This window comes from Heterodontus francisci, chromosome 2 (assembly GCF_036365525.1).
Source record: "Heterodontus francisci isolate sHetFra1 chromosome 2, sHetFra1.hap1, whole genome shotgun sequence".
Lineage (NCBI taxonomy): Eukaryota > Metazoa > Chordata > Chondrichthyes > Heterodontiformes > Heterodontidae > Heterodontus > Heterodontus francisci.
The window spans coordinates 175296735-175855394 of NC_090372.1; the positions used below are offsets into that span (position 1 = coordinate 175296735).

Consider the following 558660-nt stretch of genomic DNA (forward strand, 5'->3'; position numbering starts at 1 on the left):
TGATTTCCCACTTCCAATTTCTTGTTTGTCTTTGGGTTTGACCGCAGATGTACAGCCCCCAGGTTTCTGTTACAATCAGGTGAGGAGAGGTCGAAGGGCTCTTTTCCCTCTCCTTGTTTGATAACAACAGATCTATTTCTTTTCTAAGTGGATATACTTGCCAATTCAGTGAGTGTTTAACTGTTTATGTGCCGTGATCATAAAAAGAGCCAATTAGACAGGTTTTCTCGAGTTTAACAAAGGAAGAGGTTAACTTTACTGTACATACACCGATCTAATTTAAATAATAAAATATGCTCCAACTTTCACACACACACAAAAATAGGTTACAGAGTGGGGAAGGATTGATTGGTTGAATTAGAGTCCAGGGAAATAAAAGGGATATAGACCGTGGAGGTTGGCTTCAGGCTAAATTCAGTGGTCCTGAGGCTTCAGGTTTGAAGATGTTTCAGGATACTGCAATTGACTGAATTCCTTCGAGAGAGATCTCTGTCTATTCTTTCTGGAAGGTTCTCTACTGTGTAGCTGAATGAGGTTTCTGTCTGTTCTTTCCGGAAAGTTCTTTCCGGAAAGTTCTCTCCTCACAAGAGCTCCCCCATCAGGCTTAAGTCATTAAGCACACTGAGCATCAATCAGTGAACAGACTAATACGATCAAACACGGAACAATTAAATGACTAATCACTACAGTCTGCTCACATTCAGCAGACAGAGTTCGAAGCTTGGGAGGTTTGAGTGGTTTGTCTCCACCAGTTTAATATTCAGGTTTCCAGCTGGTGGATGAAAAAATCATCATTCGACCTAGCACATTTTTGTGACACAGTGATTACCCCATGTGTCGTACATCTCAGACAGGATTCAGAATTTTCTTCTCCTCTAATTTTTAAGAATGATTTCCCAAATTTTAATGTTAGGTTTCTTGGCATACAACCTGGCAGGGAGCAACCAACTGACACTGAAGGGAGGGGTATGTCTGAGTATGGGTAATCTTCATGACATTACAGTATGTACATGAACAGTTTCTAAGTAATCAACCTTACACTTTTTCCTGACAAGTTGAGGCTGCAATATCCCGTCCTCTCCCTTCATTCCAAGGATCTGCTTGTCAGTTTGAACTCAATATGCATGTCCTCAGGATCTGTGTATTTTATAAACAGGAATATTATTACATTCTAATGGGATTTTGCAACACCCTTTCAAACTTAACATCTCAATGTGATCAGGGACTTTGCATGACAATTTTACCAATTCACAGGCCCCAAAGAGTTTGTGGGATTAGGGGTCGACACATTTACATGAGACTGATGAGCAACTATGGGAGCATCTCCCATGCCTATCACTGGAGGAGGCCCCATGGTGCTCCCCTCCCCCACCTCCCACGAGGTCCCCTGTGCAATGTCACAGATCCAAGCATTTTTAAAAAGTTACTTTCTCTGGGAGTCCTCATCTGGGGCCTTTCTGCCATCCCCATGGTGAGGCTAACTTGCAACTATCTGGAGGCCATCATGTTTCATATCAGTCAACTTGCGTGTCCATCTAGTGGTGTCAGGGTCTTGTTTTTGTTTTGTTTTTAGAGATACAGCACTGAAACAGGCCCTTCGGCCCACCGAGTCTGTGCCGACCATCAACCACCCATTTATACTAATCCTACACTAATCCCATATTCCTACCACATCCTCACCTGTCCCTATATTTCCCTACCACCTACCTATACTAGGGGCAATTTATAATGGCCAATTTACCTACCAACCTGCAAGTCTTTTGGCTTGTGGGAGGAAACCGGAGCACCCGGAGGAAACCCACACAGACACAGGGAGAACTTGCAAACTCCACACAGGCAGTACCCAGAATTGAACCCGGGTCGCTGGAGCTGTGAGGCTGCAGTGCTAACCACTGCGCCACTTTGTGGGGGCAGGATCAGGCTGGGTTCAGTCCCCACGAATCAAGAACCCTGCCAACACTCACAGTCTAGCCTCAGCCATCAAGAACGATCTTTTAATCAAGGGACAAGTTACCAAGACCCTTAGAACTTTATCTCGACATCTCCATGTATTGAGAAGACAAGGGGGAAAGTTGGTATCTTCTGTTTTTAGACAAAAAAAATCACCATACTATCTATCCTTATGGAAAAATCATTTTTTTTCAGGCAATTTTTATTATCAAGAGACTGGGCATTTCTGGTCTTTGCTCCCCTCCTGACCCACCTCAGCAACAAGGTACAAGTGCAATCTGCATAGGCGGCCATAGAATCATAGAGCTGGATTTTGTAGTCCTGGCTCCAGGAGCGGCAGCGAGTGTAAAAAATGGCGGCTGGCACGCACGGGCTGCGGGCCGGGCGCTAGGAGCCACCACGCTGCTGCAATATTGAGCCTGACAGCTCATTACCATACATAGGGCAGCCGCACTCCCCCCCCCCCACCCCACCCCCCGCTGCCCCCCAATCATGTGGTGGGGGTCGCCTTGACGACAACATGAATGGTGTCAACTGTATCTGCACAGGCGCTGCTGCCATTTTTACAGGGCTGCCAGCCCTGCATAGAAACTGCAGAGTTGCCCCCATCTGCCCCAACTGCACGAAGAATACATATTTGCCCCATTCCCCTATAACTACACTACCAATACAGAGTTGACCCCTTCTTCTGTCAACTGTACAAAGTGCAAAGTTCACCCCTTCCCACCTCAACACTACACTAAAAATGCAGAGTTCACCTCGATCTGCCGGCATCCCCCACCCCGCTGCCCCCCAACTCCCACCACCAACCCCCCCCCCCCCCCACCCCCGGCCATGGAGCCTGAAGTTGGGAGGGGAACAAAATCCAGCACATAGAATAAAAAAAACTTCTTTTAAAACCCTAGAATGCAGGCTGTCTGGCCCTGGGGGCTTGTCAGCCTTTAGGTCGAATAGTTTTCCTAGCACCTTTTTCCTGGGGATGGTGATTGTTTTAATTTCCTCCCTCCCTTTCACCTCTTGACTTTCAAATATCTTTGGCAGGTTTTCTAAGTCTTCTACAGTGAAAACAGACACAAAATACCTGTTCAACGCCTCTGCCATTTCCTTGTTTTCCATTATCAATTCCCAGTCTCACTTTCTAGAAGACCAACACCAGCTTCAGTTACCCCTTTCCTATTTAAATACTTGTAGAAACTCTTACTATCTGTTTTTATATTACGAGCTAGTTTTCTCCCCAAAGACTGCAGAGGTTCAAGAAGGCAACTCACCACCACCTTCTCAAGGCAATTAGGGATGGATAATAAATGCTGGCCTAACCAGCGGCACCCATATCCCATGAACGAATAATAAAAGAAAATCATGAGGGAACATCCCTTGTCACCAGCTATACAGTGAACAGGCTGTGGAGCAATAGCACGAGAAGGAAGAGGAAGAGCAGGCAGATGAGGAGGAAGGGAGGAGGCTATTTAGACATAATAAAAGCAAAATACTGCAGATGCTGGAACTCTGAAATAAAAACATGAAATGCTGGAAATACTCAGCAGGTCTGGCTGCATCTGTGGAGAGAAGCAGAGGTAATGTTTCAGGTCAGTGACCTTTCATCAGAACTGTTCTTGCGGCCACCCAGTCCCCCTCTACCTGTGCTCTCTTAAGCTGCGGGGTGAACATCTCCTGAAACGTGCTATCCACATATCTCTCATCCTCGCGACTGCAACTCGGTGACACCAGCTGCTTCTCAAGTTCCAAGATTAAGCACTCAAGTTTTTGCATTTGGTGGCACTTTCTGCACATGTAGTTGTCCAGGATATGGGTAGGGACCAGGAATCTTCGCATGGCATAGGCTGTGCATTGGACAAGTGTGAGCAGCCCTGCCATGCCTCGAATTATTTATTTACTGCACTAAAATTGCAAGTTAAGTAAACACAACAAAATGGTTATAAATAGAATGAACAAACGAGTAACCACCTGCCGATTACTGATATTTTAGCTTCTACTTAGTAGATAGAATTAAATGTTAGAGCAAAAATAAAAATCAGCAGAAAAATGAAAATAAGAAAGTAAGAAAATACCCACCAGATACTCACCGACTAGCTCCCTATGCCTCACCGCTGTCTGTACCCTCTCACACTGTTTGTAGCTCCGAAGTCTCACCCAGCCAATCACCTACCTGTGATGTCACACCTCGATTTTTCTTTCTGATCATATGCTGTGCTGTTGGAGATGTGGAGTTGTGCTCTGCTGCTGCATCTCTGACTGATTACTGTGAATTTTTCTAAGTGCTGCTATAACGTCTTTAATAAAAGTTTCTAACATTTTCCCTAAAAGAGATGTTAATCTAACTGGCCTGTAGTTTCCTGCTTTCTGTCTCCCTCCCTTTTTGAATAAAGGAGTTACATTGGCTGTTTTCCAATCTAATGGAACCTTCCCCGAATCTAGGGAATTTTGGAAAATTAAAACCAACGCATCAACTATCTCACTAGCCACTTCTTTTAAGACCCTAGGATGAAGTCCATCAGGACCCAGGGACTTGCACAGCATTTGAAACTGGAAGAAGGAAAAGGCAATCCAGATGGTAGTTCAGATGAATTAGGTAAAATTCAGTTGCAGATTAAGCAGCTTGAAATAGAAAGGGAAAAGGAAGAGAGAGCATTTCAAAACGAAAGAGAATTAGAAATGAAAAAACTTGACCTACAGTTTCAAAGGGAGCAAACAGGAAAGGGAAAGAGAAAAAAAAACAGAAAGAGAAGGAAGGGAATTTGAACTTAAAAAGCTGGAACTAAGACAAAAGAGTGGCCTTGACTCCAGGTAAATTTCTGGTAAGGAAAGATCTGACTCCAACCCAGGATACAGTGGAGAATTGTTTAAATTTGTGCAAGCCCTCTCGAAGTTTGAGGAAAGGGACGTAGAGACATTTTTCATTTCTTTTGAAAAGATAGCCAGACAGATGAAGTGGCTAAAGGAAAGTTGAACACTGCTTAGGCAAAGAAGGTTGATGGACAAAGCTCATGAAGTTTATGCCATGCTTTCTGAGGAGGCTTCTGCAGATTATGAGATGGCAAAAAAGGTTTTTCTCGCTGCTTATGAAGCTTACTGGCAGAAATTTCAGAACCTCTGGAGACAGCTTGGGCAGACTTATATAGAATTTGAAAGGGTAAAGCAAATTAATGAAATAAATATCAGCCTTTGTCACAACAGACAGTCTTTTCCAATGCCGAGTGATGCCATTTGGGCTCAAAATGCCCCAGCCACTTTTCAGAGATGAATGAACCATGTGGTAGCCAGTGTTCCTAACTGTGTGGTTTACCTTGACGATGTCCTGGTATACACTAAAACTTGGAAGGACCACTTGGAACAACTAGAAGCTCTGTTTAGAAAATTACAATTGGCTGATTTAGTGATAAACCTTGCCAAAAGTTATTTGGCAAAAGCCAGAATAACCTACCTCGGGTATATAGTAGGTCAAGGCCAAGTGTTGCCAAGAAAAGTGAAAGTACAAACATTGGTGGAGTTCCCCACCCCTAGGACTAAGTGAGAAATCATGAGATTCTTGGTGATGTGTGGTTTCTACCAAGTTTGTACCAAATTTTAGCACTATAGCTGCTCCACTGACAGATTTGCTACAAAAAACAGAAAACCAAGAGAGTGTAGTCAGGGGAGTGCCAAGCATCTTTTGAGAGGCTGAAAGCCATTTTGATTATTGAACCAGTGTTGGCTGCTCCAGATTTCACTAGGCCCTTCAAGGTAGCAATTGATGCTAGAGACCTGGAGGGTTGGTGCAGTCCTGTTACAAGACGAGGAATCAGACACAGAAAGGCCAGTGGGATACTTCTCCAAAAAGCTAAATTGACACCAAACAAGATGTTCAAAAGTGGACTAAGAAACCCTCGGCTTATTACGAGCTCTTAAGCATTTTGAGGTCTATGTCTGCCACGACTACAGAGAGACACTGGTATATATTGATTATAACCCCCTAGCCTTTGTGGAAAAATTCAAAAACCGAGAATGCTAAATTATTACAATGGAGTTTACTGTTGCAACCTTATCACTTAAAGAGTATCCACATTGCAGGAAAAAATAACGTAATTGCTGATGCATTGTCTAGGATTTAACTTTGCTTTGAGTTATCTGAGTGCAAAGATGGTAAAAAGCAGAACTGTATTAGCTACAGGTACAGAGTGAATGAGTATGAGTGTGAAAATTTGTTTTTAAATATTTTTCATCTTCTGGTTTTTTTCCCACTCTTTGTAATGAAACACATTTGAAAATGGCCTTTCATTCCTCCAAGGATGGAGGTGTTATGATGGTGCTTCTATATTTTTAAAGTTTTTTTTGAGGACTCATGTATTTTAGAATTATGGATATTGTTTTCACAGGGGTCATTGAAAGGACACTGAGGGGACTTGGTTTGTAAACAACCCTTACTGGAAGTCACATGTCTTCAAATAAATACCCAGCAGGGGCTTTTTGACTTGGGGAAGATGCTTACAGAGAAGTGACAGGTCAAGATTTATAGGGGTCAGGAGGCTTGACTCTTGAGATATTCTTTTTAGTTTTGTTTTTGACAGTGTGTTGGAGTGTGAACTGTTTTGATGGCTACATTGGAGAAAACCAGCCAAGGGAGCAGTCACCATCAACACCCTCTTCCATCTCTTTGAGAAGCTCTTTGAAGCAAGTGTAAGAAATAGAGAAATTGATGCTGCATTCCTCCTGAAAGGCCTGCCAGAAACCCTTGGTGCTGCACTTCACCTGGAAAACCTGCCAAACTGATCTTCAACGTTGTCTGAAAGAACTGTTCTAGAAAGATCCCAGTGACAGCCTGCTATGCTTATTTGGGATGCTAAACCAAAAACGGACAGCTGACATCTTTCCATAATCTTCTCTTTTTTCTTCAAGAATTAGCAAGTATTGAGCCAAAGTATTCTTTTTTGTCTGTTTTTGTAACAGAGCTCTAAAAAGAAAATCTCTATTTTTTATGGTTAACTGATGTGTGTGTGTGTTTGCGTGTGAGCGTTAATGCTTTGCTTTGTTTCTGGTTATGTCTTGTTTTATAAGAAACTGATAATTTTGTTACTTATTAAAGAAACCTGGTTGGTGGATTTTAGTCTGGGATAAAATAAAGTCTGTGATTGGCCAATAATTCCACTCCCTTTTCTGGCCACTCACTCAGGGTGAACCAGACCATACAAAACCTTAGCATCCCATTTAACCCAGATCTGAATATTGAAGTCCACATTCCATCCATCACCAACACCACTTATTTTAATCTCTGAACCTATCTCATCCCTCTGCCACTGAAACTATCCACATTTTAGCAACTGTTAGACTTGATCACTCTAATGCCCTCCTGGCCAGCCTCTCATCCTCCAACCACTTTAAACTCCAATTTCTCCAAGATTCAACCATTGATCCTCTCCCATATTACATCCTGCTTGCCTATCCATGCTCAGCTTCACTGAACTGCACTAGATCCTTTTCCACTACTGCAGTGAACTTAAAATCTTGATCCTCTTCTTTAATTTCCTCCCTGGTCTTGCTATCTCTGCAAACATCTCTAGTTTTGCACTTGCCCTCTTCCTTCATTCCAACATTGGTGACAAAGCCTATAACTGCTTCAACTCTACTCTGCAATGCCTTCGCGAAATCCTTGATTCTCTCCACCTCCTTCTCCTTTAAAACTTCTCAAAATTCTAAGGTCCCTTTTAATGTCTCCCTTTATGCTGCAGTTCTCCATGTTTCCATTTGTGAAGTGCAGAGTGCATTTATAAAAGGTCAATCCAGCGGAGGCGTTTCCCCTCCAATGCACTTGACTTACCGGTCTAGATTCTAGTTTTTTTTAATTCCCTGATGTGCATCCCAGCAAAGGCACTTCCATGTTGAGGCACCCTTGCAGTCTCCAACCTGCCTTAGAAGCACCAGGTGGGCTGCCAAGGCTCCAGAGCTCAGGAATCCCATTTAGTCCCAAAGCCTGTGGCAAAATTCAGCCGTTAGCCACTCTTGAGTCAACTTTACAATTAACGTTTGGCATTATATCATTTACATAGGTCATTGAATTTGCTTGCAAAATCTGAAAATGGCATAATGGCAACTGGAGCGAGAGACTTAAGTATCTACCTGAGGCATGACAAAAGCGAGAGTCACTGATATTGGGTTGTATAAGTTTCACATAAGCTGGATAGTGGTTGAGACCTCAAAACTGTCAATAGCATGTTAACACTCAATAGTTCCAAAATAAGATTCTTATGGCCATATATTTTGTGCTAGGAATGGAGGGCAGATCCTGGAGGGCAGAAGGAAACGGTTGCATTCGCATAAGCAGATTGTTATTAATGGTAATGGTTTTGCATGGAGTGGAGTCTGCAGGGATTGGTGTTAGGACTGTTGCTCTTCACAATTTTTATTAATAATCTAGATGAAGCTTCTGAGAGAACTGTCTGCAAGTTTGCAGATGGCAAAAAGCTTTTTAGAAGTGGTAGAATCTTGGATGAGAAAAAAAACAATTAAAATTAGATCTCGGTGTGATGGGAGAACGGGCCCACATCTGCCAGATGATAGTGAGGACCTTTAAGTCAATGTGCTGGGGTATAGGTAGCCAGTGGAAATGGGCAAGGATAGGGGTGATGGGAGTGTGGGAATTTATACAATTGAGAACTTGGGCAATAACATTCTGGATTAAAAACAAGAAATGCTGGAACTACTCAGCAGGTCTGGCAGCATCTGTGGAGAGAGAAGCAGAGTTAATGTTTCAGGTTAGTGACTCTTCATCAGAACATTCTGGATTGGCTGGAGTTGGTGAAAATTGAAAAAGGGAAAGGATGTGCTGAGAAGATTAAGAAATTAATTCTCAAGGTGATTAGGTATGGATTTTGGCAGGGGAAGGAAAGAGGTTAGGATGTAATTCCTGAAGTGAAAATAATGCAATTTTGGTGAACTGAACCAAATCCTGTCATATTCATATACATGCACTTTCCAGGAAAATCACTGGAAAACCATCAGACATAGCAAAGCCAACTGATCCCAATCAAAGGCTCTGAGGTAAATTGTAGTATCCTACCTGCTGCCCAAAAAAAGATCAGCTACTTTAACAGACCAGAACCATACAATGCTAAAGTACAGCAACAGACCTTCTGCCTGACAATTCTATACTGGTATTTTTCACCACATCAGTCTAATCTCTCACTCTTACTCGCTCTCCATATTCCTCTTTAACAAGCACCTGCCAGATTCCCTTTTAAATTTATGAGCTCTGCTTCAACAACAGTTGATTGTGGAGAATTCCACATTCTAACCATCCTCTGCATAAATAATATTTTCTAATCTTCCCTTTATATATTTTTTTCTGGATAACCTGCTCAAAATTGCTTGGAATTTTCTTTGTGGTCAGTGTGTTTTTTTTTGACAATGCCTGGGGCAGTGAGGCCAACTGTAATCCTTCAGTGATGTCCAACCCTGATTAGTTAATTTAGTACAGACCGGGGATGAAACTTTGAACCCTCCTGATCCCTATCACTTCGCACCCACACCACATGGTTCATTTACGCACTGAACTATAAATACAGAACCTGTAACTGATACAGAATGCTGGTGCCCAAAAGCTAACTTTGTAGGTGCTTGTATAGAATGGACTGAATGTAATATTTAAAGTAGAAAAAAAGATCCTCCCATTAAATCACACTTCTTTCTGTCGTGGAAATGTTATTTTTGCTAACTTTTTCTTTGTTAATTTTGATAGCCTAAATCTTTGTTGGTTTGCAGAAAAAGATGTTTTTTTAAACCATTTCAGAAAACCCTTAATCTTCATAGGTTATTACAAAATAATAGAAAACCATAGGGGAGGTGTGTCTTTCCTGTTTCTCAAAGTCTAACAGCACGCCTATACTTCCTGCTTGTCATTTATCTTGATAATACAGGCCCCAGTTATACATGTTCATATGCCTGACTTTCCTCACACAGCGGTTCAGTTCCTGTTTTTAATAGTAACTGATAAACAGTTAACTGGTTTGTACAGTCTTTGTAATAAGATTCAAGTATAAATGAAATGAATGGCCATTTTAAAAAAAAACAGCTTTGTCTCCTCTATCCACCTTAAGGAGCAATTGTCGAATCTTCATCTGAAAATTGGTAGGCTATTCAGCTGAAGGAGAACATCAATGAGGAGCCTGAATTGGCCCTTTCTCAATATCCAGATGTAGACACTTTCTAGCAAGGAATCATGGGGTAGCAATCAGAATTAGGAATCTGATTACTGATTACACCCTCCCTTACTTAGAGACACTAAGGCCAAATGTACTGCTCTCACCACCCCACGTGGAAAGGAAGATGTTCAATAAATCTGGTTCCTGCAATTCTACAGAAGTTCTCCTGATCTCCTACTATAACTCTGGTGGAAGACTGGTGTAACCTTAGAGACAGCCAAAACCTGCTCTCTGCCATTTCTCTGGGGCTCCACACAAAATGGTACAAAAACAGAAAAAAACTTCCCACAATTTCAGGGCCCTAGCACCAGAAAAATTGACCATGAAAGCTAGGTAAATACTCATATGGTTCACTAATGAACCTGCTACCCCTACCTGGTCTAGCCTACACAGTGGCGGCACAATGGCGCAGTGGTTAGCACCACAGCCTCACAGCTCCAGCGACCCGGGTTCAATTCCGGGTACTGCCTGTGTGGAGTTTGCAAGTTCTCCTTGTGTCTGCGTGGGTTTCCTCTGGGTGCTCCGGTTTCCTCCCACATGCCAAAGACTTGCAGGTTGATAGGTAAATTGGCCATTAGCAATTGCCTCTAGTATAGGTAGGTGGTAGGGAAATGTAGGGACAGGCGGGGATGTGGTAAGAATATGGAATTAGTGTAAGAATAGTATAAATGGGTGGTTGATGGTCAGCACAGACTCGGTGGGCCGAAGGGCCTGTTTCAGTGCTGTATCTCTAAACTAAACTAAACAGGACTCAAGTGCCATGCTAATGCCCTCTGAAATGATCTATCAAGCAACATATTGTAAAAATAAAAGATCACCATGATCTTCTCAGGGCAACCAGGAATGAGCAACTGATATGCTCTTGCCAGTGTTGCCCGCATCCTGAGAATTTTTTTTTTTTAACTCCACTCCTGAAGTCTTTGCTGTTTTAGCAGGATACTGGATAAACCACAAGATAGTGAAGTTATATCCCTCTCAATAACATTCACAAATACTTACTGCAAATTCTGAAAATCTGAAATAAACTGAGAAAAGTCCAAAAAATACTTAGCAGGTCAGGCAACAGCTATGGAGAGAGAGGGAGAGAGAGAGAGTGTGTGAGTTACTGTTTTCCCATGATGACCTTTTGTCAGAACTGGAAAAATTAGAGATGTAACAGTTTTTAAGCAAGTACAGTGGCAAGGAGCGGCAGGGAAAGGAGACAGTGGGGGGGAAAGAACAAAAGGGAAGGTCAGTGATGGGGTGGAAGGCAGAGGTGATTAAATGACAAAAGGGATGATGTTGCAAGGCAAAAGGGGTGATAATAGGACAAGTAAAGAAACAAAAAAGATGAGAGACCCTCTTTAACTCTCAAACAACATCTCTAACTATTTCAAGTTCTGATGAAAGGTTATTGACCTGAAACATCAACTTTGTTTCTCTCTTCAGATGCTGCCTGACCAGCTATTTCCAGCACTTTCTGCTTTTATTCCCCTTTAACTTTGCTTTGTTCAGTTCTCTTCCAGTTTCCCTATCTGACAAAAGAATACCTGAAACATCAACCTGTCTTCTCTTTGCAGATGCAGACAATTCTGTATTTTTCCAACATTTTCTGTTTTATTTTCCAGTAAATCTTGTCTATCATACTATAACCAAATGGTATCTATTTTACAGTGGTTTACCTATTTCATGTTGGCTAGGCTAGCAGAAGGTATTGCCTACATCAATATTTGCGTCACATTGTCTTGGGTAACTGCTGCTGTTATCTAGAGATAAGTTAATTGCATCTGTTTCCTGTTTACAAAGGTCATGATTGTCTATGTGCTCACATAAATTTGTAATTTGGAAAACCATACCATTCAATTAATATAAAAGCAAAATACTGCGGATGCTGGAAATCTGAAATAAAAACAAGAAATGCTGGAATCACTCAGCAGGTCTGGCAGCATATGTAGAAAGAGAAGCAGAGTTAACGTTTCGGGTCAGTGACCCTTCTTCGGAACTGACAAATATAAAAAAAGTCACAGATTATAAGCAAGTGAGGTGGGGGTGGGGCAAGAGATAACAAAGGAGAAGGTGTAGATTGGACCAGGCCACATAGCTGACCAAAAGGTCACGGAGCAAAGGCAAACAATATGTTAATGGTGTGTGGGGATCCTGCCATCTTCCATGCGGCTCACATGGCCAAGCCATCTCAAGCGCCGCTGACTCAGTAGTGTGTACAAGTTGGGGATGTTGGCCGCTTCGAGGACTTCTGTGTTGGAGATACGGTCCTGCCACCTGATGCCAAGTATTCTCCGGAGGCAGCGAAGATGGAATGAATTGAGACGTCGCTCTTGGCTGGCATACGTTGTTCAGGCCTCGCTGAGGACACAGGCCTGATACACTCGGACTTTTGTGTTCCATGTCAGTGCGCCATTTTCCCACACTCTCTTGGCCAGTCTGGACATAGCAGTGGAAGCCTTACCCATGCGCTTGTTGATTTCTGCATCTAGAGACAGGTTACTGGTGATAGTTGAGCCTAGGTAGGTGAACTCTTGAACCACTTCCAGAGCGTGGTCGCCAATATTGATGGATGGAGCATTTCTGACGTCCTGCCCCATGATGTTCGTTTTCTTGAGGCTGATGGTTAGGCCAAATTCATTGCAGGCAGCCGCAAACCTGTCGATGAGACTCTGCAGGCACTCTTCAGTGTGAGATGTTAAAGCAGCATCGTCAGCAAAGAGGAGTTCCCTGATGAGGACTTTCCGTACTTTGGACTTCGCTCTTAGACGAGCAAGGTTGAACAACCTGCCCCCTGATCTTGTGTGGACGAAAATTCCTTCTTCAGAGGACTTGAACGCATGTGAAAGCAGCAGGGAGAAGAAAATCCCAAAAAGTGTGGGTGCGAGAACACAGCCCTGTTTCACACCACTCAGGATAGGAAAGGGCTCTGATGAGGAGCCATCATGTTGAATTGTGCCTTTCATATTGTCATGGAATGAGGTGATGATACTTAGTAGCTTTGGTGGGCATCCAATCTTTTCTAGTAGTCTGAAAAGACCACGTCTACTGACGAGGTCAAAGGCTTTGGTGAGATCAATGAAAGCAATGTAGAGGGGCATCTGTTGTTCACGGCATTTCTCCTGTATCTGACGAAGGGAGAACAGCATGTCAATGGTCGATCTCTCTGCACGAAAGCCACACTGTGCCTCAGGGTAGACGCACTCGGCCAGCTTCTGGAGCCTGTTCAGAGCGACTCGAGCAAAGACTTTCCCCACTATGCTGAGCAGGGAGATTCCACGGTAGTTGTTGCATTCACCGCGGTCACCTTTGTTTTTATAGAGGGTGATGATATTGGCATCGCGCATGTCCTGGGGTACTGCTCCCTCGTCCCAGCACAGGCATAGCAGTTCATGTAGTGCTGAGAGTATAGCAGGCTTGGCGCTCATGATTATTTCAGGGGTAATGCTGTCCTTCCCAGGGGCTTTTCTGCTGGCTAGAGAATCAATGGCATCACTGAGTTCCGATTTGGTTGGCTGTATGTCCAGCTCAACCATGACCGGTAGAGGCTGGGCTGCATTGAGGGCAGTCTCAGTGACAGCATTTTCCCTGGAGTACAGTTCTAGGTAGTGCTCAACCCAGCGGTCCATTTGTTTGTGTTGGTCAGTGATTATGTCACCTGATTTAGATTTGAGGGGGGCGATCTTCTTGATGGTTGGCCCAAGAGTTCTCTTCATGCCATCATCCATTCCTCTGATGTTTCCGGTGTCTGAGGCCAGCTGAATATGACTGCATAGGTGTTGCCAGTAGTCGTTTGCGCAGCGCCTGGCTGTTCTTTGTGCAGTGCTTCTGGCTGCTTTAAGTGCTGCGGATGTTAAATCGCTGGGGGCTTTCTTGTAGTTCAACAGTGCAATGCGCTTAGCGGCTATGACAGGTTCCAGCTCTTCATTATGAGATTGAAACCAGTCTGCATTTCTCTTCGCACTTTTGCCGTAGGTGGTCAAAGCTGACTCATAGATGGCGTCTCTGATGTGGGCCCACTTGGTCTCAGCATCCCCTGTGGGAGTGTTTTGAAGGGCTGTTACAAGTGAATTTAGAAATTTTTGTAACAGCTGTGGGTGAGAAATTCTGCTCGTGTTGATGCGCGGGTGGCCCTTCTGCTTGGAATGATGCAACATCTTTGGTCTGAGTCTAACCTTGCTGCACACCAGGGAGTGGTCGGTGTCGCAGTCCGCACTGTGGAAGCTGCGTGTGATTTGAACACTGTTTAAGGCGGCTCGCCTTGTGACAATGAGGTCTAGCTGGTGCCAACGACGCGATCTTGGGTGCCTCCATGAAACCTGGTGACAGGGTTTAGTGTGAAAGAACGAGTTGGTGATGCAGAGGTTATGATAGGTACACAACTCAAGCAGTCTCTGCCCGTTCTCATTCATCCTTCCAAAGCCATAGCGCCCAAGGCAGGAGGGCCATGAGTCATGGTCGGCCCCAACCCTGGCATTAAAGTCCCCCAGCAGGAATAGGTGTTCGGTGTTGGGGATGCTGCGAATGATGTTATGGAGTTGCTCGTAGAACTGGTCTTTAGCTTCAGGTGGGGAGCAGAGCGTTGGAGCATAGATGCTGAGTAGGTGTACTGGACCAGAGGTGCTGAGCAGTCGGATGGACAGTATGCATTCTGAGCCATTTGAGGGAGGCTCTATCATGCTGAGCAAGGAGTTTCTGATGGCGATGCCCACTCCATGCTGTCTTGGTTCTTCAGGATCCCTGCCCTGCCAGAAGAAGGTGTCGTCTTGCTCTGCTAGAGAGCCACTCACGGGGAGGGGAGTCTCCTGAAGTGCTGCAATGTTTACATTGAGTCTACTGAGCTCGTTGTTAATGATGGCGGTCTTCCGAGAATCGTTGATTTGTGTAAGGTCTTCCGACAGGCCAGGACACACAGTTCTGACGTTCCAGCTTGCAAAGCGAAGGGCTGGTACCTTCTTTCCTTTTTTCGTGTTGTTTGGTGTGGTGTATCAGTCCACCTTTCGGGCAATGACCCTGAGCTCCAAGCACCCATTGAAGCAGGTAGACTGTGGCGGGACAGAACCTCATTGACCGGGGGCTGCCCGGTTTCAGGCGGGCGGGAGCTGTCCAGTGAGGTGCAATGACCTCTCCCTCCGACAAAGGCAACCCGTGGCGCCCAGTTTCTACGCCAATTTATCTGGACTTATAACCCGTAACTGCTGCCTTCCATGTTGTGTCAGTCGCTGTGAGGCAACTATGGAGTGACCTCTCCATGGCGCATGCCTGGGCAAATTTATGGAGGTTGAGAGTTGCCCAGTCGTCAAAACCCCCCTCTCGGCCTTTCTGGTGGGGTCCAAAGGAGGGCAGGGCATGACGTTTGGCACCAGTATGGCTGCAGGAACTGCCGGAAACATGCCAAAGGTGACACATGACCGCCTACGGGGTTCCGCTCCGGATTATCTGTTAGGGTTTACTCCCTTAGCCTTGGTCTCTCCTGAGACGCCCACAAGGCAGTGGGGTTGTTGGGTCCCCTACACAGGTGTAGGATGGTGCCGGTGGGAGGAGGGGATGCGAGGAGGAGGGGTAGAGGGAGGGGGGTGCGAGGGGGAGCTGGGAAGGGGGCTGTAAGGGGGTGCGGGGGGAAGATGGTGCGAGGGGGGGCAGGCTGGGACGGGGTTGTGAGGGGGTGAGCTGAGAGGGTGGAGCAGGGAAGGGGACGGGGGGTGGAAGGGGGGGTAAAGGGGGGGAGTGGGGGGGGAAAGCTGGTGCAGGTAATAAGCCATTTCCTCAGTGCCCACCATCGACGTCCGGAAAGCTCATCCACGTCCTTCGGGAGGTGAAGCATCTTTTGGCAGACTTACAGAGGTGATTACATTTGCTAAGGGTTTTTTTTTGCAGTGGTTTAAATAAAGGCATGCAGCATTGCCGACAGTGCGCTGCAGATGCTCTCCGAGCCATCTCCCGCGGGCTTCACTGCCCAGAGTGTCTGCAGCCACGGCGTGCGGTAAGTCCATTGAACACTTAACAGTGGAAAAAACAATGAACTCTCAATGTCTAAGATTTTCAATTACATTAACTACTAAGGGAAAGAAATGTGTAACACCACAGCATAGCAACAGCAGCACATGTAATATCATTGCATTATTGACATGTTGCAGTGACCAGCAAATGTGTAGGATACCATTTCTGCACATCTGTACATTTCACATCTTCTAATTTGGAGTTGATTGGCAACTCACAGGCAGTCCTAAACTCTAATATAATCATGGTATTTATATCTGTATGGTGATTTAAAGGATATATTACCCTTCAATTAAAGTACAGACCTCTTTATTTTCCTCCCCTGACTGGCTCCTGTATGTATTCCCCTGCATCCAAGGGAACAGGATAATGTCATGCTCGGGGAATCATGCAACAGCAGCCTAGTAGACATAACTTTAAAAAAGGATTTAGATAAACAAGGACAGAAATAATAGAACTTGGCTTGCCCATTACTTTATCTCCCTACAACCCTGGAAGGTACTGTAAGTTCTCAGACTGTCCTGTAGGTGGAGTGTCTCACTGTGGCCACATTTTTCATATGGTGAATGAAAAATAATTACTGTACATCAATGCTATTAAGTTCAACTTCATCGCAAATGTAGCAAAAAGTTGGGTTTCGCTTATTCTGCTTTGAGAACCACAGAATTTAGCTGCACAGGAAATCCATTGTGCCTATGCTAGCTCTTTTTGCTACTTAATTTTACTGAGTAAACAATTATCATAGGCACAGTTTAACTGTTCATTATTTTTGACAGATTGTCTTTTTTTCAAATTCAAATAAGTTTTTAATCAAGTCCTCAGATGACAGGATGACTACACAGCTTATAACTATCAACATCAACTATCACCAATTCTGAAATGAACCAAATAATTCTTGCCATTATTAAGTTTGTAGTTATAGTTTGCATGATGGTGCACATGAAAATAAGTTCATAAAATGAATTGCTCATCAGATCTTTAAAAAACCTGATGAAATGTTTCAGCTAGTAACAAGTTGGTTGTTGATTTTATTTCGCATCATCAATATGATAAATATAAAATATTTCATCAGACATGCTGAAGTCAATGTTTAAATCCAGATTCTCTTTCAGCACAATTCCTTCCAGAAGCAGGGTAGTACTGGATTTCCATCGAGCTTCCAAGGTCAGCTTCAGCAGAATATCCAGTGCAAGCCCCCAGGATGGTTAACAGCTCTGATTGGGAACATGCCTATTTAGGAGCAGCAAATGGCATGCTGTGGCAGGATTTAAATGCCTGCAGCATCTTAAAGGGTCAGGCATCGAGATTTTTTTTGAAAAGCAGGATTACAAACTGGTAGAAAGCAAAAGTAACATTTGTTGGAATCTGTCACACAGGTTCTCTAAGGCAGTAGTGTAAATGCCACTGTCCTAAGTATTGCAGAAAATGGATGGCCTGCTTTAAGTCTCTAAAGGAATTGCACAGGTCCAGTGGAAAGAAGTAGCTAAGACAGTCAGTACTGTCTCAATGATCTCATGCAAAGCAACTCAGCACTTATGATGAAAACGATGATTGAGACAGATTTTAGAACTTAGTCTGGGTGAGCAGTAATAACTAGACACCAACTATACTTTATTCCTGATGATGCAGCTATGAGTAGGATTTTAAAATTAATCAACTTTATTGACAGCATACATAACAAAAACAGCCAGTTTTATTTAATAACCCTTAACCCTTGCAAAATCTGCTTACAAGAGGAATATGGAATTACTTGGCCAAACTTTTAAAATCCAGAGGCTGGGCTGTTAGCAATTTCTGGTCTTGCTACAATTTACTTTCAACATCAAGAAGAACAGCTGACACGAAGCTCTCTAGCCCATGGAGGAGGACGGGAAGAATATCCTGCTTCCTCTGCATCTGTTTGCTTGTTAAAAGGATGCTGTAAAATTTTCTGCAGAAGGTGAACCTGTTATGAAGGTAAAGGAAAGAAATAATTTCCTTATCTGTGGCAAGGGTATTTCAACATGCACAGTTAACTCCTCTGTGGACATTAACATAGAATTGTGTCCTGTTATTCCTTGAACTAATTATGCTTCACTATGTTAACTTGACATGAGTTTTCAATTCCCAACTTTTCATTAAAATAGGAATGTAAAAATAGGAATTTGGTTTTCTCACTTAATATTCAGATTTACCTTGTCAGCAGAGATAAATATACCTAGGGACAGGACTTACACCCACCCTATGGGCTGAATTTTATATTCCCACCGCCGGGAGCAATGGCGGGCGCAGAACATGGCAGCTATTTGCCCCCCCCCCCCCCCCCCCCCACAGGACCCATGCCATCGCGATTACATGGTGGGCAGTCACACCCCCCCCCCACTGCCCCAATCATGTGGCAGGGGCAGCCTTGGCGATGCTGTGAACAGCAGGTTTAAAAGGCTGCCAGCCCTGCATTCAACCTCTCCCTGCATTGCAGTGAGAATCACTGCAGCAGCATTGTAGGAGTGTTGAAGAAATCTCAAACTCAGCAAGCAGCCCTACTGAGCAACCTTCGTGTGATGGCTGAGGCCCGAGCCTGGGTGGCCCCGCGGCTCGATGATGCCTCCCTGCTTATTCTCCTCCAAGCTTCAAGGAAATGGTGGGAAGTTTTTTTCCCCCATGGTGGCAAGAAGAGGTCCTCTCGCCTGACCAAGCAAGCCTGGTCAGAGATAGCAGAGGAGGTGAACAGCCGCGGGTCAGCCGCTGAGACTGAGTGCAGTGTTGTAAGAGGGTGACTTCCTTCAGTTTAGTTTAGTTTAGATACAGCACTGAAACAGGCCACCGAGTCTGTGCCGACCATCAACCACTCATTTATACTAATCCTACACTAATTCCATATTCCTACCACATCCCCACCTGTCCCTATATTTCCCTACCACCTACCTATACTAGGGGCAATTTATAATGGCCAATTAACCTATCAACCTGCAAGTCTTTGGCATGTGGGAGGAAACCGGAGCATCCGGAGGAAACCCACGCAGACACAGGGAGAACTTGCAAACTCCACACAGGCAGTACCCAGAATTGAACCCGGGTCGCTGGAGCTGTGAGGCTGCGGTGCTAACCACTGCGCCACTGTGCCGCCCCTTTGTTCAGCCTAAGTGGCCATTTCCAAATTGCTCGGTGTGATCTGCCTGTCCCCACATGGTATGCCACATGGGTGCCACAGCCATTTCAGAGACAGGCAGGTCAAGGAGAGTTGATGGCACATGACTGGCTGCATATGTGAATCAAGTCTCCCTCGTTAGTACCTGAGAGCACGTCAGACCCATGACAGGGTGAGTCCTTATCAAGCATCCCCCAGGTGTTGCTAAAGCACCTATGTTGATATAACCGTGATGGTGATGTTTGCCAATGTTCAATATCTGCATCCTTATTCTTTCAGAAGAGGGCCCACAACAGTAGGAAGTCAGCCAGGACCTGAGGCGGGGTGCCTGACCTGAGGCCGCTGGAGCTAGCCAGGAGAAAAGGAGCATGTGCCATTTTGGACGTGGAGCTCGAGGTCCTGGTTGACAAGAGTGATTATTTCCAAACACAGAATGATTCGAAATTACATCTCCTATGATGACATCATTGCGACATATGTACCATAACACCAAAATGTTTTTCTCATTGAATTTTTCAGGGCGACGCTCGCCAATGCCCCCAGGAAACAACAGAATGACGACCACCTCTGAGGACGAGCAACACTTAGAGGATGCACCGTCCCATGACTCTCCTGCAACTTCCACCAGTGTAGATACTCTTACCTCGGTGGGAATCCACTCGGCTGTAGAATCTGGGTCACAAGCTGGTGACAGCACCACACAAGCACCCCAGCAACTGTCTGAGGCTGAGATAGCCCAGGCCTCTGACAGTCGCAGGATTGTCTGTGTCCAGGCCTATGCTGAGCCCCAGGCTGATGATGAGCCTCAGGTGTCAACAGCACAGGGTTTGCTGGAGTTGCAGAGAGAGGTAAGGCAACATTTGGCAGAGATGTCAGAGGCCATGCGAAGCCGTGAGCGGACGGTGGGGGAGTCCATCCATGAATGCTGTCACGTCCCAGGCATATGAGCGCATGGCTTTCTCCAAGAAGAGGATGGCGACTCTCATGGAGAGCCACATTCCACAGATGCTCAATCCCCTGCAAACCACCGCCTCGGGCATGACTGCAATGCAGCAGTGACTGGGCGAGAGAAAGACTAGGAGCATGAAGATTGTTCTCGCTCCTGGTCCTCTTTGGAGAGCAGGGAGGTTCCAACAAGCCTTGAGAGGGAGGAGACACTGCGCTCCACATCTGGGGTCTCCCCTCAGGGCGATCGATCAGAGTGGGTATACTAGCTCCTCAGCTCTTCCACCAGCGAATCCAGCTCCAGCAGCTGCGACACCTGAGGACAGCCCTGCACTGGTGCAGGAGGCCGTTAGGCAGCCAGGGCACTCCAGGCTTCAGGTGCGCAGAGAACAACCGCTGATGTCATCCCAGGCCAAGGGGCAGCCTGATCAGCAGCCTGCTTCCAGTCCAGCTGCTAGTGCAGGGGTTACACCACAAAAGAGCACCTGCAAGCGTTTTAAAAAGACACTTCGACACATATGGGTATTCACGGGTCAGACGAATATGTCATGTTCAGTTTAATTAAATGTGTTGTCTGACAATCATCAGCCTTTATTGTCTGAATGATGTATGCCACCATGGATTGATTATGTGTCTTTCCATTACATTATAAGCCTGACAGTACTGTCAGTATAAGCAATAACATCATTATCATGCCAATATGCACAATGTGACACTGCATGGATTAATTCACATGGACATTGACTCAGTTAGCTGCTGCCTGTCATGGTGGAGAGGTGGACTTTACAGAAGCAGAAGACTTCAGACGAGATGCACAATGGTGCTTTGTGCTCTGAGGAACATGAGTTGAACTTCAGAGTTCGTGGAAGCACTCAGTTATCACAATGATGTGCCCAACCCTGTCTGGTGCATACTGTAGGGCTCCACCAGATCTATCGAGGCGGCGGAAGCGCATTGTCAGCACACTGATGACCTGCTTGATGGTAGCTCAGTTGGAGCTGTGGTAGGCATTGTAGCACCCTTCAGCATCGTTGCTGAGGTTCCTCACCGGCATCAGAAGCCATGTCATTAAGAAGCCACCCCTGAAGTTGAGCAGGGGGAGTGAACAGCAGCGGCACCTGGGACTGGCACAGTATGATTGTGTCATGGCAGCTGCCTTGGAAGCGGGCACACACTTGCAGGAAGCGCTTCCTTTGGTCGCACACGGGTTGGACACTGATGGAGTGAAACTCCTTTCTGTTTTTGTAGGCGGCTGCTTGTTCCAAAGGGTGTCTTGATGGCCACATGCGTGCAGTCGATGCCACCCTCCCCCCCGCAGGAATCCCGCAATGGCCCCAAATCCAACAGCTATCTTGGCCTGACTCTCAGGGTCTGTCGTGAAGCGGACATAGTCGTCAGCCCTCCTGTACAAAGCATCAGTAACCTCCTTTATGCAGCCGTGCACTGCGGATTAAGAGATCAGACACATGTCGCTGGTTGATCCCTGGAATGATCCACGGGCATAAAAGTTTAGGGCCAGAGTCACATTGAGGGCCACAGACATAGGATGACCACCAAAGCCCATTGGTTGCAGGTCATTATTCAGCAGTGTGCACAGCTGTGTGATGGCCTCTCTGGTCATCCACAGTCATCTCTGACACTGGCGCTCAGACATCTGGAGGCATGTCATGCGAGTCCTATAGACTCGATGGTGTGTGTGGGCTACTCTGCACCTCGATGGCTACTGCTGCTTGCAACTGGGAGATTCCTTGTGGGCCACACCTGCCTCTTGGATCTGCCTCTGGTGGAGATGTCTCATCACAGCAAGTGAATCCAGGAAAACAGGTTGGATCGTACCCATTCTGTGGCAGCCGCCGCCATTCCAATTCTCCGGGCCCCTCTCGCCATGGAACCCGAAGTCAGGCTGGGAACAAAATCTAGCCCTATGTGTGCACCCATGTTCCCAGCCCGCTGTGTACTGATCCCAGCCCATTTTCCAGGAGTAGCCAATTTACTAATGGCAAGCAGGCCCCAGCCAAAGTTCCACCAGAAAATACTCAGTTGGGGAAGGACAGCCTTGGTGGAGGGGAAGAGGAGAAAACCTTATGGGAAGGGATGGGAATGAGGATGGGAAGTTCTGCAGCAGCTTAAAGGGTTGACAATGCAAGTCAGGAAGAGGAAGGACACTATGGCAAGTCTCTTCATTAGTTGGCAAAAGAACCAGATGGGAGAAGAATTTGTTCTGTGCAGCGGATCATGATCTAGAATCCAGTGCTTGAAAGGGTGGTGGAAATAGATTCAGTAGTAATTCGTCAAAAGAGAATTGGACACATATATGAAAAAGAAAAAAAAGCTGCAAGGCTACAGGGAAAGAGCAGAGATGTGAGACTAATTGGATAGGTCTGTTAAAGAGTTGGCACAGGCATGTTGGGTTTTTCTTCAGGATTTGTGCAACTGGAGGGAAAAATCATGAGAGTCCCAAGAGGCTCATCCCAAATACACTGTCAGCCATCTCACAGTCCAGCCACTCAGGTAGGACTTAGAAGGACTAGAATAGTTAGAAGAGTACAAATTGGCACCAAAGAGAAGCAACTGTGTAGATAAAATAAAGTTTATGCAGTGTTTGTAAAACCACCGAATAAAATCTCGCTTTTGTACAACTTTTTTGAATTTATTCTTGGGATATGCGACAGTTGTTTGAAAGTGGATGTTTGAAGACTTGTTGCATATATAGCTATAACTTTTAGAATCTGTGTCATGTGGTTAACAGTTCCTACATTGCAACAGTACATGTTTTTAGCGGAGCTCTGAGGGATCTTTGTGCTTGTGTCCACTTGGAGCCGGTTACATTTTTAGTTTTATGGTTCTCACAGTAAACTGCCCTGGAAGCCACCTACAACTGGTGTCCTCTGTCATTCTTGGTAAGATACGGACCCAACAAATTGGCAACGAATCAAGATTCAAACCAGACATATAACAAATTGGACAAAATGCAGGGCACAATAGGTTCAAATCTAATGAAAGTCCGTCAATTTTTGCCACCATTTTCGGTAAATTATGATGATAGTGAAGACTGGGGTCTCGAGTTGTATCTCATCGCAAACAGCTCGATGGGGTCTTGTGCAGATGATAAAGCAAGCAAGGCATAGGTAGTGACTATTCTGTTGAATTTGATAGGAGCACACTACTATGGAGTAGTGCGAGACTTGATTTCACCAGACAAACCCAGCAGCAGATCATATGACGATTTGAAGATGGTGGAACATAGGAGCAGGAGTAGGCCATTCAATAAGATCATGGCTATCATCCACTTCAATGCCTTTTTCCCACACTATCCTCATATCCCTTTATGTCATTGGTATTTAGAAATCTGTCAATTTCTGCTTTAAACAAACTCAATGACTGAGGTTCCACAGCCCTCTGGGGTAGAGAAGGTGTTACGGAACCACCTGAAAAATAAACGCCAGCGAGTGGCAAAGACATGAAAATTGATTCATCAAGATCAAGGGCAGGTAGAGTCTCCCAGCAATTATGTTGTGCAGTTAAAATACTTTTTGCTAAATTGCAACCACAGGGACAAATTGGATGAAAATTTGCAGGATAGTTTCATTAGCGGTCTACTTGGTGAATCCACGTCACTTAAGCTTATGGAAAAAGTGAGTGAGGACCCGAGGCTAATGTTTTCAGCAGCAGTGGGCCTCACACTTGCACAAGAAGTAACAGCAGGGGAGACATGGGCGATGAGAACTGAACTATTGTGGATAGGAGTTGTGCTCACACAGGGAAGATCAGACGCCACAGAATCATAGAAAGTTTAAGACACAGAAAGAGGCCACTTGGCTCATCGTGTCTGTGTTGGCCGAAAACGATCCACCTATTCTAATTCCACCTTCCAGCATTTGGTCCATAGCCCTGCAGATTATGGCACTTGAGGTGCATATCCAGACTCCTTTTGAATGAGTTGAGGGTTTCTACCTCAACCAACCTTTCAGGCAGTGAGTTCCAGACCCCCACCGCCCACAGGGTGAAAAAGTTTTTCCTCATCTCCCCTCTAATTTTTCTACCAATCACTGAGGTTAGACTGACTGGCCTGTAATTATTTGGTCTATCACCCGATCCCTTTTTAAACAGAGGCACAACATTAGCAGTTCGCCAATCCTCCAGCACCACACCTGTATCCAATGAGGACTGGAAAATGCCGTGTATGAAAAGCCACAAAGGAATTCGCAGAACAAGGCAAAGAGCAGTGACCAGCAAAAAATCAAGCTTCCGATGTGGAAAGAATCACCACCCTGACGCGTGTTGGTTTAAATCAGCTACTTGCAGACGTACTCAAAAACATTGCGAGGAAATGTCAAAGCCCAAAATGCACAGATACAACAGAACCACATAGTTATTCAGAGACAAAGACAGAGTAAACAAAGACACAGCACAGATAAAGACATTCACAAATTGGATGAAGGTACATGTGGTAATGACAGTGAGAACGATACAATGTTGAAGTTGTATGATAATGCAAATTTTAACAAAGGGGCATTTGTAGCTTCAAAAGAGATAAAGGGCAAGGTTGTTACCGTGGAAGTTGATACAGGGTCCAGTGTAACAATAGTACCTTTGGCCTTCTATGAGGCCAACGTAGCTCATTTACCTACGTTGGAGTCAGGTAAGTCATTTGTCAGCTTTGCAGGGAAAAGTACCAAGATGAGGCTGAGATGAGATCAGCCATGATCGTATTGAATGGTGGAGCAGGCTCAAGGGGCTGAATTGCCTACTCCTGCTCCTAGTTCTTATGTTCTTTTTCTTATGTTCTTAAGCCCACTGAAAAGGTGAAGGTTAGATATGCTAACTTCAAAGGTGAGCTGAGTTTATATGTTGTAGAGTGTACAAAGTGCATATGACTGGGTAAAAACTGGTTGGAGGTAATTCCTTTAAAGTGGCAGTCCCAGTCAAGTCAGTAGATGAGAAGTCTACGACAAAGGGAGAAGTATGTAGGCTTAGTGAGAATGTGTTGGAGAAACACTCAAAGTTGTTCAATGGGAAATTAGATAAGCTCAAGGCAAAGGCGACTGTGAGAGAGAATGCCCCTCCAGTCAGAACTAAGCCAGTGGAACAGAAGTTGGATCGTCTCCGAAAATGAGGTGGCTTGACACCAGTCCAGCACAGTGGGCTGAATTTAGTGCGGCCTTTTGGAGTGGAAGTGGTGGTGTTGGAAGCGTCAGCCCGGAACTCTGACGTTGTGACGTCGGTTCCAGATATAGGCAGCGCCGGGAAAGCAGTGCTGCCCCAATGAGACGATAATGCAATTTAAGTTGCTGAGCACTTAATTTTAATGCATTAACATCTAAATTCATCGTGATTCAATGGGGGGGGGGCTTGGAATTAAGTAGATGACGGGCAGCCTTCACATGCCTTCGGATTCCCGGCCATTGAAAGCTGGCAGCATCGAGGCGAGGCCTTACTGCCATGATGGGTAGGCAGCCAAAACCAGTACTGCATAGGGGAAGAGGGGAGAGCAGAGGCCATTATCAGCCTACAGTGCTGAGCACTCTGCATCGGGGAAGGGGAGGGTTGTGGTCTTGGGTGTTGGGTGCTCTGCAAGGGGGCGGGGGTTTCATGGTCTCGAATGCTCTGCAAGGGGAAGTTGTGATCTCGGATGCTTTGCAAGTGGGAGGGGGTGAGGTTCTTGGTCTCGGGTGGGAGTGCTGGCTGAGCAGGGTCTTGGGTGATCTGGAAGGGTGGGGGGGGGGGGGGGACTTTGGTTTTGGGTGGCTGTATCAGGTGTCCAAAATATTGGGTGAGAGGGTTGGGTGTCCATACTGCTGGATGAGAGGGTAGGCTATCAGCAAGGGTGAGCACTGAGGGCCATCAGGGAGTCTGCTGGAGAAGTAGCAAAGGCACAGCTGCCAAGGCAGGGTTGTCTCAGCATCGACAGCTTTCTGGAGGCCCACTGATCTCCAGGCATAGGTCTCATACACCCTGTTTTTTTGGACCCCCATGGTGTGATGCGGCGCCTCCGACAGAGGGAAGGTCAGGAGGCAGCCCATGCCTGGCCATGAAGCTCCAAGACGAGAGCAGCAGCAGCTAGCCATGCCAAGGGCCCACCTGCGCCAGTGGGTGTACTGGATTTGAATCAGCTATCTCCAAATGTCCGAATGGCATTGTCAGCGAAAGCAAAGACTATGGCTCTCCAGGGGGCCATTACTGATTTATATGCCCTGCTGCAGGACAAGATGCGACCTATGGGAATTAGGGATCAACCTATGCCAGTGGCCCTGAAGATCACAGTGGCACTAAACCTTTACACCTCTGGATCATTCCAAGGATCTACTGGGGTCACAGGCAGCAGCCCATTGCTACATCAAGGAGATGACCAATACCCTGTTCAAGAACGCTGGCAACTATGTGCATTACTGGACTGACCATGACAGCCAGGCCAAGAGTGCCATCAGTTTCGGGGCCATCACTGGACTCTCCCGGGTGCAAGGCATGATGGATTGCACGCATGTGGCCATCAAGACTCCAACGGACCAGTTAACTCTTCATCAACAGGAAGGGCTTCCATTCCATCATCAAGCAACTGGTCTGTGATCACGGAAAATGTTTCCTGCAGGTCGTGGCCACTTCCAGTTTCCTGGGAAGCGGCCATGACACCTACAAACATCGACAGTCTCAGGTGCCACAGATTTTCTGGCCACCCCCACTCATCTTAGGAATGGATTCTCGGGGACAAAGACTACGCATTAAAGACTTAGCTAGTCATGCCTATGAGGAACCCTCACAATGCAGCGGCGGAAAGGTACAACACTTGCCATGGCTCCACCCAAGTGACTATTAAGCAACCACTGGGTGGCTGAAGATGAGATTCTGTTGCCTAGATCGATCCCTGCAGTTATGCCCCAACAAGGCTTTTGCGTATCGTTGCAGTCTGCTGTGCTCTGCACAATCTAGCACTGCAGAGGCGGATGCCTTGCATGACAAGGTCATGATTGAATGACACTCTTCCACCGAAAAGGATGACGTGGAAGGAGGGAGATGATCAAGCAGCACTGGATGTTGAAGCCCTTGCTCTGGAGGCCAGACAGACTGAGCAACGGGCCAAGCAAGCAAGAGGCAATCTCATACTTACCTGCTTCTAGCCACCATGATGGCCACTCAGAGTAAAAACAATAAAGACTTACCTCAATGCATGCAGTTTGTCAACTCTTTTCTATTTGTGTTCCATGCCTAGCAACCAGCTGAACCATGCGCTATGGCCCACGGGAAAGCCTGTTCAAATGAGGGCTGTGGCTACATTGGCATCCACAAAGGCAGAACGATGAAGTTGGCAGCTCACAATTAAAGCAATTGCACAATGAACGTTAATTGCAAGAACAAAAGAACCTTATATGATGCAGCAGATGTCAAATTTCAAACACCCGTGAATCCCCGAGTGTCTCTAGGTGGTTTTCTTTATATACTTACAAGTGCTCCTACAAGGTGCTAGCAGCTGGGCTGGAGGCAGGCTGCAGATCAGGCTACCCCTTGGTCTGTGATGACTTCAGAGGTAAACCTCTGACTGCCTGAAGCTTGGACAGCCCCAGCTACTTGAGGATTTTCCTGCACTCTCCTTAAGCGTCACAGCTATGGGAACAGGGCTTACTAGTGGAGGGGCTGATGAGCTGCTGTCCACACTCAGAGTGCCCTGAAGGGAGCTGACAGCTGTGAAAGTCAGCCTCTCCTCCTCCCTTTCGAGGCTCACTTGAACCTCCTTGCTCTCCAGAGAAGGATGAGATGCTGGAGAAGACTCTAGGTGCCTTAACCTTCTCTTACCTTGCCACTGCTGCATTGAGCTCTTCGCCAAGGTGATGGTGTGCAGGCCTGCACGGATTTGTAGGATCTGGCTCTCCATGAGGGTTGCCAACCTCTTGATGGAAGAAGTCATGCGCTCACATGTCTAAGACATGGCAGCACTCATGGCATGGATGAACGTTTCCATCATTCATTCATGGCTGTGCACTGCATCTCCGCCTGATGTTGCCTTACCTCTCTGCAACTCCAGCATGCCTGGTGCTGTTGACACCAGAGGTTCGTCATCAGCCTGGGGTTCAGAATGGGTCTAGCCACCCACAGCCCTCTGACTGTCAGAGGCCTCGGCTGTCTCAGCTTCAGCCAGCTGCTCGGGCTCACGTGTAAGGCTCTCACCAGCTTGAGGCCCTTATTCTACAGCTGAGTGGAAACCTATCGAAGTGAAAGTGAAAACTGGTGGAGGGTGTATAAGAGTTATGGTACGGTGATTCCTTCGACTGCAGTTCCTCCTCAGAGGTTGACGACTGTCCCCCTTCTGCTTGAGTCTCCTGTGGCTGCCGATCTGCATGACAGAACACAAACGTGTGTGTTAGGCTGTGCAGATCTCATCATGCCAACCATACGTGATGTGGGTCTTCAGAAGTGAACTGCATGTTGATAGAAGACAATCCTCACTCTCTTGCGTGGAGACTCCAGTCTCTCCATCAGATATGGAGTGGCCGCCCTGGGCCCCTGCTAAGTTCCGTGACTTCTCCTCAGCTGTGGTGAGGTGTCAAAGGTCTGTGATGCCTCTGCCAGTCCGGATGTCTCCTTCCTGTTATGGGCCCTCTTGTCCTCAAATGCAAAGAGGGAGATAGTCATACTTTCCAGAGAGAGCAACATGACAGGTCTGCTACTGACAGCCCCTCGTCCCCTACCGGGATAACACATGTAGCTCACGCTCCCGACTGCTCTCAGGGGAGTTAATGAGGATGAGCTGTGAAAGAAGATGGCCTGCAGCCAAGATGCAGCCATGCAGCTGTCAGGATGAGGTGAATGAGGTGATGCCTAACCCACTCTGCCAGCTCAGTTGTAATGTCTCACTCCGCATGTCCTGCTTTCTCCTGCGTAGCCACTTGCAGGTATGGTTGCTATATTTGCTGATGACACAAAGAAAGGTAGGAAAGTAACGTGTGAAGAGGACATAAGGAGGCTAAGAGCATAAGAAATAGGAGCAGGAGTAGGCCATTCAGCCCCTCAAGCCTGCCCCGCCATTCAATAAGATCATGGCTGATCTGTCCCAGGCCTCAATTCCTCTTTTGGGCTGGTTCCGCCTAACCCTCGACTCCCCGAGATTTCAAAAATCTATCTACCTACTCCTTAAATACCTTTAGTGACCTAGCCTCCACAACTCTCTGAGGCAGAGAATTCCAGAGATTCACCACCCTCTGAGAGAAGAAATTCCTTCGCATCTCAGTTTTAAATGTGTGCCTCCTTATTCTGTAACTATGTCCCCTAGTTCGAGATTCCCCCACTAGTGGAAACATCTTCTCAACATCTACCCTGTCAAGCCCCCTTAAAATCTTATATGTTTCTATAAGATCACCTCTCATTTTTCTAAACACCAATGAATAAAGGCCTAACTTGTTTAGCCGTTCTGGATAAGACAAACCCTTCATCCCAGGAATCAGCCTAGTGAACCTTTTCTGAACTGCCTCCAATGCTAGTATATCCTTCTTTAAATACGGGGACCAAAACTGTACACAGTACTCTAAAAGTGGCCTCACCAACACCCTGTACAGTTGTAACAAGACTTCCCTATTTTTAAACTCTAACCCCCAGCAATAAAGCCAAAATTCAATTTGTCTTCCTAATTACTTGCTGCACCTGCATGCTAACCTTTTGTGTTTCATGCACAAGAACACCCAGATCCCTCTGTACTGCAGTATTTTGTAGTCTTTCTCCATCTAAATAATAATCTGCCTTTTTATTCTTCCTACCAAAGTGGATTACCTCACACTTTCCCACATTGAACACCATCTGCCAGATTTTTTCCCACTCACTTAACCTATCTATATCCCTTTGCAGATTCTTTGTGTCCTCAACACAACATGCCTTCCCACCTATTTCTGTATCGTCATCAAATTTGGATACACTACACTCTGTCTCTTCCTCTAAGTCATTAATATAGACAGTAAATAGTTGAGGCCCTAAGACTGATCCTTGTGGCACCTGACTAGCTACGGCTTTCCAACCTGAAAAAGACCCATTTATCCTGACTCTCTGCCTTCTGTGTGTTAGCCAGTCCTCAATCCATGCCCATTACCCATTGTACATTACCCCCAATACCCCGAGTTCTTACTTTGTGCAATAACCTTTTATGTGGCACTTTATCAAATGCCTTCTGAAAATCCAAATACACTACACCTACTGGTTCCCCTTTATCCACTCTGCTTGTTACATCCTCAAAGAACTCTGACAAATTTGTCAAACATGATTTCCCTTTCATAAAACCATGTTGACTCTGTTAGATTGCATTATGTTTTTCTAAATGTCCTGCTATTTCTTCCTTAATAATCGACTCAACCATTTTCCCAATGACTGATGTTAAGCTAACTGGTCTATAGTTTCCTGCTTTCTGTCTCTCTCCTTTCTTGAGTAGGGGTGTCACATTAGCGGCTTTCCAATCCTTTGGTACCCTACCGGAATCCAGTGAGTTTTGGTATATTACAACCAATGCCTCCACTATCTCTGCAGCCACTTCTTTGAAAACCCTTGGATTCGGCCATCAGGTCTGCTTTTAGTCCCGTCAGTTTGTCCAGCACCTTTTCCCTCGTGATAGAGATTGTTACACGTTCCTCCCTCCCATTTACACCTTACTCATCTATTGGGATGTTTATAGTGTCCTCCACAGTGAAGACCGATGCAAAATATTGGTTTAAATTGTCAGCCATTTCCCTGTTCCCTGCTATTAATTCCCCAGTCTCATCCTCTAAGGCTTCCACACTTACTTTTGCTACTCTCTTCCTTTTAATATACCCGTAGAAGCTCTTACTGTTTGTTTTTATATTTCTTGCCAATTTACTTTCATAATCAATTTTCACCCCCTTTATTAGTTTTTTAGTCATCCGCTGCTGGTTTCTGAAAAATTCCCAATCCTCTGTCCTACCACTCGTTTTCGCCACTTTGTACACCTTTGCTTTTGATTTGATACTCTCCTTAACTTCCTTTGTTATCCACAGGTGGTTCATCATTCTCTTTGAGTCCTTTCTTCTGACTGGAATAAATGTTTGCTGAGTGTTATGAAATATCTGCTTAAAAGTCTGCCACTGCTCATCTACTGACTTCCCCTGTAGTCTATCTTCCCAGCCCGCTTTAGACAACTCTTTCTTCATACCTCTGTAATTGCCCTTGTTTAAGTTGAAGACACTGGTTTGAGACCCGAGTTGCTCACTCTCAAACTGAATTTGAAATTCTACCATGTTATGATTGCTTCCCCCTAAAGGATCCTTAACTATGAGATCTCTTATTAATCCTACCTCATCTATACCAAATCTAAAATAGCCTGTTCCCTGGTAGGTTCTGCAACTTATTGCTCTAAGTAACAATCCCTGAGGCACTCTACAAATTTGTCTTCCATGCTTCCCTTGCCAATTTGATTTGTCCAGTCTATATGCAGATTAAAATCACCCATTATAATTGCAGCTCCCCTCTTACACACCTCCATCATTTCCTGATTAATATCTTGTCCCACAGAGAGGCTACTCTTCGGGGGCCTATAGACCACTCCCAACCTGTGATTTCATTCTTTTGCTATTCCTTATTTCCACCCAAACTGATTCTACATCACATTCTATTACAATATCATTACTCACAACTGCACTGATCCCTTCCTTTAATAACAAAGCTACCCCACCTCCTTTTCCTTTCTGCCTATTCTTTCGGAACGTCGAATATCCTTGAACATTACAAAGGGATATAGATAGGTTAGGTGAGTGGGCAAAGACCCGGCAAATGGAGTATAATGTGGGAAAGTGGGAAATTGTCCACTTTGGCAGGAAGAATAAAAAAGAAGCATATTATCTAAACAGTGAGAGATGGCAGAGCTCTGAGATGCAGAGGGATCTGGGTGTCCTAGTGCATAAATCGCAAAAGGTTAGTATGCAGGTACAGCAAGTAATTAGGAAAGCTAATAGAATGTTATCGTTTGTCGCAAGGGGAATTGAATACACAAGTAGAGAGGTTATGCTTCAGCTATACAAGGCATTGGTGAGATCACTATTATTTACTCGAATAATATCTGGAATGGGTGGGCTGTCTTATGAGCAAAGATTGGACAGGCTAGGCTTGTATCTGCTGGAATTTGGAAGAGTAAGAGGCAACTTGATTGAAACATATAAGATCCTGAGGGGTCTTGACAGGGTGGATGTGGAAAGGATGTTTCCCCTTGTGGGAGAATCTCGAACTAGGGGTCACTGTTTAAAAAAAGAGGTCGCCCATTTAAGACAGAGATGAGGAGAAATTTTTTCTCAGAGAGAGAGAAGGAGGAGAAGAGGTGACTTAATAGAGACATACAAGATAATCAGAGGGTTGGACAGGGTGGATAGTGAGAGTCTTTTTCCTCGGATGGTGATGGCAAACACGAGGGGACATAGCTTTAAGTTGAGGGGTGATAGATATAGGACAGATGTCAGAGGTAGTTTCTTTACACAGAGAGTAGTAGGGGCGTGGAACGCCCTGCCTGCAACAGTAGTAGACTCGCCAACTTTAAGGGCATTTAAGTGGTCAATGGATAGACATATGGATGAAAATGGAATAGTGTAGGTCAGATGGTTTCACAGGTCGGCGCAACATCGAGGGCTGAAGGGCCTGTACTGCGCTGTAATGTTCTATGTTCTAGGGTCGTGAGTTTTTGGAATTCTCTTCCTCAAAAGGCAGTGGAAGCAGAGTCTTTGAATAATTTTAAGGCAGAGGTAGATAGATTCTTGATAAGCAAAGGGGTGGAAGGTTATCGGGGATAGGTGGAAACATGGAGTAATCAGGTCAGCCATAAACTTAATGAATGGCGGAGCAGGCTCGAGGAGTCGAGTGGCCTACTCCTGCTCCTAATTCGTATGTTCGTATGTTGCAATCCCTAAAAAGGAGTGTTATGGAGCAGTCACCTTGGCAAAACAAAGAAGGTCACTGACCCTCTTGCAGCACTGTACCCAGTGGGTGACCCCACAGCTGCTAACCTCCTCAGCAATCTCCAACCAGGCTTGCTTAGTCAGGTGGGAGAACCTTTACTTGCCATCGCTGGGGAAGAGGACCTCCTGCCTTTCCCTTGCAGCCCAGAGGAGAATCTCCAGGGAGGCATCGTTAAACCGTGAGGCCACCCTGCGTCTTTCCTCTGCCATCCTGCAGGGTCCATCTCTCGAGGGGCGGCGTCCAAGACTCATTCCAACACTGGTTTCAGTAGTGAACAGCAATCAGCAAATCAGTCCAAGGCAGCAATGCAAGCAGTGTTGGCAGGGCTTTAACTATGGCACCAGCATCTGCTCCAGAGTAAACCAATGCCATATTCAGTAGCTTGCATCCCGCCCCCAACATGTGATTGACCAGGCCCCATGCCTCCATTATATAAATTGACCAGCCACTGCATGATCGTGGTGGGCCATGTGACTAGCAGGAATGGCATTTATTTCCGGGTCCGCCGCTGGGAACCGCGATGGGCTCACTAAATGCCACTGGGACCCTAAATTCAGCCCAGTGAGTGATGTTCAGGCATTAATGCGTTCCCAGAAAAGGATGGCACGGTTTGACTGTGCAGCAATTGGTTAACCCAATATTGAGCCCAGTGGCAGCCCCGAACATAAATGCTGAAGACATATTGTTAAGTTTGAGTGAAGGATTAGCATTTTCCAAGTTAGACCTATCGCATGCTTACTATCGGTTAGAGGTGGATGAAGAGTCATAGAAGTACTTGGCCCTTTCCAACCATAAAGGTCTGTTCCAATGGATTGATTAGTATTTGGCATCACTACTGCACCAGCTATTTGGCTGTTTGCAATAGAACAGGCTCTTCAAGGACTACCTAGATGATATTTTGGTCACAGGTTGGACGTAAGAGTAGCATGACAAGCCTAGATGGAGTGCTAATACGCTTAGTGGATGCTTTTTTGAAGCGGCCAGAAGTGTTTATCAAGCAGAGCTTGACATCAGAACATACTATGCTATGTTGAGTAGTCTGCTAAGCAGATATGGATGACCTCAGATTTTAGTGTCTGACAATGGTAGTCAATTCATGCTGGAAGAATTTCAATAGTTAATATACATGAATAGTATAAAGCACAAGTTCAGCATGCCATACAATGCAAGCACAAATGGACATGCAGAGCATTTTGTTCAAATATTGAAGCAGGTGATGTGAGCAGCTAGTCAGGACGGAGGTACAATCCAGAGAAGGCTAGACAAGTTCTTGTTAGCGTACAGAAATACTACTCGTCATGTCACAGGGGAATTGCCATCCACCTTGTTCATGAGCAGATCCCTACACGTACACCTAGACAACATCCACCCAAACAGCGTACATTTGTTCTTTATATCAAATATCAAACAGACATGCAACTGAGATAAGCATAGCAGGGTTGGCAAACAGAGACTTCTCAGAAGGAGAGTTGGTTCTTGTTAGAAATTATATAGGCAAGCAGAAGTGGATCCCAGGAATCATAGTGGGCAGGGGAGGTTCAGTCAATTATAAGGTTCAAATGCAAACAGAAATATGGAAACAGAAATATGGAAATGCCACGTATAGTGACTCTTACCTAGGATATCTGAAATGTTAGAAAAGTCAGAAATGTCAGAAAAGTCAGAGCTCATGCCAACAAGTGAACCTGAAGTTTCACTTTCCCACACTAATGATACACTCACCAATAGTGAGAGGTTTGATAGGCTAAGAGATACCTGATTATTCCCATACACACTTCCATTCCTCATAAGAGTCTAAATGCTGATACTAGTGATTCAACTCAAGAGTCAGTAGAGGTAGAGTTGCTAGGAAATCCAGAGGGAGAGAATAGGTCCGAGATGAGACAGGGTTCACCCATCAATGAGATTCCTAGGAGGGTGAGAAGATCGAACAGGAAAAGAAAACCTCCTGAGAGACTTTCTTTGTAAACTAGGTGTGAGATGCATAAACAGTTTTGTTATATAATTGCGTGTACCACTTCAACTCCATTGATGGAAATTGATAAAATTATTTCTATCCTTTTTTAAAGTTTTGGGTATTATTGATTTTAAGGCAGCCTATGTAATAAAGCAGAACGATATTCTAGTTAACTATAGTGGTATACAAAACATCATACAGTGTTATTTGAAAACTATACATCCTGTACTTTAAACCTATAAAAAGTTAAAAGTTTTTAAAGTAAACATGCATTAAACAGCCAGATTTGTTGGGAAGTTAACTTTAGATTTGGCAGAGGAAAATTGTGTGTGTAAAGATCACTAAGAGTATGTCATGTGATTAACAGTTCCCTGCATTGCATAGTGGTAATGTCACTGGACTAGTAATCCAGAGGCTCAGGCTAATGCTCTGCATACATGGGTTCGAATCCCACCACCCAGATGGTGAAATTTGAATTCAAATAAGAAATCTGGAATTTTAAAAAATGCTAGTCCAATGGTGACCATGAAACCATTGTTGATTGTTGTTAAAAACACATCTGGTTCACTAATGTATTTTAGGGAAGGAAATCTGCCGTCCTTACCTGGTCTGGCCTACATGTGAATCCAGCCCCAAAGCAATGTGGTTAACTCTTAAATGCCCTCTGAAATGGCCCAGCAAGCCACTCAGTTCAAAGGTAATTAGGGATGGGCAATAAATGCTGGCCTAGCCAGCGACGCCCACATCCCACGAACAAATGAAAAAAAAGCAGTGTATGTTTTTAGTGGAGTTCTGGAGGATCTTTGTGTTTGTGCCTGGTTGGAGCTGGTTATGTTTTTAGTTTTATGGTTCTCACAATAAACTGTCCTGGAAGCCACCTACAACCAGTGCCTTGTGTCATTCTTGATAAGAGTACCCAAGAGTACTGCTTTTTGTAATATAAACGAAAAAGATAATGGTATTAGGCTGCAGGGAAAGCCAGGGGCTATGTTCAGTGAAGTAGCTGTGCAGTATTTTGCAAAAAAGTTCAAGTAAAGGTGTCCATATGGCTGCTGGCAGAAGATCCCTTCAGCTGCCTCTTCTGACCAGCACTTGACAATCATTTCCTTCACCTGTTGTCTTCTATTTCCTTCCTCTTCCGGGTCCTGCATGAGGATACCTCAGTTCACAGCAAAATTATGGAGCATGCATAACAATCACAATTCTGGACTTCATATTAGAGTAGTTCTAGATAAAAATACATTCTTATGTACACCTCCTTGCAGTTGAGTATGGAAGCAACAGAGGAGGTGATAACACCAAACTTGTAGCCCATAACATCTACTCTCCTGGCTGAAATATTGAAGTTTACATTGTATCATGTCAATGCTGCCTTGTAAACAACTGGAGAGCAGAGCTCGAAGGCCAAGGAAATCTGAATAAGAGGGGGAAAACGAATCTTTTGTTATATTGACTTATTAGATCACAAGTGTAATAAGGTTACCTCAGAGAAGTCATTTCTCTCAGTCTTTCTGATTGCTGACTCTGCCATCCAGTTGCGAAGGATGTACCTTGGGTTGGCACCTTTAAAAGAAATAATAAGTACAGTCAAGTATATTTTTAAATTATCCTTATTATGTAATGCATGAAAAATATAGGCTATATTAAGAAAACGATATTAAAAAGGCATACTTTTCATTCTGGTTCTGCGTGCTTCATCTGAATCCACTGTGTTCCTGAAAGAAACAATATTTGTAAACACCTTTCTTTTCAGGAACATCATGTGCTTCTCATTGTTACAAATAGAGATTGACAGCATCAAGGGAGGTGATTCGGCATATCGGACTGGATTTTCCCAGCCTCATGGAGATGGAGTTGGAGTTTGGTTGGGGATGGCCAGGAAAATAGGGGGAAGCCATGTCAAGACAGCACCCTGCTGCATTCCTGCCACTAGGGAAGTTTCCAAGGAGTGGGTTGAGAAGAGCGTCATGGAGGCAGGCAACCAATTCAGGCATTTGAGACCCCAACTAGTGGCAATTCTGTGGCCTCCCCGGCTTTTTACTGGCAGTGGGGTGGCTCCGCACCGTGTGCAGAGGCCGCCAGCTCAATGGTGAAGCCTCATGCATGAAAGGCCACAATCACGGCTGATCCCGATGAAGTGGTCCCTGATCTGCCTCAGCGCCACCCACCTCTCTCGGTGGGACTGCCAAGGCTCCAGAGTTGCCAGCCCTCTGATTGGGCCTGCAGCATTGGGAGCCCGCCCGCCATCCTTAATAGGATAGCAAGCTTGGAGGTGGTCAATTAGGAGGCCATTAGATTTAAGATTACTGATCCAATCTCACTGCCGGCAAGTGTGGGCTTGGGACCTCCATTTGATCCCTACACCGGGGTCCTGAAGCCTGCAGGAAAAACCATCCCAGCGTGTCTGTGCTGGATCAATGCTAGAGTGATCCAACACTAATGCCATTGCCCCATACTCTCCCCACAGCTTTGTAGCTTCCTCTATTTCAAATATTTATCAAATTTTCCCATTCAGTGTGCAATGGTCTCTGTCTCAAATTCTCCCTTTGGTAAAGCATTCCATGATCCAACAATTATCTGTTCTGGGTACAGTGGCATATTGATTACATTATTGGACTAGTAATCCAGAAACTTGGACTATTAATGACAACAACTTGTATTTATATAGCACTTTTAATGTAGCAAAAAGTTCCAAGGCACTTCACAGGAGCATTATCAAATAAAATTTGACTCAAAGCCAGATAAGGAGATAATAGGACAGATGACAAAAAGCTTGGTCAGAGAGATAGGTTTTAAAAAGCATCTTAAAAGGAGGAGAGGTAGAAAGGTTTAGGCAGAGAATTCCGGAGCTTAGGGCCTAGGCAATGGAAGGAACAGCCTCCACTCGTGGATCAATTACATTGGGAATTTGAAAGAGGCCAGAATTGAAAGTGCAGAGATCTGGGAGGTTGTAGGGCTGGAGGAGGTTAGAGAGATAGGTCAGGGGTGAGGCCATGCAAGGATTTGAAAAGAAAGAAGAGAATTTTAAAATCATAATGTAGCCCTGCTGGGAGTCAATATAAGTCCATGAGTAGAGGTGAATGTGAATTGGTGTGAGTCCCAAAGCTGAACAACAGCGTTTTGAATGAGCTCACATTTATGGAGGCTGGAAGATGGGCGGTTCGCCCAGAAAGCACTGGAACTGTCAAGTCTGGAGGTAGCATAAGGCATGAAGGAGAGCTTCAATAGCAGATAAGCCAAGGTAAGGGTGGAAATGGGCGAGGTTATGGAGGTGGAAGTATGGGGTCTTGGTGATGGACTAGATCATAAAGTATTACAAAGTATTTATAGCAGAGAAACAGGCAATTCAGTAAAACAGGTCCATGCCAGTGCTTATGCTCCAAAACAAGCCTGCTTCCAACCCTCTTGGGTCAGAAGCTCATCTCAGGGTCAAATGCCAAGGTTGAGAATGGTCTGTTTCAGCCTCAGACAGTAGCCATGGAGAGGGATCGAGTTGGTGATTAGGGAACAGAGTTTATGACAGGGCCGAAGATACTGGCTTCAGTCTTATGATATTTAGTTGTAAGAAATTGTGTAGCAACCAGGTGACAAATGAGAGGCAGTGGAGGGGTTGAGGGAGGTAGTGGTGAGGAAGAGCTGATTGTCATCAGCATACCTTTAGAACTTGATGTGTTTTCAGATGATGTCGCTGAGCGGCAGCATGTAGATAAGAAATACGAGGTGACCACAGATAGATCCTTGGAGACAGAGGTAACGGTGTGGGAGCAGGAAGAGAAGCCATTACAAGAAATTCTCTGGCTACAAATGGATATAAATGAATGGAACCAGATGAGGGCAATACCACCCCTGGACGACAGAGTAGCCGTTGGAGGAGGATGGTGTGGTCAACCATTTCAAAGGCTGCGGATGAGGAGGGATAGATTACCATGGTCACATGTGACATAATAAGGGTTGGCCGAGCGCATCTACCCTGAGGCACAGTGTGGCTTTCGTGCAGAGAAATCAACCATTGACATGCTACTCTCCCTTCGTCAGATACAGGAGAAATGCCGCGAACAACAGATGCCCCTCTACATTACTCTCCTTGATCTCACCAAATCCTTTGACCTCGTCAGCAGACGTGGTCTCTTCAGACTACTAGAAAAGATCGGATGTCCACCAAAGCTACTAAGTATCATCACCTCATTCCATAACAATATGAAAGGCACAATTCAGCAAAGCGGCACCTCATCAGACCCCTTTCCTATCCTGAGTGGCGTGAAACAGGGCTGTGTTCTCGCACCCACACTATTTGGGATTTTCTTCTCCCTGCTGCTCTCACATGCGTTTAAGTCTTCAGAAGAAGGAATTTTCCTCCACACAAGATCAGGTGGCAGGTTGTTCAACCTTGCCCGTCTAAGAGCGAAGACCAAAGTACGGAAAATCCTCATCAGGGAACTCCTCTTTGCTGACGATGCTGCTTTAACATCTCACACTGAAGAGTGTCTGCAGAGTCTCATCGACAGGTTTGCGGCTGCCTGCAACAAATTTGGCCTAACCATCAGCCTCAAGAAAACGAACATCATGGGGCAGGACGTCAGAAATGCTCCATCCATCAATATCGGCGACCGCGCTCTGGAAGTGGTTCAAGAGTTCACCTACCTAGGCTCAACTATCACTAGTAACCTGTCTCTAGATGCAGAAATCAACAAGCACATGGGAAAGGCTTCCACTGCTATGTCCAGACTGGCCAAGAGAGTGTGGGAAAATGGCGCACTGACACTGAACACAAAAGTCCGAATGTATCAAGCCTGTGTTCTCAGTACCTTGCTCTATGGCAGCGAGGCCTGGACAACGTACGTCAGCCAAGAGCGACGTCTCAATTCATTCCATCTTCGCTGCCTCCGGAGAATACTTGGCATCAAGTGGCAGGACTGTATCTCCAACACAGAAGTCCTCGAGGCGGCCAACATCCCCAGCTTATACACACTACTGAGTCAGCGGCGCTTGAGATGGCTTGGCCATGTGAGCCGCAAGATCCCCAAAGACACATTGTACAGCGAGCTCGTCACTGGTATCAGACCCACCGGCCGTCCATGTCTCCGCTTTAAAGATGTCTGCAAACGCGACATGAAGTCCTGTGACATTGATCACAAGTCGTGGGAGTCAGATGCCAGCGATCGTCAGAGCTGGCGGGCAGCCATAAAGGTGGGGCTAAAGTGTGGCGAGTCGAAGAGACTTAGCAGTTGGCAGGAAAAAAGACAGAAGCGCAAGGGGAGAGCCAACTGTGTAACAGCCCCGACAAACAAGTTTTTCTGCAGCACCTGTGGAACAGTCTGTCACTCTAGAATTGGCCTTTATAGCTACTCCAGGCGCTGCTTCACAAACCACTGACCACCTCCAGGCGCTTACCCATTGTCTCTCGAGACAAGGAGGCCAAAGAAGAAACTGTGGCAGCAGCAGAAATCTGATAGGAGGGGTTCAAACATGGAATTGCAGGACAGATGGGCATAGATTTGGGAATCACTTTGCGTGATTCAGCTAATATTTGAAATACCTTCCCATTATATCTATGCTATTGGTTCTAACATGGGTGGGCCACCCCCTTGGCTGCCCTCCTTCTCTATTTCATCAGTTTTTTCCACCCGTTCTATGATATCCTTCAGCCTGACACCAGGGAGACAACATAAGATTTGGGACTCTGGCCTCAGCTGCAAAAAAGGCTATTTATTCCCCTGACTAGAGAATCATCCACTACGACCACTCTCATATTCTTCTAATGTACCTGTCTCTCACCCACTTGCTCCACAGTACTGTAAAGTTGCTTAGGACTATCCTCCTCTGAGTTACTGTCACTGTCCATCTCATACTTGTCCAACACTGTCTGCTCGGAGTGTGAAGAAGGGAGTTTGGTAAGTGAGTGAATTTTAAGGGTTAATCTCTAAAGACTAGTTTTTGATTTGTTTACATCTAGCAAATAATTGAAATTCCTGTTTCAGTTAAGAGGTAAGTTAGGTTTTTTGCAGTTTTAAACATGGGCATACTAACACTCAGAGTATCTGTAGCTAGTTAATTAGGTAGCTAGCTTAAACGGGTTTCTGAGCTGTAGCACAGCTCTAGCAGAGCTGACACAGCATTGTTTTCAGAGTATAAATTCAGGGGACTCTCAGTGCTGCTTGTCTGCATTGAGTGCTGCTGGAGAGCACAGAGTGTTAAGAAGGGAGCTTGGTAATTGATAGAGTTCGAGAAGGAGGGGAACATAAATTAAGAAGAAAATAAATTTAAATGCAGACAGTGTAAAGTGGGAGTTTGGTGCGTGAGGGAGGGGCTCCTTTCTTTCTTCTACCTTTTTTCAGCCTCCAGTAGCTGCCTCTCTCTTTGGTACAGGAGAAGAAGTTGATTGGTGAGTAACTGGTAAGTTATTTTACTTCTCATTGTAATAAAAAGTTTTTAAAGTTACATTATGGCAGGTCTGCTTGGCCAAGTGGAATGTACATCCTGCGGTATGTGGGAAGTCATGGACACACCACGTATCCTAGACGAACACATCTGCAGGAAGTGTCACTGGCTACAGAAGCTTGAGCTCCGGGTTTCGGAACTTGAGCGGCAGATGGAGTCACTGTTGTGCATCCGCAAGGCAGAGGATTATGTGGACAACACGTTGCGGGAGGTTGTCACACCTCAAGTTAGGAGAATGCAGGTAGAGAGGTAATGGGTGACCGCCAGGCAGTCTAAGAGAACTAGGCAAGCAGTGCAGGAGTCCCGAGTCTATCTTGCTTGCTAATCGGTTTTCCATTTTGGATACGGGTGAGAGCAATGCTTCCTCGGGGGAGTGCAGCCAGAGCAAAGTCTGGTGAACCAGGGTACTCAGCTGCACAGGAAAGGAGGAAGAAGAGTGGAAGAGCAATAGCGTTTGGGGATTCAATAGTCGGGGATCAGACAGGCGTTTCTGCGACAGTAAATGTGACTCCAGGATGGTGTGTTGCCTCCCTGGTGCCAGGGTCAAGGATGTCAAGGAGCAGCTGCAGGACATCCTTCTGGGGTAGGGTGAACAGCCAGAGTTCGTGGTCCACATTGGTACCAATGACCTAGGTAGGAAGGGGGATGAGGTCCTGAAAGCAGATTTTAGGGAGTTAGGAAGGAAATTAAAAAGCAGGACCTCAAGGGTCAAATGACTCAAAATGACTCCCAGTGCCATGTGCTAGTGAGCATAGGAATAGGAGGATTGACCGATTGAACATGTAGCTGGAGAATTGGTGTAGGAGGGAGGGCATCAGATTACTGAGGCATTGAGCCCGGTTCTGGGTCAAGTGGGACCTGTACAAGATGGATGAGCTACACCTTAACAGGACTGGAACTAATATCCTCACAGGGAGATTTGCTAGTGCTGCTGGGGATGGTAGAAAGTAGCTTGTCAGGGGGATGGGAACCTGAGGGGCAGCTCAAATTGAAAAGAAGTAAAGCTGGTAACAGAAGGTAGAGAAGTAGCAAGTAACTTTAGAAGACAGGCGAAACAAATGTGAGCATTAACTAGGCTTAGAATGCAGAATAATGTCAAGAAGACAAGGTGAAGGGCACTCTAACTGAATGCACACAGCATTCACAACAAGATAGATGATTTAAAGGCCCAAACAGAGGTAAATGGATATGATCTAATTGCCATAACGGAAACGTGGCTACAGGGTGACCAAGATTGGGAACTGAATATTAAAGGATATTCAACATTTAGGAAGGGCAGGCAAAAAAGAAAAGGAGGTGGTGTTGTGCAGATAATAAGGGATGGGTCAGTATATTAGTAAAGGAGGATCTCAGATCAGAAGAACGAAATGTGGAATCTGTTTGGGTGGAGCTAGGAAACAGCAAGGGGCAGTGAACATTAGTAGGAGCTGTTCATAGGCCAAACAGTAGTGGTAGTGTGGGGCATGGTATTAATCAGGAGATTAGAGAAGCATGTGGCATGGGTAATACAGTAATTATGGGTGTGCTCAATCGGCATATAGACTGGGTAAACCGAATGAGCACTAATGCTGTGGAGGACGAGTTTCTGGAGTGTGTTAGGGATTGTTTTCTAGAGCAGTATGTTGAGGAACTGACTAGAAAACACCTTATTTTAGATCTAGTATTATGTAATGAGAAAGGGCTAATTAATTATCTTGTTGTAAAAGAATCTTTAGGGATGAGTGACCATAATATGATAGAATTTTACATTATGTTTGAAAGTGAGGTAGTTCAATCTGAAGCCAGGGTGTTAAATTTGAACAAAGGAAATTATGAAGGTATGAGGGGAAAATTGACTGAGGTGGATTGGGAAAATACATTAAAAGGTATGTAGCACATAGGCAATGGGTAGTCTTTAAAGAAATATTACATGGTTTACAGCAACTATACATTCCTTCAAGGCACAAAAACCCCAAAAGTAAAGGCAGTCAACCGTGGATAACAAAGGAAGTCAAGGATTGCATAGGATTAAAAAAGGCTTATAAAGTTGCCAGAAATAGTAGTAAACCTGAGGATTGGGAGGATTTTAGAATACAGCAAAGGAGGACGAAGAAACTGATAAAGTAAGGGAGAACAGAATATGAATGTAAGCTAACAAAAAATATAAAAATGGACTGTAAAAGCTTCTACAGGTACGTAAAAAGGAAACGTTTGGCTGAGACAAATGTGGGTCCTTTATAGGCAGAGTCAGGAAAATTTATAATGCAGAATAGAGAAATGGCAGAGAAGCTAAATGATTACTTTGTGTCTGTCTTCACTGAGGAAGATACAAGAAATCTCCCAGAATTAGCGATCCAAGGGATTAGGGGGAATAAGGAATTGAAGGAAATTAGTATTAGTAAGAAGGTTGTATTGGAGAAATTAATGGAACTGAAAGTTGATAAGTCCCCAGGACCTGATATTCTAAATCCCAGAGTATTGAAAGAGTTGGCTATGGAGATAGTGGATGCATTGATGATCATCTTCCAAAATTCTATAGATTCTGGTGCAGTTCCCACAGATTGGAAGGTTACAAATGTCACCCCACTATTTAAGAAGGGAGGGAGAGAGAAAACAGTGAGTTACAGACCTTACATCAGTCGTTGGGAAAATGCTAGAATCTATTCTAAAGGATGTGATAAATGGATACTTTGGATAATAATGATCTGATTGGGCAGAGTCAACATGGATTTATGAATGGGAAATCATGTTTGATGAACCTGTTGGAGTTTTTGAGGATGTTACTAACAGAATTAATAAAGAAGAGTCAGTGGACGTAGTATACTTGGATTTTCAGAAGGTTTTTGATAAAGTCCCCCATAAGAGGTTGGTTAGCAAAATTAAAGCACATGGGATAGGAGGTAATATACTGGCAGGGATTAAGGATTGGTTAACAGGCAGAAAGCAGAAAGTAGGAATAAATGGGTCAGTCTCACGTTGGCAAGCTGTGACCAGTGGGGTACCACAGGGATCAGTGCTTGGGCCCCAGCTGTTCACAATATATATCAATGATTTGGATGTGGAAATCAAATGTAATATTTCCAAGTTCACGGATGACACAAAACTAGGTGGGAATGTGTGTTGTGAGGAAGATGCAAAGTGGCTTCAAGGGGATTTGGACAGACTTAGTGAGTGGGCAAGAACGTGGCAGATGGAATATAATGTGGAAAAATGTGAGTTCATTCACTTTGGTAGGGGGAACAGATGTGCAAAATATTTTTTAAATGGTAAGAGATTAGTAAGTGTAGATTAGGGAGCTGGGTGTCCTTGTCAATAAGTCACTGAAAGCTAACATGCAGATGCAGCAAGCAATTAAGAAGGCTAATGGTATGTTAGCCTTTATCACAAGAGGATTTGAGTACAGGAGTAGTGAAATTTTGCTTCAATTGTATAGAATCTTGGTTAGACCGCACTTGGAGTACTATGTGCAGTTTTGGTCCCCTTACCTTAGGAAGGAAATTATTGCCATAGAGGGAGTGCAACGAAGGTTCACCAGACTCGTTCCCAGGATGGCGGGACTGTCCTATGAAGAAAGATTGGGAAAACTGGGCCTGTATTCTTTAGAGTTTCGAAGAATGAGAGGTGATCTCATTGAAACCTACAAAATACTTAAAGGGATAGACAGAGTAGATGCAGCTAAGATGTTTCCCCTGGTTAAGGAGTCTAGAACCAGGGGATACAATTTCAGAATAAGGGGGAAGCCACTTAGGACAGAGATGAGGAGAAATTTCTTTACTCAGAGTGTTGTGAATCTTTGGAACTCTCTACCCCAGAGGGCTATGGAAGCTCAGTCATTGAGTATGTTTAAAGCAGAGATTGACAGATTTCTAAATACAAATGACAAGGAGATATGAGGATAGTGTGGGAAAAAGGCATTGAAGTGATTCTATTGAACGGTGGGGCAGGCTCGATGGGCTGAATAGCCTACTCCTGCACCTATATTCTTATGTTCCTAACACAAAGTATCTATTGGGAAATTCCAGTCACTCAGGGGTTCCCTGCATTTGAGAGTTTGTCTCCTTCTACTTTCCCTGTGGATGGTCACTTATTTCTCTGTCTGCATTCTCCTTGTGACCCAAACTATCTAGCACTGCCTCTTTGGTGACCACATTCTGGAGAGTATGATCCAAAAACCTTTCATCCTCTTGGCTTCAGTGCAGAAAATTGTTCCCTGAGCACAAAGATCCCATGCTCCAGAGATTCAATTTTATGATAGTTTATGAAACATGTTGCCCTGGATACAATAAGGATCCACGATGGCCCACATATCACATTCTGCTCATGTCAAGAGTTCCCTGCACTTGCTCGGTGACTAACTGGATAAAAAAATTGAGATATTGCTAGCCTGAACACCAAACTCTCTCACGAATCAAACTCTTTTACTTCACGCAAGTACTAATTATAGGAAAAACACCTTTTTGCCACAGCACCTCCACATCCATTGAGACTAAACTCCATAAAATTCTGGCCTCTCACAATCTCCACTGTTTTTCTTAGTATTCATTTTCTTCATGCCCATGAAACTTTCCAAGCACTTGAAATGGCAGGCTTTATATGGCCATGAATATCATTGTTTGTAAGAATTTACATCTTTTGATAGAAATTCCTGATGTGTAATACCATTTAAAAAGGAAGTAAACAAGCATTAAAACATACCACCTGAAACTCTACAGTGATAGTATTGGGCAAACGTGATATAAAATGACTGGCAGCACACAGTAATGTTGGATTTTCTTAACCAAAGAGCTAAAAGCATTAATATGTAAAGCAAAGAGATTATAAACAGCCCAGGATTTTTATAATGACATCCACACTTGAGATACACAATAATTGATAAAGTAGACTAATAGATGCAATTATCGATACAGAAACTGAATTTGTTATAGTTTCAAAAATGGCTCTGCATAAAGGATTTTGAGAGTGTGGAAAGCAAATGAATTCTCACCTATTCAACCTGGACAGATACAGGTTAACCCAGTGTGAGAACTTCTTATGTCTTGCAAGGTCTTGAAGGGCCCAATATTCCTACAACAAAAAATTGCTGATTTTGTCACATTAGTAATATACTACTGTAAGTATCTGCAATAATGGAACTTCAATGTTCTTCAAGCTCTATATAAAACATAAGAAATAAGAACTGGAGTAGGCCATTTGAGACTGCTCCATCATTCGACAAGATTGTGGCTGATCAATTTCATCTTTCCGCACTACTCCACCGCTCTCTGGTGTACAGGATTCCAAAGATTCACAACCCTCCAAGTGAAGAAATTTCTCCTCACCTCAGTCCCAAATGGCCGATTCTGAAACTGCGACCCTGTGTTCTAGATTCTCCAACCAGGGGAAACAAATTCTCAGCATCTATCCTAACAAGCTGCTTAATAATTTAATATGTTCAACTGGATCACCTCTTAATCTTCTAAAATCCAGGGAATATAGGCCTAGCCGGGCGTCACAGTGGCGGAGTGGTTAGCAAGCACCACAGCCTCACAGCTCCAGCGACCCGGTTCAGTTCTGGGTACTGCCTGTTCGGAGTTTGCAAGTTCTCCCTGTGACCACGTGGGTTTCCGCCGGGTGCTCCGGTTTCCTCCCACAGCCAAAGACTTGCAGGTTGATAGGTAAATTGGCCATTGTAAATTGCCCCTGGTATAGGTAGGTGGTAGGAGAATGGTGGGGATGTGGTAGGGAATATGGGATTAATGTAGGATTAGTATAAATGGGTGGTTGTTGGTCAGCACAGACTCGGTGGGCCGAAGGGCCTGTTTCAGTGCTGTATCTCTCTATGACTCTATTATAGTCTACTCAGTCTCTTCTCGCAGGTCAATCCCCTCATTCCAGGAACCAGTCTAGTGAATCTTTGTTGTACTCTCTCTAGGGAAAGTATGTTCTTTGTTAGGTAAGGAGATCAAAACTGCACACAGCACTCAAGTATGACCTCACCAATGCCCTGTATAATTGTAGTACGACTTCTTTACTCTTATACTCCAGTCCTTTTATAACAAAAGCTAATATACCGTTTGTCTTCCTAATTGCTTGCTGTACCTGCATGTTAACTCTTTGTGATTCATGTATCAGGATACCAAGGTTGCACTGAATGCAAACATTCCCCAGTCTCTCACCACCAAAAAATATCCTGCTTTTTTATTTTTCCTACCAAAATGGATAACTTCACACTTCGCCACATTGTATTCCATCTGCCTTGATGTTACCCACTCACCCAACCTGAATATATCCCTCTGCAGCTTCTTTGGTGCTCTTCGCTACTTACTTACCCACCTAACTTTGTATCATCAGCAAACTTGGATACATTATACTCAGCCCCCTCATCCAAGTCATTAATATAGATTGCAAACAGCTGAGGCCCAAGTACTGATCCTTGCAGCAACCTGTTAGTTACAGCTTGCCAACCCGAAATGCCCTGTTTATTCCTAATCTCTATTTTCTGTCCATTAACCAATCCTCAATCCATGTTAATATATTACCTCAATCCCATGAGTCCTTCTTTAATAATAACTTCGCATGTGGTATCTTCACAAATGTTTTTTGAAAATCCACATACACTACATCCACTGGGTCCCCCTTCATAAATCCATGTTGACTCTGTTTAATCATATTATGATTTTCTAAGTGCCCTGTTATCACATCCCTAATAATAGATTCTAGCATTTTGACTGCTACTGACATTAGGCTAACTAGCCTAAAGTTCTGTTTTCTCTCTTCTTCCTTTCTTAAATAGTGAAATTACAGTTGCTACCTTCCAATCCTTGGGAACCATTCTAGAATATAAAGAATACTGAAGATCATAACCAATGTATCCACTACCTCTGCAGCTACCTTATTTAAGACCCTAGGATGCAGGTCATCAAGGCCAAGGATTTGTCGCCACTTAGGCCCATTAATTTCTCTAGTACTATTTCTTTACTTATACTAATTTCTTTAAATTCCTCATTCTCGCTAGACCCTTGGTTCCCCATCATTTCCTGAATTTTTTTTGTGTTTTCTACCATAAAGATAGATATAATAAATTTTTCAGCAATATTTCAGAATTAAACCTCTGTCAAATTATTGAATTCTGGCATTGGCACTGAAAGCTTAGAACTTGTTCAACAATACTGATTAGTTGAAAATATAAATGGGTTTGATGGTCAGTTGACCAGATTTTCAGCTGAGAGATTGAGAACAGCCCAAATTTGAAAAAGTCACCAATCTCTAGCAAGGACTCATGGCTTTCAGAAGAGGAAAGGTGGGTGTTTTTTTTTTTAAAGCACTTTTAAATACCTTAAATATCTAATCAATTTTCTATTAAGAATATTAACAGGTTTCAACTGTGGAGAATGAATCAATATAATTGTTATTTTCACAATTACTGCAGAGAACACCTTAAGCCCTAATTTTAATGTCCAATTTAATCATGCATGTTGGGGCTGAGACAGAGGGGAAGCCATCTAGCACTCCATAGCATGACACCTGTGAGACTGTAACTCTGGGCCTCATCTGCCTGGCCCACATCAACCTCCTGCCCAAATCCACCTGAAGCGGTAGCTGGCTGGTAGCTGGGGGGTTGATTTTAGGTGGCAGGAGACTACCCTTAGAGAATGGGAAGGGTAACCCAGTGCAGGGAGATCCAAAGTTTCCTTGTGAAATAAATGACTTTGCATGGCTTAGCTTTTAGCATACTCTAGCCAAGACTTTTCTCTCTGGCCCTAGTGGGTTGATGGTGGGTTTTTGAGAACAGGAGTGATGATAGTGGCAACCCAAGGCAGGGGAGGCCCACGGTTTCCTTGTGGGGTTTGGAGGAGCACACCTGTTACTCAATGCCCCCCCAAGCAAAAAGTCTACATTTTTCTAGGCCTCTTCTGGTTGCCACCAGGTTGGCCTGGTGAGGAAGCCACAACTTCTCCGCATAGACTTTGGGTTAAAATTGCAGTCGGGCCCCAATGACATTGTCGGGGCCCAATCTATAGCATTAAAGCAAGACCCTCCTGTTTTCCGGGGGGGTGAACCAGTTGCCTATTCAAAAGAGCAGTTCAAAATTCCAACCTGTAGGAAAACAGTGGGAAAGTCATTCTGACCATTTTAACTGTCTGAGGGTTTCCACTGAGTGGGCACAGTTAAAATCAGTCCTTGTGTGTGGAATCTTGACATGACCATGCCATTTACCTCAGAAATGCTGTTAGCTTCAAGCTGTTGCTGGGTAATCTCACTAAGCTGGCGAAATGTCATCGTGAAATCTGCTCTTGTATACTCCATTAGCTGCAAAAACGAAGGAGTTTATTCGGGTGTCCCCATTACATTTCTGAAACAGTTTTAAAAAGTATAGACTTCCGGTATTTTAGAGTTTACTAAAGGAACTAGAAATAATGCTAAAAGACTGCATGTTTTTATATTTTAAGATAAATGAAACACATAGCCATTACAAATCAACAATAAAGGAAAATGCAGAAAATACAGGGCAACTGCAAAGAGAAAATGTTTCCGGTGTATATCCTTCATAAACAACTTTAGAATGGCTTAGCTTTCAGCAGTCTCATTTCTAATTTAGCATCCAAGAATTTTCTCCCCAGCCCAACTGCTGTCAAAGATGTGGTCTGAGGTTAAGTTTTTGAGAATAAGGGTGGCGACAGTGGTTTCAAAAAGGAGGGGGAGGGAAACATTTACAGTAACAGCTAGCATGGAAGTCAAGCAGGGAAGTTGGTGACAGCAGTTTAGTGGGAATGGGGTCAAGGGGTTAGGACAAGAATCTCATGGATAAGATGAGCTCAGAGAGGACCTAAGGGGAGATAGGAGAGAAACTAGAGAAAGATGTGGGTTCAGAGCTTGGGCAAGGAATGCATGGGGGAGGTTTGGCTTAGTGGGCAAGGAGAGAGGAAAAACAGCAGAGGTAGCTAAACAGATGGTCTTAATCTTAGTGACATAATATGCTTACCTTCAATAAGTATGCAATCAAATAGTCATCATCATTATCATGTCCAAACAAGCCCAACTTAGCTTTAAACAATTCCATGAGTCTAAAAATGGATTAGAAGGTAAATGGGTAGCATGTCATTGGTAACTACATCCATGTGACAATCAGAATTTTCCAACAAATTTTCAAAAGCTGTTTTGTTATCAGTCTGGATTCAACAAAAAAATTGTGCTGTAAAATGGTCTAGAAAAAAAAAATACGAGTGCACCTTATATTCAACCCAAGTTCTGGCAAAGTCACAAGCACTTTCAATTTAGGAACTGAAAATGCAACATAGTTTGAGAGGGTTTGTGTCTTTACAAATCCACTTATTTCCAGCTTTTATAAACCTTAGAACCTGTAGGACTGTAGAAAAAACCCTTGTAACATAAAAATGTTTTCTAAGGCTGTTGTAGGGGATGTTGTTTGTTGCTGACATTGTTTAAAGGAAGGAACAATCTAACTGTCATCGTCTTCCAGATCTCCTACTGCAAGACTGAGTGCAAAAACAAATCTATGACATTATTTTTTTCCCCAGGGTCTGCAAGATGTTCTGCAAAACCACTCTATCTGCCCAATAGTTTGTTGAAGCAAGGGATTTGATTTCATAGTCAATGTACGCCTGTGCTGCATATACACTAAATAATACTTTTATGTTCCTTACAGTGGATCAGTACTCCCAATGTGATTCACTGCTTTCAGGCAAAGTGAGGTAAACGATCAGTGGGAAAACTGGAGAAAAGGGGTAAAAACTGCATCCGACTTTTCATTACAAAACCCAATTTTTAGACTCTCTAAAGCTGCATGTGAAGACCAAATAAACTTAGTAATCTTTAACAGTATTTCAAACTGTGAAAAGGATGTGTGCTAAAAGCTGTCTGGTAAGGTAGAAATAAGAACAATGAGCTTTCATTTTGTTTTTGTAAAAACAGAAGTTGCTTTTCTCAGCTTTCTCCCATGCTCTCCTGAAGGTTCATGCTGGAGTACAGGTGCTGATTGCTCTTGATTACATCACTCAAACAGCCTTCTTCATCTGTGAGCCAATATCAGTGACTCATAACGCAGTCTACAACCATCTGTGGTCCAATCCCCTTTGTACCTGTACCCATCAGCATCTTGCTGCTCAATGTGCATTGAGCTACCATTCATGACATCCAAACTGTAGGAGATCAACTGAGCTGGGCATCAATGCTCTTCAAAATAAAAAGGCAATGAAATTAGGAAGCAGGGCTGCCTGACCTTTTACCCATAGTGTGGAAGGACTCTACTAAAATAGAATTCTTTAGTCAAAATATTGTATCTGTGGTTCATTTTTAACCTCCTTCTTGTTATGAAGTATTTGGCCATCACTTTACATAATGCACAGTTGAAAGTGAGATCTGATGCTACTATGGAGATTCATAGTACCACACCCACAAAATATCACTTTGTAGTGCAGGGTGTCATTCCTTAGAATGCCCCTTGAGCAAGACATTGGCATCATGTTTCTCAACAAAAAGTTTTTTTTTTAAAATCATGACTCACCACAGCCCAAGCTTTGATCTTTGGGTTTTCTTGCTCTGTATGGCTTAGCAATGCCCCAAACAAGGCATTTAACCATTGTCAGTGCATCAGCCAAAATTGGATTTTGAGATCAAAGAACATGCTGTGATACATCCATTCTTGTTGGAATTGATTTAATTGTTTTTCTTTTCCTCTCCTTAAGTGTCTCCATGTTATGCCAGTTTGGCTCATTTGCAACAGCTTTGCCTCAGAATCAGAAAGTTATGGGTTGAAGCCCTACTGAAAGACTTGAGCACATAATCGTGAAAAACATTTCAGTGCAGCACTGAGAGAGGGCTTCCTTTTAGAAGAGACATTAAACTAGGGCCCATATTCCTGTTTACTGGACATAAAAGGCAAAGAAGTTCAGGGACTTCTACTGATATCCTGGCCAACATTATTCCTCAATTAAAATAGATTAACTGGTTAATACTCTCCTTTATGGCTTGGGGAACTTGCTGATGACAGATTAGCCGCCACAATACCATAATAACCACAGTGACTACCCTTGAAAAATAATTCCGAAAAACAGTTCCAAAGAAGGGTCACTGACCCGAAACGTTAACTCTGCTTCTCTCTCCACAGATGCTGCCAGACCTGCTGAGTATTTCCAGCATTTCTTGTTTTTATTTCAGATTTCCAGCATCCGCAGTATTTTGCTTTTATTATACTTGAAAAATAATTCTTTGGCTGTGGAGTACTTTAGGGCCTTGAGAACATGAATGGTACCATATAAATGCAAGTTCTCTGTCTGTGCTTTCGCCAGCTGACAGAATTGCTCAATGCACAATAGTACACAAACCCCTCCAGCATACCTCCTCTGATAAATTAAATGAAAATACTTACTTTGTCTGATAAAGATCAGGATATCCTTTTAATATTTCTTCAGCCCTAGAAATTCAGTAGAAAGGAAGTAAACTTATGTCAAAAATGTTGAAAGCAGAGAATTGTGCATCTTATTTTATATTTTAGCTTGTGGCAGGACAGTTCTGGTATTGCTTGCACCAAATCACTGTGTCCTGTCTTTCTATATAATGGTAAAAGTCTTGTTTCTATGTATACTTCCTGTGCCATGTTTTTGTCACATGTGTAGTTTAGCACTTCCACATGGTGGGAATAAAGGAAAATAAAAATCTTAACAGTGCTATTTCCATGCCTTCTGGCAGACTGGTGAACAGCAGTATTGGCTAAAGCCTGAGAACAAGTCACCGAGCCATGCTCTCTGCTAAAGGAGTTATAGATCATGACAATACGTATCTTTACTGAGAGGAAAAGGGTTTTGTTTTTAATGTTCTGTATAAAAGGCCAACATAAATGTTGCTTTGGACTGATTTGCACAATTGAGGGGTATGTGGCTGTTGAACAGATCAAAATGTTATGGTCATAACCAAAATCTATTGAATAACAAAAATCTTGTTTGCCTCAATTCCAGCTTGATACATTTTATAAAAGCAAAATACTGCGGATGCTGGAAATCTGAAACAAAAACAAGAAATGCTGGATTCACTCAGCAGGTCTGGCAGCATCTGTGGAAAGAGAAGCAGAGTTAACGTTTCGGGTCAGTGACCCGAAACGTTAACTCTGCTTCTCTTTCCACAGATGCTGCCAGACCTGCTGAGTGAATCCAGCATTTCTTGTTGATACATTTTATGATGCCTTAAAATATTTTTTAATTCATTCGTGGGATGTGTTGTTAGCAAGACCAGCATTTTTGCCCATCCCTAAGTGCCCTTGAGAAGGTGTTTGGCCCTCTCGTTCACATTTTCTGAGTCCTTAGATGACACAAGTATACTTCAGAAAAATTGTTCACCAACTGCCCACCATCGTCCAATGTAAAAATCTAATAGATGACCTGGAAAATCAACTCTTATTAGGTGAAAAAGCCAAACATCCACAGGTACTAGAATTATATTACTCAAAATATTTATGAATTGCATATACATGTTGGGGAGGAATGCAGTCCCAGTTTTGCCTTTCCATTTGCTTTTTTGTTTACTGTCCATCCAAACAGTCAGTTTAAGAGCCAACAACCAGAACCTAATCGGGAGTGGAACTGTCCTACATAATTACTTAACCACCCCTTCAGCACTGCACACTTGATTAAAAAGGAGTTATTTTGCTCTATAAACTACTCTGAAACACACCAAGTGCTTACTTTTCCATCCGTAGGTACTATTTACGCCTACTTACCCTAGGTATAAGTTTATAAATACAGACACATCACTCAAGATCATAAGATAGGTTTGCATCTGTTGAAAGAACGTTTGCCCTCATGGGAAAGTTTAAAAATAAGGGGTCTTTCATTTAAAACAGAGATGAGGAGAAATTTTTTTCTCTCAGAGGGTCGTGAGTCTATGGAACTCTCTTCCCTGGACAGCAATGGAGGCAGGGTCATTGAATGTTTTTAAGACAGAGATAGACAGATTCTTGACAAACAAGGGAGTCAAAGGGTATCAGGGATAGGCAGGAAAGTGGAGTGGAGTCCACAAACAGAACAGCCATGATCTTATAGAATGGCGGATCAGGCTCGAGGGGCCGAATAGCCTACTCCTGCTCCTAGTTCATACGTTCGTATGTATATTCATCTTGATGAGTGCACTTCAAGACGCTTCTTCCTGAATACTATCCCCTTTGCTGCAACATAGGCCCTGATAATTACAGGGAGGGAGGAGTTCTGGACAGGAAACCAAGAAGTACAGGTCTCCCTTACATCCTGCTGAAATTAACACCACAAACTATTTTCACCAGTTTTCCCAGTCAATAGACAGCATAATTGACAGGCTGCCCGCCTGTCAGGCTGGAAAGCCTGTGACACAAGGCTGCAGCCAAGAGGAGGGCGAGATCGTCATTGAGGGTGGGGGGCACGGGTGGGGAAAGAAATCTGGTTGGCTGAGTATAGAGAGAGATCATGGATGAAGGGGGCGGGGGGAGAAATCGCAGTGGAGGGGGGAAAGAGATTACAGTCGGGGAAGTGACTGCAGTAGAGGGAAGAGATCGCGGTCAGTGAAATGATCATGATTGGGGGCGATAGATTATGGAGGTGGAGGGAAGATTGGGGGACAGTTGGAGACCGGGGGTGTGGGAGTTGGCCCACTGTGGGAAGGGATGCAGATAAGCTTGTTGAGCCTGGAGGAAACATTTTCAGTAGTGCTGTAAATGGACTTGCTTTATGGATCCAGAGCTTCTCACCTCCTTTCACCTGCCAGGTTTCCCAAGCCTCTGGATACCCGGCCAAAATGGGTAAAAAAATAATGCTGTAAAAATGGAGGCATGCAGCCTCCTGAAAAGATTTATCGGCTGACCCAACTCCTGAAAGCAAATTGGTCACCCGCGCCTGAGATCCGCCTCTGTTAAAACTGTAAGTGGTGAGGTCAGTTTTGAGATTCTAAAACTTTTTTACTTCTCACCCACATCCAACGCACCTGCAGTTAAGAGTTAAAATTACCCACGCATAATAATGGGGCTTCTTCCTTCCTAATTTGGCCATTTCCAGACTACAATTGACTACTTGAAGCACAAAGGGACTCAACCTAGAACAAGCTTAGTGATATGAAAGTGACAGGAAAAAAGACAGTTTACTAAGATGGTACAAATTTAAGAATGAGGTGATGTTGCAGGATGAGAGGACTTAGCTGCAAATTAGTAGTGGACGTAAACCAAACCTCTGGATGAACCCTTAGAAGCCGGTGAACCCTGAATAGGAAATGAAACCTTAGCAGGAGAAAATTCAGACAATATGGTCTGAATTTTACCGGCTCCTTGATGCCGTGGGTCGCAGTGTGGGGCTGGTAAAATTTTGTGGAGAGAGGCCCGCCTCAACCCACGATGTTGAGAAGGGCCCGTCGCATATTACCGGCAGCAGGGGAACCTCGGTGCGGCCCCCCTGACGCCAAGTGGCGGGCCCTTCATCTGCATATTCAAATTAACATAAATGAGATGCTAATAAACTTACCTGCAGGTGGCGGACGTCTCACGCCGATTTTACGACCTCCCTTCGGCCTTCGCGCGCCTTTGGAACTACGCACAGAGTTCCAAGGCGAGAACCTGGCACGGCGAGGGGGTGTGGGAGGAATAAAATTTTCAGGGCGGGAGAGGTGGGGGAGCGGGGAAAACATTTATTATTGGCTGTGGGAATGGTGAGAAGGGGTTGAGGTTCAAAGGGAACAAAAGTCAGGGGAGGGAAGTTTGTGATACTAATATTGTTTTATCATGGCGGTAGAGGGCAACTAATGTATGATTTATCCATTGGGGGGGGGGGGTGGGACACCTGATTGATGCCTGACATAACATTTTATTTTTAATTCCTGGAGATCGAGACCGTTAAATTTTCCAATGTAACTGAAGGGCTTGAAGCCCTTTAAAAATGGCGCCTGCTCCTACTTGGTGGCAGCGGATGCCGTTGCCGGCCGCCCCTACACCTCATCGGGGGCTGCTACACCGCCCCCACTATTTAAATGAGCCCCCACACGAAATATCACGGGGGCTCTTCGGCAGCCCTTCCGTGTCGGAAGGCTACTGAGTTGAAAGTGCATCGCCGAGGAACGCATGGCATGATTAAAATTTAGCCCTTTTTTTGGCGATACTGCTGTTGTGTATGTAAACTGCTCTTTTATATGCGGGCCTTTTGCTGAACTAAGCCACCAGAAGTGAGATTTATGTACATGGAGAAATCTGATGCTAAATAAAAAAATGAATTATTTAAATTTATTTATTTATTGGTGTGATTAACCGTACTTGAACATAAGGGACTCTCTGGCCAGTGAACTGGAGTCGGGTTCGCAGGACATAGGTCAGTAGGAAGGTACTTAAGATAGAAGTTCTCAGATCTGGACCCTATCCTTCAAGTCATATGTGAATGATTTGGCATTATTAGCAAAAGTTACTTTCCCATCTTGATGAGCGCAAAAGACAGTCCAAAATTATTTTAAAATAAAAACTGAAACCATCCACAATAACAGGAAGAACATAAATACAGAAGTAACTGTTAACAAGCATACTGGGAAACTTGCACAAAATCTACTAAGTTAAAAATGTATAACTTGTGGAATAAAGACCATTATTCTAGTACTGTAAACATCCATCTGTTTATCAGAACATTTATGAGTTATAAGATGGTTCTGAAAAATGTACACAGTCAGACCAAGAACATTTACAATTCTTCATCAAAAACAAACAGAAGACTGGAGCTATTAACGGAGTAAGTGAGCTTGTGATGGCTCACTTGGTAAAAAAAGCATGTGGTTGAGCCATGCTACTCTTTAAAGTTTAAACCATAATAGGCAGTATATTTCACTCATTTAAAACATTGCAGGAAAGAGGAACTGTAAGTTTAATAACACAGTACTTAGTAGATCATCATTACAGATTTGGGTACTCAAGTAGAAAAGTATTTCAAAACATGTGTTTTATAAACATCTGCATTTGGTTACTTGGGATAAAGAACACGATCATGGAGCATATAGTTTAATGAGAGTTCAGTTAAGAAATCAGTTCACTCAAAATTATCGGCACAGTGGCGCAGTGGATAGCACCGCAGCCTCACAGCTCCAGGGACCCGGGTTCGATTCTGGGTACTGCCTGTGCGGAGTTTGCAAGTTCTCCCTGTGTCTGCGTGGGTTTCCTCCGGGTGCTCCGGTTTCCTCCCACATGCCAAAGACTTGCAGGTTGATAGGTTAATTGGCTATTATAAATTGCCCCGAGTATAGGTAGGTGGTAGGGAAATATATAGGGACAGGTGGGGATGTAGTAGGAATATGGGATTAGTGTAGGATTAGTATAAATGGGTGGTTGATGGTCGGCACAGACTCGGTGGGCCGAAGGGCCTGTTTCAGTGCTGTATCTCTAAACTAAAATTATACTTAAGTATGCTAACTTCTCAAACAATCATGGCGTGGAGGACAAATGGTCTCCAAAAGATTCTGGGAGATGTGTCCCAGGTGTGTGCAGAGAGTTAAACTGAAAGAAATTCAAATTCGATCTGATGTCAAAGTCCAGACTAAACATGATAAGAAAAAGAGCTACAAATAATCTTAGTAATTCTTTTGAGTAAAATAATCTAATTTAAATTTTTGAGAAAGCTAGAGCTACATTATCATTAAAAGAATGTTTTTCACTGATCTTTGCACTGAATTCTGGCCTCTTGCACATCCTCAATTTCATTTGGTCCACCAATGACAGCCATGCCATCTGCTGCCTGGGCCTCAAACTCTGGAATTCCTTCCCTAAACTTCACCTCTCTCTCCTCTTTAAAAACTACCTATTTGGCCAAGCTTTTGGTCACCTAGCCTCATATTTCTTTCTATGTCTCACTGTCCTGTGAAGCAACTTGGAATATTTACTACAATAAATGCAAGTTGTTGTTGATATTGAATATAAGATATAAACCCAAATGGTATGGTTTTATTCCAGGGCAACAATCCATTAATTCGCAATTACCCTTTCATTACATGTTTCAGAATAAACAGGACTAAGATTGCTCCTAATTATAATTCCCAGTTCACAGTAGAGGAAATACTTTGTGTAAACACTTCTTGGCGCTTAATTTTCAAACTAGAAAATACTGGTTAATTCCAGTTCATTTTATTATGGCTAGGAAAACAAACTAGACCCTGTGCTGGATACATTAGGAAGTCAGCTGGCACAGAATAATGATGACTGTAAGTTCTACTCACAACAGCTGTTGCTTAGGGTCCAATAAAGGATTCAGAGCATTCCGCAGTTTGTCGAGATTATATCTCCCAACATTGGCTTGGTTCCCTATCTTGTACCGACCTTCATCGTCAGATGTATTTGGCACAAAATCTAGTTCAGGAAACATTGGAATTTGTTTACATGGCTATTAATAGGAACAGAATTAAATAGTAAAAGAACACTTTTTCCCCCTTTTTCTAAAAACACATTAAGATGAAAAAAAACAAATGCTCCCTTGGCCTTATAGCACAGCACGTGGTGAGTTCATTCAATGTATAATTCCCACCCCCACCCCCAACTATAATTTGCAGCATTCACTCTTCAAATAAATTTGTTGAACTCATCATTCTTATTTCCTTTCCTGAAGGCAATGCTTCATACTGGACAACAATTCTGCATAGGCAATGACTCACTGGAGAACAATTTTGCATTCAGTGACAGCCCTCTGGTATATACCTAAGTGACCATTCCACATGCTTGACTAAGACAGTGAGTTGCACTCATAAAGTGAGGTGGGGGTGGGGCAGGGAGGGGGAAGAACAACACAGCTTAGGCCAGTTCTATCCACAACCAATATGCTAACATACATGATATTGCGCACTTGTGATCATTGGATAGCAATCAGGAATGAGAGTCCTAACTAATTTTTCCCTACCTAGTCGAGGACAGCAAGACCAATTGTAGTACCCTTACTGCTGTCCCAGCCTAGATGTATATCATTTTTAAATAATGTGAAATATGCAACAATATGTTTTGCAAGACAGCTCAGCTGCAATTTCTTTTTATATGAGCCAGCTGTGTGTGAGGCCCTGCTGATGGCATGCAGCCTCACAAAAGTTGCACTATGCTATTCAAAGTGCAGTTTTAATAGATGTTTTCCAGAGGAAAAAAAAAACTTACTAGGATCATAGAAATCCATAAAGCCAAATGGACCATAATCTATTGTAACAGAGAGTATACTGAAGTTGTCTGTGTTACACACACCTGAAATACAGAAAAAACAGAAAAATATTGATCAATGGAAATAAAGGAAAGGAACAGATTCTCACACACATACTAGAGTCGTCGTTTTAAAATCATCACACAGATTCATGCTTATACAACATGCCATCAGAAGAAGCTGCAAACAGTTCTACCCTACAGGAGGAGGAAATCAGAGGGTGAGTCACATCAGGCAGTTTTTATGTGGCCCTGATTAAGAACAGCATTGGAAAATAAAACTATGGTGGAAGTAACTGCCAGCTCACTAAACCCACAATGATAGAAATAAAATACTTTGGCCCAGTGTGATATATCCAGTTATAGTGAACAGTTTAAAAATTGACTGCAGTTGAGGGGCTGAATTTAGTGCGGGTGTTTGGAGCAGGAATGGTGGCGTGGGAGGTCAGAGAATTGCATTGGAAGCTCCGGCCTGGAAATCCAATGTTGTGATGTCGATTCCGGATTTAAACAGCGGCAGGAAAGCACCAAGGTGGCAACACCACCACGACACGACGGGAATGCAATTTAAATAGCTGAATACTTAGTTTTAATACATTAGCATCTAATTCATCGTGATTCAATGGGGGGCTTGGAATTAAGTGGACAGTGGGCAGCCCTTACATGCCTTCGGATTTCCAGCCATTGAAAGTTGGCAGCACTGAGGCAAGCTGTCAGTGCTGCAATGGATAGCAGCCATGACCAAAAGCGAACAGGGGAAGGGGGGGGGGGGGGGTGTGGAGGCCACTGTCGGTGTACAGTGCTGCGCACTCTGCAGGCGGGGGGGGGGGGGGGGGGGGGGGGGGGGAAGGGGAATCGTGGTCTCAGCTGGCCTGCAAGGGGCGTAGTGGTCTTGGGAATGCCGGCTGAGCAGGGTCTCGGGCTGGAGTGCCGGCTGAGCAGGGTCTCAGATTGTCTGCAAGGCGGTGGGGGGGATGGGGGGGAAATTGGTTTTGGGTGGCTGTATTGCATATCCAAACTGCTGGGTGAGAGGGTTGGGAGCCCATACTGCTGAATGGGAAAGTCGACTATCAGCAAGGGTGGGCACTGAGGGCCATCAGAGAACCTGCCAGGAGAAGTAGGAAAGGCACAGTTGCCAAGCCAGGGTCGTCTCTGCATCGACAGTGCTCTCGAGGTCCACTGATCACCTGGCATAGGTCTCATACACCCTATGGTGTGATGCAGCGTCTCCGACGGAGGGAGGGACAGGAAGTACCTGTACCTGCCTGTGAAGCTCCAAGACAACAGCAGCAGCAGCTAGCCATGCCAAGAAGGGCCCACCTACACTAGAGAGTGTGCTGGACTCGAATCAGCTACCTCCAAATGTCCGAGTGGCATTGTCAGCGATGACTATGGCTCTCCAGGGAGGCTGTCATGGACATATGTGCCCTGCTGCAGGACAAGTAGCCACCTATGGGATGTGGGGGGTCACACTATGCCAGTGGCCCTGAAGATCACTAAACTTTTACATGTCTAGATCATTCCAAGGATTCACCGGGAACGTATGTTGGGGTCTCCCAGGCAGCAGCCCACTGCTGCATCAAGGAGGTGACCAATGCCCTGTTCAAGAGGGCTGGCGACTATGTGCGCTACCGGACTGATCCTGACAGTCAGGCCGAGAGGGCCATTGGATTCGGGGCCATCACTGGATTCCCCAGGTGCAAGGCATGATAGATTGCACGCATGTGCCCATCAAGGCTCCTATGGACTAGCCAGCCATCTTAATCAACAGGAAGGCTTCCATTCCATCAACGTGCAACTGGTCTGACCACCAAAAGCGTTTCCTGCAGATGTGTGCCCACTTCCCAGGAAGCAGCCATGATGCCTACGTACTTCAACAGTCCCAGGTTCCACAGCCTTTCAGGCACACCCCCTCCACCCCCACCCCCGATTGTCTTCAGGGATGGATTCACAGGGACAAGGGATAGCCACTGAAAACATGGCTACTCACATCTGTGAGGAACCCTCACAATGCAGCAGAGGAACAGTACACAGATAGGGAGAGGAATAAGAAAAAGGGGAGTGGCGATTTTGGCCAAAGGAACAATTAGAGCTGTGAGGGGGGATGATATGTAGGAAGGTTCATCAAATGAGGCCATATGGAACAAGCTAAGGAACAAAAATGGGGCAATCACACTACTGGGTGTTTACTATAAACCCCCAAACAGTCAGAGGGAGATAGAGGAGCAGATACGGAGGCAAATCTCTGAGAAGTGCAACAACAATAGGGCAGTAATTGTAGGGGATTTTAACTACCCCAATATTAAGTGGGATAGTTTGAGTGTGAAAGAAATTAAGGCAGCAGAATTCTTGAGGTGCATTCAGGAGAACCTTTTTGCCCTGTATTTAGGAAGTCCAACAAGAGAGAGCACTGTTTTAGACTTAATGTTAGGAAATGAAGATGGGCAGGTGGAAGAAGTGGCAGTGAGAGAGCAATTTGGTGGTAGTGATCATAATTCAGTCAGTTTTAACATAATTATGAAAAAAGACAAGGATAGAATAGGAATTAAGAGTTCTCAAATGGGGATAGGGCAATCTTACTAAACTGAGGCGTGATTTAGCGAAAGTGGGCTGGAAACAGCTACTTGAAGGTAAATCAGTGTCAGAGCAGTGGGAGGCATTCAAAGCGGAGATTCAAGGGGTGCAGAGTAACCATGTTCCCACAAAGAAAAAGGGTGGGACAGCCAAATCTAGAGCCCCATGGATGTCAAGGAGCGTACAGGGTAAGATAAGGCAGAAAAGGAAAGCTTATGTCCGACACTGAGAACTCAACAGAAAGCCGAGAGGAGTATAGAAAGTGGAGGAGTGAAATCAAAAAGGAAATTAGGAAAGCAAAGACAGAGCATGGAAGAATATTAGCAAGCAAAATCAAGGTGAACCCAAAGATACTTTATCAATACATTAAGAGCAAGAGGATAACTACAGAAAGAGTAGGGCCGTTAAATGACCTAAAAGGTAACCTATGTGTAGGGGCAGAAGATGTTGGTATTGTTCTTATGAATACTTTGTGTCTGTCTTCACAAAAGAGCGGGATGATGCAGATATTGTAGTTAAGGATGTGATAAACATAGGGAGAGAGGAAGTATTAATGGGATTAGCATCCTTGAAAGTTGATAAATCACCAGGGCCGGATGAAATGTACCCCAGGCTATTAAAAGAAGCAAGAAAGGAAATAGTGGAAGGTCTGACCATAATTTTCCATCACCCAAAGGGTGGTTGAGGCCTGGAACTCACTGCCTGAAAGAGGAGTTGAGGCAGAAATCCTCAACTCATTCAAAAGATGTCTGGATATGCACCTCAAGTGCCGTAATCTGCAGGGCTACGGACCAAATCTGAAAGGTGTGATTAGACTGGGTGGATTGTTTTTTGGCCGGCACAGACATGATAGGCCAAGTGGCCTCTTTCTGTGCCATAAACGTTCTAAGATTCTAACATTCTATGATCTGCTGTGGCTCCACCCAAGCGTTCATCGAGCAGGTACTGGGCTGTTGAAGATGAGATGAGATTCGGTTGCCTAGATCAATCCGGAGGGGCCCTATAGTATGCCCCAGCGAGGGTCTCGTGTATCGTTGTGGTCTGCTGTGCTCTGCACAATATAACACTGCAGAGACACGAGGCCTTGCATGACAAGGACATGACTGAATGACAATTCTCCACCTACAAGGAAGACCCAGAGAGGGAAATGAGCAGGCAGCACTGGATGTTGAAGCCGTTGCACCGGAGGCCAGGCAGATTGAGCGACAGGCCAAGGAGGCAAGAGATAATCTCATACTTACCCGCTTCCAGCCACCGTGATGGCGACTCAGAGTAAAAACAATAAAGACTCATCTCAATGCATACAGTCTGTCGTCTCATTTCTACTGTGTTCCGTGCCTAGCGCCCAGCTGAACCATGCGCTATAACCATGGGAGAGTCAAGTCAAATGAGGGCTGTGCTTACATTGCCATCCACTCAGGGGGAAGGATTAAGTCAGCAGCTCACAATTAATGCACAATAGAATAACCACATTTACATAACGAAGGTTAATTGCAAGAACAAATGAATTTCATATGATGAAGCAGATATCAAATTTCAAATACCTGTGAAACCCCAAGTGTCTCGAGGTTCTTTTCTTTATACACTAATGAGTGCTTCTACAAGGTGTGACCCCAGCACTACCAGCAGTGCTGGAGGCAGGCTGCCCCTTGGTCTGTGATGACTTCAGCGGACACTCTCTGGCTACCTGAGACCTGGAGGGCCCCAGCTGCCTGAAGGTTTCCTGTATAGGACTCTCCTCGGGCGTTGCGACTACTGGAGCTGGGCTCACTGGTGGAGGGGCTGAGGAGCCGCTGTCCACACTCAGAGCGCCCTGAAGGGAGCCCCCAGATGTGGAGGTTAGCCTCTCCTCCTCTCTTTCAAGGTTCACTTAAACCTCCCTGCTCACCAGAGAAGGATAAGGAGCTGGAGAAGACTCCAGGAGCCTGGTCCTTCTCTCGCCTTGCCACTGCTGCGTGAGCTCATGGCCAAGGCGATGGTGTGTAGGCCTTCATGCATTTGTGGGATCTGGCTCTCCATGAGGGTTGCCGATATCTCAATAGAAGAAGCCATGCGCTCACATGCCTGAGCCATAGCAGTACTCATGGCATGGATAGATGCTTCCATCATCCGCTCATGACTGCACATTGCCTCTGGCATCTCTGCCAGACGTTGCCTTGCCTCTCTCCTGAAACTCCAGAATGCTCTGTGCTGTTGACACCAGAGGCTCATCATCATCCTGGGGCTCAACATGGATCTGGCCACCTACCGTCCTCTGACTGTCAGAGACCTTAGCTGTCTCAGCCTCAGCCAGATGCTCGAGCATCAGCTTGTGATCCTGATTCTACAGTGTAACGGAAGTGTTTATTTTTTGTTGTTTAAAAACTCAGGGGGGCCTGTGTGCCTTTGTGACTGAGAGTTGTTTGTCCCTCTGGGAACAGTGTGTGCAAGCTGCAAGCCTGTTTCCTAGGCAGCAGTGAGAGAGAGTGATCACATGCCGTACTGTATCAGTTTGACAGAGTGTAAAGACTGGCTAGAACTGGTTTGATCTGGCAGACCAGCGAATCGTGCTCTCCTTGAAGGAAGGATTTGTCTCTCTCTCTCAGCAGAAAATCTACATTGGCCTACAGGCTGCGTGTCGCCTAAAGAGGAAAAGAACACTGGAAAGGAATCTTTGCATTGCTGGAGGTAACAAATTCCTTTTTTATTTCCAGTCTCTAAGAAGTCTCTGCCTCAGGAGTGACTTTCTGTTGCCTTTCGTGTTTCTGGAATTCTCAGTAAAGTTTCCACTGATAGACTGCTAATTCAAAATTTAAATAGACCTGTTGTTATACTCCTTGTTGAAAGATCGGTGTGATGCCTACTGCAGCTGAAGTGCCTTGAACGCCTATCCATTACAGACTGTTCATCAAACTCGCCTGGAGACTTCGAGTGGCATCTGATGATTCAACGCTGGGACCCCTCACTGAGCCGGGAACATAACCCACCAGGACTTACAACCCAGCTAATTATTTATTCCTAAAAAACAGCTCTAATTTAAAACATCATTTTTAAAACTGGTTAGCCACTGGTTTTTGAATGTATGTGTGTGTGCATGAGGGTCAGTAGGAATACAAAGTTATAAAGTCTTTTCAGACATAGATTTATTTCAATATTGTTTAAGATTTAGTTTATTAATAAATAGTTAATTTGTTGCTGTTTAAAGATTTGTTTTGGTGCATTTTATTCTGGGGGGTGTAAAAAATGATTAATTTGGCTAATCTTCCAGTAGGTGGGAAACTTTAATAATATGCTGTGACCGGTGGAGTAATGGGACTGAACTGGCCTCAGTGGTAACAACAGCCAAAGGAAACCCGTCGAGGTGAAAGTATCTGCCCTGGTGGAGGGTGCAGCAGAGTCATGGGACAGTGCTTCCTCTGACTGCGGTTCCTTCTCAGAGGTTGACGGCTGTCCCCCTTCTGCTCAAGTGTCCTGCGGACGCCAACCTGCATGATAGAACACAAATACGTGTGGACTAGGCTGTGCAGATCTGGTCATGCCAGCCACGCATGATGTGTGTCTCCAAAAGTGAACTGTATGTCAATGAAAGACAATCCTCACTCTCTTGCGCAGATACTCCAGTTTCTCCATCAGATATGGAGCGGCCGCCCTGGGTCCCCACTAATTCTATTGCCTCCTCCTCGCTGTGGAGAAAGGCCAAGATCTGGGATGCCTCTGCCAGTCCGGAATGTCTCCCTCTTGTTATGATCCCTCTTGTCCTGCAAGTGGAAAGTGGGAGATAGTTGCAGAGAGGCCAACATGACAGTTTGCTAGTGGCAGCCCCTCATCCCCTACTGGGATATCACATATAGCTCATGCTCCCCATATGCTCTCATGGAGGTTTATGGGGGTGATCTGTGAAAGGTGGCCTGTAGCTGAATGCAGCCATGCATCTGTCAGGATGAGGTGATGCCTAAACACCTCTGCCATCTCAGTTGTAGTGCCTCTATCCCCATGTCCCGCTTCCTCTTGCGTAGCTACTTGCAATCCTGAAAAATAGAGTGCGTTATGAAGCAGTCACCTTGGCAGAACGAAGGAAGTCGTTGACCCTCTTGCGGCACTGTATCCATGTCGAGGGGTGCTCACCTCCTCAGCTATCTCCATCCAGGCTTGCTTGGTCAGGCGGGAAGACCTCTTCCTGCCATTGCTGGGGAACAGGACCTCCCAACTTTCCCTTGCATCCTGGAGGAGAATCTCGAGGAAGTCATCGCTGAACCGTGGGGCCAGCCTGTGTCTTGCCTCTGCCATCGTGCATGGCCGTCTCTTTGGAGGGGGGTGGTGGCGCAGGCGGAATCCAGGGAGTCACTCCAACACCAGTCTCCATAGTGAACAGCAAGTTGCAAATCAGTCTAAGGCAGCAAGGCAAGCAGAGCTTTAAGTATGGTACAACACCTGCTCCGGAGTCATCTGATGCTGTATTTGGCATCTCGCATCCCGCCCTTGCCACATGATTGGCCAGGCCACGCAGCTCCATTATGTAAAGTGGCTGCCCACCCTACGATCATGGTGAGCCATCAGCCCACGCGACTAGTGGGAATGGTGTACATTTCCGGGTCCGCCGTCGGGATCCACAAGGGGTTCACTAAATTCAGCCCGAGGTTTCTGCATCAAGCTTATTCCAGGTAACAGAGGGGAATAATTCAAACCTACACAATTATGTGCATTTCGTTCACTTTGTATATTGACACTTTCTTTTAAAATTTAAGTTGTGGGATATTCAAAATCCATTTATTCCCAGTAACTCTTTTCTGCAATATAAAACACTGATTCTATCTGAATTTTTTGGTGGGAGGTGGTGGTTGAGGTGGTGGGGGGGAGGTCAGTTTAAAAATCACAGAAAATAAACCAATTAGTGTGAAACTCATGAATGAACAAAGATAATAAGATTAATCTCTATTTCCAAGGAACTGGCAGCCAGTTTGTTCACAGATGAGCCTAGCGTTTTGCCTTCAAATAAGAAGTGATGTGGGAGTGCAGAATTTGTCAATAAATACATGGAACAGCTCTGAAGGATGAAGAAAGCTATTCTTGGTAAAATCAAAGATCAAAATCAAAAACCAAAATCATCTTGAGAAGATCTGAGGTCTACAGGGAGGTCACAAAAGATCCAAGGTTTGTAAGGAAGTCTATGAGAAGATCTGCAGTTTGTGAAGAGGTCAGGGGGAATCGGAGGTCTATGAGCTGGTCAGAAAGTTCTTTGAGAAGTTAGAGGAGATCCAAGGTCTGTAAGGAAGTCTAGAAGCTAGTAACTGTCACCACCACCTGCTTCATAGTCTGCAAAAGACAGAGAAGTTACATGCAGTAGACTGGGCCAGGACAAAAGGATGAACCTGAAATTGTAGGTGCCTCATGGGAAGATCTGAGTACAGAATCAGCAGAGAAATATTGGCTGGAGAAGTAGAGAGAGTTTGGGAATCGAGAGACAAGGACTGCAACATCAAGTCAATGGCATGAAGAGCTTTGCTGCAGATATCAAGAAATGTTGAAAGGCAAGAAATACAGAGGAGGTTTGGCACTGGAGCTCAGCAGATTTTTGGGAGCTGTGAAATAGGAACATTTTGTTCCTTTTTTGTTTTAAATACTTTTGGGTGGTCCAGCAGAGGCAGTTTCTTGCAGCAAAGGAGTCAAGAGATCAAGTGGGAATAGAGTCCCAATGGTCAAAGCAGGACCCTGGTGAAGGTCAGAGCAGACGAAAGGTTGTGGCATGTGGCCTGGAGGAGGTGGTTCTAAATTTCAGATTAAGTTAATATACACCCATGTTTAGGAGGGAGGGGTGTCTCAAGCAGCAGGAAAGAGTAGCCTAAGGATGGCTGTGAATGCTCACAGATGGAGCTGCAAAGAAAAGGAGCTCAGCAGGGAGCTGCTAACTCAGGTACCACCGTGAAAAATAAATTGAATATCTTGCCTTCTTAATGGTGCTGGCACTGAGAGTGAAAATAAATAGCAGCGCAAATGGCAAGTCCAATTTTCAGGAATTTAATAATGTACTTAAGGAGTCAGAAGAGGAGAAAATGTTCGTACAACCATGTTCTGCTACATGAAACCTTTAGCATTTCTCACAGCAGAACATCAGTAATCCCAATAGTATTTTATTTACACCTAAAGCTATACAACTTGGACATCTTGGATCTTTCGAGTGTCAAATTAGTGCTTCCTTATTAAATTGCCTTGAGCACTGTTTCTAAGTCATACCATGTGCAAATCCGACTGACATCCAATGTGCGATGAGGTATGAAGTATCAGTCACAACTTGAGAGAAAAAATCCTGTAATATTAAAATGCCAACTCAGTAAAATTTGTAACTAATTTCTGACAAGAAAGCAGGAAAATATAACATTTTGGTTAAATGGTACATAAATTGTACAAATTCTAAAAATATATCGTGAAAATATTAATCTTGAAACATACCAGAAATCTGTTTGAACTGGTTGTATTTATCAAAGGAAAATGTTGTTTTATAATAAAATCCACCAGTTTCCTAAGGGAAAAGGAAAAATGTAAATGAATGCCACAAGAGTGAAACTGATTGTGATAAAGCACATGAATTCAGCAATAAATAAGTGTTTGTACACAGGCAAATGAGTGGTTAGAATATGGACCGTGCTGACTGACAGAGTGGTGCAAACAGATTCACTAGTAGCCTTCAAAAGGAAATTGGATAACTACTTGAAGGACAAAAAAGTTGCAGGGATATAGGGAAATAGCTAGGAAGTGAAACTAACTTAAAAAAAAATGCCAGCACAGTTCAATGGGACGAATGGCCTCCTTCTGTGCTGTACTATTCCATGATTCAATGAAATAACTCAGTGCAATTATAAGAACATAAGGAAAGCCAGGGATGAGAAAAGTCCATCCCTTTAATACATTAATGAGTACATTGGAAAATCTCTTCAGTTGATGGCAAAATAATGATGGCACAGTGGCGCACTGGGCAGCACAGTGGCGCAGTGGTTAGCACCACAGCCTCATAGCTCCAGCGACCCAGGTTCAATTCTGGGTACTGCCTGTGCGGAGTTTGCAAGTTCTCCCTGTGTCTGCGTGGGTTTCCTCCGGGTGCTCCGGTTTCCTCCCACAGCCAAAAGACTTGCAGGTTGATAGGTAAATTGGCCATTATAAATTGCCCCCAGTATAGGTAGGTGGTAGGGGAATATAGGGACAGGTGAGGATGTGGTAGGAATATGGGATTAGTGCAGGATTAGTATAAATGGGTGGTTAATGGTCGGCACAGACTCGGTGGGCCGAAGGGCCTGTTTCAGTGCTGTATCTCTAAATCTAAATCTAAAAATCTAAAACACTTTGACAGACCATTTAAGCCAGGCTTAAATGACTAAGGTGTATTTAAAAAGTAAAATTAGCAGAAGTAAAAGTAAAAACTACAACAGTTAGGAAAATTATTGTGTTCTTCACTTAGCTTATAAAATCTGTTGTAAAATAGTAAAATGTTTTACCAGTGTCTGTAATATTAAGACTTTTATACTTCGAATCATTGTATATAATGCAATGTTGACATGTGAAATTCAGTGGCTGCAAAATTTGGCTACATAGCGCCTGTAGTTTCAGTGCTACAGGTGCAGATTTGGTTCCAAAATAGCATCCGTACACACTTACAAATGGCCTGCGTCAGATGCCATTTGGGAAGGTCAGTAGCACAGGCATTAGGAGTGCGTGCCAGGAGTAGTAAAATTGTGACATTAGTCAGCAAGTAATGCTGATTTGATGCCAGCGCTGCCATTTTTGACCTCACTGCTCCAGCTAATGCCTTCACATAAACAGCTGAACATGTATTCAGCAACAGTAAGGGCCCCCACCAGTGTTATTTAAAGGGATCATCAAATACTCTTAGGTTACTTGCTGATTAATTTCTACTGGCTGTGCCTGGGTTTGATAAATGCTTGGTGGGTTGCAGAGTTATTTAAAGTTGGTGATGTCAACAGGGAGTGGTACTGCACGTGGAGAAGGCCTTGGTTCCGACTTCAAGAGTTCTGGTCAGACCACTTGCTCGCAGTCACAGGTGCTGTAGTTACCGATCGACTTGGCCTGCATCATGAGAGGGAGATTGAGCAGCGGCAGCACAGAAGAGGGGAAGCTGCTCTCAGGAGGAGGAGGGGGTGAAAGGGTCTCAGCAGGAGGCCCTATTCACTCGGGGTCTTTTGAGAGCATTTCTCTTAATCTCAACCAAAGCTAGGAACAGCGTGTACGTCGTCTTCGTTTTACAAATGAGGTGCTCATGAAAATCATCCACCTCCAACAGATGGACCTGCAGTCTCGGAGTAGGGCAAAGATAGTACTGCCAATGGCTGTGAAAGTGACAGTGGCCATGAATTTCTTTGCATCAGATTCTTCCAGGCTAGAGCAGGCAATATCTGTAACATTGCCCGGTTGTCCACTGCTGCTTAAGGAAGGTTATGGAGAGGGAAGTACATTGTGACTAGAGAGAAACAGGTAAAACGTGCATGTGACTTTGCCAGGATAGTGGCTTCCCCATGGTACAAGGTTTCATCAATAGCACACACTTAATTTTGCATGCATCACATGCTGAGATGTACTGCAACTGCAATGTGTTCCACACTCCCAATGTGCAGTGGGTGTGTGATCATGCTCAGCACAACATGCACGTGAATGCCCATTATCCTAGAACAGTCACAATGCCTTCAATTCTGCACCAATCCAATGTTCCTTCAGTGTTTGAGCCACCACATCAAACCAGAGGGTGGCCACTGTGTGACAAGGGCAATCTGCTTAAAAACTGGCCTATGACTCCAGTATGCAAACCAACCTCATGTTGCTGGCATATGTATAATGATAGCAATGCTGCCTCAGGAAATATCATAGAGAAGAGTACTGGGGTGCTCAACAAATGGTTCCACTACCCGGACCTCTCCGGAGGACCCCTGCAGTACTTGCTGGAGCGTGTGTCCCAATTTCTCATGGTCTGTGTCCTGCACAACCTTGCCATTGTGAGGGCACAGCCCTTGCCACCAGAGATATGGAGAGCAGCTGAGCAGCAGTAGCAAGAGGAGAAGTAGGAGAAAGGGAGGAGGCAACCAACATATTCCCTTTCCGGACAGGCTGTCCGCAATCACCTCATCTGTCTTCGGTTCCACCAAACACAACCCCAAATTGCCATTCGACAACAGGGGCACACTTTACCTTCTCTCTGAAAGGTTAGTAGGTGAGTGAAGGGGGTGGTGAATGGAGTAGTGTGTGAGGCTAGTGGTTCACTGCCTTCTCAGTGTCTGCCTAGAGGGTCCTCTGTGGGTAGAGGACCTCTCTCATGTCTACCTCCTGCACTAAGGGCTCCATTATTGCATCAGAGAACTTTGGAGCACACTCCCTGCACAGATGTGCCATTTGCACTGTTCCTCCTGCTCTTCTCCATCCATTTCCAGCACCTACTGCATCCAGAATGCACCTCCCTTTAAGAGGTGCAAGCTGGCCATCAATAGTACAAGATAGCTTTAAGTGGTGCTAGCGTCGCACAAACTTGAGGCCCCTGCTGAGGTGTGCAGTCACACAGCAGCGTGTTTGATGTTGGGCTGCAAACTGCTATCATGTGCTCCCTGCATCTCAATTAACGGATGCGGGTTAATGCGCATTGTGATCCCATGCCTGTTTTTGCGCCTTATTCAATTTTTCCCCCAGTGTATTCCACTATCCCAGTGTTATCCAAGATATTAGCCACACAGGTGGCTAACTGGGAATCCATATTTAACTAACTGCATTTCTAAGTAAATAAAAGATGAGTACGAGACACATCATTGGGCATGTGCTCTCAATATTCATATTCAGTGCACAAAAGCAACACACTGCAAATGCTGGAAATCTGAAATAAAAACAAAAAATGCTGGAAATACTCCACAGGTCAGGTAACATTTGTGGAAAGAGAAACAAAGTTAATGTTTCAGGCCTTTGATCAGAACAGGTTTTAAACAAGTAGAGGCAGGGAAAAGAGGAAAGGACAAAGGGAAGATCTGTGATAGGATGGAAAGCAGGAGATAGAATGACAAAAGGGAATAGTATTGGAACAAGAAACAAAAGATGGGTCAAAGGGACGTGTAAACGGTAATAGCAGAATCACTACCAACACCTGTGGTCCGAAAACATGGGGACAGTGGTTATGAGCTGACATTGCTGGATTCAATGTTGAGTCTGGAAGATGTGAAGTGCCTAATAAAAGGATGAGGTGTTGGTCCTTAAGCTTCATTGGAACAATGTAGGAGGCTGAGGACAGAGAGGTCAGAGTGGGCTGCAGAATTAAAATGACAGGTGACCAGAAGTGCAGGGTCACATTTTCGGACTGAACAGAGGTGTTCCGCAAAGTGATCACCCTGTCTTAGTTTGGTCTCCCTAATGTAGAGGCATTATGAGCAGCGAATGCAGTGTAATAAATTGAAAGACGTTCAAGTAAATCTTTTAGTAGCACAGAACTTGAGTATTGCTGAAAAGAGAGACATGTTGTCGAAGCTTTTTGTCTTGTACTCATCAGGACAATCGCAAGAATGACCTATGTAAGGGAAAACAAAAACTTGTACTGCATGAGAAGAGAGTGCTGATTCGTTGGCAAGTGAACTCTGATTGGACGCCCACATCCCATGAATTAATTTAAAAAAAAACTTACTTTGCATCACTTCCTACATCAGGACTTGGAAGGCATTGAAAGTGATTGGGGCAATTTTGCCCACAGTCCTCATTGTTGCCATTTGTTTCTGCACCAAAAGGCTTCTTTTCACCCAAAATACTGCTGTCTTCTTTAAGGGCTAACAGCTGTCAATGAAGAGCTACTGCCTGGAATGGGCAGGTCGTCTTATGAAGAAAGATTGGACAGGCTAGACTTGCATCTGCTGGAGTTTAGAAGCGTAAGAGGCGACTTGATTGAAACATACAAGATTCTGAGGGGTCTTGACAGGGTGGATGCGGAAAGGATGTGGGAGAATCTAGAACTCGGTCACTGTTTAAAAAATAAGGGGTCGCCCATTTAAGACAGCGATGAGGAGAAATATTTTCTCTCAGAGGGTCGTGAGTGTTTGGAATTCTCTTCGTGAAAAGGCACTGGAAGCAGATCTTTGAATATTTTTAAGGCAGAGATAGATAGATTCTTGATAAGCAAGGGGGTAGAAGGTTATAGGGGGTAGGTGGAAATGTGGAGTAATCAGTTCAGCCATGAACTTATTGAATGGTGGAGCAGGCTCGAGGGGTCGAATGGCCTACTCCTGCTCCTAATTCGTATGTTCGTATGTTGCAATCCCTAAAAAGGAGAGTATTATCGAGCAGTCACCTCAGCAGAACGAAGAAGGCCATTGACCCACTTGCAGCACTGTACCCAGGGGTTGACCCAACGGTTGCTAACCTCGTCAGCCATCTCCAACCAGGCTTGCTTGGTCAGGTGGGAGAACCTCTACTTGCCATCGCTGGGGATAGATTCTTGATAAGTAAGGGGGTGAAAGGTTATCGGGGATAGGCGGGAATGTGGAGTTGAGGTTACAATCAGATCAGCCATGATCTTATTGAATGGCACAGCAGGCTCGAGGGGCCAAGTGGTCTACTCCTGCTCCTAATTTGTATGTTTGTACGACCAGTGTTTTGAGACTCCTGGCCGATACATTCCTTGCCAATCTCTCGACATTTGTTTGCACAGTCAGCCAATACAAATGGATGAAAAGAGTTTGCCTCACAATATTTGTGTACACATGCCTCTGTGCTACAGGTGAACATATTCTCAAGTTTGTTCGTCACACAAAATCTTGGGCTGATGACATGAAAGACTTCACTTAACATAAAGTCCAAAGAGAATTACTCATCTTCAGTTCACTTATTTTACCAGCTTATTTCCACAAGTATAATAAAACTCCTTGCAGCAAGAAGCTGGACTAAATGATTCAATCAGAGGTAGATACACAGCTGAGAGGCAATGATACATTCAAGAAACAAGAAGGGGAAAGGATGTTAGAGATCAGTTGGGAGTTGGAGAGTACAGATGAGTTTTTTGAGGAGGAAGTGATGGTAGTTTTTAAATACACATTCCTGTTTCCTGTTCCTAACACCTTATGTGTGCCTGTTCACCATGCAAAAGGAGTAGGAAATAGGAACAGATGGGGAGACAGTAATGTCACTGAACTAGTAATCCAGAGGACCAGGCTAATGCCCTGGGGACACGGGTTCAAATCCCACCATGGCATCTGGTGGAATTGAAATTCAATTTATTACGAAGTTCAATTAATTGCTTTAAAAAAATCTGGAATTGAAAGCTAGTCTCAGTAATAGTGCCATGAAACTATTGATTGTCGTAAAAACCCATCTGGTTCATCACCTTCCTTTCGGAAAAGAAATCTGTCGTCCTTACCTGGTCTAGCCTACATGTGACTCCAGACCCACAGCAATGTGGTTAACTCTTAACTACCCTCGGAAATGGCCTAGCAAGCCACTCAGTTGTCAAGGGCAATTAGGGATAGGCAACAAAATGCTGGCCTTGCCAACAACACCCATATCCTATGAAAGAATAATAAGAAAAATACAAGTTTCACTGGGTCTCTGCCCTTTTCCCACATGATGCACATTTCTTGTGTCCAAATCAGACAGGGATGGGAAGCTCCCATCAGAAACAGGCAGACACATTAAGATCCCATACAAATAACACACATTGTGACTTGTCGCTAAATTGACAGCCAGCTCCTTGCAGGGAGGTCAATTTAACCATTTTGTCAATACAGCTGAGCTATACTAGATGGCAGGTGGCAATGTGGCTGCTGTTTCGAACACAGGGACAACATTTCCCTTCTCCGCACAACTATTTTGAGTCAGTGTTGGTATGATGCGCACCCAAGCTATTTAGATCAGCTGAATCCAGAGAAATTGCCAGATTCAGCAGAGGTCAAGACTGTGATAAGTGCACAGACACAGGCAGGGCGAAGAAAAACATGTATCAATGGGAACCAGGTATGCAAATTGCTTGCATACATACTCTGCAGAAATTAGTGTAGTTCTAGCTTAAACAATCTAATCTGGCTTTATTTGACATGAATTTAGCAATGGCTATTTAATACTGTAAATATATCACAGTTCATTCACATGTGTAATTTAATGTTATCTCTGTTAAATCCAGAGACTTCAAAAAACTAGTAAGATTACCTTAACAATTCAGTCTCTCCAGAATGTGCCAAAATTTCCAGTGACCCAAAACGAAACCATGATTTAGCTACACGAAGAACTATTGCACCTTGAGGAACACAATAAAGATAAGCAATATCACACAGAGTAACACATTTTGATGTTATGAAAACTTCTTTCAATTTTCTCTAAATAGGGGTTACTGTTATCGGTTTAGCATGCATACCTTTTTCATTCTTCACGTCTCCGTTATAGAACTGATCCCTCTTCACATCATCATTGCTTACAATCAGACTGTAGAAAAGTGTTATCATAAATACAATATTATAACCAGGCTGGAAGAGAAAAGAATCACCAAAAAAAAACAAATTAACTGAACAATGTTACTGACAATTTTTAAAAAGGTAACCAGGATAAAAAAAAAACATAAACAGATAACATATCTTACATCATATCAACATCCTGTGGGTTACCATTGACTAGAAACTGAACTGGACCAGCCACATAAATGCTGCAGTTACAAGAGCAGGTCAGAGGCTGGGAATTCTGCGGCAAAAAACTCACCTCCTGTCTCCCCGATGCCTGTCCGCCATCTACAAGACACAAGTTAGGAGTGTGATGGAACACTCTCCACTTGCCTGGATCGGTACAGCTCCAACGACACTCAAGAAGCTTGACACCATCCAGGACAAAGCAGCCCGTTTGACTGGCACCGCGTCCACCATCTTCGACATTCACGCCCTGTACCACCGACGCACAGTGGCAGCAGTGTGTACCACCTACAAGATGCACTGCAGCAACTCAACAAGGCTCCTTCCACAGCACCTTCCAAACCCACGACCTCTACCACCTAGAAGGACAAGAGCAGTAGATGCATGGGAACACCACCACCGGCAAGTTCCTCTGCAAGCCACATAACATCCTGACTTAGAACTATATCGCTGTTCCTTCACTGTCGCTGGGTCAAAATCCTGGAACTCCCTTCCTAACAGCACTATTGGTGTACCCAAACCAGATGGACTGTAGCGGTTCAAGAAGGCAGCTCACCACCACCTTCTCAAAGGCAATTAGGGATGGGCAATAAATGCTGGCCTAGTCAGCAACACCCACATCCTACAAACAAATTTTTAAAAAGTAAAAATATATTTCACATTTCAATCTTCAAATATTGTAACAATTATTCAAGCTGCTGATCTCTAACAGTTCTGATAAAGCTCAGAGTCACGCTTGTGGACTGAACAAGTGTCTAGCAAAACAAATCACCCAAACTGCATTTGACATGGCTGACCGTACCATTCAACACAACGACTTATATTTATATAGCGCCATTAACATGATACAATGTCCCGAGGACCTTCATAGGAGCATTACAAAACAATGTATAAAACTCAGTTACAAAAGGAGATATTAGGTCAGATGACCAAAAGCTTGGTCAAAGAGGTAGGTTTTAAGGAGTGTCTTAAAGGAGGAAAGCAAGGTGAGAGGCAGAGAGGTGTAGGGAGGGTATTCCAGAGCTTAGGGCTTAGGCAGCTGAAGGCTCGGCCACCAATGGTGGAGAGATTAAAATCAGGGATGCACAAGAGACCAGAATTAAAGAAGCACAGATATCTTGGTGGGTATGGGACTGGAGAAGATTACAGGGATAGGGAGGGGCGAGGCCACGGAGGGATTTGAAAACAAGGATAAGAGTTTTTAAATCAAGACATTGCTTGACCAGGAGGCAATGTAGGCCAGCAAGCACAGGGAGATAAGGGAACTGGACCTGGTTTTGGATAACCTCAAGTTTACAGAGAGTAGAATGTGGGAGACCAGTCAAGTCTCGAGGTAACAAAGGCATGAATGAGGGTTGCAGCAGTAGATGAGCTGAGACAGCAGCAGTCAGGCAATGTTATGGAGGTGGAAATAGACGGTCTTAGTGATGGCATGAATATGAGGTGAAAGCTCTTCACAGGGTCAAATCTGCCATCAAGGTTGAGAACAGACTGGCTTAATCTCAGATTGTAGCCAGGGAGAGGGATGGAGTTGGTAGCATGGAGACAGAGTTTGGAGTGTGGACTGAAAACAATGGCTTCAGTCTTCCCAATATTTAATTGGAGGAAGTATCTGCTCATCCAGTACTGGATGTCAGATAGGCAGTCTAATAGTTTAGCAACACTGGAGGAGTTGAGAGAACTGAGTGTCATCAGCATACATGCAAAAACTAATACTGAGGAGCAGCATGTAGGTGAGAAATAGGAGGGGTGGGATAGATAAGATAAAAACAGAAAGTGCTGGAAATACTCGGCAGGTGAGGCAGCGTCTGTGGAGAGAGAAGCAGAGTTAACGTTTCAGGTCTGTGACCTTTCATCAGATGGGGTGGGATAGATCCCTGGGGCCACCAGAGATAACGTTGCGGTGCAGAAAGAGAAGTCATTGCAAATGATTCTCCATGACTACGATTAGAAGATAAGAACGGAACCCCCAGGTGTGAGCAGTCCCACCCAGCTGGGCGACAGTGGCGAGGCATTGGAGGAGGATGGTATGGTCAACCATGTCAAAAGCTGCAGACAGGCCGAGAAGGAAAAGTTTACCTTTGTTACAGTCATGTATGATGTAATTTGTGTCTTTGACAACAGCTGTTTCGTTACTGTGGCAGGTGCGGAAACCTGATTGGAGGGATTCAAAAATGGAGCTCCGGGAAAGATGGGAACACATTTGGAAGGCGACAACACATTCAAGGACTTTGGAGAGGAAAGAGAGGTTAGAGATGGGACAGCAGTTTGCAAGGGTGGTGGGATCAAAGGTTTTTTTTGAGGAGAGTGGTGATAACAGCAGATTTAAAAGGTGAGAGGGACAACACCTGAAGACAGAGAACCGTTTACAATATTGGCTAACATGGGGACCAGGAGGGAAAGTTGGGTGATCAGCAGTTTAGTGGGAATAGGATTGAGGGAACAGGAGGTGGGTCTCAAGGACAAGATGAGCTCAGAAAGGGCATGAGGGGAGATAGGAGAGAAACATCCTCCTTCAACACCTCGCCACTGTCATTCAGCTGGGTGGGACTGCACTCGCTTGGTTCCAATCTTATCTATCTAACCGCGGTCAGAATAAGACCTCCAATGGCTTCTCTTCTCGCATCCGTTACCTTTAGTATCTCCCAAGGATCTATCCTTGGCCCCCTTCCTATTTCTCATCTGCTGACGACACCCAGCTTTACCTCACCACTACCTCTCTTGACTCTATGGCTGCTGCTAAATTATCGGACTCTTGGTCTGACAACCAGTACTGGGAGAGAGAAATTCCTCCAATTAAATATTGGGAACCTGAAGCCATTGTCTTCCATCCCCACTACAAAATCTATTCCCTAGCTACCAGCCCCATCTTTCTCCCTGGCAACCGTCTGAGGCTCAACCAGGCATTCCGCAACCTTGGTGTCTTATTTGATCCCGAGATGGGCTGCCCACCACACATCCATGGCATCACTAATAGCGCCTATTTCCACCTTTGTAACATTGCCCAATCTCGCCTCTGCCTCAGCTCATCTGCTGCTGAAACCCTCATTCATGCCGTTGTTACCTCTAAACCTGACTATTCCAATGCACTCTAGGCTCGCCCTCCATACACTTGGGGTCAGCCAAAATTCTGCTACCCGTGTCCTTACTCACATCAGATCCTATTCACCCATCACCCCTATGCTCACTGATCTACACTGGTTCCTGGTCAAGCAATGCCTCAATTTTAAAAAGTTCATTCTCTTTTTCAATCCCCTCCATGGTCTCACCCCTCCCTATCTCTGTAATCTTCTCCAGCCCCACAACCATCTGAGATATCAGTGCTCATCTAACTCTGGCTTCTTGATCATCCCCAATTTTAATTGCTCCTCCATTGGTGGCCATTCCTTCATTTGCCTAGGCCTTAAACCTCTGGAATTCCTTCCCTAAACCTCTCCACATCACTACTTCTCTTTTCTCATTCAAGACGCTCTTCAACACCTGCCTCTGACCAGGTTTTTGGCCAACTCCCCTAATATTGCCTAATGAGGCTTGGTGTCAAATTTTGCTTTATAACGCTCATGTGAAGTTCCTTCGGACATTAAAGGAGCTATATAGATAAAAGCTGTTGATGAACAGAGGTGTTCAGCAAAATAATCACCCAATCTGCATTTGACCTCCCCAATGTACAGGAGACCACATCATGAGCAAGGAATACACTATATCAAGTTGGAAAAAGTACAGGTAAAAGTAAGTACAAGATTTACTGGAAGGGGTATTCAGGGCCTTGGAGATTGGGAAAGGAAGAGATGAAAGAGCAGGTGTTACATCTCCTGCAATGGCCTGCAAAGGTGCTGGAAGAAGGGGAGTGGATGTTGCGGTGATGGAAAAGTGGACCAGGGTGCCACGGAGGTAATGCTCACTTTGCAATGCTGAAAGGGAAAGAGAGGGGAACATGTGTTTAGTAGTGGCATCACACTGGAGGTGGCAGAAATGGTGGGGAATGATCTCTTGAATGTAGAGGTTGGTGGGGTGGAAGGTGAGGAAAAGGGGGACCCTATGATGGTTCCAGGAGGGAGCAACATTTTTATTTAAAAGGAAGTGAGTAGAGTTAAAGGAAAAGTTATTCAATGCAAGAACAAGCTCAGCCAAGCAGAGGAGGGTGAGGGTTGATGGGGACTGGTTGGACTGATTTTCAAGGAAAAAGCAAAGAGCCCATTGACCACCCTAGTAGAGGAAGGAGGCATAGAGATGTAAGATGGACATCCATGGTGAAAGGAGATGGTTAGGGTCAGGAAACCAGAAATGGTTAAACTGGCAGAGGGCATCAGACAAGTTGTGTATGTGTGTCGAAGAGACTGGACAAGGGGAGAAAAAAATGGTTGAGATAGGATTAAATAAGTTCTGTGGGGTAGGAACTGACTGAAACGATGTGTGTACCAGGGCAGTCCTGTTGTGGCTCTTCAGAAGAAAGCAGAAGTGTGCTGTGTGGAATTGAGGACTATCAGGTTGAAGGCTATGGGCAGAAAGATCTCCAGAGATGATGAGGTCGGTGACAGTCTAGTCTGGGAAACAATGGCTTGAGGTTCAGTGTTGGGGTCATGGCCCAGGAAGAGGTAGAAAGAAAATGTCATAGAATTGCTGTTCAGCATTTGCAAGAGAGAGGACTGTTTGCCAAAGAACAGCAGCACCTCCCTTATCAGCAGGTTTAACGATAATGTCAGGCTGGACCTAAGAGAACGGAGTGCTGCAAGTTCAGAGAGAAAGAGATTAGAGTGAGTGAGGGGAGTACAGAAATTGAGACAGTCGATCTCACACTGGCAGTCCCCAGTGAAAAGATCAAGAGAGGGGTCTAGGTCGATTGAGAATTTTGAAAGGAAGAAAAAGTCTGCTGTGCCGGGTTTTGTTAGTGGGTTGAGGTGGGGTGGGAGGGGGGGGGTGGAAGAAAGAACTCTAGAAAAGATGTGGTCGTGAAGGCCAGGGTTGCTGGAGAGAAAGGTCATGAGCATGCACGTGGTGGCGCATGGCAATAAGTGCGGATCTCAGGAAGTGGTTAGAGCAGTGCTTCAAGGAACGCTGAACAACACAGATATCTGTGATCAAGGGTGGATTTGAAAGATGAAAGTTGGAATTTAAGTTGGAATCCCTGAGGCTGTGAAAGCAATTTTTAGCAGACAGTTGATCAAACATAAGAAGGGAAAGTAATGAAGGTGAACAAGGTAAAAGAGACAAATGCCAATCACGTACGATAGAAGTGCAGAACTTTGTCAAGGTGAACATTCCTGGAAGAGAGGTGATGGTGAAACAAACACAAACAAAACCAAAATATTGCAGATGCAGGAAATTTAAATAAAAACAAAAAATGCAGAAAAACACTCAGCAGGTCAGGCAGCATGTGTGGAGAAAGTAACAGATAACATTTGAAGTTGCTGACTTTTCATCAGAACTGCACAACGTTAAAGACTACAACAGTTATCAAGCAAATATTAGAATATCTACCTGGCTGCTCTGCTGGTAGGGATTCCAAGATAATTCAGGGCCTCACTACAAAGAAACTCTCTTACTGATGAGCGGACAACAGCACGGCCATCACCATCTCTGGGAAACAGAAATCCAATCAAGGAGCAGTACTAATGCAAAATCACTTTTGATGAATGACAATGCATTAAAGTTACCGAGAATAGGGAGTCTTCCCAGAGCCTTTCAGTTGAAGCTCCCATCTTGTACCTTGCCTGCAGAAAAATGAGCAAGCTCAGTTACAGGAATTCATCAGACTTCAAATTATTCCATCACCATCCACTTTTAAAAGCTGCTACTGATTTCTTTAATTGAAGTGATATTACTTGTTTTACTAAAGATCGCTAAGGATTAAAACTTAATTGTTACACGTCCTCTTTACAGATATTAAATATTTTCTGTATACTTACAGGGCAGGATTTTCCCTGCAGGTTTCTGTCGGGTTCAAATGGGGGTGAGAAGCCTGCACTGGGCGGTATTTTATGCATATCGTGGCATTTCTGACAGTGGAAATGGGAGTTGAGCCACTTCTGCTTCTGCCCTTCACGCCAGCTCCCACACGATTACAATTTAAAATTTAAGTTCTGGCAGCGGGCACGGGAGACACGTGCGATCATGCAGCAGGGACAGCTTTCCATAAATCATTCTGCATTACAATCATGGAAGATCACCAGCCTGGCTGCTCTTTAATCGTATGCAGACATTTATTGTAATATTGCTTTATTCATTATTACTTTTGATCGTCCCTCATCCGTTAGTCATTCTCTCCCACCCCAGCACCACTTTAATCATAACTCCATCACCACCCCCCCCCCACCCCAACCACCATTATGGCAGCCAATAGGCAGCATCCTGCCGCACGATACAGTGATGCCTCGCTGCAGGTTCTCCTCCAGACTGTCAGGCAAAGGCAGGAGATCCTCTTCCCTGCAGATGGACTCAGAGGACCCTCCTGCCTGACTAAGGTGGCCTGGACAGAGGTAGTGGAGGAGGAGGTGTCGAGGCGTGGGATCAGTCATAGAAACTGGGTTCAGTGTCAGAAAAAGTTCAATGACTTGCTCAGATCGGTGAGGGTAAGTGATGTGTCCGAAGCTGTACAAATGTTTATCTCATGGGCTCTGTAAAACTTTATGTCTGTCAGTGGGCAGCTATTCCATGCATTCAAATGAATGTCTAGCCTTGGTGCCACATAGCAATTAATTCTGGGGAGAACATGTAAGTCCGTCGTCTGATTGCACTTGGCTGCATTGTGTGACTGACAGGCCAGAATGCGTGATGTCGATGCATGTAGACAATGGATGTTAGGCATTATAATGACATGTCGTTAAATTTTCTTGCGCAGGACAAGAACACCCACAACCAAAGGGAGCAGAACGCAACAGGGGGTGGTGCCCTAGATATCTGAATCCTGACCCCAGCAGAGGAGGAGGCTGTACTGACAGTTGAAGAGAGGGAAAAAAAAAGAGTCATAGCAGATAGCCAGGCAGATCGTCAAGGCGTAGGATGAACTGTCAACCTTACTGATGCAGCCATATGTGCACACAGGAGGATCGTATGAAAATTTGATGTCCTCATGCTGTGATGATGCTTAATGTGCTTCTGGTTGCTTTCCACTGCAGCTGCCTGCACTCGCATGATGGGATGCCATGAAACCGATAACATCACCGCTGGGGAAGGTGACGCTAATGCCCCAGAGGGGGCACCATTACCGGCCTTTTCTGCCATCTCCGCCAGTGCAGGTATATCCACACAGTCTGCCGGGGACAGGGGTGTGTGGGGGGTTGAGATCAGAAGTAAGGTCACAATCTGGTGGCAACGACACAGAAACATCCCAGCAGCTGAGGAAGCATGTTACAGCCACACCCCCTGACAATCAGAGGGGGGACCAGGCCCCTGCTCAGTCCCACACTGATGATGATCTCCTGTTTGAGGCTACAATAAATGTGCTTTAAGTGCAGCGATCTCATGGCAAAAATATGTCAGAGAAGCTGGATGTCACGCGTGGCTTTGCACGTGCCGTGGAGGAGTCCATGCAAGCCATGGGGCAGCTCGATGAGCAAATTCTCTTCATCAGTTGCTAATGACAGGGTAGCACAAAGACGTAGTGGGAGAAAACGTAAACACAAGGAACTAAGAGCACAAAGGTGGCATGGATGTTTGTTAATTTTTTTGCAATTGCTAATAGTTATCACTACATTTATTTGCTTGATGCTTTGATATTCTCATTTATCATTTAAACTTGCCAGGGTGAAAAGGATAAATGGTGATGGGTGCTTTATTGCTGGCACACTTTGACGCTTATAAAGAATTGGTGGTCATGGCCATTGTGGTCTTAATGTTGACGTTTGAGCCTTTAGTCTTCACTGACAGCTAGTTGGAGTTTGAAGTATTGTAACAGTTTTCCATAGTGACACGCCTTCATATGTAGGTTCAGTAGGCCTTCCCTTCTATGCCTTGCATAGAAGCTGTTTTGGCTCCCTCACAACCTGGATCCATTAGTAGATGCGGGTCTATTCAAAGTGATGTTATGGCGTAGCTGCTTCTGACCTAGGGGTTATGCCTGGATGCAAGACACTTGCTCCAGTGAGCCACAGGTTATTTCAAATGCAGTTTCCAACAATGTGTTCAGCACAGCTCCACTGCAGCTGCAATTGTTGATGGTACGGCATGCCTGCTTTTAGATCGCAGCAATATTTAAGCTTACAGTGGTATGTGAACATACCAGGAAGGTAAAATAGTTTTTGCATTGGAGTAATAAACATTTACGTGCCTCACTCTTGGCTATAATATCCAAAGGTCGTCTCTGCTGCCCCGTGCATGCCTCTCCACTGCCCGAGCATTCATTAGATGCTCATTCACATTAATGGCCTCCTCCTCAGGCTCTTCAAATTGTTCCTCATCCGAACAGGAGTGGTGCATTGAATTGCATTGCCAGGTTGTGTAGTGCACAGCAGACTATGGCTATTCACGACACCCTCTGTGGTGCGTAATGCAGAGCCCCTCCAGACCGGTCAAGGCAGTGGAAGCGCATTTTCAGCAAGCCAACTGTATGTTCGATGATGGCTCTGCTGGAGGCATGAGGTGCACTGTGTCGCTTTTCAGCTGCACTTTGGGGACGCCTCACTGGTGTCATTAACATGTTCAAAGTGGGTAACCCTCGTCACCCAGGATCCCGCTGTCAACTTGGGCTGGTGGTTCAAAAATTCCTGGTAGTTGTGAGTTTCGCAAAACGTACGAGTTATGACAGCAATCTGGGAAACAAGCACAGACCTGTGTGGCGACTGTGGTCGCAAACCAGTTGAACGTTCAAAGAGTGAAATCCTTTGCAATTAACAAATGCTGCAGGCTGGACCCTGGGAGCTCTTATGGTCACGAAAAGCACGATCACCCCTTGTTCAATAGGGGAACGAGCAATGGCGCCAAAGGCCGCTGACCTTGCTGCCTGGCTGTCCTCGTCTACTGGGAAATAGATGAAAATCATCGGCATAGCGGAATAGGGCACTGGTCACCTCTTTTATGCACCTGCGAGTCATAGCCTATAAAATGCCACATATGTTGCTCATTGAGCCCTGGAAAGCCCTAGGGAAACAATTTAATCAGCTGTCACCTTGAGGGCAACTGGTATGGGGTTCCCACCAAAACCATGTGGTTGCAGGTCCTGCTGAATGGTCCCACAAATTTTAGTTACCATCTCACGTGACATACTCAAATGTCTCTTGCATTGCCTCTCTGTCATCTGAAGATAGTTTGTCCTTGTCCTGAGGATGCACTGGCGCCCCAGCACACATCATCTATTATACTTTCCCTGGATGGCATCAGTCTGAGCAGCCTCCCCCTCTTGTACTGCCTGCTGCTGGCATTGTGGCATTAGCCGCTGAGTGGCAAAAGCCCTCCTCAGCCACATCCTCTGCTCTTGTTCCTGAGGTAGCTGAAATATTGGATGTATGAGCCGCATGTCTTTGCAGCTTTGCAACTATTTGAAATGAGACCAGCATTAAACTTAAACCTTGTTTTCCCACGAAGCTCAACCATTGAAGTCATGAGCTGATAGCTAACATTGCACATAGATAAATACCACCCACCAACACTGGTCTCCTACCACTTCGATTTACATTCCTACAATGACCATGTGGTTTATACTATGATTTGTAAACATGGTGCAGATAACATTCGAGGCAAGCTTCCCCATCTTCCACCCTCCACCTGCTAGCTTCCAGCCTGCACCCATCAACCTTGGCTCACTCAACTTGAACATTCCCTCTGTGATCCTTGAACCTCCCCCCATTACTGTGGACCGGATCATTATTGACTTATACATGCCATCTCTCCCCGCTGTGCCTACATCCATTACCATCAATATGCCCACTCTAACCATAGATCCTCCAGTTCTCCACCTCAATGTCATTGCCAAGTCCCGTTCCCCTTCCTATGATTCCATCAAATACCCAACCCAAAGGCTAAACCTGTCCCCCTACTGAATCTAACTGTCCGCTGTGGCTGTGATCATTCCCTCCACCACCCAGTACCCTGAGTTCACCCAACAGGACCCCAACGTTGATAGTACTCACCCCTCCCTTTAGGCTCATCATAACAATCACATGCAATATCTGCTCCAAACATCCCCACCCACCGCCCAACAGCAGCAATAGCACCACCTAGTTCACACCCTGAACGCCACACCATTCCCACCCCGCAACTCCCGGCACCTGCGACACCACCCTCCGTCCTCCCCAACTTTCCTCCCTTGCACTTCCCAGCACCCGAGACGCCACGCTATGACCTCCCTGACATCCCTCCCCTGCACCCCCACCCCCCATGCCTTCACCGCCATCACCGCAAAAGAATCACCCTTGCTGGTCCCGAGCCTGCAGCCAAACATCCATTCCAATATTGGCTTTTCTTGTGCAGAGGAGTTCAAGAAAGGTAACCACTAACCTCAGAGACAACTGCACACAGCCGAGTGGCGCACACCACCTTTAAAGGAACGTGAACCGGGTGCCACTAGATCCTGTGCGCCACTGACATAATCTGGCATTAAACAGACTTATTTTGAAATAATTATAAGGCAATGAATATTCATGCTATGCAAATGTATGGAAAGCTGGAACCCAACACAGGATGGAGTGAACCCCGACCCACCACAAACATGCCGCTTGCTTAATCTTTAAAATAAAACACATCGTTGGGAATGCGAACTATCACCTCGCACCTAATTAAGTCACCCGCCCGCCACAAAAGCCACTCTTGCACGCCCCACAAAACCCCCACCGTGTGCAAAACAGTCACTCAATGCGATTTTCCCCCGAGTGGCCAATTAATGGCCAGAGGGTGGGCTCATTGTCCAATTAAGGATAGAGGGGTGGGGTAGGCAACTCCCAAAGCTGGAGGGAAAATAGGAGGTTTTCCAGCTTAAAACAGCAGAAGAACACCATGACAGGTAAGTGAAGGGCAGTGCGTTTCGAAATGGAGGCATCCTCTCTCCAATTTTAAATTAAAAATGGCCTTTGCAGCAGGGCCACCACTGTTGGGGGAAGCCCCTCTGCAGGAAGGCCTGCAACTGCTGCTGAACCCAGGCGGGCATGGAGGGGTCTCTAAGCCTGCCTGACGCACTGACCACCTGTCTGCCGCTGGGAGGCCTCCACTAGGCAACTAAACTGGCCCCTGCCACCTGCCGGAACCTGGAGGCCAACTGGAAAATCCAGATGGCCTCTGTTAACAGGCCTTATAGGTTTAATTGGCTACCCGCCGTGTGTGGGCGGGTAGCTCTGCCGACCCCCATCCTGCCTCCAGGAAAATGGACTGGGGGCGCGATGGAGCTGGGGAACCTACATGTAGGCTGGCGGTGCTATTTTTAGCGCCTGCCCACCTCCATTCCTTGACCCGGTGGGAGTTGAAAATCAAGACCACTGTCAAGGTCCATGTCCTTTTGCAACTTCCTGCTCCCATCTATACAACTTACTGTCCCTCCTAACTTAATGTCACCTGCAAACTTGAATATACAGCTTTTATTTCTTCATCATAGCCAGTATATATATATATACATACATAGAGGGAAACTGAGGCCCCAGTACAGATCCCTGGGGAACACCATTTGTCACATCCCATCAATCAGATGGGATGAATCAGAGGCGATGGTGGCGTGTGGTAATGTTACTAAACTAGTAATCCAGAGGCCCCAACTAATATTATGGGGAACGAGTTCAAATTCCACCATGGTAACTGGAGGAATTTAAATTTGATTAATTAATAAAAATCTGGAATTAAAAGCTAGCCTCAGTAATTGTGGCCACGAAACTACTGGATTATCGTAAAAATCCATCTGGTTCACTAATGCCCTTTAGGGAAGGAAATCTGCTGTATTTACCCAGTCTGGCCTACATGTGACTCCAGATCCATAGCAATGTGGTTGACTCTGAACTGCCCTCTGAAATGTCTTAGCAAATCATTCAGTTGTTTCAAACCACTACAGAAAAGTCAAAGAAGAATGAAACTGAACAGATGACCAGGCAGCGTCCCAAGTACCGGAAACGACAACAGCACAAGCTGCCCAGTTGACCCTGCGAAGTCCTCCTTACGAACATCTGGGGACTTGTGCCAAAATTGGGAGAGCTGCCCCACAGACTAGTCAACCAACAGCCTAACATAGTCACACTCACTGAATCAAAGCTCACAGCCAATGTCCCAGCGTTCTCCATCACCATCCCTGTGTATAGAATCGAATCGTAGAATGGTTACAGCACAGGAGGCCATTCGGCCAGTCCTGTCCCAGAGGCAGGACAGAACAACCAGATACGGTAGCACAGTGGTATACAGTCAGGAGGGAATTACCCTGGGAGCCCTCAACATTGACTCCAGACCCATGAAGGCCCATGGCTTCAGGACAAACATGGGCAAGGAAACCTCCTGCTAATTACCATCCACCATGCTCCCTCAGCTGATAAATCAGCACTCTTCCATGTTGAACACCACTCAGAAGAAACACTGAGGGTAGCAAGGGCACAGAATGTACTTTGGGTGGGGGACTTCAATGTCCATCGCCAAAAGCGGTTCAGTAGCACCACTATTGACCGAGCTGGCGGAGTCCTGACGGACATATCTGACAGACTGAGCCTGCAGCAAGTGGTGAGGGAACCAAGAGGGAAAAAAAACTGCTTGGCCTTGTCATCACCAATCTATCTGTCACAGATGACCTGCCATGACCGTATTGCTAGGAGTGACCATTACACAGTCCTTGTGGAGACAAAGTCCCATCTTCACACTGAGGATACGGTTCATCATGTTGTGTGGGACTATCACTGTGCTAAATGGGATAGATTCAAAACAGATCTAGCAGCTTAAAGCTTTGCATCCATGAGGCGCTGTTGGCCATTAGCAGCAGTAGAACTGTATTCGATCACAATCTGTAACCTCACGGTAATGGTACAGTGAAGGATAGGCCTCGCCATCAAGCCAGGGGATCAACCATTGTTCAATGAGGAGCCCAGGAGAGTATGCCAGGCGCAGCACCAGGCCTGCCTAAAAATGAGGTGCCAACCTAGTGAAGCTACAGCACAGGACTACATGAATGCTAAACAGCAATAGCAGCATGCGATAGAGCAAAGCGATCCCAAAACCAACGGATCAGATCAAAGTTCTGCAATCCTGCCACATCCATTCATGAATGGTGGTGGACAATTAAACAACTAACCAGAGGACCAGGCTCCACAAACATCCCCATCCCCATCCTCAGTGCAATAGACAAGGTTGAAGCATTTGCAACAACCTTCAGCCACAAGTGCCAAACAGATGATCCATCTTGGCCTCTTCCTGAGGTCCCCAGCATCACAGATGCCAATCTTCAGCCAATTTGAGTCACTTCACGTGATATCAAGGAACAACTAAAGGCAAAGACCTGACAACATCCTGACAGTGGTACCGAAGACTTGTGCTCCAGAACTAGCCATACCCCTAGCCAAACTGTTCCAGTGCAGCTACACCACTGATATCTATGTGGAACATTGTGGTCCTGTCCACAAAAAGCAGGACAAATCCAAGCCGGCCAATTACCACCCAGCAGCCTACTCTCGATCATCAGCAAAGTGATGGAAGGTGTGTCGACAGTGCTATCCTGCAGCACTTACAGAGCAATCACCTGCTCACCAGTTTGGGTTTTGCCAGCTCCGCTGGGCTCCAAACTTCATTACAGCTTTGGTCCTAACTTGGACAAAAGAGCTAAATTCAAGAGGTGAGGTGAGAGTTGGCAGCTCACCTTGACACCAAGGCAGAATTTGACCAAGTGCGGCATCAAGGAGACCTAGAAAAATTGAAGCCAAATGGGAATCAGGGGAAAAGTCTACATTGATTGGAGTCATACCTAGCACAAAAGAGGATGGTTGTGGCTGTTGGAGGCCAAACATCTAAGCCCCAGGACAAAGCTGCAGGAGTTCCTCAGGATAGTGTCCTAGGCCCAACAATCTTCAGCTGCTTCATCAATGACCTTTGTTCCACCATTAGGACAAAAGTGGAGATGTTCGCTGATAATTGCAGTGTCTGTAGCATTCCTGACTCCTCAGATTATGAAGCAGTGCCTGTCCACATGCAGCAAGACCTGGACAACATTCAGGCTTGAGCTGATAAGTGGCAATAACATTCACGCCAAAGAAGTGACAGATAATGACAATCTCCCCCTGATATTCAATAGTATTACTATCACTGAATCCTCTACCATCAACATCCTGGGGGATGCCATTGACCAGAAACTGAACTGGAGCAGCCACATAAATACTGTGGCTACAAGAGCAGGTCAGAGGCTGGGACTTCTCCGGTGAGTAACTCACCTCCTGACTCCCCAAAGCCTGCCAACTATCTACAAGGCACAAGTCAGGAGTGTGATGGAATACTTTCCACTTGCTTGGATGAGTGCAGCTCGAACAACACAAGAAGTTCGACTCCATCCACAACAAAGCAGCCCACTTGATCAGCACCTCATCCACCACCTTAAACATTCACTCCCACCACCACTGGCACACAGTGGCAGCAGTGTGTACCATCTACAAGATGCCCTGCAGCAACTCGTCAAGGTTGCTTCAACAACAATTTCCAAACCCATGACCTCTACCAGAAGAAGAGCAGCAGACGCATTGGAGCACCACACCTGCAAGTTCCCCTCCAAGCCACACACCATCCTGTCCTAGAACTATATTGCAGTTTCTTCACTGTCGCTGGGTCAAAATCCTGGAACTCCCTAACAGCACTGTGGGTGTACCTACACTATATGGACAGCAGCAGTTCAAGAAGGTAGCTCACCACCACCTCCTCAAGGGCAATGAGGGATGGGCAACAAATGCTGGTCTTGCCAGTAACGCACACATCCCATGAAAGAATGAAAAACTGTCTCCCTCCCTCCCATACAATTCCTGACCCATGCCAGGGGCAACTGTGCTACCAGCTGAGCCAAGGTGAATATGTAACGAAACCAACTAGACACGATTCACTCTGTGAACTTACAACTATTATTGCAGCTTTGTAACACACCAACATTCATCTTTTAATTCCTTATACAACACATCATGTTTTTACAATTGTTCAAGTTTCCCTCTTACTCAAGGCACTGGTTCTTGCTGGTTTGCAATTTCATAGGTAACCTTCTTGTCTGAACCTAAATGAATGATTGAACATTCTTGTACCATGGTGCGGGGTGGGGGGCAACACAGCCACACCCACTGCTGAGCTCACTTAATGACATATACTGTTCCAACAGAAACCGTTTGTTAGCTATTAGAAGTGGATGTCTTTACTGATTTTTCCCACTCCTAAAACTAGGGCTGTTAAAGCTTTACTGCTGTTCAGCTGAGATCAGCTAACTAAGCAAAAGCCAGGGATCTAACCTAGAATCTTCTGGTTCAGGAGCTTAAATGCTATATTTGTGCATTCAGCCATCAGAAATGTCTGTTTTGCTGATTTCCTAACTTCCTCTACCACTTTTATTCTATACAAGTTACATTCAAACCTCTTAGTCCAAACTTCCTTTAAAATGTCTTTGTTTACCTGTTAACATACACTCCAAGTAAATGGGCTCTTCCATCACCCAGCTGGCCAACCCAGACTCCGAACTGTGTAAAAGATACAGAAGAAAACGGAATTAACCATTTTTCACATTTTGTAAACTCATCAATCCATAAATTCAGAAAGCATTTTCTTTTCAGTTAATTTTAAAAATTTACAATTGTTAACTTTTTTTTTACACACTTTGGATCAGTCATTTTCCACTTTTAGCCACTTGCCTCTTGAAGGCAATCAGATCTGGGAGTCATGATCAACTGTTACCTTTACTGAGATCAACAATTGCGGCACAGTGGCGCAGTGGTTAGCACCGCAGCCTCACATCTCCAGTGACCCGAGTTCAATTCTGGGTACTGCCTGTGTGGAGTTTGCAAGTTCTCCCTGTGTCTGCGTGGGTTTTCGCCAGGTACTCCAGTTTCCTCCCACCACCAAAGACTTGCAGGTTGATCGGTAAATTGGCCATTATAAATTGCCCCTAGTATAGGTAGGTGGTAGGGGAATATAGGGACAGGTGGGGATGTGGTAGCAATATGGGATTAGTGTAGGATTAGTATAAATGGGTGGTTGATGGTCCGCACAGACTCGATGGGCCGAAGGGCCTGTTTCAGTGCTGTATCTCTAAATAAAAAAAATAAAATAAAATTGAACCAGAGACCTTCTGATCTATATGGCCTAACACTACAGGCAATGCCTTCACTGAATAGGGTTAATTTTGAGTCTGCATGGATATGAGTTGGCCAATGGAGACTACGATGTTATAATCCTATCTCCAAAACGCACAAACTTATGCACAGCTTCCTTTTGGGATCACAGAATTAACTTTAATATCCATTAAAACAACCATGAGCTTCATCAATTATGAATACATTTATTGAATAAAATAACTGGGCCAATGATATAGAAATTTTCAGTTTATTCTCTGCCTAGTTTTCTAATAGGCTTTCACATATCTCCATATAGTTTTAACTCTACAGTGTACTGAAATTAGAACATAATTTAGTGTACACTATTGACTAGTTTGCTGCCCCTCTCTTCAGAGAGCATATAGTTTGTTAAAAAGAATACTACATAGTCACATGATGGGCCGATTGGCCTCCTTCTGCACTATAACAATTCTGTGATCCTATATTAACTCCTGGCTTAGGCAATTCCAGAGAGACATTTAACCCAGGTAAAAGTGGTGATTTTCATTTGACAGTCCTGATTCAGGATTTCCACTGGATACCATGTAATATATAGTCACTGCTGATATGCAATCACAGATCTCTATTGGAATGGTTGAAAAAGATGCATTCGCTAAATTGAAGAATATTTCCGATAGGAATTGGACTTTTTAATGTCAACAAGAAATTTACCTGGACTGTATCTTCCTGTAAATGCATTAGGAAAATGGATAACTGTGTCAATTATACTTTTTAGTAAAAAGGCATATTTTAGAGAATAATCTGGTATTTTCTCCTGCAATTTCCTTTTTCTTTCATTGCATTACAACAGTGACTACACTTTTTAAAAAAATTAATTGGCTGTAAAGCGCTTTGAGATGTCCCGTGGCTGTGAAAGGCACAATATAAATGCAAGTCTTTCTTTCTTTCTTTAAAGCTGTGACATCTAAACTCTCTTTCTCATTTCCCTATTTTCAGCCTCTTGTCTTCTGTAAATGGAAGTTTACTAGAGCAGATTGAACAGCCTTTCAATAGTCAGGAAGTAATTTTGTACATCAATCTGCCACAAGAAGAGGCACGAGCTCAATAATCACCACAAATTACCCCAACTGCTGAAACTTATTTCAGGTCAGCATCTGTTTATTCTACATTTTGCAAACCCTCAAGAGTGCTGAATGTCTTCGCAAATTATCACCATGCAAACAGAATGTGTCACAGATCACAATCTGGAATGTTTTACTGAAGTAAGGTCTAACTACCATTCTGTTACCAAACCGATGAATGTTTTACATTACAATCTATACAAAAGTACATCCCTCCAACCCCGACTTAACTTTTATTTTAACTTTTATTTCATCTTCTCTACAGGCTTACCCAGATATGTACAATTTCTTGACCAAGGACAATTTCTTGACCTGGTCCATGATTTCTACCAATACTGCTCAAGTCAGCCACTGCACAGAAGTGAAACTGACATAATTGTAGCTAGAGGGTCACCAAAATTTCAATACTTAAAACATTAGGACAACTGAACTCTTCTTCTTTGGCCTCTTTGTCTCGAGAGACAATGGGTAAGCACCTAGAGGTGGTCAGTGGTTTGTGAAGCAGCGCCTCGAGTGGCTATAAAGGCCAATTCTAGAATGACAGACTCTTCCACAGGTGCTGCAGATAAAATTAGTTGTCGGGGATGTTACACAGTTGGCTTTCCCCTTGCGCTTCTGTCTTTTTTCCTGCCAACAGCTAAGTCTCTTCGACTCGCCACTCTTTAGCCCCACCTTTATGGCTGTCCGCCAGCTCTGGCGATCACTAGCAGCTGACTCCCACGACTTGTGATCAATGTCACAGGACTTCATGTTGCGTTTGCAGACGTCTTTAAAGCAGAGACATGGACAGCCGCTGGATCTGATACCAGTGACGAGCTCGCTGTACAATGTGTCCTTGGGGATCCTGCCATCTTCCATTCGGCTCACATGGCCAAGCCATCTCAAGCGCCTCTGGCTCAGTGGGGTGTAATATGCTGGGGATGTTGGCCGCCTCGAGGACTTCTGCGTTGGAGATACGGTCCTGCCACCTGATGCCAAGGATTTTCTGGAGAGAGCAAAGATGGAATGAATTGAGATGTCGCTCTTGGCTGACATATGTTGTCCAGGCCTCGCTGCCGTAGAGCAAGGTACTGAGGACACAGGCTTGATACACTCGGACTTTTGTGTTCCGTGTCAGTGCGCCATTTTCCCACACTCTCTTGGCCAGTCTGGACATAGCAGCGGACGCCTTTCCCATGCGCTTGTTGATTTCTGCATCGAGAGACAGGTTACTGGTAATAGTTGAGCCTAGGTAGGTGAACTCTTGAACCACTTCCAGAGCGTGGTCGCCGATATTGATGGATGGAGCATTTCTGACGTCCTGCCCCATGATGTTCGTTTTCTTGAGGCTGATGGTTAGGCCAAATTCATTGCAGGCAGCCGCAATCCTGTCGATGAGTCTCTGCAGACACTCTTCTGTGTGGGATATTACTGCAGCATCGTCAGCAAAGAGGAGTTCCCTGATGAGGACCTTCCATACTTTGGTCTTCGCTCTTAGACGGGCAAGGTTGAACAACCTGCCATCTGATCTTGTGTGGAGGAAAATTCCTTCTTCTGAAGACTTGAACGCATGTGAGAGCAGCAGGGAGAAGAAGATCCCAAACAGTGTAGGTGCAAGAACACAGCCCTGTTTCACGCCACTCAGGATAGGAAAAGTGTCTGATGAGGCACCGCTATGCTGAATTGTACCTTTCATATTGTCATGGAATGAGGTGATGATACTTAGTAGCTTTGGTGGACATCCGATCTTTGCTAATAGTTTGAAGAGACCACGTCTGCTGACGAGGTCAAAGGCTTTGGTGAGATCTATGAAAGCAAAGCAGAGGGGCATCTGTTGTTCGCGGCATTTCTCCTGTAGCTGGTGAAAGGAGAACAGCATGTCAATGCTGGATCTCTCTGCTCGAAAGGCGCACTGTGCCTCAGGGTAGACACGCTCAGCCAGCTTCTGGAGCCAGGACAACTGAACTAGAGATGACTAAATAGGTAAAAATATTAAACAAACCTCCAAAATCATATTTTGAATTTAGCTCAGATAGATCTCTCACTGATGACTCTTATTTTGGGACTACAGCACATTATTGGCGAGATCTACAAAGTTCTCACAACTTTCAAGGCTTTCAGACCTTGAAACATTAACTTTGTTTCTCTTTTCACAGATGCTGCCAGACCTGCTGTGTATTTCCAGCACTTTGATTTTATTTCAGATTTCAGCATCCGCAGTATTTTGCTTTTATTCTTTTCAACCTATCTGCTCTCGACTGCTTCACAAGAATACCAGATATACTGATGAAAAATAGTTCACTTCTAAGCACCATCACTGCTCACCTTGTTAGACATCTAATCACTTCTCCTCTCTCAAAACAAATGTAGATACAATAACAAAGCAAGCCTTAAATTCTTTGTAATGGACTTCATAATACAATCCCACTTTACCTGATGACCACCATATCTATGAGTTAGAGGGACAGATCCATGCAGAACTCGTGCACCACTAACAAATTGAATAAACTCCTTGGTCTTTGTTATGGACACATCTAAGTCCAATAGGTCTTCCACAACTTCCTGATATAAAATAATTACAAATTAAAGAACAGTTACTATATTTTACATAATCATGCCAGTAGTTCAGACCAATGACTATGAATCTAGTTATAGCAAAAGATTAATTTAATAAGCCACTTTAATCAATGAAACTGAAATTTTGAATATGTAGTAGTCTCAATTAATTGAGAAATTAAATATTCCTAACAGTAGTAAATAAAATGTATTCATAACAGAGTTTACAACAATTTGTAGTCAGTCACATTTGTGGTGTATAAAATGGAGGAAGTCGTTGTACTGGCACCGTGCACACAATCTTCAGAAGCTGCTTTTACAAAGGGCATGAACAGAACTGAAAGAATTGGTTTTGTAGTACAATTTATTGCATCTGGGTCCAAGGTATGTGTGACCAGAATCAATTGTTCTTCCTTTTAGTCAGCAGTTGTTAATCAACCCCAAATTTTTGTATTCAGTAACAATACAGCTCAGTTCATTTGTTATCATATCCCCTATGTGACAAAAAAGTTCACAGCTAAAAAATTAAAAATAATTTCCTATTCCCAACCCCGCATAATTTAGTGATTACAAACAACCTGCATTATACAGCAAGCATTCATTATTCTGTTCATTGTACTTCAATGTATTTTAATGACCTGAATAATTATTTCAGAGACCTATTTGTTTGTTAAAGACAGAAGAAAACAGAACATTACATTTTTCACAAATAACAAATTTTGACAGAGACATCCTGAACCAAGGTAACGCAACCATTGAGAACAGATGATTTTTTTTCCTATTTAAGGGTCTCATTAAATGTCCAATGCCATAATAAAATGTCATACAATCTTCTAGGTTAGAGATTAGCAAACGTGAAATTTTATAAATTACTTCTTTAGCATTCCCACAACAGCAAAGTGAGTTTGTTTTACTTAGCCACACAGAACAGGAACATCCCAGTGTGCAGTTAGCTGATCCCAGACTGGATCACTATAGGGCTCCTACAATTGGCCCTCAGCAAGCCTGGGTTAGGAAGAGGTGAACTGCCCGGGTTCCCATTCCTGATTGCTATCTAACAACTCATGCTGGAAGTGCACATATGTGGATATTAAATAAGGCAAGATTGAGCTCAGCTGTGATAACCCCCCCAACAGTCAAATTGATTGCTGACAATCATGGTCAAGGTTCATACAGGTTAAGGCACAAAAGACTGCTTTATTCCTATGGAACAGCTTATGCAGAGAAAATGAAGAACATTGGCAAAATGATTTTTGAGAACTATAATTTCTATATGCTTAAGTTTTGTTATACTTAATAATATTCTCACAAGTCTTTGAAACTGCTTCCTCTACTTATTAATCTCTTTTAGTTTAGTTTAGAGATACAGCACTGAAACAGGCCCTTCGGCCCACCGAGTCTGTGCCGACCATCAACCACCCATTTGTACTAATCCTACACTAATTCCATATTCCTACCACATCCCCACCTGTCCCTATATTTCCCTACCACCGACCTATACTAGTGACAATTTATAATGGCCAATTCACCTATCAACCTGCAAGTCTTTGGCATGTGGGAGGAAACCGGAGCACCCAGAGGAAACCCACGCAGACACAGGGAGAACTTGCAAACTCCGCACAGGCAGTACCCGGATTTGAACCCAGGTCACTGGAGCTGTGAGGCTGCAGTGCTAACCACTGCGCTTTTCTCCTGAAGTTTCTGTTTTTTTACTACCTTTTATTTTTACAAACAGCTCTCAGTCAGCATAAGGATCACACAATGCAGTATTGTGGGCCCCAGTTACATTGCCCTATTGAAATGGTTCTACAATTGGAAAAGGACATAAACCATACAAATCAAGAGATTTCAAGTTTCATCCATGGTTTGTGCTCAGTTATCTAGTCTCAGCTGAGAAAAAATGGGGTCACTAAAACTGTCCAAACATTCTCATGACAGGAAAACTAGAGTTGGTCAAACTTTTCATCCCCTATTGCTATTCACTGGCCTGTGCTGGAAAATGCTAATCCACTCACTACCTTACACATGAAGAAGGATAACTTGAGCAAGGAAACGGAAGACTGCCAGGGCCCATGGAATCTAGCACTGATTAATGCCTTCACTAGAAAGGAGAGATTTAGGGGTCCAAGTACAGAAGTCACTAAAAGCGAGTGGACAAGTACAAAAAGTAATTAAAAAGACTAATGCAATGTTAGTCTTTATCTCAAGGGGGCTGGAATATAAAGGGGTGGAAGTCATGCTACTGTTGTATAAAGCTCTGGTTACACCACACCTGGAGTATCGCATTCAGTACTGGGCACCACACCTCCGGAAGGATATAATGGCCCAAGAGTGGGTGCAGTGCAGATTGACCAGAATGATACAGGGATTAAAAGGGTTAAATTATGAGGACAGGTTAGACAGACCAGTCTTATATTCTCTTGAGTATATAAGATTAAGAGGGTGACTTAATTTTAAGTGTTTAAGATGATTAAAGGTTGTCATAGGATAGTTAGAGAGAAACTATTGCCTCTGGTGGAGTGTCCAGAAAAAAACAGCGTAACGAAATTACAGCTAGGCCTATCAGGGGTGATGTCAGGAAGCAGTTCACTACACAAAGCTATTGAGGCCAAGTCAACTGAAAATTTCTAAACTGAGACTGATAGACTTTAGATAGGTAAAGATATTAAGGGATATGAAACCAAGTTGGGTAAATGGAGTTAAGATACAGATCATCCATGATCGAAATTGAATGGCGGAACAGGCTCAAGGGACTGAATGGCTGACACAAAGACTTTTTACAATTTCTTTAGGAGAAAGGTCAGAAACAATGCAGGCCCCTTGCAAACTGATGATGGTGATGCTGTTAATGAAAATAATGAAATGGCACACATGTTGAATAATTACTTTGCATCAACATTTAGGGTAGAGGAAGAGGATAGCATGCCAGACATCAAGAAAACTATTAGTGAATCAAGGACAGGGACTCAACAAAATTAACGTAAGCAAGATAAAAGTAATGGAGATGTTAATGGTGCTAAAGAGTGACAAATTCCCACGGTAAGATGGTTTCCATTCAAGGGTTTTAAAGGAAATAGGTAATAATGTTGTGGATGCCCCAGCTATAAACTTCCATGAGTTCTGTTGAAAGGTAACAGACCTAAAATGTTAACTCTGGTTCTCTCTCCACAGTTGCTGCCAGACGTGCTGAGTATTTTCAGCTCTTTCTGTTTTCATTTATAATCTTTCAAAGTTCTCTTGATTCAGGAACTGTTCCTTTAGATTGGGAAATTGTGTAGGTCACTCTGCTATTTAAGAAGGGTGAGAGAGGGAAACCAGGGAATTATAGACCAGTTATGCTGGTCCATGGTCCATTAGCCTTTTTGATTACTTTCTGTATCTGTTCATGCCATTTTAATAATCTATATAGCTGGACCCCCAAATCTCTTGGGTCCATGGTTATGCTGTTGTTGGAAAATTGCTAAAGTCTGTAATTAAGGATAGGGTGACTGAACATTTTGAAAATTTTCAGCTAAACAGAGAGAACCAGCTAGATTTGTAAAAGGTAATACATGAGTAAACATTTTTTTTCAAAGAGGTGACTAAAGTAGTGGGCAGAGGAATGTCTATGGATGTTATTTATATGGATTTCCAGAAGGCATTTGATAAAGTCCATCTTAAGAAACTATTAGATAAAGCTGAAACTTATAAAATTGAAGATAAAATATTGACCTGATTAGGAAACTGGCTGACTGGACATAGAATCGGGATAATGGGCAGGTACTCTAATTGGCAGGATATGGCTAATGGTGTCCTGCAAAGTTTTGTGTTGATCTGTATTCATTAACAACTTAGATGACAGGATAGAAAGCCACATATCCAAATTTGCTGATGACACAGTGTTAGGCAGTATTGTAAACAGTGTAGACGGAAACGTGAAATTACAAAGAGATATTAATAGAATAAATGAATGGGCAAAACTGTGGTAAATGGATTTCAATGTAGGCAAATGGGAGGTCATCCACTTTGGACCTAAAAAGGACAGAACAGGGTACTTTCTAAATGTTGAAAAGTTAGAAACAGTGGAGATCCCAAGAGATTTGGGGGTCCAGGTACATAGATTATTAAAATGGCATGAACAGATACAGAAAGTAATCAAAAAGGCTAATGGAATGCTGGCCTTTATATCTCGAGTAGAATAGAAGGAGGTAAAAGTCATACTTCAGCTATACAAAGTCTTGGTTAGACCACACCTGGAGTACCGTGAGCAGTTCTGGGCATCGCACCTTAGGAAGGATATATTGGCTTTAGAAGGAGCGTAGCATAGATTTACGAGAATGATACCAAGACTCCAAGAGTTAAGCTATGACGAGAAGTGAAACAAACTGGGGTTGTATTCCCTGAAATTGAGAAACTTAAGGGGTGATTTGATGAAGTTTTCAAGATATTAAGGGGAATGGATAGGGTAGGATTGGGAGAAACTATTTCCACTAGGTCGGAGTCTAGGACTAGGGGGCATAGTCTAAGAATTAGAAAAACATTTCTTCATGCAAAGGGTGGGAGGAATTTAGAACTCTCCTCCATAAATGGCAATTGATGCTAGATCATTGTTAATTTTAAACCTGAGACGGATAAATTTTTGCTAGCCAAAGGTATTAAGGGTTAAGGGGCAGAGACGGGTATATGGAGTCTGGGGACAGATCAGCCATGATCTCATTGGACAGCGGAACAAGCTGGAGGGACTTAAATGGCCTACTCCTTTTCCTATGTTCCTCTGTCCGATGATCCCATGTCCTCACTGTCAAATCAGTAAATATGAAGTTGACAAGAGCAGCTTGGAAACTAGAAAATTAAAATCATACCATAAATAAGTTTAAAAATGAAATTCAAGTGTAATTTCATTCTGTATCAGCTCAAACATAAAAATGGGAATTAAAATAAAGAGTGAACAATAAATTGTCACTTTTATGTCTTTTAATGTTCAGTTAAAAAACAATACAAATTTAGCACATCAGTTTCATTTGGCATGCAAACACCACCAATATAATTAACTATTTAATTATCTATTTAATCTAGTTATACTGTATTAACAGAGAGACTATGGTGATTGCAAAATATATACTAACCTTCGATACTGCTACCAGCTTGACTGCAGATTTGAAAGGTGCTGGTTGAACAGCTGAAAAAACAGAATCCCTCACTTGACGCACATAATTTTCTTTGATAGGATCAAGTGGAAAAGATTCTGTAATAAACACAAAGATATACGTTTCAGTATACCTCACCTGAAGACAAATTTGTTTTTGGCCAACAACCCCGTTGCCCTCACCAGAGCAAGTTTTTCTCCTCTTGTCCCCCACCACCTCCTCCATCCACACCTCAACTAAGCAGCTTCTAAACCCTCAACTGTCCTCCAAATAACTGAATTTTGTACACCCACTTTCCTCCTCCCCTCTCCCTCCCCCTTCTCTCTCTTTCTCTTCTTTTTCTCATTTTCCCCTTGCCCTCCCAGTCAGCGGGTGGGTTAGGTGTAGAGACGGTGAGAAAGGAAGGAGATAAAAGAGAACATGAAGAGAAGGGAGAGGGGTGGGGGGAGGAGAAGGGTGGGTGGGGGGTTGGGGGGGGGAGGGAAGGGAGAGGGGTTGGGGAGGGAAGGGAGAAGGGTTGGGGGGTAGGGGGGGAGAGGGAAGGGAGAAGGGTTGGGGGGGGGGGGAGAGGGATGGGAGAAGGGTTGGGGGGGGGGGAGGGATGGGAGAAGGGTTGGGGGGGGGAGAGGGAAGGGAGAAGGGTTGGGGGGGAAAGGGAAGGGAGAAGGGTTGGGGGGGAGAGGGAAGGGAGAAGGGTTGGGGGGGGAGAGGGAAGGGTTGGGGGGGGGAGAGGGAAGGGAGAAGGGTTGGGGGGGGGGGAGAGGGAAGGGAGAAGGGTTGGGGGGGGAGGGAAGGGAGAAGGGTTGGGGGGGGGAGGGAAGGGAGAAGGGTTGTGGGGGGGGGGGGAGAGGGAATGGAGAAGGGTTGGGGGGGGTGGGAAGGGAGAAGGGTTGGGGGGGGAGAGGGAAGGGAGAGGGGTTGGGGGGGAGAGGGAAGGGAGAGGGGTTGGGGGGGAGAGGGAAGGGAGAGGGGTTGGGGGGGAGAGGGAAGGGAGAGGGGTTGGGGGGGAGAGGGAAGGGAGAGGGGTTGGGGGGGAGAGGGAAGGGAGAGGGGTTGGGGGGGAGAGGGAAGGGAGAGGGGTTGGGGGGGAGAGAGGGAAGGGAGAGGGGTTGCGGGGGAGAGGGAAGGGAGAGGGGTTGGGGGGGAGGGAAGGGAGGGGTTGGGGGGGTAGAGGGAAGGGAGAGGGGTTGGGGGGGGAGAGGGAAGGGAGAGGGGTTGGGGGGGAGAGGGAAGGGAGAGGGGTTGGGGGGGGGAGAGGGAAGGGAGAGGGGTTGGGGGGGGAGAGGGAAGGGAGAGGGGTTGGGGGGGAGAGGGAAGGGAGAGGGGTTGGGGGGGGAGAGGGAAGGGAGAGGGGTTGGGGGGGGAGAGGGAAGGGAGAGGGGTTGGGGGGGGAGAGGGAAGGGAGAGGGGTTGGGGGGGGAGAGGGAAGGGAGAGGGGTTCAAAGGAGGGGGAAGGGAGAGCGGTGGGGGGGAGGGAAGGAAGAAAGATGGGGTGAGGGAAGGATGAGGGGTGGGGAGAGGGAAGGAAGAGGGGTGGGGAGAGGGAAGGAAGAGGGGTGGGGAGGGGGAAGGAAGAGGGGTGGGGAGAGGGAAGGAAGAGGGGTGGGGAGAGGGAAGGAAGAGGGGTGGGGAGAGGGAAGGAAGAGGGGTGGGGAGAGGGAAGGAAGAGGGGTGGGGAGAGGGAAGGAAGAGGGATGGGGAGAGGGAAGGAAGAGGGATGGGGAGAGGGAAGGAAGAGGGATGGGGAGAGGGAAGGAAGAGGGATGGGGAGAGGGAAGGAAGAGGGATGGGGAGAGGGAAGGAAGAGGGATGGGGAGAGGGAAGGAAGAGGGATGGGGAGAGGGAAGGAAGAGGGATGGGGAGAGGGAAGGAAGAGGGATGGGGAGAGGGAAGGAAGAGGGATGGGGAGAGGGAAGGAAGAGGGATGGGGAGAGGGAAGGAAGAGGGATGGGGGAGGGGTGGGGGGGGAGAAGGAAGAGGAATGCGGGGGGAGGAAGAGGGGTGGGGGGTTGGTGGGGGAAGGAAGAGGGAGGGGTTTTGACCCAGCAATAGTGAAGCAACAGCGAGATAGTTCCAAGTCAAGATGGTATGTGGCTTGGAGGGGAACTTGCAGATGGTGGTGTTCTCATGCATCTGCTGCCCTTATCCTTCTAGGTGGTTCTAGACCACCCCTCCGCCACCTCCCCCCCCCCCCCCCCCCCCCCACCACCCCACCCCTCCCTCCAGCCAGGGGAAACATCCTCCTTGAATCTACCCTGTCAAGCCCTGTAAGAATTTTGTATGCTTCAATGAGATCACCTCTCATTCTTCTAAAAACAGTCTACTCAATCTCGCCTCATAGGACAACCCTGCCATCCCAGGAATCAGTCTGGTGAAACTTCATTGCACTCCCTCTATGGCAAGTATATCTTTCCTTAGGTAAGGAGACCAAAATCGTACACAATCCTCCAGGTGCGGTCTTACCAAGGCTCTATATAATTGCAGGAAAGCTTTTTTACTCCTAGATTCAAATCCTTTTGCAATAAAGTCAAACATACCATTTGCCTTCCCAATTGTTTGCTGCACCTGCATGTTAGGTTTCAGTGACATATGTACAAGGACACTCAGGTCCCTTTGGACATCAACACTTCCCAACCTCTCACCATTTAAGAAATACTCTGCATTTCTGTTTTTCCTACCAAAGTGGATAACTTCACATTTTCCACATTATATTCCATCTGCCATGTTCTTGTCCACTCACTTAGCCTGTATAAATCGCCTTGAAGTCTCTATGCATCCTCCTCACAACTCACATTTCCTCCTAGTTTTGCGTATTCAGCAAACTTGGAAATATTACATTTGGTCCCCACATCCAAATCATTGATATAGATTGTGAATAGCTGCGTCCCAAGCATTACCCAACTAGTTATAGTACCCAACTAGTTATAGCCTGCCAAACTGAGAATGAGCTATTTATTTCTACTCTCTATTTTCTCTCCATTAACCAATTCTCAATCTCTGCCAGTGTATTACCCCAATACATTGTACTCTAATTTTGCTTACTAACCTCTTGTGTGGAACCTTATCAAAAGTCTTCTGAAAATCCAAATACACCATATCCACTAGTTCCCCCTTAATCTGCTAGTTGCATCCTCAAAAAACTCCAACAGGTTTGTCAAGCATGATTTCCCTTTCATAAATCCATTTGACTCTGCCCAATCCTACCATTATTTTCTAAGTGCCCAATTATCACATCCTTTATAATAGATTCTAGCATTTTCCCTACTACTGATGTCAGGCTAACAGGTCTGTAGTTCCCTGTTTTCTCTCTCCCTCCTTTCTTAAATAGTGGGGTTACATCTGCTACCTTCTAATCTTCAGGAATCTCTCCAGAATCTATAGAATTTTGTAAGATGATCACCAATGCATCCACTATCACTATAGCCACCTCTTTCAACACTCTGGGATGTAGATCGTCAGGTTCAGGGGATTTATCAACTTTTAGTCCTATTAATTTCTCCAGTACTACATGTTTACTAATACTAATTTCTTTCAGTTCCTCATTCTCGCTAGCCCCTTGGTTCCTTAGTATTTCTGGGAGGTTATTTCCTATCTTCCTCCTTGAAGACAGACACAACATATTTGTTTAGGTTCTCTGCCATTTCCTTTTTCCCCATTATAAATTTCCCTGTCTCTGCCTGTAATGGCACACGTGTCTTTGCGAATCTTTTTCTTTTTAACATAGCTATAGAAGCCTTTACAGTCCATTGTTATGTTTCTCGCTAGTTTACTTTCATATTCTATTTTGTCTTTATCAGTTTCTTGGTCCTCCTTTGCCGAATTCTAAAATACTCTGTTGTGCAGGCCCCCACCTGCCAAGAATGAGGCACATTAATTTTGCCACATGGACACTAAATTTCAAATTGTTGCTAGGAAGAGAAGGCCTGTTACAAGGAATTGACAGGCCCCTGGCCAGAAAGACATTTTTGCATATAAGAAGACAGTGTTGGAACAAAGGAGCTATCCCCTGCTCCCAATACACTACAGACCTGGTCAAACCAGTCAGTCACGTGACCACCCAGCTGGCCAACTTGGGGAGTTTTAAATTGTAGAGACAGTGTTTGAACTGGTAGACAGCTCTGTGCTTCTAGATTGAAAAGACCTCCTCCCCTCCTGTCTGCTCCCGTCTCTTTTTCATATAACTGAAACCAACTGAAGACACATGAACCCAAGAGAGAGAAGTCCCCTACAGTGAACAAGGTTTAAGAGGAATACTGGGCCCCAATGAAAATCAAGATCAATCTACAAAAGGACTCAACAGTGAGCCTGAAGAACCGTAACAAACTCTTCAGATATTGCCTCAAACATTTCCACTTTATTTTTCTTCTGCTCTTTTCTGTCCCTATCTGCATGTGTGTATCGCGTATGTATGCTAGCGTGGGTGTGTCGTGTATCCTTAGGCATTAACCGAGTTAGAGTTTAAGTTCAAGTTTAATAAATGTCACTTTTCTTCTTTAAACCTAAGAAAGCCTGTTTGTGCTCATTTCTTTGCCTTATAATTGGAAAACGGTGAACAAGGATTCACCAAAGGGTGTGTTTAAAATTAAAGCCTGTTACAGTGAGATCAGGTGAAGGCTGAGAGGGACCCCTAGACGGTTTTCTCACCTCGTCGTAACAGCTCCCAATCCTCAGGCTTACTATTTTTTTGGCAACTTTGTAAGCCTCTTCCTTTGATCTAATACAATCTTTAACTTCTCTTGTAAGCCATGACTGGATCACTTTTCCTGCTGGATTTTTGTGCTTCAAAGGAATATAAATTTGTGGGAAACCATGTATTAATTCTTTAAATGGTAGCCATTGCCTGTCTACCGTCATACCTTTTAATGCAGTTTCCCAATCTACCACAGCAAACTTGCCCCTCATACCTTCGTAGTTTCCTTTGTTTAGATTTAAGACCCCAGTTTCAGATTGAACTGTATCACTTTCAAACTTAAAATAAAATTCTATCATTAATGGTCACTCTTCCCTAAAGGCTTCTTTAGAATGAGATTAATTAGCCCTTTCTCATTGCACAATACCAGATCTAAAATAGCCCATTCTCTGGTAGGTTCCTCACCATAGTGTTCTAGAAAACGATCTCGTATACATTTCAGGAATTGGTCCTCCACGGCATTAGTGCTAATTAGGTTTACCCAGTCTATATGTAGACTGAAGTTCCCCATGATTGCTGTATTACCCTTGTTACATGCACCTCTAACGTCCTGATTTATATCATGCCCTACATTACCGCTACTGTTTGGTGGCCTATAATCAATGCCTATCAATGTTTTCTGCCTCTTGCTGTTTCTTAGCTCCAGCCAAACTGATTCTACATCTTGATCCTTCAACCCTATAAGATCTAAGACCCTCTCTCACTAATGTACTGATCTCATCCTTTATTAACAGCACTACCCCACCTCCTTTTTGCCTATAATTCCTAAATGTCTAATACCCTTGAACATTCAGTTCCCAGCCTTGGCCACCCTGCAGCCATGTTTCCATAATGGCAATTAGATCATACCTGTTTACTTCTATTTGTGCTGTCAATTCATCTACCTTGTTGCAAATGCTGCGTGCATTCAGATAGAATGCCTTTAATTCTGTCTTTTTATTATTTTCCCAACCTCTAGCCTTATCTGCTGGCACACTCTAACTTTTGTACACTCTGTCCCTTCCTGCCACACTCTGATTATTACCTTTATTGCTACCTGGCTCTCTTGCCTTCTCCTCTCTCTTTAAATTATCACATAGAACCATAGAAAAATTACAGCACAGAAGGAGGCCATTCAGCCCATTGTGTCCGTGCTAACCGAAAAACTAGCCGCCCAATCTAATCCCATCTTCCAGCACCTGCTCAATAGTCTTGCAGGTTACAGCACTTCAGGTGCATGTGCAGGTACCTTTTAAAAGAATTGACGGTTTCTGCCTCCACCACCATTCCTGGCAGTGAATTCCAGACACCCATCACCCTGTGGGTGAAAAGCTTTTTCCTCATGTCCCCTCTAATCCTTATACCAATCACCTTAAATCTGTGCCCCCTGGCAATTGACCTCTCCACTAGGGGAAACAGGTCCTTCCTGTCTACTCTACCTAGGCCCCTCATAATTTTGTACACCTCTATTAAGTCACCCCTCAGCCTCTCCTGTTCTAAGGAAAACAACCCTAGCCTATCCAATCTTTCCTCAAAGCTGCAACTTTCGAGCCCTGGCAACATTCTTGTAAATCTCCTCTGTACTCTCTCCAGAGCAATTAGGTCCTTTCTGAAATGTGGTGACCAGAACTGTATGCAATATTCCAACTGTGGCCTAACCAGAATTGTATACAGTTCCAGCATTACATCCCTGCTTTTGAATTTTATACCTCGGCCAATAAAGGAAAGCATTCCATATGCCTTCTTCACCACTCTATCTACCTGACCTGTGGACATGCACTCCAAGGTCTCTCACAGGTCTTTCTGGCACAGACACGATGGGCCTGTTTCTGTGCTGTATAACTCTATGACTCACTTCTTCTACCCCTCTCAATATCCTCCCGTTTATTGTGTATTCCTTCGCTTTATTTGCCCTCCCCAAATGCATTACCTCGCATTTATCTGGATTGAGTTCCATTTGCCACTTTTCCGCCCACTCAACCAAACTATTGATATCTTTCTGGAGTCCACAGCTATCCTCTTCACTATCAACTACATGGCCACTTTTTATGTCATCAGCAAATTTCCCGATCATGCCTCTCACATTTAACTCCAAATCATTTATACCACAAACAGCAAGAGACCCAACACTGAGCCCTGTGGAACGCCACTGGAAACAGCTTTCCATTCACAAAAACATCTGTCAACTACTACCCTTTGTTTCCTGTCCCTGAGCCAATTCTGGATCCAACCTGCCACATTGCTCTGTATCCCATGGGCTTTCATTTTACTGACCAGTCTGCCTTGTGGGACCTTGTCAAATGCCTTACTAAAATCCATGTAGACCACATCCATTGCACTACCCTCATCAATCCTTCTTCCTCAAATACTTCCTCAAAAAACTCAATTAAGTTAGTAAGACATGACCTTCCCAGAACAAATCCATGCTGACTATCCCTAATTAATCCGTGCCTTTCTAAGTGGCAGTTTATCCTGTCCCTCAGAATAGATTTTAACAATTTGCCCACCACCAAGGTCAGACTGACCGGCCTATAATTATATGGCCTACCCTCGCACCCTTTTTAAACAGTGGTACAATGTTCACAGACCTCCAATCATCTGGTACCTCTCTTGTATCTAGTGAGGATTTGAAGATGAGCCTCAGCGCATCCGCTATTTCCTCCCTGGCTTCCTTTAATAACCTGGGATGCAATCCATCCGACCCTGGTGATTTATCCACATTCAAGGATGTCAGACCCTCTAGTACTTCCTCTCTCATTATGCTATTGTATCTAATATTTCACACTCCTCCTCTTTAACTACAATGTCTACATCAACCCTCTCCTTTGTGAAGACAGAGACAAAAAAACTCATTAAGAACCCTGCCCACATCTTCTGCATCCACGCATAAGTTCCCTTGTACATCTCCGATAGGCCCTATCCTTTCCTTAGTTATCCTCTTGCTCTTAGTGTACTGATAAAGCATCTTCGGGTTTTCCTTGATTTTACCTGCCAATAATTTTTCATGTCCTCTCTTTGCTTTTCTACTTTCCTTTTTTACTTCACCTCTGCACTTTCTATACTCCTCTCATCTTTCTAAAGTATTAAGATTTTTGTGATCGTCATAAACTTTCTTTTTCTGCTTTAACTTACCCTGTAAGCTTCTAGATAACCAGGAGGTTCTAGATTTGGCAGTACCACCCTTTATCGTTGTGGGGACATGCCTACACTGTACCTGTAGCATCTTGCTTTTGAATGCCTCCCACTAGTTTGCCATTGATTTTCTTTCAAGTAGCTGTATCCAGTCCACTTTCACCAGGTCACCTCTCAGTTTCTTAAAATTTGCCTTCCCCCAATTTAGAATTTTTACTCCTGTTCTATCTTTGTCCTTTTCCATGATTATGCTAAAACTTACTGTACTATGGTCACTATCTCCTAAATGGTCACCACCCACTTTTACTTCCTCCACTTTCCCAGCTTCATTACTGAAGACTAAATCTAGAATTGCATCCCCTCTCATTGGGTTTGTTACGTGCTGGCTAAGAAAGTTCTCTTGAATGCAGTTCAAGAATTTTGTCCCCTCTGCGCCCTTCCCAGTTGATATTGGGGTAGTTGAAATCCCCAACTATTGTTGCCCTACAGTTTTTGCACTCAGAAATCTGCCCACATATTTGTTCTTCTACCTCCCTCTCACTATTTGGGGGTCGATAGTACACTCCTAGTAGTGTGGCTGCCCCTTTTTTATTTCTGAGCTCCACCCACATGGCCTCATTTGATGATTCATTTAGCATATCATCCCTCCTCAAAGCTGTTATTAATTTCTTAACTAATAATGCTGTACCCCCTCCTTTTTTATCTCCCTCTCTATCCCACCTGAAAACTCTATATCCAGGGTTGTTGAGTTGCCATTCTTGCCCCTCTTTAAGCAAAGTTTCCATTATAGCAACGATAATGTGTTGCCATGTGTCTAAGTGTGCCCTCAGCTCATCGGCTTTATTTACTATACTCCTTGCATTTAAATAAATACCCTTTAACACTGCCAAATTCACATGCTGCACACTTTTTAACCTTTGCTTCTTCTGTCTTTCAGAGTCACTCACTAATTTTCTGCCTCCTGTTCCCTGCCCTGAAATTGTCCTATCTAAGACTGCAGTCAGGTTCCTATCCCCCTGCCAAGCTAGTTTAAACCATCCCCAACAGCACTAGCAAACCTTCCTGCAAGGATATTTGTCCCAGTCCTGGTCAGGTGCAGACCGTCCCGCTTGTACAGGTCCCACCTTCCCCAGAACCAGTCCCAATGCCTCAGAAATCTGAAGCACTCCCTCCTGCACCATCTCTCCAGCCACCATCTGGTGTATGTTCCTATTTCTATACTCACTAGCAGGTGGTCTTGGCAGTAATCCAGAGATTACTATCTTTGAGGTCCTGCTTGCTAATATCGTTCCTAACTCCCTAAACTCAGCCTGCAAGACCTCAACCCTCTTTCTTCCTATATTGTTGGTGCCAATGTGGACTATGACCTCTGGCTGTGCACCCTCACCCTCCAGAATGCCCTGTAGTTGCCAGGTGAGATCCGTGACCCTTGCACCAGGGAGGCAACATACCATCCTGGAATCATGTCTGCGACCACAGAAATGCCTATCTGTTCCCCTAACTATCAAATCCCCTATCACTATTGCTCTCTTGTCCTTTCTCCTCCCTCCCTCCCTGCACAGCTGAGCCACCCATGGTGCTCTGGTCATGACTCTCAGTGCACTCTCCAGAGGAACCCTCTCTCCCATCGGTACACAGAACCGAATACAGGTTAGAAAGTGGGATGTCCTCTGGAGACTCCTGCACTAACTGCCTTGACCTTCCTGTCTGTCTGGCAACCACCCAGTCCCTCTCTGCCCGTCTCTCTTAAGCTCTGGGGTGACTACCTCCTGAAACGTGCAATTCATGTAGTTCTCTGCCTCGCAGATATGCCACAGTGATTCCAGCCACCGCTCGAGTTCCGAAACCCAGAGCTCAAGCTTCTGCAGCCGGTGGCTTGCTGCAGATGTGTTCATCAAGGATACATGGTGCGTCCACGACTTCTCACATACCACAGGAGGCACATTCCACTTGGCTGAGCTGCTTTAGCTTTACAAACTAATTATTGCTAATGTAATAAGTGGAATAACTTACCAGTTACTTGCCAATCAGCTTCTTCCCCTGTACCGTGGAGGCTGTCTCTCACTTGATTCCTCGCAGCCACTATTTAGTTTAAAGCACTCTCTACTGCCCTAGTTATACAACCAGCCAGAACACTGGTCCCAGTACAGTTCAGGTGAAGACCGTCCCAATGGTACAGCTCCCACTTTCCCCAGTACTGGTGCCAGTGCCCCATGAATCGAAACCCTTTTCTCCCACACCAATCTTTCAGCCACACATTTAACCCTCTAGTCTTATTCACCCTACACCATTTTGCTCGTGGCTCAGGTAATAATCCAGAGATAAAAGCAACCTACTGCGGATGCTGGAAATCTAAAATAAAAACAAGAAATGCTGGAAATACTCAGCAGGTCTGGCAGCATCTGTGCAGAGAGAAGCAGAGTTAATGTTTCAGGTCAGTGACCTTTCTTCAGAACTAGCAGATATTAGAAATGTGAAAGGTTTTAAGCAAGTAAAGCGGGGGTGGGGCAAGAGATAACAAAGGAGAAGGTGTAGATAGGACAAGAGAACTACATGAATTGCACGTTTCAGGAGGTAGTCACCCCAGAGCTTAAGAGAGACGGGCAGAGAGGGACTGGGTGGTTGCCAGACAGACAGGAATAACCGATCAGAAGGTCATGCAGCAAAGGCAAACAATACGTTAATGGTGTGTTGAAAGACAAAACATTAGTACAGATAGGGTGTTAACAGACTGAAAACTGAACAGCCACAAATACAAACATGAAAAAAAATAAGTGGGTAGGCAAACTGAAGATGAAATTAAATAAATACAAAAAATATATATATATTAAAAGAAAAAATAACTAAAAATAAATGTTAAATGGGGGGCCCATCATGTTCTGAAATTATTGAACTCAATGTTCAGTACAGCAGGCTGTAGTGTGCCTAATCGGTAAATGAGATGCTGTTCCTCGAGCCTGCATTGATGTTCACTGGAACACTGCAGCAATCCCAGGACAGAGGCGTGAGCATGAGAGCAGGGGTGTGTGTTGAAATGGCCAGCAACCGCAAGCTCGGCATCATGCTTTCAGACAGAGCGGAGGTGTTCCGCAAAGCAGTTACCCAGTCTGCGTTTGGTCTCCCCATTGCAGAGAAGACCTCCAGAAATCCAGAGGTTGTTGTCTTTGATGTTCTGCTTTTTAAATTTAGTCCCTAGCTGCTCATACTCCCTATGCTGAACCTCTTTCCTAGTCCTCTCTATGGCGTTGGTACCCAAATGGACCACGACAACTGGATCCTCCCCCCACCCCAACCCCCGCAAGTTCCTCTCCAGCCGTGAGCAGATGCTGCGAACCTTAGCAGGCAACACAGCCTTCTGGACTCCCACGCTTGGCTACAGAGAACTGTGGCCATCCCCTAACTATACTATCTCTTACTACCACTACATTCCTATTTACTCCCCTTGCTTGAATGGCTTCCTGTACCACGGAGCCATGGTCAGTTTGCTCAACCAAATTGCAGTCCTCGCCCTCATCCATACAAGCTGAAAGAATCTCAAACCTGTTGCAAGGGCTGAGGCTCCCCCACTTCTGCCTTTTTGATCCCTTTACCTGCCTCACTCGCAGTTACATCCTCTGTCCCTGACCACTGACCAAATCAGAAGCGGTGTGACTGCTTTCTGGAACAAAGTCCACCATAAGAAATAGGAGTAGAAGTAGGACATTTGGCCCCTTGGGCCTGCTTTGCCATTTAATAAGATCATGGTTGCTTCTAATTGTGGCCTTAACTGCACTTTCCTTCCTGGCCCCCATAACCCTCAACTCCCTTGTAGATCAAAAATCTGTCAAACTCAGCCTTGAATATATTCAATGACCCAGCCTCCACTGCTCTCTGGGGAAGAGAATTCCAAAGATTAACAACCCCATAAAAGAAGAAATTTCTCATCTCCATCTAAAAGGGAGATCCCTTATTTTGAAACTGTGCCCCCTAATTCCAGATTCCTCTATGAGAGGAAATTTCCTTTCAGCGTCTGCCGTCAAGCCCCCGCAGAATCTTACATGTTTCAATAAGATCACCTCTCATTCTTGTAAACTCCAATGGGTATAGGCCCAACCTTTCCTCATAAATCAGCCCCATCATCCCAGGAATCAACCGAGAGAACCTTCCCTGAACTGCTTCCAATACAAGTATATCCCTCCTTTAGTAAGGAGACAAAACTGTATGCAATACTCTAGGTGCGATCTCACCAATGCCCTGTCTGGCTGTAGCAATGACTTCCCTACTTGTATACTCCACCCTATGCAATAAAGGCCAACATTCCATTTGCCTTCCTAATTACTTGCTGTACCTGCATACTAATATTTTGTGTTTCATGTACAAGGACACCCAGATCCCTCTGTATCACAGCATTCTGCAGTCTCTATTTAAATATTTTGATTTTCTATTCTTCCTACCAAAGTGGATAATCTCACATTTCCCACATGCTTCTCCATCTGCCAAACTGTAAGAAAAATAGGCTAAAAATAGCTCTGATAACAGCTTTCATAATTTCAGAAATCAAATCCATGCTACTTTATGCATTTCATCTTAGCTTGTAATCTAAAGTTCACGGTACTGCAATAGGATCAGAAAGGAAGGTGCAGCTGTCGGCTTCTGTGCACGAGCCTGAGAAATGAATCATCAGTGACAGTAGCCTATCAGAACCGCAAAATCTTACAAAAACTATGAACACACCATCCATCTTCGTGGTATTCTCAGCTACTGGGCCCTTCAGTACTTGTATTATGTAGAAAATGACTTTACCTATTAACTCTTCAGATGTTAAATTCCACAAATCCATTGAAACCCTTTTACGGTTAATCTTGCTATAACCTAAGTTATCTTCACGATTAACAAAATAATGGCTAGAATAAACAGAACTACATTCAGGATCAGAAGCAGCTTCAAATTCTGTTCTTTCTCCTCGAGATAAAATCCGAACGGTTGACTCCCAAATCAACCCCACAATCATCATCTTCATCATATTACGTTTGAGCATTTTTACAATTATAGTTTTCTGTACTTTCATCCGTTTCATCTTAGCAAGAATCCAACGCGTGTCAATCCTTCCACTGTTTATATACACAAAATGCGTAACATAATTTCATTCTGGGGGTTGGGGGAGTTATTTTCTTTTGGAAGGAAAGTGAAGAAACGTATAAAACACTGACTAATATTTGTGGATTGGCACCATGGAATTGGTATTTTGATTCGCTAGAAAGCCAGTACTCGGTGCCAGTTGTTGCTTCTCCCAAGCGCTCTACAAATGTTTTAAAGAAAAAGTATTGATTAAAGCACGAATTACTCCAGAAGCATCAGCAAAAAGATATATAGATATAAAACACTCGATTTCCAAAACTCCACAATAAGCTGTCCGCTCCAGAGTTTAACGAGAATAATTTCCGGGTCAAACTGCATCAACCTTGAACTGTAAGACGAAAATAAACCCATTTGTCCTGATCCCGATTATTATTTTATTGATAAGTTTTCCTCCGGGCTGTTCTATGCCTAATATGCGTTTTTTGTAAAAAAAAATATATAATTTGCTCAGGCTGGCGCTCCCAAGCTCCCTGGGCAGACTCGGGGACGGGAGAGGCCGGTAAAAATGGCGCTGCTTTTGAGCCGTTGCTGTGCGCGGAACGGGAGAAGCACTCTCGTGAGCGGCGCGTTGAGCGCGTGCGGCATTTTCAACGGCCGCCGGGATTGCGGGACTCTTTCGGATGGCCTTCTGTTGGCTCGAGATCACGTCTGGCACCGCCATGCTCTTGTGAGGGTAAGAAACTAAAGTGAAAGGAGCAAGGCGACCGGGTGAGAAGAAGGTCACCCTACCCAGCACTACCGAGGCTAGGGAACTATCACCCCCTTAGTCTGGTTGCAATCTTTGTCACATTAGCATGGTTCTCAGAATTTGGATGTGTTTGTTTTTTTTATTCATGGGTCCTGGGCGTCGCTGGCTATGCCAGCATTTATTGCCCATCCCTAATTGCCTTTAAGAAAGTGGTGGTGAGCTGCCTTCTGAATCGCTGCAGTCCATGTGAGGTAGTTACACTAGCAGTGCTGTTAGGGACATTGCAGGATTTTGACCCAGTGACAGTGAAGGAATGGCGATATAGTTCCAAGTCAGGATGGTGTGTGACTTGGAGGGGAACTTGCAGGTGGGGGTGTTCCCACGCGTCTGCTGCCCTTGTCCTTCTAGGTGGTAGAGGTCACAGGTTTGAAAGGTGCTGTTGAAGGAACCTTGGTGAGTTGCTACAGTACATCTTGTAGATGGTACACATTGCTGCCACTCTGTGTTGGTGGTGGAGGGAGTTTGTGAATGGGGTACCAATCAAGCGGGCTGCTTTGTCCTGGATGGTGTCGAGCTTCTTGAATGTTGTGTAGAATCATAGAATGGTTACAACACAGAAGGAGGCTATTCTTCCTTTCTTGTCTGTGTCAGGTCTCAGTAAGAGTAGCTCATCTAGTCACACACCCCAGCCCTTTCCCTGTAAAAAAAAAACTCAACAACTCTCAACCACTTTCAATAGAATCAGTCTAGCTTTAGAATTTTTGAGGGATAAAAGTTTATCACAGTCTAATATCCCTTCCTTCAGTTTAAATTAGCTGAGAGCTCTTCTTTCAGGTGCTAACACACAGCTATCTGTCTGTGTCACCTGTTAGAACGGTCTGTTTGCACTATAAGCCAGTTCAAAATTCAATTGTAACAAATGTATCTCTCGATGCTCAGTTCGAGAGGCTGTATTCAAGGCAATGGGAATGCATCCTTTGAATCGCAGTCTCCGAATGGCTGTATCCAAGGCAATGAGAATGCACTTTCTCGGTAAATCCTGAGGCCTGCTTGTTCTTAAAGCAGAACTGATCCTTTGCTGTCTTAAAGACACTACATATTTTCCAGACAGAAAAAAAAAGACAGGATCATGACACTATATTAAATTAGTTTTCAGAGCCAGAAAGGTTGTTCAGTAATTATGAATTTAGTATGCCCTTTAAAAACCCAGTTACACCCCATTCAACAAGCTGTAACTTTTGCGAGTGCTTTTAAAGCAAGACTAATAGCATGAAGTAGAAGTTTAAGTGATTTCTAAAGATTTCCGTCTGCTGAGACTTCAATGGCGCATCCCTGTGGATATCCACATTTGGTTGCACACAGGCGGTCAGCAAAAGTTGCTGTCAATTTCACAGTTTTAATGACGGCGAATGCTGACAGTTTCATTGTCAATATAACTTCAAATTCCAGGTTTTTTTATTAAACAATGAGGTGTTGTGATCTGCCTGAAAGGGTGATGGAAGCAGATTCAATAGTAACTTTCAAAAGGAAATTGGATAAATACTTGAAGGTAAAAATTTTGCAGGGCTATGGGAAAAGAGCAGGGGAGTGGGATTAATAGGATAGCTCTGCCAAAGAGCTGGCACAGGCCACAACGGGGTGAATGTCCTCCTCCTGTGCTGATCATACTCTGATGGCTTTCTCAAATGCTGTATTTTTGTTTAATCAGACAAAGCACAGGCAACTGACTCCCACGACTTGTGATCAATGTCACAGGACTTCATGTCACGTTTGCAGACGTCTTTAAAGCGGAGACATGGACGGCCGGTGGGTCTGATACCAGTGACGAGCTCGCTGTACAATGTGTCCTTGGGGATCCTGCCATCTTCCACGTGGCTCACATGGCCAACTAAAACTATAGTTTTAATGCAGTTTGCCTAGTTCTGTTTATTTTTAACGTATCATGGAATTGCATCCGCCCCACCCCCAAACTGGATTGGTGATACTACTTTCATGTTCAGTCAGATACAGTGGAGAAGCTAAGCTGCATCACTCAACTGCATAATTGTATTAGTGATTCTGTTGTCGAGAATGCCAATTAAGTCCCTTTTAAAAGGGATGAAAAATCTGGGGGAATTACTGCTTCCCCAGCAGGTAACATAGTTTCCTGAACACTGAGCTCATATTTTAAAACTCATGCTGCTTTGTTCCCCTTATTCTCAGCTGTCTCTATCACCTCTTTTGACCCCTTTTCAGTCAAAAATGTTGCAGAAGCAAATTTATATGAACAAAGAACAGTACAGCACAGGAACAGGCTATTCGGCCCTCCAATCCTGCGCCGATCTTCTTGCCTGCCTAAACTAACACCTTCTGCACTTCAGGGGCCCATATCCCTCTATTCCCTTCCTATTCATGTATTTGTCAAGATGTCTCTTGACAGCCACATATCTTTGGAATTATAATTTCAAAATAACACTCTTCTTGAGGTCACTTATTTTGCAAAAAAAAGTACATCCGGTTTTTTAACCTTATTTTGCAGTATAAGATATTAATTTAAAATTGATGAGAGAATCAGATAGATACAGTGGTGCAGTGGTTAGCACCGCAGCCTCACAGCTCCAGCGACCCGGGTTCAATTCTGGGTACTGCCTGTGCGGAGTTTGCAAGTTCTCCCTGTGACCGCGTGGGTTTTTGCCGGGTGCTCCAGTTTCCTCCACAGCCAAAGACTTGCAGGTTGATGGGTAAATTGGCCATTCTAAATTGCCCCTAGTATAGGTAGGTGGTAGGGGAATATAGGGAAGGTGGGGATGTGGTAGGAATATAGGATTAGTATAAATGGGTGGTTGATGGTCGGCACAGACTCGGTGGGCCGAAGGGCCTGTTTCATTGCTATATCTCTAAATAAATAAATAAAATAAATAAATATTTGAGGGAGAAGACAATTGAGAACTCAATTTTTGGAACTAGCCATATGAACTGCAGTCTTTTCTGATCCTGTACTTTGCTGCATTCTTTATGGTGCATTAAGCACAAGTTCAGCATTTTATCCTCCTGGCCAGTTTTCATCCAAAGACTACCTGCACTGTTCTTTAGACTTAACCTAGCACTGTTTTGATGAACCTGAAAAGATGGCCTTTTTTGAGTTACTGACTGTCCTCTGCATTTCTAGTATTTTTTCATTCTCAACTTTTTTTTTTCTTCATTCCTGGGATGTGGGCGTCGCTGGCTAGGCCAGCATTTATTGCCCATCCCTAATTGCCCTTGAGAAGGTGGTGGTGGTGAGCTGCCTTCTTGAACTGCTGCAGTCCATTTGAGGTAGGTACTCCCACAGTGCTGTTAGGAAGGGAGTTCCAGGATTTTGACCCAGCGACAGTGATATAGTTCCAAGTCAGGATAGTGTGTGGCTTGGAGGGGAACTTGCAGATGGTGGTGTTCCCATGCATCTGCTGCCCTTGTCCTTCTAGGTGGTAAAGGTCTTGGGTTTGGAAGGTGCTGTCAAAGGAGCCTTGGTGCATTGCTGCAGTGCAACTTGTAGATGGTACACACTGCTGCCACCGTGCGTTGGTGGTGGATGGAGTGAATGGCACCCCAATCACAGACAGTCAAGCGGGCTGCTTTGTCCTAGATGGTGTCAAACGTCCTGAGTGCTGTTGAAGCCACTTATCAGCCCAAGCCTGGATATTGTCCAGGTCTTGCTGCATTTCTACACGGACTGCTTCCGTATTGGAGTAGTCGCAAATGGTGCTGAACCTTGTGCAATCATCAGCGAACATCCCCATTTCTGACCTTATGATTGAAGGAAGGTCATTGATGAAGCAGCTCAAGATGGTTGGGCCTAGGATACACACCTGAGGATCTCCTGCAGTGATGTCCTGGAGCTGAGATCATTGACCAACAACTACAATTATCTGCCTTTGCGCTAGTATGACTCCAACCAGCGGAGCGTTTTCCCCTGATTCCCATTGACGCCAGTTTTGCTAGGATTCCTTGATGCCATACTCTGTCAAATGCTGCCTTAATGTCAAGGGCAGTCACTCTCACTTCACCTCTTGAGTTCAGCTCTTTTGTCCGTGTTTGAGCCAAGGCTGTAATGAGGTCTGGAGCTGAGTGGCCCTGGCGGAACCCAAACTGAGCATCACTGAGCAGGTTATTGCTGAGCAAGTGCCGCTTGATAGCACTGTCGACGACACCTTTCATCAATTTACTGATGATTTGAGAGTAGACTGATGGGGCGGTAATTGTCTGGGTTGGACATGTCCTGCATTTTGTGTACAGGACCTACCTGGGCAATTTTCCACATTGCCAGTATTGTACCTGTACTGGAGCAGCTTGGCTAGGGGCGCAGCAAGTTCTGGAGCATAGGTCTTCAGTACTATTGCCAGAATGTTGTCAAGGCCCATAGCCTTTGCAGTTTCTGATGCCTTTCAGTGCTGTATCTCTAATCTAATCTTTCTTCGTTTCTTGATATCTCGTGGAGTGAATTGAATAGGCTGAAGACTGGCATCTGTGATGCTGGGGGCATCAGGAAGAGGCCAAGATGGATCATCAACTCGGCACTTCTGGCTGAAGATTGTTGCAAATGCTTCAGTCTTATCTTTTTTGCACTGATGTGCTGGTCTCCCCCATCATTGAGTAAGGGGATTTATGTGGAGCCACCTTCTCCAGTTAGTTTTATTGTTCACCACCATTCACAACTGGATGTGGCAAGACTGCAGAGCTTAGATCTGATCCGTTGATTATGGGATCGCTTAGCTCTGTCTGTTGCATGCTGCTTACGCTGTTTAGCACTCAAGTAGTCCTGGGTTGTAGTTTCGCCAGCTTGACATCTCATGGCTCCTGGCATGCCCTCCTGCGCTCTTCATTACCATCAAGTTGGGATGGTTCAATGGTAGAGTGAGGGATATGCCGGGCTTGAGGTTACAGATTATGGTTGAATACAATTCTGCTGCTGATGGCCCACAGCACCTCATGGATGCCCAGTTTTGCATTGCTAGATCTGTTCGAAATCTATCCCATCGTGCTAAATGGTAGTGCCACACAACACGATGGAGGGTATCCTCAGTGTGAAGACAGGACTTTGTCTCCATAAGGACTGTGCAGTGGTCACTCCTACCAATACTGTCATGGACAGATGCCGTCTGCAGCAGGCAGTTTGGTGAGGACGAGGTCACGTATATTTTTCCCTCATCACCTGCTGCAGAAACAGTCTAGCAGCTTAGTCTTTTAGGACGCAACAAGCCTGGTCAGTAGTGGTGCTACCAAGCCACTCTTGGTGATGGACATTGAAGTCCCCTATCCAGAGTACATTCTGCACCCTTGTCTCCAAGTGGTGTTCAACATGGAGGAGTACTGATTCATAAGCTGAGGGGTGGCGGTAGATGGTAATCAGCAGGAGATTTGTTTGACCTAATGCCATGAGATTTCATGGGGTCTGAAGTCGATGTTGAGGACTCCCAGGGCAGTTCCCTCCTGATGGTATACTACTGTGCTGCCACTTGGGGTCCGTCCTGCCGGTGGGGTAGAACATAACCAGGGATGGTGAAGGCGGTGTCTGGGACGTTGTCTGTAAGTTATGATTCTGTGAGTATGACTGTCAGGCTGTTGCTTGACTAGTCTGTGGGACAGCTCTCCCAACTTTGGCACAAGCCCCCAGATGTTAGTAAGAAGGACTTTGCAGGGTCGACAGGGCTGGGTTTGTCGTTGTCATTTCCACTGCCGAGGTCACTGCCAGGTGGTCCTTCTGGTTTCATTCCTTATTGACTTCGTAGCGGTTAGATACAACTGCGTGCTGAGAGGGCATGTAAGAGTTAACCACATTGCTGTAGGTCTGGAGTCACATGTAGGCCAGACTGGGTAAGGACAGCAGATTTCCTTCCCGAAAGGAAATTAGTGAACCAGATGGGGTTTTACAACAATCGACAATGGTTTCACTAGCTTTTTAATTCCAGATGTTTATTAATTGAATTCAAATTCCACCTTCTGCCATGGTGGGAGTTGAACCCATGTCCCCAAAGCAATACCCTGGGTCTCTGGGTTACTAGTCCAGTGACAATACTACAGACTGAGAAGAGGGTTCTTCAGAATATTTCTGGCAAGCTCTGCTCGCCATCCATTATTTGCTTCAGATATTCATAGATTTTAAAATTCCCTTTGCTGCACCACTGCCATCCCACTCCCCATTGTGATTGAACCTGAAATTTGTCGGTCATACTCCTTCAATGTTTCATATTTAATTGTTTTGAAATAGATATTGTGAAGACTGGAGCAGATTCTTGTTGATAGCAGACAGAAGTCTGTAGAGAAGATGTTTGTTCTTATATCTTTACAATTATTTCAATATGGTTATTTTTATTTTCCTGTACAGGAGTTGCATTTACCTAGAAGCATCTATTTAAACACTACAGCTAACAAGAAGCCAAATCCTTTGTGGAGGTAAGAACCCTTTGAGAAATGCCTTGTACAGTCACATTGTGTGTACTAACAATTTACACATCCCTTTGTAGAAAAGGGAGTAAGTACCTTGACTTGTTTGCAGCGGTTTGATACAACTGAGCTTTTCTGCAGCGGTCTGATACAACTGAGTGGCATGCTAAGCCATTTCAGAGGGCAATCAAGAGTCAACCACCTTGCTACGGCTCTGGAATCGCATAGTGGCCAGACCATCTAAGGATGGCAGATTTTCTTCCCTGAAGAACAATAGTGATTCTTCTAAACCTGCCACCTTTACCACCTAAAAGGACAAGGGTAGCAGACACATTGGAACACCACCACCTGTAAGTTCCCCTCCAAGTCACATACCATCCTGACTTGGAAATATATTGCCGTTCCTTCAATGTCCTTCGGTCAAAATCCTAGAACTCCCTCCCGAACAACATTGTGGGTGTACTTGCGCCACATGGACTGCAGCGGTTCAAGAAGGCAGCTGACCACCACCTTATCAAGAGCAATTTCCCATGAATTTAAAAAAAAACTTAAATCTTCATTTTAGCAACAACCCCTGTGCTTCCATTTCTCTTTATAGAACCATTCCAATCAGAATTAACTCGCTGAGCCATTGGGAAAACCCACAATTTCTTCCTTTTTTTAAGTGTTGTGTTTGTTGACACTTTAGAATATTAGACAAATTTAATACCTAAAGATGTCTTTCTGTTGATCAAAACTAGATATGTCAAAAAGTCACCTTTTTTTTGCTTACATTTGTTTAAGCACAAACTCTAGCCATGCCTGTATGGCTAGCGATATTTGATTTCGGTAGGTACTCTGAAGTTGGAGGTTTTAGTAGTCCAGCAATCCTTTTGTTCTGATTGGAAAACTAAAGCTGTTACTTTTCTCTTTTTATATTTCTGTTCCATTAGAATTCAATGCTATGTACATGGCTGTGACTTTAAAAATTCCTTGGCATATATGATGAAACTTAAAGGGGTGTGGGGGAGGGGAAAAGAGATGAGCTGGCACAAACCAACTTTTCTCAATCAATGGGAAGGTGGGTTTTTTAAATAAAACATACACCAGATTAATTTAGTTGCCGTGCTAGTTGCTTTTTAAGTTTAGTCACAAAATAAATTTAGTCTTGTGTGTATATATGATTTTTGTTACAATGCCTTTGTGTTTTGTTCATAGTAAATCTAACTTGATATTAGTATTTGAAGTGTCAACAGTGACAAGTTGAGAAGGCTGTTAAAAATCAGAGGATCCTTGGCTGCAGAGGCATAGAGTATAAAAGCAAGGAAGTTATGATAAACCTTTATAAGTCACAGGTTAGGCTCCAGCTGGAGTACTGGGTCCAGTTTTGCACACCACCCTTTAGGAAGGGTGCCAGGGCCTTTGAGAGAGTGCAGAGACAATTTATTAGAATTGCTGTAGGGATGTGGGACTTCAGTTACATGGAGAGACTAGAGAAGATGGGGTTATTTCTTGAGCAGAGGAGGTTATGAACAGATTTAATAGGGGTGTTCAAAATCATGAAGAGCTTAGTAAAAAAGGAAAAACTGTTTTCAGTGGCAGAAGGGTCTAACCGAAAGATACAGATTTAACATAATTGGCAAAAAATGCTAAGGCGAGATGAGAAGACTTTTTAAAGCAGTGAGTTATGAGCTATTATTACCCTGAAAGTGTGGTGAAAGCAGAGTGAGTAATAACTTTAAAAAGGGAACTGAATGAATACTTGAAGGGGAAAAATTGAAGGGCTATGGAAAATGGGGAGGGGAGTGGGACAAATTAAATAGCTCTTTCCGAGCCAGTATGATGGGCCAAATAGCTTTCTCCTGTGCTGTATCATTTCAGGATTCTTTGAACAGGTATTTGGTTATATTATGGTAATTGTAGTGTTCTAATGATGCAGGATAATGCCTCTTTTTTTTCAACAAAAAAGGCAGATTGAAGAAAAACATGGGGAGATCAGTAGGTTTTCCACATCAAACTATTCAGATCATTTGACATTTTTGAAATTAGTTTAAATTAATTTTGATATGAATAGATGCTGCTAACACCGGGGGTGACTCTCTTGTTTTAGAACTCCATCCAGACTTATGTACACTACTAGGACTAAATGCTGCTGTAACCAGGTGCATAGTGACAAAGAGTATAAGAACCCCTACACGTTAGCTCAGAAAGACCTGAAGAATCTATATGATGAAATCAAAGGGGTAAGTCTCTCTCGCATTTTGATTTCTGCTGACCAGAATTTTCATTAATACTGAAGGTTTTTAGAACTAGGTCATGACAGAATTGTAAACGTTTTCCTCACAAGCATTGTTTTATCTATTCAAGGTTGAACTAATGGTTGGAGTGGAAACAGTAATTTCCATTAATGATGGTGTGGTTACAACATAAACTACAGTGCTTTTGATACAAAATGTCTAATTTTTATTTTAAAAATTGAAATTGAGATCCTGTAAAGCATAGCAGACATTAAGACAGCAGAATACCAGTTCATACCCTCAATTGCCCAATTGTCAAATGATTTTCCAAGATTGCCAAGTTTGTGGCAGTCTGTGGGAAATGGTGGTGAGAATCTCTGGGTGATCCAACTAATACACATCCTAGTTAAATGACTTGAGCTGAGGCCAAGGTATCTAGTACGTGCCTATCCTCACAAATGGGATTTGGCCTGCTTGATGAGAGAAGGATGGTGGGTTGCAACCAACATAAAAATAATTTAAATTTTAGTCAAAAACCATAATTATAAGAATATTAAAATTTCATTGGCTTATGGACCAAAATTCTCTTTTAAATGAATGAGTTTAAAAAGTGGCGCAGTGGTTAGCACCGCAGCCTCACAGCTCCAGCGACCCGGGTTCAATTCTGGGTACTGCCTGTGTGGAGTTTGCAAGTTCTCCCTGTGTCTGCGTGGGTTTCCTCCGGGTGCTCCGGTTTCCTCCCACATGCCAAAGACTTGCAGGTTGATAGGTTAATTGGCCATTATAAATTGCCCCTAGTATTGGTAGGTGGTAGGGGAGTATAGGGACAGGTGGGGATGTGGTAGGAATATGGAATTAGTGTAGGATTAGTATAAATGGGTGGTTGATGGTCGACACAGACTCGGTGGGCCGAAGGGCCTGTTTCAGTGCTGTATCTCTAAACTAAACATTTTTTGCCTGCTTCTACCTTTTGCTAAAATCAGGTTAGACAGGAATTTCAGCACACATACTCCAATTCAACTTGAGGAAAGGATCCACACCATCTAAAACAATCATCAAAATGATGCTGGTTTTCTCACTTTTTTCATTAAATTTATAAAAATACACAATACACCTTACAATGACTACCATAAGTCAAAGGCTTATACTTTACCCCATTACATTTTTAGATGCGTATGAGCAGTCAACATTAAAACTGCAATTATTGAGATAATGGAGGAAAGAGACTATTCAGCTACTCTTAATAGTCCATTTTCTTTTATTTGTTTGCTTGGACAAGTATACTTTTTCTTTTAATTTAAAGTAGATTTATTTGGGTTTTTTTAACCTCCTTTACATGTTGGTTTTAGTACCATAGAAACACTTCTTAATAAAAAAAAATCCTATTTTCTTTTCCTAAGGCTGCAGTAGATTAGAATATATACAGAAAGCCCTAAATGACACAATGTGATGTCATGTGCGTTTTACTGACCCTGCTATACAGGCCATTAAAATTTCTCATTTAATCTCTGGTAGCAGCTGTGCAAACTTGGGGAGGGGGAGAGACAGACAGATAGAGGCATAGTACAGAGTTTCCTCCGGTTAGGAATGGTAAAAATTAGCAAGATTTCCTCAATCTAGCTACAATCCATTATGGCCTGTTGAAAGTGTGTTTGTGTGCAGAGGGTAAGGGCAAGGGTAAGGCTGGGCTGGCCTGTGAAATGACTAAATATCCTTTTATACTGAACAAAAGGCCACTTGATTAAGATTTCTGCTGAATGTAGAACTGTTCCCTAAAATGAGTTACTACCTTCAAAAGAAGATGAGGGGGGAGGAGGAGTATAACAAGGATTTGGTTCATGATCTGCAAGTTATTGGCCCGTTTGCTTGACATCTGTATTTGGGTAACTGTTGTTGATGGTTAGAAAAGATTCAAACACTTATAATATGTGTTTTTTTTTTGCTGCTACTCATTAACTTATTTGTGATACATATTTTGAGATTTAACTCTTTAAATGGCTTTTCAGCTATTAGCAGTTTCTTCAGCAGACCTTAAAGAAATTTGTGATTACTATTTTGATGGAAAAGGGAAGGCTTTTCGGCCCATGATTGTGATATTAATGGCAAAAGCATGTAATCTCCACCATAACAAGAACAGGTGAGTGAGCTAAATTTTGTAAACTTAGCTGAAATAGAAAGCTTTGAGTAAACTGGAAATATACAGGATGTTACTAATGCATACCTCTGTTTACTTACGAAGATCATTTGTGTACTTGTACTGGCACACAAATACAAATTACATTTCATAGCCACACTAATGAAATAGAGTCAGAGAGTCATTACCATACAGAAGGAGGACATTTGACCCATCAAGTCCATGCCAGCTCTCTGCAGAACAATACAGGCAGGCCCATTCCCCTCCTCTATCCCCATAGCCCTGCAAGTTCTAAGTGACTTTTTAAGTTTTTACACTCAAGTTTTAACTCTTAAGTGCCCATCCAATTTCCGCTTCCAACACCCTCTTAGTCAGTGAGTTCCAGGTCATTACGACTTGCTGCATTTAGAAAGTTCTTCCTTACATTCCCCCTGCATCTTTTGCCCAAAACCTTGAATCTGTCCTCTAGTCCTTGTGCCATCAGCTAATGGGAACAGCTTTTCTTTGTCTACTGTATCTAAACCTGTCAGAATCTTGTACACGTCTATCTTCTTAGCTCGAAGGAGAACAGCCCCAGTTTCTCCAACCTAACCTTGTAGCTAAAATCCATCATCCCTGGGACCATCTTGCTAAATTTCCTCTGCACCCTCTCAAGGATTCTTTCACCCACACTTTAGGAAGGATGTTAGAAACTGGATGCAATACTTTACCTGTGGCCTAACCAGATATTTATAAAGGTTCAGTATAACTTCCCTGTTTTTTGTACTCAATACCTCGATTTATGAAGCCCAAGATCCCATATGCCTTGCTAATTACTCTTGCAATATGTCCTGCCACCTTCTGTGCACATGGACTGCCAGGTCTCTTCACATGCTTTAGATCCGTGCCAGTAAGTCCATTTATCCCTTCACTATTCCTTCTGCCAAAATGCAACACCTCACACTTCTTTTGTATTAAATTCCATCTGCCACTTGTCTGCCCATTCTGCTAGCCTATCTATGTCCTGTTGCAATCCTTTTGTATCATGCTCACTGTTTAGCACACCTCCAAGTTTGGTATCATCGGTAAATTTTCAAATTTTACTCTGTATTCCAATATCTAAGTCATTTATATCAAAAAAGCGTTGGTCCTAGCACTTCCCCTTGGGGAACACCACCGACTACCAATCTCCAGTCTGAAAAACAACCATTTACCACCACTCGCTGTTTTCTGTCCTTAAGCCAGTTTTTTTTTTATCCATGCTAAAATTGACCCTCCTATTCATGAACCTCAATTTTGTTTACAAGCCCTTTTAAACACGTTCTTAAAATCCATAAAGACAAAAGGGCCTGTTTCTATGCTGTATGACTCTATGATAACATCCATTGCTTTCCATTCAACCTACTTCATCAAAAAATTAAACTAGATTAGACAAGCACGATCTGTGCTGGCTCTCCTTACTTAAATCAAATCTCTTCAAGCGGCTGTTTTTGTTCCCCCTTATTATTGTTTCTACCCACCACAGATGTTAAACTGACTGGCCTGTTGTTACTAGGAATATCTTTACACCCTTTCTTGAATAAGAGTGTCACATTTGCCACTCTCCAATCCACTGGCACCTCCCCTTTATCTAGGGAAGATTGGAAAATTATGACAAGCCCTTCATTAGCTCCACCCCCACTTCCTTTAGCAACCTGGGATGCAAGCCATCTGGACCAGGCGACTTATCCACTCTCAGCATAGCCAGCCATTCCAGTACCTCCTGCCTCTCAATTTTCACCCCACCTGTTACCTCTACCATCTCCACTTCTACTGATCATTTTTATCAGCATCCTCTTCCTTGGTAAACACAAAGTACTCATTAAGTATTCTAGGCTTGCCTTGCACCTCTACTTTGTCCCTATTAGGCCTCACCGCATCTCTTATGGTCCACTTACAACCATAACCCTAATTAATCTGTGACTTCTGTTCAAAGCAGAAACAATATAAAATGCATAGTCCTGCTTCTTGAATTGCTTGTTGCAGTGTTAGTTAAACAACTGAACATTCTGAAGTGCAATCCAACTGATCTAAACGATAAATAGGAATGTCGTTCCTTACTAGTTCTACATTTTTAAAAAAAGCCAAATGGCACTCACACAGGAAGATCATCTTTAAAATAAAAATGGTGAAATGATGCTTTTTATAGCACTGTATAATTGCTTATCTCGGCCTCTTTTTTTTTTGTCTGGGTATATCGTCGTGTTGCTGAGTAACTCCATTGTTGCTGGTCCAACTAGTACTAATTAAATTCTTGACATACATTGATCCACAAGTTTAAAAACCAGGAATGCGACAAGACTTTTCTTGTTTTCTGACTACTGAAAAAAGCAGTGCTACAATTAAATACTTTCATCAAAATAGCCCAGAATGTAAATCTGCATGGCTGGTCTGTTGGCGAGTGCTATGAGGAAGGAGGGAGTAGTTTAGATGTAATATTTTGCACACCTATATTTATTAAAATATTTGACTTTTTGAATATTCAGTGGCAGAATAGCTCAAGTCCCAACAGAACTTTGTGCAGTTAGTTTTTCTGCAATCATACTGATGGAGTGGATAGTGCAGAGTTTTTTTTTATATACAGTGTCACCTTCCCAAACTACCTGAAGTAGCAGTTTTGATGAACTGAATCCTGTTTCATTTTCGTCCAAGGGCAAAATCACAGTACTAACATTTTTAAAATTTTCTTTCCATTCATGCTATCTAGGGAACTGTTGAAAAGCCAACATTCAATAGGCATGATCGTAGAGATGATCCACACTGCTAGCCTTGTACATGATGATGTAATTGATGGGTCAGATACTCGACGGGCTAAAATTACAGTAAATAAAATCTGGGGAGAGAGAAAGGTGAGTGTGACTACTTTGAGAACTAATTCTTTATGCCCAATCAAGAAATGAAGAGCTGAGTCATTTTTATAGACTATATGCTATAAATTATAAAAGAACAGGCGTTGGCCATTTAGCCCTTCGAACCTGTTCTCCAAGAGCATGTTAAGATCTGTGACCAAACACCATATATCTGCCTTTATACTGTATCCCTTAATACCATTGGTTAACATAATTTTAAAATTGTCATTTGGTAATACAGAACTTTGAGTATTGCTGAAAACAGACACATTTGGTCGAAGCTTTCATCTTGCACTCATCAGGACAATTCATAATGTAAAGGAAGCAACAAATACTATACTATATGAGAAGAGAGTGCTGATTGGCTGGCAAGTGGACTCTGGTAGCGGCATTGCCATGGAGAATGCATCAGTTTATGGTGACTGACAGTTAACTGCCAAGCTTTGTTTGAAGTTTAAACTAGGCAGCTTGACTCTAGTCAAGGCATTGCTCTGAGGAACGAATCAGCAAATGGCTGTCACTTATTTTGTTTAGCTGAAACAGGTGCAATGTGTTTACATGTTCTTTCTGTCTGCAAAGAGCAGGATCTTGTGTATTAATATATGTAGCTTCCAGTATGTGCAAATGAGTCACACTGCGAGCCCGACTAACAAGCTTAAATTGGTTGTCAGCATAATTCTTAGATAGACTGGGCACTTTTCCTCAGTGTGCTCAGATTACCCTGGAAGGGTAATGTATCCCAGAAATATGAGCAACAGGTGAAGCTAGCTGTTTCGCGCTGCTACTATGCAGGAGCAATACATGTGGTGTTCGCCATTAATAGGATGCTGCCGGCAAGCCAAAAAAACGTTCTGCCCATCGCACAAATGAGTAATGTGATGTATGAATTTCAGTGCCAGTGTGATGCTAGGTATATAGTCCATACATCCCAAAGACTGGCGGATTGTATCAAGCAACATGTCCTTTCTGCTGTTTGCAGCGGGCAAGGTACAGACTGTACCCAACCAGCCCATGCTTGCAGAACTTTAAACACTGTGTCCAACACTAGATGTGATTCCGCACTTGAACAACAGTTGATAAATAATCCTCGGTGTACTAAGAATTACGCTGACAACCAATTTAAGATTGTCAGTCGGGCTCAGTGTGGCGCATTTGCACATACTGGAAGCTACATATATTAATACACAGAACCCTGTTCTTTGCAGACAGAACATGTACACACATTGCGTCTGTTACAGCTAAACAAAATGAGTGACAGCCATTTGCTGATTCATTCCTTAGGGAAATTCCTTGACCAGAGTCAAGTTGCCTTGTTTAAATTTCGAAGAAAGCTTGGCAGTTAACTGTCGGGCACCATAAGCTGGTGCATTCTCCATGGCAACACCTCAACCAGTCAGACTCCACTTGCCAACCAATCAGCACTCTCTTTTATATAGTATAAATGTGTTGCTTCCCTTACATTGGTATTCTTTTGATTTGTCCTGATGAGTGCAAGATGAAAAGCTTCGACAATATGTCTCCGTTTTCAGAAATACATAATTTTATATCTGAGATTGATAGATTTAACAACTGACCTAGGATCAGTTGCCATTTGCAGAAGAGTTCTGCTCTTCTCCTGCCTTTTGCATGTAGTAGTGTTTCCTAACTTCACTCCTGAATGGTCAGTCTCTAACTTTTAGACCATGCCCCCACTCCTAGACTCCCCAACCAATGGAAATAGTTTCCATCTACTCTATCTGTGTTCCCCTTAATATCCTAAACTTGGATCAAATCACTCCTTAACTTCCTAAATTCCAGGGAATGTAACCCTAGTTTGTTTAATCTCATCCTGTAATTTAAGCCTTGAAGTCCAGGTATCATTTTGGTAAATCTATGCTGCTGTCCCTCAGAGGCTAATATATCCTTCCTAAAACATGATGCCCAGCAGTGGTGAAGGTATGGTCTGATCAGGGCTTTGTTTAGTTGTGGCGTAACCTCTACCCCCTTTTGTATTCTAGTCCTCTAGGTATAAAGGCTAACATTCCATTAACCTTTTATTTTCTGTACCTGTGCATTTTAATAATCTATGTATGTGGACTCCCAAGACTCTTTGGACTTCCACAGTTTCTAGCTTTTCACCATTTGGAAAGTATCCTGTTCTATCCTTTTTAGGTTCAAAGTGAATAACCTCACATTTGTCTACATTGAAATCTGTTTGTCATAGTTTTGTCCATTTCACTTGATCTATTACAATGCCATCTATCTTTGTGGCATTGGCAAACTTGATTATGTGACTTTCTATCCCGTCACCTAAGTAATAAATAGTGATTATTTGAAGCACCAACACAGACCCTTGCGGGGTACCATTAGTCGCATCCTGCCAAATAAAGTACCTGCCCATTATCCTTACTCTGTCTCCTGTCCCTCATCCAATTTCCTAACCAGGTCAATAATTTACCATCAATTCTATGAGCTTCAACTTTAGCTAACAGTCTCTTTATCAAATGCCTTCTGGAAGCCCATATAAAAAAACATTCCCCTGTCCACTACTTCAGCCACCTCTCAAAGAATTCAGTCAGGTTTTTGCAGACATGACCTACCCTTTACAAATCCATGCAGGCTCTCTCTGTTTAGCTGAAAATTCTCAAGATGTTCAGTCGCTTTATCCTTTATAGACTCTAGTAATTTCCCAACTATAGATATTGGACTAACTGGTCTATAATTCCTTGGTTTCCCCCTCTCGCGCTTCTTAAGTAGTGTAGTGATGTGCACAGTTTTGTTCAGTGATGTTCAATGGCATTACCATTGCTGAATCCCCTACTATCAACATCCTGGGTGTTACCATTGACGAGAAACTGAACTGGAACAGCCACATAAATGATGTGGCTACAAGAGCAGGTCAGAGACTGGGAATACTGTGGTGAAAAAACTCACCTCCTGACTCCCCAATGCCTATCCATCTACAAGGCACAAGTCAGGAGTATGATGGGATACTGTCCACTTAGGGGTCCGGATGGGTGCAACTCCAACAACACTTAAGCTTGACACCATCCAGGACAAAACAGCCCATTTGGTACCCCATCCACCGCCTTCAGCATTCACTCCCTTCACCACTGACACACAGTGCATATCATCTACAAGATGCAATGCAGCAACTCGCCAAGGCTCTTTCGACATCTCCCAAAACCGTGACCTCCTACTAGAGCATAGCTACCCGACCCGACGACATGTCTGGTTCGGGTTGGGTCGTTCTTCCCGATCCGGTATTCGGGGCCTGGTTGGACACACTATCACCACCTCCAGTACGTGGCTCCAATGCTAATGTACTTTTTGGACTTGCAAGGTTGTTAGTTTTTGTAAGCTTGTGCAGATAAGCAACAAAGTGAAAAATGGAAGCTAGGTTAACTGATGGTCGGGTCGGGCGCGGGAAAAAATGAAAGGACTCCGGCCAGGTCGGGCTCGGGTCAGACCAGAGCCAGCCTTTCTTCTCTACCATAGAAGGGCAGCAGATGCATAGGAGCACCACCACCTGCAAGTTCCCCTCCAAGCCACACACCATCCCAACTTGGAACTATATCGCTGTTCCTTCACTGATGCTGGGTCAAAGTCCTGGAACTCCCTTCCTAACAGCACTGTGGATGTACCGACACTCCAAGGGATGTAGCAGTTCAAGAAGGCAGCTCACCACCACCTTCCCAAGGGCAATTAGAGATGGGCAATAAATGCAGGCCTAGCCAGCGATGCCCACATCTCCCAAACGAATTTTTTTAAAAAAAATTCCCATCTAAAGGAATGATTCTGGAATAGAGAGAACTTTGGAAGATTATAGTTAGGGCAGCTACAATGTTCTCACCTACTTCCTTTTAAAACCCTGGGGTGGAAACCATCTGATCCTGGGGATTTGTCATTCTTTCATGCCAGTATTTTCTTCATTACTGTTACTTAGCTTGCGTTAATTTCGGTGGGTACCTGTCCCTGATTAAATCATAGACATCCCAAGGAAACTATCATCTTGCTCTACTGTAAATGTTAACAGAGTAATAATTTAACATATCCAACATTTCCTAATTTTCATTTACAATATTACTGTTCAGTTTTCAAGGTGCCTATATTGCTCCTCATTACCCTCTTTTCCTTGTTCATAAGTCACTGAAAGCTAACATGCAGGTGCAGCAAGCAAATAGGAAGGCAAATGGTAAGTTGGCCTTTATTGCAAGAGGATTTGAGTACAGGAGCAAAGAAGTCTTGCTGCAATTGTATAGAGCCTCGATGAGACTGCACGTGGAGTATTGTATATAGTTTTGGTCTCCTTACCTAAGGAAGTATATGCTTGCTGTAGAGGGAATGCAACGAAGGTTCACCAGACTGATCCCTGGGATGGCGGGATTGTCCTTTGAGGAGGCTGGACCTATGTTCTCTGGGGTTTAGAAGAATGAGAGGTGATCTAATTGAAGCATACAAAATTCTTACAGGGCTCAACGGGGTAGACACGGAAAGGATGTTTCCCCTGGCTTGAGGGTCTAGAGCCAGGGGACACAGTCTCAGAATAAGAGGTAGGCCATTTAGGACTGAGCTGAGAAGGAATTTCTTCACACACAGGATGGTGAATCTTTGGAATTCTCTACCCCAGAGGGTTGTGGAGACTCAGTAATTGAGTATATTCAAGACAGAGATCGATAGATTTCTAGATATTAAGATATGAAGGGATATGGGGATAGTGTGGGAAAATGGCGTTGAAGTAGATCAGCCATGATCTCATTGAATGGCGGAACAAGCTCGAGAGGTCGAATGGCCTAATCCTGCTCCTATTTCCTGTGTTCCCTTGCAAGTTTCTTTTCATACTCTGATTTTGTGGCTCTTACTATCTGTTTTGTCATCTTTTGTTCTTTGTGTATCTCTCACTTGCTTGGATCTGTGCTGTGTTTTGCCGCCTTTACTGCTTTTTCGTGTTTCATGTTGTCCCTTACCTTTTTTGTGGTCCATGGCTTATTTTGGCAAGTAGAGCTCTTACCCGTAGGGATTTAAATTTAAAACTACAAAATGTCATCCAAGTTTTTCTAATGGCTGAGCTCCTTGATACACTGGCTGAACAATAAGAGCTGGAAGATCTTTAGTTTGATTCCTGATGTCTGATGAAATAGTTTTTCTCTGCTGGAGTGGCTGTAGGAGTGCTCCATTTGACCTCTGTATTTTTGGGTAGGGGACATCTGTTGAGAACAGGATTGTGTGCAGCTGTGATGCCCCATGCCAATAGTCTGTCAGCATCAATGAAAATGGCCACTCTGGATCAGCACTTGTGGCACATACTCTGTCAAGGCATCAAAGCTTTAAGGGGGAGGATGAAGCAAGGAAGCAGAAAAAATACTTTTTAAAAAAAGATATAGGGCATGTTATGTGTTGCATTTTTTTAATGGCTAAATTGGACAAAATGTCTACAACCAATAATTGGATGTTGCAAATGTCAGCAGTACTTACATTGCAGAGGGCAGAGATCCAAAGATTTTGCATCACCTTTGTAAACCTTGTAAAACTACACAGTAGATTGCATAGGAGTATTCTTCAAAGCAAAACACATTGATTGAAACATATATGATCCTGAGGGGTCTTGACAGGGTGGATGTGGAAAGGATATTACCCCTTGTGGGAGAATCTCGAACTAGGGTCACTGTTTAAAAATAAGGGGTTGCCCATTTAAGACCGAGATGAGGAGAAATTTTTTTCTGAGGGTCGTGAGTCTTTGGAATTCTGTTCCTCAAAAGGCAGTGGAAGCAGAGTCTTTGAATATTTTTAAGGCAGAGATAGATTCTTGATAAGCAAGGGGGTGGAAGGTTATCGAGGGTAGGTGGAAATGTGGAGTAATCAGTTCAGCCGTGAACCTGTTGAATGGCAGAGCAGGCTCGAGGGGTCGAGGGCCCACTTCTGCTCCTAACTCATTTGTTCGTAAAATATTGCTTGTTTAAACTGCCAATCTTGGGGCTTGTGTTAAATATAATTTTTTGTTCTTTGCCTCTTTGGGCGAGCATTCTGCATGATTCACTTGCCTTGCTTTGTCCATTTAAACTTCCCTGCTCTCCACCAGCCAAATATATTGCACCCATTGGGATGACTAAGTCAAGCACCAGAAGACTGGTTTCCTGAAAATGTGAATGACAGTACAAACTAAAGTGTAATCAGTAAAAGTATTAGCGATATGCTGTCTAGACATAGGAATTTAAATGTTTCTGGAGCATGCTAAGTTACTATAAATGTGTGGATTTTACTGGAGCATCTTGGGGCTTGCCCTGTTTCTACATATTTAGGTTTTAACATTTTATCCCCACAAAGTTGCTGGGAGTGCAAGCTGGTGTTGCAAGGGCATATGGAACCTTGGTGACCAATGGGACAAACAATGTATCTCTTTAACCAATGAGATTAAAGGATTGAGAAATAACTAGGAAGGACTGAAAAGGAGAGTGAATTAAGAGTGGATGAATTCGATGTCAAATCGGGTACAAACATGCATACAAATGAATTGGGGCATGAGTAGACCATTTGGCCCTTCAAGTCTGCTCTGCCATTTGATAAGATCATGGCCGATCTGATTGTGGCCTCAGCTCTACTTTCCTGTCTATTACCTATCGATTCCCTTGTCGATTAAGAATCGATCTAACTCCGCCTACCTCCAGTGCTCTCTGGGGAAGAGAATTCTACAGACTAACAACCCTCAGAGAAAAAAATTCTCCATCTTAAAAGGGAGACCCCCCCCTAGTCTCTCCCATAAGGGGAACCCATCCTCTCAGCATCCACCCTGTTAAGTCACCTCAGGATCTTGTATGTTTCAAAAAGATCACCTCACATTCTTCTAAACTCCAACGGATACAGGCCCAGCCTGTCCAACCTTTCCTCCTAAAATAACCCCTTCCTCCCAGGAATCAGTCGAATGAACCTTTCCTGAACTGCTTCTAATGCAATTACATAATTTCTTAAGTAAGGAGACCACAACTGCAGGCAGTATTCCACATGTGGTCTCACCAGTGCCCTGTGCAACTGTAGCAAAGCTTATCTACTTTTATATTCCATTCTCCTTGCAATAAACAACAACATTCCATTTGCCTTTCGAATCACTTGCTCTACCTGCATACTAACCTTTTGTAAATCGTGTGCCAGGACACCCAGATCCCTCTACTGCAGAGTTCTGCAATATCTCTCCATTTTAAATAATATACTGTTTATCTATTCTTTCTGCCAAAGTGGACAAGTTCACATTTTCCCACATTATACATCTGCCAAATCTTTGCCTATTCACTTAACCTATCTATATCCCTTTGCAGACTCTTTATGTCCCCTTCACAGCTCACTCTCCAGCTATCTTTGTGTCATCAGAAAATTTAACAACCATACATTCAGTCCTTTCATCCAAATCATTGACAGGGTGTAAACAGTTGGGGCCCCAGCACTGATCCCTGTGGCACTCCACTAGTCAAATTCTGCCAACCTGAAAATGCCCCATTTATCCCTACTCTCTGCTTCCAGTTAGGTAACCAATCCTCTATCCATGCTAATTGGTTACCCCTACACCATGAACTCTTTTGTTGTGTTGTAATCTTTATCAAATTCTTTTTAGCAAGTACACCACATCTGCAGGTTCCCCTTTATCCACCATGCTTATTACTTCCTCAAAGAACTCTAATAAATTAATCAAACACTAGTTCCTTTTCACAAAATCATGTTGACTCTGCCTGATTGCATTAAGAGTTTCTAAGTGCTCTGCTTATAATCTGCTTAATAATAGATTCTAGCATTTTCCCCATGACAGATGTTAGACTAAATGGCCTGTAGTTTCCTGCTTTCTGTCTTCCTCCTTTCTTGAATAGAGGAGTTACCTTTTCTATTTTCCAATCTGATGGAACCCTTCCAGAATCTAGGGAATTTTGGAAAATTACAACCAGTGCACCTACTTCTCAGCAGCTACTTCTTTTAAGACCCTAGGATTCAGGCCATCAGGTCCTGGGGACTTGTCAGCCTTTAGTTCTAGTAGTTTTCTCTACCATTTCCCTGGTGATTGTAGTTGTTTTAAGTTCCTCCCTCCCTTTCAACTCTTGATTTACAAGTATTTCTGGGTTGTTAATTGTGCCTTCTACCCAATGAAGACCAATGCAAAATATCTGTTCAACTCATCCGCCATTTCCTGATTTTTCCCTTTGTTAATTCCCCAGACTCACTCTCTCTAGAGGACCAACATTCACTTTAGTTACTTTTTCCTTTTTAAATACTTGTAGAAACTCTTACTATCCACTTTATATTTCTAGCTTGTTTACATACTCCAATTTCTCCACCTTTGTCATTCTTTGCTGGTGTTTAAATTCTGTCCAATCTTCTGATCTACCACTAATCTTTGCAGAATTGTACACTTTTTCTTTCAATTTGATACTATCCTTAACTTCCTTAATTATCCATGGATGGTGTATCTCTCAGTCTTTTTATTTATCACTGGAATGTATCTTTGCTAAGTGTTATGAAATATCTCCTTAACTGTCTGCCACTGCATCTCTACTGTCCTACCCTTTAACCTAATTTCCCAGTTCACTTCAGCCAGCTCTGCCTTCGTACACTTGTAATTGCCTTTATTTAAGTTTAAAACACTAGTCTTAGACCCACGCTTCTTGCCCTCAAACTGAATGCGACATTCAATTATGTAATGATCACTACTACTTAGAGGCTGCTTTACTATGAGGTCGTTAATTAATCCTGTCTCATTGCACATTACCAGGTATAGAATAGCCTGCTCCTTGGCTCAAGAACATGCTGCTCTGAGAAATTACCCCGAATACACTCTACAAACTCATCGTCCAGGCGACCTTTGCCAATCTGATTCATCCAATCTATATGTAGATTAAAATCACCCATGATTATTGCTGTACCTTTCTTAACAAGCCTCCATTATTTATTTCTGTATACTGTGTACTACAGTGTAGTGACTGTTAGGGGACCTATAAACTACTCGCACATGTGACTTCTTTCCTTTGCTATTTCTTATCTCTGCCCAAACTGATTCTACATTTTGATCTTTAGAACTAAGGTCATCACTCTCTATTGTACTAAAAGAAAGAGGGAAAGAGGACAAAAAAGTATAAAGCTGTAAAGTAATTTTTCTTTGTACTTAATATAGGAAAACATAACAGTTGTTATGGTATGTGCTCAACACCTTGCTGATAGGGCTGAGAAACAACGGGCTCTCCTTGTCTGATAATGTTTTCAGAACAATGTGGCGCAGTGGTTGGCACTGCAGCCTCACAGCTCCAGCGACCCGGGTTCAGTTCTGGGTACTGCCTGTGCGGAGTTTGCAAGTTCTCCCTGTGACCACGTGGGTTTCCGCCGGGTGCTCCGGTTTCCTCCCACAGCCAAAGACTTGCAGGTTGATGGGTAAATTGGCTGTTGTAAATTGCCCCTAGTGTAGGTAGGTGGTAGGAGAATGGTGGGGATGTGGTAGGGAATATGGGATTAATGTAGGATTAGTATAAATGGGTGGTTGTTGGTCGGCACAGACTCGGTGGGCCGAAGGGCCTGTTTCAGTGCTGTATCTCTAAATAAATAAATAAATAAATAAATAAATAAACAATATGTCCAGCCCTGAGTCAGTTCAAGAAATATGCAATAACCTGGCTTATTGATACTGTGTCAAATGTGTTTGTTTTTCCACCCCCCCCTGCTACTATAGTGCATCATACAATTAATTTTCATTGCAGGCTATTTTGGCTGGAGACTTTGTTCTCTCTGCAGCCTCCGTGGCCCTTGCCCGTCTTGGTAACAACACTGTAGTATCCATTTTTACTCAAGCAATTGAAGACTTGGTACGAGGTTAGTTTAAAATTGATTTGAAGGCATAAAACAGTCTTGACAGTTAATGGCTTGTGAATTAGTACCTTTATCTTCCTGTGTAGGTGAATTTATGCAGCTGGGCTCCAAAGAAAATGAGAATGAAAGATTTGTGCATTACCTTGAGAAAACATTCAAGAAGACTGCAAGTCTCATAGCAAACAGTTGTAAAGCAGTATGTACGTTCTTAAATAAAGCAGCTGGAATTATGGTGTGTTGACACATTGTGATGGTAATGAAGTGCACCTCATTTCTCCGTTTCACATGCATGGCTTGATTCTGTACAAGGATTGAGATTTTTTTTTTAGCCAAATAGCTGCTATTAATCAGTCCAGAAGTGCCTTTTTTAAAAAAAAACTTAATGGAAGTGGTCAGGAACTCAAACGTCGTCTTAAATGGATTTATAGATTTTATAACTACACTGTTGCTTTACTTGACGTGAAGACTTGATTTTTTAAAAATATTTTTTTATTCAAGGATTGGAATGGGGATTGAATTTTGAAAAAATTTATTTATTTAGACCTTTTAATGATTTTATATCACTTTTTTTCCAATTTTCTCCCTTTGTCTCTCCATTTGAGGGTACTGCCTTAATGGTGGGTTGCAGCTCCGCAGGTAGCAGTAGCTCTTTGTAACCTACTGAAGTGGCCATTCTTTATGTGAAGGTCTGGAGAGTGACTGGTTATTCATTGTTGAGCTTGAACCTCAGATGTACTTACCAGTAGGGGTCAAGATAATTTCCTTCCTTGCTGCTTCCTAGCTCTGAGGTGCTGGACTAATTGTACCAGCCCAACTACAGCCATGACTTGCATAATTAACTCAACACTGATGAGGAGCCAAACTGGTCTGTATGATTTAGTAGCTCTGCAGATGGCATGTGCAAGATATTGTTTTAATAAATACTATTATAATTTTACGAAGTTTTTTATGGTATACTAGACAGATAAAATGTTCCAGGCTGCAGACCACACTGGAGACAATATGCATCTAAAATAGGTACACAAACCAGATCAAGTTTGTGAAATTGAGAGTTGTCAAGTTTGTTGCTCAAATCAAATCAGTAAAAACTAATCCAGGATTTAAAAATCAAAGACTTTATTGAAAATAATTGTATGTGTTCTTATTTGACCTTTTTTTATATTTAAAAAGGTCTCTATACTTGGTAACTGTGATCCAGATGTCCAGGAAATTGCATATCAATATGGGAGAAATATCGGGATAGCTTTTCAGGTAATGTACAGATAATGTGCCGTTTATTGTGACTCCTTGCACAAGATAACCTGTTGCAAAGTCCATTTTTTAAAACCTGTACTTGTTTCAGTTGGTAGATGATGTGTTGGACTTCACCTCCTGCACTAATCAATTAGGAAAACCTGCAGCTACTGACCTGAAGCTTGGATTGGCAACAGGCCCAGTATTGTTTGCTTGCCAACAGGTAATGACATCATTTATAAATATAAATTGTAGAACTGTTTCTATAAAAAGGAGAAATTTTATTTGACTGTGATAGAGAGCTGGCTGCAAAATTGAACGCAGTTATTTAGACTCTGGAGAAATAAGTTTGGAGTGTGAATTTCATTTTATTGTTTAAAAAAAATTAAGTTAATATTACCTGCAATATTCTACAGTAATGTACCTGGAATTAAAGTAGAATTGAATCTGATATCAATCATTGGTACATTCAATGGCATAGAAAGACCTGCATTTATATAGTACCTTTCCCAAAGCACTTTTTTTTTTGAAGTGTAGTCACTGTTGTAATGTGGAAATGCAGCAGCCCATTTGCACACAGCAAGTTTTCACCAACAGCAATAATGAGAATGGTCAGATTATCTGTGCTTGTGATGTTGATTGAGGAATACATATTGGTCAGCACACTGGGGATAACTCCCCTGCTTCTCTTCAAAATAGTGCCATTGGTTCTTTTGCATCCACCTGAGGGGAAAGACAGGGCCTTGGTTTGACGTCTCATCCAAAAGATACCTCCAACAGTGCAGCACTCCCTTGCTGGAGTGTCAGCCTTTTTTTTTGTACTGAAGTTCTGGAGCGGGATTTGAACCCAAAGCCTTCTGACTCGGGCAAGAGCGCTACCAACTGAGCCATGACACATGATGATATAACACTTTGCAACATTGATGCTAGCAGCTGCTATTGAAAACCAGTTTGAAGTGAACAGTTGGGTTTAAACCACTTTTGGTCTTGGGCTGCATGTTCACATAGCCTCAGCCAGGTGATGTTAACAGTGATGGAAATTTTAGATGGGCAGCTAGGAAGACCTTATACCCTGTAATAGGTACTAACTAATAAAAACACTGGCAGCAACATGATGTACATGTCACTCACTAACATCACCATATGCCCAAAGATAAATGAATTTGGTGATCCACCTTTTTTTTAAGGTGGAGATAATGACCAGTGTGTTCTGTGTAGATTTCCTGCACCCCCCCCTCCCAAAAAAAACTCCGCTATTATAAAATCTATTGCCACTTGCAATAAATTAGCCAAAGTAATGTGCATTTAATCCTGCAAATGTAAACAAAATGGTAAAAAGGGACAAGAAGGGAAGAAAAAGGTATTTGTTTGGGCAGGACCTCTGAGACTAAGGATATATCAATTTTAAATTATCTAGACCTTTTACAACTCTTTGTGGTCAGATTTTGAATACTGTATACAATTTTGGTTGCTGTACTCTCAAAAGGACATTAATGTATTGATGTGATGAGGATTAGTTATTTATTGTGTTCTCTGCCTAAGTTGGTTAAGGAAGCAAGCAGCTGAGCTATGCAGACAAGGTATGTTATGGATTCAAACCCACTCTCTGCTAATCTCAGCTGGGGGCAGTGTTTCTGTATCTGGCTGGCAATACATGAGGCTTACTGCTTCTAATCACTGTCTAGTGAACCTGTGCTTGAAATATACATGCATACGAATTAGGAGCAGGAGTATGCCACTCAGGCCCTTGAGCCTGCTCTGCCATTCAACAAGATCATTGCTGATCTGATTGTAACCTCAACTCCACATTCCCGATTACACCCCCCCCCCCCCCCCAAATATCCTTTCACCCGCTTTGCTTGTCAAGAATCTATCTATCTCTGCCTTAAAAATATTCAAAGACTGCTTCCACCACCTTTTTGAGGAAGAGAGTTCCAAACACTGACGACCCTCAGAGAAAATAAATTTCTCCTTATCCTCTGTCTTAAATGGGTGACCCCTTATTTTTTTTACTCAGTGACCCCTAGTTCTAAATTCTCTAACAAGAGGAAACATCCTGTCCACATCCACCCTGTCAAGACCCCTCGGGATCTTTTGTTTCAATCAAGTTGCCTCTTACTCTTCTAAACACCAGCAGATACAAGCCTAGCCTGTCCAACCTTTCCTCATAGACAGCCTGCCCGTTCCAGGTATTAGTCTAGTAAACCTTCTCTGAATTGCTTCCAACGCAATTACATCCTTCCTTAAATAAGGGGACCAGTACTGTACACAGTACTCCAGATGTAGTCTCACCAATCCCCTGTATAGCTGAAGCATAACCTCCCTACTTTTGTATTCAATTCCCCTCGCAATAAATGATAACATTCTATTAGCTTTCCTAATTAATTACTTGCCATACCTGCATACTAACCTTTTGCAATTCATGCACTAGGACACCCAGATCCCTCTGCATCTCGGAGCTCTGCAATCTCTCACCATTTAGATAACTTTTTTTTTTATTCCTGCCAAAATGGACAATTACACATTTTCCCACATTATATGCCATTTGCCAGGTCTTTGCCCACTCACATAACTTATCTATATCCCTTTGTACCCTCCTTATGTCCTCTTCACAAGTTACTTTCCTACCTGTCTTTGTGTCATTAGCAAATTTAGCTACCATACCTTCGGTCCCTCCACCGTCATTTTATATTTACAGATAATGTCCCAGACATCACCGTCCCTGGGTATGTCATGACCCACCAGAGGTGGTGGCTCAGTGGTATATAGTCGGGCGGGAGTTGCCATGTGAGTCCTCAACATTGACTCCGGACCCCATGAAGTCTCATGGCATCAGATCAAACATGGGCAAGGAAACCTCCTGCTGATCACTACCTATTGCCCCCACCCCTTGGCTGATGAATCAGTGCTTCTCCATGTTGAATACCAATTGGAAAAAGCACTGAGGGTAGCAAGGGCACAAAATGTACTCTGGGTGGCTGACTTCAACGTCCATCACCAGGAGTGGCTTGGTAGCACCACTACTGACTGAGCTGGCCAATTTCTTAAGGATGTAGTGGCTAGACTAGGTGAGCGGCAGGTGGTGAGGGAAAAACCTACTTGACCTCGTCATCACCAATCTACCTGTCGCAGATGTATCTGTCCATGACGGTATTGGTAGGAGTGACCACCGCTCAGACCTTGTGCAGACGGTATCCATCATCGTGTTGGTATGGCACTACCATCATACTAAATTGGATAGATTTCAAGAAGATCTAGCAAGTCAAAACTGGGCATCCATGAGGCGCTGTGGGCCATCAGCAGCTGCAGAATTGTATTCAACCACAATCTATAATTTCATGGCCCGGCATATCCCCCCACTCTACCATTACCATCAAGCTAGAGCACCAACCCTGGTTCAATGAAGACTGCAATGTAGGTTGGCATACCAGGAACAGCACTAGGCCTACCTAAAAATGAGGGGTCAGCCTGCTTAAGCTACAACACAGGACTACTTGCATGCCAGACAGTGGAAGCAGCATGCAATAGACTGGGCTAAGCAATCCCACAACCAAAGGATCAGATCAGAGCTCAGCAGTCCTGCCACATCCAGTTATGAATGGTGGTGGACAATTAAACAACTGAGAGGAGGAGGCGGCTTGACAAACATCCCCCATCCTCAACAATGGTGGAGCTCAGCATGTCAGTGCAAAAGACAAGGCTGAAGCATTTGCATCTGTCTTCAGCCAGAAGTGTCAAGTAGTTGATCCATCTCAGCCTCATCCTGAGGTTCCCAGCATCACAGATGCCAGTCTTCCGCCAATCCGATTCACTCCACGTGATAAAGAAACGGCTGAAGGCACTGGATACTGCAAAGGCTATGAGCCCTGACAACATTCCAGCAATAGAACCATAGAAAGATTTACAGCACAGGAGGAGGCCATTCAGCCTGTCGTGTCTGTTCCAGCCGAAAACTAGCCACCCAATCTAATTCCACCTTCCAGCACCTGGTCCATAGCCTTGCTGGTTACAGCACTTCAGGTGCATGTCCAGGTACGTTTTAAAAGAATTGAGGGTTTCTGCCTCCACCACCTTTCCTAGCAGTGAATTTCAGACACCCACCACCCTCTGGGTGAAAAAGTTTTTTTTCCTCGTATCCCCTCTAATCCTTCTACCAATCACCTTAAATCTTTGCCCCCTGGTAACTTACCTCTCCGCTAGGGGAAACTTGTCCTTCCCGTCTGCGCTATCTAGGCCCATCATAATCAGTACACTTCAATTAAGTCACCTCTCAGCGTCCTCTGTTCTAAGGAAAACAACCCTAGCCTATCCAATCTTTCCACTTAGCTGCAACTTTTGAGCCCGAGCAACATTCTTGTAAATCTCCTCTGCACTCTCTCCAGAGCAACTATGTCCTTCCTGTAATGTGGCGACCAGAACTGTACACAATACTCCCAACTATGGCCAGACCAGCGTTTCATATAGTTCCAGCGAGACATCCCTGCTTTTGTATTCCAAACCTTGGCCAATAAAGTAAAGCATTCCATATGCCTTCTTCACCGCTTTACCTGTCCTGCCTCCTTTAGGGACCTGTGAACATGCAGTCCAAGGTCTCTCACTTCTTCTACCCCTCTCAATATCCTCCTGTTTATTGTGTATTCCCTCGCTTTATTTGCCCTCTTGAAGTACATTATCTCACACTTCTCTGGATTGAATTCCACCACTTCTCCACCCACTCAACCAAACCATTGATATCATTCTGGAGTCTACAGCTATCCTCTTCAGTATCAATGACACCACCAATTTTTGTGTCTCAGCAAATTTGCCAATCAATTGTACTGAAGAATTGTGCTCCAGAACTAGCCACACCCCTATCCAAGCTGTTCCAGTACAGCTACAACACTAGTATCTACCCGGCAACATGGAAAATTGCCCAGGTATGTCCTGTGCACAAGAAGCAAGACAAATCCAAGTAACGGAAGGAGTGACGAAAGTGCTCATCAAGCGGCACTTGCTCAGCAATAACCTGCTCGCTAATGCTCAGTTCGGGTTTTGCCAGGGCCACTCAGCTCCTGACCTCATTACAGCCTTGGTCCAAACATGGAAAGAAGAGCTGAACTCAAGAGGTGAGGTGAGGTGAGAGTGACTGCCCTTGACATCAAGGCAGCATTTGACCGAGTATGGCATCAAGGAGCCCTTGCAAAACTGGAGTAAATGGGAATCGGGGAGGGGGGGCAGTGTTGGGGAGACTCTCTGCTGCTATGAGTCATAGCTAGCGCAAAGTAAGATGGTTGTGGGTCAATCATCTCAGTCCCAGGACATCACTGCAGGAGTTCCTCAGGGTAGTGTCCTAGGTCCAACCATCTTCAGCTGATGTGGTCAGAAGTGGGGATGTTTGCTGATGATTGCACAATGTTCAGTACCATTCATGACTCCTCAGATACTGAAGCAGCCTGTGTCCAGATGCAGCAAGACCTGGACAACATTCAGGCTTGGGCTAATAAGTGACAAGTAACATTCACACCACACAATTGCCAGGCAATGACCATCTCCAATCTCCCCTTAAATGTTCAATGGCATTACCATCACTGAATCCCCCAATTTCAACATCCTGGGGGTTACTATTGACCAGAAACTGAACTTGACCAGCCACATAAATATTGTGGCTACAAGAGCAGCAAGTAACTCATTTCCTGACTCCCCAAAGCCTGTCCAGCATCTACAAGGCACAAGTCAGGAATGTGATGGAATACTTTCCACTTGCCTGGATGGTGCAGCTCCAACAACACTCAAGAAGCTTGACATCATCCAGGGCAGCGGTTCAAGAAGGCAGCTCACCACCACCTTCTTGAGGGCAATTAGGGATGGGCAATAAATGCTGGCCTAGCCTGTGATACCCACATCCCATGAACAAATATTTTTTTTTTTTAAAAAGCTTGCTGTCTGGCTCCAGAATGTGCTGTTCTAAGAAACTATTCCAAAAACATTATGAACTCCTCATCTAGGATACCTTTGCCAATTGGTTTTTCCCAGTCTACATGTAGATTAAAATCCATGATTATCGCCATACCTTTCTGACAAGCTCCCATTATTTCTTCCTTTTATACCCCATCCTACTGTGTGGTTACTGTTCAGGGGCCTGTACAGCACTCCCACAAGTGACTTACTGCCTTTCTCTTTCATCTCTACCCAAACTGCTTCTACATGAATTAACACAGTGACCCCTCCACCTTTTCCTAGCTTCCTATTCTTCCTAAATGTCATGTACCCTTCAGTATTCAGGTCCCAATCCATGTCATCCTGCAGCCATGTCTCTGTAATGATCATCAGATTGTATTTATTTCTATTTGCGCTATCTGTTCACCTATTTTGTTTTGAATGCTACGTGCATTCAGAAACGTTATTAGTTTTGTCCTTTTTTTATTTTTGTAACCTCTAGCCTTATCTGCTGATTTTACTTGGATTTGTACACTCTGTCCCTTCCTGTCATAGTCTGTTTATCATTTCCCATATAAATACCTTTCTCTCTTGTCTCTACTCTTTGACCACATCTTCCCAGATTTGATCCCTTGCCCCCACTATTTAGTTTTAAACCCTCCCTACTTTCCTAGTTATGTGGCTCCCTAGAACACTGGTCCCAGCACCGTTCAAGTGTAACACATCCCAACGGTACAGCCCCCACTTTCCCCAGTATTGGTGCCTGCGCCCCACAAACCAGAACCCACACCAGTCTTTGAGCCACGCATTCATTTCTCTAATCTTATTTGCCCTATGCCAATTTGCACATGGCTCAGGTAATAATCCAAGGATTAATACATCCACATAGATTACAAGCATCTCAAACCTGTTTAACAATTGCAACGGCTGAGGTTCCTCCACTACTGTCTGCTCGGTCCCTTCTCCTGCCTCACTCATCACACCCTCCTGTCCCTCACCGCTGACTAAAACAGATGACCCTATTCTAAAGGGTGTGACCATCTTCTGGTACAAAATGTCCAGGTATCTCCCCCTCCTTGATGTTGCACAGTGTCTGCAGTTCAGCTTCCAGATCAGTAATCCTGATTACTGCTTACACTTTCTGCAGACGTGTTTGTCCTGCATTGCGTTGGTGTCCAGAAGATCCCACGTTCCACAGCTGCAACACAACGCCTGTCCTGCCATTGTTACTTATTTTAGTTAGTTATTTTCTTAATTATTTTCTTAATTAACTTAGAATAATTCCTATTTATACTATTTACTCTGCTTATTAAATGCTAGTACCACCTACTCCTAAGTTTTTTTTATTTTTATACATTTCTTAATTACACTGGTATGTGTTTTAGGTATTTTAAAGTTTTAGTTTTTATTTATAGATCTTCCCAACCAACTGTTTTTCCACTGTACTGAAGAACGATCCAAATACTGGAGGGTGAAAAAAGGAGCACCTCCTCCCCCCTTCACCAAACTCTCCACTCACCAAACCCATGTCTGCACTCTATCTCTAGATGTTTGTAGAAGTCATGTAGGACTTCTTTAATGCCCTCCGTAGTCCACTGGCCTTAATATTCAAGTCAATGACAGGAATTTTCAAATTTCTTTGCAACCTCTTTCAAATTTCTTTGCAACCTCCCTGCAAGCCCCTCCCATCCAAATAGAGAGGCAGTAGAGACTGATTAGAATCTATAACTACTTTCTGGGCCTCTCAGTCAGTCCTTAATACTTTGGTTGAGGGTTATTCCATTTTGCAAACCCCCATTCACGAAGCATTCACTGATTTGGACTTGGCAAATATACAGGGACATGTCTAGTACTGACAGTTGGTAAAACACTCTTATTCTAGATTTCTCTGTTGGGAAGTCCAGAGAAAGGAATTAAAGCTAAATTTAGGAGTAAAATCAGGAAGCACTTATTTCATACAAAGGGTAGTGAAAAACTGGAATACTCTTTGAAAGGCTTTGGGCACTGAATCAATTGAAATTTAAGACAGAGATAGATTTTCATTAATCAAGGATTTCAAGGGATATGGCTCATTAGGTGGGTAAATGGAGTTGAAGTACAGATCAGCCATGATGTAACTGAATGGCTTACTCCTGTTGATTTTAGGAACCTCCCTCCTGCGGGGTAGGTGTGGAGAATTGGAATTAATAAGCCCTGCTGAGTTAAATCATGCCTACAGCCTAGTTCAAAACATTTTTAGATTCCAGTAATGTCATTGATTGAAGGTCATGCCTAGATTTTCTGCTTTCAGGAATTTGAAGTGCAGCAATTGAAACTTCGTCCACACCAAGATGCACAGCTAACCCTAGTTAATCAAGCCTCTACCTCATGGACATATTTAAATGCCTGGGAGTGGATTCAAGGTGTTGACTGGAGCTCTGTTGCAGCAGGCATTAAAGACCCTGCCACACCATAGCAGTGGCAGCAGCCTCGAAGCTGCTGATACATGTAGTGCAGTTTTGAAAGCCTCCCATAATCTGTGCCAACAACTATTATTCTGCAGAAATTCAATACCCTGCTATCATAGCAACACTAGATACCGGGGCCATTCAGGTAATGAGTTCAGCAGTGCTAGAGTACAAATTACAGGAAATACCCCGAATGTGTTTTCTTAATTTCTATATGCTTATAATGCACCACTTGGGGGACAACCTAAATAATGGGAGTGTAAACAAGCAATGCTTAAACATTGCACTTAAATTTCTCATCATTTAGTTTCCAGAATTGCACGCTCTAATAATGAGACGCTTCAGTGCGGATGGTGATGTGGATCAGGCCTGGCAATATGTACAACTGGTAAGGAAAGTGTAAAACAAATCTATATATCTTTTTTAAAATGTCAATGCAGGGTAATGCTGGCAAGGCTGCATGTATTGTTCAGCTGCAGATAATGGGCTTTAAATAACTGCAGTCCTTGTGCTGCAGTCCCAGTCCTTGTCCACAGTGATGTCAGGAAATTCCAGGATATTGGCCCAGCAAAGTTCGAATAGAGATGTGTCCCCAACTCGGCATCACGAACAACTTGAAGGGAGAAGTTGAAGTTGGTGATCACAACATGGGAATATTGGTGCTTTAATCCTTCTAATGAAGGATGTTCAAGTCTTGCAATAACCTGTTTGTTATTCTGACCATCCCATTCCATTATCAGCTGCCGACTTCCTAATCTGTGCGGTCAGTGATAGCAACCGTCTGCTACTAACTTAATGTGATCATCAGGTCACACAACTGTTTAAGTTAGTGTCATCCATTCTTCACTTCCTTTGCCAGTTCAGAGATTCGTTACTTCTCTACACACCAAAGTAAGCCACATACTATAACAAGTGTTACCAGTTTAGTAATTTGTGATCTAGCAACTTCTCTGTATGCCACAACATCTTACAATCAATTTTCTCAGGGATTAGCTCCTCTGTGCCAACCAAGAGCTTTCATTACTGCACACATGCTTACCGTGACTGGAGGGAATTAACCCCACACTCCTGTCAAAACTTTCCTACAGATCCCGATCATTTCAGATACTTTGTGTCACACGAGCAGGAAGTCGCTAGGCAAGTCCTGCTACAGTTGCCAGTTTGTAAGAAAATTAAAATAACACTAAATATGGTTGTAACATGGAACAGTTATGTGACAAGTCGTAATATAGGTATATTATACACAATATTCAAAACCGTACAAACAAGAGAAAATATTACCTTGTTCTCGGGTAGAAGGAAGAAACCTCATGGATTCATGTTGGAGATATTTACAAAGATTCATAAGAAATAGGAGCAGGAGTTGGCCATTTGGCCCCTCGAGCCCGCTCCACCATTCAAATAGATCGTGGCTGATCTAATACCTCAACACCATTTTCCTGCACTATCCTCATATCCCTTTATCTTCAATATCTAGAAATCAGTCTTGAACATACTCATTGACGGAGCCTCCACGGCCCTCTGGTGTAGAGAATTCCAGATTCACCACCCTCTGAAGAAATCTCTCCTCCTTTCAGTCCTAAATTGCCTACCTCTTATACTGAGTGTGTACCCTAGTTCTAGACCCTCCAACAGGGTAAACATCCTTCCTGCATCCACCCTCTCGAGCCCTATAAGAATTTTGTATGCTTCAATGAGATCACTTCTCATTCTTCTAAACTCTAAATTCATGAGTTAATAAAGCCCCTGTATATAAAGAACCTTGTCACATAAGCATGAGTGGGTTGTTTACAACTGCTAATCATCTTTACACAAGACATTGGAATATTAAGGGCCTTTCTCAGCATCTCATCAAGTTTCAAACATTCCAATGGCTTTGGCTTTAAAACATTTTTGTACTTGACTAGCTTTGAGTGATTTCTGTACTTGAATCCCTAAATCTGTCCTTCCAGTTCCTAGTTTCTCACCATTTAGAATTTTCTTTTTAAAGTGGATGGCCTCACTTCCCCAAATTGAACTCCAATCTGTTTTGACTACTCACGTAATCTATCAATGTTCTTTTGCAACACTGTGCTTCCATCTAGGCTATTTATTGTGTCACTAGCATACTTGGATCTGCTGCTCTATATTAATAAATAACTTGGAGAGAGTCATAAGTTGAGGCCCCAGTGCAGATTGCTGGGGAACATCTAATCACACCCTGACAATGAGTGCATATCCCTTATCCCTACATCCTAACCCAGGGGTCTGCAACCTGTGGCTCCCAACCTTTTCCAGTTGGATTGCATTAACTTTAAAAAGTCTCATTGTCAAGGAAAGTAAGAGCTGTGTTTTTATTGTGGGGATGTAAAGCTAATTATGTTGCACTTTACAGTTTCAAATGATTATTTTAATTAACATCTTGCTCTAAATAAACCTGTTCCAATGGTACAGCTACAACATTATAGATGCCTTTAGTTTGAGAAATGGGTTTTATGGTTGTGACCATTGTTTCTAATTTAGCTGAGACAATTTATTCAGATGTGCTAGCTTATTTTAAAATCATAGCCAAAATATTCTTAATTCTACACAAGTTTAAAACAAACTCGATGGCGTTAAACAATTATCAAGTCAAAAAAGTGATTAGAGTTTGGTCTATTTTAATTGTTTATTGATGAATTCAATATGTATTTTGTATTATATATACAAATTATACATTCTACCAGACATTGGGCAATTTGCTAAGTCAGTGTGCCAGAGATCACCATCACCATCCCTGGCTATGTCCTATCTCACCAGCAGGACAGACCCACCAGAGTGGCGGCACAGTAGTATACAGTCAGGAGGGAGTTGCCCTGGGTGTCTTCAACATTGATTCCAGACCCCATGAAGTCTCATGGCATCAGGTCAAACATGGGCAAGGAAACCTCTTTCTGATTGCAACCTGTCACAGCCCCCACCCCTTGACTGATGAATCAGTACTTCTCCATGTTGAACACCAATTGGAAGAAGTGCTAAAAGTAGCTAAGGCACAAAATGTACTTTGAGTGGGGGACTTGATTGTCCATTATCAAGAGTGGCTTGGTAGCACCACTAGCAACAGAGTCCTAAAAGACAAAGCTGCTAGACTGGGTCTGCGGCAGGTGGTGAGGGAACCTAGAAGAGGGAAAAACCTATGAAGAGGGGCATGAAAAAACACTGGCGGGTAAGATAAAGGAAAATCCCAAGGCATTTTATAAGTATATTAAGGGCAAGAGGATAACCAGGGAAAGAGCAGGGCCCATTAGGGACCAAAGTGGCCATGTGTGTGTGGAGCCAGAGGACATAGGTGAGGTTTTAGATGATTACTTTTCATCTGTGTTCACTATGGAGAAGGACGATGTAGGTGTAGAGATCAGTGAGGGGGATTGTGAGATACTTGAACAAATTAGCATTGAAAGGGAGGAGGTATTGGTGGCTTTAGTGGGCTTAAAAGTGGATAAATCCCCAGGCCCAGATTAGAAGTAACCCAGGTTGCTATGTGAGGCAAGGGAGGAGATTGCAGAGGCTCTGACGCACTTTTTCAAATCCTCTCTGGCCACAGGTGAAGTGCCAGAGGTCTGGAGGACAGCGAATGTGGTACCATTGTTCAAGAGTAGTAGCAGGGATAAACCAGGTAATTATAGGCCAGAGTCTAACATCAGTGGTAGGGAAAACATTGACGGACAGGATTAATCAAGGATAATCAGCATGGCTTTGTCAGGGGGAGATCATGTCTAACAAATGTGATTGAATTTTTAGAGGAGGTGACTAGGTGTGTAGATGAGGGTAAAGCAGTTGATGTAGTCTACATGGACTTCAGTAAGGCTTTTGATAAGGTCCCGCATGGGAGATTGGTCAAGAAGGTAAGAGCCCATGCGATCCAGGGCAATTTAGCAAATTGGATCCAAAATTGGCTTAGTGGCAGGAGGCAGAGGGTGATGGTCAAGGGTTGTTTCTGCAATTGGAAGCCTGTGACTAGTGGTGTACCACAGGGATCGGTGCTGGGACCCTTACTGTTTGTAGTGTACATTAATAATTTAGACGTGAATATAGGAGGTATGATCAGTAAGTTCGCCGATGACACAAAAATTGGTGCTGTTGTAAATCGTGAGGAGGAAAGTCTTAGATTACAGAACGATATAGATGGGAAGAGCAGTGGCAAATGGAATTTAATCCTGAGGTGTGTGAGGTGATGCATTTTGGGAGGACTAACCAGGCAAGGGAATATACAATGGATAGTAGGACCATAGGAAGTAGAGGGAGCTTTGTGTATTTGTCCATAGATCACTGAAGGCAGCAGCACAGATAGATAAGGTGGTTAGGAAGGCATAGCATTTAAGAGCAGGGAGGTTATGATGGAGCTGTATAAAATGCTAGTGAGGCTACAGCTGGAGTACTGTATACAGTTCTGGGCACCACACTATAGGAAGGATGTGATTGCACTGGAGAGAGTGCAGAGGAGATTCCCCAGGATGTTGCCTGAGCTGGAGCATCTCAGCTATGAAGAGAGACTGGATAAGCTAGGGTTGGTTTTCCTTAGAGCAGAGAAGACTGAGGGGGGACCTGATTGAGGTATACAAAATTGAGGGGCATTGATAGGAAGAAACTTTTTCCCTTAGCAGAGGGATCAATAACCAGGCGGCCTGGATTTAAGGTAAGGGGCAGGAGGTTTAGAGGGGATTTGAGGAAAAACTTTTTCACCCAGAGGGTGGTTGGAATCTAGAACTCACTACCTGAAGGGGTGGTAGAGGCAGGAACACTCAACATTTAAGTATTTAGATGTGCACTTGAAATGCCATAGCATACAAGGCTATGGGTCAAGTGCTGGAAAATGGGATTAGAATAGATTGGTGCTTGATGGCCGGTACAGACACGATGGGCCAAAGGGCCTGTTTCTGTGCTGTATAATTCTCACTCTATACTTGCCTCATCCTCACCAATTTACCTGTTGCAGATGTATGGCAGTATTGGTAGGAGTGATCACCACACAGTCCTTGGAGACGAAGTCCTGTTATCACATTGAGGATACCCTCCAGGGTTGTGTGGCACTTCCACTGTACTAAATGAGAGAAATTGAGCAGATCTAGCAACTGGGCATCAGCAACAGCAGAATTGTATTCAACCACAATCTGTAACCTCATGGCCTGGCATTTCCCCCCACTCTACTATTACCATTAAGCTGGGGGAACAAGCCTGATTCATTGAAGAGTGCAGGAGGGCATGTCAGGAACAGTACCAGGCATACCTAAAAATGAGGTCAGTCTGGTGAAGTTACAATACAGGACTACTTGTATGCCAAACAGCAGAAGTAGCAATGTAATGGACAGGACTAAGTAATCCCACAACCGATTAGTCAGATCTAAGCTCTGCATTCCTGCCCCATCCGGTTATGAATGGTGATGGACAATTAAACATCTACCAGGAGAAGGCTCCACAATACCCCCATCCTTAACAATGGGGGAGCCCAGCATATCAGTGCCCAGTGAAGGCATTTTGCATCCATCTTCAGCTAGAAGTGCTGAGTGGATGATTCATCTCTGCCTCCTCCTGAGGTCCCCAGCATCATGAATGCCAGTCTTCAGCCAATCCAGTTCACTCCACGTGATGAAGGAACAGCTGAATAAAGGTCTGCTAGCTGAACTGAACCCGACGATATCTCGGGTTCAGGTCGGGTCGGAGACACAGCAAGAATTGCAGGTAAGTGTTAAAAGTTTTTTTAAAAACTTCCCTGAGCTGCGAGTCCGGGACGCCAAGCAGGGAAACTCGAGTCTGCACAGTGAGCGTCTATGATGTCATCATGCTCATGCTGTAGCTTCCTGAAGATTGGGAGTTGGTCGGGTCGGGTGGAAAATGGAGAGACTAGGCTCCAGCTTGGGTCCGACGTGGTTGTCTGGTTCGGGTCAGGTTTCTTTTTGTGACTTGCAGTCCTTTATGGCTGAAGGCACTGGCTACTGCAAAGGCTATGGGCCCTGACATTACCTTTTTGTGCACAGGACATACCTGGGCAGTCTTACACGTTGCCAGGTAGATACCAGTGTTGTTGCTATACTGGAACAACTTGGCTGGGGGCGCCGCTAGTTCTGGAGCACAAATCTTCAGTACTATTGCCAGAATGTTGTCAGGACCCATAGCCTTTGCAGTATCCAGTGCCTTCAGCTGTTTATCAGAGTGAATCGGATTGGCTGAAGACTGGCAACTGTGGTGCTGGGGACTTCAGAAGGAGGGCAAGATGGATCATCCACTTGGCACTTCTGGCTGAAGATGGATGAAAATGTTTCAGCCTTGTCTTTTGCACTGATGTGCTGGGCTCCTCCATCATTGAGGATGGGGATGTTTGTGGAGCCTCCTCCTGTTAAGTGTTTAATTGTCCACCACCATTCATGACTGGTTGTGGCAGGACTGCAGAGCTTAGGTCTGATCTGTTGGTTGTGGAATCGCTTAGCCCTGTCTATTGCATGCTGCTTCTGCTGTTTGCGATGCAAGGTCCTGTGCTGTAGCTTCACCAGGGTGACACCACCTTTTTAGATATGCCTGGTGCTGCTCTTGCCATGCCCTCCCTCCTGCACTCATTGAACCAGGGTTGGTCCGCCAGCTTGATGGTAATGGTAGATATGCCAGGCCATAAGGTTAGATTGTGGTTGAATACAATTCTGTTGATGGTCCACAAAACCTCATGGATGCCCAGTTGGATCTGTTTGAAATCTAGCCCACTGAGCACAGTGGTAGTGCCATACAACATGGTGGGTACCCTCAGGGTGAAGACAGAGCCTAGTCTCCAAGGATGGTGCGGTGGTCACTCCTATCAACACTATCATGGACAGATGCATCTGCAACAAGGAGATTGATGACGATGGGAGTCAAAGTAGATTTTTCCTTCACTGTATGCCAGAGAGCCAATCTGGCAGCTATGTCCTTTAGGACTCTACCAACCATTAATCTGATTTGTTTCTACATCTAGTAATTACAGGAACTGAAATGGTATATCAAAGATTGACCAAACTCCCATGACCTGTATTCAATGAAGTTAAATTTTCTAGCAGTTTAAGGGGATCTATTCAAGTTGATGAAAACTAGCCCTAAATTTCTATAACATTACTGTGTCCTTAAACTTTGACTATGGTTTCTTAGTCATTCTCGACTGTTCCCGAGACTGAATCTGGCAAATTGTGAAACTGAATTTAATATTATGCCTGGCTTGTTACCAGAGTTGAGACCAAGGTAATCACTCAACTAACTCAGATCCTTGTTCCATCTGAGACCTGGTGCTCGAGCTGGCCCATAGCTAAATACTAAATATAAGACAAGCCTAACATCCCAGATTCCAGCATCCACTATCCTCCCACTGGCAACATGGACCAATTTGGGACAGATGGGTGAGGGAAGCCGGGAGACAGAAAAGAGAAACAGCAATACGGATGTTAGTGGCCCAGCTGAGGTTCAGAAAACCTGATCACCCTACCATCCCTTTCCCCATCAAATAAAATACATCAATACTCCGTTGAAAACTAATGAAGCAACTTCTGAGGGAATTTACACTGGTGGGGACATCACTATCAAGTTTAGAAGAGCATGGGTAGCAAACTGGATATGTTGGGCCTGAGGAGACCAACACAAGGAAGTACCCCCTTCGATCTCTTTTCTTCCCCTCCTTCTCCCCCCCCCCCCCAACCAGTTGAAGGACTGTATAATTGTCACTTTTAATGGTGTGAAGAGAAATGTTGCATATCCCTTTTTAAAAAAATGTTTGTAGAATTACCACCTTGCCACAATGGACGTGAAGTGCTCAGATATTGCTCCTCAATCATAAGTGGTGTTCAGTCATGTGACATCAACCTACACATCACTAAGTTTGGTTTCTGCCAGAACTACTTGCCTGGATAGATGTAGCAGCAATATTTAAAGCTAAACACTACAGAACTGAGCAGTTTGCTTGATCATTGCCACTGGTCTCTATATCCAACCCCTTCATCACTGGTGCAGTGTGGCTAAAGTACATATAATTACAGGATAATAAGACAGTGAGCACAAACATATGAACTGATCAGAAAGCCAGCATGAATATGAAGGGCAAGTTATGTCAAATGAACCAAATTAAGAGGTAAATCTCAGGTAAGGGAGTGTCTGTCATTTGTGTTGTCAGCCAGAGGCAGACAAGCTTCCAGAAGAGACTGCTGGATAAAATTAGTACATGGAATTGGAGTCAATCTGTTGCCCTGGGTGGAGAATGGGTTAGGACAGAGTCAGCAACCTTTTACTTGGAGTCTTTGTAAAAGTAATTTGCCTAAAATCTATTAACCACCAGCCACACACTGGGCACTTCTAAACCAAGTACTACTTTTTGTGAGATATGGGCAGTGCAAGACCAGTATTTATTGCACATCCCTAATTGCTCTTGAAGATGGTGATAATCTGCCACCTTGAACTGCTGTAGTCCTTAGGGTGGAGGTACACCAACAGTGCTGTTGAGTGTAGTAATAATGTCATTAGTAATCCAAAGCCCCAGGCTAATGCTTTGGGGACATGGGTTTGAAACCCACCATGCCAGATGATGGAATTTGAATTAATTAATCAAATTAAAAAGCTCGGCTACTGGTGATCATGAAACCATTGTTTAATGAACCAGATGGGTTTTTACATGTCCTTTTTAGAGAAGGAAATCTGCCATCCTCACCTGGTCAACCTACGTATGACTCTGGCCCCATAGCAATGTGGTTGACTCTTAACTGCCCTCTGCAATGGTATAGCAAGCCACTCGGTTGTATCTAACTGCTGCAAAATCTAAAGGAATGAAACCAGACAAACCACCTGGCATCGACCTAGGCACTGGAAACAAGGGTGAACCCAGTCTCATTGACCCTGCAATGTCTTCCATACTAACATCCTGTGGTGCTTGTGGCAAAGGTGGGAGAGCTGTCCCATAGACTAGTCAAGCAATAGCCTGACCGTCATGGAATCATACCTTGCAGACACTGCCATCACTGGGTATGTCCTGTCCCACTGGCAGAACAGACCCACTAGACATGGCAGCACAATGATATATACTTGGGAGGGAATTGCCTTGGAAGACAGGCTGATGCTATGAGACTTTATGGGGTCTGGAGTCAAACATGGTCAAGGAAACCTACTGCTGATTATCACCTACTACCCCATCCCACCCTCAGCTAATGAATCAGTGCTTCTCCATGTTGAACACCAATTGGAAGAAGCATTGAGGGTAGTAAGGGCACAAAATATACACTGGGTGGCTCAGTCGCACCACTAAATCCTAATGCATTTAATAATTGTTAACCTGGTTAAAGCAGTAGTCAATTAGAGTTTCTGTTTTCATTTAGAGTGACGGTGTTCAACAAACATGCTACCTTGCACATCAATACTGTCAAGAAGCCATTAGACAGATTTCTTTGCTACATCCTTCACCAGAAAGAGATGCTTTGATTCAACTTGCAGAAATTGTATTAACTCGGAACAAGTAAGACTAAATGTCTCCACACTTGTCTTCAGGCAGCTATTGAAACTGCAAACAAAACTATGTTCAACCGGGATCAAGAATTCCAAGTTGAAATCCAGAACATTGGGAATTTTGTTTACATTTTGGATTAACCATGCACATAAAGCCTATGATACATTTAGCCTTGGTCTGTCTTCAATGTTATTGATGCAACCATGGCCTAACTTGACCACTGTACAACTCCATTTATAAAAAAATCTTTACTAGGTGTCCATGTGAAGTAACTTTTTATATACTGAATGATTTATTATAAAAGGCTGTACATACAATTGTAACAGGTTATATACAAATTAAAGGAATGCATTTTCAATTTTAACGGTTGAAGAAAATGAAGTCAATGTTAAAGCTTCTTACAATCATAAGGCAGAAGTTAATAAGAAAACCTCAGTATTACATGTATGGCCCCACAATGTGCCCCTTTAAAGTGGACATCTTTTAATGCAAATAAATTTAACTTTGTTTGTACACAATCTTGCTAGACCAGAGCACTGCTTCTACAATATTAAAAAAGTGTAATGCAAGAAATTTTAATACCTTCAAACAGGGCACTGCATTATTGCCTTCCTTATCCCCATTAGTACCAAGATATGCCTATTTTTGCTCCCATTTTATATCAAATTAATTTACAATGTAGGATAGATCCTTGGTTTCTTATTAGCTTCACCACTTGAAGCATGAATTACAAAGAATAATTAAACATAGGAGAAACACAGCTGAAGACTGACTTTATGAAGTTTGGGGGCCTTTCAGGTCAGCAACTGTAGTTTTAAATACATTTACTGTAAGGAATTTAATAACCCCTTGAAACAAATGATACTTTGATGCTTTCCGATTTGCTTTGGAAGACAATCAGGCCTGAGCCACAAGATGTCTGAAAGCAAAATTGCTTCGAGAAACTGTTGTACAGTAGAATTGCCTGTATCTAGTTTAGAACATAGCTAATTCAAATTGTTAAATGGATTAATATTCTAAAGGTTAGTAAATTATTCAATAAAATTTACTAGGACTATACAAAGCCAATTATCCAGACAATTTCCACTGTACAAATGAACTGACAACATACCAGACTACACTTGGGTTCACTTTGTGACTACAAATGATTTTTCCATTATGTAAATTTTATCCATATAAAATGTTAAGTACAAATCAACAACATGTACTTTGATAAGACACCCAATCCTCATCCACAAATTTTCTTTATAGACTCATGTGACAGTTCATGAGATTACAATTTAGTGAGTGCTCACAGATTAACTGAAAAAGTACAACATATTGGAAGCATTTTAGGTTAAAAATGGATCGGCTACAATACATAAATTTGTGTATTTTTATGCATGCTATCAACAAGCACTAGTTGTATTTTAGGAATGACCGCAGTCTTAAAATTTGACCAGCACTTGCACTTTCACCCTTATTGTGCCAGTCTGAACTTTCGTTGTATTTTCAGTCTAATCATGTCAGTTTCCATGCTGAGCTCAAAAGTAATGGCACCCTTGAAAGACCTTTAATCCTCCCCCAATTAACCCACACCCAAAGTACTTAGACTGATGATTAAAGAAAGCTTGAAGAAGCAGCTCATTTGCTTCAATCTGCATAGTGCATGATGGGCTCCACATAATTTCCAGGAAACAAACCAGTAATTCCATTGATGATCCCTTCATACCAGCCATCATCATTCTTCTTTATCACATAAATGATTGAACCCTCCAAGAAGGACAACTCATCATCTTTATCCTTTGAGTAGTCATATATTGCCACAACTGTTTAAAAAAAAAAGCCACAGCACATGAGAACATGTTTCACATATATCTTTACAAAACTACCAATAAACTCAAACCCAAGAGTATAATTTGTCTAGTAAAACTGCTTGAATAGATTTAAAAGCTGTTATTTAAAAGGTTGTTTTGTACCATAATATGAAACAGCCCAAGTAATTTTAGAAAGCTAGATTTGTAACTGTTTTAGTGATGGACTCTTGTCTGTTTACTCTTATCAGCTCATTTTGGTTGTAAAGACAAAAGAAATAAGAATCCTTGCATTAGATGCACAATTATCAGGCAAATACAATGTTTAATTACCTAAACTCTCAATAATTGCTACTTGGCTTAGGTATCAGACAGCTGCCATCAGTGCAGATTTACCATAATACCATTTTAGTAGAGGACAGAAGGGTGAACAGGAAGAAAAAAAAAGAACCCATAAAACTCCAAACAAAAAACACTAAAGGAAAAGAAACGAGAAAACCTCAATGTTTTAAAATATATATGAAGGGAAATGATAAAGAAACCCAAGTACTCCATAAAAGCTGGTTGCAGAGAAAGCCTGTTACTTCTGACCTGAATGTAGTCTAAATATGCACAGAACATAAGATAGGAACAGGAGTAGGCCATTCAGCCCCTCAAATAGACCATGAGAATTACATGTTCCATGCAAGAGCCCGTCATCTACATTAAAAAGATGCCACAAGTGTTCTACAAGTTAAAAGAATCTTTAAAATTACAATGCAGGAAACCAGTCAGCCATCATGTTTATCCCAGTGCCATTTCTTCAACTGGAGCCATGCACCCCAATTCCATTTTTCCTACTCTTTCCCTGGATCCTTTTTATTGCTTCCTTGTCAATGACCCACACAGTTCTATTTTAATAGTCTTTATTTCTGCCTCAATTTGTAGTAAAAGCATTCCTTGTCCTAATGACACTGAGACAAAAATCTAACTTACCCATTTGTTCTCAGCCATATTACTGATTTGCTAACCAGTAAGAACATTTTTTCACTATTTACCTGAAAACCTTGGCTAAATTTTGGAAGTTAAGATCCCTTGATCTTCACTGTTTTAAAAAAAAATCAATCCTTTCCTCATTTATGGCATAATTCTTATGAATCTTTACCCCTTCAATGGCTCTGAAAGTTCTTTCTATAACGGCACAGAATTGCATATAATACTCTAGTAGCCCTAACTAGAGGCCTGCTACCCGACTGGGACCAGACGACATGTGTCAGGCTCGGATCAGGTCGGGCCGGTCTTCCGGGGCCAGTTTTCGGGCAGAGTCCAGATCGGGTCGAGCTGGACACACACGGTAAGTGCTCTGCTGGTAAGTATTGAAATTAAAAACTTATGAGCTGGGAGTCCGGGACAAAACGGAGGCTGCGCAGTGAGCAAGTGACATCACTGACATCTCGCGCATGCGCCGCAGGTTCGATGTCAGGAAGGTAAGTAAAGGGATGGTCAGGCTCAGGCCTGCTGTGGTTTAGGTCGAGTTCTTTTTCCCAACCTAAAGCAGGCCTCTAGCCCTAACCTTGTTTTTATATTCAATGGCCCCATTTAAAAAACAATTGCATTAGCCTTTATACCTGAATGCTCATATTTAAATATTTATCTGCACCTGTATATTTTTTTGTCTGTCCAACCATTTACGATATACTTTGACTTTAATACTAAAATGGATTTTTTAAATTTCTCTCCATTGAACTGTATATTCTATCTGCCCACTCTGCTAACCAATGTTATCTTGCAATCTCTGCACTTTTACATTTTACCATGACCCTTAATTTGACAAAGCTTCAGTATTATTCTTCAAATCCTTTAAATAAATAGAAGACACAAAGTAACATTTGCAACATACCATCCACATCCCACCACTCCAGAAAACATTTAGCTGTAGCTTTGTCCCCTAGCCTCCTACACAGCTATTCAATTACCAATTGCCTTAACATTCACACATCAAGTGTTGTCTTAACATCTAAATTTCCATACATCAAACATCTACCACTTTATTTGTATCAGTACAAGAGCTAAAGGGACTTGAGCCAGACCTCAATTTTTATGGCAAGATATGATGTACCTCAATCAAAAAAGTTTACATAAAAACAAAAAACTTTCACTCTGCTGCTTGCCATCTCCCAGTCATCTATAATTCTGTCCCTCGAGTAACTGAGTGGTGTGAATGCAGATTGTACTCTTGTTTTAAGCCGAAGTTGATGGAATCCATGACAAGAATACTCATTTATACAGATCCGGAGAGTCTGATGCGATTCTCAGACAAGATCCAATCCAGCCTCGTGTTACCACGATGCTGCTGCTGGGCCAGCTTTTTAAAACGTGACAGCCATCCTTTGGAGAAGTGCAGATTGAAGTTTCAGTATTGGAAGCCATTCTACTAGTTTATCAAGGCCAAAAATGGCAAAGATGTGCAAATGAGCTGAATCACAGTACATACAAACAGGCTATTTAGCTAGAGTTTACACTTTTTTCTCTCCACATGCCACCTACTTTATCCTCACTTTCAAAAAGGGTTTGCAGCAGAGAATCCATATTCTAACCACCCTCTTTAGATGTTTTAATTTTAAAAACCCTTTCATGCTTTTGTGATTATCTTAAATTTGTGCCATGCCCTCTGAATACCATCTAACTAATGTGTAAACTATTGTTAATTACATCACCTTTCATAATCTTTTATCTATCTGGTCACCCCTGAAAATTCAGATGAAGGCCCAGAGGAATATGGAGCAGCTTGTCCATGTAAAGGGAAGATGGGTTGCAAGTAAAACCCTGAATCATGAGCATAAATCCTCTGCTACAAATAATAAAGTTGGTAATTTTTGTTTCAGCCTGGCAACCTGGAAATCAGAACTGTACTTCCTCCCAGCTTCAGTCAAGTTTATTAGGTTAAACCGAACATGCATGTTTTTTCTTCCCTCCCTCAAAATAACTCAACGTCTTACCTTTTTCTAAATAAATCTTTGGTGCCCATTGAGGGTCTGAATCAGCGTATGGGTCATTGTATTGCACGACTGCTGCTTCTTCATCCTCATAGTCCACAGGGGGTGGGGGAGGTGGAGGTGGGGATTCATCAAACATAGGTAAATCATCTGGTGGTGGTGGTGGTGGTGGGGTTGGACTATCAGCAACTGAAACGGTTTGCAAATTTATTAGTGTAATCAAATATTTAGTAAAGACAAATTTAAGTTTTTATGCAATAAATATTCAATAAAAAATTAATTTCACATGCATTTTGTATTGCAGGCTTTTAAAAGAAACCATGCAGATAGGCAGAATATTTATGAGATGTTTCAGACCATGCTGAGCCAAGTTAGTCATAACTTCTAAATGAAATGAAGAGATCTGCACAAAGATCCTTTTATTTCAAGCTGTCTTAGTTAAATACGAACAGCCTTCCCAATCGGGAATTAATAATTTGATGTATCTTATTTCAGTAAAACCAAAAATCTTGTTCAAAGATTGCTTAAAATTAAAGTTATCCTGTAGGAACTAAAATAAAACTTTGCTCAATGAAATTTTAACCCTCTTCTGCATGGAATTATAACCATCAATTCACAACACAAATACAAAATTAATTTTGTGAACTCTTCTACAGATCTAGATTAAATCTTAATGTGGTCCAATTTAGATCATTCAAAGCAAGCAAAATGTAATTCTGTAATTGAATTAAATATACTGAACTTTAAAAATCCACTGCATTTCATATTATAAGGAAATGCATTTGAGAAAGTTGTCATTTAAAATTTGAAGTACAGAAGTCCCAAAATTTCCTGGAGAAATTCTGAATGTTTTTTTACTTTTGACCGAAAGCTGGCAATTTTGCTGGAGGTGTTAGAAATAAAGAAAATCTAACATTTATTTGTACCTGTAAGACTGGGTACCTTAAGATAAATTGCATCCAAATGTAGCAATGATCAAAAAATCATTTCCAACATGTTGTAGAATTCAGCATATTACCACTTGAATGAAGTTCAAGAATCACTATGTGCAATAAACTCTCCAGCAGGTGGCAACTTTGCATTCCTAGATTTTAATACTTTGAGGTGACTACCAACACTTTGCACAACTTTACATTGATAAAACCTTAAAAAAAATTATTTGCACAAATGCAGAAACTATACAGCAAGATGAACAAGGGAGAGTTATACTAATACACACTTCTAAAACATGCACAGAATGACAAATACAACAATTTCCACTAAAGGTCTTCATTAGACATGCAATATGCAGAACACACCTCCTGAAAGCCAGGCTCCAGTTAATTAAGTCAGCTTTCCACAGCACAAAAATCAAATTAAGTTTCATACTGTCACTGAAAATAGGTCGCCTGAATCAACCAGGTTTTATAAATTACATACCTAACTTGTCAAATATTACACATTAATTAAGATAATTTTCAACTAGGGCTTCTACTACATAGAAAGCATGCAAATAGGTATTGATCTGAATATTATGCAGAAAACAAGTTTATCCACTTTCACCTACATTTTGAAAAATCCAATGAAGAATCCTGAGGATTTAAAAATACTGGTAAATGTTAATAGGTTTGTTCAGAGATACCCAGTGAACCAAAATACACCTGACTCAAATGCTAACAGGAACTGAATATTGCACGTCAATAAGTGATGAAAGTCAGTGCTTCCAACAGCACATTCAGCAACACAAATAAGCAGAGCTGGTGATGCACTGTAAAAAGGACAACAGCAGTAGAGAAATCTCCAACTCAAGTATGTGAAAAGGTCAATCATGCAGAGTTCTTTTGTCCTCAAGTGGGAAAAGAAAAGGATGCATCTACTCAGCCATAGGAACTTACTGTTTTCTTGCACCCTGGCCACGAAGCCTGTGAGAGGTATCTGTGGAGTCAGCTGAGGCATAGGGGGAGGGGGTGGAGCTAGGGATGCTGGCATAAACATAAGCCACGTTGGAACAACATGAAGGGTAAAAGGAAAAGCAAACACAAGCAGCTGTCAATCACATGGGCTAAGGCACAAGAACATACAATTGCTCAAATGACAGTGCAACTTCATTCCTCCAAGTACAGAAATAAAAGTTGCCCTGAGAATACCTTTTAAGGAACTGTATATGCACAAGATAGGATTCTCATTAGTAACATTGAGCATTACAAGTGCTCTATTGAAAATATCAGAGCAACTTGATTTCTATACCCAAAACAAGACAGATAGCCAAACATTTGCTTTAGTAGAATAGATAAAGTTCCACTGCAACATTTATGAAAGCAAGGTAACCTACAACAAATTTAAGTATAAATTACAAAAAGGAAAATGCTCCATTTCCCCAGGACAAACACAAAAGGTTCCAAGAATTTAAAGGATACAAATTTACAGCATTAACAGTTAAAAGGAGCTATCCTGAAGCTATGACCATTAATGTAGATTAGGCATGGTTACAGCCCTATAAGTAAAGCATTGGACTCAACTAGAACACCTTTTGAGCTGTTGGTGAGCTTTCTTCTGTTTGTGGAAGGAGAAAGTACTTCCAGATGTTATTTTATTCATGGGATGTTTGCATCACTGGTAAGGCCCATCATTGCCCATCTCGAATTGCCCTCAAGGTGGTGGTGAGCCACCTCTTGAATCACTGCCATCCATATGGTGTACTGTTCAGGAGAGCATTCCAGAATTTTGACTCAGCAACAGTGAACAAATAGCGATAGAGTGGCAGAAGTCGCAGTTTGGAAGGTGGTGTTGAAGGAGGCCAGGCGAGCTGCTGTAGTCCATCTGGAAAATGGTACACAATGCAACCAGTAGTGGAGGGAGTGTATGTTTAAGCTAGTGGATGAGAGTACCGATCAAGTGGACTGCTTTGTTCTGGATGGTGTTGAGCTTTGAGTGTTGTTGGAGCTGCACCCATCTAAAGCAGGTGAAGAGTGTTCCATCACACTCCTGATTCTTGCCTTGTAGATAGTGGACAGGGTTCGGAGAGTCAGGTGAGTTACTTGCCACAGAATTCCTAGCTTCTGATCTGTTCTTCTAGCCATAGTATTAATATGGCTAGTCCAATTCAATTTTTGGTCAATGGTAATCCTCAGGGTATTTGATGGTAAGGATTCACTGATGGTAATGCCATTAAATGTCAAGGCAAGGTTGTTAGATTGTCTCTTGTTGGAGATGATCATTGCCTGGCACAAAAGCTACTTGCCACTCATTTACCCAAGTTTGACGGCTATCAGGAAAGTTGCGAATACCACTGAACACTGTACAATCAGCAAACATCCCCAATTCTGACTTTATGATAGAGGGAAGATTACTGAAGCAGTTGGGCCTAGGACACTACACTGCAGCAATGTCCTGGGGCAGAAATGATTGGCATCCAACAACCACAACCATCGTCCTTTGTGTTAAGTATTACTCCAACTGGAGAATATTTCCCCCCCCCCTCTCCCAACCCCACTGTCCTCAATTTTACGCAGACTCCTTGATGCCACACTCCGTCAAATGCTTCCTTGATATCAGAGACAGTAACTCTCACCCGACTGCTGGAAATCAGCATTTGTGGCCATGTTTGGATCAAGGCTGGAATGAGGTCTGGAGCCAAGTGGCTCTGGAAGAACCTAAACTGAGCAGTGAGCAAGTTATTGCTGAGTAAGTGCTGCTTGATAGCATGGTCGACAACACCTTTCATGACTTTGCTTATGACTGGAGTGTTGACTGATTGGGATGCAAAACTGGCTGTATTGGATTTAGAGTCATTTACGGCACAGAAGGAGACCATTCGGCCCGTCAAGTCCATGCCAGTTCTCCACAGAGCTATTCAGTCAGCCCACACCCCTGCAAGTTTATTTTCCTCAAGTGGCCATCCAACTTCATCTTGAAGTAATTGATCGTCTCTGCTTCCACCACATTTGTAGGCAGCGAGTTCCAGATCATTACCACCCACTGTATAAAAAAAGTTTCTCCTCATATTGCCCCTGCACCTCTTGCCCAAAACCTTGTGTCCTCCAGTCCTTGGAGCACTAGTTAATGGGAACAGTTTTTCCTTGTCTAACTTATCTAAGCCTGTCATAATCTTGTACACCTCTATTAAATCTCCTCTCAATCTCTTTTGTTCTGAGAACAAACCCAGCTTTTCCAATCCAACATTGTAACTAAAATCCTCCATCCCTGGAACAATTCTGGTAAATCTCCTCCACACCCTCTCAAGGACGCTCACATCCTTGATTTGTCCTGCATTGTGCGTACAGAACATACCTGGGCAATTTTCCACGTTGCCGAGTAGATGCAGGTGCTGTAGGTGCACTGGAACATGTCTAGGGGTGCAGCTAGTTCTGGAGCACATGTCTTCAGTACTATTGTCAGGCTGTTGTCAGGGCTCATGGCCTTTGCACTATCTAGTGCTTTCAGCCATTTCTTGATATCAAGTGAGGTGAATTGAATTGACTGAAGACCAGCATCTGTGCTGCTGGGGACCTCAGGAGGAGGCAGAGATGGATCATCCACTCGGCACTTCTAGCTGAAGATGGCTGCAAATGCTTCAGCCTTGTCTTCTGCATGGACATGCTGGACTCCCCCAATGAGGATGAGGATGTTTGTGGAGCCTCCTCCTCCCCCCATTAGTCATTTAATTGTCCCATTCATGACTGGATTGACAGGATTGCAAAGCTTTGATCTGATCCGGTTGTGGAGTTGTTTAACTCTGTCAGTAGCAGGCATGTAGCTATGCAATGTCGCTTCACCGGGTTGGCATCTCTTGGATATGCCTGGTGCTGCTCCTGGCATACTTTCCTGCACTCTTCATTGGTCCCCTGACTTGATGGTAATAGTACAGTGAGGGATATGACAGGTCAACAGGTTACAGATTGTGGTTGAATACAATTCTGCTGATGGCCATGGTGCCTCATGGATGTCCAGTTTTGAGCTGCCAGGTCTGTTCTGCATCTACCCCATCTGGCAGGATGGTAATGCCACACTACATGATGGAGGGTCCAGTCAGTGTGAAGGAATTTGGTCTCCACAAGGACTATACAGTGGTCACTCCCATCAATAGAGTCATGGACAAATACACCTGCGACAGATTGGAGTGAGGTCAAGTAGGTTTTTCCCTCACTGCTTCTCTCATTACGTGCTACAGGTCCTGTCTGGCCGATATGTCCTTCAGGAATCAGTCAACTGTGGTGCTACCAAGCCACTGTTGGTGATGGACATTGAAGTCCTCTATCCAGAGTACACCCTTTGCTTCCCTAAGTGCTTCTTCCAATGGTGTTCAATGGAGACACACTAATTTGTCAACAAACAAAACAAAAAAGTGCTGGAAATACTCAGCAGGTCTGGCATCTGTGGAAAGAGAAGCAAAATTAATGTTTCAGGTCTGTGACCTTTCATCAGAACAGACCAGGATTTGTCAGCTGGGGAAGACTAATCAGCGAGAGGTTTCCATACCCATGTTTGACCCATACCCATGAGACTACATGGATGCTGGAGGAAACCATGCACAAAAAAAAATGTTGCTTAAAATTTTCCCTGAACAGTCCACCAGCAGCAATACTGTGGACTCTTAGCAAATAGAGGGCATTACAATTTTGATGGAGAGGTTCGGTATACAAAATTGCAAAGTTTTTATTTTAATTAAAATAGGGTGACTACCATATTGGGTCTTGCAAGGTGAATGTACTTTTGAGAAACCAATATGAAGGGCCAGGGTCAATAGTATAGGATATTAACCAAGTTCAAGAGCAAAGAATACGTAAAATAAGTGCGTTTATGAACCAAGCATGATTTTATAAAGCTAACAATTGTAGAAGGAAAATTTCTAAAGTTTTGAGTCAGAGGAAGAACTGTGCATTGTCATGATTTCAACAGAATGGAAGAGAAACAGGATCAGATAGAATGGTATAGTTGCAGCATAGCAGAGGAAGGAAAAGGAATGTTGGTGCTCGAGACACACATGGGGTAGGTGCAGAACAGATCTGGCAGCTCAAAACTGGGAATCCTGAGGCACTGTGGCCAACAGTAGAATTGTATTCAACTACAATCTGTAACCTCACATAGGATTGATCTTCATTTTTTTCCTAATTATTTTGGCCAATAATGGGTTTTAGAGCATGAGAGTTGGGCTTTATGAAGAGTTCAGTATTACTGAGGGGAACGTAAATGTCTGGCAATTGGACACTTAAAAGCCAAAAAAGTATTTCCTACAAAGGGTTAGGCAAGTGAATATCCTGAATTCGTTCAAACATCATAGCTCCTTGAACTGCAATTTTTAAGCACAGGATCTTTGGTGTTATGATGTACTTAATGTGTGAATAGATTTGGGGGAAATGCAGCTGAAAAGAACTCCTTTTTATTCAGTTGGTAAGTTAATACTGATTAACACACACAAACACCAACAGCCACCCTTGGCTTTTTGCAATCACAATGTTACAGGTATCACAAATCTGAAAAGGTACTTTTGCAGAACACTGATACTCAGTGTAAGGCCAATTTTAAATAGTACAGTGAAACCTGCAAATTACAGACAGAATTTAGGAACTGGATTCAGCTTTTTTTTTTTAAGCAGGCATGCTTAAAGATGCTCATTGTACGTACTGCAAAAATTTTCCTGACAATCTCAAAGAAACAGCTGAGATGACAATCAGCACCTAACCAACTGCAACAAGGTTAAAACTCCTCGCCCACACACCAGCCTTCAGCTCTTTTCACTTAACAGTTCTGTAGTCTAAATTCCCAATCTAGTTCAAACCACTCAGTTGAATTGCAACTTCAGTAATGAACTGCATTTCTCAGTTCTACTTACCACCATTAGTGCAATCACAGAACAAAGAAAAGGGGGAAAATGTGATGACAGGTCGTTCCCATATATTGAAGCTTCCAAAAATGAAAGCCCTTGAACAGATTGAGAACGTTTTGGAACGAAAGCACAACAGATCACACTATACAGAAGAGCAAAACTGCAGTTTTCTGATTAAACAGCGAGTCTGCAGGAAGACTTACAGATAGCTGTCAATCACAGGCCTATCCATCACTCTACAGGTCAGCAGAGAGACAAAAACCTAGGTCAGCTCTCTACCTTCACTCCATAAAGCCAAATCTCCTCAAAGTAGCGGATCCACCATCAAGAGGCAAAGGAAGAAATGACAGCAGGGTTAGGGGAGAGGAGCTGCCAGCAGATGCTGAATCATATCGATACAGCATTAGTCAGGAAACGACAGAACCCTCTCACTGTTCGTATGAGTTTTCCTTGAATGGGGAGGGTGGCAAGATCGGTGCGTGTAGATCAGCATATTTTGGGCAAGAAATGGCTTTTGCCAAACTGAGGAGGTCGCCATTCAGCATCCACGGCGGCAATAAGATGGTGCTAACCCCGGGATAAGGCCATGTAAGCATTCAGTCCCAGAGTGGTTTCTCTGCCACTATTGATGTTGGGTAAAGGAAAAGCCATTTCTTTCACAAAACCTGCTGCCACCTCGCAATGACCTGGGTGCTCAGTGCAATATATTCAGTTAAATTTTGGCAAATTTACTGCCCATTCCAATTATCCTCAAGGTAGTGGTGGTGAGCAGCCTTCTTGAACCACTGCAGTCCATGTGGTGCAGATACACGCTCTGCGATGTTCATAATTTAAGTGTCCATAGTTTCAGAATTACTCTCATATCTTGCCACACAAGTTATTTGGGGTTTCTCTAACTTTTTTGGCTCTTCATATAAGTTTCACTAACTACAAAATGATACATCAATGCTGCTGTTCCTCAATTAACCAAAAGCAAGCATTCAGAAATTGACTAAAAGCTTAAATAACTTGTATGCCCAGTTAAAAGACAAATTAACACCTTAGACCAGCGTGACTGCAGTGAATTCTTGAAGACACATGGACGACAGCATGAAAAAGGCAGAACATTTAAAATCTTTAATGAGGCACACATCTCAGTTAACCGCTGGCGTGGTATGCAGAAATGTATACCAAGGAGACAGACATACTGCTCTTGCATATAAACCAAAAACATGTCAGTTCATTTTACACAAAGTGAAGTAATGTCACTCCACATTACTCGACTTGGAATAAGAGTATTGCCCCATAATCACAGCAAGACAGCGTTTTGTTTCCAATGGACAACCATAGAAATATACCAAGATGCTAGTGCACTTCACCTCAGTAGTAACTTGTATTGCCTAGTAATGCTTCCTCTCAAACCTTGGGGAGCAACTTGCTTTTTCATTACATTAAAGCAGATTACAGATTCACCAAGAAAAAGGTACTCTGTAGGCAGGTCTTTACAGGACCACAAAATAAGTGAGGACAAGGACAAATAAATTAGGATTTTATAAAAAAGTGCTCCGTTAAGTTCCCAACCCTCTTCAGGAACTATGAAATTAACATATACAGGCCACTCTCAACATATGCAAATTTCTACATTACAATTAAATGACAGTGGATGTGGCCAATGATGACAATCTGCTTTAGTTTAAAAACAGCAATGCTTCAGTGAAGCCTATTTGTCAGAATTATGCAAAAAAAAAAAATTCCAGCCTAGCAATTAATTAGCAAAGCAACATAGGCCAGAAACCCCTGGATTTGATTACCATTCCGTGATTAGTTGGTTGATCTCAACCAGGATAACACCTAGGGATTTAACTGGCTTCTACCAACCTGACTAGACTGAGCAAATGGGATATACAACCAGAGTTCCTGCTCCTGATTGTTATCCAGTGGGACCCACTGAAATGCCAAGTTTTCTGCAAGAAAGTAGTGCATGATTTGGTTCACAACAACTACAACTGGTGAAAACATGTATTGTCTTCATATTTTTAAAATGCATCTATACTGACCCAGATTCCACGTGTACGAATTTCCTCCAACTAAAATCATGAGAAGTCAAGCCACTATCTTGAATCCCTGCTAAAAAGCTCCATTCCCTAGCTACTGACTCCATCCATCTCCCTTGCAACAGAGACTGAAACAGACTGTTTGCAACCTTGCTATTGCATTTGACTCCAAGATGAGCTTGTAACCACATATCAGCGCCATCACTAAGACTGCCTATTTCCACTTCTACTCCAACGCAGTCCCAGACAGCCTCCCAACTTCTACCCTCCATAAACTTGAAAATCAAACAAAACTCTGCTGCCCGTCGCACCAGGTCCTGTTCAACTATCATCCCTGTGCTCACTGACCTACACTAGCTCTTGGCTGAACACCTCTATTTTAAACTCATTTTTTTCCAATCCCTCCACGGCCTTGCCCCTATGTCTGCTCCCTCCTACAACCCACCAAGTATCCAAGATCCTCCAATTCTGGCCTCCTTGGCATCCTCTATTTTAGTTGCTTCACCTTTGGTTTCCATGCCTTCAGCTGCCAAGACCCTAAGCTCTAGAATTCCCTCCCGAAATCGCTTTGCCTCTCTTTCCACAAAGACATTCCTTAACCCACCTCTGGCAAAACTTGGTCATCTGACCTAATACCCTGTATCTGTCAAATTTTGATAACGCTCCTGTGAAGTGCCTTGGGGCATTCTACAACATTAAAAGGCACTATATAGATGCAGATTATGGCTGTTTCAATTACCTGAATAGTGATTAGAGCTGAAACAGAAATCCCTGCTCACTTGACCACAGCTTCAATGATTTGTCTTTACCCAAGTGCAAATATGCATTCATAAAATTCCAGCCATAATTATATCCCCAAATTTACTTTAAAGCAGATGAACAGCTGCTAAAAGCAAATTTGATGGCTGCAAAAATAATTTAGTGTAGTCAAAAAAGTTTTGCACAATTACAAATGGAGAAATTGCCAAATTGTAGAGTTATAATTTTGTGCATTGCAAGATTTCCTTGGCTTAGTTCAAATTTGGCAAGAGCGTTTGAACTAAACAGACTGGTTTGTTGACTCCAAGTCAGACCAGATTATCCAAACAACCAACCAGATAGTTCAATTTGTTTTGCAGATACTGTAGTTATTTCGGGCATGCATTAGAAATGCGATGATTCAAAGAATGCCTTTCAAGTTGTTGCAGTTGTAAATCCATTTGTTATGGATAATACTGGAAATGCAGTGATCCAGCCACATGAAGAATGTGCATGCCCCTAATGTTTAGAAAGCCTAGCAGTCATTTAACAGCTGTCCATTTCCCTCCTGGGATATTTTCACTACCACTCCAATGACTACCAAGCATCCTGTCTCACAAAACCACCCATAAATCAGACATGAAACAGTTTGCAATTTATCCTGCAGAAAAGTAAAACCTCTGCATAGTCTACTAATTACTAAATCATCTAAAATATTTCACAGATCAGTTTATTGTGGGCGAAGGCTAAGAATCTGTTTTAAACATTACCTGCTGCAACTATGTGTAAAACAATAGCTATCATAACGATAGCTACTTGCAGAACAAATGATTCAATTCTGCATTTTTCTTCATAGAGACAAATATACTGAATGAAGTTTGTTTTAAAAATCCACTTTAACCACAATGTATTCATATCTTGAACAATTTTCTTCAGAAAAGAAAGTTGCTGCTGTGCAGTTTAAAAAAAAAAAATCTAGGTTCGTTCTAAACAATCTGCTTCCAATTATTTGAGTGCTCAGAAAGATAGATAAGAGCACAGCATAGGTCATATAGAAATGAACATATAATCTGTTAAAATATCAGAATTTCACGCAGAGTAGGATGATCCATGGGACAATAAAGACAACTAAAAATGCATTGAATAAGACTTTTAATTAGTTCAATATACAACTACTGTTGTATATTTAGGAAGCAGTATTAAAGTAAAGCCTTACTTGAATTTTGAGCATAAAGAGGGCCACCATTAACATGAGGCTGCACAGAAAACTGAGAAGTCACCGAAGGATTTCGCCTGAAGCCCCCTGAAGATGCTGTAGAGGTGGTGGAATTATGCCGAGAGATCTGCCTGGTCATGGTACTGTACTGGGAGCCAGGAGCCGAACCAGGGCCAGCTGAAAGCGTTAAAGTCACAGCACAGGAGGAAAAAAGAAATATGCATTATTCCATAATTTCAGAAAAGCAGACTTGATTAGTGGAAGAAAATATGAATCCTCAAACCAGGAGGGAAAAAAAGTGAGGGGATAAAACAAAGTTTCAGTTCTGTCGCACTTGTGCAAGATCATAAATTCCTGCAAGTTGTATTAAAATCAATTGATGCAGCCTCCTCTCACAGGAAAAGTCCCTTCTTCTGTTATTGCAGCTCCTGTTCACTGAGCATTTAGAAAAATCAGACAACACAGATGATTATTACCTTAGCAATTTTTCAACCATGTTTTCCACAAGAGTTCCAAAAGAGGTCCTTTTTCCTGCTTATTCTGGACAGTATTATAGGCATGCAGAGACTCAAAAAATACATCAAATTCTTACACCATTACCAATACCAACAGCAAACAATTACGAGGTGACAGCAATGAGCTGGTAAGATTAGTAGAAGCTTTATCCATATGAGCATATAAACTTTTAAAATTCAAATTCAGACAAAGGTTTGATAAATTCATCAAATTAACACTTTAAAAGCATATACACATTTAGGATAGGCATCAAGGAGCTTTGATCCATGTTAGTGTCGTAACTAGGAAGTTCATCAGAAACTGAAAATACTATCCACGTCCCATCTTTCCTCAGCAAACCCCAACACATGCCTCCCACCATCCAGTAGTTTAACAAAAGGTTCAAAAGAGGAATGCTCGAGATTCACACAAATTGCTTTTTCACACAAACAAAAAATCTTCATGTCTCTACACAAAGGCAGAAGTTGGGGAGGGGAAGAGGGCAATTTGTTTTTCTCATTCGAGCATAGTTGGCTAAGTTATGCACATCAGAAAGGTTCCAAGTTCAATTCCCAGTCCATACAGAGTTAGCTCATTTCAACTAGAGGGTCTGTAGGGAACTCTCCCTGAGCTTCTTTTGTGGAAATGGGGAGGTGAGGGTGAGAAAAGAGCAAGAGAAAGAAAAATAAAATTGACATGTGGATATTGGATAAAGTCAAGATTAGGCAGAAGTCTGATGCATCCCACATTCAAAACATTGCCTCGGACCAAAAAAAAATGAATAATGGCCACTTAGACAAGGTATCAATGACCATTACTTGTGAAACCAAACTTCAGCAAGATGTCAACAACTAAGGGGGAAATATTAGACTAAAGATAGACATGGCTTCTGTTGATTGGTTTACAGTTTATAGTTTTAGAAGTTCCTGGACCAACCATGAGCCAGTGGTAACCCCACTGCAGACACTAACATAGATTAACAAAGTACTTTGGCATACTACAAATAGTTCCTTATAACCCAAAACCATTGCACCAAGGTTTTAACATTTGTACTGCACCGCAAATCAACAAAATTTTTCCACATCCATTATAAGTTAGCTGTGAAAGGGCAAATGCGTGAGTAGTTCCAAGCAGGAGCCAGTCTCACCTATGAAACTGCCCACTGGCAGTGGAGGTGGTGGTGGTGGCAGGGAAGGGGCTCCAGCAGGGACAGAATATGATGCTAACAAAAAAGAAATCAAATTGTGATTATAACAAACTATGTAGTACTTTATAAAAGTTAAATTTAAGAAAAATGAAATCTGATGCCACTATTAGAATATTGGCTAGTCTAAGACGACAGCAAGCGCATGTGTGTGTATGTGATACTACACAACCATCTGGGGATGGGTGGTGATGGACAAGATCATTTGGTAATATGTAAACCCTGCAGATAGAAAATGGGGACAGGGTGGGTCAACTCTTGCAACCGCCCCCCCACCCCCCATTCCACTTTAAGCACAACAGCTTTAGATATAATATTGCAAGATACATAAGCACACAAGAAATAGGAGCAGGATAGACCATATGGTCCCTCGAGCCTGCTCTGCCATTCAATATGATCTTCTGCCTCAACTCCACTTTCCTGCCTGCGACCTATACCATGATTCCTGGAAGGATCAAAAAATCTACCTATCCCAGTCTTGAATATATTCAATGATGGAGCATTCACAACTCTCCGATGCATAGAATGCCAAAAATTCAGTCTTCAGTAAAGAAATTTCTCAACTCAGTCCTAAATGATCGACCTCTTATACAGAGATGGTGCCCCCGTATTCTAGATTCCGAAGGCAGCGTCTACCCTGTCAAGCCCCTTCAGAATCTGGTATGTTTCAATGAGATCACATCTTATTCTTCCAAAGTCCAGAGTATAGGCACAATTTACTCAGCCTCTTATCATAGGACAACCTATCACCTCTGGAACCAAATCTAGTTTTTTAAAATTTGTTCATTCATGGGATGTGGGCATCACTGGCTAGACTATTTGAAAAAATGATATTGAGCTGCCTTCTGGAACAGCTGCAGTCATTGGGGTGTAGGTACACACACAGTGCTGTTAGGAAGGGAGTTCCAGGATTTTGACCCAGTGACAGTACGGAGCAGTGATATAGTTCCAAGTCAGGATGGTGTGGGGCTTGGAGGGGAACTTGCAGGTAGTGGTGTTCCATCCATCTGCTGCCCTTGTCCTTACACAGATTTGTTCGAAATCTATCCCATTTAGCATGGTGGTAGTGAACCTCTGCTGTACCACCCCCAAAGCAAGTATATCCTCCTTTAAGATATGGAGACCAAAACTGCACACAGTATTCCAGGTGTAGTCTCATCAAAGCCCTATACAACTGTAGGAAGACTTGCTTATTCTTGTACTCCACTCCTCTTGCAATAAAAGCCAACTTGCCATTTGCCTTCCTAATTGCTTGCTGTAACTGCATGTTGTGTTCTTGTATGAGTACACCCAAGTCTCTGAAAAGCACCATTTAGAAGTTTCATAAAAAGAAATGTTGCTCTTCTATTCTTACCAAAGTGAATAACCTCACACTTGCCCACATGGTATCCATCTGCCACCTTGTTGCCCACATCTATTTGACACCTCTGTTCTCCTCGCTGCCATACCTTTTAGTCTGTTTACCCAATCAACCTTATTAACTCTCCACCATATCTAAGTAATTGGCTTTGTTTAAGTTTAAGATTCTTGTTTTGGACCAGAGTAGGTCTCAAACATAATGTGGAATCCAATTGTATGATAATCACTTTTTTCCCCAAGAGGATCAGAGATTACTAACTAACCTTGCCTCATTATACAACATGAAGGCTAAAATAGCTTTGTCCCTAGTTGGTTCCACAATGTATTGTTCTCAGAAGCTATCACAAAAGCATTCTATAAACTCATCTTCCAGACTACCTTTGCCCATTTGATTTGTCGATGGTTAAAGTCCTCCATGATCATTACACTTTGTTACAAGCTTGAAATATTTCTTGCTTAATGCGCTGTCCAACATTAACTGTTAAGGGGAGGCCTATAAACTACTCCCAGCAATGTTTTATGACCCTGGTTATTCCTAATCTCAAACCATACTGACTACTTCCTGATCATCTGAGCCAAGATCTTTTCTTATTACTCCTGCATCATTCTTTATGATCAGGCTACTCCTCCTTTCCATTCTGCCTAACTTTACAAAATGTTGTGCGCCCTGGAATATTGATTTCCCATTACTGGTCATCTTGTAATACAGGAATCTAAACGAGCAACTACTTTTCTTCCAACATCAGGAAATTTCTACATGTCTAGATCATTTACCCACTGATTTCAGATTTATATTGCTATATTTTAATACAAATCAAGAGTCATCCATAGAACAGAAATTTGAAGACCAGACATGTGCATTCTACATCCATAGCACCAACAATGACCTGCCACATATCAAGGGGGTTTTGATGCTATTGTTCCCTATAGTTACAATCTGACTGACAGTTAGCATATCCATCTCCATATTATTGAACAAGCGCAAAATACTGCAGATGCTCAAAATCAGAAGAAAACAGAATGCTGGAATTACTCAGGTCAGGCAGCATCTGGAAAGAGAAACAGAGTTAATGTTTCAGGTCAAGGACCTTTCATCACAACTGTTCTGTTTCTCTCTAGAGATATTGCCTGATCTGAGTATTTCCAGCATTTTCTTTTTTTTTTAAATTACATATTGAACTTTGTTATAGCTACACCTACATATTAAAGTACAGGGAAATTAATTTTCAAAACCACATTTTAAACTGGTTCTTAAGCATCCACCATTAAATGAAGGTATAAAGCACAATGAAGCCGTAAAGCATTAGAAGTCAACAGACCTGGCAAAAGGGTGGGTGGTGAGGGCGTAGGTACAGCAATTGGAATGCCTATACTGCTGCTCCCACTATTTTCTCGGCTTCCACTTCCTCCACTGCTCCCACTAAGGAAAAAAAAAAATTGAACAAATCAAATAATACTGCAATTTTCCCTCGCGCCCATCAAGAACTCCTTGCTCGGTCACAGTTTAATAAGAGCTGCAGTACCTCAGCCATAGATTCACATGCAAGCCTGAGTCTCATCTGGCTATTTAACCACAGAGGCACAACAGTTAAAGCTGATCCTGCCCTCACAGCATGCATATGTGCATTTCCAGTAGGGGGTGCTGACTATGATCAGAAGCAGGAATGCTTGCCATTTCAACTCTCATAAAAGAGGGGTGCAGAGGCAATTAGTGCTCCTTCCTGTCTGGCTGAGGTCAGCGAACTCATACCAGAGGACTCTGAACCAAAGTGCTTCATTGCATTACAGCTGGACAACATTTAAGGTTTTCTTCCTAATTCCCCAAAATTCATCAGAACCAAGGATTTCAATTTCAATACAGAGAAGTGTATTCACAGCCATATATAAGGAAATCCTTTACAGGTTATAATGTGCGTCATGAGACGCCAGAAGCCAGACATTATCAAAGAAAGTACTGAACCAAGACGACACGTGGTTTCCAGAAGGTTACAAGCGAAATAAAAGGAAGCTAAAATTTACAGCACAGCAGATTGCATTAACTTTTCTCTTCCCCTCAACTCAATATTGGACAGCTGTCACCAGTGTTAAAATTTCAATGTGTGCAACTATACGCTGTCATGAGAATTATTCCTGTACCTCACTTAAGTATTACATTTGATAAAATGCTGCAAATCACTAATTGGTTATTTTACTAGATTGGTTCTGAAAAAAATGTTTTGATACATGCATCCAGTGTTCTTCCTTAACAGGAGATGGAATTCCAACCAGGGAGTGCAAGTGGCAAAGTGATTGGCTAAATCCATACTATAGCTGATCTGAGGGTTGTTGCTATACAGACATTTCTTTAGATTAACAAAATATTTTAACAGGTGAAAAAGAAATAAAGGTGAAAAGCTGTCAGTAGCACACAAGCATCCAAGTTCACACACCACTCCAGGATGAGCACATAATTTAGGCTGACATTTCAGTACAATCAGTAACGAGGGATTGCTGCATTGTCATGTGCCATTCTCCTATAACAAGCACCATTAACAAATCAACAAATAATGTTCTGGTGTTGCATTGAAAGACACATTTATTCAATCACAAGCAGGATTATTTAAGTTTAAGGTGTCCCTAAACACCATCTCTTATGTTTAAACCAGAGATGCACTGCAATTCAAGCTAGGAAAACATTTTTCAATCATGAAATGCATCATTTTTACATACTGCAAGATGCCAATATAAGAACAAAGCTCACATGGCTAAGGCAAGTAACATTAAAATTGTATGCAGCATTGAGACCAATTCATCCTTCTTGTGACTGTTGCAAAATCCATACCATTGAGTAGTAATTAGTAACCTGCCTAGGATTTGTATACTCAGACAATAACTGCTAGCTGGACCTGCTATAATCAGGTACTGACCATTTGCATACAGAGGGGATAGTAGCACAGCAGTAAATGTTACTGGACTAGTAATCTAGAGGCCAGGACAAATGCTGTGAAAACATGAGTTCAAATGCCACCATGGAAGCTGGAGGAATTTAAATTCAATTAATAAATCAATTAATGAAACTAGTAATTTATTCTAATGATCAAGAAACTACCAGACTGCTGTAAAAAGAACTAATGTCCTCCAGGGGAGGAAATCTTCCGTCCTTATCCAGTCTGGACTTCCGATCCACAGCGATGTGGTTGACTCCTAACTGCCATCTGAAATGGCAGAGCAAGCCATTCAATTGTAGGTGGTGAACTGCCTACTGAAGAGCAGTTAGGGATGGCCATGCCAGCAATGCTCACATTCCAAGAATGAACAAAAAAAAAGTTAAACTACTTATCCTCAGCAAAAAGGTGTATATTTCACTAACTTAATCGAAAGGAATTAGGGTGTTCAATTATATGCCGCATCCAAGGAGTTTTGGCAGGAAGTGAGGCCAGAGGGACAGAATTAGACACTATATTAATTTACTATGGATAGAATCTGTATTGTGTCCACAATAACCCTGGGTTTCCGTTTTGGCTGCACAATCAGGAGAAGCTACAGTGGAAGCTGGTTATAATGCAGGGGTCGATATGGGTGATGTTGACAATGAATTGCATGATTTGTACCACAACTTGAACAAGCAGAATGTCAAATTCACATGTTCAGTTTAGGCTGAGCAAGTAGCTAATATGGGGAAACAGAAGTATGGGCACAAGTGAAGTTTCTGGCTTTTGTCTTGCCAATGTTAAACATTAGTTAAACCTCCACCAATTTAAGTAAAGTTGTCAATGAACCTTGGCAAATTCAAAAAACAGAACTACAATTATGAAGTTGTGGATGGTGAAGGACAAGTAAAGGTGTTTATCAACATACATATTAAATCTCATCCAATGCTTAGAAAAAGATAAAGATGCTATGGTTAATCACAGGATACAGGATGTGGGGCGGCACAGTGGTTGGGGTGGCATCGTGGCGCAGTGGTTAGCACCACAGCCTCACAGCTCTAGCGACCCAGGTTCAATTCTGGGTACTGCTTGTGTGGAGTTTGCAAGTTCTCCCTGTGTCTGCATGGGTTTCCTCCAGGTGCTCCGGTTTCCTCCCACATGCCAAAGACTTGCAGGTTGATAGGTAAATTGGCCATTATAAATTGCCCCTAGTATAGGTAGGTGGTAGGGAAATATAGGGACAGGTGGGGATGTGGTAAGAATGTGGAATTAGTGTAGGATTAGTATAAATGGGTGGTTGATGGTCGGCAAAGACTCGGTGGGCCTGTTTCAGTGCTGTATCTCGAAATCTAAAATCAATGGTAATCTCCACAATGGGTAGAACACTAGACAAAGTTTAGCAAGTAGTAAGGGGAGAATTGGGTACATAGGTAAATGGCAACAACTTATTCACTGGTTAGAAAAATAAGAGGGCTAGAAGTGAGGTAACAATGAGAAAGTCAAAGTATATTACCCGTTTTACATGCTTTTGTCTGTCCAAGTTCCAACAGTCGTTTTATTTCGAAAAGAGCATTCTTATTAGTTTCTGAAATAGCTGGTGTGAGAGACTTCCCACCACCCCAAAATGCAGCTCCTACAATATTCTTGACTTCCACATGCAACCTAAGTAGCTTAATGGCTAGCAGAACAAATAGCCAACAGGAAATACAGGGAACCTTCTATTCATGCATTCTCTTACATCCCTCTCCGAAGCAGGAGCTGTGGCCACAACCTGATAGGCTGAGATTTGCATGTTGTCAGTAGTCATCGCTTCAACAGCGATTTGATTTTTTTGGTAAGTGCAGTGGTACTGGCAAGACAAATTTCATTACTTCGCTTGTGACCACTGATAGCTTGTGTTCTTAACACTACTTGTCTTTAGCCATCTGTCCATTTTTCACAATTATGTCTCAGCAAATAGTTATAGGGCTGTTAATTATTCTGTAATTAACACTCTGCACTAACGATTTGTCTTTCATCACACCATTAGCACACTCTTTGCCTTTTCCCCATGACCACCTTGTCAGTTAATCTCTTCAGCCCCCTGTCTTATCATACACCTTCCCTTGGGTTCTTCCCCTCTTCCCCCCTCCAGCTTTACTTGATGAAGTAAATTACATTTCTAACCTTTGACAGTTCTGATGAAGGGTCAAAGACATGAAATGTCAACTCTGCTTCTCTCCAGATGCTGCCAAACCTGCAGAATATTTCCAGCACTTAGTTTTTAATTTCAGATTTCCAGCATCTGCAATATTTTGCTTTTATTTCAGATTTAGCAGTGTCTCCTTCCTAGAGAACATACTGGTCAAGGAAGTTCTCCTGAACACATTTCAGATATTCCTTCCCCTCTTTTCCTTTCATTGTAACAAAGACGAAGAACAGTACAGCACAGGAACAGGCCATTCGGCCCTCCAAGCCTGCGCCGATCTTGATGCCTGCCTAAACTAACACCTTCTGCACTTCCAGGGCCCATATCCCTCTATTCCTTTCCTAACATTATCCCAATTGATATTTGGGTAATTAAAAGTTCCCTAATATCACCACTCCATAGGTCTTGCACATCTGATTTCCAAGCAGATTTAATCCTCTCTCTCCCTATTTGGAGACCTGTAGAATACATCCAGTAGAGTTTTACTTCTCAATTCCAACCAAATGGATTCAGTCTTTGCCCCCTCAAGGACATCCTTCCTTTCCAACATTACAATGTCTTCCCTAATTAGTACATCTACCCCATTTCCCTTTTTTCCTTCCCCTTCTCTGAACACTTTGTATCTTTGAATATTAGCACCCAGACCTAATCATTTTTAAGCCAGGTTTCCAATACTGCCACATCATACTCTCACATGGTTATGTGCACTTGTAGCTCACCAACCTTATTCACCAAGCATTGTGCGTTTGCATACATGCATTCTAAACCGGTTTGCATTTCTCATAGCCCTTCTTAGTCTGCTTCTATCCTTCTCTAGTACTACCCAATACTCACTCCTTTATGCACCTTATTCCTCTTTTCTACTTCTATAAGCTGATGCCCATCCAGGTTTGACAAAGTTGATACTTTTTGAAAAAAAGTGATCAATTGGAAAAATGTACGGCACTATACATAGATTTCAGAACGCATTCAATAGGAGACTTGTAACATATACCATCTTTCAGCGAGGAGGAAATGTAGCAAGATAAAGAGTCAGTTGATGGATAAGAAACAGAATGAGGGTGCTGAATGGATTGAAGAGTCAGATGTGATGTATTTGATTTGGACTTGGGTGCAGTAAACCCAATCTCAATTTTCTGGTGACAAAAACGTAGGTTTGCTAAATGACGACCAAGAAACCTCAAGACGACAAACAGGTTAGCAGTATGAACAGTTTGGTGATAGAAACAATCTAATTATGTGTGGCAATACTTCAAGAAAATGAAATAGGGGTATGCATTCGGTGAAAAGATGAAGGATAATCATGGACGGAGGTCAGGCGTTCAAATACAGGGAGGGGACAGAAAACCACAATTCTCGACTTGAGACTGAAGGCAGGTGTTAAGAGGCCCAACCTTCATGGTAGTGATAGTGAACTTCCAATGCACATCCAACTAGGACAGGATTTTTACACCTTTGGCAACATATATGTCTTCCATAATTCAAAAACATCACTTTTAATTGTGTCAATTAAATTCTTGATAACCCTGCTTCACCCTCTCCCACATTCAAATGAAGACCACATGCACAAATCAGCTAGTGCTTCAAAACATCTCATTGCATATATAAATCAGCCATATAGGAGAGTGGCAGCAGGCTGGCACAACTGACGATACAGAACTCCAATTACCCTCAAATGGAAACATTGCACATAATTTAACACCATCCAGCACCAAAGGTATACTGGGGGAAAAGCAAGCAGCCAAACAAATGCCTTTTATACTGGGCTTAGCGTCATGCCAGTGGGTACTAGCTCCCAACTTAAAACAAACAAGTTTAATTTTTTTTTTAAAGCTAACCAGCAAGTTCTGGCCAAACAAAAATGGGTGCTTCCTCTACCAGCAATGGCAAATCAGGCAAGTTTGCTTTGGATGTGTTAATAAATGTGCAAGACTTGCTTTTTGGGAGCCAGAGTTACTAACAGAGTTGTCAATATAACAATAGTTTAAGAGCAGATCCAGCTTCAATTACCCTGATCCTGACAAACTCACTTCAGAATAAAAGTTAAATTATCACAGATAAAGCATTCTTACCTGTGCGTTCTTGGCCTTTGGTTCAGTGATGCTGTTCTCATAGGGCTTTGCTGGTTTGCAGCCACATTTCTAGCAGGACTTGTCATGTAATCGTTAGGAATAACAGGTGGTTTAACAGGCTCTAATGTTTTGTAGGGAGTGTTTCTCCTGAAGGTAGAAAAAAAAAATCACTTCAGGTTTTTGTACAAAGTGAGCGAGTTTCAGCACAGAAGCAGCTATGAACCAGACACTGCCTACACTAGCTTTTGTTCAAGCAAATGATCCTCTAGTTTCTCAATATTACTATAGTTAACAGCCACCTGATGCAAGTTGTTAAAAATTGGGTTCTTATTTAGGTACTGAAGAATAAAACGGACAACCCAAGGTTGCTCAGGTATTCTAGTGGTTGGTGCAAGATGCTCAAGTGTAAGTTCCCTTTCTACCCTCAAACTATGAATGCTTTGTGGCCCAAAAAGGTTCAAGAAATGCAAAAAGAACAATTGTTTCAGGCCCTGGCTGGAGGGCATGTCACTATACTCTACTTTCCAAGGTTTTTGTTCATTACAGGTAAGTCTGCATTTTACCCAAATTACATTTAGTTCCTGTTCATTTTCAGAAGCATTACAGATGTGAAAAATAACATTTCACAACAAAAAAAAAATCCAGCAACAGAAACGAATATAGGTGAACACTCTATGGAGTAGTGCTCGTTCAAGGCTAAATATAGGTATCCACCAACTACAGAGTCAGTTCCTGTTTTACGCACCACTAAAACAACTTAACTAATTCCAAGTCCTCACCATATTTATATTTACCATGCAGAAGACTGAAAATACAATGGAAACACAGAATGGATCATTTCCAAACTGAAATGAGAACTTTCTCCCCCCCACCTTGAAAAAAAGCAATTCTTTTGGGCCTCCTTATCTCGAGAGACAATGGATACGCGCCTGGAGGTGGTCAGTGGTTTGTGAAGCAGCGCCTGGAGTGGCTATAAAGGCCAATTCTGGAGTGACAGGCTCTTCCACAGGTGCTGCAGAGAAATTTGTTTGTTGGGGCTGTTGCACAGTTGGCTCTCCCCTTGCGCCTCTGTCTTTTTTCCTGCCAACTACTAAGTCTCTTCGACTCGCCACAATTTAGCCCTGTCTTTATGGCTGCCCGCCAGCTCTGGCGAATGCTGGCAACTGACTCCCACGACTTGTGATCAATGTCACACGATTTCATGTCGCGTTTGCAGACGTCTTTATAACGGAGACATGGACGGCCGGTGGGTCTGATACCAGTGGCGAGCTCGCTGTACAATGTGTCTTTGGGGATCCTGCCATCTTCCATGCGGCTCACATGGCCAAGCCATCTCAAGCGCCGCTGACTCAGTAGTGTGTATAAGCTGGGGGTGTTGGCCGCTTCAAGGACTTCTGTGTTGGAGATATAGTCCTGCCACCTGATGCCAAGTATTCTCCGAAGGCAGCGAAGATGGAATGAATTGAGACGTCGCTCTTGGCTGGCATACGTTGTCCAGGCCTCGCTGCCGTAGAGCAAGGTACTGAGGACACAGGCCTGATACACTCGGACTTTTGTGTTCCGTGTCAGTGCGCCATTTTCCCACACTCTCTTGGCCAGTCTGGACATAGCAGTGGAAGCCTTACCCATGCGCTTGTTGATTTCTGCATCTAGAGACAGGTTACTGGTGATAGTTGAGCCTAGGTAGGTGAACTCTTGAACCACTTCCAGAGCGTGGTCGCCAATATTGATGGATGGAGCATCCATCCCCCCACCTTGAAAAAAAGCAATTAGTATAGCTCAATGTGACCATTTAATGCACAGAGAGCTCTGGAAAATTAAAACACGTCACAAACTATAAAAATATGCAACCTCACTGACTGGAATGTCTTGATGTATGAATAGACAGCTTTCATGCATATATACTTCATTCACTGGGATCCATTATATGCAACAATTCACTCTAGATCCAACATACTCATTAGCATAGTTCACTAAACTAAGTCTCCCCTTCAAAAGTAGCTGAAGGCATCTTACAGGATAGAAAAAAAAATAACCTGACTTTCCCATTTAAATGAAGCAGCATACCCTAATGTCCCACGTCCAGACATCGGGGGGCTTGGTGGCTTTTGTGTAGGTGGGTTTGTCCTGGTGAGCGTGCCAGTTCTTGCAGGCTGGTTACTTCCATGCTGCAAAAAAAAAAAAAAAAATTGCAGTTCAAGTAAGGAATGTTTAATTGAAGCTGGTTGCTATAAATTATAACTATTACTATATTAATATAATACTGTTTATGGACATGAAAGTTGAGAACAAAACCAGCGCAGCTCCCTGAAAGCTGTCAGCCTGTCAGATTGTAACTGAGCTCAAACCTGCCAAGTATAAGCTATTCTGAATTGATTCATCTCAACCAGACCTCCAAAAACAGCAGCCTGCTGAGGGGTGGGGAGATCAGTTGAGGATATGATTGGGCTTAATTGCAATATGCCACTGCTTCTCAACACTGAGCATCACTATCCAGACAAAGATTAGCCAGTTGAACAAGTAGTTGAGTGTGGTCAGTTCCAAAGAATCAAATCCCAGCACAAAATTAAAGCAAAATTAAGGATTTCCCAAATGTAAAATTAAATGCAATAAACACAAAATTCCAAGTGCACATTCAGTACACAATTCGAAATTTTCAATTACAAAGTTATGCCTACTTTTTTTGAAGAAAAACTTGCCATTTAAGTGAAAGAAATGTATAGATGCTTAGAATATTGTTCCACATTAAAATCATGAGAACCTTACTAAGTTAACCTAAAAATATTCCAAAGATATGTGGGAAAGCCTAAAAGGTTTACTATGTAACTGCTAAATCTCATGAAAAACCGCTGTTAATCTAACAATAATACACCGGACTACAGGGATTGAGCTAGGGAGTGGGAGTGGGACTGACTACACAGCTCCGTAGAGAGCCAGCATGGACTTGATGGGCTGAATAGCCTCCTGTGCTGTAAATGACTGACATTTCATAGCGATCACCTACAATCAATATCTCATTGGAGTACATTAGGATAGCCAACTAAAATACTGTTTTGAATAGGTACATGTTATTGCACTGAAAAAGGCATGCAGAAATCAGAACAGAAAGAGATGCAGATTCAACGACTATTTCTATTAATGGTGCATGACAAAAGGAAATTGTTCATCTTACCTTGGCTTTAAGCCACTTAATGTTGCCAAAAGGGGAGAAAAAAAAATCAACCACATATCATTAAGTTTGACAGAGAAAAGTTGAAACAAAAATCAGCAAAAATATTCAAATTAACTCAACAGACTGTGGCACAACATCCACTCTAACAGGTCAGCCAGTTGAAGTACTGGAAATAATTAGGTTCCTCTTCAACTAACACAAAGATAAACATTCCTACTCTGTTACACACACACCAAGATTACACAAACATGTGACAGCCAAATTGTTAGAGAATTCATAAACTATTCAATCTCAAGATCAACTTTACTGCCATGGTTTTTTTTTAAAGTAATGAAAATGTGCAGGTGGGGCAGTGGGTGGAGACAACCAAGACCAACAGTTAAGGCTTGCACTAAATTGGATCACATGCACAACTATGTAGATAGTTGGCAAACACCATTTGCACAATTAACAAAAGGTCAAGGAGGCTGAATCAGCCAAGGCTGTTCATGAACACAGCTGATCAGGATTTAACATGTTTAGAGTGTTCAAACCAGTCTCAGTATACAAATCCACATGGATAGAATACATTCCAACTGCCCAACTATTTGGGCTGGCACTCAACCAAGTAGTCCCTTACATGCAGAATTTCCCTGTTCTACTTTTATTTTAACGAGAATTAAGACATTTCTACAATACTTCAGCACTACAGACAGTCGAAGCACACTCAACAAGACTGCAGATTAAATCTATTGGGTTCTGTTCAGCAGATGGAAGCCCACACCAAACTATTCCCTGGATCTCCAGATGTGCTGCCTGTGCTCCAACCTTGGTCTCCTGAGCACTTTGCCAGTTCAGCACGTCAGTTATGAGCAACGTTTCCTCTAAGCTCTGCAGGCGTGGAATCCCCACCAAAAGTTCCTATGTAGGTCACGCAGAGTCTACCCTGTTAAGTTAAGTTATCACGCAAAAACATTTGAAGGGCCTATGCACTTAAAGAAAACCACCTGCACCCTACCAAAAAAAGTGTACATTGGTTACGACTCTCAAAGGAATCTGTCAGATGGCTTCCTTCTCCTGCAAGCTCATTAGAGAAGGTCTATTTGAATTCAAGTTAGTCTTCTGCACCAGGTTTACAAATCAACTTAATATAGCCTTACAGGATAGAGTATACAAATGCAGGATAGTAATGCAGAAATAGGTTCAGCATTGCTTACCCAAAACCTGGGAATGTTACAAAAGGCAGACATTAGAGAATGAGGAATTTTCACTGCCTCTGAATTGTGGACATTAAACTTACCCCAAAACAGTTTTCTTTTTTTGTCTCGTGTAGTTTGCACGCTGGCATTGTTTTATTTCCATTTCCAGATTATTTGTGCCAATGAGCCACAGATTCAAAGTCAAATCTACAAGTTTGCCACTAAAATAAGGGTGTCAAATTCAAGAGTATAAATGACAGCTCATAGATGTTAACTTTCTGGAATGGAAGCAATTCAAGTTGCAGCGCAAAATTTGCCACATCTACACAACGAATCATAGACCAAGAACTGCAAAGTTTTAAGTCTAATCCAACTGGCAGTATAAATAATGCTTTATGTGCAGTGGAGGTGACCAGTGAGTTCTGAGGCTCAATCCTAATATTCCATGCTAGCCAAGCACAACCAGATGATGAAATCTCCTGCTGAATTAACAAATGAGACTCAGTTGCTGAGGGTGCGCTGACGGAGAATAGCCCAATCCTTCACACAAATATTGAACTGGAAGTCAGATGAGGCAGATGATTTGCCTTGCATGCCAAGTGCTTGACAGCCACATCTCAACTTCACAGCCTCAAATTTAAAGCAACCGGGTCGACATGCTAGATGCTCTGGTAGATTGTGATCTCGCCGTGGCCACATCTTTCCAGGTAGCAGAGTTAATATCACAAGATTTTATGATGGCTTTTAGTGTCCCTTTATAGCGTTTCATCTGACGATCAGACAACAGCTCAAAATAGAAGACAGCTTTGGAACTTCTACAATTTGCCATGCAAATAAGTCTGGACCAGCACAACTTGTCTTTTTTGATCATGGATTCAATTCCAATTACATTACAGCACTGTCCGGTCACTCAATGCGAGCAACGTCGTAGACAGCACGAGAAAATAGTCAAGTCATCTCCTGTGAAAGCAGATGATCCACAACCTCTGCCCAGAAAGTAGGATACTGAGGACAAGAGCTTAGCATAAAACAACCTTTGCTGGATGGTTCCCAATTCTGACTTCTATTCAGTGATGTCCTACTGAATGCACACAAGCAGCTATCAACTGAGGACAGGATCAGACTCAGGGTCTAACGATATTATCTACCACCAAGATTCACAGGTAGAGAAGCCATAGAATTGTACCCTAGTAATGAATTAGCAAGAACAGAAAGTCAGCAAGATTCCTCACCCCTCCCAATACTGTACACACCCATTTCAAAAATCTACAGCAAAACACAGATTTGGTATGCTGTCACAAAATGCTCACCCTTTATATTTTTCTTCAGACTTAGCAGCCCAAAGATGATCATATTAGATAGTTGGTTAAAAATATATTAAAAAGGATATGGGAAACAAATTAGTCCAGTTGGCTCATGTACAAAAGCACATCTGTCAAAGGCATAGTTCTTGTGCTGTAACCTTCCTGGATTTTTTTTGTCTTAGCATCAAACATGGCTAATTCAATTTCCAAGGAGACTACTAGGAAAGGACCGACAGCCAATCATGATTATCCAAGAAAGCAATGTCTTTCAATTAAAGCATCTTCAAAGTGAAGAGCTGCACTTGACCTGTAACAAGATCAGACTAAATCATTTTCAATTAAAGCCAATCAGGGAACCTACCATAGATTTCAGAATTACAGCAAACCTCATCCCTCATCTCAAAAAGTACCCTTCAGATTCATAAAAGTAAAATGCTGAATTAGAAAGGTTAAGCCCACCCACACATTGCAAGTGAGATTCTTCAAAATTTAAAGCCTCTTAAAAGACAAGTTCAATTAAAACGCTGTGAAGCCTAATTAGAGATCTAGCAAGGTCACAGGCATAATCCACTCCATATACTCTGCATCAACACATCTGCATGTATATTTTTCCTCCAAAACAAAGATGCAGTCTTTGTAGTTTTAACCAGATGTAGTCAATGCAAGATTGAAACAAGCACTTCAACTAGCAGATCCCAGACAGAGTTCTTGCCAACAGTTATGCCTCTATGAAGTGATAGTTTATTGAACACCTACAGAATGTATTAATGATTCAGACATTTCAATCACACCTATAAATATGGCTCAGCCTACTTAAGACCAAGTTCCTTCTCATATACAGTACTGATTATTGAAAATAAACTGTTTTCAAAACACTCAGGTCAACCAGCATTTGCGGATAGAACAGGCGAGTTAGCATTTTAGGTGTTGACCCTCAAATCAGTTCTGAAGAAGGCACTCTGCCTGAAATATTAACATATCTGCTCTCTCCACAGATGCTGATTGTCCTGCTGACAAGTTCCAGCATTCATTTGTTATGATTTCCAGCATCAGTAACTGTACTGAAACCAATTATTCTGCAACTTGCTCAATCTAATACCCTTTCATTTTGAGCCACTTCAAAATTGTGGCAGCCCCCTCCTGTGAAAATTTTCCCAGCTTATTGAACAGGCTGATCCAGCAAAGACAGAATTGTGCATGGAAAAGGTGTCTATTTGCACAATTACTCACTAGTCAAATGCACAAATGAATCACAGACCAATGCAAATTGGCTGAGCGCTCAACCCTCCTAGTTCAGGAAAAAAAGAACGCAAAACATGACTCAAGTGCCACTGGCAGAACTCAGCAAACTAACTCCAAGGGTTTGGTTGTTTGTCAGCACCAGTAACAAGTAGTTAAGGGAGCATAAAATTTAAAAGGAACATGCTTCTACAATAGCAAATGACTAAGGAGTAGGGCGAGTTTACTTGACAGTTGGAGACATAACAGGTCTTTCATCAGTTTCAAAAAATGAATTTTTACCATGCTGTAGTGCCTCGCTTATGCGGCCATTTCCTTTTTAGGCTGGGTCTTGAATTTTTGGGGTCTGCACAGCCACCAGCTTTAAGAAATCTGGCAAGTTTACTTGGGCACATCAACAGAAAATGCTGAAAATGCCCAGGTCAGGCAGCAATTGGTAGAGAAAGAAAGAAATCAACGTTTCAGGGCGATGACCTGTCAATTTTTATTGGCTGACAGTCTATCCCAAGAAATGGAGGTAGAGAAATCGAGGAAAGAAAGGGAAAGTCTGAGACAGGCTATGTGAAGGTGAGGGAGGGGTGGAAATCTGAAGCAAGGTTGTTGAAATTTTTCCAGTTTTGGGCTACAGTAGGAAGTGGCACTGATATAATGTATTAGAAAAATAGGCAACAGAGGGCACCAAGGTAGCTCTAAAAAAAAAACATTCAATATGTCTCATGAAAAAGCAGGCACACCAGGACCTGTTAGCAACACTGTTTAGAGGAAGTGAGTGGAGTCAAAGGAGAATTTCTTTTTAAGAAGCTTAGTCAGGCAGAGGAGGGTAGTGGCTGATGGGGACTGGTTGGGTATATGATCAAGGAAGAAGCGAAGGGCCCATAGACTAGCCTGGTGACCCCGTGGGTCTTCAGTTTACTTGGATGTTGCCAATGGCTGGCATGAGATTTAAGTATCTTGAGCCAGCAACACTGGAGCAATGTAAAAGCAACTTGCATGTTGAGCCAAGTTCCATGCAGCAAAAGGTTTGAAAACACAAAGGACAAGTATGAATTCTTATTTTTTTAAAATACTGCTGTGTACTTACGAAAATTAGATTAGCCACTGCCATTTTATTTACATGTACAGGTTTTGTGCAGGAAACCAAGGCAAAATTTTTCAATTCATAGAATGACATGGGAGACAATACAATTCTGCCTTTTAAAAACACTTTCACAGTAGCGGAGCAGCTTATGGTAGAGGGATGAAACTTCACCCTGGTCCTTCATAAAGTTTAAATCTCAGCTCTGATGTGGATTTTACTGATGAGCTAAACCACTGAACTGGAGCATGTTATGAAGAAAAAGACTTGCATTTATATAGCGCCTTTCACGATCATAGGACATCCCAAAATGCTTTGCAGCCAATGGAGTATAAGGAAGTACAGTGTTGTCACTGTTGTAATGCAGGAAACACTGCAGCCAGGATGCGCACAGCAAACTCCCACAAACAGCAATGTGTTAATGACCAGAGAATCTGTTTTTTTGGCATTGATTTAAGCGATAAAGACCAAGGATAACTCCCCTGCTCTTCAAAATATAGCCATCGAATCTTTTACATCCGAGTGAGCAGATGGGCCTTGGTTCAACGTCTCATCTGAAACTCAGCACCTCCAACAGTGCAGCACTCCCTCAGTACTGCACAGAAGCACCAAGCATCACTTTTGTGCTCAAGCTCTGGAATGGAACTTGAATCCAGAACCTTGGTGACTCAGAGGCAAGAGTACTACCAACTGAGCCACAGCTGACATTATGCAGATCAGGCATTTTAGCTAACAAAAAAGGAAAAAACAGGTGGGCCATAAAGTAGCAGCAGTTGCAGTCACGGAGAGCTGAATCCAAAATACCCTACTGGCTAAAGAATGAAGCATAGTAGATTTGGTTCAACATACAAACAGACATGAATTAGGAGCAGGAATAGGCCACTCGGCCCCTCAAGCCTACTCTGCCATTCAATATCATGGCTGATCTGACTGCAACTTCGACTCCACATTACCACCAACCCCGATAACCTTTCACCCCCTGGCTCAATCTACCTCTGCCTTAAAAATATTCAGACTCTGCTTCCACTGCCTTTTGAGGAAGTGTTCCAAAGACATGCAACCCTCAGAAAATATTTCTCATCACTGTCTAAAATGGACAACCCCTTATTTTTAAACAGTGACCCCCTAGTTCTCGATTCTCCCACAAGAGGAGACATCCTTTCCACAATCACCCGGTCACGATCCCTTTGAAACATAAGATCTTATCAAATCGCCTCTTACTCCTCTAAACTCCAGTGGATACAAGCCGAGCCTGTCTAACCTTTCCTCATACGACAACCCGCCCATCCCAGGTATTATTCTCGTAAACCTTCTCTGAACTGCTTCCAACGCATTTACATCCTTCCTTAAATAAGGAGACCAATACTGTACACAGTACTCCAGATGTGGTCTCACCAATGCCCTGTATAACTGAAGCATAACCTCCCTACTTTTGTATTCAATTCCCCTCGCAATAATTAACTTTTCCATTAACTTTCCCAATTACTTGATGTACCTGCATACTAACCTTTTGCGATTCATGCACAAGGACACCCAGATCCCTCTGCATCTCAGCTCTGCAATATCTCACCATTTAGATATGCTTCTTTATTCTTCCTGCCAAAATGAACAATTTCACATTTTCCCCACATTATACTCCATTTGCCAGATCTTTGCCCACTCACTTAACCTATATCTCTTTGTAGCCTCATGTCCTCGTCACACTCAGTGAGCGCCAGTCTCTACGGCACTCGATAACTATTATTGGAACCCAGCATCTATGCTGTTAAGTCTGGCTCCTTTACCCCAGCAGCAGACTCAAAAGGAGAAACTGGATTTCAAAATGAAACCAATATACAAAAAAGGTAGACGGATCAATTACACCATTTTCACCTTTTCATGAAAAACATTAATCACCAAAATTATAGGTCTCACCATTCTGAAGTTTCTCTTGCTCTTCACCAAATCTAACAGAACCGTTGTCATATTAAATCCATCAGGTCTGACATGCTACAAGTAACCCGTCACCCAATATCTTGAAGTCATGCAGTATGTTTAATTCTAGATTCACCAAGTCTTCCCATTTCACTGCCTTGCTCCCCATATGCTAGGATCACTCCTAACCTCAGTCTACGATAGACTTCACTAAAGCAGTATGGACAACAAGTTTATATTATTGCATAGGATAATTTGAGTATTAGCCCAAACTTGACCCTCAACGTGCAGCAATTACAAGATTACTATGAAAACTCAGTTGTGATGATCACCAATTTCACAGCAGTTTTATTCTTACTCAACAGTACAGATAAACTAGCTGAGGCCCACAAAACATTTGCAATGAAGTTAGGTCTATATGGCAACAGAACTTCTGTAAATACAGGACTTTTGGTTATTACCTCAAAGACTTCAACAAAATCAAAATTTCTCACCAGAAAAAGCTACCAAAGTGTAAAAACAGGCCTAGGAACATGAATACAAGTTGTTAAAAGTCTGGCCTTGTGACTTGTCTAGTCAATTACGAAAGTCTAATTGAGAATAGTTTTCACCAGAGTTGAAAAGGCAGATTTACATCTGATATTTCTTGAATTATATTGAGCCCAAGAACTCTACTTCCTTCAAATCTGCCAGTTATAATTTCAGCAACTCTGCTCCATTTACACTAAAACACCGCCCCCCCCACCATTGCAAGCGGTTAGCAAATTCTGCCATCTTAAGTCCATGGTATCAGACAATCTGTCCCTTGATGCAGAGCTCGATACACGCACAGGGAAAGCAACGACCACCATCTTTGGCTGACTTGCAAAACACCCATGGGATAACACCAAGCTGATCCTTATAACCAAACTGACTGTTGATAAAGGCCGTGTTCTCAGCACCTTGCTGTATGGCTAGGAAATATGGGAGGCTTGCACTACCAGGAAAAGCAGCTCAATAAATTTCCATCTTCGCTGTCTGTGGCGCATTATGGGTATATCCTGGCAGGACAGAAATCACAAACGTGGCAGTTCTCTCAAAGGCAGCACTCCCAGGTGCATTGGCACTAATTAAACAGAGGCAGCTTCAGTGGATCAGACCATGTCCGCAGGATGGAAGACAGTCAGATACCCAAAGGCCTTATGTACGGTGAGGTAGCCAGGGTCAGACAACCAGAGGGGCGCCCAAAGCTCAAGAATGCTTGCAAGCATGACAAAGGCCCTAAATGTTGACCATCGAACCCGAGAGGTCATGAACTGGCAAAAGGAGGAAACAGCGACATCCTGTGGACTGGTGGGCACTACCATGACAGCCAGTTGCTACAGCAGCTTGGAAACAGGCACCAATGTCAAAACTCACAGCTTGACTTGGCAGCTTCACTTGCAGCACTTATGGCAGAACCTGCCTCAAGGATTGACCTGCACAACCAAAGGTGCAACAAGAGAAGACACCCCACCGAAATGGTGTTTCCTGCATGTTCATATTTCATAGATGGAAGGATGCCAACCAATATCAGCATTTATCGAAAACAGCTTCAGAATTAAAATTTTATCAGTGTCTCAATTTTATTAGTCTCAAGTGCATACTGAACTCACCTCTCCCTGCATGAGAGAAAACCTAGAATATATCCACTGTAGACCTGATCTCTCGTCTGCAGCCATATCTAAACACCATAAAAAACTTGATTTGCATAATTCTCCTCCCTCAAAGTGCAAAATGGGACCGATAAGCTTTCTGCCGTGTGCTGGCTCAGCCCACCAATTCAAGCCACCTTCCAATCAGAAAAGAGTGGACAGACAAATTATACAAGACTCTGGCCCCATTAGGCAGAAACCATAAACTGGGAAAGGATCACAAAGAAAAAGGGCTTGAAAAGTAGAAGCATCAGTTTTAACTCAGCTTGCAGTTCTTTGCAAATCTTCTGCAGCTGACAGGATTTGAAAAGAAACAGAATATATGTAAATTTGCCCTCTTTCCTCCACTGCTATCCTGCCCAGTCATTTCCCAATTGTTGCTGCTATCCTCCTGTTTTTACAGTGTTCTCTCCTTCCATTCTATTACTTCAAACCTTTCAACTAGAGAACTCCAATTTAAAAGGAAACAGAATATGATTCACGAGAGCTTTCTCTTAAGATCCGATAAAGTGCGCTCCTCATTCCTGTGGAAACTCCCTTATCTGTCAATTTCCTTTATCCACCAGAAAACCTCCATTATGCCAAATAAATGGGGTCCAGTGTACTGCATTACACAAGTTCACAAAAATCAGATTCAACTCAATTCAGAATCCCACCACAATTAATGCATGAAAAAGGATATTCCACATGCACCATTTTTGATTCTCAAAAGGGATGAGTGTAGCACAACTCTGCTAACAGACTCCTGATCGGAGTTCTTGCCATTAGTTTGTGTCACTGCAATTACAGTTTTAATCGCAATTAAGCAGAGTCAGATTTTATCTTGGCATTTCCTTTCTCAATTACATACTAGATGATGTCAAATGTCACATCAGGAAATGAGTTAAAGGCTCAGACCATGCAAGTCCAATTAAACTAAACTGTTCAAGCTTCCACTGAATCCCATCAAACCAGCGCCAATGAATATTTATGTAATTTGCTCCTAAAATATGCAATAGAAAATATGTACGTTTATTCAGTAGTTGGACAAATGTAAAATGATCAGCAGATCTATTTTAATTATGTCATTCAAGAAGTTGCAAAGTTTTTTGCAAGTTGCATTTTCAGGGCAAGCTAGCAGCAAGCAAGAAAATAAGAGTAGCAAAATAATTTTGATGGAGCATAGCCTGGGAGAAAAATTGATTATAGTGAAATTGGATTGGACCCAATTCTTCATGGTCACTGGGTCAAAATCCTGGAACTCACTCTCTAATAGCACTGTAGGTGCATCTCAACTGCATGGACTGCAGCAGTTCAAGAAGGGAGCTCACTACCACCTTTGAGGGCAATTCGAGATGGGCAATGAATGTTGGTCTCGTCAGTGACACGCACATCATGTATGAAGGAAGGAATGAAATCAAGGCCCAAAGTTTCTTTCATTTTGATAAAGGGAAAAGAGGTGAGAGGGAGCATTAATATTCTGTGGCCAAAAATAGAACTGTTCCATTTCATTGTTAACTTAAATTGTGACTTGAGCTAAAGTCCAAAAATTACCTTACTGTAAGATAGGATTGTTGCATTAATACTTGCCCATAACCAAGGGGATATGTCAGTTTCAGACATAAGTAAAATAGTCACTTGGTAGTACAGAACTAGAGTACTGCTGAAAAAAAAGAGACAAGCTGTCAAAGCTTTCCATCTTGCATTCATCAGGACAGACACAAGAACACCAAATTTCAAAGGGAGCAATATATGCTGCATGAGAAAAGGCTACCAGTTGGTCGAAGCGGTGCCATGGCAAATGCATCAGGGAACTGTTATACCTCATGCTTTCGTTTCCTTCAAAAAAAGGCTCAAAACCACATTGTGAGCCTGTCTGTAATGGAGTATTCAACCAGCCCACAGTTGCAAAACCCAGAATATAATGTCCAACGTTAGATGTGATTCTGCAATTGGACAGCACTTGAACAATCCAAAGTGTACCAAGAATTATACTAACAACCACTTTAAGATCATCAGTCGGGCTCACAAAGTGGCTCACAGACTTGAAAGAAGCTATGGTCATGGAACGATTTATTTTCTCCTCTGATTAAAATAGTATGCCTTTAAGACAGTTTTAGATTTCTGAGAACAGTGTGCCACAGCTGAAGTCAAGAGGTGAGTTGAGAGTTACTGCCCTCATCAAGGCAGCATTTCACTAGTATGGCATCAAGGAGCCCTAGCAAAACTGCAGTCAATGGGGATTGGGGGAAAACTCTGCTGGCTGGAGTCATACCTAGCGCAAAGGAAGATGGTTGTGGTTGTTGGAGGTCAATCATCTCAGCTCCAGGACATCACTGCAGGAGTTCCTCAGGGTAGTTTCCTAGGCCCAACCATCTTCAGCTGCTTCATCAATGACCTTCCTTCAATCGTAAGGTCAGAAGTGGGAATGTTCACTGATTGCACAATGTTAAGCACCATTCGCAACTCCTCAGGTACTGAAGCAGTCCGCGTAGAAATGCAGCAGGACTTGGACAATATCCAGGCTTGGGCTGATAAGTGGCAAGTAACATTCGCACCACACAAGTGCCGGGCAATGATCACCTCCAACAAGAGAGAATCTAACCATCTCCCCTTGACATTCAATGGCATTACGATCACTGAATACCCCACTCACATCCTAGGGGTTACCATTGAAGAGAAACTGAACTGGAGCAGCCATATAAATACCGTGGCTGCAAGAGCAGGTCAGAGGCTAGGAATCCTGAGGCGAGTAACATCTCCCGACTCCCCAAAGCCTGTCCACCATCTACAAGGCACAAGTCAAGATGGAATACTCTCCACTTGCTTGGATGGGTGCAGCTCCAACAGGGCGGCACAGTGGCGCAGTGGTTAGCACTGCAGCCTCACAGCTCCAGCGACTCGGGTTCAATTCCGGGTACTGCCTGTGTGGAGTTTGCAAGTTCTCCCTGTGTCTGCGTGGGTTTCCTCCGGGTGCTCCGGTTTCCTCCCACATGCCAAAGACTTGCAGGTTGATAGGTAAATTGGCCATTAGAAATTGCCCCTAGTATAGGTAGGTGGTAGGGGAATAGAGGGACAGGTGGGGATGTGGTAGGAATATGGGATTAATGTAGGATTATTATAAGTGGGTGGTTGATGGTCGGCACAGACTCGGTGGGCCGAAGGGCCTGTTTCAGTGCTGAATCCCTAAACTAAACACTCAAGAAGCTAGACACCATCCAGGACAAAGCAACCCACTTGATTGGCACCCCACCTACAAGCATTCACTCCCTCCAACACCGAAGCACAGTGGCAACAGTGTGCATCATCTACAAGATGCATTGCAGCAACACACCAAGGCTCCTTTGACAGCACCTTCCAAACCCACGACCTCTACTAACTAGGACGACACTGGCAGCAAATGCTTGGGACCACCACCACCTGCAACTACATCCCCATTCCTTCACTGTCACTGGGTCAAAATCCTGTAACTCCCTTCCTAACACCACACTGGGTATTTCTACCTCACACGGACTGCAGCGGTTCAAGGCAGCAGCTCACCACCACCTTCTCAAGGGCAATTAGGGGTGGGCAATAAAAGGTTGGCCTAGCCAGCAATGTCCACATCGCATAAATGAACAAAAAAACCTGCTACCTGGGCAACAGCAGGAAAAAGCAATCACATGGCGTAACGTTTCAATTTAACTGCGTAAAAACCAGCTAAAACCAATTTCGAAACACTAGCGACGCATGCTTGCCTGTAGAATTTCTGATGAGAAATTCTCAAGTGAGCCACAGGTGTTGTTAATTGCCGAAGGAGAAAAAAATCCCTTTTGAAGAGAACATTCGTATTGCTGGAAGTAGCAAAATTCCCTTTTCTTTACTTCCATTCTAAGGAGTCTTTGCTTCAAGATTGAATCTCTTGACTGATCGTGTTTTCTAGAAATCGCAGTAAACCTTTGTCTGAAATCTACCAATTTTAAAATCCAAACAGACCTGTCATTATACCCGCTATCGAAAGAACTGTGACGCCTGCTGCAGCTGAAGTGCTTCGAATGCCTATCAAGATGACTCTCATCAAATCAGTGTGGAGACTTCGAGTGGCATCTGATTATTTTTACACTAGGATAATTTACCCATCAGGAACATAACCGACTTATAACCCAGTTATTTATTTATTCTTAAACAACTAATATTTTTCAAACATTAAAAAAAGTTAACCATTGATTATTGAATCAGAGAGAATGGGGAGCAGGTTAAAATAAGTTAAGGTCTTTAAACATAGGGTTATCTTAATGGTGTTTAAGACTTAGTTTTTAATAAATAGTTAATTTGCTGTCTAAAGATATCTAGTTTGGTCTGTTTTATTCTGGGGGTTATGTGTTTGGCTGTTTTCAGGTTGGGTGGAGAAACTTTAATATGCTGCGACCTGTGGAGCGAAGGGGCTGAATTGACAGCGCATTGCTCCCGCCTCGGTTGTAACTCAACATATATTCATAGGCAAGAACCAGTCCGCTGCAGGAAAAAAGGAACATGTCCAGACTTGGCACTTTTTTTGAAGTATGCAAAAGAGTAAGGGACAACAGTTCCCTGATGCATTCACCATTGACCAGAATCCACCTGCACCCTTTACTCTTACAGTATAAATAGTTGCTTCCTTTGAAATTTGACATTCGCATCTGTCCTGATGAGTGCAAGACGAAAAGCTCCAACAGCAGTTTTCTTTTTCAGCAATACAGAAGTTATCAAATTCTGCCCCAACACGTCACAACTGTTCTGCTTGAATACACTTCAAAAGTTTAAGTTGTGAAAAGACATTGCAAGCTACTTATTTTCTGTACAGTTATGAATGCATTTCCATTTGATAAATGTAGTTTTCAGTCTAAGCGATCAGAAGACAATACATTAAAGCAGCTTTTTTTTTTTTAATATCATTTCGGTGGTCACTGGTAAAATGTAGTTTTTCCTTCCCCTCCCCGGGTAGAACTATACTGAGGATTTCACACAAGACAAACGTTGTATGCTAAGCTTCTGCTGTGGTCACCTTCACTGTTATTCACATACCCTAGATTTGTCCATTAATATGGATCATAGTTAATTTGGTCAATATCAGATTATGTTGCTTTTAAAAAGCAAGTAGCTCTTCAGCAGGTGTGAGGGTCATGGTGGAAGGGCGATTTTGGTGTAACTCTTGACATTGTATCACCAGAAATATAGTTGCAGACTCAAGCTCCAATTCACGGCTTGAATACATGCTTTAAACTAACTTCAATGCCACAATAAAGGGAGTGCTATACTGTCTGAAGTCACATCCTGCAGGTCAAACGGCAAAGCAAAAGTCTGGCTGTTCAGGTAGATATATGAAATATTCCATGGTGCCTTTCTGAAAAGGCATAGGATTTTCTCATGGCACCCTAACCAACATTCATCCATCAACCAACACCACCAAATAACTGGTTATTCATTTTTGCTTTTCATAAAACCGTACTGGGTGAAAGTTGGGTGCTATTTGCCAATAAAACACTGACCCTACTTCAAAAGTAATTCATTGGCTATGAAGCAGAGACACTTGCGGAGGACAAAAATGGCACGATACAAGTTATAGGCATGCTCGAATGGATAATTAGAGATGATCTGTGTGACCTGCTTGAAAAAGATAGGGTTATTGGAAACCTTGCCACGACTTCTACAAAAGAAAGCCCTGTCGCACCAAATTGACTGAATTTTTTAAGTTACGAAATTTGAAGCCCAATATTGTATGTAAACCTTGATAAACTAGACAAAAAGCTGCTAAATAATGTTTTGTAAAATTGGTGTACAAACATTTAAATTGGCAGAAAGTAATTAACAGTAAATATTGCGCATTGGAGGCCAGTCACTAGTCAAGTCCGACAGGGTTTGGTATCTGGCATCTTTCCACAGATGCTGCCAGACCTGCTGAGTGAATCCAGCATTTCTTGTTTTTGTTTCAGATTTCCAGCATCCGCAGTATTTTGCTTTTATTTTGGTATTAGGGTCATTGCCCTTCATCTTTATCCATGTCCTGGATAAAGGCAATGAGGGCAAAAAGCTATAATTTTGGGGTGACACCAAAAGGTGTATGGCCATAAGCACTTGTTATTTGATTTCTGTACTTCTGGTTTGTTTTTTTTTTTAAACTAAAATATATACAGCAGAGTGATCTGTAGTGGTAACAAACCAAAGAATGGACAAATTGGGGCTTTGCCTACCAATAATCCTTCCAGCACTTGGCTTTAATGTGCACTAGAAAACCCAATGAAAAACAGAAAATGCTGGAAATATTCAGCGGAGAAAGAGTTAACTTTATTGACCTGAAACATTAACTATTTCTCTCTCCAGATGCTGCCAGACCAGAGTATTTCTCACATTTAATGTTTTTATTTCACAGGTGGGCTTCATGCAACAGACAGGAATTTTGCTTGCCCAGTTTTCACATTCCTGCCACATTACAAGTGACTACACTTCAGAAGTACTCCATTGGCTGCAAAGCACTTCGAAATGTTTGGTGGTAGTGAAAGCAACGCAACTAGATAAATGCAAGTCTGTCTTTCTTTTCAATGATTGACATCACCTAGTCATATATAACTGGATAGAATTAGTCAAGATATGTAATTTTGTCAATAACTTGCTGTATTACTCCTTCTGTATATTATTCCACAAGCTACCCATTTAGCCAATGTCAGTGTAGTATTCACTACTCCTCAGAACAAGCTGGGGAATGTGGTGAGTATTCTACATCTCCTGTAAAATGCAACAGTTTTGGAGTAAGGCTGCAAGTTCCAGTCCAGAGAAGAGCCAGAGAGTCCATGGAAACTGCCTTTCTGTTGTGAACAAGTGCCAAAAATTTGTTGCCTGAAGTGCAGCAATCACAACAGAGTTTTTTTTTTATTCGTTCAGGGGATGTGGTGTCGCTGGTTCTGCTAGCATTTATTGCCCTTAAGGGAGTGTTGAGCTGCCTTCTTGAAATGTTGCATTCGTTGGGGTGTAGATACACCAACTGTGCTGTTAGGAAGGAAGTTCCAGGATTTTGACTCAGCAAGTGAAGGAATGACAATATAGTTCCAAGTCAGGATGATGTGTGACTTGGAGGAGAACTTGCAGATGGCGGTGTTCCCATGCATCTGCTGCCCTTGTCCTTCTAGGTGGTAGAGGTCACAGGTTTGGAAGGTGCAGTCTAAGGAACCTTGGTGAGTTGCTGCAGTGCATCTTGTAGATGGTACGCATTGCTGCCACTGAGAGTCAGTGGGAGGGAGTGAATGTTGAAGGTGGAGGATGGGGTGCCAATCAAGCGGGCTGCTTTGTCCTGGATGGTGTCGAGCTTCTTGAGTGTTGCTGGAGCTGCACCCATTCAGGCAAGTGGAGAGTATTCCATCACACTCCTGACTTGTGCCTTGAAGATGGTGGACAGGCATTGGGGAGTCAGTTGGTGATTTACTTGCCACAGAATTCCCAGCCTCTGGCCTGCTCTTATAACCACAGCATGTGTGACTGGTCCAGTTCAGTTTCTGTTCAATGGTGACCCCCAAGATGTTGACAGTGGGAGATTCAAAGGTAAGTAGCATGCAGTTTGACAAAGTCACTCACTTCTACTCTTCACTGCTGAAGTTCAGCAAATTTGCAGCTACTCTGGTGCCATGCATAGATTAGGTTCATGACCAAGAAAATGCATCGCTGAACATCCCTGGTACAAAAATGGGATCTTTAATATATGGAGCAAGGAGTAGGCTTCACCAGCTTCTACCTGCATATAGTTTTTAAAAGGAAAGTCAATTATAGGATAAATCTGCATACTGCATTTTTTTTGTTGTACATAAGTGCATTCTTTTAGACCTAACATTTTGAATGCTTTGCCATCGAGATGACATTGAACTCTTATCTATAGTATTTGTTTGGACTTAAATCGCACCAGGAAACAAATTTAATACCTATAATTTTGTTGACAGATTACAAAAACAGATAAAATGCACTTGAATCATTAATAAAGTTAAGTGGAACAATTTCTATTAGCTGTTCAGCAGTACTAAGGATAGCCAAGTAGAAGAAATTGTATGACATTTCTGCTAAATCCTAAAAATAGAACCTCCAAAATCTAATGTGATAATTCTGACCAGTTAAATTTTATATGCAATTCATCCTTACTCCCAACATGAGCCATTATCCAAAAACTTGAATCTTATGCTCAAAGTAAGTCTTTTTAAAAGCAGATGGATAAGGTAATAGCTATATTTGCTGCAAATGTTTTCCCTACATCCATTCTCTAATCTGGCATTTCAGTCAATCTTTGAATGACAGAAGTCCTTGGATTAAGATCTTACTCATTCAAAGCTCCATTTGCAACGGGTCAATTCAAAATGATCAAGTGGAGAAAATGAGACTTTTTTTTTAAATTGACGTGGAATGCTTTGTCCAAGGGAGTAGTTGAGGCCAAGACCACAACTTAAGGGGAGAAGCAGCTAAAATTTTGGAAGCAGAAAATGATACCGGACTATGGTGAGAAAGCAGAGAAGTACCAGTAGCATTAAAGTTGTCTAGGAAAAAACTGGTACACAGACACAATAGGCCAACTAGCCTCTTGTGCAGAAAAAATCTATTGGCTCCAAACAGTTGTCCACTTCCTTTTGAGATAACAATTCTGAGGCTACGCAATGAGAGATCAGCCTTCTGCCAATTCACACATCAACTTTAATTGTGTTAGTTCCTCACTGTCAAATTCTATTAAATACCAATAGAAAAAAAACAGCCAGAGTTTGCAACAGCTTCAGGTCATTTAGACTTGCTGTTTGCAGGTTAGAGAGCAGTACTACAGGTATGAATGCAGTAATAAATTTGATAGGAATCATGACAATTAATGCAAATGATACTTTGTTATGCAAAACTAGCAATGAACAATAATCTCCTTCAATGTGAGATGATGTCCCACGGTGCTACACAAAATGACACCAAGCCACAGAAGACAGGTGGTCCAAATAACCAAAAGCTTGGCCAAAGGGGTAGGTTTTAAGGAGTGATTTAAAAGAGGAAAGCAAGTTAGAGACACAGAGGTGGAGGGAGGGAATTCCAGAGCTTCGGGCCTAGGCAGCTGAAGACAAAGCCAGTGATACACAAGAGGCCAGAACTATCTTGGAGGGCTGGCGATGACAAAGTTAGGGAGGGGCAAGGCCGTGGAGGGATTTGAAAACATGAATGAGCAATTTTAAAAAAAGATCAAGATGCTGCTTGACCAGAAACCAATCTAAGTCAGCAAGCAGGGGGTAAATGGGTGAACAGGACTTATGCAAGTTAAGACACGAGCAGAGTTTTGGAAGCTTCAAGTTTAGAAAGTACACTGTGAGGCATCATCCGGGAGTGGAAACAGATTTGAGGATTGAAACCCCTAACTCAGTAAATAAATGATTTAATTATTTTCTAGTTTTTTTTTTAAGAACTCAAAAGAGGCCAGTAAGGATTTTGTGAACAATCTCTCAATGAAGGCGAAACTTGTAAAAGCACCAAAAGTTTAAAAAATAAATCTGCAATTAACACCCTCTTGGCCAACACCACAATAGTTGAGATTCCTACACATTAAGCAGGAGTGCTTTTAATGTACATATTTGGGAATTTCATGAGCCAAGTGGCCTCTTTCTGTGCCTTAAACTTACTATGATTCTACAATTCTATGGCTGAATCTACAATCGGAAGTGTGTATAAGCTGTATACCATTCCAATGAAAATCAGTTCAATCCCTTTCAAGTTAAATCTCTGGAAAGCCAAACTAGAGGTAAACAGATTCTACTGTGAAAACTGAGCCACAATCTACAACTTCAGGGGATAAGAAAATGTAAAAAATATTTCATGATTACCAAAAATTATTCATTCACAGGGTACTGACTGTTTAATTTACCTCCTCTGAGATGCTCCATCTTATGGGTTTTGACGGGGCAGAGGGCCACATTATGATTTTTGCTCCGCCCAGGGGGCCGGTGAGCAAATTTCAAAAGACAAAGGCATTAAAAACTTATCTTAAGAACAAATGTGCATCATTGTGAAGAAGCTTTAAACAAGATGACTAATTTATTGACTTACTTTCTCGTCACTATATTGAAAACTGATTTAGAGATACACTTTCATTAATTAGTCAGTCAATCTGTGCCCGCACACTTGATGTGGCGATGCAGAGTATTCTGGATAGACACCCATCTTTCAGGAGTGAGATCGCTCTCAGTCTATCCATGCTCCCCGCTGTTCTGTTCACGCACCCCCTCCCCCTGACAGTTCACTGAGTGGGTGCACTCAGCACAGAAGCTTTGTGGTTTGTCAGCTAGTTTAAAATTGCTCTCGGTTTCACAGATGACAGCTGCTGAAGCATGAACGCACTTCAACATTGGACAGATATGGGGTTTTTCCGGTGGGCTTTTAAAAAAAAGTCAGAAAGCCCAAATCTGTCCAATGTTGGGAAACACATTCCTGCTTCAGCAGCTGTCATCTGTGAAACGGAGAGCACGATGTTTTTAAAAAGGCCACTCTGCAGGAAGACAAAGGGAAATTTCCCATCTCCACTCATGGAGCACTTGCCATGAGGAACAGCCGCGGGCTAGATCCTGGCCCGCGAGCTGTATGTCGGACAATCCTTTTGTGACTAAAAATAAAATTCCCTCCGTCATTAATGATTGCTTGTCTGACACCCATTCCTGGAACAGCCTCAATTTTATTTTCCAGTTAAACACTGAGATCGATATTTTCCACCCTGCCACAAACTCTGTACCTCAACAGTTCCATCCACCTTCCCCAGCCATTGCCTCAACATGACGCAAGCGGTTTGTGACCTCTGCATCCCATCAGATTTCAAACTAGGTTTTCAACACCCATATCCTCTCCATAGCAACAATCGCCTACTTCCACTTCTACCATTTCCTGAAACCACCCCACCTCAGCCAATCTGCTGTTGAAACTCTTAGCCACGCCCATCATCTCCAGACTTGACTGTTGCAATGCTCCCAGACTGGCCTCCTATCCAATACATTGCTGCACGTATCCCAACAGGATATTCCTACCATCAGTGCTTGCTGACTTATATTGGCTCCCACTCCATCAATGCCTTGCATTTAAAATTCTCACCCTTATATTTTAATCCCATCATAGCCTCGCCCTTCCACATTGCCATAACCTCTTCTAGCATGCCACCAGAGAACGCAGCATTCCTCCAATCCTGACCCAATATGTACCCCCACTTCCTTGGTCCTCTATCAGCAACGATGACTTCAACTACCTCTGATTGAAATATACAAAGTTAAGGGGCCTGGATAGAGTGGAGATGAAGGATCTATTCACCTTAGTAAAGAGGTCAGTGACAAGGGGGGCATAAATTTATAGTGATTGGTAGAAAAATTAGAAGGGAAATGAAGAAAAATGGTTTCAGCCAGGAGGGTAGTGGGGGTCTGGAACTCTGCTTGAAAGGGTAGTTCAGGCAGAAACCCTCAACTCATTCAGGAGGAGTCTGGATATGCAGCTTAAGTGCCATAACCTGCAGGGCTACAGATCAAATGCTGGGAAGTGAGATTAGAATAGGAGAATCGTTTTTTCAGCTGGCACAGACAAAGGGCCAAGTGGCCTCTTTCTGTGCCTTAAACTTTCCATCATTTTATGATTCTACCTAGGCCCCAAGCCTTTTGCCCCTCTACTCATCTCAGTTTGACCCTCCTTAAACCATAACTGATCTATTAGTTACCCCTCCTACCATCTCCTATAGTTGTCAATTTTTGTCATTTTATACATGCGTTCATGGGATGTGGGCGTCGCTGGCTAGGCCAGCATTTATTGCCCATCCTTAACTGCCCTTGTGAAGGTGGTAGTGAGCTGCCTTCTTGAACTGCTGCAGTTCTTGGGATGTAGGTACACCCACAGTGCTATTAGGAAGGGAGCTCCAGAATTTTAACCCAGCGAGTGCAAGAAGGGCAATATAGTTCCAAGTCAGCATGGTGTGTGGCTTGGAGGGGAATTTGCATGTGGTGGTGTGTCATGCATCTGCTGCCCTTGCCCTTCAAGATGGCAGAGGTCACAGGATTGGAAGGTGCTGTCGGAAGAACTTTGGCAAGTTACTGCAGTGCATCTTTTAGATGGAATGCACTGCTGCCACTGTGCGTCAGTGGTGGAGGAAGTGAATGTTGAAGGTGGTGGGAAGGGTGCCAATAAAGCGGGCTGCTTTGTCCTGTGTGGCATCAAGCTTAGAGTGTTGTTAGAGCTGCACTCGTCCAGGCAAGTGGAGAGCATTCCATCACATTCCTGACTTCTGCCTTGTAAATGGACAGGCATTGGGGAGACAGGAAGGAAGTTACTCACTGCAGAATTCCCAGCTCTGACCTGCTCTTGTAGCCACAGCATTTATGTGGCTGTTCCAATTCAGTTTCTGGTCAATGATGACCCCAGGATGAAGTTGATAATGGGGGATTCAGCGACAGTAATGCCACTGAAGATCAAGATGAGATGGTTGGATTCTCTCATGAAAGTCATTGCCTGGCACAAATGTTACTTGCCACTTATCAGCCCAAGCCTGGATGTCGTCCAGGTCTTGCTGCATTTGGACACAGGTTGCTTCAGTATGAGTTTCAAATGGTGAATACTGTGCAATCAGCGAACATCCCACTTCTGACCTTATGATGGAGGGAAGGTCATTGGTGAAGCAGCTGAAAATTGTTGGGCCTAGGACACTACCCTGAGGAACTCCTGCAGTGATGTCCTGGGACTGAGATGATTGACCAACAACTACAACCATCTTCCTTTGCGCCAGATACGAATCCAACAAGCGGAGAGCTATCCCCCAATTCCCATTAACTTCAGTTTTGCCAAGGCTCCTAGATGCTTTATTTTTTTTTATTCATTCATGGCATGTGGGCGTCACTGGCCAGGCCAGCATTTATTGCCCATCCCTAATTGCCCTTGAGAAGGTGGTGAGCTGCCTTCTTGAACCACTGCAGTCCATTTGGGGTAGGTATACCCACAGTGCTGTTAGGAAGGGAGTTCCAGGATTTTGACCCAGCAACAGTGAAGGAACAGCGATAGAGCTCCAAATCAGGATGGTGTGAGACTTGGAGGAGAACTTGCAGGTAGTGGTGTTCCCATGTATTTGCTGCCCTTGTCCTTCTAGTTGGTAGAGGTCACGGGTTTGGAAGGTGCTGTCTAAGGAGCCTTGGTGCGTTGCTGCAGTGCATCTTATAGATGGTACATACTGCTGCCACTGTGTCAGTGGTGGAGGGAGTGAATGTCTGTAGATGGGGTGCCAATCAAGCGGGCTGCTTTGTCCTGGATGGTATCGAGCTGGAGTGCTGCAGGAGCTGCACCCATCCAGGCAAGTGGAGAGTATTCCATCTTGACTTGTGCCTTGTAGATGGTGGACAGGCTTTGGGGAGTCAGGAGGTGAGTTACTCGCCTCAGGATTCCTAGCCTCTGACCGGCTCTTGTAGCCATGGTATTTATATGGCTACTCCAGTTCAGTTTCTGATCAAGTGCTGCTTTGTCTTTTGCACTGATGTGCTGGGCTCCCCAGAGGATGGGGATATTCATGGACCCTCCTTCTCCAGTTAGTTAATTGTCCGCCACCATTCACGACTGAATGTGGTAGGACTACAAAGCTTAGATCTCATCTGTTGGTTGTAGGATCGCTTAGCCATGTCTACTGCATGCTGCTTCTGCTGTTTGGCTTGCAAGTGGTCCTGTGTTGTAACTTTCCCAAGCTGATACCTCAGTGTTCGGTATGCCTGGTGCTGCTCCTGGCATGCCCTCGCCACTTCATTGAACCAGGGTCGGTCCTTGGCTCGATGGTAATGGTAGAGTAGTGGATATGCTGGGCCATGAGGTTACAGATTGTGGTGGAGTACAACTCTGCTGCTGCTGATAGCCCATAGCGCCTCATGGATGACCAGTTTCGAGTTGCTAGATCTGTTCCAAATCTATCCCATTTAGCACAATGGTGGGTTCCCTCAATGTGAAGATGGGACTTCCTCTCAACAAGGACTGTGTGGTGGTCACTCTGAACAATACGGTCATGGACAGATGCATCTGCGACAGGTAGGTTGGCAAGGACGAGGTCAACTAGGTTTTTCTCTCTTGTTGGTTCCCTCAACACCTGCTGCAGACGCAGTCCAGCAGCGATGTCCTTTAAGACTTGGCCAGCTTGGTCAATAGTGGTGCTACCAAGCCACTCTTGGTGATGGACATTGAAGTCCCCCACCCAGAGTACATTTTGTGCCCTTGCTGCCCTCAGTGCTTCTTCCAATTGGTGCTCAACATCGAGAAGCAATTAATTATCAGTGTTGGGGGGTGGCAGTAGGTGATCAGCAGGTGGTTTCCTTGCCCATGTTTGACCTGATGCTTAAGACATCATGGGGTCCGGAGTCAATGTTGAGGACTCTCAGGGCAACTCCCTCCTGACTGTATACCACTGTGCCGCCACCTATGGTGGATCTGTCCTGCCAGTGAGACAAGACATACCCAGGGATGGTGAGATTTGGATCATTGTCTGCAAGGTATGATTCAGTGAGTATGACTGACAGGCTGTTACTTGACTAGTCTGTGGGACAGCTCTCCCAATTTTGGCACAAGTCCCCAGATGTTAGTAAGGAGGACTTTGCAGGCTCAACAGGGCTGGGTTTGCCGCTGTCGTTTGATGCCGAGGTTGATGCTGGATGGTCCGTCCGGTTCCATTCTTTATTGACTTTGTAGCGGTTTGATACACCAGAGTGGTTTGCTAGGCCATTTCAGAGGGCAGTGAAGAGTCAACCCCCACATTGCTATGGGTCTGGAGTCACATGTAGGTCAGACCCAGTAAGGATGGTAGATTTCCTTCCCTAAAGGACCTTAGGTGAACCAAACGGGTTTTTACAACAATGCTTCTATGAAGCATCTTGGAATATTTTTCTATGTTAAAAGTGTCATAAAAATCTAAATTATCACTTGAGGGTTTGATTAAATATTTTCCTCCTACTCCAAAGCAAGGATCAATACTGTACCAAACCCTTCTTTCCTACAAGCATGAACTTGACCTCAAAATGCACAATACTAGATAATGTAGCATACTCAGAGACTTAACATAACATCCAAATAATTAGTTTAATGACTTGAACTGACAAGTCGCTTGTTGCTCTCCAAGCCTTTAGATAGCAGAAAAAACCATCACTGGACAATTTGACTGAACAGTAGCAGAAAAACACTTGATTACATAGTATAACTACATCCCCTTGGGTACATAAATAATTTCAAGAACATGACACACTAACACTTGGCAATGCGAAAACTGGACTAATGTGAGCCATTTAACATTTTTTTTAAAATGTGAAATTATATCTAACCATTGTGGAATAGTCAACATTTGTCCATCTTAACACTGATTCTGCAACAATTATACAGGGAAGAACTAAAAAGCTGCACCAAGCTACATGAAATATACCTCTCAGCTTTTGAATTTCAATTGGAATGCAAAATTCAATAGTTATCTTCAACTGTTGAACAAACTTAAAGGATAGTTTCCCGAATTTCAACCTAGACTATGGACAAATGTTCTTGTACTTGATGGCAGACACCACCTTTACTTTAAAAGTAACTTCAGGATAAAGCAAACAGCTTGTGTTATGTGGTTTCAATATCCTTTACAATTATTGCATAACAAGGATGCACCAATTCTAGAGTGTGAAGGGCTTTGAATATGGTTTAGTGGCTGCAAGTATAATTCAGCTGTACTATTTGCATCAACTTTACTTTTAAAAAAATTAATGGCAAAAAATATAAACTTTAAATAGGAACAGAACTTCCAATCCAACATACATTGTACATATCACCCCAATGTCGCACAAAGACTCACTAGTGTAAGACAATGAGGACCTGAGATTTTAATAAGCTTCCATGTCTGAAATACTTACATATTAACAAAAGAACTTTACCTTCACTCCATGACCAACATCATCCAACACCGTATAGTCTATTGGCTTTCGAATGTATCTGACTGGTCTTTCAACACTGGCTGGTGCTATGATTTTGTGAGTTCTTGATGTATTCTTGTTGGTAGTCAGAATACCTATCTCACGACGAGCCACTTTTTCTTTATGGATGTCCACAGTCTAGTTGGAGAGAGTAAAGTTAGTTTTTCAGAATTTACAATGGAACGAACAGACATGTTTTGAGAAATATGAACATTTTTCTCCTCTTCCTCCTCTCCACTTTCACTCTCCTCCTTCCCAGTTGCTGAATAGCAATCTTAAAACTATTGAAGAAAAATTCTTAACTTGTACCAGCCTTAAGCCATGAAAGATGAAGTTATTAACTGTCTAGCGATCTCAATACTCATTCAATATGTATGGAAAATTTGGCAGTTTAGTTTTAATTGAATGTTAAGCTGAGATCAAGCAACATTAACCCAAAAAGAGGAAATCAAATCCACTGCATGTAACAAAAGCTGGACGCCTAAAAAACTGCTGGTACAGAAAACCAAATGGACAACATTCTGTGACAAGAAATTTAAATCCAAGTATATTTAATATTTTCACATGAAGTTCGGTTTCACTGCTAGCCACCAACTTTGCAGAAGCCAAATATACTTCAGAAAAAGGTCCAAGTACACATTTTGAAATGAAACATGCAGTCGGCATACATGCAGTAAGCATGACATTTGTTTACAGTGCATAATAAACGTCTCAATCTGCAATTTGACCCTTGTCGTAAGAAAATTTAAAAGGCAAATCAAATTTATACTAGCACATCACAGTTCAGGGAATGACAACTGAATTCTACTCCTGGTTATTAAAAGTAAAATTTACTTATCAAATTGAATTATCCAGCAATATGAATTAAGCAATTTTGAAGACCATAGAATATTTTTTAATTACACAACTTCCATTCAAATTAAGCAAATTCAAATCAAAACTTGTTAAATGAACTTCCTTAGACTGAGCAACTTCTATTTCATTCTAGCCCTGAAGAAAGTATTCTATTGTTCCTATAGAAGATACAAGAACATTTCCTTCATCCACTCAACAGCATCTACTGATTTAATCTAATGAGTTGAAAAATGGAGATCAAATTTAGAAATGATTTTATGCTAAGTTTGTGAAGACAAATCTAGTATTCACTTATGAATGAGATAAATTCTGCTATCATTTGAATGCCATTCTCTACAAAGTTCTGCTCACCTACTGTCTCTTCCTTTGGAGATTACAAATCTTAGTTCATAAACATTATTCCAGCCTATGTCTACCCATCATCTTGACTAGGAGTTCCCAAACTGTTACATCTCTGGAAGGTATGCGGTGGGGGAGGGATCACGTGAGGGGATGTATGTTAATACAAAGAACAAGGCAGTAGAACAGGGTAGCGATACAGCTAATGATAAAAAAGTATAACAGGAAGGGGCAGAGTGTACAAACTTAGTGCACAAGCAGATAAGGTCAGAGTATGGAAGAACAATAAAAAAAGACAGAATTAAAAGCTCTGTATCCGAATACATGCAGCATTCGTAACAAAACTGATGAAACGATATTACAAATATAAATAAATATAATCTGACAGCCATTACAGAGACGTGGTTGCAAGGTGATCAAGGCTGGGACCTGAATATTCAAGAATATGACATTTTGGAAGGACAGGAAGAAAAAAGGAAAAGGTGGTGGGGTAGCTCTGTTATCAAAGGATGACATTAGTACAGTAGTGAGAACTAACTATGGTTCAGAAAAGCAAGATGTAGAATCCATTTGGGTGGAGTTAAGAAATAGCAAGTGAAAGACGACACTTGTGGGAGTATTTGTATGCCCCTTAACAGTAGCTACACTGTAGGGCAGAGTATACAAGAAATAAAGGGGAACTGTAAGAAAGGTACTGCAGTAACGGTGGGTGATTTTAATCTTCCTATAAATTGGACAAATCAAGTTGGCAAAGGTTGCCTTGAAGACGAGTTCATAGAATGTATTCTGGACAATTTCTTGGATCAATATAATCCAAAACCAAACGAGGGAGCAGTCTATTTTCAACCTGGTATTGTGTAATGAGAAAGGATTAAGTAATACCTCATAGTAAAAGCAGTGATCACATGAATTTCACATTCATTTTTGAGAGAGAGAAATGTGGGTCTAAGACTAGTGTCGTAAACTTAAATAAAAGGCAATTATAAGGGTAAGAAGACAGTTGACTCAAGTGTATAGGCAGATATTGGAGATATTTCATAATTCAAAAATATATTTCATTAAGACAGAGAATGATGCACCACCCGTGGCTAACAAAGGAAGTTAAGAATAGCATCAAATTGAAAGAAAGCAGATGTAATTCTGCAAAGAGTGGTAGGTCAGAAGTTTGGACAGATTTTAGAAAACAGCAAAGACAAAAATTGAGAAATTAGAGTATGAGAAAGCTAGCTAGAACTATACAGACAATAAGAGTTTCTACAAGTATATAAAAATGATGAGTAGTTAAAGTGAGCATTGGTCCCTTAGAGGAATTAATGGGAAACAAGGAAATGGTGGAATTTTGTATTAGCCTCCACTGTCGAAGACACACAAAACATGGCAACAGGTGAAAAGCAAGGAGGAAAAAGGGAGAAACTTAAAACCATCACATCAGTAGGAAAAAAGGTACTGGGAAAACTGTTGGAACGAAGGCTGATCAGCCCCCTAGACCTGATGGCCTGCATCCTAGAGTCTGAAAAGAAATGGCTGCAGAGATAATGAATGCATTGGTTGCAATCTTCCAAAGTTCCATGGATTCTGGACAGCTTCCAGTGGTTTGGAAATTGCAACACCTCTATTCAAGAAGGGAGGGAGATAGAAAGCATGAAACTATAGGCCAGTCAAACATCCGCCATAGGGAAAATGCTTGAATCCATTATTGAGGTAATAACAGGTCATTTAGAAAATTATAATACAATCAGGCAGATTCAATATGGTTTTGTGAAAGGGAAAACTTGTTGGACTAATTTATTAGAGCTCTTTGTGGAAGTAACTAGCAGGGGGGTAATGGGGAACCTGCAGATGCGGTGTACTTGGATTTCCAAAAGGAATTCGATAAGGTGCCATATGAAACAGGTACTACACAAGCTAAGAGCTCATGGCGTTGGGGGTAACATTAGCATGGATAGAGGATTGGTTAGCCAACAGGAAGCAGAGAGTTGGGATAATTGGTCATTTTTGGGTTGGCAAGCTGAAACTAGTGGAGTGTCAGAGATCCGTGCGGGGGCCTCAATTATTTACAAATTAATATTAACGTTTTGAAAGTAGGGACTTGAGGGTATGGTAGCTAAATTTGTTGATGACACAAAGATAGGTAGGAGTGTAAGTTATGAAGAGGACAAGTCTGAATGGGACACAGTCTGCAAAGAAATACTGATAGATTTTTAGCCGCTCACTTAACCTGACAGATGGAGTATAATGTGGGAGAATGGGAGCTTGCCCACTTTGGCAGCAAGAATAGAAAAACAGATTTAAAAAGAGACACTGCAGAAATTTTGGCAGAGAAGGATCTGGGTGTCCTGGTGCATGATTCACAAAAAGATAGCATACAGGTAAGTGATTGGGAAGGCAAAACGGGATGTTGGCCTTCATTGCATTGTATGAAATTATGGATTTGTTGCTACAGCTGTACAGGACCCCAGTGAGACCACATCCGGAATACTTGGTACAGTTTTGGTCTCCATACTTAAGGATATAAGTACATTGGAAGTTCAGAGAAGGTTCACTCGGCTTATTCTTGGGATGGAGCGGTTGTCTTATGAGGAACGGATGAGCAGCTTAGGCCTATATGCATTGGAGTTTAGAGGAATGAGAGGTGATCTTACTGAAACAAGATTAGATTAGATTAGAGATACAGCACTGAAACAGGCCCTTCGGCCCACCGAGTCTGTGCCGAACATCAACCACCCATTTTTACCAATCCTACACTAACCCCATATTCCTACCAAACATCCCCACCTGTCCCTATATTTCCCTACCACCTACCTATACTAGTGACAATTTATAATGGCCAATTTACCCATCAACCTGCAAGTCTTTTGGCTTGTGGGAGGAAACCGGAGCACCCGGAGAAAACCCATGCAGACACGGAGAACTTGCAAACTCCACACAGGCAGTACCCGGAATCGAACCCAGGTCCCTGGAGCTGTGAGGCTGCGGTGCTAACCACTGCGCCACTGCACTGAGGGGACTTGACAGGCTGGATGCTGGGAGATGTTTCCCCTTATGGTGGGTACAGTTTTAAAAATAAGGGGTCTCCCATTTAATGCAAATATGAGGAATTTCTTCTCAGTAGGTCATTAATCTTTGTAATACTCTTCCCGAGAGAGCAGTGGAGGCTGAGTCATTGAATCTATTAAAGGCCTCTACAAGGGAGTCGAGGTTTATGGAAGGCAGACAGAAAAGTGGAGTTAAGGCCACAATCAGATCAGCTATGATTTTATTGAATGGTGGAGCAGGCGCAAGGGGCAAAATGGCTTACTCCGGCTCCTATTTATGATTTTATCAACTAGTGGTGATTTTAGTTATTTCAATTATTTATTGCATTTTTGTAGCACGGTACTCAGACGAAGTTTGAAAGCTCTGTGGGAGCTTGCTGTATAAAAGCAGTAATTATACTTCACGATGCATCAATGAAAACAAAGATGGAGTATGATGTAGAGAGCCCTCACCTCCAATCACCATGCTCTACACCGTGGTTTCAGTTGCCCAGCAACTGTCCAGTCTAACTGAGCTCAAAACTAAGTCAGGTTATTTTCCCCTGTTGTACACGTTGCACTATACCTAAAACAAAAACAAAGTGCTGGAAATGCTCAGCAGATATGGCAGCATCTGTGGAGAGAGAAGCGGAGTTAAAGTTTCTGGTCAGTGACCTTTCATCAGAACTGGCAAAGGTTAGAAATGCAATAGGTTTTAAGCAAATAAAGTGGGGATGGGGGAAGAGAACAAAAAATGGAAGATGTGTGATATGACAGAGGGACAAAGAGATTAACTGACAAGGTGGTCATGGGGCGAAGGCAAAGAGAAGGTGCTAATGATGTGGTGAAAGACAAAGCATTAGTGCAGAAAGTGTTAATTACAGAGTAATGAACAGCCCCATATCTGCTGAGACATACTGAAAAATGGAAAGATGGCTAAAGACAAGTAATGTTAAGAACACAGGGTACCAGTGGTCATGAATGAAGTAATGAAATCTGTATTGCCAGTACCAACGCACTTGCCACAAAACAATCAAATCACTGGTGATGTGATGACAACTGACATGCAAATCTCAGCCTGTCAAGCAAAATGCCAACACTAGACAAGACAAGATCGATGCAAAGGGATATAAATAAGACAAAGTACATCAAAATGGGATTTACTTAGACACATGCATTGAACACCCTCAGCCAGTGTGTATGTGGTGATATCCTGTCAAATAAAAGCCTAAAACCATTGCTTCTACACTGACACTTGGAAACAAAATGTAAACACAAGGACAAATGTCCAAAATATTTCAAGCAGATGGGGGTGAAGCTAATGGGGAGTTTTGTGCTCTTCTGCAGACAATATTAAGGCCCTTAAAGCCTCATGCTCAGTTGTGAAGTCAGAAAAACCTCACCATAGCACAGGAACGAATACCAACTGCAGCTGCAGACATGGTAAGCACTATGCTTGGACTGAAGACACAAATTAATTCAGCTAGTGTCAGTATCAAAAAACATCAATATGTTGAATTAATGACATGGTCAACGATGTCCCAATGCGAGAGTGAACCGTGTCGTTAGCTGTCATACAAATCCACAGATGTGGCAGGCTTTGCTCACCTTCTGGTGCACATGCAGCACATTTGCATGGGTTACAACACAGGACATTTTGTTTGGTCAGTCACTGCCTACCAGAACAGTAGCTGAAGTAACTTTTCTGATAGCATGACAGCTTCATAACTCAACATGATTGACCACATGCTATGTATTGGCATCTGCAGCGATGGAGTAAAGTCAATATCTCGCAGCCACAGTGGAGTAGTGACACCTATCTGTAATTACTGCAATGCAATGTGGGTGGATTGCAGTATACACCAGGGAAGCACTCGCTGCCAAAAGCATACCCATCAACATGAAGGAGATGCAGCACAATACTGTGAAGATGCTAAACTTTATAGGAGCTCATCCCTTCAATTTCAGAATTCTGTCCACTTGATGCAGAGAGATGGAAAACAAACGTGTCAAATGCAGTGTTCCAGACAGAGTTTGATAGCTGTCTTTTGTCAAGGTCTAGGCACATTTCTGAAATTCAGAGGTCAAGTCATTCTTCAGAGCATCCATTTCCACTCACTGGCCGCACAAAATGGTGTGGCCTTCTCCACTGGGCTACTTGTTTGATTCTGTCTGCTGAATCAATCTATCAAAAACTAGGACTTCAAGGGTTGAATGTAACCACCTGAAATGTCCAGGGCAAAGTTACCTCAAAGATCTGGAATCTGAAATTCTGGACTCACTTTTGTGGTGGAAAACACTGAAATCTTCCCAAACATTCATGAATTCTTGACAAATGAATTGCACTTGCAGGACAGTGTTACAGGTGACATTAGCAATATCTCACTGAAGTAGCAAGGCAAGTAACAAGTACTTTCCCTCAAGGGAAACAAACAGCTAGGTCCGCTACACTTCCACAAATTTTTCTGCAGTGTCCATGCCAAAGACTTGCTGGTAAAACAGTACCTCCTGGACAATCTCGATTCTGCCATCAGTTGAGATAAGCTCCAACAAAAGCAGTTGGCTGAATTTTGGGTGTAAATGTGAGCAGAGCTCCCCAAATTGTCAGATGGGATTGTGAAGGTTTTATACCATTTGCAACTAATTGTGAAAGTTGATCATTCACTGGAATTAAATCAAAAAGTTATCGCCAGTACCTGTGTGTAGCAAACAACTTTACAACTCAAACTATCACTCCAACATGAGCCTATTCTCGACCGACCAACCAACTTGATTGGTCACATTAATGGCTAGTACAATTAAGCCATCGTTTGAGAGAAAAAATATATTAGCACTTTTTGTACAATGCTAGGGCATTAAAAGGTGTTAAAAATAATAAACTTGTATGCTGGTAGGGTATGCAGTCAGCTGGGAGACCTGGAAGGCCACAAGCAATAAGTAAAGTTTGGGTACTTCTGCTAGAGATCTATGTGCCAGCCCATCTTCCCCAATCAAGCCTTTCTGTTCCCCCTCCATCACATTTTCGGTGACCTTGTCTTGAACCATGTTGGTCCTAACTGCCTAAAATCCTCCAACTGGTCACCTTTCTTTAGAAGCCTCCCAGAAATAAACATCTCCAATTATCCTTCTGTCACAATTATTAAAGCCACATTTCAGTTTCAAAGCTTGCACTCCCTCAGCACTGTGAAGTGGCACCCTGAACTCAATTATGCATTCAAGTCTCTGTAGTAGGGTATGAAACAATAACTTTGGTTCAGATGAAAGCTTTGGTCCAAAGGTAGCACATATGGCATCGTATAAATAGAACATCCAAGTTACTGGAGGGCAATCAAAGTGCTAAATTTTAATTCTATAACTAATTCAGCTGCTAACTGCCAGCAAGTCATGTAACTGTCAAAAACAGGCATTTTCAACAAAATCTATACTTCCCAGTAAGATAATTGTTCAGACATTTGTAAACAGTTCATTCTGTTGAGCCGATAAGCACAACAGGGATAAAAAGATCGTTTTTTTCTGATTAGAAAATATCTTCAGATTAAAAGTTACAAACCTGTCAAGGGGAGGTGATGGTGTAGTGGTACTGTCACTGGGTTAGTAATCCTGAGACCCAGGGCATTGCTCTAGGGACATGGGTTTGAATGCCACCATGGCAGAAGGTGGAATTTGAATTCAATTAATAAAAATCTTGAATTAAAAGCTAGTCTGATGACTGCATGAAACCATTGCCAATTGTTATAAAAACCCATCTGGCTCATTAATGTCCTTCAGTGAAAGATAATCTGCTGTCCATATCTGGTCTGGCCTACATGTGACCCCAGAGCCACAGCAATATGTCAGACTCTTAAATGCCCTCCAAAATGGACTACTCAGTTGTATCTAACCGCTACAAAGTCAGTCAATAAGGAACGAAATCAGATTGACCACCTGGCACCGACCTAAGCACCAGAAACAACAGCATCCCAACCCTGTCGACTATCTGGGGTCTTGTGCCAAAGTTGGGACAGCTGTCCCACAGATAGTCAGACAACAGCCTGACAGTCATACTCACCAAATCATAGCTTGCAGACAGTGTTCCAGACACCATCACAATCCCCAGGTATGTCCTATCCCACCGGCAGGACAAACCCAGCAGAGATGGCAGCACAGTGGTACAGTCTGGAGGGAGTTGCCCTGGGAGTCCTCAACATTGACTCCAGACCCCATGAAGTCTCATGGCATCAGGTCAAACATGGGCAAGGAAATGTCATGATAACCTCCCACCCTCCCTCAGCTGATCAGTACACCTCCATGTTGATCACCACTTGGAGGAAGCAAAGAGTGGCGAGGGCTCAAAATGTACACTGGGTGGGGGACTTAAATGTCCATCACCAAGAGTGGCTTGGTAGCACCACTACTGACCAAGTCCAAAAGGTCATCGCTGAGAGACTGGGTATGCGGCAGGTGGTGAAGGAAAAAAACAAGAGAAAAACCCATTTGACCTCACCCTCCACAATGTGCCTGCCGCAGATGCATCGGTCCATGACATTATTGGTAGCAGCAACCACTGCAGAGTCTGCGGAGACCCGCCATTGTGTTGTCGGGTACTATGAGGTGCTAAGTGGGATAAATATCAAACAGACCTAGCAAAGCAAAACTGGGCATTCATAAAAGGTGCTGTGGGCCATCAGCAGCAACATAACTGAACTCAATTACAATCTGTAAGCTCATTACCCAGCATATCCCCCACTCTACCATCAAGTCAGGGGACCAACCCAATGTGCAGGAGTCCATGCCAGGAGTAGCACCAGGCATCTCAAAAATCAGGTGTCAACCTGGTGAACCTACAACCCAGGACTACTTACATGCCAAACAGTATAAGCAGCATGCGATAGACAGAGCTAAGTGATCCCATAACCAAGGGATCGGATCGAAGCACTGCCACATCCATCCGTGAATGGCAGTGGACAAGTATACAACTGACTGGAGGTGGCGGCTCCATAAATATCCCCATCCTCAATGATGGGGGCGCCCAGCACATCAGTGCGAAAGATAAGGCTGAAGCATTTGCAACAATCTTCAGCCAGAAGTGCTGAGTTGATGATCCATCTCAGCCTCCTCCTGAAGTCCCCAGCATCACAGATGCCAGTCTTCAGCCAGTTCGATTCACAGAGAGATATCAAAAAACAACTGAAGGCACTGGATACACCAAAGGCTATGGGCCCTGACAATATTCCAGCAACAGTACTGAAGACCTGTGCTCCAGAACTTGCCGCACCCCTAGCCAAGCTGTTCCAGTATAGCTACAACATTGGCATCTACCCAGCAATGTAGAAAATTGGTTTATCCTGTACACAAAAAAGTAGGACAACTCCAACCCGGCCAATTATTACCCCATCACTCTACTCTCAATCAGTAAAGTGATGGAAGGTGTCAACAGAGCTATCAAACGGCACTCGCTTAGCAATAACCTGCTCAGTGACGCTCAGTTTGGGTTCCGTCAGGGCCACTCAGCTCCTGACCTCATTGCAGCCTTGGCTCAAACATGGACTAAAAAAAAAAACAGCTGAACTGCAGAGGTAAGGTGAGTGACTGCCCTTGACATCAAGGCAGCATTTGACAGAATACGGCATCAAGGAACCCTACCAAAGCTTGAGTCAACAGGAATCGGGGGGAAAACTCTCTGCTGGTTGGAGTCATACCTAACACAAAAGGGAGATGGTTGTGGTTGTTGGGAGTCAATCATCTCATTCCCAGGACATCACTACAGGAGTTCCTCAGGGTAGCGTCCTAGGCCCAACCATAATCAGCCGCTTCATCAATGACCTTCCTTCAATCATAAGGTCAGAAGTGGGGATGTTTGTTGATGATTGCACAATGTTCAGCACCATTTGCAACTCCTCAGATACTGAAGCAACCTATGCCCACATGGAGCAGGACCTGGACAAGAGCCAGGCTTGGGCTCAGTGGCAAGTAACATTCACGCCACACAACTGCCAGGCAATGACCATCTCAAACGAGAGAATTTAACCATCTCCCCTTGACATTCAATGGCATTACGACTGCTGAATTGTCCGCTAACATCCCGAGGGTTACCATTGGCAACAAACTGAACTGCAGTAGCGATATATATACCTTGGCTACAAGAGCAAGTCAGAAGCTAGAAATCCTGCGACAAGTAACTTATCTCTTCACTCCCCAAAGCCTGTCCACCATCTGCAAGACAAAGTTCAGCAGTGTGATGGAATATTCTCCGCTTGCCTGGATGGGTGCAGCTCAACACCATCCAGGACAAAGTAGCCCACTTGATTGCCTCCCTCCACCACCGACACACAATAGCAGCAGTATGTACCATCTACAAGATGCACTGCAACAATACACCAAAGCTCCTTACACAGCACCTTCCAAAGCCATGACCTTTACCACCTAGAAGGGCAGAAGATGCATGGGACCACCACCACCTGCAGGTTCCCCTCCAAACCACACACCATCCTGATTTGGAACTGGATTGCCATTCCTTCACTGTCAATGGGTCAAAATCCTGGTACTCCGTTCCTAACAGCACTGTTGGTGTACCTATCCCAAATGGACTGCAGCGGTTCAAAACAACAGCTCACCACCACCTTCTCAAAGGCAATTAGGGATGGGCAATAAATGCTGCCCTAGCCAGAGACGCCCACATCCCATGAACAAATTTTTTTAAAAAGCACCATTAGGTCAGCAGATTCAGGAACAAGCAAATCTAACAGTATCAGTACTAAAGTTTCTGATGTGAAAATTTAGATTAAGCTTTCACTGATTACGATCAACTTACCAGCCCCAGATGTAGTTCAGGAAAAAATATAGTTGCGTTTCCACAGAAACCTTCCCCACCCTACACATGGACGGGAAACTGCTCTATTTCAGGTGTGTAAAATTAACTACATGGAACTACAGTAATAATTTCTGTTACTGTGTACATGGGGTGTGATACCAATAATTTGGTGATGTGTTTATTGTCTTTTTAAGTCTGAAAAAAATTCAGTTTTATTTCTGGGCAATGGATACACTGGCACATTACAAACCAAAATACTTCATTCAGGGGCAAAATACTGCAGAAGCCCAAAATCTGAAAAAGGACAGAAAATACTGGAAACACTCAGCAGGTCTGGCTGCATTTGCATTGAGAAAAACAGTTAATATTTCAGGTCAATGACCTTTCATCCGAGCTGAGAAGTAGTTTTATGCCTAATTTTTCGTAGTTCTAATGAAAGGTCATTGACCTGAAATGTTAACTATTTCTCTCTCCAGTTGTTGCCTGAATTGCTGAGTATTTCCAGCAATTTGTCTTACTTTCATAAAGCCCTATCTGGTCTAGCACTGTTGTAAAATCTCAAATGTGCAGAAGTGAGTTTTCATAAATTTGACAGTTTGATATGCTTCAGCAAAGAAAATGGATATTCATCTCACTTGTTAAAAAAACAATGTGGAAGGGTGCAATGAAAATATGAAAAACAAATTTGAAATGTGTATTTATAATGTACAGTTATGACCACTACTCTCCAGCTGGATTTTCTTTGATACAGGTGCTGAAAATTGCCAGCATTTTCAGTTTGGTTGATTGATTTCCCATTTTCTTTAAACTTCAGCATTAGTAATTGCCCCTCCAGACAGAGAAAGCCATCGGTACTACTACAGCACATTAAGTTAGAAATAGCTACATCTTGAGTTGTGATAATTGAAGTTTCATGATTAAGAACTTTTTTGCGCCTTGTGTGGCAGACTGACAGCTGTGGTTTCCACTCTTTCATTCCCCCACCTCCCATTTACGGGGGAGACGGGGGAGACGTCTGCATGACAATATGAAAATACTGTGCATTTCAAAACAAATTTATAACCAGACAAAAGAACAATGCATCACTAACTCAAAGCACATCAACTGAATTCTTAATGCTCAGACTGTAAATGGTAGTATACGTCAACAGTACTCTTAAACAACCCTCTCCCAAAATTCAACTCCTCATATTGGTTCCAATTACTAAAATCCAATATGTACCCAGCTACCAGATAATAAACAAGCGGTTAAAAAAAAAAGCCAAAAATATGCACCACACTTACAAGTCCTGGGACAAACACGTTTTGTGCAACTAACTGTGCCAGACCAACTGCCCAAAAATAAACAAGCAGAACAAACACTAATCGCATCTTCTCTTTATTTAGCAAGATGCAGATTTAAAATGGTTCATAGCAGAGTTAAGCACCAGAGCAATAATCAATGACACTTCAGCCAAAGGCATTTACGTCGGTTTCCTCCCTGCAGTTATTGGGTCCTCTCTCCTGTCATTGAGGATGCTTTCAAACCTTCACCAATGGCCTCTATGGACACTTCATACAGAAGTCAATAACATGAACACTGAATCCTCCCACCATCTACCCCACAGAAGTGCAATGGAGTCAAGATTCAATATGAAGCATTATTTAACAATCTTAAAATTCTGAAGTGAGACACAGCAAAAAATGTATAATGCTGGTAATACCAGAGAAGGCAAACTAGTTTAGAAAAAGAAAATACTGGAGCTAATTTCACTACAGCAGTGAAGGCCAAAATCAGATTTAAGAATTCTTTAAAAACTAAGGGTATTGATCAGTTGAGTAAAAATGGGCCTTTCAATTGTTTGGAGTGTCAGCAACGAGCAGCAAAGTTAGAATTTGACTGAGAAAGGTTAGATAAAAGGTCTTTACACAGTGGGTTGTTGGAGCATGGAATGCTTTACGGCATTCTTTTAATGTATCTTTTAATGGGATAAAGATTTGAAGAGAAAGATGCAAAGCTATGGGGAGAGTCTGGAGTAGTAGGATTACTTTTGCACAGCTCAAGCAAAGATTCAAACAAGACAATGATGAGCCAAATATCCTACTTGCGTCCCAAACCTCTCGAGGACAGATAGCACAAAGTCAGTTCAAACCATCAGAGGTTTTGTACATACTAAGCCAGTCCATGCATTGTAATCTTATGGGCAAGTTAGAAAAACCTAAAGTTGAATACTCAACTGTTAACCAAAATTCTTCACTGTAGTGGATCTTCACTGGTAGGCAGCATGCCCAGTGGCAAGGGCACCCACCAAGTGAACAGTTGTGTTACAGATGATTTAATGCTTCATGCTTTTGACTCAAGTCTTCTGGATGCTGCACTCTTGAGGGGTTAGGTGGTGAACTACTAATTACAGAAGTTTCTAGCCACTGTCCTGTTAGCCACAGTACTCTTTCGACATCACCACCCCACCCAATGTTAACATGGGTGATTGCAATGATGGTGCCACTGAAGATCATGGGACAACAGCAGTCTTGAACAAGAGAAAGCACAATTAACTGATAATTATGCAATGCAAATGTTCCTATAGGGAGCTAGGAAGAAAGTTGAAAAATAGGAACTCAAGGTAGTGATCTCAGGATTACCAGTGCCACATGTTTGTCAGAGTAGAAATAGCAGGATATATCAGATGAATACACGGCTGAAGAGATGGTGTGAAGGGGAGGGTTTTAGATCCCTGGGACATTGGGACCAGGTCTGGGGGAGGTGGGACCAATACAAACTGGACGGATTACACCTGGGAAGATGTCCTAAAGGGAGTATTTGCTTGAGTGGTTGGGGGCGGGTTTAAACTAAAATGGCAGGGGGATGGGAACCACTGCAAGGAGTCAGAGGAGGGGGATCAAAGATAACAAAAGACAGCAAGGGGAATAAGAAAAGAGACAGGCAGAGAAATCAAGGGCCAGAATCAAACAGGGACACGTAACATCAAGACAAGCCTTAAAGGCTTGGTGACTTAAAGCGTGGAGGATTCGCAATAAAGTGGATGAATTAATCACACAAATAGATGTGAACAGTTATGATATAGTGGGGATTACGGAGACATGGCTGCAAGGTGACCAGGGATGGGAAATGAACATCCAGGAATATTCAGTGTTTAGGAAGGACGGACAAAAAGCAAAAGGCGGTGGAGTGGCATTGCTGGTTAAAGAGGAAATTAACGCAATAGTGAGGAAAGATATTAGCTCTAACGACATGGAATCTGTATGGGTAGAGCTGAGAAACAGCAAGGGGCAAGAAACGTTAGTGGGAGTTGTATATAGACCCCCAAACTGTAGTGGTGATGTTGAGAATGGCATTGAACAGGAAATTAGAAACACATGCGATAAAGGAACATCTGTAATTATGGGTGACCTTAATCTGCATATAGATTTGGGAAATCAAATTAGTCACAATACTGTAGAGGAGGAATTCATGGAGTGTATATGGGATGGTTTTCTGGACCAATACATTGAGGAACCAACTAGAGAACAGGTCATCCTAGACTGGGTATTGTGTAATGAGAGAGGAAAAATTGACAATCTAGTTGTGCGAGACCCCTTGGGGATGAGCGACCATAACATGACAGAATTCTTCATCAAGATGGAGAGTGACATAGTTGATTCTGAGACTAGGGTTCTGAATCTTAGTAAAGGAAGCTATGAAGTTATGAGGCACGAGTTGGCTAAGACAGATTGGGAAACATTACTTAAAGGGATGACAGTGGATAGGCAATGGCAAACATTTAAAGAGCGTATGGATGAACTGCATCAATCGTTTATCCCTGTCTGGCGCAAAAAGTAGAACGGGAAAGGTAGCCAAACCATGGCTTATCAGGGAAATTAGAGATAGCATTAGATCCAAGGAAGAGACATATAAATTCGCCAGGAAAAACAGACCTAAGGATTGGCAACAGTTTAGAATTCAACAAAGGAGGACCAAGGGATTGATTAAGAAGGGGAAAATAGAGCATGAGAGCAAGCTTGCGGGCAACATAAAAACTGACTGTAAAAGTTTCTATAGGTACGTGAAGAGAAAAAGATTGGTGAAGACAAATGTAGGTCCCTTAGTCAGAAACAAGGGAATTTATTATGGGGAAGAAATGGCTGACCAACTAAATGCATACTTTGGTTCTGCCTTCACAAAAGGATGACAAATATAATAGAAATCTTGGGGAACACAGGGCTTAGTGAAGAGGAATGGAAAGAAATCAGTATTAGTAGAGAAATGGTGTTGGGGAAATTGATGGGATTGAAGGCCGATAAATCCCCAGGATTTGATGGTCTGCATCCCCGAGTACTTAAGGAAGTGGCCCTAGAAATAGTGGATGCATTGGTGGTCATCTTCCAAGATTCTATAGACTCTGGAACGGTTCCTACAGATTGGAGGGTAGCTAATTACCTCCCTTTTTAAATAGGGGGTTACAAGAGAAAGTAGGGAATTATAGACCAGTCAGCCTGACATCGGTAGTGGGGAAAAATTCTAGAATCCATTATCAAAGATTTTATAGCAGAGCACTTAGAGAACAGTGGTAGAATCGGGCAGAGTCAGCATGGATTTATGAAAGGGAAATCATGGTTGACAAATCGAATAGAATTCTTCGAGGGTTTAATGAGTAGAGTTGATGAGGGGGAGCCAGTCGATGTGGTTTATTTGGACTTTCAGAAGGCTTTCGACAAAGTCCCACATAAGAGATTAACATGTAAAATTGAAGCACATGGGATTGGGGGTTAGCAAACAGGAAACAAAGAGTAGGGATAAATGGGTCTTTTTCTGAATGGCAGGCAGTGGTGCTAGGACCCAAGCTAATCTAAATCAAACATATATTGTGATGAGGGAACTAAATGTAATATCTCCAAATTTGCAGATGACACAAAATTGGGTGGGAGGGTGAGTGGTAAGGATGCAGAGGGGCTTCAGGGTGATTTGGACAAGTTGAGTGAGTGGGCTAATGCATGGCAGATGCAATATAATTTGGATAAATGTGAGGTTATCCACTTTGGTAGCAATATCAGGAAGGCAGATTATCTGAACAGCTATAAACAGAGAGGGGAACACGCAGCAAGACCTGGGTGTTCTCGTACACCAGTCACTGAAGGCAAGCATGCAGGTGCAACAGGCTGTAAAAAAGGCTCAAAAACAAGAAATGCTGGAGTCACTCAGCAGGTCTGGCAGCATCTGTGGAAAGAGAAGCAGAGTTAACGTTTCGGGTCAGTGACCCTTCTTCGGAACCCCGAAGGTTTCAGATTTCCAGCATCCGCAGTATTTTGCTTTTATTTTAGTGTAAAAAAAGGCAAATGTATGTTGGCCTTCATAGCGAGAAGATTCAAGTACAGGAGCAGGGATGTCTTGCTGCAATTATACAGGGCCTTGGTGAGGCCACACCTGGAATATTGTGTGCAGTTTTGGTCTCCTTATCTGAGGAAGGATGATCCTGACAGTGGGGGGAGTCCAGAACCAGGGGTCATAGTTTAAGGATACAGGGTAAACCTTTCAGGACTGAGATGAGGAAAAATTTCTTCACCCAGAGAGAGTGGTCAGCCTGTCGAATTCGCTACCACAGCAGGCAGTTGAGGCCAAAACACTGTTTTCAAGAAGGAGTTAGATATAGCTTTTGGGTCTAAAGGGATCAAAAGGTATGGGGCAAAAGCGGGAACAGGTTACCAAGTTGGATGATCAGCCATGATCATCATGAATGGCGGAGCAGGCTTGAAAGGACGAATGGCCTACTCCTGCTCTATGTTTCTGTTTTTTGCCACTTGTCAGTACATGTTTGGATTTTACCCACATTCAGCTGAAGGCTGCTTTGGACTACAGAGGAGCTGCAACTAGAATTGAAGATTGGAATCATGAGCGAGCAACACCACTCTCGACCATGGCAATGGAAGAAAGCCAAGGAGCTCATATGGTTTTGCAAAGTATATTTCTTCTAGAGTCATAGAGTCGTACAGCATAGAAACAGGCCCTCCGGCCCACCACGTCCATGCCGACCATAATACCCATTTATACTAATCCCACCTGCCTGCATTAATTCCATATCCCTCTATGCCTTGCTCATTCAAGTACCTGTCCAGATGTCTCTTAAATGTCGCTACTGTTCCTGCCTCCACCACCTCCTCAGGCAGCTCATTCCAGATACCCACTATTCTTTGTGAGAAAAATTTATCCCTTTGATCCCCTTTAAAGCTCCTCCCTCTCACCTTAAATCTATGCCCTCTAGTATTCGTCACCCCTACTATGGGAAACAGACTCTGGCTATCTACCCCATCTATGCCTCAATTTTATATACCTCTATCATGTCCCCTCTCAGCCTCCTTCGCTCTAGGGAAAACAGACTCAGCCTATCCAATCTCTCAATAACTCAAGCCCTCCAAACCAGGCAACATCCTTGTGAATCTTTGCTGCACCCTCTCTAGATTAATCACATCTTTCCTGTAGTGCGGCGACCAGAACTGCACAGTACTCCAAATGCAGCCTAACCAACGTTATGTATAACTGTAACATGATGTCCCAACTCTTGTACTCAATGCCTCGGCAGATGAAGGCAAGCATGCCATATGCCTTCTTCACCATCCTGTCAACCTGTGTTGCCACTTTCAGGGGACTATGTACTTGCACCCCAAGGTGTCTCTGCTCAACACTCCCCAGGGCCCTGCCATTCAATGTACATGTCCTGCCCTGGTTTAACTTCCCAAAACACATCACTTCACACTTGTCTGCGTGAAATGCCATTTGCCAATCCCTTGCCCATTTTCCCACTTGATCTATATCCTGTTGTAACCTTAGAAACCTTTTTCACTGTCCACTATAACCACCAATTTTGGTGTCATCTGCAAACTTACTAATCATGCCCCCTACATTCACATCCAAGTCATTAATATATACGACAAACAGAGGGCCCAGCACCGATACCTGCGGCACACCACTGCTCCCTGGCCTCTAATCTGAAAAACAACCCTCCACTACCACCAAGCCAATTTTGTATCCAATTTGCTAGCTCACCCTGGATCCCATGAGTTTGAACCTTCTGGACCAGCCTACCATGTGGGACCATGCCAAAGGTCTTGCTAAAGTCCATGTAGACAACGTCCATCGCCCTTCCCTCGTCAATCCTCTTGGTCACCTCGAAAAACTCTTGACATGATTTCCCACACACAAAGCTATGCTGACTATCCCTAATCAGACCATGCCTTTCCAGATGCATACAAATCCTGTCCCTCAGAATCCCTTCCAATAACTTTCCCACCACTGATGCAAGGCTCACCAGCCTGTAGTTCCCTGGCTTATCCCTGCTGCCCTTCTTAAATAAAGGCACATTAGCTAACCTCCAGTCTTCTGGTACCTCACCAGTGGCCAACGATGATACAAAAATCTCTGCCAGGGCCCCAGCAATCTCCTCCCTTGCTTCCCATAGCATCCTAGGAGACACCTGGTCAGGCCCTGGGGATTTATCCACCTTAATGCGCTTCAAAACCTCCAACACCACCTCCTTTGTAATGTTGATATGCTCCAGGATATTCGCTGTTCCCTCCCTTGAACTCAGCTTTCATGACCTCCTCTCGTAACAGAAAGACCTGGGGGTGCATATACATCAATCTTGGAAGGTGGCAGAACATAGAGTGTGTGGTTGGCATGGCAGATGGGATCTTGGGCTTCATAAAGAAAAATACAGTAGAAACGCAGGGAGGTTACACTGAATCTTTGTAAAGCTCGGGTTAGGCCCCAACTAGAATATTGCGTCCAGTTCTGGTCACCACACTTTACGAAGTGTGTGAGGGCGCAGAGGAGGTTTACTAGTATGATTTCAGGGACGGGGGAATTGTCATTACATTGTAAAAGCTGCGGTTGTTTGCCCTGGAGCAAAGCAGATTGAGGGGAGATTTCAGAGACGTGTACAAGATTGACAGGTTTAGATAAATTAGACAAGGAAAAACTATCCCCCATTCACTGACGGTACAAGGACTAGGGGGATACAGATTGGAGGTTTTGGGCAAGATACACAGGGGGAATGCGAGGAAGAATTTTTCCAACGCAGCAATGACCTGGAACTTGCTGCCCACAAGGGTGCTGGAAGCAAAGAATGACTTCAAAATGAAACTGGATGGGCACTTGAGGGAAATAAACTTGCAGGGCTTCAGGGATCAAACAGGGGAGTGGGAATGACTGGATAGCTCCATGGAGAACTGGCATGGACTTAATGGGCTGAATGGCCTCCTTCTGCCATAAATGAAGGACGCCTGCAGTGATTCATGGCCTCTGAACCATCTTCCAGTGTCAGTTAAGCCAGCTAATGAAGACATTCCTTTGACCCCCAATGATCTGTTTTGTTAGGCCTCCTTGGTGCCACATTCATTTTTCAATACTACCTTGATGCCAAGGGCAGATATTCTCACCTCCCTTGCACCCAGGTCTGGATTAAGGCTGTGATGAAGTCTGCAGCTGAGTGGTTCTGGCAGAACCTAACTGAGCAGTGTTAACTGTTGATGTGACATCAAACTGTGGTTATTAATGACTCTTTCACTTATGTTCTGATCTACTGGTTAAAAGGGACCATGTTTCTCTATCTATAGCCTGCTGCTTTTGGTGATTAGACTTTTGTTGGTTGAGGCCTAGAGTATAAGAGGGTATTAAGATACAAGAGGAGATTGATGAAGATGCTGCCAGGAATGAATAATTTTAGCTATGAAGATTGAATAGGCTAAGGTGTTTCTTTGGAAAAGAGACTGAGGGGAGATTTACTTCAGGTGTATAAAATCATGAGGGGCCTAGACAGAGTGGATTGGAAGGACCTATTTGTTAGAAGTCAATAACCAGGGGGCATAGATTTAAAACTAATTGATAGGATTAGAAAAGGAGTTGGGGCAATTTTTCACCCAGGGGATGTGTGGGAGCCTAGAACTCTGCCTGGGTGGTAGAAACCCTCAATGCATTTTTAAAAACATGAATATGCATTTTAGGTGCCATAACTTGGAGGGCTACAGACCAATAGACTGAATAGCCTCCTTCTGTGTGATAAAAAAATTTTTTAAAGCATGTCCGGTGCAGTTTCTGGCATGATGTTCAACAGTCCAGCTGGTGGCTAATAGTCAGGTTAGAGTTGCCCTTTATTTTGTGAAGACTGCATACCTGAACAGATGCAATGCATCATTGCTATACTAGAATAGCCTGGCTGATGAGACTAGCTCAGGTGCCCAAGTCTTGAGTACTACTCCCACAGACCATAGCTTTTGCCATGTCCAGTGAAATGAGCTGCTGCTTAATGACTTGCAGGATGATTCGAGTATCAATGATGTTATGAGTTCAAGTTGGATCACCCACTCAGCAATTTTGGCTGAAGAGGCTTGCAAACACTCCAGCCTGGACTCCTGCCTTCATATACTGGGCTCTGTTATTGTTGAAAATGAGGATGCTTGTGGGGGAAGTCAGTTGTACACCTTTCTCAACTGGATGAGGTAAGGCTACCGAGTTTTGCTCTGATCACTAGTTGCAGAAGTGCATAGTGTCTGTTGCCCACGGTTTGATATTTAGAATGCGGGTAGTCGGGCATAGTAGCTTCACACATTCTAAGCAAAGCCTAATGCTGTTGCCGCATGACAATCTATACTCCACACCTACCCAGGGTTGGAGTTCTAGCTTGTGATCAGTGATGGATATGCCAGGCCATGAGGTTATGTAAAATCTACAATCCTTTTGATTTGTTAGTGTCTCTATTTATGTCCTCTGGTGCTGTATTCACCCACAAGTGGAAACTTTCTCCATATCAAACTTATAAAAACCTTTCATAATTTAAGACCTCAATCAAGTCTCATTTTAGTCTTCCTTTTCCCATAGAAAATAACCCTAGCCTGCTCAAACTTTCCTTACAGTTGCATACATGAAGATTAATATGCTCTTATTTTTCATTACTCCAGCTATGGTTTTAGATACTTGGCTTCCTAGAACCTTTTTTGTTGATTAAGTTACCTTCAATTTATCATCTAACTCTTGCACTCAGCACTTTTAAAATCTGTTAGTAAATATCTTTTCACTCCCCTCCCAAATTTATGTACAAAATTATGGCAGCTTCCAATTCTGCTGCCTATGATGGCCAAAAGCACCTCATGGATGTCAGCTTTGGACTGCTAGATCTCACCTTAATCTGTCCCACTTGACAATGGCATTGCAATGAGGTCAAGTACATTAATTTCTCCTGTTAATTCTCACCACCCTTGAGGACTTGGCTAGTTCAGTCAATAGTGGTACTCAAGCTTTGGACTTGAAGCCAAAAGACTTCATGGGGTCCAAAGTAAATGTTGAGAATTTCAAGGCCACTCCCACCCAATAGTACACCAATATGTCCCCCACCTCTGGTGTGGTTTGATACTGTCAGAAAATACTCAGGAATGAAGGAAAAAGTCTGAGATGTTGAATAATACAGATGATTCAGAAATAAGCACACACTGCCAAATTGGGCACCATATTAGAAGGAAGTTTAGGGTTGACGGAGATTCCCTTAGTCTTTATCCTATTAAGATGCATGGATCATTCCTGATTGGACCCTCCAATTTTCTTCAACAAATGGGTACCTTACTATGTGATTTGAAGACATTAACTCCAGTCTGGGTCTGAAGTCACAAGCATGCCATGGGTAGGAGGTTCACTGTTGCCCTTCAAGGAAGGGAACCAATTGTGTTTTTAATAATCCAGGTGCACTCATGGTATTTCCCTGGCGCTATCCTACAATTTATCCAACTTTTAAAAATCTTTCTTGAATTGCCTTGAGAATTGAAATTATGACCAAGATTGCACATCCAATACCAGTCACTGGGCTATGATAACTTGCAACAGAAGTTCTTGTACCCTACCCAAAAGATACATCAAAAATCACAGCTAAATGCAGATTAATTCTTCATGTGGCGTGTTTGCAAGTTTACATCAGCACAGGAGTAAGCCATTTAGCCCAGAGTACATTCTGCCATTCCATGACTGATCAGCGACCCAACACCATCTCATATCCCTTTATCTCTCTGGTTAACAAAAATCTATCAAATTCAGATTTTATATTAATTTATCTAGCATCAACTGCTGTTTGTGGGAGTTTTCCCAACTTCCATCACCCGTTGCATGAAGTGTTTTCTAATTTTACTCCTGAAAGGTCTGACTAATTTTTAAGGTTAGTCCTAGATTTCCCAACCAGCAAAAATAGTTTCTCTCTATCTACTGTTTCCTTTAATGTATTGAAAGCTTCACTCAAATCACCTTTAACCTTCTAAATGCCAGAGAACATAACCCAAGTTTGTACAATCTTGCTTTGTAATTTAATCCTTGAAGTCCCGGTATCGTTCTGGTACATCTACAGTGCACTCTCTGCAAAGCCAATCTATTCTTCCTATTTTGTGGTTCCCTTAACTGCTCCAAGTGTAATCTAATCAGGATCGAAGAATGATTTCTACCCGTTGTATTCTAGCCCTCTGGATATGAATACCACCCCACTATTAACCTTTTTCATTATGTTCTGCACCTGCTCATATTCAGCAGTACAGGTAGATAAGGTGGTTAGGAAGGCATATGGGATACTTATATTCTATGCCTCAGCTAATAAAGACAAGAGCAGGGAGGTTATGATGGAACTGTATAAAAACTCTAGTTAGGCCACTGTTGGAGTACTGTGTACAGTTCTGGGCACCACACTACAGGAAGGATGTGACTGCACTGGAGAGGGTGCAGAGGAGATTCACCAGGATGTTGCCTGGGCTGGAGCATTTCAGCTATGAAGAGAGACTGGATAAGCTAGGGTTGGTTTTCCTTAGAGCAGAGAAGACTGAGGGGTGACCTGGTCGAGGTGTACAAGCTTATGAGGGGCATGACAGGGTGGATAGGGAGCAATTGTTCCCCTTAGTTGAAGGGTCAGTTATGAGGGGACACAAGTTTAAGGTGAGGGGCAGGAGGTTTAAGGGGGATTTGAGGAAGAACTTTTTTTTTTACCCAGAGTGTGGTGACGGTATGGAATGCATCCTTTAACAAGTACCTGGATGAGCACTTGGCACGTCATAACATTCAAGGCTATGGGCCAAGTGCTGGCAAATGGGATTAGGTAGACAGGTCAGGTGTCTTTAATGCATCGGTGCAGACTCGATGGGCCGAAGGGCCTCTTCTGCACTGTATTATTCTGTGATTGTGAAAATTTTTCTCTTTGACCAAGCTTTTGGCCATCTGCCCTCATATCACTTGGTAGCTCGATGTCAAATTTTGTTTGTTGACACTTCCGTGAAGCACCTTGGGACGTTTAATGATGTTAAAGACACTACATAAATACAAGTAGTTGTAGTTATAAAGCAGATGACCTCACATTCACACCTCACAAATCCATTTCAGTTTTGCCCACTTAATCAATACCTCTACAATTTTATGCTTCCATCTACACTTAGACCAGCCAGCCCTGCATCACAGGCAAATTTGGTAATGTAGCTTTCTATCCCATCATAAGTAACCAATAAATACTGTGAATGCCCTAGCACAGATCCTTCCGGGACACCACTGGTCACATCCTGCCAATTACAGTATCTGCCTATTATTCTTATTGATGTGTAGTCACTTGTATAGTTAAACACGACAACTATATAGCACAATTGATCATGCCTGACAAACCTGATAAAAAAAAATTTTTTTGGAAGAGGTGACTGAAGTATTGGACAGGGGTATGTCTGAACTTTATTTATATGGACTTCCAGAAGGCATTTCATAAAGGTTCATCTTAAACTGCTAGCTAAAAATTGAAACTTATGGAATTGAAGGGAAATTGACGACCTGGCTTGGAAATTGGCCGCGCAGCAGGAGACAGTAGGGACAATAGACAGGTACTTTAACTGGCAGGAAGGGACCAGTGGTGCCCTGCAAAGGTCTGTGTTGGGGCATCAACTATACACTATTTGTTGATGACCCAGATGATGGGATAGAAAACAAGAGTAGATGGAAATGCAAACATTACAAAAGTGATATGGATTAAGTGAAAAGGCAAAACTGTATAAATGGATATCAGACAAAATGAGAGGTCACTTTTGACTTAAAAAAGGATGAGTGTACTTAGTTTATAAATGGGGAAAAGCTAGAAAGTGGAGGTCCAGATACACAGATTATTATTCTGTATAGGTGTTCATGACATTTTAAATTAAAAAAGGTCAATGGAATGCAGGCCTTTATATCTAGAGGAATACAATACATGGAGTAGAAGTAATGATACAGCTGCACAATGCCCAGGTTGGATCTCACCTGCAGTGCTGTCAACAGTTCTGGACAGCATACCTTAAGGATATATTCGCCATGTAAAGGAGTGGAGGGCAGCAACGGTGGCAGCGGCAGAAAACACTAAGCAGGTTAGGCAGCACCTGTGGCAAGAGAAACAGAGTTAACCTTTCAGGTCAACACGTTAACTCGGTTTCTCTTGCCACAGATGCTGCTTGACCTACTTAGCATTTCCAGCATTTGTTTTTTTTGATTTCCAGCATCTGCAGTATTTTGCTTTTCTATTACCAAAATTGTACCTGGACTCCAAGCGCTAAATTCAGGAGAGTTGATTGCATTACCTGCAATTTAGAAGTTTAAGGGATTATCTGATAAAGTTTTATGAAGGGGAACAGAGAACAAAACCGATTCCACTGGTTGGAGTGTCCAGGTCCAGGAGGCTTAAAAATTAGAGCCAGACCTTTCAGGAGTAAAATTTGTAAACTGTTCTTCATGCAAGGGTGGTAGAAGTTCGCAACTCTCTTCCGCAAAACAGCAATTGATGCTAGATCCACTGTTAGTTCATTTTAAAATGGAGATAAATATCTTTGGTTAAACAAAAATCTAATGGATATGGGACAAAGGCAGTTATATGGAGTTAGGTCGCATAACAGGCTCAAGGGACTAAATAGCCTACTCCTGCATGAATGAGAGTTGGTTCATTCTTCACATTTTTACCAAGCAAGCTCGAGAAAAGTAGAATCAGTAAACAAGCACTAAACAGAAATTTTCTTTTGCAATAGCATACCAACAATTTTCCCAATTCCTCCAGGTGGTGCTCAGACATGATATTTTTCACGAAATCAGTCTTGCTCTTATGAAAAATAGCACAAGTCATAGTGTTCTTAACCTCTGAAAATCCCTGATTAATTCAATATTAAACCTGGACAAACCTTTGTTCTTCCTTCCTTTCCCCACTCCACAAAAAAAAGTGAATATTGTATAGAGGCAGGTAGCTGATATCTTCAACTTGTACAGCCCAAGAATGAAATCCTAACCCTTTCCACTCAAGTTTTTATTTTTTATTTATTTATTTAGAGATACAGCACTGAAACAGGCCCTTCGGCCCACCGAGACCGTGCCGAAGTTTTTGAATGTTTTGTTACCTTCCACATCTGCAACTAACTGCTTGTTCGAATCCTTTCAAATCAAGTTTCCAGTGAATAGGTCATGAAATTGCTAACGGAGTACTAGGTTTCACAAAGAGATAAGCATTTCAAAGTTGAAAACTAATGGTTTTCATTAAAACCATTTTTTTTAAAAAAGCTCGAGGATTTAACAAGCCTGGTGGATAAAGGGGAACCAGCATTTGGATTTCCAGAAGGGATTTGATAAGGTGCCACATAAAAAGGTTACTACAAAAATCAAGAGCTTATAGTGTTGGGGGTAATATATTAGTTGCCGAATCCTCCACCTATGCTAACAGGAAAGAGTCATGATGAATAGGTCATTTACAGGTTGGCAAACTAGTGGGGTGCCACAGGGATTAGTGCTGGGGCCTCTATTATTTACAATTTATATTAATGACTTTGATGGAAGGACCAAGTGTATTGCAGCCAAATTTATGGATGATAAAGATGGGCAGGGAAGCAAGTTGCGAGGACGACAAAGTGTCTACAAAGATATATAATTTGATTGAGTGGGTAACAATTTGGCAGGTGGAGTGTCACGTGGGAGAATGTTAGGTTGCCCACTTTAGCGGAAAGAGTAGAAAACAGATTTAATAGAGAGAGACTGCAGAATGCTGCAGTACAGCAGGATCTGGATGTGCTTGTACATCAAAGTTAACATGCAGGTACAGCAAGTTGGCATTTATTGCAAGGGGGATGGAGTATAAAATTAAGAGCTATGGGCAGGCAGGCAGAAAAGTGATGTTAAGGCCACAATCTGATCAGCCTTGATCTGACTGAATGACACAGCAGGCTTGAGGGGCTGAACAGCCTATTCCTGCTCCTATATCTTATGAACATTGAAGCATAGTATTAAGTGGCTCCCCACAGTTCCAGCCCTATTACGGGTTCTACATTTGAATATGGTGTTTAAGTCCCTTGAAATTCTGACTCACCTTCATGTCACTCGAGAGAGAGTTGAAAAGTGAAGACGACAAGCCAATTAATTTTTCAGTCATTGCCTCTAAATGTCAAAGCAGGACAAAGAATTACTTGAAGATGGATATTGCAGCTTTCAGTTCTTTGCCACTTGAACTATCACGCCTGCACTCACCCTTCCCCCTCTATTTCTTCCAGGAAGGGATTTTATTAAGTCTAGCACTTCCTCTTGCAGTTCCTCTCCTTATGCTAAAAAAGGAATTAACCAGATAATTACACCAGTAACAAGACCTGCATGCTTAGCATCAGAGCAGGCATGCAATGCACAAGCATAGCATCCATTCAGCAGTTTTCTTTGCTTATTTGCATGCTATTCATGTTGCTATCCAATAAAGAAATTCCTGCAGTGATATCTACAACAGGCTTCATCCATTAGACTATGAATATTGGCAGGTAACCGCTTGATAAAAACTCAAAAAGCACTGGGAGATCATGTGATACAGGTACTTTCCAGATTGTCATTGTGTTGGATATGCTCACCAACACAAGTTTCAGCTGCAAGACAAAATGCTTTGGCTGATAATGAAGCGATGTAACAAGGTATAGTGGCCATGGGGTTTTGGTACTAGACTAGCAATCCAGAAGTCACAAGTGTGATTTGCACCATAGCATGATGATCAAAGCGGCCAGACTAGCATAAAAATACAACTAATTCACCAATGTCTTTCAGGTAAAAGGACCCTGGCTGCCACTACACCCTCTCCCCAACACCAATTCAGTGCAGCGAACATGTAATTCTAAATTCACTAATGGTTGACTCTTAATGTCCCTGAGACAACTAAGGATGGACAATATATACTGTCTTGTTGGCATTGTCTAATTTGGGAATAAACATGAATTACAATCAAATCAATATCTCTTGCAATTGGCTCTTCTGCAGCTTAAGCTAATGGGCATTTTTACACATGCACAAATACTTGCATTTGTACGTAATAATGATAGGGTCTGAAATGAGAGATTTTATCAGAGATCCTAACATCAAGTATTTTGACAATGTTCATAATTAATGAATGCCAATGTTTAATTTCTATAGGAAGTGTAGGAGGAAGAAACTGGTCTTTAAGAATTCTGTAGCTAATTTTAATGAAAGTGAATTATTCCCAGATATCTTAGGCAATAAAACAGTCAATATCACGCATAATTCAATTGCAACAACTATCAACTTCCCTGATTACGGTTTGTTGTTCAAGTGAACGTATGCATCCTGTTCAACTTAGAGCAACTTTAAACCTCTCATCCACCATGATGCCAAGGCCACCTTCAACCTCTAGACTTAAAGCTTAAACAAAACTTATACAGCAACTATAACAAAGCATTTCATAACTTTGAATTTATTTTTCTTGAACTGCACTAACCTCTGAAGGCACAAAATACCTAGGCCTCTCCTCACCATTGCTATTTAACATATGCAATTCAACCAAGCGTAGATTATATGCATCCTGGCACTGTATAATGCTCCACCTCAAGTATCAAAACTGCTTTCACATTAATGTTTGGCTGTTATCTCCTGTATCTCAACACTGACAGCCAAATCCAAGTAAAATTGCTGTTCTTTGTCTCACCTGCAGCAAGGCCAGTTTCTCCCTTGGTCTTAGCATTAGACTTTACTCTAGTGGCAGTCGTTCAAAGGGCTGCACCAATGGCAGTGAGAGCTTCACTAATTTTAAGCACCTTCACCCCAAACCCTCCACTAATTTAACTCTGCCACTGCCATTATATATTACATATGTATGTTGCACATGCAGAGTGGGCAGGGGGTGCGCCATGATGGGGGTGGCAGTCAGGGTCCTTTACCTGAAAGGCATTGGTGAATTAATTGTATTCTTAGGCTGGTCTGGCAGCTTTGAACATCTTGCCACGGTGCAAATCACACTTGACTTCTGGATTGCTAGCCTGGTACCAGAACCCCATGGCCACTGTAACTTGTTACATCGCTTCATTACAGGCAAAAGCAGTTTGCCTTGCAGCTGAAATTTTTGCCAGTGAGCATATCCAACACAATATATTACATCTGTATGTTGCACAGTGGGCAACTGATCACTGCATTCCTATGACCATCGTCACCAGTCTAATAGGAGACAGCAAAAGGATGTTACAATTTTGGGTGTAGCACACTTGGGCTGCTCTTCAAGAAATCATCCACAGTGCAGGGTCCATTACCATACCTCTACGAAGTACAATATGGGTTGATGCCAATCTGCTCCTATATTGTCATGGTCCTGTAGTTTCTTTTTCCTCCCGGGAATATGTGGTCTATCTTAAGGCTAGAAAAGGATCAGTACTGATTTAAGAACCAGCAAGCCTCATGAGTTGGAGAAAGTGTATTTTTGGTTGCCGTTGGATACAGCCATTCGGAGACTGCGATTCAAAGAGTACATTCTTGAAAGTTTGGATACATCCATTTGGACTGAGGACCAAGTGATACTTTTGTTAAAAAAAAACCTGTTCAAAATTGAATTGTAAGTTGAAGACAGTCTGTTCTGACAGAACACAGACAGCTGATGTTAACAACTGGAAGAGCTCTCAGCCATTTAAACTGAAGGAAGAGATTTAGTTGAATTATCTCAAAATTCTAACAAAAGTCAAGCCAAAACAGAAATCTCTGATAATTTGAACTGGAGAAAGGGAAGTTAGACTGTGATCATGTTTTATCCCTCAAAAACTGAAGTCAGATTGATTCTATTGAAAGTGCTTGCAAGTTGTTAATTGTTGAAATCCATTGCTGGAAGGAAAGCATCATTTGCCGCTGGAATTAGACTAGACTGTTGTACGGTTGAAGAATCTTTTAATCCCCCCCATCGGACAGCTGTGAGAACTTCAAGCAACATTGGACTGCAAATATGCAAGGACTCTAATTTTTTCTATTTTAAGTCTTGTTTATATCTTCAGTGTTTAAGAATTTAGTTTTTCTAATTAAATAGTTAATTTGTTGATTTACAGACACCTGGTTTGGTTAGCCTCATTCAGGGGTTAATAGATGGTCCAATTTGGCTGGGCCTTTCTTTAATTTGCAAAGTTTAAAATGATATGTTAAGCGATCTGTAGAGGGACTGGATTGAAGTAACAGTGCGTTTCTAACACCACAATCAGAATCCTACATTTTGATTGGAGGCTTTAACTGGAGCGGTCAGTCGTAACAATATTGCAAGGTAACGGCAATAGCCTGCAGGATACCTAGACAATATAATAACAGCACTGTGTAACAGTTTGCACTGGCCAGGTGCACCAGTCTTAATCATCCACCCTTGCAGGTCAACAGCAGGTGCGTTTCTCAGATTGAATCATACTATGCTATGCAGATCAGTGTTATTAGCTGCAATTTATTACTCTATTTCAAAAGGAAATTGGATGGGCACTTGAGGGAAACAAACATGCAGGGCCATGGGGATAGAGTGGGGAATGAGTGATTGGGGTGTGCTCCACAGAGAGCCAGCATGGACACAATGAGCCAAACAGCCTCCTTCTGTGCCATAATGACTCTATGCACCCCTCATGCAGTGAAGCTCTGGTACAGCTTAACCACGATGTTTAGGCTGATTAATGGTATGCAATAGTGCTAAGCATATATCTCAAACAAATTTGAATTAAATACTCAGCAACTTGCCTACATTTCCACAATTAAAGGTATGGTGATCTGAAAATCATTTTGTATCAGATAGAACAGGTCACAATTACCTACAAGATCCAGGAGGGCACAATGGTAGAAAAATCAAGAGTCAAATACCTCTCATGTGCCAGACAGGTTTCAAAATAAGAACCCTGCATCTTGGTTACAAACTGGTGTGGGGTAAATTAACTGAAGCCAAGCTGATTCACAAACAATAATTGCATATTGAAATAGAAATCTAGAAATTATCCTGGTGAGCGCAAAATAGGATATGCACAGTGAGCCAAATAGTTAAACTTCTAAAATCATGGGATGTACTAGACAATGGCCAAATAAAATGGTTATTTATTCCTTCCAATTTTATGTATTTTTCTAATATCTAAAAACGTTGGATGTATACAAAGCATTTCCAATAGTTCTTCCTCCAAAACATTTAAGAAATGCAATTCTATTTCTAAAACCTGTTGCATTAAACCACCCCTGTGGAACTGGAGACTTAACTCTCATCAGATCAAGTGATTTGGACACCATTATATATGAATGGTAGAACCAAGGCAACTAATGACATTTTCTCACTACTAAAAATCCCATTTAGCACTTCAATTGTTTGTCACCTTACTGTACACAAGATATATTAAATATACTCAATTTGTAAATTATGCCCGAACCATTTAAGTTTGACTTTTAAATACTAGCCTATACCATACCTGTTAAAAAAGTTTAACAAGTCACAAATTACAGTTGTGTATGTACTCAATAATTGGCATAATATTTTTTGGTCATCATGTTTTTGCTTGCCTGCTCATGGAGTGAAGCAGTTCATCAGTATTTCCTGGACTACAGTTCAAGTCTTTTCCTGGGAAAGTACAAGATCATGGGATCAGAAAGCAGCATACAGTAAGTGATTTATACAGGGAAGAGAAGAGAGGCATAGGAGAAAAGCAGCAAAGGAGAAACTACCATCCATAATTTAAATTTGTAAAAGCAGAAACTTAAGCTGGACTTGCTCCTTAAAAACTAGTTTTTGTAAATTAATTGGTTCAAAAATTTTGAAGTTCCTGAATTTTGGAGATGGTATGAATTTAACAAAAAATTGAGCACAATGCAAGCAGCATCCCTCAGACCTGTTCAAAAAACACTTGAAATATCAAATATGTTTTCACATCGACTTTTGGGTCAGACACAATTGTTAGATCAAATTAGCAGACTGTTAACATGTGATGTTTTATCAAGTTTTTAAAAAGTGAGAAAGGTGACCAAAGTCACTCCTAATGAAGATCCAGAAATCACTGCTGAAAACTACGCATGACGACAGGATCAGGTTCAGTCAATTCACCATTAACTGTCTGGCTCATAAAAGAAGAATGGCCACTTAGACAAGGTATTGGAGAGCTACCACCACTACTCATGGAAATCATTCCCCAACAGGACAAAAACTGAAAAAAAAAAATACACAGCACAACACAATACTAATATGCAACTGAATTTAAGTTTGTGTAATCTCATTTGTGAGCATCTGAACAGAAGTCAATAAGGGCATCGAGATCAGTCAGTGCTACGTAAAGATGCGTCAAAGGCAAAGTGCATGCTAACTGCTAAAAGCTCAACAAAAAAAATCAAAACAATTTAATTAGGACTCATTGGTCCTTGCAATCCTGAAATCTACTACATAGCTATGCTGGTCTGAACTAAAGCAAATAACCCTTCCAATTTCTTTTTGTTTGGGCAATACAGCATCACAGATAGCAGTTTTTAAATCTACTAACTAGTGTGGTAGATACACTTATCCACAGCAAGTTCCCAATGCAGCAGTGATGTAGGAAAACAACCAAGTAAAATTAAGTTGCCATAATTCACAACAGCACAAGATCCCCTCAGGCTATTCACTCCGTTATGATGAGCTAGACAAATGCTGGTAGACATTCAAGAAAATAACTTCAAATCATATCCATCAAGGATGGTGCACAGAGGCCCTCCCAGAAGAAAAAGTGACTTCCAAAAACAAAAATGCCCCTTTAAAAGGTTTATACATTATCTCTACATAAGGGTGTTTTAGCCAGTCATGTCAGGAAATGTCACATTTGAGGTTAGACTTGTAACATTGTGTTTGAAAATAGAATATGAAAAAGTTGAAAAACCTCAGTGTAGAACATAAACTACTTTAAAAATTAGTACAGAATCAAATCTTTACAGAACAGCCAAGGAAAAAAAAAAGTTTCCCAATTAAAACATAACTTTGAAAACTCTGGTCTAATTATTGTGTGCATAGTTTTTCAACATGGCCATTCCTAACCCTCTTGTTGCCTGTCACACACACACACGTGGAATTCTGCTATTGAGCATCTTTGGTGACGCACTCATCACCACCTTTGACACCTTCAAAGCTTTTATCGCCTCTTGCACCATACACTTCTAAACAAATCATATGGCCTCACACCAAGGCTACACTTCCTCTCAAAATAACTACACATAATGACTAACCTTCAGATCCTTTTCATAAAGTTAGGGTACCCATCCCTCAATGTTCCTTCACAAATCATGATACTCAGAATAACTTTGTGACCACTTACGACAACAGAATCAGGGATAGTCAAAATGGATTTGCAAAAGGCAGGTCTAATATGCTTAAATTTTGTAATAACGGTGTTTCTATCTTGTTAGTTTTTTTTGAGGACTCATGTACTTTAGAATTATGGACATTTTTTTTTCCCCCCCAAATAAAACTGAGTCCATGGGTTTTTTTTTCCCACTGGGGTCACTGAAGAGGTCATCGGACTTTTTTCTGTAAACAACCCTGAATGGAAGTCACCCATCTTTACGTAAATACCCAGCAGGGGCTTTTTGACTTCAGGGGGGTGGGGGAACGTTTTTCGGAGAAGTGACAGGTCGAGATTTATAGGAATCAGGAGGGTTGACTCTTAAGATATTGTTTTTGGTTTCACTTTAGCCAGTGTATTGGGGTGTGGAGTGTTTTGAAATGAGTTTGAACAAACTTGCCAAGGACAAAACCCCAGTTCAGCCTTTTTCCATCTCTGAAAAGCGTGCCGGCGTTTCCATCTGAGAAACTCTTTGCAGAGTGGAAGAAAGAGAAATTAATGCTGCATTCCTCCTGAAAGGCCTGCCAGGAACTCCTGATACCACACTTGACCTGGAAAACCTGCCAAACTGATATTCAACGGCACCTGAAAAGAACTGTTCTCAAAAGATCCCAGTGACTGCTGGCTATGCCAAACCAAAAAAGGGACAACTGACACCTTTCCATATCTTCTCTTTTTTTCTTCAAAAATTAGCAAGTATTAGCGAGAGCGAGAGAGCGCGCAAGAGAGGGAGGCTAAGGCAAAAGGGAACTTTTGTATGTCACTGTTAAGGCTTTGCTTCGTTACTGGTTATGTCTTGTCTGATAATTTTGTTCTTTATTAAAGAAACCTGGTTGGTGTATTTTATTCTGGGATAAAGAGCAGAGTCTATGATTGACCATATCAGTAACTGGGTAAACATTTAAATATATGTTATGACCTGTTGAGTGGGACTAGAAAAGAGTGCACTCCTCCAATCTCAGTCTCAACAGTATAGATAGAGGGAATGTGCTAGATAGAGGGAAAGATACAACAGCTAGATCTTACATTAGCTTCCCCATTAGGTTGGGAGGTACTCATTAACTGTTCCAAAAAACTACTTAGTTATTCTTCCTTGATGTGTTGTAATTTTTTTGGAATTCTCAGTATCATCTTAATGGCAGACTTGGTATCTCTAACAGATTTTCCCATGACTTGTTTAACTATGGTGGCTATTGTAGAGGTTACAGGATGGGAGGGTAATTATTCTGAACTAGAATCTGGGCCCAAACTAGTCAAAAGCATGAGGTGATAGCCAAAGTTCTAATTTTTGCATTCCGTACACCATCAACATTCTATGTTAGCAATCTGTCGAGATTGTAATTATGCTGAAGATTTTACTCTTCATTTTTACTAGATTTTCAAAAGCATTTGTTATGGTGTCACATAAGAGACTTGCTGCTAAAATTCAAGTACATGGTAGAGAAAGCATAGTCATGCGGTCGGGAGCTGCTGAGAGGGAAAGCAGTGAAAAGCTAAAACCAGAATCTTTCAAAGTGGGACACCATGTAGAAAAGACCATTAATAAAAAGGCAAGATTCTGGGTTTTAAACATTTAGGACAGTGAATACTAAAGCAAGGAAGTGATGCTCAATTTGTTCAAGACTTTGACACAGCTACAGTTTGAGTATTGCATGCAAGGGATAGCACACCATTAAAGATCATACAGCTATGATACTACAATACACACATTAGGATAGGTTAAAAGTAATGATGGCCAAAATAACTGGCTCAGAGAAAATTTAAACGGTGGGATGCAAGGAGTTTTCAAAATTCAGTCCAATGGGGTAAATAATGAAAGGCAATTTCTACTGGTTGAAAAGGAGACAAAAGCTGACTGCTGGAACATAGGGGGAAGTTAGAAACCTTTTCTGATAATTGAAACATAAAATTCTACGCTATTAATTGTTACTGAGGCGGAGACCATTAAACAAACAATTTGAAAAAATGAAAAAAAACAGAATAGGTACAGGCGAGGAATAAAAATTTAATTATAACATAGTTCCAGCTGAAGAACGAGGATAGAACTCAAAAGCGTGCCGGCGTTTCCATCTGAGATGTGTCACATTTTTCGATTCACCACTCTCCTATTCAATCTTGTGCCGATTCCAAATCGGATGCCCTCAGGGATCACAGCTTTCAGTGCAATGCAATATCTGAATCACTCAGTTCCTGCATACAATTCAACAAGGCCATGAAATGCTTATTTCTTGCTATTCTTCAAGGACAGTTTTTTTCTCATCTTTAACAAAGGTTAACCAATAGCTATTCTCAATCTCATGGAATCACCTGTGGTCTTTCATCTGTTAGCAAATCTCAGTGTACCTCTTCTGATCACAGATGAAGAGCTATTCTACTGCTAAAATCATTTCAGTCGACCAGTTTCCTCTTTTATACCAATTGTTTACAAACCAACCAATTGATACAAGCTCAAAATTTCAAGAGTCTTTCTGGTATTCTTGCACTAGTAAAAGAACAAAAGGGGAAATAAATCAGAAATTCAATCCTTCCCTCATCTCTAACATCACAATATTTAAAATAAAACTGTTACCACTACTCTTCTGTTCTTCCTTCAAACTTTAAATTTGGCATGCAGCTACATATTCCTCAAGTTGAGATCAAGATTCATTTACCCACTTTAGTTCATTCTTTCCAACAAACTCAATTACAGAACTTGATATAACTTGGTCTTCTTTCTCTTCTACAGTCTTTAAGGGTTGTAAAATCTCTTCGGTTTTGATGTCCTGCGATGAGATTTGGACTCTCAAAGTTGGTTTTTGCTCATAGCAAAAAGCCAGTTTTCAGTATCAGACTTGATAATCCAAAATAGGCACTCACCAAGTGACAAAGAACATTTGCCCAGGATTAACTGCTGCCCAATTAGACTTTCATGGTGGAATGAAATCACGTGGGATGCCCATTCCCCATCTCCTTCAAAAGAATGCAAATATTACACCAAATTAAGTTTATTTGCATGAGTAGAAACAAACAGCAAAATAGGATGCATTACTTCAAAAACAATGCATTGGTGGTTTTTATGATTGCATAGGTGTTTCAGTGGTAGAATTCTCACCTGCCACGCGGGAGACCGGGGCTCGATTCTCAGCCAATGCAATGATACTCCTATTAGGGCAGCACAGTGGTTAGCACCACAGCCTCACAGCTGCAGCAACCCGGGTTAGATTCTGGGTACTGCCTGTGTGGAGTTTGCAAGTTCTCCCTGTGACCACGTGGGTTTCGCCAGGTGCTCCGGTTTCCTACCACAGCTAAAGACTAGCAGGTTGATAGGTAAATTGGCCATTGTAAATTGCCCCTAGTGTAGGTAGGTGGTAGGAGAATTGTGGGGATGTGGTAGGGAATATGGGATTAATGTAGGATTAGTATAAAATGGGTGGTTGATGGTTGGCACAGACTCGGTGGGCCGAAGGGCCTGTTTCAGTGCTGTATCTCTAAATAAAATTATTCTGCAAGGTATTCCAACAATTTGATAAGCAAAACACTTGGAGCAAAGGCATTTTATACACCTTCACAAGACAAAAATGGAGAACCAAGAGTTTATAATCCAGAGTTCACACCTCCAGACAGAAATGCAGTCCAGCAATATGGGGCTGTGCTTTAGTTCCACAAGCATTTCAAGCAGCAAACCTTTGAAATCCATAGGTAACTTAAGAACATAGCTCACATCTGAGGCTGTGCTGATGTCTGGAAATTATTTTTCTCCAAACATGAGCAAGACTTTTTTTCCACCAACATAGCTTCCAAAATTGCCATAATATCCCTACACAAAGCACGATACTACAGCACATTAACATTTATTCTCAGAACACATCCATAACTTCATTTATTACTCATCTGAATTACTTTGACGTTGAAATTCTTAACATTACTAAGCAGATTAGAAGGCCAATTCAGAGCGCATTCCAAGAAGTAAACTGGACTGACATGTAGGGCAAATGGATTAAAGGGTGCCACGATACCTTCAGTCTGGTAATTTATTCCTGATGACCCACAAATTACCAGATTTAAGGAATTATTTCATAACGTGCCTGAAGATTTGAACTGGAAAATATCCAAGCTACTAATTCAGTTCCATACCCACCAGACTACCATATCCATGGATTCTGATCACAATCTATTTGCATGGTAATTAAACTAATAGAACATAACTTGTGCCTGATTTTACCGTATTGACTCAGATCTGCAATTTGTTGACCTGTAAGTCACAGAAATACTGCAGGGAATAAAACCAAATTTCAATTCCACAGAAACAGATTACCAATCCAATAAAGTGCATTATTCTGCAAGTATGATTGTTACAGCCATTAAAAAAAAGTGTCAGAAACCAGATTGAAGTCCAAGTAGTTTGGCCAAATACAATGACAGCTTCAATCAGCCTTATAAAAATACCAAAGATAATCCATTTATTTCACTAGCAATCCAAAAGCATTAAGCGCTGTACATGGTCCTAGTTCTTCACAATCTACCCATTTATTTGCTTCACTGTTAACATGAAGAACTTTGAGTGGCAGAACTTCTTGAAAGTTAACTTTCATATGCTGGAATACTCAATAGTGAAAGCACAAAACTGAGCCTTAGTCTTTATAGCATTAGCAAGAACACTGTAGGAAATATTTCCTTTGCCTGCCAGTGAGATAACCTCAGCACTTCAAATAAACACGAAAGCAGGCAAGAAACAAAAACCTACATTGGAAGCATCAGGTTGAACTGCAGTGTTCCAAGACCCTAAGCTCATTAAAAAAAAGTGTATCCAGCAACAATTTTTTCCCCTACGCAAAGTCTTGCTTTCAGAGTATGTTAATGCTTGGTGGTTTTACTCGTGCACATAGTCCTCCAATATCTCACCAATGTGACCATTCTTCGCATGTTTGTCTATTGGTCATGTATTACAAGCTACTTAAATTTGAACGGCATCATTGTTGAGCCCCATTCTGTTCTCACTAGAACTGTAACCACATGCATTTCCAACAGGAGTGATTGAATACTTAGAGTAAATTCTGAGCAGTTTCCCTCCGCAACTCAAATAAACCAAATTTTTCAATATTGGGGGGGGGGGGGGGGGTCCCAATGCCAGATGGTATATTGAGATACATGAAGTTCAAGAAAAAATATAATTCCAATGCTTAAACATTAAATGACTTTAATTTAAAAAAAATTCAAATCCAGTAATGGGTATAACCCAAGATTGAAAAATTAACAAAAACTTTGAAGGACAACCAATCAGGAATTTAAGTAACAAGTCTGCTCCCAACATTATAGTATTTTTCTAATCAGGCTTGGTCATTGATCAAATCAAAAAGCACAATTATCTATACCTGCCAAGAGTTTAAGCGTTAAATTAACAATTCCATGTACATCGGGTAGGACATGAATCATAAGGAAAGAAAAAGAGCAAATAAGGGTGGGAGATAAAAACAAGAAATTCTGGAAATATTCAGCAGGTCTGGCAGCATCTGTGGAGAGAGAAGCAGAGTTAATGTTTCAGTTCAGTGACCTTTCATCAGAAATAATTCGAAATGCAATAGGTTTTAAGCAAATACAGCTGGGGTGGGGCAAGAGATAACAAAAAAGGTGTTGATAGGACAGGGTCACAGAATAACTAACAAGGCTATCATGGAGCAAAAGCAAACTGTGCGTTAATGATGTGCTGAAAGACCAAGCGTTAGTACCGAGAGGGTGTTAATTGACAGAAAAAATACAGACAGGCACATGGTTTAAAAAAAAACTTAAAAAAAAAAGACTAAAAAGGGTTGCCCCCCTCCATATCATGCTCTGAAATTACTTAACTCAATGTTCGAGCAGTTGAAATGGCAAGCAACCAGGGATTGGAGGTATAGAGAGAAGAGCATAACTTCAAAGGTAGGCACCCCCCAACAGGACAGTCTGAGGGCTCTCCACTTCTTCCTTGAACAGAGGCCCAACCACTCCCCATCCACCACCACCCTCTCCGCCTGGCTGAACTTGTTCTCATATTGAAGAACTTCTCCTTCAACTTCGCTCACTTCCTTCAAGTAAAAAAGGTGTTGCTATGGGTACCCGCACGAGTCCTAGTTATGCCTGTCTTTTTGTGGGATATGTCACATATTCCTTGTTGCAGTCCTACTCAGGCCCCCTCCCCCAACTCTTTTCCTGGTACATTGATGACTATCGGTGCCATTTCCTGCTCCCGCCTGGAACTGGAAAACTATCTACTTTGCTTCTAATTTCCATCCTTCTCACCTTTTTATGGTCCATCTCGGACACTTCCCTTCCTCGACTTCTCGTTCTCCAACTCTGGGGATAGGCTGTCTACTAATATCCATTATGAGCCTACTGACTCGCACTGCTACCTTGACAACACTTCACACCCTGCCTCCTGTAATGACTCCATTCCATTCTCCCAGTTTCTCTCTCCACGCATCTGCTCTGATGAAGCAAACTTTCACAACAGTGCTTCGGATAGGTCTTCCTTTTTCCTCAGTTGAGGATTGCCTGCCCCCCCCACCCCCCCCAACACTGTGGTTGACAGGACCCTCAACTGTGTCTGGCCCATTTCCTGCTATCCTCACCCCTTCCCCTCCCTCCCAGAATAGTGACGGTGCTCCCCTTGTCCTCACTTTCCACTCCACCAGCCTGCACATCCAAAGGATCATCTGCCATTTCCAGCATGATACCACTACCTGAAGCATCTTCCTCTCCCCTCCCCAGTCAGCATTCCGAAGAGATCATTCCCTCTGCAACACCCTGGTCCACTCTATTACCCCTAACACCCCGTCCCCTTCCCACGCAATCGCAGAGGTCTAATTACCTGCACTTTTACCTCCTCTCTCCTCACTATCCAAGGCCCCAAACACTCCTTTCAGGTGAAGCTGCAATTTACTTGTACTTATTTCAATTTAGTATGTAGTATTCACCGCTCACGTGGTCTCCTCTATATTGGGGAGACCAAATGCAGATTGGGTGACCGCTTTGCGGAATACCTCCACTCAGTCCAAAACCACGACACCGAGCTTCCAATTGTTTGCCATTTCAACACAAACCCCTGCTCTCATGTCCTTGGCCTGCTGCAGTGTTCCAGTGATCACGCAAGCTTGAGGAACAGCATCTCATTTACCGATCAGGCACGCTACAGTCTGCTGGACTGAACGCAGAGTTGAATAATTTCAGAGCATGACAGGGCCCCCCCTTACTATTTTTAGTTATTTTTTCTTTTTATTTTAGTTTGTTTCATCATTCTTTTTAAACCATGTGCCTGCCCACTGCGTTTTTTTCACGTTTGTGCTTTGGGCCAAGGCTGTTCATTTTTCTGTCAATCAACACCCTCACTGCACGAACGCTTTTGTCTTTCAGCACACCATTAACAAACTGTTTGCCTTTGCTCCATGACCTTCTGGTCAGTTATTTTCTGTGACCTTGTCCTATCAACACCTTCTCTTTGGCTATCTCTTGCCCCACCCTGCTTTATTTGCTTGAAACCGATTACTTTTCTAACCTTTGCCAGTTCTGATGAAAGGTCACTGACCTGAAACTTCAACTCTGCTTCTCTTTCCACACATGCTGCCAGACCTGCTGAGTATTTCCAGCATTCCTGGTTTTAATTTCGAATTTCCAGCATCTGCAATATTTTGTTTTTATTTAAGGCTATGAGATAACACTTAAAATCAGATGCGAAATTCAATTTATTAGAATTAACTGCAAAAATACCCATTGTTTTCTCAACTCCCAAAAGGAGATAGAATAATTTTTTAATCTTACTTTACACACCATGAAATACTACACAAATATTGTGTCACACTCATTGGTTGTTGCAGCAAACCACTGCTGGAGGGTCACAAAAGCTAAAAGAAACTCAATACTTGAAGGAAATACAGGCATTCTGTAACCTAGAAAAGGTTCAGCACAATTCTGTTCCTTTATACCCCATAGATAAAATTTTATTGTTCATTTTTTTTTTTAGGCAGGAAACAACCAGGGCTTGGATTTACTAAGTAACAAGTCTGTTACTCAGTCACTTACCAGAAGTCTACGGCATATTAAAAATCAACAGTAACCGATCATAAAAGTTTGCAATACTGTATAATTTAAAACCCAATGTTACAGGCATTAAAAATACAATAAATTTGTGATCAAATCCACTTCTAGGTTTTCTGTAGTTTATGACCCATCCACGATGAACCCACTCATGAAGGGGCTGTGCATTATATCCTGCATGAAAATTCACTCAAATTTTACTGTTACCTGGGAGATATGGTTAATGGAAGACTCCATTCTCCGTAGCTGAGAGGCTTGAATATCCAGCAATTGGAGCACATTGTTAGCCAAAGCATTTATCTGATAAGCAACACTCGCAAGGGACTGTGTGGTGTATGCTTTTGTTTCCTCAAGGGCCTTTCTCTTGTCTTGGGCCTGCAAAATAAAGAGATAACTCATGGGACTAAATTTCTTTGGTAGTCAATAAAATGGTGCCACATTACACTATCTTCCTATATAAAAGCTTCAGCAGGTATAGCAACACTAATGACTTGACAAAACAAAGTAAATCAGAAGCATTTAAAGAATGCACAGACAGAAACTGCACTGCAACTAGCTACTTGGAGTGGAGTGAAGTCTGCCCAGGTAATAGAAAACAGCATGAAAAGTATAGGAGGTACACAAATTTCATAAAGCAATTAGCGAAATGTGGGCAGAGCACAACACACCTCCACGTAACACTGTCTGGAGACGAGAGAGAGAGCGCAAAAAAAAAACAAAACAAAAAAAAAAACTTGCCTTTCAAAAGTTCTTTCAACCTTATTGATTTTTCATTTAATAAGTTACATAAACAAGTTTCTCAGCCTTCATAGACTCACCATTTCAGCTGTCCGTAACAAATGGGAGCGGCTGAGGAGAAAGACAGACAGAGAGGCAGCAAGCATTCCAGAATATTCAATTCAATGGAAACCTTTATTTCACATCAATATGGAAGCTAACCCAAATCTTCCCCCGAGGGACTGGGGCTAAAATCACACTTTTTCAGGCAGTGCTTTCTTTCGTGTTATATTTAAAAGCCAATTTTTGTCAGAATTAGAATTTCACAGCTTAGCCGGCTCTTAGAGCTGTCCAGTTTAGTGCCACACCCAAGCATTTTCTAATAACACTCCAAATTATTTCTCTTCAAATAAATGTCTAATTGCCTTTTTAAAGTTAGGAGCCGGTTTCAACCAACTTTTCAGGTACAGCATACATCACAGCAACCTTCGAAATAATTTCTCACTCCCCCTCAACTACTTTTGCCAATTATTTTAAATTGATGTCATGTTATCAACACACTTACTAGAGGAAATAGTTGAACCCTACTTGATCAAAGCCACTTACTACTTTGAATACCTCAATTATCTCCCCTCAACCCTCTCAGCTCCAAGGAGAACAGTGTGAGCTTCACCAATCTCTCCACATTACTGAATTCCCTCATCTTTGGTGTTAGCCTGGTAAACCTCCCTCCATATCCACTCCAAGTACTGGACATCCTTCCTAAATTGTGGTGTTCAAAGTTTTATGCAACATTCCAGCTGAGGCCTAAACAGCAATATGTAAAATCTCACATGACATCCTTGTTTCTGTATTTAAAGCCAGGTATCCCATACACTTAAGCCCATCAACTTTCACTGCCACCTTCAAGGATTTGTGATTATTCACCCCCAGGTCCCTTGGCTCTCACACCCCTTCAAAATAGTACTATTTAGATTATCCTGCTTTTCTGTTTGTTCCAAAGTGCATCACTTAACACTTACCCACATGAAATCTGTCATGCCTTTCCAGTTCACCAGTCTATGTCTCTGTAGTCAGCTACTATCCACTACACTGTCAAGTTTTGTATCCTCTGCAAACTTCACTGTACTCCCAAGTCGAGGTCATTTTATTTTTTATTACACACAAAAAAAAACAGTAATAGAAGATGGCAACAAATGGAAAAACTGACTAGGTGGTGGACTGGTCAATAACATGAGTGTAGAAATGGAAATAGACTTAGTGAAAATGTGGTTTTGCACAAAGCAACAAAACAGTGAAGGGATAACCATGTTGAAACAGGACCATATAATTATAGACCTCAGCATGGAAAAAATCCCACAATGCATTACTAAGTGCTCCCCTTGCAGAAAGTAGCCTACAAGTATCTTGAGGAAAAGTAGTTTTCTACTCCGAATGAAAATTACATGAAATCATAATCTAAACTAATCTTAATTGCCAAGTCAGTGACTGAATTGGAAGATGTAAGTAGTATTATATTACATGTGGCATAGTGAGTAAGATGCAAAGACTGGCTGGCTGCACCCAGCCCAGATGCCTGGATTACAAGTACCAAACCAAGGGAGGGAGTGGCGGAAATTACATTCTTAGAACAGAAATTCTCCCAGATTCATGTATTATCAGTTTCAGCTACATCTAAGTAACAGAATTTATTAATTCAAGTACGACCATAATGTTCCCAGAGCACACCACAACTTCCCTTTTCAAAGTGCCCCCACTGCCAACCTACTACTGAAATAAGATGACAACCTAAAGACGACTTTTGTGAGGTGCGATCTCAGTATAACAGGTATGAAGTGTCACTGATGCATTCTTGAAGGTTACTAATGGACTAAGCCTTTTCGTTTAGAGATCCAGAACACAGTGCAAGTTTGAAAATACAGTGTAATTCAAGTTCTAAGAGAGGGAAAGTAGTCACTGGAATAGTTATTTGGAAGCATTTCTAACAGTTATGGACAAGTTTAGTGTATCTGATTTATTTCTCTACCTATCAACATTTGATAAATATACAGAGCAAGCTTTGTGGAAGGTAAAATGCTTAAAGTTCTTTTCCTAAGCACTTGACTGGTTGAGTGTGCTGCTGGCTCCCATTGGACATTTTAGTACATGCAACTAACCAGAGATTTTCCTGCCTGTTTAGTACTACATACAGCTAACTATTGCAGACTGAATGATGCTATTTACATGATTAACATGTCACAACAGAACAGTCCAAGTGTGACACTGTCCAGAATCTCACTATATACTGGACGTAGAGTTGCTGCTTTCAGTGCAAATCAGCACTCAAGGTGCAAATTGCAGGCAAAAATTGTTTTCGTTTTCTGCATTATTGCAGAGGTTTCAACTTGGACATAAAATCATTAATGAACCAGCACAATCAGGCTATTTGGAACAATTCCTCTTCCCTTGCATTAAAAAATATTCCTTGATATAATCAAGAGCAGTGACCTGGCACAGACTGAAGCATATATCTGAAAATGGGTTAATCACAAAAAAGTATTAAGAGCGCATCTGTGAGTAACCTGGTTCAAGATAATATTTTTAAAAACTATGCAGAACCATTTACTAGTTTCAACTGCAGTCAGTTTGAATAAACATTTAAAATCTTTTAAAATGCAGCACATTAGTGCCCTCGTATGTTAATTTTAAAGAGCCTCCTCAAAAGACAAAAAAACAAGTGCAATTAGCAGAAGAGTAGCACGGCGATTTATTCACTCTGGGCGGGTCTGACTTCTAGCACAAATTTTTTTTTTTTTTTTAAAAAGTACATTTAAGATCTTGGAAACTTGATTTATGCTGGGGGTAACATGCACTTCTTTGGCCTCCTCGTCTCGAGAGACAATGGTTAAGCGCCTGGAGGTGGTCAGTGGTTTGTGAAGCAGCGCCTAAAGTGGCTATAAAGGCCAATTCTAGAGTGACAGACTCTTCCACAGGTGCTGCAGATGTAATTGGTTGTCGGGGCTGTTACACAGTTGGCTCTCTCCTTGCGCTTCTGTCTTTTTTCCTGCCAACTGCTGAGCCTCTTCACTCTTTAGCCCCGCCTTTATGGCTGTCCACCAGCTCTGGCGATCACTGGCAACTGACTCCCACAACTTGCGATCAATGTCAAGGACTTCCTGTCGCGTTTGCGGACGTCTTTAAAGCGGAAAGATGGACGGCCGGTGGGTCTGATACCAGTGACAAGCTCACTATATAATGCGTCCTTGGGGATCCTGCCATCTTCCATGCGGCTCACATGGCCAAGCCATCCTCAGCGCCGCTGGCTCAGTAGGGTGTATATGCTGGGGATGTTGGCCGCCTCAAGGACTTCTGCGTTGGAAATACAGTCCTGCCACCTGATGCCAAAGATTCTTCGGAGGCAGCGAAGTTGGAATGAATTGAGACGTCACTGTTAGCTGACATACGTTATCCACACCTCACTGCCGTAGAGCAAGGTACTGAGAACACAGGCTTGATACACTCAGACTTGTGTTCCGGGGCAGTGCACCATTTTCCCACACTTTCTTGGCCAGTCTGGACTTAGCAGCAGACGCCTTTCCCATGCACTTGTTGAATTCTGCATCGAGACAGGTTACTGGTGATAGTTGAGCCTAGGTAGGTGAACTCTTGAACCACTTCCAGAGCTTGGTCGCCGATATTCATGGATGGAGCACTTCTGACGTCCTGGCCCATGATGTTCGTTTTCTTGAGGCTGATGGTTAGGGAAAATTCATTGCAGGCAGCCGCAGTCCCGTCGATGAGTCTCTGCAGACATTCTTCCGTGTGGGATGTTAATGCAGCATCATCAGCAAAGAGGAGTTCCCTGATGAGGTCCTTCCGTACTTTGGTCTTCGCTTTAAGACAGGAAAGGTTGAACAACCTGCCATCTGATCTTGTGTGCAGAAAAGTTTCTCCTGAAGGATTTCCTTAAAATTCCTTCATCTTTTGCACTATTGCCCCAAAATTGGCCTAACCAGCACACTTAGTGGAAACTCTCTCGATCTTTAACTACATTATCTTGCAATATTTCTATTATTCTGATACTTTGCTAATTGAGGCAAAATAGTTTTAAGCTTCAGAGCAAAAAAAAAATCCACCATTTCTTCCTTTGTCGTATTTTTGATAAGTTAAATTAAGATCGACAAATTTATCTTTAAAATATTTGTAACTAAACATTGCCAAGTTTGTTTCATTGTACTAAATGTAGGAAATACAGCTTAAACCTGCTCAAAAAATACCAAACCACCCACCCCCCACAAAAATCTCCTCCACTACCAAATGTAAATTGAATGGCATTAGGACTACAGCCAAATCTCTCCCATCACATCTAAGTTCCCTCTGGTTAAGAATTCTGTGTAATCTGAAAACTTAAGTGTGAAATATCATGGCATATTAATAAAGTTTATTAAGCATTTTGAAATACAGTTTTGCACAAATTAGACTCGCTGAGCTACAAACGTTGGCACTTCTCGCTGTTGAGCTTGTGAAACCGAAGTCTGGATTGTATATGAAGTATGATTTCAATAGGTATAGCGAGCATGTTGCCAAGTTGGCTACAGTTCCAAGTTTGATTGCCTATCTATACTGGATTAGCTGGGGTAATAAGGGTGTTACAGTTTTGTTCAATGCCCCAAGCTTAAAAAACCAACAGCAGGTTCTAATTTCTGCTCGTGCCATCCAACATGTTAGAGGTTTGTGTGCCAAGGTGACATGCAAACTGCTCAAAGCAGCTACCAGATGGGGAGGCTACATTCTTCTCCGTGCTGTACTTGCTGAGAAATTAAAACACTACCTTGCACTCATCACTATCACTATTCTTTTGAGCAAGAAAGCAGGTGGCACAGTCCCACCGCCCAATAGCATCCTCTCCTCAATGCAGAGGAAAGCACTGCTATTTCACAGAAGTGGATGGGTAAGGAACTCAAAAGATCAGAGGGAAAAGAGCTTCAAAATCTCACCTTGTTACATAGAGTTCCCATAGCATTGTAATAGAAAGCCACACATGAAAAGTTTATTTAACGAAGCATATCAGCAAGTCATGGTGCCCACTCATTAAACTCAACCAAGTAGGTATACTAAACCATGACTGGTGCACTTGACTGCTATCATAACCAGCTATACAACTCACTGGTGTGCAACGAATCTTCCACAAACTTTTCTCACTAAATCAAGCAAATCCAGTATCTTCTTCAGCCGACACTTTTAACATTTCCTGGAGAAAATATTTTGATATACTATTAAAATAAATCACAGCTCCCTCAAGCTTCAACTGAGGTCAAGAAATATTACTGTGAAAATGAACTGGAAGCAGTTACCCACCCAAGACAGTTTTGTCCAAGTGTTTAAGAAAAAAAAAAATGAATGGATTTTGAAGCAACTCCCCACAGATATATTGTGAAAAGATGCATTTACTCCTCTATAAATCTCAAAATAGATTTCCCACACAAGGGCAACAGTTTTGCATGCCCTTCCTGAAGGGCAGGAAAGAGGAGGTAGACTTTAGATGCGTCAGTTATACCATCATGTTAACAAATTGGTCATCATTTATAAGGGGGGCATTATTTTACTTTTATGACGTTAGAAAAGAGAAATCTTGGCAAAGTCAAAGGGTCAGTCATGTCTATTTTCTAATTATGTTGGCTTACTTTGCAGAGTCCCTTTGTTTATATTCATGCTGACAGCAGAGTTATAGCTGCTAGAACATGTTTAGTTGTAAAGTGATCAGTGAAACTTCCGTCATTACTAGCGATAGTCATTTTAGAATGTTACTACTGTTGTGCTTCAAACTCTCATACCCCTGCAATTTTTGTACTACTCTTTAAAGCACAAGGCCAAACAGGCCACGGGATGTTCCAAAATTAGAATTGGTACATTAGCTCAGTAACTCAGTAAATTGCAGATATTTTTCTCCTAGTTTCAAAAGAAAAAAACAATTCTCAGTTCCAGGAGAACGAGATCATGCTACTGGTTGCACGGACCACACCTAAAAGAGCCAAGACATTAATTATGAACAAGCAAGCCTGAAAATTATACATTCTAGATGCTTCTCAAATTAAGACTTAACAAAGCTGTGTTACTGTCTAAGTTGAACTCAAACATCCTCTTTTTACAAACTGTACTAGCTTTTGCACAAATATAGCTGTTGAATATATAATGAATACCATCAATTCTTGAAATAAATGCACTATAGTTTAACAAGAGCTCCTCTATACAATATTCCTAGCTTTAAGTAAAATTAGACATACAGAATGCTATTAAAGCATTAGGGTAGCAAGAGGCAAGTTTCTCTTTAAACTGAATTTGAATTTGTCTTAAGTTTGATACATTGGTTTAGTTGTCTTCCGCACTTCCTTTTGTGCTGAATTTGTGGCCAGGATAAAAGTTATGGATATATGGATGAAGTTGCTGTGTAATTGATGTTTTAACATTGATTAAGCAATTTCGCCTCTTCAAAGTGTGCAATTTGGCATCATTGACAGTTCAGGTGTAGTTGACGGTGTTTATTCAAAGACAATGATTCAATTAATGGACACAAAAAAAATCTGCTCTCTATAATCTCTGCTTTAAGTATTGTACGAAAAAACAAATGCTATAGAAATCCTCATGCGATTGGCCACTATTTTTGTGGTAACATCTGCTACTTCCTTCATCCATCTTATTCTTTGATTCTTCTACATTATTTCTCAATTATCTAAACCTTTCTCCCCAACTTCATTTTTCTCTTCACATTCATGAAAAAGTTAGCTATGACTAGCGGCCAAACATTTCACAGTCCTTGAACACATCTGGCATTAATTCTCATTTCACATACCCATTCCAGAAGCAGCACACTGCCAACCCCAAGTTTAAACTCGCACCCTGCACCACCACCTGCCCCCCAAGCCCTCAACACAAAATTTCTTCCTCCTCAACGAAGGACCTAACTTTAGTTTCTTGACTGCCCTTCCAATTCAGGTTGAACGCACAGGTATGGCAACATTGCTGGCAGAACTCAAATCTACTTCCAAAACATAAGGAACCCAAGATCAGCCAATTGTAAAATACAACAGATTTTAATGATGCTTACATTTTGTGAACAGTGGATGAGATGCTTCCTCAGGGACCAAAGCAAAAAGGTCTTCGATAAAACTGAGTAAATTCACATCCACCTTCCAAAATTGAAATTTGATACACAACCTGGTCTGAAATTCAGAAATACAAATGGAAAATGCTGCAAATACTCAGATCAGGCAGTACTTGTGGAAAGAAAAAGTTAATGTTTCAGATTGATAACCCTTCATGAGAACTGGGAAACATTAAAGGTATAATAGGTTTTAAGCAACAGAAAGGGGCGAGGGTCGGAAGAGGAGCAAAAGGGAAGGTCTGTGACAGGGAGGAAGGCAGGAGAGATTGACAGAAGAGTTGATGGCGTAAGGCCAAAGGGAAAAAGATGTCTAGAAAATGTGTGAATAGCAGATTGAGTTACCACTTTGTGGAACCTGGCATTCAGTCCGCAAGCATGACCCCAAGCCTCCAATCACCTGTCATTTTAATTCTCCATCTTGCTCTCACACTAACACCCTCTGTCCTCGGGTTCCTGCAGTGTTCCAATGAAGCTCAATACAAGCTCAAGGAGCTGCACCTCATCTTTCAATTAGGCATTTTACAGCCTTCTGAACTCAATACACTGAGTTCAACAATTTCAAACCATAATCTCTGCTCATATTTCTTTTCTCTTTGCAGGTTTCAGTTTTACTTCTTGTTTTTGCTTTTGGGTGGCAGCTGTTAATCATTCTGCCATTTACACCTCCTCGAGACACATTTTGCTTCTTTTCTTGTCCCATTACCACTCTCTCTTGCCTTGCACCACCAACCCTATTGTCATTTAATCCCGCCTGCCTTGCACCCCATCACAAACCTTGGCTTTTGTTCTTTTCAAACACTCGCCCCTTCTACTTGCTTAAAATGTCATCCCAGTTTTGATGAAAAGTCATCAACCTGAAATATAACTTAGTTTCTATCTCCACAGATGCTGCCTGACCAGAGTACTTCCAGCATTATCAGTTTATTTCAGATTTCCAGCATCCATGGTATTTTTCTGCTGAAATTTAGAAAGCATGGTCTCAACTCACCGACTCTACTTTTAAGAATATAAAGAAATTGGATCAGATACAAAGAGTTTGTCTAAAGTTTCATTTTGGCATGGACCTTTGAACTACATAAATACAAGTTGGATTTGCAGAAATCACAAGGGGAAGTTACATGATATCTAGAACCATTTTGAAATATGAAGCTTATGATTGAAAATTTTATTACACCATATAAATCCTTCTCACCTTACATGGTCATACTCAAGGTGATGCCAACGCTGGAAGCAAAGTGAAAAACCCTTGCACAATTTCTAGCATCACCTTGTCTTGTTACTCCAAATAAAATTTGCATGCAAAAGAACTACATCAACTATACACGAAATGGCCTGGGACATTTGAAATCAATTTAAAAACATCTGAACAGCCACTAGAAATTCTCCATATTGAATTGATCCAATTGTACCTCATGGTCAGAATTTTTCATGTTTGTTTTGAGCTGAAATGTTTTAAAAACCTTCTCACAGCAAAGTTAGCATTGTGCAGTACATCTGCTACTACTGATGGGGTGCAAACTTCCCATCCTTCTGTCAATATAGCCAATGTAGTCGACCATAACAGCCTGTGGGAAAGGGGAGGTGGGAATAGTCATAGCATCTCCCAGAGACAAATAAACCCGATCAGCCAAGATCTCCACATTCCTCCAATTCTGGCCTTTTGCAAATACAGTATTTTAAATCACTACCATAAGCATTCATGCCTTCAGCTGCCTAGGCCCCAAGCTCCGAAATTCCATATCTCAACCCCTCAGTGCCTCTCCCTCCTCCTTTAAGACACTCCTTAAACCTACCTTTCAGCATAAGCCAAAAGCAAAAAATACCCGGGTTCAATTCCGGGTACTGCCTGTGTGGAGTTTGCAAGTTCTCCCTGTGCCTGCGTGGGTTTCCTCCGGGTGCTCCGGTTTCCTCCCACACACCAAAAGACTTGCAGGTTGATAGGTAAATTGGCCATTAGAAATTGCCCCTAGTATAGGTAGGTGGTAGGGAAATATAGGGATAGGTGGGGTTGTGGTAGGAATATGGGATTACTGTAGGATTAGTATAAATGGGTGGTTGATGGTCAGCACAGACACGGTGGGCCGAAGGGCCTGTTTCAGTGCTGTATCTCAACTCTAAACTAAACCGATGTTGGAAATGTGAAATAAATACTGAACAGGTCAAGCAGCATTTGTGGACAGAGAAAGAGTTAACATTTCAGATTGATGACCTTTCGTCAGAATTGGGAAAAATTAGAAATGCAACAGGTTTTGAGCAAGTACAGAGGCAATGAAGGGGCCGGGGCAGAGAAAGAAAACAAATGGGAAGGTCTGTGATAGGGTGGAAGGCAGAAGGTTAAATGACAAAAGGGTTCATAATGCAAGACAAACGTGAGTAGTAATGGGACAAGAAAAGACAAGTCTTGAGGAAGTGTAAAGCAGCTCACCACCACCTTCTCAAAGGCAACTGGGGATTGGCAACAAATGCTGGCCTTGCCAACACTCACATCCCACGACCAAACAAAAAAGGGAACAGCAGAATCAACAGCTGCCATCCAAAAAACAGGGGCAGAGGTTACAATCTGAAAAGTGAACGGAGTCTGGAAGGCTGTAGCTTGCCTTATCAAAAGAGGTGCTGTTCCTCCAGTTTGCACAAGCTTCATTGGAACAACTTAGGAAGCTGAGGACAAGGAGTCTAGTGAGGCAGAGAATTAAAATGGCAAGCAACTAAAAGCACAGGGTCAGATATACAGGCTAAACTGAACTGTTCCGCAAAACAAATCACCCAGTCTGTTATGTCTCACCAATGCAGAATGGAAGCATTGAGAGTCCTAATAAAGTACTGTTTCACCTGGAAGGAGTATTTGGGCCCTTGGAAAGGAAAAAGTAAACAGGCAGGTATTGCATTGTGTGCTTTATTTTTGTTTTAAAAATTGTTCATGGGATGTGGACATCACTGTTAGGGGCCAGCATTTATTGCCCATCCTAAACTGCCCTTGATAAAGCAGTCATGAGCCACCTTCTTGCATTGCTGTGGCACAGGTACAATCACAGTGCTATTAGGTAGAGAGTTTCAGGATTTTGATCCAGTGACTTGGAAACTTATCACCCTTCCTTGTCAAGATTCAGAGACTTGGAGGGTAATTTGCAGGTAGTGGCATTGCTACCCTTATTCCAAGTGGTGGAGGTCACAGGTTTGGACAATGTTGTCCAAGAATCCTTGGTGAATTGCTGTAGGATATCTTGTAAAAGGTACACTTTGAAGCCACAGGTGCATATTTAAGGCAGTGGATAGGGTGCCAATCAAGCAGGCTGGTTTGTCCTGGATAGTGCCGAGTTTCTTGAGTGTTTTGGAGCTGCACTCAAGGCAAGTGGGGAGTATTCCATTACACTCCTGACTCAGAGCAGGAAGGTGTCATAGGAATGGGAGGGGATGCTGTGAATGATTGAGACTAGGATGCCATGGAAATAAGAGTCCCTATGAAATGCTGGGAGGGGAGGGGGAAAAACAAGTTTCGTGGTGGCATCACTGAGGTGGCAGAAAATGATCCCTTCAATGTGCAGGCTGGTGAGTGGAAGGTGAGAATCACCATTCAGGGAGGGGTGAGAAGTGTAGGAAATGGAACAGAGAGTCCAGGATCCTGTCAACCAGTGAAGGCAATCCTCAGTTGAGGAAAAAAAAGATATCAAAAGCACTGGTCAGGAAGGCTGCATCAGAACAGATGCGACAGAGATGGAGAAACTGGGAGCACAGAAAAAAAAAAAAAGAGTCCTTACAGGAATCGGTGTGAGGAAGTGTAGTTGAGGTAGCTGTGCGAGTCAATGGGATTATAGTGAATATTTGTTGATAGCCCATCCCCAAAAACAGACCGAGAAGTCAAGGAAGGGAAGAGTTGGAGGTGGACCATGCGAAGGAGAGAGAAGGGTGGAAAATGGAAGCAAGGTTGATGAAATTTTCCAGATCAAGCAGAGAAGAAAACAGCACCGATATAGTCAACTTACAGAAAACAAAGAGAGGTAAGGAGGGGGCCCCAAGTAGAACTAACAAGTAATATTCCACATATCGCACAAAAAGGCAGACAGAGCCAGGACCCATATGGGTGCCCATAACACCACCTTTTATATGGAAGTAGTGAGTGGAGTTAGAGAAGTTGCTCAATGTGAGAACAAGTTCAGCCAGGCGGAAGATGATGAAGCCTGGTTGTGCTGCCATTTCAGAAAGAGGAGATCCCACAGGCTGTCCTGGTGGGGGATGCAGGTGTAGATGGATTGGATGTCTGTGGTAAAAAGGACAGATAGTCAGGCCCTGGAAACTATTGAGGAGGAGGGTATTGCAGAAGTCATGGATAAAATTATCAAGAGACTTGACAATGGGTGACCTTGTGCACAGCCTATGCATTAAATTATTTGGATCATGCTCCACAATTTCTACCACCTCCATTGTGATGCCAAACACATTCCCCTCCCATTTAAGCATTCCCCAAGGACAATTTCCTGCACCACACACACCAGCGCAACCCCCCACCCCCTGTCCATTCCACTATCAGGCCAAACATCTTCCCGTGCAAGCAAAGGATACGCAACAGCTACCTTCTTACTCCTCCAATCCCACTGTCCAGGGACTCAAATACTCCTTCCAAATGAAACAGTGATTTTTTTCTGTACTTAGATGCTGCTCATTATGCAGTCTTTACATTGGGGAGACCAAACGCAGATTGGATGATCACTTTGTGAAACACCTCCATTCAGTCCACAAACATGATCCCGAGCATTGTCACCTGCCATTTTAATTCTCCACCCCACTCCTACCTCCCTGGCCTCAACCTCCTAAGCTATTCCAATGAAGCTCAATCCGAGCTAGATGACCAACACCACCTTTCAACTCGGCACTTTACAGCCTCCTGGACTTAACATTGTGGTCAGCACTTTCAGATCATTACCACTCAGTTTTGCCTTGCATCATCACATTTGTCATTTAATTTCTCCTGCCTTCCTCCCCATCACAGACTTTCCCTTCTGGTCTCTTCCTCCCTTTCCCTGCCTCTGTACTTGCTTAAAACACATTTCATCAGAAGTGGGAAAAAGTTAGAGATTTGACATCAACCTGAAACATTAACTATGTTTCTCTCAGACGCTGCCAAAATTGCTGAGCATTTCCAGCATTTTCTTCTGGTCACCTGTCCTCATATCATGTGGGTTGGTGTCAAATTTTGTTTAACAATGTTCCTGTGATGCAGCTTGGAAACTTCAACATTAAAAGATGCTATATAAAATGCAAGTCGTCGCTGCCTAATTACTGATTAATGTTTGGAGTTGGGAAATTGAGAAAGGGAAAAAAAAAAAGACAAGAGTTATCACTGTCAGAAGCATTTCAGTACATCAAATGGCACCTGAGAAAATTGATTTACACTGGATATCTTAAAATATAGGAACATAATTATAGCTAAGTAATTTCCAATTTGGAGGATGTTTGGCAAGAGCATTTTAAGATGCGTAACTCTTGGAGGAAATGGTGGCAGTTATATGTCTGTCACTGGTAGCGGTGGCTGCAATTACACATTGAAGTTTTTAAAAAGTGATTTTTCTTATATTGGTCATGGCGATACACAAATAAGGGCAATGACAAGGATAAAAATAATCTTGGAATATATATTGGATTCCACCTATAGCATCGTGGGTTTACATCTATAATTTGGCTCAATGTTAACGAGAGAATTTACAGATTTTAAGACAAATTTCCATCAGTAGTGGATTAGCTAAGCACAGGAATGGGATTCCCCAAATGATAATCTGTCTTCAGTGTAAACACACAACACAACGCAAGAATTAGTACATTATCAATACATGCAGAGTAAAGAGAAATACAAAGTCAAATTTCAGAAGATATTACATTTGGTTGGTTCTGAAACATTCTGTAAACTTGTTTAAAAAACAGGCACGTAAAAAAAGAGGCAAGTCACAATCCATTACTAAGATTTCTGGCAAAAATTACTCAATCCAGATTCCAAACATTACAACATATTCTGAATTCAAACCAAGAGCTGGTTTTAAAATAGCATTCATTTGAATGGTATGAATATAGAAGCTGGCAGTGGAATTATGATCAATTATAACTTGCTGCATCTCAGAATGCTGCCATTTCAATCTATAGCCCAGAGATGACAGACAAGACTAAACTGAAAATATGCAATATAAACCAAAAGCAGCACACAATAACCCAAGAAGCTTCAAAATACTTAGCCTAGATTTCTGCATCATACCAATCACATATAAAGCTCAAAACCTGCAAAGTTGCTGCAGCAGCTTGACTTGCATATTGAACTGTGACTTTATCCAAGCTATGAGATCCCAAAAGGAAACAAGTGTCCAAGACTGCTATACCTCAGTGAATGATCACACACTTTACAGTCAAGATCACAACACAGCAAAAGGAGTGTGGGAGAGGAAAACTAGACAATCAATTTCCAGCTCCATTTTACATTGCATCCCAATTCTACTGCTATCAAGAAATCTAAGCTACATACTGGACATCAAATTTCCAAGCACTTTTTAATCAAAACCGAGAAAACAGACATTTAAAAAATATCTAAAATGAATCAGTTCGGTGTTTTAAAAGTTAGTACTTTTTAAAAGGCGGTGCAGTGGTTAGCACCGCAGCCTCACAGCTCCAGGGACCCAGGTTCAATTCTGGGTACTGCCTGTGCGGAGTTTGCAAGTTCTCCTTGTGACCGCGTGGGTTTTCGCTGGGTGCTCCGGTTTCCTCCCACTGCCAAAGACTTGTAGGCGATAGGTAAATTGGCCATTGTGTATGTAGGTGGTAGGGAATATGGGATTACTGTAGGGTTAGTATAAATGGGTGGTTCTTGATCGGCACAGACTCGGTGGTCCGAAGGGCCTGTTTCAGTGCTGTATCAAGAAATAAATAAAAATATTAATTTCCTAAAATGCGGAATAAAGCTCAAAGCTTTCATCTCTACAATATAGCTGCCATATACTAAACAACCATGTCCTACAATATTAAACGTTAAAATCAAATACAAACCAACGAATCATGGATTATAAACACAGATGCCACACGCATTGTCAGTTCTATCATTGTTGGTTTGGCAAACCAATGCACATCCACCCATTTTCTCGAAGTTCCCGAAGCTCAAAACAAAATACTAACATGATCAGCATTTAAAATACATTCATAAAGTCATGCCAGCTTTTCCCAGCAGAGCCATTTCATTTTGTATACCTGAAATTACTTTGCTTGTTTATTCCTGGTTTCCCTGCCCTTTATTCCATCATCATCCACTTAATTTTTTCTTAATCAACTGTTTGCATCCCCTATCCCAAAAACCCAATTGCAAATTCTGCCAAGGCATTAGCAGTTCAGGGTTACGCACTAACTTCTAAATTGTATTTTATGGAGAAAGCATTTCACCACCACTCACCAAAAACTGCAGAAAAATCCAGGAATATGTCCTATCACTCTATAGAACACAAAATGGAGCACTAAAAAAAAAGTTTTGAAGGCTCTTTCAAAATACAGTATTTTGCAACAATTGACAATATATTGTACTTCAAGACATGTTTTCAGCAAGTCCTGGCATCCATTGAGTTGCTCATTCCTGCTCAAGTACAAGCAAGTCCAGCAGTTATGGATAAATGCAATGTGCAAAATACACAGCTGAAGATTCCCTGCAAGATGACAAATGCTAAAAGTCCACTTGGCACCTTATTGCAAGATAAGTGTTCCTTTGGAATATGTCTGGCCACGCTACACTAAAAAAAAGCCATAGCATGTTCCTGCACAGATGAAGGATATTTTGCCCATATTGTCTAGAGCTATCCAAAACAAATCTCATCATCTTCCTAGAATTTAAAACGATAAATTTTTCCATAAAAGTGCAATAGTCTCTGCTTCAGCCACAATTTGGCAAAATATATAATTCCCCACAAAGAAATTTCACCAGGCCCCTCAGTTTTTTAAAAATTATTGTCCCCTTGTCACTGGATCGCCAGCTAGAGGAAGTGGGTTCTCCACCCTAATCAAAACCTTCCATAATTTTAGTAACATCTATTAAACCTGTTCTTAGCAAGCCTCCATTCCAGCGAAAAAGCCACAGAACGTCAATTTCTCAAAAGTATCACATTCCCGGTAAATCAATTCTGTACACACCATGGCTATAATGGCTTTCTAGAATGGGCCATTCACAATTACTGGAGCCTAACCAATGCCTTGTACAAAATTATCCATTTGTTCTTGTACTCCATTCCACTACGCATATAACCAAAATTACTACTGGATAATCTACGAAGAACAAAGAAAATTACAGCACAGGAACAGGCCCTTCGGCCCTCCAAGCCTGCGCCGATCCAGATCCTCTATCTAAACATGTCGCCTATTTTCTAAGGGTCTGTATCTCTTTGCTTCCTGCCCATTCACGTATCTGTCTAGATACATCTTAAAAGACGCTATCATGCCCGCGTCTGCCACCTCCGCTGGCAACACGTTCCAGGCACCCACCACCCTCTGCGTAAAGAACTGTCCACACATATCCCCCCCTAAACTTTTCCCCTCTCACTTTGATCTCTTGACCCCTAGTAATTGAATCCCCCACTCTGGGAAAAAGCTTCTTGCTATCCACCCTGTCTATACCCCTCATGATTTTGTACACCTCAATCAGGTCCCCCCTCAACCTCCGTCTTTCTAATGAAAATAATCCTAATCTACTCAAACTCTCTTCATAGCTAGCGCCATCCATACCAGGCAACATCCTGGTGAACCTCCTCTGCACCCTCTCCAAAGCATCTACATCCTTTTGGTAATGTGGCGACCAGAACTGCACGCAGTATTCCAAATGTGGCCGAACCAAAGTCCTATACAACTGTAACATGACCTGCCAACTCTTGTACTCAATACCCCGTCCGATGAAGGAAAGCATGCCGTATGCCTTCTTGACCACTCTATTGACCTGCGTTGCCACCTTCAGGGAACAATGGACCTGAACACCCAAATCTCTCTGTACATCAATTTTCCCCAGGACTTAAAGGTAGTGTGCAAATGCAAATTCCCAAAGAGAACATATCATGGTGCTTCAGAGGCATGGAGAAAAAAAAGTTCTAACCAGAGAAAACAAGGGCTTGGTCAAAAGGTGGGTCTTAGAGGCTCTTGAAAGAATGACAAACGAGAAGGATATTTGGAAGGAATTGCAAAGACAAGGACCTGGACAGCTAAAGGCATTGCCAACAGATGCACAAGGCACTTTCTCAATTATAAATTTGAATCCCTTGTTTTCCTTTTTATAAAAAAAAATCATGCAATAAAGAAAACAGGATCAGATGAGCTTGAACCATTCTGCTCTAACACAGGCTTCTGTCCAAGCTTGCCTTAAGCCACTTGCTTTACATGCAAGCATTGACAACTATATGACTGACAAGGATGGGCAGGCAAAGCTCATTTGCCCAGCACAATGGATTTCTAACCCAAAACTGTTAGATAATTTGCCACTTCTTTTGAATTATTATACGGATTCTCTGTTTTCCCCCTGTAAAATATATTACCTCACTCTTTGCATTAAACTGAACCTATTTACTGCTATGAATATATTTATCAAACTCCAGCCCTCTGCCAAATACTCCTACTTTTGTGTGACCCACAAATTTTGATACAGCATTTCCTATAGCCACAATCAATTCATATGCCTATTTTAACACCCACAGGCAGAAAGAAATTACATCACCTCAGATACACCACTCCCAACTCTTGCACAATTAATCCTAACCCTTGGTTTCCTTCCAACCAACTTTATGCTACATTTCCCTTTCTAATGAATTTTTCTAAATCCTCAAGAAACATTTAATCAAACACCTAATGAAATTCCATAACATCCAGTCATCTACTCACTTCTTCCAAAAAAGAACTGTAAATGTTACTCCATATCTACCCAACTGAAGACATCAAAATCGACACTTTTTTGAAGATTTGGTCATAACCAATCCAAAATATTTCAGTAGTAACTCCTAAAGCCAAGCAATTATCAACCACAGCAGCTCAGCATTGGATAGCAGAATGTAATAATCAGTTGAACGAGTGTGCACTGTCTCAAGATCAAAATCAATTAACTAGCAAAAAGCATTTTTTGCTGTTATCCCTACTGAATTTTGTTACGGACCCGTAACAGTCTTAGTGTTCAAAAGTCACTATATCAAATCAAATTATAGTGGCCATAATGATTGGATGGTTTCTTAGATTGTACTTGTAGGAAATCAGTTGGGGAACAGCACAGCTGAGTTGGATTTGGGATAGGTGGGTGGGTGGCAGCAGGGAACAGCCAGGACTGCGAATGACACCAATGTTGCCTGAAGTGCATGAGCACACTGTGCAAAGAGAAAAAAGATCAAATTTGATGACCCGAGTCAAATGCCTGCCACTCCCTTTGACAGATGGTAGTTTGAAAGTTACTCAGTTTTTTTCAACAGCTTAACTATCTCCAAATCCCTAACATCCTGGAGGTCACCATTGCCCAGAAATGCAACTGTACCAGCCAAAGAATTGCCACGGAGACTAGAGCACATCAGATGCTGTGTATTCTGCAGCAAGTGACACCACCTGACTCCCCAAAGCCTTTCTACAAGGCAGAAGAAAGTGTAATAAAAGCAAAATACTGCAGATGCTGGAAATCTGAAATAAAAACAGGAAATTCTGGAAATACTCAGCGACCCGGCAGTATCTGTGGAGAGAAGCAGAGTTAACGTTTCAGGTCAGTGACCCTTCATCAGAGTGCGATGGAATACTCTCCACATTTCTAGATGGATGCAGCTGCAACACCATACACGGCAAAGCAGTCCACTTGATCAGTAGCCCATCCACCACATTAAACAGTCACTCTCACCAGCAGCTCCAGGTACAGTGAGTACAATCCATAAAATGCACTGCAGCATCCCAGTGACCTCTGACAGTACCTCACAAACCTGTGACCACCACCACCCAGTGAGGTCAAGGGCAGCAAGTGCATGAGAACACAATTATCTCCAAGTCACACACCAACCCCTCTCATTTTTGCTGAGCCAAAATCTTCGAACTGCCTACCCAACAGCCTACCCAACTCTTGCCTTCTATCCTGAAGATGTTGATTCTTGGATAAAGTACCCTCCAGTACCTAGTACAACTTACTATTCTTCATAGTTCCCTTGACAGCAAGTCACCGAAACCCCAACAAGCATTTGACTGGTTGGGGCACTGCAGCAGTCTTCAGCTCTATTCCTATCCAATAACCATGCATATGCACCTCAATCAGGGGTAGCTAAAGAGCATTGTATCAGGCCCAAGTTAAATTTCCATCTGAACCAAGGGTTGCGGAGGCCAATTAACCACATCAATAATGCACCACAGACTTGGAATCTTCATAGCCTTTGCGACTGAACTAATCAGCACCATAACCAGATGAGTCACAGTGGGAGCCATGGGGGGGGGGGGCTGGGGGAAACAATAAAGCTACATCTGAGTGGGCAAGAACACCACCACAAAATATTCTTCTACCGCAATGTATAGCTAAACGACCAATGAAACACCAAGCTTTATTCAGAGAGTGTTTCCTGACTGCCCGCCTCTGCTGGTCTTGTCCGTGGCAGTGGGCACCATAGGGATTCGAATGCCTGATAGGCACAGATAATACTTAGTATTCAAGTTACTTTTGGTTTTTGATCAAACAAAGCATTGGGGTTAATTTCTAAAAAGGGATGGAATTGAGGTGTTATGTCTAACTTGCATTGAACCTTGGAGTACTAAATAGTTCTTTTCTCCATTATAGAAAGGATATAGGGGTACTGGAGAAGGTTTGAAAAAAGATCAACCAAGCTGATACCACAACTGAGGGGTTATACTCTTCAGGAACACTACACCAGGAATGAGGCTCTTTCGTCTAGAAAAGAGAAGACTGAGAGGTGACTTGATAGACATCTAAATGAAAGGGTTTAATAAGGAAGACAAAGAAAATAATTCCACTCGTAAGGGAGACCAGACTAGGGGCCATAAACACAAGATAATCACTAATAAATCAAATAATGAAATCAGGAGAGACTTCTGCACCCAGAGAGTGATTAGAAGGTGGAACCCATTACCAGAGTTCTTCAGGCCACTAGCATAGATATAGTTAAGGGGAAGTTAGACACATCAGTGTCCTGTGGACCGGTTTCCATGTGATGTAAATAAAGCTAGTGATCTACTGGCACAAATTGCTGGAGGGGTATGATCTAATATGAAGATGTTGATTAGACTATGGCAGAAAAGGGAGCCAAACATTTCTGGTTAAAAACTATTCAGGAGAAATAGAGCAGCAGAAAAAAAGTGTGATGTTCATGGACTTAATTACTGCACTAGAATTGAAGACTCTCATGGGGACTGGTTTAAAAAAAAATGGTTAGAAGTAAGGAATAAAAGGAACATAATATACTCAATTTGGAGCATACAGACATTGAAGAGGTAGGGGAAGAGAATTCTTTTTTTTTTTTAATTCATGCATAGTGCCATAACATTAAGTATTTTAATTAAATATAGACTGATGTAAAGGTAATGCATACAGTATACCCAAGACTGTTTTGAAGGTTAGTATATTCAGTTCAGTAACCAAATAATACAGTTAGAAAGTCTCTCGTTCTAAGCAACGAAGTGTTAAAGGTAGGAAGGCATCTTGAAAACAGCAACCATAACAATGGATAAATAAAGCAACAATTAGTGTGGCAATTTTAGCAAAGCTCGAAGATAAAAATGAGTGCACTGCAGGTTTGATTGAGTGCGTGCAGAAATGGGCCAGATACCTGAAGTCAAAATTTAGGTAGATGGTATTAAAGGGAATATGGCAGCATGGTTCAAGGACAAAACAGTAGCAGTCAAAATATATGTTTTACCAGAATCCAGAGATGTGAACATTGGCATCAATAAAACAAAAGCTCAAATCAACTACTCAGAAAGTGGTAACAAGACACTTAAAACATCACTGATTAGGCAGAGTCAATACAAACATACGAATTAGGAGTAGGCCACTTGGCCCCTCGAGCCTGCTCAGTCATTCAATAAGATCATGGCTGATGGGATTTAACCTCAACTCCACACTCCCACCTACTCCCAATAACCTTTCACTCCCTTGCTCATCTACCCCTGCCTTAAAAATATTCAAAGACTCCGCCACTGCCTTTTGAGGAAGACTCATGACTCTCAGAAAAAATTTCTCATCTGTCTTAAATGGGCAATCCCTTATTTTGAAATAGTGACCCCCTAGTTCTACATCCACCCTCAGGATCTTATGTTTCAATCAAGTTGCCTCTTACACTTCTAAACTCCAGTGGATACAAGCCTAGCTTGTCCAACCTTTCCTAGTTAGACAATCAGCCCATTCCAAGCATTAGTCTAGTAAATCTTCTCTGAACTACTCCCAACGCATTTAAGAACAAAGAACAGTACAGCACAGGAACAGGCCATTCGGCCCTCCAAGCCTGCTCCAATCTTGATGCCTGCCTAAACTAAAACCTTCTGTACTTCCGGGTCCGTATCCCTCTATTCCCATCCTATTCATGTATTTGTCAAGATGCCTCTTAAACGTCTCTATGGTACCTGCTTCCACCACCTCCTCCGACAACAAGTTCCAGGCACTCACCATCCTCTGTGTAAAGAACTTGCCTCGCACATCCCCTCTAAACTTTGCCCCTCTCACCTTAAACCTATGTCCCCTAGTAACTGACTCTTCCACCCTAGGAAAAAGCTTCTGACTATCCACTCTGTCCATGCCGCTCATAACTTTGTAAACCTCTATCATGTCGCCCCTCCACCTCCGTCGTTCCAGTGAAAACAATCCAAGTTTATCCAACCTCTCCTCATAGCTAATGCCCTCCAGACCAGGCAACGTCCTGGTAAACCTCTTCTGTACCCTCTCCAAAGCCTCCACGTCCTTCTGGTAGTGTGGCAAGCAGAATTGCACACAATATTCTAAGTGTGGCCTAACTAAAGTTCTGTACAGCTGCAGCAAGACTTGCCAATTTTTATACTCTATGCCCTGACCAATGAAGGCAAGCATGCCGTATGCCTTCTTGACTACCTTATCCACCTGCGTTGCCACTTTCAGTGAACTGTGGACCTGTACACCCAGATCTCTCTGCCTGTCAATACTCCTAAGGGTTCTGCCATTTACTGTATACTTCCCACCTGCATTAGACCTTCCAAAATGCATTACCTCACATTTGTCCAGATTAAACGCCATCTGCCATTTCTCTGCCCAAGTCTCCAACCGATCTATATCCTGCTGTATCCTCTGACAATCCTCATCACTGTCCGCAAACTTACTAATCAGACCAGCATCGTTCCTTAAATAAGGCCAGTATTGTGCACAGTACTCCAGATGTGGTCTCGCCAGTGCTGGGGTCAAATGGCCTCAGTCATCGTACTTTGTTACAAACCAGTTGTACTAAATAAACTACTGTTAAACCAACAAAAAAAGTCACTGTATCTACGCCAAATGTAAATTGAGCAAGTGACTAAAAGTCATTAAATGTAGTAATTACAAACCGCGACTTAGAAGGTTCCCACAAAAGTATTTTACAAAGCGTCAACATTTTTTTTTAATGTCTACTTTAGCCCAAACCATTACACTATGCCCAAATGGCAAGTCGGACTGCGTGTTGCAACTTCTATCTGCCTTATTTGATTGGCATATTTCCGTCAGAGGGAAATAAACTAGCGTTAGATTGGTTTCCCACGTATTTGGCGCATCAAACTAACTCTCGGGTGGAGTTCGACATCTCATCCTGTTACTGGCGACCAAAACTACACACACCAGCCAAACAACGAGCTCCTACACCCTCATTGCCGAAGAATTTACTAAGATAAAAAGGAAGGGGGGGGGGGGGGGGGGCGCGTGCAAACCTTCTCCTGTCGCCACCAGGTTTGCTCAAAAACCAGGTTCACACGAAACTAGCCTCAAAACCACTCTTAAAAATTTCCCCAACGTTACCCAACCCAAACAAGGCGAGTGTTTCTCAATGGAGATTCAAATCTTGCCAGTAGCTCGGATTAAAAATCAGTACTTATTTTGTCTGAAAGTTGCGTTAAAGAAAACCTAAATTTATAATTTACACACATAGGATCGATCAATATAAAGATCCTTTGGCTCCTATTCGAAAGCTGTACATCCTACCGAATAAAAACAAAGCGGGAAGGAACAGCTTGCCTCAAAGAACAAAAGCTGTTATAAAATTAGTTAAAATTACACAGTGGGCGCCTCCACAGCGGAGGGTGGAAGCCGCGGGAGAAAAAACTGTTGGGAGAGTCCCGCCGGCTACCACGGGTATCAGAGTCGCACAGACCGGCACACCCTCCGGCGAGTGGCCGAACATACATACACACACACAAAGATTGGAGGTGAAATGTGGTGTTAAATCCAGCTGAAGGGCCAACAGCAGCAGCCGACTCCTTCACAAAGTGAGTTTTAGAACACACACATACACCAAGCCCTGGGCCGAGCCCGATAATTCAGAAGCCGTCAGGCTTGGAGTGAGGAAGGGAAGGCTTGTATGAAGGAAGCGTGGGATTGAGTGTAGGGAACTCCCGACATAGAACAGAAGAGACGATGGGTGTAGACAAGCGGAGCGCTGGCCGGGTGCCGCTGGAACGGGGCTGGGCCGGGGAACTGCTGTTGGCGGCGGCGCTGCCGCCGCGCTCTCGCTCGCGCTCCTTTTCCCTCCTCCCTGCCACGAACCGCGCTCCCCCACCGACTTTTACCTGGACATAGTTGTTCTCGCAGTAATCCGCCACGCGGCCCAGGTTCTGATAACTCTCTATCAGCGCCCTCTTGCCGGCGGGGATTTCCTCCTCGAGTAACATCTGCAGCTCTGCCATCTTACATCTTTCTGCATCGCTTTATTACTCCTCGCTCGCGACCGCCCTAGTTACTCCCTCCCAACCGCGCCGGGCACTCTGGGATTCCGCGCCTCGTGACCTCTCCTCTTCTCCCCCCCCCCCCCCCCAAAGGCAGCAAGGCATTCTGGGGGTTGTGGTCTCTCTGGTCTGCCATGATTTCTTTGCTTCCCCTCTGAACCTTCTATATTCAGCCTGATTCTCCTTTGTATTATTCACCTGACATCTGACATCATAGAAATCATGGAAAAACTATGACACCGGATGCAATTTGGCCTATTGCATCCCTGCTTGTTGGCAAAGACATTCCCAGCCTCATCCCCCCTTCCTGCACTAGGTCCGTAGCTCTGCGGTCACGGCTTTAATTATTCGGACATAGACTAGGATAAGTGCAATAGGTAGTGAGGGGCATGAGTTCCAAAAGTGTGTTCAGGAAAGTTTTCCACAGCAGTATGTTTCCAGTCCAACGAGAGGGGAAGCACTGCTGGACCTGCTTCTTGGAAATTAGGTGGGTCAAGTGGATCAAATATCAGTTGGAGAACATTTAGGGGGATAATGATCATTGTATCATAAGGTTTAGGTTGGTTATGGAAAAGGACAAAGAACAATCTAGAGTAGGAATAATTAACTGGGGAAGCCAACTTCAGTGGGGTAAGAATGGATCTGGGCCAAATAAATTTGAATCAAAGGTTAGCAGGAAAAGCAGTAGCTCAACAATGGGCTACATTCAAAGAAGAGATAGTTCGGACACAGTCAAGGTGTTATATATGTATATATTGTCATACTATCTGTAAAGTGTTAGGAACTAATTAGCCAGGAACTAGTTGTGATGTGTAAGTGTTCTAGTGGGGGCCTCATTCACAGCTGCACTGGGGAATCATGTTATATGTAACACAAGAACCATGTTGAATCAGGCTCCACAGCACAAAGCATCATGCTGAAATAAACAAGACTGGCTCCAGCCTTTTCCAAGTTTAAGGTATGATTCTTTCCAACATCTGGGAACCAGAAAACAACATAAAAATGAAACATGGTGGTAGAGGTGGGATAGGGTAGTGCTCCCTCTTTATTGCTTCGTTAAGATCTTTGGGATCTAGGCAAATTCTGAGCTGTCCGTTTGTGTACCTTAATTTACATTTTCTGGCTTCATTTTTCAATCTTGCTACAAAATTGTCAATAGGCTCACCTCGTTCCTGTCTGAGGCCTTGAAATTCATATTGTCATGGTGTGTCGTTTTTTTTCGGAATATGCGGTTTGCCTTTAAGGCTTGCAAGGGTATTGCATGGTATTGCTTTAAGAGCCGGCAAGCCTTAGGAGTTATAGGAGGGTGCATTTTCATTGCCTGAGAAACAGCCATTTGGAGACTGTGATTCAAAGGTTGCATTCTCAATACCATGGAAACAGCCACTGGGAGTGAACCTGATGCAATACATTTGTTACAATTCAGTTTGAACTGGCAGTTAGTAAGACAGTTTGAACATACAGACAGAAGACACAGAGGTCACAGCTGTGATGAGAACACCTGAAAAACAGCTCTTGATCATTTAAACTGAAGGAAGCGGATTTTAGTCTGATTAATTATTATCTCTCAAAATTCTAAAATGTTAAGCCAAGAGAGAGGTCTCTGTTAATTTAAATTGAAGAAAGGGAAGCTATACTATGACAATCTTTTATCCCTCAAAAACTCTAAAGTCAGATTGATTCTGTTGAAAGGCTTTGCAAGTCGTTAATTGTTGAAATTCGCTGGACTTCGAACAACATTCTGCGAGGACTTCGAACAACATTGGACTGTAAATTTGCAAGGACTCTAATTTTTCTATTTTTAAATGTTCATAGTGTTTAAGAATTTAGTTCTTTAAATTAAAGAGTTAATTTGTTGATTTAAAGATACCTGGTTTGGTTAGCCTCATTTGGGGGTTAATAGATGGTACAGTTTGGTGGGTCTTTCTTTAATTTGGAAAGTTTTTAAATGATATGGTAGGCGAACTGTGGAACGATGGGATTGAATTAACAGTGCCTCGGTCCCACCACAATCAGAATCATATATTTTGATTGGGGGCTTTGTCAGGAGCGGTCAGTCGTAACAATATCTGTATATCCGATGATTTGATTTTGGCTGGAGATGGGTTTGAGAACATGATAGACATAGGAACTATAGAATTGCACAAAATGTCTGGGTGTGACAGTTCCCAGAGAAAAGAAATTCACACAACCATTCAGATCAGGAAGAGGCTGAGAAATAAGCCCACAACAATAAATCTGAAGGTGAAGATTGATACTGGAACACTTACACATAATAATTAGTTCCTAGCTAATTAGTTCCTAACACTTAACAGATAGTATAAAATCTACAATAAAGCATTTACAAATGCACATGAAAAACGCCTCTTTGGCTTAACGGAAAATTATCTTCTAGATTCAAAAACATCAATTCTTAACATAAATAAGTTAGTATAATTTCTCAGTGTCTTTACAAAGTAAAATATATACATATATAACATCCCTCTTTCTTTAAAACCTAATGCCCCTATATCAATATAACTGTCAATATAAATAAAGAAGATTATCATCCGACTTGTGGAAATAATTGGAACCCCTTTTTAGCAAGAGTGGGTGAAGGTGGCTGACCATGTAGAACAGAAGAAGAAAAACTGAGTGACTCGTGCGAAAACTCTTCAAAAAAATGAAATGTCAGCCGGGATAGGAATGAATGTACAGCTACAGCCCAGAGTTAAGACTTCACTCTGAAATATAAGCCAGGAAGAGAAATGGTGCTGGCAGACACCCTATCTCGGTTGTCACCACAGGAGAAACAGGAGATGGAAGATCTAGACATAAAGATTCATCACCTCATCACCACACTAATCACGGGGACATGGATTTATAGGAAGACACGTCCAGACGGTCAAAAGAACACTTGTGAAATGCTAAGAGACGAAGGAAGACCCAAACCTGGCCTTATTGTGTAAATTAACAATCTAGTGGTGTGCGACCCATTGGGGGCAAGCAACCATAATCTGAGAGAATTCTTCATCAAGATGGAGAGTGATGTAGTTGATTCTGAGACAAGGGTTCTGAATCTTAGTAAAGGAAACTACGAAGGTATGAGGCATGAGTTGGCCATAACGGATTGGGAAATGTTACTTAAAGGGATGACGGTAGATAGGCAATGGCAAACATTTAAAGAGCGCATGGATGAACTGCAACAATTGTTTATCCCTGTCTGGCGCAAAAGTAAAATAGGAAAGGTAGCCAAACCATGGCTTACAAGGGAAATTAGAGATAGCATTAGATCCAAGGAAGAGGCATATACATTTGCCAGGAAAAACAACAGACCTGAGGATTGGGAGCAGTTTAGAATTCAGCAAAGTAGGACCAAGGGATTGATTAAGAAGGGGAAAATAGAGTACGAGAGCAAGCTTGTGAGGAACATAAAAACTGACTGTAAAAGTTTCTATAGGTATGTGAAGAGAAAAAGATTGGTGAAGACAAATGTAGGTCCCTCACAGTCAGAAACAGGGGAATTTATTAAGGGGAATAAAGAAATGGCTGACCAACTAAATGCATACTTTGGTTCTGTCTTCACAAATGAGGACACAAATGTACTAGAAATGTTGGGAAACAAAGGGCTTAGTGAAAGAGGGAAACTGAAAGAAATCAGTATTAGTAGAGAAATGGTGTTGGGGAAATTGATGGGATTGAAGGCCAATAAATCCCCAGGGCCTGATGTATGCATCCCAGAGTACTTAAGGAAGTGGCCCTAGAAATAGTGGATGCATTGGTGGTCATCTTCCAAAATTCTATAGACTCTGGAACAGTACCTACACATTGGAGGGTACCTAATGTAACCCCACTATTTAAAAAGGGAGGTAGAGAGAAAACAGCGAATTATAGACCAGTCAGCCTGACATCAGTAGTGGGGAAAATTCTGGAGTCCATTATCAAAGATTTTATAGCAGAGCACTTAGAGAACAGTGGTAGAATCGGGCAGGGTCAGCATGGATTGACGAAAGGGAAATCATGCTTGACAAATCTAATAGAGTTCTTCGAGGATGTAACTAGTAGAGTTGCTGAGGGGGAGCCAGTGGATGTGGTTTATTTGGACTTTCAGAAGGATTTCGACAAAGTCCCACATAAGAGATTAGCATGTAAAATTAAAGCGCATGGGATTGGGGGTAGTGTATTGCGATGGATAGAAAATTGGTTGGCGAACAGGAAACAAAGAGTAGGGATAAATGGGTCTTTTTCCGAATGGCAGGCAGTGACTAGTGGGGTACTGCAGGGATCGGTGCTAGGACCCCAGCTATTCACAATATACATAATGATTTAGATGAGGCAACTAAATGTAATATCTCCAGATTTGCAGATGAAACAAAATTGGGTGGGAAGGTGAGTTGTGAGGAGGATGCAGAGAGGTTTCAGGGTGATTTGGACAAGTTGAGTGAGTGGGCTGATGCATGGCAGATGCAGTATAATGTGGATAAATGTGAGGTTATGCACTCTGATAGCAAAAACAGGAAGGCAGATTATTATCTGAGCGGCGATAAACTGAGCGAGGGAATATGCAGTGAGACCTGGGTGTTCTCGTACACCAGTCGCTGAAGGTAAGCATGCAGGTGCAACAGGTGGTAAAAAAGGCAAATGGTATGTTGGCATTCATAGCGAGAGGATTCGAGTACAGGAGCAGGGATGTCTTGCTGTAATTATACAGGGCCTTGGTGAGGCCGCACCTGGAATATTGTGTGCAGTTTTGGTCTCCTTATCTGAGGAAGGATGTTCTTGCTATAGAGGGAGTGCAGCGAAGGTTTACCAGACTGATTCCTGGGATGGTGGGACTGACGTATGAGGAGAGATTGAGTCGGTTAAAATTATATTAGCTGGAGTTCAGAAGAGTGAGGGGGGATCTCATAGAAACCTATAAAATTCTAACAGGACTTGACAGGGTAGATGCAGGAAGGATGTTCCCGATGGTGGGGGAGTCCAGAACCAGGGGTCATAGTCTAAGGATACAGGGTAAACCTTTCAGGACTGAGATGAGGAGAAATTTTTTCACCCGAGAGTGGTGAGCCTGTGGAATTCGCTACCACAGAAAGCAGTTGAGGCCAAAACATTGTATGTTTTCAAGAAGGCGTTAGATATAGCTCTTGGGTCCAAAGGGATCAAAGGGTATGGGACGAAAGCGGGAACAGGTTACTGAGTTGGATGATCAGCCTTGATCATAATGAATGGCAGAGCAGGCTTGCAGGGCCGAATGGCCTACTCCTGCTCCGATTTTCTATGTTCCTATGTTTGTCACTCCGATCCACACCTCTCAACGCTGACATGAAATCACCCGCAGAGCTGTTAAATGGAAGAAAATATAAGACAACTCTGCCAAGCAAAATACATCCTTCAAGTGACCAGGAGGAAGTGAGACAACTCACTGAAGCACAGGTAAGAGGAGAGCAACACTTCAACAAATATGCTAAATCCCTACCTGAGCTGTTGAAAGGACAAACTGTACACATACAGGATCCAATCATGAAAACCTGGAGCCCAGCAAAAGTTGTTAGTGAAGCTGAGACTCCAAGGTCATATACCATTGAGACTGAAACCAGTAACCAAATGAGAAGGAACAGAATCCATATTCGACCTACACCTGAGCTGGAACAACAGAAAAGACCATCAACAACACCAGAAACATCACTATCCAGCGAGACAACATTAACAACATCACCAGCAAGTGACACAACATTGCCTGTACAGCGTGCCAACTCCCCACTGAGAGCAACAAATGGCAAATCTACAAGAGGGAGGCACAACATATTACCACCCAAGCGATACCGTGAATAATATTTAAAAGAAAATACACACTATAAAAGACTCTCTAAAAAGGGGTTCCGATTATTTCCACAAGTCGGATGACAATTATCTTTATTTATATTGACAGTTATATTGATATAGGGGCCTAATGTTTTAAAGAAAGAGGGATGTTATATATGTATATATTGTTATACTATCTGTAAAGTGTTAGGAACCAATTAGCTCAGAACTAGTTGTTAAGTATAAGTGTTCCAGTGGGGGGGCCTCATTCACGGCTGCAGTGGGGAGTCATGTTATATGTAACACAAGAACCATGTTGAATCAGGCTCTACAGCACAAAGCATCGTGCTGAAATAAACAAGACTGATCCCAGCCTTTTCCAAGTTTAAAGTGTGATTCTTTCCAACATCTGATAACCAGAAGACAACATAAAGATGAAACACAAGGTATGTTCCCTCGAAGAGGAAAGGTAGGGCAAACAAATCCAGAGCTCCCTGGATGACAAAAGAGATAAAGATTAAGATGAAGAAGAAATGTACTTATGACAGATGTCAGATGAATAATACAACAGAGAACCAGGCTGAATACAGAAGGTTCACAGGGGACGTGAAAAAGCAAATAAGAGAAACAAAGAGAAAGAATGAAAAGAGACTGGCAGCTAACAAAAAAAGAAATTACAAAGTCTTCTATAGGCATATAAATAGTAGAAGGGTGATAAAAGATGGAGTAGGGCCGATTAAGGACCAAGAGGCAGATTTACTCATGGAAGCAGGGAGGACAGCTGAGGTATTAAGTGAATACTTTGCATCTCTTTACCAAGAAAAATGATGCTACCCAGGCCACAGTGAAAGAAGAGTTAATTAATACACTAGAAGGGTTTAAAGTTGTTGAGAATGTATTAGGTAGGCTGTCTATACTTAAAGTTGATAAAACAACAGAGCCGGAAGAGATGCATCCAAGGATACTGAAGGGACATGAGAGTGGAAATTGTGGAGGTACTGGCCATAATTTTCCAGTCTTCCCTAGACTTGGGGTGGTGCCAGAGGACTGGAGAATTGCAAATGTTACACCTTTGTTCAAAAAAGGGTAAAGATAAGCCCAGCAACTACAGGCCAGTCCGTTCAACTTCGGTGGTAGGGAAAATTCTAGAAACAATAATTCGGGACAAAATTAATAGTCACATGGACAAATGCAGGTTAATTAAGGAAAGCCATCATGGATTTGTGAAGGGAAAATCATGTTTAACTAACTTTCTGGAGTTTTTTGAAGAGGTGACAGAGAGGGTTGATGAGGGAAATACTGTTGATGTGGTGTACATGGACTTCCAAAAGGCATTTGATACGGTGCCACACAACAGACTTGCAAACAAAGTTATAGCTCATGGAATCAAAGGGACAGTAGCAATATGGATACAAAATTAGTTGAGTGACAGGAAACAGAGAGTAGTGGTTAATGGATGCTTTTCGGGCAGGAGGAAGATGTGTAGGGGGAGTTCCCCAGGGGTCAGTGTTGGGACCCTTGCTCTTCCTGATATATATTAATGACTTAGACCTTGGTGTACAGGGAACAATTTCTAAATTTGCAGGTGATTGAAACTTGGAAGCATTGTGAACTGTGAGGAGGATAGTGTGGAACTTCAAAAGGACATAGTCAAGTTGGTGGAATGGGTGGACAAGTGACAGGTGAAGTTTATGTGAAGTAATTTATTTTGGTGGGAAGAACTTGAAGAGACAATATAAATTAATGGGTACGATTCTAAATAGGGTGCAGGAGCAGAGAGGCCTGGGTGTATTTGTACATAAGTCATTGAAGGTGGCAGGACAGTTTGTGAGAGCAGTTAATAAAGCATATAGTATCCTAGGTTTTATTAATAGGGGCATAGAATACAAGAGCAAGGAGGTTATGTTGAACTTGTATAGGTACTAGTTTGGCCTCAGCTGGAGTATTGTACCCACTAATATTCCTTCAACTTGCCCAGGTTCATTCCCTAAAACTAGATCCAGAATTGCAAACCCCCCCCCGCCACCCTCCCCCCCGCCCCCCGACCGCCTCCCCGCCCCACTCCACCCCACTGCACTCTCTTGTTGGATTTGCCACATACTGGCTAAAAAAAAGTTCTCCTGAATGCAATTTAGGAATTATGTGGCCTCTGTAACTTTTACACTAACTGTATCCCAGTTAATACTGGGGTAAATTGAAATCCCCCACTATTACTGCCTTATTGTTTTTGCAGTTGTCAGAAATTTGCCTACAGATTTGCTCTTCCATCTCCCTTGAATTGTTTGAAGGTCTGTGGTACATTCCCAGCAGTGCGATTGCCCCTTTTTTGTTCCTTAATTCAACCCATGGCACCTGAAATCTTAAAGAGTGTTTTAGATGCTTTTTCCAAAAAAAACCATGAGCAGACACCAAAGTGTCCCTTTTAGAAGGGCAAATCTAATGAGGAACTAAACTCTGAAACAAAGGAAATTATTAAAATTAAATATTATTCTTACACATAGCATCCAGTATGCTCGCCAGACCCCACAGAGCCCACCAGTCGTTGAAAGCCTCAAGGATATCGGCAAACATCACGTGCCCATGTGCTTATATGCTGCTGAATCCGCTGTGCTGAATCCCAGCATTTTCTGCTGTTGCTTTTGCAGTTATGCTTCCAGTTTTATGCCAATGCTGTAGTTACACTGGTATTTTAGCATCGATTCTGCAATCAGAAACTTAACTGGATTAGGCATATAAATACTGTGGCTACAAGAGCAGGACAGAGGTTGGATATCCTGGTGTGAGTGATTCACCTCCTGACTCTCCAAATTCTTCCCACCATCTACAAAGCACAAGTCAAGAATGTGATGGAATACACTCCACTTGCCTGGATGAAAGCTGCTGCAACTACATTTAAGAAGATCAACACTGTCCATGATAAAACATCCCACCTGATTGGCATCCCGTCCTCCACCTTAACCATTCACTCCCTCCACCTTCGGCATACCAGGGCTGTAGTGTGTACCATCTACTGGATACACTGTAGCAACTCGTGAAGGCTCTTTCAATAGCACCTTCCAAACCCACAACCTCTACCTCTTAAAGAACAAAAGCAGCAGGTGCATGGGAACATCACCACCTGTAAGTTCCCCTCCAAGTCACACACCATCCTGACTTGGAAATATGTCACTGTCCCTTCACTGTCGCTAGGTCAAAATCCTGGAACTCCCTCCCTAACAGCACTGTGGGTGTACCTACACTACATGGACTGCAGTGGTTCAAGAAGGTGGTTCATCACCTTCTCGAGGACAATTATTTTATTTTATTTATTTTTTTATTTAGAGATACAGCACTGAAACAGGCCCTTCGGCCCACCGAGTCTGTGCCGACCAACAACCACCCATTTATACTAACCCTACAGTAATCCCATATTCCCTATCACCTACCTATACTAGGGACGGGCAATAAATGCTGGACTTGTCAGGGATGCCCATATCCCACAAATGAATACAATAAAAAATATAAATACATGCTGTTGTCGTCATCATTGTCTCATGACAGTTAGCCACTGTAACAAAGGTTTGTTGTATTTTGATACAAGACTGGTACTTGTTTCAATGTTCAGATAGTTGGAAGCTATATTATTCCTTCTTTCAGGTGAATCAACTGCATTCTGAAAGACGCTGGGTTTCCTTTATATATGTATTATCATCGATGTTGGCCTGATAACATAGCTATGCATGAACACATTTAGAGTACTGTGTACCGTTTTAGGATGAAGGAACAGCTATTTATTTTCAAGTTAGAATGGTGTGTGACTTGGAGAGGAACTTGCAGGTGGTAGTGTTCCCTTGTGTCTGCTCTCCTTATTTTCTGATCAATGGTGACCCCCCCCAGAATGTTGATTATCGGGGATTCAGCAATGGTAATTCCATTAAATGTTAAGTGGGGGTGGTTAGATTCTCTCCTGTTTGAGATGGTCATTACCTGCCACTTGTCTAGTGCGAAAGTTACTTGCCACTTATCAGCCCAAACCTGAATGCTGTCCAGGTCCTGCTGCATGCGGGCATGGACTACATCATTATCTGAAAAGTTACGAATGGAACTGAACACTGTGCAATCATCAGCAAATATCCCCACTTCTAACCTTATGATGGAGTGAAGGTCATTGATGAAACAGCTGAAGATGATTGGGCCTAGGACACTGTCCTGAGGAATTGGTGAGAATGACCTGGACCTGGGATAATTGGCCTCCAACAACCACACCAATCTTCCTTTGTGCTAGGTTAACTCCAGCCAGTGGACAGGTTTCACCCCAGTTCCCATTGAATCAGTTTGATTAGGGCTCCTTGATGCCACTCGGTCAAATGCTGCCTTGATGTCAAGAGCAGTCAATCTCACGTCACCTCTTGAATTCAGCTCTTTTGTCCATGTTTGGACCAAGCCTATATTGAGGACTGGAGCCGAGTGGTCCTGGCAGAACCCAAACTGAGCATCAATGAGAAGGTTATTGCTCAAAACTTCTTTGCCTGTTTCCTCTGACCATTCAATGCAACCTTTCCTCTATCTGGCCACATTGAATTGTCTGTTTTTAAGGCTTAATTGTCTATTTAATTTAAAATTCTTTGTTACTCTGCTGTATTTTTACCTTTTATTTTCCACTCAGCCTAACCTTCCTCAGGCCTCCCCAGCACGTCCAAGGATATGTTCAGCATAGTTTCAGCCGTACATAAACAAGCTTAAAGTGGCATGACTTAAGGGATTCTAGGATGACTGACAGTTATGGCACCTTGTGGTATCAAGTGCACTTTGAGCAGATAGAGAAATACTGAGATGATGAATGCAAATAGAGGGTGACTGCTTGGGGGTAACTGTAAGTGAGACAATGGGGGAGTTAACGGTCAATGAGCTTGACAGATGAGAGGAGGAAACAAGCATACAGTGGTGGTGCAAAACAGAATGTCCACACCCATGGTGCCCTTTAATGAGCAATACCATAGGATACACAAGCAGATTTCCCATAGCATTGCTTAAGTGAGTAAGAGGTCTATTAAAAAAAGGGATTTATGCCAAGTAGTATTGCCAGGAACATGTTCTTATCAGTATTGGAGGTAATCTTAGGGACCTGGGAACACTGGGAAGAAGGTTCAGAGTTTGACAATACTGGAATGGGGTCAGGATCTAGAAATATTTTGAGGGTGGTGTAAGGGTCTGGAAGTACTGGGGCAGGGTGGAGGAGGGGTGTGCCAAGTATCTTAATAAGTTGGCCACTCATCAACATAATAAATGGGATGCAAGTCATCATAAGATATTAAATTCCATTCACAAATGCTCTGCCTGAGGCATTAATTTTTCAGACTTTACAACAAAAATATCAATGTTTTAGAAGTGAAATGATTGATTGGATACATGGGTGTGTGGGAGGATGTCTTAATCTGCTGACAGTTATTTTCCTCTGTTTAGTAGAACAAAATAAGCAGTAACACAGTCATTTGTCATTGAGATATAGTCAATTGTACAGTAAAGATTTCTGAATAGGTCGCTATTACAAACAAAATTTCACCCATACAGGATTATGAAGTAATTGTGTTGGCAATTCTATAGCTTCCTCTCCTGGCAACATTATGATATAGAACAATTAGTTGCATGATTTTCCATACTTATACAGACAATTGTTTCACTAACTTCAAGAAAATAATTACCAATAGGTCTTGGAAATGATTTATGGTGACATTTCAAAGATAGGAAGTAGGCCTGGATATATATATATATATATTAGGGCTGGACAGCAACAGGCACCTTGATATCCTTTGTCAGTTATTAATGCAGGCACTATTGTTGGTTAGGTCTACTGCAGGTCACCAACAATACCAAGACCTTTATATACAAATAAAACTCAGCTTGTTTGATGGTTTCAGTTGGTAATTTCACTATCAAATGTGGAACTGAGATATAATATGCAGAAAGTTGGGGCAGCAGTAGGGATACGACAATTGGGTTCAGCCACGCTGGGATAGAGTAGTCAGGATTTCCAATTAGGTTTATTATCTAGCCACCTCTGCTGGAAATCATGTGTGTATGGATGCCAGTGCATGTGTGCAGATGAGGCGTGCCTTTGAACATTACCTCCTTTACCCACAGTCAAATAACCTGCTGACATCACTGTTCATTCTCATGTATGAAGAATGGATCTTTGGCTGAGGTATTTCCTGGATAGCTGCCAGAGCCTCCAGAGTTTTGCCCCAGCATTAGTCAGTATCATTGGGAAGAAAGGGAAAAATATTATTTAAGATCATGGCGGAAAATGTACCAGTGTTACCTTTATATTTCTGAGGACTTCACTGTGAGGGTGCATCAAGCTTTGCTGAGATCCTTGTTATTTCAGCAGTAACCATTTTTTGTGACTTTTCTTCTTCCCTGTTTATGGCATCTGGACCATAGAACAGGCTTTTCAGTTGGAATCTGCCTCATCTTTCTTGGAAGACATTTTGGAACGATGTCCTCACAAAAGAACTGTCAGCACAGCACGTTCTCACAATTCATCAGAGAGAAACGTTACATCCTATCGGAAGCTTTCTACAGGAGGTATCCAAAGGTATTGGACAAAATGTTTCATGAACATCACAGTGGTACAAGCGTGTTGGCTGTGCAATTCTGCATAACGTTTCTCTAGTTATTGATGCACCGGTACATTCTGAGCCTCTCTGAAACCATGATTGTTAGGAACATTTTCTTCAGGACTGTGAGTTCAGATAAAAAGTTAGAAAGAAATAACTAGGCCCACAATGAGTTTTAGGAGAAGAACATTTTAAAAACTTAACCTGCTTCTGGCCAGTCAGTCCTCCTGGTGTGGTTCTGCTGCTGAGCATGAAACAGGAAACAACGCCGATGACATCGTTGGGGTGTGAATATTGCATCTTAAGTAAGTCACTGCCTGCCTTTAGCGGGAGCCTTGTTAGGGGCCCAAATCATTGCCATTAATACTACAATGGCTGGGAATGCAGTGGCTTGGAGGTGAGATTTTGAATTTCAAGATTTTAACCCTCTGCCTGACCCTTTCCTTCCCATGAAGGTGGCTGGGAGGGGCAGGGTGGGGGGAGGAGGCAGCTAAATCATAGAACATAGAATATTACAGCGCAGTACAGGCCCTTCGGCCCTCGATGTTGCGCCGACCTGTGAAACCATCTGACCTACACTATTCCATTTTCATCCATATGTCTATCCAATGACCACTTAAATGCCCTTAATGTTGGCGAGTCTACTACTGTTGCAGGCAGGGCGTTCCACGCCCCTACTACTCTCAGAGTAAAGAAACTACCTCTGACATCTGTCCTATATCTATCACCTCTCAACTTAAAGCAATGTCCCCTCGTGTTTGCCATCACCATCTGAGGAAAAAGACTCTCACTATCCACCCTATCTAACCCTCTGATTATCTTATATGTCTCTATTAAGTCACCTCTCCTCCTCCTTCTCTCCAACGAAAACAACCTCAAGTCCCTCAGCCTTTCCTCGTAAGACCTTCCCTCCATACCAGGCAACATCCTAGTAAATCTCCTCTGCACCCTTTCCAAAGCTTCCACATCCCTCCTATAATGCGGTGACCAGAACTGCACGCAATACTCCAGGCGCGGCCGCACCAGAGTTTTGTACAGCTGCAGCATGACCTCGTGGCTCCGAAACTCGATCCCCCTACTAATAAAAGCTAACACACCATATGCCTTCTTAACAGCTCTATTAACCTGGGTGGCAACTTTCAGGGATTTATGTACCTGGACACCAAGATCTCTCTGCTCATCTACACTACCAAGAATCTTCCCATTAGCCCAGTACTCTGCATTCCTGTTACTCCTTCCAAAGTGAATCACCTCACACTTTTCCGCATTAAACTCCATTTGCCATCTCTCAGCCCAGCTCTGCAGCCTATCTATGTCCCTCTGTAACCTACAACATCCTTCGGCACTATCCACAACTCCACCGACCTTCGTGTCATCCGCAAATTTACTAACCCACCCTTCTACACCCTCATCCAGGTCATTTATAAAAATGACAAACAGCAGTGGCCCCAAAACAGATCCTTGCGGTACACCACTAGTAACTAAACTCCAGGATGAACATTTGCCATCAACCACCACCCTCTGTCTTCTTTCAGCTAGCCAATTTCTGATCCAAAGCACTAAATCACCTTCAAACCCATACTTCCGTATTTTCTGCAATAGCCTACCGTGGGGAACCTTATCAAACGCCTTACTGAAATCCATATACACCACATCCACGGCTTTACCCTCATCCACCTGTTTGGTCACCTTGTCAAAAAACTCAATAAGGTTTGTGAGGCACGACCTACCCTTCACAAAACCGTGCTGACTATCTCTAATGAACTTATTCTTTTCAAGATGATTATAAATCCTATCTCTTATAACCTTTTCCAACATTTTACCCACAACCGAAGTAAGGCTCACAGGTCTATAATTACCAGGGCTGTCTCTACTCCCCTTCAAAGCCATTGCTGGGTATTTTCCTTAGATGGAAGAGTTAAGAAGGCAAAATGAGAATTGTGTTCTGTCTAATGTAAATAGAATGTCTGTTATGTGATGAATATTTCTGGATTATCCAAAACATTTAGATTTTTTTTCCATGTAGAATATTTAACTAATTTAAAAAATGATTCTAGTGGATCTACCTGTGGCATTTTTGACCCAGTTACAAGCAACTTGTGGCTGATTTACCTTCCTATATGGCATAGAGTATCTGCTTAGCAATACCACAGTTGAGATCAGGACCTGCTTGGTATGTCAGGAATGATTTTCCTTCCCTCTTCTTTCCTGAAGATGGCAACTCATGCTGGGATACCATTAGTACTCTTATAACTTGACAAAGCACAAGTACAAACATAAGCAAGGTAATCAGCCATGGGGGTTATCTCAGTGAATCTCAAAGCTGCCCATTTTTTCCCCTCTTTTCTGGCCCAATTTTAATGCCTCCTGAAATAGGCGAACAGTACAGGCCAGAACTGAAGCTGGAACTTTCTTGGCTCAACACTGCATAATGTGATATATTTATCTACTCAGGCAACTGGGAATCCACACAGCTGGTTTTTAATGCTATTCAGCTGGAGTATCATTTGGTTTTAGAGTATTTATTTTTGATCCCTAGTTTATCCCTGGGGAATTAAAATTATTCTGTTATGCTATTTTTAGCGCCCAATTAATATATTTGAATCAATTTCTTTTGTGGACTATTTTAATAATTCACTAACACTCCATTCCATCTACACAGACAAATTTAATTCCTAGATGCATCAACTATTTATAACCCGCAAGTGTTGAAAAAACTTGGTATTGCAGTTTCTCATTGTATATTCTATTAAAACACACATTGACGGTATTTAAATTGTATGTCACTTTTTTTTTCTCCAGAGAAGGGTTATGATTAGAGCTTGCACTTATATAATTCCTTTAACATAGAAAAAAGTTCCAAGGTGCCTTATAAAGAGGGACAGGATACCAAGCAGGAAGTTAGGGTGAGAATGACAGACAGTGGGCTGGCTTTAACAGCCCCCCCGAAGTCAGGGTCATGGCATGGTGGGCCAGAAAATGCCTCCGGCAGAGGCTCACCATGGCCCTCGATGCTGGGAAGGCCCAGCCCACTACTGCCAAGGGCGGCAGGTCTCGTGGTGGCCCCCTGCGCCACCCCCCCACCCCCGACGCTCAGCAATGGGAGCCAAATTAATATAGTTTAAAAAATGCAAATGAATGAATAAATGACTTACCTGCTCCCGCCGTCCGTTCTGGTGCCATATTGGTGCCTGTGGCCGGCATTCCTGTGCCTTCGGATCGCCATCCAGAGATTCGATGCAGGACACTGGTGGGGGGTGGGGGGCAGGAAAGTATTTCAGTGCGGGGAGGCGGGAAGGGAGTCAAACTAATCTGATTGGTGTAGGGGATGGTGGGAAGAGGTGAAGTTAAAAGTTTATGAATTTTGTGGGAGGGAAGGTCGGGGACACAAGGTAAGTATTTAGGCGGGGAGAGGGCAGGGAATGATTTGGTGGGGGGACGGGCTAGAAACATTTATTTAATTATTTTAAATAAATTTTACATGACTATCGCTTTAAAAATTTAAATTGTACTGTAGGGCTCGAAGACCTTTAAAAATGGCATCGGCGCCTGTGCAGTGGCGCCTGACGCCATTGCCGGGGACAGACCACCCAACCCTTCCACGTCACTGGGGATGGCAGTCCGCCTCAGACATTTAAATGAGCTGCCGCGGTTCTGTGAAGCATGGCCCGCACATGCGGACCGCCATTGTTTCCAGCCGCCGCCGCCCAGTGAATGAGGTGGCAGGAGAAAAATTCTGAGATACTCAGTGTCATGCACACAAGAATCGCAATAACAATTATGAACAAAATCTGAAGCGTTATAAAAACTGACGTTGTCTTTTAAAAATGAACCTTTCTTTGAAAAAACGAACAATGCTCCAAAATGGCCACCGAAGAAAAAGCGTTACAACCAAGGTGGGAGGAGTGCACTTTCTTCTCTAGTTCCACTTCTCCACAGGTCACAACATATATTTCAAAGTTTACCCAGTTACTGATGCGGTCAATCGTATATTCTACTCTTTAACCCAGAATAAAGTACATCAACCAGGTTTCTTTAATAAACAACAAAATTATTGGTTTATTCTCAAACAAGACTTATCCGGTAACGAAGCAAAGCATTAGCACATAGATTGAAATATGAAAATTCCCCTTTTAAAATCCCCCTACACATACTCATACACACTCACAAACTGAAAAAAATACAGAAATTCTCTCTGCACAGGTCTGTTTAAAAAAAAAAAATACTTTGGCCAAATACTTGCTAATTCTTGAAGAAAAAAGGGAAGATATGGAAGGAAGTCAGTTGTCCCTTTTGGTCTGGGTTCTGGGTATATGGAGATGAGTCACTGGGTTCTGTTCTACAGCAGTCCTTTTCAGGCGGCATTGAGAATTATTCTGGCAGGTTTTTCCAGCTTCTCAGGAGAGCTATAGCATCAAGGATTTTAGCTCTGCTACACTGGATCTTTGCAGGATTTCTTCAAGAGGTAGAGAAAGAGGTGAGCTGGGTGGTTTCTTTTTCCGTGACACGCAAAACACTAACTGTCTTTGAAACAGTTCACACCCCAACTGAACTAAAATGACATCCAAACCTCAAACAGAAAGTAAACCTTTGACCTCCATAAACCTTGACATGTGGCTTCTATGTAAATATCTTCACCAGGTCACCAAGGTTTCTGCTGTTTATTGAACTTAAAGCACATGATTCCCAGCACAGATTGTTTTCAAACAACATCTCAGCGTCCTTTTAGTGAACTGTCAACAACAAAGCAAAGTCCAGCATTTATGAAGTCTTCAGCCTCCCAATGACTCCACCTCCACAGTTTAAATATGAGTCCTCAAAAAATACTTTAAAAAACATAGAAGCATCTTCATAACAAAAGGCTTGGTCTTTGTGTATTCAAACTGTCTGACAGGAACAAAGGACAATCTTCAAAGCGAAGAGGTATCAATTGCACGCATCCTACACCCATCCGAAAACATTCCAGAATTGAATATCCTCCTCTTAAACAAAGAAGGTGTGAAGTAGCCGCGCCCTGGGCCATTGTGCGATCACCATGGGGAAGAGATCAAAGCGTCTTGTACCAGGAGGTGAGAAGTAAGACCACTTTACCTTTAAAAAGCTGCCGAGAAAGCGACACTCCAGAAGGAAAGAGAAGGAAGAAAAGCAGCATCCAGAAACTTGCTTCTAGTGTTGTGAAAGTACTTCTATTTTTAAAAAAATGTTTTGAGGATTTGTATTTTAGAATCATGGACATTGGCTTATTTGAGAAAGTTGAACAGACTCCGTGGATGTTTTTTTTACAAGGATCACTGAGAGGTCTTGTTTGAAAACAACCTTTACTGGAAGTCATATGCCTTAAGCTCAATAAACAACAGAAACCATGGTGACTTGGGGAGATGTTTACAGAGAAGTGATATGTTACAATTTATGAGGGTCAGGACTGGGTTTCACTTCTGTGACATTTATTTTGGTTTTGTTGCGGTGTGGACTGTGTTTGAAAGCAGTTGGAGATCAACCTGCCAAGAGAGAAGTACCCAGCTCATCTCCTTCCTCCTGTCTCTGTGAAACCCTGCATATCGAGTGTGATATCTGAAACCCCTGGAAAGCCTACCAGATTAATTCTCAACACCACTTGAAAAGACTTTCTCCAGAAAAAATCCCTCTGACCTGTCCACATGTTCTCGGACACCAGACCGTATGCCATTTTGGGACATAACATATCTCATCTGTTTTCTTCAAGAATGACCAAGTGTTTGGCCAAAGTATTCTTTTGTCTTTATTTTCAAAGAGCTCTGCAGAGAGAATTACTTTATTTTTCACCAGTGTGGGTCACTGTGTGTGTTCGGTATTTAAAAAGGGAATTTTCATATTTCAATCTATGTGTTAATGCTTTGCTTCATTACTGGATAAGCCTTCTTTGATAATAAACGGTTCTTTATTAAAGAAACCTGGTTGGTGTATTTTATTCTGGGATAAAGAGTAGAGTATATGATTGACCATATTGGTAATTGAGTAGACATTTAAATATATGATGTGACCAGTGGAGAAGTGGAACTAGAAAGGACAGTGCACTCCTCCCGCCTCGGTCATAACGTATAATTGGGGGCTCTGTGTGGGATAACCCAAAAGCTGGCAATGTGCAATTGCAAGACGGGTAATAATAATTGAAAAGAGGAAAAGCTAAAAAACAGGTTTCTTGTGCATTATGGTAAAGTTTACATGACCAGAATGTCTTTGTCAGTTGCAACGACCTTTCTGGGAAGGAGGATTTATCCCTGAGTGATTTGACAAACTTAATCACGGCTAGATTAAAGGAATTGGTGGAAATGTTGGCATTAAAGTTAAAACCAGGAGCTAAGAAAGCAGACATAATTGAAGTAATAGCATAGTACTTGGAATTGGAAGAAGAAAAAGGCGATCCAGATGGTAGTTCAGTTGAATTAGCTAGGACTCAGTTACAATTGGAAACGATAAAACTTGAGCTTCAACAGGAAAAAGAAATAAAAAACTTGAACTACAAATTCAAAGGGAGCAAGCAGAGCGACAGGAAAAAGAAAGGGAAAAAGAAAGAGACAGAGAAAGAGAAGGAAGGGAATTTGAATTTTAAAAGCTGGAACTAAGACAAAAGAGTGGCCTTGATTCCAGTGAACATTTTGGTGAGGAAAGAACTGACACCAGCCCAGGACCCTGTGGAGAGCTGTTTAAATTTGTACAAGCCCTCCTGAAGTTTAAGGAAAGGGACATAGAGGCACTTCTCATTTCTTTTGAAAAGATAGCCAGACAGATGAAGTGGCCGAAGGAAACCTGGACACTGCTTATGCAAAGTATATGGATGGGCAGTGCTCATGATGTTTATGCCATTCTTTCTGAGGTGGCTTCTTCAGATTATGAGATGGCGAGAAAGGCTATTCTCGCTGCTTATGAGTTAGTCCCTGAAGCTTACTGGCAGAAACTTCAGAACCTCCGGACTCAGCATGGGCAGACTTATACAGAATTTGAGAGGGTAAAGCAAAGTAATTTTAATTGTTGGATGAGAGCACTAAAGGTCGAGGCCACATATGAGAACCCTAGGGAAATAATTCTCCTGGAAGAATTTAAAAATTCACTCTCTCCATTAGTAAGAACCCATAGAGAACCGGAATGTTTCAATGGCCAGACAGGCAGCGGAAATCGCGGATGATTATGAGCTTGTGTATAAGTCCAAACCCTTTGTCCATCACCCCCACAAATCCGGGAAGGATAGCAAGTGGGAAGGTGAAAGGAACACAAGTAGTCAGGGACAAGAAGGGACAGCTGGGAATGCCCTGGGATCTCCTCTTCAGGCCAGAAAGGAAGATATTGAGTGTGGAAGTGAGGTCTGAAAGCCTAAGTGTCACAAGGTGGGACACCTTTGCACAGAATGCTGGAGGTTGCAGGGTAAATTCATGGGACTTATTGGGGTACACAAGGCCAATGCAGAGAAAAGGGCCCCGACCGAGAGTACAACAGATCAGGCTGTAGCTCTGACTGCAGCTGTAAAGCCAAGTAAAAACACCACTGTGAGTGCGGCGGATGTGAGTAAGATACGTGAGAGTTCTAGGGAATGCGTGTCAAAAGAAAAAGTAACTCCTTATCCCTCAAGTGAGGCAGGTAAACCTATAGTTATACTTAGGGATACTGGAGCCACCCAAACTCTTTCACTGGGGAAAGGCATAACTTTTTCTCCAGAGAGTGCACTGAATGCCAAGGTTTTTGTGAATGGTATTGACAGGGAGTATATACCTGTAGCTTTGTATCGGGTGTACCTGGAGTGTGACCTAATGTCAGGAACAGTAACTGTAGGAGTTGACCACAATTTGCCTGTAGACGGAGTTGACCTACTTCTGGGGAATGATTTGGCCAGAGCGAAGGTACTAGCTTCTGCAGTAGTCAGGGAAAGACCAAGTGAAGTTAAAGAGACAGAACAGTTTCAGGAAAAGGTTCCAGGAATTTTTCCTTCATGTGTAGTGACCCCAGCAATGGCTTAACAAGTTCCATTGTCAGAGGTAAAATTGGCACCAGAGACTGATAGCCGAATATGTGAAACTTTCTTTGGGGATTTGGATAATCCAAAGAAAATGTTCAGTAAGTCTTCTCTGATCAAGGCTCAGCAAGCCGATCCAGAGTTAAATAAAGTGGCACAATTGGCTCGAACAGAAGCTGAAGCAAAGGGAGTTTCAGAAGGCTACTATATTAAAAATGGGATTCTGATGAGGAAGTGGAGATCTCCTTACAGACCTGTGGACGAAGAATGGACGGTTGTTCATCAGATAGTGGTACCGTCCAAGTATCGTTGGGAAATATTAAGGATAACCCATGAAATTCCTATAGCAGGCCATGTGGGGATCTGGAAGACCCTATCAGAATAGGTCAACATTTTTACTGGCCAGGTCTTTCCAAAGAGATGGTGCAGTTTTGTAAAATGTGCCATGAATGCCAGATTTTGGGAATTCTGCAACCTGCCATAAAGCTGGCACCTCTAATTCCCATACCAGTTTTTGGGGAACCATTTAGTAGGGTGTTGGTAGACTATGTAGGACCTTTAACGAAAGCTAAAGCAGGACACCAATATATACTCACTATCATGGATATGATTAGTTGGTTCCCAGAGGTGATTCCCTTGAGAACAAATTCTGCTAGTGATAGAGAAGTTAACTTAGCTCTTCACTAGATATGGATTACTGATTGAGATTCAGTCGGATCAAGATTCCAATTTTATTTCTAAAGTTTTTCAGCAAGTTATGAAGAATGAAGAATTTGGATATAACACAGTTAAATTCTTCAGCCTACCACCCACAGACACAAGGAGCTTTAGAATGGTACCATCAGACCCTCAAAACGATGACCAGGGCATACTGTCATGAATATCCCCATGATTGGGATAAAGGGCTAGAATTTCTTTTGTTTGCCACGAGGGATTCACCTAATGAGTCTACGGGTTTTAGTCCTTTTGAATTCATTTATGGACAGGAGGTAAAAGGTCCTCTAAAACTAATCAAAGAAAGGTTTTTAGAAAAGAGGGACAAATCTTCCATGTTAGATTATGTATCTGTGTTTCGGGAGTGGCTCACAAGAGTCTGCAAAGTGGCTCAGAAACACCTGAAATCTTCCCAAACAACCATGACGAAATTGGCAGACAAGACCCGAACATTTCAACCAGTGGATGAGGTGTTAGTATTATTGCCTTTACAGGGTGAACTGCTGAAAGCACGGTTCAGTGGTCAAAAGAATTGGGAAAGTAAATTATTTGACACCCAGATCGCCGAAAAAAGAATCAACTGTGTCATATCAATATGATGAAACAATATCATCAACGGGAGGAGGTTAAGCAAGTACAGGTATTTCAGGTAGTAAGGACAGTGAAGGATGAAAGGGATAGTGAGGATGAGGCCGAAGAAAGCCTACACAAATCTCAAATTGAACCTCCTACTATCTGGTTAGCTAATACTGGATTGTTAGGGAAATTCGACACTATGCTTGCATATTTAGATGCAAAACAATGAGATGACTGAACAAGGCTACTCACAGCATTTATAGGAGTCTGTGGGGACAAACCAGGATGTACAACCTTAGCCATATTGGATGTGGATGTAAGGGAATCCTTTCCTATAAAACAGCATCCTTATTGCTTAAGTCCAGAGAAACAGGCCCAGGTAAAAGCAGAAATCCAGTACTTTTTTAAAAATTCACTCATGGGATGTGGACATCGCTGGCCAGGCCAGCATTTATTGCCCATCCCTAATTGCCCTTGAGAAGGTGGTGGTGAGCTGCCTTCTTGAACCGCTGCAGTCCATGTGGGGTAGGTACATCCACAGTGCTGTTAGGAAGGGAGTTCCAGAATTTTGACCCAGCGACAGTGAAGGAATGGCGATATAGTTCCAAGTCAGGATGGTGTGTGGCTTGGAGGGGAACTTGCAGGTGGTGGTGTTCCCAAGCATTTGCTGCCCTTGTCCTTCTAGTTGGTAGAGGTCGTGGGTTTGGAAGGTGCTGTCTAAGGAGCCTTGGTGCATTGCTGCAGTGCATCTTGTAGATGGTACACACTGCTGCCACTGTGCTTCGGTGGTGGAGGGAGTGAATGTTTGTAAATGGGGTGCCAATCAATCTTTGTCCTGGATGGTGTCAAGCTTCTTGAGTGTTGTTGGAGCTGCACCCATCCAGGCATGTGGAGAGTATTCCATCACACTCCTAACTTGTGCCTTGTGGATGGTGGACAAGCATTGGGGAGTCAGGAGGTGAGTTACTCGTGCAGGATTCCTAGCCTCTGACCTGCTCTTGTAGCCATGGTATTTATATGTCTACTCCAGTTCAGTTTCTGGTCAATGGTAGCCTTTAGGATGTTGATAGTAGGGGATTCAGCGATGGTAATGCCATTGAATGTCAAGGGGAGATGGTTAGATTCTCTCTTGTTGGAGATGGTCATTGCCTGGCACTTGTGTGGCACGAATGTTACTTGCCACTTATCAGCCCAAGCCTGGATATTGTCCAGGTCTTGCTGCATTTCTACATGGACTGCTTCAGTATCTGAGGAGTCACGAATGGTGCTGAACATTGTGCAATCATCAGTGAACATTCCCACTTCTGACCTTATGATTGAAGGAAGGTCATTGATGAAGCAGCTGAAGATGGTTGGGCCTAGGACACTACCCTGAGGAACTCCTGCAGTGATGTCCAGGAGCTCAGATGATTGACCTTCAACAACCACAACCATCTTCCTTTGCGCTAGGTATGACTCCAGCCAGCAGAGGGTTTTCCCCCTGATTCCCATTGACCTCAATTTTGCTAGGGCTCCTTGATGCCATTCTCTGTCAAATGCTGCCTTGATGTCAAGGGCAGTCACTCTCATCTCACCTCTTGAGTTCAGCTCTTTTGTCCATGTTTGAACCAAGGCTGTAATGAGGTCAGGAGCTGAGTGGCCCTGGTGGAACCCAAAGTGAGCGTCACTGAGCAGATTATCGCTAAGCAAGTGCCACTTGATGGCACTGTTGATGACACCTTCCATCACTTTACTGATGATTTGAGTGTAGGCTGATGGGGGGGTAATTGGCCGGGTTGGACTTGTCCTGTTTTTTGTGTGCAGGACATACCTGTGCAATTTTCCACATTGCAGGGTAGATGTCAATGTTGTAGCTGTACTGGAACAGCTTGGCTAGGGGCATGGCAAGTTCTGGAGCACAGGTCTTCAGTACTATTGCCAGAATATTATCAGGGCCCATTGCCTTTGCCTTCCAGTGCCTTCAGTCGTTTCTTGATATCACGCCGAGTGAATCGAACATGTTGGAAAACCACCTAATTGAACCCAGTCAAAGCAGTTGTGTTAGTGCCTAAAGCTGATGGTTTAACTAGATTCTGCATAGACTACAGAAAGGTTAATGCAGCAACAAAGGCAGACTCCTACCCAATTCCTCGCTTGGAAGAATGTATTGGAAGAGTTGGCAGTGCCACATTTCTTAAGTTCTAGCAAGCCGCATAACTAGGGAAGTCGGGAGGGTTTTAAACTGAATAGTGGGCGAAAGGGATCAAATTTGGGAAGATATGGTAAATCAAGGAGTAGAAACAAGGCAAGGGAGAGAGGTATTAATATGGGAAATAATAAACAGACTGTGACAGGAAGGGACACAGCATACAAATCTCAGAGTAAATCAACAGATAAGGCTAGAGGTTACAAAAACAATAGAAGGACAAAATTAAAGGCTCTGTATCTGAATGCATGGAGCATTTGAAACAAAACAGATGAACTGAGAACGCAAATAGAAATAAATAAATACGATCTGATAGCCATACAGAGACATGGCTGCAGGATGATATAGATTGGGACCTGAATATTTGAAGGGTACGTGGTATTTAGGAAGGACAGGAAGCTAGGAAAAGGTGGAGGAGTGGCTCTGTTAATTATGTTGGTATTAGCCCACTAGAGAGGGATGACCTAAGTTCAGGAAACCTTTGTAGAAGCAGTTTGGGGAGAGATGAGAAATCATAAAGGCAAGAAGTCACTTGTGGGAGTGGTGTACAGGCCACCTAACATTAACCACACTGTAGGAATGGGTATAAAGGAAAAAATAATGGCAGCATGTCAGAAAGGTATGGCAATAATCATGGAAGATTTTAACCTAAATATAGACTGGAAAAATCATTTGGGCAGAGGTAGCCTAGTTGAGGAGTAAATGGAATGTTTTCCAGATAACTTCTTGGAACAGTACGTTCTGGAGCCAACCAGAGAGCAGGCTATACTAGACGTGGTATTGTGCATCGAGATAGGATTAATTGATGACCTCAGTGAAGGTGCCCCTAGGCAGCAGTGATCATAATATGATTGAATTTTAGAATCAGTTTGAGAGAGAGAAGAGTGGTTCGAAGAATAGCATTTTAAACTTAAACAATGGCAATTATGAGGACATGGAAGCAGAGCTAGCTAAGGTGAACTGGCAAATTAGGTTAAGGGATAGGTCAAAAGAAATGTAGTGGCAGACATTTAAGGGGATATTTCAGAATAGACTGAGTAGATATATTCCAACGAGAAAGAAAAATTCCAAGGGGAGGACCTGCCATCTGTGGTTAACTATAAAAGTTAAAGATAGTATCAAACTTCAAGAAAAAGCATATGTTTACGCAAAGATGGGAGGCAGGTCAGAAGATTGGACAGAATATAAAAAACAGCAAGGAATGACTAAAAGATTGATAAGGAAGGTAAAATTAGAGTACAAGAGCAAGCTAGCTAGAAATATAAAGACAGATAGTAAGAGTTTCTGTCGATATTTTAAAAAGGAGAGTTAACAAAGTGAGCATTGTTCCTATAAAAAGTAAGTCTGGGGAATTAATCGTGGATAATAAGGAGATGGCAGATGAACTGAACAGGTATTGTGCATCAGTCTTCACTACAGAAGATACAAGTAACATTCCAGAATTAGCTGCAAATCAGGAAATGGAAGGGAGGGAGAAACCCAATACAATTACAATCACCAGGGAAGTGGTACTGAACAAATTGCTGGAGCTGCGGGCTGACAAGTCCCTGGGTCCTGATGGACTTCATCCTCGGGTCTTGAAAGAAGTGGCTAGTGAGATAGTTGTTGCGTTAGAATTTCCCAAAATTCCCTAGATTCAGGGAAGGTTCCGTTAGAATGGAAAACAGCGAATGGAAATCCTTTATTCAAAAAGGGAGGGAGACAGAAAGCAGGAAACTACAGGCCAGTTAGCTTAACATCTGTGATAGGGGAAAGGTTAGAAGCTATTATTAAAGACATTCTAGCAGGGCACTTGGAAAACTTCAAGGTAATCAGGCAGAGTCAACATGGTTTTGTGAAAGGGAAATCATGTTTAACCAATTTATTGGAATTCTTTGAGGGAGTCGCTTGTGCTGTGGATGAAGGGGACCCCGTGGATGTATTGTACTTAGATTTCAAGAAGGCATTTGATAAGGTGCCACATCAAAGGTTATTGCCAAAAATAAAAGCTCATGGTATAGGGGCTAACATATTGGCATGGATAGAAGACTTGCCAGCTAACAGGAAACAGAGAATAAGCATAAATGGGTCATTTTCTGGTTGGCAAGATGTAACAAGTGGTGTGCCACAGGAATCTGTGCTGGTGCCTCAACTTTTTACAATTTATATAAATGACTTAGATAAAGGGACTGAAGGCATGGTTGCTAAATTTGCTGATGACACAAAGATAGGTAGGAAAGTAATTTTTGAAGATGACATAAGGAGGCTACAAAGGGATATATATCGGTTATGTGAGTGGGCAAAGATCTGGCAAATGGAGCATAATGTGGGAAAATGTGAAATTGTCCATTTTGGCAGGAAGAATAAAAAATAAGTATATTATCTAAATGGTGAGAGATTGCACAGCTCTGAGATGCAGAGGGATATGGGTGTCCTAGTGCATGAATCGCAAAAGGTTAGCATGCAGGTACAACAAGTAATTAGGAAAGCTATTAGAATGTTGTAATTTATTGCGAGGGGAATTGAATACAAAAGTAGGGAGGTTATGCTTCAGTTATACAGGGCATTGGTGAGACCACATCTGGAGTACTGTGTACAGTATTGGCCTCCCTATTTAAGGAAGGATGTACATGTGTTGGAAACAGTTCAGAGAAGGTTTACTAGACTAACACCTGGAATAGACGGGCTGTCTTATGAGGAAAGATAGGACCGGCTAGGCTTGTATCCAGTGGAATTTAGAAGAGTCAGAGGTGATTTGATTGAAATATTTAAGATCCTGACGGGTCTTGACAGGGTGGATGTGGAAAGGATGTTTCCCCTTGTGGGATAACCTAGAACTAGGGGTCACTGTTTCAAAATAAGGGGTTGCTCATTTGTCCTTATGTCCTCTTCACAACTTCCTACCTATCTTTGTGTCCTCAGCAAATTTAGCAACCATGCCTTTGATCCCTTCATCCAAGTCATTTATATAAATTGTAAAAAGTTGAAGCCCCGGCACTGATCCATGTGGCACCACTCGTTACATCTTGCCAACTAGAAAATGATCGATTTATGCCTACTCTGTTTCCTGTTAGCTAGCCAATCTTCTATCCATGCCAAAATATTGCCCCCTACACCATGAGCTTTTATTTTCCGCAGTTACCACAATTATCAAATGCCTTCTTGAAATGTAAGGACAGTACATCCACCAGTTCCCCTTTATCCACAGCATATGTTACTTCTTCAAAGAACTCCAATAAATTGGTTAAATGTGATTTCCCTGTCACAAAACCATGTTGACTCTGCCTAATTACCTTGAATTTTTCTAAGTGCCTTGCTATAACATCTTTAATAATAGTTTCAGACATTTTCCCTATGACAGATGTAAAGCTAACTGGCCTGTAGTTTCCTGCTTTCTGTCTCCCTCCCTTTTTGAATAAAGGAGTTACATTCGTTATTTTCCCATCTAATGGAACCTTTGCCGAATCTAGGGAATTTTGGGAAATCAAAACCAACGTATTAACTATCTTGCTAGCTGTCGAAGAGACTTAGTAGTTGGCAGGAAAAAAGACAGAGGCGCAAGGGGAGAGCCAATTGTGCAACAGCCCTGACAAACAAATTTCTCTGCAGCACCTGTGGAAGAGCCTGTCACTCTAGAATTGGCCTTTATAGCCACTCCAGGCGCTGCTTCACAAACCACTGACCACCTCCAGGCGCGTATCCATTGTCTATCGAGATAAGGAGGCCCAAAAGAAGCCACTTCTTTTAAGACTCTAGGATGAAGTCCATCAGGACCCAGGGACTTGTCAGCCCATAGCTCCAACAATTTGCTCAGTACCACTTCCCTGGAGATTGTAATTTTTGAATATTACTGAAAATAGAGACATGTTGTCCAAGATTTGCGTCTTGCACTCATCAGGACAAGCTGCAAGAATACCAATGTAAGGGAAAACAACAACTTTATACTGTATGAGAAGAGAATACTGATTTGTTGGCTGCCACTGGGGCTGCTGTCCCTATTAAAGGCCGCAGCCCACCTCCAAGAGCTGCCGGCCAATCTGAGGGCCAACAGCTCAGCAGCGCATCGCTAGCAATAGCCACTGCCGGAGGTTCCCCAAATGCTGGTAAAATGCCTGCAGAGGTGGAAAAAGCCCCTTTATTTTCTACTTGTAATTAGGCTCCAGGTGAGTTGTCTGTCTGCCACCTTTCTGCTGCTGGCAAGATGGCATAGCAGCAGGAAGATGATGGGTATACCACCCTCCGCCTTCCTACACCATTCTGCCAGGCTTCCTGCCTCCCAGCCCATTCCAAAGGACTGGTAAATTCCAGTCCATTAACTCTGTTTCTTTCCCTGCAGATGCAGCCTGACCTGCTGAGTATTTCCAGCATTTTCTGTTCTTATTTCAGATTTCCAGCATCTGTAGTATTTTGCTTTTGTAGAAAAAGTAGGGTTTACTGAGATTTTTAGACATGTGGATCGATGTGCCAAGGTGGAAAGGTAGTTCCAGAGTGCTGAGGTATGATCCCTGAAGGCTCTGATATTAGAAACATAGAAACATAGAAAAAATAGGAGCAGGAGTAGGCCATTCGGCCCTTCGAGCCAGCACTGCCATTAAATATGATCATGGCTGATCATCCAAACTCAGTACCCCGCTCCCGTTTTCTCCCCGTATCCCTGATCCCTTTAGCCCTAAGAACTGTATCTAACTCTTTCTTGAATATATTTAATGATTTGGCCTCAACTGCTTTCTGTGGTAGAGAATTCCACAGGTTCACCACTCTCTGGGTGAAGAAATCCCTCCTCATCTTAGTCCTAAATGGCTTACCCCTTATCCTTAGATTGTGACCCCTGGTCCTGGACTACCCACCATCGGGAACATCCTTCCTGTATCTAGTCTGTCCAGTCCTGTTAGAATTTTGTAGGTTTCTCTGAGATCCCCTCTGATTCTTCTAAACTGTAGCAAATACAAGCCTAATTGACCCAATCTCTCTTCATATTTCAGTCCTGCAATCCCAGGAATCAGTCTGGTGAACCTTCGCTGCACTCCCTCCATAGCAAGAACATCCTTCCTCAGATAAGGAGACCAAAACTGCACACAATACTCCAGATGTGGTCTCACCAAGGCCTTGTATAATTGCAGCAAGACATCCTTGCTCCTGTACTTGAATCCTCTCGCTATGAAAGTCAACATACCATTTGCCTTCTTAGCTGCCTGCTGCACCTGCATGCTTACTTTCAGTGACTGGTGCACAAGGACACCCAGGTCTCGCTGCACCTCCCCCTTTCCCAATCTAACGTCATTCAGATAATAATCTGCCTTTCTGTTTTTGCCACCAAAGTGGATAACCTCACCTTTATCCACATTATACTGCATTTGCCATGTATTTGCCCACTCACTCAACCTGTCCAAATCACACTGGAGCTTCTCTGCATCCTCCTCACAGCACACACTCCTACCCAGCTTTGTGTCGTCTGCAAACTTGGATATATTACACATAATTTCCTCATCTATATCATTAATTTATATTGTGAATAGCTGGGGTCCTAGCACTGATCCCTGCGGTACCCCACTAGTCACTGCCTGCCACTCGGAAAAAGACCCATTTATTCCTACTCTTTGTTTCCTGTCTGCCAACCAGTTGTCTATCCATGTCAATACCTTACCCCCAATTCCATGTGCTTTAATTTTGCATGCTAATTTCTTATGTGGGACCTTATCGAAAGCCTTCTGAAAGTCCAATTACACCACATCCATTGGATCTCCCTTATCTATTCTACTAGTTACATCCTCAAAAAATTCCAGTGGATTTGTCAAGCATGATTTCCCTTTCATAAATCCGTGTTGACTTTGTCCGATCCTGTCATTGTTTTCCAAGTGCTCTGCTATTACATCTTTTATAATGGACTCTAGCATTTTCCCCACTACTGATGTCAGGCTAACTGGTCTATAATTCCCTGTTTTCTCTCTACCTCCTTTTTTTAAATAGTGGGGTTACATTAGCTACCCTCCAATCCATTGGAACTGTTCCAGAGTCTATAGAATTTTGAAAAATGACTAGCAATGCAACCACTATTTCTCGGGCCAATTCCTTAAGTACTCTGGGATGTAGATTATCAGGCCCAGGGGATTTATCAGCCTTCAATCCTATCAATTTCCCTAACATCATTTCCCTACTCATACTGATTTTGTACAATTCCTCATTCTTACTAGACCCTATGTTCCCCAATATTCCTGGGAGGTAATTTGTGTCCTCCTTTGTGAAGACAGAACCAAAGTATGTATTTAATAGGTCTGCCATTTCTTTGTTCCCCATTATAAATTCCCCCATTTCTGACTGTAAGGGACCCACATTTGTCTTCACGAATCTTTTTCTCTTCACATATCTATAGAAGCTTTTACAGTCAGTTTTTATGTTCTCTGCAAGCTCACTCTCATACTCTATTTTCCCCTTCTTAATCAATCCCTTTGTCCTCCTTTGCTGAATTCTAAACTGCTCCCAATCCTCAGGTTTGCTGCTTGTTCTGACCATTTTATATTTCTCCTCCTTGCATCTAATACTATCCCTAATTTCTTTTGTAAGCCACGGTTGAGCCACCCTTCCTGTTTTATTTTTGCACCAGACAGGAATGAACAATTGTTGTAATTCATCCATACGCTCTTTAAATGCTAGCCGTTGCCTATCCACGGTCAACCCTTTAAGTAACCTTCCCCAATCTATCATAGCCAACTCGTGCCTCATACCTTCATAGTTTCCTTTATTTAGAGTCAGGACCCTAGTATCGGAATCAACTCTCTCACTCTCCATCTCAATGAAGAATTCTATCATATTGAAGTGGAGGTGCACACAGAAGGTCAAAGGTGGAACAATGGTGGGTGCAAAATGGGGCATAGGGCTGGAGGCAGAATAGGGGAAGGCCACAGAACAATTAATAAACAAGGATGATGATTTTGAATGGATTGATCTGAGCAAAGGATCGCTCGTGGCAATCAGTGAGGGTCGGAATGATAGATATTCACAACTGCAGATATAGAAGATTAATGCGAAATAAACCACCCATGGAAAACCACATATCTCAGGAATGTTGCATGTACAATCACAGAGTAATTAGAAGCAAAAAAGTATTAATTTGGCAGTGAACTGTTTATACCTGGATGGTTTGTTCAGTCAGCTTTTTTGAGACAGATCTATATGTTTCGCAATCACATTACAACATGTCTGCTGAGCCTATTCTGTAATCAACACTGAAAATTATTGTTATACCTTAGCATAGTGAAGTGCTAAACGAGTACAGCTGAAAAATGAAGTTCAGATCTCAACAAATATGACTTTGACAAAGGTTAAATAAAACACAATTTATTTATTTTCTAAATACTATTTTGGGATGTATTTTTCCATTGCTCATTATGGTGAGGGACATCAGGACCAGGACCTTTCTTTTAGCATTTTGATCATAATTTGAAGGTCACTGAATCATCAGTTTTACAGAAAAATCGATGTCGTTGCAGAATGCAATCTCCCAAACATGGGTGAAAATGTCAGAATCTGAGTTTTGATGAAAGGTCATCGACCTGTATAAAACACTGGTTTGGCTTCAACTGGAGTATTGTGTCCAGTTCTGGACACCACACTTAAGGAAGGATGTGAAGACATTAGAAAGGGTCCAGGGATGAGCAACTTCAGTTACATAGATAGATTGGAGAAGCTGGGGCTGTTCTCCTTGGAGAAGGGAAGATTATGAGGAGATTTGATGGAGGTGTTCAAAATCATTAGGGGTCTGAACAGAGTACATAGAGAAAAACTGTTCCCATTGGTGGAAGGCTCGAGAACCAGAGGACAACCACTTAAGGTGACTGGGAAAAAAAATAACAGTGAAATGAGGGAAAACTTTTTCGCAGTGAGTGGTTAGGATTTGGAATGCACTGCCTGAGAGTGTGGTGGAGGCAAATTCAATCAAGACCTTCAAAAGAGAATTGGATAATTATATGAACAGAAAAATTTTTCAGGGCTAAGGGGCAAAGGTGGTTGAGTCAGACCATGTGAGTTCTCTCGCAGAGAGCTGACACAGACACAATGGACCGAATGACCTCCTTTGTGCTGTAATCACTCCATGATTCTGTGACCTGAAACATTGGGCTGGATTTTAAAGCCCCTCCACTGTCGGGAACGGTGGCAGGGGGGGTGGGGGGCAATGTGGATCGGTGCGGCGGAGGCCCGCCACCAAACCCAATGGTGGCAGGCCCCATGCCGAACTCGACGGCAGTGGCGAGGCTTCGTGGCGGCGGCCCTGCCGGTTGGCAACGGGAGCCCCATTTCAATATGTAAACTAGTTTACGTACCTGATTTAAGGAGGTCCCGTCACCTGCTTAATCACTGAACTTCATTTGGGCGGCCGACAATGCTGTGCCTTCGAATCCCTGTTCGGCAAAACATGATGCGACACCTGTGAGGAGGGGAGAGGAGTATTTCTTCTCTGTGCTGGAGGGGGGAAGCGGGGTAACAACGATGTGGATTGGTCAGAGGTGGTGATGGGAAGGGGTAAAGGGCAAAGTTGCCGAACTTTGGGGTGGGGGGGGGGATGGTCAAATTCTCTTTATTCGAATTCCGGGGGGGAAAAGGGCATGAATGTCTGGAAATGGCATTGGGAGGAGTGGGGGGAATGCATTTAACGGTAATTTAAATCAGTTTTGTGGTAATTGAACTGACCTGGCCCTTTAATTTTTAAATCGCCATTGAGGTCTGTAAGCCCTATAAAATTCGTGCCGGCAGCTGTGTATTGGTGCCGTACACCATTGCCAGCGACAGCTCACCTGCCCCCTCCACGTCATCGTGGTATACAGGGCACAATTTAAAAGTTTGCTGATGATACGAAACTTGGAAGCATTGTGAACTGTGAGGAGGATAGTGTAGAACTCCAAAAGGACAGAGACAAGTTGGTGGAATGGGCAGATAGGTGGCAGATGAAGTTCAATGCAGAGAAATGTGAGGAGATTCATTTTGGTAGGAAGAACATGGAGAGACAGAATAAAGAATGAAGGGCACAATTCTAAAGGGGATGCGGGAGCAGAGGGACCTGGGTGTATATGTGTATAAGTCATTGAAGGTGGCAGGACAGGTTGAGAGAGCAGTTAATAAAGCATACAGTATCCTGTGCTTTATTAATAGGGGCATAGAGTACAAGAGAAGGAAGTTACATTGAACTTGTATATGACACTAGTTCGGCCTCAGCTGGAGTATTGCGTCCAATTCTGGGTGCTGCAGTTGAGGAAAGACGTGAGGGCATTGGAGAGAGTACAGAAGAGATTCACGAGAACGATTTCATGGATGAGGAATTTCAGTTATGAAGATAGATTGGAGAAGTTAGGACTGTTTTCCTTGGAAAAGAGAAGGCTGAGAGGTGATTTGATAAAGCTATTCAACATCATGAGGGGTCTGGACAGAGTAGATAGAGAGAAACTGTTCCCACTCGTGAAAGGATCAAGAACGAGAGAGCACAGATTTAAAGTATTTGGTAAGAGAAGCAAAAGCAACATGAGGAAAAACTTTTTCACACAGCGAGTGGTTAAGGTCTGGAATGCACTGCCTGAGAGTGCAGTGGAGGCAGGTTCAATTGAAGCATTCAAAAGGAAACTGGACAGTTCTATGAAAAGGAAGAATGTGCAGGGTTATGGGGAGAAGGCAGGGGAATGGGATTGAGGGAATTGCTCTTTGAGAGAGCCAGTGCAGACACAATGGGCCAAATGGCCTCCTTCTGCACTGTAACAATGCTGTGATTCTGTAATTGTTCAGGCACATTATGCACGGCCATACAACGTAGAATTGAACCACACAGACCAAGAAGATCCTAGGTTGAATTCCCAATCTGAATTGAGTACGCTCATCTCAACTGAGAGACCGCAGGGATGCTACATTTGCATTCTAGGTGGGAAAAAGGTCAACTATGCTTCCCACTCTGGATCAGTACCTCATGATTTTTACTGGAAAATCTATGTTTATGGGCTTTGCATGAGGACTGATGGGCTTGGGTATGATGCCTCAATAGTCAAAAGGCATGTAAATCCTTACTGTTCTGGGCTACATGCGAAGAATGACCGCTCAGGTAAGGTGTGAGAAGGCAACTGGCAACTGTGAAACTGTAACCCAGCAGAGGTTAGGCGTGTCTTTCGGAAGAGACTATTGGAGGGAGAATGAAAAAGAAATGGAGCTATCAGGATCAGAAACACAATAGTAAAGAAAATGCTGAGAAATGCACTCGGAGCTTGTAAGCTTGGACATTACTTTCACGGTGCTGTACTGTCAACATTAAAACAACTTTATTTGCACTTAATGACAAACTAGCTTGAAAGTGTTTTTTTTTAATTGCCTAAATGTTAGATAGAGTGAAAGTTAATGGTGCCTGTGGCTAATATCATTAGTAACATGTGAACGCTTCAAGAGATTGATGGATGATTTGAGAGAGGATCTACATGTTTGTAATCCTTTTACTCTGTACAATAAATGTGGAACTGAGTAAGGATAAGCTCCAACATCATCCTTGCTTAACAAGTATTCTGTAATTTAACATGGTAGCAGAGGACGGTTGCCCAAAGCGGAAGGTTGGAAACTAAGAATTTTTTTACATCGAGAGGTAAAAACCTACTCGCTAACATGGAAAATATGGCAGAAAGCAAGTGTAAATTGTAGGATATGATTACCCTCTGATGTTCTCTGAGTCTGAACCATATGACCAGTGGAAGAATGAAATGGATTTGTGGACACAGGTTACATCCCTACCAAAGAGGAGACAGAATATGGCCTTGGCATTGTTATTTCCTACCAAAAGTAAAACCAGAGTAAAGTGTTTTGTGAACTGGATGCTCATCAATTAGAATTCTTGGATGAAATTTACAAGAAAGATGACCTATTGAATGCATATGAGGCATGGTCAGACTTTGATAGATTTCAGAAAACAGATGGTTATTCAATGGAGGAATATATCATGGACTTGAACAGACTATAGAAGATTGAGGAAATTCAATTTGGAGATTCCTGGTTAATTTAAATTGATAGATTGTGCTAGGTTGTCACATATGGACAGGCTCCTGGTTCTAACTGGGGTTTGCTTCTTGGAAAAAGACTCCCTGTTAGATCAGATGTCTGCTGCCTTAAAGAAATTCCTGGGGAAACAGTCATTTCCTGCAGCCCTGGTAGAAAAAAAAAAGGGCATTCTCCAATGACACAAAGAATGGAGGACTCAATGATTACTAGATTTTGAAATGGTCCAGATACTGGACAGAGGCATAAGTAAAATCGAAGAGTTACAGACAGGAGGAATGAGGATGAAAGCACCTTTACCAAGTCTGACTATTCACAGCAGAAGACAGAATTGGAACAGCAATCATAGGCGAATGAATCCCAGGAATGCCCAAGGAACAGGTGCTTCAGATGTGACTCATTATGCAATGAACTGCCCTAAGTGGAGGAACAGAATCCTCAAAATAACACATGGCACAGAGAATTCTGAGGCAGAAGAGGAAGATACTGATGAATTTAAACAAATTATACAAGGAGTTTTAGTCCTGTGATGAATGTGTTTGTTGCAGATTCGTTCAACTGTGCATTATTAGATCATCCTTGCACATCGACAGTATGTGGAACTGATTGATTACAATATTATCTGGATTCACTCAGTAGTGAGGATTGACTCAAGGTTAAGGGTACTACCAGCTTTAGGTTTGGTGATAACAACATGTTGAAGTCATTGAAGAGAGTAATAATTCCAAGTAAAATAGCTGGAGTAAGCCACTTTCTCAGTACTGATTTAGTCTCGAGTGAGATACCTTTACTGTTGAGGAAACCTTCACTGAAAAAGCCACAAATGAAACTTGATATGGAGCATGATAAGGCAATTGTTTTTGGAAAGTCAGTGGATCTGCAGTTTACCTGGTCAGGGCATTATTGTATTGCCTTAACAAAACCTGATGTTTCTAGTCAGAGTGTGAGAGAAGTATTAATGGCATCAGGTGATAAGAATCAAAGAGAAAAAAGCAAATTGTCTTAAAGTTATGTAGACCATTGGCTCCCCCTTCTTGTTCAAGAATTAAAACCCTGCTGAAGGATGCAGGTGTGAAAGATGAAGAGTATACAAGGATAAAAGCGGGGCTAAAGTGTGGCGAGTCGAAGAGACTTAGCAGTTGGCAGGAAAAAAGACAGAAGCGCAAGGGGAGAGCCAACTGTGTAACAGCCCCGACAAACAAATTTTTCTGCAGCACCTGTGGAAGAGCCTGTCACTCTAGAATTGACCTTTATAGCCACTCCAGGCGCTGCTCCACACACCACTGACCACCTCCAGGCGCTTACCCATTGTCTCTTGAGATAAGGAGGCCAAAGAGAATACAAGGATAATAGAAGAGATTAGTGAAAAGTGTGAAAAGTGTAAAAAGCATCAGAGGACACCATCACGTCCTATTGTAAGCGTTCCATTGACTTAAATGAGGTAGATGCCATGGATTTAAATGTATGGGACAAAGACAAGGATATTTTCATTCTACATTTTATAGACCTAGCAACTAAATGTTTTCTTTCTACAATAATACATAGCAAGGACAAAAGGGTAATTATAGATAAACTAATGGAGAAATGGATAGGGACTGGACTTGGGGCACCAGCTACGTTTCTGACTGATAATGGAGGGGAATTTGCCAATGACTAGTTCAGAGACATGTGTGAAAACATGAACATTATAGTTATGAATATTGCAACTGAAAGCCCTTTCAGCAATGGGCTCTGTGAAAGGAATCATGCAATGATTGATTAAATTCTGCATCAAATCTTAGCCAACCGACCAAACTGCAAGTTGACAACTGCCCTGGCACGGGCGGTAAAGAATTCACTTTAGACGGTTGGGGTATATAGTTTCTATCAATTGGTCGATGGGCAAAATCCCAAATTGCCTTCTGTACTGTGCGGCAGTCCTGCTGCTCTAGAAGGTACTACAATTAGTTACATTTTTCTACACATTTAAATGCTTTACATGCAGGAAGACGAGCTTTCATCAAGGCTGACATCTCTGAGAAAATTCAGAGAGCCCTGAGGCATCATATAAGGCCATCTGAAGCGGAATTTAATTCAGGAGATTTGGTGTATTATAAAAGAGAGGGTCATAGGGAATGGAAGGGTCCTGGTGATTGTGACAGTAAGACAGTAGTTAACAAGCATGGAAATCAAACTGTTTAGGTTCATTGTATCCAAAGGCCAATTGCCCTGAGTAGGTACTCGAGTAACTTATATTCCAGAGGGCTCTAATAAATGGAAGGATGCAACAATTGTGGGATGTGCAGGAAAACCAGGCAAGCTTAAATATTGGTTGAATGTTCAAGCTGATGGCCAAGAAGCAAGGTCCATGGAATGGCAGAATGGGGTGAAAGAGTGGAGAGTAAGAAAGCGCAGTGCAAGTTCTAATAGTCAGTCTGGAAGTGACTCTTACATCAGGAAACAATCACATACTGGAGAAAGAGCCCCCGATGGTGCACGAGGGAGATCTTATAGGGTCGTCCCAAAAGACATCGAAGTGTTAATGGAAGCTGTGGTTTGAACAGATTCCACAATGAAACGAAAGCTGGAGAGTAGCCTCAGAATAGAACTAGAAGCAGAAGTCCTCATGACCGTGAAGTTTTAGTAGCTGCCAATAAACTTGAGGATAAACTAATAAGAGAAGCAAAATATAAGGAAGTAGAGAGTTGGGGAGAATTTGGTGTTTATTCTAAAGTACCAGATAGGGGACAGACAGCCTTGTCACATAGATGGATTTGTACTGAAAAAGTCCTTCCCGATGGAACTTGCAAGGCTAAAGCGAGGCTAGTTGTGAGGGGTTTTGAAGAGCAACTTGGTGATACCGATGTTAGAGTGGACTCTCCCACAGCTGGAAAAGTATTCTTATAAATATTTTTAGCTCTTTTGGCCACATATTCATGGGAGTATAGATCCATTGACATGAAAGTCACATTTCTGCAGGGTGGTACTTTTCAGAGAGAAGTGTTTCTGAAATCACCTAAAGAGGCAGCAGGTGCAGAAGGAAAACAATGGAAACTGAAAAAATGCATCTATGGCCTTAGTGATGCTTCCATGGCATGGTATTTCTCAGTGAGATCTGTTTGCTGAAAATTACATGTGTTCAACTAAAAGCAGATCCTGCAATGTTTTATTGGTATCATAAAGGGAAACTTTCAGGCATCTTCATGATGCATGTTGATGATTTCTTATGGGGTGGTACTGGGGATTTTGAGAAATATGTTATCAATAAGATTAAGGCAGAATTTAAGTTTGGGAGTCAGGCTTGTAGGGCTTTTAAATATATTGGTTTAGATATTAAGCAGAGTAAGTCTGGAATAACTTTAAATCAACAATCCTATTTAAAGAGTGCTACTCCCATCCTGATTAATCGTGCTGAGTCATCCGAGAAAGATGATCATATACCTAAAGAAGAGATTAAGCAATTGTGAAGCTTGATTGGTCAATTAAACTGGTTGTGCACTCAGACTAGACCTGATGCTTGTTTTGATGTGCTGGAGTTAAGCATGATGATGAATCAACCAAAAGCTGAAAATGTTTTAAGGGCAAATAAAACATTTTTAAAAATCTGGAGAAATGTGTATTGACGTGACCCAATCAACATGAAGCTAGTTATTTTTAGTGATGCTTCACATGCTAATCTTCCTGATGGGTATTCGAGTGTAGCTGGTTTCATAATATTTCTGATGGGTGAAAATGGGAAATGTTATCCTTTAGCTTAGGTAGCTAAGAAAATAAAAAGGGTTATTAAAAGCACTTTAGCTGCAGAAACACTAGGTATTGTGAAGGTAGTGGTTATGGGGTTCTCGTTCAAATGCTTTAGGTGAAATTCTGAACAAGGGAAGTACTGAAGATCAGACACCCATTGAATGTTATGTAGATAATCGTTCTTGATGGGACAATGTACTCTCTACAAAACGTGTGAGTGAGAAAAGACTACATATTGACTTTGCTGGTTTGAAACAAATGCTGGAGAGAAAGGAAATCTCCAAACTTAAATGGGTAGATGCACGTCATCAGTTATCTGATGGTTTCACAAAAAAGAAATGCTAGTACGAGGAAATTGTTATGGGTGCTAGAGGAGGGGCGTCTCACAATGTAATACTTTGTACCTAATATGGAACTTATTTTGATTTAATTTGAAATGTTCTTTGAACATGTTGATACTTTGTGCATAATATGGAATTTATTTTGAAATGTTTGAGCATGTTAATCTCAGTTTTGTTATAAAAGAAAGAAGGGAATCTATTGATTAGAGTCATAGAGAGATACAGCACCGAAACAGGCCCTGTGCCGACCATCAACCACCCATTTATACTAATCCTATATTAATCCCATTTTTCCCTCTCACAGCCCCACAATTCTCCAACCTACACTAGGGGCAATTTACCTATCAACCCGCAAGTCTTGGCATGTGGGAGGAAACCGGAGCACACGGAAGAAACCCACGCAGTCACAGGGAGAACTTGCAAACATCGCACAGACAGTGCCCAGAACCGAACCCAGATCACTGGAGCTGTGAGGCTGTGGTGCTAGCCACTGCGCCACTGTGCTGCCCTAATTGTGTATCAGTTGTTTAATTATATGAAGGTGGAGGTTGCTAATTGGAGCTTTACTTGAGCACTTATAAGGAAACACTAACTGAGACTGGCGGAAGGTTTGAGTGAGGAGCTATATGTTTGTAATCCTTTTACTCTGTACAATAAATGTGAAACTGAGTAAAGATAGGCTCCAGCATCATCCTTCCACAACAAGCTTTCTGGAATTTAACACCCAAAACCAAGAAATCCAATGAGTAGTTAATGTCCCTGGAGGAAGGCCGATATTTTGTTCCCCTGATTCAGCCATTTCAGCCACATTTGCAATGTGTGGTCTGTATTGAAGCTTGCAGCTGGGACAGTATTTGAAAATCTTTTGAATTCAGCTGAGCAGTTTGTCGAATTTATCAAGCTCACTTTTCCACAGCTCACTGACGAGAGAAATAATATGTACATTACATGTAATATGGACAGCATTAGGCATTACACCTTGAAGCACAGATTTGACAGATTTTGTCATGTAAGTTGCATTGCCAGTTATGAAAGTACTTTGTTGACATCTGCACCATATTTTGAAATGGTTTTGATTATCGCTTGAGAAACTGTTGTGTAATTAATAGCTTCTAAGTGGACATAGTCTCTGAGCACTGTTGTTAGCTTTCCTGACTGTACATCTTCAGCCTTGCCAGACATAAAATCAAACAAAACATACACCACGTAGTTCTCTTGCTCATTGGTGGACTCATCACAAATAATTGCAAAAGACTGTTGCGTTAATCTGAGACTTGATCTTCTCTCAATGTGTAGCAAAAAACTTCGGTAGGTAGTCCTGTCATAGTTTATTTGCACTTGGCAAGCAACCACCATTTTGCACATTACGTTGAATGAATACCCGCAGCTTTGGGTGATCAAGTTTTACCAATGGTATGTTGGCATTTGCAAAAGCATTCACAAGTTCCATTGTAACCAACTTACAAATTTCTGAGCTCTCTGTCGACTGCTTAAAAAGAGATGAAATCGTTGTTTGTTTTATTGTGTGATTGCTTTCCAGCAGCGAGGGTGTCGGAACCTCTCTTTCTGCTGCGATGCCTTTCGGACTCTAAGTGGCGCTGAACCGTTGCCCACCCTGTGTGATCCAACAAAACATTGCGTCTTGTACAAAACAGTATTCCGCCATCGGCATGCAGAATTTGGCTTCCAAATTCTTTTACTTGATGTTGTGGTGTTTTTGATTTTCTCATTCTGGCATTCTCACTTGTCTGCTAATACTTGAGACTGCTTTTTTTTTATTCGTTTGTGGGATTTGGGCATTGCTGGCTAGGCCAGCATTTATTGCCCATCCCTAATTGCCCTTGAAATAAGTGACTTGCTAGGCCATTTCAGAGGGCATTTTAAGAGTCAACCACATTACTGTGGGTCTGGAGTCACATGTGGGCCAGACCAGGTAAGGACGGCAGATTTTCTTCCCTAAAGAACATTAGTGAACCAGATGGGTTTTTACAACAATTGACAATAGTTTCATGATCACCATTAGACTAGCTTTTAATTACAGATTTATTAATTGAATTCAAACTTCATCATCTGCCCTGGTCATGTCCCCAAAGCATTAGCCTGGGCTCTGGATTACTAGTCTAGTGACATTACCACTACGCCACCGTCTCCCCCAAAACTCTCAGAACTGCACCAGAATCCCTTCCTCAACTACCAATCAGCGAGGTGAGCCTAGTGTCAATCATGCGATGTTCGCAAAATGGACGATTTCACGGAGGACCCGAGACTTCACTGTCCATGGTGCATTTTTCACGGCCGTGAATTTGGTAGGGCCCTACTCATGCCGCATGTTTTTTATGGAAGGACAAAGATGCAGTATCAGTTTAATCAATGACTTTCTAAACAGGGATGACCCAGTTACTTTAGCAGCTAATTTTAAAGTTTAATGTCTGATTTATAGTTTTGTAAAGCAAAAGGTTTTATTACAACTACAAGTCTGAATATTTGCAAGGACTGTTACACTTCTAAAATGGATAACAACATTATTTTAGGAAAGTTGGGCTGGATTTTAAGAAGCGGCCGTCGCTCTTGGTGGCTAGCTCAAAAAATGGCGGCTCATGCCTTAGAGCTGCCACGCTCTCCTGCGTGTTAGCTCATTTAAATGGCCGGGATGGCCCGCCACCCCACAATCACGTGGAGGGGGCAGGCTGTCCAACACCAGCAATAGTGCCAGCTGCCTGTGCGCAGGTACTAGCGCCCTTTTTAAAGGGCAGCCAGCCCTGCCGGCATATTTAAATTTTTTAAGATACACCCCCCATAAACTTTATCAAATAAAATTCTGTCACTCCTTTCCCATCCCCCAATAACAATTACATTTACTATTTGTCCTTTCCCCCGCCAAAAGACTTAGCTTTTAAAGCTGACCTTCCCCCCCCAAAATTGCACACAGTTTAAAGTTCCCCCCTTCCCACCATCCCCTACACTCATTATGTTTATTTGCCCCCGTTCCCCCCACCCCCCACACTGGAAATCTTAACTCCTCCCCCCCCCCCTCCCCACCAGTGTCATGCCGGCTTTCCTCAGATGGGGAATTCAAAGCATGGGAGTGCTGGCCGCTGCACTGAGGATCACGGCGAGCCCGGAAGATTCAAGGTAAGTTCATTTAAATTTATTCATCTCATTAATTTAAATATAGAAATGGAGGTCCCAGCGGCGGTGGGGGGGGTGCTGTCCACCACAGAGCTTCACTGCCACCAGGAGGATCGGGCCAGGCCCTCCTGGTGTCATGCTCTGTGGCGGGCCTCTGCCACAACCATCATCCAGCCCACCACCCCGCAACGCAGCCCGATGTCGTGGGCTTGGTAAAATCCAACCCGTTATGTAAAAATGAGTAACAAAAATTCTGCACACTATTAAATCTAAGAGACGGTATTCTTATACTGTGAATGGGTGAGCTGTTTACAACAGTTCAGAACTATTTATTTGCTGATTACTGATTCATTGTTTATACAAGATGTACGGCCTTATGTATTCTCTTAAATACAGTGGTTCTAGTCATTCCGACAAGTGGTCTGGCTATCTTAAATTCCAGAGTGTGCCCAAAATATCCAATATCTAATAATACAATCACATAACCTGAGGGTATAACAATCGGACTCCCCATGCAATCTGGGCAGGATATTGTGACCTTTGCACTTGCACTCATTTGCATTTCTCCGATCTTTCCGAAATGAGATACACTTAGATTGTTTTATAGACAGCAAGTGAGAATACAGAGTAAATGTCAAATTGTACTTACTTAATTCGACTTCCTGTTGAAAAATATGCAAGAAGAAACCTCACATCCTGATCCATTCTTGGGCTGATGCTCATTTTTGGCAATCCCATTCTTTCAGAATACATCTAACTGCAAAAACTGATGGCCTGCATTTTTAGCTTCCAACACAAGAGTAAAGCCGAGAACTTGCAAATTCCTGTTTAAAATGCGACTACCTACAAGTCCCTGAGGGGGACATTTTAACTAGGGTCAGGATTTTATCGGGGAGAGGAGGTCTCATCACTGGCAAAAGTGCCACGAGAACCCCAAGTCACCTCCTCTGGAGAAGGTCCGCTGGATCAAGTGCCAATTAAGCACTCAAGTGGACAGCGGCAGGCCTTCTCCAGGATCAAAGACACTGACGGCAGAAGTCCTACCTGAGAACTCAGATAATCAGAGTCTGGCAGCTCTTTAACTGAGCAGTGATACCACGGAGGCGGCGGCTGCTGCTGGTACTGGTCTCACCCAAGGTGAGAGACCCAGGCTACAGGTAAGTCACAGCAGGAAGGGCTTCGCTGGATGGGGGTCACGGGGGTGGGGGGTGTAGTGGGGTCGGCAACAAGGACAGGGGTTGTCCCTCAGCGAGGGCCCCCCCCCACTCCTGATGCCGGGTCCCTTGTTCAGGTACTCAGTGCCATTATATGAGGGACCCCCACCGACTTGGTGTGCTCCCTGTGCGGCAACAGGCCTGCCCACCGCTAGGCTAATTCCAGTGGCGGCAGCGGCATGAGACCCTTAATTGGGCATTAATTGTCCATTTCAGGGCCTCAATTGGCGGCAGGGCAGGAAGGCTGTTCACAGGCCTTCCCACCCCAGACTTAATTTGGGTGGAGGGGAACCCTGCCACCATCCCGCCCGATTATATGCTCTCCCCGCCTCCAAACCCAGCACAGGGGAGAGCATAAAATTCCCCCCTTGGTTTCCAATTTTATGTTTGTCCACTTCCAGCCCAGAACAAGTGGAAGGACTGTGCAACACGGCTACTTAAGAGCGACAAGATCCCAACTTTCAGGTAAATGGTGAAGAGGTTTTGAAAGGGTTATGCGGAGGGGAATCCAGGGCATGGGAAGCTACAACTTTCATTGTGGGGCCACAAGGAGTACTCCTGCTCCTTCTGGAATCCCACAAAGTTAAGTTTCTGTCTCACTTTTTTGTCCTTCCTAACACCTACTAACTTGCTTTCACTGCAACTTCCAACTCAGGCGTGAGTTAAACTGCAATTGAGGTCCTATTGATGTAATAAGATCCTAATTTGCATAAATTCCTATTTGCATTAAGCAGGTTAAGATTGCAATCGAGAAGGAAGATAAATCCAGTTAGTTGTTATGAGCCTGTCTCGTGCCTCTTAAAAACAAGCTAAAGATCATTGACAGACTATTCTTCAGTTTGCTCTCTCAGTTGCGTAGCACAGGAAGACTACAGCAGTAGTAGTGGTGGTATGGGGGGTTGGGGAATGCAGTAGAAAATATATCTCCAATCTCCTGATTGAATGTTTGCTGATATTATTGCTCTTTTCTCTGATATTCTGACCTACATGTTCCACACATTTTGTGACAGATTCAGGGTGTGCAGTGCAGAAAAGCAGGCCAAGGAGGCCGAGTGACAATTTTTCACATGCTAGAATTTTCCTTTACCTGAGATGTAGGCTGACAGCAATACATGTCTCAATCTTGCCTGACACATGTAACTGAAATTTAAATGATGTACTGATGTTGGATGTTCCTTTCCCACTACCAGCTCAAAAACATGCCTATATGAAACATAAAACATTGCAGTATAACAATGTGTTGTAAATATGGCACCCTTAACATCATAAAATGTCCCAAGCCGCTTCACAGAGGCATTAGAAAACGAAATATGACACTGAGCTGAGTAAGGAGATCGGACAGATGACCAAAAGCTTGGTTAAAGAGGTAGGTTTAAGGCCTCTCTTAAAGGTGGAAAGTGCAGTAGAGAGGTGGAGACCTTTAGGGAGCATATTCCAGAACTTAGGGCTAAGGCAGCTAAAGGCACAGCCACCAATAGTGGAGCGATTTAATCAGAGATGTTCAAGATTTAGGGGAGCACAAATATTTCGAAAGGTTGTAGGGCTGGGAGAGATTACAGAGATAGGGAGAGGCCAGGCCATGGAGGCATTTGAAAACGAAGATAAGAATTTTAAAATCAAGGCATTGCTTAACTGAGAGCCAATGTAGGTCAGTGAGCACAGGGGTGATAGGTGAAGGGGACTTGGTATGAGTCAGGACACAGGCTGCAGAGTTTTGGATGACCTCAAGCTTACGGAGGTTATAATGTCAAGTCTGGTGGTAACAAAGGTATAGATGAGGGTTTCAGAGGCAGAAGATCGGAGGCAAGAGTGGAGTTGGGTGATGTTACGGAAGTCGAAATAGGTGGTCTTAGTAATGGCGCGAATATGTGGTTGAAATTTCATCTTGAAGTCAAATATGACACGAAGGTTACAAACAATTTTGTTCAGCCTCAGACAATTGCCAAGGAGAGTAATGGAGTTGGTGGCAAGGCAGAAGAGTTGTGGCAGGGACCGAAGTCAATGTCTTCAGTCTTTCTAGCATTTATTTGAAGGAAATTTCTGCTCATCCAGTACTGGATGGACAAGCAGTCTGACAATTTAGAGACAATGGATGGGTTGATAGAGGTGGTGGTGAGGTAAAGCTGTGTGTCGTCAGCATATATGTGGAAACTGACGTGTTTTCGGATGATGTCGCCGAGGGGCATGTAGATGCAAATTAGGTTAGACCCTTGGGCGACACCAGAGGTAACTGTGTGGGAATAGGAAGAGAAGCTATCCATGGTGATTCTCTGGCTATGATTAGATAGATAAGGCAGAAAGACTGTTAAAGGCCACCTTATGAGGAAAGTGCACTTGGTCAAACTTTGCTGCTGAAGATTTGTTTTTGCCTTTTGGGAGTTTTTCTATCTCCTGCTTACTATTTGCTTCATTGTTGCTGCTGGTCCTGTGGAGATATTTATGGATCTTTAGCCAGGACACAATGGTATTTCGGTTAGGGATTCTCCTGTATCTGTGTTAAAACGAAAAGGAAAGTAGAGTAGCAGGCAGCCCAAGCGGGCTTCAGGAATAAATCATTTTTATTTTCTATATAAATTCACTGTTATAAGTGTCAGCTCCTAACCTAACCATTACTTTTTAGGCCACGGGTCAGGTGCTGCCTGTGGGATGTGATATAATAGAACAACCTGAGATGAGTTTGAAGCTAAAGGAGTTTCATCTCAATGGGCAACTGCTTATCACCTTTCCTTGGGAAGAGGTGAGGTTACCTCAAGGTCAGAAAACTTGAAAAAGGACTAACTGGGTTTCTATCACTTTGTAATCTTTTTTAGATTGTTCTTTTGTGATTCGTTGGTGTTTTACACAAAAAATGTAATGTATGAAACATGATAGGTATGTGAGATATAAATTGCTTAAGGTATTGCTTTGGTTTTTGAGAACATTCACATCAACGAGTTAACAGAACTATTGGTGTTAACACTTAAGAAGTTACAATCAGGGTCTGAAATGGGTAGAGTTCTTTGAAATTCTGATGCTTGCTCCAAACACTTTGTACTTGTCGGGTGAGTTGTACAAGTATTCACGAGGACATAAGACAGCTGAACTGATCAACGTTAGTGACAATTCTTGTCAATCTGCAGCCTTTCTTATGCCAATTTTTGTGTTTCATGATGCTCTGCACACCTTGCAGCATCTGTTTTTAATTGACTGTATTTTTCAGCATATACTGGAGATTTTTCTCTACCACTTTAAGTTGAAGATATCTTGACACCATAACACACACTATAAACCTCGACGATTCCCCCCCACCCAGGGGCAGGATTTTCTAGGGGTGGGAAACAGATGTCGGGACCGTTTTTGGGTCCCAATCCTGCCCCCAGGGTGGGGGGGAAGCAGTCACAGCCCCCAATTTGCATGGAGGCAGATTGCTAATTAGCTAATGGGCAGGTTGGGTGGCAAATTTGTGGCCTTGGGGGCAGGACGAAGGTGCAAATACGGGCCTGATTTAAACCCATCATGGCCGCCATTACTGTGGCTGCTGTTTCATTGCATTTCCTACTGTTGGAAAGATGTCTCAGGAGAGTCAGAGGCCTGGAACTTGGGGCAGGGCAGACCCTTGTCATGTACAGAAAGCGCCTTGATGAAATAAACAATGAAATGGAAGAATTATGAATTTAAAAGTCAACTGTTAAACAAAAACACAAGAACACGGACACTTGTACCACAGCCAAAATGGAGCAGTGGTCACGTGACCCACTCCTGTACTGGAAATCAACAAACTTGTCTGCAAAGATGGAATTTGTTAACCTCATCTGAAATAGCTCTGGGGAGAACACGTTTGAAATTGAAAAGAGCACGATTACATATTAATGACTTCTAAAAACATAAATGAACTAACAAAGGATCCTGGAGACAGATGGACTCAGCTCGAATAATTGAATAGGTGTGAAATAGCACCATGTTAACAAAATGGTCCCCATTCAGACATCAATCGATAGTCATAGTTATCATATCCTGGCCCATTGGTCACATCACGGGCAAGGGCCATGTATCTCCTAAGAGAAACAATAATGTGATGGATTTTGACCTTAAAAGGTAACCCTCTGGAGAGAGAGGGGAGATCAAACCAACACCTTCAGAAAGCAGTCCAGTCAGATGCTGTACAAGAGATCCAGCCAAGTAAGAAGAGCCTTGCTGAACGATAACTGAACAGCCACTACAGAAGAGACATCATAAAGTGACTTTAAAACTCTCCATCTGTGATGGTAACAATGTCCACACCACCAGCTTTATGCTGAGTTGTACCCATTAGAACTCTTCAACACCACAACAAGTTCAAGACTATAAACACCCATGCCTGCACCTTTAAAAAGACCTTTCACCTAAGAAGATTCAACAGATTTACTGTAAACCACAAACACGTACCTCGCTATGGACTTTAAACCACCTACCCTTTTCTCTCTATCTATTCTTGTGTATGTGTGTGAGTGAATGTGTGTGTGGATGAGGTTGTGACCATTTTGGCAACTGTGTAAAAACATTTTTTTTTTTAACCAACGAGACAACCTGCCATTTTTCTGTTTATTTGACCTGAAAGACTCTCAAGTGCTAATATGCATTATTGTTAACAAAACATCATTGCGGTCAGTTGGGAGGTGAACAGTAAGAACCACCCACACCCCTTTCCACCTGTCCATAACACCCTTGTTTCGTGGATGCAGACCTGAAGGTCCTCCTTGAGGCAGTGAGGGAGAAGAGGCAGGTTCTCCCTGGAGGTGTCAGATGGAGGACCTCCCAAACCAAACCGGCCTGGATGGAGGTCACCGACACTGTGAGCAGACGTAGTGTGGTGCGCAGAAACTGGGTCCAGTGTCAGAAGAGGTTCAATGACCTTATTCACGCTGGCAAGGTGAGTGTAACACTGAACCCTCAGGACAGGTTTCTGGATATTCATCCTCCAGCAGACACACCGCTGAGGAGCCTGAGGGTGCATGCTGCTCCTGAATATGGGAGAAGTGTGTACCCAGGGTACTTAGTGACCACTCAAAATTGCTCAGAGCCACAGTGCTACCGACAACCTGCCAGCACTGAAATTTGTAACTTCTTTTATTAATGATGGTACAGGAGAAGAGGGGTGAAGTGGTGAAGGCAAGCAAGGGTCTGTGAATGATGACAGTGAAACCTCTGGGCAGATGTCTTTCCTTCATTGGTGGTAAGAGTTGAGCTGTTCCAGGCTGTGTCTTCAATGGAAGTATTCTCACAGGGATCTCAAATTGAGACCATGACATTCCTCCTAGATCAAAGAGGCTCAGCAGAAACAAGCCTGAATTTGATGATCCCTGACATTAATGGCATCCCGATGAGACCCTCGAACTCTACGCCGGTTCCGACCACCTCCCTGAGTAACCAGGGAACCTCTGTGTTCTTCATCTTCCTTTTCCTCATCCTCTTCCTCCTCCTCTTCCACGTCATGCATCTCCTCTTCCTCCTGATGAGCTGTGTCCAGCACTTGGCTATCTTCAAGATCCACACCTCTCTGAAGGGCCATGTTATGGAGAGCGCATCAGAACACCACCATGTGTCAGACCCTTGCAGGTGTTTACCGCAAGGCACCACTTGATTGGTCCAGTCACTGGAACTGCATCTTCTGAAGCCCGATGGTCTGCTCAATGGCTGTCCTGGTGAATAGATGGCTGCGGTTGTAGTACATCTGTGCCTCTGTCTCAGGGTCATGGTACACAGGGTGAGTAGCTATCTCTTCAAGGGATATCTCTTGTCCCCTAGAATCCATCCACAGAGTTTCGGGGGGGTGGGGGGGAGCGTGCAGAATGAAGAGTTGCGGCACCTGGACTGGCGAAGGATGAAGGAGTCATGGCAGCTGCCAGGAAAGTGAGCGCACACATGTAGGAAGTTCTTGTTGTGGTCACAGACCAGTTGAATGTTGAGGGAATGGAAGCCCCTCCTGTTGATGAATCTCACTGGGCAGTCAGTCTGTGTCTTCATCGTTGTCAGGGTACAACCATTGATGTCCTGCACCTGGGGCAATCCAGCGATGTAGGTGAATGCCACTGCCCTCTGTGCCTGAAGAGCATCACCTATCAGGAATTGTATATACTGCAAAGAGATTATCAGTAACCTGTGAGATGCAACAGTATGCAGCCACTTGCATGTCACTACCAAGGTCTGCAGCTGATCTTTGGAAGGAGCCAGAGGGAAGATATTCATGGCCACAGTGACTCTCAAAACTACAGGCAGGACATGGCAAGTAGTGCTGTGAGGCATGAAGTCCCCTGGGATGAGGGCACAAATCTCTGTGACCATCTGCCTGCTAAGACGCAGTCTCCTCTGGCACTGGTTCTCAGTTACCTTCAGGTAGTTCCATCTTTGACGGTAGACCCTATGCTGAGGGTTTGGCCTTCGTTGCCTTCCAGCCCCTCGTCCCTCTCCTCTGCCCTCCTGATGCCCAGGGTTCAGCTCTTTCTGCAGACGATATCACTCCTCATCGCCACTGGACCCAAAATCTGAGATCCATACTTCCATTGCCAGCCGCTACCTTCCTTGTGCTCAAGTGGCCTCCCAATTGTGTCTGGAAGGCTTGCCCCCTCCTTTTATGCCTCCACAATGCCAGGAGGAGGACGGCCCCCTATGTTGCTCGTATGTTGACTGACCACTCTTCCAGCAACTTCCGCTGACGGAATGTCACCTGTATGCCAGTGGCCAAGTTGCCCTTTGCGCCGTTCTGCCTTTCATGGGGTGGCCACGACTGGCTCCCCACTGTGTTGCCAGCTCCATGCACCTGGAAATACACGGAGCACGTCAGCCCTGCACCCTCAATAGAATCTGAACATGTCCCTTAATGATCCCACAATGAACTCTTTAATTACCTTAATCGGCATCATTACCAGATTAGTCAGGTTCTCGAGGCCACCCTCACCCTGCCTTGGTGAAAATCGTCAGCGCCAGGAATAGTGATGGGAAACTGGCACACCAGCTGATGCCGGCATTTTGATTCCCCACCCGTCTATCCCTGCCCCCGGAGGGACCTCAGAATTCAACTCCAGGATACTGCTGCCTGAAGGTGACTGAGAACCAGTGCCAGGAGGAGACTACGCCTTAGCAGGCAGATGGTCACAGAGATTTGTGCTCTCATTCCAGAAGACTACTTATATCTGTAAGTAATTTTATTCGAGATGATTATTAATTAAGCATAAAATATGTCCGTCTGCTCTGGAATCGGAGACCATTTCCAAAGGTATCACAGAGCAGAGCAGAACTGCAATGCAAAAGAAAAAAACAATGTGCAGTTCAGCATGGCACAACACTAGGGACCTTTGACATAAAATAGAGATTCTAACTATAGTCTCCAGAGCAACAAGACAGTATTTAATCAGCTCATAGCAGTCAAAATAGTGCAAGCTCAGGCAGGTTTTGCTCATGTCTAATGTCTTACTAGAACAAAAAAAAATGAATGCATCATCCTGTACATGTAAGCAATTATTTCAAATAACTTGCAAACTTGGAAATAATTACTCTTGGCACTAATCAGCACTAATCAGTATCAACAGCTAAACTTAAACATTTATCAGTTATCTACAATTTTCAACTGTAACATATATGCATTAAGAGCATATGAAACAACCCAGCTTCATTCAGTGACTGCAGTCCGGAGAAAATGAAAGCTTAATGCCATGCCTCTGAATCAAATGGTGTAGATTCAAGTCCCACTCCAGAACTTCAAGCACCAAAATCTAGGCTGACACTCCAGTGCAATAGTGAGGGAATGCTGTCTTACATTTAATACATTAACCCAAAGCCCAGTGTGCTCTCCTAGGTGAATGTAAATGATCCTACGGCACTTTTTCGAAGAAGGACAGGAGGCAGAACCTACCAGGGAACAGGCTATTTTAGATTTGGTATTGCGTAATGAGGTAGGATTAATAAGAGATCTCATAGTTAAGGATCCTTTCGGGAGAAGCGATCATAACATGGTAGAATTTCAAATTCAGTTTGAGGATGAGCAACTCAGGTCTCAAACCAATGTCTTCAACTTAAACAAGGGCAATTACAGAGGTATGAAGGAAGAGTTGTCTAAAGCGGGCTGGGAAGATAGACTACAGGGCAAGTCAGTGGATGAGCAGTGACAGACTTTTAAGCAGATATTTCATAATACTCGGCAAACATTTATTCCAGTCAGAAGGAAGGACTCGAAGAGAAGGATGAACCACCCATGGATAACAAAGGAAGTTAAGGAGAGTATCAAATCAAAAGCAAAGGTGTACAATGCGGTGAAAACGAGTGGTAGGCCAGAGGATTGGGAATTTTTAGAAACCAGCAGCGGATGACTAAAAAACTAATAAAGAGGGAGAAAATTGATTATGAGAGTAAATTGGCAAGAAATATAAAAACAAACAGTAAGAGCTTCTATGGGTATATTAAAAGGAAGAGAGTAGCTAAAGTAAGTGTGGGGCCCTTAGAGGATGAGACTGGGGAATTAATAACAGGGAAATGGCAGATAATTTAAAACAATATTTTGCATCGGTCTTCACTGTGGAGGACACTATAAACATCCCAACAACAATAGATGACCAAGGTGTAAATGGGAGGGAGAAACTTGTAACAATCTCTATCACGAGGGAAAAGCTGCTTGACAAACTGATGGGACTAAAGGCAGACAAGTCGCCAGGACCTGATGGCCTGCATCCAAGGGTTTTAAAAGAAGTGGCGGCAGAGACAGTGGAGGCATTGGTCATAATATACCAAAACTCACTGGATTTCGGTAGGGTCCCAGTGGATTGGAAAACTGCTAATGTGACACCCCTATTCAAGAAAGGAGGGAGACAGATAACAGGAAACTACAGACCAGTTAGCTTAACATCAGTCATTGGGAAAATGCTTGAGTCGATTATTAAGGAAGAAATAGCAGGTCATTTAGAAAAACATAATGCAATCAAACAGAGTCAACATGGTTTTATGAAAAGGAAATCATGTTTGACAAATTTGGGGATATAAAGTTCTTTGGGGATATAACAAGCAGAGTTGATGAAGGTGAACCAGTAGATGTTGTGTATTTGGATTTTCAGAAGGCGTTTGATAAGGTGCCACATAAAAGGTTATTGCACAAAATAGGAGCTCAAGGTATTGAGGGTAATGTGTTGGCATGGATTGAGATTGGCTAACACACAGAAGGCAGAGAGTTGGGATCAATGGGTCTTTTTCAGGTTGGAAAGCCGTAACTAGTGGGGTGCCACAAAGATCGGTCCTAGGGCCTCAGCTATTTACTATCTACATTAATGACGTAGAGGAAGGGACAGAGTGTAGTGTATCCAAATTTGCTGACGATACAAAAATAGGTGGGAAGGCATGTTGTGATGAGGACACAAGGGATCTGCAAAGGGATGTAGATGGGTTAAGTGAGTGGGCAAAAACTTGGCAGATGGTGTTCAATGTGGGAAAGTGTGAGGTAATCCACATTGGTAGGAAGAATAAAAAGCAGATTATTATTTAGATGGAGAAGGACTACAAAATACTGCAGTACAGAGGGATCTGGGTGTTCTTGTGCATGAAACACAAAAGGTTAGCATGCAGGTGCAACAAGTAATTAGGAAGGCAAATGGAATTTTGGCCTTTATTGCTAGGGGGTTAGAGATTAAAAATAGGGAAGTCCTGTTACAACTGTACAGGGTATTGGTGAGGTCACACCTGGAGTACTGCATACGGTTTTGGTCCCTGTATTTAAAGAAAGATATATTAGCATTGGAGGCAGTTCAGAAAAGGTTCACTGGGCTGATTCCTGGGATGAAGGGGCTGTCTTATCAAGAGCAGCTAAACAAGTTAGGCCTTTATTCATTGGTGTTTAGAAGAATGAGAGATGATCTCATAGAAACATATAAGATTTTAAGGGGGCTTGACAGGGTAGATGTTGAGAAGATTAGTGGGGGAATTTCGAACTAGGGGACATAGTTACAGAATAAGGGGGCACACATTTAAAACTGAGATGCGAAGGAATTTCTTCTCTCAGAGGGTGGTGAATCTCTGGAATTCTCTGCCTCAGAGAATTGTGGAGGCTAGGTCACTAAATATATTTAAGGAGGAGGTAGACAGATTTTTGAAATCTTGGGGAGTCGAGGGTTAGGCAGAGCAGGCCCGAAAGAGAGGTTGAGGACTGGGACAGATCAGCCATGATCTTATTGAATGGTGGGACAGGCTTGAGGGGCTGAATGGCCTACTCCTGCTCCTATTTCATAAGTTCTTATGTTATCCCTGGCGTCTTGGTCAGTATTTATCCCTCAAACAAGTTCACTAAAACGGATTGTCTGGTCATTATCACATTGTCGCTTGTGAAACTGTGCTGTGCTCAAATAAGTGGCCATGTTTCCTACATTAAAACAATGAATATACCTCAAAAGTACTTAATTGGCTGTAAAGCACTTTGGGACGTTCTAAAGTCATGAATGGTGTTATATAAATGCAAGTCTTTCTTCTTTATGTCGTAAAAATATTCAACATCAATGGTTAAATCTATGACCTTATACAATTCAAGAAGCTTCCAGATCTCAGCTGGTACCTCAGTATTCCAGCAGTGAGTGGGGGCGTCAGTCAGGGTTTCAGCTCCATATCATGGTCTAGTAACTCTGGAAAGCTCTTTTTGTTTTTTAAGGGCAGCACAGTGGCACAGTGGTTAGCACTGCAGCCTCACAGCTCCAGTGACCCGGGTTCGATTCTGGGTAATGCCTGTGCGGAGTTTGCAAATTCTCCCTGTGACCGTGTGGGTTTTCGCCAGGTGCTCTGGTTTCCTCCCACAGCCAAAGACTTGCAGGTTGATAGGTAAATTGGCCATTATAAATTCCCCTAGGTGGTAGGGGAATTGTGGGGATGTGAGAGGGTAATGGAATTAATGTAGGATTAGTATAAATGGGTGGTTGATGGTCGGCACAGACTTGGTGGGCCGAAGGGCCTGTTTCAGTGCTATATCAATAAATTAATAAAGTGGAATGCGTATGTAAATCATGTTTTTACAATTTGTTTTGAACTGTAGTCATTTGTCTGAAACTCTTTGTTTTCTAAGTTTTGCTTTTAGACTTCAAAAAGGCAAATTTCTGTTTTCGTCCTTAAGGTAAAAGCAGTTTCAGATTTTTTAATGTGTACTTTCGAAATAGGTGTATGCAGCTTTGGTTCCTGCTCAATATCCAAATCTGATTCAGCAGAATATGCGATTTGACTGGTTGCTCAGGTACCATCAACATTTCAACTACAGTTTGAAAGTATGAGTTTTTAAAAGAAAAATTAAATACAGGAAATAGGTTGATGGAAAGCATGGTGTTAGAATGGAATTAAACTGATAGCGCTTTTTTCTTTACGTGAATTCAAAGCGACTTTATAAATTAATTTCAAAATTCACAACCATATATGATTAGATTTTTTTCTTAATATACAAATTGACTAATTTCAAAGCAATAAATATATCATGGAATGAATTAATGTCAGAGCACAGTTAGTAGGATCATTGATACAAGGAGGGATTTTAACTCTTGGGTGATGGGGCTTTAGAACATTAAGGCTTACTGCCCGAGAGTCCCAGTCTATTCTAATCTGATACTTCCATGGAGTACCAAGGAAGCAGTGCATTGCCAAACATGCCATCTTTTGAATGAGACATTAAACATAGGTCCCGTCTTTCTGATTAGGTGAAAGTAGAAGATCCCATTGTATTTTTTTTTATTGAGTTTTTCTGGTCTGTTTTCATGATTTGTAAGGAAAGTTTAAATTACCATCTTGCAAAGGAATGATGGAGGGGGGAATCTCATTGAAGACTCAAGGGATGGACAATAAATGCTGGCCTTGCCAGTGACGCTCACATCCCATGAATGGATAAAAACAATGTATATTATTCAATGGTATTAATAAGAAAAACCCATCTTATTATTTCAAAGGAATCATATCCTTTAGCTATTATGGTTGGAGAGTTAGGCTATTAAAACGATTATGATGGATTAGATAGCCTTTTCTTGTTTCTTAATTTTTTTTGTTCTGTACCAAGTTGACTCATTATAACCTTGGTCTAAACATTTAATGATGATAGTATTTGAAAAAATGCGAATCTATAAGCGGCTTTGACAGACCCTGGGGAGAAGGAAAGTCTTGTTACAAATGCAAAACTCGTAAACTAGTTGCTAAAGAGCTTTATGATTACTTGGCAGCTGAAGCGCAAATGCCGGCTCCAAGCCTGTGGGGAGTTGTAGTCGCGCGGCTCCACAGCGCCCGGTTAAACCTGGGTTAACTGTCGTTGCCCAGAACTACAACTACCAGCGTGCAGCGCGCCGCCCTCGGTCTGGGGCGATGATGTGCGTCCTCTGAGACATTTTCCAGCGGATTATACGATCTAAAGGTGGTTTAAAGTCACAGTTCACTGACCATGTCTTGGGCTGTCGCTGTGCACTAACAGGTCGCCAGCTGTACCCACCACCAGCGGATTAAACCCTGGCAGTTGTGCCCGGCCATTACTTTCCGCTTCGTCGCGCAATCTCGCACGGGCCTAGTCTGTTTGTTTATCATTCGTTTGTTTTGTTTCATTTAAAGTCAAAGTTGGGGTAGAAAAAAACCCCATAAGGTTTGATCCCCTTTCGTCTGCAAAAGATGGCGGATACTAAATCCATTCACGAGAGAAGATTTGAAGCTGCTGTCAGTGTTATTCAGAGTTTGCCTAAAAACGGTGAAAGCATTTTCTTCTTTCATATTAATAGGGAGGGGTGGGGATGTTTTTAACAGCATCTCTGAGAGGGTTGGGTTGGTTACTAATCCCTCTCAGCATTTAAAGAACCACTTCCTCCTTTGCCTCGCCCAACTTGTTTATCCAGTGAGCCCGGTTTAGAGCGGTGTAAACCGATGTCAAACTGCATGTCTTGTAACATGATTTGTGTTGCCACATGGGGAACTGATGGGAGGGAGCATTGGTGACTGTTGTACGTTAATTACTATAGGCCTGATGATGTATTCTATTTATACCTCACATATAACTTGGCCTCCCTTTTCCGTTTGAAATTATTTTTAATTTGGGGCTGTTTTGATGAAGCTCTTATTATTTGCTCTGCTTATGTTAACAGCAGGAACAGAATTTTAAATTTGCACCAAAGCACGAGGGCTCATTTCTGGAGGAATAGAATTCAAAAGCAGAAAAGTGATATTAAACTTGTGTATAACTTTGGTAAAACCACATTTAAGAGTACTGCGGTCAGTTCTGATCTTCATATTACAAAAAAACATATAGAGGCACTGGAGAGGGTGTGAAAATATTTACGAGGATGATACCAGAAATGAGAGGATGTAACTATTAGGAAAGACTGAACAGGTTGGAACTCTTTTCTTTTGGAAAAAGAGAAGGCTGAGGAGTGATCTTTTAAAATTATGAAGTGCTTTGATAGGGTAGACATAGAAAATGTTTCCACATGTGGGGATAGTCCAAAACTAGGGATCATATGTGTATGTGTATATATATTATCAAATAAAAAAAATCAGGAGAAATTTCTTTATGCAGTGGTTGGTGAAATTGTAAAACTTGCTACTAAAAGGAATAAAAGTAAAATCCAAGGCCCCAAATACTCCTTTCAGGTGAAGCAGCAAATTACTTGTACTTTCAATTTAGTATACAGTATTCGCTGCTCACAATGTGGTCTGCTGTACATTTGGGAGACCAAACACAGATTGGGTGACCGCTTTGCGGAACACCTTCGCTCAGTCCGAAAGCATAACCCTGAGCTTCCGGTTGCTGGCCATTTCAACACTCCCCCCTGCTCAAATACCCACATATCTGTCCTGGGATTGCTGCAGTGTTCCAGTGAAAATCAACGCAAGCTCGAGGAACAGTATCTCATTTACCCATTAGGCACGCTACCACCTGTCAGACTGAACATTGAGTTCAATAACTTCAGAGCATGACGGCCCCCCCTCTTTTTATTTTTAGCTGTTTTTTTCTTTTATTTCATTTTGTTTCTTCATTTTTTTTTATCATGTGCCTACCTACTGTTTTTTTTGTCATGTGCTTTGGGACAGGTTGTTCTATTTTTCTGTCAATTAACACCCTCTCTGCACTAAGTCTTTGTCTTTCAGCACACCATTAACACACCGTTTGCCTTTGCTCCATGATCTTCTGGTCAGTTATCCTCTGTGACCTTGTCCTATCAACACCTTCTTTTTGGTTATCTCTTGCCCCACCCCTGCTTTACTTGCTTAAAACCTATTACATTTCTAGCCTCTGCCAGTCCTGGTGAAAGGTCACTGACCTGAACCATTAACTCTTCTTCTCTGTCCACAGATGCTGCCAGACCTGCTGAGTATTTCCAGCATTTCTTGTTTTTATACCTGATGGAATAGCATAAGTCAATTTAAGGGGAAGCTAGATTAATACATGATGGAGAAAAGATTAGAAAGGTATGCTAATGGAGTCAGCTGAATTAGCATGAGAGGAGGTTCATGTGCAGCATAAACACTGACATAGACCTGTTGAGCCAACTGGTCTGTTTTTCTGCAGGAAATTCTATTTAATTAAATGTAAGAAAAGTCAGAGATGAGAAAAGATAATTATTAGTCCATCCTTCAATGTCCTACCCCACCCATCAAAGCATTCAATTGTATTATGAATGACTCCAGTGCTTTTTTCCTACTGTTTCCTAGCAGATCATTCCAAACATTTAATTCTTTGTGTCAGTCTTGGTTCAGTGGTGCTATCCTTACCTCGTGTTAGAAGGCTGAAACCCCACTTGTGAGATTTGAGCATATAATCTAGACTGATACTTCAGTGCAGTACTGAGGGCATGTTGAACAGTCAGAGGAGCTGCTTTTTTGATGAGACATTAAACCAAAGTCCTGTCTACTGTCTCAAGTGGACATAAAAGATTCTGTGGCATTATTCAAAGAAGAGCATGAGTTTCCTTGGTGTCATGGCCAATGTTTATGTCACAATCAACCTCCAAAAAACAGATTATTTTATAATTTGTCTCATTTATTTGTCAGAACTTCTTTTGCGCTGATTAAATGTCACATTTCCATGCGATGTAACAGTTATTGCACCAAAATAGTTGGTTAGCAGTGAAGCATTTTGAGACATCCTGTGGTCATAAAAGGTGCTATATCGAGGCAAGTTTGTTGATTCTTGTTCACTTTAGTATGTAATCCAGAAATGTGAAACAATATTTTAATTGATACTTCAAATACTTAATTCAAATTCTAGATAAAGATTTTAAACTGGCAATTTAGTTTCATTTGGTAGTTGAGACAAGAACTGTGGGAATTGGGGTTATTTCGTAGGAAATAGACCCATACCGTAAAACTGATTGAAGTGTAGAAATATGATTTAAAATGTTATGAATCTTAAAAAAAAAAAATTGCCTCAGTTTATTTTTCACACAGCAGAGCAACGTTAATAACAATGGGTTGACAAGTAATAGGTGTTACATGGACAAATGCAAAATCATGGGACTGGGAAAGGATAATGGAGAGGGATTTGGATGTACTGGTGGATGCATCACTGAAGACATCAGAAAATATCTGGCAGCATTAAAGAGAGAAAATATGAGCTTGGGCTGAATAGCCAGCAAAATTGAGCACAAATCTAAGGAAGTGATGATGTTTGGACAAAGCATTGGTCTGACCTTCTGGAGAGGACTGACTGAGGGACAATATAAATTGTCGCTTAGACAGGCATGGATTAAGGACAGTTAGCATGGATTTGTTAAGGGAAGATTGTATCTAACCAACTTGATTGAATTTTTTGAAGTAGCATGGAAACTTGATGAAGTGAGCATGTTTGATGTGGTGTACATGGATTTTAGCAAGGCTTTTGACAAAGTCCCACATGAGAGGCTGGTCAGAAAAGTAAAAGCCCATGGGATCCAAGAGAAAGTTCAAGTTGCATCCAAAATTGGCTTAGTGGCAGGAAGCAAGTGGTAATGGTTGACGAGTGTTTTTGTGACTGGAAGGCTGTTTCTGCAGGGCTCAGTATTGGGCCCCTTGCTTTTCATGTTGTATATCATGGTGTATGTATGTATAAGACTTAAATGTAGGGAGCATGACTGAGAAGTTTGCAGATACAAAAGTTGACTCTGTGGTTGATGGTGAGGAAGAAGGATGTAGACTGCAGCAAAAGATCAATGGATTGGTCAGGTGGGCAGAAAAGTGAGAGAAACAGAGGGACCTTGGAGTGCATGTCCAGAGATCTCTGAGGTAGCAGGACAGGTATGTAAGATAGTTAAGGCATACGGGATATGTTCCTTTATTAGCCATGGTATAGAATATAAAGCAGGGAGGTTATGCTAAAACTATGTAAAACACTAGGCAGCTGCGTACAGTTCTGGTCACCACATTACAGGAAGGATGTGATCGCACTAGAGACAGAAAATGACTAGCATTTATATAGCGCCTTTCATAACCACGGGACTTTACAGCCAAGTTCTTTTGAAGTGTACTCACTGTTGTAATGTTGGAAATATGGCCAATTTGCACACAGCAAGTTCCCACAAATAAAAATGTGATAATGACCTGATGATTTGACTTCAGTGATTTTGGTTGAGCGATTAAAATATTGACCAGGACACCAGGGATAACCCGCCTGCCATTCTTAGAAATAGTCCTATGTGACGTTTTATGTTCATCTGAGAGGGTAGACAGGGCCTCGATTTAACGTCTCATCTGAAAGACGCCACCTCGGATAATACAGCACTCCCTCTGTACTGCACTGGAGTGTCAGCTTTGATCTTTGTGCTCAAGTCCTGGAGTGGGACTTGAACGCACAACCTTCGTGATAGAGTCAACCATGACTGAGAGGTTACAGAGGAGATTTATGAGGATGTTGGCAGGACTGGAGAGTTTTAGCTATGAGGGAAGATTGGATAGGCTGGAGTTGTTTTCTTTGGAACAGAGGATACTGAGGGAAGAATTAATTCAAGTCTATAAAATTATGAGGGGCCTTGGTAGGGTGGATAGGAAGGACCTAAGATTTTTTAGAAATATATAACGAGCAAGAGGATAACTAAAATAATGGGGCCTATTAGGGACCACAAGGGTGGCCTGTATGTGGAGGCGGAGGATGTGGGTATGGTTCTTAATGAATACTTTGCAGCTGTTTTTATGAAAGGAGGACAATACAGACATTCCAGTAAGCGAGGATGAGTGTGAAGTATTAGATCAAATTAACATAGAGATAGGGGAAATATTAAAGGGTTTAACATCTTTGAAAGCGGATAAATCCCAGGCCTGGCTGAAATGTATCTTAGGCTGTTGAGGGAAGCAAGAGAAGAAATAATGGAGGCTAGAGGCATGGGGCTGGAGGACAGCTAACACCATTGTTAAAAAGGGAGAAAGCGATGGACCAAGTAATTACAGGCTAGTGAGCCTAACCTCAGTGGTGGGAAATTTCTTGGAAATAATTCTGAGGAACCAGATAAATCTTCATTTAGAAATGCATGGATGAATCAAAGACAGTCAGCAAGCATTTCTTAAGGGAAGGTCGTGTCTGACATGATTGAGGGGTTAACAAGGAGTGTTGGTCGCCACATTACCAAAAGGATGTAGATGCTTTGGAGAGGGTGCAGAGGAGGTTCACCAGAATGTTGCCTGGTATGGAGGGCACTAGCTATGAAGAGAGGTTGAGTAGATTAGGATTATTTTCATTAGAAAGACGGAGGTTGAGGGGGGAACCTGATTGAGGTGTATAAAATCATGAGAGGTATAGACAGGGTGGATAGCAAGAAGCTTTTTCCCAGAGTGGGGGATTCAATTACTAGGGGTCACGAGTTCAAAGTGAGAGGGGAAAAATTTAGGGGGGATATGCGTGGAAAGTTCTTTACGCAGAGGGTGGTGGGTGCCTGGAACGCATTGCTAGCGGAGGTGGTAGACGCGGGCACGATAACGTCTTTTAAGATGTATCTAGACAGATACATGAATGGGCATGAAGCAAAGAGATACAGACCCTTAGAAAATAGGCGACAGGTTTAGATTTAGGATCTGGATCGGCGCAGGCTTGGAGGGCCGAAGGGCCTGTTCCTGTGCTGTAGTTTTCTTTGTTCTTTGATGACAGTAGTGCATTTGATGTAGTCTGTATGGATTTTAGCAAGGCTTTTGGTAAGATTCCACATGGCAGACTGGTTATGAAAGTGAAAGCCCTTGGGATCTAAGGGAAAGTGGCGAGTTGGATCCAAAATTTCCTCAGAGGCAGGAAGCAAAGGGTAATGGTCGATGGGCGTTTTTGTGACTGGAAGGCTGTTTCCAATGGGGATCTGCAAGGCTCAGCACTAGGTCTCTTGCTTTTTGTGGTATAAATGAGTTGGACTTGAAAGTATAGGCTATGATTAAGAAGTTTGCAGATGATACAAAAATTGGCTGTGTGGTTGATAATGAAGAAGAAAGCTGTAGACTGTTGCAGGATACTAATTGACTAGTCGGGTGGGTGGAACAGTGGCAAATGGAGTTCAGTCTGGAGAAGTTAGAGGTATTGCATTTGCGGAAGGCTAACAAGGCAAGAGAATACACCAGGAAACTGAGAAGTGTAGTGGAACAGGGGGACCTTGGAGTGGATGTCCACAGATCCCTGAAGGTGGCTGGAAAGGTAGATAAGATGGTCAAGAAGGAATACTTGCCTCTATTAGCTGAGACATAGAAGATAAAGCTGGGAAGATATGCTGGAACTGTACAAAACACTTGTTAGGTCACAGCTGGAGTATGGCGTGCAGTTCTGGTTAGCACACTATAGGAAAGATGTGATTGCATTAGAGAGGGTACAGAGGAGATTAACGAGGATGTTGCCCAGACTGGAGAATTTTAGTTATGAGGAAAGATTGGCTAGGCTAGGTTGTTTTCTTTGGAACAGAGGAGGCTGAGGGGAGACCTAATTGAAGTATATAAAATTGAGGGGTCTTGATAAATTTGAATAGGAAGGCCCTATTTCCCTTGGTTGAGATGTCCATGACCAGGGGGCATAGATTTAGGGTAGGAGGTTTGGAAGGGATTCGAGGGAAAATGTTTTCACCCAGGTGGGGATCTGTAACTCACTGCCTGAAAGGGTGATCGAGACAGAACCCCACATGACATCTAAAAAATAGTCATAGAGACTTGAAGTGCCATAACCTCCAAGGCTATGGTCTAAGAGCTGGAAAGTGCAATAAGGCTGGATAGCTGTTGTTTAGTTGGCACATACACAATTGACTGGTCTCTTTCTGTGCTGTAAATTTCTATGGGGTACAATATGCTCACCGTATTATGAGAATTATATCCAGACATGGGAGAGAGTGTAGTGAAGGATAGCAAGTGACATGAAACAAAGACGGGTGAGTGGAGTTGAGGTAAAGATGTCATAATCTAATTGAATTGCAGAACAGCCTCAAGGGGCTCAATGGCCTACTCCTGTTCCTGTGTTTCTCCAAACAATTGAATTCGATTTCACAGCAATGCCATGGTAGGATTAGAACTCTTGACCTCTGTGTTGCTAGTTCAGTACCAGAACTACTACACTATCGTACCCAAATTCAAGAAAGTACGGCAAGAAAAAAATTATAATGGGATGTGAGATGTATTGAGAGATATAATCCCAAGAAATAGCTAGTGGACTGCAGTAGTTATTTTCCGGTCCTGTACACTCCTGCCTTCCTAATGAAGAAAAGAGGGAAAAAATGTGGAGTTAGATGTGAATTAACAAATTGAAAATGTACTTTTGTTTGACATCATTGAATGTTTGTTTAACAGTTTAAATCATCTCTGGTGCAATACGCGGAGGAGTACTTGCTGATTGTCCCTTTACCCAAGTATAATCTTCAATAGTTTTTTTTCCCCTTTATGTTAGAACATTTATTGTGCATGAGTGACCTTTTAAAATTTTAATAATTTGAAATATATTGCTCATGTATTTCTTTTAAACCAATGAAACGCTTTAAGTGTGATCTGGGAGTAAAGAATTGTTTATATTTCTGAACTCAAACAAGGTAACCCAATTATTTAATTGCAGCTGCCATGGCCTTTTATGACCTTGTATGTTATGTCAAATCGCTTTATTAGGAAACACTTTTTTAAAGACTTTACTATTGAAAGTTATGAGTAATACCTGCCTTAAGCATATGTTTCCACAGCCTTGCCCTTCAAGGTCTGTCCTGAAATGCTTTAAAGGCACACACAAAGCTCTAGCATTCCATTTCTTTTTACTTCATACAATAAATGCTGGCCTGGCCAGCGACGCCCACATCCCATGAATGAATAAAAAGAAAAATCCTGTTGTGCATGTTTTTAACTGAAGCTGGCTGGTGTAGTGAATTGGCATACTATCTTGTAACTGCAAGGATGCTGATCTGAATCTACTCCAGATTACAGGCCCAAAGCACAAAATTGCCTTCTGTCTAGCTCAAATTAACATTCTCAATCGAAGAGACAGTAACAGTAGCTGGCGTTCAGAACAGAGCAGTAAAGGTTTCCTAGAGTTAGACTTTAAGTGCAGTTGGAGGAACTTTGCTCTGTGTCTGGCACATGCTGCAACTGATCTGACAATTTCTGATATTGGCGCAAGATATTCAAAATGTGTTCGATTCCCCAATGCATGCGTTCCCTCATCTTGAGTATTAACAACACTCTAAAAATAGAACTTTAAAAAAATACTGTGGTGTTTCAGTCATTGTTAATCTGGTAAGCATTGCTATGAGTTGTAGTTCTAATCATGATTTCAAGACTTTGTAAGTGGCCTTTTATCTCGGATTTGCCAGGAGAAGGCAATATGCTTTCCCACAGAAGGGATGTTAATTGTACATAAAGGTGGTGGCAATTCACTTGAGCTCTACGGGTTAAAACTGGTAGTTGGGTTAGGAGGTGTATGCTTGTAAGGTGTAATTCTGTAAATATAAAAGTGTGTAAAGATTAACTCCAGTTCTATCCTTCACCACCTGGCTTTCTGGAATGGAACATGGTAGCAGAGGATGGAACGGCAAAGGTTGGAAGCGAAGAAAAAAAAATTCAGACACCAAACTACAATTCCAGTAGCCGTTATGGGAAATATTAGAAAGCAAGTGTAAATTGTCAGGGTATGATTACCCTCTGAAGTGGTGAGTCTGAAGCATATGACCAGTGAACGAATGAAGTGAATATGTGAACACGGATTATGTCCCTACCAAAGAGGAAACAAGGTATGGCCTTGTGTTGTCGCTTCCTACCAGAAGTAAAATATTTTGTGAGCTGGATGCCTGTCATTTGGATAGTGATGAAGGTTTGGACCTTATATGAGGATGAAATTTACAGGAAAGATGATCTGTTAAATGCCTACGATGCGTAGTCAAACTTAGATTTCGGAAAACAGATGATCATTCCAAGAAGGAATAGATTATGAACTTTAAAAGTTTGTATAAAAGATTGACGATTCAATTTGGTGATCCTGGATCAGTTTAAGTTGCTGGACTGTGCTGAGGCATCTCGTATGGACAGGCTCCTGGTTCTAACTGGTGTTCGGTTCTTGGAGAGGGAGACCCTCTTGAAATATTTCACGGGGAAACATTAATTTCCTTCAGCCTTTGTGGAACAAATGAGACATTCCGCAGTGATAGAAAGGATAGAGGACTCAATGATTGCCAGATTTTGAAATGGTCCAGATACTGGATGCAGGTATCAATACATTGGAAGGGTTAAAGACAGGCAGAATGAAGATGAAAGCTGCTTTAACAGATCTGGCTATTACAGCAGGGAACAGAATTGGAACAGCGGTGATGGGTGAATGAATCCCAGGAATGCCCAAGGAATAGTTAATAGGTGCTTCAGGTATGACTTGAAGTATCATTATGCGATGTACTGCCCAAAGTGGAGAGGAAGGGTCCTCGAAATAACACATGATACAGAGTTCTGAGGCAGAGGATGAACATAATGAAGAATCAAACAAATTATACTGGTCACAAAGAGTTTTAGTCCTGTGATGAATATTCGTCACTTACTCGTGTAGTGCTTGCACTTCAGTATGTGGAACAGATTGGTTCAAATGTTATCTTGATTCACTAAGTAGCAAGGATCGACATTATGTTAAGTAATGTAAAAGTACTACTTGCTTTAGGTTTGGTGATAACACTTTGAAGTCACTAAAGAGTGTTGTAATTCCATGTTTTAAAAAAAAAAGCTGCAGTAATCCGTTTTATAAGTACTGATGTAGTTTCTAGTGAGATACCTGTGTTGTTGAGTAAACCATCTATGAAAACGGCACAAATGAAACTTGAAATGGAGCATGATAAGGCAATTATTTTTGGGAAGTGTGTGGATCTGCTGTTTAGCCAGTCAGGACATTATTGTATCAGCTGAACAAAATCTTATGTTTTTTCATCAGAGTGTTAGACAAGTATTGATGACATGAGGTGATAAGAATCAGAGAGGGGGAAAAGCACATTGTCTTAAAGCTACATCAACAGTTTGCTCACCCGACTTGACAAAGGTTAAAAATCTTGCTAAAAGTTGCAGGTGTGGTTGATGAAGAGTACACAAGGCTAAAAGAAGAGATAAGTGGGAAATCTGTTTTTAAAAATAAGTATTGGATGTCGCCACATCCTATTGAGGTGAGCTGGCAAGATGGATACAGAACTGGCTCGGTCATAGAAGACAGAGGGTAGCAGTGGAAGGGTGCTTTTCTGAATGGAGGGCTGTGACTAGTGATGTTCCGCAGGGATCAGTGGTGGGACCGTTGCTGTTTGTAGTGTATATATAAATGATTTGGAGGAAAATGTAGCTGGTCTGATTAGTAAGTTTGCGGACAGACACAAAGGTTCGTAGAGTTGTGGATAGTGACGAGGATTGTCAGAGGATACAGCAGGATATAGATCGATTGGAGATTTGGGCGGAGAAATGGCAGATGGAGTTTAATCCGGACAAATGTGAGGTAATGCATTTTGGAAGATCTAATATAGGTGGGAAGTATACAGTAAATGGCAGAACCCTTAGGAGTATTGACAGGCAGAGAGATCTGGGTGTACATGTCCACAGATCACAAAGTGGCAATGCAGGTGGATAAGGTAGTCAAGAAGGCATATGGCATGGTTGCCTTGATCGGTCGGGGCATTGAGTATAAAAATTGGCAAGTCATGGTGCAGCTGTACAGAACTTTAGTTAGGCCACACTTGGAATATAGCGTACAATTCTGGTCGCCACACTACCAGAAGAACGTGGAGGCTTTGGAGAGGGTACAGAAGAAGTTTACCAGGGTGTTGCCTGGTCTGGAGGGTATTGGCTATGAGGAGAGGTTGGATAAACTCCGATTGTTTTCACTGGAATGACGGAGGTGGAGGGGCGACCTGATAGAGGTTTACAAAGTTATGAGTGGCATGGACAGAGTGGATAGTCAGAAGCTTTTTCCCAGGGTGGAAGAGTCAGTTACTAGGGGACATAGGTTTAAGGTGAAAGGGACAAAGTTTAGAGGGGATATACGAGGCAAGTTCTTTACACACAGGGTGCTGAGTGCCTGGAACCTGCTGCTGGGGGAGGTGGTGGAAGCAGGTACGATAGCGACGTTTAAGAGGCATCTTGACAAATACATGAAAAGAGGGATATGGACCCCGGAAGTACAGAAGGTTTTAGTTTAGACAGGCATCATGATCGGCGCAGGCTTGGAGGGCCGAATGGCCTGTTCCTGTGCTGTACTGTTCTTTGTTCTTTGTCAAGCCTTCTATTGGCTTATCATAACTCCTCATCAAGGAGATGTCTTGGGTTTACGTAAGAGCTAATGATGCCAAAATTTGGATTGCTGAACTGTATTACGTCAACCAGTTTGAATTATATTAACATTTACATTACCAACCTCTCATCAGAATAAGCACAAGCTACAAAATCAATGAATTAACCTTTCTTCCTAATTATTAATTCAGGCGTAAGAGTCATGAACTAACAATCGTTGTATTAACCTTACTATAATAATTAGCAACACTTAACAATCGAGTATACTAGAGATGGGGTTACTTGACAAAATATAGCAACATAGGAAGATAGGAACAGGAGTAGGCCATTCAGCCCCTCAAGCCTGTCCCGCCATTCAATGAGATCATGGCTGATCTGCGGCCTAACTCCATATACCTGCCTTTGGCCCATATCCCTTAATATCTTTGCTTAACAAAAATCTATCTCGGATTTAAAATTAACAACTGTTGTGGCTTCAACTGCTATTTGTGGGAGAGAGTTCCAAACCTCTACCACCCTTTGCATGAAGAAGTGCTTCCTAACATCTTTCCTGAACGGTCTGCTCCGAATTTTTAAACTATGCTGCCTAGTTTTTGAATCTCCAACCAGTGGAAATAGTTTATCTTTATCTAGCCTGTCTTTTCCTGTTAATATCTTGAAGACTTCGATCAGATCACCCCTTGACCTTCTAAATTCTAGCGAAAACAGGCCTAATTTGTGTAATCTCTCCTCGTAACTTAACCCCTGTAGTCCGGGTACCATTCTTGTAAACCTACGTTGCACTCCCTCCAAGGCCAATATATCCTTCCTAAGGTGTGGTGCACAGAACTGCTCACAGTACTCCAAGTGGGGTCTAACCAGGGTTTTGTACAGCTGCAGCATAACCTCTGTGTCTTTATACTCCAATCCTCTAGATATTCCATTAGCCTTTTTGATTATTTTCTGCACTTGCTTGTGGCATTTTAAAAATCTATGCACCTGAACCCCCAAGTCTCTTTGGACAGTCCCTGTACTTAACCTCTTCCCATTTAGAAAGTACCCTGCTCTATCCTTTTTTGGTCCAAAATGGATAACCTCACGTTTGCCCGCATTGAAATCCATCTGCCACAGTTTTGCCCACTCACCTAGTCTGTCAATATTTCTTTGCAATTTTATGCTATCATCTAGACTGTCTACAATGCCACCTAACTTTGTATCATCAGCAAATTTGGATATATGACTTACTATGCCATCATCCAAGTCGTTAATGAATAATTGAGGCCCCAACACAGATGCCTGCAGGACACCACTAGTTACATCCTGCCAATCGGAGTACTTACCCATTATCCCTACTCTCTGCCTACCACTCAACCAACTTTCTAACCATGTCAATAATTTGCCCTCAACTCCATGGGCTTCTACCTTAGTTAACACTCTTTTATGTGGGACTTTATCAAATGCCTTCTGGAAGTCCATATAAATAACATCCATAGACTCCCCTGTCCACTACCTTAGTCACCTCTTCAAAAAATTCAATAAGATTTGTCAGGCATGACCTTCCCATCATGAATCCATGCTGGCTGTCCCTGATTAACTGTAAATTTTCTCGGTGTTCAGTCACCCTATCCTTGATTACAGACTCCAGCAACTTGCCCACCACAGATGTCAGGCTAACTGGTCTGTAATTTCCTTGGTTCCCCCTTTCACCCTTCTTAAAAAGTGGAGTGACATGTGCAACTTTCCAATCCAGAGGGACCACTCCTGAATCTAGGGAACTCTGAAAGACTATAGTTAGGGCATCTACAATGTGCTCCCCTACTTCCTTTAACACCCTTGGATGGAAACCGTCAGGTCCTGGGGACTTCTCACTCTTTAGTTCCATTAATTTCCTTGTTACTGATGATTTACTTATGTTAATTGTACTAAGTCCCTGTCCCCTATCGGCTATTAATTTTTTTGGGACTTCCGGCAAGTTATCCTCCTTTTCAACTGTAAATACTGAAGCAAAGTAATTGTTCAACATGTCTGCCACCTTACCCAAGTCTAAAATTCTAGTAGCTGATTCGTGCTTTTCACTTTCAACGCAACCTTGAATTCGATCATGTTGTGATCACTATTTGATAAATGTTCATGCACACTTAGGCTGCTAATTAAATTTGGCTCATTACTCATAACTAAATCGAATATTGCCTGTCCCCTTGTTACATCTAGGACATATTGCTGTAGGAAACTATCCCAGACACATTCCAGAAATTCACTACCTTTCTGACAGGTGCTAGTCTGCCTCTACCAATCTAGTGTAAGTTAAAATCCCCATTAATACTACTCTGCCTTTGTTACACATTTGCCTAATTTGTGCATTTATACAATCTAACACCTCAGAACTGCTACCAGGGGGTCTATACATAACACCCATTACAGTTTTAGATCCTTTTCTGTTCCTCAATTACACCCATAAGGTCTACACTGGATGCTTTCCCCTCATTATATCCTCCCTCACCAATGAGGTGATATTATTTCTAATCAGTAAGGCTACTCCACCCCCTCTCCCATTTTCCCTGCCCCTCCTGTAAACTTTATAACCAGGTATATTTAGTTCCCAGTCCCCACCATCCTGCAGCCACGTCTCCGCAATGGCCACCACATCATAATTTTCCATTTGAATTTGCGCCTGCAGTTCATCAAGTTTATTTCTTGCACTCCGTGTATTTGTATATAGAACTCTTATTTGGGCTAAACCCCCTAACCTGCCCCTCAGCACTGATGCTTTATTCGCCTGTTTATTATTTCTCTCTTCTGGTTTAACCGGTATACTACTTGCAGTTTGGTAACAATCAGCCTCACCACTAACCTGCACTCCTACCTTCTCCTTTAACTTCCTGTTTTTCCATGCAACTGAACCCTCCCTCCCCACTATTTAGTTTAAAGCCCTATCTACAGCCCTAGTTATACGATTCACCAGGACTCTGGTCCCAGCATGATTCGGGTGGAGCCCGTCCCATCGGAACAGCTCCCTCCTTCCCCAGTACTGGTGCCAATGTCCCACGAATTCGAATCCATTTCTCCCACACATCAATCTTTGAGCCACGCATTTACCTCTTTAAACTTATTGACCCTTTGCCAATTTGCTTGTGGCTCAGGTAGTAATCTGGAGATTATCACCTTTTTGGTTCTGCATTTTAATTTAGTCCCTAGCTGCTCATACTCCCTCAGCAGAACCTCTAACCTCATTCTACCTATATCGGTACCTATGTGGACCACGACAACTGAATTTTTCCCCTCCCACTCCAAGTTCCTCTGCAGCCCAGATGAGATATCCCGAACCCTGGCACCAGGTAGACAACACAGCCTTTGGGATTCTCGATTCTGGCCACAGAGAGCAGTGTCTGTGCCCCTAACTATACTATCCCCGATTACGACTACATTTCTGTTTTCTCCCCCCACCTGAATGGCTCCCTGTACCACGGTGCTGTGGTCAGTTTGCTCATCCTCCCTACACTCTCTGCTCTCGTCCACACAGGGAGCAAGAATCTCGAACCTGTCGGACAAGGACAGGGGTTGAGGCTCCTGCAACACTACCTCCTGGATCCCTCTACCTGCCTCACCCATAGTCACACCCTCCTGTCCCTGACCACTGGCCGAATTCACGGTAGTTAATCTAAGGGGTGTGACTGCCTCCTGAAACACAGCGTCCAGGTAACTCTCCCCCTCCCTGATGTGTCGCAGTGTCCGAAGCTCAGCCTCCAGCTCATCAACTCTGAGCCGGAGTTCCTCGAGTAGCCAACAATTGCTACAGATGTGGTCACTGGGAACCACAATGGGATCCACCAGCTCCCTCATCATGCTGGTACAACACGTCGCCTGGCCCTACATCTCTATTTTATTTAATTAGATTTTAATTTGTTTTTTTAATTTCCAACTGGCTTTTAGTTTTTAATCTGCAAAATATTTCTCCTATTCATCTTTAATCTGAAATCAATTTAGAAGAGGTAATTCAAATTAGCAGTTGCTTACCAACCAATGAACTTACAATTTTTCTGTGATGTCACTTTGTTTTTTTTCACTCTGTTTTTACTCCCTTAAATTACCCAAAAATTAGATTATTTACACTAGAAACCTTGATTTCCCCCCCCCCCCCAAAATACTTTACTTTAGTTCCTAACTGAGCTATTTCGAGTTATTCCCTAACGGCTATTACTCACCAACCAATCACCTAGCAGCTTTCCTGTGATGTCACTGTTGACTTTTTTTATTCAAAACTCCGGCGCGCCTGGACTGCTCCCAGAAGGTAATTCCCGCTCACTGAATGAACTCTCTCTCTCTCTCCCGGTCTCTCTGTGCTCGGGCTCCGCTCTCGCTGTTTCCCACTTGCTGAATCAAAATAAATGGAGTTATGAAGAATGTTTAGTTATGTCACAGTAATTCAAAAGCAATTCAACAGTAACTGCTTGTTGATTATAAATTTACAGTTGAGTTTATCATCTGAAATTGATACAAATTGGTAAGATTAATTCAGAATTAGACTCCTTAGCTGTTAGCAGCATTAGACAACTAGTATGTTGAATAGAATAAAGTCTACATGCTAGTACTTAACAATGTTTCGAGAGCTTTTATAAACCTGTCCTTATGGACTAGTGTGGATCAGTAGGTTCTTTGTCTTCCTAGATGTCATCGATAGAGGTACAGTCTTGGTAATATCTCTCTTTCGCTTTTCCTCCCTCCCCCACATTCAGATTTTTATTGAGGTACGTCTTTCCACAAATAGTTAGGATCTCCTGTGCCTAGTTGCAAATGAGACAATTTATTTCTTCCACTGCTGTCTGTGTGGAACAAGATATTTGAGTATGACAGAGTATCTTCTTGCTTTAACATCCATAAAATTGCAATTTTCCATAACTAAGGTTTATATTTGTAAATGTGTAGCAGACTCTTCTTTACCCTGGGTTGTATCTGTAATGAAAGGCACTTTTAGATGGGCAGATCATACATTCAAAAACCTCTCTTCTCTCTGTCCCTGTTGGTTCTTCCAGTATAAAACCTCAGTTTCTGTACCCTAGTTCCCCATTTGCCCCCCAGTGTAAGCAATCTTTCAGTACTTAGCCAGTAAATATTAGCAGCAACTCTTTTAATGCCAGTCCCACTCTCCACATTTACTCTGTTTCCTGCTCTGCAAGCAAATGCTGGACCCCACACCCACTTCACTTCCCCAGTCTCTGTATGCCCCGATCCTTCATCCTTCGTCTCCCCCTCTCCCTGACCCTCCATTCTCCAGTCTCCCTGACCCCGTTACTATCTCCCCAAGCCCCAATCCGCTGCCCCCAGTCCTTGTTAACACTCTGTCAACCCAGTAGTGCACCTCTCCTTTCTCCCCCCGCCCCCCAAGACTCTGAGTCAGTCTGGTTCTTTGACATCTCTAAGCTGGAGCCAGCTCTTTGCAGTGGCAGGGGGCATTGACATAACTGAGCTGGGGCTTCTCTGCAGTAGCCAGGTTATGGATTGGGTGGTGGGGAGGGTGTGGGTAAGTGCTGCTACAGCAAAAAATTTCAAGTGCAGCAGTGTCTGGGACATTCGTGCCCCATACCGGATGACTCCTGGGCAATTTCGGTGGGGTTGGCAAACATAGTTTCCAAGGTGTTGAAGTTTAATGACTTCACTTTTGTTGCACGCTATTTCAGCAAATATGACTAAACAGTAACCAAGGAAGCAAATCATTGCCTGTGATCAAAAAACACTTGCACTCTGCTTTTCATCTTAACATTTTGCCAACAAATGCTCATAAAGGTTGAAGTACACAGGTGTACACTGTGTAAGTAAGAGTATTGACTTCACATGCCCAATGATGATGATCCCTCTTGTTTATTTTTTAATTTACTAATCAAAAATACATTAGTCACATCTAGATTCCCAATTATCCACATGAGACAAATGTATTGGGCCACAATAGTAAAGGTCAGTACCTGACCAGATCTATTTGGAATCCAGAATTGCTAGATTTTAATTCACTAGTCTGTAACAGCTAATGTACCAATTAGACAGAAGCTTTGTTGATACTGTTATAGTGACTTTCCATTTGCAATGTTATTTGCAGCTGTTTTAATTAGATTTTAACTGATTTTTAAAAAGTGAAAATATTGGACTAATTAAATGTTTGAAATGTCTTATTAAACAGGTTCATTTCAACCATCCAATGAGCTAATGCTGAAGTTCTACAGTTATTACAAGCAAGCGACCTTGGGGCCCTGCAGCACCCCTAGGCCTGGCTTCTGGGATCCTATTGGCAAATACAAATGGTGATATTTGTTTTACAATTACTGACTTAATTTATTGATGGTGTAGAATTGTCTTGCTGTCAGTTGCATTCTGCTTCTTAACCTGAAGTTAGCTTCTTCACATGAATACCTGTGCAAGTACAATATCAGTGATTGTAACATTGAGCCCATACAGTATAACATAAAGACGGCAATCCTGTGACTGCAAAAATACAACTTCCAGGACTTTTAAAATTGGAGTTGTTGATACAGTTTTGTTTTTTCTCCCCAAACTTTGATGACTTTTACATTGTCAGCTAAGTTGGAGCCCATGGAATAAAAGGGACAGTAGCAGCATGGATACAAAACTGGGAGTAGTTGTTTTTCGGACTGGAGGAAGGATATATTTTGGGGTTCCCCAGGGGTTAGTGTTAGGACCCCTGCTTGTCTTGATGTATGTTAATGACCTAGACTTTGGTGTAATTTCAAAGTTTGCGACTGTCACAAAACTTGGAAGTATTGTGAACTGTGAGGAGGACAGTGATAGACATCAAGAGGACATACAGGCTGGTGGAATGGGTGGACAAGTGGTAGATGAAATTTAATGCAGAGAAGTGTGAAGTGATTCATTTTGGTAGGAAGAACAAATATAAAATAATTGGTACAATGTTCAAGGTGGTACAGGAGCAGAGGTTTATGTGCACAAATCATTGAAGGTGACAGGGCAGGTTGAGAAAGCAGTTAATAAAGTGGATGGGATCTTGAGCTTTATAAATAGGGGCATAGAGTACAAAAACAAGGTAGTCATGATAAATCTGTTTTAAAACACTGGTTTGGCGTCACCTGGAGGATCGTGTCCCGTTCTGGGCACCACACTTTTGGAAGGATGCTAAGGATTAGGGAGAGCACCAAAGATTCACGAGAATGGTTTCATGCATAAGGGTCTTCAGTTACGTGGATAGATAGGAAGAAACTGTTACTGTTGGCGGAAGGATTGAGAACCAGAAGGCACTGATTTGGCAAGAGGAGTAACGACAAAATGAGGAGAAACTTTTTTAACGCAGTGAGTAGGATCTGGAATGCATTGCCTGAGAGTGTGGTGGAGGCAGATTCAATCAAGGCCTTCAAAAGATAACTGGATAATTATCTGAAGAGAAACAATTTGCAGGGCTTTGGGGAAACGATAGGGGAGTGGGGCGAGGTGAGTTGCTCTTAGAGAGCTGGCACAGACATGATGGGCTGAATGACCTCCTTCTGAGCTGTAACCATTCTATGCTTCTATTTTTCCTAAAGCAAGAATTATATGTGGAGGAAGAAAGGTTTGTACACTGGATTTTATGACCATGCCTGACTGGTTTGGTACTATGAACTAGTTCCACTACAATTTACATTGAGACCACCCAGGGACATTTTGCTATAGAACCTGTAGAGCCATTGGAGAAGAAAATTTTCAATCCATCAGCTTTTCTGAATCAGATGTCAGATGGAGATACTGTTCTCCATGTTTACTTTAATGCAGTGTTTTGCCAAACAAGGGACATAACCTTAAACTTAGAGCTCGGCCTTTCAGAGGTGATGTCAGGACACACTTTTTCACACAAAAGATAGTGGAAATCTGGAACTCCTCGCCCCAACAGCTTACTTGGGGTGAGTCAGTTGAAAATTTGTAAACTGAAATTGGTAGGCTTTTGTTGGGTAAAGGATATGGAACCAAGGTGGGTAAATGGAATTGGATACAGGGCAGCCATGATCTAATGGAATGGTGGAACAGGCTTGAAGGACTGAATGGCCTTCTCCTGTTTCTAGGTTTTCCCCTGAATTGTTACAACTGAAACATGCATCTCATTGTGGTCTTATTTCTGCTGCTCAAATGCTTCTATTTACAATCACTGTTATTGAAAATTACTACAGACAGTTCTGAGTAATAGATGATTTGATGATATTCAACTTTCAGTGCTCCTTCTAGATCTGATCTTGTGCTATTAATACCTTAAAGATTTCTAATGTAAATATTTCATTTAAATTTTATAATATAAAAATAAATTGATGCCTTTCTTGGGCATGATTGAGAGTAAATCTAACTTGAGACTTGCTCTAACTTCAATCACTGATTCACATCAGTATATAAATTATCACAGCTCTTTATACAAGCATTACTGTAGAATGTGAATTATCGTACTGGTGTTGCATGTTTTAAGCAAATGAAAATCAATTCCTCAGACAAATGTGTTTCACTTTATGGACTAAATGGGATTTATATTGAAATCTTTGGCATGTTGATGTTAAATACCATAAACAAATTAAATCAATTCATTTTCAAATTTATAAAACCAACTTTCCAAGCTGTTCGAATCCTGATGACATTTTTAAGCTATAGCATTGGACACTACTTAATGTCAGAAGTGTATTTTCAGTGTTGAACCAGAGTTCTGGTGGTGTGATCCTTTCTGCCTAATTAAAATAAATTTGTGATTATTGTCCATACTAGTCGACAAAATGGACACATTTTTTATTTTTTATGTATGCAAGTTCAGGCTCCTCACTTGACCCCTCCAACCTCACCTGCAACAAGTGTGTGTAGTTAATGAACTTTTTTGACACCTAAGTAAAAGACAAACCATTCAGCTGCCTTTGCCACATCCCTCCCTTCTCCTTGCCCACCAAGCCAAGTTCACCCAGGGTTCCACCCTGCTCTAGTCCTGAACCCGCATCTTTTTTTAGTTTCTCTCTTATTTGTCCTCATGCCCTCTCCAGGCTTGTCTTGTGCATGAGACTCATCTCTTGCTCTCTCAGCCCTAATTCTAGTAAACTGTCCAATTTCCCTTCCTACTTCCCATGCTAGCTGACAATGGCCAGGAATTTATGGGGCTTTTGATGGCAAACACCGACTGTTTGCCACTATTACCCCTCTGAATCTGACTAGCATCTTCAGGATTTAGCATAAGCGCAGATTAATGCAGAAATCCTGATGTCGCGATTTGTCATTCACTATTTCACCACAGGCTGTGCTGTGGATCTCTTACCCCGTTGCACCCTCACCCCCATCTCGAGCTGGCTATCAGCAAAATCAGTTGATTTGGTGAGAACTTCCCCCTTTTCACTCTCATCGCTGTTAGAAACCAAAATTAAAAAGCCTTATTCAGTGAGGTGTAATTGGGGTTTTAAATGATGACTTGAGTAATAACTACCGCTGAACAACCAACCCAACCCTGAAAAAATAATTTTATATTTGTGTAATGCTGTTAAATGTTGCCATTGTAATTAATGACTCGATGTTTTGAAATGATTTTCGTTAATATTTGTTCATAATATTTCAGCTTCTCTGTGTCTCTACCAATTTCTATTTAGGTCTTTGTAAAAATTTTTAACAAGTGATTTGAGAGCACTTTTCATTTCCTGGTTGGCGGTCTGCGAGAATGCTTTAATGTGATTGACTGCACGGACGGTTTTATGATCTCGCTGCAGCTCAACACTGAGAATACCCATTAAGCCAAGCTGCTATTAATTGTATGTCAAAAGGGATAAAGTTCTCACCACTAAGGTCCTAGATTTCTCTGCGCATCTTTCTTCAAGGTTGGCAGCGAGGGCCCTTGCTTCGTCGCTGGCAACAAAATCCAGGCTATTGTAATTAAACCTCTCACTTTTCAAATCTACCCTCATTCCCCCACACTCTCCATTTAAAAACCAAATCACCCTTGACCCCTTTGTCCAGCAAACTACTTGCCCATCTCCGACCTCCCTTTACTCTTGAGTCTTTGAATGTGATGTTGCCTTCAAAATTCATCTTCACCTTTCCCGCAACTCCATCTTTGAACATCTCCAATCAGGTTTTCACTCCTGCCTCAGTACTGAAAAGGCAATAATCAAAGTCACAAATAACATCCTCTGTGACTCTGACCATGGTGTACTATCCCTCCTCATCCTTCTCAACCTCTCTGCAGGCTTTGACACAGTCAATCTGTTGCCCCAGCTGCTGTTTATCATTCTGCCACTCACACCTCCTCTTGAGACATCTTTTTTCTTCCGTTCTTGCTATCCTCCTCCAACACCTCTCCTAAATGGTGCAGCTCTCACCTCTTTCCACTCTAACCTATCCAGGTGCAGCCAGATAATCTTTTACAATGGCTTCTCTTCCTACCCCCATACTGTTAACTCTGGTGTCTCCCAAGGATCTTGCTTTGTGCCCCTTCTAGCTCACATCTCCATGCTGTCTCTCGTGGATATCATCTGAAGACATGACTTCAGGTTCAACATGTATGCTGAGGACACGCAGCTCAACCACATCATCACCCCTCTTAACCCCTCCAGTGCCACTGTGTTGTCAGCCTGCTTGCTGACATCCAGTTCTGGATGAGCCACAATTTCTACCATTAAGCTATAGTCTTCAGACTCTGCAGCAAACTCTGCTCCCTTGCCACTGATTCTGTCTTGTTGCCAGCCACTTTCTCGGGCTGAACTAAACCGTAACCTTTGTTGTCCAATTTGACCTTGTGCTAAACTTTTTACCCATGTTCTCTCCATCACTTCTACCTCTGCAAAATCATCTTTCTCTTCCCCTGCCTCTGCTTCTGAAACCTTTGTGTGTTTTTGTCACAAAGAACAACTCCAGTCCTCTCCTGGCTGGCCTCCCATCTTCCAACTTCTATGAACTTGTTCTCATCCAAAGCTCTGCTTCTGTATCCTAACCAGACCAAATCGTGCTCACGAGCCTACAATGGGTCTTAGTCCTCCAATGCCTCAAATTTACAAATCTCATACTTGTGTTCAATTCCCTCCATAGCAGCACCCCTCCCTATCTCGCTCACATCATCCAGCCCATAAAATCCCTAAGAACTCTGCAATCATCCAACTCTGGCCTCTTGCACACCCACACTTCTTTCACCCAACTTAAATGATAGGTGTGCCTTAAGTTGCCTCGGCCATAAGTTCTAGAATTTCCTCTATCTAAATCTTTTAATTGTCCGCTGTATGACCGTCCTTAAAATATACCTCTTTGACCCCTCCTAACGTCTTCCATTTTGGACCGGTGGCAGTTTTTGCCTGGTTACGTTCATGAGACTCACAGGAGACATTTTTATACTTTAAAGACCTTATACAGATGCAAGTTGGTGTTTCACTTTTAACTTGGCTGCTGCTACTCTCCTAAAAGTGTAGGTCACTGACTGGAGTACAATTCCATAGACACTGTTTGTCCTCCAGTACCCTACACAATTAACCACTATTTGTGTGTCTGTACATCATCTATGAATCAGTGAAAATACATGTATCTCTCTCTCCCCTTCTCATGCACGCACAAGAGATGCAACACCTGCTCTTTTGCCTTCTCCTTTCTTACCTCTAACACTGCAAACATTCCTTTCAGGTAAAACAGTGACTTATGTTTACTTCTTTCAATTTAGTATACTGTATTCACTGTTCACAATGTTGTCTGCTCTACATTGAGGCGACTAAACCCAGATTGGGTGACTTTGCGGAACACCTCCGTTCAGTCTGTGTGTGTGACCCTGAGCTTCTGGTGGGCTGTCATTTTATTTCTCCAACTTACTGGTTCCCCTTAGTCCACCCTGCTCATTACATCCTCAAAGAACTCTAATAAATTTGACAAACACGATTTCCCTTTCACAACACCGTGTTGACTCTGCTTGACTGTATTATAACTTTCTAAATGTCCTGATACTTCTTCCTTAAGGATGGATTCCAGCAATTTCCCAATGATAGCTGTTAGGCTAACTGGCCTAGAGTTTTCTGCTTTCTGTCTCCCTCCTTTCTTAAATAGGGGTGTTAAATTTGTGGTTTTCCGATCTGCTGGGACCTTTCCAGAATCTAGTGAATTTTAGAAGATTACAATCAATGCATTCACTTCTTTTAAGACCCTAGGATGCAGGTCATCAGGTCCAGGGGACTTGTCAGCCTTTAGTCCCATTAGTTTTCCTAGTGCTTTTTCACATTGACTGTTTCAAGTTCCTTCCTCCCTTTTGCCTCATGATTTTTTACGATTATTGGGATGCTTTTAGTGTCTTTTGCCGTGCAAAGCATGCAAAATACTTGTTCAAAGCCTCTGCCATTTCCTTGTTTCCCATTGGTTTAAATTGGTTACTAATCTACCCTTGTTGATTATAAATATCAATCTTCCTATTTTGCTGATGTTGGCTAGGCAATGTGAGAAGGGATTCCTTCCTGTTAGTAGGCATGAAATGCTCCTCCTTGACATGTGCTTCATAGATTTATATCAGTATGCTTTTGAAGAGGATTGTGATTTAGCAGCTGTATTTCTATAATCCAAACTCATTGTTGTTCAGAAGGTAAACTTCAACTAAATTTTCAGAGATAGCTGTTTATAGTTTGCCTGAATGTAAGTTCTTCAGAGCTGTGCTTATTTACGGTTTGTATTGTCATGTTTCCTGCTGATTTCCATGTACTCATTTTAGTAGCATTGGCTTCTGGTTCTGTAGAAAACAACAGGAAACAGCAAGCAGATTTTGATCATTGAGATTACTGGGAGCTTAATAATAGTTGGTCTGTCTTTGTTCGCCGAGCATTATTCACGTCCGATGCAGGGCTGAAATAAATCCACTAGCTGTGTCTTTATTTTCTGCGTTTAGCATTTTAAAAGCTAACTTGCTAGTTCAAAAGTCACATCAGTGTCCTTTACTCCCTTTCCAACCATTTGTTCTTTTGTTGTATTCTTGCCACATTTCCATCCTTTTTGTTTAATATTGTAGCTTTCATTCCTACTGACTAGTCTTTCTCAGAATCAAAAGTCTGTTATAGTTTTTAGTGGGACATTCTGGTTAAAACTTGTGAAACATTTTTCCCTGTGGCAAATTCTAAAAATTCACCAACTACTTGCTGTGTTATAAAATATCTGGCACTGGAGTCTTCTAACTCTTTGTTTAACCAGACAAACTGGAGATGCAATAATACACCGAAGTAAAATTAGAAAGGGGAAACTGCAGTTTCATAAACTGGTCAAAACCAGCAGAATGGTTATCGTTAGTCCCTAAAGAGAAAGTCGACATGTTTCAAAAATGAGGTACAGTGAAGTGTAATTGACTTGAATGTTCTCATGGTTTTTGGTTTATTTTTGTTGCAAAGTTTTGAAAAAAAATTGGTGCCCATGGTAACCAAAAAAATTATGAGTTATTGACCCACATTTTCCCCATTTAGCTAGATTCTCTGCTATTTGATGGAAAGATGCTAAATGGTGGTTAAATATTTCCCCTCTGAGATGTATTGAAAATTGATATACAATCCCTGGCTTTCATATATCTGCAGATTCCATAGCAATGAAAAAAAGAATTTGTGTTTTATACAGTACCTTTCACGACCTCAGGACGTCAAAGAAGTGCTTTTGAAGTGTAGTCGCTGTTGTAGGAAACATGGCAGCCACTTTTTGTACAACAGGTCTCTCAAATAGCAATGAGACCATGACCAGATAGTCTCTCTCTTTTTAGTGATGTTGGTTGTGGAATAAATATTGGCCAGGATGACTGATCAAATGATGTTTTTCACAATTGTCTGGAATGCAAAGATAACCCTCGGCTTCTTTTTTCTACTGCAGACCATTTTCTTAAGCCCCTCTCCGTGGTCTCCTGCACCCTGTCCTCCAACAGTAAGTGTGAGGAGCTCATGAGCTTCTTTGTCACTAAGAACAAGACCATCTAATCAGCTGTCTCTGCCCTGTCCCTCCTCCTCATTAGCCCACCAGCCCTGAACTTGCATCTTTCTGTAGTTTTTCTCCCATCTTCCCTCATGCCTTCTCCTGCTCCCTTGGCCTTATTCCCACTAAATTGCTGATCACCCAACTTTCACTCCTGGCCTCCATATTAGCCGATATTGCTAACGGTTCTTCTCTCTTCAGTTGTTGTCCCTCTCCTTTAAATCTACTGTTATCACCCTTCTCAAAAAAAAAACCCTTGACCCCACCGTCCTTGCAAATTATTGCCCCTTCTCCAATCTCCCTTTCCTCTTCAAAGTTGTCAAACATGTTGTCATCTCCCAAGTCCGTGCCTGTCTTTTCCAGAACGCCATGTTTGAATCCCTCCAATCACGTTTTCACCGCTGCTGAATCGGCTCTTACCAAAGTTACAAATGACATCCTATTTGACTGTGACAAAGGTAAGCTATTTCTTCTCAACCTGTCTGCTGCTTTTGACATGGTTGACTACACCATCCTTATCCAACACCTCACCAGTGTTGTCCAGCTGAGTGGGATTTCTCTCACCTGATTCCATGCTTATCTATCTGAGGGTAGGCAGAGTATCACTTGCAATGGCTTCTCTTCCTGCTCCCGTACCATTACCTCTGGTAGTACTGTCCCTCCTCTCCCTTCCCCCCCCCCCCCCCCTCCACAGGATCTATCCTTGGCCCCCTCCTATTTCTCATCTAGATGCTGCCCTTCAAGGACATCATCCAAAAGCACAGCGTTAGTTTTCACATGTACGCTGATGGCACCCGGCTCTACCTCAGCACTGTGTCTCAACTCCTCCACTGTTGCTATATTATCAGACTGCTTATCCAGCATTCAGTACTGGATGAGCAGAAATCCCCTCCTCTAATTAAATATTGGGAAGACTGAAGTATTTGCTTTTGGTACCTGCTCCCAACTCCATTCCCTAGCTACTGATTCCATCCCTCTCCCTGGCAACTGCCTGAGACTAAACCAGACTGTCCACGACCTTGGTATCATATTTGACCCCAAGGTGAGCTTCTGTCCACATATTCGCGCCATCCCTAAGACCACCTATTTCCACTTCCGTAGCATCGCCTGACTTCACCCCTGCCTCGGCTTATCTGCTGCTGAAACTGTCATTCATGCCTTTGACTACTGCAATGCTGTCCTGGCTGGTCTCCGACATTCTACCTCCCTAAACCTGAGGTTAGTCAAAACTCGCACTAAGTCACCTATAACTCCTGTTCTCTGTAATCTCTGCCAGCTCCACAACCCTATGAAATACTTGTGCTTATTTATTTCTGGTGTGGTGAGCATTCCTGATTTTAATTGCTCCACAGTTGGTGGCCGTGCCTTCAGCTGCCTAGGCTCTAAGCTCCTTGCACCTCTCGAACTTGCTTTCCTCCTTGAAGACACTCCTTAAAACCTACCTCTTTAACCAAGCTTTTGGTCATCTGACCTAATATCTCCTTGTATGGTTCGGTGTCATTTTTTATAATGCTTCTATGTACCGCCTTGGAGCATTTTATTACTTTAAAAGTGTTATATAAATTTGAGTTGTTATTGTTGTAAGTTTCTGTTGTTCTATGGAAAATGTCCATTCCCTGAGAGGAGATGGTCTTCACGGGCTACAGTATAAACTGAGAATATCATTTTGATTTTTCCAACCTGGGAAAGAGCTGGTTAGTTGGCTTATCTGATAGTCCAGCCTTTGCTTGGCTACTACTAAACTGATAGGGGATTGACCGAACTGTATGGAATGAAATTCTGATAAAGGCAGATATAATGCATCCATTAAACACTGTGTGGAGCCCTGTACATAAGTAATTATGAATAGATATGTGTAAGTCAGTGAAATCGTGCAAGTCCTTCATTTTTTTTTCCTTTCCCTTCCTGTTGTGAAGCTGCTTACTTTGCCTGAGGTCTAATTAGTGGCACAGACAGTACTCAGGCACCTCACCAAGCAAGCATTCTTCATTTCTAATTGCAGCTAATTCAATTCCAGGAGATTTCACAAGCAAGCCCAATCCTGACTTCCATGCATGTATTTAATAGTTGTTATCACTAGGCACAATCAGTAACTGATTATATTTGGCCTGATCATCGCTGAATAGTGTACTACAGCTCTGGCTGTGATATGTAAGACTCTTCCTGGTGCAACACTGAGTACCAGGTATCTCTCAGAAAAAGTTTCTGACTGTTCATTTAATAATTGTTCTATTTTTCCTGATTCTTGTCTGGTGTCTAATAATCATGTGTTTCTTTTCGATGCAATCGATCCTAATGACTCAGCTGGTTAATACACCTGAACTGTACGAACCAGCTGATTACCAGTTTCAGTCTTCTGTCTTCATTGAGTTAGCTAATATTTGCCAGGATTGCCGTAAGAATTTTAGAATTTGCCTCAACACCTGAGGTTAGGGTTTTACCATGGTTCCCATGCCTGATCGGTGCTTCAGTATAAATGTACATATCGAACAGGATTGAGTTCGTTATGATGCCTTTCACAATCCAATAACTCCAAGCTAAGGTTCATATGTGAATATTCAATTGGACAAGTTATCATAGGGTACCTAGTGATGGTAGTCATATGCCACCAAACAGTAAATGCCTTCAGGAGATGAGGGAAAAGACGGGTTGGGTACCTTAAAGGTTGTTCTGTAATCTTAACTAATACCAAGCAACAGTGGGCATGTTAATGTTGTGGTTATGGCATGGGGCTACAATACCCTGAGCTTGAGAGTTCAAATCCCACCATGACTTGTTATGAAATTGGTATTGTAAAAAAAAGACCATGAAAGCTACTAGATTGTGAATCCATTGGTTCCCAAATGTCCTTTTGGAAAAAGAACCTGCCACTCCTACACAGCCTAGCCTATACGTGACTGTTAATGCTCTTGAGGCAGTTTGGATGGATAATAAATGCTGCTTTGTCAACATCCCAAGAACAAATTTTAAAAATGGGAGTCTGAGCCCAAAACTACCTTGCAACAATAACGTTTCTTTTTACATGTCATTATCCACCCTCTTGCTTGTGTTAGAAAAGGGCCTAAAAATTTACACAATGGGGAGAGACAGAAAAGAAGTGATTTGTGAAACAATGTGTATGTTTGAGGTAGATGTTTATAAGTCACTTCTTTTCTTTTCTGTCTCTTCCCATTTTGTAAATTTATAGGCCCTTTCCTGGCGCAAACAAGAGGGTGAATAATGACATATTTGCAACTTGTGCTAATTGATACTCTTGAGCACACCTTGGAGGCTGGATCACCTTTTGGCATTTAGCACTCTCACCTCTTGAGGCTGAAGGTCATGGATTTAAGTTCCATTCCAGTGACTTGAGTATAGAATCTAGGTTGAATCTTTTGTGCAGTACTCAGGTAGTGCTGCATTGTTGGAGGCCAGCCTTTTGTCTACTATGTCTGTGCTCTCAGTTGGGCATAAAATATCTCATGGTACTATTCAAAACAGAGCAAGGAAATTCTCCTGGTGCCTGAGACATCATCCCTCACCCAGCATCACTGAACTAGATTATTAACAATGTATCTCATTGTTGTCTGTGGGACCTTGTGTGCAAAATTAGTGCCATATTGGTTATACTTCAGACGTGTATCATTCATTGGCTGTAAGCTGGTTTTGGGATGTCTTGAAGTCATGAAAGGTGCTCTGTGAATGCAAGTTATCTCTTTCAATTTTTCCCTCCTTGTTTGTTTCTGTGTGGAAACTGCATGAATTTAGGATCACACTATGGATGGTTGGGGACAGCTGGAGCAATATGTTCCTTCTGCTCAGTAGTGCAACAGCATAGCTGCCAATGTGTCGTTTTTTTGCTTCATGTGCCAGTACTACAGATCTTTTCTTTCAGTTCTTAACATTGCTCTACTAACTGTGTTACTGAAAACAGATTATATGTGTTCGGAAAACAAATTAGAACTGTGGGAGTTGTGTGTTGTATTTAGTTGGGCAATGGAGAAGTCTTAAATCTAAATAAACAAATATGTTTTGTTATAGATGTTGATTAAAAGATTTGATAATTAGAGAAGTCATTCTGCCTTGGTTTTTTTGTTGGATAGGATAAGAATATATGCAGCAGGAGAAGGACGAGGCCATACGGCCCCTCGAGCCTGCCCTGCTATTCATTAAGCTCATGGCTGATCTGATCTTGGTCTCAACTCCACTTTCCTGCTGACCCCCATAACCATTTATTCCCTTGTAGATCAAAAATCTGTCTAACTTAGTGTTGAATATGTTCAATGACCCAGCCTCCATTGCTCTCTGGGGAACAGAACTCCAAAGATTAACGGCCCTCGGAGAGAAGAAATTCCTTCTCTTCACCGTTTTAGATGGGAGACCCCTGATTCTGAAACCATGGCCCCTAGTTCTAGATTCTCCCACAAGGGGAAACATCCCTGTAGCATCTATACTGTCAAGTTCTCTCAGAATCTTATATGTCTCAATAAGATCACTTCTCATTCTTCTAAACTCCAATGAGTATAGACCCACATGCTCAACCTTTCCACATGACACAACCCTGTCCTTCCAGGAATAAACCTGGTGAGCCTTCTCCAAACTGCCCCCAAATGTAAGGATATCTGTGAAGTTGAGAGCTGAGGTTTGGGGAAAAGAAGTGAGCAGACAAGTTAATTTGAAAAGTTGGGTGTTGCCTGTTAAGAGAGAAAATGTAGTTTGCTTGACAGTAATCAGCAAATCCTTTCCTCTGGGCCTTCACGATTACTTTTGAAACTTGCTGAGTGTGGTTTAGAATGATTGGAGCTTGAAAATCGGTTTGCATTTTGTCATGGGTCATTAACAGAAATACCTTCCTGTGTTTATTGTAGGGATGCTTGGAATTCCCTGGGAGACATGTCCAAAGAAGAAGCCATGATTTCCTATGTTGAAGAAATGAAAAAGGTAAAATAAACAATGACACAAGTTTTCTGAAGCTGTTGCTTATTTAGTTTAGTTTAGAGATACAGCACTGAAACAGGCCCTTCGGCCCACCGAGTCCGCGCCGACCATCAACCACCCATCCATACTAATGCTACACCAATCCCATATTCCTACCACATCCCCACCTGTCCCTATATTTCCCTACCACCTACCTACACTAGGGGCAATTGCTAATGGCCAATTTATCTATCAACCTGCAAGTCTTTGGCTTGTGGGAGGAAACCGGAGCACCCGGAGGAAACCCACGCAAACACAGGGAGAACTTGCAAACTCCACACAGGCAGTACCCAGAATTGAACCCGGGTCACTGGAGCTGTGAGGTTGCGGTGCTAACCACTGTGCCGCCCAATTGCAACTGTGATTTACAAGCTTTTCTTTTGATGAACCTCTAAAAATCTTGATGCATCCCAGAGATGTTTAGTGTTAACTTCAGAAAGACTATCTTTTATCCATGGAAAAAGTGTTAGTGCTGTGAAAGCTGTTTTTAATACTTACAATAACAGAGACAACATGCCAATAAGTGAACAAATAAGAAACTGATAAGCTTGGGAATTCTCTGTGGCCTGCGTTCATAGACTCTAGTTTAGAAAAAGACTCAAATCAGAAAATGGGAGACTTGCTAAATACTTTATATTGGTCTTCAAGGTAGAGGTTGTGAATAAAGCACCAGAGATATGAGGAAAACTAAAGAAAAATAAAGTGGAGGAAGTTACTATTTGAATACAAGTTTTTTTTTAAAAGTAAGGAACAAATAATGAGACTAAAGAAGGACATATCATCAGGACCTGATGGTTTCTACCCCAAGCTGTTAGAAGTAGGTGAGGAAATTGTAGATGTCTCAGTCATGGTCTTCCAAGATCTCTTATTCAGGTATTGATTCTTTGAATTGGAAAATTTGGAACTGTTCCGAAGAAGGGTCACTGACCCGAAACGTTAACTCTGCTTCTCGTTCCACAGATGCTGCCAGACCTGCTGACTGGTTCCAGCATTTCTTGTTTTTATTTCAGATTTCCAGCATCCGCAGTATTTTGCTTTTATTATAGGCTTATATTCCCTTGAGTTTCAGAGATTAAGGGGTGATCTAATGGAAGTGTTTAAAATGATTAATTGAATTGATAGGGTCAATAGAGAGAAACTATTTCCTCTGATAGATATGTGTAGAGCAAAGAGGTGTAACTAAAATTAGAGGTAGGCCATTCAGGGGAGTATCAAGAATCACCCCTTCACGCAAAGGGTAGTGGAAATCTCCCCAGTAAGCTGTTGAGGCTAGGTCAGTTGAAAATTAAAAAATTTGGATTGATAGATTTTTGGTAGGCAAGGCTAGTGAGGGTTATGGAACCAAAGCAGGTTGCTGGAGTTGCGATACAGATCAGCCATAATCTATTTGACTGGCAGAAAAGGCTTGGAGCTGAATAGTCCCCTATTTCAATAGTTTAAAAACCTATTGTCTACAAATGCATATATCTTAGTGACAAAGGCAATACTATTTTGAAATATCACAATACAAAAGAAACCATCTTGTAAATGATATACATTTTTATCTATTTGTGCATTTGATAAGTGTGCAAGTTAGTGAAATTCTGGCAAGATTTTGAGACCACAGGATCAAAAGCTGTTTGCTAAAATTTGCTTTAGTTGTGTTTGAACGAACAAATATATATATACACACCAGAACTAATACCATATGTGTCCTGTGCGAAAATGAGTGGCATGTTATCAGCAGGTATTCATAAAACTGGGCACAGAATTGTCCAAACAGTTTAACTATCTGACCTTGAGCATTACAACAGTACAGTATACATTACAGCTTGTTGTCCTAGTGCAAACTGCACTGAATAAAAGGAATTGAAATAGTTGACTAACTTTATAATAAACTCTTGAGCAACAGAAAAATTCTCTTTTGACTGGACAAATGCTATTTTCTTGATCCAAACATACTTACATTTGAAACATAGGTTGCTACAATAAATGTCCTTTGGGCTCTACTGCTTCCCTTTCTCTCTAACATGGGTGTTTAAAATCCTATCTAAATTTACATCACTGTCCTCATTCACAAGTTGTTTTGCTCAAATAAAAAGTTGTCATTTCCCATCTAAAGTTAATTCTAGTTATAATTCATGATCTCCCACCTTCTGATTCCATTGGCGTGGATTGGTGGCTGCACATTGAAACAGCACGGTTCAGTATCAAATTTCCTGCTTGTCATTGGATGTGGGGGAGTGATGTGGGTGGTTGCAGCTCTTGCCACTTATGAGGGTCGCTTTTTGAGGAGAAGAAAATGTAATTTTAATGCACACTTTCCCAGAGCACTCCAACTTGGGGAGCAGGAGATGGAGAATTACATTTTTTAATAATCTTTGGAATGGATGTTGTTACGACCAGGTGAGAAAGGTGTCGAGGGGTCTTATTGAAATGGGGTTTAATTTTAAACACAAGGTTTTGAGCTCCCCCTTTGTGAATCCTTGTTCACAGCTTTCCAATTATAAGGCAAAGAAATGAGCACACCAGGTTTAAAGAAGAAAAGTGAAATTTATTGAACCTTAAACTTGAGCTGTAATACGGTTAACGCCACAAATATACGATGCGCCCAAGCTAGCATGCACACGCGATACACACATGCAAATAGGGACAGAAAAGAGCAGAAAAAAATAAAATGGAGAGGTTTGAGGGAATCTCTGAAGAGGGGTTTTTACTGTGCATCAAGCTCGCTATAGGGTCCTTGATTGTAGGTAGTCTTGCTTTTCGTTGGGGCCCAGTATTCTTCTTAAACTTTGGTCACTGTAGGAAACTTTTCTCTCTTGGGGTTTATATGTTTTCAGTGGTTTCCGAAGATGGTGAGAGTGAAATGAGAGCGAACAGGAGAGAGGTGTTTTCAGTACAGGAGCTAACCGCCTTCTGAGTTCCAATTCCTTGTTGGAAGCTCAAATTCAGAAAACTCCAACAGTCAGTCAGTCATGTGACCAAACTGGCCCGACCACGTCTGTGTGTGTGTTCGGCCATCTTAGTAGTTAACCTAGAATGCTTCAACGTCTAGTAATCAAAAGTCCATTGGAGCAGGGAATAGCTCCTTTGTCCTTTGAAGTACTTGTCTGTTGATATGTTAATGTCACTCTCCAGCCAAAGTCTCCAATTGTTTTTTAAAACAACTTCTTTCTTCACCATTATCAGTTTAAAATCAATGTTCACGTGGCGAAATTAATTTTCCTCATTCTTGGCAGGTGGGGGCTTGCCTGACGATGTCAAATTTTTTTTGTCCCAAATGAATTCCTAGTAGGGATAATATTTGCAAGTTGGTTAACATTTTTAACATCCATGTATTAAAGAAAAGGGAGCAAATTTGGGAGGCAGTAGTGCCATTTAGAGACCAGTGCAGAGAATACCGTTGCCTCCAAGTTGTACACTTCAAATCCTATCATGCAGCTGTACCCTTTGCTGCTGATTTGAAGCTTGACTCAGGTTCCAGTTACAAACTCCTTGAGAACCTGAGTGAGAGGCTGACACTTGAGATGGCATGTTGGGCTCAGGGTTGTTTGTGTGTTTGCTATATTAAGAGAGGAACTGAGGGAAGTGAGGTGCGACTGCATTTCTCGCTGCTCTCTGCCTCTTGTAGCTGGCCGTGAACTTTGGCAGTTTTTTTGTTTTATTCTTTCATGGGGTGTGGGCATCGCTGGCAAGGCCAATATTTGTTGCCCATTCCTAATTGCCCTTGAACTGAGTGGCTTGCTAAGTCATTTCAGAGGGCAGTTGAGGGTCAACCAAACTACTGTGGGTCTGGAGTCATATGTAGGCTAGACAAGTTAAGGACGACAGATTTCCTTCCTTTAAAGGACATTAGTGAACCAGATGGGTTTTCACGACAATGGATGATAATTTCATAGCACCATTACTGAGACTGGCTTTCAATTCCATATTTTTATTAATTAATTGCATTTAAATTCCACCAGCTGCTGTGGTCAGATTTGAACCCATGCTCCCAGGGCATTAGCATGGGCCTCTGGATTACTAGTCCAGTGAAATTACCACAATATCACCGTCTCCCCATGTTGGAGCTTTTGGTGTAAAACCTGGACGTGCAAACTCCCTGCATGCAGTGAGAATCTTCCATTTCCGAACCCTTGTTTCCCACTCGCCCACCAATGGAAACAATTTTGCACTATTCACTCCAAGTAAAGTCCCCAGGTTTCACTCACCCCCTTTACTGACTGCTCCTCTCTGTGCTGCATGAAAGCCATGTTGCTGCTGCCCCTGGCTCTGCAGGAAATGCTGTGCCCCACATCCAAGCCACTCCACCCTGTTCGTCAGTCCTCTCTCAACCCCCAGTCCCCAGTTTCACACTCTGTCCCTAATCTCCCTGACCTAGTTCCCAGTTTCCCTCTTCCTGTGTCTGACCCTCATTCCTTAATCTCCCTCTTTCCTACCGTGTCTCAATCATGTAGAGCTAAATGCTATTGGCTGGTATAAAGATGGTTACAGCTATTGATGGAGCCTTCCTGTCACCTGTCAGACTGTTCATAAGCCTGCAAATCTTTTCATTACTTCAACCACCTCACTGGAGCCAAGCGTAGCATTCATTCTCTGATAGTTGCAGAAAGGCTCTCATCTCCCTGGCTATAGAATAAGGAGGAGGATTGAATGTCTTCCAAAACTCTTTGAATTCTTAGTCACAGTGCTGAGAGACAGTGACACATTTAAAAGAACAAAGAACAAAGATAATTACAGCACAGGAACAGGCCCTTCGGCCCTCCAAGCCTGCGCCGATCCAGATCCTCTCTCTAAACATGTCGCCTATTTTCTAAGGTTCTGTATCTCTTTTCTTCCTGCCCATTCATGTATCTGTCTAGATACATCTTAAAAGACTCCATCGTGCCCGCATCTACCACCTCCGCTGGCAATGCGTTCCAGGTGCCCACCACCCTCTGCGTAAAGAACTTTCCACGCATATCCCCCCTAAACCTTTCCCCTTTCACTTTGAACTCGTGTCCTCTAGTAATTGAAACCCCCACTCTGGGAAAAAGCCTCTTGCTATCCACCCTGTCTATACCTCTCATGATTTTGTACACCTCAATCAGGTCCCCCCTCAACCTCCGTCTTTCTAGTGAAAATAATCCTAATCTACTCAACCTCTCCTCATAGCTAGCGCCCTCCATACCAGGCAACATCCTGGTGAACCTCCTCTGCACCCTCTCCAAAGCATCCACATCCTTTTGATAATGTGGCGACCAGAACTGTACGCAGTATTCCAAATGTGGCCGAACCAAAGTCCGATACAACTGTAACATGACCTGCCAACTCTTGTACTCAATGCCCCGTCCGATGAAGGAAAGCATGCCGTATGCCTTCTTGACCACTCTATTTACCTGCGTTGCCACCTTCAGGGAACAGTGGACCTGAACACCCAAATCTCTATGGACATCAATTTTCCCCAGGACTTTTCCATTTACTGTATAGTTCACTCTTGAATTGGATCTTCCAAAATGCATCACCTCGCATTTGCCCTGATTGAACTCCATCTGCCATTTCTCTGCCCAACTCTCCAATCTATCTATATTCTGCTGTATTCTCTGACAGTCCCCTTCACTATCTGCTACTCCATCAATCTTAGTGTCGTCTGCAAACTTGCTAATCAGTCCACCTATACTTTCCTCCAAATCATTAATGTATATCACAAACAACAGTGGTCCCAGCACGGATCCCTGTGGAACACCACTGGTCACACGTCTCCATTTTGAGAAACTCCCTTCTACTGCTACTCTCTGTCTCCTGTTGCCCAGCCAGTTCTTTATCCATCTCGCTAGTACACCTTGGACCCCAAGCGCCTTCACTTTCTCCATCAGCCTGCCATGGGGAACCTTATCAAACGCCTTACTGAAGTCCATGTATATGACATCGACAGCCCTTCCCTCATCAATCAACTTTGTCACTTCCTCAAAGAATTCTATTAAGTTGGTAAGACATGACCTTCCCTGCACAAAACCATGTTGCCTATCACTGATGAGCCCATTTTCTTCCAAATGGGAATAGATCCTATCCCTCAGTATCTTCTCCAGCAGCTTCCCTACCACTGACGTCAGGCTCACTGGTCTATAATTACCTGGATTATCCCTGCTACCCTTCTTAAACAAGGGGACAACATTAGCAATTCTCCAGTCCTCCGGGACCTCACCCGTGTTTAAGGATGCTGCAAAGATATCTGTTAAGGCCCCAGCTATTTCCTCTCTTGCTTCCCTCAGTAACCTGGGATAGATCCCATCCGGACCTGGGGACTTGTCCACCTTAATGCCCTTTAGAATACCCAACACTTCCTCCCTCCTTATGCCGACTTGACCTAGAGTAATCAAACATCTGTTCCTAACCTCAACATCCGTCATGTCCCTCTCCTCGGTGAATACCGATGCAAAGTACTCGTTTAGAATCTCACCCATTTTCTCTGAGTCCAAGCATAACATTCCTCCTTTGTCCTTCAGTGGGCCAATCCTTTCTCTAGTTACCCTCTTTCTCCTTATATATGAATAAAAGGCTTTGGGATTTTCCTTAACCCTGTTTGCTAAAGATATTTCATGACCCCTTTTAGCCCTCTTAATTCCTCGTTTCAGATTGGTCCTACATTCCCGATATTCTTTCAAAGCTTCGTCTTTCATCAGCCGCCTAGACCTTATGTATGCTTCCTTTTTCCTCTTAGCTAGTCTCACAATTTCACCTGTCATCCATGGTTCCCTAATCTTGCCATTTCTATCCCTCATTTTCACAGGAACATGTCTCTCCTGCACGCTAATCAACCTCTCTTTAAAAGCCTCCCACATATCACATGTGGATTTACCTTCAAACAGCTGCTCCCAATCTACATTTCCCAGCTCCTGCCGAATTTTGGTATAGTTGGCCTTCCCCCAATTTAGCACTCTTCCTTTAGGACCACTCTCGTCTTTGTCCATGAGTATTTTAAAGCTTATGGAATTGTGATCACTATTCCCAAAGTAGTCCCCTACTGAAACTTCAACAACCTGGCCGGGCTCATTCCCCAACACCAGGTCCAGTATGGCCCCTTCCCGAGTTGGACTATTTACATACTGCTCCAGAAAACCCTCCTGGATGCTCCTTACAAATTCTGCTCCATCTAGACCTCTAACACTAAGCGAATCCCAGTCAATGTTGGGAAAATTAAAATCTCCTATCACCACCACCCTGTTGCTCCTACATCTTTCCATAATCTGTTTACATATTTGTACCTCTATCTCACGCTCGCTGTTGGGAGGCCTGTAGTGCAGCCCCAACATTGTTACCGCACCCTTCCTATTTCTGAGTTCTGTCCATATTGCCTCACTGCTCGAGTCCTCCATAGTGCCCTCCTTCAGCACAGCTGTGATATCCTCTTTCACCAGTAATGCAACTCCTCCACCCCTTTTACCTCCCTCTCTATCCCGCCTGAAGCATCGATATCCTGGGATATTTAGTTGCCAATCATGCCCTTCCCTCAACCAAGTCTCAGTAATAGCAATAACATCATACTCCCAGGTACTCATCCAAGCCCTAAGTTCATCTGCCTTACCTACTACACTTCTTGCATTAAAACAAATGCACCTCAGACCACCAGTCCCTTTATATTCATCATCTGCTCCCTGCCTGCTCTTCCCCTTAGTCACACTGACTTCATTATCTAGTTCCTTACAGGCTTTTGTTACTACCTCCTTACTGTCAACTGACCTCAATTGGTTCCCATCCCCCTGCCACATTAGTTTAAACCCTCCCCAACAGCGTTAGCAAAAGCACCTCCAAGGACATTGGTTCCAGTCCGGCCCAGGTGTAGACCGTCCAATTTGTAATAGTCCCACCTCCCCCAGAACCGGTCCCAATGTCCCAAAAATCTGAACCCCTCCTTCCTGCACCATCTCTCAAGCCACGCATTCATCCTGACTATTCTTTCATTTTTACTCTGACTATCACGTGGCACTGGTAGTAATCCTGAGATTACTACCTTTGAGGTCCTACTTTTTAACTTGGCTCCTAACTCCCTAAACTCTGCTTGTAGGACCTCATCCCGTTTTTTACCTATATCATTAGTGCCTATGTGCACAATGACAACTGGCTGTTCACCCTCCCCCTTTAGAATGTTCTGCAGCCGATCTGAGACATCCCTGACCCGTGCACCTGGGAGGCAACATACCATTCGGGAGCCTCGTTTTCGACCACAGAACCGCCTATCTACTCCCCTTACAATCGAATCCCCTACGACTATAGCCCTTCCACTCTTTTTCCCGCCCTTCTGAACAGCAGAGCCAGCCACGGTGCCATGGACCTGGCTACTGCTGCCTTCCCCTGGATCAAGTGTGGTCTTTTTGAGAAGAGAACTGATGCTGGAAGTTTTCAAAGAGACAATAGCTCTGTTTTTAAAAGCACTTGAAGCAAACTAACTCAAGATTAGCTTTATTGTCTCCTTTGAAGTTTGGGTGTCTATTTAATGGTCTTAGAACCTTGTACTCATTCTTATATAGTAAGGAAGATCTATCAATTTCCACCCAGTGTATGTCCCTAAGGAATAACAAAGTTTGCTGTGTTCCAATATATCTATAAATTCTCAGTTATATCAGGAACCCTGGCGTGTTCACCTATTTTAAGTAAAAATGCTTTGATTTCCCCACTGCACTACATTTTTGAAGTTGGTGTGATATATTTTCTTATGTCACCCTCTTTATATAATTTTTTGAAGAAAAATTGCTTTGTATTAGATTTTGTATGAACTGCAGATGGAATTACCACCGTATATATTTGAACTAAAAATGTCCTCAGATCCTCCCATATTTTCACCTGACTTGAGAAAAGCTGATCTGAGAAAAATGGCATGGCTAAAGGTAGTGTGCATGTTTGCATTTAAGCTCAAAATGCAGAGCTGTATGCCCATCTTCTCACTTTCCTACTTGAACTGCTATGCATATAAAGGTGATACTGTATCAGAAATGTTGTTCATATACTCAATTAATGTAAGGCTGCTATTTTACTTGTTTAATCTTATAGCCTAACAGAATAAAGAAATTGGGTAATATTGAACCAAATTTAGACAAAGGAGGAGATCAAGAAGCTTCCATGACTCTGAAATATTCCTTATTTTCCTTTCCCAAATCTAACAGCAATTTACTACTTCCGGTAAGTAATAAAATGCTGCACAGAGTAAGGATGAGAATGTTTACTTGTGGTTTTATGCGACATATAACGACTTGGTAGATCAAAATTAAAAAGTCGTATGTGAGAGTACCAACATTATTTAAAATCTTCCTGTATTTGAAGCCTTGTGTGATCTTGCTGTATATATTACTTGTAGTAAATCTGTTTCTAATCATTATTAAGTAATAGTTATCCACATTTGTTCTTGCCAAAATTATACACTATTATAGTGTTTTTACCCTTTTCACTTGGCATAGCTCTTGGCTTGCTTTCTGTAACAGATCCTGGCCTTTTTTGGAAGTATTATGTTAAAATTAATTTTGTAACTACTTTCATTATAAGTATGCGCAAATGTACTGGGAATGCAGCATTTTATATTTCAAGGATCGTACTTGTCATTTAATCAGTACTGCAATTGAATGAAAATGTGTGCATCTATACCAAGGAGCAAGTTAATTATTTGCTCAAATTGGCACCTGAAATTAAAATGATTTCCTTGATTGTTGAAAATTTTCATTGTTCATGTCTAAGCTATTTTAAATCAAGAAGCTTGTATAAAGTCTGTTTTTGCCTCCTTAATTTGAGAGAGTTGACTAAAAACTTGGTTAAAGAGGTAGATTTTAAGGAGGGTTTATAAAGGCGGTGAGAGATGGAGAGGCAGAAAAGTTTATGGGAGGAATTTCAGAGCTTGGAGCCTGTGTGGCTGAAGGAAAGTCCTTTCTGCAGCAGTAATAAATTTCATGCAACATATTTTTACTGTTACAAGTTCCTCTAAGCATATACACATCAAAGTCCATTTGCCATATTCAGTTTAACTATATAATTGGTCCTAGCTCCTTTCTACTCATTAGCTGCCCACAGAGCTTTGTATCGTTAGAAAATCTAATACTACTACAGCCATTTGTTCCATATCATTAACAAATAGCCCTAGAGTCGTTTACGGCATAGAAGGAGGCAAATATTGGAAATAACCAGGGTCCTTTGATAGATCGCCATGGAACTTCACTGGTTACATTTTTCCAGGCAGAAGGTTTTCTATTTATCATCACCCTCTGATATCAAGCCAGTTCTCAATCTGTCCAGACCATTTGTCAACTATTTCATGATCCTTAGGCTTCCTTCCTAGTATCACATGAAGAATTTTGGTAAAGGCCTTCTGACTGGAACTTGCCCACAATCCTCCTTTGTGAAACTGATGTGAAGAATTCATTGAAATATTGCAACCACATTGTTATCATTTATAGTAGTCTAACCCAGTTTATCCTTTAATGGGCCAATCTGTTCTTAGAACTTTGATTCTAGTAATGAAGTTGTACATTTTTTGGATGTCTGCGGAGACGATCAGCGACTTCATGAGGAAGTTGGATGGCCACCTGAGCGAAATAGACTTGCAGGGCTAGAGGAATCGAGCCGGGGAGTGGGACTAACTGCATAGCTCCTTGAAGAGCCAGCATGGATGTGATGGGCTGAATGGCCGCCTTCTGTTGCTCTTTGCAGTATTTCCAATGAATGGAATTCCACAATATGATGCTGGTCATGTTGAACTTGCCCTATTTATTTTGTGTGGTAGATTCAAAGACTTGCAGTAACAGCTGTCCATGCACAAATGCATTTTCTCGCAGCTGCAAACATGTGGTCTTAAGAATGATGCAATGTTGAATTCGTTACTGCTGTTGTCAGGGACAGGCCTGTACAGGTCATCAATATTTAAATTGCCTTCCCACATAGGTGGGTTGTCAGCTCAGCCTACCTATAGTCCCAGAATAGAAAAGTGTTCTGGAGGCAGTGGTATATTATAACTGTACACAACTGTACTTCAATGTGCAATTTGATTATTGAGTAAAATTAGTTGACAATTATTCAGATTTAAGAATTAAAACAAATATAGAATCACCATCAATGGATCTGAATGTAAACATTAACTTCCATTGAAAATCAAGAAATAGGGTAAAAAGTGTAGGGGTGAAATTAGAAAGGAACTTAGGAAAGCAAAGAGAGGGCATGAAAAATATTGCCAAGTAAAATCAAGGAAAACTCAGATTTTATAAATATATAAAGAACTAGAGGATAACTAAAGAAAGAGTGGGGCCTATTAGGGATCATAAGTGTAACCTGTGTGTGGAGGCGGAGCACGTTGGTATGGTTCTTAATTAATATTTGCATTTGTTTTCACGAGAGGGGGAAGATACAGACATTTCAATCAGGGAGAAGTGTGAAATATTAGAGGGAAAATTGACACAGTGAGAGAGGAAATATTAAGGGGTATAACATCTTTGAAAGGGATAAATCTCCAGGCCCGGATGAAATGAATCCCAGGCTGTTACGGGAAGCAAGAGAAGAAATAGCGGAGGCTCTGACCATCATTTTCCAATCCTCTTTGGTTACAGTTGTGGTGCCACAGGACTGGAGGACAACTAACATTGTACCAATTTTTACTTGATCTATCCCTTTCTCTCTCTTTAATTACAGGCCGGTCAGCCTAAACTCAGTGGTGGAAAATTATTGGAAAAAATTCTGAGAGACAGGATAACTCTTCATTTAGAAAGGCACAGATTTCTGACTAATATGATTGAATTTTTTGAGGAGTTGACAAGGAGGGTTGATCAGGGTAGTGCATTTGATGTAGTCTATATGGATTATAGCAAGGCTTTTGATAAGATCCCACATGGCAGACTGGTCATGAAAGTAAAAGCCCATGGGATCCAAGACAAAGTGGCAAGTTGAATCCAAAATTGGTTCAGAGACCAGAAGGGTAATGGTCGATGGGTGTTTTTGTGACTGGAAGGCTGTTTCAAGTGGGGTTCCTTAGGGCTCAGCACTAGTTCCCTTGCTTTTTGTGGTATATATCAGTGTTTGGACTTCAATGTAGAGGGTTTTGTTAGGAAGTTAGCAGATGATAGAAAAATTGGATGTGTGTTTGATAATGAAGGTAGATATTAATGGACTAGTCAGGTGGGTGGAACAGTGGCAAATGGAGTTCAATCTGGAGAAGTATGAGTTAATGCATTTGGGGAAGGCTAACCAGGCAAGAGAATACACAAGAAATGGTAGGAAACTTAGAAGTTTAGAGGAACAGAGGGACCTTGGAGTGTAAGTCCACAGATCCCTAAAGGTGGCAAGATAGGTAGATAAAAAATTTTTTTTGTTCATGTGATGCCAGCATTTATTGCCCATCCCTAATTGCCCTTGAGAAGGTGGTGGTGAGCTGCCTTCTTGAACCGCTGCTGTCCGTGTTGGAAAGGTACAGCATAGTGCTGTTAGGAAGGGAGTTCCAGGATTTTGACCCAGTGACAGTGAAGGAATGGTGATATCGTTCCAAGTCACAATGGTGTATGGCTTGGAGGGGAACTTGCAGGTGGTGGTGTTATCCTGCATCTGCTTGCCATGTCCTACTAGATGGTAGAGGTCGTGGGTTTGGAAGGTGCTGTCGAAGGAGTGGAGATAATTCCATCACACTCCTGATTTGTGCCTTGTAGATGAACAGGCATTGAGGAGTCAGGAGGTGAGTTACTCGTTGCAGAATTTCCAGCCTCTGACCTGCTCTTGTAGCCACAGTATTTATGTGGCTGGTCCAGTTCAGTTTCTGGTCAATGGTAAACCCCAGGATGTTGTTAGTGTGGGATTCAGCGATGGTAGTGCCATTGAAAGTCAAGGGGAGATGGTTGATTCTCTCTTATTTGAGATAGTCGTTGCCTAGCACTTGTGTGACGCTAATGTTACTTGCCACTTATCAGTCCAAGCCTGGATATTGTCCCAGTCTTGCTGCATGTGGACATGTGCTGTTTCAGTTTCTGAGGAGTTGCGAACGGTGCTGGGCATTGTGCATTCATCAGCGAACATCCCACTTCTGACCTTATAATGGAGCGTAGGTCATTGACGAAGCAGCTGAAGATGTTTGGGCCTAGGACAATTGCCTGTATTAGTCGAGGCACAGAATATGAGCTTGGAGGTTATGCTGAAACTATATAAAACACTAGTTAAGCCACAACAGAGTACTGTGTGCAGTTCTGGCCACCGCACTATAGGAAAGATGTGATTGCATTACAGAGGATACAGAGGGGATGTATGAGGATATTGCCTAGACTGGAGAGTTTTAGGTATGAGGAAAGATTGGATATGCTAGGGTTGTTTTCTTTGGGACAGAGGAGGCTGAGGGGAGACCTAATTTGAAGTGTATAAAATGAGGAATCTAAAGTAGGTAGGAGGGCCCTATTTCCCTTGGGTTGAGGGGTCCATAACCAGGGGGTGTAGCTTCAGGGAAAGAGGTAGGAGGTTTAGAGGGGATTCTGGAAAGTGGTATAAGAAGGCCCTATTCCCCTTGGTTGAGGGGTCCATAAACCAAAGGGCATAGACTTAGGGAAAGAGGTAGGGGGTTTAGAGTGGTCTCTGGAATGTGGGATTAGGCTGGATGGCTACTCGTCAGCTGGTGTGGACATGATTTGCCGAATGGCCTCCTTCCGTGCTGTAAATTTCTATGATTTTCTTTGATAGCCTACTTCTAACCTGCTTCTCTTGGGGTTTAGCACAAATAACTACTGCACATTCAGTCTATGATTAAAAATTAATTAAATGTCCCTGCACTTTTTGTGCCCAGCAGAAATAAGTTAAGATGCCTCAGCATTTTATTTAAACTTGATGTAATACTCAATCAAAATTGTTCTTTGAATCTTTTTTGATGCATCTGACCTTTTGTAAATTCAGTAACCAGAAATGGACATGTTATTCTCAAGTGAAGTCCAGCTCGTGTTTTACATTCTGTTCTAGACTCCGTAGATCTAGCCATCACCCTATCATTCTATGTGACATGGGAAGTATTGCAATTCATGTTGACAATGACTTGATTTAAAACATCTCTATCCTTTTGCAGCTCCTTGTTGTTGGATATCTATTTTTGGGTAATCAGTGACATGTTTAACATTGGGACCAATATTAAATTTCATTCATGTGCTCAGTTTGTATAAATCTCTGAAACATGACAGTAACCCTTGGAACATCCAGTTTTCCTATTCTAATATGCCATCCTTAGCAAATCTGGCAGATTTTACATTAAGATTGCTGCTGTTGCGTAAACCTTGCAGTTGGGAGCTAGCAGCAACAACACCCGCTGATACAAGCTAGAGACAAAGGATCTTTACTTCTGTTCCTTCCCCCTCACCCCCATTTCAATTGTTATTTAATCCCTTAAATCATTTGAAGCCTGTTAACAACAAAGTGTCTATTTAATGACTTGCTGTGTCTCTGGGGAAACATCTCAAAACATCAACATAATTCAGTTGTATTGGGCGGTTGTTGCTGTTATGTGGTGCACGACTATTCTATGCACCAGCACCAACTCCATACCTTTCCTTAGCCACTGTCTGAAGCTGAACCAAACCGTTTACAACTGTGACATCCTACTTGAGCCTGTGCTGAGCTTCAGACCCCATATCCTCTCCACCACAGGTTGATTGATTGCCTACTTCCACTTTCGTAACTTCACCTGTCTTCACCCTGCCTCGGGTGATCTGCTGCTGAAGCCCTCGTCCATACCTTTGTTGACTCCAATGCTAGCCTGATGGCCTCATCTTGCACCTTCTGTTAATTTGAACCCATTCAAAATTGTTCTTTGTCCTAAGTCACACCAAGTCCCATTTTTGCGCTGGCTGACCTACTTTTGCTTCTGATGCCTCTTTTTGTTTAAATTTTAAGCCTTGTTTTCAAATTCTTCCATGACTTTGTCCCTCCCTATTTCTGTAGTCTCCTCCAGTCCTACCACCACCCCTGATCTCTGCACTTCGCCCACTGTGGCCTCTTGAGCATCCCCGATATTAACTGCTCTACTATTGGCTGCCCTCTCTGCATCTTCACCTCTCTTTCCTCGTTTAAGATGCTTCATAAAACCTACGTCGTTGACCAAGCTTTAGATCACCTGTCTTGATATCTCCTTGTGTGATCTGGTGTCCAATTTTATTTGATAATGCTCCTTTGAAGCTCCTTGGGAGATGTTCCTACGTTAAAGGTATTATGTAAATGCAAGTTATTGTAATTGCATAGCAAGGTTCCATAAACAGTAATGCGATGAATAACCATTAATTTATTTTTGGTGGGTCTGGCAGCATCTGTGGAAAGAGAAGCAGAGTTAACGTTTCGGGTCAGTGACCCTTCTTCGGAACCTTCTTCCGAAGAAGGGTCACTGACCCGAAACGTTAACTCTGCTTCTCTTTCCACAGATGCTGCCAGACCTGCTGAATGATTCCAGCATTTCTTGTTTTTGTTTCAGATTTCCAGCATCCGCAGTATTTTGCTTTTAATTTATTTTTGGTGTTGTGTTGATTATTATACTTGTTTCTATAAATCAATCTTTAATCCTATCAGTGGAAGGATAATAAAGTATAAGAGTCTGCAATTTTTTATTTAAAATTAATCTTTTACTATTTAAAAAATGCAGATTTACAGAGTATTTCAACAATTGTTGTTAGTTACTAGGATTAATTCTTTCGGAAGACTCTTCTAATGTGTGAATTACAGAACTTGGATTAATATGATTTATTTCTAGAATTGTGCTATCAATGAAAATTTATTTCATCATTTGTTCATGGGATGTGGGCATCGCTAGCTTGGACAGCATTTATTACCCATCCCTAATTGCCCTTGAGAAGGTGGTGGTGAGCAGCCGTCTTGAACCACTACAGTCTATGTGGGGTAGGTACACCCAGAGTGCTGTTAGGAATTGAATTCCAGGATTTTGACCCAGCAACAGTCAAGAAACAGCGATATAGTTCCAAGTCAGGATGGTGTGTAGCTTGGAGGGGAATTGCAGGTGGTGGTGTTCCCATGCATTTGCTGCCCTTGTCCTTTTAGGTGGTAGAGGCCATGGGTTTGGAAGGTGCTGTCGAATGAGTCTTGGTGAGTTTCTGCAGTGTATCTTATAGATGGTGCACACTGCTGCCATTGTGTGTCGGTGGTAGAGGGAGTGAATGTCTGTGGTTGGGGTGCTAATCAAGCGGGCTGCTTTGTCCTGGATGGTGTCGCGCTTCTTGAGTATTGTTGGAGCTGCACCCATCCAGGCAAATGGAGAGTATTCTATCACACTCCTGACTTGTGCCTTGTAGATGGTGGACAGGCTTTGGGGAGTCAGGAGGTGAGTTACTCGCTGCAGAATTTCCAGCCTCTGACCAGCTCTTGTAGCCACAGTATTTAGATGGCTGGTCCAGTTCAGTTTCTGGTTAGTGGTAACCCCCAGGATGTTGATAGTGGGGGATACAGCAATGATAATGCTGTTGAATGTCAAGGGGAGATGGTTAGATTCTTTCTTATTGGAGATGCTCATTGCCTGGCACTTGTGTGGCGTGAATGTTACTTGCCACTTATCAGCCCAAGCCTGGATATTGTCCAGGTCTTGCTGCATTTCTACACGGACTGTTTCATTATCTAAGGAGTCACGAATGGTGCAATCATCAGCGAATATCCCCACTTCTGACCTTTATGATTGAAGAAGTCATTGATGAAGCAGCTGAAGATGGTTGGGCCTAAGATACTACCCTGAGAAACTCCTGCAGTGATGTCCTGGAGCTGAGATGATTGACCTCCAACAACCATAACCATCTTCCTTTGTGCCAGATACGATTCCGACCAGCGGAGAGTTTCCCCCCGATTCCCATTGACTCCAGTTTTGGTCGGGTTCATTGATGCCATATTCAGTCAAATGCTGCTTTGCTGTCAAGGGCAATCATTCTCACCTCACCTTTGGAGTTCAGTTCTTTATTCCATGTTTGAATCAAGGCTGTAATGAGGTCAGGTGCTGAGTGGCTGTGGCATAATCTAAACTGAGCGTCATTGAGCAGATTATTGCTAAACATGTGCCACTTATAGCACTGTTGACAACACCTTCCGTCACTTTACTGAAGATCCAGAGTAGGCTGATGGGGCAGTAATTAACCAAGTTGGATTTGTCCTTTTTGTGTACAGGACATACCTGGGCAATTTCCCACATTGCAATAATATAAGATGAATTGTTTCTTGTAAAGCTATATTTGAAGGTAGATGGATGATAATGTGCTTTCAGGATGTGCATTGGCACCTCCTATTTCCATCCTTGTGCATGCCTGATTTCAACCATGTCATTGTGCATGTCTGATTTCAACCAGGCCTAAATAAAAGCCTATTTGATAGGTATCGGATGTTGTGGGAAAAGGGCACATAATTTTAAGCTATTTTCTTGCAATTCCTGATGTCAAACTTGGTGAATGGAATTTTCTAGAACTAATTCAGAGTGTCCTCATTTAGGCAAGGAACAGAGCTCACTTCCATGTTGTTGAATGGAAGCTTTATGAATTATCTGCTTTCCACATTATAGATCCTTGAGTCCATGCCTATGACTGAGGAAGTAGAGGAGCTGCTTCGTGTTCTTGGTCCATTCTATGAACTTGTTGATGACAAAAAACAACCAATATCGCCATATGCAATCTCATCAGGTTAGACCTTTCAGAAAGTTATGTAACATTTCCATGATTTTTATTTAATTTTTTGAGCTCTATTTATGTTGATCACATTAACTCAACCTGAAAACAATTTATATTCTGCTTAAAAAAAAATCTGAGTCATAGGGTCATTTATGGCCATTCAGCCTATCGAGTCCATGTCGGCTCTTTATAGAGCAATGCTGCCAGTTCCACTCCCCAGCTGAATCCCCATTGCCCTGCAAGACTGTTTCTTTCAGGTGGCCATCTCCGCTTCCTCCACCCTTGTGGGCAGCGAGTTCCAGGTCATTACCACCTGCTGTGTGAAAGAAAAAGTGCTTGCTCATATTCCCCTTGCATCTTTTAGCCAAAACTTTCATTCTGTGTCCCCTAGTCCTTGTACCATTTGTTAATGGGAACAGTTTTTCCTTGTCTAACTCATCTAAGCCTGTCATAATCTTGTACCCTTCTATTAGATCTCCCCTCAATCTCCTTTGTTCTAAGGAGAACAAATCCAGCTTTTCTAACCTAATCTTGTAACTAAAATCCTCCATTCCTGGAATCATTCTGGTAAATCTCCTCTGCACCCTCTCAAGGACCCTCACATCCTTCCTGAAGTGTAATGACCAGAACTGGACGCAATACTCCAGTTGGGGCCTAACCAGAGCTTTATAAAGGTTCAGCATAACTTCCCTACTTTTATCACTGTTTTATCATTTTCTTGAAATATGTTTAAATAATAAGTGTCCTGCTGTTCTACTTTCTGCATCCTGCGTTGACTGTGCAGGCCGATTGGAGAAAGTGGTTAAGTCACTTGAAGGTAAGGATTAATTAAAAACTACGTTTGCTAAGCATTACTGTTCTTGATTGGTAGAATGCTTTTACTTTAGCTTTTAATGTTGAAAGTACATGCTGAGACTTGGTTGGTTACTAAAAAAAATAAACCACCAAAACTGTCACCTACATGTCCGAGGGAGCCGTTAACGTATTGGATGGGCATTTTATGAGTTTCAGTATTTTTCTTGAAAGACAATGAAATGGCATTATTTTGTGAAAAGCTGTCATTTGATACAGAGTTGATCTTTAGGTCATGTCATATTTGCATAGTTCAGTATGACGTTGAGGCTTTGAGGCTGGCTGATGTGCAAATTACAGAGCAATGGAAAATGTGTTAATTTGTTTCACTTTTTTTGCTACAGTAGCAATCTTCGGTAAATGGACCATTAAGACTAATTGCAACTTGCAGAAAACAAAAGCTAATTCTTCTAGATTCAATCAAGTCTTAAACCCCAAAAGAAATGCATTTTACTCTATTTATTTTCTTGGCCTATTCTAGCAATAAACTTTCAACAAATTGGCAGTAGGCCAAAGGAGTTTAAGCTGTAGGCTGTGTGGCAACATCTTCTATTATTTCAGCACGTTTGTAATTCAAGCTAAAACTGTGGCAACATGTAAAATCTGTTTTAAGTTCAATAGAGTTGACAATTTGCAACTGCTCAGTAGCCACTGCCCTATTAACGATATTTTCAATTTGGATCCATCGGCAGTAATTTGCTTAGTTACAGTACTGTTTGTAAGCCTGCTATACAAAAACAGGATAAAACATCAGGGTAAAAAGTCCTATCTGATTTTAAAGGCTTGTGAATCTCACCTTCTATTCACTAACTTCTCCACCGTTACTTTTTCTAAAATTCCAATTAAAATTTACTTATATAACCTATAAACAGTAAATGGGCATTCTAGGTTCTTTGCATGTATGTATGTCAATTGATCAAACTTAAACTGAAATGTTTACAGCGGCTTCTAGTGTGATATGATTGTGCAGAGTAAGAAATATCAACAATGACTTATATAGCGCAGTTAACATAATAAAAGTCCCAAGGCTGGTGTTAGCTGAGTTTAATTATTACAAAAAGCCCCCATGTCAGCATCATTAGCCCTTAAATTTAATACTCTCAATATCAAATTACATTTGAGACACTTTACACTTAGCAGAAAAGGAAAGACTAGACAAAGTACTTTTAGCGCAAAATACCATACATACTAATGTTAGTGTTAGCGTTGTTGAGTCTGGTCAGCAAATGTTGAAATACAATCAGCGTGGCCTGGCCTGGCCAGTCTTCAGAAGTCACCCTTATTATTCTCTGCCCACATGCACCAGAGCTTGTACATAATCACATGGCTCCCATGCTAATGCAGGATTAAGCAGATACCTAGCAGTATTCCCTCCTGAACCCCTTTGGCATTGTAAGGACCAGTGTCAGAGTATTTGTTCTGGAGAGTACTGAAAGGATTGCAGTAGTCCTTTTTTGCAGATATTGTGATGCTGCATTCACTTCACTATGTAGTATGCTGTATATCTCTCTTGAACAGAGGGCTAACTAACTAGTGGGATATGATGGTGAATTGCTTCAAGTATATATTTTTTAGTTGCCCATGCCATTTGCACCTTTGTAAAGTTCAGCTGCTGCTGCACTCCTTGCACATGAAGTGACCCTGGCTCAGGCTCATTTCCTTCCATTTCTCAGGCTTCAGCAATCTGCTGCACTCTTGCCTGTCCTTGGCACTCCTTCAATGGCCTGCTATGTTTCTGCCTTGTAGTCTCTGTACAGAGATCCGAAGAGGAGCAAAGTGAGGAAAAAGTAGAGAAATAGAGAGCGTAAACTAGAAAAAGAGGGGGAGAGAGAACATTAATGGGGCTGTGGCGAGAGAGAGAGTGAACCAAAAAGGGGAAGGAGATTAAGAAGAAGACAACTATAAAGAAAGTCTAAACTGAGAGAGGAAGAATACCAGTGGGGACTCAGAACGCCAAAGTGGAACTGAGAGGGGGAACAACTTGAACTTTGTGGCCTTGAATGTAGGTAACTGTGACTTGATTTTGTAGAGGTATACAAGATATATTTCAGGAAATGGTAAATCTGAAATATCACATTGAGTTAAATTGCAAAAGTAGGACAAAAGGAAACTGTTTTAAACTAGCAAAAGGTAAATTTAGATCTGCTATCGGGAAGTTCTCCTTCACATGTACACTTATTCAGTGTATGAAATGGAATCCATGAAAATCAAGAGATCTTTGAAAACATAACTAGATCCTGAAGCAACTGAAAGAAGATGGACTAAATGACATTCTCCATCAGTAGTTGTTCTGTGATCATGGCCAAAGGGAGGTGGGGCAAGGGGGAGGGGCTTGGCGTGTGGGGACAGGCTGGGGGAAAAAAATCCAGAAAAGGAGAACATGAACCTGTAAAGCAAGAGAGAGTGAACCAGGATGGGAGGGGGCAGAAAGAGAACCAGAAAACCAGGATTGAGAGACCCCAAAAAGAGAAGTGTAGAGTGAGAAAAACAAAAAAAAAAGTGGACCTGGAGACAACGAAGCAAAAAAGGAGAATGTGAACCAGAAAAGTAAGAGGGAGAAAGAAAAAGAACAAGAAAATGAGACTGAGCTAGAGAAGGGGGAGAGGTGAAGAGAGGGGGTGAGTGAAGCAAATAATGTCAGATGGACACAAAAAATTGTAATATGTTTTAAGAATTACTAATTTTTGTTTTTGCTTTACTAAGTTGACCTGTTGCATGAATGAGCTGCAAACAAATGTGGACTTTAAAGAAACATTACAAAAAGTAGTTGTGGAGATTCAGGACTTTGCTCCAACAAAATTGTGTATCCACCCCAGTTTGCAGAAAACTGATTGTGGTAATATTAAAATGTAATCTTCATTATTTTTCATTTTGAGAAGGCAAACGAAAATATTAACACAGAAGAGTAATTAAATTGGAGCATCTCCAGTAATAATCTCTCTTTTCTTCCCCACACTGTTACCTCTGGACTCCCCCAAGGATCTGTCCTTGAGCACTCCCCTTCCTCATCTACATGCTTTCCTGATCATCCGAAGACCCAGGGTCAGCTTCCACTTATGCACTGATGATAACCAGCTCAAACTTTTCTCGACCGTCCCCCACACTGCCTCTGTGTTGTCAGCCTGCTTGTCTGACATGCAGTCCTAGATGAGCCACAATTTCCGATAATTAAACATCGAGAAGATTTCCAGTCATTGCTACAAGCACCACCCTTTCCACCAATTACAGGCCACTCCCCTGCCACTGGCCCCAGCTCAATCAGACATTTTGCAACATTGACATCCTATTTTTTCTAGCTGAGCTTCTGACCCCATATCCTCACTTCATCACAAAGACCACCTCACTGGTATTGCCCGTCTCTTCCCTTGCCTGAATGCGTCTGCTGCCGCTCCCCTCACCCATGGCTTTGTCACCTTCAGACTTGACTACTGCACCGCTCTCCTGGACAGTCTTCCATAAATTTCAGCTTATTCAGAACTCTGCTGCCAGTATCTTATCCCGCAATAATCCTGCTCACCGTCATCCTTGTGCTCACTGAGCTTCATTGGCAACCAGTCCCCCAACAGCACAAATTTAAAATTTACATCCTTCTGTTCAAAACCCTTCATGACCTCTCCCTTCTAAGAAAATAGGAGCAGGAGTAGACCATTAGGGCCGTCAAGCTTGCTCCACCATTCAATATGATCATGGCTTCAACTCCACTTGCCCGCCTGCTCCCCATATCCCTTGATTCTCTGAGACAGCAAAAATCTGTCCATGTGTTCAACGATGGAACTCTATCGCTGTAACATTTCCAGTCCTAAAACTTTCTGAAAACTCTACATTTCCACAACTCCACTTTCTTATGAAACTGCCACTCCGTTTGCTTCACCATTGTTAGCTCATCTTGGGTCATCTGGATCCGAGGCCCTGAATTTCCTTCTCTTCATTTCTCCACCTCCTACCAGGAATTAGATTAAGAAAGACACTTTTGCAGTTCACATTGTGAAACAGTGTAAAGGAGACAATTCTAATGTTCTGAAATTTGCAAATAACTTACATGGCCTGCTGACCAATAGAAGTAGTAGTTGCATTATACACCACGCTTCACAATCTCAGGACATGCCAAAACATTTTACAGCCAATAAAGCATTTTTGAAGTGTTAAAGTGAACTGTTGTAATGTCGGGAACTACAGCAGTGAATTTGCATATAAGCAGCCATAACAAAATAACTAGATTATTTTTTTCGGTGGTGTTGATTGAGAGATAAATATTAGCCAAGATACCTGGGGAAATCTCTTCCTCCTCTTCAAATAGTGCTATGGGATCTTTTATGTCCATCTGGGAGGGCAGACATGGATGCAGTGTGAAAACCAAGGCCAACAGTGCAGCATAAAGGCCTGCTACCTGACCCGAACCCGATGGGACCTGATGACATGTTGTCGGGTTTGGGTCGGCTTGCTCTTCCGGGTCCGGCTTTCGGGCTTGGGCTGGGACACAAAGTAAGTATTGCTGGTAAGTGTTAAAAGTAAAAAACCTACCTGAGCTGGGTGTCTGGGACATCAAGGAACGAAACTCTTGAGTCTGCACAGTGAGTGTCTCTATGATGTCATCACGCTCATGCTGCAGCTTCCTGCAGATTCTGAGTCACAAAGTAGGTAAAGGGAACATTCCGGGGGTCGGGTCGGGCGCGGGAAAAATTGGAAGGACTCGGGCCGGGTTGGGCTCGGGTCCGATGTGGTTCTGTCGGGTTCGGGTCGGGTTTTTTTTCCCCTGACCTGAGCAGGTCTTTAGTGCAGCACTCCCTTAGCAAGGCATTGAAGTGTCAGACATGATTTATGTGTTGAAGTCCAGGACTGGGGCTTGAATCCACAACTTTGTAACTCAGAGGCGAGACTCCAACACTGAGCCAGTGAAGATTAATAGCATTCCAAGAATCTTGAACTAATTAAGTGGATAACCAAAGGAGTAGCAGATGGCATTTACTGTAGATAATTGTTAGATTATACAAGATTTCCAACAATTGCAGTTTGCTTGATTTTTAAAAATCTTTTGGATACACTAATTTATATAATCTAGAGATAGAATGTTTTTATGGGATGAATGACCTTTTCTCATTCTATACTTGATAAATTTAGCTGATACTTCAAACAACTTTTCTGTTTTTTAAATATCCAGATCTTGGTAATGTTCTCAGCTCAACCAAGAACTGCAGCAAAATGAATGGAAAAGTTGAAGGCAATGATAGCGGTGCAGAATCTGAACAGGAGGAGGATGATGATGATATAACAGATGATGATGGTGGTACAGGTAAATATGGTAGATTTTCTGATGGTAGTTTTCTCAATCATCCTACTATGGTATTCTGTAATTAAAGCTACCCCAACATTTGAAATACATTGTGTTTCAAAATGCATGAATTATTTAGCATTTTTTTAAGTAATGGAGATTGAATTAACCTGTATGAATGATCTGGTTTGCAAACATGATCCACATCAGCATACTTTTAGAAGCTGTAGATCAGTGTGGAAGTTTACTGTCCTAGTAAGGATCTGCTGCTTGATCTGCTTGCTTGGAAACTTGTCCTATTAAGTGTCTTGACAATATTTTGGAAGCTTGAGCTATTATGTAATAAAGTACTCTACAAACTGTTTGTAACCACCTTATTTGTGCATTGGATTTCATCTGTTTGAAGCAGCTGTCTCTGCCACTTTTTTGCCATTCCAGCTTACAGGTTTTAACTTGCTCACATCAGCTGTGGTGCAAACTGTAACATACTGGCAGGATCAGCTTTGCATAGCTACTCTACAGCTATGGCTGATTTTATCCCAGTATGCTACAGCTGTCCTGATGGCTGATCCCAGCAAGCGATTTAAGTGAAATTATGAATTGCAGAATGGAATTCTATAGAATATTGGTTACCTACAACAGCCAGTTAAAGTAGCACTAATGTCCATTTCATAAGCAGTTGATTTACCATGGAACTTTAAATGCTGGGGCTTGGGATTTAACTGCTTTTTCTATTGTAACTGCATCCAACATGTTTTTATAATGCATCCTCATGTATATTCCTTCAATTGAATTGTGAATTACTAGAATCTCCATCACTTATGCTAGAGACTTGAATACAGATCTATAACTGTAATATGAAAGTCAATCTGTGAAAATGATTGATAATATTTTCAGGAAATGGATAATTCTGCTGTTACAACACCTGTTTCCCATTAAAAGGGAACTAAGCACCAGTTGTAACATTTATTCCATTCAATTACACTCTCTTTCCATTTAATTATGTCCTTCCATCAGCTGTTCTTAATCCTTTGGCGAGGCTTATTTGTGATTTCAGTACTTGATGGCATGTTTTTTTTCCTGCTTACTGTTGTGGCTAAATGATATTTAAGGATTGTCTGTTTTTCCCTCTATATGACTTCAGTTTCTTTACTAAATGGAAATGAAGCAATCGGGTGTGGTTGATGTAGGAACGATGAGTCTGTAGTTAAGTTATTTAACTTTAGCAGGGGAAAAATGGGATGGCTCTGTTAAGTGAACTTAGTTCTCTGACTAAAGCAATCGGAAACAGCTGAAAGGAATTGCAGTAAATAAAGAGAAAAGCAAGTAATATGATGGAGTAGTTTGGTTCCGTTTTTAAAAAAACTGTTGTGGTATTCCCCAGAATTTATTAAAATATATAAATCTTCCAATTAAAATCTTTAAATGGTGTTGAGCATGCTAATCTTTTTATTTCACTCATAGGAAAGACACTGTTGAGTCAAGAGTACAAGTGGGAAGAGTGACTCATATTAACTTTCTTCGTCTCTAAACTAAAAGCAGATTACACTATCTCCCAGGTATTATATAGGAACAGGGATAGGCCATTCAGTTAGATTATGGCTGCTGAGTACCTCAACTCCATTTGCTTACCTTTTTATTTCATATCCTTTGATACCCTTACTCTTGTAAATTTTAATTGCCTCTGCATCCACAGCCATTCAAGGACATGAGTACCAGATTTTCATTACCCTTTGTCTGAATAACTGCTTCCTGATTTCACTCCTAAATGCCCCAGCTCTAATTTTAAGATTATGCCGTCTTTTTCTGGATTTCCCTATCAAAGGAAACAATTTCTCTGTATCTACTCTATTGAATCCCTTTATCATTTTAAACTAGCTTAATTAGATAAAATCTGCAATCTTCTAAATTTAAAGGGATACAAGCCAAGTTTATGCAACCTATCCTCATAATTTACCCCTTTAAGACCTGGTATCATTCTGGTGAATTTGTGCTTTGCTCCTATCTCAGCCAATATTTTTTTCTCAGATTCTGTGCTGAACTGAATACAGTACTCCACATGGGGGTCTAACCAGACTCTATAATTCGAGCATTATTTCTTCACTTTTGAATTTCATTCATCTTGCATTAAAGGCCAAAATTTTATTAGCCTTTTTAATTACTTTTTATGCCAGTGCACTAACATTTTAGTGATTTGTGCAGAAGGACACATAAATCCCTTTGCTGCATGACAACTCCTAGTCTCTCATCATTTAAGATAACCTCTTATTCTTCCCACCCCCTCCATTGAACTCCATCTGCTATAGTTTTCCTCACTTAGTCTATGTCCCTTTTGTAACTTCCTGCTCTCATCCATACAATGTCCTCCTAATTTAGTCACCTGCAAACTTGAATATAAAACTCTCCCAGTCCTTCATCTGTCAGTAATTCATGTCTTTTATTATTTATGATATAGCAAAATGCTGAAGCCACAGCGCACATCTTCAAGGAACGCCACATCACATCTTGCCAATCAGAGAAGGTTCTTTTTGTCGCTACTTTTTTCCTCCTACCTCCCAAATAATTACCAACCCATGACATGAGCTTTCTTTCAATTCCACATGCTTTTAGTTTTAGGAACATAGGAACAGGAGTAGGCCATTCAGCCTTTCGAGCCTGCTCTGCCATTCGAGATCATGACTGATGCTCTACCTCTACGCCATATTCCCACACTATCCCCATATCCCGTGATGTCGTTAACAACTAGAAATCTATTGATTTCTGACTTGAACTTATTCGGTGATTCAGCTTTCACCACCCTCTGGGGCAGAGAATTCCAAAGATTCACTGCCCTTCGAGTGAAGAATTTCCTCCTCATCTCAGTCCTAAATGGCTGCCCTTTGTTCTGAGATTGTGTCCCCTGGTTCTAGACCCCACAGCTGGGGGAAATATCCTTTCTGCATCTACTCTGTCTATCCCTTTAAGAATTTTGTAAATTTCTATGAGATCGCCTCTCATTCTTCTGAACTCCAGAGAATACAGGCCCAGTCTCCTCAGTCTCTCATAGGATAATCCCACTATCCCAGGAATCAGTCTGGAGAACCTCCACTGCATTCCCTCTATGGCAAGTATATCCTTCCTCCGGCACGGGGACCAGAACTGCATAAAATATTCCAAATGCGGCCTCACCAATTCTCTATACAATTGAAGCAAGACATCTTTGCTCCAGTACTCAAATCCTCTTGTGATAAAGGCTAACATATCGGTTGCCTTCCTAATTGCTTGCTGCACCTGCATGCTAGCTTTCAGTGACTTATGAACAAAGGCACCTTTGGACATCGATACTTTTCAATCTCTCACCATTTAAGAAATATCCTGTACCTCTGTTTCTTCTATCAAAGTGGACAACCTCAAACTTAGTCACATTATATTCCATCTGCCATGTTCTTTCCCACTCACTCAGCCTGTCCAATTCCCCTTGAAGCCTCTTTGCATCCTCCTCACAACTCGCATTCAAAGAACACAGAAAATTACAGCACAGGAACAGGCCCTTCGGCCCTCCAAGCCTGCGCCGATCCAGATCCTCTATCTAAACATGACGCCTATTTTCTAAGGGTCTGTATCTCTTTACTTCCTGCCCATTCATGTATCTGTCTAGATACATCTTAAAAGACGCTATCATGCCCGCGTCTACCACCTCCGCTGGCAACGCGTTCCAGGCACCCACCACCCTCTGCGTAAAGAACTTTCCATGCATATCCCCCCTAAACTTTTCCCCTTTCACTTTGAACTCGTGACCCCTAGTAATTGAATCCCCCACTCTGGGGAAAAAGCTTCTTGCTATCCACCCTGTCTATACCTCTCATGATTTTGTACACCTCAATCAGGTCCCCCCTCAACCTCCGTCTTTCGAATGAAAATAATCCTAATCTACTCGACCTCTCTTCATAGCTAGCGCCCTCCATACCAGGCAACATCCTGGTGAACCTCCTCTGCACCCTCTCCAAAGCATCCACATCCTTTTGGTAATGTGGCGACCAGAACTGCACACAGTATTCCAAATATGGCCGAACCAAAGTCCTATACAACTGTAACATGACCTGCCAACTCTTGTACTCAATACCCCGTCTGATGAAGGAAAGCATGCCGTATGCCTTCTTGACCACTCTATTGACCTGCGTTGCCACCTTCAGGGAACAATGGACCTGAACACCCAAATCTCTCTGTACATCAATTTTCCCCAGGACTTTTCCATTTACTGTATAGTTCACTCTTGAATTGGATCCTCCAAAATGCATCACCTCGCATTTGCCCTGATTGAACTCCATCTGCCATTTCTCTGCCCAACTCTCCAGTCTATCTATATTCTCTGACAGTCCCCTTCACTATCTGCTACTCCACCAATCTTAGTGTCGTCTGCAAACTTGCTAATCAGACCACCTATACTTTCCTCCAAATCATTTATGTATATCACAAACAACAGTGGTCCCAGCACTGATCCCTGTGGAACACCACTGGTCACACGTCTCCATTTTGAGAAACTCCCTTCCACTGCTACTCTCTGTCTCCTGTTGCCCAGCCAGTTCTTTATCCATCTAGCTAGTACACCTTGGACCCCATGCGCCTTCACTTTCTCCATCAGCATACCATGGGGAACCTTATCAAACGCCTTACTGAAGTCCATGTATATGACATCTACAGCCCTTCCCTCATCAATCAACTTTGTCACTTCCTCAAAGAATTCTATTAAGTTGGTAAGACATGACCTTCCCTGCACAAAACCATGTTGCCTATCACTGATAAGCCCATTTTCTTACAAATGGGAATAGATCCTATCCCTCAGTAACTTCTCCAGCAGCTTCCCTACCACTGACGTCAGGCTCACTGGTCTATAATTACCTGGATTATCCCTGCTACCCTTCTTAAACAAGGGGACAACATTAGCAATTCTCCAGTCCTCCGGGACCTCACCCGTGTTTAAGGATGCTGCAAAGATATCTGTTAAGGCCCCAGCTATTTCCTCTCTCGCTTCCCTCAGTAACCTGGGATAGATCCCATCCGGACCTGGGGACTTGTCCACCTTAATGCCTTTTAGAATACCCAACACTTCCTCCCTCCTTATGCCGACTTGACCTAGAGTAATCAAACATCTGTTCCTAACCTCAACATCCTTCTTGTCCCTCTCCTCGGTGAATACCGATGCAAAGTAGTCGTTTAGAATCTCACCCATTTTCTCTGACTCCACGCATAACTTTCCTCCTTTGTCCTTGAGTGGGCCAATCCTTTCTCTAGTTACCCTCCTGCTCCTTATATATGAATAAAAAGCTTTGGGATTTTCCTTAACCCTGTTTGCTAAAGATATTTCATGACCCCTTTTAGCCCTCTTAATTCCTCGTTTCAGATTGGTCCTACATTCCCGATATTCTTTCAAAGCTTCGTCTTTCTTCAGCCTCCTAGACCTTATGTATGCTTCCTTTTTCCTCTTAACTAGTCTCACAATTTCACCTGTCATCCATGGTTCCCTAATCTTGCCATTTCTATCCCTCATTTTCACAGGAACACGTCTCTCCTGCACGCTAATCAACCTCTCTTTAAAAGCCTCCCACATATCAAATGTGGATTTACCTTCAAACAGCTGTTCCCAATCTACATTCCCCAGCTCCTACCGAATTTTGGTATAGTTGGCCTTCCCCCAATTTAGCACTCTTCCTTTAGGACCACTCTCGTCCTTGTCCATGAGTATTCTAAAACTTATGGAATTGTGATCACTATTTCCAAAGTAGTCCCCTACTGAAACTTCAACCACCTGGCCGGGCTCATTCCCCAACACCAGGTCCAGTATGGCCCCTTCCCGAGTTGGACTATTTACATACTGCTCTAGAAAACCCTCCTGGATGCTTCTGACAAATTTTTCTCCATCTAGACCTCTAACACTAAGTGAATCCCAGTCAATGTTGGGAAAATTAAAATCTCCTATCACCACCACCCTGTTGCTCCTACATCTTTCCATAATCTGTTTACATATTTGTACCTCTATCTCACGCTCGCTGTTGGGAGGCCTGTAGTACAGCCCCAACATTGTTACCGTACCCTTCCTATTTCTGAGTTCTGCCCATATTGCCTCACTGCTCGAGTCCTCCATAGTGCCCTCCTTCAGCACAGCTGTGATATCCTCTTTGACCAGTAATGCAACTCCTCCACCCCTTTTACCTCCCTCTCTAACTCACCTGAAGCATCGATATCCTGGGATATTTAGTTGCCAATCATGCCCTTCCCTCAACCAAGTCTCAGTAATAGCAATGACATCATACTCCCAGGTACTAATCCAAGCCCTAAGTTCATCTGCCTTACCTACTACATTTCTTGCATTAAAACAAATGCACCTCAGACCACCACTACCTTTGCGTTCATCATCTGCTCCCTGCCTACTCTTCCCCTTAGTCACGCTGACTTCATTATCTAGTTCCTTACAGGCTTTCGTTACTACCTCCTTACTGTCCACTGACCTCCTCATTTGGTTCCCATCCCCCTGCCACATTAGTTTAAACCCTCCCCAACAGCGTTAGCAAAAGCACTCCCAAGGACATTGGTTCCAGTCCGGCCCAGGTGTAGACCGTCCAATTTGTAATAGTCCCACCTCCCCCAGAACCGGTCCCAATGTCCCAAAAATCTGAACCCCTCCTTCCTGCACCATCTCTCAAGCCACGCATTCATCCTGACTATTCTTTCATTTCTACTCTGACTATCATGTGGCACTGGTAGCAATCCTGAGATTACTACCTCTGAGGTCCTACTTTTTAACGGCTCCTAACTCCCTAAATTCTGCTTGTAGGACCTCATCCCGTTTTTTACCTATGTCATTGGTGCCTATGTGCACAATGACAACTGGCTGTTCACCCTCCCCCTTCAGAATGTTCTGCAGCCGATCTGAGACATCCCTGACCCGTGCACCTGGGAGGCAACATACCATTCGGGAGTCTCGTTTTCGACCACAGAACCGCCTATCTACTCCCCTTACAATCGAATCCCCGATGACTATAGCCCTTCCACTCTTTTTCCCGCCCTTCCGAACAGCAGAGCCAGCCACGGTTTTCAAGCCAGCCACCAAGTTTTGTGTCATCTGCAAACTTGGAAATATTACAATTAGTTCCCACATCCAAATCATTGCAATATATTGTGAACAGCTGGGGCCCAAGCACTGCTCCTTGCAGTACCCCACTGGTCACAGCCTGCCAACCTGAGAATGATCCATTTATTTGTACTCTCTGTTTTCTACCTGTTACCCAATCCTCAGTCCATGCTAGTATATTACCCCCAGTCCCATGCATTTTAATTTTGCTTAGTAACCTCCTATGTGGGACTTTATCAAAAGCCTTCTGAAAGTCCAAATACACCACATCCACTGGTTCCCCCTTATCCACACTGCTAGTAACATCTTCAAAAAACTCTAACAAGTTTGTCAAACATGATTTTCCCTTCGTAAATCCATGTTGACTCTGCCCAATCAGACCATTATTTTCTAAGTGTCCAGTAATCATATCCTTTAGAATAGATTCTAGTATTTTCTCTACTACTGACGTCAGGCTAGTCGGTCTGTAGTTCCCTGTTTTCTCTGTCCCTTCTCAAACAGTGGGATTACATTTGCAACCTTCCAATCTGCAGGCACCATTGCAGAATTTGTAGAATTTTGGAAGATGATCACCATTGCATCCACTATCTCTGTAGCCATCTCTTTCAACACTCTAGGTTGAAGATCATCAGGTCTGCGAATTTGTCAACTTTAAGTCCCATTAATTTCTCCAATGCTACCTTTTTACTAATCCTAATTTCTTTCAGTTCCTCATTCTCACTAGACCCTTGGATCTCAAGTATTTTAGAGCGACTTCTTGCATCTTCCTCCGTGAAGACAAACACAAAGTAACTATTTAGCTTCTCTGCCATTTCTCTATTCCCCATTTAAAAATTCTCCTGTTTCTGCCTGTAATGGACCCACATTTGTCTTTGCCAATTTTTCATGTTTGCGTGACAACTTTCTCTCCTCCTTTAAAGACATGGGCAGCACAGTGGCGCAGTGGTTAGCACCGCAGCCTCACAGCTCCAGCGATCCGGGTTCAATTCTGGGTACTGCCTGTGCGGAGTTTGCAAGTTCTCCCTGTGTCTGCGTGGGTTTCCTCCCACATGCCAAAGACTTGCAGGTTGATAGGTTAATTGGCCATTATAAATTGCCCCTAGTATAGGTAGGTGGTAGGGAAATATAGGGACAGGTGGGGATGTGGTAGGAATACGGAATTAGGGTAGGATTAGTATAAATGGGTGGTTGATGGTCGGCACAGACTCGGTGGGCCGAAGGGCCTGTTTCAGTGCTGTATCTCTAAACTAAACTAAACATACCTATAGAAGCTTTTCCAATCCATGTTTATATTTCTTGCCAGTTTACATTCATATTCCTCGAGGCGGCCAACATCCCCAGCTTGTACACACTACTGAGTCAGCGGTGCTTGAGATGGCTTGGCCATGTGAGCCGCATGGAAGATGGCAGGATCCCCAAAGACACATTGTACAGCGAGCTTGCCACTGGTATCAGACCCACCGGCCATCCACGTCTCCGCTTTAAAGACGTCTGCAAACGCGACATGAAATCCTGTGACATTGATCACAAGTCGTGGGAGTCAGTTGCCAGCGTTCGCCAGAGCTGGCGGGCAGCCATAAAGACAGGGCTAAAATGTGGCGAGTCGAAGAGACTTAGTAGTTGGCAGGAAAAAAGACAGAGGCGCAAGGGGAGAGCCAACTGTGCAACAGCCCTGACAAACAAATTTCTCTGCAGCACCTGTGGAAGAGCCTGTCACTCTAGAATTGGCCTTTATAGCCACTCCAGGCGCTGCTTCACAAACCACTGACCACCTCCAGGCGCGTATCCATTGTCTCTCGAGATAAGGAGGCCCAAAAGAAAGAACATTCATATTGTTTTCTCTCTCTATCACGTTCTTGGTCCTCCTTTGCTGGATTTTAAAATACTTCCAATCCTCCAGCTTACGACTTTTTTTTGGCAACTTTGATCTAATACTGTCTTCAACTTCCTTTGTTAGCCGTACTGGCTCGCTTTCCCCGTTGGGTTCTTTTGCCTTAATATTTGTTTTTTGAAAACCATGAATTAATTCTTTTAAATATGAGCCATTGCCTATCTTCTGTCAAACCTTTTAATGTATTTTTCCAATGAACCACGGCCAAATTGCTCCTCATCCCTTCATAATTGCCCTTGTTTAAATTTAAGACACTAGTTTTGGATTGAACTACACCTTTTTCAAACTTAATGGAAAATTCTTTCATATTATGATCACTTTTCCCGAAAGGTTCTTTTACCTCCAGGTTATTAATTAGCTCTTTCTCATTGCATAATACTAGATCCAAAATAGCCTGTTCCCTAATTGGTTCCTTTACATATTGCTCCAGGAATCCTCCTTCCACAGCATTGGTGTGCATTAGATTTATCCAGTCTATATGTAGATTGAGGTCACCCATGATTACTGCATTGCCCTTGCTACATGCGCTTCTAATTTCCTGATTTATACCATGCCCTGCGTTACCACTACTGTTTGGTGGCCTGTAAACCTCTCCTACTAATAATTGTTTCCCCTTACTGTTTCCTAGATTCACCCAAACAGATTCTACATCCTGTTCTTCTGATTGAAGATTCTGTCTCACGAATGCACTGATCCTATCCCTTATTATCAGCACTACCCCACCTCCTTTTCCTTTTGCCTGTCCTTCCTAAATGTCGACAATCCTTTCAATATTCAGTTCCCATCATGGTCACCCTGCAGCCACATCTCCGTAATGGCAATAAAGTCATAGCGCAGGTAGACGTAAATGGATAACAACTCACCTACCTTGTTGCAAATGCTGCGTGCAGTCAAATTGAGTGCTTTTAATTCTTTTTAACATAATTTTGTATTTTGACCCTGGTTGGTTTTAGCATCTCCTTCTGCTGCTTTCCACTTTCATTCACAGCTTTTCTACTTCCCTCAACACGCTTTGTTTTTTTCCTATCTGTATTCCCTCGCAGGTTCCCAACCCCCTGACTAGCTAGTTTAAACCCTCCTCAATAGCACTAGCAAATCTGCCTGCGAGGAGATTGTTAATCATCTCTTCTATGTAACCTTACCACATGCTTTCTCGAAGTCCCAAGTAGACAACATTCATAGAAGCTTGGCCATCCACCATGTTAATGACCTCCTTAAAAGAAGACAACAGCAACTTGTGTTTATCTAGCACCTTTAACATAATAAAACATCCCAAGGCGCTTCACAGGAGCATTAAAACAAAGTATAACATCGAGCCACATGAGATATTAGGTTAGATGACCAAATGTTTGGTCCAAGAGGTAGGTTTTAAAGAGTGTCTTAAAGGAGGAAAATGAAGTGGGGGGTGTAGGGAGGGTATTCTGCTGCTTGGATCCTAGGCAACTGAAGGCATGGGGAGTGAGTAAAATTGGGGTTGCACAAGAGGACAGAATTAGAGGAGCGCAGATATCTCAGAAGGTTGTGGGGCTGGAGCAGATTACAGGGAATGGGGGTGGGGAGGTTAGACCATGGAGAGGTTTGAAAACTAGGATGAGAATTTTGAAATCAGGACGTTGCTTGACTGGCAGAGACTGTAGGTCAGCGAGCATAGGGGTGATAGGGGAATGGGACTTGGTGTGCGTTAAGACACGGGCAAGTTTATGGAAAGTAGAATGTGGGAGACTAGCCAGCCATGAGTGCATTGGAATAATCAAGTCTAGAGGTAACAAAGTCATGGATGAGGGTTGCAGCAGCAGATGAGCTGAGACAAAGGCGAAGTCGGGCGATTTTACAGAGGTGGAAATAAGTGATCTTGGTGATGGCGCAAATATGAGGTTAGAAACTCATTTTGGGGGAGCAGATGTGATACCAAGGTCATGAACAGACTGGCTTAATCTCAGATTGTTGCCAGGGAGAAGGATGGAATCAGTAGCTAGGAAACGGAGTTTGGATTGGGGACAGAAAACAATGGTTTCAGTCTTTTCAATATTTAATTGAAGGAAATTTCTGCTCATCCAGTACTGGATGTCAGATAAACAGTCTGATACTTTAGCAACAGTGGAGGGGTTGAGAAAAGTGTTGGTGAGGTCGAGCTGGGTCTTGCCAGTGAATGCATCTCAACTAACACTGTGTTTTCGGATGATGTTGCCGATGTCGATGTAAAGTAAGAGGGGGTCAAGGATAGATCCTAGGGGGGGCACCAGAGGCAATGATGCGGTAGCAGGAAGAGAAGCCATTGCAAGTGATTCTCGAGTACAATTAGGGAGATAGGAATGGAACCAGATGAGAGCAGTCCCACCCAGCTGGATGACAGGAGGAGGATGGTGTGGTCAACGATGTCAGAGGCTGCAGACATGTTCAGAAGGACGAGGAGGGAAAGTTTACCTTTCACAGTCACTTGGGATGTCATTTGTGACTTTGACGAGAGCTATTTTGGTGCTGTGGCAGGGGCGGAAACATGATTGGAGGGATTCAAACATGGATTTCCGGGCATAGTAGGCACGGATTTGGGAGGCTATAATATGTTCAAGGACTTTGGAGAGGAAAGGGAGGTTGGAGATGGTACGGTAGTTTGTAAGGACAATGGTCAAGGGTTTTTTTTTTTCAGGAGAGGGGTGATGACGGCAGATTTAAAAGAGAGAAGGACTACACTTGGAGAGAGAACTGTTAACAATATCGACTAACATGGGAACCAGGAGGGGAAGTTGGCTGATCAGTTTAGTGCGAGTAGGATCGAGGGAACAGAAGGTGGGTCTTGAGGACCAGATGAGCTCAGGGAGGGCATGAGGGGAGATGGGAGAAAAACTAAATAAAGAAGAGAGCTCAGAGCAAGGGCAGAGGAGAGCATTATAGGAAGTTTGGCCAGGTGGACTACTGGAGGAAGAGACGTGTCAAAGGCAGCTGATTGGAAGGTCTTGATCTTAATGATAAACAAGTCCATGAGCTCCTCTCACTTATTGTTGGAGGTGAGAATGGAGGGGAGAGGGGTTTAAGAAGATTGTTTGTAATAGAGAAAAGAAGCTGGAGGTTATCTTTGCATTCCAGGATGATCTTTGAATGGTGAGCAGTTTCAGCAGACGAGAGCAGGACCTGATGATAGTGTTTTAAGTGTTCCAGTCACATGTGGTGGATGGCTAAATAGGTTGTCCGCCATGTCCTTTTAAAGTCTGCATCCCTTGAACTTAAGGGAGTGGCGATGAGTGCCGTACCGAGGGGAACTGCCAGGGTGCGAGAAAATGATGGTCTTTTACTGGGGACTAGAGCATCAAAGGTAAAGGTGAGAGTGCAGTTCAACTAAATTCGTCAGACATGATGTATCTATCACAAATTAATACTGATCAGTTGATACTTGTCCAAGTATTGTCACTCTCTGATCTATTCCGGTATCCTCCCCACAATTAATGTTAATCTGACATGTCTGTGGTTATCATGGCTGGGATTTTACACCCCCAACCCCTCCCCCCCCCGGGAATGGGCTTGGAGATGGTTTGGGGGGTGGGGGTGGCAGTGGATGGTGGGTGCGAAAATCAATTGGGGTGGTGGGGTGTGCCATGCCCATCACCTACCTGCCCCCACTGGTATTTCACCAGCGATAAGGAAGGTGGCAGGTAGCCTGCCTTCCCTAAGGCCAGTTGAGATCCTTAAGTAGCCAATTAATGGCCACTTAAGGTCCTCAAGTTGCCAATTAATGGCCACTTAAGGTCCTCTTCCCACTGCCAGTGGTATTGTATCAGCAGCAACGGGCACATCACCAGGTGGGGAGGTTGCCTTGCCCTGTTAAACCTGGTAGCCTTCATACAGGCTGGGGGGCGGTAGTTCCTCCCTGTGCCCCACAGAGGACCCCCTCCCACCCAGCAGCGTGGGGTGCCCTCGCTAGAACACCACTACCTGCTCTGGCGATCGATATTCGTGTTCTTTTTGTTTTGTTTGCTTTTTTTCTCTCTCTCCCCTTCCTCCCCTTTGCTGGAGCCTAGCTAATTGGCTGCACCGAGCCCCGACCCCTCTTACCACCTTCTTCAGACTGCATCGCAGGCTGGGTCCAGGGACTGCTGCAGTTCCAGCAGTGGCCACTGCTGCCTGGACTGAAGCTGGCCCTCTGGCTGGCAGCTCTTGGAGGTGGGGCATCCTGCCTCAGAGGGGCGGAAGCCACGACTGCAGATAGTTAATTGTCTGAGGACAGTTAAATGTGGTCATGGCTTCCAGGGCCAGCGGAGGAAGGCTTGCTCCTGTCTTTCCAGCCACTGGGCAGGGCCACCACCATCTCATGAAATCCTGGGCCTGATTTTGCCTTCCCTTCCTCCTTTAATAATGGAGTGACATTTGCAATTTTGCAATCCAGGTGCAATTCCTGGATCTAGAGAGCTTTGGAAAATCGTGACTCATGCATCTGCAATTTCCTCACCTAGTTCTTTTAAATCTTGGAGTGGACTGATTTGTCTATCTTGTGTACATTAATTTTTCCATTACCATTTTTTAAAACTTATGTTAAATCTACTAAGTTTGTTCCCTTCCCTCAGTTTTAGGTTCACTTATACCACTGGTATTTTATCCATTCATTCACTGGAAAAAGGATACAAAGTAGAAATTTAACGAATGTGCCATTTGCTTATTATCCATTATAGACTCGCCTGTATCCATCTTGAATGAGTCAACGTTCCCTTTTATTGCCCTCTTTCTCTTAATATAATTTATAAAAACTTTTGCTGTTAGCTTTGATTGTTGCAAGTTTTTTTTAATGACTCCCAGTCCATTGTCTTTCCCCTTTTCCTCGTGTTTCTGTAAGCTTTTTTTTAAGCTTACTGTCTCTTGTGTTATTTGCTGACCATTGTTCTGACCAGGTGAGAAAGCGGTCTAGGGGTTCCATCTCAGCCTTTGCCTGGTTTGAATGTAACAGGGTTTATTTTTTATAACAGTGTTTAGCTACCCTCAGTGAATCCTTGTTCACTGTTCTCCAATTGTAAGGCAAAGAAATCAACCAGACAGGTTTTCTTAAACTTACACCTTACTTGTTTAAATCTCTTAAGCTCAAAACTCTAATTTGGTTAACACTACTCCGAATATGCGACGCGACCAAGCTAGCATACATATGTGATGAACACATACGCAGATAGAGACAGAAAAGGAGCAAGAATAAAGGGGAAAAGTTTGAAGTAATAGCTGGGGTTCATTTACTGTCCTTTGAGTTCAATGTAGAGTCTTTGATTGCAGTTAAGTCTTGCCGTTTCGTTGGGGCCCAGTGTACGCTTTCAAACTTGTTTCGATATAGGAGTCTTGAGGTTTAAGTGGCTTCAGTGGATTTGGAAATTCGAGGGAGAGCGAGCTTCCTTTTCTGTTGTCTTCAAAGCAGTCTCTGACTTCAAACTGTCCTCATTTTCAAAAACCCTGGGCCAGCAGGTTAGTCATGTGACTAATTTTTTAAACAAACTCTACTGCGTTTTTGTAGATTCCTTTCATCTTAGCAGACACCTGGGGTGGGGAAATGGAATGCTGGCTTGTTCTATCTTCAGTGTCTGGTGATCAAAATTCATTTGGGTTAATTGGATCAGGGAGCAGTTCCATTGTCTTTTCTGAGGCAACTGTCTCTTAGAATGCAAAATTTTCCAGCCACTGCTGATCTCTTTAAACAATTCATCTTTTCAGTCCAGCAACAGTTTAAAATTAATATTTCATATGGTGAAATTAATATGCCTTATTCATGGCAGATGGGGTCTGCATGACACCATGCTTACCTAACTATATAAGTGGAGCCATTGCCGTTTAGGGTTATGTACTAAGTATTTATTTGAATACTTTCCACTACTTGTAGGCTTACCCATTAACAATCCAGCCCACTTTACTATGGTCATCTTGTTCATCTCCTTGAAGCTCGTCTTAATTAAATTTAGAACCTTGGCTTGTGATTCTCTTTTCTCCCCCTCAAACCCATTATCAAAATCAGTCATGTTATGGTTGCTATTTTGAAGATGCTTCCTTACAATCAGATAGTTAACTAATTTTGGTTCGTTATGCACCACTAATTCTAGTAAGGCATGTTCCCTTCTCGATTTTAAAACACATTGTTCTAGAAAATTGTCCTGAAAGTATTTTACAACTTCATTGTCTTTACTACTTGAGCTGTTCTATCTCTCCCTCTTTATGTGGAAATTAAAATCTCCCATTCGAACTGGATCTCTTTTGGTGCATGCTTCCCTGATCTCTGTATTTATGGAGTCCACTACTATCAGGAACACTGCAAACAAATCCTACCAGTGTCTTGCATCCTTTGCTGTTCCTTACCTCTACCCATCGTGTTTCCATTGCCTGATCACCAGTACTAAAAACACTTTCTACTGTGGTAAATGTATCGGTTATCAATATTGTTACTTCCCCTACTTTGCCAATTTCCCTGTCCTTTCTGAAGATGCTATAGCCTGAAATATTTCCTTTCTTTATTTTCTACATTTGGAAAGCAGTTCTGATGGAAAGCGAAATGCTCACAATGTGTTTCCTTTTTGATATTGTGAAATTTAGGACTGATGGTACTGCATCCTTTTTAGTTTCTATAAATAAGTTAACTGTCGACTTTTTATGCATTACATCACTTTGTGGCAGAGACTTGGGTACATCTGTTTCCTGCCATCATCACTCTGTTTAAAGACAAAGTGCTTTGTGATCTGTGCAAAGATGTTTTGCAGAAGGATTTGTGCGGAGGAGAACTTGATATGCAGCACGGGTATTTAAAAATACCATCATTATATATAGAAACTATGTCCCAAAAGAACAAAAATAAAACTATAGCACCTCAAAACTAGAAATGTTTAAAATATCAATGATGAGGCTGTATTTGGCCTTGTACACTCAGATATGATGTTAAGAAGGTGGTAAAGTTGCAAAGTGCCTATCAGGCTCATCCAGGATAGAGAATATTGAAGTGTAGGTACAAACTAAATATGAGTGGTGGGGGGGGGGGGGGGTGGGGGGAGGTTGTATTGTTTATCCTCCACTCTAATGTAAGATTTTTATTTTTTCTCTCTCTTTCCCCATCGCCTCACAACCAAGATACAAAGTGATGCTTTTTCCAACAACTTGTGTGTTTCCAATGTTCTTGATCAAATGATTAGTGCTTTATATAAAGCCACAATGGACCTGAAAGATAGCCATTGTTTACTTGTCGTTTATACTTCATTTTGAATCAAATATTGTAGAATTAGATTTTTGTAATAAAGTAGTTTTTTCATAGAATATAACTAAACTCAATGCCACCATTTTAATCTTCTGGAAAGAGAAATTTTGTTTTAAGAAGAAGGAGATTCTTCCCTACCCGCCCCCCCCCCCCCCCAGTTCAGCCTACAAAAAGATATAATGTACTACTGATCCCATCTATCCACAGTGGTATAATTAACAATGCTCCCATTTTCTTTTGCACTTTTCAAAGTTTACACTTACGTCCTGGGCATCCCTCAATCTGACCTATAGAATGTATAAACTGTTGCATAGAGTTATTCTAACCTATTTGTTATGTATTATTGTTTGGCAATGTCAAGATGATTTTGCTATGTATGTCCATGCAGCTGATTTTATAATTCCTCTGCAGAATCTACCCTCCCTAAATTGTACAAATTTGTTTTTTGCATTCATATTCATTTTACGTACTGCACACATTGTCCTACACCAATGTAAAAATTGATTTTGCTGCATTGAAGTTGCTATATTAATGTAAGTTGTTGTATTTGAGAGAGTCCTGAGGATGTCAGCAGGCTATTCAATCCAGAGTTGCATCGCCACTCAGTCTGATCCTGTTCTCAACAGATACATGCTTCTAGCAGAAGTCATTGGGATACGTATTAGGGGAGGAGCCCATTAGGAGCTTATTTGTTTTTAGTCTCTATTGTAGCACCCTACTGTTAGCCATGCCCATTATCATCTAACTCATAAATCCATGGACTGAACTTCAGACATTCTTGATCTGTAGAGCACAAATACTCATTAGTGAACTCTCTGAGCCATTAGTTATCCCTCTTATGTATACTTTCAAAAAATGTTTCCTAATTATACCAGATCATTCTAGTGAAACATAGTACAAAACAATTGATGAATTTTGAAGTGCAAAAAGTATGGAAAGGCAAACATTTGACAAATCAAATTATGATTCTGAATATTATCAGAAATTTGTTAAGCAAGTCTTAACTAGCCCACTTGAGATCTTAATGTTAGTTTGCACAACTGTGTCTGTTCAGAGTAGGAGACATGCCTCAAAGCTCCAACTGCAGTCATTAGAAATTTGTCTTGCCGGTGGCAGATGGCAGGCTGTTATTAACGCCTTGTGGTTTGGGCTTTTGACCGAATTACTTTAAAAATATCAAATCCTATGCAGACTTATCAGTAAAGCTAAATGAATTTTCTGTGTAATATTAACCTGCAAGATTATTGATTCAAAATGCTGCATATTTCAGTACTGTTAAGCTTGTTTAATCTCTTGGAACACCTTTTAAATTGGAAGTCAAGTTCAAAGTGCCAAAACAATGGTAGGACTACATAGGATAAGAAAATAAGTATTTACTTGATAAAATACTCAGATATTTTCACTACATTCTATTGATCTAACATTTGATTTGAAAATGTAAGTTAATTTCATTTGGTGTTGCTTTTTGTTCTGTTTACTCTTAGTGCTTCAAAACTCTTAATATCTTTCACACAAAATAATTGCATCACCCATATGAACGATGGCTGTACAAGCTTGGGAGGGCAGTGGATATCCTAGGAAAGTCATGGGTTGAATAAAGAATTTGGCTGCAAAAGAGGAAGTAGTTAGGGGAGTGATGTTAGGCTGGTGCATTCTATGTAAAGTGACCTTGGGGTCTATGCCTTTTCTGATTTTATGCTCCTCATTGATCTGATTGGTCAGATTCACAACTGATGCCCAACTTTAGTGGAGTCTGATGAAATGGTCAAAGAGTTGCAAAAGGACCTCTATATTACTTGCACTGGCTAGAACTATGGCAGATAAAATTCAGTATAGGTAAGTACAAGGTGTTGCACATTGGGATGGGAAAAAATGGAGGATAGAATGAGTGAATGAAGTTGAACCAGAAGGGAAAAGGCTGAAAGAGCTCCGAGAGTGATTGGATATGGCCAGTGTAGAGTCAATCATTGCAGAGCTTCAAGTAATGAAGTTGAACTATTTTGCCAGATCAGTCAGGTATAACTCTGAGGTCATTTTGCTGAAGTTGTATAATTTAAAAAAAAAATTGTTTCTGGTATGTGGGCATCGCTGGCTAGGCCAGCATTTATTGGAAAGGTTGGAAAAACTTGAACTCCGATGCCATGAGAGGGATTTTATAGAGGTATGCAAGACAAGAAATGTAATTGAAAGGGTTAATCCTTAACAACATGTCCTATAGTTTTGTTTAATTTGAAACCAATTGACAAACTGATGTGGGGAAATGCTTCTTCATGGAAAGAGTGTTAATACCTGTAATGGCTTTCTAGGTAGGGTAGTGGAGGAAGAATCCTGGAATCATTCACGAAGCGGTAAGATATTGTGATTGAGATACATACTCTCTTTGGAAGAATGAGCTAGAGACCAAATGGTGGTGGTCTTCTGTATTTATCTTGATTTTTCTTTTAAAAAAAGATGTTCTGGCTGTGGTTATGTTAGATTCGTTGGGCTGTTTCGAGATAAAGAACTCATTGAATGCACTGTCGCAGTTCCTAAATTTACTTTTAAAAACTGCGGACAACTAGTGCCATTATAATGTAGTAATGGCTCCCCCTTGAGGAAATTAAAATATTTCTCTGAAGTCTTAAAAGGGCTTTATCGAAACATGATAAGTTTACAGTTTATTTATTAATAGTTGACTACAATGTTTCAAACACAGGTAGAAACTCTTCAATTTAATGATGAAGCTCCAGTAGCAATTAACTGAATAAACAATGAAAACTGAAAAGGCAAAATAGGAACATAAGAAATAGGAGCCGGTTTAGGCCATACTACCCCTCAAACCGACTCTGCCATTCAATAAGATAACGGTTGATCTTTGACATCAACTCCACTTTCCCGCCTGATCCCCATAACCCTGGAGTCCAGGAAATGTCACTGGTAGTCATAGAGTCGTACAGCATAGAAACAGGCCCTTCGGCCCACCACGTCCATGCCGACCATAATGCCTATCTATACTAATCCCACCTGCCTGCATTAATTCCATATCCCTCTATGCCTTGCTCATTCAAGTACCTGTCCAGATGCCTCTTAAATGTTGCTACCGTTCATGCCTCCACCATCTCCTCTGGCAGCTCATTCCAGATACCCACTATTTTTCGTGTGAAAAATTTACTCCTTTGATCCCCTTTTAACCTCCTCCCTCTCACCTTAAATCTATGCCCTCTAGTTTTAGTCACCCGTACCATGGGAAACAGACTCTGGCTATCTACCCTAAAAATGCCCCTCATAATTTTATATACCTCTATCATGTCCCCTCTCAGCCTCCTTCGCTGCAGGGAAAACAGACCCAGCCTATCCAATCTCTCTTCAGAACTCAAGCCCTCCAAACCAGGCAACATCCTTGTGAATCTTTTCTGAACCCTCTCTAGCTTAATGTTATAACACCGTTTATAAGTAAATAAAGATTTGCAGGTATAATGAAAAAATACAAGATAGATTTTTATACAGAAAAACCACATAATTGATTACATTGCATTGGATCCAAAATATTTTTGCAACTCCTTGCTTTAGACATTAGAAAATGTGATGAGATTTTCATCTGTTTCGTCCCTCCCCCACATCTCCAAAATGCAAGTACAGTTCAAAATGGCTAGTCCTCAATAGGAAAGATCCTCAGAAAATGGATGAAAAGGGTATGTACAAGTACAATAATTCTACTTATCCTTTTGATCTCTTCACCCTCCTGATTATATACAAGTTTCTTGCCTACATGTGTTCTTTTGGAATTTCCCAATTTGGCAACATTTTCCAGCCAAAAATATGATTTGTTGACCTGTTCCTAGTCTTCAAGTTTGACATTTTTTTGTCTTGAAGCTGCTGTTACGTGATGCATGAGTTGCACTGCTGTTTTTTTTAATGCGATGTTGCTGACCCTATTGTTCCCTTCATAGCTGCAGCCCTTGTCCTTTTGTGGAAATGTGTTGAAGTATAAATGGGGAAGTGGCAAGTAATGTAGATCTGTTATCCATTTGTAGCTATATTTACTGTTGAAAGAAAAGTTTTTTTAAAAATTGGCTAATTTGCATCCATCTGTTAAAATATTGCTTTGTTCCTGTGGTTTTCTTGTAGAAGAAGTAGTGAAACTGAAGGGCATAACTCAGGGGCCAGCAGATGTGAAATTAGAAGATGTGAAACCAGCACTCATACTCTCCCAAGATACTGCTGGCGAGATAGCAAATGCCTGTACCCAAAATGGTCTTCCACATCCCAAGTCAGTGCTAAATGCAGAGGACCAAGAGGAGGAAAATAAAACAATGGTTCAAGCCATGCAACAACCTCATATCAATCTTGAGATAGGTATGGCTTGCAATAACTATGTTCTCACGGACATTCTGAAATCTTGACCAAAAATGGTTCCAAGAAATGTTGACCATGATTACAAAGCTTTATTCATTTAATTAATCATGTAGTTTGTTTTTGCACTTTGTTATTTAATCAGTTACCGTGAAACAGGCAGAGGAAGAGAAAATGTTATGCTTTTGATCTCCGTTTGTATTTCATAAAAATTGTTGGTTTGCACAGTGAATAATTGTAAAATTAGATGAATCTATTTTGGAAAAAGAAAGTTGCTTTGATGTATTTTTTCATGTACATTATGGCCTCAGTTATGAAATCACAAATTCTGAGAAAATCCAAGATAAATTTATCATCTATATCTTTATCTTTTAAGTTATCCATAATTCCTTTGATATGGAGACTGCGTAAACAAGGTTAAATCAGTAGCAGCTCTTCACTTGTCACTCACATATGCTTGCATCCAAAATGTATCAGTTTAACATTATATTAATTTGAATTTCTTAACACATGTGAACGTATTAATTTATATTCCCCTACCAGTGATGCTGACCCAGTAAGTATCAATCTTAGTAAATGTTTTTGTATATCCTGATTAGTAGAGAGGCAAGTTTTGTAGCGGCTAACTACTAACAACATGATTGGTCCAGTTGTTTAAATTTAACATTTTTCAGGGAAATATTATTTGAAGTGAATGCCAGTTCATTAATTCGTTCTTATAGCCCTATTAGTTTTCCATTTGCTCAGTGAACTTGCTTCACTAAATGGCTCACCTTGGAATGTGCCTACATCATGCCATTAGTGCTACATTTGTCACATTGGCGAAAGAGACCGTTACGAACTACAGTGAACTGGAGCAGTTACGAAACATAAAAATGATCTGTTGAACTAAACTTAAAAAAATTGATAAACTTTTGCTGCAGACAAGCTGGAGTAAAAGGTCAGGTGTACTGCAAATATACCTAGGTTTAGTCTCCAACAGTCCCTATCATTACCTCTGTACTAGTCCTGGGGAAGGCACATTAAAATGCTAAACAGTCCATTTAATGCTAAATGGCTCCTATCTCTGAATTGGGTTAACAAAGGCCTTCACTGACAGGGCGACTCCAGATTCAAAGCCGATAATAAGTAGGCATAAGATCACTTTATCAAGTTAAGCCCCATTGTGTAACAATGGCCCCATGTTCAAAGGCATTGGGGGGAATTTTATCCTCTCTTCCACAGTGGATTTGGAGGTGGGAGATTATATAACCAGGTGGGATGGTGGTGGAGGGGGAGCCCCATCACCTTCCCGCTTCTGCCGAAATGAAGTCCGGGGCACGAAGCCCTGTGAACGTTCTTCCTGCCCACCACCATTTGAGGCCCTTAAGGGGGCAATTAATGCCCAAATAAGAGCCTCATCCTGCTGTTGCTGCAATTAGCCGAGCATCCTGGGGCATGCCTGTTGCTGCACTGGAAGCACAGGGCAAGAAAAAACATGCAGGTTGCTTGTTGACTCTGGGGTGGGGGCTCCCTTGTTAAAAGACATGGTGCCTGAATGAGGGACCAGTCAGTGAGAAGGGGGAGGGGGGTGGTTCCCTCTGAGAGTCACCCCTCTGCCCTTGCTAACAACCCCCCACAACTCATTTTCCCCTGACCTCCACCCCTCGAGACTGCACCTGCCTAGACTTTTGTGTGGCCTGTGTCTAGCACTGCTCCTGCTTCTGTGGTGGTGCTGCTTGGTTAAAAAGCTGCCAGCCTCTGATTGGCCAGCAGCTCTCAGAGCGGGATTTCTGTTGCTGGGGTCCTTGATCCCGTGGAAGGCCCGCTACTGTCCAGTTAATTTAATTTGGCGGGCCTTCCACAGGAGGGCTGTCAGCGGTGCTTTTGCCGGACCTCGAGACCCTGTCACCTGGATAAAATCCAAGCTATTGTATGAACACACCTGGGGACAGCATCTATGGTCACCTGATGGAAACTAAACTTGATCAGGTTTTTTCTATAAAAAAAAAAGAGACTTTTCTGAAAGACAGATGAGAATGCTGACCAGAGTAGTCTGCAATAATTCAGTGAACCAAGAAAAGAAACATCAAGCCTGCACCGCCATTTAAAAATTCCTCGCGGAAAAATGAGAAGGTTTCATAGTGAACTGTTTTTACAACCATTGAGCTTATCTGCTAATTTCTATCTCTACTTGTATGGGTGAAAGTCTGTACATGTGTGAGTGGGTGAGGTGCGATATTTTTTGGGTATTGTTTAATAAATAATGTATCTTTCTTTTAGCCCTATGAGAAAACCTATAATGTCCGTTTATATGACCTCTAAAACACTCGGGGCGAAAACAATATTTTTTTAAAAACACTGTCTAAGGTCAGTTAAGAGGTGAAAGGTGGAAGTCTCCACGCCGTCTCCCTCCTGCTGATGACATATTATTGATTCTTCACTAAGTTTTTGCTTTGCTTGGAATTCTTGGCTTCACTATTTCCTCTGAACTTCCATATCATCACCATTGCTGAAGTTTATCCAAAATGTAATTTCATACAAAGCCTTTCTTTTCCCCCCTCAACTGCTCACTCATATTAACGTTTTGGATGGAGCCATGTCCGTCTCACCAGATATTATGCTTTGTTTTGCATCTGTGACTTACTTAGGAAAAAGAAACAGCAGTGATTGTGCTGGAGCCTGAAAATTACAAGCATTTCAAAATGCCCTTTATTTGGCCTCAACAGTTTATTTGTAACTACATTAACTGCATTTATCTATTTAAAACTTCGACCTTAAATGCATGGGTCAAATTGACAGACAGACGTCACAGCCATGCTGCAGGCCTGTGAGTAATGCCAATAGTACCTCTCTAAAATTCAGGTGCAAATGATTGAATACTGTTTCTAAATCTGAGAAATCTCTTCAGTTTACAGTTAAATTTGTGCATAGGTTATTTATTTTTTTAAAACAGCTTGACTGATTGCTGCTTTTACCCCTTATCTTCCGACTTCTTTCTTTCTTGTACTATGATTTCTCTTTCTCATTCTTCCTTAGCCCTTAATATATTGCTGAAAACAACCTTCCTGCTTCCTGCATTCTCTCTGTTAAAATCTATTCTCAACATATTCTGAATCATTGTTCTCCAGGCCCTTGAAACTGCGGAACTCCTTACTTCCTTTAGTTTCCCTTTCCTCCAATAATCTACATTCTTTAAAATCCATTCTTCGTGTGCCTAACCAATGCTTCTTGATTTACCTCTTCCTTCCTACACTTTACAACCCTGGTAGAGTCCTACAATCTGGGCCTTAACTTTTCACCCTGATATTAAATGAAAAATCTTCAGAGGTTAAAAAGGTGCAGAGGTTAGCAACATCAACACATATATTGCATGTTCCCTGAAGTTGATCTCTGCTTAAAAAAACTAATTGACAATATGAAAAGAAAACCTACAGTGAAATGCATTTTTAACTTAAGTCCCTATGGAGTAATAAGTTGCAGCAACTTTGTTAATATAATCAACAGGTTTATTTTTAAAATTTCAAAGCGAATAGCCAAGTGTTTTTAACAAACCTATTTTCTTTTGTTTTTCAAAAACCCTGTAATTTGCATGAATAATTTTAAATTCCTAACATTAATATGAGACATTTCTTTTGATAGTGTTTGATAAAGTTTCTCTATTGTGCATTGGTTACCTTGACTCCTAATGTTGCCTCAACATCATATTTTATCACTTGTTTTATTTGTCCTTCCATTTGTACAGATGGAGTAGAAAACCAGATTGGTGAGCTTTCAGGAATTCAGCACGTCACAAGCGATTCAGACAGTGAAGTATATTGTGATTCGATGGAACAGTTGGGACTTGAAGAGGTAAACTCTAATATGGAGAAGAGCATGCAACAAGGATTGAAGCCATGTGATCATGTAACATTTATTGGTTTTTGAGGAAAAGATTGAACAATAAATATTGGTGTGTTCTTTCCATCAGACAATGAACAGTTCCAAAAATCTTGAACTCGTAATTATCCAAAGGAATATCCTTCAACATTGTTCTGTGCACAGATAGCATTGTAGTGGTCAGCATAAGAATGGAGCAGTAGGCCTATGGAATATTTTATATATTGGCGTTATAATCTTCAGTTCCTTTCATAACCAAACATTTTCTCACTGCCTTTGAAGGAGATAATGTGGCATTAACTGCTTTTGATCAGTGTTTATTTCCTATTGGGGTGGACAGATTCTTGTATATCTAGATTTGCTTAAAGGCTGATCAATTTTTGACTTGTTCTCTAGGTTGAAAATCAAATGACCTGTTTACATCCATACCCTTAGGATAATGAAGTTGTGGATCATGCCTCCTTATATTTCTTCTACTAAGAACCAAACTATGTTCGATCCTACTGTTAACATATTGCTCAATGATGGAATAATCCTTGATACTCTTCTTTGATCAATATTGGGAAAGTTCCTTTTTTCCAGATACAATTTCAAGTTTTTAACACATGCATTGGTCACCAGTAAATTGTGAATTATGAAATGCATGCTTCCATATAGTTTTTTTTAAACACAACAAACAGCAGAAGTTTCACAGCAGACCTGTGTAGAAATCTTCCAATGCTCTTCTTTCTCCCCTGCCAACATCTGTGCTTTATTCATTTACAATGAAGGCCTTCTGTTTTCTATTAATGACTTGAAAATTTATCTAGCTACTTTATAACCGATTCAACTCTATAATCTTCATTTCTGTCTTGATCTCTTGCACCATTTCTATCTCTGTATATAGAGTCATAACAAAGAACAGTACAGCACAGAAACAGGCCATTTGGCCCTCCATGCCTGTGCCGATCTTGATGCCTGCCTAAACTAAAACCTTCTGCACTTTCGGGGTCCGTATCCCTCTATTCCCATCCTATTCATGTATTTGTCAAGCTGCCTCTTAAACGTCGCTATCGTACCTGCTTCCACCACCTCCCCCGGCAGCAAGTTCCAGGCACTCACCACCCTCTGTGTAAAGAACTTGCCTCACACATCCCCTCTAAACTTTGTCCCTCTCACCTTAAACCTATGTCCCCTAGTAACTGACTCTTCCACCCTGGGAAAAAGATTCTGACTATCACCTCTGTCCATGCCACTCATAACTTTGTAAACCTCTATCAGGTTGCCCCTCCACCTGCGTCGTTCCAGTGAAAACCATCCGAGTTTATCCAACCTCTCTCCATAGCTAATGCCCTCCAGACCAGGCAACATCCTGGTAAACCTCTTCTGTACCCTCTCCAAAGCCTCCACATCCTTCTGGTAGTGTGGCGACCAGAATTGCACGCAATATTCTAAATGTGGCCTAACTAAAGTTCTGTACAGCTGCAGCATGACTTGCCAGTTTTTATACTCTATGCCCTGACTGATGAAGGCAAGCATGCCGTATGCCTTCTTGACTACCTTATCCACCTGCATTGCCACTTTCAGTGACCTGTGGACATGTACACCCAGATCTCTCTGCCTGTCAATACTTCGAAGGGTTCTGCCATTTACTGTATACTTCCCACCTGCATTAGACCTTCCAAAATGCATTACCTCACATTTGTCCGGATTAAACTCCATCTGCCATTTCTCCGCCCAAGTCTCCAACCGAACTATATCCTGCTGTATCCTCTGACAATCCTCATCACTGTCCGCAACTCCACCAACCTTTGTGTCGTCCGCAAACTTACTAATCAGACCAGCTACATTTTCCTCCAAATCATTTATATATACTACAAACAGCAAAGGTCCCAGCACTGATCCCTGCGGAACACCACTAATCACATCCCTCCATTCAGAAAAGCACCCTTCCAGTGCTACCCTCTGTCTTCTATGACCGAGCCAGTTCTGTATCCATCTTGCCAGCTCACCTCTGATCTCGTGTGACTTCCAGTCTGCCATGAGGGACCTTGTCAAAGGTTTTACTGAAGTCCATATAGATAACATCCACTGCCCTTCCTTCATCAATCATCTTTGTCACTTCCTCAAAAAACTCAATCAAATTAGTGAGACATGACCTCCCCGTCACAAAACCATGCTGCCTCTCGCTAATAAGTTCGTTTGTTTCCAAATGGGAGTAAATCCTGTCCCGAAGAATCCTCTCTAATAATTTCCCTACCACTGACGTAAAGCTCACCGGCCTATAATTTCCTGGATTATCCTTGCTACCCTTCTTAAACAAAGGAACAACATTGGCTATTCTCCAGTCCTCTGGGACCTCACCTGTAGCCAATGAGGATGCAAAGATTTCTGTCAAGGCCCCAGCAATTTCTTCCCTTGCCTCCCTCAGTATTCTAGGGTAGATCCCATCAGGCCCTTGGGACTTATCTACCTTAATGCTTTGCAGGACATCCAACACCACCTCCTTATTGATAATGAGATGCCTGAGACTATCTACAATCCCTTCCCTAGGCTCATCATCCACCAAGTCCTTCTCTTTGGTGAATACTGATGCAAAGTACTCATTTAGTACCTCGCTCATTTCCTCTGGCTCCACACATAGATTCCCTTCTCTGTCCTTGAGTGGGGCCAACCCTTTCCCTGGTTACCCTCTTGCTCTTTATATATGTATAAAAAGCCCTGGGATTTTCCTTAATCCTGTTTGCCAATGACTTTTCATGACCCCTTTTAGCCCTCCTGACTCCTTGCTTAAGTTTCTTCCTACATAACGACACCGAAAGATGTCATTCATCCCATCGAGTCCATGCCAGCTCTCTGTAGAGCAATCCAATCAATCCCATTCCCCAACTCTAATCCTATAGTTCTGTAAGCTTATTTCCCTCAGGTGCCCATCCAATTTCCTTTTGAATTCATTCATCCTTTCCGCTTCCACCACCCTTGTAGGCAGCAAGTTCCAGGTCTTTATTGCTCGCTGCATTTCTCCCCACAGCAACTCTTGCACAAAACCTTAAATCTGTGTCCCCTATTCCTTGTATCATCAGCTAATGGGAACAGCTTTTCTTTGTCTACCCTATCAAAACCTGTCAGAATCTGTTACACCTCTATCAAATCTCCCCTCAATCTCCTTTGCTCCAAGAAGGAGAACTCCAACTTCTCCAACCTAACCTTGTAACTAAAATCCCTCATCCCTGGAAGCATTGTGGTAAATCTCCCCTGTGCCCTTTCAAGGACCTTCACATCCTTCTGAAAATGTGGTGATTGGATCTAGATGCAATACTCTTGTTGTGGCCTAACTAGAGATTATAAAGGTTCAACATAACCCCCCTGCTTTTGTACTCCATACCCCTATTTATGAAGCCAAAGATCCCATATGCTTTGCTAACTACTCTCCCAATATGCCCTGCCACCTTCAAAGATCTATGCACATGAACTCCCAAGTCCCTCTGTACCTGTACACTCTTTAGAACTGTGCCATTTAGTCCATATTCTTCCTATTCCTTTTGCTAAAGTACATCAGGCACATTTCTCTGCTAAATTCCATCTGCCTCTTATCTGTCCATTCTGCTAGCCTGTCTGTCTGTCTGGTTGCAGTTGATTGGTATCATCCTCACTGTCTGCCACACCTTCAAATTTGGTATCATAGGTAAATTTTGAATTTTTCCTCTGTATTCCAATATCCAAGTTATTTATGTATATCAAAAAAGCAGTGGTCCTAGCACTAAACCTTGGAGAATATTGCTGTCTTCCATCCTCCAGTCTGAAAAACAACCATTTACCACACCTTGTTGTTTTCTGTCCTTTAGCCAATTTATTATCCAAGCTGACACTGACTCTCCTGTTCCATGAGCTTCAATTTTGTTAACGAGCCTTTTATGTGGTACTTTGTCAAATGCTTCCTTAAAATCCATATGGACAACATCCATTGCTTTCCCTTCATCAACCTTCTCTGTTACTTCATCAAAAAAATCAATTGGATTAGCCTGGCACAATCTGCCTTTTACAAATCCGTTCTGTATCTCCCTAATTAACTCAAACCTCGCCAAGTGCCTATTGATTTTTTTTTTTTGATTATTTTTTCTAAAACTTTACCCACCACAGGTGTTAAACTGACCAGCTTGTAGGAATGTCTTTACCCCCTTTCTTGAAGAAGGGTGTCACATTTGCCACTCTCCAATCCTCTGGCACCTACCTGTATCTAGGGAAGACTGGAAGATTATGCCAAGCCCTTCAATATCTCCACTCCCACTTCCTTTAGCAACCTGGGATGCAAGTCATTTGGACCAGGCAACTTATCCAGTCTAAGCATAGCCAGCCTTTCCAGGACCACCTCCCTCTCAATTTTCACCTCATCCATTAACTCTACTGTCTCTGCTTCTACCGATAGTTTGTCAGCATCCTCTTCCTTGGTAAACACTGTTACAAAGTACTCATTAAGCATCCTAGCCTTGTCCTGTGTCTCTAAGTCTCACCCTCTTTGTCCCTAATAGGCCCACCCCACCTCTTACTACCCACTTATTATTTACATACTGTCAATCTTTGGTTCCATTTTACCCTGGCTCGATCCCCTTTCATTCCATTGAAGTTAGCCCTCTTCCAATTTAGAAGTTCTACTTTAGATTGTTCCATGCTTTTCTCCATTGCTAATCTAAACCTTATGATACAAATGATCACCCTTACCCAAGTGTTTGCCCACAGACACTTGGTCCATCTCATTGCCCAGCACCAGGTCCAGCAATGCCTCCGTCCTAGTTGGACCGAGAACATACTGGTCAAGGAAGTTCTCCTGAACGCATTTCAGAAATTTCTCCCCCCTCTTTTCCCTTTATTCTAACATTAACGCAATTGATATTTGGGTAATGAAAGTCCCCCAATATCACCCATCTATAGATCTTGCACATCTCTATCATTTCCATGCGGATTTGTTCCTCTGTCTCTTTCTCTCACTATTTGGAGGCCTATAAGATATCCCCAGTTGTGTGATCATGCCCTTTTTGCTTCTCAACTCTAACCAAACGGATTTCGTCTTTGCCCCGTCAAGAACATCCTATCTTTCCAACACTACAATGTTTTCCCTAATCAGTACTGCCACCCCACCTCCCATTTTTCCTTCTCCATCCTTTCTGAACACTTTGTATCCTTGAATATTAAGCACCCAGTCCTCACTATTTTTAAGGGAAGTTTCCATTACTGCCACTACATCATATTCCCACAAGGGTATTTGTGCTTGTAGCTCACCAGTCTTATTCACCACGCTTTGTGCGTTTACATACATGCATTTTAGACCTGTCTTTGTATTCCACGTAGTCCTTCTAACTCTGCCCCTATCTAATATGGTACTACTTCCTTCTCTGGTCTCTTCTCTTTGGCCTCTTTGTCTCGAGAGACAATGGGTAAGCGCCTGGAGGTGGTCAGTGGTTTGTGAAGCAGTACCTAGAGTGGCTATAAAGGCCAATTCTGGAGTGACAGACTCTTCCATAGACGCTGCAGATAAAATTGGTTGTCGGGGCTGTTACACAGTTGGCTCTCTCCTTCTGCTTCTGTCTTTTTTCCTGCCAACAGCGAAGTCTCTTCGACTCACCACTCTTTAGCCCTGCCTGGGGCTGGCTGTCCACCAGCTCTGGTGATCACTGGCAACTGACTCCCACGACTTGTGGTTAGTGTCACAGGACTTCATGTCGCGTTTGCAGACATCTTTAAAGCGGAGACATGGATGGCCGGTGGGTCTGATACCAGTGACTAGTTTGCTGTACAATGTGTCCTTGGGGATCCTGCCATCTTCCATGCAGCTCACATGGCCAAGCCATCTGGAGCGCCACTGGCTCAGTAGGGTGTATATGCAGGGGATGTTGGCCGCCTCAAGGGCTTCTGCGTTGGAGATATGGTCCTGCCACCTGATGCCAAAGATTCTCCGGAGGCAGCGAAGATGGAATGAATTGAGACATCGCTCTTGGCTGACATACGCTGTCCAGGTCTCGCTGCCGTAGAGCAAGGTACTGAGGACACAGGCTTGATACACTGGGACTTTTGTGTTCCGTGTCAGTGTGCCATTTTCCCACACTCTCTTGGCCAGTCTGGACATAGCAGAGGAAGCCTTTCCCATGCGCTTGTTGATTTCTGCATCGAGAGACAGGTTACTGGTGCTAGTTGAGCCTAGGTAGGTGAACTCTTGAACCACTTCCAGAACGTGGTCGCCAATATTGATGAATGGAGCATTTCGGATGTCCTGTCCCATGATGATCGTTTTCTTGAGGCTGATGGTTAGGCCAAATTTGTTGCAGGCAGCTGCAGTTCTGTTGATGAGTTTCTGCAGACATTCTTCTGTGTGGGATGTTAATGCAGCATCGTCAGCAAAGAGGAGTTCCCTGATACTTTGTCCGTCGCTCTAAGACAGGCAAGGTTGAACAACCTGCCATCTGATCTTGTGTGGAGGAAAATTCCTTCTTCTGAAGACTTGAACGTATATGAGAGCAGCAGGGAGAAGAAGATCCCAAACAGTGTAGGTGCAAGAACACAGCCCTGTTTCACACCACTCAGGATAGGAAAGGGGTCTGATGAGGCACCGCTATACTGAATTGTCATATTGTCTTTCATATTGTCATGGAATGAGGTGATGATACTTAGTAGCTTTGGTGGACATCTGATCTTTGCTAGTAATCTGAAGAGACCACATCTGCTGACGAGGTTAAAGGCTTTGGTGAGATCTATGAAAGCAACATAGAGGGGCCTCTGTTGTTTGTGGCATTTCTCCTGTAGCTGGCGAAGGGAGAGCAGCATGTCAATGGTGGATCTCTCTGCTCGGAAGCCACACTGAGCCTCAGGGTAGACACGCTCGGCCAGCTTCTGGAGTCTGTTTAAAACGACTCAAATGAAGACTTTCCCCACTATGCTGAGCAGGGAGATTCCACGGTAGTTGTTGCAGTCACCGCAGTCACCCTTGTTCTTATTGAGGGTGATGATACCTTCTCTGGTACTATCTAACATTCTCACACATTATGCACCTTATTCGTCTTTTCTACTTCTCTTAGCTGGTGCCCATCCCCTTGCCAACTTTGTTTAAACCCTCCCCAACTCCACTAGTGAACCTCCCTGTGAGGAGATTGCCCCAGTCCTGTATCTCTCTTTTGTTATCTCTATCTCATCATACCTGTTTTGATTTTTGTTTTGCTGTCTCTATCTGCAAGAAATACTTGGCCTCTATCCAGATCAAGAGCTTACCATGAGGGGAACCACATTGCCCTCATCGAATGATTTTTAAGCTGAACTCTTTGGGAGAACTGGATGGTGCAGTAGGTTCAAAATCAGCCCAGACTGATGGGATGGAAGTCATCTGTCTCTGCCAACTATGAGGACATGAATTGAGTTTCAAGCAGTCTCAATCTAATTCAAAACTGTCATTAAATTTACAGTCGTCTTCTCTCCTATTCAAGTGATGCTCCTGGAGTTTGTGGTCACAAATTGCTCATGCTTGTTACATTGCATTAAAAAAATGTTATATCCTTAACAAAAGGATGATGGTTTTCTTAAAAGAAGAGACTAGTGCTGTAAACTCTTCTGGAATTGGGATTAAGGTTTTATTGAACAAAGTAGAGGGAACTGACACTGGATGAAGGAAGTTAAAGTATTTCATTGACCAACACGAACCTGTCCCTGAACTGAAAAATTCCACAAAAAATATTACTGGCACAGATGTGATACTGGGTGTTCCCATTCAGAAAGTGCTTCTTTAGTTCCCATCACAATTAATTCTTAATGTGAAAAGCTCAATGATAGTTTTGTTAAAATCCACTATTTGTGTGATTTTGGACATTGGATTTCCTTCTACATAAATGCTTTGAGATTAGTGGCTGATAGATATTATGTAAGCAGAAAATATTGAGCAACTGAAGTATAGTAAATGGGTTTGTTGACGAGGCAAGAATCTCCTTAATTGCCAATACTAGTATTATCTTTCACCTCTGCTGTTACTGCCTAACCAAACTTCTGTAACTTCCACCATCACCTATTGCAGAAACAAACTGTGCATGTCATAGTCATAGTTATACAGCACAGAAACGGGCCCTTCAGCCCATCGTGTCTGTGCCAGCCATCAAGCACCTAACTATTCTAATCCCATTTTCCAGCACTTGGCCCGTAGCCTTGTATACTATGGCATTTCAAGTGCTCATCTAAATACTTCTTAAATGTTGTGATGGTTTCTGCCTCTACCACCTCTTCAGGCAGTGCGTTCCAGATTCCAACCACCCTCTGAATGAAAAACAATTTCCTCAAATTCCTTCTAAACCTCCTGCCCCTTACCTTAAATCTATGCCCCCTGGATATTGACCTCTCCGCTAAGGGAAAAAGTTTCGTCCTATCTATCCCATCAATGCCCCTCATAATTTTGTATACCTCAATCATGTCCCCCCCTCAGCCTTCTCTGCTCTAAGGAAAACAACCCTAGCCTTTTCAGTCTCTGTTCATAGCTGAAATGCTCCAGCCCAGACAACATCCTGGTGAATCTTCTCTGCAACCTCTCCAGTGCAATCACATCCTTCCTATACTGTGGTGAGCAGAACTGTACACAGTACTCCAGCAGTGGCCTAACTAGCATTTTATAAAGCTCCATCATAACTTCCCTGTTCTTATATTCTCTGCCTCGGCTATTAAAGGCAAGTATCCCATATGCCTTCCTAACCACCTTATCTACCTGTGCTGCTGCCTTCAGTGATCTATGGACAAGTACACCAAGGTCCCTCTGACCCTCTGTACTTCCTAGGGTCTTACCATCCATTGTACATTCCCTTGCCTTGTTAGTCCTCCCAAAATGCATCACCTCACACTTCTCAGGATTAAATTCCATTTGCCACTGCTCTGCCCATCTTACAGCCCAACTATATCTCCCTGTTATCTAAGGCCTTCATCCTCACTATTTATGACACCACCAATTTTCGTGTCATCTGTGAACTTACTGATCCTACTTCCTATATTCACGTCTAAATCATTACACACTAAATTATTTTTAATGCTCATAATTGAGTAACAATATTCTATTCACTTGTACAAATAACACAATGTTACTAATCAAATGAGACTTAAAAATACTTTCTTGGGTTACAGCATAAGTTAAATATACTCAAACAGGAATATTCCATAAGTAATCGTTTGATCTTTTCAAGTAAACATTGTTATTTTACTTCATTTTTGTAGGTTTTAGGAGCTGGCTGCTCTGGCAGAGAGAAATGTAACAGTTCTCTGATAATCTCAGAACTTAACCACAGTCAGTTATTAGGAAATGCAAATAGTTCCAAAACAGAGGTGGAACATTCTCACAGTTCCCTTGGGAATCCCGGAACAATGATGGTACAGGATTTGGGAGAAGGAGTTCTTACCCATGGTGGTGAAGATGCAAAGTCAGGTGGAGGTGGCCCTCACAAAGAGAAGATAACCAGCAAAAGAACAGAGTTTCATGGGTCCAGGAGAGGGCGAGGTATGTTTTTGATTGCAAAGGGGGCCTTTATTTGAAGTATTGTCTGTTAATAGATTTCTCTTTAGCCATCCCTGTTCATTTTTGTAATTATTATCTCTTGTTATAATCTTGCTGACCAGTGGAAACAATCCATCACTATTTATTTTATCACAATCCTCCGTAATCATGACGACATCTATCGAGTCATTCTTTAATCTTCCTGGCTCTGAATGTCTTTGCCATTGAATTTCTTAAAATGTCAAAGTATTTGTAACCATTGGTCTTTCTGAACAGTTGATGTGTTCACCCTATATTACTGCTAAGATAGAAGGTGTCATTTAAATTGTATTCCTGTTTACTTTGCAGGTAATAGGATGCAGCATTCCGGGGATCGTTTTCAGATCACACAGCTGGGTAATGGTGGTGACGGGGAACGAAAAGGGTCAGAGCGGCTACAAAAAGGCAATGTGAATGAACAGATCGCAGTAGCACTCATCAGGCTCCAGGAAGATATGCAGAGTGTGTTGGAACGGCTTCATATGTTGGAAGCAGTGACTGCTTCTCGGGTAAGAGCTAAAAAAAAACAAGTCTTGATAAGAGCATTCTACATGCTCTATGTAATCATGTGCTTCCTATTCATGATTATAGGTTCTGTGAAGCAGGATCGCATGGTGCAGACCCATGGGTGTTAATGCTCATAAGAAATAGGAGCAGGAGTAGGCCATTCGGCCGCTCGAGCCTGCTCTGCCATTCAGTAAGATCATAACTGATCTCATTGTCGCCTTAACTCCACTTTCCTGCCAGCCTCCCATAACCCTCGACTCTCCTGTAGATCAAAAATTAGTCTAACTCAGCCTTGAATATATTCAATGACCCAGCCTCCACTGCTGTCCGGGGAAGAAAATTCCAAAGATTAACAACCCTCAGAGAAGAAATTCCAGATAGTTTCTGTCTTAAATGGGAGACACCTTATTTTGAATCTATTCCCCCTAGTGCTAGATTTCCCCCACGAGGTGAAACTTCCTCTCAGCATCTATCCTGTTAAGTTCCCTCAGATCTTTATATATTTCAATAACACCACCTCTCATTCTCCTTTTGCTCCAATGAGTATAGGCCCAACCTGCTCAACCTTTCCTCATAAGACAACCCCTTCATCCCAGGAATCGGCCTAGTGAACCTTCTCTGAACTGCTTCCAATGCTAGTATATTGCTCCTTAAGTATGGAGGCTAAAACTGTACACAGTACTCTAGGTGTGGTCTCATCAATCCCCTGTACAGTTGTATCAAGACTTTCCTACTTTTATATTCCATCCTCCTTGCAATAAAGGCCAACATTCCATTTTTTTTCCTATTTACTTGCTGTAGCTGCACGCTAACTTTTTGTGATTCATGTACCAGGACACCCAGCTCCCTCTGTACCGCAGCATTCTGCAGTGCCTCACTATTTATTTAAGTAATATTCTGTTTTTCTATTCTTCCCACCAAAGTGGATAACCTCACATTTTCCCACGATATACTGCAAAATTTTTGCCCACTCACTTAACCTATCTATATGCCTTTGCAGACTCTTTGTGTCCTCCTCACAACTTCCTTTCCTGCCTATTTTTGTATCATCAGCAAATTTGGCTACAATACACGTAGTCTCTTTATCCAAGTTGTTAATGTAGATCGTAAATAATTGAGGCCCCAGCACTGATCCCTGTGACACTCCACTGGTTACAGTTTGCCAACCTGACAATGCCCCATTTATCCCGACTCTCTGTTTCCTGTTAGTTAGCCAATGCTTTATCCATGCTAATATATTACCTCCAACACCATGAGTGAGTTCTTATCTTGTGCTGAAACCTTTTATGTGGCACCTTATCGAATGCCTTTTGGAAATCCAAATATACCACATCTACCGGTTTCCCTTTATCCACCCTGCTTGTTACATCCTCAAAGAACTCTGATAAATTTGTCAGACACAATTTCTGTTTCATAAAACCATGTTGGCTCTGCCTGATTGTATTATGATTTTCTAAATGTCCTGCCACTACTTCCTTAATAATGGATTCTACCATTTTCCCAATGACAGATGTTAGACTAACTGGTCTTGAGTTTCCTGCTTTCTGTCTCCCTGCTTTCTTGAATAGGGGCGTTAGATTTGCAGTTTTCCAATTTGCTGGGTCCTTTCCAGAATCTAGGGAATTTTGGAAGATTGCAACCAATGCATCCATTATCTCTGCAGCCACTTCTTTTTAAGACCCTTGGATGCAGGCTATCCAGTCTAGGGGACTTGTCAGCCTTTAGTCCCATTAGTTTTCCTAGTACTTTTTCTCTAGTCATTGTGATTGTTTTAAGTTCCTCCTTTTGCTTCTTGATTTTCTGCTATACTTAGAACATAGAACATTACAGCGCAGTACAGGCCCTTCAGCCCTCGATGTTGCGCCGACCTGTGAAACCATCTGACCTACACTATTCCATTTTCATCCATATGTCTATCCAATGACCACTTAAATGCCCTTAAAGTTGGCGAGTCCACTACTGTTGCAGGCAGGGCGTTCCACGCCCCTACTACTCTCTGTGTAAAGAAACTACCTCTGACATCTGTCCTATATCTATCACCCCTCAACTTAAAGCTATGTCCCCTCGTGTTTGCCATCACCATCCGAGGAAAAAGGCTCTCACTATCCACCCTGTCCAACCCTCTGATTATCTTATATGTCTCTATTAAGTCACCTCTTCTCCTCCTTCTCTCTAACGAAAACAACCTCAAGTCCCTCAGCCTTTCCTCGTAAGACCTTCCCTCCATACCAGGCAACATCCTAGTAAATCTCCTCTGCACCTTTTCCAAAGCTTCCACATCCTTCCTATAATGCGGTGACCAGAACTGCACGCAATACTCCAGGTGCGGCCGCACCAGAGTTCTGTACAGCTGCAGCATGACCTCGTGGCTCCTAAACTCGATCCCCCTACTAATAAAAGCTAACACACCATATGCCTTCTTAACAGCTCTATTAACCTGGGTGGCAACTTTCAGGGATTTATGTACCTGGACACCAAGATCTCTCTGCTCATCTACACTACCAAGAATCTTCCCATTAGCCCAGTATTCTGCAATCCTGTTACTCCTTCCGAAGTGAATCACCTCACACTTTTCCGCATTAAACTCCATTTGCCATCTCTCAGCCCAGCTCTGCAGCCTATCTATGTCCCTCTGTAACCTACAACATCCTTCGGCACTATCCACAACTCCACCGACCTTCATGTCATCCACAAATTTACTAACCCACCCTTCTACACCCTCATCCAGGTCATTTATAAAAATGACAAACAGCAGTGGCCCCAAAACAGATCCTTGCGGTACACCACTAGAAATTATACTCCAGGATGAACATTTACCATCAACCACCACCCTCTGTCTTCTTTCAGCTAGCCAATTTCTGATCCAAAGCACTAATTCACCTTCAATCCCATACTTCTGTATTTTATGCAATAGCCTACCGTGGGGAACTTTATCAAACGCCTTACTGAAATCCATATAGACCACATCCACGGCTTTACCCTCATCCACCTGTTTGGTCACCTTGTCAAAAAACTCAATAAGGTTTGTGAGGCACGACCTACCCTTCACAAAACCGTGCTGACTATCTCTAATGAACTTATTCTTTTCAAGATGATTATAAATCCTATCTCATAACCTTTTCCAACATTTTACCCACAACCGAAGTAAGGCTCACAGGTCTATAATTACCAGGGCTGTCTCTACTCCCCTTCTTGAACAAGGGGACAACATTTGCTATCCTCCAGTCTTCCGGCACTATTCCTGTCGACAATGACGACATAAAAATCAAGGACAAAGGCTCTGCAATCATCTCCCTGGCTTCCCAGAGAATCCTAGGATAAATCCCAACTGGCCCAGGGGACTTATCTATTTTCACACTTTCCAAAATTGCTAACACCTCCTCCTTGTGAACCTCAATCCCATCCAGCCTAGTAGTCTGTATCTCAGTATTCTCCTCGACAACATTTTCTTTCTCCACTGTAAATACTGACGAAAAATATTCATTTAACACTTCCCCTATCTCCTCCGATTCCACACACAACTTCCCACTACTATCCTTGATTGGCCCTAACCTATCTCTAGTCATTCTTTTATTCCTAATATACCTATAGAAAGCCTTAGGGTTTTAGTTTTAGTTTAGTTTTAGAGATACAGCACTGAAACAGGCCCTTCGGCCCACCGAGTCTGTGCCGACCATCAACCACCCATTTATACTAATCCTACACTAATCCCATATTCCTACCACATCCCCACCTGTCCCTATATATTTCCCTACCACCTACCTAGACTAGGGGCAATTTATAATGGCCAATTAACCTATCAACCTGCAAGTCTTTGGCATGTGGGAGGAAACCGGAGCACCCGGAGGAAACCCACGCAGACACAGGGAGAACTTGCAAACTCCACACAGGCAAGACCCGGAATTGAACCCGGGTCGCTGGAGCTGTGAGGCTGCGGTGCTAACCACTGCGCCTTTTCTTTGATCCTATCCGCCAATGACTTCTCGTGTCCTCTCCTTGCTCTTCTTATCTCTCCCTTTAGATCCTTCCTGGCTAGCTTGTAACTCTCAAGCGCCCTAACTGAGCCTTCATGTCTCATCCTAACATAAGCCTTCTTCTTCCTCTTGACAAGCTCTTCAACTTCTTTAGTAAACCACGGCTCCCTCGCTCGACAACTTCCTCCCTGCCTGACAGGTACATACTTATCAAGGACACGCAGTAGCTGCTCCTTGAATAAGCTCCACATTTCGATTGTGCCCATCCCCTGCAGTTTCCTTCCCCATCCTACGCATCCTAAATCTTGCCTAATCGCATCATAATTTCCTTTCCCCCAGCTATAATTCTTGCCCTGCTGTATATGCCTGTCCCTGCCCATCGCTAAGGTAAACCTAACCGAATTGTGATCACTATCACCAAAGTGCTCACCAACTTCTAAATCTAACACCTGGCCGGGTTCATTACCCAGTACCAAATCCAATGTGGCATCGCCCCTGGTTGGCCTGTCTACATACTGTGTCAGAAAACCCTCCTGCACACACTGGACAAAAACAGACCCATCTAAAGTACTCGAACTATAGTATTTCCAGTCAATATTTGGAAAGTTAAAGTCCCCCATAACCACTACCCTGTTACACTCACTCCTGTCAAGAATCATTTTTGCTATCCTTTCCTCTACATCTCTGGAACTATTTGGAGGTCTATAGAAAATTCCCAACAGGGTGACCTCTCCTCTCCTGTTTCTAACCTCGGCCCAGACTACCTCAGTAGACGAGTCCTCAAACGTCCTTTCTGCCGCTGTAATACTTTCCTTGATTAACAATGCCACACCCCCCCCTCTTTTACCATCTTCTCTGTTCTTAGTGAAACATCTAAATCCCGGAACCTGCAACATCCATTCCTGTCCCTGCTCTACCCATGTCTCTGAAATGACCACAACATCGAGATCCCAGGTACCAACCCATGCTGCAAGCTCACCCACCTTATTCCGGATGCTCCTGGCGTTGAAGTAGACACATTTTAAACCAAGCTCTTGCTTGCCAGTGCCCTCTTGCGTCCTTATAACCTTATCCCTGACCTCACTACTCTCAACATCCTGCACACTGCAACTACAATTTAGGTTCCCATCCCCCTGCTGAATTAGTTTAAACCCCCCCGAAGAGCACTAGCAAATCTCCCCCTCCCCCCCCCCCCCCAGGATATTGGTACCCCTCTGGTTCAGGTGAAGACCATCCTGTTTGTAGAGGTCCCACCTACCCCAGAAAGAGCCCCAATTATCCAGGAAACCAAAACCCTCCCTCCTACACCATCCCTGCAGCCACGTGTTCAACTCCTCTCTCTCCCTATTCCTCACTTTGCTAGCACGTGGCACGGGCAACAACCCAGAGATAACAACTCTGTTTGTTCTCGCTCTAAGCTTCCACCCTAGCTCCCTGAATTTCTGCCTTAAATCCCCATCTGTCTTCCTACCTATGTCATTGATGCCTATGTGTACCACGACTTGGGGCTGCTCCCCCTCCCCCTTGAGGATCCCAAAAACACGATCCGAGACATCACGAACCCTGGCACCTGGGAGGCAACACACCAACCGTGAGTCTCTCTCGTTCCCACAAAACCTCCTATCTGTTCCCCTAACTATGGAGTCCCCAATGACTAATGCTCTGCTCCTCTTACCCCTTCCCTTCTGAGCAACAGGGACAGACTCTGCGCCAGAGACCTGTATCCCATTGCCTACCCCTGGTAAGTCGTCTCCCCCAACAGTATCCAAAACGGTATACCTGTTGTTGAGGGAAACGGCCACAGGGGATCCCTGCACTGCCTGCTGGTTCCCTCTCCTTCCCCTGACTGTAACCCATCTACCTTCTTCTTTTACCTGAGGTGTGACTGCCTCCCGATAACTCCTCTCAATAATCCCCTCCGCCTCCCGAATGATCCGAAGTTCCTCCAGCTCCCTAACGCGGTCCTCGAGGAGCTGGAGCTGGGTGCACTTCCCGCAGATGCAGTCAGCAGGGACACCCTTGGCGACCCTTCCCTCCCACATTCTGCAGGAGGAGCATTCAATTGCCTTAACCTCCATTCCCACTATTCTAAATTCCCAAGTTTTTAACCAATCACACGATAAAACAAGAAGAGAAATAGAAAAAGCCTTACCTTACCTACACACAACCGAGTCCTTTTTTTTTTGGTAAGAGGAGGAGGGCGGGTGGGAGACAGTACAAGAGTAGTGTCTCGGGTTCAGAAACAGCCCAAATATATAGGTTTCTACTTAGCCAGCAGTCCCTGCTCCACCGAAACTCCCGATGAAATTGACTTCCCAGCTGTTCACTCCTCGCTCGCAATGCCTGTGCTCCTGGAAAAGCTGCACAACGAAAAGCTTGGGATGCGTTTTGCATCTTTTGCTGTGAAGACCGATGCAAAATACTTGTTCAAAGGCTCTGCCATTTCCTTGTTCCCCATTATTAATTCCCCAGTTTCATCCTCTAAGGTAACAGCGTCTGCACTGAGTGCTGCTTTAGTGCACAGATGTGAAGTTTGATAAGTGAGGGAGTTTAATGAAGAGGGAAATTATAAATTAATTAAGAAAAATAAATGTAATTAAAACAAAAATGGCAGGACAGGTGATATGTCATGGCTGCAGCATGTGGGAGCATCTGGATGCCACTGCAGTTCATGGCAACCACATCTGTAGTAAGTGTCTGCGGCTTAAGGAGCTTTGGCACAGAGTTAATGAGTTGGAGGCCAAGCTGCAGACATTGTGATGCATCAGTGAGGGGGAAGGTTACCTGGATGCTTTGTTCCAGAAGGCAGTCACACCCCTTAGGATAGGGTCATCTGATTTGGTCAGTGGTCAGGATCAGGAGGGTGTGACTTCGAGTTAGGTAGGTAAGGGGATGGAAAAGGTGGCAGTGGAGGAGCCTCAGCCCTTGCAATTGAGCAACAAGTTTGAGGTTCTTGCAGCTTGTATGGACAAGAGAGCTGTAGTGTGGATGAGCAGACTGACCATGGTACAGGAAGCCATTGAAGTGGCAGGGAAGTTAAAAGGAATGTAGTGGTAGTAGGTACAGTATAGACACTGTTCTCTGCAGCCAAGAGTGAGAGTCCAGAAGGCTGTGTTGCCTGCCCGGTGCCAGGGTTCAGGGCATCGACTCAGACTGGAGGGGAACTTGCAGTGGGAGGGGCAGGATCCAGTGGTGATAGTCCATGTGGGTACCAATGACATAGATCCTACTAGGAAAGTGGTTCTTCATAAGGAGTATGAGGAGCAAGGCACTAAATTAAAAAAGCAGAACGTCAAAGGTAATAATCTCTGGATATTTACCTGAGCCACGTGCAAATTGGCATAGGGCAAATAAGATTAGAGAGATTAATGCATGGCACAAAGACTGGTATGGGACCAGTGTTCTAGCGAATCACGTAACTAGGGAAGTAGAGAGGGCTTTAAACTAAATAGAGGGGGGGAAGGAATCATGTTGGGAAAGATTGAGTAAATTAAAGGGAAATGACAAGGCAATAGATCAAGGTTGCAGATAGGGCCAGAGTTTACAAAAGCACTTTAAAGAAAAGCTAAATTAAGGGTTCTGTATCTGAATGCCCACAGCATTTGCAATAAAACCGATGAATTGTCAGCTCAATAAAAATTCATATATATGACCTGATAGCCATTACAGAGATGTGGCTACAAGGAAACCAAAGCTGGGACCTGAATATCCGTGGGTACATGACATTCAGGAAGGATAGGAAGCTGGGAAAAGGTGGTGGGGTAGCTCCATTAATTAAAAAGGGCATTAGTACTGTAGTGAGAGATTACTTTAGTTCTCAGGATCGAGACATAGAATCAGTTTGGGTGGAATTAAGAAACGGAAAGGGGTAGAAAACATTGGTGGTAATTGTTTATAGGCCACCAAACAGCAGTGGTAATGTAAGTCACAGTATAAATCAGGAAATCAGAGGTGCGTGTAACAAGGGTGATACAGTAATCATGGGGGATTTCAGTTTACACATAGATTGGGTAAACCTAATTAGTACAAATGTTGTGGAGGACAAATTCTTGGAATGTTTGTGAGATGGTTCTCTGGAGCACTACGTTGAGGAACCATCCAGTGAATGGGCTATTTTAGATCTAGTATTGTGCAATGAAAAAGGCCTAATTAACAATCTTGTTGTAAAGGAGCCTTTAGGAAAGAGTGACCATAATATGATCGAATTTTACATTAAGTTTGAAAGTGATGTAATTCAATCAGAAAATAGGGTCATAAATCTAAACAAATGAAACTATGAAAGGAAAGGGGCAAATTGGCTATGGTGAGTTGGGAAACTGTGTTAAAAGGTATGACAGTACACAGGCAATGGCTAATGTTTAAAGAACTAATACATAGTTTACAACAAAAATACATTCCTTTAATGCACAAAAACCCAGCAAGGAAAGTGTTCCAACCGTGGCTAACAAAACAATCCTTGATTCTATTAGGTCAAAGGAAGACTTGTATAAAGCTGACCAGAAAAACGTAAGCCTGAGGATTGTGAGCATTTTAGAATTTTGCAAAGGAGGACCAAGCAAAAGATTGAAAGGGAAAATAGAATATGAGTGTAAACTAGTGAGAAACATAAAAACAGACTGTAAAAGTTTCTAAAGATATGTAAAAAGTAAAAGATTAGCAAAGACAAATGTGAGTTCATTACAAGTGAAGTCAGGAGAATTTATAACGGGGAATAAGGAAATGGCAGAGAAACTAAACGAATACTTTGTGTCTGTCTCCACCGAGGAAAATACTGAAAACCTCCCAGAAATAATTGGGAATCAAGGGACTAGTGTAAATGAGGAACTGCAAGATATTAATATTACTTTAAAAAGTACTCGAGAAATTAATGGGGCATAAAGTAAATAAATCCCCTGCACCTGATGATCTCCATCTCAGAATATTGAGAGAGATGGCTGTAGAGATAGTAGATACATTGGTGGTTATCTTTCAAAACTCTGGAGACTCTGGAATGGTTCCTGCAGATTGGAAAGGGGCAATTGTAACCCCGCTATTTAAGAAAGGAGGGAGAGAGAAAATTGGGAACTACATCAGTAGCAGGGAAAATGCTGGAATCTATAATAAAGGATGTGATAACAGGACATTTCGAAAATAATGGTAGGATTGGGCAGAGTCAACATGGATTTATAAAAGGGAAATTGTGTTTAACAAACCTGTTGGAGTTTTTTGAGGGTGTAACTAGTAGAATAGATAGGGGGGATCTGGTGGATGTGGTATATTTAGATTTTCAGAAAGCTTTTGATAAGGTCTCACACAAGAGGTTAGTAAACAAAATTAGAGCACATGGGATTAGGGGGAATATACTGACATGAATTGAGAACTGTTTAACGGGCAGAAAATAGAGAGTAGGAATAAATGGCTCATTTTCAGGTTGGCAAGCTGTGACTAATGGGGTACCGCAAGGATCAGTGCTTAGGGCCCAGCTATTCACAATCTATATCAATGATTTGGATGTGGGGATTAAATGTAATATTTCCAAGTTTGCAGATGACACAAAACTTGGTGGAAGTGTGAGTTGTGAGGAGGGTGCAAAGAAGCTTCAAGGGATTTTGGAGAGACTAAGCGAGAGGGCAAAAACTTAGCAATTGGAATACAATGTAGAGAAATGTGAGTTTTTTTTTTAAATGGTGAGAGGCTCGGAAGTGTTGAACTTCAAAGGGACTTGGGTGTCCTTGTTCATGAGTCACTGAAAGCTAACATGCAGATACAGCAAGCAATTAAGAAAGCAAATGGTGTGTTGGCCTTTATTTCAAGAGGTTTTGAGTCCGGTAGTAAAGATATCTAGCTACAATTATATAGAGCGTTGGTGAGACCACGCCTGGAATATTGTGTGCAGATTTGGTTTCCTTACCTAAGCAAAGATATACTTGCCATAGAGGGAGTGCAGCGAAGGTTCACCAAACTAATTCCTGGGATGGAGGTATTGTCCTATGAGAAATTATTAAACAGACTGGGCCTTTAAGGAGGAGGTGTTGGGCGTCTTGAAAAACATTAAGGTAGATAAGTCCCCATGGCCTGATGGGAACTACCCCAGAATACTGAGGAAGGCAAGGGAGGAAATTGCTGGGGCCTTGACAGAAATCTTTGCATCCTCATTGGCTACAGGTGAGGTCCCAGAGGACTGGAGAATAGCCAAGGTTGTTCCTTTGTTTAAGAAGGGTAGCAAGGATAATCCAGGAAATTACAGGCCGGTGAACTTTACGTCAGTGGTAGGGAAACTATTATAGAGGATTCTTCGGGACAGGATTTACTCCCATTTGGAAACCAATGGACTTATTAGTGAGAGGCAGCATGGTTTTGTGAAGGGGAGGTCGTGTTTTTTGAGGAAGTGACGAAGATGATTGATGAAGGAAGGGCAGTGGATGTTATTTACATGGACTTAAGTAAAGCCTTTGACAAGGTCCCTCATGGCAGACTGGTAGAAAAGATGAAGTCACACAGGATCAGAGGTGAGCTGGCAAGATAGATACAGAACTGGCTCTGTCATAGAAGATAGAGGGTAGCAGTGGAAGGGTGCTTTTCTGAATGGAGGGATGTGACTAGTGGTGTTCCGCAGGGATCAGTGCTGGGACCTTTGCTGTTTGTAGTATATATAAATGATTTGGAGGAAAATGTAGCTGGTCTGATTAGTAAGTTTGCGGACGACACAAAGGTTGGTGGAGTTGCGGACAGTGATGAGGATTGTCAGAGGATACAGCAGGATATAGATCGGTTGGAGACTTGGGCGGAGAAATGTCAGATGGAGTTTAATCCGGACAAATGTGAGGAAATGCATTTTGGAAGGTCAAATACAGGTGGGAAGTATACAGTAAATGGCAGAACCCTTAGGAGTATTGACAGGCAGCGAGATCTGGGCGTACAGGTCCACAGGTCACTGAAAGTGGCAACGCATGTGGATAAGGTAGTCAAGAAGGCATACGGCATGCTTGCCTTCATCGGTTGGGGCATAGAGTATAAAAATAGGCAAGTCATGCTGCAGCTGTACAGAACCTTAGTTAGGCCACACTTGGAATATTGCGTGCAATTCTGGTCGCCACACTGCCAGAAGGATGTGGAGGCTTTGGAGAGGGTACAGAAGAGGTTTACCAGGATGTTGCCTGGTCTGGAGGGCATTAGCTATGAGGAGAGGTTGGATAAACTCTGATTGTTTTCACTGGAACGACGGAGGTGGAAGGGCAACCTGATAGAGGTTTACAAAGTTATAAGTGGCATGGACAGAGTGGATAGTTAGTAGCTTTTTCCCAGGGTGGGAGAGTCAGTTACTAGGGGACATAGGTTTAAGCTGCGAGGGGCAAAGTTTAGAGGGGATGTGCGAGGCAAGTTTTTTTTACACAGTGGGTGGTGAGTGCCTGGAAGTTGCTGCCGGGGGAGGTGGTGGAAGCAGGTACGATAGCGACGTTTAAGAGGCATCTTGACAAATACATGAATAGGATGGGAATAGAGGGATGCGGACCCCGGACGTGCAGAAGGTTTTAGTTTAGACAGGCATCATGATCGGCGCTGGCTTGGAGGGCCGAATGGCCTGTTTCTGTGCTGTACTGTTCTTTGTTTTTTATTCTGTGGAGTTTGGAAGAATGAGAGGTGATCTCATTCAAACATACAAAATTCTTACAGGGCTTGACAGGGTAAATGCAGGAAGGATGTTTCCCCTGGCTGGGGAGTCTAGAACCAGGGGACACAGTCTCAGAATAAGGGGTGGGCCATTTAGGACTGAGATGAAGAGGAATTTCGTCATTCAGAGGGTTTTGAATCTTTGAAATTCTCTGCCCTAGGGGGCAGTGGAGGCTCATCATTGAGTATGTTTAAGACTGAGATCGATAGATTTCTACATATTAAAAACATCAAGGGATACAGGAATAGTGAAGGAAAATGTTGTTGAAGTCGAAGATCAACCATGATCTCATTGAATGGCAGAGCAGGGCTGAATGGCTCTTATTATGTTCTTAACACCGACTTTAACTACTCTTTTCCTTTTTTTATATATATATAGAAGCTTTTAATGTCTTTTAATATTTCTTGCTGGTTTACTCTCACTCTAATTTCTCCCTTTTTTTTTTTAGCATCCTTTGCTGGTTTCAAAACTTCTCCCAATCTTCTGGCTACCACTAATCTTCACAGCATTGTGTGCCTTTTCTTTCAATTTGATACAATCCTTAACTTGTTTAGTAGCTAGGGATAGTGCATCTTCTCAAAGTCTTTCAGTTAAGAGTTATGAAATATCTATTGTAGTGAATTAAGGGAGGGAGAGTAGGACATGGATTTGCACCAGAATGCAGTCTTAGTCTTAACCAGGCCATCAATGGGAGTGCTGAGATTTTTGTGTTTCTCCACAACGTGAGGGGAAAAACCTACTAGACCTTGACCACCCCAATCTGCCTGTTGCAGGTGCATCTGTCCATGACCGTATTGATAGGGGTGACCACCGCACAATCCATTTGAAAATGAAGTCCTGTCTTCTCACTGAGGATACCCTAGTGGGGTGGGGTGGGGGGGGGCGGTAAGTTTCTCAGTGCAGTGGGAGGGGAGCATGGTCAAAGTAATATTGATGTAGGGGATGGTGGGAAGGGTTATAGTTTAAAGTTTATGCACTTTGGGAGTGGGGGGGGAGGAGGTTTGGTGGACAAGGTAAGTGTTTTGGGGGGACGGGGAAGGGTAAGTAATTAATTCTGTGGTTATGGGGAGGTGGGAGAGGAGCAAAATAAATGTGTTTTTTTAATTCAATGTCTCAATTTTTGAATTCAACAGGAGGGCTCAAAGCCCTTGAGAAATGGCATCAGCGCCAGCGCACAGGCAGCTGATGCCAATGCCGGGGACAGACAGCCTGCCCCCTCCACTTCATCCGGCGGGGGGGGGGGGTGGGGAGAGGGGGTCGGCCCACCCCGGATATTTAAATGAGCCGTCACGCTTAATATCGCGGTAGTTCCACAACGTCTGGCCCGCATGGGTTGGCCACCATTGTTTTCACCCGCCACTGATTTCGGCAGCGGGAGTATAAATTTCAGCCCTAGGGATCAACTCTGGTTCAGTAAAGAGTGCTGGAGAGCATGCAGGAGCAGCAGCAAGCATATCTAAAAATGAGTGACAACACAGGACTACTTGCATGCTAAGCAGCTAAGCAATCCCACAACCAATGGATCAGATCTCAGTTCTGCAGCCCTGTCACATGCAGTCATGAAAGGTGGTTGACAATTAAACAACTAACCAGAGGAGGAGGCACCACAAATATCTCCATCCTCAATGATGGAGGAGCCCAGCATATTATTGCAAAAGAAAAGGCTGAAGCACTTGTGACCATCAGCCAAAAGTAATGAGTGGATGATCCATCTCGGCCTCCTTCTGAGGTCACCAGCATCACAGATGCAAGTCTTCAGCCAATTCGATATCATGAAACAGCTGAAGACACTGGATACTGCAAAGGTTATGTATCTTAACAACATCCTGGCTGTAGTACTGAAGACTTGTGCTGCAGAACTAGCCGTGCCCCTAACCAAGCTGTTCCGGTACAACTACAACACTGGCATCCGCCCGACAATGCAGAAAATTGCCGAGGTATGTCCTGACCACTAAAAGTAGGACCACTCCAATCCGGCCAATTGCAGCCCCATCAGTCTATTCTTAATCATCAGCAAAGTGATGGAAGTTGTCATTGACAGTGCTATCAAGCGCCACTTATACAGCAATAACCTGCCCATCGATGTTCAGTTTGGGTTCTGCCAGGGCCACAACTCCTAACTTCATTCAAACATGGACAAAAGAACTGAACTCGAGGTGAGGTGAGATTGATTGCCCTTGATGTCAAGGCAGCACTTGACCGAGTGTAGCATCAAGGAGCCCTAGCTAAATTGAAATCAGTGGGAGAATTCTACACTGGTTGGAGTCATACCTAGCACAAAGAAAGATGGTTGTGGTTGTTCAAGGCCAACCATCTAAGCCCCAAGACATTGCTGTAGGAGTTCCTCAGTGTAGTATCCTAGACCTAACCATCTTTAGCTGCTTCATCAAAGACCTTCCCTCCATCATAAGGTCAGAAAGGGGGATGTTCGCTGATAATTGTACGATGTTCAGTACCATTCACAACTCCTCAGACACTGAAGCAGTCTGTGTCCAGATGCAGCAAGACCTGGACCACATTCAGGCTTGGGCTGATAAGTGGCAAGCAACATTTGTACCACACAAGTGCCAGGCAATGACTAGTTCCACCAAGAAAGAATCTATCCATCTCCCCTTGACATTCAATGGCATTACCATCACTGAATCCCCCACAATCAGCATCCTGGGGGTTACTGTTGACCAGAAACTAAACTGGAGCTGTCACATAAATACTCTGGCTGCAAGAGCAGGTCAGAGGCTGGGAAATCTATAGTGAGTAACCCACCGAAAGCCTGTCCAACATCTACAAGGCTCAAGTATGGAATGTGGTGTAATACTCTTCACTTGCCTGGATGAGTGCAGCTTCAGCTTGACACCAAAACAAAGCAGCCCACTTGATCGACACCCATTCACCACCTTAAACATCCACTCCTTCCACCACCAACGCACAGTGGCAGCAGTGTGTACCGTATACAATATGCACTTCAGCAACTCATCACGCCTCCTTCGACAGCACTTTCCAAGCCCCCAACCTCTTGCACCTACAAGGATAAAGGCAGCAGACTTGTGGGAACACCACCATCTGCAAGTTCCCCTCCAAGCCACATATCATCCTGACTTGGAAATGTATTGCCATTTCTTCACTGTCGCTGGATCAAAATCCTGGAACTCCCTCCCAAACAGCACTGTGTTTGTATCCGCACCAGATGGACTGCAGTGGTTCAAGAAGGCAGCTCACCACAACTTTCTCGAGGGCTGTTAGGGATGAGCAACAAATGCGGGCCTTACCAGTGATTTTCACATCCCCATGAAACCAAGAAAAACTACATGGAGAGAGAAAAGAGGCAACTTGCAACTGACCGATCAGTAATGGCAGAAGCCATAGGAAGGAAGGAGATATGGCACAGTGATTGCTTTTTTTTAAAAAAAAAGCAAACAAAATACATAAAAGATGAAGGAAAATTGCAGGAGAGTCTTATAATGAACATTAATACTAATTTGGGCTTAGCTTGACATGGTGCTGCATCAATAATTGGAATTTCCCTAAAAGGTAGCATTTTCAAGACTTAATCTGATTATCCTCTCAATCCTGGCTTGCACTTTACAGAAAAGTTATGAAATTTGATTTCTTTCCTTCGTATTACAGGCCAAGTCCGAAAATGCCCAATCAAAGTTTGCACGTGGTGCAGGTGTAAAGGTAATTGTTGCAGCTGTGTTCAAATCATTATTTTAATATAATAAAATCAACTGTAAATCATTGAGGAATTTGAGGAAGCAGTGTTAAGATTGTAAACTTTGGTCTGCAGTGTTCCATTTTCCCAACACAAGTGTTTTTATAAATAATAACATTAATGATTCTTTATGGTGATATTTTCATTTAGTAATGTTATACTTGCTGTAATTTATGTAATGCGACACTACACTTTGTCATAAAAAACAGAAAATGCGAGAAATACTCAGCAGGTCTGGCAGCATCTGCGGAGAGAACAGAGTTAATGGGGGGAATTTTATCTTTTACCCCGCGGCAGGTTTGGAGGTGGGCAAAGCATAAAATCGGGTGGGATGGTGGCGGGTGGGGGAAGAGTCTGCCACCTTCCTGCCTCTGCCAAAATGAAGAAGAAATCAAAACAAGAAAACAAGATTAAGACTGAAAAATGCAAAGAAAAGGAAGCCAAATGGGAAGCAGAGATTACAGTCTGAAATTGTTGAACTCGATGTTGAGTTCAGAGGCTGTAAAGTGCCTAATCCCGTTTTCTCTTGTTTTGTTTTCGAACAGAAGCTGTTCATTATTGTGCCATTCACATCTCCTCTGGACACCCCTTTTGTCTCTTTACTTGTCCCATGATTACTCCCTTTGGCTCTGCTGCACCAAAACTTTTGTTGTTCCATCTCTTCTGTCTTCTGCCCGATCACAGACCTTCCCTTTTGTTCTTTTTCCACCCTCCCCCATTTGACCTACTTGAAACCTATTACATTTCTAACTTTTCCCAGTTCTGATGAAGGGTCATCGACCTGAAACGTTAGCTCTGCTTCTCTCTTCACAGGTGTGCTGCCAGACCTGTTGAGTATTTCCAGCATTTCCTGTTGTTTATTTCAGATTTCCAGCATCTAGTATTTTGCTTTTGTACTACACTTTGTCATATTGGTTTTTCAAAGCCTGGGTTTAGTTTAGTTTAGTTATACAGCACCGATAAAATTTTTATGTTTTGAGAAATATGTCATGTTTTTAGTGCTGAAAGATACCATTTGGTCTGTGTTTTATTTTTTCCCCATCCAGAGACCATCCTGGTGGCCTTTTGATGTGTCTGGACGTACTATAGCATTCGCAATTCTTTGGCCTGTCATCATCCAGTTATTGGTGCATTTGTATTTTCAAAGGAGGAAGAGGTAATTTTAAATGAGTTCTTTTGATCTCTACTCACTAGAAATGATTCAAGTGGAATGATTTTTTTTTCATGTTTGTCTCAAATTCCAGAAAACCGAATTAGGCAACCACCTGGGATTGCAAAGGCACTCTAAAGACTGCAGACTCAAAATTGGAGAGCATAGATGGTCTGATGTGATGGTTTGCATTTCTTCATTCAGTGCTATCTTACCTTAATCTAGTCCAATTATGTGCATTTTGCTTTAATGCTACCATGAATGCACACCGTACATAACTAAATACTATGACATTACTGATACTTGAACCAAACAATTTCATTAAGTCTGGATGAATTTAATTACCTTTAAGTTATATTGTCCTGATTTATTTTAACTTGTGTAACAAAACACTGACTAAATGTAAGGTCACTTTAGCTGCTTGAGGTATAGCAAAAATTGATTTTGGATGGAAAGTGGGAAATTCTAAACATTATCAATTACGTTTTATATATTTTTTTCTATTTTCTAGTGTTTTTAGCTAGAAATCAGTCAATAAAAATGTTGCACCTTACAGTACTTTGACCAAATTCCTGGCCAGCAGGGCATCAGTGAGCCTAGGATTTCAAATCTTTATTTCAAGACCTTTCGAAGAACAATTAGTTCTCCTGGTGTTCTGGCCATCATTCCCACTTGACCAACGCTACCAAAAACAGATTATCTGTTCATTTATTCAATTGGTGTTTGTGGGATCTTGCTGTGTACACATGGGCTGCTGTTTTTGTCAGCAAAATAGTGACTGTGCTATAGTCATTGCTTGTAAAGCCATTTGGCACATCCTTTTTTTTCTCTATATGGTTAGTAACTCAAAGTATTCAAAATGGAGTTTATGCACATACAAACAAATAGCTGCCAAACAATAATATCCCTCCTGATTGTTGTAATTGAATGGAGTGCTTTGACCCATGAATCAGTTCCTTTGGATGACCTGTTGGATGGATACTTTGGTCTTTGTTTTATGTAGTTTATTGTTTAGCGACAAGCCATATATAGTGGTCATAGAACTTGCTTTATCTCCAGCATTTTTGCTGAAATATTTGGTAAAATTGAGATTATGTAACCAGACACTATTATACTGAAACTCATCCATTAGATAGTGTTTACATGTTCTTTCTAATGCATGTAACTTTATTTATCTATAATTGTCAACTGCGAAGTCTACTCATATCAATGCTGTTAATAGTTGTACAAATTAGACTATATGAAAGCAAGTGCAATATTTTTCAATTGCATTGTCATAAAATTGTAAATTGAGGGAAATAAGTCTCATGCAAGGTTATCTAATAGCAATTTAATATAAATTTTAAATTAAAGTGAGTTACAAGAGCCAGTTTATTAAAGCACAATTATTCTAACCATTTTTATGAATATTTAGAGTTCTGCTAAAACCTCAGGCTGCTGTTCAAGAAAACAGCTGTAAGCATGAAACAAATTCACAGATTATGACTAAGCATGATAGACTAATATATTTTTTATCATATGAGCCATCAATAAATCTTTTTTGCTGGAAGTGCTGTGTTTTTTGTATTTTTTTGAAAATGAGGTTAGGAGACTACTATAACTGGTGTTTGTGAGTTTCTGTATGTAGTCAAACAACGTTGATCTCAGATACTTGTTCTACCGAAAACTTCTGTCTACAGTGCATTGAGAATTTCTAGGCCTGTTGTTCCAGTTATAGAAATACTTATGCTTTCTAACATATGTAGCTAATCTGAATATTCAGTGAGATGAATGTTATTTGATTTCTTGATCATATGAAAAAAGCATAACACAGTATACAAAGTAAATAGGCTATTGTGCTTTGGCTGAAATAGTTTGCATCCCTCAAGGCCGTTTTGAAGCTGTACTTTGCTCGGATCAGGTCATAGCAAGAGCACTTTTAACAGTTCTAGTTGTAGTGGCATAAAAAGTCATCCAGGCCTTGAATGCGGTGCAGAGAAGGGTAGCAAGGATATAATAACCATCATTAGCAGGGAAAATAACAACTTGCATGTAGATCAAAAACGATGCTGGAAATGAGATAACAGAAAATGGTGGAAATACTCAGCAGGCAACATCTGTAGTGAAAGAAACATAGTTATAATCATCAACCTGAAGCATTAACTCTTCTATCCACAGGTGCTGCCCGACCTGAGTATTTCCCACATTTTCTGTTTTGACCCGCATTTAGATAGTGTCTTTAACATTGAAAAAGTTCAAATCCACAAAGTTTGACACAGCTGAAGACTGATATTTAGAGAAGTGGCTAAAAGCTTGGTTAAAGAGGTGAGTTTTAAAGCGTTTTTAGTTTAGTTTAGAGATACAGCACTGAAACAGGCCCTTCGGCCCACCGAGTCTGCGCCGACCATCAACCACCCATTTATACTAATCCTACACTAATCCCATATCCCCACCTGTCCCTATATTTCCCTACCACCTACCTATACTAGGGACAATTTATAATGGCCAATTAACCTAGCAACCTGCAAGTCTTTGGCATGTGGGCGGAAACCGGAGCACCCCGAGGAAACCCACGCAGACACAGGGAGAACTTGCAAACTCCACACAGGCAGTACCCAGAATTGAACCCGGGTCGCTGGAGCTGTGAGGCTGCGGTGCTAACCACTGCGCCACCCTATGTCATGTTTTATGTTAGCTGCCGCTCTCTTTTCATACGCTTTGCTTCTCCACTTTCCCTCTGAACCTTCTTTGTTCAGCCTGGTTCTCCATTGTAATATCTACCTGTTGAGGAGGTGATGAAATGTGTAGATGAGGGTAAAGCAGTATATTTAGAGTCATAGAGAGATACAGCACTGAAACAGGCCCTTCGGCCCACCGAGTCTGTGCCAACCAACAACCACCCATTTATACTAATCCTACATTAATCCCATATTCCCTACCACCTACCTACACTAGGGGCAATTTACAATGGCCAATTTACCTACTAACCTGCAAGTTTTTGGCTTTGGGAGGAAACCGGAGCACCTGGTGGAAACCCACAGGGAGAACTTGCAAACTCCACACAGGCAGTACCCAGAACTGAACCCAGGTCACTGGAGTTGTGAGGCTGCGGTGCTAACCACTGTTCCATTCAGTCTACATGGACTTCAGTAAGGCTTTTGATAAGGTTCCGCATGGGAGATTGGTTAAGATGATAAGAGCCCATGGGATCCAGGGCAATTTGGATCCAAAATTGGCTTAGTGGCAGGAAACAGGATAATGGTCGAGGGTTGTTTTTGCAATTGGAAGCCTGTGACCAGTGGTGTACCACAGGGATTGGTGCTGGGACCCTTGCTGTTTGTAGTGTACATTAATGATTTAGATGTGAATATAGGAGGTATGATAAGTAAGTTCACAGATGACACGAAAATTGGTGGTGTTGTAAATATTGAGGAGGAAAGCCTTAGACTGCAGGATGATATAGACGTGCTGGTAAGATGGGTAGAGCTGTGGCAAATGGAATTTAATCCTGAGATGTGTGAGGTGATGCATTTTGGGAGGACTAACACGGCAAGGGAGTATACAATGGATGATAAGACCCTAGGAAGTACAGAAGGTCAGAGGGACCTTGGTGTACGTGTCCATAGATCACTGAAGGCAGTAGCACAGGTAGATAAGGTGGTTAGGAAGGCATATAGGATACTTGCCTTTATTAGCCGAGGCATAGAATATAAGAGCAGGGAGGTTATGATGGAGCTGTATAAAACGCTAGTTAGGCCGCAGCTGGAGAACTGTGTACAGTTCTGGTCACCACAGTATCGGAAGGATGTGATTGCACTGCAGAGGGTGCAGAGGAGATTCACCAGGATGTTGCCTGGGCTGGTGCATTTCAGCTATGAAGAGAGACTGAAAAGGCTAGGGTTGTTTTCTTTAGAACAGAGAAGGATGAGGGGGGGACATGATTGAGGTATACAAAATTATGAGGGGCATTGATTGGTTAGATAGGAAGAGACTTTTTCCCTTATTGGAGGGGTCAATAACCAGGGGGCATAGATTTAAGGTAAGGGGCAGGAGGTTTAGAGGGGATTTGAGGAAAACTTTTTTCACCCAGAGGGTGGTTGGAATCTGGAATACACTACCTGAAGAGGTGGTAGAGGCAGGAACCCTTACAACATTTAAGAAGTATTTAGATGAGCATTTGAAACGCCATAGCATACAAGGCTAGGGGCCAAGTGCTGGAAAATGGAATTAGAATAGTTGGGTGCTTGATGGCCGGCACAGACACAATGGGCCGAAGGACCTGTTTCTGTGCTTTATAACTCTGACTCTATAAGCACACTTTATCTTCTTCATCTTTATCTCTTTTGTCATCTAGGAAGCTCTGGATTTGTTTGCTCTACCTTTCCCCTTAGAGGGAATATACCTTGACTGTGCCCAAACTATCTCTTCTTTGAAGGTAATCTATTGTTCAGCTGTTTCTCCTGCCAACCTTTGATTCCAATTTATTTGGCCCAGATCCATTCTTACTCCATTGAAGTTGGCTTTCCCCCAATTAATTATTCTTACTCTAGATTGTTCTTTGTCCTTTTCCATAACCAGCCTAAACCTTATGATAACATGGTCACTGTCCCTTAAAGGTTCTCCTACTTATATTTGATCCACTTGGCCTACTTCATTCCCAGTGCCTCCTTTCTCACTCGATTGGAGACACACTGCTCTAGAAAATTTTCCTGAACACACGCTAGGAACTCTTGCTCTGTCCTTTACACTACTACTAAACCAGTCTATATTTGAATAATTAAAGTCCTCCATTAAATCTACTCTATAATTCTTGCATCTCTCTGTAATTTCCTTGTAAACTTGTTCCTCTTCAGCCTTTCCACTAGCTGGTGGCCTATAGCCAACACCAAGCAATGTAATTGCAGCTTTTCTGTTCTTTAGCTCTAACCAAATAGATTCCATGTTTGACCCCTCTGAGATATTCTCTTTCCAGCACTGCAATGCTCTACTTAACCAACAGATCAGATCTAAGCTCTGCAGTTCTGCCACATCCAGCAGTGAATGGTGGTGGACAATTAAACAACTAACTGGAGGAGGTGGCTCCATAAATATCCCCATCCTCAATGATGGGGGAACCCAGCACATCAGTGCGAAAGATAAGGCTGAAGCATTTGCAACAATCTTCAGCCAGAAGTGTCGAGTTGATGATCCATCTAGACCTCCTCCTGAAGTTCCCAGCATCACAGATACCAGACCTCAGCCAATTCGATTCACTCCGCATGATATCAAGAAACGACTGAAGGCACTGGATACTGCAAAGGCTATGGGCCCTGCCAATATTCCGGCAATAGTACTGAAGACCTGTGCTCCAGAACTTGCTGTGCCCCGAGCCAAGCTGTTCCAGTACAGCTACAACACTATCATCTACCCTGCAATGTGGAACATTGCCCAGGTATGTCCTGTACACAAAAAGCAGGACAAGTCTAACCCGGCCAATTACCACTTCATTAGCCTACTCTCAATCATCAGTAAAGTGATGGAAGGTGTCATCAACAGTGCCATCAAGCAGCACTTGCTTAGCAATAACCTGCTCAGTGACGCTCACCTTGGGTTTCACCAGGGCCACTCAGCTCCTGACCTCATTACAGTCTTGGTTCAAACATGTACTAAAGAGCTGAACTCCAGAGGTGAGGTGAGAGTGAGTGCCCTTGACAGCAAGGCAGCATTTGACCGAGTATGGCATCAAGGAGCCCGAGCAAAATTGAGATCAATGGGAATCAGGGGGATAACACTCCGCTGGCTGGAGTCATACCTAGCGCAAAGTAAGATGGTTGTGGTTGTTGGAGGTCAATCATCTGAGCTCGAAAACATCACTGCAAGAGTTCCTCAGGGCAGTGTCCTAGGCACAACCATCTTCAACTGCTTCATCAATGACCTTCCTTCAATCATAAGGTCAGAAGTGGGGATGTTCGCTGATGATTGCACAATGTTCAGCACCATTCGTGCCTCCTCAGATACTGAAGCTGTCTGTGTAGAAATGCAGCAAGACCTGGACAATATCCAGGCTTGGGCTGATAAGTGGCAAGTAACATTTGCGCCAGGCAAAGACCATCCTCAACAAGAGAGAATCTAACCATCTCCCCTTGACATTCAATGGCATTACCATCGCTGAATCCCCCACTATCAACATCCTAGGGGCTACCATTGACCAGAAACTGAACCGGAGTAGCCATATAAATACCATGGCTACAAGAGCAGGTCAGAGGCTAGGAATCCTGAGGTGAGTAACTCACCTCCAGAGTCCCCAAACCTGTCCACCATCTACAAGGCACAAATCAGGAGTGTGATGGAATGCTCTCCACTTGCCTGGATGGGTGCAGCTCCAACACTCAAGAAGCTCGACACCATCAGGACAAAGCAACCTGCTTCATTGGCACCCCATTTACAAACATTCACTCCCTCCACCACCGATGCACAGTGGCAGCAATGTGTACCATCCACAAGATGCACTGCAGCAATGCACCAAGGCTCCTTAGACAGCACCGTCCAAACCCGCGACCTCTACCAACTAGAAGGACAAGGGCAGCTAATGCATGGGAACAACACTAGCTGAAAATTCCCCTCCAAGTCATACACCATCCTGACATGGGACTATATCACCGTTCCTTCACTGTTGCTGGGTCAAAATCATGGAACTCCCTTCCTAACAGCACTGTGGGTGTACCTACCCCAACTGGACTGCAGTGGTTCAAGAAGGCAGCTCACCACCACCTTCTCCAGGGCAATTAGGGATGGGCAATAAATACTGGCCTGGCCAGAGACACCCAAATCCCATGAATCAATAAAAAAAATCAATACCACCACTCCTCTTCCTTTTCTATCTTTCCTAAACACTTGTATCCAGGAATAGGTAACACCCATTCCTGCCCTTCTTTGAGCTAGGTCTCTGTTATAGCCGCAACATCATATTTTCACGTCAATCTGCACCTGTAACTCACTAATCTTATTAACCACACTCTGTGCATTCACATATATGCACATTAACCCTGATTTAGACTTGATTACTTTCTCCCTTACTCTGACCCCACCTAATAACTTACTATTCCCTACTCTAGTGCTATCCATCTCTCCCAGTATTGTGCACCTTGGTATTCCCCTCTGATAGTTCATCCGGTTCCCATACCCCAAATTAGTTTAAACCCTCCCCAATAGAACTAGCGAATCACCCAGTAAGAAAATTTGCCCCAGCTCTGTTCAGCTGCAACCTGTCCGGCCTGTACAGGTCCCACCTTCTCCAGAACTGGTCCCAGCGTCCCAGGAATCGAAAGTCCTTCCTCCTGCACCATCTTTTCAACCATGCATTCTGCACTATCCTCCTATTCCCTTGAGTATTGACAGGCAGAGAGATCTGGGCGTACAGGTCCATAGGTCACTGAAAATGGCAACACAGGTGGATAAGATAGTCAAAAAGGCATACGGCATGCTTGCCTTCATTGGTCAGGGCATAGAGTATAAAAATTGGCAAGTCATGTTGCAGCTGTACAGAACCTTAGTTAGGCCACACTTAGAATATTGTGTGCAATTCTGGTCGCCACACTACCAGAAGGACGTGGAGGCTTGAGAGGGTACAGAAGAGGTTTACCAGGATGTTGCCTGGTCCGGAGGGCATTAGCTATGAGGAGAGGTTGGAAAAACTCGGATTGTTTTCACTGGAACGACGGAGGTGGAGGGGCAACATGATAGAGGTTTACAAAGTTATGAGCGGCATGGACAGAGTGGATAGTCAGAAGCTTTTTCCCAGGGTGGAAGAGTCAGTTACTAGGGGACATAGGTTTAAGGTGTGAGGGGCAAAGTTTAGAGGGGATGTGCGAGGCAAGTTCTTTACACAGAGGGTGGTGAGTGCCTGGAACTTGCTGCTAGGGGAGGTGGTGGAAGCAGATACGATAGCGACGTTTAAGAGGCATCTTGACAAATACACGAATAGGATGGGAATAGAGGGATGCGGGCCCCGGAAGTGCAGAAGGTTTTAGTTTAGACAGGCATCAAGATCGGCACAGGCTTGGAGGGCTGAATGGCCTGTTCTTTGTTCTTATTTTGATACTCACTTGTGCATGGTACTGGGAATAATCGGAGATTACTACTTTTGAGGTCCTGCTTGTTAATTTCCTACCTAGCTCCCTAAACTCTGCCTGCAGGGCCACATCCCTCTTCCTACCTATGTCGTTGGTACCAAAGTGGACCACGACTTCTCAGGATGCTCTGCAGCCATTCAGTAACATCCTTGACCCTGGCACCAAGGCAACACACCATTCCGATTCATGTTTGTGGCCACAGAAATACCTGTCTGTTCCCCCGACTATTGAATCTCCTATTACTATCGCTCTTTTAGTCTTCCTTGTACCCCCTGTACGGTTGAGCAACCTGTGGTGTCATGGCCTTGGCTCTGGATGCACTCACCAGATGAACCATAATTTTTCTCAGTATTCAGAACTGAATACCAGTTGGAGAATGAGATGCACTCAGGGGACTCCTGCACTACCTGCCTGTTTCTTTTTGACTGTCTGGTGGTCACCCATTCTCCCTCTGCCTGCATACTGTTAAGCTGCAGGGTGACCACATCTATAAACATGCGATACACGAAGCACTCAACCTCACGGATGCTCCATGGTGACAGCAGCTGCTGCTCAAGTTCCGAAACCCGGAGCTCAAGCTGCTGCAACTGACGACACTTCCTGCACATGTGGTTATCCAGGACACGAGAAGTGTTCTGGAGTTCCCATATAGCACAGCATATGCACTCGAGGTTGGAGCAGCCCTGCCAATCCCCTATCTATTAGATAATAAACCTTGATACTACAATTAAACCCTGTTACTAATAAGTCCTGCTAATACTAATAAACCTTACCAATAGTAATAAACCTTACTAATAGTAAAAAAACCCTATTTAAAAATAAAAAAGACTTGTTACTTGTTAAAAATATTAAGTATTAATAACGTTTTTAAACTCCCAGTTTAGATTCAGTCCCTAAGTAACTTTCCTGTGATGTCATGGCTTTTTTTTCCACTGCGTAGAGGTGGTTTGTTCCTCGCAGGTCCGCCACTGCTCCCAACTCCCTTCAAGTAAGTGGAAAACTCCGAGCCTGGGTCTGGATTTATTGTCTCCCCGGTAGGTTCCTTGCAGGTTTGCTGCTGCCGCTGCTGCTCCCGACTCCCTCCAGGTAAGTATCTGGCTGTTTAAAATTGCTCAGATATGTCCTGCCAAAAAAGCAGGACAAATCCAACCCATCCAATTACCCCATCAACCTACTCCCAATCATCATCAAAATGATGGAAATAGTAAACAGTGCTGTGAAGTGGCACTTATTCACCAATAACTTGCACACCGATTTTCTGTTTGAGTTCGACCAGCACCAATTGGTTTCACATTTCCTGGAAGGGGAATGTAGCAGAGGCAGCCGAATTGAATGGTTTCAATCTTGCTCACAAACAAATCCATGGAGGACCAAAGACTAGACAGACTTGGAGTATGTAATTTGGGTTTATTTTTCCAGCGCAGATGGAAAAGGAAGTGGGTTTGGATGGTGAGAGAGTTATGTGGATTTTGAGGGATATGAGGAAGTGGTCAGTGATGGGAGTAGAGAGGCTATGCAAGATGCAAAGGCTAAAGGAGTGGCCATAAAAATGGACAAAACAACTTCATGAGCTAATGCTTTTCATCCACAAAGGTGCATCGGAGAACATTTCACTACATTAAAGACGCTATATAATGCAAGTTGTTGTTAGAGACATAAGATAGTTATTCACCTCCAACAAATGCAAAGAGTTAATTACTTCTTTGTCTATGAGATTGAGACCATGTGCATCCCTCCCTTGTCCTTAACCACTAAGCCAATGCAACCCTTTCCCGAGTCCTGAACTTTCTTCTACCCCCATCATGCCTGCTCTGAGCATATCTTGTCCATGAGACTCACCTTCTGCTCTTAATCCTATTTCCACTAAATTACTGACCACCTAACTTCCCTTCCTGGTTCCATACTAGCTGAGAGTGTTAACGGTTCCTTTTCCTCTGGATCTGTACCCCTCCCTTTCAAATCTATCAACCCTCTAAACACACACCCTTAACCCCTCTGTCCTTGCAAATTACCACCCATCTTTAACCTCCCTTTTCTTAGGTTTCCACCAGTGCCACACTAGTGAAATGGCCCATATCAAAATCACAAATTACGTTCTTTGTAATGGTGGTGCACTGTTCTCTGCTTGGCTGCAGCTTTTGCAATAGTTTGTTACTTCATCCTTTCCAACACCTCTCCTCTGTTGTATAACTGAGTGGGACTGTCACTTAACCACCTTAACAACTTACATGTATATGGTGCATTTAACATAGTAAAATGTCCCAAAGTGCTTACAAGAGTGATATCAATAAAAACATTTTTGACTGTGCTGCAGAAGATGTCAGGACTGATGACCAAAAAGCTTGATCAAAGAGGTGGGTTTAAGGAGTATCTTAAAAGAGGAAAGGTAGAGAGGCACAGAGGTTTAGGGTGCATAGGGCCAAGGTAGCTGAAGGTATGGCTGCTATTGGTGGAACAATTAAAATCAGAGATGTAGAAGAGTCCAGAATTGAAAAAACGCAGAGATTTCAGAGGTTTGTCGGGCTAACAGTCTACAGAGATAAGGAGGGGCGAGGCCATGGTGGAGTTTGAAAACAAGGATGAGAAGTTTAAAATTGAGGTCTTGTCAGAGTGGGAGCCTGTGAGGTCAACCAGCACATGAGTGATGGGTGAATAAGATTGGGAGCAAGTTAAAATTATGGGCAGTTGAGTTTTGGATGATCACAAGTTCATGTCGGTTGCAGGATGGGAAGCCGTCCAGGAAAGCATTGGAATAGTCAAATCTAGACGTAACAAAGGCATGGTTAAGGGTTTCAGCAGCAGATGAGCTGAGGAAGGATCAGAGTCCAGACATGTTAGAGGTGAAGGTAGGCAGTTTTGCTGATGGTGCAGATATGTGGTCAGAAACTCACCTTGGGGTCAAACATAACCAAGGTTGAAAACAACCTTGCTTAGCTTAAGACCAAAAACAATGGTTTCAGCCTTCCCAATATTTAGGTGGAGGGAATTCTGCTAATCCAATATTGGATGTTGGACAAGCAGCGTGACAAATCAGACAGTGGGGTGGTTCAAAGAGGTGGTGGTGAGATAGAGCTGAATGTTGTCACCGTACATGTGGAACCTGATGTGTTTTTGGATAATATTGCTGAGGGGCAGCATGTAGATATGAACTAGAGGGGGGGGGGGGGCAAGGATAGATCCTTGGGGTCTTGAGCTAACAGTGCAGAAATGGGGAGGGAAGCCATTGTAGGTGATTCTCTGGCTCCGATTTAGATGGATACAAAAGAAACCAAGCTAAGGCTGTTCCACCCACTAGATGACAGAGAAGCTTTTGACAAAAATGGTGTAGTCAACTGTGTTGAAGGCTGCAGATAGGTTGAAGAGGGATAGTTTATCATGGTCACGGTCAGAAAGAACAGGGAGGAGGTCATAGAGTCATTATTGTCAACAATTTTGGTCTTACCTAAGGAAGCATATACTTGCCATTGAGGGAGTGCTACAAAGGTTTACCAGGTTGATCCCTGAGATAGCATGATAGTCTTACGAAGAGGGATTGAAGAGACTGAACCTATATTCTCTAGAGTTTAGAAGAATGAGAGGTGATCTCATTGAGGCATACAAAATTCTTAAAGGGGTCGCCAGGGTAGGTGCAGGAAAGAGATTTCTCCTGAGGGTTGTCCAGAACCAGGGGACAGAATCTCAGAATAAGAGGTAGGCCATTTTGGACTGCGATAAGGAGGAATTTCTTCACTCAGATGTTGGTGAATCTTTGGAATTCTCAACCCAGAGGTCAGTCAATGAGTATATTTAAGACAGAGATTGATAGATTTCTAGTTATTAAAGATATCAAGGGATATGGGATAGTGCAGGAAAATGGCATTGATGTAGATCATCAGCCATGATCTAGTTGAATGGCAGAGCAGGCTTGAGGGGCCAAATGGCCTACTCCTGCTCCTAGTTCCTATGTATGGCACAGAAGGAAGCTATTCAGTCCATCGAGTCTATGCCAGCTCTCCATGGAGCACTCCAGTCCACCCCACTCCTCTGCTCGATCCCCATAGCCCTGCAAGTTTATTTCTTTCAAGTGGCCATCAATTTCCTTTTGAAGTCATTGCTTGGCTCTGCTTCCACCACCCTTGTGGGCAGCGAGTTCCAGGTCATTACCATTTGCTGTGTAAAAAAGTTCTTCCTCCTATTGTCCCTGCATCTCTTACCCAAAACCTTCAATCTTTGTACCCTAGCCCTTGTGCCATTAGTTAATGGGAACAGTTTTTCCTTGTTTAACGTCTGTAAGCCTGTCAATCTTGTACATTTCTATTAAATCTCCACTCAATCTCTTTGGTTCGAAGGAGCTTTTCCAACCTAATGTTGTAACTAAAATCCCCCATCCCTGGTAGCATTCTGGTAAATCTCTTCTGCACCTTCTCAAAGACCCTCACATCCTTCCTAAAGTACTCCAGTTAGGGCCTAACCAGAGCTTTATAAAGGTTCAACATAGCTTCCTTGTTTTTGTACTGAATGCCTCTATTAATGAAACCCAAGATAGGAACATAGGAGCAGGAATAGGTCATTCAGCCCTTCGAGCCTGCTCCGCCATTCAATACGATAATGGCTGATCATCCACTTCAATGCCTTTTTCCCACATTATCCCCATATCTCTTTATGTCATTGGTAATTAGAAATCTGTCAATCTCTGCTTTAAACCTACTCAATGACCACAGCCCTCTGGCGAAGAGAATTCCAAAGATTCACAAACCTCGGAGTAAAGAAATTTCTCCTCATCCCTGTCCTAAGTGGCTTCCCCCTTTATTTTGAAATTGTGTCCCTTGGTTCTAGACTCCCTAACCAGGGGATACACCTTACCTGCATCTACCCTGTCTATCCCTTTAAGTATTTTGTAGGTTTCAATGAGATCATCTTTCATTCTTCAAAACTCTAGAGAATACAGGCCCAGTTTCCCTAATCTCTCTTCATAGGACAGTCCCGCCATCCCGGGAACAAGTCTGGTGAACCTTTGTTGCATTCCCTCTATGGCAATAATATCCTTCCTAAGGTCAGGGGACCAAAACTGCACACACTACTCCAGCTGCAGTCTAACCAAGGTTCCATACAATTGAAGCAAGCCTTTGCGACTCCTGTACTCAAACCCTCTTGCAATAAAGGCTAACATACCATTAGCCGTCCTAATTGCTTGCTGTACTTGCATGTTAGCTTTCAGTGACATATTGACGAGGATACCCAGGTCCCTTTGTACATCTACACTTTCTAATCTCTCACCATTTAACAAATAGTCTGCACATCTGTTCCTCCAACCAAAGTGGATAACCTCACATTTTTTCACATTATATTCCATCTGCCATGTTCTTGCCTATTCACTTAGCCTGTCCAAATCCCCTTGAAGCCACTTTGCATCTTCCTCACAACACACATTCCTGATTAATTTTCTGTCATCCACGAACTTGGAAATATTACATTTGGTCCCCACTTTGAAATCTTTGATATATATTGTGAACAGCTCAGACCCAAGTACTAATCCTTGTGCTACTCCACTAGTCTCAGCCTGCCAACGTGAGAATGCCCCGTTTTTTATTACTCTTTGTCTTCTGCCTGTTAACCAATCCTTAATCCATGCTAGTATATTACCTCCTATCCCATGTGCTTTAATTTTGCTAACCAACCTCCTTGGGGGGATTTTATCAAATGCCTTCTGAAAATCCAAGTATACTATGTCCACTGACTCTCCTTTATTAATTCTGTTAGTAACATCCTCAAAAAACTCCAACAGCTTCATCAAACATGATTTCCTATTCATAAATCCATGTTGACTATGCCCAATCAGATTATTATCCAAGTGTCCATTTATCGCATCCTTTAGAATAGATTCTAGCATTTCCCCAATGACTGATGTAAGGCTAACAGGTCTGTAGTTCCCTGTTTTCTCTCTCCCACCCTGCTTAAATAGTGAGGTGACATTTGCTACCTTCCAATCTGCAGGAACCATTCCAGAATCTGTAGAATTTTGGAAGATGATCACCAATTCATCCATTATCTCCATAGCTACTTCTTTCAACACTCAGATGTAGAATATCAGGTCCCAGGGGCTTATCAACCTTCAGCCCTACTAATTTCTCCAATACATCCTTCTTACTAATACTAATTTCCTTCAATTCCTCATTCTCCCTAATCCCTTGGATCTCTAACTCTGGGAGATTTCTTGTATCTTCCTCAGTGAAGACAAACACAAAGTAATAATTTTGTTTCTCTGCCATTTCTCTATTCCACATTATAAATATTCCTGACTCTGCCTGTAATGGACCCACATTTGTCTTAACCAAACGTTTCCTTTTTACGTACCTATAGAAGCTTTTACAGTCAGTTTTTATATTTTTTTTGTTAGCTTACATTCAAATTCTATTCTCTCTTTCAGTTTCTTCATCCTCTTTTGCTTTATTCTAAAATCCTCCCTAGCAGCTCACCACCACCTTCTCAAGGGCAATTAGGGATGGGCAATAAATGCTGGCCTGGCCAGTAACGCCCACATCCCATGAATGAAAGTGAGTTTTTTTATTCAACCATAATGTAAAATTCTATCATGTTATGGGCACTCATTCCTAAAGTTTCTTTTACAACAAGATTATTAATTAGCCCTTTCTCATTACATAGTACTAGATCTAAAATAGCCCACTCTCCCGTCAGTTCCTCAACATACTGCTCTAGAAAACCATCCCTAACACTCCAGAAACACGTCCTCCAAAGCGTTAGTGCTCATTCGGTTTACCCAATCTATATATATATAGTCTAGAATATAAGAGCAGGGAGGTTATGTTGGAGCTGTATGAAACATGAAAATTGGTGGTGTTGTAAATAGTGAGGAGGAAAACCTTATCTTACAGGACGATATAGATGGGCTGGTAAATTGGGCGGAGCAGTGGCAAACGGAAGTTAATCCTGAGAAGTGTGAGGTGATGCATTTTGGAAGGACTAACACGTCAAGGGAATATACAATGGATGGTAGGACCCTAGGAAGGACAGAGGGACCTTGGTGTACTTGTCCATAGATCACTGAAGGCAGCAGCACAGGTAGATAAGGTGGTTAGGAAGGCATATGGGATACTTGACTTTATTAGCCAAGGCATAGCATTTAAGAGCAGGGAAGTTATGATGGAGCTGTATAAAATGCTAGTTAGGCCACTGCTGGAGTACTGTGTACAGTTCTGGGCACCACACTATAGGAAGGATGCGATTGCACTGGAGAGGGTGCAGAGGAGATTTACCAAGATGTTGCCTGGGCTGGAGCATTTCAGCTATGAAGAGAGACTGAAAAGGCTAGGGTTGTTTTCCTTAGAGCAGAGAAGGCTGAGGGGGGACCTGATTGAGGTATACAAAATTATGAGGGGCATTGATAGATTAGATAGGAAGAAACTTTTTCCCTTAGCGAAGGGGTCAATAACCAGGGGCATAGATTTAAGGTAGGGGCAGGAGGTTTAGAGGGGATTTGAGGAAAAAAATTTTCACCCAGAGGGTGGTTGGAATCTGGAACACACTACCTGAAGAAGTGGTAGAGGCAGGAACCATCACAACATTTAAGTAGTATTTAGATGAGCACTTGAAACGTCATAGCATACAAGGCTACGGGCCAAGTGCTGGAAAATGGGATTAGAATAGTAAGGTGCTTGATGGCCGGCACGGACACGATGGGCCTGTTTCTGTGCTGTATAACTCTATGCAGATTGAAGTTACCCATGATTATCCTATTAACCATGCTACATGCTTCTCTAATCTCCTGATTACTACCATGCCCTGCACTACCACTAGTGTTTGGTGGCTGATAGAGAACTCCGACCAATGTTTGCTGCCCCTTGCTGTTTCTTAGCCCCGCCCAAACAGATTCCACATTTTGTTCTTCTGATCTGACATCCTTCCTTACTAATGTACTGATCCTATCCCTTATCAGTGCAACACCATCTCATTTTCCTTTTTGCCTGTCCTTCCTAAATGTTGGATATCCTTAGAATCATAGAAAGTTTAAGGTACAGAAAGAGGCCACTCAGCCCATCGTGTCTGCGCTGCCTGAAAACCCATTCTAATCCCACCTTCCAGCATTTGGCCTGTAGCCCTGCAGATTACAACACTTGAGATGCACATCCAGACTCCTTTTGAATGAGTTGCGGATTTCTGCCTCAACTATACTTTCAGGCAATGAGTTCCAGACCCCCACCACCCTCTGGGTGAAAAAATGTTTCCTCAACTTCCCTCTAATTTTTCTATCAATGACTTTAAATCTATGTCCCTGAGTCACTGACCTATCTGCTAAGGTAAATAGACCCCTCAAAATTTTTTACATTTCAATCTCTATTCCGAGGAGAACAACCCCAGCCTATCCAATCTTTCCTCATAGCTGCATTTTTCCCAATCCTGGCAACATCCTTGTAAATCTCTCCTGTACCCTCTCTTGTGCAATTACATCCTTTCTGTACTGAGGTGACCAGAACTGCACAAAGTACTCAAGTTATGGCCTAACCAATGAATTATACAGGTCCAGCATAATCTCCCTGCTCTTATATTCTATACCTCGGCTAATAATATGCCTTCTTAACCACCTTATCAACCTGTCCTGCTACCTTCATGTATCTGTGGACATTTACTCCAAGGTCCCTCACTTCCTCTGCACTTCAGTATTTTCCCATTAATCGTGTATTCCTTTGCCTTGTTTGACCTCCCCAAATGCATCAGATCACAATTCTCCAGGTTTAATTCCATTTACCACTTTTCTGCCCATCTGACCAAACCATCAATATCTTCCTGCAGCCTTCAGCTATCCCCCTTGCTATCTACCACATGGTCAATCTTTGTGCCATCTGCAAACTTGTTGGTCATGCCCCTACATTTATGTCCAAGTTGTTTATATATACCACAAAAAACAGGGTACCAAGTACTGAGCCCTGTGGAATGCCACTAGAAACAGCCCTCCCGTTATAAAAACACCCAACAATTACCCTTTGTTTCCTGCCACAAGCCAATTTTGTATCCACCTTAAATAAAAACAAGAAATGCTCAGCAGGTCTGGCAGCATCTGTGGAAAGAGAAGCATTTCTCGTTTTTATTTCAGATTTCCAGCATCCGCAGTATTTTGCTTTTATTTGTATCCACCTTGCTGCATTTCCCTGGATACCATGAGATTTTTTTTTTTTTAAACCAGTCATAAGCCTTGCTAAAATCCATGTAGACCACATCAACTGCACTACCCTCATCCATCTTCCTTGTTACTTCTTCAAACAGTTCTATCAAGCTGGTCAAACAAGAACTTCCCTTACCAAATCTATGCTGACTATCCTTGATTAACCTGTGCCTAAGTAACAGTTTATCCTATCTCTCAGAATAGATTCCAGTAATCTGCCCACTACTGAGGTTAGACTGACTGGCCTGTAATTATTCGGTCTATCCCGCGCTCTCTTTTTTTTAAACAGAGGTACAACATGACCAGTTCTCCAATCCTCAAGCACCACACCTGTATCCAGTGAGAACTGGAAAATGATGGTCAAAAATTTCTGCTATTTCCTCTCAATTCTTTCAACAGCCTGGGGTGCATTTCATCTGACCCTGGTGACTTATACCAACGTCTTCTGCCCTTACACATAGGTTACCTTCTTGGTCTTTTATGGGCCCTATTTTCTCCTTAGTTATCCTCTTACACAATGTATTGTTAAAACATATTTGGGTTCATCTTGATTTTGCTTGCCAATATTCTTTCATGCCTTCGCTTTGCTTTTGTTATGCTTTTGTCATACCTGCCATGAATGAGGCACATTAATTTTGTCATGAACATTGATTTTAAAACGTTGGTAGAGCAAGGAAATGACTTGTTAAACAGATAATATGCAAATGTCTTTTCCAGCCACAGCTTAACAGACGGTGATTGGAAGGACAAAGGGCCATTCCCTGGCACATTCAACCCACAATAGACCTTGTGCACCAGGTATTGTGTGTAAGAGGAGCATTCCAGAGACTGCTCAGGTGATACAATCCAGCACTGGTTAGACCAGCTGGTCACATGGCTGTTCCAGGATCATTTGAACTAGCCACAGACAGTTTGAACTCAAAGACTTTTTGATTCTGGACTGAGAAGATCTCTCTTGTCTGCTCTCATTTCTTTCTCACAAGCCTCTGAATCCACTGAAGACACATGAACCCCAAGAGAGAGAAAAGTCTCTTACAGCAAACAAGGTTTAAGAAGAATACTGAGCCCCAATGAAAAGCAAGATCTACCTACAATCAAGGACTCTGAAGTAAGCTCAAAGAACCGCAACAAAAACTCTTCAGATATTGCCTCAAACTTTTCCACTTTATTTCTTCTGCTCTTTTCTCTCTCTATTTGCATGTCGTGTATCCGTAGGCATCAACCGAATTAGAGTTTAAGTTTAATAAATTTCAACCTTCTTTTCTTTAAACCTAAGAAAACAGGTTTGTGTTGGTTTCTTTGCCTTATAATTGGAAAGCAGTGAACAAGGATTCACCAAGAGGGAGCTAAAAACATGGTGTTACGGTGATAGTTGAAAAGGAACCCTAGACCTCTTTCTCACTTTCCTAATTTCACCCCTCCACTTTCTATGCTCCTCTCAGCTTTCTGTCGTATCGACTTCTCGGTGTTAGTCATAAGCTTTCCTTTTCTGTCTTATCCTACCCTGTAAGCTCCTTGACATCTATGGGGCTCTTGATTTGGCCGTCTCACCCTTTTCTTTGTGGGAACGTTTACTCTGAACCCTTTGAATTTCCCCTTTGAATGCCTCCCACTGTTTGCAATTTCTTTGACCAAAATTGGCACTCCCTTTCCTTTTTTATCCCCCTCCCCATCGCGTCTGCAAACCCTGTATCGGGAACGTTGAGCTGCCATTCCTGTCCCTCCTTCAGCCATGTTTCTGTAATAGCTATGATATCATTCTGCCATGTGTCTATCTGTGCCCTCAGCTCATCTGCTTTATTTGAATGTTCAGTTCCCACTCTTGGTCACCCTGTAGCCACGTTTCTGTAATGGCAATTAGATCATACCCATTTACCTCTATTTGTGCCTTGAAATCATCTACCATGTTGCGAATGCTGCATGCATTCAGGTAGAGTGCTCTTAACCCTGTCTTCTTGACATTGTTCTGTGTTCTAAGCCTTGTTGATGCTCGCCTTTGTTTCGCCTACCTTCTAAATGTCGCATGCTACTTTTCTACCTCCTGTTCCCAATCCCCTGACAAGCTAGTTTAAACTCTCCCCAACAGCATGAGCAAATCTCCCTGTGAGGCTATTATTTCCAATCCTGTTAAGGTGCAGCCTGTCCATCTTGTACAGGTCCCACCTGCCCTAGAACCAGTCCCAATGCCTCAGAATTCTGATGTCCTCCCTCTTACACCAATTATCCAGCGATGTGTTCAATCGATCAATCCCCCTATTCCTGTGCTCACTAGCACTTGGCACTGGGATTAATCCTAAGATTACTGCTTGAGGTCCTTTTTAATTTCCTTCCTAACTCCCTAAAATCTGCTTTCAGGACCTCATTCTTCTTCCTGCCTATGTCATTGTACCAATGTGGACTACGACCCCTGGCGGTTCACCCTCCCCCAGAAGGATGTCCTGCAGCCGCTCCAGGACATCCTTGAACCTGGCACCAGGGAGGCAACACACCATCCTGCAGTCATGTTTACTGCCACAGAAACGCCGGTCTGATCCTCTGACTATCGAATCCCCCATCACTATTGCTCTTCCACACTTCTTCCTCCCCTCCTGTGCATCTGAGCCACCTCTGGTGCCACAGACTTTTCTCTGGCTGCACTCCCCTGAGGAACCATCACCCTCACCAGTATCCAAAGTGGAAAACCAATTAGCAAGCAAGATAGACTCAGGGGACTCCTGCACTGCATGCCTGTTTTAGACTGCCTAGCGGTCACCCATTCCCTCTCTGCCTCCATGCTCCTAACCTGTGGTGTGACCAGCTCCCTAAACGTGCAACCCATGTAGTCCTCTGCCTCGCAGATGCACAACAGTGACTCCAGCCACCACTTGAGTTCCAAAACCTGGAGCTCTTGCTTCTGCAGCCGCTGACGCTTCCTGCAGATGTGCTCGTCCAGGACAGGTGGTGCGTCCATGACTTCTCACATACCGCAGGGTGTACATTCCACTTGGCCAAGCTACCCTGCCATACTGTAACTTCAAAAACTATTTATTACAGTTATAATAAGTAGAATAAATTACCAGTTACTCAGCAATCAGCTTCTTCCCCTGCACTGAAGAGCGAGCCAGCTACTGGTGGCTGTAAAAAGGTAGAAGGAGCCCCTCCCTCACCAAACTCCCTTGACTTACCAAACTCCTACTTTACACTCTGTGCACTCGAGGCAGCACTTGATAGACGAAGCAGCATTGAGAAAGCCCTGCTTAATACTTTCTGGAAAATAACGGATTCAAGCTTCTGATCCCACATGCTTTACTAACCATTCTCAATATGTCCTGCCACCTGCAAAGATCGATGCACATGCACCCACCAGGTACCTCTGTTCCTGCATGTGCTTTAGAATGGTGCCATTAAGTATATATTGCCTCTTCCTCTGCTATGGTTGGGGAGATTTGTTCCTGGCAGACACGCAGGGTGGTAAGGCAGCGTGAAAATAAGATGCGGCAATTGGGGTTGCTGCTCACTGGGAGGCTACGATGACTGCTTTGGTGTGCTTTTTGGAGGGTGCCGAGAGAGATACAAGGAAGCTGTAGGTTAGCTTTAAGAGGGAGTCAAGCCTGAAACAGCAGCACGGGAATAGAAAAGACAATGAGTACTGAAGAAATGGGATATGAAGTACCCGAGGGCAGAGCAAAGAAAGGAGGCATGATGGCAAGAGGAATAAAGAGAGAAGAGGAAAAGGTAGAGGAAAGGGGGAATAGAAATGATGGGCTTGGGTCTGGAGTGGCAGCCAAAATGTGTACATGAATGGACATGGGGAAACTAAGCTACATAATCAATGTGGTTACTTGCTAGATCAAGATAGCTTGGCTTTAAATACTACCTTTCCTCTCTCAAACTAATCCTTTTAATTCCTTAGCATTCTGTCATTTTCTTCCTCCTTCCTATGTTGAACTGGAGGTTCATCACATTTCCAACTAATACATTCTTTCAGGACCTGACTTTTGGGTCTCCTTACCTCCACTCAAAAGGTTTTTGGAGGTAAAAGATTAGTATGGACGGAGGATCGGTTAACCAACAAAAAGTAGAGATAAACAGGGCACTTTCAGGTTGGCTGGCTGTGACAAGTGTGATCCCAGCAAGGATCAGTGCTGGGGCCTCAGCTATTTACAATTTATATCAATGACTTAAACAAAGACAAATTAACTTATCCAAGTTGCTGATGATACAAAGTTAGATGGGAATGAAAGCTGTGAGGAGGACACAGAGTCTGCAAAATGATAGAGACAGGTAAAGCAAATGGGCAACAAGGTGGCAGATGGAGTATGTGAGAAATGTGAAGTTATTCACTTCAGTAGTAACAGAAAAGCAGAATTTTTTTTAAAAAAAAAAAGGCATGTAACTTGCAAATGTTGATGTTCAGAGACTTGGGTGTACTCGTACAAGGAACACAAAGTTAGCATCATGCAGGTACAGCGAGCAATTAGGAAGGTGAATGGCACGCTGGCCTTTGTTGCAAAGGAATTGGAGTATAAGAATAAGGAAGTCTTGCTAGAATTGTACAGGGTTTTGGTGAGACCACGAGAGGACTGTGCACAGTTTTGGTCTCCATATCTAAGGAAGGATATCTTGGAGGCTGTACAGCAAAGGTTCACTAGATTGGTTCCTGGGATGAGAGGATTGTCTTATGATGAGAGGCTGAGTAAGTTGGGCCTTTACTTTCTGGAGTTTAGAAGAATGAGAGGTAATCTAATTGAAGCACAAGATTCTGAATGGGCTTGACAGGGTAGACAGAGGGCTTTAAACTAAATAGTGGGGGGGGGGGGGGGGGGGTGCTCAGTTGCATGGAAGTCAAAGTTAAAGGAGAAGGTAGGAGTGCAGGTTAGTGATGAGGCTGATTGTTACCAGAAAATAAAAGGTAGGGACAGAACGTGTGAACGTCATATTGCACCAAGGAATCGTATAAGAGTAGGGAAACTTGATAATAGAACAAACTTAAAGGCTTTGTATCTGAATGCACGAAGCATTCGGAATAAAATTAATGAGTTAACAGCGCAAATAGAGACGTAAGGGTATGATTTAGTGGCAATTACTGAGACGCGGTTGCAGGGAAACCAGGTTTGGGAATTGAATATCCAAGGGTATACAGTATTTTGGAAGATTAGGCAGGAAGGAAAAGGAGGTGGTGTAGCTTTGTTAATAAAGGAAGAAATCAGTGCTGTAGTGAGAAATGATATAGGCGTAGAATCAGTCTGGATAGAAATGAGAAATAACAAGGGAAAGACGACCCTGGTGGGAATAATCTATAGGTCCCCAAACAGTAGTTCCGCAGTGGGGCACAGTATAAACCAGGAAATATTGGGGGCTTGTAAGAAAGGTACGGCAATAATCATGGATGATTTTATAATGCATATAGACTGGATTAATCAAATTGGCAATAGTGGCCTTGAATGTATTAGAGATTGTTTTTGGAGCAATATGTTGTGGAACCAACCAGGGAGCAGGCTATTCTAGATTTGATATTGTGCAATGAGGTGGGATTAATTAATGATCTCAGTTAATGATCCTCTAGGAGAGAGTGATCATAGCATGCTATAATTTCAAATTCAGTTTGAGGGCGAGAAACTGCAGTCCCACACTAGTGTTCTGGAGTTAAACAAAGGTATATAGGCATGAGGACAGATTTGGCCCTAGTGGACTGGGCAGGAAGACTTAAAGGTAGGACAGTTGATGAGCAGTGGCAGATGTTTAAGGAGATATTCAATTCCTCCCAACTAAAAGATTGTAAGAGGGGGATAAACATCCATGGCTAAGCAAGGAAGTTAAGGATAACAAAGACAAAAACTAAGGCATACCATATTGCCAAAAGGCCAGTGGCAGGCTGGAAGATTGGGAAATTTTTAAAGATCAGCAAAGGGGAATTTAAAAAAATAAAAAGAGCAAAAGTAAATTATGAAAGAAAATTAGTGCAAAATATAAAAACGGATAGCAAAAGCTTCTATAAGTATATAAAAGGGAAGAGAGTAGCTAAAGTGAATGTTGGTCCTTTGGAAGATGAGACTGGGAAGTTAATTGTGGGCAACACAAATGGCAGAGATACTAAATCAGTATTTTGCCTCAGTTTTCACATTGGAGGATACTCGTACCATCTCAATAGTAACAAGTAATGCAGCGGTTATAGAAAAAGGAGGAACTTAGAAAAATAATCACAAGGGAAAAAGTACAGAACAAACTATTGGGATTGAAGGCAGACAAGTCCCCAGGGCCTGATGGCCTACATCCTAGGGTCTTAAAAGAAGTGGCAGCGGAGATAGTGGATCCGTTGGTTATAATATTCCAAAATTCCCTGGAGGCGGGGAAGGTTCCAGTGGATTGGAAAAATGCTAACATAATGTCCTTATTCAAAAAAGGAACCAGTTAGTTTAACATCTGTCGTTCGGAATGTGTTAGAATCCATTATTAAGGAAGTAATAACAGGACATTTAGAAAGTCAAAACGCAATCCATCAGAGTCAGCATGGTTTTATGAAGGGTAAATCATGTTTGACTAATTTGATAGAGTTCTTCGAAGACATAACAAGTGGATAATAGGGATCCTATAGATGTCGTATATCTGAACCTCCAGAAGGCATTTGATAAGGTGCCGCACAAAATACACAAGGTAAGATCACACGGAGTTAGGGGCAATTTATTAGCTTGGATAGAGGATTGGCTAACCACCAGAAAACAGAGTCGGAATAAATGGGTCCTTTTCTGGTTGGCAAGATGTCGCTAGTGGGGTGCCACAGGGTTCAGTCCTCGGGCCCCAACTATTTACAATCTACATTAATGACTTGGATGCAGGGATAGAAGGTACTATAGCCAGATTTGCAGATGACACTAAAATAGGTGGGATAGTAAGTTGCAATAAAGAAATAGATATGGATAGGTTAGGTGAATGGGCCAAAATTTGGCAGATGGAGTTTAACGTGGATAAGTGTGAGGTTATCAATTTTGGTCAGAAGAATAGAAAGGCAAATTATCTAAATCGAGAGAAACTTCAGAGTGCTTCAGTGCAGAGGGATCTGGGAGTCCTCATGCATGAATCGCAGAAAACTAGTATGCAGGTGCAGAAGGTAATAAGGAAGGCAAATGGAATTTTGGCATTTATTGCTAAAGGAAGAGAGTATAAAAGTAGGGAAGTGTTGCTGCAACCGTACAAGGCATTAGTGAGACCGCACCTGGAGTGTTGCGCAGTTTTGGTCCCCTTGCTTGAGGAATGTAGTTGCATTGGAGGCAGTTCAGAGGAGATTGATTCCAGAGATGAGGGGTTTGTCTTGTGAAGAGAGATTGAGCAGTTTAGGCCTTTACTCTCTAGAGTTTAGAAGAATGAGAGGAGATCTAATTGAGGTATATAAGATGATGTAAGTGGATTGACAAAGTAGACGTAGAGAGGATGTTTTCTCTGGTGGGGCAATCTAGAACAAGAGGTCATAGTTTTAGGATAAGGGGTAGTAGATTTAAAACAGAAATGAGGAGAAATTACTTCTCTCAAAGGGTCGTGAGTCTGTGGAATTCACTACCCCAGAGTGCGGTGGATGCTAGGGCATTGAGTAAATTCAAGAAAATGGACAGATTTTTAATTAGTAATGGGTTGAAAGGTTATGGAGAACGGGCAGGAAAGCAGAGTTGAGGCCAAGATGAGATCAGCCATGATCATATTGAATGGTGGAGCAGGCTCGAGTAGCTGAATTGCCTACTCCTGCTCCTAGTTCTTATGTTTCCCCAGCTGGGGAATCTAGATCACAGGGGCACAGCCTCAGGATAAGGAGTCAATCATTTAGGACGAAACTGAGAATTTTCTTCACTCAGATTATTGTTAATCTTTGAAACTGTCTATCCCAGAGGGTTGTGAATGCTCCATCATTGTGCATTTTAAGACTGAGATAAACAGATTCTTGATCGGAGAATCAAGGAATACGGGGAGCTGGCAGGAAAGTGCAGTTGAGGTGGATGATCAGCCATGATCATATTGAATGGCGGAGTAGATGCAAGGACCTGAATTGTCTACTCCTGCTCCTTAGTTCTTATGTTATTATTTCCTTCCTCCTTTACTTTCTTCAGTTATGTTTTTTAAATTTTACGATGTCCTAATTATAGGCCCTGGTCCTACACTTTAGTTTCTTAATGTTCAACAAAAAATCTTGATACTTGTGACTAGATTTACCTTTCCCTTTGCTTTTATGGAAAACAGGGTCATCTGTTATGTACAGCACAAGAGAACAGGACACATGATACAATACATTGCACTGTTAAAATTCAACCCACAGATTTCAATTTTAACATTTAATAGCATGTAAGAAAATTAAGTTTTAAAAACCAGCATTATTAAAAGACAATAATGGCCAACAAATTTACCTAGCAAGTAACTGAACCATACAGACCAGAAACGTTCCAGGTTTGCTTTCTGGTCTTTGCTGTATTGGCCAATTTCAGTTAGGGCAGCATAAAGTATTAGCCAAGCTCCACAGTCCCGATTGCAATCCAGCAAGCTCTGCTGGAAATGCACGTGGGCAGACATGGGGCAAGGATATGATTGAGCTCAGCTGTAATGTCCTTTCTGCCACTCAATTTCAAAACTCAGACAAATAACGACCACTTGGAAGGTGCCCAGTGCCTGTGGAACTGTAAGGCAACAAGGCATCTGCCTCATATCAAGGGAGGAGAGAAAATTGTCAGACAAAATATGAAGAATTCTGACTTGTGAAGTCATAAAATCATAAATCTATTACTAAAGAATCATGCTAACAATGGTACAAGTCCACTACACTTAAAAGACTGGCAGTTACCTTGCTGAAATTCTACCTTCGACAGGCTTTTGACATCTTGAAATGGACAATGACAAGGCAAGTTTTGGAATTTAGGAATAAATAATAGTTTTCATTGGGGGGGTTGGGGGGAGTCAAAACTTCATCAAGCACAGGCTTCAGCTCTTCTTGCCTATGCTGGCATGTCAAAAGATATCAATCTTTAATCAAAACTCTACTCTAAGGAGAACCAAACCCAGCCTTTCTGGTCTCTCCATATACTGAAAATATCCATTTCTTGATTCATATATTATATTCCTGTAAAGGAACAGAAAAAACTTCCTTCTTTCAGCTGTATGCTACATGTTCATTTTGTCTGATCAATACTCTAACACAACTAATTCATTATATGGTACACAGCAGAGAGATCAATCTAGCCGCATAAATTATAGGCGAACACATTCAAATCACAAAGATCAGGAACTTGCTCCTTTAAAGTTTGCAGAGATTTAAAACACCCAACAATCCATTAATGAAAGATTTTTTTTAATTTAAGTCACCAATGTACTTTACACAAAGGATACATAGGTAGTCTATTTATCACAAAAGTGTAATAGAGTAGATCTGCGTCGATGTGCAGGTACATGTGCAGGCCAAAAAGCACTAAATCACTTACTTTAGAGGGCAGTTGCTGATCTGTAAATTCTTAATTAATAAAGTAGGACAAGATAACATTCAAAGATACACATCTGTGATCACTTTTGATTGACAAATAAACATCCATACTGATACAGTATCACCCAAGAACTTAAGACAAAAACTCTTAAGAGCCGACATGCCAAACAATGCACTAGTTAGAGAACAAGAAATTTGCAGCTTTCATTTTAAATTAAAGGGACCTCAAGCCAGCTAAAACATGAGGCGGTTAACTCCATCCTTTATCAAATGTTCATACTGGTTACTTTTAAGAGACCATAACCAGTAAATATGTAATAGTGACACAAATTTCCATTGCAGTAGAGACAGGAAGTGAACAAATCAAAAATATACAAAAAGATAGACAGCAAGACTTCAGGACTTACTAATACAAGCAAAATTAAAACCAACTACATTACCAGTAATTAAAACCACTATTATTTTGTTGTCCACCTTAGCTAGAAACTCTAAAAAATAAAGTGCATTTTTTGAAGCAGGGGAGCAATCGTTTTAGGGACAGTCTGCAGGACTTTTGGTTCACTTTGGCTTGTAACAATAAATTCCATTGTCCAACTCCATGGAAAACTGGAAATTTCATTGAATACTGCTAAAGAATAAAAAAAACATAGGAGGGCAAGGAGCTAAAAGGTGAAAGAGTGAAAAACATCTTTAAGCAGCCAAGTACAGCTTTTATAGAATGGTCATCAAAAACTTCAGGATCACCGCAAAAAAGTAAACAAAGGTGTTCACATCTGACAAAGGATCTTATAAGATCCTGTCATATTTTTGAAGTGCAGCAATGACAGTCTTGTCAAATACTTTAAAACGAGAAAACTTGAAGACTGCATTTTAAGAATTAAAATGCTTCAGGCTGTCTGCTACACAGCTAACTTGTCCAAAATGCACCTTTTCAAAACTCAAATGTTCCTGAAAAGGAGTTTGCTTGAAAGCTCCAGTCAAATATTAGCTGTCAAGTGTTTGAGGGATGTGCAATGTTCTTGGATACTTTGCTTTAAAAACAGAAAGTGTTCCAGGCTATTAAATTCACCAATACAGCTCCTAAGGTGCTGTAAAATTTCCAATTAATTACATTTTCAGGGAGCTATCAATCTAAGCTTTCTACCTGGTTTCTCTGGAGCTGTTCAAATGAGTGCAGCTAAGGATGGGTGGCCTTCCAGTACCCTCTAACATAGACAAGATGGAACAGCTCAGAGATCCCAATCTTCCTTTGGTATTTTCTCCTTTCCTGAGAGGAAGTAACACGCCTCCATTCAGCAACATAAGTTAGATCTGGGAATTTAGAGGGCTATCTTGACTATGGTAAAACTAACAAAAGATAATTTTCACTGGCACCAGACAGTATGTACATTTTCAGTACTATGAATCTAGTCTTACTACTAAATACAAATTTGTGTATTTTTCCCTCCCTCCCATATAGTGTTTAGGTTCAGCAAGCTGCAGGTGCTACAAACTGAATCCTGAAACTGTAAGGTGTTGAGCATTATTCCTGGCTTCAAAATATGTTGTATCTGTTTCATCATCTGGTTGTGGTACAAATGGCATAGGGCAATTCTGCAGATTGTCCCAATCCACATCATGGAAGAGAGGATGCTTCTTGAGCTCTGAAAGATAAAACCAAAAAAAAAAAAGTTGTTGCTCTTTCTCCTTTCTTTAGGATGAAACTGTATTGTGATTTGTCAGGGCAGAAAGATGATGTGGAATAATGTTTGAAGAGGAAGGAAATCTTAAGAAGTACTTTCTTGTCCCCAAACAGCACTCTGATATTTAATAGTGAATACATACCAACATAAATCTTAATTCTGCAGAATTTGCAGACAGCCACCCCACAATAGAAATGAGAGCTACAAGCTGAGTGACCCCAGACAACAATGGTCATTGCTATGAGGATTTTAAATATGCTAATTCAAGTGGACCCAGAACCTGAACTTTTGAATGTATCCGTGAAAATCTCAGTTGTAGGCAATACTCCTTCCTTTCCTGAGAAGGGTCAGTGAAAATGGTGAACAAATTTGGGCAAAATACAAAATTTCTCCACTTTTCAAAACAACTTGACCTTTTACTGAAATCTTAGTGATACGCTGCAGGACTTGGCTCTCACATTCAGCAAAATTAAAAGGTGAATAAACAAAAATATGGGAAGAGACCCCTAATGAATAAAATACTTTAAGACATTGCATAGTTCCATTGCTACATGTTGGAATTTTTTTTTTTTTTTTTTAAACATCCCCATACAAATAATGTCCAAAATATTCAAATTTGTATCCGTTTAAATTTGCACATCTAACTTTTCAAATTGTAAGTTATAGGCCAGATTTTGCTGCAGCAAGTAATGTGGCATTTAAAATCACTAATAAAAATGAATACTTAAAAAAGAATGAGGCTCCACACTTTTAATAGTTAATTTTCAGTGCCAGACAGGTTGACTGACAGTAATTAACAGTATCCTTTCATGACATAAGTCTTGTCATCACAAACACAAGTTAACTTTCTGTGGATAGTTTAGCTCGAACCTACCACTCAAATATAGCAACTTCATGTCATTCAATGCATTCAGTACAATGAAATGACATTTTCATGAAATAATGGTGGAGCGTTGCAACTTGGACAGTAATATTTGGGTATCATCACTTAACTATGCATCAGCACCTCACCTGAAGTTGCTGTACCATTTGCACTTAAATAAAGGCAAGCACCATTAACAGGTCCATGGTAAAGGATATGGGGGGAAAAGCGGGAACAGGTTACTAAGTTGGATGATAAGCCATGATCATAATGAATGGCGGAGCAGGCTCGAAGGGCCGAATGGCCGACTCCTACTTTCTATGTTTCTATGAAACCTCATCATTATATTTGCAGCAAAATCTGGGCCTTTTTTTTTTGCACCTCGTTCAGATATTATGTACTTAAACTATGAAATGTTGGCAATTTGACCAAAGAAGTCTCTTTAAATGTCCCAGTTCCCCAAGGTCAAACCTTTCAATCCAGCTCTCTTGAAACACTCAATTGTCAGTAGAATTTCAATTGCATTATGGGCATTTTCAGATAATTCTTCTTCACCTTCTGGCCAAGGTATATCTGCAAAAAAATTCAAGTTACCAATGAAAATTAAGAGTCAAAGATCATCATCATCATCAATGTGTATTTATATAGCCCCTTTAACATGGTAAAACCTGCCAGAGGAACATTATCAAACAAAATTTGACACTGAGTCACATAAGGAGATATGGGCCAGGCAGTCTAAGAGAACCAGCCAGGCAGTGCAGGAGGTCCCTGAGTCTATCTTACTTGCTAATCGGTTTTCCATTTTAGATACAAATGAGAGCGATGGTTCCTCGGAGGAGTGCAGCCAGAGCAACGTCTGTGGTACCACGGGTGGCTCAGCTGCACAGGAGGGGAGGAAAAAGTGTGGAAGAACAATAGCGATACAGGATCAGACAGGGGTTTCTGCAGCAGTAAACGTGACTCCAGGATGGTGTTTTGCCTCCCTGGTGCCAGGGTCAAGGATGTCACGGAGCAGCTGCAGGACTCCTTCTGGGGGAGGGTAAACAGCCAAAGGTTGTGGTCCACATTGGTACCAATGACATAGGTAGGAAGAGGGATGAGGTCCTGACAGCAGGTTTTAGGGAGTTAGAAAGGAAATTAAAAAGCAGTAATCTCAGGATTACTCCCAGTGCCATGTGTTAGTGAGCATGGGGATAGGAGGATTGATCGATTGAACACGTGGCTGGAGAACTGGTGTAGGAGGGAGGGCATCAGATTTCTGAGGCATTGGGACCTGTACAAGATGGACGGGCTACATCTTAACAGGACCGGAACGAACATCCTCGCAGGGAGATTTGCTAGCGCTGTTGGGGAGGATGTCAGGGGGATGGGAACTTGAGGGGTAGTTCAAGTTGGAAGGAAGTAAAGCTGGTAACAGGAGGTAGAAAAGTAGCAAGTGACATTAGAAGGCAGGCGAAACAAAGGCTTATAATGCAGAATGTCAAGACAAGGTGAAGGTCACTCTACCTGAATGCATGCAGCATTTGCAACAAGGCAGATGATTTCAAGGCCCAAACAGAGGTAAATAGGTATGACTTAATTGCAATAACGGAAATGTGGCTACAGGGTGACCAAGACTGGGAACTGAATATTTAAGGATATTCCACATTTAGGAAGGTCAGGCAAAAAGGAAAAGGAAATAGTATTGCGCTGATAAGAAGGGATTGGATCAGTCCATTAGTAAGGGAGGATCTCAGATCGGAAGAACACAAAGTGGAATCTGTATGGGTGAAGCTAAGAAAGAGCAAAGGGCAAAAAACATTGGTAGGAGTTGTTTATAGGCCACCAAACAGTAGTGGTAGTGTGGGGCATGGTAGTAATCAGGAGTTTAGAAAAACATATACCATGGGTAATACAGTAATCATGGGTGACCTCAATCTGCAAAGAGACTGGGTAAACCTAATGAGCACTAACGCTGTGGAGGACGTGTTTCTGGAGTGTGTTAGGGATGGTTTTCTAGAGCAGTATGTTGAGGAACCGACTGGAGAGCAGGCTATCTTAGATCTAGTATTATGTAATGAGAAAGGGCTAATGAATAATCTTGTAAAAGAAACTTTAGGGATGAGTGCCCATAACATGATAGAATTTTACATTATGTTTGAAAGTGAGATAGTTCAATCTGAAGCCAGGGTGTTAAATTTGAACAAAAGGAAATTATGAAAGTATGAGGGGCAAATTGGCTCAGGTGGTTTGGGAAAATACATTAAAAAGGTCTGACAGTACAGAGGCAATGGATAGTCTTTAAAGAAATGTTACATAGTTTACAGCAACTATACATTCCTTCAAGGCACAAAAACCCGAAAAGTAAAGGCAGTCAACTGTGGATAACAAAGGAAGTCAAGGATTGCATAGGATTAAAAAAGGCTTATAAAGTTGCCAGAAATAGTAGTAAACCTGAGGATTGGGAGGATTTTAGAATACAGCAAAGGAGGACGAAGAAACTGATAAAGAAAGGGAGAATAGAATATGAATGTGAGCTAACAAAAAATATAAAAAACAGACTATGAAAGCTTCTATAGGTACGTAAAAAGGAAATGCTTGGCTAAAACAAATGTGGGTCCATTACAGGCAGAGTCAGGAAAATTTATAATGGGGAATAGAGAAATAGCAGAGAAGCTAAATGATTAATTTGTGTATGTCTTCACGGAGGAAGATACAAGAAATCTCCCAGAATTAGAGTTCCAAGGGACGAGGGAGAATGAGGAATTGAAGGAAATTAGTATTAGTAAGAAGGTTGTATCGGAGAAATTAATGGGGCTGCAGGTTGATAAGTCCCCGGGACCTGATATTCTACATTCCATAGTGTTGAAAGAGGTAACAATGGAGATAGTGGATGCATTAGTGATCATCTTTCAAAATTTTATAGATTCTGGAGCAGTTCTTGCAGATTGGAAGGTAGCAAATGTCACCCCACTACTTAGGGAGGGAGAGAGAAAACAGGGAACTACAGACCTGTTAGCCTTACATCACAAGAACATAAGAACTAGGAGCAGGAGTAGGCAATTCAGCCCCTCGAGCCTGCTCCGCCATTCAATACGATCATGGCTGATCTCATCTTGGCCTCAACTCCACTTTCCTGCCCGTTCTCCATAACCCTTCAACCCATTACTTATTAAAAATCTATCTCCTCCTTAAATTTATTCAATGTCCCGGCATCCACCGCACTCTGGGGTAGTGAATTCCAGACTCACGATCCTTTGAGAGAAGTAATTTCTCCTCATCTCGGTTTTAAATCTACTACCCCTTATCCTAAAACTATGACCTCTCGTTCTAGATTGCCCCACCAGAGGAAACATCCTCTCTACGTCTACTTTGTCAATCTACTTAATCATCTTATATACCTCAATTAGATCTCCTCTCATTCTTCTAAACTCTAGAGAGTAAAGGCCTAAACTGCTCAATCTCTCTTCACAAGACAAACCCCTCATCTCTGGAATCAATCTAGTGAACTTCCTCTGATCTGCCTCCAATGCAACTACGTCCCTCCTCAAGTAAGGGGACCAAAACTGTAATGCAATACTCTAGGTGCGATCTCACTAATGCCTAGTACAGTTGCAGCAATACTTCCCTACTTTTATACTCTATTCCTTTAGCAATAAATGCCAAAATTCCATTTGCCTTCATTATCAGTCGCTGGGAAAATGATAGAATCTATGGTAAAGGATGTGATAAATGGATACTTGGATAATAATGGTCTGCTTGGGCATAGTCAACATGGAAAAGTAGGAGCAGGAGGAGGTCATTTGGCCCCCTCAAGCCTGCTCCGCCATTCAATATGATCATGGCTAATCATCCAAACTCAGTCACCTGTTCCCGCTTTCTCCCCGTATCCCTTGATCCCATTAGCTCCAAGAACTATATCTAACTCCCTCTTGAATATATTTAATGATTTGGCCTCAACTGCTTTCCATGGTAGAGAATTCCACGGAATCACCACTCTCTGGGAGAAGAAATCTCTCATCTCAGTCCTAAATGGCTTACCCCTTATCCTCAGATTGTGACCCCTGGTCCTGGACTGCCCCACCATCAGGAACATCCTTCCTGCATCTATTCTGTCCAGTCCTGTTAGAAATTTGTAGGTTTCTATGAGATCCCCTCTCATTCTTCTAAACTCTAGCGAATACAAGCCTAATCAACCCAATCTCTCTTCATACGTCAGTCCTGCCATCCCAGGTATCAGTCTGGTGAACCTTCGCTGCACTCCCTCTATAGCAAGAACATCCTTCCTCAGATAAGGAGACCAAAACTGCACACAATACTCCAGATGTGGTCTCACCAAGGCCTTGTATAATTGCAGCAAGACATCCTTGCTCCTGTACTCGAATCCTCTCGCTATGAAGGTCAACATACCATTTGCCTTCTTAACTCGCTTGCTTACAAGGACACCCAGGTCTCGTTGCACCTCCCCCTTTCCCAATCTATTGCTATTCGGATAATAATCTGCTTTTCTGCTTTTTCCACCGAAGTGGATAACCTCACCTTTATCCACATTATACTGCATCTACCATGTATTTGCCCACTCACTCAACCTGTCCAAATCACACTGGAGCTTCTCTGCATCCTCCTCATAGCTCACACTCCCACCCAGCTTTGTGTCATCTGCAAACTTATACATCTAATTCCCTCATTTAGATCATTAATACATATTGTGAATAGCTGGGGTCCTAGCACTGATCCCTGCGGTACCCCACTAGTCACTGCCTGCCACTCGGAAAAGGACCAGTTTATTTCTACTCTTTGTTTCCTGTCTGCCAACCAGTTCTCTATCCACGTCAGTACCTTACCCCCAATCCCCAACAGGGATTTATGAATGGGAAATCATATTTGACGAACCTGTTGGGAGTTTTTTTGAGGATGTTACTAACAGAATTGATAAAGGGGAGTAGGTGGATGTGGCATACTTGGATTTTCAGAAGGCTTTTGATAAAGTCCCCCACAGGAGGTTGGTTAGTTAGTAAAATTAAAGTACTGGGATAGGAGGTAATATACCGGCATGGATTAAGGACTGGTTACAGGCAGAAAGCAGAATGTAGGAATAAATGGGTCATTCCTGCATTGGCAGGCTGTGACTAGTGGGGTACTGCAGGGATCAGGGCTTGGGGCCCCAGCTGTTCACAACATATATCAATAAGCTGGATGTGGGGACCAAACATAGTATTTCCAAGTTCAAGGATGACACAAAACTAGGTGGGAATGTGTGTTGTGAGCAAGATGCAAAGTAGCTTCAAAGGGATTTGGACAAACTTAGTGAGTGGGCAAGAATGTGGCAGATGGAATATAACGGACACAAATGTGAGGTTATCCGCTTTGGTAGGAGGAACAGATGTGCATAGTAGTTCTTAAATGGGGAGAGATTAGAAATAGTGTAGATGTGATTGTTGGAGGTCAATCATCTGAGCTCCAGGACATCACTGCAGGAGTTCCTCAGGGTAGTGCCCTATGCCCAACCATCTTCAGCTGCTTCATCAAAGACCATCCTTCAATCATAAGGTCAGAAGTGGGGATGTTCGCTGATAGCGCAATGTTCAGCACCATTCGCGACTCCTCAGATACTGAAGCAGTCAGTGTAGAAATGCAACAAGACCCGGACAATATCCAGGCTTGGGCGGATAAGTGGCAAGTAACATTCGCGCCACAAGTGGCGGGCAATGACCATCTCCAACAAGAGAGAATCAAACCATCTCCCCTTGACATTCAATGGCATTACCATCGCTGAATCCTCCACTAACATCTGAGGGGCTACCATTGACCAGAAACTGAACTGGAGTCGCCACATAAATACCGTGGCCACAAGAGCAGGTCAGAGGCTAGCAATTCTGTGACGAGTAACTCACCTCCTGAATCCTCAAAGCCTGTCCACCATCTACAAGGCACAAGTCAGGAGTGTATGCTCTTCACTTGCCTGGATGGGTGCAGCTCTGACAACACTCAAGAAGCTCGACACCATCCAGGACAAAGCAGCCTGCTTGACTGGCACCCCATCTACAAACATTCACTCCCTCCACCACCAACACACAGTGGCAGCAGTGTGTACCATCTACAAGATGCACTGCAGCAACTCACCTAGGCTCCTTCAACAGCACCTTCCAAACCCATGACCTCTACCAACTAGAAGGACAAGTGCAGCAAATGCATGGGAACACCAACACCTGCAAGTTCCCCTCCAAGTCCCACACCATCCTGACTTGGAACTATATCGCCATTCCTTCACTAGGTCAAAATCCTGGAACTCCCTTCTTAACAACACTGTGGGTATACCTACCTCCTATGTACTGCAGCGGTTCAAGAAGGCAGCTCACCCACCACCTTCTCAAGAGCAATTAGAGATGGGCAATAAATGCTGGCCTAGCTAGAGACGCCCACATCCCATGAATGAATTTTAAAAAAATGTACAAAGGGACCTGGGTGTCCTTGTCAATAAGTCACTGAAAGCTAACATGCAGGTGCAGCAAGCAATTAATAATGGTATGTTAGCCTTTATCACAAGAAGATTTGAGTACAGGAGTAGTGAAGTCTTGCTTCAACTGTATAGAACCTTGGTTAGACCGTACCTGGAGTACTGTGTGCAGTTTTGGTCCTTAGGAAGGATATTACTGCCATGGAGGGAGTGCAACGAAGATTCACCAGACTTGTTCCTGGGATGGCAGGACTGTCCTATGAAGAGAGACTGAGGAAACTTGGTCTGTATTCTCTACATGTTTCTAAGAATGACAGGTGATCCCATTGAAACGTACAGATTACTCTAACAGACAGGATAGATGCAGATAAGATGTTTCCCCTGGCTTGGGGAGTCTAGAACCAGGTGACAACTTTAAAATAAGGTCGAAGCCACTTAGGACCAAGATGAGGAGAAATTTCTTTACTCAGAGGGTTGTGATTCTTTGGAATTCTTTACCCCAAAGGGCTGTGGAAGCTCAGTCATTGAGTATTTTTAAAGCAGAGGTTGACAGATTGCTAAATACAAATGACATATGGGGATACAAGGATAGTGTGGGAAAAAGGCATTGAAGTGGATGATCAGCCATGATTGTAATGAATGGCGGGGCAGGCTTGATTGGCTGAATGGCCTACTACTGTTTCTATGTTTCTGAAAAGGTAGGTTTTAATAAGTGTCTCATAGGAGAAAACCGAGGTAGAGAAGTTTAGGGAGGGAATTCCACAGCTTAGGCCCTCAGCAGCTGAAAGCACAGCCGCCAATGGTGCAGCAATTAAAGTCGGGGAAGCACGAGAGTCTAGAATTGGAGGAGCGCAGATATCAGAGGATTGTAGGACTTAAGGAGATTACAGAGATAAGGAGGGGCAAGGCCACAGATGGACTTGAAATCAAGGATAAGTGTGCACCTCTTGTCTACCATATTGGTGCGGCGCCACGGAATTCCCTGGCCATTAGCTATTATTCTATTTACTGAAATGCAGAGACTTTTGTAGTCAAACATTTTGCACAAAACAAGATCCCACAAATACCAAAGCAAACAATAGCTTGCACAAAATACTTCAAAATAACGCATTATAAAATGCAAATCTTCCTTGTCTTTACAGCAGTTATATTCTGAATTTGCTAATGCAGCTTTACTTCATGAAAGGAGGTAGAGAGAAAACAGGGAACTACAGGCCAGTTAGCTTATCACTTGTTGGGAAGATGCTGGAAACTATTATTAAAGAAGGCGTAACATTGCACCTGGAAAAACATAGTATGATTAGAACAAGTCAGCATGGTTTTACTAAAGGGAGATCCTGTTTGACAAATTTATTAGAGTTTTTTTGAGGATGTAACTAGTTGGATAGATAAAAGGGAACTAGTAGATGTAGTATACCTGGATTTTCAAAAGGCATTTGATCAGGTGCCACATAAAAGATTAATAGGCAAGATAAGGGCTCATGGTGTTGGGGGTAACACATTAGCGTGGATAGAGGATTAGTTAACAGATAGGAAGCAGAGAGTGGGCATAAATGGGACATTTTCAAGTTGGCAGACAGTGAATAGTGTGGTGCCATAAGGTTCAGTGCTGGGGCCTCAGCTATTTACATTCTATATTAATGAGTTGGATGAAGAGGCAGAGAGTAATGTATCTAAGTTTGCAGATGATACAAAACTCGGTGGAAAGGTAAGCTGCGGGGAGGACGTAGAGAGGCTGCAAAGAGATATAGACAGGTTAAGTGAGTGGGCAACAATGGAGTATAATGTAGTGAAGTTGTTCACTTTGATCATAAAAACAGAAAAGCAGAATATGTTTTTCCAAAAGGTGTGAAACTGTTAAGTCTTGATGTTCAAAGAGACTTGCGGGTACTCATACAAGGAACGCAGAAAGTTAACATGCAGGTGCAGCAGGTGATTAGGAAAGCAAATTGCATGTTGGCCTTTATTGCAAGGGGATTGGAGTACAGGAATAAAGTAGTCTCACTAAAATTGTACAGGGCTTTGGTGAGACCGCACCTAGAATAGTGTGCGCAGTTTTAGTCTCCATATTTAAGAAGTGATATATTTGTATTGGAGGCAGTACAGTGAAGATTTACTAAATTGGTCCCCGGGATGAGAGGCTGAGTAAATTAGGCCTGTATTCTCTGGAGTTTAGACGAATGAGAGACGATCTCATTGAAAGATACAAGATTCTGAAAGGGCTCGACAGGGTAGAAGCAGAGAGATTGTTCCCACTGGACAGGGAATCTAGAACACAGGGACACAGTCTCAGAATAAAGGGGCCAATCATTCAGAACTGAGATGAGGAGAAATTACGTCACTCAAAGGGTTATGAAATGTTGGAATTCTCTACCCCAGAGGGTTGTTGATGCTCCATCACTGAATACATTTAAGGCTGGAATAGGTCGATTTTTGGTCTCGCAGGGTATCAGGGATATGGGGAATGGGCAGGAGAGTGGAATTGAAGCCCAAGATCAGCTATGATCGTATTGAATGGCGGAGCAAGTTCGATGGACCATATGGTCTACTTCTGCTCCTATTTCTTGTGTTCTTGTACTTCCCCCCACCCACCCCACATCAATTTTTTTCCTCATGCTCTCCTGAAGGTAGATTGTTGGAATGCCTGTTGGAACATGATCAGATGGGGGCTAGCCACTCTTCAATACCATGCTTAAGTGGGAATTATTCATCCATGAGTAGATAGGAAAGTACAACAATAGAGCCAGTCCTACCCTTACCCAACATCCATAAACACACATTCTCCAGCAATAATCTTTGGATAATGATCAGGAGTGGGAACCTAGTCAGACAGTCCCTCCTGAATTTGACTGCTCCTTGGATGAAGGGTGTCATCTGTGACTCAGTGGTATCACCCTTACCCTGCAAGCAGAAGGCCGTGGGTTCAAGACCCACTTACGAGATTGGAGTACAAAATCAAGGCTGACACTCCAGTGCAATACTGTAGGAATGCTGCACTGTTGGAGGTGCTGTCAGGTGATGGAGAGGCTCTATCTGCCCTCTCAGGTGCATGCTAAAGATCCCTCAGCACTATTTGAAGGGGAGAACTCTGCTGCTCTATGTCCCGGTCAATATGTATCACTCAACCAACATCACTAAAATCATCACATTGCTGTCTGCGGGACCTTGCTGTGCACAAGTTGGCTGCCGTGTTTCCCGCATTGCAACAGTCACTAAACTTCAAATATACTTCACTGGTACTTGGCTGTGAAAGTCACAAATGGCATCTGACATGACTGTGACAAAGGCAAACTACCCCTCCTCATCCTCAACCTGTCTGTAGTTTTTGACAGTTGATCACACAATCCCCGCCAATGCCTCTCCAGTGTCGCCTGGTTCCATTCTTATTTACCAAATCGTTGCTACAGAATCACCAACGTCTTCCAATTCCGACACAGTTAACTCTGGTGTCACCCATGGATCTATCCTTGGATCCTTCCGGTTTCTCCTCTACATGCTGCCCCTCAATGACATCATCCGAAAAGGTCAGTTTCCACATGTCCGCTGACACCCAGCTTGACCTCACCACCACCTCTTTCAACCCCTCACTGTCTCTAAATTGGCAGACTGTTTATCCAACATCCAGTACTGAATGAATAAAAGTTTCCTCCAATTAAATATTGGGAAGGCTGAAGCCACTGACTTCGGTCTACGCAACAAACACGGCTCCCTCGCCACCAATTTCATCCCTCTTCCTGGCAACTGAGTGCCTGAACTAGACTGATCGCAACCTCGGTGTCATATCTGACCCAGAGATGAGCTTTAAATCACATATCTAGACTAAGACTGCCTATTTCCACCGTTACAACATTGCCTGTCTCTGCCTCCTCTGCTGAAACCCTTATCCATGCCTTTGTTACTGCCAGACCTGACTATTCTAACATCCTGGCCAACCTCCCACTTCTACCCTCTGTAAATTTGAGGTTATCCAAAACTCTGCTGCATTTTCCTTTTATTCATTCGTGGGATGAGCATATCGCTGGCTAGGCCAGCATTTATTGCCCATCACTAATTGCCCTCGAGGCGGTGAAGAGTAGCCTTCTTGAACCGCTGCAGTCCTTGGGGTGTACGTACACCAACAGTGCTGTTAGGAAGAGAATTGGAGGATTTTGATCCAATGGCAGTGAAGGAATGGCGACATAGTTCCAAGTCGAGGTGGTGCGCGGCTTGGAGGGGAACTTGCAGGTGGTGGGTGTTCCCATGCATCTGCTGCCCTTGTCCTTCTAGGTGGCAGAGGTCGCGCGGGTTTGGAAGGTGCTGTTGAAGGAGCCTTGGCGAGTTGCTGCAGTGCATCTTGTAGATGGTACACACTGCTGTCACTGTGCAACAGTGGTGAAGGGGGTGAATGTTGAAGGTGGTGGATGGGGTGCCAATCAAGCAGGCTGCTTTGTCCTGGATGGTGTCGAGCTTCTTGAGTGTTGTTGGAGCTGCACCCATCCAGGCAAGTGGAGAGTATTCCATCACACTCCTGACTTGTGTCTTGTTGATGGTAGACAGGCACTGGGGGAGGGGGGGCAGGAGGGGAGAGTTACTTGCCTTGAATTCTCTGCCTCTCCCCTGCTCTTGTAGCCACAGCATTTATGTGGCCGGTCTAGTTCAGTTTCTGGTCAATGGTAACCCCCAGGATGTTGAAAGTGGAGGATTCAGTGACGTTAGATTCCCTTTTGTTTGAGATGGTCATTGCCTAGCACTCTTGTGGCACGAATGTTACTTGCCACTTATCAGCCCAAGCCTAGATGCTGTCCAGGTCTTGCTGCATATGGACATGGGCTGCTTCAGTATGAGGAGTCGTGAATGGTGCAATCATCAGCGAACATCCCCACTTCTGACCTTATGATTGAAGGAAGGTCATTGATGAAGCAGCTGAAGATGTTTAGGTCTAAGACACTGCCCTGAGGAACCCCTGCAGTGATGTCCTGGGATTGAGATGATTAACCTCCAACAACCACAACCATCTTCCTTTGTTTTAGGTATGACTCCAACCAGCAGTGTTTTCCCCAATTCCCACTGACTCCAGTTTTGCTAGGGCGTCTTGATTCCATATTTGGTCAAATGCTTCCTTGATGTCAAGGGCAGTCACTCTCACCTCATCTCTGGAGTTCAATTCTTTTGTCCATGTTTGGACCAAGGCTGTAATGAGGTCAGGAGTTGAGTGGTCCTGGCAGAACCCAAAAGGAGTGTCAGTGGGCAGGTTATTGCTGAGCAAGTGCCGCTTGATAGCACTGTTGACTACCCCTTCCATCACTTTGCTAATGATCGGGAATACACTGATAGGGCAGTAATTGGCCAGGTTGGATTTGTCCTTTTTGCGTACAGGACATACCTGGGCAATTTTCCACATTGTCAGGTTGTCAGTGTTGTAGCTGTACTGGAACAGCTTGGCTAGGAGCATGGGTAGTTCTGGAGCATGAGTCTTCAGTGCGATTGCCGGAATGTTGTCAGGGCCCATAACTTTTGCAGTCTCCAGTGCCTTCAGTCATTTCTTGATATCATGTGGAGTGAATCGGATTGACTGAAGACTGGCATCTGTGATGCTGAGGACCTCAGGAGGTGCCCGAGATGGATCATCCACTCAGCACCTCTGGCTGACGATGGATGCAAATGCTTCAGCCTTGTCTTTTGCACTGATGTGCTGGGCTCCCCCATCGTTGAGGATGGGGACGTTTGTGGAGCCTTCTCCTCCTCCTGTCAAGTTGTTTAATTGTCCAACACCATTCACGAGTGTATGTGGCAGGACTGCAGAGCTTAGATCTGATCCGTTGGTTGTGGGATCGCTTAGCCCTGTCTATTGCATGCTGCTTCTGCTGTTTGGCATGAAAGTAGTCCTGTGTTGTAGCTTCACCAGGCTGACCCCTCATTTTTAGGTATGCCTGGTGCTGCTCCTGGCATGTCCTCCTACACACTTCATTCTGCCTGCATCCTAACTTGCAACAAATGCCGTTCACCCATCAACCCTGTGCCTGCTGACTTACATTCTCTTGGCATTTCTTCGCGGACGAAGATTTTGGGAAGGTTGTACTGATCAGTTGCAGGCCTGCTGGCAGCTCAGGGAGCTGGTGGCGTAGTGGAAATGTCACTCGACCAGTAATCCAGACACCCAAGTTAATACTCTGGGGCCACAGGTTCTAGTTAATTTAAAAGAAAAATCTGGAATTGAAAGCTGGTCTCAGTACAGGTGATCATGAAACTACCATCGATTGTTGTAAAAACTCATTTTGTCCTTTAGGGAAGGAAATCTGCCATCCTTACCTGGTCTGGACTACATGTGATTCCAGACCCTCGGCAAAGTGGGTCTGCTCTCTGAGCAGACTGAACTGCTCTCTGAATTCAGTTTTCAAGGGCAATTAGAGATGGGCAACAAATGCGGTCCTTGTCAGTGACGTGAACATCCCATGAACAAATAAAAAAAGTTAAGGCTAATCTATGACCGGTAGATTCTCCCACAGCAGATACAAGTGAAGGTGTAGTCACTGCTGGGGGAAAATTCAATCTTTCCTTCTCCTCCTTTTCTCTTTCATGCAGGTTCTTCGCTCAAAAGGTGTCTGTAGCCCTTCTGATGTAGCATCTCCAGGCATCACGATCTATGGCCTGTGCTTCCCACTGGCGATGGTCAATGTGGCACACAGAGAGGGACTTCTTTAGGGAGTCCTTGAAACGTTTGCATGGGGTCCCTCTGTTCCTTTTACCAGTGGTTAGCTCTCCATACAACATAATCTCAGGCAGATGACTGTCATCCATCGTGGCAATGTGACCCACCTAACACAGGAGGATGGCCTTGATGCTAGTGATGTTGGCTGCTTCCAGGACTTCAATGTTTATGATGCAGTCCTGCCAGTGGATCTTAAGGATGCTGCGGAGGCAGTGCTGATGGAAGCACTTTAGAAGATGTACACGACGGTGGTGTAGGACCCATGACTTGGCGCCAAACAGAAGGGTGGTGAGGACTACAACTTTGTACACTTTGAGTTTGGTCTGTGCTCTGAGGCTGTGGTTGCTCCACCCTCATTTGTAGAGTCTGCCGAATGCACTGTTTGCTTTTGAAAGCCTATTGGCCACTTCCTTGTCTATGGTGGCATCAAACAAGATGACGCTCCCCAAATAAGTAAATTGCTTGACGTCATTCAGCTCGGTTCCCTCGATGACAATGCTTGGTGGTCTATATTCTTCTTGGGGTGCAGGCTGATTCAGGACTTCAGTTTTCTTTAAACTGATTTTTAGTCTGAAGAGTTGTGCTCCAGGTTAAACAACACCTTGTTTTCAAAACTCTCATCCTTGTTTTCAAATCCCTCCATGACCTTGCCCCTTTCTATTTCTGTAATCTCCTTCAGCCCTACAGCCCCGTGATATCTGCGCTCCACTAGTTCTAGCCTCGAGCATCCCCTATTTTATTCGTTCCCCCATTGATGACCATCCCTTCAGCTGCCTCAGCCCTAAGCTCTGGAATTCCCTCCCTAAACCTCTCTGCCTCTTTACCTCACTTTCCTCTTTTAAGACACTCCTTAAAACCTACCTCTTTGACAAAGCTTTTGTCATCTGCCCCAATACCTGTTTGTGGCTTGGTGTCATATTTTGTTTTATAATGCATCTGCTAAGAGCCTTGGGGCATTGCATTGTGTAAAGGCATTATATAAATTACATGTTGTTGTTGGTTGGGAAGCAGCAACAGCAAAGTTCGTGGCACCACGGAGGGCTCTGCTGCACAGCAGGGGAGGAAAAGGGGTGGAAGAGCTATAGTGATAGGGGATTCTCTCGTAAGGGGTGCAGATAGGCATTTCTGTAGCCGCAAACAAGACTCCAGGATGGTATGTTGCCTCCCTGGTGCTAGGGTCAAGGATGTCTCAGAGCGGCTGCAGGACATTCTGAAAGGGGAGGGTGAACAGCCAGAGGTCGTGGTCCATATTGGTACTAACGACATAGGCAGGAAGAGAGAGGAGGTCATGCAGAGGGAATATAGGGAGTTAGGCAGAAGGTTAAAAAGCAGGACCTCTAGGGTTGTTATCTCAGGATTACTCCCTGTGCCACGTGCTAGAGAGGGTAGGAATAGGAGGATTAGTCAAATGAATGCGTGGCTGAAGAGCTGGTGTAGGCGGGAGGGCTTCAGCTACTTGGATAATTGGGATCTCATTTGGTGCAGAGGTGACCTGTACAAGAGGGACAGGTTGCATCTGAACTGGAAGGGGACCAATATCCTTGCGGGGAGGTTTGCTAGTACTATTCAACAGGGTTTAAACTAGTCTGGTAGGGGGGTGGGACCCAAAGTAGCAGTCTCTCCGATGAGATAGTTGAGGCAAATGTAGAGGTTAAAGCAAGCAGGTCCAGTAGGCAGGCCGGGCAGGACAGGGAGCGTGGAAGGTCTGGTAGGCTAAACTGCATTTACTTTAATGCAAGAAGCCTTACAGGTAAGGCAGATGAACTCAGAGCATGGATCGGTACATGGGATTGTGATATTATTGCTATTACGGAAATGGGGTTGAGGGATGGGCAGGACTGGCAGCTCAATGTTCCAGGGTACCGATGAATCCGGCGTGACAGAGGTGGATGTAAGAGAGGAGGGGGAGTTGCACTATTGATTATGGAGGACATCACTGCAGTACCTAGAGAGGATATCCCAGGGGGAACGTCCAGCGAGGCCATATGGGTAGAACTTAGAAATAAGAAAGGAGTGATCACTTTGACGGGATTATACTATAGGCCCCCCCCACCCCCAATAGTCAGAGGGAAGTGGAGGAGCATATATGTAGGGAAATCACAGATAGGTGTAGGAAATATAGGGTTGTAATAGTAGGTGATTTTAACTTCCCTAATATTGACTGGGACTGCCTTAGTGCTAAGGGATCAGATGGGGAAGAATTTGTTAAGTGTGTCTAGGATAGTTTTCTGAAGCAGTATGTGGATGGCCCTACTAGAGAAGGGGCTACACTCGACCTCCTCTTAGGAAATGAGGATGGGCAGGTGATTGATGTGTCAGTGGGGGAGCACTTTGGGACCAGTGACCATAACTATTAGCTTCAAGATAGTTATGGAAAAGGTAGTACTGGTCCTCAGGTTGAAGTCCTAAATTGGGGGAAGGCTAATTTTGATGGCATCAGACAGGAAAGTTGAATGGAAAAGGCTGTTTACAGGTAAAGGGACGTCTGGCAAGTGAGAGGCTTTTAAAAGTGAGATAGGAAGAGCTCAGGGCCGTCATGTTCCTGTTAGATGGAAGGGCAAGGCTGGCAAGTTTAGGGAACCTTGGTTGACGAGGGATATTGAGGGTCTGGTCAGGACAAAGAAGGAGGCATATGTCAGGTATAGGCAGCTGGGATCAAGCGAGTCCCTCGAGGAGTATAGTGGATGTAGGAGTACACTTAAGGAAATTAGGAGGGCGAAAAGGGGCCATGAGATTTCCCTGACAGATAAGATAAAGGAGAATCCTAAAAGATTCTATAAGTATATTAAGACTAAAAGGGTAGCTAGGGCGAGAGTGGATCAGCATGGTAATCTATGTGTGGAGCCACAGGAAATGGGCGAGGTTTTTAAATGAATACTTCTTGTCTGTATTTATCGTGGAGAAGGTCATGGAAGCTAGTGAGTTCAAGGGAGGGAACAGCAATATCCTGGAGCATATCAACATTACAAAGGAGGTGGTGTTGGAGGTCTTGAAGCGCATTAAGGTGGATAAATCCCCACGGCCTGACCAGCTGTATTCTAGGATGCTATGGGAAGCAAGGGAGGAGATTGCTGGGGCCCTGGCAGAGATTTTTGTATCATCGTTAGCCACGGGTGAGGTACCGGAAGACTGGAGGATAGCTAATGTTGTGCCTTTGTTTAAGAAGGGTAGTCGGGATAAGCCAGGGAACTACAGGCCAGTGAGCCTGACATCAGCGGTGGGAAAGTTATTGGAAGGGATTCTGAGACACAGGATTTATATGCATCTGGAAAGGCATGGTCTGATTAGGGATAGTCAGCATGGCTTTGTGTGTGGGAAATCACGTCTCACGAATTTGAGAGTTTTTTTGAGGAGGTGACCAAGAGGATTGACGAGGGCAGGGCGATGGACGTTGTCTACATGGACTTTAGCAAGGCCTTTGACAAAGTCCTGCATGGTAGGCTGGTCCAGAAGGTCCGAACAGATGGGATCCAGGGTGAGCTAGCCAATTGGATACAAAATTGGCTTGGTGATAGGAGGCAGAGGGTGGTAGTGGAGGGTTGTTTTTCAGATTGGAGGCCGGTGACCAGTGGTGTGCCACAGGGATTGGTGCTGGGCCCTCTGTCATATATATTAATGACTTGGATGTGAATGTAGGGGGCATGATTAGTAAGTTTGCAGATGACACCAAAATTGGTGGTATAGTAGACAGTGAAGACGGTTTCTCAGGTTACAACAGGATATAGATCAACTGGGAAAGTGGGCAAGGGATTGGCAAATGGAATTTAATGCAGACAAGTGCGAAGTGATGCATTTTGGGAAGTTAAAGCAGGGCAGGACATACACAGTGAATGGCAGGGCCCTGGGGAGTGTTGTTGAGCAGAGACACCTTGGGGTGCAAGTACATAGTCCCCTGAAAGTGGCAACACAGGTAGACAGGGTGGTGAAGAAGGCATACGGCATGCTTGCCTTCATCGGCCAAGGCATTGAGTACAAGAGTTGGGACGTCATGTTACAGTTGTACATAACGTTGGTTAGGCCGCATTTGGAGTAGTGTGCGCAGTTCTGGTTGCCGCACTACAGTGATTAAGCTAGAGAGGGTGCAGAATAGATTCACAAGGATGTTGCCTGGTTTGGAGGGCTTGAGTTATAAAGAGAGATTGGATAGGCTGGGTCTGTTTTCCCTGGAGCGAAGGAGGTTGAGAGGGGACATGATAGAGGTATATAAAATTTTGAGGCATAAATAGAGCAGATAGCCAGCGTCTGTTTCCCATGGTAGGGGTGACTAAAACTAGAGGGCATAGATTTAAAGGTGAGAAGGAGGAGGTTTAAAGGGGATCAAAGGGGTAAATTTTTCACACAAAGAATAGTGGGTATCTGGAATAAGCTGCCAGAGGAGGTGGTGGAGGCAGGAACAGTCGCAACATTTAAGAGGCATCTGGACAGGTACTTGAATCAGCAAGGCATAGAGGGATATGGAATTAATTCAGGCAGGTGGGATTGGTATAGATAGGCACTATGGTCGGCATGGACGTGGTGGGCCGAAGGGCCTGTTTTTATGCTGTACGACTCTGGCTCTTTGGGACATTCTGAGGTCAAGAGAGGCACGTCTTTCTTTTTCGTTACCTGGCCATAAAAATGGGACATTCCTAACCTGTATGATACAGCTACTTGCTCCCATGAAGGTGATCTCAACATATGAGAAATGGAAACAGGGCACAAACATTCACTCACTCTGCACATGTTCAAAATGATTTCACTACTTTTTAAATCTTACTCATTATTAAGCTAATTGGTATGTATAGAATGCAACGTAAGCAAGTCTATTGATAGTACCAAATTAAAGCATCATTGAGCATGAAGGAAAATGTTTTGGATTACTCAACTGATTAACAGGAACATATTAATGCTGAGCTGCGGGTACCAATTTGATATTGGCTGTGTTTGCTAACATAACCACTAGGTGGCACAGTACTTGCCTATGAGCAAATGTAGCCTCATGCACTGAAATGTCACTGCCTGTGATCTTTTTGGCAGCTGCTAGTAGTAAAGATGGCGCTACTCAATTTATCACAAAAACAAAATGGAACCCAAATGGCCACAGTGGCTGTAATCACCGCTTCCATCCCACCCCCAACAGTACCCTGCTTCCTCCTACCATTGTGCTTCTCTTCGTTGCTGCCTCCTGCAACCGTCTGCTTGCTCCCCGCCTTGCCACTTCTCCCCCCTTCACCCTCCCCCTACCGTCCCCCCACCACCCACCTGTAGGCCCTCGCCCCCAGCCTCGCCACTTACTCCCTTCTGCTACCTCCCCTCCCTATCTTGTCACTCTCTCTCTCCCCCCGCGTGGGGAAGAAAGGCAGCAATCGCGGGAGCGAACGGGGACCAGAAATGGGAGGGAGCAGGTAGCAGAGGCACAGCAGAGCGGAGGAAGCGATGAGGCCGTGAGCAAGTGGTCAAAAGTAGGTTGGAGGCGGGGGATGGGATGAAGCGGGGAGCGAATGGCTGAGGGGGGAGAAGTGGCAAGGCTGGGAGCGAGTGACCGACAAGGTTGGGTGGGTGAAGCAGGGAGCGAGTGGCCAAGGGGGAAGTGGTGAGGCCAGGAGCGAGCGGCGAGCAGACATTGCAGTACACAAATGACGTTTTCGCATGCATGCACAAATTAGTCCTGTCAAGCACATATTGACAGCAAGAGTCCGCTCTGCGCATGTGTGAAGCTGGGTGCTCTCTGATGACGTCGGCGCTGGGTTGCATTGTCAGGAGTCACTGTTTGATATTTGAATTGCCACTTCTAAAGAAAAATGCACCAAAAAAGTTTATACCTCTGTTCAAGATATTTTGAAAGACCTGTTGTGGTGTTTCATCATTGAATGGGGGAATGCCTGTCAGAAACTCAAACAAGCACACACCAAGGGCCCACCAATCCACAGCAGCACCTAGGACATAAAAGCAAAAAAGATTACATACGATTTTCAATTTATAGTAAAAGGAACTAAAATGGAATAAATATGGAAACATTGGAATTATCCATCAGGTCAGTTGGTATCCATAAAAGAGAAAAGATATTGAGCATTTCACAAGCAAAGCATCTCTTCCTAAAACTTGAACCCATCTTTTTTCAGATATCAATGGACTTGCAACTTTTTAAAATTCCATATTAAATGTTAGTTGTTAGGTATTAAGCTACCAAAAATTATTTTTGCACCAATAGAAATCTTTCAGAATTGATTTGGTACTTTCCATATATTACTTTTTCCCACAATCATGCTGCACATGTTGCAGGAACGGATTACATTGCTGTACTATATGACATAGCACATATGTAATGTGTACTTACTAAAATAAATCTAACATAAAAAAGCCCCAATATTTCAAGTCTTACTTTGTATTTGTATTTCCTCATACCAAACTTCCTAGTGAATCTGTGCTGTACCCTGCTTCCTATAGTATGGAGCCCAATACTATACACACTACTCTAACAAAGGTGTATCTAAGGGTTTATTGTAGACTCATCATTACCAATTGACTTTTATATTCTATATCTCATGATAAAATCTAGAATTGTACCATATCAAGAATATTGCATGCAGATTTGGGCACCAAACCTCAGAAAGGATATATGGGCTTTGGAAGGGATACAGTGCAGTCACCAAAACGATACCAGGGTTAAAGCAGGAGGATATGCTGCATAAACTTGGTTTGCATTTCCTCAAGTTTAGAAAGTTGTGGTATGATCTAAACAATATTAAAAAGGGATTCAATAGGGCAGATACAGAAAAATTATTTCCTCTGTTGGGGGAATAAAGAGCATAGGGGTACAATTAAAATTAGAGTTAGGCCATTTAGAAGTGAAATCAGGAAGCACTTTCCCTCCCACCCGGAGTAGTGGAAACCTGGAATTTTTCAACCCCCAGGACCCAGATGCTGGGTCAATAAAAAGTTTCAAGACTGAGAGCGACAGATTTTTGTTTGGTAAGGTATCAAGGGATATGGAGCAAACATGGGTATAAATTAAAAAGGTACAAATCTGCCATGATCTAACTGAAATGATGGAATAAGTTCATAGAATCAGAACGGCCACTGCACAGGAGGCCATTTGGCCGGTCACGTCTGCATCAGCTCTCTGCAAGAGCAACTCAGCTAGTCCCACCCCCCTGCCTTTTCCCTGTAGCTCTGCAACTTTTGCTCTTCAGTTAATTATTCAATTTCTTTTGAAGACCTCAATTGAATCTGCCTCCACCACATTGTCAAGCAGTGCATTCCAGATCCTAAGCACTCACTGAATAAAAAACCTTTCAGGTCGCAGTTGCTTCTTTTTCAAATCCCTTTAAAATCGGTGTCCTCTGGTTCTGGATCCTTCCACCAATGGGAACAATTTCTCCCTATCTACTCTGCCCAAACCCCTCATGATTTTGAGCACCTCTATCAAATCTCCTCTTCTCCAAGGAGAACAGACCCAGCTTCTCCAAACTATTGATGTAACTGAAGTTCCTCATGCCTGGAACCACTCTCACGAATCTTTTCTGCACCCTCTCTAATTATTGCCTTAATGCCCTTCCTAAAGTGTGGCACACAGAACTGGACACAATACTCCAGCTGAGGCCAAATCAGGTTTATCATAATTTCTTTACTCTTGTACTCTATGCCCCTATTTATAAAATTCAAGGGGCTTCTCAACCAGAAGTGTTGTCTTTAGTATCTTCTGACTTTGCACCTCCAAATCCCTGCGCTCTTTCATAGCGCAGAACCTACTTCCGTTGAGAATATATTTGTACATTTCATTTCACTTACCGACATTGAATTCCACCTGCTACTTTGTAACCCATTACCCATCTTATATATACCACATTGCAGTTTCTTTTGGTCTTCTAAATAACTAACTACCCTTCATATTCTGATATAGTCTGAAAACCTCAACACTCTACCCTATACTCAAATCAGTGAAAAGTATCACAGAACTGAACAATGTGGGACCTCCCTACTACCTAGAAAAGCAGCCTTTAATCCTTACTGTTTTTTCCCTTCGAATCAAATTTTAAGCTAGTTTGCTATTCACCCTTCAAATCCATAGTTCATAATTTCCTCAAGTAATCTCCCAGCACAGAGACGACGGACCAACCGGCATTCTGCGCTGCAAATGCCAATTTTACACACAATCACTCCCTCCCTAACAGAACTGTGTGAGTACCGATACCAGATGGACTGCAGTGGTTCAAGAAGGCAACTCACCATCACCTTCTCAAGAGCAATTAGGGATGGAAATCAAATGCTGGCCTTGCCAGCAACACACACATCCCATGAAATAAAAAAATGCATTCTTTTTTGGTTAAATATGGTTCTTAAAGTAATAAAAAGCCAGTCTTGACATTTGTCATCTGGGCTTTATTAACATATTTTTGAAATAAATGCAATTATGAATGCTGAGAGTCAACACAAAGATGCCCTGCTACTGCCATCTAAACTACAGAAGCATTAGATGTATCTTAAAGCTTAAAAGATAAATTGTGAATGATAAGACCCCAGGATCAGCAATGAAAAGGGCCAGATGCAAAGGATACAGCAATATTAAAAGAATGTTTAAAAAGAGTTTATTTTTGCTGAAATCAGGAAAAAAGTAACTTGCAAGTATGCTGTTACTTACAATACTACCACCTTGAGAAGTTCAAGTTAATGAAGAACAGGTGACTGCTAAGCAACCTTGTCAATTCCATGAGTCAGATGCATTGCAGCAAAATTTCACAGCTTGAATCTTTTAATTGAAACACACCTGAACAAGCTGCATTTCAGACTATTTGAGGCAAAGCACTGCAGCCAAAAAACCCTTGAACATGCATTACTTAATTTAATTTTGCACCTGCTCTGCAAGTTGCCACTCCCACTACAGAAAATGCTTAGATTATAGTAATCTTACCACATTGCAGAACTCCACAACCTAAAATTTAAAACAGGAAATGTTTTCAATTCAACGATAGTGTCATATGCTGATTGTGTACATGCACTTTGTACAGACGTAGTTAAGTAAAGAGGCCTATGTACTATTCTAATACATGCCGATTCCAATGAGTTTTGCCTTGTTAATTGGGTAACTGGTTTCAATGTCTAAGCAAATTAATTGCTGGATACATGCGTTTCAGCATTTTAACTTAGTGTCTGCCAGTTTGCTGCTTAGTTTAGAGATACAGCACTGAAACAGGCCCTTCGGCCCACTGAGTCTGTGCCGACCATCAACCACCCATTTATACTAATCCTACCACATCCCCACCTGTCCCTATATTTCCCTACCACCTACCTATACTAGGGGCAATTGCTAATGGCCAATTTACCTACCAACCTGCAAGTCTTTGGCATGTGGGAGGAAACCGGAGCACCCGGAGGAAATCCACGCAGACACAGGGAGAACTTGCAAACTCCACACAGGCAGTACCCAGAATTGAACCCGGGTCGCTGGAGCTGTGAGGCTGCGGGGCTAACCACTGCGCCGCCCTAATCTTATAGAGCGAGAGACTTCATTACTGCAAGACTTCCCACGTAGATTGAATTCCCACCGAAATTCTAAAATATGGTAGAGGGGCACTCTGGACACAAATAGACGGACTCATCTCCCTCATCCAGATCTCAGAGACCCCATAATTGTGACCATTTTCAAGAAAGGCGACTGCAGTAGCTACAAAGGACTAAGCCTGCTGTCCGCCACAGGGAAGGTCATCGCAAGAGTCCTTCTCAACCACCTCCTCCCTGTGGCTGAAGAGCTCCTACCAGAATCACAATGTGGATCCCGTCCGTCAAGAGGCACAATGGACATGATCTTCACAGCAAGATAACGCAAAGAAAAAAAGGGAGCAGCAGCAACCTTTCATGGCCTTCTTTGACCTCGCAAAAGCCTTCAACTCTATCAACCTGGAGGGATTATGGAACATCCTCCTCAAATCTGGCTGCCTGGAGAAATTCGCCCCATCCTCTGCTTACTGCACAATGACATGCAAGCTATAATCCTTGCCAACAGATCTGCCACTGATCCATTCAGAGTACAAACTGGGGTCAAGCAAGACTCTGTCATCGCACCAACGCTCTTTTCCAAAATCCTTGTCGCAACACTCCATCTCATTTCCTTGAAGCTCCAGAACAGTTCTACTCTACAGGACAAGCGGGAAACTATTTAACCTACGACGCCTCCAGTCCAGAACCAAGGTCACCCCAACCTCTGGCATCGAGCTGCAGTATGCTGACGATGCTTGCGTATGTGCACACTCCGTGGCTGAGCTTCAAATCCTCGTCGATGCATTCACGGCGGCGTATGAAAGAATGGGCCTTAATCTAAACATCCTGAAGACACAGGTCCTTTACCAGCCTGCTCCCGCAGCGCAACACTGCCCCCGACTATCAAGCTACACGGCGAACCACTGGACAATGTGAATCACTTCTCATACCTTGTGAGCCTCCTCTCAGCAAGGGCAGTTATAGACGATGAAACTCAGCTTTGCCTCCAGTGTGCCAACGCAGCCTTTGGTCATCTGAGGAAAAGAGCGTTTGACAACAAAGACCTCAAATCTGGCACCAAGCTCATGATCTACAGAGCCGCAGTGTTACCTGCCCTCATGTTGGAAACGTGGATGTTATACAGCAGACATCTCAAAGCCCTGGAGAGATATCACCAGTGACACCTCTGCAAGATCCTGCAAATTCAGTAGGTTAGGCACTCCAATATCAGTGTCCTCTCTCAGGCCAACACCCCCAGTATCAAGACACTGGTCATGGCTAGTCAGTTACGCTGGGCAGGCCACGTGTCAGGCATGCCTGACAAGACTCCCAAAACAAGCTTTCTACTCAGAGCTCTTTCACAGCCAGAGGCTATCAAGAGAGCAGAGGAAACGCTACAAGAATGTCCTTAAAGCCTCCCTGAAAAAAATGTGACATCTCCATTGATTCATGGGAATCTCTTCCGGAGACCATCCAAAATGGAGAAGCATTTGTGAAGGTGCCAGCCAGTTTCAACAATGTAGACATGCCCAGGCAGTGATCAAGCACAAACAATGGAAGGAGCGTTTGGAAATTTGAGCATCCTATCCACTCGCCTCATCAAACACCAGCTGCCCCACCTGTGGCAGAGTGTGCAGATCTAGAATTGGACTATTCAGACACCCAAGGACCTACAACCGAGGAGGAGGCAGAGACAGAGGAGAGGAGTTGTTCCCTTGCTTGACTCCTTCATCCTACATAAAATGAAGATGCCCAAAATTCTGCTGAATGTATCCTGCCCCATTCTTTCCCATCACTCTTGCCCTCATTGACCTAAAGTGGCTCTCTGTATTCCCACACAAATGTAAAATTCTTGTTTTTATATTTAAATCCGTCCATAACCCCAAACTAACTGTGCAATTGCCTCCAGCCTCATCAACTCTTCTCAGAAAACACCACTCCTCTAACTTTGATCTTTCCTGTACCTCTAATCCTTTGGCCTACTGTCATTGGTAAACCCTTCTGCAGCCTGGGTCCTACTCTCTGGATGTCCTTCCCGAAAACTCTGCTTCTCCCTCTTAAAATTCTTCCCAAAAAAAATCAGCCTATTCATGCAAGTTTTGTCCACCCTTTCTAATTTTTCCCTTCCTGGCTTGCTGTCAATTTTCCTTACACCAAACTATGGTGCATCTTGGGACGTTACTTATGTTGATACTGAAAGTGGTTTGCAGTTATTATGCTAGATAGGTAACTGGTTGCTATTTTATATGCAGAAGGCAGTCATCAACGGCAACAGATTTATATGGTACCATAGCAAGTGCGTTGTCCTACTGGGTTTAGTAGTTGGACCATTGTTGTTAATCAGCTTCATTAATGAACGATGCACAAGTCTGCAGAAAACAGCTACATATACTCAGGGGCTAGGAATTTAGACTAAATGGATAGGGAATGGCTCCATGTGTGGCAAACTTCTTTCAGTGTGGATAAATGAAAGTTATACATTTAAGTCTGGGAAACTCGAAGCATCTTTATATCAGGATAGGGAGCCTGAGAAAGGTTACAGATCAAAAGAGGGACCTGAACATCTGAGTGGAGTGATGAGGCCAATGGGATGACAAATAAGTTTTCAGGTTGCATTGTTATCTGACTTGGTGGGGGATGTTGAAGCCATGGAAAAGCTAGAGTGGGGGTGCCCAAAACATTACAGTTTTATGACTCTTAGTTATCAGGATATGCTCCAGGAGTTACGGTTATATCCAGTAGAAAAAGACAAGCTTGGAGAGGAAATAACTCAGGTTTTTAAAAAAAATTAAGGATTTATTAGATTCTTCCCAATTGGATAGATTATTTGAGATGGATAGGAATAGAAGATCTAGGAGGCATGCATATAAAATCCTTAGGCAATGTCAGGTTAGAAGCTAGGAAGTATTTCTTTTCACAGGGAGTCACCCCCCTCTGAAACATTGCATCATTAAATGGTGCGCCGAGTATGGATTCTAACGGTGTGCCGCGTATGGATTCTCCATAGCCCTTCAAAAGGGAGCTGGTTAAGTTCCAGAGAGGAATTTTTGTTATAGAGAATTAGTTTGGATCAGAAGGATACTGGCAAAACTGCACAATCTTGCAGCATTTTCCACAAAGTGAAGGGCTGCCATATAATATAGAAGGTACTGTGCACATTTACCATAATTATTTGAAATTTTAAACTGGAATTCAAGAAAGAGGAAAAAAAAAATTACGGGATACAGTGGGGTGACTCTAAGAAACAGCTTTCCATAGCCATGTTATATAAACACTTCATTTTGAACCAAAAAACAGTGAGTAAACAGATAAAAATGCTAAAAGTATTTGCCAAAAGCTTCTGCATGAATGTTCAGTCTTTGTGATACCCTTTAAGAAAGCCAACTTTACACACCTGGAAACTTTCCAGATGAAGAACTACATTGAAACCAATGCCAAATGCATCTTAAGTAGTGATTGACAGAATAAATGGGTAATGAACAATGAGAAACTGCATCAACAGAAAAATATTTTCCTTGTGCCTCCAAGAATGAAGAATGCAGGAGACCATGCCAGGAGCAGCACAGGCATATCTAAAAATGAGGGGACAGCCTGAAGAAGCTACAACACAGGAGTACTAGCATGTCAAACAACATGTGATAGGGCTAAATGATCCCACGCGACGCAGAAGTGATGAGTGGATGATCCATCTCAGCTTCCTCCTTAAGTCTACAGCATCACAGATGCCAGTCTTCAGCCAATCCAATTCACTCCAAGTGATAAATAAACGGCTGAAGGCACTGGATACTGAAAAGACTATCAACCCCGACAATATTGTGCTCCAGAACTACCCATGCACCTAGCCAAGCTGTTCCAGTACAGCGACAACACTGGCACCAAACCAGCAATGTGGAAAATTACCCAAGTAGGTCTGTACACAAAAAGCAGAACAATTTCAACCCGGCCAATTACTGCCCGATCAGTCTACTTTCTACCATCAAAGTGATGGAAGGGGTCACCGACAGTGCTATCAAGAGGCACTTGCTCAGCAACAGCCTGCTCACTGACACTCAGTTTAGGTTCTTTCGGGGCCAATCAGCTCCTGACCTCATTACAGCCTTTGCCTAAACATCCACAAAAATGCCAAACTCCAGAGATGATGGGAGTGACTGCCTTTGACATCAAGGCAGCATTTGACCGAGTATGGCAACAAGGAGCCCTCGCAAAACTGGGGTCAATGGAAATCGGGGGGAAAGCTCTCCACTGGTTGGAGTCATACCTAGCACAAAGGAAGATGGTTGTGGTTGTTGGAGGTCAATCATCTCAGTCCCAGGACATGACTGCAGGAGTTCTTCTGGGCAGCGTCCTAGGCCGAACCATCTTCAGCTGCTTCATCAGTGACCTTCCCTCCATCATAAAGTCAGAAGTGGGGATGTTCGCTGGTGAATGTGCAATGTTCAGCACCATTCGCAACTCCTCAGATAATGAAGCAGCCCATGTACAGATGCAGCAAGACCCGAACAACATCCAGGCTTGGGCTGATAAGTGGCAAGTAACATTCGCACTACATAAGTGCCACGCAATGACCCATCTCAAACAAGAGAGAATCTAACTATCTCCCCTTAATGTTCAATGACAATACCATTGTTGAATCCACCACTATCAACATCCTAGGGGTTACCATTGACCAGAAACTGAACTGGACCAGCCACATAAATACTGTGGCTACAAGAGCAGGTCAGAGGCTGGGATTTCTGCGGCAAGTAACTCACTTCCTGACTCCCCAGTGCCTGTCCACCATCTACAAGGCACGTCAGGAGTGTGATGGAATACTGTCCACTTCCCTGGAGGAATGCGGCTACAACACTCAGGAAGCTTGACACCATCCAGGACAAAACAGCCCATTTGATGGGTACCCCATCCACCACCTTAAATATTCACTCTCTCCAACACTGATGCACAGTGGCTGCAGTGTGTAGCATATACAAGCTGCACTACATCAACTCACCACACCTCCTTCGACAGCACCTTCCAAACCTGCGACCTCTTCCACCTAGAAGGACAAGGGCAGCAGACGCATGGGAACACCCCCACCTGCAAGTTCCCCTCCAAGCCACACAGCATCCTGACTTGGAACTATATCTCCGTTCCTTCACTGTCTCTGGAACAAAATTCAGTAACTCCCTTCCTAACAGCGCCGTAGGTGTACCTGAACCAGATGAACTGCAGTGGTTCAAAAAGGTAGCTCACCACCACCTTCAAGGGCAATTAGGGATGGGCAACAAATGCTGGCCTTGCCAATGTCACCCACATCACAGGAAATAAAAAATAAATTCCTCCTATCCACCACCCCGTCTCCCACTGTTCATAGCTGTTTCCAATCAGTCAAATTGGAATTGAGGTGACAGAATTTGGAGGTGAATGAAGATCAAACACTTCCCCAAATAAACAAGATGATACCAGAAAGTCAGTTGACACCAATCTCTCATCTCAGTGAGGGGCTGGAGACAGTTCTAGAAACATATATCTCCTTTCCTCAGCTGACATTCCTCTTTTAAATTCTGAGAAAAGAAATTAATACCCAAAAAAGAAACTTAAACGATTTTAATACACTAAGTTGCTTCAAAGCAAGTGTACTGAAGGTACAAATCATTAGTACAATATCTGGGTTGCCACTGTAACTTTAAAATCAGAAAACAGTCCAAAAACGATTCTTTGGTATCAGTACCAAGCATCCTCTCGCACATTCCCCAAGGGGCCACTCATATATAAAGGCAAGAGAAAAGAGGCTACAGGCGGCACAGTGGCGCAGTGGTTAGCACCGCAGCCTCACAGCTCCAGTGACCCGGGTTCAATTCTGGGTACTGCCTGTGTGGAGTTTGCAAGTTCTCCCTGTGTCTGCGTGGGTTTCCTCCGGTGCTCCGGTTTCCTCCCACATGCCAAAGACTTGCAGGTTGATAGGTAAATAGGCCATTAGCAATTGCCCCTAGTATCGGTACGAGGTAGGGAAATATAGGGACAGGTGGGGATGTGGTAGGAATATGGAATTAGTGTAGGATTAGTATAAATGGGTGGTTGATGGTCGGCACAGACTCGGTGGGCCGAAGGGCCTGTTTCAGTGCTGTATCTCTAAACTAAACTAATTTTGCAGTCTTGTTGCAATGGCAGTTGGGACTGCTCAAAAACACCAGCTGCTTACACTGACAGCTTGAAGAGTGGATTACCGATATATTTATTCACGAATTTGCATATTAGTGCTGCATTTCCTGCATGATGTGGGCAGTAATCAAGCAACACATTTGCTGCAGGAGACAGGTATCAAATCTGGTGGCAGATTTACTGCACATCTCCAGGTTTTATTTCAGTCCTCAAGTATCCAGTTTCCCATAATCTCCCCCACTTTTTTTTTCCCTTTCTTGCTTTTCACCATATTACTAATTTCATGTTCCATCTTTCTGACATCTCTTCATTGCCTCACTGGGATGATCTTCATATCATCTAAATCCCTGCTTTTTGAATAAAACTATTTGCAGGTCTTTAAATCCATTTATTTCCTCTCGAGTGATTGTTGTATCTGTGTCTCTTTTCTTCCTCTTCTTCCACTGGACTAAAAGATTTGGTTACCTTTCAGTTCTTGGCTCTGAAGAAGAGTCTATGCTTGAAACTTGAACTCACTTTTCTTTACAAATACTGATAGATCATTTCCAGCATTTTCTGTTTTTGAATTACATCCATCAAGCTGCTACAATGGTGATTTTTCTTACCATGTGGCATTTTCAGGAGCAATTCAGGGGCCAAATAATCCGGCGTTCCCAGAATTCTATCCCCTTCTGTTGGAGCCGCACCTCTCCGCACACTTTTTGGAGTTCTATAAGGAGTTTGCACAGTAGCCATCAATGGAGTCTGAATATTTAAAAACCATACGAGAAAATGTGAGGGGTCGTCATCATACTTAAACGATCAGTCAAGAATCACAATAATTGAAAAAAAATCCACTACTACACTAAACATAAATACCTGCATATTTTGATGACTACAAAGATTAAAACAGGTTATTCTCACCATAGCACAAGTGACTGCAAGCAGGAAAAAAACTTCTCCAAAACGGATTCCTGAAGTAAGAGGTATTGGTGTGGGGGGAATGGGAGGGGAAGATGAATGAGTTTTTCAACCTTGAAAGGATATGACTTAAGTGTATTTCATGTTTCAAAAGGGAATTATATAGTTACCTGAAAAGGAAGAATATACAGGGTTATGGGGAGAAGGCAGAGGAATGGCACTAAGTGAATTGCTCATTCAGAGTCAGTGCAGACACAACAGGCTGAGTGGCCTCCTTCTGTGCTGTAAAAATTCTATGATATAAAGCTAGAAGACAGAAATCGTATAGAAAAGGTGAACCTGGAGCACTACTTCAAAGTTAAACCACGACAAAGGACAAGCATGCATGAGTTCAAATTGCTGAAGGTAAAATTAGAACAGGTATCAAAAAGTCCCTCCTCACAAAACATGGAATGGACTTAGTCGGGGCAGCGGAAGACAAATAAACCCCACCAAACTGGAATCATTTAGTCAGCTGCTATGATCAAGACTGAGGAGTGAATGTCTGCTGGGACTTTTGCTTACGATATTAAATCTATAGTAGATTTTTAAAAAAATCAATTTTCTGAAAGTGCAAGTGGAGGTAGATAAAGCCAGGGAGGCCAATAGCATTTATGGTTTTATAAACAAAAATATGGAATACAAAAGGAAAGAGATAATATATTAATACAGAACAGTTCGAATGCCGTTTACGGCATTCATGAAGTTGTGGTTCACGTAGTGGCAAAGAGCAGAATGAAGGTTTCACAGAGGAAGGTTCTAAATGGAAATGCAAAACCTCAAAGTTTTTAAGCAACACACTGGCCCACTCTGGCAGAAACAAGTTAGATATGTAAACTGTGGCTAGAGAGATGATGTAGAAAGTTGGTGTCACATTTCAGTATGTTTGATCATTTATTTACTTCACAGAAAAAGGATTTCAGAATTTTTTAAAATCCAACACTTAAAAAAAAAGTCATAGGCATAAAAAGTCATAGGTTGGAGCTTGAGCTAGGCAGGGATGGTTTGAAGTGTTCACAGGCCAGGCATTGAATATGATGAGAGTTGACTCTTCCAAGAGTTATTAAATAAGAATTGTCCATATTCAGTTTGAGAGCGGAACATAGCTTCTTGAGAACCGCATTGTAAGTGAGAAAGGAAGGTAGCGAGTTTTGAGAGCTGCTGACTAATTTGCTGAACGGGTAAGAAATTAGGGGGACAGCCCTCGCACTTGCTGGGAGCACAAAGAGAAAAAAAAAAAAGATGAGCAGGTTTTAAACATTCATATAATCAGAGTGATACAGCACTGAAACAGGCCCTTCGGCCCACCGAGTCTGTGCCGACCATCAACCACCCATTTATACTAATCCTACATTAATCCCATATTCCCTACCACATCCCCACCTTCCCTCAATTCTCCTACCACCTACCTACACTAGGGACAATTTACAATGGCCAACTTACCTATCACCTGCAAGTTTTTGGCTGTGGGAGGAAACCGGAGCACCCGGCGGAAACCCACGGGGTCACAGGGAGAACTTGCAAACTCCGCATAGGCAGTACCCAGAACTGAACCCGGGTTGCTGGAGCTGTGAGGCTGTGGTGCTAACCACTGCGCCGCCCCTAGAACACTTGAGCAATATCTGCAGTGGAGGAAGCTGTTCAGATGAGACAGATTTCAAATAAAACGGGTTGGTAATAATGTCCTTGCGGATAGGTAAATACGGCAGTGGAGGAGGATTTAGACTAGGAATAAACTGCAAGGATTAAGCCAAGATGCCGAAGGTCAGTTTTTGCACCAAATTGTTGCCTTGTTCTGGGTATATTTAAAACCTAACTGCCTGCCCAGGAGTCTTCTTTTTTTCAGATAGTTTAAATAGGGTGAGACAGTGGACGGGCGAATTAAACAAGTATGCAGCCAGGAGAAAACAAAGCAGGCCAAGAGAAAGTAATTTAACAGACTTAGATGCACATATATGAACACAAAAAGCATTTGCCACAACACGACTGAACACAAAGCTGGCATGGCAACTGGGAAGCATCTCAGAAACGTGGTTATGCCACAGTTACAAAGACAAGCACAAATACCAGGTTTTAGCGCATTTGGGAAGGACCAACTAAAGAGCCTAGGAGGTGGAGTGAATCTAAGTCAGGAACATCTGGGAATTGAAGGAAGTGGAACAGGATATCTAATGTGACAGCCTGGCTGGAAGTAGAAGTGCAAAGGGAAGTGCTACAGACCACCAGATCAAACAAAAGAGGACAGGATACTGTACAAAGAACTGAGGAAAATACCACAAAAAGGGTATTTTAATGGGAGCTTTAGCCAACCCAATAATCACAGGGAATGCAGAATTATTTCAGAATTTAAGCTAATGAATGCAGTGCATGATTGCTGGCTAATTCAGTGTGTTAGGGATGCCATTTGAGGTAACTCACATTTTGACCTAGTAATGATAAGGTGACCCAAATAGCAAACTGGGAACGCAAGTCATTGTGCCCCTGGGCAATTATAATGTGATTAAAATGTGACACATAAAAACAGTACAAACCAATACTCCAGTTTTACAACTTGAAAAGACCCAGGTTTATACAGTGAGGGGAGAATTTAAGTAAAATTAACTGAAGGGAAGACAAGCCCTCAATTGAGGAATGGAATACATCTAGGACATGCTACCAAATCTGCAGGATATGCACATACCAAGGATCAGTAAATACAGATTAAAGAAACACAAGGAAGAGATTAATAAGACAATATGAAAAAATACAAAATCTAAACTGTTGTGGGGGAAGGAGAAGGAGAGAGAAACAAGAAGATTACAAAAACTTCCAAAAATATAATAAAGAGAAGCCAACGTGCCAGAAACGAGCATAGCTATAGAAGCTAAATGCAATGGTCCAAGAAAGTACTCCAGTATTACAACTGAGAAAGGGTTCCCAAAGAACGAAGATCCCTTCAGGATGTTAACCAAGTTGAAATAGAGGATAAACTAAAAATAGGTAATACAGTGAAATCTGTATAAAAAGGATACTCTTAAAAACAAATGGATACTTATTAAGATACCTAACTGCCTTGCACGGTAAAAGATACAAAGGGCAGTCTGAAAACATGGACGCTCACAATGAATGGAATGCCAGAGATCAGTGTAGGCCCCCTACTGTAAAAGGATACTGTCCAGAAAACAAGTCAGTCAGTCTCTTTCACCATCAAATTCCAACTGAAGGGGAACAAAATACTCATGGGATCAGCTATAAAGTAATGTGAAATTCTGCAACAATATTGGTTTTCTCCACTAGATGGAGATGTAATATTTACATGACCCACTGAAGCTACTTAGTGGTAGAAAGTGGATACAAGATTGCAACAGTACCTGAAGTTAGCTGATCTCAGGGCAATGGTTAATTTACTACAATAGAAAAAAAAGGCACAAATTCAGCAAATCCCCTTCTGATCTTCCAGTGATTTTATTGCATGTGTGGATGTCATGAGGGAAAGAATCAGACTCAACGGTGATAAATCAACTCTCTCCTCCTGCCCCATCCATGGTTAACTGGACTGCTAACATTCAGTGTCATGTGAAGAATGACTGCTTAGAAGTGCCAGAAATGCCCAGCCTCTGTACAACTATACCCTAGTAGGGCGTCAATGCCTTCAGAGTAAGTGTGGGTAAACAACGGAGGAAGGACAGAGAGAAAAAAAACATTATCTGATTAACAAGTTTTAAAAGCTCACCCGAACAATGATGCAAACCATTTAATACTACACCTGACAAAAGGACTCTACCTGAAACATTAAACGAGAAAAAAAAAAGAGAACGAACAGTGGGAGCAGAGCTTTAAAAAGCGTGCCAAAAGGAACAGAGACCACAGAGGGGGAGAGGAGTATTTTAAGGGAGTTAAAAAAAAGAGAGAAAAAAACAAAGTGACATCACAGGAAAACTGCAAGTTCATTGGTTGGTAAGTAACTGCTAGTTGAATTACCTATTTTAAGTTGATTTCAGATTTAAGGTGAATAGGAGAAATATTTTACAGATTAACAACTAAAGACCAGTCAGAAATTTAAAAACAAATTAAAATCTATTTAAATAAAATAGAGATGCAGGGCCAAGCGATGTGTTGCACCTGCATGATGTAGGAGCTGGTGGACCCCACTGTGGTTCCTAGTGACCACATCTGTAGCAAGTGTTGGCTGCTCGAGGAACTCCGGCTCGGAGTTGATGAGCTGGAGTTTGAGCTTTGGACACAGGTACCCGGACGCTGTGTTTCAGGAGACAGTCACACCCCTTAGATTAACTACCTTGAATTCGGCCAGTGGTCAGGGACAGGAGGGTGTGACTATGAGTGAGGCAGGTAGAAGGATCCAGGAGGTAGTGTTGCAGGAGCCTCAACCCCTGTCCTTATCCGACAGGTTCGAGATTCTTGCTCCCTGTGTGGACGAGAGCAGGGACTGCAGGGAGGATGAGCAAACTGACCATAGCACCGTGGTACAGGGAGCCATTCAAGTGGGGGGAGAAAAGAGAAATGTAGTCGTAATCGGGGATTGTTTAGTTAGCGGCACAGACACTGTTCTGTGGCCAAGATAGAGTCCCGAAGGCTCTGTTGTCTACCTGGTGCCAGGGTTCAGGATATCTCATCTGGGCTGCAGAGGAACTTGGAGTGGGAAGGGAAAGATCCAGTTGTCGTGGTCCACGTAGGTACCAACGACATAGGTAGAACAAGGATAGAGGTTCTGCTGAGGGTATATGAGCAGCTAGGGCCTAAATTAAAAAGCAGAACCAAAAAGATGATAATCCCTGGATTACTACCTGAGCCGCGAGCTAATTGGCACAGGGTCAATAAGATTAAAGAGGTAAATGCATGGCTCAAAGATTGGTGTGGGAGAAATGGGTTCAAATTCATAAGGCATTGGCACCAGTACTGGGGAAGGAGGGAGCTGTTCCGACGGGAGGGGCTCCAACTAAATCATGCTGGGACCAGAGTCCTGGCGAATCATATAACTAGGACTGCAGATAGGGCTTTAAACTAAATGGGGGGGGGGGGGGGTGCTCAGTTGCATGGAAAATTAGGAAGTCAAAGTTAAAGGAGAAGGTAGGAGTGCAGGGTAGTGATGAGGCTGAAATAAAAACAAGAAATGCTGGAACTACTCAGCAGGTCTGGCAGCATCTGTGGAAAGAGAAGCAGAGTTAACGATTCGGGTCAGTAACCCTTCTTCAGAAGCTTCACCTGACCCGAAATGTTAACTCTGCTTCTCTTTCCACAGATGTTGCCAGACCTGCTGAGTGGTTCCAGCATTTCTTGTTTTTATTTCAGATTTCCAGCATCTGCAGTATTTTGCTTTTATTTTAGTGATGAGGCTGATTGTTACCAGAAAGTAAAAGGTAGGGACAGAACGTGTGAACCTCATATTGCACCAAGGAATCGTATAAGAGTAGGGAAATTTGATAATAGAACAAACTTAAAGGCTTTGTATCTGAATGCATGATGCATTCAGAATAAAATTAATGAGTTAACAGCGCAAAGAGAGACGAATGGGTATGATTTAGTGGCGATTACTGAGACATGGTTGCAGGGAAACCAGGTTTGGGAATTGAATATCCAAGGGTACTCAGTATTTCGCAAGGATAGGCAGGAAGGAAACGTAGGTGGAGTAGCTTTGTTAGTAAAGGAAGAGATCAGTGCTGTAGTGAGAATTTATATAGGCACTGGGGATCAAGATGTAGAATCAGTCTGGGTAGAAATAAGAAACAGCATGGGAAAGAAGACCCTGGTGGGAGTAATCTATAGGGCCCCAAACAGTACTTCCGCAATGGGGCACAGTATAAACCAGGCAATAACGAGGGCTTGTAAGAAAGGTACCGCAATAATCATGGATGATTTTAATATGCATATAGACTGGATTAATCAAATTGGCAATAGTGGCCTTGAGGGAGAGTTCATTGAATGTATTAGAGATTGTTTTTGGAGCAATATATTGTGGAACCAACCAGGGAACAGGCTATTCTAGATTTGGTATTGTGTAATGAGGTGGGATTAATTAATGATCTCATAGTTAAGGATCCTCGAGGGAAGAATGATCATAGCATGCTAGAATTTCAAATTCAGTTTGAGGGCGAGAAACTGGAGTCCCACACTAGCATTCTGGAGTTAAACAAAGGTAATTACATAGGCATGAGGACAGATTTGGCCCTAGCGGACTGGACAGGGAGACTAAAAGGTAGGACAGTTGATGAGCAGTGGCAGATGTTTAAGGAGATATTCAATTCCTCCCAACTAAAATATATTCCAGAGAGGAATAAAGATTGTAAGAGAGGGAAAAAAAACATCCATGGCTAAGCAAGGAAGTTAAGGATAACAAAGACAAAAACTAGGGCATACCATATTGCAAATCCAGTGGCAGGCTGGAAGATTGGGAAACTTTTGAAGATCAGCAAAGTGTTACCAAGAAGTAATAAAAAGAGCAAAGGTAACTTATTGAAGAAAACTAGCGCAAAATATAAAAAGCAAAAGCTTCTATAAGTATATAAAAGGGAAGAGAGTAGCTAAAGTGAATGATGGTACCTTGGAGGATGTGACTGGGGATTTAATAGTGGGGAACACAGAAATGGCGGAGACACTAAATCAGTATTTTGCCTCAGTTTTCATGGTGGCGGTCACTAGTACCATCCCAATAGTAACAAGTAATGCAGAGGCTATAGAAAGGGAGGAACTCAGAACAATCATCACTAAAAGAAAAAGTACTGAGCAAACTATCGAGATTGAAGGCAGACAAGTCCCCAGGGCCTGATGGCCTACATCCTAGAGTCTTAAAGGAAGTGGCAGCGGAGATAGTGGATCCATTGGTTATAATCCAAAATTCCCTGGTTGCGGGAAAGGTTCCAGTGGATTGGAAAAATGCTAATATAAATGCCCTTATTAAAAAAAGGAGGGAAGCAGAAAGTAGGAAACTATAGAAGAGTTAGTTTAACATTTATCGTTGGGAAATTGTTAGAATCCATTAAGGAAGTAATAACAGGACATTTAGAAAGTCAAAACGCAATCCATCAGAGTCAGCATGGTTTTACGAAGGTTAAATAGTGTTTGACTAATTTGCTAGAGTTCTTCAAAGATGTAACAAATAAAGCGGATAATGGGGATCCTGTAGATGTAGTATATCTGGACTTCAAGAAGGCACTTGATAAGGTGCCGCACAAAAGGTTAATACACAAGGTAAGATCACATGGGGTTAGGGGCTATTTATTAGCTTGGATAGAGGTTTGGCTAACCAACAGAAAACAGAGTCAGGATAAATGAGTCCTTTTCTGGTTGGCAAAATGTAACTAGTGGGGTGCCACAGGGTTCAGTCCTCGGGCCCCAACTATTTACAATCTACATTCATGACTTGGATGTAGGGATAGAAGGTACTATAGCCAAATTTGCAGATGACACTAAAATAGGTGGGATGGTAAGTTGCAATAAAGAAATAAGAAATGGATATGGATAGGTTAGGTGAACGGGCCAAAATTTGGCAGATGGAGTTTAACGTGGATAAGTGTGAGGTTATCAATTTTGGTCAGAAGAATAGAAAGGCAAATTATCTAAATGGAGAGAAACTTCAGAGTGCTTTGGTGCAGAGGGATCTGGGTGTCCTTGTGCATGAATTGCAGAAAACTAGTACATAGGTGCAACAGGTAATAAGGAAGGCAAATGGAATTTTGGCATTAATTGCTAAAGGAAGAGAGAGTATAAATGTAGGGAAGTGTTGCTGCAACTGTACACTGCATTCGTGGGACCGCACCTGGAGTATTGTGTAGTTTTGTCCCCCTTACTTGAGGAGGGATGTAGCTGTATTGGAGGCAGTTCAAAGGAGGTTCACTAGATTGATTCCAGAGAGAGGGGTTTGTCTTATGAAGAGAGAATGAGCAGTTTAGGCCTTTACTCTCTAGAGTTTAGAAGAATGAGAGGAGATATAATTGGAGGTATACAAGATGATTAAGGGGACTGACAAAGTAGATGCAGAGAAGATGTTTCTCCTGGTGGGGCAATCTAGAATGAGGGGTCATTGTTTTAAATCTGCTACCCCTTATCCTAAAACTGAAATGAGGAGAAATTACTTCTCTCAAAGGGTCGTGAGTCTGTGAAATTCACTACCCCAGAGTGCAGTGGATGCTGGGACATTGAGTAAATTTGAGGAGATAGACAGATTTTTAATTGGTAATGGGTTGAAGGGTTATGGAGAGCGGGCAGAAAGTGGAGTTGAAGCAGAGATGAGATCAGCCATGATCGTATTGAATGGCAGAGCAGGCTCGAGGGGCTGAATTGCCTACTCCTGCTCCTAGTTCTTATGTCTTTACCTGCACCTTATAGTTATGCTAGTCCTACTATGCAAGTAGTGGGGTGTATACATTGATTAAGTGGAAGAAATGTATTTTTGATGGGGAAGATGGGCAGGGGTGAAACTCCTTTTATGTACTCAGAGCACCTATAGCTGAGAAAAAAGGAAACCTGGGCTTCCATCTCACAAACACACTGCAGCAGCTTATAGACAATTTTCTCTCCACCTCGAGGTACTTGGCCTGATATGCCGATAGAAGGTGGTGAAGTATAGTGGGGAGACGGTTCATGTGGTGCATAAACATTGGCATAGTCCAGTTGGGCCAAAAGGTCTGTTTCTATGATGTGAATTCTATGCAATTCAGTGTTTGTTTCTCTCCACAGTGGCGTGATGGCATCTGGGAAAAACACAGAGACCAATACTTTTTTTTTAAAATTTGTTTTTTAAAAATAAACTTTATTCTTCATATTGCATCCTGGTTCCACATTCAACTTGCCTAAACTTAACCTACTCAAACAAGGTCTTCACAGTTCATGTTGGAGTTATTTACATAATGCCAAAAAGAAAAAAAGTTACCTGAAATGATCCTGTTATCCTGTATGGTTGGACTCTTGGTCGAGGTGTCGCAGCTTGCGGGTAGCTCCCAGTGCAAAGGGATGTATCCATTCTCTCTACAGAATCTACACTCATCCTGGTTTGTATAGACAAATCAGATTCATATATTGGACTGCAATAACTTCGGAATCCTACAATAGGCTTCTTTTGGTATGAAGTCAAAGGATTGACCAGGAGTGATGGCTGAAGGTCGTAGCAGATTCCTGCTGAGTGGTTGACATACTGATTACTATCACCACTTACAGGCTGATGCTTTGTAGCCGTACAGTGAGGAAAAGGTAGCGTTTTATACAGGAGACAGGACTGTGGAGATACTTGGTCTTTAGCTGTGAACTCCTCAAATGAAGAGTCTTTAGTACTCATGTTTAATGCTTTCTCAAAATGACCTTCTGTAAAAGACGCATCCTGAGTTGAAGAGGCTGAATACATGCTCAGGCTTCTCTTTAGACTCCTGTCACTCTCATCAGTCTGAAAACTGCAATTGACATCATCTTTACAGTCCTTCTTTTCACATTGCTCATCCAGTTCACTCAACAGGTTTTTGGCTAAGGAAGTGACAGATGTAATCTCAGGTATTCTTTCAGAAATACTGGTGTTCTGCCCAAAGTCTCCAATGGTTACACCAGGACTTTTGCAGTTATGTACTGCAGAACTTAATTCCAGTGCCCTTATTTCCCTGGTTAAGCCAGTGCTAGCAATTGGCTGGAATTCTGGTATTTCACATCCACGTTTATACTCTGAATTAGACTTCTTGCGAGAGCCAATTGAGAATGGGCTGTGATCCACCTGATCAAAAGTTCTCTTGGACTTGTTTTGCTTATCTAGACTTTTCTCTTGAAATCCATCCTCACAATGCTCTTGGGCAATATTAGGTGAAGCATCCATAAGACGCCCTGGGAGATGTAAACTTTCAGACTGAACAGTTCCTTCTGGTATAGTGTGGCAGAGACCTTGGATGAAATTCACAGAGCTTTCCATTATTTTAACTCCCCAAGGAGGTGAAGGGCTAGGGATACAAAGTCTGTGCACTGTGCCTTTGGTCACTTCAGTTGTAGGTGAAGTACTACTCTCTTCTCTTCTCACATTTTTGTAAAGGCATTTTTTGACATGGCCCTTTGCCACTACATTGTTAAGAGGGGTGGCTCGAACCTGAAGATGCCCGGTCACTCCGTTGAGCCTGCTTTCTGGACCGCTTTCATTCTCAGCTGAAGAAACAGCGATATCCAAATTGTCTTTATGATAGGTGATGCCATTCTTTCTACGTGAGCTCCCTGCGACAGCTGTTCCAGCAGTGTTCAGCACTCCAGCAGGAGGCTGTACAGCTTCTGTGCCCTGCAGTGATCATTAAAAAAAAATCAATGACAGAGGGCCCAGAGGGTGCATATGCATAGATCTTTGAAGGTGGCAGGACAGATTGAGAGAGTGGTTCGCAAAGCATATGGGATTTTGGGCTTCATAATTAGAGGTATTCAGTACAAAAAAGTAGGAAAGGTACACTGAAGCTTTATAAAGCTCTGGTTAGGCTGCAACTATTGTGTCCAGTTCCGGCCACCAACACTTCAGGAAGAATGTGAGGGTCCTTGAGAGGATGCAGAGGAAATTTACCAGAATGATTCCAGGGATGAGCGATTTTAGCTACAAGGTTAGGTTGGAGAAGCTGGGGTTGTCTCCTTGGAGCAAAAGGAGATGGAGGGGCGATTTGATAGGTTTAGATAAGGTAGATAAGGAAAAACTGTTCCCATTAGCTGACGCTACAAAGGACCAGAGGACACAGATTTAAGGTTTTGAGCAAAAGATGTGGTGGGCGGGCAGAATGAGGGGAATAACTTATTTATGCAATTTTTCTAAAAATGCGTGGTAATGACCTGGAACTCGCTGCCTACGAGGGTTGTGGAAGTGGAGGCGATGGATTATTTCAAAAGGAAATTGGATGGGCACTGGAAGGAAATTAACTTCCAGAGCTACAGGGGATAGAGCGGGGGAATGGGACTGACTGGATTGCTCTACAGAGCTGGCATAGACTCTATGGGCCGAATGGTCTCTTTCTGCACCGTAAATGACGATAATTCTAAATTAAAATCCTCTGCAGAATAAAAAGGGAAAACTATATCCTGCAAACTTCATACATCGCAATCTAGTTGCATCCAGTAACCTCAGACAACTATAAACACAAAGCAAGTTTTGATTTGACCCCAATTTTACAAAATTTCACACTTCAATTCAAAATACTATTCTGCATAAGCACTAATCTTTCTACCAGAGTTCCACTTCGCTCCCAGATAAAAAAAATTATATATGAGTGCACTAAAATTTTATAGTGTTACAGTACATTTTAGTATCCCAAAATTAAATAATTGCAGCTGTAGTTATTTAATCACTTTTTTTTTTATTCGTTCATGGGATATAGGCATCGCTAGTTAGGCTAGCATTTATTGCCCATCCGTAATTGCCCTTGAGAAAGTGGTGGTGAGCTGCCTTCTTGAACCTGCAGTCCATGTGGGGTAGGTACAACAACAGTGCTGTTAGGAAGGGAGTTCCAGCATTTTGACCCAGTGACACGGAACTATATTGCCATTCTTTCAAAGTCAGGATGGCGTGTGGCTTGGAGAGGCGTGTGCAGGTGGTGGTGTTCCCATGCATTTGCTGCTCTTGTCTTTCTAGGTGGTAGAGGTCGTGGGTTTGGAAGGTGCTGTCTAAGGAGCCTTGGTGCGCTGCTGCAGTGCATCTTGTAGATGGTACACACTGCTGCCACTCTGCATCGGTGGTGGAGGGAGTGAATGGGGTGCCAATCAAGCATGCTGCTTTGTCCTGGATGGTATCGAGCTTCTTTATTGTTGTTGGAGCTGCAACCATCCAAGCAAGTGGAAAGCATTCCATCATATGCCTGACTTGTGCCTTGTGGACAGGTTTTGGGGAGTCAGGAGGCAAGTTACTCGTCGCAGGATTCCTTGCCTCTGACCTGCTCTTGCAGCCATGGTATTTATATGGCTACGCCAGTTCAGTTTCTGGTCAATGGTAACCCCCGGGATGTTGATAGTGGGGGATTCAGCGATCGTAACGCTACTGAATGTCATGGGGAGACGATTAGATTCTCTTGTTGGAGATGGTCATTGCCTGGCACTTGTGTGATGCGAATGTTAATTGCCACTTATCAGCCCAAGCCTGGACATGGTTTAGGTCTTGTTGCATTTCTACACTGACTGCTTCATTATCTGAGGAGTCGCGAATAGTGCTGAACAATGCTTAATCCTCTGAACATCCGCACTCTGACCTAATGATTGAAGCAAGGTCATTGATGAAGCAGCTGAAGATGGTTTGGCCTAGGAAACTACCCTGAGGAACTCCTGCAGTGATGTCCTGGAGCTCAGATGATTGATCTCCAACAACCACAATCATCTTCCTTTGCGCTAGGTATAACTCCAACCAGCCAAGAGTTTCCCCCCCTCCTGATTCCCATTGACTCGTTTTGCTATACTCCATCAAATGCTGCCTTGATGTTAAGGGCAGTCATTCTCACCTCACCTCTTGAGTTCACCTCTTTTGTCCATGTTTGGACCAAGGCTTAATGTGGTCAGGAGCTGAGAGGCCCTGACGGAACCCAAACTGAGTGTCACTGAGCAGATTATTGCTTAGCAAGTGCCAGTTGATGGCACTGTTGACGACATCTTCCATCACTTTACTGATGATCGAGAGTAGACTGATGGGGCGGTAATTCATCAGGTTGAACTTGTCCTGCTTTTTGTGTACAGGACATATCTGGGCAATTTCCGCAGTGCTGAGTAGATGCCAGTGTTGCAGCTGTACTGGAACAGCTTAGCTAGGGGCGTGGAAAGTTCTGGAGCACAGGTCGTCAGAACTATTGCCAGAATGTTGTCAGGGCCCGTAGCTTTTGCAGTATCCAGTGCCTTCAGTCATTTCTTGATATCACGCAGAGTGAATTGAGTTAGCTGAAGACTAGCAGTTGTGAAGCTGGGGACCTCAAGAGGGGGCAGAGATGGATCATCCACTCAACACTTCTGGCTGAAGGTTATTGCAAATGCTTCAGTCTTATCATTTGCACTGATGTGCTGGGCTCCCCCATCATTGAGGATGGGGATATTTGTGAAGCCACCTCCTCCAGTTAGCTGCTTAATTGTCCACTACCATTGCCTAGATGTGGCAGGACTGCAGAGCTGAGATCTGATCTGTTGATTATGGGATCGTTTACCTCTGACCATCACATGCTGGTTTGGCATGCAAGTAATCCTGGGTTGTAACTTCACCAGGTTGACACCTCAATTGGAGGTATGCCTGGTGCTGCTCCTGGCAAGCCCTCCTGCACTCTTCATTGAACCAGGGTTGGTCCCCTGGTTTGATGGTAATGTCAGAATGAGGGATATGCCGGGCCATGAAGTTACAGATTGAGGTTGACTACAATTGTGCTGCTGCTGATGGCCCACAGTGCCTCACTTGTAGGCCAGACCAGCTAAGAACAGCAGATTTCCTTCCCTAAAGAACATTAATGAACCAGATTATTGCACTGATTGCAGACATCCTGTGAAACATTCTAACCACAGCACCGAAGGAGTGTAATGGGGCAGCAAAACCTACAAATCTCATGTCATACTAATTTTACAATTAGGTCCACTAATCCTGCTACTGGAATTGAGCAATATCCCACTTGCATGTGCAACATCCACATTTTTCAGTATTTTGAGGATCTAGATCATGTTCCCCTCTTCTCGCCTTTACTCCCATTGCAACACATCAAAATAAGACATCTGAAGAGGGTGGAATGCTCAGTGAAGTTTAAAGTTTTAGTCCTTGAAATATTACCTTGTGAGCATTTAACCCACTTGTACAAAATTCTTTTGTGTTAGCTTAACAGATGCTAAGCTGCTTATTTTAAATTTCAGCGCTCATTTAAAATAGTTTTTAAAGTTTCACACAAAAGCATAATATGTAATTGCATGCTAAAATTTAAAAAATCCTTTTTCAAGGTATTAAATCCATCTGGTGCGAGCCAACATAAGACCGTTTGGCAATATAGACTATAACCATACACCTCAGGATTGAACTATCAAACAACTTCTTCGATAGAAGAAACTGTACACCCAGCCTGTTGGAGCTTGATTGGACATCAATAGAAACAGAATCAGGGCTAAAGATGTGGAGTGAGCACGCAGAAAGTTATAGCTTAACAGAATTTCTGCTTCATCCATGACTAGATACCAGACTGGGAAATCGGGTAGCATAGCACCTGCCAGTCATGGAGTCTAGGCTATTGTTGGAGAATTGTCACAGATGGAAATTCTGACCCCATGCTTGTGGATAACATTGCTGAGGGGAAACCTATGGATGAGAAAAAAGTGGGTGGGAGACAAGGATGGAAGGTTGAAGCACACTGAATTTGACCATATGGACACAGGCAAGATGTCACTGCAGGTCATGTGCTGACTGTAGCTTGCAAGAGAAGAGCAGAGAAGAGAAAGCACTGTTGGGAAACCAGGTCTGCCAAAGAGTGCTATAGTACATCAAAAATGATCACAGATATTTGGAGATATACCATTGATGCAATGCTGTTTATATCTCATTTCATTCATCATGTTGGTCCATACTTTTATGGTGAAGGCTGTGGATATTGAGTCACTTGAACTTTTCAAGATAGAAATTGATACATTTTTGTAATGTAAGGATATCAAGGGAATAGGTGAAAGGCCGGTACATGGACTTACAGTACAGATTAGCTATGATTTGATTGAATGGTGCTTCAGTATTGAGGAGCTGAATTGCCTGCTCTTGTTTCTAAATTGTCACAGAACTACAAATTGGTCTCAATGACAAATTTGTGAGATGGACGAGATGATCCATCAGGTAAACTGATCATGAAAGACCCAAACAGTGCTCAACCTCAAATTTGCTTTTGAAAGATCATATTTCAATAGCTACGTTATATTCAACAACACTTGCCATATTCTGAAGGATAATATTGAAAGTGTAATTACCAAATATTAACAGGAGTTAACAAAACTAACCTGGAGCTCTTTTTCCCACAGTGGGCTATTTAAACAGCCTGACTCTGTGCTGGAGAGACACAGGTGTGATTGACTGCTGGCACTTGATGTTCCAAACCTTTTATTTGATTGGATAAAGTCTGGAGTCAGATACCTGACTGGCATACAAGGACTGCAAGACGAGCTATCAGCACCTACTTAAAGAAAATGTACAATTTCATCTATCAAGACAATCAGCGCATAAATGAAAGGCAAATACTATATATGCATATAAGTGGGTACATATTGGACGAAGTTAAAAAAAATTCAGAAGTGGATTACAACCGTAATGGTATGAGAAGTAGAAAACTATTGCTGTTGCAAAGAATAAATAGCTCTACATTTGATTTATATTTTTAAAATGCAAATCTAGTTTATTACTTTCTTTTAAAAAAAATAAAATGCTAGCCTTCACATGGAGCTAGCTACAGCAAAGTTAAGCCTTCGCTCTGACTGCTGGCTATCTGCTTCAGATTTACTTACAGAGGAAGAAGTCTACTCCTGAGCCAGGAACTTACAGTTGTCATCTGAGCAAGAACCGCCGAATCCAAACTCTTAAAACGGAGCAATTTTCTGGGGTCAGGGAACCATTAGTCACCAATGAACATTTATTGCTTCATTGTAAACTTACATATACCCAATATGAACATTTATTTGCGTTAGTCAAACCTTTTGTCTTAAGTTGTTTGTCACAGGCTTTGGCACTCTGCAGCAGAGGAGAACAAAGTGATCCAAGGGAGAGACTGGTGTTGTTATGGATCATGGGGCTCAATACTGGCAGTGCATCTTTAGTCTTCCCTCCCACTGGAGTGTTCTAAATAGAAAGTCAGAAATGCATGACCATTTACTCTACAAAGTGTTAAGAGTTTAAATTCTTGACTTTTGCAGAATAATCACCATCAATAAGCGACTTTAAAAAAAATGGCTGTTTAAGTTTTGCAGAACCTCTCCAAGGTCTACAATTAGACTAAATCAGACATAGAATTTACTGTCAATTAATAATGTGGAGTTCACAAGTTCTTGCAGTCAAATGCTAAAGCAGTAGGTACAGTTCATATTCTGCATTCACTTACACTTAGCTATAATTACTTAACTGTAATATAACACACACACACACACACACACACACACACACACACACACAGAGGTTTAACCTGGGTCTGTCCTTAAGGCCACCATTCAAGTATTTCCTGTGAGCAAGTGGCCTAAGCAGGCAAATCCATGTGAATTGGAGGTTAATTACTGCTGTTTTAGTTGTATATTTGTTTCTTTAAATTGCTCACTGTGTGGCTCTTCTTTGAGAAGAGGTAAAGTTATTTAAAGCTAAGAAAATCCAACAAGAAATTACTATTTTTTCCTTTATAAATTTTTAAATAAGCATATTGTATAAAATAACTGAGCCATGTATAACATCTGAAGTGTAGCAGATATTCTAGACTTGAGACTTTTATAGCTAGTTAGATAAATTTGTGAATTATGACTATGTAAAATTACATTTATGTATATTGTACATAACACACCCTATCTATCTAGATGTAGTCATCAGCAGCATCACAACGCTCATACGATTGAGGATATATTTGATTAAGTGAATTATATGCAAAATGGGTAACATGTAGATAGAAATGACAAATATGGAACTTGGTTTTTTAGCCCAACCTGTCCATGTCAGCATTTGACATCTTCATAACCAAATAGTCTAAATTACATTTACCCATCTTGCTCTCATTTTTCTTCAACCTCTTTTCCTTCACAGACAGATATGCAGATGGGGGGAGATGAAGCAGGGTGTGAGGAGGCTCTTGTCGAGCATAAACATGAGCATACACCAGCTGGGCCAAATGGCCTGGTTCTGTACTGTAAGTTTTGTGCATGTACATAATGCATCACCTATCCATCTAATCTTGAAATTTGGAATAACTTCTGCATTTATTTTTAATTCTGTAAGTGAATGGCATAGCTTCACAACTTATTACAAGAGGTTTCTCCTGCCCTTTCACATTTAATTTTCTATCTATGGCCCCTCAACTACCCCGTCCCATCCTTTCATTACATTAAATACCTCAATCATATCGCCCTGTATTTCTGTGCTATTCTAAGAAAAGCGTCCCAACAATTCAAGTCTTTCGTCCTATTTGTATTTTCTCATACCAGGCAATATCCTAAGATAGTTGGATCCTCCTTAAAACCTCAATATTCTTCCTATAACGTGGAACCCAATACAGTACAGAATGTTCAAACAGAAGTGTTAGATAGGATCATTACTGCTTGTTTTTCATTTTCTATAAACCTGGAATTCCATTTGCATTTTGTGTTTTAACAACTACCTCATCAACCTGAAGTGTTGTTTATAACTGTGTGTGAATCTGTACCCCCAAATCCCTTTGACTCTTCTACAACCTGTACTGCAATTAAGCCCCACCCTCATACCACCCCCAACCTCTCAGATTTAAATGGCTCCCTGTCCCCAACATATCAAAGTGTAAGTCTTGGTCCCAATCTTCAAATAGTGCTCTCGCCTCACCCAATTGAATATTTCCTCTGGTTTCATCCTCTGTCCCACACTCTTCTGTCCTCCAGTTCTGGTGTGCTCCTGTCCCTTCATCTTACCATTCCTGACAAAATATTCAGCCACCTCAGTGAAACTCTCAAATTCCCTCAAGTCCCTCCACCCTTCAATTTGTCTCACCACCTTTAAAAAATCTTCTAGAAAGTCACTTATTTGACCAAGTTTTCAGTCACCCCTCCTTCTCAAGGGTCACTGACCTGAAACGCTAACTCTGCTTCTCTCTCCACAGATGCTGCCAGACCTACTGAGTATTTCCAGCATTTCTGGGTTTTTTTTTAATACACTAAATGTTAACCCTGTCTTTTCTCTTTCATGATGCTTTTTGTTTTCATTTTAGTAGAGAAGACGGCTAAATTACTTGTTCGCAAGAATCAAGAAAATTGGGAATTAGGCCTGTGAACTTTTTATAAAAAACACCTACTGGAATATCACGATGAAATAAGGCTCAGCACTTCTTACAGTAAATCATGACAGAACCAGTACTTACAATGCCCAGAGAACTGATGAGAGACAAGATCTGGCCTGGAGTACGATAGTAATCCACTTTTGGATTAATCATGGATGGTGTGTTGAGAATATCCATTATGTTTATTTCTTGAGACAAAAACACAGAGTTAGAAATTTAGTGGTCAAATTGGCCTTAACTGGAATATGGAAATTCGATCCTTTTTAATAAAATTTATTTAAAATCAGGAATGCCAGCAATACAATTAAAGATGACAGTCCCACTTACTACTCAAAAAAGTACATACATTGATTTTAATTATGTAAAATTCACAGCAGTCCATTTTGTCATTACCTCTGTTCAGTGTCACTCTGGAGAGACCAAAGTCAGTTAATTTGATGTGGCCCTGGTTAGAAATCAACATGTTGTCTGGCTTCAGATCTCTAAAAGAGACCAGATGATCAGGTTATATTGCAATTCAAAAGATCAGACAGAATGTCTCTTTACAAACTCCCTCATCCTCTTTCTGTGCGGTGCGATCACACCATTACCCCGCTAGGTCCATAGATATATATAGTGTGGTGATGAGCCATAAAGCTCTCAACTTTGATTCTTCATTTTTGTTGATCTCAACAGATGCCATATCTTGTTTTGAGGTCCCAGGTCTGAAGTGGTGGCAGGTGGTGGGGTGGGGGGAGTGGAGGCAGGGAAATATAGGCCAGGATTTATTCCTAATCATCTTTACTTTCCTCTTCACACTCCTTCCAGCTAAAAGCCATGCAATAACAACTGCAAGTTTCTTCCCAAGAGGTGTTCTTATATCATAGAAACATGCTTTTGGGAGCATTGGTGTAGTAAAAGGCTATTCAGCCCCTTGAGACTGTTGCACCTTACTATACTATTAAAAGTGTAGTCAATATCTGTAGTAGCAGTGGCAGGTTAACTCTGCTGAATGACCCATGTTCAATCCTGATCTGTGCCAAGCTTGCAGATCTTAGCTAGGACAACAATGAGGACGACAGTTGGCCTCGCTGCCCTGGGACTATGGTGTGTTGGGTTAAGCAGATCCAATCAACATTGCTCTCCAGCAAACCCACATGGTGAGGACAATATTGCAGATGATTGTGATGCCTGCTCCCCCCATGATTATATAGCTTGCCAGCACTAACTGTCTATGCTCAAACATGAAGAATGGTCAAAGGGCAGGGCATTAGATGGCAGTCAGCACTGACAGACCTACACCCAGCTGCAAAAATGTTCTGCTGGATGAAGTTGATTGCCAGCTTCAAACTTATACAAGGTATAAATTGGCAATTATCAGCAAACTGAAGACAGAACTTAAAAAAAAAATTTAATGGGACGTGGGTGTCGCTGGCAAGACCTGCATCTGTTGCCCATCACGAATTGCCCTCGACAATTGAATAGCTTCCTAGGCCACTTCAGAGGGCAGTTAAGAGTCAACGACATTGTAATGGGTCTGGAGTCACATGTAGGCCAGACCAGGTAAGGACAGCAGTGAACTAGATGGGTTTTTACGACAAATCGACAATGGTTTCATTGTCACCATTAGACTAGCTTTTAATTCCATATTTTTATTAGTAAATTACATTTATTAATTAATTGAATTTAAATTTCACCAGCTGCCATGGGCATTATATAACACATATTGTTGCTGCAAAAATTCTTTTGTACTCCGGTACCTAAATGACAATGAGCATCAATAGATTAGCTCTTGATGCCGGTCTTATTATGACAACTACATGTATTTATATAGCGCCTTAAATGTAGAAATACATCCCATGGTATTCCAGAGGCATAATCAAAGGAAAAAGGACACCAAGCCACACAAGATGAAATTAGACGGGGAAGACCAAAAGTTTGGTTAGAAGATGGGTATTAAAGGTGAGGGGTTAGAGATATAGAAGAGTTTAGGAAAGTAATTAAAGCATGAGGCTTAGCTGCCAGCCAACAGTTGAGTGAAGGGCAGAGGGTGCACAAGAGGTGACAGTCAATGGAACAGAGAGTGGAAGGCTTCTACAGCCAGAAGAGGTTAGAGATAGGGAGGCTATCAAAGGATTGAAATGTTTTAAATCAGGGGTGTTGGGGAACAGGAGCTAATTTATGCCAGGGAGGATAGGGGTGATGTGTAAGGAAGACATGATGTGTTTATTATTTCATGGGATTTGGGCATTGCTGGCAAGGCCAGTATTTGTTGCCCATCCCTAATTGCCCATAAGCTGAGGGGCTTGCTAGGCCATTTCAGAGGGCAGTTGAAAGTCAACCATATTGCTGTGGATCTGGAGTCACATGTCAGCCAGACCAGATAAGGACATCTTATTTCCTTCCCTGATGGACCAGGGCATTAGCTTGAACCTCTGGGTTACTAGTCCAGTAACATTACGCCACTGTCTCCCCTGGATATGGCTGAGGATATGGACAGAGATTTGCATGATCTGAAGTTTACAGAGTATGGAGGAAGAGAGGCCAGCCAGGAGAGCATTGGAATAGTTGGATCTAGCGATGACAAATGCCTGGTTGAGGTAAGCAATGTTACAGAGATGGTAGTCTTGCAGATGGAGTGGACATGAAGTCAGAAGCTGAGCTCAGGGTCAAATAGGACACTGAGATTGTAAACATCTGGATGAACCAGAGACAGTGGCCATGAAAGGGGATGGGATCAATGACAACAATATGGAGTTTGTGGCAGGAGCCAAAGATGATGGTTTCAGTCTTCACAATATGTAACTGGAGATTGTGACTCATTCAAGGCTGGATGTCGGACAAGCTGGCTGACTGCACAGAGGCAGCAGAAGGGTGGAAAAAAGGTGGAGTGGTACAGATGAGTGTTGATAGCATATTTGTGGAAGTTGACTATGTTTTGGAGAATGTCTCCAAGGGGCAGCATGTACATTAACATACAAAAATGTTGGACAGGAAAAAATATAGCTGGTCCATATAGCCTTCCCCATTATACAAGAACTGGAGTAGGCCATTTAACCCCTCGGGTCTGTCTCGCCACCATTCAATGAGATCACGGGTAACCTTCAACCTAACTCCATATACCACCTTTGCCCCATATTCCTCAATACCTTTGGCGAACAAAAATCTATAATTAATTTTGCATCAATTGCCGTTTGCGGATAGAGTACCAAACTTCTATCACCGTGTGTGTGTAGAACTCTTTCTGAATTTCACTGCTAAAAAAAGGTCTGGCTCTAAACTTTTAACTATGCCTCCTCATTCTGGACTCCCCAACTATCTTATCCGTTCCCCTTAGTATTTTGAAAACTTTGATCCTTCCTAAGGTTCAGTATCCAGAACTACTCACAGTACTCCAAATGTGGTCCAGGGCAAACAGTTGTGGTGGCTTATACATCATAATTCAGAAACTCGCTGCCCACCAGGAACAATGTAATTTCACAGAAAGAGGATAGGGCCAAGGATACATTCTTGAGGTACTGCAGAGGTAATGGTGCAGGGCAGGAAAAAAGTGCCATTTCTGGGGATTGCAGTACAGCCCATGTGAGACTGTATGTTTGAGGGGAGTGGAGGTAAATATGGGTAGGAGAGTTTATAAGGAGGGAGAGGTTTAAAGAGATCAGGAGGATAGTGAAATCAGAGGAGAGAGGGTATTGTGAGTTGAGATGGAGATTGAAATCACCAAGCATGTGCAAAGGAAGGAGGGTATCTTAGGGAGAACACATGATGGGATTTTCAAGGGATGGCAGAGAACCACAGATTTAAAGCAGAAGTAGAACAAGGCGAGGTACTTGAAGAAGGTTCCAGAGGAGCAGGGGGAAGCAATCGGTGCGATATGATAAAGGCCACATCTCTAGCTGTGATCGGGATAGGCAGATGGCAGAAAATATAGCCAAGCAAGGAGGCTTCAGTTACAGGCAAGGTGTTGCCCTCCCATAGCCACTTTTCAAACAAAGCCAGGATGTCCATGACGCAACAACAACAAAGGTCATATGTGGCAAAGGCCTGGTTAGTGAGAGAATAGACACTCTGGAGGGAAATGTGGAGAGGAGGGTTGCGATCATAGAACTTTGCCTAATGGAAGTGAATTCTAACTGCAATAATGTCAATAAGGATAGTGAAAAAGGGCAACAGACCAAAATAATAATCTTTTAAGATATTCAAAGCTATCTATAAGTCAACTTCTCAGTGCAGTACTCAACACAGATCACAAAAACCACCGATTCCATGCTTGGCCTGTGCTGAAATACTTAATCTTAGCCAGGGCAGCTGCAGGGTGCTACAGTTAGAATCAAGATGCTGAGTTAGGAAATGAAAGAGCCAGCTGGGGTATCAACTCCCTCTTAATACCCAGTGACTGCTCAAGCAAAATGAATGCGTTTGGCTGAGGAGAGCAAAAAATGAAAGACCAGCATTTATATAGTGCCTTGCACAACCACTGGACCAATTAAGTACTTTTTGAAGTGTTGTCACTATGTTAATGTCAGACATGCAGCAGCCAATTTGCATAGAGAGCTCCCACAAACAGCAATGGGATAATGACTAGATAATTTTTTTGTGATGTTGATTGATGGAAAAATATTGACCAGGACACTGGAGGATAACTCCCCCAGTCTTCTTCGAAATAATGCCATGGCATCTTTTACATCCTCCTGAGAGGGCAGATGGGGCCTCAGACCAATGTCTCATCCACAAGGTGGCACCTCCGACATTGCAGCAGTTCCCTCAGTACTGCAACGGAGTATCAGTCTTTATATTTATGCTCAAGTCCTGGAGTGGGACTTGAACCCAGAACCAGACTTGGCTGTGCAGTCCTTCACAATTAAGTAGCTTAACAGAACTCAGCACCTTGATTTGAAGAAAGCCCAACTGGGCAAACAACCAGAGGACTGTCAAACCATATGGAACTGTATCCCAGCACCTCAGTATCTGAAGAAAGGTTGGAGAGAAAACAATGGTTAAGAAAAGTCAATGAATACACACACGCTCCATAAGTGTTTGTTCAATCTTACTGTACCTGTGAATAATACCATGTCTGTGCAAATAATCCAAAGCAACAGCAACCTCAGAGATGTATTTTACAGCCATGTCTTCATCAAAATAGCCATAAATATGAAGCAGAGATTTCACATCCCCACCAATAAGATACTCCATCACCTGAGGGAAAGAAAAAGATTGGTCTGTTTTCTCTTTGCTAAGGAAACCAGCTTCTTGCATTTAGTTTTAGAAGCATAAAATAAAGCCATTATATAGTCTAGCAATCATGCGAGTTTTTTTTTTAAAACTTAGTAGTTATATTGGCCAGTATAATCTACTTCACTAGACTTGTCTCTCAAAGCGCAGTTGCATGCCTGCAACAAATTTCAAGGGTCTTTGTCCAGTTGTTAGCAAGTCAACAATCATCTTGATTCTCCGACTCTGGCTTCTTGTGCATCCCTACACTCCCTTCACCCCACCAATAGCAGCCATGCTTTCAACTACCGAGGTCCCAATCTCTGGAACTCCCTTACTAGACCTCTTCACCTCAAGAGCCCTCTTAAAAACCAGCATTTTGACCAAGCATTTAGTTATCGCTCCTCCTTTAGCTTGCCCTCTACTTTATCTTCACGTGATTGCGAAGCAACTTGGGCCCTTTATGAAGTTAAAGGCACTAGATAAATGCAAGCAACCGTTATATTAAAGCTCCTTTAAGCACTTATTATATTGACTATTTCCTGCAACGAACTGCACCTGAACAAAAATATAGCATATACTTACAAGGTAAACATTGTTTGCAGACTGCAGTGAATAGTACAAGTGCACAATGAAAGGGCTTTTACTAAGAGCTAGTGCAGCTCTCTCTGCCTGCAATTGGTGCACCATGTTTTTATGTATCAGATCAGCTTTCTTGACAACCTTGGGTGAGAGGAGGGGAAGAGATAGGACAACAATATGAAAACTTACATTTTAGATGTTTGAACATTTTTGCATACAAATATTGAAAGTTTAGAATTTGTATTTTCTACATTTTACAGCAACTTTTTTTTCCAACTCAAGTGATATTTAACTGTTTCACACATTAAATACTTTCAATACAAAGAGATGGGGGGGCATTCAGGTAATTTCCCTCTTCATTTTCTTCCCCCAGCTCAAGGTGAATTTGGTAGTTGTTGCTGTGAATAATACCAAAAGTTTTGCAGTTATTCAAATGAAAGTTGCTATTTCTGCTTGCACCAGACCAATTTCAGAGAACTAATGCATAATATTTATTGATAACTTTGTCATACCATCATCCTCTATAAATGAAGTCCTCCCCCCACCTCATGATCCCTGAGCAGTCCTACCCTCCCTATTCTTTTACTTTAAAATGTTTCTAAAAACCTTCCTTTTTGCAGCGGCGACAGGGAGAGCGAGGTGGCAGCTGGGTAAGTAAGTCCTATATATTTGGGCAGCGGCTGAACCCGAGACACTACACTTGTAGTGTCTCCCACCCGCCCTCCTCCTCTTCTAACCAAAAAAAAAGGACTCGGTGGTGTGCAGATAAGGCAAGGCTTTTTCTATTTTTTTTTTTCCCCGTGTGATGGTAAAAACTTTTCGTTCCTTTTTCATTTATCTAAGTTAAGACTAAGTTAAGCTTAAGATTAAAAATGGCAGGAGATCTCAGATCTCAAAATCCTGTTATGCTCCTCTTGCTCAATGTGGGAGCTCAGGGACACGGCTGATGTCCCTGACTCCTTCACGTGCTGGAAGTGTGTCCAGCTGCAGCTCGTTAGACCGCATGACGGCTCTGGAGCTGCGGATGGACTCACTTTGGAGCATCCGCGATGCTGAGGAGGTCGTGGATAGCACGTTTAGCGAATTGGTCACACCGCAGATTAGGATTGCTGAGGGAGACAGGGAATGGGTGACCAAAAGGCAGAGAAAGAGCAGGAAGGCAGTGCAGGTGTCCCCTGCGGTCATCTCCCTCCAAAACAGGTAGACCGTTTTGGATACTGTTGAGGGAGATGGCTCACCAGGGGAAGGCAGCAGTAGCCAGGTTCATGGCACCGTGGTTGGCTCTGCTGTTCGGAAGGGCGGGAAAGAGAGTGGAAGGGCTATAGTCAAAGGGGATTCGATTGTAAGGGGAGTAGATAGGCGGTTCTGTGGTCAAAAACGAGACTCCCGAATGGTATGTTGCCTCCCAGGTGCACGGGTCAGGGATGTCTCAGATCGGCTGCAGAACATTCTGAAAGGGGAGGGTGAACAGCCAGTTGTCGTTGTGCACATAGGCACCAATGATATAGGTAAAAAACGGGATGAGGTCCTACAAGCAGAATTTAGGGAGTTAGGAGCCAAGTTAAAAAGTAGTACCTCAGAGGTAGTAATCTCAGGATTGCTACCAGTGCCACGTGATAGTCAGAGTAGAAATGAAAGCATAGTCAGGATGAATGCGTGGCTTGAGAGATGGTGCAGGAAGGAGGGGTTCAGATTTTTGGGACATTGGGACCGGTTCTGGGAGAGGAGGGACTATTACAAATTGGACGGTCGACACCTGGGCCGGACTGGAACCAATGTCCTTGGGGGTGCTTTTGCTAACGCTGTTGGGGAGGGTTTAAACTAATGTGGCAGGGGGATGGGAACCAAATGAGGAGGTCAGTGGACAGTAAGGAGGTAGTAACTAAAGCCTGTAAGGAACTAGATAATGAAGTCAGCGTGACTAAGGGGAAGAGTAGACAGGGAGCAGATGATGAACGCAAAGGGACTGGTGGTCTGAGGTGCATTTGTTTTAATGCAAGAAGTGTAGTAGGTAAGGCAGATGAACTTAGGGCTTGGATTAGTACCTGGGAGTATGATGTTATTGCTATTACTGAGACTTGGTTGAGGGAAGGGCATGATTGGCAACTAAATATCCCAGGATATCGATGCTTCAGGCGGGATAGAGAGGGAGGTAAAAGGGGTGGAGGAGTTGCATTACTGGTCAAAGAGGATATCACAGCTGTGCTGAAGGAAGGCACTATGGAGGACTCGAGCAGTGAGGCAATATGGGCAGAACTCAGAAATAGGAAGGGTGCGGTAACAATGTTGGGGCGGTACTACAGGCCTCCCAACAGCGAGCGTGAGATAGAGGTACAAATATGTAAACAGATTATGGAAAGATGTAGGAGCAACAGGGTGGTGGTGATAGGAGATTTTAATTTTCCCAACATTGACTGGGATTCACTTAGTGTTAGAGGTCTAGATGGAGCAGAATTTGTAAGGAGCATCCAGGAGGGATTTCTAGAGCAGTATGTAAATAGTCCAACTCGGGAAGGGGCCATACTGGACCTGGTGTTGGGGATGAGCCCGGCCAGGTGGTTGAAGTTTCAGTAGGGGACTACTTTGGGAATAGTGATCACAATTCCGTAAGTTTTAGAATACTCATGGACAAAGACGACAGTGCTCCTAAAGGAAGAGTGCTAAATTGGGGGAAGGCCAACTATACCAAAATTCGGCAGGAGCTGGGGAATGTAGATTGGGAGCAGCTGTTTGAAGGTAAATCCACATTTGATATGTGGGAGGCTTTTAAAGAGAGGTTGATTAGCGTGCAGGAGAGACATGTTCCTGTGAAAATGAGGGATAGAAATGGCAAGATTAGGGAACCATGGATGACAGGTGAAATTGTGAGACTAGCTAAGAGGAAAAAGGAAGCATACATAAGGTCTTGGAGGCTGAAGAAAGACGAAGCTTTGAAAGAATATCGGGAATGTAGGACCAATCTGAAACGAGGAATTAAGAGGGCTAAAAGGGGTCATGAAATATCTTTAGCAAACAGGGTTAAGGAAAATCCCAAAGCCTTTTATTCATATATAAAGGAGCAAGAGGGTAACTAGAGAAAGGATTGGCCCACTCAAGGACAAAGGAGGAAGGTTATGCGTGGAGTCAGAGAAAATGGGTGAGATTCTAAACGACTACTTTGCATCGGTATTCACCGAGGAGAGGGACATGACGGATGTTGAGGTTAGGAACAGATGTTTGATTACTCTAGGTCAAGTCGGCATAAGGAGGGAGGAAGTGTTGGGTATTCTAAAAGGCATTAAGGTGGACAAGTCCCCAGGTCCGGATGGGATCTATCCCAGGTTACTGAGGGAAGCGAGAGAGGAAATAGCTGGGGCCTTAACAGATAAACAGATATCTTTGCAGCATCCTTAAACACGGGTGAGGTCCCGGAGGACTGGAGAATTGCTAATGTTGTCCCCTTGTTTAAGAAGGGTAGCAGGGATAATCCAGGTAATTATAGACCGGTGAGCCTGACGTCAGTGGTAGGGAAGCTGCTGGAGAAGATACTGAGGGATAGGATCTATTCCCATTTGGAAGAAAATGGGCTTATCAGTGATAGGCAACATGGTTTTGTGCAGGGAAGGTCATGTCTTACCAACTTAATAGAATTCTTTGAGGAAGTGACAAAGTTGATTGATGAAGGAAGGGCTGTAGATGTCATATACATGGACTTCAGTAAGGCGTTTGATAAGGTTCCCCATGGTAGGCTGATGGAGAAAGTGAAGTCGCATGGGGTCCAGGGTGTACTAGCTAGATGGATAAAGAACTGGCTGGGCAACAGGAGACAGAGAGTAGCAGTGGAAGGGAGTTTCTCAAAATGGAGACGTGTGACCAGTGGTGTTCCACAGGGATCCGTGCTGGGACCACTGTTATTTGTGATATACATAAATGATTTGGAGGAAAGTATAGGTGGTCTGGTTAGCAAGTTTGCAGACGACACTAAGATTGGTGGAGTAGCAGATAGTGAAGGGGACTGTCAGAGAATACAGCAGAATATAGATAGATTGGACAGTTGGGCAGAGAAATGGCAGATGGAGTTCAATCAAGGCAAATGCGAGGTGATGCATTTTGGAAGATCCAATTCAAGAGTGAACTATACAGTAAATGGAAAAGTCCTGGGGAAAATTGATGTACAGAGAGATTTGGGTGTTCAGGTCCATTGTTCCCTGAAGGTGGCAACGCAGGTCAATAGAGTGGTCAATAAGGCATACGGCATGCTTTCCTTCATCGGACGGGGTATTGAGTACAAGGGTTGGCAGGTCATGTTACAGTTGTATAAGACTTTGGTTCGGCCACATTTGGAATACTGCGTGCAGTTCTGGTCGCCACATTACCAAAAGGATGTAGATGCTTTGGAGAGGGTGCAGAGGAGGTTCACCAGGATGTTGCCTGGTATGGAGGGCGCTAGCTATGAAGAGAGGTTGAGTAGATTAGGATTATTTTCATTAGAAAGACAGAGGTTGAGGGGGGACCTGATTGAGGTGTACAAAATCATGAGGTATAGACAGGGTGGATAGCAAGAAGCTTTTTCCCCCCCAGAGTGGGGGATTCAATTACTAGGGGTCACGAGTTCAAAGTGAGAGGGGAAAAGTTTAGGGGGGATATGCGTGGAAAGTTCTTTACGCAGAGGGTGGTGGGTGCCTGGAACGCGTTGCCAGCGGAGGTGGTAGACGCGGGCACGATAGCGTCTTTTAAGATGTATCTAGACAGATACATGAATGGACAGGAAGCAAAGCGATACAGACCCTTAGAAAATAGGCGACATGTTTAGATAGAGGATCTGGAACGGCGCAGGCTTGGAGGGCCGAAGGGTCTGTTCCTGTGCTGTAATTTTCTTTGTTCTTTACTATTCCCTTTTAAAGACAACTATTTTAAAGAAAACAAACAATGTTTTCATATACAATTTTAACCCCAATTTACTTTTTCACCTTTCCACTCCACTTCCTATATTCCTCAATTACTTTTAGTACAGCTACTCTAATTTTAATCAATTCCCTCTCTTTAAACTTCCAGTTTATTGTTAAATTCTTTATTGTTACGACCAGGTGAGAAAGGTTTCTAGGGGTCTTTTACTGTCTTCACCTGGTCTTATTGTGACAGGGTTTGATTTTTAAACGCACTGTTTTGAGCTCCCCCCTTGATGAATCCTCGTCCACCACTTTCCAATTATAAGGGAAAGAAATGAGCACACCAGGTTTTCTTAGGTTTAAAAGAAGAAAAGTGAAATTTATTAAAACGTAAACTCTAATTCAGTTAATGCCTACAGATATATGATGCGCCCACGCTAGCATGCACGCGCAATACACACATGCTAATAGGGACAGAAAAGAGAAGAAAAATAAGGTAGAGAGGTTTGAGGCAGTCTCTGAAGGGGGATTCGGGTTACTGTTTCTGTGTTTCCAACTCACTATAGAGTCTTTGATTGTAGACAGCTCTTACTTTTCGTTGGGGCCCAGTATTCTTCTTAAACCTTGTTCACATGGGAGACTTTTCTCTGAGTTTACATGTTTCCAAAGCTGGGGAGAATGAGATGAGAGCAGAGAGGAGGGAACAAACAGCTTTCTGAGTTACTTTATCTCAGCAAGTTCAAATTCAAACAGCCAGTTAGTCATGTGACAAAACTGGCCTGACCAGCTCTTCTGTGTATTGGAGAAGCAGGGACTGGGTCCTTTGTTCCAACACTGTCTCAGCATGCAAATGTCTTTCCAGTCAGGGGCCTGGCAATTCCTTGTGATAGGTCCTCTTTTCTTCCAAGCCACAATTTTATGTTTTAATGTTCATGTGGCGAAATAATGTCTGCCTCAGTCTTGGCAGCTTGGGGCCTACATGACATTATCCATAGACCTCTACTATGATGTACCTCATTTTGCTCCATAAAAATATATTTATTTCACACATAACCTCAAGAACTTCTCCAACTCCACTCACTTAGTTTAAATACAAGCGAAGTCACTATTGGAACCCACAGCAATGTTACACAGCTTTTTGTAGGCCATGTGGAACACCATGCTTCAAATCCACTTTGGTTTCCTCCAATATATTGCTCACTGTATTGATGCTATTTCCTGTTCTCAGTTCAATCTGGTCAATTTCATTAACGATGCTTCTCGTTTATATCGATCCCTAGGTCTTCATGTGGCCCATCTCTGACTCTTCCCTTCCTGTACTCTCTCTCCACATCTATTTCAATGGGCCTTTTACAAACATTTTATTACAAGACCATGACAACTATCATAATTATCCTTCTTCCTACCCAATCACTTTCTCCACTTTTGTCAGATTTGGTCTATTGACTCTGCTTTCCACATTATTAAATATCTTCCCTTTCCCTCAGCCGGAATTTTCCCTCCTGTGTATTCAACAGGAAACCTGACCATTCTCACTTTACATTCTGGGCCTCTGCATTTACCCCTCCTCCCACCCCCCTTAAAAACAGAAACAAGTCTTCCATTCTTGCCTGCACCTTCCATTCCAGCAGTATTCACATTCACCAAATCATCTTACACCATTTCTGCAACCTACAACACAATTGCATCCACCAAGCACATTTTCCTTTCCCTGTTAACATTACAGAGCAACATATATCCATCTCCATCACCTTGGTCCTTCACCTGGTATTTTCCCATGCAGGCACAGGTGTAACACCTGTCCATTTATTTCCTCCCACTCAATCTTCAGCACCCCAAAAACTTCCACACGTGAGGCAGAATTCAATGTATTTTCTCTAATCTAGAATACTTATTTAAACAACAACTTGTATTTGCTGCCTATGGTGTGATTTCCTCCACACTAGGGGCAACTCAACACAGATTAGATAACTTTGCTGAATATTTTGTCTGCCAGCATGCCATGATCTCCCAGGGGTTTATCACTTTAATTACCCTTTTCATTCCAATCCTCTGTGTCTTTGATCTCTTGAACTGCTCCAATGAAGCTTAATTTACATTTCCAGAAAAGTATTTCATCTGTCTGATGGGCACTATACAACACTCTAGTTTGAACATTTGACTTTAGTAACAAAAGCTGAAAATGCTAGAAACACCCAGCAGGCCAGGTGGAGACAGAAACAGAGTTAACATTTCAGGTTGATAATCTTTCATGAGAATTTGAAAAGGTTAGAAATGTAACAGGTTGTATCCACTGGAATTTAGAAGAGTAAGAGATGACTTGATTGAAACATATAAGATCCTGAGGGGTCTTGACAGGGTGGATGTGGAAAGGATGTTTCCTCTTGTGGGAGAATCTAGAACTAAGGGTCACTTTAAAGATAAGGGGTCGCCCATTTAAGACAGAGATGAGGAGAAATTTTTTCTCTCAGAGGGTCGTGAGTCTTTGGAACTCTTCCTCAAAAGGCAGTGGAAGCAGAGTCTTTGAATATTTTTAAGGCAAAGGTAGATAGATTCTTGATAAGCAAGGGGGTGAAAGGCTTTCAGGGGCAGGCGGGAATATAGAGTAATCAGTTCAGCCATGAAATTATTGAATGGCGGAGAAGCGTCGAGGGGCTGAGTGGCCTACTCCTTCTAATTTGTATGCTCATATGTATGTATGTTAGGTTTTAAACAAATGCAGAGGCAGGGAATGGAGGGGAAGTGAGGAAAACAACAAAGCTCGGTGGAAAGGTAAGTTGTGGGGAGGACAGAGAAGGCTGCGGAGAGATATACACAGGCTAAGTGAGTGGGCAACAAGATGGCAAATGGAATAGAATGTAGGGAAGTGTGAAGTTGTTCACTTTGGTTGTAAAAATAGAAAGGCAGAATATTTTTTAAAAGGTGTGAAACTGGTAAGTGTTGCTGTTCAAAGAGACTTGGGGGTACTCGTTCAAGGAACGCACAAAATTAACATGTAGGTGCAGCAGGCTATTAGGAAGGCAAATGGCATGTTGGCCTTCATTGCAAGTGGATTGGAGTACAGGAATAAAGAAGTCTTACTAAAATTGTACAGGGCTTTGGTGAGACCGCACCTGGAATACTATGTGCAGTTTTGGTCTACACATTTTAAGGAAGGATATACTTACACTGGAGGCAGTGCAGTGAAGATTTATTAAATTGGTCCCTGGAATGAGGGGGCTGTCCTATGATAAGAGGCTGAGTAAACTGGGCCTATATTCTCTGGAGTTTAGAAGAATGAGAGGTGGCCTGAGACATACAAGATTCTGAAAGGGCTTGATAGGGTAGAGGCTGAGAGATTGTTTCCACTGGTTGGGGAATCTAGACGTGGGGGCACAGTCTTAGGATAAGGGGCCAATCATTCAGGACTGAGATGAGGAGAAATTACTACACTCAAAGGGTTGTGAATCTTTGGAATTCTCTACCTTGGAAGGCTGTGGATGCTCCATCATTGAATACATTTAAGGCTGGGATAGATAGAGTTTTGGTCTCACAGGGAATCAAGGGATATGGGGAGTGGGCAGGAAAGTGGAACTGAAGCCTAAGATTAGCCATGATCATATTGAATGGCAGAGCAGCTCAAAGGGCCATATGGCCTACTTCTGCTCCTATTTCTTGCATACTTGTGTAAAAGGGAGTATCTATGATAGGGTAGGAGCCAGGAGAGACTAAATGACAAAAGAGATGATGCTAGAAGGCAAAAGGGGATGGTAATAGGACAAGTGAAGAAACAAAAAGATGTATCCAGAGGAGGTATAAATGGGAGTAACAGAATTATCATCAACAGCTGCTCTGAAAAAAAAATGGAGCACCAGTTATAATCTCAAATTGTTGCATCCTGAAGGTTGGAACATGCCTAATCAGAAGCTGTTCCTTGAGTTTACGTCCAACTTCATTGGAACCATGTAGGAGGCAGAGGACAGAAAGATCAGAGTGGTAGTAGTCTAGTAGTAAAATGACAGGCGACTGGAATCCTGGGGTTATGATTGCATACCAAATGGTGTTCAGCAAAACAATCAGCCAATCTGCAGTTGGCTTCCCCAATGTAGAGGAGAATGCACTGTAAACAGTGTTCCAGTCCGACTCAAAGTCCCATCCCTCACCTCTTTTTACAGTACATTGACCTGTCAATTAGGTACTTTACAGCATTCCAGACTCAACACAGATCAACAATCTCTCCTGCCTTTCATCTTATCACAGACCTTCCCCTGTATCCTTTCCTTCCTTCCCCTTTTTCTACTTCTGTACTTGCTCATAACCTGTTATATCTCTAACTTTTTCCAGTTCTAATGATAGTCATCAATCTGAAATGTTAATTCTGTTTCCGTCTCCACAGATGAGACCTGGCCTGCTGAGTATTTACAGCATTTTCTGTTCTAATTTCAGATTTCCAGCATCTGTAGTATTTTGCAAATGACTTCAGTAACTTCAGCTACAAATGCCATTTTCTTCAGAGAACAGATGGGTGTTTGAGAAGATGGGGGGGGGGGCAGTGTCCAGGGAGGGAGTCAGACAAATTTGGACTGGTGACAAAGTACAGCACTAGCATGGGTTGGAGCCTGTGGTGTCAACCTGTTCTACTCTTGTGGTTGGCAATTCTATTGCATTTCTCTTACATTTTTTAATTCAGTTTCAGATCTAGACTATGGTGTTATCTAGCTCCTTTTCCCACTCTTTCTTTTGCCTTTTCACCCACCTATCCCAACACTTGCAGTTTTTTGTTAAAACTCTGCATTATTGTTGATCTTAGATATCATTTCCTAGTAAGCAGTTTACAGGTCATTTAACCCATCACTAGTTACTATTGGGATTTCAGTTGGCTCTTGCCCCTTTTTCATTTGTTTTACCAACCTTACTAAAATGCCTATTCATTTTTCGTTACTCAGTTATGAAAGGATACACACCCAAAACGTCATAACTTCTCTTTTCCCTTTATAGGTGCTGATTGACCTTGGTGGTACCACCAATTTATGCTTCCGTTTCAAATTTCCATTTGCAGTTTTCCTTTTAAAAATTACTGGTTTGGATCTTAGTTATTCTTCGAAAGGTGGCATTATCAGCATTGACAATGTCACCTTGTTTTAACAAGGTCGATCCTTTTTCGATCTTGAATTTTGAGTCCTGCTTTCAATTCTGCAGCCAAACGTATAGAACCAGTTGTTGCCATCTCCAGAATAAGCCTCTTCCCGTGATCATCATCATACATTTTTCTTCTCAGCGAAATTACTGGCTGGAAAAGGTCACTGAAACTAACAGGGAAAAGGGCAATGCAACACGGGTTACATGTTTATTTTTTGAACGTCAACGTCAAACCGTATAGTGTCTCTGACGATCCAATGGAAAACTGGGGAGTTGAAGTCATTTGTAAAATGTGGCACTAAGTAAAACCCGAACCCATCCATACCCGTTTCTGCTCCAATCCTAGGAAACATGACCGGGCATGACTAAATGTTAGAGAAAAAAAGTTAAAACTTTTGAACACACTTAAATGCTAACATTGTGTCACATGACATGTATCGTTCAGTTTTTATTATAATTAGCAGCTGGACTTTAGCGATTACAATTTCCCCTTTCAGCTGGCCATTGAGTCCAGTACTTACCTTGACGGCGTATAGTTTCTTCTCATCGTGTTTCTTTCGAGCCAGGTACACTTTACCGAATGCCCCGCGACTGATGGGTTTGATGATGGCGAAGTCCTCGATACTGGGGGCTGCCGGCACCTTTATCACCTTCACATCCCTGTACAAGCCGGCGGTGCTTGAAACCTCCATTTTCCAACTGGAACCGAGAGACCATACCTTCTATTCCAATAGAAACCACGGACTGCGCCTCTGCAGCGCCGATACACCCGTCGCGCGCTCCTTGGCCAAAACTGTTTTCAAACTCCCGCTCGGGTCCTACGCCAAACGGTTCGCTCCTTATAGGTGGCTTGGGGATTTAACAAAAGGGTCGAATTTGGAATCATAGCCAACATTAATTAAATCATCCATTTCACAAATGCTTTTCTTTTTGAACCAGCTTTCGAACTGGCTTTTTCTTCAAAAAAATCTCTCTTTGATCCGTCTGTTTTGACAAATGTGAGCAGGCACTGCGGAGGCTGCATTAATGGGTCCTCTAGCGCAGTTTGAAATCGGTAGTTTATTTATCTGGTTATTTACATATTGAGGTTGCTGAAGGATCTGTGCGGAGCAGGGTGGTGAACAGATTTGTCATCACAGAATTGTGATAGCGCGGCAGCCCATTCAGCTCATTGTGTCTGTATCCGCTCTCCGAATGAGCAATTCACTGAGTGCCATCCAGCTGCCTTTTCCCTTGTAACCCTGCACATTCTTCCTTTTCAGATAAACTGTCAAATTCCCTTTTGAAGGCCTCAATTGAACCTGCCTCCACCACACTCCCAGGCAGTGCAGTCCAGATCTTAACCACTTGTTGCTTGAAGACGTTTTTCCTGCAGCTGCCTGAAGGAGCAGTTAAAGTCAGAGACAGCATCCAGAGCAGAAAACTCAGAGATTCTGACTGAGAGTGGGACAAATTGCCAATCTGTACATTTGTTCATTTTTAGACACAACATGGGTGAAATTGGAAACACCCAGCAGGTCAGTCAGTAGCCAAACAGAGCATCAGTGGGCAGGTTATTGCTGTTTAAGTGGCACTTGATAGCGCTGTCCACGACACCTTCCGTCACTTTGCTGATGATCGAGAGCAGACTGATGGAGCGGTAATTGGCTGGTTTGGATTTGTCCTGTTTTTTGCAGATAGGTCATATCTGGGCAACTTTCCAAATTGTTGGGTAGGTGCCAGTGTTGTAGCTGTACTGGAGCAGTACAGCTTGGCTAGGGGTACAGCTAGTTCTACAGCACAAGTCTTCAGCACTACTGCCAGAATGTTGTCAGAACCCATAGCCTTTGCAGTATCCAGTGCCTTCAGCTGTTCCTTGATATCCTGTGGAGTGAATCGGATTGGCTGAAGACTGGCACCTGTGATACTAGGAACCTCAGGAGGAGGCCGAGATGGATCATCCACTCGGCACTTCTGGCTGAAGATGGTTGCGAACGCTTCAGCCTTTTTTGCACTGATGTGCTGGGCTTCGTCATCATTGAGGATGGGGATATTTGTGGAGCCTCCGCCTCCTGTTAGTTGTTTATTTGTCCACCACCATTCACAACTGGATGTGGCAGGACTGCAGAGCTTTGATCTGATCCGTTGGTTATGGGATTGTCTATTGCATGTTGCTTTCACTGTTTGGCATGCTAGTAGTCCTGTGTTGTAGCTTCACAGGGTTGACACCTAATTTTTAGGTATGCCTGGTGCTGCTCCTGGCATGCTCTCCATTGATGTGGTGTATTTGGATTTTTAGAAGGCTTTTGATAAGGTCCCATACAACAGGTTAATAAATAAAATTAGAGCACATGGGATTGGGGGTAATATATTGGCATGGATTGAGAATTGGTTAACGGACAGAAGACAGAGTAGGAATAAACGGTTCATTCTCAGGTTGGCAGGCTGTGACTTGTGGTGTACCCCAAGGGTCAGTGCTTGTGTACCAGTTATTCACAATCTATATCAATGATTTGGATGCGGGGACCAAATGTAATATTTCCAAGTTTGCTGCTGACACAAAACTAGGTGGGAATGTGAGTTGTGAAGAAGATGCAAAGAGGTTTCAAGGGGATTTAGACAGGCTAACTGAGTGGGCAAGAACATGGCAGATGGGATATAATGTGGAAAAGTTATCCACTTTGGTAGGAATAACAAAAATACAGAATATTTCTTAAATGGTGAGAGGTTGGGAAGTATTGATGCCCAAAGGTACCTGTGTGACCTTATTCATGAATCACTGAAAGCTAACATGGAGGTGCAGCAAACAATTGGGAAGAAAATAGTATGTTGGCCTTTACTGCAAGGAGATTTGAGTGCAAGAATAACAATGTCTTGCTGCAATTGTATAGAACCTTGGTGAGACCACACCTGGAGTATTGTGTACAGTTTTGGTCTCCTTACCTAAGAAAGGACATACTTGCCATAGAGAGAGTGCAACAGAGATTCACCAGCCTAATCCCTGGGATGGCGGGATTGTCCTATGAGGAGGCTGGGCCTGTATTCTCTAGAGCAGGGTGGTCCAACATACGTCTGCGGGCCAGGATCCAGCCCGCCAAACATTTCCATCTTCTTACAGAGTGGCCTTTTTAAAAACATCGCATTGTCAGTTTCACTGCCGACTGCTGCTGATAGTGGGAACAGCCATTTCCCAACAGACTGGGGTTTTCCAGCGGGCTTTTTAAAAAAAGTCAGAGCCCGCCAAACAGAGTGGGCAGCGGGGAACACTGGAGACCCGGGGATGGAGAGAGAGAGCGGGGAGAGATACAGAGAGAGGGTGGGTGGAGAGGGACAGAGAGAGGGGGGGAGAAGGAGACAGGTGAAAATGGGAAATGTTATCCTTTAGCTTGGGAAGCTAAGAAAATAAAAAATGGTTGTTAAAAGTACTTTAGCTGTGGAAAGACTGGCTCTTGTGGAGGCAATGGAGATGGGGTTCTATTTGTCAAATACTTTAGGTGAGATTCTGTACAAAGGGTATACTGAAGCTAGTTTACCCATTGAATGTTATGTGGATAATCGTTCATTTTGGGATAATGTACATTCTCCAAAATGCGTGAGTGAGAACAGGTTATGGGAGTTCCAGCATCCGCAGTAATTTGCTTTTATTGAATGGATTGACCTTGCTGGCTTGAAACAAATGCTGGAGAGAAAATAAATCTCCAAAGTTAAATGGGTAGATGCAAGTTATCTACCATCTGATTGCTGTTTGTGCAAAGAAATTGTTAGGGGTCCTACAGGAGAGACATCTTGCAATGTAATGCTTTGTACAAAATATGGAATTTATTTTGATTTGTCTTGAAATTTTTTGTTGTGCATGTAAAATTTTTATTCAGAGAAAGGGGATCTGTTAATTGTTCATCAATTGTGTTTAATTATGTACAGGCAGAGGGTGTTAATTGGGGTCTTACTTGAGCACACATAAGGAGACACTGAGACTGGTGGAAGGTTTGAGTAAGGAACTGTACGTTTGTAATCTTTACTCTGTAAATAAATGCAAGACTGAGTAAAGATTGGCTCCAGTTTCATCATTCAACAACTGGCTTTCTGGAGTATAACACCTATAAGCCTGGGATCCTGTTACCATACAATCTGGGAATATTCCAGGAAATTCGTCCTGCAAAACTTGAGTTTCAGCAACCTCAACTGGCTTTTCCGAAACTACTGGAGATGCCAATAGTTTATCCCCAGCTAAGTCATTTTCTAGCAACAAATCCACCCCTTCAATATGCGAATCAGTGATGTTTCCCACTGTTATTGGACTGTTGATGAAATCACATTGCAAATTAACATTATGCAATGGAATAGATAAATAATCCCCTGAATGCCCTGCAGTATGACTTTCACATTCACATTCATTGCACTACTCGAAGGAAAATTCACATATTTTGCTACCATTAATGACTGGGTTGCCCCTGTATCTCTAAGCAGCACAATCAATTTGCCTGCCTCACCCATATGGGGACACCTTACCTTTGAACACAAAACTACTATAACCTTCAGGGACCTGATCTAATTCATCAGCACCCAGAGGAGAATACGTTTGCTCACTATTCAAAATTGCCAAAGCTTATCAGCAGCACCTCCTATTGGGGCATCCTCTTCAGGACAGGCTTTTGGTAAACATACCACAGCTATTGGTTTGCCTTGTAACTTCCAGCATTCTGATTTTATATGTCCTCTTTTATTGCAAAAATAATAGGTTAGTCCTTTTGACTCAACCCTAATCTATCTTTTTTACTATTCTGAGGGTTGCCTCTATCCTCTCCTTTACCCTTTCTCTCACTAAAACCAAATCTCTTTTCATTATCAACCTTCCTCTTTCTCCAACTGCTCTGAAAGTTTCCAAACTGGGGCCTGTAACTACTGCTTTTGCGGGTCAATTTGTAATTATCTGCCATTGCTGCGGCATCCCTTATTTTACCAACTTTATGTTCTCCCATGTGGGACCTTATTCCTGAAGGATTATTTCCCTAAGACTTTGAAAGTCCTGCTCAATTTTCATGGACCTATACCATCTATCAAACAACATTTCCTTCTCCCTAGCAAATTCCATGAACATCTGACGCTGTTTTTTTCTTTAAATTGCTGTATTCTTGTCTAAAGCCTCTAGTACCAACTCATAAGCATTGAGAACTGCAGTTTTAATCATTTCATAATCACTTGACTGTTCCTCTGAAAATGTTGAATATACCTCTAATGTTTTTCCCACTAACACACTTTGCAATAAAATTGTCCAACTTTCTTTCAGCCATTGCAACTGCGTAGCAATTTTTTTAAAGGATGCAAAGTACATTCCAACTCCTTCCTCACTGAATTGAGGCACTAAGCGAATATTCCTTGCTAAATCAAAATCAGGAGTTCATGTTCAAACCTCCCTGCCACATCTTGTTTGTATAATTTAAGTTTTTCTTTGTCCTGTGCAAATTTCCAGGCTTCTCTTTTCCTTTTGTAAGTCTCTTTCTTTTTCTTCCCTTTCCCTTTCTCTTTCAAACTCAAATTATCTCATCTCAAGTTGTAATTGTCTGTCTCTCTTTTTTCCTTTTTCAAGTTGCAGTTGTTTCACTTGTGACTGAAATCTGGCTAACAACCTGAAGTTTACCAAGATCACCAATTTCTTCCTCAAGGACAAGCCACCAAGGTCTTCGGCCACGCTCTCCTCGCTTCCCCCACCCCTGCTCTCTCCCCACTTCCCCCATCCCTGCTGTCTCCTCGCTTACCCCACCTCTGCTCTCTCTCCCACCCCCGCTCTCTCCCTGCTGCCCCCACCCCCGCGCTCTCCCTGCTTCCCCCACCCCTAATGTCTGCCTGCGTTACGTGATGATGTCATCTGCGCATGCGCCAACCAGTCCTGGCAATGTGGAACGCAGCGATGCGCAGAGAGTAGGAGCCAATGAGCGCAGATTGGCGCAGTCTGATGACGTCAGCTGCCAGCTGCGTTGTCAATAATCACTTTGTAATTAAAAAGGGCTAGTTATGCTCTGAAATTATTGAACTCAATGTTCAGGACGGAAGATTGTAGAGTGCCTGATCAGAAAATGAGGTGCTGTTCCTCAAGTTTGCCTTGATGTTCACTGGAACACTGCAGTAGGCCAAAGACAGAAATGTGGGCATGAGAGCAGGGGGTGTGTTGAGATGGCAAGCGACTGGAAGCTCAGGGTTATGTTTTCAAACTATCTGAAGAAGAACAGGGGTTCTCCTGTTGTCCTGTCCATTTACCCCTCAACCAACATCACGAAAAACAGGAGCAAAATACTGTAGATGCTAGAAATCTGAAATAAAGTCAGAAAATGTTGGAAATCCTCATCTGCTTTGGCAGTATCTGTTGTTACAATCAGGTGAGAAAGGGGTCTATGGTTCCCTCTCAGCCTTCACCTGGTCTTACTGTAACAGGGTTTTATTTTAAAGTTTTTTTTTAGCTCCCCCTTAGTGAATCCTTGTTCACTAACTTCCAATTTTAATACAAAGAAACTAGATAAACAGGTTTTCTTAGGTTTAAAGAAAAAAGGTTGAACTTTATTAAACTTAAACTCTCATTTAGTTAACGCCTACGGATACGCGATGCTCAAACGCTAGCACGTATACGTGATACACACATGCACATAAAGACAGAAAAAAGCGGAAGAAATAAAGTGGAAAAGTTTAAGGCAATATCTGAAGATGGTTTTGGTTACTGTTCTTTGAGCTCCCTGTAAAGTCCTTGATTGTAGGTAGGTTTTGCTTTTTGTTGGGGCCCAGTATTCTTCTTCAACCTTGTTCAATGTCGGAGACTTTTCTCTCTTGAAGTTCATGTGTCCTCAGTGGGTGCAGAGGCTTGTGAGAAAGAGATGGGAGCAGACATGAGAGGTCTTTTCACTCCAGGAGTCTTTCTTGAGTTCAAAAACTCTGTGGCTAGTTCAAAAAACCCTGGACCAGCCAGTTAGTCATGTGACCAGCTGGTTTAACCAGTCCTGGCTTTTGTGGATTGTATCACCTTAGCAGTCTCTGGAATGCTCTTACTTACACTTTCAATGTCTGGTGATCAAAATCCATTGTGGGTTGAATGCGTCAGGGAATGGTCCTTTTGTCTCCACAAGCACTGTCTGTTAGTATGCAAATGTTTTTCAGCTAAGTGTCTGGCAGCCCTCGTAACAGGCCTTCTCTTCGTCCCAGCAACAATTTGAAATTTACTGTCCATATGGTGAAATTTATATGCCTCATGCTTGGCAGGTGGGGGCCCAGAATGACACTGTGGAGGGAGAAACAGTTGACATTTCAGGTTGGTGACCATTCACTAGACCATTCACTTTGCTCGAGTCGCTCTAAACAGGCTCCAGAAGCTGGCCGAGCGCGTCTACCCTGAGGCACAGTGTGGCTTTCGTGCAGAGAGATCGACCGTTGACATGTTGTTCTCCCTTCGTCAGATACAGGAGAAATGCCGCGAACAACAGATGCCCCTTGACATTGCTTTCATTGATCTCACCAAAGCCTTTGACCTCGTCAGCAGACGTGGTCTCTTCAGACTACTAGAAAAGATTGGATGCCCACCAAAGCTATTAAGTATCATCACCTCATTCCATGACAATATGAAAGGCACAATTCAACATGATGGCTCCTCATCAGACCCCTTTCCTATCCTGAGTGGCGTGAAACAGGGCTGTGTTCTCGCACCCACACTTTTTGGGATTTTCTTCTCCCTGCTGCTTTCACATGCATTCAAGTCCTCTGAAGAAGGAATTTTCCTCCACACAAGATCAGGGGGCAGGTTGTTCAACCTTGCCCGTCTAAGAGCGAAGTCCAAAGTACAGAAAGTCCTCATCAGGGAACTCCTCTTTGCTGATGATGCTGCTTTAACATCTCACACTGAAGAGTGCCTGCAGAGTTTCATCGACAGGTTTGCGGCTGCCTGCAATGAATTTGGCCTAACCATCAGCCTCAAGAAAACGAACATCATGGGGCAGGACGTCAGAAATGCTCCATCCATCAATATTGGCAACCACGCTCTGGAAGTGGTTCAAGAGTTCACCTACCTAGGCTCAACTATCACCAGTAACCTGTCTCTCGATGCAGAAATCAACAAGCGCATGGGAAAGGCTTCCACTGCTATGTCCAGACTGGCCAAGAGAGTGTGGGAAAATGGCGCACTGACACAGAACACAAAAGTCCGAGTGTATCAAGCCTGTGTCCTCAGTACCTTGCTCTATGGCAGCGAGGCCTGGACAACGTATGTCAGCCAAGAGCGACGTCTCAATTCATTCCATCTTCGCTGCCTCCAGAGAATACTTGGCATCAGGTGGCAGGACCGTATCTCCAACACAGAAGTCCTCGAGGCGGCCAACATCCCCAGCTTATACACACTACTGAGTCAGCGGCGCTTGAGATGACTTGGCCATGTGAGCCGCATGGAAGATGGCAGGATCCCCAAGGACACATTGTACAGCGAGCTCGCCACTGGTATCAGACCCATCGGCCGTCCATGTCTCCGCTTTAAAGACGTCTGCAAACGCGACATGAAATCCTGTGACATTGATCACAAGTCGTGGGAGTCAGTTGCCAGCGTTCGCCAGAGCTGGCGGGCAGCCATAAAGGCGGGGCTAAAGTGTGACGAGTCGAAGAGACTTAGCAGTTGGCAGGAAAAAAGACAGAGGCGCAAGGGAAGAGCCAACTGTGTAATAGCCCCGACAATCAAATTTTTCTGCAGCACCTGTGGAAGAGCCTGTCACTCTAGAATTGGCCTTTATAGCCACTCCAGGCGCTGCTCCACACACCACTGAACACCTCCAGGCGCTTACCCATTGTCTCTCGAGATAAGGAGGCCAAAGAAGATTATAAGTTTTAAGAGGGTGAAATGTGGGAGGGTGGGAAAAAGAGCAAAAGGGAAGGTCTGTAATAGCATGGAAGACAGGAGAGATTAAATGACAAAAGAGTTAGTCATGCAGGGCCAAAGGGAGTGGCAATGGGCAAAAACAAAGAAAGAAAAGAAATAAAAACCAAGAAACGCTGGAAATACTCAGCAGGCCTGGCAGCATCTGTGGGAGAGAGAAGCAGAGTTAATGTTTCAGGTCAGTGACCCTTCTTCAGAACTGGCAGATATAAGAAATGTAAAATATTTTAAGCAAGTAAAACAGGGGTGGTAAAGTAGTATTTCCAGCGTTTCTTGTTTTTATTTCAGATTTCCAGCATCCGCAGTATTTTGCTTTTATTAAAGAAAGATGTGCCTAGAGCAGGTGTAAATGGGAGAATGATGAACAGCTGCTCTCTGAAAGCAAAAATGAGAAAAACAAGGGTAAGATTGAAACATGCAAAGAAAAGGAAACAAAATGGGGGCAGAGATAATGGTCTGAAATTGTTAAACTCAATGTTGAGTGCGGAAGGCTGTAAAATGCCGAATCGAAAGATGAGGTGCTGTTCCTCTTTATCACTTTTATCACTACATTATCTGGTCATGGATTTAATTGCTGTTTGTGACACCTATATAAATTGGCTACTATGTTTCCCTAGAACATTGACTACTATTTAAATATTACTTTGTTGTCTGCGAAGGGCTTTGGATTTCCTGAGGTTGTCCATAAATGCAAATCTTTTCCTTTATGTAAACACAGAAGGGTGAATTTTATGCTGGCGCCGGGGGTCTCGATGTCAGGGGAAAACGATGCCGAGATTCCCACATCATCTCTTTTCCTGAAGGCCTGCTGAATTTAGTGCCAATCAGGCACTTAACTGAACGGTAGAATAGGATTTAGGACCCCGTTACCGGAAGTCCCAGCCTGGCAGAGCTGCTGGCCAATCAGAGGCTGGCAGCTGCAGCGTCACTGCAGAGGCAGTGGCTGCTGCTTTAGCTGCATTGACCAGACAGCAAGGAGCGGTGCTGGAACCAGGCTTAAGGTAGGTCAGGGTGGGAGGGGTCTTGCGGGGTCAGGGTTGTATGGTGGGGGTAGGGTTGTCGGCAGCAAGGGCAGGAAGAGTGGCCCTCAGTGGGCCCCCCACCTTCCTGACGCCAGGCCCCTCGTTCAGGCACTAAGTTCCTTTGAACGAGGGACGCCCCGCACCCCCCCAACCCCACTCCGGAGCCGGGAAGCAGCCCACATGGTCTTTTTTGCCGTGCTTCCCGTGCGGCAACAGGCCTGCTTGTTGCATGGGTAATTGCGGCTGCGATGGGAAGAGGACCTTAATTGCAGATTAATTTACCCAGTTAAGTGCCTCAATTGACAGCGGGCTGGAATGCCGTCCACAAGCTTTCCAGCCCCAGACTAAATTTCAGAGGAGGCAGGATAATGGCGGGATTCCACCCACCCCCCTCCACTGCCACCATCCCACCCAATTTTATGCTGTCCCTGCCTCCCACCCGCTGTGAGGAAGAGCATAAAATTCCACCCGAAAGTTAGAAGGCATACAAAAGATAAAGGGAGGCACTTACAGAAAGCAGAAGAAGAGAATGAGAGAAGTCAAAGATAGAGATACAGAGAAAATGTGTGAGAAGTATACAAAGAGGGAGATAAAACAATTGGAGATTAACTTGTTTAAAAAAAGTTGAACATGGTAATATTACATACTCATCCTCACTTAAAAAAGAAAAATAAGGATAACTAGTCTTTAATTGCAAAGCAGTGGTATGTTAACTTGTGCCAAACCTTTTGATCTCCAAATATAAATGTCCTTCAGTTGTGTTCACATAACTTTGACCCTCTATGTAATTGGAGAAGAATTGCGCAAGTACAACGTAAATTAACTGTATTAAAAAATAAGTCACACCATGCAGAGATTGCACAATATATCTAATGGTCCTAGAGATGAACATTTAACTAACTGTACTTGTTAGGGTATAGCCTTATCAGGTAGCCAATGAGATAATACATTAAATGGTAGGTAGGACTCCTGCACTTGAATCTGTCAAAGATAGACCTGATCATAAATATAGCTACCTGGTCAATTATTAGACCAATAGGTAATGATTGTTTGAAAAATCAATTTTTGGGGGGATTATTTTTAACCAATCCATGCTCAAATTTTTGGCTTTGGCTTTAACATCAAAAATTGGTTGCTGAAAGCAGGGAAATAAAGAAAGCATATCAGTAAAATCAGAACTTACACTACAGAACAAGGCCATTGCTCCTGTGCTAGTGGTAGCTCTTCAACTAGAGCCATCCACTGTAATGGCATTTATCTGCCATTTCCTTAGGTCCTTTTCTGTATATCCTCTTCCAAAACTTATCCAGTTCTCTCAGAAATAATGTTATTATGTCTGCCTCAATAATCATTTGCAGTAAAGCATTTTATATTCTAATAACTCGGTGTGAAAATATGTCTAACTGTCTTCTTAGTTCTTTGTGATATTTCTGAGCCAACGTTGTCTTGTTCCCAATTCATCTACCAGTAAGCTTTCAGTAAATATTCTCTCAAAATCCTCCCTAATTTTGAAAACTTTTAATAGTACACCCCCGTCAAGCTACCCTACTGTGGTAGAGAAGCACATTTTTTGATATTTCTTTCATGAATGTAACATCTCATTCAGTTTAATTCTAGTGAGTCTTCACTTTAACCTTTTCACCACTATATTGCCCAATAATCTGTTGCTCAGAACTGCATGCAGTACCTCAGCTGTTACCTTCTACAAATTCAACATAAGTTTCTTCCTGTTAATAAAAAACCACAAGCGCTGGAAATTAAAAAACAATAATGTTGGAAATACACAGTGGACCACGCAGCATTTATTAAGAGAATAGACACGTTAATGTTTCACGTGTAGGTCCCTTCCTTAAAATTGAAAGTTTTAAGATAAATAAGGCTATTTTGTAGGGTGGAAGTACAAATTAATAGAAGAGTGAAAATGAAACAGATTCTCCAACCACAGAGTGAACCATAGAAAGTAAAGACCTCTAGTGTTATCAAAAATGCCTGAGTCAGGTGATCAAAAAACAGTTAAACTTGTAAATAAATAATATGGTGAAAAGCCCATACAGGAAAAAAAGTATAAAATAGGGTAGATAGAGGAAAAATTGAGATGCCAGATTTGTGAAATGAAAATAGGAAATGTTGGAAAAACTGTTGGCCTGCCAATCCCCCAGAGACAAAAAAAAAGACAAAAATATTCAATATAAAACCCAGAATCCTATTCAGATAACTGACTAATCAAGTGACACATTCTATTGCAAGGATTCACTTCAGGTATCGAAAATGCCTCCGGGAGAGGCCCGCCACGGGCCTTGACGCCGGGAAGGCCCGGCTTCATATTGCCAGTGGTGGCTAGGCCTCGTGGCAGCCCCCCCACCCCCCCCCCCCCCCCCCCCCCCGCCATTTGATGGGAGCAGAATTTAAATATGGTAATGAATGTAAATTAATGAATTAATGACTTACCTGCTCCCGCCGGCCATCCCATTTGGAGATCCGAGGCGGAACACTGGTTTGGGGGGGGGGGGGGGTAAGCAGGTAAGTTTTGCAGGGTGTGGAGAGTGGGGTTAAATGTTTTTGATTGGTCTAGGGGGTAGTGGGAAGGGGTAAAGTTCATAGTTCATTAACTTTGGGTGGGGAAGGTTGGGAACACAAGGTAAGTTTTTGTTGTGGGAAAGGGCAAGTAATAAATTTTAAGCTCATTGGGGGGTGTGGGAGAGGGTCACTATAACTTTATTCACCTTTTTAGAATTAGGTTGTTTAAAATATTTAAATTACATTGAAGGGCTCGAAGCCCTTTAAAAATAGCGCGGTGCCTGCACAATGGCGCTGGACGCCATTGCCAGGGATGGAGCGCCCACCCCCTCCACGTCATCGGGGAGGGCGGTCTGCACCGGCCATGTAAGTGAGCCGCGCGTTTAATATCGTGGCGGCTCCATGGAGTAAAGCCCGCACGTGTTGGCTGCCATCTTTTACAGCCGCCGCCAATACGCCAGCAACAAGAATTTCAGGCCATGAGTTCATATTCCCAACATGGCAGCTGGGGATTTTAAATTCAGTTAATTCATTAAATAAATCTTGAATTAAAAGCTAGTATCAGTAATAGTTTTTTTAAAATTCATTTGTAATGTCACTGGCAAGACCAGTATTTATTGCCCATCCCTAGTTGCCCTGGAGAAAGTAGTGGTGAGCTGCCTTATTGAACCACTGCAGTCTGCATGGTGAAGGTACTCCCACAGTGCTGTTATGAAGGAAGTTCCAGGGTTTTGGCTCAGTAACCATGAAGGAATGGTGCTACATTTCCAAGTCAGCATGGTGTGTGACTTGGAAGGGAACCCGAGGTGACGGTGTTCCCATATGCCTGCTGCTTTTGTCCTTCTAGGCATTAGAGTTTGCCAGGGATGAGAAATTTTCACTAAATGGTGGATTTCCGACATTTGGGTTTTGGAAATCTGCAATTGGCTTCTTCCAGCCCGCCAAAGCTTTCAATCCAGGCCTATCTGTGATTGGTCAGTGTCTGTGACTGACAGACTGGGTTGCCTGGGCAGGGTGAGCACTGATTGGTAGTTCGTGGCGCAAGCACACTGGGATCGACCACCCTTGCTGTTTTCAGACGGTTTGGTCAGTGAGTGGGAATGGCTGCTGTAGGGCAAGAGGGAGGGAGAGAGAGGCCGAGGGAAGAGGAGGAGGCGAGCCAGCACACAGCCAGAGGCGAGGGGTGGAGCGACGCTGAGGGAGCACACAGAGAGAGTCACACAGCCCTTTAACCCAGCACCGGTCAGGCAGCCCTTTAAACAAGCACCAGCCCAGAGAGAGAGAGAGAGACACACACACAGACAGACAGAGAGGTGGAACACAGAGAGGGGGAACACAGAGAGGTGGACGGGGGAAAACAAAAGGGAGGAGAGCGAGAGAGAGAGACAGAGAGAGGGATGAGAGACACAGAAAGGGAGACAGACAGATAGAGAGAGAGAGGGGAGGGGGTGCAGGAGAGAACACGATCAAGATCGTTCCTGACAGATGGATGTCTGTCCGGAATACTCTGTGTCGCTACATCAAGTATGCAGGCAGAGATTGACTATTTGTGCAAGCAAAAACAATGCCAGGTATCTCACTAAATCAGTGTTTAACATAGTGATGAGAAAATAAGTTAATAAATTAGTCTTCTCATTTAAAACTTGTTCACAAAAATGCACATTTTTTATTGTTTTGATTAATAGTAAAATAAATTTTTAAATTCTAAATTTCCGAAATGTGCTCATATGTAGGACAAAAATTGTAATGTGGTCCCTCATGCAAAAAAGTTGGACACCCCTGCAGTTTCTGACCTTCAGATCCAAAAGAATGGCCTTAAAAATAATTGGATCGGTCAGTTTCACTGACAGTTGCTGCAAGTAGGAACTGTTGCTTCCGACCTTTGGGGCTACTTCGTAGTTTTCTGGCGGGCTTTTAAAAAATTGGAACTGACAGCTCTGGCGTTAGAATTTACTTCATCCTCCATAATTACTTGATGTACTAACTGTATTGAATGCACAACAAAGGTACATCCAGTCTTGCAAAATCCTCCTCACTAACACTGGGGGTCTGATGCCAAAATTGGAAGAGCTGTCCCACAGACTAGATAAGCAATAGCCTAACATGGTCATACTTATAGAATCATGCCTTTCAGTTAATGGTCTCCATCACCATTCCTGTTTACATCCTGTCCATTTAGCAGGATAGATCCCGACCAGAGGTGGTGGCTCAGTGGTATATAGTCTGAAGGGAGTGGCCCTAGGAGTCTCAACATTGACTCCAGGCCCTATGAAGTCCCGTGAAGACCCAATGGCATCAGGTCAAACATGAGCAAAGAAATTTCCTGCTTATTACCACCTACTATCCTCCCTTAGCTGATGAATCAGTAGTCCTCCATGTTGAACACCATTTGGAAGAAGCACTGAGAGCAGCAAAGTCACAGAATGTACTCTGTGTGGTGGGGGGGGGACTTCAATGTCAATCACCAAGAGTGGCTCATAACACTACTACTGGCTGTGACCTGAAAGACATAGTTGCCAGACTGGGCCTGTGGCAGGTGGTAAGAATACCAACACAAGGGCAACACCTACTTGACTCACCCGCAGCAACTGAACTTTCACAGATGCATCTGTCTATGACAGTATTGGAAGGAGTGAGCATAACACACACCTTGTGGAGACGAAGTCCCATCTTCACACTGAGGACACCATTGTCTTGTGAAATACTACCACCGTGCTGAATGGGATAGATTCAGAACAGATCTAGCAGTTTAAAACTGGTCAATCATGAGGCACTGTGGGCCATCAGCAGCAGCAGCAGAATTGTATTCTGACACAATCTGTAATCTCATAGCCTTTACTTTACTATTACCATCAAGCCAGGGGACCAATCCTGCTTCAATAAGTAGTTTAGAGGAGCATTTTAGGAGTAGCATCAGGCGTACCCAAAAATGAAGTGACAATCTAGTGAACCTACAATACAGGACTCCATGCATGCTAAACAGGGAAGTAGCATGCTATAGACAGTGATAAGTGATCCCAAAACCAACGGATCAGATCAAAGTTCTGCAGTCCTGTCACATCCAGTCATGATGGGTGGGCAATAAAACAAATAACAGGAGAAGGAGGGGTCCATAAACATCCCCATCCTCAATAATAGCTGAGCCCTGCGTAGTGTTTGATAGATCAGGGTTTGATTGTATCAGTCGGTCCACTATCTGTGTTCACTGTGTTTGATTGCTTAACCCTCTGGGTGGAGCTGCTGAGTGAAAGTGAACCTAAGAGACTGCTGGAAGCTTCCATAGAATACTGGCTTCCCCAAGACATGTACTAAAATCCAGTAAGAACTTTTAAGTTAATGTGTTGTAAATAAACCAGTTGGTTAATTAACACAAGTGTGATATCTGCACTGTTCTGAGTTAAATCAGATATTACAAACTAGACCCAGTAACCTAGCGTAAACATAACAAAAACGTGGCGATGAAGATGATTCAACAAAATCTAATGTTACCAGTTCCAGAACTTTTCATTCCGACACCAGGAATTCCTCCTTTGTGTTGGGAGTATTGGATCTCGGGGTTCAAGACCTACTTGCTCGCTACGGGGATGGACAGCCCAGATATAGCAGCAAACCGTAAGAAGACAATACTCGGATATTGTTTAGGAGCAGAAGGACAAAAAGTCTTTGAGCAGCTCACAGAAGATACGTCTACATTTGATAAGGTGCTAAGCGCTCTCGAAAAATACTCTGGGCCAAAGAAATATGTGATAATAGAGTGATACACATTCCACCAGAGATCCCAGGGACATGGTGAGTCCATTAAACAACACATGACAGAATTGCAGGAATTGGTGTCCAGATGCAAATTTGGCAAACTAATTCATGACCAATCAATTGAAAAGACTTCAATTCCACGAATTATGGAGTATTCTCATGCAGGATGATGATTTAACCTTGGAAAAAGCCATAACCTTAGCAGTCCAGATCTAATCTGCCATCTTAGAGGTTACACGCACATGCACCCTTAGACTCAGGGTTGCAGACACAGCTTGCCCAACCAGCTTCAGTGCAAGGGTTAAGGACAAGAAAACCTCAGCAACCTCATCAAAATGTGCCCCATCATGGTCAGTTACCTTCAAAGCTCTGCCCAAATTGTGGGACTGCTCATCAAGATACAATGCCATGTCCAGCTCAAGGGAAAACATGCAACTCATGTTTAAAGATGTGCAGGTCGTCAAAGAAAAAGACTTCATCAGTTCAACACATGGGGGAGTCTCTTCCTGAGAGTGAGGTACAACATGTATATTTCAGTGCAAAAGGTAAAGCACCAAGTCACTTTAAGGAGTGCTCAGTCAAGATCACAGCCATCTCAGTGTCACTTCCTATTGATGTTGATGTGAAAGTATCTATTTTGCATGATAAACTCTACCATCAGTATTTTTCACAATTCTTTCTCACTCCTGCAACAGACATTCTTGAAGCTTATGATAACACTATCATTCCCATTTCGGGGATGATCACAGTTCCAGTATGCTACAAAAACGTCACCCTAGACAGCTTCACTTTCTATGTAGCTAAAGGCCGAAGCCTTGCGGGGGTAAACCTTTTCGTTGGATTCAAACTCGCTGACCCCACCAGAGCACACATTAATGGGATTGATAATGCAGATTATACATGCCAGTATCCTTCCTTATTTATTGGATTTGGGGAGATCAAAGGGCACTGTCATGCTCCTTGCGTTGACACATCAATTCGACCAGTTTCACAAAGTTTGAGATGGTTGCCGTTTGTAATCCATGCTGAAGTGTCACAGGAGCTGAAATGACTAGAAGCAGACAGTATCATAGAGCAAATCGAATCGTTGCCGTGGATATCAAATCTAGTCATTGCACGATGAAAAAATGGTGAACTTAGACTAGGCATTGACCTAGCTATCATACCAGATAAGTATCCACTTCCTACAATTCAAGAAGTGTCAGCATCATTTCATGACTTCACAGTCTTCACAAAGCTTGATATGCGATGGAGCTATCTTCAGATACCTCTAGCAGATCAAAGCTGATATCTTACAGCTCTTGTTACACATGAAGGTGTGTTTCAGTACCGAAGAATGCCATTTGGACTAAATTCAGCACCTAGCACATTCCAGAAGATAGTTTCTTCAGTCTGGTCGGATGTTGAGGGGATGCTCAACCTACTTGATGATGTCGTTGTCCACATACGGGACAAGGTTGAACATGATCAACGATTATCAGCAGTGCTCACTCGACTTGTAAAACACAATCTGATGCTTGACAAGGACAAATGCATATTTGTGGCACCTGAGATTGGCTTTTTAGGTTACAGACTGACAGCAGCTGGAGTAAAGCCTACACACGTCAAAGCCCTTCATGCACTTCCAGACAAGTTGAACGCTAAGAAATAACTTGATGTATATATGTTTGTTGTTTAGAATACTTTAATTAAAAAATAATGTCTTTAACAACCCGCGTTGTTTATCACAGAACACGGCCTGTGTGCTACCTTACTGGCTGCTGCGTGGCTTCACATCCACACAGCTTAGCAGAAACATTGCTCCAGACCTCATTACAGCCTTGGTCCCAACATGGACAAAAGGGCTGACTTCCAGAGGTGAGGTGAGAGTGATTGCCCTTGACATCAAAGCAGCATTTGATTGAGCACGGCATCAGGAAGCCCTTGTAAAACTGAAGTCAATGGGAATTGGGAGAAAACACTCCAGTGGTTGGAGTCATGCTTAGCACAAAGGAAGATGATTGAGGTTGTTAGAGGCCAATTATCTCAGCCCCAGGATATCACCGTAGGAGTTCCTCAGAACAGTGTCCTTGGCCCACCATCTTCAGTTGCTTCATCAATAACGTTCCCTCCACCATCAGATCAGAAGCGGGGATGTTTGGTGATCATTGCACAGTGTTCAGTTCCACTTGCAACTTCTCAGTCCGTGCCCACATGCAGCAAGACCTGGACAACATGCATGGCTGATAAGTGTCAAATAACATTCACTTTACAGAAGTGCAGGCAATGATCATCTCCAACAAGAGACAGTCTCCTGACCACCTCTTGATATTCGATGTCCTGGGGATCACCATGGACAAATTACATAAATACTATGGCTCCAAAAGCAGGTCAGAGGCTGGTTGTTCTGAGGAGAGTTACTTATCTCCGGACTTGCCAATACCTGTCCATCATCTACAAGGCAGAAGTAAGGAGTGTGACGGAATATTCTCCACTTGCCTGGATGGGTGCAGCTCCAATAACACTCAAGAAGCTTGACACCCTGCAGGCCAAAGCAGCCCACTTGTTTGGTACTCCATCCACCATCTTAAACATTCACTCCCTCCACCACCAACACACCGTGGCAGCAGTGTGTACCAGCTACAAGATGCATTGCTGCAACTCGTCAAGGCTTCTTTGACAGCACCTGCCAAACCTTAGAATCATAGAAAGTTTACGGCACAAAAAGAGGCCAAGTGTCTGCGCCGGCCAAAAAAAAAACCCACCTAATCCCAATTTCCATCATTTGGTCCATAGCTCTGCAGCTTATGGCACTTCAGGTGAACCTCCAGGCACCTTTTGAATGAGATGAGGTTTTCTGCCTCTACTACACTTTCAGGTAGTGTGTTCCAGACCTTCACCACCCTTTGGGTGAAAAAACTTTCCTCATCTCTCCTTTAATCCTTCTAATAGAATCATAGAAACCTGTGCCCTCTACCACCTGGAAGGTGGTCAAGGGCAGGAGGCACATGGGAACACCACCACCTCCAAGTAAGTCGCACACCACCTTGACATGGAAATATATTACTGTTCCTTCATCGTTGCTGGGTCAAAATCCTAGAACTCCCTACCTAACAGCTCTGTTGAAGTACCTTCACTATAAGGACTGCAGCAATCTAGGAAGGCTACTACCTTCTCAAGGACAACGAGGGATTGGCAAAAAATGCTGATCTTGCCAGCTGTAGTATAAGAACATGTAAGAGTTAATGTTGGAGACAATGGCCAGAATTTTACCTACCTTCATTGGGTCTGTTCGGAGGAGTCCAGGTGGTAAAATGGCATCCGATGACGTCAGGTCAGGTCCCCGGCGTCATTACGCACAGACGCCATTTTATGATCCAGGAAGTTGGGCGCGATCGAGTCGCTGCTTGCACGCCTGACCGCAAGTAATTTCAAGGCACTTAAAGCAATTGAGAAGCCAACTGACTTGGAAATTTACCTGGCCGTTTGATTTTACGGCCGTAAATCGGGTCACTGACTGTGTCGGGGACCCGGCAGCTTTAAAAGGGCGGAAGGTAGGCAAGCAGTGAGGGTGTTGGAGGTAAAGTTTTTGGTGTTGAATATCTGTGAGAGTTTGCGTTATAAATGTTGACATTTGTAGCTTGTGCAGAGGGCTCCAACTGAGTCTGACTCACTGCAGCTCGGGACCTATCGGTCCTGAGTCAGTGAGTGGAAGGAAGTGGGTTGTGTGTGCTGTCCTGACAGCTGGATCCTAAGAGGCTTAATCGTTGAATCTGGTAACCAGTCCAACGATGGGAATTGTGCAATCTGGAGGCAACACTTCAGAGGAGGAGGACCATGTCCCAATCAGGGGCAGAAGGACAGCTGGGCATGGCCATGTGCAAGCAACTGGTCAAGTAGCTCCCCGTAATGTGGGAGGGAGAGCAGGTGGCAGAATCGGGCGAGAGCGAACACGTCAAGAGATGCGGCTACCCAACAGGCAGGGAATACCGACCGCATCTGAGCTACCTGCAGCTGTCGGAACGCCAGTGCAGAAGAAGGCTTCGTCTGTCAAGTAAGACTGTGACATTGCTCTGTGAGATGGTGGCAGTGGATGTAGCCTCAAACTGCCTCGGTGGCCATCCAATGTCGGTCGCTCTAAAGGTGACTGTTGCCCTTAACTTTTATGTGTATGGCTCTTTCCAAGCTTTGACGGCAGATCCAGGCAGTTGCGCATCACTGCATAAAGGTTGTGACTGATGCACTGTTCCAACGTGCTAACAATTTCATTAGTTTCAAAACGGACAACGCCAGCCAGGCTGAACGAGCAAGAGGATTCAGCGCAATAGCGGGATTCCCAATGGTTCAGGGCGTGATAGACTGTACGCATGTGGCAATTAGATCACCAGCAGGTCATTCAGGGGCATTCATCAACCAAAAAGGCTTCCATTCATTGAACGTTCAGCTTGTATGCAATCATCGCAAGAGAATCATGCAGGTTTGTGCACGGTACCCAGGGAGTTGCCACGATGCATATATTCTCAGAAACTCACAGGTGCCTGCTCTTTTCATTCCCCCAGACAGACTGGAGGGTTGGATACTTGGCGACAGGGGTTATTCTTTGAAGTCATGGCTGATGACACCCGTGAGAATCCCAACGGGTCATGTTGAGGAACGCTTCAATGAGAGACATGCAGCCACCAGAGTGACAATCGAACAAACGATTGGCCTGCTCAAGATGAGATTCAGGTGTCTGGACCGCTCAGGAGGAGCTCTGCAGTACACGCCAGCATGGGTATCCAGGGTTATTGTCATTTGCTGTGCCTTGCACAACCTGATGATGGAAAGGGGACACGCCATTGAGGAGGTTCAAAGTAACCGTGAGGCGTCATCAGATGAAGATGGAGTTTCTGATGAGGATGATGGGCAACACCCACATGATGGCATGGTAGAGAAGCAGAATATCCTCTGGAATTAAGAGCAAGAGAGCCTCGGGATGTCCTAATAGGCAGGCGTTTCTCTTGAGAGGATCGCTCCATGTAGATTTCACATTGTGGCATGCAATGAGCCATTGTGGGATTGTGAGAGGGGAAGGACATGCACATCCAAGGGAAGAGATGATCAGATTAAAAACATCATGTCACGATGAACCCAACCCAAGTGTGACATCCCAAATATAACTGCTTCAGCAGCGTAACGATGTCTGATGCTACCTCATGGATGACATATGCAAAGTTAAATGTTCAAACCACAAATTTATTTAGTTATGTAATGTGCAATGGAAATAAATAATCGGAAGGTAACCCAGTGAACCAGGAGCGATGTTACTGTGATTTCTTAAAATGTTTGCGGGTGCTCTTACGTGTGAATGATCCCTCGCCACTGGACTCACCAGAGGCAGGTGGCTGATCGGGCTGCCGCCCTGCTCTTGATGACTTTGGCGAATGTCCTCTGCCTGCTCACGGCCGTGCAGGCCGCCGCATATCAGGGTGCTCATGAGAAATATCAGGTGCACCCTCTAACACCCTGGGAGTTTGCAGTTGACATGTCAGCGGCAGAGGGAGAAAGGGGCTGTATGATGCATCAGAAGCGCCCTCAGAGGAGCTCCCATGTGCTATTAGCTGCTGCCCCGTGCCCTCCTGAGGCTTGACTGGTCCTCAAAGCTGACCTCAGAGGGATGAGCAGCCTCGACCTGCTGCATGTGCATCTGAGTTTACACCCTGATGGCCTGGTCCAGGGTGACTACACACCCCGAGATCACGGATGGCTTCCAGTACTGGCTCCTCCACTGCAGCCGCCAAACTGTCAACGGAGGATGCCAGATGGACAAATGCCTGAGAGTTTGCAGCAGACATGCCCTGGATGGAAGTTTCCAGGGTATGTGCTATGGCTCACAGCGTCTCTGGCAACTGCCAGCTGTTCATGCACCGCATGTTGAACCTGCAACATCTCCCACCGACTGGAAGTTCTCAGAGGTGCATCATCAGCTTGCAGCTCTGCACTGGCCTGGCCTCCAACACTTCTCCCAGTGTGTGAGGCATCAGCCGGTTCTGCCTCTGGTGGCTAACACCCGTAAGTGACATAGTTTCCGCGGAGACAGTAATCCCAACCATGGTGGAAGTCTCTGTGCTGGCGCTTGGTGAGGTGCGATGATGTGACGGTGCACCCCCTGAGGCAATCTCCTTATCCTCAGAGGAGAACTGTTGAGCTCCTTGGACCCCTCCTGGCCGCTGATGTGTTTCACTGCAGGGAAAATCAGATTGATCGGTTTGATCAGCACCACAGATTACATATGAACATATGAATTAGGAGCAGGAGTAGGCCACTCGACCCCTCGAGTCTGCTCCACCAGCATCATGGCTGAACTGATTACTCCACATTTCCATCTACCCCCGATAACCTTTCACCCCCTTGCTTATCAAGAATCTATCTACCTCTGCCTTAAAAATATTCAAAGACTCTGCTTCCACTGCCTTTTGAGGGAGAGAATTCCAAAGACTCACAATCCTCTGACAGAAAAGATTTCTCCTCATCTCTGTCTTAAATGGGCGACCCCTTATTTTTAAACAGTGACCCCTAGTTCGAGATTCTCCCACAAGGGGAAACATCCTTTCCACATCCACCCTGTCAAGACCCCTCAGGATCTTATATGTTTCAATCAAGTCGCCTCTTACTCTTCTAAATTCCAGCAGATACAAGCCTAGCCTGTCCAATCTTTCCTCATAAGACAGCCCGCCCATTCCAGTTATTAGCCTAGTAAAACTTCTCTGTACTGCCTCCAATGCATTTACATCCTTCCTTAAATAAGGAGACCAGTACTGTACACGGTAGTCCAGATCTGGTTTCACCAATGCCCTGTATAGCTGAAGCATAACGTCCCTACTTTTGTTTCAATTCCCCTTGCGATAATGATAACATTCTATTAGCTTTCCTAATTACATGCTGAAGCACATGTCCCTAACTACAGTTTGCACACATTTGTGTGAATCATCTTTTATTAGTACACTTAAGGGCATGAGACAATCACCACTTCAACTGCACCCCCCCCCCAACACCCTCCCACCACATTATGGGTCACTCACTCTGACGACCAGGGCCACCAACTCGCCATCTGCCACGGCGCGTCCTCCGTCCTCCCCTGCCAGCATCAAGGCATCCTCCTCCATAGTTGTCAGGTATGCCTGATTGCCCTGGCCACCACCTGTCTGGAACCTCTCTCAGGCATTGTGTGCCCTCTTCTCCTATTTAAACATATGATTTGGTCTCTCACATCCTCACTCATTGGGTTTGTTGTTGCATTTCAGGGCGACTGCAACGCAGTTCCCAAATTGAACACTATTGGATCACCATGCATCCCAGACCTGCCCATCCTACGTCCCAATACAATGCAGCAGTCAAGGACTGCTCATTGCTAATTTCCATCTTGCGTTGTTAGGACAGACTGACCCTTCCCTGAGATTAATGAGGAGTATCCCTTACCTGGGCAGAGCGAAGCAGGTCATTGAGCCACTTGCGGCACTGGAGCCATGTCCTCTGGACCACACAACGGCTGCTGACCTCCTTGAGGACCTCCTTGATGACCTCCAGCCAGGCCCTCTTGGTCACTTCTGCGGGCCTTCTTCGGCCATCGGCGTTGAACAGTATGTCCTGCCTTGCCTCCACCGCCTGGAGGAGGACCTTCAGAGATTCTTCGGAGAATCTGGGGGCTGTGGTGAACCTTCTCCCCTCCATTGCTCTGGATTTCGTCTGCAAATGTTGGCCCCTTTCCTGCCTTGGGGACTGTCATTCTTCCTTGACTCTTTCACTTTCCAGTCAGCTGGTCACCTCGGCAGTTATGCTGACAACTCCTCCTCGGCTGTATTTTCCTGAGCGTCTGTTCCATTGTACTGCTGTCTGCCTTTTTAGTGGGCTGATGGCCCCACCCCCAAATCTGTCTAATGCTGTCTGCCTTTTTACAGAATTGACATTGGCCATGCCCCCAAATCCACTGATTCAGCCAGCCGTGCGCGCCCTGTCGGGTGCTGAATACGCTGAGGGGCCACTAATTGGCAGCCCCGCGAGTGATACCGCAAGTTATTTGTTGGCCTTATCCAGACTCTGAGTCCTTCTCAATAATGCCCCAGCAATGCTACAACTACAACAACAACACACACTATGGTGACACCGGATAAAATGACCAGAAAGTATTGAAAATCACCTTACCTCATGAAGTAGTGCCAGTCAGGGGACTGCAATGAACTCCAGAGCTACTCCGTAGCCAAAGAACAGTGAGTTAGTTGTGCAGGATTTCAGACAACACCACAGTTGCATGGTGGTCTGCAACGAAATATCCGAGTCTCAGCGCTGGGTGACAAAGGGGCCATTCTTGGTTAATGGCGCACTGTGTTGATAAAAGCGGGTAGAGAGGTCGATCTCAGGTGAAAAGTCAACACGCAAGCAGGCAGAGTTGGCCTTCTCAGCCAGACTGCGGAGAGAAAGCGCGGGAATGGTTGGAAAGCATGGGAAATCCCCAGAAGGACCATGAACACCTCCATTAAATCCAGAACGATTTAAAAACTCACTTCTAATTTATCGATCTACACCATTCATGTGTGGACTATCACCTGCAGAGGTACTGATGGGCAGGAAGATAAAAATGCAACTTCTTGTGTTGCCAAAACAATTGTTTCCAGGATGAATGTGAGACTACTAGAGAGTAAGAGACCGGGAAAACTCTTATAGAAGGCAACAAACTCAAAATTACAACAAAACATTTTGTGCCAGAGACTTACCCAAACTGAATGATGTCACTTGGTAATGGATGAGTAAGACTTAGTGGGGGTTAGGATACTGTAGCAATGTTTTGCATTAGCTGACATTTGCAGAAGTTGGAGGATGGGAAGCTGGCCAGGAATGCATTAGAATAGTCAAGTTTAGAAGTGCCATAGGCATAAATGAGGAAGCTGATGAAGTAGGCAATGTGATAAAGATGGAAGTATTGGTATTTGTGATAGAGAGGATATGAGGTTAGATAGGATGTCAGAGTTGCAAATATTCTTGCTCAACCTGAGACAATGGCTGGGAAGGGGGATAGAATTGAAGGGAAGGGAATGGAATTCGTGGAGGGAGCCAAGGATAATTGCTTCAGTCTTCCTAATATTTAACTGGAGGAAATTGCAGCTGATCCAATACTGGATACCAGACAAGCAGTGTGACAACTGTTATGACCTCAGTGAGATCGCGAACATTAAAAATACGAGATACAAACCCACAATTTAAAGAACTACACAACAACATTTCATGTTTTAAGACTTTTTATAACAACTAAACTGTACCGGTCCCGTTTCCTGCTCCCACCCGGAACTGGAAATCTTTTATCAACTTTGTTTCTAATTACCACCCTTCTCTCACCTTTACATGGTGCCTCTCCGACACTTCTCTTCCTTGACTTCTCTGTCTCCATCTCTGGGGATGGGCTGTCTACTAATATTCATTATAAACCCACTGACTCCCACAGCTACCTCGACTACATTTCTTCACACCCTGCCTCCTGTAAGGACTCCATTCCATTCTCCCAGTTTCTCCGTCTTCGACGCATCTGCTCTGATGATGCAACCTTCCACAACAGTGCTTCTGATATATCTTCCTTTTTCTTCAACCGAGGATTCCCTCTCATTGTGGTTGACAGGGCCCTCAACCGTGTGTGGCCCATTTCCCACACCTCTACCCTCACTCCTTCACCTTCCTCCCAGAATCGCGACAGGGTTCCCCTTGTCCTCACTTTCCACCCCACCAGCCTCCATATCCAAAGGATCAATCTCTGCCATTTCCGCCACCTCCAGCGTGATGCCACCACCAAACGCATCTTCCCCTCCCCTCCCGTCAGCATTCCAAAGGGATCGTTCCATCCCTGACACTCCTCCATTACCCCCACCACCTCGTCCCCAACCCACAGCACCTTCCCCTGCAACCACAGGAGGTGTAATACCTGCCCATTTACCTCCTCTCTCCTCGCTATCCAAGGCCTCAAACACTCCTTTCAGGTGAAGCAGCGATTTACTTGTATTTCTTTCAATGTAGTATACTGTATTCGCTGCTCACAATGTGGTCTCCTGACATTGGGGAGAGCAAACACAGACTGGGGTGACCGCTTTGCGGAAGACCTCTGCTCAGTCCGAAAGCATGACACCGAGCTTCCGGTTGCTGGCCATTTCAACATCACCCCCCGCCCCCTGCTCTCACACCCACATCTCTGCCCTGGGATTGCTGCCGTGTTCCAGTGAACAGCAATGCAAGCCCGAGGAACAGCATCTCATTTACCGATTAGGCACGCTACAGCCTGCCGGAGTGATCATTGAGTTCAATAATTTCAGAGCATGACGGGCCCCCCTTATATTTTTGGTAATTTTTTCTTTTTTATTTGTTTATTTTATTTTAGTTTGTTTCTACTGTGCCTACCCCACTGTTTTTTTCATGTTTGTGCTTGGGGCCAGGCTGTTCAGTTTTCTGTCAAATAACACCCTCTCTGCACTAACACTTTGTCTTTCAGCACACCATTAACATACCATTTGCCTTTGCTCCATGACCTTCATGTCAGTTATTCTCTGTGACCTTGTCCTATCAACACCTCCTCTTTTGTTATCGCTTGCCCCACCCCCATTTACTTGCTTAAAACCTATTACATTTCTAATAATTGCCAGGTCTGATGAAGGGTCACTGACCTGAAACATTAACTCTGCTTCTCTCTCCACAGATGCTGCCAGACCTGCTGAGTATTTCCAGCATTTCTTGTTTTTAGTTCAGATTTCCAGCATCTGCAGTATTTTGCTTTTAAACTAAAAGAAATCCCCATTAACTAATACTAAATAGGGGCGGCACTGTGGCGCAGTGGTTAGCACCGCAGCCTCACAGCTCCAGCGACCCGGGTTCAATTCTGGGTACTGCCTGTGTGGAGTTTGCAAGTTCTCCCTGTGTCTGTGTGGGTTTCCTCCGGGTGCTCCGGTTTCCTCCCACATGCCAAAGACTTGCAGGTTGATAGGTAAATTGGCCATTAGCAATTGCCCCTAGTATAGGTAGGTGGTACGGAAATATCGGGACAGGTGGGGATGTGGTAGGAATATGGAATTAGCGTAGGATTAGTATAAATGGGTGGTTGATGGTCGGCACAGACTCGGTGGGCCGAAGGGCCTGTTTCAGAGCTGTATCTCTAAACTAAACTAAACTAAGTACTTTGTATGTAGCTGATACCCCAAATTACAAAGAAAGGTATTTTCTTTACTTATTAAAGTAGTTGAAAGCCTCACACCACAGTCCCAAACTCCTACCAGTTGCAATGGGTTGGATCTCCCAGACCTTTAAAAAATCAATGTCCTCTTCACTCACTTCTCCGAGCAAGTTAAACCCGGACGTCCGTGAATAAGGCAATTCCTGGTGTTTCTGTTGGGCATTTAGTTCTCTGCAAACTTCAACTTTCAAAACAGATTCAAGTCTTCGCAGCCTTTCGTTGTTTCAGGCTTCTGAGAGCAGGTGTTCCCTCTCTCCTTCTTGAGGCTGCCACTGCTAGTTGTCTTCCTTACTGCCTGCTCTGAGACTGCAACTGCTGGATTCCCTTCTTGCAGCCTGTCTCCCTTCAGAATATCTGTTAAATGTATTTGGACTCAAATTTCAGTAGCTTATTGTCCCTTTTCCAATATGCAAAGTCCAGAAGTCAAGTTTCAGCAGAGCTACCTGGGCCTTCCAATGTTTCCAGGTGTTAGCAGCTGCTTGGTACATTTGCATTATCAGAATCACTGGCTCTTTATTTACAATCCAAAAGTCTGGGAGGACGAAACCCATTGTTCTTCAGGTGTTACCCCTGTAGCCTCTTTTTTTCAATAAAAGTCATTGAACTGTCTTGTCCTTCAACAGAGTGGTTGTGAGCGCACCTAACCTTCCAGACTCCTTCCTAAACTTTTAAAAATCACATTTTTATAAACATAATCATGTTATAAAGTCCAGCGTCCATAACACAACACAGAGGCAGTAAAGGGGGGCTTTATAGAAGTGATGGAGAGTTACAGCTGCATGTCATCAGCATATATGTGGAAGATATCACCAATGCCTGAATGTAGATGAATAAGACAGAGGGACCAAATTCCTTGAGGGCCTCCAGAGTTAGTCGTGGAGAGATCAGAAGTAATTGCTGGAGATGCTCTGGCTACGATTGGGTAGGTAAGAGTGGAACCAAGCGAGAGCAGTCACACTGAGCTGAACAATGGAGAAGAAGTGTCGGAGGAGCATGGTGTGGTGAGCAATGTGAAAGGTTGGAAAGAAGGACAAGAAGGGACAATGCACCATGCTCATTCACGGAGGAAGTTATTTGTGAGCTATTTTACTGTTGTGGCAGGGGGAGAAATTTGATTGGATCGAGTCTAACATGCAGGGGAGAGATACAGCTTGTGGTTGGAGGTGGGGTGGTAATAGCAACAGCCATGTCAAGAGCTTTGAATAGGTAAGTCAGGATGATCCTGGAGTCACGGCTGTCTTTGGTAAAGTGAGGTTGATAGTGCAATAGGGCCTGATATGGTCCAGCCAGATCTGGCGATGGATGGCTAAACCAGTTGTGCACCCGATGCACTTAAGTCTGCCTCGTTTTGATGGTAGTAGAGATCCACTTTTTCAAGAGTTTGCACTTTTAGTCAGATTTACTAACTCTACTCCCAAAGAGCGCCTAGAGAGGATGGTGGGAAGTGGAAACATAGTCAGGGAAAATGGGTCTGGACAGCTGGTATTGTACTCCTTTCCTAAAACAGGAATATTGATGCACCTTCATGTTTCAAAATGCAATATTTAGGTGTGAATCCTGATGGTGAGTGCTGGAGGTTACCTGTGGAAGGCTTCAAAGCCCACCATACTTTTTCTGTTGTGCTTATTTATTGATGTTGCACTAAGTGAAGTCATGTCTAAGGTTGAATTTAATAAATTATGGAATTATGAACAAATAAAAATGTCATGACTCAACATGAAAGGATCAATATTTCCTTTTAGATTTTTGTAATATGCAAACTTTTCTCTGTCCCACCGAGCACAATCCTTTTAGTGAACATGCCCAGATTTCTTTTAAAATACAAATTCAATTTATTTTTCCTAAATGCAGTGCAAACAAATAAGCTTCCATGAGCAGAGAAAATGATACAAGTACACTACCAATTGGACGCACACACATTGCTGAAAGAAATGAGTGTCAAGAAAACCCAATATGCCAAATGAGAAATATTAATTTGATTGGTTGGAAACTTACATTAGACTTTTAATGGAGAACATTTTGCCATTAACTTTTAAAAAAACTAGAAGCCAAGATGGCTACCGCAATTTACATCTGAAACACCAAAGGCCCGACTGCAGACGGAACTCTGAGAAGCCCTGAACCCAGAACAATGGCTAGGTCCAAGAAATTGAATTACCTCGGATTTCTTCATTAGGACGGCAGTCAAGACTATTCTGACGCATTGACCTTGAAAGAGCAAACCCCTCTGAGTGTAAATATTGGCATCCTGGAATCTGTGGAGCCAATTCTGAACCCTGTATCTGATTAAAAACAAAGGGGATTGAGAGAACCATGTGACCGTCTGTCCATCTCTGGAAAAACAGGAGTTTTGTTACACTCACAGAAAACAAGCAGTAACTGAGTGTGCAGCAGCAGAGAAAGCTGTGTACTTCTCTTTCTCTCTTCCCAGAAAACATCAAGTTTGAAAACCATCTGCAACTGTGAACCCACCAATCTACAAACTGCTACAGACAGCGACCAGGGGAAGAGAGCCAACTACAATTCTGCTTTCAAGAAAATCCTGAGCAAAGCAGGCCAACCACAAAGTGCATTTTGACCAACGAAGATTTCAAGAATACAGCTTCAGGCAAGGACTACCAGATCATCCACTTCACAGACTGTGTACTTAAGTTCCATTTATTACGGACTTTAATCCAACCACCAAATCCATTTTTTCCTCTGTATTTTATTTGTCTGTATGTGTGTGATTCTCGTGTGAATGTGTGCGTGAATGTGTAGCATAATTTTTAGTATTTTTAAAATTGGGGTAGAGTGTTAAGTATAATAAACTTACCACTTTCTTGTTTAAACTCAAGAAAACCAGTTCATACAAAAAGAATTAGGAGAAGTAGGCCATTGAGCCCCTCTAGCCTTCTCCGCCATTCAATAAGATCATGGCTGATCTGTTTGTGTCTCGAATTCCACACTCCCAACTACCCCCGATAACCTTTGATTCCCTTGCCTAAGAATCTATCTACCCCATCTTAAAACTATTCAATGACCCTGCCTTCACGGCCTTCTGAGGCAGAGAGTTCCAAAGTCGCACAACGCTCTGAGAGAAAAGATTTCTCCTCATCTCTGTCTTAAAAGGGCAACCCCCTAATTTTAAAACACAGTGCCCTCTAGTTCTGGACTCACAAGAGGAAACATCCTTTCCACATCATCAAGTGCAATTGGTTCTTGCACAATCACAGTAAAAGAAAAAGTTAAAACAATCACAAAGGCGGCAAGAACAACCACTGTTTAAAAGGAATAAGCCCTGTTGCAGTCAAATAAGAGGGAGGGTAAGAGGGGATGACTGTGACCCCCCTCCCTCCCTCCCTCACTTGGCCTTAACATGACCTAAAAACAAAGAGCAAGTTACATTGTTAAGCCTACATTGTGTAGAAATGATGGGCTTTTTTGCAGTTCAGCACAAAACCTTCTAATTCTATCATTTACGACCTGTCTATGCTCCAAAAACAATGCACAGCTGGTTGGGCTGGGAACAATGGCTGAGTTAGTGACATAGAGGTCCTTCTGCAAACTCTTATATCAATTACAGAAAGTTGGCACACTGCCAGAACACCACCACCGGCCTCCGCCCTTGGGCCTAATGCATTCAGGTCATTTTTAGTGACTATTGATGCGCAAGCTGAGATCAAACTTGGGGTCTTCCTGCTCCGTGAGATGAAGCAATCACAGCATGGCGTAGTGATACTAACAAGTGATCCATGGAGGGAATTAGCTAAGTCACTGTTTTATGCCTGATGAGTGAAATTTTGACACGTGCAACCAATTCAAATGAACAAAAATGCCCCTTTTTTA

The 558660-nt window shown here is 42.8% G+C and overlaps 5 protein-coding genes across 29 annotated transcripts; 2 read left to right on the top strand and 3 right to left on the bottom strand.

The window, feature by feature from the left end:
• Window positions 1-17765: 17765 nt before the first annotated feature.
• LOC137348651 (protein adenylyltransferase SelO-like) lies at window positions 17766-114147 on the bottom strand. Of its 5 annotated transcripts, none has more exons than XM_068013918.1 (19): window positions 113385-114145; window positions 100781-100899; window positions 95553-95681; window positions 91361-91425; window positions 81493-81549; window positions 81317-81415; window positions 75574-75641; window positions 75369-75456; window positions 68652-68721; window positions 68436-68508; window positions 59613-59696; window positions 58694-58823; window positions 52869-52913; window positions 50463-50544; window positions 49697-49789; window positions 46485-46564; window positions 36755-36798; window positions 36567-36646; window positions 17766-18069 (listed from the first exon to the last, which is right to left on the bottom strand). In XM_068013918.1, exons 1-19 carry the CDS (start codon window positions 113656-113658, stop codon window positions 17947-17949), a joined length of 1803 nt encoding a protein of 600 aa, XP_067870019.1. In that variant the 5' UTR covers window positions 113659-114145; the 3' UTR covers window positions 17766-17946. The 5 variants fall into 5 exon arrangements, with proteins under 5 accessions (XP_067870019.1, XP_067870041.1, XP_067870035.1 ...); XM_068013940.1 differs by lacking the exon at window positions 113385-114145 and adding an exon at window positions 113316-113360; XM_068013934.1 differs by lacking the exon at window positions 95553-95681 and having other exon boundaries at window positions 113385-114147.
• Window positions 114148-114161: 14 nt separating this feature from the next.
• Window positions 114162-157807, top strand: pdss1 (prenyl (decaprenyl) diphosphate synthase, subunit 1). 3 transcript variants are annotated; one of them, XR_010969133.1, is made up of 11 exons: window positions 114162-114393; window positions 120752-120819; window positions 122900-123032; window positions 125033-125163; window positions 127886-128027; window positions 137732-137843; window positions 137927-138072; window positions 139011-139091; window positions 139183-139296; window positions 147280-147581; window positions 147744-147824. XR_010969133.1 is itself a non-coding variant. In XM_068014023.1 (11 exons), exons 1-11 carry the CDS (start codon window positions 114226-114228, stop codon window positions 156907-156909), a joined length of 1317 nt encoding a protein of 438 aa, XP_067870124.1. In that variant the 5' UTR covers window positions 114167-114225; the 3' UTR covers window positions 156910-157807. The 3 variants fall into 3 exon arrangements, 2 of the variants coding, with proteins under 2 accessions (XP_067870124.1, XP_067870130.1); XM_068014023.1 differs by lacking the exon at window positions 147280-147581 and adding an exon at window positions 156769-157807 and having other exon boundaries at window positions 114167-114393; XM_068014029.1 differs by lacking the exon at window positions 147280-147581 and adding an exon at window positions 156769-157795 and having other exon boundaries at window positions 114168-114393; window positions 137927-138036.
• Window positions 157155-274575, bottom strand: abi1a (abl-interactor 1a). Of its 12 annotated transcripts, none has more exons than XM_068013950.1 (12): window positions 274392-274575; window positions 251003-251170; window positions 210126-210302; window positions 185856-185870; window positions 184751-184851; window positions 182684-182830; window positions 176834-176934; window positions 174099-174173; window positions 172457-172633; window positions 163539-163625; window positions 161668-161853; window positions 157155-158704 (listed from the first exon to the last, which is right to left on the bottom strand). In XM_068013950.1, the coding sequence occupies exons 1-12, from the start codon at window positions 274506-274508 to the stop codon at window positions 158529-158531; spliced, it is 1527 nt and encodes a 508-aa protein (XP_067870051.1). In that variant the 5' UTR covers window positions 274509-274575; the 3' UTR covers window positions 157155-158528. The 12 variants fall into 12 exon arrangements, with proteins under 12 accessions (XP_067870051.1, XP_067870082.1, XP_067870096.1 ...); XM_068013981.1 differs by lacking the exon at window positions 274392-274575 and adding an exon at window positions 272848-273040; XM_068013995.1 differs by lacking the exon at window positions 251003-251170.
• A 55504-nt stretch (window positions 274576-330079) lies between these two features.
• Window positions 330080-453378, top strand: acbd5a (acyl-CoA binding domain containing 5a). Of its 4 annotated transcripts, none has more exons than XR_010969134.1 (13): window positions 330080-330470; window positions 347574-347694; window positions 360160-360232; window positions 377760-377877; window positions 383876-384007; window positions 404294-404521; window positions 408243-408349; window positions 417584-417863; window positions 418209-418408; window positions 433656-433706; window positions 434787-434896; window positions 434985-435074; window positions 452855-453378. XR_010969134.1 is itself a non-coding variant. In XM_068014042.1 (12 exons), the coding sequence occupies exons 1-12, from the start codon at window positions 330395-330397 to the stop codon at window positions 434995-434997; spliced, it is 1509 nt and encodes a 502-aa protein (XP_067870143.1). In that variant the 5' UTR covers window positions 330080-330394; the 3' UTR covers window positions 434998-436439. The 4 variants fall into 4 exon arrangements, 2 of the variants coding, with proteins under 2 accessions (XP_067870143.1, XP_067870156.1); XR_010969135.1 differs by having other exon boundaries at window positions 434985-435061; XM_068014042.1 differs by lacking the exon at window positions 452855-453378 and having other exon boundaries at window positions 434985-436439.
• Window positions 453379-460383: 7005 nt separating this feature from the next.
• Window positions 460384-528247, bottom strand: mastl (microtubule associated serine/threonine kinase-like). Of its 5 annotated transcripts, XM_068014080.1 has the most exons (13): window positions 527963-528030; window positions 527267-527611; window positions 517459-517596; window positions 516719-516858; window positions 512077-512165; window positions 511765-511871; window positions 509378-509522; window positions 508691-508866; window positions 502638-504008; window positions 493438-493576; window positions 483040-483153; window positions 464586-464687; window positions 460384-463213 (listed from the first exon to the last, which is right to left on the bottom strand). In XM_068014080.1, exons 2-13 carry the CDS (start codon window positions 527276-527278, stop codon window positions 463056-463058), a joined length of 2691 nt encoding a protein of 896 aa, XP_067870181.1. In that variant the 5' UTR covers window positions 527279-527611; window positions 527963-528030; the 3' UTR covers window positions 460384-463055. The 5 variants fall into 5 exon arrangements, with proteins under 5 accessions (XP_067870181.1, XP_067870167.1, XP_067870162.1 ...); XM_068014066.1 differs by lacking the exon at window positions 527267-527611 and having other exon boundaries at window positions 508691-508863; window positions 527963-528247; XM_068014061.1 differs by lacking the exon at window positions 527267-527611 and having other exon boundaries at window positions 527963-528247.
• Window positions 528248-558660: the final 30413 nt, after the last annotated feature.

Coding starts and splice junctions, on each gene's coding strand:
- LOC137348651 (XM_068013918.1), bottom strand. CDS start 113,658: ATGAAACGGATGAAAGTACAGAAAACTATAATTGTAAAAATGCTCAAA. Junction 81,416..81,492: donor GGGAAGACTCCCTATTCTCG/GTAACTTTAATG, acceptor TCTGTTTCCCAG/AGATGGTGATGGCCGTGCTG. Junction 75,457..75,573: donor AGACGTGAAGAATGAAAAAG/GTATGCATGCTA, acceptor GTGTTCCTCAAG/GTGCAATAGTTCTTCGTGTA.
- pdss1 (XM_068014023.1), top strand. CDS start 114,226: ATGGCGCTGCTTTTGAGCCGTTGCTGTGCGCGGAACGGGAGAAGCACT. Junction 125,164..127,885: donor CTCCACCATAACAAGAACAG/GTGAGTGAGCTA, acceptor CATGCTATCTAG/GGAACTGTTGAAAAGCCAAC. Junction 139,297..147,743: donor TATTGTTTGCTTGCCAACAG/GTAATGACATCA, acceptor CTCATCATTTAG/TTTCCAGAATTGCACGCTCT.
- abi1a (XM_068013950.1), bottom strand. CDS start 274,508: ATGGCAGAGCTGCAGATGTTACTCGAGGAGGAAATCCCCGCCGGCAAG. Junction 210,303..251,002: donor CCATTAACCATATCTCCCAG/GTAACAGTAAAA, acceptor CTCTCCAACTAG/ACTGTGGACATCCATAAAGA. Junction 174,174..176,833: donor ACCACCCACCCTTTTGCCAG/GTCTGTTGACTT, acceptor CTTTTTTGTTAG/CATCATATTCTGTCCCTGCT.
- acbd5a (XM_068014042.1), top strand. CDS start 330,395: ATGGCGGATACTAAATCCATTCACGAGAGAAGATTTGAAGCTGCTGTC. Junction 330,471..347,573: donor TCAGAGTTTGCCTAAAAACG/GTGAAAGCATTT, acceptor CTTATTAAACAG/GTTCATTTCAACCATCCAAT. Junction 360,233..377,759: donor ATGTTGAAGAAATGAAAAAG/GTAAAATAAACA, acceptor TCCACATTATAG/ATCCTTGAGTCCATGCCTAT.
- mastl (XM_068014061.1), bottom strand. CDS start 528,133: ATGGAGGTTTCAAGCACCGCCGGCTTGTACAGGGATGTGAAGGTGATA. Junction 517,597..527,962: donor AGAAACTATACGCCGTCAAG/GTAAGTACTGGA, acceptor CTCTCACCCAAG/GTTGTCAAGAAAGCTGATCT. Junction 509,523..511,764: donor TCATCAGTTCTCTGGGCATT/GTAAGTACTGGT, acceptor CTTTCTATTTAG/AACACTCCAGTGGGAGGGAA.